Here is a 518,322-nt window from a genome sequence, read left to right as displayed (position 1 = left end):
CATACAGTACAATATACACACATACAGAACAATACTCACCCATACAGAACCATACAGAACAATATACACTCATACAGAACAATATACACCAATACAGAACAATATACACCCATACAGAACAATTTACACTCATACTGAACCTTACAGTACTATATACACCCATACAGTACAATATACACCCATACAGAACAATGCTCACCCATACAGAACGATACAGAACAATATACACCCATACAGAACAATATACACCAATACAGAACAATATACACCCATACAGAACCATACAGTGCAATATACACCCATACAGTACAATATACACACATACAGAACAATATACACCCATACAGAACCATACAGTACCATATACACCCATACAGGACCATACAGAACAATATACACCAATACAGAACAATATACACCTATACAAAACCATACAGAACAATATACAGTACACCTATACAGAACCATACAGTACAATATACACCCATACAGCACATTATACACCCATACAGCACAATATACACCCATACAGAACCATACAGTACAATATACACCCATACAGAACAATACGCACTTATACAGAACAATATGCACCCATACAGAACAATATACACGCATACAGAACAATACGCACTCATACAGAACAATATGCACCCATACAGAACAATACGCACTCATACAGAACAATACTCACCCATACAGAACAATATACACCCATACAGCACAATATACACCCATACAGAACCATACAGTACAATATACACCCATACAGAACAATACGCACTTATACAGAACAATATGCACCCATACAGAACAATATACACCCATACAGAACATTATACACCCATACAGAACAATATGCACCCATACAGAACAATATACACCCATACAGAACCATACAGTGCAATATACACCCATACAGAACATTATACACCCATACAGAACATTATACACCCATACAGAACAATATGCACCCATACAGAACAATAGGCACCCATACAGAACAATATACACCCATACAGAACCATACAGTGCAATATACACCCATACAGAACATTATACACCCATACAGAACAATATGCACCCATACAGAACAATACGCACCCATACAGAACAATATACACCCTTACAGAACCATACAGTGCAATATACACCCATACAAAATAATACGTACTCATACAGAACAATATGCACCCATACAGAACAATATATACCCATACAGAACAATATACACCCATACAGAACCATACAGAACAATATACACCCATAAAGAACCATACAGTGCAATATACACCCATACAGAACAATACGCACCCATACAGAACAATACGCACTCATACAGAACAATATACACCCATACAGAACAATACGCACTCATACAGAACAATATACACCTATACAGAACAATACGCACTCATACAGAACAATACGCACCCATACAGAACAATATACACCCATACAGAACAATATACACCCATACAGAACAATACGCACTCATACAGAACAATATACACCCATACAGAACAATACGCACTCATACAGAACAATATACACCCATACAGAACAATACGCACTCATACAGAACAATATACACATTTTGTAGGGTATTTTGGAGCATATTGTATGTTAGTCAGTATGTTGGAGGTCACCCAGCTTTCCCAGCATCTTGTAGTCAGTAAAATGGAGGTCACCCAGCTTCCCCAATATCTTTCACTCAGTAAATTATGGTCACCCAGCTTTCCCACAATCTTATACTCAGTAAGATGGAGGTCACCCAGCTTTCCCACCATCTTATACTCAGTGACTGGTAGCCTCGGGGAGCTGCATAGTATATCTATACTGTGCAGCTGAAAACCATATCACCACAATTGTGCTAATTGGTTCCCTTTAAGGAGCACTCCAGCCCTTACCTATTATTACCCACCCCACATCAGTGCAGGGACGGTAGATGGCACCCCAGGCCTGTACTTCTGCCAGCGGCGATGTTCCAACCATTGGGGTAACATCTCCTTCCCTTCTGGTCATTTGTGACAGGGAATTCCTACTGCTCTGTGTGAAGGGGCCAGAAGTCACCTTGTCAATGTAAGTCTATGGGATGGTTCCGTGTCAGCGCTGAGCCGTCCCATATACTTATACAGTAAAGAGATCCCCGACCCCGTCACAGCGAGCAGTAGGAATTCCCTGTTTACAAATGACTGGAAGGGCTGAATGTGTTATCCGAAGTGTGAGAACATTGCCGCTGGAGGAAGTATTGGAGTGGGTGGCATCTACCTTCCCTGCACTGATGTGGGGAGTGTAATAAGTGAGGGCCTAGAGTGGTCCTTGAAGGATGGGCCGCGAGGCGGCTACTCATGGGCCAGTGCTGTGTGCTTGCCCCCCAGGCTAAAATTTGCCAGCCAGCCCCTGCATAACGCACACACAGACACACACAGCTACACACACACAGGTACATTTTTTTCCGACTCTGACTCCAGCCAAAACTAGCTCCGACTCCGACTCCACAGCCCTGCTGCATTCACTGACATCAAGCAGAGATAGAACTATAACTTTTCACATTTCACATAACCCCTTTAACCCTTAGAGGACCGGGCCAATTAAAATTTTTGCATTTTCGTTTTTCTCTCCTTGTGCTTAAAAGGCCATAGCACTTGCATTTTTTCACCTAGAAACCCACATGAGCCCTTATTTTTTTGCGCCACTAATTGTACTTTGCAATGACAGGCTGAATTTTTTCATAAAGTACACTGCGAAACCAGAAAAAAATGTAAAGTGTGGTGAAATTGAAAAAAAAATGCATTTCTTTTACTTGGGGTTTTTTCCTTTTTACGCCGTTCGCCCTGGGGTAAAACCGACTAGTTATATATGTTCATCAAGTCGTTACGATTACAACGATATGTAACATGTATAACTTTTATTGTATCTGATGGCCTGTAAAAATTCAAACCATTGTTAACAAATGTTAACAAATATGTTTGCTCTATTCCCAGGCTTATAGCGCTTTTATCCTTTGGTCTATGGGGCTGTGTGAGGTGTCATTTTTTGCGCTATGATGTGTTCTTTCTATCAGTACCTTGATTGCGCATATGTGACTTTTTGATCGCTTTTTATTACAATTTTTCTGGATTTGATGTGACCAAAAATGCGCAATTTTGCACTTTGGACCACTAAAGAAACAGAAATGTCATATATAGGAACACACCAACAATGATTGAGAAAATACAAAAATATTTTTATTGGTAATTAACACACAAATTCAAAAAATGGCAAAGGAAACCAGATCCCTGCACATTAACAACATTTAAAATTCGCAAAGAGGGAAAAACATGGTGGGACCCACACAATAATGGGAACCCACAGGCCAGCAAACGATCATGGAATGTAGCCCTATAAACCCTCAAACAACATAAAGTGAGTGAACAACATAAACGTGATTAAAGGTATCCACATCAAGAAACCAAATTATACACTACTGCGATGAGTCTGACGCTCATAGAGAATAAATGGAGCTTCGGACTCACCATTCATTCTCTATAGGCGTCGGACTCATCTCAGGAGCGCGTCACCGGACCCAGTGCGATCAGGTAAGTATAGGGGGCTCTAGCGGGGGGGTGACAGGTCCTCTTTGAGCTCCATTCACTTTAAAGGAACTGAGCAGCAAAACCCGCCAAAGCTGGAGAAAAGAGTGGGGCTGTCTCTGGGAAAAAATGGGCATGTTTTTGTAGCGCTGACTAACCCCTTTAACCCAGGGAGGAGATCATATGTCCTGTGACTACAAAGGCGGGGGAAGAGGAAGCTTAGTGTGGCCAAAGTAGACCCAGAGTAGAGGATTTTACATGTCCAGAGCGGATAAGAAAAAAAACAGGGAAAGGGTGCAAGATTAAACATGTATATTAGACATAGGGTGGTATTGGGAAGGGGGATTGATTAGAATTAGAGATCAGTGAGTACTGCTTGATCGAGTAGGTATTCGATCGTGTAGTACACTATTTGAAGTACTCGTTTTCGATCAAAAAGGCAGTAAAAATGTGATTTCCCTTCCATTTTCCCTGGCGTTTTTTAACCAATAACTATGCAGGAGGTGTTGGACAGGCGATCGGAGCACACAGTAAGTGAAAAAAAAGCATCTACAATCATTGGCTGGCTAAACCATGTGACCTTCATATTAAAGGAAACCTGTCACCTGAGAAGAGAGGGAAGAGTCCGCCTGACCCCCCAGGTGGAGCCCCGGATACTTACCTCATCCTGCAAGTCCCGCTCCAGAAGCCGGTTCCGTCACAGAGAAATTCTCGCCCGAAGGTCACTTCTCCAGTGATTTCCTATGTACTCATCTCAGGCTCATCTCTTCTCATTTACATAACGCGCACAGACCTTCGGGCGGCGATTTCTCCGCGGCAGGACTGGCTTCTGGAGCGACAGGTTCCCTTTAATAGAATAGTGGATTTGAGATTCGTTATCAGATGCTACTTGGAGCTAGACAGGGAGACAGTGTGTAGTAGAGACAGTTAGGTTTTAGGTGATTTTAGGCAGGAGGGACGCCCAAAAGCCCTTGTTAGGGCTAAAATTATAGATAGCAGAGTTTCATCACACGTATATACAGCTATTAAACCGGCTAGCAGCACATCAGTGTGTTTAGATGTGTTTAGTGTGTTTAGGCAGGCAGCTGGAGTGCACTGTGAGGAATAGGCTACAGTGTATCTACTTAGTGAAAACCTCAGATATAGGATATATACGGCTGTATACTGTGAGTATGGCAAAAAAAAAATACAGTAGTACCTTGGTTTAAGAGTAACTTGGATTAAGAGCGTTTTGCAAGAAGAGCTCACAGTTTTTAAAAATTGTAACTTGGTGTAAGAGCATTGCTTTGGTTTAATAGCTCTGTGTAGTGGGTGGGAGGGGGGAGGGACATGGCCTGCATAGCAGGGTCTACAGCTCTGTACTCTGACCCAGGAAGTCTCCCTCACCCTCTAAATCATAGCAGATCCACTTGAGGCTGAGGCTTGCTTCAGGGGACAGGACTGTGGAGGTAATTTTTTCATAGCTGTAATCCCTCATATCCTCTGTGCCCACATGTCCTCTGCTCATTACGTCATGCTCCCTGCAGTCTCTGTCAGCCCTTGTGTTTCCCATCCTCTCCATTCCTGCTATAATGTGCCTGCACTCACACTCAGCCATTCACACTGCTGTATAGAAAAGTCTCTGTCACTGTCCTCCTGCACAGCTCTGTGATTCTCACTTCCTGGTCCATGCTGAACACACCCCCTGCTGGTCCATTGCTGTCATGTGACCACACAGACCTCTGACAGCAGCCCTGCTTCTCTATTCTAGTCTGTTGTACAACGCTACTGCATTATGGGGATCTACATCTCCATTCAGTATCTTCAAGCTGCTGCTGTTTATTCAGGTATATGCACTTAATATACATTATACACCACATGCGGCTATACTGTACAGTAACTTATAATATCACATATTTATCTGTTTCTAAATGTTCCATTTGTTTTACCTGTTATTCAGAATAAAAAAATCATTATTTTGGGGGTGTCTGCATATCAGTAATTTCTTATGGGAAAATTCTAATGGAGTCACGTCATGGAGGGGCTGGAGTTTCTTACCACTAAGGGTGGGTCGGCCCGCCTCCAGTGCTACAGCCTGGGCCTGGTGGTACAATCACTTTAAAGGGGTTATCCAGCGCTAGAAAAACATGGCTACTTTTCACCCTACTGTTGTCTCGAGTTCAGGCGCAGTTTGCAATTAGGCTCCATTTACTTCAATGGAACTGAGTTTCAAAACCCCACCCAAACTGGAGACAATAGTAGGGGTAAAGTGGCCATGTTTTTGTAGCGCTGGATAACCCCTTTAACCATTGGAATGCCTGTTGCCTGAAGGCATTTCTAAAAATCATATATAGGGTATACAGGTGTATACTGAGAGTGTGCTAAAAAATATAATAATTTTTTACAACTTTTTTGCGTTCTGTGCGCAACATTAACCATTGGAACGCCTGTTGGCTGAAGGCATTTCTAAAAAAATCTTATACAATGTATACGACTGTATACTGAGAGTGTTCCAAAAAAAATAATAATTTGGTACTACTGTTTTGTGTTCTGTGCACAATTGAAAACAGTTCAACAGCTCCAATGTGGAAGGCTAACACAAAGAGACGGGGGCACGGAAATGTCAGTGGGGGCACAAGCCAGCATTTCGGTCATCCAGCCTACCTGGGTTCATTGAACAATTATGCAGGGGCCAGGGTACACCGCTGCTGAGGCCCAAGCAGCAGGAATAGGTGGTAAAGTGGATAGCCGATAATGCTTCCACTCATTTGTCTAGCACCCAATCATGTACCCAGTCCACTCCTTCCTCTCAACCTGCCCAACAGAGTCATGCCACCCTTGCCCACTCCCGGAGCTCTTTTTGGGTCCCTTTCCAGAATTGGACTTTATTAAAGTACCTGAAGATTCCCAGGAGCTACCTGAGGATTTTCTGTGTAGTGATGCCCAAACACTGTAGCATCTGCCATCTCTTGGTTACTTTGGCAACCTGCACATCAAATCGCGATTAATGAAGACACAGTTGCCATCGGAGGAGGCTGTTGGTATGTTCAGTGGACAGAAGGAGGAGCAGAGTGTGGAAGAGGAGGACGAAGAAGTCACTGGCCAGGGGTTATGACCAGCAGGGAAAGCAGTGGAGATGAGGAAGGCTGTGCAGCACCGCAAAAGGCAGCTAGAGGCAGAGGATGACAAATTGAGAGAACACAGGGCAGAGACAGCAGGGCCCCAGCTTACTATATAAAAGTCTATTGGGGAGGGCTGGCCATATCTCTGCGGTGGGACCAACATCAGGAGCTGTATAGGGGCTGTATCCAGGGGTAGGGTGGGTTTGGGGGGCTGTCCACAGGTGACAGGTCCATTTAACAACTGTTCTAGGGGCTGGTTACTTTATAAAAGTCTATTTGGGAGGGCTGGCTACTATATAAGAGACTATTGGGGGGACTGCGGGCTACTATATAAGAGACTATGGGGAGGCCTGGCTACTATGTAACAGACTATGGGGAGAACTGGTTACTATATAAGAGACTATGGGGAGGGCTGATTACTATATAAGAGACTATAGGGGAGGACTGGCTACTACATGAGACTATTGAGGAGGGCTTGCTACTATTTGATACTATGGGGGGGGGGGGCTACTATATAAGAGACTATGGGGGAGGCCTGGCTACTATATGAGACTACTTAGGAGGGCTGGCTACTATTCAAGAGACTATAAGGGAAGGGAGGGCTGGCTACTATATGCGACTACAGGGGAGGGCTGGCTACTATAAGAGAGACCATGGTGGAGTGTTGGCTACTATATGAGACTATGGGAAAGGGATGGCTACTATATGGGACACTTGGGGGCTAGCTACTATTCGGGCACTTTTGGGAGGGGTGGTTAATATGTGGGGCAATTTTGGTTCGGTTGGCTACTACATGGGACAACATTGGGGGGTTGGCTATTACATGGGTTGGAGTTTATCCATATCATAGCAATTTATCATGTAATTTATCATAGTGCACAATGCTGGGAGACGCACACCACTGACAGTGCCAGGAACACTGCATGCCGCTCTGACAGTGCCAGGACCACCGCATTCACGCTTCAATATTTATCAAGGTTGGCCCGCGACTTTTGTCCAATTTTTTTTATTTTGGCCCACTTTGAGTTTGACACCCCTGATGTAGGACATTACACAGAAGCAGCTTAGCCAGGTTTACTTTACACCAGTGTGATAAATATCTTCCCTGGTGTCTAACTAGCCATTTATGAGAAGCTGGAGAAGGGAGTTGGAGTCGGTCCATGATAAAATCAGGAGTCGGAGCTGTGGTTTACTGACTCAACAGTTATAACTAGAGTCACACTAGGGCCATTTTAAATACAGTGGTGCCTTGGATTACAAGCATAATTCGTTCTGGGACCGTGCTTGTAATCCGAATCCACTCTTAAACCAAAGCTAAACTTCCCATAAGGAATCACTGAAATGCAGACAATTGGTTCCACACCCCAAATATAATGATTTTTATTCTGAATAACATGTAGAAAAGATTAAACAAAGATTTAATGTGGTGTATAATGTATAGTAAGTGCATAAAGCTGAAAAAACAGCAGCAGTTTGTAGATACAGAATGGAACTGCAGATCCCCATAATGGCGAGGATGGGAAACACAAGGGCAGACAGAGACTGCAGAGAGCATGAAGGAATGAGCAGGGAAGATGTGGGCACATAAAGGGGTTACAGCTATGAAGATATTACCTTAACAGTCCTGTCCCCTGATGCTAGCCTGAGCCTGAAGTGGATCTGCTATGATTTGGAAGGTGAGGGAGACTTTCTGGATCAGAGTACAGTGCTGCAGACCCTGCTATGCAGACCATGCCCCTCCCCCACTGCCCCTCCACACCCAGTACAGGGACCTCTTAAACCAAAGCAATGCTCTTAAACCAAGTCACAATTTTGAAAAACTGTGAACTCTTAAACCAAAACGCTGTTAATCCAAGTTACTCTTAAACCAAGGTACCACTTTGTATACCTATTTGCAAAAAGAAAGTTTTACTGATAGAGGGGAACAATCAGCAGGTTAGACGAATCTATCCTGCTGATATGTCCCTATTGCAGAGGAGACGCTAAGGAGGAAGGTATGTCTTTTACCTTCCCCCTTTGCATCGTTCTGGTGCAGTTAAAGGAGAAGTCCGGTAAAATTTTTTATGAAAGTATTGTATCGTCCCCCAAAAGTCATACAAATCCCCAATATACACTTATTACGGGAAATGCATATAAAGTGCTTTTTTCCCTGCACTTCCTACTGCATCAAGGCTTCACTTCCTGGATCAACCCAACTACCAGAGCTGTGTGGGCTGTGGCTGCTGGAGAGGATGATGGCAGAGGGATGCTCAGTGCCCTGTGTCCCTCAGTGTCCCCCTGCCATCATCCTCTCCAGCAGCCACAGCCCGCAAAGCTCTGGGAGTCGGGTCGTGACATCACTATCCAGGAAGTGAAGCCTTGATGCAGTAGTAATTGCAGGAAAAAAAGCACTTTATATGCATTTCCCGTAATAAGTGTATATTGGTGATTTGTATAACTTTTGGGGGGCAATACAATACTTTAATAAAAATTTTCGCTGGACTTCTCCTTTAAGGCCCTATTACACCAAACGATGTCTGACAGATTATTTTACAGATTTTTTCAGTCAAAGCCAGGAATGGATTTAAAAAGAATAGAAATCTCAGTCTTATATTTACAACCTGTTCTCTGTTTATAGTCTGTTCCGGACTTTGGCTGAAAAAGTCTGTCAGACATCTTTTGGTTAACCGAAAAAAATGAACTACCAATAGTTCTATGTCCATACGCATCTAAACGATGCAGACCACCTACCATCTCCTGTGCAATAGGGACATATCAGCAGGTTAGATAATGTCTATCCTGCTGATAGTTCCCCTTTTAAAAAATTATATATTAGAAAAGCTATGTAAATATGCATATCGCTGTATTCAGGCTCACATAGAGTGCATTAAGTAATGCATAAAGTGCATTACAAAAACATGGAAACCCCCCAAAATTTGTGGAATTGCATTTTGTTTTCTCAATTTCACCTCATAGGTAATATTTTGGGGGGGTTTATCAATACTTCTATAGTAGATTGAAAGGCGCCATTACAAAGTATACTTGTTCCAAAAAAAAAAAAAAAAAAAAAGCCTTTTTATGGCCCTGTAGATAGAAAAATAAAAGAGTTATGGATCTTAGAAGGCGAAGAAGAAAACATGCAAAATTAAAAATTGGTGCAGTTATTAAAGGGGTATTTCCCCCCCCCCCCCCCCCCCCCCCATGAGCTAAGCGTATCTGGTCTTATTCACCAAGCCCCCCTGAGTATTTTGAGCCATCTCCCATCTTTCTAGCTGACACTGTTTCTGGGCTACATTTACCATCGTGCAGTGCTTCTTCCTGACTGGTCCATTTGTACCCACCCCCTCATCTTTCTTTCCTGCCCACTGCTGTCCTTACTAGGTGGCACATAAACACAGGACTGTATAATACACAGGCAACAGGTCCACAGAGTGATCTGAGTCCGGAAGAGAAAAGAAGCACCAGGAAGAGACACATGCACCGGGGGGGCCATCAGAGCCAACCCGGGAGAAACACAAGCTTTGTACAGAGGGCTGTCAGGGCCGGCCGGGGAGAGACACAAGCGGTGCTCAGGGGGGCTGTCAATGCGGGGAGAGACACATACAGCGCCCAGGTGGTGCTGTCAGTGTGGGGAGAGACACAATCAGCGCCTGGGGGACTGTAAGAGCCAGGGAGGGACCCATGCAGTGCGGGGCAGGAGAGACTGTCCTCGTCACTTCAACGGGCAGCGTTATAATCCCTAGCCCAGCCCATTGAAGAGAGGGAGGACACGTGATCCCATGGCGCATAGCTAATGTGGCACTAATATTCAAAAAGTGATCCTGGAAACTATAGGCCTGTAAGTGTAATATCTTTGGTGGGTAAAGTATTTGAGGGTTTTGTAAGAGATGCTATACTAAAGTATCTTAATGAAAATAGACGCTGCACCAGCATGAAAATAAACACAGCACCAGCATGGGTTTATGAGGGATTGGTCCTGTCAGACTAATGTGATCAGCTTCTGGACCTGGGGGAGGCTGTGGATGTTGTGTATCTGGACTTTTCAAATGCATTTGATACTGTGCAGCATGAAAGGTTGGTATATAAAATGAGGATGCTGGGACTTGGGGAAAATATATGTAAATGGGTAAGTAACTGGGTGATAGGAAACAAAGGGTGTTCACTCATGGAAAAACTGGGTCACAGTTACTGGTGGGGTGCCGCATGGCTTAGTATTGGGTCAATTTCTTTTTGTTTCTTTTTGTTCCTTTATATAAGAGGAGCTGTGATTGGTTGCTGTGGGCAGTTTACACCAGGTGTATATTTACACCCTTTCATAAATCTCCCCCTAAGTAAGAACATAAAGCCTACACAATTTAAGGCTACTGGCATTGCACATCAAGAAATAAAAAAAAAGTAACAAGGCCCTTTCTTCATTACAACGTGTAATAAACTGTAATGTTAAATAGCCTGCCAATCCTCTTCTGGGCCGATGTGAGCCATAAAATCAAACTTATGATGTGTCTCAAAACACAAAAGGAGATAACAAACAAACACTTGGGGGGACATTTATTAAGTCCAGCATTTTCTGCGCCGGACTTAAAAATGTCCCCGCAGCTCCGGCACTACGGAGATTTATGTATGCAGATTTATGATTTATGCAGACTGCCTCTACATAAATCCTGTGCGCGCTAGTGCGCACGGCAGGAACCCTACGCCAGCTGAGAACTGGAGTAGGTTTTCCTGACTATATTCCTGAGTCTGCGCCCTGCTCCTTACCCCCTCCACACCCCCGCCCCCCTGGCGTACCGGGCGGAATGTGCCGATTTGCAAATATTTTATTCGCAAAACGGCCATTTGCGAATAAAATTATTCGCAAATGGGCACTTTCCGCCGAAAAATACGCTTTTGCGGCTTGATATATCTCCCCCATAGAAAAGTAAAAGGAAGAAAAAGAAAGAGGAGAGAACCCAGTAGAAGTACAGTCCGGGATCCCAGATATCCACCCCCAGTTCACTTTAGAGTATCTGCGAAGCCGGGAGCCTCCACATGGAAAGTCCACTCTGTCCAAACCTTAAAAGAGTCCGTTCAGCCCGTTCAGTTCGGCTACCATCTCCTCCGCACGTTGTATAGCACTAAGTTCTACAAACCATTCCTGTAAGGTAGGCGGATCTACAATTCTCCAATGGCGGGGTATCACTGTTCTAGCAGCAGTAAGAAAATGACGTAGCATGTCCTTCTTGAGCGCAGACAATGTACCTGGTAACAGAGACAAAAGGGTAGTTTGGGGGGAATTAAATATGTGTTTCCCAGCGAATGCCTCGTAAATAGAGATGAGCGAACCTCGAGCATGCTCGAGTCCATCTGAACCTGAACTTTCGGCATTTGATTAGCGGTGGCTGCTGAACTTGGATAAAGCCCTAAGGCTATGTGGAAAACATGGATATAGTCATTGGCTGTATCCATGTTTTCCAGACAACCTTAGAGCTTTATCCAAGTTCAGCAGCCCCAGCTAATCAAATACCGAACATTCGGTTACGGGTAATCTGGAGTGGTTACAGCTTATCCGGGGCGGCTTTTCACTTTGGTGATGGGTAAAAAAGTGCCGGCACCATTTGGAACAAGCGATCAGTGGTATATAGTATATATCGCTGATCGCTTGTACTGGGACCACACCGGGTGGTCCCCGATCATTGCCCCATGCTCTCTGCCACCTCCGGTGGTGGAGAGAATGGAGCTTTGATCATTTTTAGGAATCCATCACTGTGAACAGAGTCTGTTCACAGTGATGGCGGCGGCCATTTTGAATCAGATGGCCGCCCGGGGAGGGTCAGTGACCAAGTCACTAGGGTTAATTCTGGGGACAGGGGGGGGACATGTTTTCATCTCCTCTCACTGTGGATTCACTGTGAGAAGAGATGAAAGCGTTCAGCTGCGCTGGCAATGCCTGTTACCGGTGGCTGCCGTTATACTGGTAATAACAGCGATCGCCGGTGAGGGGACTGGCCGGGACTGACCCCACATTCTACCCCAACCCCTCAGCTACCTCCGATAGCTAAGAGGAGGGGGCTGCGGGCATTACCGACACCGCTGCACTATTCTGCGCCATCGTCATAAAGAGCTGATGGCAGCAAAATAGAGCCCATTAGTGATCGCCGTAAAAATCCGTATCGGCGGTCACTAATAACATAATACATGTATTCTCTGGGTCGCTACCGGGACGGCGATACCACATTTGTGTAGTTTTTTTTAACTATTATCGCTTTGGCGCAATAGAAACTATCTTCCTAGCAAAAACCCACAAAAATTGTCGCCGCATTGCAAGATCCATAGTGTTCTTAACTTTTGCGCGACAGAGCTGGTTTTGGGCTTATTTTTTGCGGGAAGATCTGTAGTTTCTATTGATACCAAGGTTTATATGTATATGACTTTTTGATCTCTTTTATCACGTATTTTCTAAAGCAGATTGATAAAATACTGCTATTCTGGTACTGTTTTTTTATTTTTTTTTTACAGCGAGTGTCGTGTGATGTAATTATTGATATACTTTTATAGATTGGGTCGTTACAGACATAACGATACCAAATATGTATATGATTTGTGTTTTTGATCACTTTTATGTCACGTTTTATTGTGTATGGGGAATGTAATGCATCTTTATTATTGGAGGGGGGGCTGGGGGGGGCTGTGTTGTGTTTGGTGCATACTTTTTTCACTTTTTTTTACTTTTACACTAGTGTACATTACTGTACACTAGTGTAAAATACTTAGATCACTGATACAATACACTGCAGTACCTGATGTACTGCAGTGTATTGTATCATGCCTCATGCTGACAGGCAATAGCCACGGCCACCCCTGTCAGCATAAGGCATCTCCATGGTGACCCCGGGGACCTTCATTAGGACCCCGGGATCACCATGGAGACATCTGAGGACCGGACGGCGCCGCGGGACATCACGATCATGTAAGTGACCCACGGCGCCGACCGGGATCCACCAGGACCCGTTAGATGCCGCTGTCATGGCTTGACAGTGGCATTTAACGGGTTAAACTGCTCGGAGCGGAGAATCCTCCGCTCCGGGCAGTTACAGGAGGGTGTCAGCGGTCACACTGACCGCTGATCACCAGCCCTGCTGCCGCCGCCGGGCGGTGATTTATTCCGATGCGCCTGCCGTTAAAAGGCTTACGCATCGGAATAAAGCCCATTAGTGGCCGCCATGAATATGCGTGCGGCGGTCACTAAGGGGTTAAAGTTGCTGAGCCTTCCAAAAGCTTCAAAAGCTCTTAAAATTGAAGGTAAAGACGTGTGTAGGGATGAGACGTATAATAGTTAATCGTCAGCATATAATGCTAACTTATGGTGGTCCTTATATTCTGATCACAGCGAAGGGAAACAGCCAAATGTTCCATGGTTAACACATATAGGAGGGGAGACAAGGGGCATCCCTGATGCGTGCCATTTTATTATGAAAAGATAAGAGATATTGGTCGATAACTGCTACACTTAGCTGTATCTTTCCCTGGCTTGGGCAGGGAATTGTACGCCAGCTGAGACAGTGTTGAAGACCTTAGCCAAGAAGGGAAGCAGACGCTCCTAAACCCCATAAAGCATTGGTCTCCAAACTGCGGCCCTCCAGCTGTTGCAAAACCACAACTCCCATCATGCCTGGACAGCTAAAGCTTTGGCTTTAGCTGTGCTGGCATGATGGGAAATGTAAGAGACCCATGCCTTAACCCCTTAAGGACAGAGCCTGAAATGGCCTTAAGGACAGAGACAAATTTTATGAATATGACCTGTGTCACTTAATTCATTAATACCTTCTGGATGCTTTAACCTATCTGGCTGATTATGAGATTGTTTTCTCGTGACATATGGTACTTCACATTTCTGGTAAATTGGAGTCAATACTTATAACGAATCTTTATGAAAAAAAAACAAAATAACGTGAAAAAATGCATTTTTCCAACTTTGGAACTTTTCTGCTTATACAGAAAATGGTTATGCCACATACATTATATATTAAATAGCATTAACAATATGTCTACTTTATGTTGGGGGCATTTATTAAACTACCATTCATTTTTTTTTAGACAATAGGAAGCTTAAAACATTAGCAGCAAATTTCCAAATTTTCAGTAAAATTTCGAAATCAGAAATTTTTAGGGACCTGTTCAGGTTTAGGCTATGTTCACACTATGTATGAGTCCGGCCATAGTTCGTACGCAGCCGTACATGTGCGGCTGAAAGTACGGTCGTGGGAAAAATAGACATGCGGCCGGATTGCAAACATGCGGGCGAACCGCGAACATACGCCCGTAGTAGAGTTATGCTTCCCTAGCTTGTTTCGAAGCGATCTGAAACAGGTCATTTACTTGGAAATCTTCACCCAGCCCAATAAAACACACAGAACCTTTTGGGTCTAAAAATCACGTTCAATTTGGCAGAAATAAGTACTCCGTACGGGACCGCATGGAAATCCACGGCCGTGAGTTGGAACATTTCCGTCATCAAACAATGGTCTTGTTCATTTTTCACGGAGCCGTATACGATCTGGCCGTAAGCTCATACGTAGTGTGCATTGTGCAGCCGTATATCGTATACTTTTAAGCAAACGCATCAACCTCAAAACTACGTGCGTATATTCGCGGTTCGCACTACGGCCGGAAAGATACGTAGTGTGAACATAGCCTTAAAGTGTATTTGAGGGGACTGTATGTTAGAAAGCTCCACAAAGCACCCCATTTCAGAAACTGCACCCCCCCAAAAGCACATCCAGAAAGTTTTTTAACCCTTTAGTGGAGTCACAGAAATAAAACCTAAGTGTGTAAGAAATTTGAAAATCTTAATTTTCTGTGCAGAGATTTTATTGTAATCCAACATTTTTCATAATTATAAACCTATTCCCAGAGAAATGCACCCCAATATTGATTTCCCCGTTTCTGCAGTTTATAGAAATACCCCATATGTGGCCCTATTGCGCTATTTGACGCAACCACAAGCCTCAGATATAAAGGAGCGCCTAGTGAATGTCAACGCCTCCGTTATATTTGGTCATTTTTGACTGTACCACTTCAGGTTGGCATAGGCTCTGGGGTGCCAAAACCTAAAAAACACCCCTAAAGGGACACCATTTAGAAAACTGCACCCCTCAAGGAATGTAACAAGGGGTGCGGTGAGCATCTGGACCCCACAGGTGCTTCACAGATTTTCAGAACAATGGGGTGTAAAAAAGGAAAAAGTAAATTTTTTTTCACTAAAACGTTCTAGCCTTCATTTTTACAAGGGGATAAAAGAAAAAAAAAACACCAAACGTGTAGCGCAGTTTCTCCTGAGTACGGAAATACCCCACATGTGGACATAAAGCGCCAAGCGGGCGCAGGACAAGCCTGCAAAGGGAAGGAGCGCCATGTGGCTTTTGGAAGCTGGATTTACAGAGCCCTCGTGCTGCTAAAACACTGGAAACTCCCCAAGTGACCCCATTCTGGAGACTACACCCCTCAAGGAATCTAACAAGGGGTGCAGTGAGCATATGGACCCCACTGGTGACGGGCACAAATGTGGAACAATGTGACGTGAAAGGGAAATTTTTCATTTTTTCACTTTCACGGTACAAATGTGGCTGTCATCAAGGGGTCCATATCCTCACTGTACCCCTTGTTAGGTTCCTTGAGGGGTGTAGTTTCCAGAATGGGGTCACTTGTGGGGGGTTTCCAAAATCCAAATGGCACTCCTTCCCTTCGGAGGCTTGCCCTGAGCCCACATGGCGCTTTATGTCCACATGTGGGGTATTTACAGACTCAGGTGGAATTGCTCTACACATTTTGTCTGCTTTTTAATCTTTCAACTGAAAATGAAAAATTTAAGGCTAAACCAACATTATAGTGTAAAAAATGTAATATTTCATTTTCCTGCCACATTGTTCCTCATTTGTGCCAGTCACCAGTAGTGTCCATATGCTCACTGCACCCCTTGTTTGATTCCTTATGGGGTGTAGTTTCAATAATGGGGTCACTTGTGGGGGGTTTCAACTGTCTTGGCAACACAGGGGCCTTTTAAATGCAACAAGGCCCTCAAAATCCATTCCAGCCAAATCCAGCCTCCAAAAACCAAATGGCGCTCCTTCCCTTTGGAGGCTTACCCTGCACCCACATGGCGCTTTATGTCCACATGTGGGGTATTTTCGTACTCAGGGGAAATTGCTCTACACATTTTGTGGTTTTTTATCTTTTAACCCCTTGTGAAAATGAAAAAATCAAGACAAGATCAATGATTTAGTGTAAAAATTAAACATTTTTTACACTAAATGTTGGTCTAGCCTTGATTTTTTTCATTTCCACAAGGGGTTAAAAAAGAAAAAGAGGGGGGGCGGAGCCAGCAGCCGATGGAGGCAGACGTGTAGCTCTGAGCTCCTGCTCCACACAGTTCATTAAGAAGGCCCACACCGCTCCTACACCCGTTTTTTCCCCTGTTCTATGGGGACCAGGACCAGGAGATCCTCCTCAGCAGCCCCAGCCACCCCCGGACCGGGGACCGCCACCCTCGAGCGGTATTTCCTCAGACCGGGAGCGGCGACACCCGGCCTGCCCGTACCAGACCTGCGGCCGCCGCGGAGAACACACCGGACTGCCACCCGATCGGCTAGCCAGCCTCCCGAGACGACCACTAACCGGCTGACGACTCCCTCCGGTCCCGTCCGGCCTGCGGCAGACGCGCGCCAGCCGGCAGTCAGCTCCTTCCTACTCCCGCCGGCGCCATCTTGCCTCGTGACGCAGGTACAGTGGGACCCCTGCCAGCTTCACTCGCGCTCCCTCCTCACTACCGGGAGCACGGCTGCAGTGAGTACATCTCCCGGCTCATCTGTCTGCTCCCCCTCTCTGAGCCCTGAAGCGGTGCTCTCCCCCACAGCAAAGGAACGAGGCACAGTGCCGTCACTCACCCTCACAGGCCTAATAAAGGGGTCACCCCTCCCATCCCGCCGCAGCTTGGTCCTGCCTTACTGTGGGGACTCTTACCCCGCCATGTCGGGCAATAATAAAGCACAGAAGGGGGACAAATCGCGACTAAAAACGCAACCCCCGCTCCCCCACGCTTCGGGGACCGTCACCCCTCCTGGCAAGGGCCCTGGACCCTCAGGCAGAGACACTCCACGTTCTGGCATATGGCCGCTCCAAGCGGACTCTGACACAGACTCTCTCTCCCTAGGGGATTGCTCACAGGCTGTGGTTCAACAACTAATGGCTCAGCTACCCTCCAAGAATGACTTTCACTCACTCCTATCTGAAGTAAAATCTGCCTGTCGTGAGGAGATCTCAGCAGTACGCAAAGACATCCAGGCTGTGGGGGCTAGGGTGGATGCATTGGAGACTGAGCATGATGCTACAAGAGGCTATATTGCGCAGCTACACACTACAGTTGCCTCTCAATCAGCTAGCCTTAATGAGATGCAAAGGCATGTGGAGGATTTGGACAATAGGGGGCGCCGAAATAACATCAGGATCAGGGGCCTCCCTGAGGCCACTCAGGATGAGGACTTGCCTGCCACTCTTGAAGCTATATTTAACACTATCCTGGGGGAGCCATCTTCTCACAAAATAAAGCTAGATAGAGCTCACAGGGCCCTGCGGCCGAAGTCTTCCTCAGGGGTTCCCAGAGATGTCATTTGTTGTGTCCATGATTTCACTTTGAAGGATCGTATCATGGCCAAAGCACGAACGCTACGCAACTTCGACTTTGATGGAGCACCGGTCCAGCTGTATCCAGATTTGTCCTGGATCACCCTCCAGAAGAGACGCTTTCTTCGCCCACTCCTGACAATTCTAAGGGACAATGATATCCTTTACCGTTGGAACTTTCCTTTTGCCTTAGTGGCTTTCAAGAATGGTCGCACAGCTACCCTACAGGACATATCTGACCTACCTAGCTTCTGTGACACTCTGGGCATCCGGGAACCCCAGATCGCCAGCTGGACTCTGGCCCCACCACCGTCACCCCTCCCTTCGGTTTGGCAACCGGCGAGTCATAAACGCCGGCGGCAGAAATCCAGGGACTCGGCTACTGACCGGCAGTCCCCCCCTGGGACTCCTTCTTGAGATGTCTCGCATTGCTTTTTGAAATGTTTGATTGACACCTTACTTATCTCCTGATAACTATTGGGCCTTTCTTCTTCTTTGCTCATTCTACAATACTGTGTGGACATACCACTCTGATCTTTCCTGATGCACTTCCCGTACTTTCTACTACCTTTTCTTCTGTCCGCTCTTCTCCTCCCCCTCTGGGGTCTTGCCTGCTCTAACCTTGGATGTATTTCCTTAGTGTATAGTAGGCCACTACTAACCCCTTTTCCTTACCGTATTGGTATGGTTTCTTTGCTAAGTGCTTTTTCCAAGATGTTTATATGTTTTCATTGCATTTTTGTCCGTTTGTCTTGTCTGTGTCGTACCCCCCACTCCCTTCCCCCTCTTTTCCTAGTTTGGTTACCCTCCCCGGTTAGCTGGGCATGGATGGCGCGTACCTGCTACTTTATCCTGAATGGAGGAGTTCCTTCTACCTATATCCCTTTCCGGAGGGCTGGTGAGTCTCTACATTGGCGATTTCCTTTTCTTTATCCCCCAACATGATTACCTGTATTTCATTGAATGTTAAGGGTTTAAACTCTAATGTCAAAAGGAGACTAGCGCTCAAGGAGCTCAAAGACCTCCGGGCCGACGTGGCTTTCCTACAGGAGACCCACTTTGATTCCAATGCTAACTTTAGATTTGCCCGACACACCTACCCTTTGGTCTGTTCGGCTTCCTCGGGAAGTAAAAAATCTGGAGTGGCCATACTGTTCTCTCAGCACTGCCCAGTACAAGTTGTCTCAACATATCCGGACCCAGGAGGGAGATATATTATAGTGGAGGGTGTCCTCCAGGGCAAGCCAATCCTATTCTGCAACATCTATGCCCCAAACAGGGCGCAGATTTCATTCCTTCGCAAAGTACTAAAACGTGTTGCCTCCTACCCCCCTTCCCCTAGGGTGATAGGGGGTGATTTTAACCTTACGTTCTCAGGCACCTTAGATAGATATTCCCTGACTAACAGGCCCCCCCCTGTGGAACAACTTAGGCTCTCTACCCAGTTCCGTAAACTGATTCGTTCCCATCAGTTATACGACCTCTGGCGTATGGACCACCCTGGGGAGCGAACTTTCTCCTTTTATTCTCACCCCCATCAGTTACACACAAGGATAGATTACTTTTTTGGCAACATTCCCACAGTTCGACTTCTGAGAGAGACCACGATTGGACCAATGTCTTGGTCTGACCATGGCCCTGTAGTTGTGACTCTGGCCTCCCTACTCTCCCCAACACGTCAGTGTCACTGGAGGCTTAACGACTCTCTGCTTAAAAGCCAGGACACTAAAGACTCCATCCAGTCGTGTATAACCTCGTACTTTGCAGAAAACGAAGGTACCGTTGACTCCCTCTCAGTGCTATGGGAAGCCCACAAAGCGGTAATCCGCGGACATTGCATAGCCCTGAGCTCTAGGCGGAAGAGGGATGCCATGGCTAGCATTCTAGAAACTAAACAGACGATTACCTCTCTTGAGACGACATTGACCACCCACCCCTCCACGGGGACATTGCGCAAGCTGATAGCGGCCAGAGCACGCCTTAAAGACTTGCAGATGCACAAAGTTGAACGTTTGTTATTATACACTAAGCAGAGATTTTATGAAAAGGGTAACAAGGCACATACCTTGTTGGCAAGACTACTCAATGACCGCTCGGCTGCGCAGTCTCCCCAAGCACTTAGGGACCCTCAGGGCACATTGCAAACACACCCCAGGGACGTTGCCTCCGTCTTCGTGAACTACTTCTCTAAACTCTACTCTCTCCCTTCCTCTCTTCCCTCAGACCCCTCTGCTCGCAGCCAACACCTCAGGTCCTTTTTGGAAGATTGTAATCTGCCTACCCTTCCCCAGGCGGCATTAGAGGAACTGAATTCCCCCTTTACTCTAGAGGAATTGCAAGAAGTTCTGAAATCTTTGCCGTCTGGGAAAGCACCGGGCCCTGATGGCTTCACGTACCTCTATTACAAAACCTTCTCTACGGAACTCCTTCCTAAACTCCTACCCCTCTATAACTCCTTCCTACAGGGTCGCAACCCTCCCTCTTCTCTTCTTCACTCATATATTACCCTTATCCCGAAACCCGGTAAGGACCCACTTGATTGTTCCAGTTATAGGCCGATAGCCCTTTTGAATTCCGACCTCAAACTATATACTAAATTGCTGGCTAATCGCCTTGGGTTCTGGCTCCCCTCCCTGATCGATAAGGACCAGGTAGGCTTCGTCCCTTGTCGCCAAGGGGCTGATAACACCCGACGAGCGATTGATATTATAGATATAGTAAACAAGCAGGCGGAGAGGGCCCTGATGCTCAGCTTGGATGCAGAAAAAGCGTTTGATCGCTTAAGCTGGCCGTTTCTTTTCGAAACTTTAAAAGTCTATGGGTTCTCGGGACCCTTTCTGTCTGCCATTCATGGCCTTTACTCCTCCCCTACTGCATCTATTAAACTTCCACATCAGATTTCCACCACCTTCCACCTTCGGAATGGCACTCGCCAGGGCTGTCCCTTATCGCCCTTGCTATTCGTTCTCTGTATAGAGCCCCTGGCCGCGGCGATTAGGAACAATTCTGACATCCGAGGGGTCCATGTGAAGGACAAAGAATTCAAAATTATGCTATTTGCAGACGATATTCTCCTCTCCCTTACTAACCCTCTTCTTTCCCTGCCTGTGCTTCATGATCTCCTCACCTTTTTTGGCACTTTGTCTGGCTATAAAATCAATACCACGAAGACGGAGGCACTACCCCTTAATTTACCCACTGGTCTGCTCTCCCAATTGAAGTCGGCATACCCATATAGATGGAGCGATTCTTCCATTAAGTACTTGGGAGTCCGACTCACTCCAACTTATGGTTCCCTTTATGCTGCTAATTATCCGCAATTGTTCAAAGATCTCAAGGCCCTACTGAACAAGTGGAATATTCAACATATCTCCCTCCTGGGTCGCATAGCCTCCGTGAAAATGACGGTATTACCAAAACTCCTTTACTTTTTCGAGACCTTACCGATTAAAATCCCAATGCGAGAATTGAAAACGTTGCAATCGGCAATCTTTCATTTTATCTGGGCACATAAACGCCACCGCATACCTAACTCTGTACTGATGAGCAACAAGACCCAAGGCGGGCTGTCGGTCCCCAATATCCAACTTTATTACTGGGCCACCCATCTCCGCCATGTATTTGGCTGGGCTTCGCTCCAAACTTATAAAAGATGGGCGATGATAGAAAAGCTTTGGTTAACGCCTATCCACCCGAACTCATACTTATGGGCCCCTCCCCCTTCTACTTCTCCTTCTCTCCCCCTGCTTGGCCCGATACAATTCACTAAACATATATGGTCTGCTTGTGCCACTAAATTCAACCTTTCTTCTCGTCATTCTCCTTTAACCTCATTTCTCTTCACTTCGTCCTTGGAGGTGGGCTTGGATCCGGCGGTGGCCGGACTGTGGTCTGGTAGGGGTCTATTCCAATTTGCGGATATAGTAGATCCGGTGACTCGGGAGCTGCTCCCCTTTACCAAGCTGAGTGAAAAACACTCTCTCCCCAATTCTGAATATCTTACCTATTTGAGCATCCGACATTTTATGCAGACGGCATTCGGGGCTCTGGCGGTTTCCAAGCCTACTCCCTTCGAAATGTTAGCCAGGATGGGCTCCTCCACACGAGGCCTTATCTCAGCCATCTATTCTATCCTGAACTCGCCGGTGGGAGACTCGCCAGCTCGCCATAAATATATGGATCACTGGGAGGGGGCTCTGGCCCGGTCTATTACACCGGAGCTGTGGCAGATCATATGGAGCAGGGCAGCGACCTCCTCTATCTGTACTAACTATAAAGAAACGCACTATAAATTCATGATGCGTTGGTACCACACCCCTGAAATACTGCATAAATTTAATGCCAGCATCTCTCAGCTATGTTGGAGGTGCAACAGAGCTACGGGCTCCCTGCTTCATATCTTCTGGGACTGTTTAGGCATTAAAACATTCTGGAGCCAGGTGGCGGCACTGATACACTCAGTCCTTGGGATTCATGTGGCTCTAGACCCCCTGACATACCTGTTTAATGTTACCCCTAAGGCTCTGGGGAAAAGGCCTACTAAGCTTTTGCTCCATATCCTGACGGCAGCTAAATCCCTGATCCCCCGTTCCTGGAAGCAGACCTCTCCCCCCTCTCTGGACGAGTTGCTCGCCAGAATTAAAGATATCAGAGCACTGGAAAAACTGACGGCCTCGTTGAATAATACAATGCCTTTGTTTGACTCTGTTTGGGCCTCCTGGGATACCTACTGTACGGGTGTCGACTCAGTGTAATGACCTTCGCCATCCTTAGTATACCAGCGTTCCCCCTCTCCCCCCTGACCTACCCCCTCCTTCCCTTTTTGTTCTTCCCCTTGTCATGTGTTGTCTCTGTCTGTTCATCTGATTTACTAGGTTCATTCCAGTTGTCTTACTATTGCTGTGACTTCATAGATTGGCTCCTGTAAGTCTCATAACCTGTTATGGAGCACTGTTCAGTTAGTTTTGGCTTTGTTTTTTGGTTTATTTGCTGTAGGAATGATGACACCCTGCATTTGACCTGTTAATGCTTATCTTGTTTGTTACCCCTGGCAATTGTAACAAAAAAAAAAAAAAAAAATCTTCAATAAATATACAATTTAAAAAAAAAAAAAAGAAAAAGAACGCAAAACGTGTAGGGTCATTTCCCCTGAGTACGAAAATACCCCACATGTGGACATAATGTGTCATATGGGCACAGAGCAAGCCACCAAAGGGACAGAGCGCTATTTAGAGGCTGGAATGGAGGATGGAGGCCATGTCGCAATTACAAAGCTCCTGTGCTGCCAGGACAGTGGGACCCCCCACAAGTGACCCCATTCTGGAAACTACACCCCATAAGGAATCTAACAAGGGGTGCAGTGAGCATATGGACCCCACTGGTGACGGGCACATATGCAGAACATGTGGTGTGAAAATAAAAAATACAATTTTTTTCATTTTCACGGCACAAATGTGCCCGTCACCAGGGGGCCATATCCCCGCTGCCCCCCTTGTTAGATTCCTTATGGGGCGTAGTTTCCAGAATGGGTTCACTTGGCATCCTGTAATGGGAATGGCGGCCATACCTATTTAGTTGGGGAAAAGGGACAATTCTAATTTATTTGGGGGTATTGGGGGCAATTATTAGTTTATAAGGTTGAGAAGGACAAGAGTTCATCAAATTCAACCGATGTTGATCCAGAGGAAGGAAAAAAACCCTCATAAGGCAGACGACAGTAGACTCATCACAGGGAAAAAATTCCTTCCCGACTCCATAATGGCATTTAGAATAATCCCTGGATCAACGTGACCCCTGAAATAGGAATAAGGGACAGAATTTAGATAATGTAGAACTCCGATGACGTGTGGTACGCCTTGAAGCGATCCTTTATGCAGAGGCCGGGGTGATCAGGACAGGTGTCACACTGGAAAATGGTGTCCTTCCTGATCCCCCTGTTACGCCACACTCTGCTCTTCTTCTGGGGTCTCCTGTTTTCCAGTGTGGGGGACGTCACCTGGAAAATGTCCTGGTGTGATACGGGGTCCTTCATATCCAGAAGTGCTGGGTCTGCTCCATGGCTGCTAATTATTAGGGCTTTATTACTACTTCTGATATTTTCGGATTGTGCCGCAAGCTACAGTAGCTCGGGCAGCAAGGGAACAGAAGAGGGGGTGCTGGTATAAAAGTTATCCCCGTACAGGTGGTAACCTTTATCCAGCAGTGGGAAGATCAGTTCCTGAACGATCTTCCCACTAACTCCGAGGATGGGGGGGGGGGGGGGCATCTGGGAGCTAGATTCGGGTGTCCCTTCCTTCATACACCCTAAGGGTACGTGCACACTGCGGAATGGCGAAGGATAACCCTTTGTGCATTCCGCAGCTGGCACCCACTGGCGGACTGGTGCAGGCGCGCGTCTCCGTTCGTGTCACACTCCATTCTATGCACGGGTGGATACCACCCTCTGTCCAAAGAATGAACGTGTTCATTCTTTGGACGGACAACGGAATCCGCCTGTGCATAGAATGGAGTCTATGACACAGGCGGAGACGCACGTCTGCATCAGTCCCCCGGCGGGTGCCAGCTGCGGAATGCACAAAGGGTTATCCTTCACCATTCCCAGTGTGCACGTACCCTAAATCTGTAAGTGTACCCTGAAGTACTCTCACAGAGTTTGGAGAATTTCACGCCATACCGTCATCTCTTATTGGGACGGTACTGGCGGAAAAGACGTGTCTGGGGGGCAGCATACACTATGCTACCCCGAGACACGTCACTGGATGATGAGGGTGAATGGAGGAAAGAAGGAGGCAATAATAATGTATGTGTCCGCCACCGAAAACACCCTGGGGGCCATTTTTATATGCGAATTAGTATATGGGGTATGTAAATGTGTAGTGGGATACGTGCGATGCTGATCAGCACTCAGCGGCGTTAGGGCGAATAAAAAGAAAAAAAAATTTGGAAAAAAAAAACAAAAAAAACCATCTTTTTATCCCAAAGCAAATGATCAGTGTATAATATACACTGATCAGCCGCTAGGGGGCAGTAGAATGGAGCTGGCGGAGATGGCCGAAGATTGGGGCGACGGAAAAGCCAGAAAAGCCAAGGATTTCTGACAAAGACCGACGAAGACCGAACGAACCTGGAAGTGGCGGCGACGAGGAGAAGAGGACGCGCGGGACCGCGGATCTTCGTTCCGGACGCTGGGATCAGGTGAGTATAGTGCACTACACTATACACACACCTGTTCTGCACCCCTCAGCTAGGTAGCTGAGGGGTGCAGAACCCGGCCGGACACTTTTTAACTGTTAGATCGCCGTGATAGGCCGGCCGCTACTGGCGATCGTGGGGGTGGCACCGGCGCCATCTTTGTTGGGGACAGTAATGGAGATTGGTGCTGTCCCAGACCAATGACCCGGAAAACTGTATTCAGCTGCTATCGGCTGATCTGTATCGATCAGCCGATAGCAGCGATTGTCGGCACGGGGGGGGGGGGTTAACCACCCCCGTGCCGACGGGCAGAGATGGCCTGCTATACATTATAACAGGCCATCTTCCCCGATAGCTGTGTGTGAACACACAGCGATCGGGGGAACATCGGGCGTAAATTTACGTCCATTTGTACTAAGTACCAGGGTGTGGGGGGGTAAATTTACGCCCGATGTCGTTAAGGGGTTAAAGACAGAGCCAATTTTGATTTTTTGCACTTCCGTTTTTTTCCTCCTTGTGCTTAAAAGGCCATAGCAGTTGCATTTTTTCACCTAGAACCCCACATGAGCCCTTATTTTTTTCGCCACTTATTGTAATTTGCAATGACAGGCTGAGTTTTTTTCATAAAAAGCACTGCAAAACCAGAAAAAAATAAATGTGTGGTGGAATTGAAAAAAAAAACAAAAAAAACGCATTTTGTTTATTTGGGGGGTATTTGTTTTTATGCCGTTCTCCCTGGGGTGAAACTGACTTCTTATATATATGTAACACGTATGTAACATGTATAACTTTTTTTTAACGTGATGGCTTGTAAAAAATTCAAACCATTGTTAACATAAATATGTTCCTTAAAATCGCTCTATTCTCATGCTTATAGCGCTTTTATCCTTTGGTCTATGGGGCTGTGTGAGGTGTCATTTTTTGCGCCATGATGTGTTATTCCTATCGGTACCTTGATTGCACATATGCGTGATTTTTTTATCACTTTTTATTACAATTTTTCTGGATTTGATGTGACGAAAAATGCACAATTTTCCACTTTGGGATTTTTTTTACGCTTATGCCATTAACCGTGCAAGATAAGAAATGAAATAAATTATTAAACTGGGCGATTACACACGTGATACCAAACATGTTTATTTATTGATTTTTTTATTTATTTTTATTTAAAACATGAGAAAAGGGGGGTGATTCAAACTTTTATTAGGGAAGGTTTTTTTTTTTTAGCAATAATAACACTTTATTTATTTATTTATTTCATATACTAGAAGCCCCCCTGGGGGACCAGAAATGGAGTACAAGGTATTAGAATATTCTTTAAATGTGTTGGCAATAAGTTTTGGATTATGATGAACTGTTCCGTTCATATCTTGTAAGAAAGGAACATGAGTAAGGGCAGTACGTGGATGAATGTATCTACTAAGTGCGCTGCCGCACTTTTTGGCTTGAGAATTTTTTAGTTTGTGAGCAGTCTCAGTTTTCTGGATTAAGGTTTTAATTTGTTCCCTCGCCACTGTCATAGCCTGTAAGTGGTGTCTATAGTTTGTTTATGGGTGAGGTCAGACAAGTTAGTTACAAGTTTATGTAGTTTGGCACTCTTCTCTTTTTTTAAGCAAGCACCGTTTGGTATAAGAACCCCAAGGAGCACACACTTTAAAGCTTCCCACTGTATAGGGAGGGACGTGGAGTCTTCAGCATGTACCGAGAAGAAATTTGTGATGGCAGATTCAATTGCTGTCTTGTAACCACATCTTGGAGTAAAGTTTCATTGAGGCGCCTGGACCATTCTCTTGGTACAGCATCAGGGATTGTAAATGAAAGAAAGACAGGGGAGTGGTCAGACCACAGTGGAAGCACATGGGGTGTGCAAGAGAGCATATTGTGATTATTATTTTTATGTCCAACCGACTGTACGATTGGTGTGCAGGGGAATAATGCGTATAGTCCTTATCCTTGGGATGTAGGACCCGCCATACATCAACTAACCTCTGTGAGTCCAGTGCCTTTTCGCTAAAGTCAAAGATCATTTAGGGACCAGCGACTTTCCCGTGGAGGAGTCTAGGAAAGGTTCCATCGTCATGTTGAAGTCACCCCCTAGTATGAATATAGCGTCAATAATATGATCAGTCTCGAGGAGAATATCTCTGAGAGCCCTGCCCTGGTCAGAATTGGGGAGATAAATTTTACCGATGGTATATAGTGTGGAGACAACTGTTAGTTTAAGGAATACATACCTGCCCTTTGGGTCTACAAGCGTATCAAGAAGGACGTGCTGAAGAGACTTATGGATACCGATGGAGACGCCTTTGGACTTCGAGTCCGGATTGGTGCTATGGAGAAAGTATGGGAAATGACGAGACTGCATCCGAGGCACATGACTAGTGCGGAAGTGGGTCTTCTGTAATAGAAGAATGTGTACATGTTTTTATGCATAGAATATAATACTTGAGATCTTTTAACGGGTTCATTGATACCTCTGTCATTAAAAGGGATGACCTTAAGCAAAGACATCTGGGCACCCGAATAAAAAAAAAAGTGAAGGAAGAAAGAAAAAGAAAAGGAATAAGAAAAGAGACAAGGGAAAGAAAGAAAGAAAGAGAATGAGTCACAAAAAGAGGCTCTCTCTAGAAACAGAGAAAGGAAAACCACAAAGAAAACACATAACAAGGAACCGAAAGAAGATCCTTAGCACTGTAGAGACCTAGGCTCCACAGGTAAATTGTAATGCACCGCGCCAAAGGCGCTAACACTATAGGGGAACTTGACTAACAATGACAGACACAGAGTACCCCCAAAGGAGGTCAGCATATATGAAATGCTAAATTAATCTCCTCCCCACCTCCCTCCTCCTCCCCCACCAAAATCAATATCCACAAAGTGGTGATTCGTAATGCTCTCTTTTCCAACCGCTTCATTATGATGAATAAACACTTTGGGGGACATTTATTAAGTCCGGCGTTTTTTGCGCCGGACTTATAAATGCCCCCGCAGCTCCGGCGCTACGGGGATTTATGTAGAGGTGGACTGCCTCTACATAAATTCCGTGCGCGCCGGTGCGCACCGCCGAAAACCTACGCCAGCTGAGGACTGGAGTAGGTTTTCGGCATATATTTGGGCGGAACGGATGGTAAATCGCGCAAACTCTGAGTCCGCGCCCTCCATTCCGCCCACTACACGCCCCCTTTCCGCCCCCCTGGCGTACTCGGCGGAAAGTGCCGATTTGCGAATATTTTATTCGCAGATCGGCCATTTGCGTATAAAAAAATACGCAAATCGGCACTTCCCGCCGAAAATCATCCGTTCGCCGGATGATACATGTGGCCCTTAGGGTACAAACCCACTTGCCGGATCTGCAGCGAGTCTCCTTGCTGCGTTTTTGCAGCGAGACTCGCTGCAGATCCCAGTCCTATACTTTCATTAGCAGAGAAACTCGCAGCAGGGATGTACATCCCTGCTGCGATTTTGTCTGCAGCCCTCCCCATTAACCCCCTAGCCGCCGGTCATTATACATTACCGGGTCCCCGTTCCTGCTTGCTTCGGGGCTCCCGGTGTCTTCACGGCCCGCCCAGCCAATCAGTGCGCTGCGGCAGGGCAGCGCACTGATTGGCCGGGCAGAACGTGCCGGGAGCCGCCGAAGCAAGCAGGAGCGGGGACCTGGTAATGTATATCCTGCCCGCCCCTCCTGCAGCCCCGATCGCCCCCGGCCGCATGATCGCCCCCTGCACCCCTCGGCCGCACGATCGCCCCACGCACCACCTGCGGGGGGCGATCGTGCGGCCGGGGGCTGCGGGGGGCGATTGTGCGGCCGGGGGCTGCGGGGGGTGATCGTGCGGCCGGGGGCTGCGGGGGGGCGATCGTGTGGCCGGGGGCTGCGGGGGGCGATTGTACAATCGAGGGGTGCGGGGGGCGATCATGCGGCCAGGGGGTGCGGGGGGCGATCATGCGGCCAGGGGCCATCGGGGCTGCAGGGGGGGGCGGGCAGGATATACATTACCAGGTCCCAGCTCCTGCTTGCTTTGGCAGCTCCCGGCACGTTCCGCCCGGCCAATCAGTGCGCTGCCCCGCCGCAGCGCACTGATTGGCCGGGCGGGCCGTGAAGACACCGGGAGCCCCGAAGCACGCAGGAACGGGGACCCGGTAATGTATAATGTCCGGCAGCTAGGGGGTTAATGGGGCGGGCTGCAGACAAAATCGCAGCAGGGATGTACATCCCTGCTGCGAGTTTCTCTGCTAATGAAAGTATAGGGCTGGGATCTGCAGCGAGTCTCGCTGCAAAAACGCAGCAAGGAGACTCGCTGCAGACCCGCCAAGTGGGTTTGTAGCCTTAAGGAAGAAAATATGGGCAAACTATTACCAGGAAAAGACAAGTAGAGCTAGAAACCCAGAACCTATGATAGTAAAGAGGAGTGTATAAATGGGCTCCACAACCTTAATATGAGGAAAACATAATAACCATACAACTGCAGAGTTAGAGACGGGTTTCAGGTAATGAAAAAACTAAGAATAGGCAAACAACTAAGCATGAATGTCCTGCTCAGTCTTTGTACTGGTTCCACATTAAGACACACGTGCTCCATATCTATCAGCCTTCTTCTTCCAGTCCGCCTGGGTGCACAGGCGGGGGACCACGTCTCTTTGGAAACTGAGGGATCGCTGACCAGTCCAGTAGACGAACTGTAGGCAGGTTTAGAGCAGCAAGAAAATCAGGCAGATCTTCAGGATCCCTAAGTACATATATACGACCATGGAGACGTACAACGAGATGAAATGGAAAGCCGCACACATATGGTATTTCTTTTTCACGTAGCAATTCTAGCAACGGTTCCAAGGCCCGCCGTTGTGCCAGAGTATGCCGTGATAGATCCTGTAGCAGGGTTAAGGATGCTCCATCAAAGTCCACCGTGTCCAGTGACCTCGCCTTACGCATGACTTCCTCCTTTGGGTGCGTTCACACGTACAGGATCTGCAGCAAATCTGCAGCAGATCCGCAGCAGATTTAATGGTGCAGATTTGATGATGTGTACAGTTATTTAGATTAAATCTGCTGCGGATCTGCAGGAGAAAATCTGCTCCGGTTCCGGTACGTGTGAACGTGCCCTTAATGGCATAGTGGTGTAGACAGCAGATGACATCACATTGTCTATTTGGATCTTTACTGATCGGGACCAGCTTCAATTTCCAGATCGTCAGTTACTGGGCGAGCTGAATATACCCTGTAGAGTAGGGATGAGGTCAGGTGTTTTAGTTGCCTCTGGCAGACCTCTGATTCGAATGTTATTTCTCCTACTCCTATTTTCATTATCATCATGGAGCTTATAAAGCTGGGCAATATGATAGTCATGAGTCTCTACTTTGCTAGAGATATTAGTCACCTGTGTGGATAGTTTTCTTCGGTCTGCTGCTAATGGTACTTTTACATGGAGTGATAATTTGCCCAATCGCACGATTAACGATTTTGAATGAACAATGTTTTTTTATAACGATCAGCGTTTAGACGGAACGATACATCGTACGGAAAATTCGCTATGCGATCGTTTTGCGATCGTTTAAGCCTATCTCACACATGGGTGAAATCGTTGAAAGACTGTTTAAACTGAACGATCTGCGAATTTTTTGCGAACGACCGACGATAATTTGAGAACATGAAAGATCAAAATGAAACGATTTCTCGTTGTCGTTTGATCGCTCGCTGCGTTTACACGTACGATTATTGTTCAGATTTGTGCAAATATCGTGCAAATTCGATAAATCCTTCCGTGTAAAAGTTCCATTACTCCTCCACCCTATCCCAGTCATCTGGATGGCAGCTTTATTGGAGCTCAGCTCCTGCCTGTAAGACTTCTCCAGCCTCTGTACAAAGCCCTCCATTTTTACTCTAGTCGGCAACAGCTTCACATGCTCTTGCCAGTCCCACTGAGGTGAGGAGGAAGCATGGGCTTGAGCAGGGGTCTGCTCCATCCGTGCAGCCTGTGACGAGCCTGCCAGCATGAGAGGGGAAGATGTCGCCTGCGAACACTCCTCACTTGGTACAGTAATGGCGCCGGTTGGAGTCTGTTCCGTGCTGGGCATAGGGCAACTTGGGGGAGAGGGCGAATCAGCACCTACTGTGCCCGCTGCTGACCTGAGGGTAAGGACACCCTGCGGTTTGTCCCCCAGCGTCTTCTTCCCCGAAGCCGTATGCCTGGGCTCAGCTGCTGCGTGCTCCGTGAGGCTCCCGGTGTCGAAGCAGAGGAAGCCGTCTAGGCTGCTTTGTCTCGGCTGTGAGCGGGTGCGGCAGGTGCTGGGCTGGTCCCCAGTCTTTTTCCGGTGTATATGGCCAGGGAGGGGAGAGAGGGAACAGAGATAAAGGTTAGTGCGGCCTCCGTGCCGCGGAGCTCTGCACGTCTTCACGACGCCATTCTCAGGCCACGCCCCCCTGGGTCAATTTCTTTTTAATATGTTTATTAATGACCTTGTAGAGGGGCTACAGAATATAATCTCCATATTTGCAGATGATACTAAAATGGTTAAAGTAATCACCACAGAGGAGGATAATATCATATTACAGAGGGATTTGGGGAGCTGAAAGCTGGAGGTCAGCCATAGTGATATAGAGGGGTCAGCCATAGTGATATAGAGGGGCCAGACATAGTGATATAGAGGGGTTAGACATAGTGATATAGAGGGGTCAGCCATAGTGATACAGTGGTCAGACATAGGCCCAGATTTATCATCTCTCTGTCAGCGTCCACACTCCTGAATCATTGTGCCCCCACAGGGCCAGTCAATGACTGCAGCTGTGCATTTCTGAGTGGGGCAATGACATTAAAGGGCCGGGAGCCCGCCAGGGACCATGAGCTCGTGCTGCACTTTATTATGATCCCACCATCCCCTGTCCCCCCTGGATTTTTCACTGTTGCCAGAACACACCCCTTTAAATTTTTCCTCTCTCTAAGTTGAATAGAGAAGAAATCAGGCAATACTTTTTGGAGGATTACTGAGTATATTTGATTATAAGCTTTTGAGAGTCTAGCTCCCTTTGTCAGACATGATGTTATACAAAACTGAAAAAATCACAGACTTATATACACACTAGAGAAAGCTCATCAAAGGATTTAGGAAACATTACAAATAACAAAATGCAATATACACAGGGTCTGCAATTTGCAACAGGTCAATAAACTAAAGCTTGTGAGGCGTGACAAGATGTTGCAAAGTTTTAAATTTGAACATTAGTTTATATTCCCATTCCCTTCTTTCTCTTTGTGTCTTAAAATGTCCCATTAAGACTGCAACCCTCAGGTCTTCTACTGTTTGTCCCTCTCCAGAGAAATGTGCAGCCATGGGCAGTGGCGGATTAAATGTACCCTGGGCCCCGGGCTGTCCACCCAACCTGGCCCCCCCCCCGGTCAATCCGCCCACATTATACTCCGCTACTGCATGCCCCCCCCCCCCCCCCGCTGTCCCCAATAAACACTGCCTGCCTCCCCTCCCTGCTGGCCCCAATAAACATAATGTTTGGTCCCTTGCTGCTCCCAGTAACCATTGTCCACCCCACCTCCATTGCCCCCAGAAAACATATTGCCACCTGGTTTCAGGAGAGGAGGGAGCTGATCTTATAGGGGAGGTCGCAGGGTCACAGCAGCACAGAGGATGTCAGGAGTGGAGGGTGCTGATCTTATAGGGGAGGTCCCAGCAGCACAGAGGATGTCAGGAGAGGAGGGTGCTGATCCATAGGAGAGGTCCAAGCAGCACAGAGGATGTCAGGAGAGGAGGGTGCTGATCTATAGGAGAGGTCCGAGCAGCACAGAGGATGTCAGGAGAGGAGGGCGCTGATCTAATAGGGGAGGGTCACAGCAGCACAGAGGATGTCAGGAGAGGAGGGGGCTGATACTACAGGGGAGGTCGCAGCATCCCAGCAGCACAGAGGATGTCAGGAGAGGAGGGCGCTGATCTAATAGGGGAGGGTCACAGCAGCACAGAGGATGTCAGGAGAGGAGGGGGCTGATCTTATAGGGGAGGTCGCAGCGTCCCAGCAGCACAGAGGATGTCAGGAGAGGAGGGTGCTGATCTATAGGGGAGGTCACAGCAGCACAGATATTGTCCGGAGAGGAGGGCGCTAATCTTATAGGGGAGGTCACAGCAGCACAGAGGATGTCAGGAGAGGAGGGTGCTAATCCTATAGGAGATGGTCCCCCTCTTCCTCCCTTATAGATGGTCACCCTCTTCCCTCCTTATAGATGGTCCCCCTCTTCCCCCCCTTATAGATGGTGCCCCTCTTCCCTCCCCCCTTATAGATGGTCCCCCTCTTCCCCCCCTTATAGATGGTACCCCTCTTCCCCCCCTTATAGATGGTCCCCCTCTTCCCTCTCCCCCCCTTATAGATGGTACCCCTCTTCCCCCCCTTATAAATGGTACCCCTCTTCCCCCCCTTATAGATGGTACCCCTCTTCCCCCTTATAGTTGGTCCCCCTCTTCCCCCCCCCTTATACCCTTATTGATGGTCCCCCTCTTCCCCCCTCTTATAGATGGTACCCCCTCTTCCCCCCCTCCCCCCCTTATACATGGTCCCCCTCCTCCCCCCTCTTTCCCCACCTCTTATACATGGTCCCCCCTCTTTTCCCCCCTTATACCTTTATAGATGGTCCCCCTCTTCCCCCCCTATTATAGATGGTCTCCCTCTTATAGATGGTCCCCCTCGTCCCCCCCTCTTATAGATGGTCCCCCTCTTATAGATGGTCCCCCTCTTTTCCCCCCCTTATAGATGGTCCTCCTCTCCCCCCCCCCTTATAGATGGTCCCCCTCTTTTCCCCCCCTCTTATAGATGGTCCCCCTCTTCCCCCCCCCTCTTATAGATGTTCCCCCTTTTCCCCCCCTCTTATAGATGGTCCCCTAAAAAACAAAACATAAAAAACTCACCTTACAACCCGTTCCCACGTCGATCCTCTCCTGTCCTGCAGGCTCCGTCTGTCCCACGGCTGTTGTGCAGCTGCCGGAGGTGTCCCGTCCTATCCCCGGCAGCGCGCGCATCACAGAGCTCCCCGTGCGCCGGAAGTCACAGCCACAGGCACACGGGGAGCTCTGTGATGCGCGCGCTGCCGGGGGATATGACGGGACACCTCTGGCAGCTGCGCAACAGCCGGGGGACAGTAAGAGCAGGACTCTTGTGACCGCAAGCAAAACAATGCTTGCGGTCACAAGAGCCTGCAGTGGCGAGGGGGGGCCGGGCCGCAGCAGCATTATAATGTGGGCGGCGTGGCATGGGCCCCCCGGAGCCTTGGGCCCCGGGCGGCCGCCCAAACCGCCCACATTATAATCCGCCATTGGCCATGGGGAGAACTGCTGCAGCCGTAGCTCACAAACACACATAGCCTGCTGCAGCCATAGTACACTAAAGAGAAACACACAATCTTCTCCCAAAGAGAAAACACCACATTGACTGCAGTAGTTTAACTGCTACACTTCTTATGGCTTCTCCTCCTACTTCTCTATATTACACAGGTGATAAGGCCAGGTGATGCGAATTTACCTACTTGCACCGTACCTATATGACTACACCTACTGTATATATATTGCCCTCTGAAGAGACTGGAGATGATCAGAGCGTGATCAGAGGGTGACAGAGAGATGTTCTGGATGAAGAAGAGGAATGCTGGAAGCACGTCAATGAAAACAGCCCCTGGAAAGTTATCATTTGTAATCACAATACCCAAGGAACAGAGAGCCAGCAATCTATAAACAATTTATGTAGAATAACACATTGTGCTAGCCTGACTGCGCCGTACAGGAAACTGCTACCATATATGGACTGGCCTACCAGAGTGTGACATGTATGTGTCTTATGACTTGGAACCCCGCCTGTATTAGATGTTACATATTTCATATGAATGAGTAGTACCGCCCCATATTCTGTCTATAAAATGTGATTACCATAATAAAACTTGGGCCATTTTATCCAGGCTTATAATCATGATACAATGTCTTATCTGTGTCCGTGATTTATAAGTGACGAGTTGGTAATACTGCAGGTTACAGCTCTAGATATATTTAAAAACCATCCATCCTGGGTATTTGACTTTTCTCCATAGAGACGGGTAAACATCTAAATTTAGACTTATCAACAGGATATCTTCATATTCTACTTCTGCTCATATACAATCATCCAGCATCCAGGAACAGAACAACACAGATCTCTTTCCTCCCCCCCCCCTCCCCTCTTAAACACACACACACACACACACACACACACACACAATGGACTCTTCCAGCACAGACATGGATCTCTATTTATATGAATTCTTTTTTTTTTTTTTTTTTATAGGAGGGGGGGGGGGTCTACTTTTCTAGACTGAGAGCTGTCTAGTCAGTGTAGTACATCAACTGATATATAGGACTATGTCATACTAACAAAACAGCTGTTGTGCAACTGTATTGGAGAAAAGAACAAGGAATTCAAAGGCAAAAATATTCACAGGATGAAAGGACACAAGTATAAAGGCTATAACAAGTTTATTTTTTTATAGCATGAATGGTTGTACAATGCCTCTGCAGCCAGGACCGTATTAACAGCTGCTGCTGCGCTAGGCACTAAACCTGAAGACACCCCATATTGGGGAGTGTGGGGGAGCCTGGTTTCGGCCACATGCATTTCTCTACATGTATTAACATTGAATCGCATCTGAATCGCATTTTTCATGGTTTTTAACAGCTCAAAACATAATTTTCACATTGAATCAATGATTAGAACAGTCTGCATATTGTCTGAAGGAATTCTCTCACCATAGGATAGGATCCAGGCGTCACAGCCATACCAGACCTGAACAATATTGCCATACAAGACCTGACCATACCTCCCCCCCCCTCCCCCCTCAAAAAGATACCAGATTTACTGGCAAGTCTGAACGGGAGGTGGGAGACTGAAAAAAAAAAAAAGTTGTTTCCTTCCCCCTGCTCCCTGGTGCCCCCCCCGGACCACGGGTGCCTAGTGGTAAATACGGCCCTGTCTGCAGCTCTATCAATCCCTATATGATGGACCAACACGCCAAGAAGCCCGGCACATCATAACAGGCAACCTGCCCATTAGGACAGAAACTGTTACATGTGCAAAACAATCTATCACCTAAAGCAGCGCTTCTCAAACTGTGAGGCGCGCCTCACTGGTGAGGCGCAGCTCGCAGTCTGGTGAGGCGCAGGGTCCCTGTCTGTGGCCGACATTGGCACACAGCAAGGACTCCAGGATTTATGACCTGCTGATGAAATACTTTTGTTTAGGGTGCAATCACTCAGCAATGTCCCGGCACCTATCCCCGCCGCCGCTGCTCTCACAACCTTCCCCCAGCAGCAGCACACCAGCAATCTAAGGGGTAGGGGGCTTGGTGAGGCTGCTGGAGGAAGGATGAAGTCGCAGGATCAGGCTGCCGAATCGGGGGCTCGAGGAGGATATACGGCAGCCTGGGGAGTCCCAGGCAGGCTGGCAGAGGTGACCCGCACTGGCGGAGAGGAGATGTGGCGGCGGCAGGCTGCTATCCCCGCAGTTGGCCGCCGGACCAGCAGGGCCTTCAAGAAAGTCAGTGGCTAAGGGGGGTTGTGGTGCGCGAGGCTACCCCGCCGGCTCCTGCAGTGGATTGTGGACCGGGGAATGGGGCCCCCCACGTCCTACGGCTGACGCTGCTGTCGGTGGAAGTGTGGTGCCACATCTGCCGGTCCACAATCCACTGCAGGAGCCGGCGGGGTAGCCTCGCGCACCACAACCCCCCTCGCTGACCTGCTTCCCTTACCGGAAGCTGGCCAGACCCCTCTCAGTAATAGCACATCCCCCTGCCCCCAACTCAAAATCCACCCCCCTCCACCTCTTCTCTAGCCCCTCTTTACCCCCATCATCTCCTCTCTACCCCCATCATCTCCTGTCTACCCCTATCATCTCCTCTCTCCCCCCTCCTCTCTACCCCCATCATCTCCTGTCTACCCCTATCATCTCCTCTCTCCCCCTCCTCTCTACCCCCATCATCTCCTGTCTAACCCATCATCTCCTCTCTCCACCTCCTCTCTACCCCCATCATCTCCTCTCTCCACCTCCTCTCTACCCCATCATCTCCTCTCTCTCCCTCCTCTCTACCCCATCATCTCCTGTCTACCCCTATCATCTCCTCTCTCCCCCTCCTCTCTACCCCATTATCTCCTTTCTACCCCTATCATCTCCTCTCTCCACCTCCTCTCTACCCCCATCATCTCCTCTCTCCACCTCCTCTCTACCCCATCATCTCCTCTCTCCCCCTCCTCTCTACTCCCATCATCTCCTCTCTACCCCTATTATCTCCTCTTTCCACCTCCTCTCTACCCCCATCATCTCCTCTCTCCACCTCCTCTCTATCCCCATCATCTCCTCTCTCCCCCTCCTCTCTACCCCCATCATCTTCTCTGTACCCCCGTCATCTCCTCTGTACCCCCATCATCTCCTCTCTCCCCCTCCTCTGTACCCCATCATATCCTCTCTACCCCCATCATCTCCTCTCTCCCCCTCCTCTGTACCCCATCATATCCTCTCTACCCCCAACATCTCCTCTCTCCCCCTCCACCTCCTCTCTACCCCCTTTACTTCCTCTCTCCCCATCATCTCTTCTTTCTCTCCTCCCTCCCTCTCACCCCCTTTTTACCTCCTCTCTTTATCCCCCTTTACCTCCCCCCCCTCACCTCCATTACCTTTCCCCATCATCTCCTCTTTCCCTCCTCCTCTCTCCCCCTCACCCCCTCTCTTGTCCTCTCCCCATCACCTCCTCTTTCCCTTCTCTCTCCCCCACACCCCCTTTACCTCCTCTCTCTTTATCTCCCCCTTTACCACCTCTCTCCCCCATCACCTCCTCTTTCCATCCTCCTCTCTCCCCCTCACCCCTTTTACCTCCTCTCTCTTCCTCTCCCCCTTCCCCCTCTATCCTCCTCTCCCCATAACCTCCACTTTCCTCCCCCTTTAACCCCCTTCACCTCATCTACCCCCTTTACCTCCTCTCTCTTCCTCTCCCCCTTCACTTCCTGTGGCTCAGAAGCTGGAGAAGAGAGGAAGACCCGCTCCCTGCCCAGATTAGGCGAGTATGACTTTTTTGTGTTATGGTGGGGGGAGTGGAACGGTGGGTATTGCTATGGGGGCACAGTAGGGCAGGGGGCATTTACTATAGGGCCACAGCAGGAGACATTGTTACTATATGGAGGCACAGCAGGGGGACATTATTACTATATGGAGGACACAGCAGGAGACATTATTGCTGTATGGAGGCACAGCAGGAGACATTATTACTATATGGAGGACACAGCAGGGGGACATTATTACTATATGGAGGGCAAAGCAGGAGACATAATTACTATATAAGGGTATAGCAGCGGGCATTATTATTGTATGAGTGTCACAGCCGGGGAATTATTAGTATATGGGGAAAAGCAGGGGATCTTACGCACAGGGGGCAACCCACATACCTAATCTGGGGGATTTACCTGTTAACTGCGGGGCACTACAGGGGAATAAACTATTTGTGGAACACTGATATGTCTTTTTTGGGGGAATTAACTATTTGTAGGTCACTAGTGGGGTTATTAACAGTTTGTGGGGCACTAGTGGGGGAATTTACAATTTGTAAGGCACTATTGAAGGTATTAACTACTATGTGGGAGCTATTATGGGAATACCTACTACTTTGACAGTGCCAGGAACACTGCACATGCCAAATGTACAGAAATGGAATAATGATGGGAAAGGGAGCTACCCGAGAAGAGGAGGTTAAGAGTAGAATCATGCTAGCGTGTGTGTGTGTGTGCTGCCAGGTGGGTTATGGAGAAAGAAATGCTGCATTGTGGGGCTGGTATACAGGTGGAGCAGTATGTGGTGCTGGGTTACTGCAGGTGGAGCAGTATGTATTTTCTGCACTGTGCTGGTGGTTTACTAAAGGTGAAGCAACATTTATTTCTGCACTTGGTGTTGTTTTGACGCTGCTCTAGGATATTATGTGCACTACGTGGCGGTATCTGGTGCTTCATATTTGTATATGTTTGTTGGTGAGGCCCGAGCATCAACACGGATTGCCGGGTGAGGCCCAAGAACAAAAAGTTTGAGAAGCACTGACCTAAAGAATATAGTAAGAGGATAGTATCCACACCATCTGTAGTGTCCCGGCTGGACGTCCCGCTCAACCAAGCGGCCAGCGGGGGGTTAACAGGGCTGACACTTACATACTCGCAGCAGGAACTAAATCCCGCTGTGTCTATGGATTCTCATTCATAATGACCTGGCAAGTGATCTGCCGCAGATTTTGCTGTGAATTTGCAGCGTGAAATCCGCAGCTGTTATGAAACGAGCCGCGCGTCCGGCTCTGCTGAGGCGTGCGGCTCGGCTGCAGGAGCCGCCGACAGCGTCCTTGGTTACAAGCCGGTTTGGTTGCTTGGGGCGCGCCGACGGTGTCCCTAGCAGCCGGTCTGCTCTTCCGGGGCAGGGCGACGCGGGCAGCGTCTCTAGTGATTGCAGGACTGGTTGGGGGCGTGCTGACGGCGTCCCTGGCAACCAGCCTGCTGTGTTCATTTACTTTCATGTCTAGCCGCGGCTGGGGCTTCACCACCCCCGGCCGATTGGCATTAGTAGTTGTGCATTAACATGAGTTTGACTGACAGCTGACATGACCAGTTAGCTGTCAGTACCTAGGTCCAGGTTACTATAAGTTCCAGCCAACCCAAAAGAAATCTATCTCCTGATGAAGTGAGCGAAACGTGTGTCGGGCTGGTGGGCCGGACGAGGGTAAGATCTCAGTGTTGGTTTGTTTTTCACAAGGGCCTTACTTGTGGTGCTCTATTCATTACCTGGCTGGCCGCTGAGGGGTTACAAACAGTCTCTCCTCCATTATACTATATCATATTATACTACATCTATGCTGTAACTGCATTGCTGTATGTATACTACATCTATGCTGTAACTGCATTGATACTTGTCATCTGCTATAATTTCAGTGACCAACAGATGGTAGTGTTGCAATTGGTACACATAATATTGCAGCACTTATAATTTCTAATTTTATATTGATTTACCACAGATCTTTCTCCCCCTCTGGACTTGTGTTATTTGTGTCATTTGCAATGAATTTCCCTACTTTTTATAAATTTTTGTAAATTATGCATATGTAAATAAAGGACTTTGTTATACTTCTAAATCAGGGGTGGGGAACCTCCGGCCCACGGGCCGCATCCGGCCCCTGACACCTCCGGATGCGGCCCGCGGCACCCCTGTGACATGCGCTGCTCTGGAGGAGAAGGAGCCGGCATTCACAGCTTCCTCCTGTGTCTGTGACAGTTACCAGACACAGGAGGACGCTGTGTATGCCGGCTCCTTCTCCTCCAGAGCGGCACACGTCTTCTGCGGTTTGGGGCTCTCCTGTCATGTGCGCCGCGGTGGTGAGGCAGGAGCCGGCATACACAGCATCTTCCTGTGTCTGTGCCGACTCCTTCCCCAACAGAGCGGCGCACGTCTTGTGACTCCTGCGGACCGCGCGCAATGACGTCATTTCACCGCGCGTCGCCTGCAGGAGAAGACCGGCACAGAAGAGAGAAGGGAGAAGAGGACCTGGATAGCGTGGGAGCGGAGGAAAGGTGAGTGGGATGTTTATTTTTTTTTTTATTTGGGGCAGGCACTGGGGATTAACTAGGCCACCAGGGACATGACTGGGGGGGATGGGGGGTTAAGAAGGCCACCAGGGACCTGACTGGGGGGTTAAGAAGGCCACCAGGGACCTGACTGGGGGTTAAGAAGGCCACCGGGGACCTGACTGGGGGGTTAAGAAGGCCACCAGGGACCTGACTGGGAGGTTAAGAAGGCCACCAGGGACATGACTGAGGGGGTTAAGATGGCCACCAGGGACATGACTGAGGGGGTTAAGAAGGCCACCAGGGACATGACTGGGGGTTAACTAGGCCACCAGGGACATGACTGGGGGGTTAACTAGGCCACCAGGGACATGACTGGGGGGTTAACTAGGCCACCAGGGACATGACTGGGGGGTTAACTAGGCCACCAGGGACATGACTGAGGGGTTAACTAGGCCACCAGGGACATGACTGAGGGGGTTAAGAAGGCCACCAGGGACATGACTGAGGGGGTTAAGAAGGCCACCAGGGACATGACTGAGGGGCTTAACTAGGCTACCAGGGACATGACTGGGGGGTTAACTATGCTACCAGGGACATGACTGGGGGGTTAACTAGGCTACCAGGGAAATGACGGGGGGCTGACTAGGCTACCAGGGACATGACTGGGGGGTTATCTAGGCTACCAGGGACATGACTGAGGGGCTAAACTAGGCTACCACGGACATCACAGAGGGGCTTAACTAGGTTAGCAGGGACATGACTGGGGGGATTTACTAGGCCTACCAGAGGCATCATTAGGTGTGTGTGTGGGGGGGGGGGTAATTAGGCTACCAGGGACATGACTGGGGGGTTAACTCAGGCTACAGGGTATCACTAAGGATTCACATCAGGTACAAGGGGCATCACAGAGGGTTAACTACAATAGCAGGGGCATTAGGGGAACAATACTTTGCCTTGCCCCGGGTGCTGCAAACCCACGCTACCCTGCTGTGCACAGTATGCGGCCCTCGAATGATTTTATAAATGCCCGACCGGCCCTCGACATGGAAAAGGTTCCCCACCCCTGTTCTAAATAATTGTGCAATTTTTTTCGGTTTTCTATAAGTTCCAGCCCCTGGTGTTACTTCCTTGCCTATAATAGCGCCTTGTGCCTTGACCTAGCAATTCTCTGACCATGTGTTATTGTTATTCTGACCTTTGGATTTTGTGACCTCGACCTTGCTTCCAGATTCTGATTTTGTACCTTTGCTGCCCGTTTGTTGCCGACCTTGACCACTGACCACTCTATTTCTTGTGTAATTTTGTCTTGTCTTGTTTTATGTCACACTGTATACAGCATAGGGAATGTCGCCTAGTTGTCCACAGTATCTTTAGTACTGTTGTGGTAAGTAGGTAGGGCAAGCTGGGGCGGGTGCCAGTTGCAGGGCTGCACTTGTCTGCTGTGTTCCCAGACCCCTACCTTACAGCTGCGGAACCGTTACATGTGAAACTGGCATAAATATATGTTTCACTGGAGTATCTTCTGCGAGTGTCTCCTCTGCTGCAAAAGGACTGCCAGGCTGAACACAGATGCAATATATCAACTCCTAATTGTAATAGGAACTAATCGTTCTCTTCTATATTCCTATAGTGATTTGTTAGAATTTAAACACAAATGAAGACAGATATCACTCAGCAATGCAGCAGGTATTTGTTACACCCTTTTCCCCTTTAAAGTCCTCCACTTGAGACAGGAGCTAATTTTAACCAATAGGCTGGACAGATTATCAAAAGTAGAGGTGTGGGGTCACATAAGTAATAGTGACCATAATATAATTAAAGTCCCGATAGCAATGGTCTGTAGGGGGCTGCAAAAACATGTAACTTTAGGAAGGGTTATTTCTAGAGATGAGCGAACCTCGAGCATGCTCGAGTCGATCCGAACTTTCGGCATTTGATTAGCAGTGGCTGCTGAAGTTGGATAAAGCCCTAAGGCTATGTGGAAATCATGGATATAGTCATTGGCTGTATCCATGTTTTACAGACAACCTTAGAGCTTTATCCAAGTTCAGCAGCCCCAGCTAATCAAATACCGAACGTTCGGCTTCGAATCTACTCGAACCCGAACCCGGTTCGCTCATCTCTAGTTATTTCCATCAAGTAGGAGAAGACCTTAGTGATATTGATTTGGACAGTGTCTTCAGAATTAAAAGTACACAAGAGAAACAGGACATTTTTTAGAGCACTTTAGGTAGATCTTGTGAACGTCACATACTCTATGGGAATAAACATAGTAGAAACAGGAGGAAAATAATGTGGTTAATTACAACTGTTGGGGATGCAATAAATGATAAACAGAAAAAAGCATTCAGACTACTAAAACAAAAAGGTAACGTAAAGAATGATTGCCAGAGAAAGTAAAAAGAGTCCTGAAATATTCTTCACCTACATAAATAATAAAAGAAGGTTAAAGCTGAAAATGTTGGTCCCCTCAACAATAATCTGGATGTAATAATGGAGGGGGATACAGAAACGGCCAATCTACTAAATACCTTCTCCTCTACTGTATTTACACAGGAAAAAACTGTAGCTAGGGTAAAACATATATAAATGGGCAAGTATATGGCTGGGTTATAGGAAACAGAGGTTGGTTTTTAATGGAACGTACTCTTATTGGGTCACAATTACAAGTGGTGTACCACAGGGCTCAGTATTGGGTCCACTTCTTTTTAAAATGTTTATTAATGACCTTGTAGAGGGGTTACAGAGTAGAATTTCCATGTCTGCAGATCATACTAAACTGGGTAAAGTAATCACAACAGAGGAGGATGCTATAATATTACAGAAGGATTTGCAGAAGCTGGAGGCTTTAAAGTGGATAAATGTAAGGTTATGCACATTGGCCATATAAATAATATGTACAATTATGTACTAAAAAATTAAACACTGGGCAAAACTGCTTCTGAAAAGGACTTAGGGATAATGGTGGACAGTAGTCTGAACTTTAGTGATCAGTGCCAGGCAGCGGAATCCAAGGCTAATAAAATTATGGGATACATCAAAGAGACATAGACAGAGGCTGGGCAAATCACTATTCAGACCACACATGGAATATTGTGAAGTGTTGGGCACCTGTATACAGGGCCGCCGATAGGGCAGTACAACTGGTACTGCCAAATGGGGCCTGGACCCTAAGAGACACGGGAAGGGGGGGGGGGCCCGGCGGGCCCGCCGGCCGCCGCCCCCGACCGCTACGCTAGGGGGGCCCGCACGGCCCCCCTTGCCACCTGTTCTTGAGCATCCCGAGAAGCTGCGGCCACGCAGCTTCTCGGGATGCACTGATCGCTTTGATGTTCCGCCCGCACAGTGAGCGGGCGGAACATTAAAGTGATCAGAATACAGGAGAAGGACCTGTCAGCATCCTCCTCCTGTATTCTCTCCCATAGGCTGCCGGCACTTCATACCAGCAGCCTATGGGAGGCCGGGCCGTGACCTCTCCGGCAGGCGTGATGATGTGACGTCATCACGCCTGCCGGAAGTCCCGTCCCTGCGGCTCGCAAGATGGAGCCCGAAGAGGAGGAGGAAGAGCTGCTGCCTGCACAGCGCGGAATAGGTGAGTATGATGTTTGTTTTTTAGGGGCACCTCTGGGGGCATTATTAGTGTATGGGGGCACCTTTGGGGGCATTATTAGTGTATGGGGGCACCTCTGGGGGCATTATTAGTGTATAGGGGCACCTCTGGGGGCATTATTAGCTCATGGGGGGCACCTCTGGGGGCATTATTAGCTCATGGGGGGCACCTCTGGGGGCATTATTAGTGTATGGGGGCACCTCTGGGGCATTATTAGTGTATGGGGGCACCTCTGGGGGCATTATTAGTATATTGGGGCACCTCTGGGGGCATTATTAGTATATTGGGGCACCTCTGGGGGCATTATTAGTGTATGGGGGCACCTCTGGGGGCATTATTAGTGTATGGGGGCACCTCTGGGGGCATTATTAGTGTATGGGGGCACCTCTGGGGGCATTATTAGTTCATGGGGGCACCTCTGGGGGCATTATTAGTATATGGGGGCACCTCTGGGGGCATTATTAGTATATGGGGGCACCTCTGGGGGCATTATTAGTATATGGGGGCACCTCTGGGGGCATTATTAGTATATGGGGCACCTCTGGGGGCATTATTAGTGTATGGGGGCACCTCTGGGGGCATTATTAGTATATGGGGGCACCTCTGGGGGCATTATTAGTATATGGGGGCACCTCTGGGGGCATTATTAGTATATGGGGGCACCTCTGGGGGCATTATTAGTATATAGGGGCACCTCTGGGGGCATTATTAGTGTATGGGGGCACCTCTGGGGGCATTATTAGTGTATGGGGGCACCTCTGGGGGCATTATTAGTATATGGGGGTACCTCTGGGGGCATTATTAGTATATGGGGGGCACCTCTGGGGGCATTATTAGTGTATGGGGGCACCTCTGGGGGCATTATTAGCTCATGGGGGGCACCTCTGGGGGCATTATTAGCTCATGGGGGGCACCTCTGGGGGCATTATTAGTGTATGGGGGCACCTCTGGGGGCATTATTAGTATATGGGGGCACCTCTGGGGGCATTATTAGTGTATGGGGGCACCTCTGGGGGCATTATTAGTATATGGGGGCACTTCTGGGGGCATTATTAGTATATGGGGGCACCTCTGGGGGCATTATTAGTGTATGGGGGCACCTCTGGGGGCATTATTAGTATATGGGGGCACCTCTGGGGGCATTATTAGTACATGGGGGCACCTCTGGGGGCATTATTAGTGTATGGGGGCACCTCTGGGGGCATTATTAGTATATGGGGGGCACCTCTGGGGGCATTATTAGTTCATGGGGGCACCTCTGGGGGCATTATTAGTTCATGGGGGAACCTCTGGGGGCATTATTAGTTTATGGGGGCACCGCCGGGGGCATTATTAGTATATGGGGGCACCTCTGGGGGCATTATTAGTTCATGGGGGCACCTCTGGGGGCATTATTAGTTTATGGGGGCACCTCTGGGGGCATTATTAGTGTATGGGGGCACCTCTGGGGGCATTATTAGTATATGGGGGCACCTCTGGGGGCATTATTAGTATATGGGGGCACCTCTGGGGGCATTATTAGCTCATGGGGGCACCTCTGGGGGCATTATTAGTATATGGGGCAACTTCTGGGGGAATTATTAGCTCATGGGGGCACCTCTGGGGGCATTATTAACTCATGGGGGCATCTCTGGGGGCATTATTAGTGCATGGGGGTACCTCTGGGGGGCATTATTAGTTCATGGGGGCCACCTCTAGGGGCATTATTAGCTCATGGGGGCACAGCAGGGAATCCTACATACAGGGAGCACAGCAGGGGATCCTACATACAGGGGGCATCCCACACAGCGCAGTTACTATGGAAGCCTACAGGGGGGAGAAAGGAAAGGAAGTTGCTAGAAATGTGCGGAGCCTAAATTGTTTGTCTCGCAGGTTCTAAGGGGATGAAATGTATCTGGAAGGACTCATCATGGAGGTCTGGGCCGGATGGAGAGGAAAAGGGAAAGTGACGCCACAGATCAAAGAAGACGTCTCCTGTGAGTCCCTGTATGACACTTTTCTTATTTTGTAGAACATCATTTAGTAGGGGTGTCCCGAGGTGACAGCTACTACATTATCTGTACTCAGAGATATCACTGTGTTATCTGTGCTGTTACATAGGACTGCAGGTGACATCTACATTATCTGTACTCAGAGGGATATCACTGTGTTATCTGTGCTGTTACATAGGACTGCAGGTGACATCTACTACATAATCTATACTCTGAGATATCACTGTGTTATATGTGCTGTTACATAGGACTGCAGGTAAAATCTACTACATTATCTGTACTAACAGATACCACTGTGTTATGTGGTGTTACATAGGACTGCAGGTGATATCAGGTGATTTCTCCAGGTTGCAGAAGTTCAAACTTCATCGTGCCCTGGTGTGCTGGTGTCTGTATGTCTGTATACATGTGTGCTGGTGTCTGTATGTCTGTATACATGTGTGCTGGTGTCTGTATGTCTGTATACATGTGTGCTGGTGTCTGTATACATGTGTGCTGGTGTCTGTATGTCTGTATACATGTGTGCTGGTGTCTGTATACATGTGTGCTGGTGTCTGCATACATGTGTGCTGGTGTCTGTGTGTGAGATCAATTCTAGAGAACTGGCTCATATATCCCATTTTCCCCAGTGGCTTAAAATGTAACCTCTGTTATACAGTTATAAAATTGTAGAACCTAAAGGTGAACAAGGTGCAATTCAAATAGACACTTACTTGTATAGCTGTCTCTTGTGCTCTGTATGCAGTGCATTATATTCACCCTTGCCAGGGGCGTAACTAGGATTCATGGGGCCCCATAGCAAAAAAGTGTATGGGGCCCCCCAACATATTACCTGTACCGGCAATATGGAGCTGTCCCCCTGCCTTTGGCAGCTCTGAGACGCTGTGCCCTGGGGTGGGGGTGGGTGAGTGGTAGCAGGCCACTCGGAGTCCCTGCTGGTTGGAGCAGCTCTGAGTCCAGGAGGGTGACCTCCATTATACTGACCACTATACAAGATGCTAGGGAGGCTGAATGACCCCATTATACAGGATGCAGGGAAGGCTGAGTGACCCCATTATACAGGATGCCAGGGAGGCTGTCTGACCCCATTATACAGGATGCCAGGGAAGCTGAGTGACCCCATTATACAGGATGCCAGGGAAGCTGAGTGACCCCATTATACAGGATGCCAGGGAAGCTGAGTGACCCCCATTATACAGGATGCCAGGAAGGCTGAGTGACCCCATTATACAGGATGCCAGGGAGGCTGAATGGCCCCATTATACAGGATGCCAGGGAAGCTGAGTGACCCCATTATACAGGATGCCAGGAAAGCTGGTGACCCCATTATACAGGATGCCAGGGAAGCTGAGTGACCCCCATTATACAGGATGCCAGGAAAGCTGAGTGACCCCATTATACAGGATAACAGGGAAGCTGAGTGACCCCATTATACAGGATGCCAGGAAAGCTGGTGACCCCATTATACAGGATAACAGGGAAGCTGGTGACCCCATTATACAGGATGCCAGGGAGGCTGAGTGACCCCATTATACAGGATGCCAGGGAAGCTGCTGACCCCCATTATACAGGATGCCAGGGAGGCTGAGTGACCCCATTATACAGGATGCCAGGGAAGCTGCTGACCCCCATTATATAGGATGCCAGGGAGGCTGGTGACCCCATTATACAGGATGCCAGGGAAGCTGGTGACCCCATTATACAGGATGCCAGGGAAGCTGGTGACCCCCATTATACAGGATGCCAGGAAAGCTGAAGGACCCCAATATACAGAATGCCAGGGAAGCTGGTGACCCCCATTATACAGGATGCCAGGGAAGCTGAGTGTCTTCCAGCTGGCAGTGATAGTTACCATCTTCCTGCTGTGTCTCCTCCTCAGGCCCTGTGCACTCTGCCATGAGCGAATATCCCACCCGCGGTGGGCGCTGGGGGCGGGGCTTGCCGCAATGGGCGCGGGGCTTAGCGGAACGTCCCAGGACTGTTCCACTTGTGGAGAGGGGGACACTGGTGCAGGATGCTTTGAGCCTGTGTCCGGGGGAGGTGCAGAGGTGTTTCAGAGGGGATTGCAGACGCTCCCTCCTGCATCTCTGGCAGGGTGCTTTGCTATCAGTAGCGTAGCTACCTTAAAGACAGGGGAGACGGGCAAAGCGGCCCCCGGGCCCCCTGTAGTCCGGGGCCCCATAGCAACTGCCTTCCCTGCCTTCATGGTAGCTACGCCATTGACCCTTGCAACGTACAATTTATAGCGTGTCTACAAGCCCAGCGGGGCTCATTATGATGGAGACTAAAACTTATACAAGAGTGGGGTAGGGGTTCCCCTGTATTCAGAATGCTGTTGAGTGCTAGGCAATGCCCCGTCTGGGATTATTGAATTTCGAGGGTCTATGCAGAGCAGGATAAAGACACCTCTGCTGCACAAACAGGATCTCCTAGAAAGCGTTCTCACCGCCATGTATTCGCTATCACTGGCTTGGGTGAGCTAAACTAGTCTGCCTGGGGGTGTGTGATTTGTATATGCTCACGAACATGGAACAGCCTCATTATATTAGCCTTATCAACATATTCTATGTTAGTGAGCATACCGGGGGGGGGGGGGGGATATTGGTGAACATATACAAATCAAACAGCCCCCCAGACCCTCGAAATTCAATAACCCCAAACGGGGCATTGCCTAGTACTCAACAGCATTCTGAATACAGGGGAACCCCTACCCCACTCTTGTATAAGTTTTAGTCTCCATCATAATGAGCCCCGCTGGGCTTGTAGATGCGCTATAAATTGTACGTTGCAAGGGTGAATATAATGCACTGCATACAGAGCACAAGAGGCAGCTATACAAGTAAGTGTCTATTTGAATTGCACCTTGTTCACATTTAGTTTCTACAATTTTATAATTGTATAACAGAGGTTACATTTTAAGCCACTGGGGAAAATGGGGTATATGAGCCAGTTCTCTAGAATTGATCTGAACCAAATTATACCTCCCAGCAAGGCGTGGGGCGAACACACTATTTTTTTTTTTTTATTAATGTGGGGGGCCCAGACACTTTGGTTGTATGGGGCCCCGAAATTCCTGATGGCGGCCCTGCCTGTATATAAGAATGACATGGCATACTGGACCGGGTGCAAATGAAGGCAACCAAGGGAATGGGTGGGCTACAGTACCAAGGCAGATGATCAAACTTGGGTTATTTTGCATTCTGACTTCTCTACACAGGTGTAATGGGTAAATTTAGCAGTTTTCATACCTTATTTTATATCATTCGTCATGGTGCTTGTTCAAGTAAAAAGTGATCTTTTATCAACTGCAGATTGTGCTAAGTGGGCAAGGCTTCACGGCAATAGCCCACTTAGCCCCGCCCACAGCACCATCGTTGGCTCCGCCCATTTGTGACCTCATCTGCACATAGGCCCCGCGGACCTAGAGGAGGTGGGGCCTAGACCTTTAGGCCAGCCTGTTCCAATGGTCGTCGAGGGGGCGGGGCCTATGTGCCCATGACGTCACAAAGGGGCAGGCAAACTGTGGTGATGTGGGCAGAGCTAAGTGGCGCTATTGCCGTGAAGCCCCACCCACTTAGCACAATCTGAAGTTGATAAAATATCACTTTTTACTTGAACAAGCACCATGACGTATGATATAAAATAAGGTAAGAAAACTGCTAGATTTACCTTTTACACCTGTGTAGATAAGTCATAATGCAAAAAGGGGGTGACAGTGTCACTTTAAGGGTGGGTTCACACATACCATATCCGCAGCACCATTTCCTAGTCACTTTAATGAGATGCCATATTAGCAGCAGGATTATCATCCCGCTGCAAGTATGGAAAAGTCAGCCCCCTTAACCTCCCCGCGGCCCAGATACATATATTACCGGGTCCACCTTCTGGCTTGCTTCGGAGGCTCCTGGTGTCTTCTGGCACTCAGCCAATCAGTACGCTGCAGCGGGGCAGCGCAATAATTACCTTTCTAGTCTGATACATAGACTTTCTAGCATTCTCTGGACTGCCAGTTCCACTACTTTTTCAATATTCTGGTGGTCTAGTATGCCTAATAGCCTTTTTTTGGATCCGGGAGGATAGTAATAGAGTACGCCTTCTGAATGTACATAGAATGTACATGTACAAGATGTGCATCCAGAGGCATTCTGAGGTGTAGTTTTATTTTATACATAGAGGCTTCTTATACACTCTGCAAAAAATATACCTTTTACATCACAGAGCGACCCTCTAGAGGTTAGTACAAGCATGTCTCGCCACTCATCCTCAGTAATTTTAACCCAAATCCCTTCCCATTTACACTTTATCTGCATTGGAAATTGTAATAAATGCTGACTTTTATTTGGGACTGATAGGCACAGCATTGTTGCAGAAGCCGATTAAAAAAAATGCATGCCATCCTCACTTAACCCCATGGGGGCCACATTGATGTCACAATGTACCCATTTCAGCAATGAAGGGGTTTATTGCAGTAGGGGGAGAAGGGGGGCCATATTGATGCTTACCCCAACATCTTTGATCTTCAGCAGAGCCTTGTGTGATGCTGTATACTTACAGAATCACTGTAAACCCCAGCCGCTATCTTGGGATGATTACGTCATCTTCAGGAGGCCGGCCGGCCCGCTCCAGCCCTCCCCCCTCCAGCGCATCATCAGCTGCTCAGCCGCGATTGGCTGAGCATAACTATACTCAGCCAATCGTGGCAGAACAGCTGATGATGCGCATATTCACCGAGCTACATTGTTTAATAAATCTGATGAAGGTCTGTGCACATCACACATATGCCAAATAATGCTAAGGAGCACAAGGTACACTGCTTGATACATGTCTCCCTATGTTTCCTTGGAAATGCAAATATAAGTTTAATTATTTTGCCCCATTGCGGTGTTATATAACATCTTCAAGCCCTAGGTTTTAGTTGAAAGAAGTAAGAAGGTGGTCTGGTCTGCTCCAATCCCAGAGGTTAATAAACTTGTAATGAAATGGCGTAATTAATAAAAATCTATTTGGCAATGAATATTTCTGTTAAAGTTTTTGATATATATATATAGCCTGTTATTATGCATAAGGATAAACAGGATGCCGCATGTGATGTATATACCCCCTCCCCCCCCCCCCTTATTCTTGCTTGTTACATCCCTAAAATGTTGTGCTGTTTCTGTAAGGGCCCTATTCCACAGGACGATTATTCTTCGGATAATCGTTAAATCGTTCAGAAAGAAGCGGTAATCGTTTGGTTGAAAAGCAGTTAACGATTAAATGGCGAGCGAGAAATTGTTGATCGCTTAATGAGACCTGGGCCTATTTTTATTGTTGCTCGTTCGTACATCGTTCGCAAGTTCTGTGTAATAAGACATTGTTTGGTCGTTCCTTAATAGTGCAAATCCTATTGGCTAAACACATCAATTGACAGGGACCATTCTTTCATTTAAAACTTTATTTTATATTTTTTATTCATTAGTCTACTAATTATTCAATTGTTTGTATTCATTAATAAAGATAGTTGTGGATTGACGGACACCACTAAATACCTTAAATATACTGTATGAAATCTAAATTGTCTTCTTGCAAACACCCTGTGCATCTGACGTGGTCGAAAAAAGGCCCTTTCCCCCGTACACAATGTCTCGAGCGAACACGAGGTCCGGCCTAGGGCGAAAAAAATAAAAAAACATTCGGTGAACAACCCCCCCCCCCCCCCCCCCCCCCGCCAAACTGAAAGCTCGCTCAAAGTATTATTTTTTAAAATGTATGTTGAGAAATGGGATACATTGCAAACGAAAAAGGGAAAAGAAAATGCACATCCCGGAACGTGCGTTCTATTTTTTTACATTTGGGCGCCAACCGGAAGTGTCGGTGGTTTAGCTATGCTACAACGATTTTTTTCCCCATGAATTTAAAGAGGGCAACGCTCTGAAAGCGCCCTCAAAGTATTCTTTTTAAAAATGTATGTTGAGCAATGGGATATATTGCGTACGAAAAGAGGGGAAGGAAATGCACATTCCGGAGCGTGCGCCAACCGGAAGTGTCAGCGGTTTAGCTATTCAACAGAAAGTTAGCTGAAAGTATTTTTTTTTTAAATGTATATGTTGACTAATGGGATACACTGCATACAAAAGAAGTCCAGCTGCTCGTGTTCTTTTTGTAAATCCAAATTGATAAATAAAATAAAAAATAATAAAGGTTTGTAAAATGTAACATAATAGCATTTATTGTGTGTAAAAATTTATAATATTCATAGATTGCGTACGAATATAAAAGGAAAAATACGCCCACCAGAGGCAGAAAAAAAAAGACTCGGCCCACCTACTCGATCAATAATCTGTTGTTCATCGTTCCGTGGAAACACTCTGAAGCGAACGATCAACGAGGTCAGGACGACCGCAAGAAAGACTAGAATTGAAGACCATTGTTCTGTTGGATTGTGTGAACGATCTCAAGAAGCTCGCAAAGCCGTCGTTTGAGATTGTTTATCGTTAGCGATTATCCGAACAATAATCGTCCCGTGGAATAGGGCCCTAAGTCATTCATTTGTGAACTTTTGAATCCCGAAAGCTCACAATTCTAACAATTTGTTGTTGGCCAATAAAGGTATCACTCCTAAAATACTTGATCACAATTATTTACCACAATATCAATCCACTGTGAAAGCTCTATGTTTGGTTTAAGTGCCTGGATAAGTGAAAGCGAAAAATTCCTTGTTTCCATGATGTGATCTGAAGCCACTTTTTTATGATGCATAACCCATACCTCATAGGAAGATTTTATGACTGGGTTTGAGCATGCCAATTCCTTCGTCTTTCAGAAGAGGAACAGTAAAGCATCCTTTACATTAACCCCTTTGTGCTGCAGCTAGTTTGGGCCTTAATGACCAGGCTAATTTTTCAAAATCTGACCTGTCTCACTTTATGCGCTTATAGCTCAGTGATGCTTTAACGTATGCTAGCGATTCTGAGATAGTTTTTTCGTCACATATGGCACTTTATGTTAGTGGCAAAATGTGGTCACAACTTTGTGTGTTTTTTGTGAAAAACATCAAAATATCATGAAAAATTAAAAAAAAATTAGCATTTTATGAACTTTGAAATTCTCTGCTTCTAAAAAAAGAAAGTCGGAGCACATAAATTAGTTACTAAGTCACATTACCAATATGTCTTCTTTATTTTGGCATAATTTGGTAAACATATTTTACTTTTTTAGGGTGTTAGGGGGCTTAGAAATTTATCAGCAAATTATCAAATTTTCGTGACAGTTTCCAAAACTGATTTTTTTAGGGACAAGTATTTTTTTTTTAATGGATTTAGAAGTCAGGTATCCTGAAAACACCCATAAGTGAACCCATTTTGGAAACTACACACCTTAAAGAATTAATGTAGGGGTATAATGAGCATTTTGATCCTACAGAGGCTAGAGGAAAGTATTCACCATTAAGGCCGTAAAAAAAATGGAAAATTAAAATTTTCCAATAATATATACGTTTAGATTAAAGTTTCTCATTTTCAAAAGGAACATGAGAGCAAAAGCACCCCAAATTTGTAATGCAGGTTCTCTTGAGTACAACGGTACCCCATATGTGGGCGTAAACCACGGTGTGGGCACACAGGAGGGCTCAGAAGGAAGGGAACGCCAATTAGCTTTTCCAATGCAGATTTTGCTGAGCAGTTTCTGAGCGCCAGGTGCGTTTGCAGTGCCTCTGTAGTGTCAGCAGAGAGAAAAAACCCCATAAGTCACCCCATTTTGGAAAGTAAACCCCTCAAAGAATTCATCTTGGGGTGTGGTGAGCATTTTGACCCCACAGGTATTAGAGGAAAGTATTCAAAACTAGACCGTAAAAATGAAAAACTCGAATTCTTCCAATAATATGTTCGTTTAGTTTGAAATTTCTCAATTTCACGAGGAACAAGAGAAAAAACATACCCCAAAATTTGTAACACAGGTTCTCCTGAGTACAACGGTACCCCATATGTGGGCATAAACCACTGTATGGGAAAACAGGAGGGCTCAGAAGGAAAGGAGCGCCAATTAGCTTTTTTAATGCAGATTTTGCTGAAGAAGTTTCTGAGCGCCAGGTGCATTTGCAGGGCCCCTGTAGTGCCAGCAGAGTAAAATCTCGCCATAAGTCACCCCATTTTGGAAAGTGCACCCCTCAAAGAATTCATTTTGGGGTGTGGTGAGCATTTTGACCCCACAGGTATTAGAGGAAAGTATTCAAAATTAGACAGTAAAAATGAAAAACTAAAATTTTTCCAATATTATGTTCTTTTAGTTTGAAATTTCTCAATTTTACGAGGAACAAGAGAAAAAAAGTACCCCAAAATTTGTAACGAATGTTCTCCTGAGTAAAAAGGTACCTCATATGTCGGTATAAACCACTGTATGGGCACACAGGAGGGCTCAGAAGGAAAGGAGCGCCAATTAGCTTTTTTTAATGCAGATTTTGCTGAAGAAGTTTCTGAGCGCCAGGTGCATTTGCAGGGCCCCTGTAGTGCCAGCAGAGTAAAATCTCCCAATAAGTCACGCCATTTTGGAAAGTACACCCCTCAGAGAATTAATTTTGGGGTGTGGTGAGCATTTTGACCCCACAGGTATCAGAGGAAAGTATTCAAAAGTAGACAGTTAAAATGAAAAACTCAAATTTTTCCAATAATATGTTCCTTTAGTTTGAAATTTCTCAATTTCACGAGGAACAGGAGAGAAAATTCACCCCAAAATATGTAACGCAGGTTCTCCTGAGTAGAACGGTACCCCATATGTGGGCATAAACCACTGTGGGGCACACAGCGGGGCTCAGAAGGAAGGGAGCGCCAATTAGCATTTTCAGTGCAGATTTTTCTAAAGAAGTTTCTGAACACCAGGTGCGTTTGCAGAGCCCCTGTAGTGTCAGCAGAATAGAACCCCCCCAAAAGACACCCCATTTTGGAAAGTACACCCCTCAAAGAATTCATCTTGGGTTGTGGTGACCATTTTGACCCCACAGGTATTAGAGGAAAGTATTCAAAATTGGCCAGTAAAAATGAAAAACTCGAATTATTCCAATAATATGTTGGTTTAGTTTGAAGTTTCTCAATTTCACGAGGAACAGGAGAGAAAACGTACCACAAAATCTGTAACGCAGGTTCTCCTGAGTAAAACGGTACCCCAAATGTGGGCATAAACCACTGTATGGGCACACAGCAGGGCTCAGACGGAAGGGAGTGCCAATTTACTGGAGCAAAACCGCAGCTAGTAATAGTTATTAGAATAGCGCAGTTACTAAAATACAATAAAAAAATTAGATTACAGGTAATGCGGGGTGGTTACGGACAGTCTGGGGTGGTTATGGGCAACCTGAGGTGGTTACAGGTAATCTGGGGTGGATACGGACAACATAGGGTGGTTACGGCAACCTGCTGTGGTTACGGCAACCTGGGGTGGTTAAGGGCAACGTGGGGTGGTTACGGGCAACCTGCAGTGCTTAAAGACAATCTGGGGTGGTTACGGGCAACGTGGGGTGGTTACGGGCAACCCGCAGTGCTTACAGACAATCTGGGGTGGTTACAAGCAAAGTGGGGTGGTTACGGGCAATGTGGGGTGGTTAGGGGCAACCTGCAGTGCTTACAGACAATCTGGGGTGGTTACAGGCAACCTGGGGTGGTTACGGGCAACGTGGGGTGGTTACGGGCAACCTACCGTGCTTACAGACAATCTGGGGTGGTTACAGGCAACGTGGGGTGCTTACGGGCAACGTGGGGTGGTTACGGGCAACCTGGGGTGGTTACGGGCAACCTGCAGTGCTTACAGACAATCTGGGAAGGTTACAGGCAACAAGGGGTGGTTACGGGCAACCTGCAGTGCTTACAGACAATCTGGGGTGGTTACAGGCAACGTGGGGTGGTTACGGGCAACGTGGGGTGGTTTCGGGCAACCTGCAGTGCTTACGGACAATCTGGGGTGGTTACGGGCAACGTGGGGTGGTAACGGCCAATGTGGGGTGGTTACGGATAAACTGAAGTGCTTATAGGTAATCTGGGGTGGGTACCTGTAATCTGGCATGGTTACCGCAATCTGGAGGGGTAATTTGGGGTGGTCAGAGGCAACGTGCGGTGGTCAGAGGCAACCTGCGGTGGTCAGAGGCAACGTGCTGTGGTCAGAGGCAACCTGCGGTGGTCAGAGGCGACGTGGTCAGAGGTGACGTGGCGTGGTCAGAGGCGAAGTGGCGTGGTCAGAGGCGACGTGCGGTGGTCAGAGGCGACGCAGCGTGGTCAGAGGCGACGTGGCGTGGTCAGAGGCGCCGTAGTGTGGTCAGAGGCGACGTGCGATGGTTATGTGCAATCTGGGGGGGTTACATGTAATCTGGCGTGATTACGGGCAACCTGGGGGGGTTATGGGTAACCTGGGGGGGTTACAGACAATCAGGGATTGTTACTGATAAACTGAAGTGCTTATAGGTAATCTGGGGTGGGTACATGTAATTTGGGGTGGTTACGGGCAATCTGGGGTGATTACAGACAATCTGGAGAGGATCACTGGCAATTTGGGGTGGTTATGGGCAATGTGCGGTGGTTACGGGCAATAAGCGGTGGTTACGGGCAACGTGCGGTGGTTACTGGCAACGTGCGATTGTTATGGGCAACGTGCAGTGGTTACGGGTAATCTGGGAGTAAACTGCAATTATTACTATAATAAAAAAGTGTGTGTTTTATTTTTTTGTGTTTTTCACTTTTTGTACTTTTACACATTCATTTTCACTGTATTACTATGATTACTGTGATGGTTTCAGAGATGACTGGTTCTGGAGCGCATGCGCACTTCAGAAGCAGCCTGGACGTCGAGGAGGAAGGACCTCCCTGGATCAGGTGAGTATATGGGGACGGGGGGTGACTTGGGGGGGGGGGGGCACTATCACTTTTTATCCCCTGTCACCAATCATTTATGGTGACAGGGGATAAAAAGTGCCGGGAGCACATGGTACAAGCGATCAGTGGTATATAGTATATACCGCTGATCGCATGTACCAGGACCCCACAGGGGGGTCCCCGATCACTGCCCCATGCTCTCCGCTACCTCCGGTGGCGGAGAGCATGGGACTTTGATTTATTTTCACTTTTCCATCGCTGTGAACAGACAGTCTGTTCACAGCGATGGTGGCGGCCATCTTGGAAATGATGGCCGCCGGGGGAGGGGGGTTAGTGACTTCCCTACTAGGGGGGGCTGATCTGGGGTCTGAGGGGACACTTATTTCCTCTCCCCCCGCCGGCGGGGGGAGATGAAAGGCAGCGGCGGCGCCGGCAATGCCCGTTACCGACGACCGCCTCTATAACGTTAATAGCAGCGATCATCGGTATGGGGGGCGGCCGGGACGGACCCCACACACTGCCCCAACCCCTCAGCTACCTCCGGTAGCTGGGGGGATGGGGTGGGGGCCTTCCCGACCTCGCAATCTTATTCTCTGCCATCGCCGTAAAAAGCTGATGGCAGCAGAATAAGGCCCATTAGTGACCGCCGTAAAAAGCCGTATCGGCGGTCACTAAGGGGTTAAGGCCTTATTCACACGTCAGTATGTTTTCCTGGATGAAAATCTGGATCCTCTTTTTTTCATCCGCAATCCTCACAAAATCATCTGCTTTGCATCCGTATTGTGTTCCGTATTTTTATCAGTTTTTTGCGGATCTGCAAAAAAAGGTGTAGTGAAGTAAAAAGAGGGGATGCCAAAAATTATGTCAGAAGCTGCCCCAACCCCCGAAAAAAGGTCACCTGATCATCTGGGGGTCATTCTACAGTCATTTGTATCAGGGAGGATATTTCTGGCAGGAGGAGCTTGGTGATGTCACAAAAAAACAGATGTACTCTCCGCAAATTTTGTGATCTTCATAGACTTCAATTGGGGTGTCCGTTCTGTAATTACGGACCGTATTACAACATGTCCGGGTTTTTTTGTCACGGATTGCGGACCTGCAAAAAAAAACAAAAAACGGATGTATGAATAGCACTATTGAAAATAATGGGTTGTAATGGATTCTGTTTTTCCTGGTCTGGAAAACGGATGAAAAATACTGACGTGTGAATTAGGCCTAACTGTGGAGATGAAGTTATTTTCTATTTGAACCCAGGGAATGTCTACCAATAACTTCCACCATTTTCTAAAATTAGATATTAGCGTAGCTTGATAGTAACTAAGATCTTTGACGCCACCCTTGGAATCTTCCCAGCCGGTAAATAATTTTTTGTGCTTGGAGGAAAAAGTAGCTCGGAAGGGAAATAAAAGAGAAGATTCACTCATCGGAGGCAGGATGTGTGGAGTACTCAAGACACCTTGCGCAGAGCAGCTTGTTGACAGAGTTCAAGATGAAGGATAGGAGTTATAGTACAAGATTCTCCCACTTCTTTATTGTAATGATGTAAAAAACAGTAATACGTTTCGAGGTGCAACCCTCTTCATCAGATAATTAAAAACCTGTATACATGCCCTACATTCATAGTCACAGCGTGGCAGCACCTGCATTGGCTGTTATCATGCTATGTGCGCTGTACCTTTCTTTTCGGAAGGGAGTGCAAAACACATATATAAATTTAGGCAATGTGAACATTTTACGTCATCAGCATAGAGAGTTATGATATGATGTTTGTCTCCTATTTGAATACCTTTGATTCTGGAGTCTATGGGAGAGATTTATGAAAGGGTGTAAATATCCACCTGGTGTAAACTTCCCACAGCAACCAATCACAGCTTAGCTTTCAACTCTGGTAAAATGAAAGAGGAGCTGTGATTGGTTGCTGTGGGCAGTTTACACCAGGTGGATATTTACACCCTTTCATAAATCTCCCCCTATAAGTATAGCTTCAGCTAATAGTTCCATACATAACAGATCAGTGGCGATGGGAGGCATCGCTGCCCGGTTCCATTTCTTAATTCATGCAATAGAGTCCTGTTTGTACTCTACAATACTCTAGCAGATGGTGTGGAGTATAGAACTTTAATTATCTTTAAGGGGGTCTCTTTTTAGGTTCTCTTTTTCTTCTCTTTTTATTTTTCTGAGAATGTCTGCAAGTGTCAGTCATATCGTGCATATCTTAACAATGTGCAAATCTCTTAATTAAGGCCTCGAATGGCTCGCTCTGGCTTCTGTACCCCATCACATTTCGAGGCAAACAATTTCGGCCACATGAAGATTTTTTTTCTAAAGGGGCAAGCAGGGCATAATTATTGGATGACAGGTTTTCCACACTGACATCGCATATCGACGTGGAAAGTCATACTGGATTGACAGTTGACCGGTGTGAAAATTAGAATTTCTACAGCACATTCAATCTAGGAAAATATGTGTTCTGCAGATATGCACATTAATGAGGGAAGGCCTGCCTCTGGATGGCCTTACTGCAATACAGCACTTTCAATCACGCCCAGAGGGGCATGATTACAGCACTGGAACACCCTGGACTACTTTAGAACGGGAACACCGCCCAGATGACTAGTTGGGTCTGATTTACATAGAATGTGCGAGTTTACAAAAGTATGTTTACGTAATATACGGGGCAGGGATGCAGGGTATTGGAACATGCCTGGGAAGTGTGCTGGGTGATGCATCAGCACATTTCCCTAGCGTTAGAGGCGTTTTTTTTCCCTTTAAATGGATCCATATTGTCCCATTCACCCAACCAAGGCCAAAAGTGTGTAATATGTAATAACCTTTATTCAGGGTACATATACCTCTTTATTTGTCTAGCGCCAACTTATTCTGCAGCACTTAACTTTTTATCATCACTCAAATCGTTCCCTGTCCCCATCAGGGCAGAGCCATATTTACAGCTAGAACTGCCCTAGGCACCCGGACTGAATACACCCCATCAGGGTGATTTAATAAGAATAAGAATTAGTACTCAAGTCTGATCGTTCGCCATTTGAATACCAGTAGCTGAAGAATCTAGTTGGGAGTCCTGGAAAACATGGATACAGCTATGTTCCCACACAGTATAACGGCTGTTATAAGCCATTAAATGGCAGCCATCCATTAAATTTCAACATTGTGTGAACATAGCTTTCTGTGTTTTCAATTCACTCTTGGTTTTGGTGGCAAAAATACTGAGCAAAAATATTGTGTGGGAACATAGCCATAGGCCTCGGCCACACTAGAGTTTTTACATAAAAAACAATGGATCCGTTCATTTTCTGAAAACACATTACTAATGTCAACGGATACCGAAAAAATTAATGTATCCATATTTTTTGTCAGAAAAACGGAAGTTTGACATCCGTTTGCTTTTGTTGTCTTCCGTTTGTGATTCTGTTTCAATCCGTTTTTCCCTTTTTTTTTGTTTAAGCTCCTCCTCTTTTTTTTCCTCCAAAGCTTATAAAAGAAGGCTTGTTGGAATGAAAAGCAGTCTGAGATCAAGCAGTGAGAGAGGTGGCCCATTTTGAACCTTGTCTTGACTTTGACTGTCTTTTATTTCCAAAATGTTGCCTTCACATTTGCGTCACAGTTTCAACACCATGATGATCTGGATGAAGAATTGTCGGCGTGCTAGGAAGAGATGACCAATACGACGCTTTTGGGTTCACCCAATCACCTGCTGCGGGATGACACGTGGTGCCTATGCAACCTTTTTTGTGGAACTACGCAGAGACCCTCAGAAATTCTTTGACTACTTGAGGATGTCATTTCAAGTTTTGAGGATCTTCTCTAGCTTGTGGGTCCAACCATCCAGCGTCATGGTAACTCTGAGGTATGTTTTAATAACCAATTCAATTTCAACAATTTCTCTGTAATTCCTTATTTTAAAAAAATTTTTTTATTTACAAGTAACTCTGCATATCCAGTTTCGATTAGAAAAATTGACCATTTCTTTTTTTTTTTTTAATTCGTTTTATTGAATATGTGCAGAGAGCAATAAACAAACATATTCATGCAAGAAGAATACAAGGGTGTCTGATCGGCCCTCGCAGGGGCCCTGCACACGCTTTACAACAAAAATAGGAAACCGTACAATCTTCAGCATAAGTCAAAGGAGAATTAGCATTATGCAGTGGTAAAATCAGAACATAACATAGTAAACACAACAGCACAGTAAACACCTTAACGTGAGAAAGCTTCTAACATGGAGTCAATGCTTGTCCTATGACTACGTACTGAATATTGAGTCAATGGGTGTTCGCACCAGAGGCCCCACACCTTATCGTATTTCTTAGGGCAACCACGATTTTTATATACAATTTTGGAAAAGGGGAGAATACCGTTAACTATTTTCTTCCATTGGGAGAGTGTGGGGGGACGGGGGTCCATCCACCTTAGGGCGGTCCCTTTACGGGCCAGGAACAGTACTTCTTTAAGGAAGGTACGTTCATAGGGGTTCCAGGCCTCCTCATCTAGGACTCCGAACAGGCAAATAAGAGGATCTGTTTGTAAGGGCCTAGTCAGAACCTCTGAGAGTGTAGAAGTAACATCTTGCCAGTATGAAGCAAGGTATGGGCAGGCCCATATGAGATGCCAAAAATCCGCGCGAGGCGTGTGGCACCTGTGGCACTCATCCGTGTCCATGCGTCCCATGCGAAAAAGCCGCGCGGGCGTGAGATAACTGTGATGGATAATATATAATTGGATGATTTTGTGGTTGGCTGCCGGGGAAACCGAACGGTGTGAGGCCATCACCTCCTGCCAATCCTCTACAGACATGGAGGGAATACATGACTTCCAATAGGCCTCCGCTCTTAGGGGCGCATCGGCAGTCTTACACGTCAGGAGGTGCGTATAGAGAATAGATACTAGACCCTTCGGGCCTTGGGTCCTGAGGACTCCAATCAGAGGGTAGTCAGAAACCGGCTTTCTGGGACTAGGGAACTGACTTGCCAAGGCATGACGGATCTGTAGGAACTTAAAGAAAAACCCTCTAGGCATGTTATACTCCTCCCGTAGTTGGTCAAATGATTTAAACATGTTCTGATTGTACAATTGGCCGACCGTCAGTACCCCGTGGGCTTTCCAGAACTCAGGGTCTAATGCCGTAGTCAAGTGGGGTAGTGCCGGGTTGTCCCACAGTGGAAGATCGGACATGGTGTCCTCGAACCTATGGATATGGAGGGCAGCACGCCACACCTGCCTGGCTAGTTTGTGGGCAGGAAGCAATAATTTCGTCGGGCCATAGTTGGATTCCAACAAGGGCCGGAGAGTGGACCATCCCAGATAGTGAGCCAGGAAAAATTCACTAAGTGGCAACTCTTCAGTGGACAACCAGGGACCTAAGTGCTTCAATTGCCCTGCAAGGTAGTATATGTGCAAATCTGGTAGTGCATAGCCCGCCTCATCTTTAGGGCGCTGAAGGGTAGTAAGTTTTAACTTAGAGCGGGTGGGGCCCCAAATAAAGGGGGGAAGTAGGGAGGAGACAGACCTGAAGAAAGTCTTAGGAACAGGCACCGGGGAATGCTGCAGGGCATATAAACATTTGGGGAGAATAATTAATTTAACCAAGTTAATACGCCCGGGAACATTTAGGGGAAGCGTGCTCCAGACTTTAAATTTGTCTCTGATATACGGGACAAGAGGCAATATGTTTCCCGCCAAGTCCAGTGTGTGGTCTCTGTATATGTTGACACCCAGATATCGGAACTGGTCCACCACCCTCAGGTTACAGAAGTGCGTTGGCCATGTACGTTGCAACAGGGGCATGAAAACTGACTTGTCCCAGTTGATTCGGAGACCGGAGTAACGGCCATAGTTGTCAATTTGGGCTATATATTGGGGCAGTGTGGAGTGTGGTTTCGTCATGTATAGTACCAGGTCGTCCGCATACATGCCAAGTCTGGCCTCTCGGTCGCCCAGTCTCATTCCCTGTATAGTGATGTCCTGACGAAGGAGAAGCGCCAGGGGCTCCACCGCCACCGCAAAAAGTAGGGGCGACAGCGGGCACCCCTGTCGCGTCCCCCTGCCCAGGCTGAAAAGGTCGGAACACATGCCATTCACAGATACCTGCGCCTTTGGCGCATCATATAGTATCCGGACCCACCTAATAAATGTAGGCCCAAACCCAAACCTGCGGAGGGTCTCCATGAGGAAGGGCCATTCTATAGAGTCGAAGGCCTTGGCCGCGTCTAGCGAGGCCAAGGCCCAGTCCCCCCCGAGCGCCGTCCCCACCTGCACCGCGGTCTGTACCCTCCTGATATTGTCCGTCGTGGAACGTCCGGGCATGAAGCCAGATTGGTCGCTATGTATAATGGACAATATGACCTGGTTCAGGCGATTAGCTAAAAGCTTCGTAAGAACCTTGTAGTCCAGATTTAACAGGGAAATAGGGCGATATGACCCGCATTCCTCTGGGTCCTTTCCAGGCTTAAGGATAACGACCACCGTGGCCTCATACATAGAAGGGGGAAGTGTGCCTGTCTGAAAGGCCTCCTTATACATATCAGTCAGGGGGGTCGTCAATGAGTCAGAATATTTGGCATACACCTCCAGAGGGAGGCCATCGGGTCCCGAGGCCTTGCCCCTTGCTAGGTCTCCGAGAGCAGTCGCCACTTCTTCCGGGGTTATGTCAGCGTCTAGGATAGACTGCTCCTCTGCCGTCAGTGTAGGGAAAACTATAGTGTCTAGGTAAGCGCCAAGTTGCTGGTCAGTGTAGGTCACCTGAGATGCGTAAAGGCCCTTATAGAAAGCAGAGAAGTGCTCAACTATCTGGGAAGGGTCCGTTAGGGTAGCACCCTCCGCAGTGCGCATACGGAGCACGGGGGGGGCAGCCGTACTCTGGTATACCAGATGGGCCAACAATTGACTGGATTGATTCCCGTGCTCAAAGTAAAATTGTTTAGAGAAAAACATTTTCCTATTAATTTTCTCATTAAGGTGATACATGTATTCCCGCCCCTTACATAGCCAATTTTGCCTGTTGTTATCCGAGGGATCCCTTGTGTATATGTCCTCCAAGCGTTTGCAATCCTGTTCTAGTTCCTTTTCCCTAAGGGAAGTATCTCTCTTAATGAAGGAGATGGAGGACCTGAGGCAACCTTTGGAGATAAGCCTTCAGGGTATCCCACATTAGAATGACATTGTCGCAATTCCGATGGGCTGTCAGGAACTCTCCCAACTGATCTGGAATGCGGTCCTCCTGGCCTATCAATTTCAACCAGAACGGATGAATTTTCCATCTACGGGGTTGCAATTGGACAGCGTGAGCAAGGGTAATCATAACAGGTGAGTGATCAGATATTGCTCTCACCTGGTAGGACACGTCTTGTATAAAGGGATAAGCGGTGTTATTGCTATAAACCAGATCAATACGGGAGAGAGTCCCTCTGCCCACCGAATAACAGTAATAAACATTTCTGGTAGGATTGCGGGTCCTAAACACATCCAACCATCCAATCTCTCCCATGAATTGAGACAGAGGCGTATCTATGGGCGCCTGGGGAGGGCGCACTGGTCCCGGGGGAACGCGAGCGAGTCTGTCCAAGGCCGGGCTCGGGGTCAGGTTAAAGTCACCAAAACACAGGCACCTGGCTCCTGGACACCCCGCTGCAAACGTGGCCGCCAGGTGTAAAACATCTAAGGTGGCCGGTGGAGGATTGTATAGGGCCAATAGGACATAGGGAATATTATGTATATACGCATGTACAAATATATACCTGCCCTCTGAGTCAATTTTTGTGGTTACCGGTTCCCAGGCCAGTGATCGATGTACTAATAAGGACACGCCCCTGGAATACGAGGTATGGGAAGTGTGCGCCTGCCACTGTACCCAGGCTTTGTGCAGCAGCTTATACCTCGTGGGGATAAGATGGGTCTCCTGCAGGCACACTATCATGGGATGGTACTGGCGGAGGTGGGCAAAAATCAGGGACCTTTTCTTGGGGGAGCCCATCCCTCGCACATTCCATGATACAATTACGGGGTTTGCCATCACTCAACTAGGAAAATATGTGTGGGGATATGTGGTGCGGACCTTGCAGCCATGCCAAGTGTCATAGGAACATTCTGCAATCGCGTACTAATGTGTTTACTCCACTCTGTCACTCTTGGAAACCATAATATGCAGCAGCTGATGTCGCAACGGCGACACATCACTAAAACATACATCAACAATTCTATGCTCAGAACCTGCATAGGCTTATAAACAATCATAACCATGGTGGCTCTAAATCTGGGGTGGAACCCGTGAATGCCACCTGTCAGTCTCATCGCCAAGAAGACCTGCCAAGATGCCACAGGGGTTGTCGGGGGGTTCATCTTCAGGTGCAGAACGTAGGGCCATAACATATACCAACAGACCGGAGTTCTTACCCAGTCATAGTCCAGTGTCAGGATGCCTGTCTGCACGAGTCTGGCAGGAGACTGCAATCAGCGGTTACCGCCGGCCGGAGGCCGAAGTCTACAGGGAGAGGAAGAGGGGAAAGAAGGGAGGGGGGGGGAAAGAGGGGGGGGGGGGGGGGAAAAGGAGGGGGGGGAAAAGAGGGGGGGGGGGGGAAAGGAGGGGGGGGGCATTCGTGGCGCGGGCAGGTCGCCTACTTGTGCAAGTCTCCCTAGTCTCGGGGAGGAGAACGTCGTCGCTGTCGCCTCACCCATTCCTCGGCATCAGAAGGAGTGTTAAAGAAAATCGCCCTGTCTCCATCCGCCACTCGCAGCCTAGCCGGATAGGCCATGGAGTAGGCAATGTGTAACTCCCGTAGCTTGGCTTTCACAGCTGTAAACGTGGCTCTTTGTTTCTGCAGATCAGCCGAGAAATCCGGGAACAGGGAGACTTTGGTGTTGTCAAAAAGGATGTCTCCTTTCTGTCTCGCCACTCGCAGGACCAGATCCCGGTCGTTGCAATTGAGGATCCGCGCCAGTAGTGGACGTGGTTGGGCTCCCGGAGGTGGCGGGCGCGCCGGGACTCTGTGCGCTCTCTCTACCGTGAACGCCACGGAAAATGCGGCTCCAGGGAACAGGTCTCGGAACCATTTTTCAATGAATCTGGCGGGTGCCTGACCTTCCGCACGTTCGGGCAGTCCGATCACACGGACGTTGTTGCGCCGCAGGCGGTTTTCTAGGTCGTCGTTCTTCTGTTTGCACAGTTCTAGCTGCGACTCAAGTGCAGACACTATATTAGCCATCGGGGTAGTGGCATCTTCCAAGGAGGAGACGCGATCCTCTACATGCGCCACACGGCCTCTAAGGTTTTGCATATCTGTGCGGAGCAGGCCCACATCCACCTTCACCTCCTCCAGTTTGCCCGTTAATGTGGTTTTGCATAATGATATAGCTTGCAGTACCTGCTCCGTTACTTGTTTCAGCGTGAGTTCGGGTTCGTCCTCCGTGTCAGTGTCCGGCTGTCGGCAGGCATTGCTCTGCTGTGGAGGCCCAGTCTCCCGGCGCTCAGGCCCGTCGGCGCCATCTTGGGAGTCCTCTCTAGCAAAGTCTTTCAGGCGACCGAGCCCCTGACGGTCCTTATTTTTGGAATAATCTTGTTTCCCGATCTTCCCCATGACTGTTAGTGGCAGTCCGCTCGGCGGGTGTCAGGATAGCTCGCAGGATAATCGGTGTTTCACGGGCTCAGGCCGGGAGCTACTCCGGCATGCGTCTGGTCTCAGTGCGCGTCAAGCCACGCCCCAAATTGACCATTTCTGGAATCGTACGGAACACATGCAAGGCCCTGTGGGACTCTCCTCAATAGGACTTCATTCCACATCCTTCAATGCAGCAATGGATAGACATTGCAGACAAGTTACAGTTTTCCAACTCTGTGGATGGGTAGCACATCCAGATCCAGAAACCTCAAAACACAGGCTCTCAATTTTCTAACTACAGTACTTTTCAGTCATCCTTATGCTATTGCTGATGCCCAGTACAAGTTTTTGGCTGTGGACATTGGTTCATATGGGCGAACCAACAACTTTAGAGTCTTCAAGAACTCTGCCATGGTAAGAAGGCTTTACGCTGGAAATCTTCGACTTCTTGATCCACGGCCCTTTTCTGGAACTGATGGACCTCCTGTGCCTTTTGTTCTTGCTGATGAGGCCTCCCAGATGTGCAAGAACCTTATGAAGCAATATTCCAGTGGTGGCCTTAACTACCACCAAAGGATCTACAATTACACATTCACCAGAGCAAGACATTTTGGCTATTACAAAGGGGGGAACTATTCTATATGGTGATGTTCTATATAGGAATATTACAAAAGAGGGGCCTATTGTTTATGGGGATGTTACAAAGGGGGGGGGGGGTGATTGGGGATGTTACAAGGGGGAGCTATTATATATAAGGGGATGTTACGGGGGGGCCTTAATACAGGGATGTTACTAGGGGGGCTTTTATATGGGGATGTTACAAAGTGTGTGTGTGGGGGGGGATTTTATATGGGGATGTTACAAAGTGTGTGTGTGTGGGGATTTTATATGGGGATGTTACAAAGTGGGGACTACTATTTGGAGGCACAAACTGGGCCTAACTGCTTATATGGGGGCACAGAGGGAGCAAGGTTACTGTGTAAAGCATTACTCTTGGGGAGTTTGTATATAGATGTGGATGATGCTGGAGAGAGGAACCCAAAATGTTTGTCCGGTAGTTCCTGCTGAGAGTAGTCACGGCCAGAGAAGTCTTCATGCTGGCCGAGCAAGAAAAAGCAATCAACTTCAGAAAAAACATCACTTGCAATTCATGCAGAGAAGATGCCTCCTGTGAATAGGTGGATGTAATTGCACTATAATCATTCCATTTATAATCATTCTTTTGATTACCAACTGAAGTGTCACAGTGACAGCCGCAGCCCGGCCATGTATGTCAGTCAGAGGTGCAGCTGTGGCTCGGCTTCGCCTCTGTGACACTTTCACTGGTAATGAAATGGCGAATTACAAAAGTTTACACTGGACTATAGGTCCTTTCACTTATACTGTTATCTCCCCAGCACCCTTCTACAGCTCTGTACTTGGTATGGACCTCTTCCTTTAATGGCATGTTCATACATAATCCATTGCAGATTTAATGCTGCTGAAATACATAAATATGCAACATCAAATCCACAGTAGATTATGTTTTATCTTTATTTTTATGCGTTGATGATGGGGTTCACATATTTAAGTAAGTAGTGAAAAACATGGCAAATTAAAGCAGAATTCGCTACAGCATGTATAGTACACTGCTATCTGTAATACATCGGGGAGGATATGGTATGTGGGCTGCTGAGGTTTGAGTGCCAGGGCTGATTTTTAAGTCCCAGTCAAGCCCTGAGCACATTCCAATCACAGTTCAACCCTACATTTTGACTTAGAACTGCAAGCCCTACACTGAATAGTACTGCAAAACCTGGGATTAAAAGAACGCAAGCAGGGCAGACTAGAGTACAAGGCCCACCCCCCACATCGTCTAATAACAACACCCACTTGAAAACTTTGTAATACAAGCAAATAATGCTGCGTTTACACAGAACGATTATCATTCGAATTTTCACAATAACGATCACATTTGAGCGATTATTGTTCCGTGTAAACTAAGCAAACGATTAAGTGACGAGCAAGAAATCGTTCATTTTGATCTTTCAACTTGTTCTCAAATTGTCGTTCGTTAAAAATTCGCAGATTGCTTTGTGGAAACAGTCTTTCAAAGATTCACCCTGAAAGATGGGATGAAGCGATCTTAAAAACTATCGCAATAACGTTTTTTCTTAGGAATTTTCTAACGATTTTTCTAACGATTTATTTGTCTAAACTCTAATCGTTATAAAAACTAAATTGTTGCTTCAAAATCGTTAAACGATCGATTGGGCGAATTATCGCTTTGTGTAAACGCAGCATAACACATGGTATACCCTATTCATAATTAATAAACAATCTACACCTGAATATATTTTCATTATATATTACCTAGAGATGAGAAGAGAACAATAGCTGTTTCTAGCTACCGATTGGTATTATACCAGTTTTGCTGCTGCGGGATCGAGGATGCTGTTGGGGCCAGTCTGAACTTGAAGAGTCATGTGACATTCTCAAACTTCCTGGTTTCTCTCCCCTTCTGCGCATGCTTCGAGTTGAAAACAGAATTTGACGGAAACTTGAAAAAATTACACAAATGGATTTACATTCCGTTTGGATCAGTCACCAGTGACTTTCATGAAAAAAATGCACTAAGCCCTAAGAGTTTCAATATTTAAAACGAAAAAATAAATAGAAACTGCAAACACATTTTTTTTCTCTGTTCAATAAGACGGAACTTGAACAGACTGCATGCAAACAGAGCACTATTAGGTCAAACGGAACACACTAAGGCTATGTTCACATAGCGTATGCGACCGGCCGTTCCATGACCCGGCAGGGACACGGAATGGCTGGTCTCTGTAAAGATGATCTTTAGCGCCGCAGAGTTCTGATGCGGGCGCATCCGTGCCGCTCGCTCCATAGTGTGCACTGACATGATTTTCTGCGGCCGCTATTCACTGAATAGTGGCCACAGAAAACTGACATGTCAGTTAATTGCGGTGCTGCGAGAGATCCCGAACGGAGCGTATACTATGCGTATACGCTCTGGCCAGGATCCCATAGAACAATAGGCAACGTATCTTTTCGCAAAAAGTACGCCCGTTGTTGCCGATTTCAACAAAGGCCGTACTTTTACGAAAAGAAACATTGTGTGAACATAGCCTAATATATTATTAAAATCTATGGTGATTTTAACGGATCCGACAGTTTCCGTTTTGCTTACTTGACGGAATGATGCCGGATGGTCAAGCGCTAATGTGAACGTGGCCTTAGGGTACAAACACACACCGTATACGCTGCGTATTTACTGCTGCGATACGCAGCATATACGCAGCAGATACGCAGCAGATTAGATCTATATAACTGAACACAGCATCAAATCTGTACCATCAAATCTGCTGCAGAACTGCTGCGTATCTGCTGCATATACGGTGTGTGTGTTTGTACCCAAAGGCTAGGTTCACACTATGTAACTGTGCGGCTGTATTTTTTATGCGGCTGTAAATGTGCGGATGAAACTACAGCCGTGGGAAAAAATAGACATGCGGCTGAAAACATACGGTCATTTACTTGGAAATCTGGTTCAACTAAAAATAACAAATAAAATCTTAAGAAAGTGATGCAAACACCTCTGGATGCATCTGGGAAAGCAGGGAAACAGTTTACATGAATCGCTATTACCGGGGTTTGCGATCCTCTGCAGTATGCCGAATGCCGATGCCTCTCATGTTTAATATATTGAATTAATAAAACACATTTTCATTGTAATAAAGTCCCTTTCATTGTTCAATAATTTAATTTAAACGATTCCATCATTTTGCAATTAAACATACTGTTAAAATAAATATATATATAAATAAATGTATATTTATATATATATTTATTTTTTGACAGTATATTTAATTGCACAATGATGGATTCGTTTAAATTAAATTATTGAACAACGAAACTGATTTTATTTAAACGAAAATGTGTTTTATTAATTAAATATTAATTAGTACAGGAAGCTCCAGTAAGCCGTTAAATCATATTGCCGGCAATAGAGCATTCTGTACTAATCATCACTTTACTGTAATTAAAACATCAAATGTTTCTTCTAATTATGTTATCACAATAGCATTATTAGAAGAATCATTTAGAATTATATGTGCGCTCAGCTGATTGGCTGATCGGCTCAGCGCACATATAATTAGCGGGTCCGCAGCACAGTGACTTCATTGTGCTGCGGACCAGCGAAGAGGACACATCGGGGTGAGTATAGAGCTCTCCCCACCCCCTTCCCAGCACTGCACCCCTCCCAGCAAGGAAGGGGGGTCACTTAACCCCTTCATTGCTGGGATGGGTGCAGTCTGACATCAGTCTGGCCCCCAAGGGGTTAAGGGGGATGCAATACATCCTCCCTTAACCCCTTATAATAATTAAAAAAACGCATAGGGTCCCCTCTATTTTTATAACCAGCCGGGTTAAAAACCAAACGACAGCAGCCTGGTAACACCAGGGTGGGAAGAGCCATTGTTTTAGGCCCTCCCCAGCCTAAATATTACCAGCCTGCTGCCGCCCGGTCCAGGAGCGCCAATTTTGACGCTCCGGGACCACTGGCACCCGGCTCTTCCCAGTACCCCTGGTGGCATTGGGTACTGGGGTAATAATAGGGGGTTAGTGTTAGCCATTTTATACCGGCTAACACTAGGCCCCAACTTAGTAATGGATTCCGTCTATTAGACGGCTTCCACTACTAAGTCTATAAAGTAAAGAAATAAAGACAAGACACAAGTTAAAAAATTTTTTTATTCAAATAAAAACACCCCCACACCCCTCATTGACCATTTTATTAAAAAAAAAAAAAAAAACAACCGCTGGTCATCGACGTAGTCCACCGAATCCGACGTAATCCCCAGGATACCGATATCTGAAAAACAAAAAGGGAGAAACACACAAAAAAAACACAAACAGGAGCACAACACCCATCATTGTGAGCGGTGTTGTGCTCCTTACAGTATGCAGCCTCTTTACAGATCGCTGCTTACAGTCTGGCCCCCAAGGGGTTAAGGGAGGAAGTATTGCATCCCCCTTAACCCCTTGGGGGCCAGACTGATGTCAGACTGCACCCATCCCAGCAAGGAAGGGGTTAAGTGACGTGCTGGGGAGGGGGTGGGGAGAGCTCTATACTCACCCCGATGTGTCCTTTTCGCTGGTCCGCAGCACAATGAAGTCACTGTGCTGCGGACCCGCTAATTATATGTGCGCTGAGCCGATCAGCCAATCAGCTAAGCGCACATATAATTCTAAATGATTCTTCTAATAATGCTATTGTGATAACATAATTAGAAGAAACATTTGATGTTTTAATTACAGTAAAGTGATGATTAGTACAGAAAGCTCTATTGCCGGCAATATGAATTAACGGCTTACTGGAGCGTCCTGTACTAATTAATATTTAATTAATAAAACACATTTTCGTTGAAATAAAATCAGTTTTGTTGTTCAATAATTTAATTCTAACGAATCCATCATTGTGCAATTAAATATACTGTCAAAAAATAAATATATATATAAATATACATTTATTTATATATATATTTATTTTAACAGTATATTTAATTGTACAATGATGGATTCGTTAGAATTAAATTATTGAACAACGAAAGGGACTTTATTACAAAGAAAATCTGTTTTATTAATTTAATATATTAACTATTAGAGGCATTGGCATTCGGCATCATTGCCGGCTATTTTTGAAGTACTCCGTACGGACCGCCTGTCAATCCACGGCCGCATGTCCAGCCGCAAACAATGGTCTTGTTCATTTTTTACGGGTCCGTTTACGATAGGGCCGTAGATTCATACATAGTGTGCACTGTGCAGCCGTATATCGTATATTTTCCAGCGTACACATGAACCACCAAAAATACCGCCGCACAATTACAGCCGCAAATACAGCCACACAGTTACATAGTGTGAACCTAGCCATAGGCTGTATCAGCCCTAGGGCTGCACTCAACTTCTTCAGCTGCTGGTATTCAAGTGCCTAATGACTGAACTCAAGCATGTTGGAGTTGCACTGAACTCTGGTCACAATGTTTTCATACAGATCTTAACCCGTTAGTTACCTCCCATACATGTTTTAACGCTGGTCACAAAAGGGCTTTATTCCGATGCGTACACCTTTTAACGGCGGCGTAGGGGTTAAAATCTCCCTGCTCTCAGCTACACGGAATAATAGTAATCGCATTGTAGTCGATGGTGGTTGTGGCAAACAGCATTTTTTTTTTGCCACTGACCACTCATTTTCAGTCAGTAGCAATAAAAAATGCTGTGGCCAGGTCCCCTCACGTGTCCTGGTGTCATGGCCGCCAGCAATCTTCAGGAGGGAGGCCCCCCTCCCCTCTGTTCATCAAAGAAAAGGAAAATGGTGCTCGCATGCGCCATTAGTTATGTGACAGAGCTGCCTGTCAGCTGCTGTCATATAGCAACAGGGGAGGGATCAATCTGATTGTTCCCTTACCCAATGATAACTGTGATACACCTAACACAGTCAACATTACAGTCTGTAAACACAGCACAGGACTTGATACTACAAGTATTGTGCTGTGAAGAAAGTCTTACACAAAGCACAAAACACATAACCTGCGTCGCCCTTGTCTGCCGTCCCTTTTGGATCACCCCTGTCCGTTGTCACTATCTGATCGCACCGTTACACACCTGTCTGTGCTGGTGACAGTATTTTTAAATACTAAAAATGTCCAGCAGATTCTTCAGTGCTGAGCAGGCTCTGCACATTTTCCTTTCCTACTTGATTGCTGCAGGCAGCTGGAGATCAGAGGTCAGAGGTTATCAGTGCAGTGAAGCAGAGATCTCTGTCTTCTGCTTGACAACCCTTTTGCATTGCAGCATGTAAGTAAACATTGGGTTAATTACACACTGCAGTACATAAGGGGTTAAGCAGAAGGACACATGTTCTTACCGTCTCCCCTGGGCCCCCCTCCTGCACGTGCCCCATAGCAACTTCCTGCCCTGCCTCTATGGGAACAACACCACTGGCTGCAGCCACAGTGGAGGTGTCGGGCCCTGGCCCCAGTCTCTAGGGAAAGGGGTGTCCCTAGGCCAAGTGGCATCCCTGTTAGCTTTTGGGATCCCGCTACTTCCCTGCGACTCCAGGAAGCAATAGCGATGTAACAAATTATAACCCTATTGATTTTTTTCATTTGTGGGCGATCAAGTCCTAGAGTTGATTGTTGAGCAGACAAATCTATATGCCCGGCAGTACATTGCCCAGAAGCCCACATCCACCTATTCAACATCGTTGAGGGCCACAAATTAAAAAATTTGGGGGCTTGACCCTTCTAATGGGGATGGTTAAGGGTCCATTTACAGAGAAAGATTATCTGACAAAGATTTGAAGCCAAAGCCAGAAACAGACTATAAACAGAGATCAGGTCATAAAGGAAAACCTGAGATTTTTCCTCTTTTTAAATGCATTTCTGGCTTTGGCTTCAAATCTTTGGCAGATAATCTGTCAGATTAGCTTTCTGTGTAAATGGACCCTAAAAAAACGACAATACGGTCATACTGTAGTGGCCATAGTACCCCTGTGTTTGCAGCAGCCATGTCACGCACCCAGTATGAGACCTTAATGTGTTTCATGCGTTTTAATGACAACTTACAAGGCCCCCCAAGAAATCACCCCGATTATAATCACCTCCATAAATTGAGACCCCTATTATGCCTCCTATGGAAAACGTTTCTAAACGTGTATACCCTAAAAAAAATGGCAGTGGATGAGCCTCTCATGAATTTTAAAGGCTGCTTTTCGTTCTGCCAGTTAATTCCAGGACAGGACCTTTCAACTGCAAGACAAGAGTTTTACATATTGATTTGTCCCTGTTATACTTTTTACAAATTTTGGTTCCGTATATTTTGAGACAGCTATATGTTGGATGGAATTGTATTCAGATGCTATTTGTATTATTTGTGACGTTCCGTCCCTGTTGTTTATTTTACTTTTTCACTCTTTTACTTTTCTGTATTTTGTGGAACCGTTCAATAAAAACAGATTGAACATAATTCCAGGACAGGAAACAGGTCTAAATGCTTACCACCCTTCATGCAGACACCTCAGTGGTGATAGGGGGGAGGTGGGGTCACCACTGAGAGAAGTAAAACTGCCTGTGTATGCGATTATAATCAGTTCATGGGAGGCGTGGACCTGTTGGACCAGGTGCTGCAGCCATATCCGGTGAAATGGAAAACCAGGGCCTGATATAAAAAGGTGGCAGTCTACTGTATACAGACTGCAACCTACAACGCCTTTGTTATGTACCAAAAATCATAGGGGAAGCTCACATTTTTGCAGTTTCAGGAGGAGGTGATTGAACGTCTTCTGTTTGATTTCCCTGCCCCTCAGCAGTCCTTTAAGGGTATAAACCCACACACCGTATACGCAGCGTATTTACTGCTGCGATACGCAGCAGATACGCAGCAGATTAGATCTAAATAACTGAACACAGCATCAAATCTGCACCATCAAATCTGCTGCAGATCTGCTGCGTATACGGTGTGTGTGTTTGTACCCTAAGTCTGAGGACATGTGCAGACTCACAGAGTGCCACTTCCAAAACCCTGTCCCTGCCCGAATATATCCCCAAAAAAGGTGCTAAGTTTGTTCCAAGCACGGATGGAGGAGCGATTCCCGATTTTATTGCCCCATGTGTCCATCCCAACCAGGCCTCTGTGGTTACCTGTTTTGAAATCAATCATACTGTGGCCCACTATTAAATTTATTTCAGAAACGCCAAAAAGGGTGGGAGGGGGTGATTCTTTGTAGGGAGTAAATTTCTTTATAATTTCTTTTTTATATTGTGGTGTATTCTTTCAGGAAAGGTATTTGTTTTTTTTCTTTTTCACAATGGGAAAGGAAAGGGCCAAGAAGGTTGGGAGGGAGGTGTTTTTTTAAGGAGTCAATTTCTTTATCATTTCTGTTTTATTTTGTGGTGTATTCTTTCAGAAGAGGTATTCATTTTTTTTTTTCCACACTGGGAAAGGAAAGCGCCAAGAAGGTTGGAAGGAAGGGTTCTTTTCAGGGAGTCAATTTCTTTATCACTTCTGTTTTATCTTGTAGTGTATTCCTTCAGGAGAGGTGTTATATTTTTTTGTCCAAATGGCATTTAATAACTTTAAATAATTATTGGGATTTGTAAAAAAAAAAAAGAAAAAAAAAGAAAAAATCTATCCACTTCCACTAGATTACAAGTGCTAGCCACACAATCCTTGTACTGTCATCAGTAATCTGATCCCACTCTCCATTTTATGTACTTCAGTAATAGCTCACAGGGACCTCCAAAAAGTGACCCAGGCTATGATTGCCTACATAAATGACACCATTGATCACGCTCCTAAAGGAATAATTCCTAACTGCTTACACCCCTAATGTCAGTGCACCTTTTTAATGGCACAGCCAATAGTGCATATTTTATTTTTACAATTAAAGGCAACGTTACTTTGGAAAAGTAGCATTTTTGATGATTTGATCACCTTTCAACTGTTCTTATGACTATGTCCACCCACTGTCTGTTATTTCCATTTTTAAGGATATCTAATAATAAAGCTGTTCAATATCAATACACTTCTTTCACCCAACAATACTAAAATACTGTCTTCACTTTGGGGACTAGTGACACTCTACTGTTCAAATGAATGGTTTTGGACACTGTCTCTTTCTATATTTTGAAGGTGATTGGTTGTTTTGTGCGCCTAACGGTTCCTACTTTCCCAGGCAGGGGCCTGTCATGATGTACCACTTTGCTTACCACATTCGTTCCTCATATAGGGATTGATGTGGCTAAAGAGATTTTGTATGACCAGTCACTTTAAATTAATAAACTTGTCGTCACATCCCTACAAAAGTTCTTCCATCTTTCGAACAAAAAAAAAAAAAAGTCCAGTTCTCCACACAGTTGCATCTTCCTCAGTTTTTTGGATATATTGCCCTTCACTACAGTACTTTTTCTCCTGCTACAACTAATTACATTTTAAGCAAAATTTTAAGCGCTGCTGAATCTGTTGGCACTATATAAATAAATATTGTATATTACTATTATTATAAAATTGGTGCTCTAAAATCATTTGATCCTGCTATGTGTCTATACATTGTGTTAGAGCCACAATAGTCATATTTCTGAACTCAGAAGAAATGGGAAAAAAGAATTAATTTACGTCACATAGTTGGATCTTCCTCAATTTTTTGGGATATATTGCCCTTCACTACAGTACTTTTTCTCCTGCTACAACTAATTACATGTCAAACTAGAATGTTGTTCATGATGTTATCAGAGTGACACAAATGCAAGATATCTGCTGCTTGAGAAAGAAGGTTGGAACCTTTGAAACGCATCAAGGAAGTTTGCCTCACACAGTGATCGGTAGCATCTGTGACATTACAGAGTACTCTCGCTTGGGATTACCTTAGCAAGTGCAATACGCTCCGCCGGCCGAGGCGCACGCCTTGCGAATAACAGGACTCTAAACCTACTTGTGGAAGCTGGGGAAGCCAATCCTGCCGATGTCTCTCCATAGACGTGAAGGACTACAAGTCTAAGGATAACCACTCAAACGGACTTGGTGAGCGGAACTTTTTAAAATCACGTTTATGAGATAGATGTGGGAATTGTTTTTATTAGAAAAGATTGGTAGGATCTCCAAAAACACTTTAGAAGTTTTTATAAATTGTAATTGTAAAATAAAAACATAAAACATACATGTTAAAATACATATGAAATGGTAATAAAAGTAATAACAAAAGAAATGGTTAAAAAAAATATATATATATAAATTCATATATATGAAGCTACTATTGTGATATTCTATTGCAGTGTAGGGCCCTTGCTTGCCGCGTACTTCATGATAATTTGTATTCTTGTATCTGGTACGTCATGGTGCTCTGAACGGCGCTGTTAACGGCCTCTATTAATCGGCGCAGGTCCAGTTGCCGCGCCGGCTAATTAAGCACTTCAATGCAGCTGTCAAACCTGTCAGCTGCATTGAAGGGCTTTAAACTTCATATCCCTGGTGTCTAGTGGGACTGATCTCCCCCCCCGCGATGCGATCCGTTCTTCTACCCGTGTCGGGCCTCAGCGTCGCAATGATGCATTGTTTTTATTAATAAAAAATCCCCTCCCCTAATAAAAGTCCAAATCACCCACCTTTTCCCATTTTATAAATATAAATTAATAAATAAACAAATAAATAAACATATTTGGTATCGCCGCGCACGTAATCGCCCGAACTATTAAATTATCACATTCCTCATCTCGCACGGTAAACGGCGTCAGGGCAAAAAGTTCTAAAGTGCAAAATTGCGCATTTTGGTCGCATCAAATCAGGAAAAAATGTAATAAAAAGTGATCAAAAAGTCGTATATGCGCAATCAAGGTACCGATAGAAAGAACACATCATGGCGCAAAAAATTGCACCTGACACAGCCCCATAGACCCAAGGATAAAAGCGCTATAAGCCTGGGAATGGAGCGATTTTAAGGAACATATATTTGTTAACAATGGTTTGAATTTTTTAAAAGCCACCACCATATAAAAGTTATACTTGTTACATATCGCTGTAATCGTAACAACTTGAGGAGCATGCATAACAAGTCAGTTTTACCATTGGGCGAACGGCGATAATGCAGACTCCCCGAAATCAAAACAAATTCTTTTTTTTTTCAATTTGACAGCGCAAATGATTTTTTTCCGGTTTCGCTGCATATTTTATGGAAAAATAATGCCTGTCATTGCAAAGTACAATTAATTGGTTTCACAAAAAACAAGGGCTCATATACGTCTCTAGGTGAAAAAATGCAAGCGCTATGGACTTTTAAACATAAAATGGAAAAAGCAAAAGCGCAAAAATGAAAATTGGCTTTGACCTTAAGGGGTTAACTGCTATTGGTATGTTGGCATAAATTGCACATAGTTTATACATAGAACAGTATTAAAGGGGAACTCCAGGTAGAGGTTAAAAAAATGAAACTTCTGCAGAAGCATATAGATTTCTATTTGTTTGGGGGGCTTTTGTTTTGTATTGTGTTTCTGTCCTTCCTGCTTGAGCAGTTCCCAGAATGAAATGCATTCCCTCAGTTGATCATCACAGTCCCCCATCCATCACAATCAGTAAAATTAGTGCTGCACATGCTTCTGGCCATTCAGAGATGGTGGAAATTGGAATCCAGCCAAGCCTCCTGTGAGATCACGCCCTGCTACCTGTCAGCAAACACACACAATTGTGTATTTTATCAGCGTGGCACAGCATTTTTATTATATTTATTATTGACTTTTCTTGAGTGGTAGCAGTAACCACTAGTTGTAGCACAAACTTCACGGATACTAGTGTATACTAGTGTATGCTTCCATCAGGAGCGCGGTGGTTTTACCCTTATACAATTATACGGATAATAAAAAAAATAATAATAAAAGGCCTTACTCACCTGCTGCATAGCTGCAGCACTGCTTTCCTCCAGCTTCTCCAGAAAAGATGGATCCAGTCCAGGGAAACTTCTCCCAGTACTAGATCCATCTTTACCCAGCACTTGGGAAGAGCTGGCGGGAGCGGAGCAGACTTCATAGCCTGCAGCAGAATGGACAGAATGCAGAGATGACTGTAGATTCACTCATCTCTAAACAGTACCATGAATGCTTTACAGTAAATACAGGCATGCAAAAGGGCACACTGTTTATATAGCACATACTGCCCTCCATTTCATCTCCCTTTCTCTTCTCACAGAAGAAATAAAAAATTTTACACTGTCTAACATTATTTTTTTTTTTTAATAAATGTATTGCATTCGTTAAAGTTGTACATAAGACACATACAGTGGGGACTCAACCTATAGGGACACGTGATCTTGTTGAGTGATTACATTTCTTTTCTTTCGGAGTCTAAAAATCTAAAACAACAGAAGAAATCTTTAATCGGAACTCTACCAAAATGACACGTGTTAATATAGCAAAAACATGGCGGCATGAAAACTACGTCACCAGCTTCCTGTCAGGAAGAAAGCCGCCTATCAGAGACCGCCTCTACCCACAGACGCAAGCGGAGTCACATGGGCGAACCGGCGCTCGGCCTATAAAAAGCGTGCTGTTGACGTCAGCTTTCTCTTCCGCCTGTTTGTCTGCTTTGAGGCAGACAGTCCGCTCCGGCTTTTTTCCCCCGTGAGGAGAATCCCCCGCCATCCGCCAAAATGGTAAGTTGTCAGCCCCAGCCCAGGCATCCTGGCGTTATACGGGATCTCCTTCACCGTGTCTGATGATTATTTGTCATGTTAGGGCGGGAGAACCGGACAATAACGCGGCCTACGGAGCTATCCCGGGCCTCCTCTTGTGCAGCTGGGGATGAGGTTTCCAGGCGCTGCCTTGTAGTGAATCCCCCAGCTATGTATGAGCCCGCTTTATGGGTTCGGGCCGCTGGCTTGTCGGCAGAGCGCTTTAACCAGTAGCCGGCTTGCTAGAGGCTTATCAGTGACGCTTGGTTGTGCTTTTGTACGGGCCCAGTGACCGCGGAAGCTCGTCTGCCTGCTTGTGTACGCTGGCCTAAAGCCGCCATGACGCTGCAATTTTCGCTAGTTCGGGTTCTCGTGACGTGACAGCTGTTTGCGTGCGGCCGGGCGAGCTGCTGTAAGAGTGATGGCGTTTTATACCTTTCTAGTGGCCATAGTAGTCTGCCACCCTTTATAGGTAGGGAGATGGATACAAGGGCTCTTCAATCTGAGTGTCCCCCCCCCCCCCCTAAACTGCATGTATTGTAGTGTTAGTCCACCTCTTGGTCTCTTGCTTATAGACTACCCCTAGTAACTTTAAAGTGTCACTGTCATGAATTTTTTTTTTTTTGCAGAAATCAATAGTCCAGGCGATTTTAAGAAACTTTGTAATTGGGTTTATTATCCGAAAAATGCATTTTTATCATGAAAAAGCAGTTTGAAGCTCTCCCCCCCCCCCCCCCCCCCTGTCTTCATTGTTCTCCTATGGAGAGAGCTAAAGAAAAGACCAAAACAGGACAACAAAGAGTTAATCTACAAATCCCTCACGGGATATCTCCTGTGACAGTCACCAGTGACCTGTCTGAGTTTGGATTACAGCTGTCACCCAGCTCCGTGCCTGTAATCCTCTGTTATCTGCTTTCTGCTGCCGGCTAACTCCCTCCTTCCTCCTCCCCCCTCCCCTCTCACTAGCGCAGACAGGGTACGTCTCCTGCAACAAGTCACAATTTTCTGATTTTTCAGAGTGGATGAAAAAGAGGAAGGAGGGGGGGACCTGGGAAAAGGCTTTTTACATGCAGATTTGGCTAATAAACCCAATTACAAAGTTTCTTAAAATCGCCTGGACTATTGATTTCTGCAAAAAAAAAAAAAAATACGACAGTGACTCTTTAAGTATGGCAAGCCTTCCAAATAAATCTACTTTCTCTACCATGGGCTATGCTGCAGGAGTTTAGTCAAATGTCTATTGCTTTATATTTAACTTGACAAGCCCTACAAGTTTAAAGGGGATGTTTGGCCTGAAGCTGTAGACACTTTGTAAATAGTGTATACTTACCTCTTTGCACTTCCTGGTTTTCTGACTGCACCTCCAGCAGTGACAGCAGGGCTGTCACTGCTGAGACAAAGTCTATGGTGGAATTGGCAGAGCTGCTGTCAGCAGGGGGCCCGGGGATGCTGCAGCACGCCAGAAGTATGCTCTTTATTTGTAATATAACTGCAGCTATATAGCAACACTTATCTCGGGCTGGACAACCCCTTTAGTTAAGATGAGAATAGTGCTTTTAAACTGGTAAGGGTCCTATAAACTAAAGCTGGTAAGGGTCCTATAAACTACAATGTGTTTTTGTAAGTGCCTTTCTACCAGTTTCATTGTAGATTCATTCCAGATTACCCCTTTAACGTTTACAGAATACTATGCTGATGTGGTCATAAGGTAATCTAAAATTACCAAACAAAAACCTTTCAACAATTTGTTTTATTAAGGTGAACTTCACGGTTGACCAGATACGTGCCATCATGGACAAAAAGGCAAATATCCGCAACATGTCTGTCATAGCCCATGTGGATCATGGAAAGTCCACTTTGACAGACTCGCTAGTGTGTAAGGCTGGTATTATTGCTTCAGCTCGTGCTGGTGAGACACGTTTTACAGACACACGAAAGGATGAGCAGGAGCGATGCATCACAATCAAATCTACGTAAGTGAACTTTAAAACTCTCCTAATGACATGTTAAAGTAATAGAAATCTGACAGCAACATGTATTTGTTTTCTAGTGCCATATCCCTGTTCTACGAGCTTTCTGACAACGATTTGGCCTTTATCAAGCAAAGCAAAGATGGTTCCGGCTTTCTCATTAACCTGATTGACTCACCTGGTCATGTTGACTTCTCATCAGAGGTCACTGCTGCTCTACGTGTCACTGATGGAGCTTTGGTTGTTGTAGACTGTGTCTCCGGTGAGTCTTCACTTCACTGATTTCTTTCTGAGACTTCAAAGCAGGGGCTTTATTTTTATTTTATTTCCCCCCCCTCCCATTCATAGGAGTGTGTGTACAAACTGAGACTGTGCTCCGTCAGGCTATTGCTGAGCGTATCCGCCCTGTGTTGATGATGAATAAAATGGACCGTGCTCTTCTTGAACTGCAGCTAGAACCAGAGGAGCTGTACCAGACTTTCCAGCGCATTGTAGAAAATGTAAATGTGATCATATCCACTTATGGTGAGGGAGAGACTGGTCCAATGGGCAACATAATGGTAAGAACAAATATAAATGCACTTCAATAACTGTAAAATTTAACATTCAGTTTATATAAGTTCTAAAACTAAATAGAAATGTCAAGAATATTGACACTCTTGGAATCTTGAGTTTCCTACTAGGTATAGGTTAGGCCGGGTCTCCAAACCGCGGCTCTCCAGCTGTTGCAAAGCTACATTTCCCATCATGCCTGGACAGCCAAATCCAATGCTTTAGCTGCCTGGGCATGATGGAAATTGTGGTTTTGCAACAGCTGGAGGGCCGCAGTTTGGAGACCCATGGGTTAGAGCATATAAGGACTCTTCAGGTGTATAACACACATCTATCAACTTTTTTTGTGTAATAGTCTAAAACACATAGGAACCCTTAACCTCTTTTAGTCATGTTTTAGTCATGTTTTTTTTTTTAGAAGTTATCCTTTGTGCCAAAAACAGCACAATCTTTGCCCATAGAACCTGTACCAGTACTGCACATACCTTGGTGCATGGTGTCCCAGATATCAAAGTACATTGCGGCATGCATGATTAAGGCTGCTCTAAGGCCTTAAAGTGTTATCCTGTGATGCACAATAAAGCTTATACTAATGGAGCTGGCTGACTTGTGTTAAAAATTCATATACTGATACTGTTACTTCAGAGAGCACTTGACATCAGTCTTAAATAACTTTGGTACCTAAATTAAAATGATAAAAATTTACACTTTGTTACGTTGCATGTCTGGGCACAGATGCTGAATAGTCTTGAACCAGCTTTCAGAGCTGCATCAGATTTATCTGGAAACACTCTTCATTCTTCATATATGCGCTACATGAACTCTTATCTTTTATAGATTGACCCAGTTCTTGGTACTGTTGGCTTTGGCTCTGGTTTGCATGGCTGGGCTTTCACCCTGAAACAGTTTGCAGAGATGTATGTAACAAAGTTTGCTGCAAAGGGAGAAGGTCAGTTGTCTCCAGCAGATCGTGCTAAGAAAGTTGAAGACATGATGAAAAAGCTATGGGGTGACAGGTAAGGTTCACACATTTTTTGTTTTCCCTTTTTTAAATCAGTTTTTGTTTAACCTGTGCACAAACCATACAAAGACACTACAATAGTCTTTAAAGTGTAATTGTAATTTTTATAAAATTCTGACGTCATTGCTGATCACTCGGGGTCCGGCTGCTGAGAACCTCTGCCAATCGCTATAACGATGCTGCATGCTCTGCCCCTCCATCCCTACTGCAGAAAGGGAGTTCTATAGACTGCTAAAACGAGCAGTCTAAGTAATTCACCTCCCCTAGCAGATGAAGGGGCAAAGCATGTGCTCCTGCGCGTGGCAGTCCCTTTGTTCTAGCGATTGGTCGGGGTCCGGCTGCTGAGAACCTTGCCAATCAGCACTTGACATGTCAGTGTTACTATCATTTTTATATACAGTGGTGCCTTGAATTACGAGCATAATTCGTTCCGGGATCGTGCTTGTAATCCAAATCCACTCAAAGCAAATTTTCTGAAGAAATCACTGATAGGCAGACAATTGGTTCCACACTGCAAAAATTTATTCTGAATAACATGTAAAACAGATGAAATAAACATTCAGAAACAGCAGAATGTGATATTAGTTACTATACAGTAATGGAGAGGATGGGAAACACAAGGGCTGACAGACTGCAGGGAGTATGAAGGAATGAGCAGGGCAGATGTGGGCACATACATGCAGTGCACTGTCTGGGGAGAGGGGGGTTATAGCTATGAAGAGATTACCTCCAGTCCTGTCCCCTGATTTGAGCCCCAGCCTGAAGTGGATCTGCTATGATTTGGAAGGTGAGGGGAAACTTTCTGGGTCAGAGTACAGTGCTGTAGATGCCACTGTGCAGACCATGCCCCTCCTCCACTCCAGTACAGGGAGCTCTTGCACCAAAGCAATTCTAAACAAAGTCACAATTTTGAAAAACTGAGCTCTTAAACCAAAACACTCTTAAACCAAGTTACTCTTAAACCAAGGTACCACTGTACTTTTAAGTCACATAGCATGTATGTTTTGTTTAAACATGGTATACCAGTACAAATCTGGTATATTTTGTCTCAGTAAAGTCTCACTATCCATAGGTTTAATTCCAGTTTTCCACTAAACTGACAAAAGGCATCCTGTTAAAACAAGACACCCAGGGAATATAGCAGGTTGTAGTTTTTACAGTTGTGCCCAACTAGGTGCACATGCCTTGAGTTCTACATAAACTCGTTGTCTAAAGCATGCTAGGGTAGCAATGCAAAAATTCAGATATCACATGGTTTACATGAAAAACTCCCTCCTCGTGCAAAAACTAGAAAACATGAACATTCTGTAAACAGGAAGACTGTGCAAATTGGCTAAAGAAATTATACTGAACAATGGTGCCCACATACATACCCACCTTAATGTTTTATATTTTATGTGTCAAGTTAAACCTGTTTCCATCTTCCGTTAGGTATTTTGACCCATCTAATGGCAAATTCAGCAAAACAGCCAACAATGCTGATGGCAAAAAGCTGCCAAGAACATTCAGCCAGCTGATCCTGGATCCAATTTTCAAGGTGAGGAAGCTTGTGTTGTGTGAACATGTCTGAGAAAGCTTGGGTTAGTCACAAACCTATTTGCATGGTAATTTTTTTTTTTTTTTTTTTTTTAGGATAGTTTATATACTGCTTTTAAGGTCCCATGTCAGATGTGTGGACCTCACAGCACTGGCTTACTGGGGGAATTGATGCATAGTCTATATATTATAGTTCATATTAAAGTGTAGATCAAAAGTTGGAGTCTGAAATGGCAATATGGAATAACTTTTTTTTTAAATCCAGCAGATTCCTATATGCTGAACCTGGCTTATATTAAACCACTAAACTTGCTCTGGCCTTTTGTACATTGCACTCATTACTTATAATGTACATAGCCTTATTCACATTGTCTGTGTATGTACGAGAATTTCTCCCCCCCCCCCCCCCCCCCCCCCCTGCTTAAAATGATGCTCAGGTACTTCAAACCACTATAGATGATGACTAAATATTCTTCACTTTGGATTTCTTCAGCTGATCTCAGTTCAAAGTCTGATTTAAAATTAAGTAAAGGTGTTAAAATATAGTACTAATTTGGTTACTATGTTTAGGTTTTTGATGCCATCATGAACTTCAAGAAAGAAGAAACTGCAAAGTTGATTGAGAAATTGGACATTAAGCTGGACAGTGAAGACAAGGATAAGGAAGGCAAGCAATTGCTTAAGGTAATAGACTTTACATGCTTAAAGCATACTACTGTACACAATGTATTACAACAATATTAAATTATACACTTACCTTGCAAACAGGCTGTTATGAGACGCTGGCTTCCAGCTGGTGATGCTCTTCTTCAAATGATTACCATCCACCTGCCTTCACCCGTAACTGCTCAGAAATACCGTTGTGAGCTATTGTACGAGGGACCCCCTGATGACGATGCTGCCATGGGTATGTTACACTACTTAACTTGGGATCGCCCAGAACATTAGTTGAAGAAAAGTGTTAGCTTCATCCTCTGCATTGTTTCCGTGCTGTTTGTAGCTAGTTTGGAATTAGGAGGTGGGCTTTCTAAGTTGGAAGCCCTTCCCTCAGGGCTCCAAATAGCCATACTAAATGATTGAACAAACTGCAACGAAACTGTACAGAGGATGGAGGGTAATACTTTCCTTCATCCTCAGTGCACTGTGAGCAATAGGTATCAACAGGTTAGATTTGTCTAACCTGGTGAGTTTGCCTTTCGGGGTGCGTTTACAGACGGATCTAGCTTACGGATTTTTGAAGCCAAAGCCAGGAACAGACTATAAACAGAACAGGTCACAAAGGAGACGGATTTCTCGTCTAATCCATTCCTGGCTTTGGCTTCAAAAATCTGTCAGACATTTTTTGAGGGGTTTTTTAATGAAACTACCAGGTGGTTAAAATAGTGAATGGGCATGCCAAATGTCCTAAGTCTTAGAATTTTTTTTTTTCTGTACACACCCTGTTTTGGTAGACCACTCTTAGCTGGTTAACTCAATCATTCCCATTGATGGTGTGGGAATATAGTCATCCACTTTAAAACTATGGTTTTATGTGCTAAAAATTCTCTTCCAAGAATCTGTCAATTCCCTAAAGCGTAGGCATTCAAATGTTGGCTCGTTCATAAGAAATAACTGCAGTGGGGTTAGATAAACAATTCAGTTACACATTCGATAGTTATGTTTGGGGACATGTAAATGTAACAGATCTCTTCAGTCATTATCAAAGGCTATCTAGGAAAAGTTAATTGAAAACAAGGTACACTCTGAACATTCAGATGAGTCGGATATTTCAGACCCTGACTGATGAACAAGCAAGATGGCCACAGACATTTATTATGAGACAGTGTTGGTTATGTGACACAACCAGGAGTGAATTTACTAGGTGCAACCCCCCCCTGGCTTGTCAACTGATCGGGGGGTCTGAACACTCAGACCCCAACTGTTAAGAACTCTTATGGCAGTCATGGCAGAAAGATATAATACTGTCAACTAGTAAATTTGAATTAGAGCTAACATGCAATTTCTCTTTAACAGCCATTAAGAGTTGTGATCCTAAAGGACCATTGATGATGTACATATCTAAGATGGTGCCCACAACCGATAAGGGTAGATTCTATGCTTTTGGACGTGTGTTCTCTGGTGTTGTATCTACTGGCCTCAAAGTTAGAATTATGGGACCAAACTTTACCCCTGGAAAGAAAGAGGATCTTTATCTTAAGCCTATTCAGAGGTAAGTAAGAAACTGAACAACTCAAAACATGTGGAGACTTGGAGAGTGTAACTAACTATTTCCTCTTAATACTAGAACTATTCTGATGATGGGACGTTATGTAGAGCCCATTGAGGATGTGCCCTGTGGCAACATTGTTGGTCTAGTTGGAGTGGACCAGTATTTGGTAAAAACTGGAACAATCACCACCTTTGAACACTCACACAACATGCGTGTTATGAAGTTCAGTGTAAGCCCAGTTGTCCGTGTTGCTGTGGAAGCAAAGAACCCTGCTGACCTCCCAAAACTTGTAGAAGGCTTGAAGCGTCTGGCAAAATCTGACCCTATGGTGCAGGTAAAGATTTGTTTAAGGTGACCTTACCATAGATCTATTATAGAAGTGACAAGTAACTTTAAAGTGTGTCTCCACTGTGTTAAGAAGTGACTAATGTGCATGGTCCTGCACAGGGCATTAAAAACCAATGGAACACTAGGTACTCTAAGCATTTTCTAACTGTTAAAGGGGGTGCCTGTAATGACTTTTAAAATCTAAAGCACTGGATGTTCAATAAAGAGTTTTTGCAGCTTGTGGTTTAAAACAAAGCTATACTTGAAATCCAGGTAGTCTCCTTAAAGCAGCCTTTTGGTCATGTGCTGGTTGAAGAACCGAAGACCGGAAGTCCCAGCTAATAGTGTCATGGCTCAGTGTCAAATGACCGCCTTTTCTGTGAGCTCGCAAATGAGACTTCCTGAATCTAGTTTTTCTCCCCAACCAGCACAAGACTTAACAGCTGCCTTCAGGAGACTGGATTTTAAGTATGTAAGGTGTTGCAATTTACATAAGGCTTGTTTTTTTTAAATTACATTAGGTTTTATTTTAACATCCCCGTGTATTTAAAGTTGTCAACAGTGTCCAATTTTAAAATGTATCAGATTCCCTTATACTGTTAAAGTGAAGGACAACCTGTTAGTCTTTAGTGCATGGTGCAGAAGATGAATGTGATTGTTAACCTTGATGACCAGTGCAGTTTTAAGGAAATCTTAGTGTCATTGTCGAAACTTTCTAAATCAAGAGAATGTGAAATAAACCATGTTTGCAACATACACTTTTTTTTTTTGTTAAAACAAAGCTTGAGGGTACAATTTTTTTTGTACTATAGGGTTACTCCTTACAGTGAACTTGCTGTCTAAACCTTTGTTGTTTCAGTGCATCATTGAAGAGTCTGGAGAACACATCATTGCTGGTGCTGGTGAGCTGCATTTGGAAATCTGTCTTAAAGATCTGGAAGAAGATCATGCTTGCATTCCAATTAAGGTTATTAGCTAGCTGTTGCTTGGTTTTCAGCAGGTACAAATTCCCTGGGCAAGTGCCATATTCATAAAGTCTGTTTAATTTCTTCTAGAAATCTGATCCAGTTGTGTCTTACCGTGAGACAGTAAGTGAGGAATCCAACCAACTCTGCTTGTCAAAGTCTCCCAACAAGCACAACCGTTTGTACATGAAGGCACGTCCTTTCCCTGATGGCCTTGCTGAGGATATTGACAAGGGAGATGTGGCTGCTCGTCAAGAGCTGAAGACTAGGGCACGTTATTTGGCTGAAAAATATGAATGGGATATCACCGAAGCAAGAAAAATCTGGTGCTTTGGGCCTGATGGTACTGGGCCAAACATCCTCACTGACGTCACAAAAGGAGTCCAGTACTTGAATGAAATTAAGGATAGCGTAGTGGCAGGCTTTCAGTGGGCTACAAAGGAGGTATGTTTAATGTAAAGACATAATTTGGCAATATGCTACCTGTTTAACATTTAATTTCCACATGATTAGTTTTAAGGCAGAGCCAAAGCCAGTTTTCTAAGTGCTATTGTCTAGCACACTTATTAAAATATGCATCCTGAATAGCTTTAAAATATGCATCCTGAATAGCTTTCTCCAGTGTCAAGCTTTAATCAACTAAGTACAGTACACTTTTTTTTTTTTTATATTGATAGGGTGTTCTCTGTGAAGAGAATATGAGGGCTGTTCGTTTTGATGTGCATGATGTGACTCTTCATGCTGATGCCATTCACAGAGGAGGAGGACAGATAATACCAACTGCCCGTCGTTGTCTCTATGCTTGTGTGCTTACAGCACAGCCCCGTTTGATGGAACCAATTTATCTTGTAGAAATCCAGGTTTGTAGTGACCTTCCATTTAATTGTAGACTTGTCTTAACTGCTTGAATTACTGTATTAACTATTGCCAATTTAACAGTGCCCTGAACAAGTGGTTGGAGGAATCTATGGTGTCTTGAACAGGAAGCGTGGACATGTCTTTGAAGAATCCCAGGTTGCTGGCACACCAATGTTTATTGTGAAAGCTTATTTGCCTGTCAACGAATCATTTGGTGAGTGTTTACCCTCCTGAACTCTTTGGATATTTTTCTCGCTGCAGTTCAGTGCATAGGGCCCATAAAGCTACCATACTGCTCAGCTGGCTTCTTTACTAGCAAGTCTCCAACTTTCACTTGTGGTTCACAAGTTTTTAGACTGCTGTAATATAACTTGACTGGTGAAAATTAAGTGCCACTTCTAAAATGCATTTAATGCTTTATTTACATGGAGCAATTATTTGCCCAATTGAACAACTACTTCAACAAATTTTTATACCACAGCATTTAGACCTGGAAAAATTGTTGCGATTTGTTTTAAGATTGCCTAAGGCTATCTCACATACAGTGAATCTGTGAAAGACTGTTTACACTGGGCAATCTGCAAATTTTTAGCCAACAACTATTTGAGGACATGTTAAAAGATCAAAATGAACCACTTTTCACTTGACGCTTGATTGTTTACATGAGCCGATTATTGCTCAAAAGCGATCGTTATCACAAAAATTCTATGTAAATGCACCATTACTCTAGCTGCTTAGCTGTAACATATGTTTGGAGAAGCTGTTAAATTCTTTTGCTTCCTTTGTAGGCTTCACTGCTGATCTGCGATCCAACACTGGTGGCCAAGCCTTCCCTCAGTGTGTGTTTGACCACTGGCAGATTCTTCCTGGTGATCCTTTTGACAACACAACAAGGCCAAGCCAGGTTGTAGCAGAGACCCGTAAAAGAAAGGGGCTGAAAGAGGGTGTTCAAGCCTTGGATAACTTCCTTGACAAGCTGTGAGCTCTGTACATGTGTCTTGAATCATCTGATGGACTTGAAAATTTCTCATGACTCAAATTTTTTTGCAACAAATTTGCTCCACTTCAATGTTTGGATGATCTATGACCCACCTTGGTGCTTAAGCACCTATAAAAGGGTAACACTTAAACGTTTAGTCTAACTATCGAGTATAGGGACAGCTTGAGCATTGAGAATCCTGTTCCTTCACAGCATGAATATCAGCATTGTATTGGTGCCATTAATAAAACTTGTATTTGAGCCAGTCTTGTGTTTATTGTGTTGAACATTGACAAGCCGGGTGCTATTTGTGAAATCATTTTTGTTCCAGGGTACATATGCTTTCTGACTACCTCAAAGATGTAAGGGTTTTACTGAAGACTCCTCTTTACATAGGATGACTCTCATTGAGTTGATACATGACCTGCTGTGATCTAAAATAAAAACACTTTAGTCAAATGCCAGTTGTCCCATACTAGTACAACTAACCCCTTCCAGGTACACTTGTATATTGTGATGTCAGTTCTTTTTTTAAACTAAATTTCATCCTTGATACTATCAATCACCAATTTCTCTAGTTGTACTTTAAGGGTGCGTTTATACAGAGATTTATCTGACAGATTTTGAACGCCAAAGCCAGGAATGGATTTAAAAGAATAGATCTTTCCTTTATGACCTGATCCCTGTTTATAGTCTGTTCCTTGTTTTGGCTTCAAAGATCTGTCAGATAAATCTGTCTGTGTAAACACACCATAACTAAAACCAGTTTGAAAATTTGTCAGATCTTAAATGGAAGTAAACTACTTAAGTCTTCTGTAGAAAACCTTTCTTTGTACAGTTCCTGTCAAGAGGTGGCAGTGGAGAGCATTGTTAGGCTGCATTCAAATGTCATATAAATTACAGACAGGGAAGCTGTTTAAATTGCCGCAGCACTATAGTGAAGTGCTGTGGCAATTTAAAGGTGCCAGCATGATATTGATATGTCATGCCGGGCAGGGAAACATTCCATGACAGGGCTTCCCCATCTGTAGGGCCTGTAATTTACAGGACATGAATGCAGCCTGAGACTAGAAAGAACAACACTTTTTGTAGGGTGTAGAATTTTAATTTGCATCTATTTATAAAGTTTTAAGTCTTCCAGTACTTGGTACTGGAAGAATTGATATTTATGAATAGAAGTAAATTAGAAATTGAACTTCCTATCACCAGTTAAATGTGTAACTAAACCCCCTTAAGTTTCACGCCAAACCTTTTATTTTTTTTTTTGTCCTTTACACTGGTGGCCAAAGATCTGCCTGAGCACCTGATTCCTAATCTTACCACAAATGTACCTTAAGGGTACTTGTCCTAGGCTGCTACTTACTTTTTTTTTTTGTTTAAAAGGCCTGTAGTGTAGGGATCTTGGGAGTTGTTGTCCTAACAGCCAAGGCCCATGCTGTCTAATGGTGCATTTACACAGATTTAAAAAAAAAAAAAAATTGCCAGATAAGCCAAAGCCATGAATGGATTTGCAAAGAGGAGGAATCTCAGTCTTTCCTTTAGGACCTGTTCCCTGTTTATAATCTCTGGCTTTGGCTTTAAAGATCTGTCAGATAAATCTCTGTAAATGCACCATGACAGTTTGCATGCAAACCCACAGTCTGAAAATTACAAAAAAAGGCCTTCAGGCAAAGGCTTATGATACTAATAGTTAGTTTTACCACCCAGGAACATCTAGGCTCCCAGATTCTCTGATGCAGCTCTTGAAGTTGTCAGGGTACCACTGAGGGGTTAATTAAAGCTACCAGGGCACCACTTGGTGTATGTAATACTTTAATGCACACTATGCCACTGCTGCAGTGTGTAGCAGCATCTAGTTTATGGCCCTTGAATGATATTATAAATGGCTCTCAACAGGAGAGGTTTCTCCACCCCTATTATGGTTTTTCATAAACCAACTAGTCTTGTATTACAATCATAATTGATTTTACATCTATTCTATTTTACATACTGTCTGAAGTCTACATCTCTTGTTCACATTAAAGGAGACAGGCTTCTGACCCCCAGCTAAATCCCCTTATACTAACCTTATCTCGCAGAGTCTCTCTGCCAGAGATATCCTGGTCAGAAGCCTGTGCTCGTGCTGTGGAGATAGGTCTGGCGTCCATAGAGAATGAATGGAGCTGTGCGCGCGCTGCAGAGATGAGTCCGGCTCCATTCATTCTCTATGGACGCCGGACCATCACCACAGCGCACCAGCTTCTGACCAGGATATTTCCGTCCCGGGAGCGGGACTTGGTGATATGAGTTCAGTATAAGGGGATTTAGCTGGAGGTCGTGAGCCTGTCACTGGGGGTGACAGGTTCTCTTTAAGAATATTAATGTTTTGTTCTATTGGCAGCACAACAGATGGGGTATCTCCGCCCCTGTGTACCATATGGAAAAGGAAATATGTAGACTAATTACATCTGGTCCAACGGAACAGAGCTCCTTTCTGCCCAAGAGGTGGAAACAGCCCTGGTTGAATGAGTCCTGGTAAAGTCTGGGGCTTGTTTGCCAGACTCCGCATAGAATAGGTTGATACAGTCACAGATCTAGTGTGAGATAGACTGTTTTGAAGCGGTGTTTTTTTTTTTTTTTGCCACTTCCGGCTGCTTGGAGAAGACGCCGGCGTCTGTGATGGCTTATCACAACCACGGAAACCACTTGAGTCATCTCTCCTAAGGATCCTGGAGCCCAACAACACAGATCCTGTCAGCTGAAAGCTCCCAACAAAGAAAACCGCCAGGAAGGGCAGATAAGTAACCCTATCCTGGTCATAAAGAAAAACTGCACAGTCTACATGCTGTGCATTCTCTCCCTAGGTACAGGGACAAGAAAAAAAAAAAATTCAGTGAGAGGATGTTGGTGGGGATAGTTATACTGGAGGGCGTGGAGTCTTGTTTTTTGTGACTACACAGGGGCGGAGACACACCATCTGTTGTGCTGCCAATATGGACAATAGGGAAGTATAAATTATAGTTCCAACAAGAGAGAAAAGGAGAGGCACTCACCATATAAAATCATCTTTATTGAATGCTTTTAAAACATGATCCAGGGAGTGTAGCAGACAGCGTGGGACACCGAACACCTAGCTGCTGTTCAGCGTCCCACGCTGTCTGCTACACTCCCTGGATCATGTTTTAAAGGCATTCAATAAAGAAGATTTTATACGGTGAGTGCCTCTCCTTTTCTCTCTTGTTGGAACTGTACTATATTGCTGCTGCTGCATTCCTCGAGAGAGCACCCCGTTATATAGGCTTTCAGCTACTTGACTATGCATGGTGATTTGGTGTAGGTCCGGTCTACTGTTTCTCCTATATAGAAGTATAAATTATGCTGTGCTTTGTCAAATAAATGTTCCCACGTTTAATTTCAGTACAAAACAAACTATATATTCAAGTCCCAAATAGTATCATTCCATCTTCTGATCTCTTACCTGATCTGCCTTATTATAGTACTTGAAAAGCACTATATTGTAATCCGTATTCTTCTTCCGTTTCTTCTTCCAGACATTTTTCTGTGCATAATACAGCCCGAACAGCGTTTTGAAGCCCTTGGCGGTGTGAGGTGTGCTATCTATTTTTCGTTTCGATCGCATTTGTCGTTTTTAGGAAATTTACGTTTAAAGACCTTTAATTTCCCATAGAAAATAATGGCCCATTGGAAATAATGGCCACATTGTAAATGCTAACAGCCAATCACAGCACATATGCAAATAGCTGAAATATAGCAGCCAATAGAAATTCTAAGGTCTTGTCAGGCAATGTATCACAACATCCACTCAGTCACATGTCCACTATTGGCCAATAGAAGATGTAATATATAGAAGGTCCTTAACGATTTTGTCTCCCTGACATGAGTAAAATTGTCATGGTAACCCAGCAATGATCTTTACCATTATAAGTACCCAAGTACTCTTAAAGAAACCCAAGTCGCTCTTAAAGGGACGAGAGCCATATCACTCTTAACCCCTTAGGGACCAAGCCCATTTGGACCTTAATGACCAGGCTCCTTTTTTAAAATCTAACCTGTCTCACTTTATGCGCTTATAGCTCAGTGATGCTTTAACGTATGCTAGCGATTCTGAGATTGTTTTTTCCTAACATATGGTACTTTATGTTAGTGGCAAAATTTGGTCACTGTCTTGTGTTTTTTGTGAAAAACATCAAAATATGAAAAATTTGCATTGTACGAACTTTGAAATTTTTTGCTTCTAAAAAAAAGAAAGTCATATCACATAAATTAGTTAGTAAGTTACATTACCAATATGTCCTCTTTATTCTGGCTTCATTTCGTAAACCTATTTAACTTTTTTAGGGTGTTACGGGGCTTAGAAGTGTATCAGCAAATTATGAAATTTTCATAAAATTTCCAAAACTGATTTTTTTTTTTAGGGTCCAGTTCTTTTTTTAAGTTGATTTAGAAGGATTGTATACTGGAAACCCCCATAAGTGACCCCATTTTGGAAACTAGACACCTTAAAGAATTAATCTAGGGGTATAATGAGCGTTTAAACCCTACAAGGGCTGGAGGAAAGTATTCACAATTAGGCCGGAAAAAAATGGAAAATAGAAATTTTCCAATAATATATTTGTTAAGATTAAAGTATCTCATTTTCATAATAAACATGAGAGAAAATGCACCCCAAATTTTGTAACGCAGGTTCTCCTGAGTACAATGGTACCCCATATGTGGGCGTAAACCACTGTATAGGCACACAGCGGGGCTCAGAAGGGAAGGAGCGCCTATTAGCATTACCAGTTCAGATTTTGCTGAAGAAGTTTCTGAGCGCCAGGTGCACTTGCAGTGCCCCTGTAGTGCCAGCAGAATAACCCCCCCCCCCAAAAGTCACCCCATTTAGGAAAGTACACCCCTCAAAGAATTCATCTTGGGGTGTGGTGACCATTTTGACCCCACAGGTATTAGAGGAAAGTATTCAAAAGACGGTAAAAATGAAAAAATTGAATCTGTCCAATAATATGTTCATTTAGTTTGAAATTTCTCAATTTCACAAGGAAGAGGGGAGAATACTCACCCTAATATATGTAACGCAGGTTCTCTTGAGTAGAACGGTACCCCATATGTGGTCGTAAACCACTGTATGGGCACACAGCAGGCCTCAGAAGGAAGGGAGTGCCAATATGAAACTTCTTCAGAAAAATCATGCACTGAAAATGCTAAGCGCCAGGTGCATTTGCAGTGCCCCTGTAATGTCTGCAGAATAGAACCCCCCCAAAAGTCACCCCATTTAGGAAAGTGCACCCCTCAAAGAATTTATCTTGGGGTGTGGTGAGCATTTTGACCCCACAGGTATTGGAGGAAAGTATTCAAAATTAGACAGTAAAAAAGAAAAAAATTGAATTTTTCCAATAACATGTTTGTTTAGTTTGAAATTTTTCAATTTCACTAGGAACAGGGGAGAAAAAGCACCCCAACATTTGGAACGGAGCTTCTCCTGAGTACAATGGTACCCAATATGTGGGCATAAACCACTGTATGGGCACACAGCAGGGCTCAGAAGGGAAGGAGTGTCATTTTAGTTACAGGCAATATGTGGGTGGTTACGGGAAATCTAGGGGTGTTTACTGGCTATCTGGGGTGGCGACGGGCATTCTGGGGGTGGCGACGGGCATTACCGGCACCGCTGCACTATTCTGCACCATCGCCATAAAGAGCTGATAGCAGCAGAATAGAGCCCATTAGTGATTGCCATAAAAATCCGTATCAGCAGTCACTAATACCATAATACATGTATTCTCTGGGTCACTACGGTCACGGTGATACCACATTTGTATAGATTTTTTTTTAACTATTATCACTTTGGCGCAATAGAAACTATATTCCTAGCAAAAACCCACAAAAGCTGGTTTGGGGCTTATTTTTTGCGGGAAGATCTGTAGTTTCTATTGATACCAAGTTTTATATGTATATGACTTTTTGATCTCTTTTATGACGTATTTTCTAAAGTGGATTGATAAAATACAACTATTCTGGTACTGTTTTTTTTTTTTTTACAGCGCGTGTTGTGCGATATAATTATTGATATAGTTTTATAGATTACGGACATAACAATACCAAATATGTATAGGATTTGTGTTTTTGATCACTTTTATGGCACGTTTTATTGGGTATAGGGAATGTAATGAATCTTTATTATTGTGGGGGGTTGTGTTGTGTTTGGTGCACTTTTTTTTTTACTTTTACACTAGTGTACATTACTGTACACTAGTGTAAAATACTTAGATCACTGATACAATACACTGCAGTACCTGATGTACTGCAATGTATTGTATCATGCCTCATGCTGACAGGCAATAGTCACAGCCACACCTGTCAGCATCAGGCATCTCCATGGTGACCCCGGGGACCTTCATTAGGACCCCGGGATCACCATGGAGACATCGGAGGACAGGACGGCGCCGCGGGAGATCGCGATCACGTAAGTGACCCACGGCACCGAGTGGGATCCACCGGGACCCGTTAGATGCCGCTGTCATGGTTTGACAGCGGCATTTATCGGGTTAAACTGCCCGAAGCGGAGAATCCTCCGCTCCGGGCAGTTACAGGAGTGTGTGAGCGGTCACACTGACCGCTGATTCCCCGTCCTGCAGCCGCCGGGCGGTAATTTATTCTGATGCGTACGCCGTTAAAAGGCATACGCAACGGAATAAAGCCCATTAGTGGCGGTCACTAAGGGGTTAAAGGAACCCAGGTCGCTTTTAAAGGAACGGGACCCAAGTCGCTCTAAAACAGACGGGACGCATGTTCCTCTTAAAGGGACTTGGGTCCCTTTGAGAGCGACCTAGGCCCCTTTAAGAACGACCTGGGTCCCTTTAAGGAATCCAAGTCGCTGTTAAAGGGACGGGACCCAAGTCGTTCTTAAAGGGACATGACCCAGGTCGCTCTTAAAGGGACGGGACCCAGGTCGCTCTTAAAGGGACCCATGTCGTTTTTAAAGGGATTCAATGTAGTATGGTCGGCATTTCCACTAGGTGCGGTGCTAGTGGATAGGAGAGTAGCAGTCTCCAAACGTGATATATAGAAGAAAATTCCCGGCACTCGCAGATTCAAATGCAATGATTTTTATTCCATAAATGGATAAAGTTCACACAGGACGCATTTCGGCTCGTCCGTATAGCCTTTCTCAACTGTGTCAGTTGAGAAAGGCTATATGGACAAGCCGAAACGTGTCCTGTGTGAACTTTATCCATTTATGGAATAAAAATCATTGCATTTGAATCTGCGAGTGCCGGGAATTTTCTTCTATATATCGCCTTTAAAGGGATGGCACCCAGGGTTAAAGTTTCTCTTTAAGGGAAGTCACTGGTAAAAGGGCGCTCTTTTCAAGAACTATGTATTTCCCTGGAAATGCAAATCTAGTTTCTAATTATCAAGCCAGTAACAATTACCCTTAAGATGGCTCTAGTAGTGTTCCACACTTTCATCTCTAGCTGAAGAAAAGGACTTTAAATCCATTCTTGCTGCTCCTAAACTCACCTCTAGATGCATTAGACTGCAAGGTAATGGATACAATCATAAGCTCTGTAAAGGTGACCCCAAGGTCCTTTTCCCAGACTTGTAAGAAGGTGCATGAGGTATTATCAGAGGGAGTTTCTTCCAGGAGGTGTTTTTAAGGGTGCGTTCACACGTACAGGATCTGCAGCAGATTTGATGGCACAGATTCAAAGCAATTCTGCAGCTTTAAATCTGCGCCATCAAATCTGCTGCAGATCCTGTACGTGTGAATGCACCCTTGAACATAGAAGTTTCTTAGGGCGCTTCACTTGTGGAAGCAATTTCTCAAACCAAGTTGGATGGGGTGGTTTTGGTTACTGAAGGAGTTGATTGAGTTAGGCAATCTAGTATAAGTGAAGTCTAGTTTTGGCCAATTGGTGATCTGGCACACCTCTTTGTTGGAAGCAGTCCCTCTGGGAACAGCCAGTATAAAGGTTGTGTGCTGAGATGAAGAGAGAGGGGATAGGGAGACTTTGTCAAATGGGTTGAGAAATCCAGTGAGTCTCTGTTTTGTAAAAGGGGACAATGGGGACAATGCGAAAGATGGGACAGGAATTCAAAAGATTTATTATTTGCAAGCCAAAAATCATAAGTGACCTTGGTCAGCAAGGAAGGGAGTTTGGTAGAAATGTGGTGAACTGTGGTCTTGAAGGACTAACTGTCTAAGGGGGAGAGGTGGTCCTCAATAGCTACTCAATGTTTTTATGGGGGTTGTCTCAGCCATTCAACTATTCGAGTGAGGTGAACAGCCGTATAATAACATTGTACATCTGGCAGGCCTATACCTCTTCCAGTGTCTGACTTAGGGTGTGTGCACACTACGGAATTCCCGCGTATAACTCGCAGCGTATCCCGTTGCTCGTACCCGCACGCGCTGGCGCGCATCTCCGCCCGTGCCATAGACACCGTTCTATGCATGGGCGGATTCTGCCGAAAGAAATGACATGTCACTATCATACACTGTCATAGTGTCTATGGCACAGGCGTAAAAGCGCACCGCTGCGTGCTGGTACGAGCGACGGAATACGTTGCGGGTTATACGCGGATATTCCGTAGTGTGCACACACCCTCACAAAGTGTTTTGAAAGCTATTCTAGGTCTAGATGAACACCAAATAAAACCGGATACCAGAGATCTCAAGGAATGGAATAAGGAGCAAGGGACATATATCTTGCATGCTTGAAAGAGTTACAAGACCCTCAGCCGCACAAGGCATCTAATAAAAGTTTTCTGTTGTTTATCCAGTAACAAAAGGGTAGCTGCCAGTCCAGGAGTTGTTGCTCAATCTTTATGTGTATTTTTTTTCTATTAATAAAATAGGAAAAGGTGGGTGATTTCAGCATTTTATGGGATTTTTTTTTTTCTTGATTAACCCCTTAAGGACAGAGCCTGAAATGGCCTTAAGGACAGGGACAAATTTTATGAATATGACCTGTGTCACTTTAGTCATTAATAACTTCGGGATGCTTTTACCTATCTGGCTGATTCTGAGATTGTTTTCTCGTGACATATTGAACTTCACATTTCCAGTAAAATGGAGTCGATACTCATAACGAATCTTTATGAAAAACTCCAAAATAACGTGAAAAATTTTGAAAAAATGCATTTTTCAAACTTTGAAACCTTTCTGCTTATACAGAAAATGGTTATGCCACATAAATTATATATTAAATAGCATTAGCAACATGTCTACTTTATGGTGGCAGCATTTATTAAACTATATTTCATTTTTTTAGACAATAGAAAGCTTAAAACATTAGCAGCAATTTTCCAAATTTTCTGTAAAATTTCAAAATCAGATATTTTCAGGGACCTGTTCAGGTTTAAAGTGTATTTGAGGGGCCTGTATGTTAGAAAGCCCCACAAAGCACCCCATTTCAGAAACTGCACCCCCCAAACTCTGCAAAAGCACATCCAGAAAGTGTTTTAACCCTTTAGGGGAGTCACGAAATAAAAGCTAAGTGTGTAAGAAATTTGAAAATTTTTATTTTCTGTGCAGAGATTTTATTGTAATCCAATATCTTTCATAATGATAAACCTATCAGCAGAGAAATGCACCCCAATATTGATTGCCCCGTTTCTGCAGTTTATAGAAATACCCCATATGTGGCCCTATTGCGCTATTTGACTCAACCACAAGCCTCAGATATAAAGGAGCGCCCAGTGAATTTCAACGCCTCCGTTATATTTGGTTATTTTTGACCGTACCACTTCAGGTTGGCAGAGGCTCTGGGGTGCCAAAACATTAAAAACACCCCTAAAGGGGCACCATTTAGAAAACTAGACCCCTCAAGGAATGTAACAAGGGGTGCGGTGAGCATTTGGACCCCACAGGTGCTTCACAGATTTTCAGAACAATGTGGTGTAAAAAAGGAAAAATTGTATTTTTTACACTAAAATGTTGTTCTAGCCTTAATTTTTCATTTTTACAAGGGGATAAAAGAAAAAAAAACACCAAAGGTGTAGCGCAGTTTCTCCCGAGTACAGAAATACCCCACATGTGGACATAAAGTGCCAAGTGGGCGCAGGACGAGCCTCCAAAGGGAAGGAGCGCCAATTGGCCTTTGCAAGCTGGATTTTACTGGAATGGAGTTCAAGGGTCATGTCGCATTTACAGACCCCTCGTGCTGCCAAGACACTGGAAACCCCCCACAAGTGACCCCATTTTGGAAACTACACCCCTCAAGGAATCTAACAAGGGGTGCAGTGAGCATATGCTCACTGGTGATGGGCACAAATGTGGAACAATGTGACGTGAAAGGGAAAATTTTCATTTTTTCACTTTCTCGGCACAAATGTGGCCGTCATCAAGGGGTCCATATCCTCACTGCACCCCTTGATAGATTCTTTGAGGGGTGTAGTTTCCAGAATGGGGTCACTTGTGGGGGGTTTCCACTGTCTTGGCAGCACAAGGGCTCTGTAAATGCGACATGGCGTTCATCATCCATTCTGGCCAAATCCAGCCTCCAAAATCCAAATGGCGCTCCTTCCCTTCGGAGGCTTGCCCTGCACCCACATGGCGCTTTATGTCCACATGTGGGGTATTTACAGACTCAGGGGAAATTGCTCTACCCATTTTGTGTGTTTTTTTTCTCTTTTAACCCCTTGTGAAAATGAAAAATTTAAGGCTAAACCAACATTATAGTGTAAAAAATTTTATATTTAATTTTCACGCCATATTGTTCCACATTTGTGCCCGTCACCAGTGGGGTCCATATGCTCACTACACCCCTTGTTACATTCCCTAAGGGGTGTAGTTTCCATAATGGGGTCACTTGTGGGGGGTTCAACTGTCTTGGCAACACAGGGGCCTTTTAAATGCAACAAGGCCCTCGGAATCCCGTACTCAGGGGAAATTGCTCTACACATTTAGTGTTTTTTTTTTTTAATCTTTTAACCCCTTGTGAAAATGAAAAAATCAAGACAAGATCAATGATTTAGTGTAAAAATTAAACATTTTTTACACTAAATGTTGGTCTAGCCTTGATTTTTTTCCTTTTCCACAAGGGGTTAAAAAAGAAAGTGAACACAAAACGTGTAGGGTAGCTTCCCCTGAGTACGAAAATACCCCACATGTGGACATAATGTGCCATATTGGCACAAGGCAAGCCACCAAAGGGACAGAGCGCCATTTAGAGGCTGGAATGGAGGATGGAGGCCATGTCGCATTTACAAAGCTCCTGTGCTGCCAGGACAGTAGAAACCACCCACAAGTGAACCCATTATGGAAACTACACCCCATAAGGAATCTAACGAGGGGTGCAGTGAGCATATGGACCCCACTGGTGATATACACATATGTAGAACATGTGCCGTGAAAATAAAAAATAATTTTTTTTTATTTTCACGTCCCAAATGTGGCCGTCACCAGGGGGCCATATCCCCGCTGCCCCCTTTGTTAGATTCCTTATGGGGTGTTGTTTCCAGAATGGGGTCACTTGTGGGGGTTTTCTTCTGTCCCGGCAGCACAAAGGCTCTGTAATTGCATCATGGCATCCTCTAATGGGAATGGCGGCCATACCTACTTAGCTGGGGAAAAGGGACAATTCTAATTTATTTGGGGGTATTAGGCCAATTATTAGTTTATAAGGTTGAAAATGACAGGTGTCCATCAAATTCAACCTGTGTTGATCCAGAGGAAGGCAAAAAACCCTAGTGAGGCAGACGACAGTAGCTTTATCACAGGGGAAAAATTCCTTCCTGACTCCATAATGGCGATCAGAACAATCCCCAGATCAGCGTGACCCCTGAAATAGGAATAAGGGACAGAATTTAGATAATGTAGAACCCCAGTGACGTGTGGTGCGCCTTGAAGCGATCCAGTATGCAGAGGCCGGGGTGATCAGGACAGGTGTCACACAGGAAAATGGTGTCCTTCCTGATCCCCCTGTTACGCCACACTCTGCACTTTTTCTGGGGTCTCCTGTTTTCCAGTGTGGGGGACGTCACCTGGGTCCTTCATATCCAGAAGCGCTGGGTCCGCTCCATGGCTGCTAAATATTATGGCTTTATTACTGCTTCTGATATTTTCGGATTGTGCCGCAAGCTACAGTAGCTCGGGCAGCGAGAGACCAGAAGAGGGGGGTGCTGGTATAAAAGTTATCCCCGTACAGGTGGTAACCTTTATCCAGCAGTGGGAAGATCAGTTCCCGGCCGATCTCCCCACTAACTCTGAGGACGGGAGGGGGGGGGGGGAGTGGGTTTATCTGGGGGCATCTGGGGCTGGATTCGGGTGTCCCTTCCTTCTTACACTGTAATGGTACATGTACACTGCGGAATGGTGAAGGATAACCCTTTGTGCATTCCGCAGCTGGCACCCGCCGGCGGACTGATGCTGGCGTGCGTCTCCGCTCGTGTCACACTCCATTCTATGCACAGGCGGATTCTGCCCTCTGTCCAAAGAATGAACGTGTTCAATTCTTTGGACGGACAACGGAATCCGCCCGTGCATAGGATGGAGTCTATGACACGGGCGGAGACGCACGCCTGCATCAGTCCGCCGGCAGGTGCCAGCTGCGGAATGCACAAAGGGTTATCCTTCGCCATTCCGCAGTATGCACCTACCCTAAATCTGTAAGAGTACCCTGAGGTACTGTCACAGAGTTTGTAGAATTTCACGCCATACCGTGATCTCTTATTGGGACGGTACTGGCGGAAAAGACGTGTCTGCGGGGCAGCGTACGCTACGCTACCCCCAGACACATCACTGGATGATGATGATGATGATGATGATGAGGATGAAGATGAATGGAGGAAAGAAGGATTCATTCTCTCTGGCTGTTTCGTCGTTGGAGGCAATAATAGCATATGCGTCTGACGCCGAAAACACCCTGGGGGCCATCTTTATACGGGGACTAGTATATGGGGTATGTAAATGTTTATTGTAAAACTTTATTTCATGTAGTGTAGTGTAATGTAGTGTTTTTTAAGTTTTTTTGACAGTAAGAAAATAATATCCCTACGCCAAGAAAGGAGCTGCTGATAAATACCACACTTATGTGCGGAACTTTTCAGCAGACAGTGGCGGTAGGATATAGGGGGGAAAAATGCTCCTACACCAAAAAGGAGGAGTTGCTGATCAGTGGCGCACTTACGTGCAATGCTGATCAGTACTCAGCGGCGTTAGGGCGCAAAAAAAGTAAAAAAAAAAAAATTGGGGAAAAAAAATAAAATAAATCTTTTTAACCCAAAGCAACTGATCAGTGAATGATATTCCCTGATCAGCCGCTAGGGGGCAGTAGAGAGAAGATTGCCGGAGATTACCGAGGCCCGCCGAGCAAGAAGACCCGAGTGTTTCCGAAGATTTCCGACGCTGGACGAACGAACCCGGAAGCGACGCGAAGAAGACGCGAGGACGGCGCAGACCAAAGATCTTCGCTCCGGACGGCCAGATCAGGTGAGTATGGTACACCTGCACCACACACACCTGTTCTGCACCTCTCAGCTACCTAGCTGAGGGGTGCAGAACTCGGCAACACTGTTTTTTACAGTTAGATCGCCATGATGGGCCGGCCGGTACTGGCCAGCCTATCACGGCGATCGTGGGGGTGGCATCGGCGCCATCTTTGTTGGGGACACTAATGGCCATTGGTGCTATCTGGGACAGCACCAATCGCCATTGCTTTCCGGGCCACCGGGTCACCGATGACCCGGAAAGCTGTTTTCAGCTGCTATATGCTGATCTGTATTGATCAGCATATAGCAGCGATCGTCGGCACGGGAGGGTTTAATCACCCCCCGTGCCGACGAGCAGAGATGGCCTGCTATACATTATAGCAGGCCATCTTCCCCGACCGCTGTGTGTGAACACACAGCGATCGGGGAAACATTGGGCGTACGTATACGCCTGTTTGCGTTAAAGCCCACCCTGCGGGGGCGTATACGTACGCCCGATGTCGTTAAGGGGTTAATAAACTTTTTTTTTTTTTTTTTTTTTTTTTACAGTAACCTCTATTTCCCCTAGGGGACTCGTATGAGCAATGCACTAAACGCTTATAAACATCAATGGGGTACATACACTCACCGGCCACTTTATTAGGTACACCATGCTAGTAACGGGTTGGACTCCCTTTTGCCTTCAGAACTGCCTCAATTCTTCGTGGCATAGATTCAACAAGGTGCTGGAAGCATTCCTCAGAGATTTTGGTCCATATTGACATGATGGCATCACACAGTTGCAGCAGATTTGGCGGCTGCACATCCATGATGCCAATCTCCCGTTCCACCACATCCCAAAGATGCTCTATTGGATTGAGATCTGGTGACTGTGGAGGCCATTTGAGTACAGTGAACTCATTGTCATGTTCAAGAAACCAGTCTGAGATGATTCTAGCTTTATGACATGGCGCATTATCCTGCTGAAAAAAGCCATCAGATGTTGGGTACATTGTGGTCATAAAGGGATGGACATGGTCAGCAACAATACTCAGGTAGGCTGTGGCGTTGCAACGATGCTCAATTGGTACCAAGGGGCCCAAAGAGTGCCAAGAAAATATTCCCCACACCATGACACCACCACCAGCCTGAACCGTTGATACACGGCAGGATGGATCCATGCTTTTATGTTGTTGACGCCAAATTCTGACCCTACCATCTGAATGTCGCAGCAGAAATCGAGACTCTTCAGACCAGTCAGCGTTTTTCCAATCTTCTACTGTCCAATATCGATGAGCTTGTGCAAATTGTAGCCTCAGTTTCCTGTTCTTAGCTGAAAGGAGTGGCACCCGGTGTGGTCTTCTGCTGCTGTAGCCCATCTGCCTCAAAGTTCAACATACTGTGCGTTCAGAGATGCTCTTCTGCCTACCTTGGTTGTAACGGTTGGCTATTTGAGTCACTGTTGCCTTTCTATCAGCTCGAACCAGTCTGCCCATTCTCCTCTGACCTCTGGCATCAACAAGGCATTTCTGCCCACAGAACTGCCGCTCACTGGATGTTTTTTCTTTTTCGGACCATTCTCTGTAAACCCTAGAGATGGTTGTGCGTGAAAATCCCAGTAGATCAGCAGTTTCTGAAATACTCAGACCAGCCCTTCTGGCACCAACAACCATGCCACGTTCAAAGGCACTCAAATCACCTTTCTTCCCCATACTGATGCTCGGTTTGAACTGCAGGAGATTGTCTTGACCATGTCTACATGCCTAAATGCACTGAGTTGCCGCCATGTGATTGGCTGATTAGAAATTAAGTGGTAACGTGCAGTTGGACAGGTGTACCTAATAAAGTGGCCGATGAGTGTATATATACAGCATTGATCCATGGACTTGGTGCTTGATTATTAAGCGCTGCTGAAGCCCCTAGTAAATCGACTGCTGAGCAGGAATCAGCCCATATGAGGTACTCAGGATTCCACTGTGAAAAGCAGATACACCCCCCCCCACACACTAGACATGCCATTTAACTGCACTAAAAAAAAAAACATTTACCCACATTTCTATTTCTTTCCCCCCAACATATACATGACTCATGGAGGTTTAATCCATTTTGTTGTTTTCAGACACTTTTCTGCTCTCAGCTGCTGCCCAGGAAGTTCTGTAGTTCTTGTTTTTTTTTTTTCAATTATTGTCGACCCCCCCTCCTCCTCCCTTATCTCTAGCTCCTGCCATCACTGCACTTGGCTGGGTATTCTCTGTCCTGCCTTTTAAGCCATCCCCCTTTCCCATGGCTAATATGCATCAGTTGTCCTGTAAATTCTTACTGGCCCTAGTCTCTCTCCAGTCATATGGTGCTTGTTGGCTAATAACCAGGCAGTCTGAGACACTGATGCACTGAGACACTGACACTTATGCTGACCCAATGGAATTTCTCATATCAATCTCAGTAAAGCCTTTGCACTTTCTCCTCTACAGTAAACGTCTATTTGCTTCACACAGGCAAGTCCTCTACTTTCCTATGTGCCAGTGGAATTACCTATCATATATTTGTCTGTTACTGACAGTTATTTGCACAACTTTGCTACCTGGGAAAGCAGGGTGCTTTTTTAGAGGGTAAGCTATTCAGAGATAGCAGGAAATGGAGAGACAGAGAAGGGTTAAGTGTGAGAAAAGAGGGAAAGAGTGAGGTGTTACTTAGTGCACACTGTACATCACCCTGCTTTCCTAGGTGCAGACATCGTCCTAAATCATCCTAATTCCTGTGAGTGGATGTAGTTCTGACTACTTTGTAAGCTTGGTTTATCAGCACCTGGTAAAGTTGGGTAGTTGTTATCAAGAAGTGCATTATTATCTCTGTATATTTGCATCTCTTTTCACCTGACTCTCTGCCTCTTACTTCACCCTCCCGCTTTTCTGTCTGTCCATTTCCTGCTATCTCTCTAAATCTTGCTCTCTTTCTGTCTCTATCGCCATGTTGTTATAAGATCACAATTATCCAACTGATGAAAGCATGTGCAGGAATAACATAAAACTTATGACCTTCAGTTTGATTCACACAGGCAGGCACCCAGCTTTCTCAGGTGCTGATAAGTCACTGTGCCATGTTTACCTTCCCTCTGCAGGCTGAGGCAGCAGGGGCTGTGGGATGTCTGTTGGGTTGTGTGATGTGATATTCTGGGCTGATCTTAATAGCCTCATTGAGTTGAGGAGTGGGCTGTCTTAGCAGCAGTGGGCGTTACTGAGGGGGCTGGCATGGATACGCAAGGAAGGCTGGCCTCAGTAGAATATGGAGGATAGGGAACAGCTCCACAGCAGCCACAAAAAAGGTCATATAGCAGCGAAACTTTGCAGGGATATTTAGAGAAGCCTTAGACACAAAGCCAGTTTTTATTTTTTGCAGATAGTTAAACAAACCCTTTAAATGTCACTGTCAGTTTTGACAGCGGCATTTAAATGGTTAATTAGTCAACCAGCCAACCAGACCACATCAGCTAATAGCTGCAATCCCAGGTACAGGGTCACTAAGGGGTAAAAAAAAAATACAGTGTCCATGTTTTTACGAAAGTTTGAAGTTTTTCAACAAATGTAAGTAAGAATTACTTGGATAAGTTAAAGCATCACAAAGTTATTAACACAAAGTGAAACAGGTCAGATTTGAAAAACAGTGGACCTGTAGTTAACACCCCCCTCCCCAAAAAATGAGATGTTAATTTCATTTAATAGCACACCACACATTTTTTTACAGTTTCTTGATATGTCTTTTTGTAACCAAGATATATAGGTTTATAGTTCTCTGACAATTAAGTTAATAGTCGTGAACGTATTCTTCTTCATAAAAATGATCAGTTTTTGGGCATGATTATAAAGTCAAGGGGTATTTATCAGACATACATGCCCCATAGTGCAAAACATTCACACGTCCTTATTGTGTAATTAAATCACCCGACATGCACTCCTTAAAACTGATGTCAAATCTGTTAACTAAGTTGTCAAATTATGAACCTACATATCCGAGACACAGGAGGGTGTATGAAGAAACTGTAAAAAGGTATGTAGTCTGAGCAACTAAGCTGTTAGAGGGGTTAACTATGCTATACCAGCAGTCTTATAAAGCAACTTTACATATCTGTTTTTCTTTTCTTTTTTTTTCCCCTCACTACCACAAATTATGCAGTCGAGTTACCCGCATTTGGGGAAATAGCAGGGGTCAGCACACCCGGAGTGCAATGGATGAGCCTCACCCAGGGAGAACCACCTTAGTGATCAAGTATTTTACATATCTGTTAACTTTGTCCACACTAGCAGATTGGTCGGAATGTCCTTTTTACATCTGTTTTTAAAACGGACTATAGCTATGCTTAGGTTGTCTTACTGCCCTAAAAGCATTGGTGTTAGTTAGTAAGCTTATGCAAACTTTGATCACAATAATGTATTGTTTTATCTGCTCTGGAGCTACACTGGATCCTTTTTCCTGCCAATCATCTGGTGGTGCTGCCCTTCACTTCAGTGCTTAGTTTTCAGTGCCAGTTTCTGTACACTGATATGATAGGTATATTCTACAAGAATATGGAGGGGATGGACTAAATATATTTTTGAACTGATGCACATGCCCCATGCTTGGAAATTATCTAGCTGAGGCCGAATTATGACAATCTTCCTACAAGTTTTTTGTTCATATTGTTCAGAAGTTAAAGGACAAGTCCAGCCAAAATTATTTTTTGATATATTACTTATGGAAATTTCTAATGTACATTAACCCCTTAAGGACAGAGCCAATTTTCATTTTTGCGTTTTCGCTTTTTCCTCCTTGTGCTTAAAAGGCCATAGCACTTGCATTTTTCCACCTAGAGACCCACATGAGCCTTTATTTTTTGCGTCACTAATTGTACTTTGCAATGACAGGCTGAATTTTTGCATAAAATATGCTGCGAAACCAGGAAAAAAATTAATTGTGTGGTGAAATTGAACAAAAAAACGTATTTCTTTTTTTGGGGGGTATTTGTTATTACGCCATTCACCCTGGGGTAAAACTGACTTGTTATGCATGTTCCTCAAGTCGTTACGATTACAACGATATATAACATGTATAACTTTTCTTTTATCTGATGGCCTGTAAAAAATTCAAACCATTGTTAATATATATTCCTTAAAATTGCTCCATTCTCAGGCTTATAGTGCGTTTATACCTTGGTCTATGGGTCTGTGTGAGGTGTCATTTTTTGCGCCATGATGTTTACTTTCTATCGGTACCTTAATTGCGCATATACGACTTTTTGATCACTTATTACATTTTTTCTGGATTTGATGCGACCAAAAATGCGCAATTTTGCACCTTGGAATTTTTTTGCACTTACGCCGTTTACCGTGCGAGATCAGGAATGTGATTAATTAATAGTTCGGGCGATTAGGCTTGCGGCAATAGCAAACATGTTTAATAATTTATTTACTTTTATTAAAAACATCTGAAAAGGGGGTGATTCTGACTTTTATTAGGGGAGGGGGCTTTTTACTAATAACACTTTTTTTTTTTTTTTTTTTTTTTTTTTTACACTTATACTAGAAGCCCCCCTGGGGGACTTCTAGTATATACTTACTGATCTCTCATTGAGATCTTTGCTGTAAAGTTATACAGCAAAGATCAATGAGATCAGCGAGTCGGAATCAGCGCCATTTTGGCAGAGACCCCGGCCAGCACCAACAACGTCCCGGAGGAGCTATCTCCGCCATTAGACACCAGGGAAGTGCTGCATCCGGTAATCGGATGCAGCTGTCATCTTTGACAGCTGCATCTGATTACTGTATTAACGGGCACCGCGATCGGACCATGCCCACTAATACCCGCGGTCCCGGGCTACAAGCGGCACCCGGGACCGCGGCGGTTCAGAGCGAGGTCGCCTCTCAGGGACATACCCGTACGTCATATGTCCCTAAGAGGTTAATTATGGGAAATGCACATATAGGGCTATTTCCCTTAATTTAGTAGATCATAGAGTGTTAGAATTCTTTCAGATACAGTGACGTCATGACCCGGGGTGTAATTCCTATGGAGTATCCAGCAGGGGGCACTCTATACATAGAAGTCTATGGGACTTTATTGTTTCTATGGATGTCTATGTAAAGTAATGGAATGTAGTGTACAGTGTGCTTTATGGAATGAATACATTTATGGAATACTTTGGTGAGCAAGTGTCCTTCCTCTCCAGTCTTCCATAAATGTATTCAATCAGTACATTTGGAGGGCACCGAGCAGGGAGGGAGAGAGGTACCTGTGCATCTACCTTCCCCCTCCCTGCTCAGTGCTACTGCTGCCACATATACACAGTACTACTCCACCCATCATCTGCTCATAGTATGTCCAGTTCGGCAGGCTTACCGGTGATGGAGATCGGCCCTGGTACTACTCCCCTGTACCAGACTATATGCACTGAACTACTGCTCCCATCATCTGCTTATAGTATGAGCAGGTGATGGGAGTAGTAGCTGGCTCCCCATGACATGCCTGCCGCTGCTGATGGGGGAGCCGCTGCTGCAGGGGGATCCGTTCATCACAGCGCAGCCATCATGCCCCCTCTGCTCCCCACTCCTCCTTCTTCTGGGATTCTGGCTAACTTCCCCTTATCCCATGGCTAACTCCCCGCCCGGCCGCTGCTCTTCCCTCACACATACCGGCTCCCGTTGCTTCGCGGTGTGTGGGAGAGGACGGTCAGTGCGGACACCGGGAAACACCGGGAACCAGTATGTGAGGGGAGATCGGCGTCCAGGCGGGGAGTCAGCCATGGGATAGGGGGAAGTTAGCCCGGATCCCGGAAGAAGGAGGAGGGGGGAGCGGAGGGGGCATGATGGCTGCACTGTGATGAGCGGCTCTCCCCTGCGCCTGGCGCATCAGTGGCGGCAGGCATGTCATAGGGATAACCCAGCTACTACTCCCATCACCTGCTCATACTATGAGAAGATGATGGGAGCAGTAGTTCAGTGCATATAGTCCAGTGCGGCGGCGGGCTTACCGGTGATGGAGATCGACCCTGGTACTACTCCTCCATCTTTTGCTCATACTATGAGCAGATGATGGGGTAGTAGTACTGTATATATGTGGCAGCAGCAGCACTTAACAGGGAGAGGGGAGGTGGATGCAGTGGCACCTCTCTCCCTCCCTACTCGGTGCCCTCCAAATGTACTGATAAAATACATTTATGGAATACTTTGGGGAGCAAGGGCACTTGCTCCCCAAAGTATTCCATAAATGTATTCATTCAATAAAGCACACTGTACACTACATTCCATTACTTTACATACACATCCATAGAAACAATAAAGTCCCATAGACTTCTCCATATAGAGCGCCCCTTGCTGGACACTACATAGGAATTACACCCTGGTTCGTGACGTCACTGTATCTGAGAGAATTCTAACATTCCATCATCTACTAAATTAAGGTAAATAGCCCTATATGTGCATTTCCCATAATTTATGTACATTAGAAATTTGTATAACTTTTCATAAGTAATAACATATCAAAAAATAATAATTTTGGCTGGACTTCTCCTTTAAAATAAAATGTGGGTATCTTTCTACACAGTGCTATTCCACGCTATTTCTGGTTTGTGCATAGCTCTTCAGATAATGAGTAGATAGTAAATTCCACCCTAGATAGACCATAAAACCAACCCAGCTCCTCTTTTGAGCACCCCCCACTTCCTATTATCACTTAAATGGCTACTACATCTATATAGCTACTACTTTGTTTGTATTTTGTACCAAAACATTTACAGTTTTCTTTAATTTACTCCTGTTTGATGTCTTTCACCCTTTTTTGGATCCTTTTTGGATCCCTTTTTTTGGATTGTTTATTAAAACTTAAATTAATAGGATGCTATGTGTTGGGAGGTACAAGATGTCATGGGTACGTTCTGCAAAACACAATATGAATATGCATATTCTCCCAGGGGGCAACGCACCTAGGACTTGCACTGCATTGAGAGCTTTCACTAGCAGCCGGCGGTGTTGTCGTTTGGCTGGTCTCCCTGAGTTGAGCAATCCGTTTCTCTTATGGCTCTACTAGGCATTGCTCCCACCTAGCCAGAATCCTGCTCCACACTGATGAGGGGCAACACCCCTAAACAGCTGTATGTGGATGGTTACCTAGCCTTGGTTTATTCCTTGTCATTACATTGACTTATAGGGCCACTTAATATGGTGGTTTCCTAACAGGAGCTGACCCTTGGCTGGGTCCTTCCCGGAGGAATATCTGGCTAGTCCTGTGTTTTGAGACTCTTCAATGAGGCTCCACGGGCTCCTCTTTTGCATATGCCAAAGTTGCCTTTGTTCTCCTCGCTTGTAGCGGGGCCCCCTTTTATTGCCTTGTCATTGTCTCTGACACTGATGTGTTCTTTGTTCTTTTTTGTTGTTGTATTCCTTTTATAAAACCTTAAATAAAAAATTTTGAAATCGGAAAACACAATATCATTTGAACAAAGAAATGTCTAAATGTTAAATTGTATTCAAAAGTGGTCAGTGTCCAGGTTTTCAGAATGCAAACAAGAATTACTATAATCATTAAATTTATTATTTAGACAATCAGTGTTTCATGGTGATAGGTATAGACAGTATTCTATTATACTGTTAAAGAAACCCAATAACACCCCCCTCCCACACACAGTTTCGTGGATTCAGTTTAATATGTTAAAGTAGCCATTCTGTGATTGAGAAATACAATGGGCAACCTTAAAAGCCAACTTGTGGACCTATGTGATCTTACCACAGAGCAACCGACCGCTTAAGACAGATCACAAATCCTCATATACAAGTGCTCATAAGCAACAAATTCCAAGCGGTAGTGACTGGCAGATTGATATGGAAAAGAAACACACAAGCACACAGAGCTGGGTTCATAAAAGCAGAACAATGTGTTCAAAAAGATGTCCCATGCTCCACATTCCCCATCATGAAGATGGGGCAAAATAAGAATCGGGAAAAGGAGCAAAATAATATAAAAAACAGAAGTCCCACAAACAATACCCCCCCCCCCCCAAGGGGGGAAAAAAACAAAACATGACTGAACATTAAATTGTGGTGCGAGTTGGAGTACTTGGCTGACGCAGACCCAAAGTTTTGCACAACCAGCCAGCAAAATCAACTTCTTGGATTTCGGCACGCTTAATGAATGTATGGGTCTGTGGGAAGAACAAAGAATGAAATTGGTTTGTGCTAAATATTTGAATCAAGTAGCACATTTACAAGAAAGGTTTTAAAACTATTAAGACTTGAAATAATACATGGATATCTCAGAATATGGTTTGTGCTATTTTTTTTTATAAAATATTTTATCAGCCTTTTTTTGTAACTGCTGTTACATTGTCTGTTTGGTTTACTTTTGTTGTAGACTATTCAAATCTATTGTTTTAAGTTTAGTTTAAAGGTTTCTTTTCTAGGTGTACAATGATTTTTTTTTTCTGGGAACCTACCCTTGTACACCTTGCTTTTTCAGGTGGTGCCCACAGACTAATATTTTACATTGCAATGATTAAAGCTACCAGATTCCATGGATTGTTATCAAATGTAACATTTAAAAATTTATATATTAGTATACAGAGCTACAACGAGTTGTGGTGCACTGATCCCTATAGTGCTAACCCTATGGTTGTACTATGATACCTTAGTATTTTTTATAAAGGTCAAAGGCTTGTTTGACCGATGTCCTCTCAGTCTCCTCAGATCCGGAGTAGGTTAGAAGTGTGTTCCGTTATGTTCCCATAACTTTATCAGGAGTGATGTCTACTCCTGATGAAGTTATAACGGAACACGTGGGGTTTAGGTGATACTGTACCAGGATGGTTGCATCTTATTTAATATGGTATCATGTTATGGCACTTAGCACTTTTTGATGAATTCATTTGCTGCTATTTTGTACTTATCTGTATATTGAAGTGTCTTTTGCTTCTGTGTACATACATGCTAGCCGTTGAGGTTACTTCATTGCCTCTTCCTGGTACTAAGGCGTTACCCCAATGATTGTGGGGGTCACCAGGCTGTGCATTTGACCCTTTGTGGTAAATTAAAGTGGTTTTAAACTTTGTTTGTGATGTTTGATAATAAAGATTTTCTATTTTTGACAATTCATTTTCTGTGTGTGCATCTGGTATATAACACATGCGCTGTTCTTTCGGTTGTATTCATTTATATTCACACACACGGTACTCCTATAGCTATATAGGAGCAAGCAAAATATCTGCAGTACCGCACCCTGTTATGTGATTTCTTGTTCCAGGAGATGCATCACTACTTTCATAAATGTAACATTTGTAAAAGAAACAAGGTATCTTACCATCAGCATCTTCAGGTCTGCCCGCTCAGCTGGATTCTTTATAAGACTGAGGGGGGGAAAAAAACAGTATATATTTCTAATTTATTTTTTGCTAGCTTAAAAATGATCAATTTTTTTTTAAATTCTTTATTTTGAGGTCACAGAAAAGAAAGGAACGGACAGCCAGTCCCAGTCTCCAGTCAAAGACACACGAGACATGGCAGTGAGCAAAATCTGGAGTAGAGTTCCAACAGCATCTCATTAAATCATGAAGTAAAACAAAAATTTTTTTAACATGTCTGGACCAATATAATTTAACACGTTTGCTATTGTAAGGAGCCGAGACTGGTGGCCGAGCCCTCCCCCATAACCTCTATTGATTTTTATGAAAGTAGTATCGCAGGCTCCCTACAGAAGGAACCCACCTCCGCCCTCAAAGAGATGGCAGAAGAAAGAAGGAGACACAAAAGAATTAAAAAGAGAGGAGTTAAGGATAAAGAGAAACAGTTGGGGGGGGGGGGGGGGAGAGATGGGGAAGATGGGAAGGTGAGGAAAGAGCGGGATGGGGATAGGGGAGGGAAGTTCTGAGGTTGCGACAGCCCGAGACTACTCCGCCCCAACCACATGCCCTTTGTGGGGCCATAGCCGGAAGTAGGAATTAAGCCGGACAGGTCCCACTCAACAAGGTAAGATAATCCGGAGTACCCTTAAACTCCATCCAGGGGAACCATGTGGCGGTGAATTTTGGCATGGGAGTCATGAAGCGAGGAGGTCAAGTCCTCCATATATATTAGGTCATTGACCTTGGCAATCTAGAGCATTATTTGGGGGGGGGGGGGGGGGAGATTCCTTTTTCCAGCTGCCATCACCAAGAATTTTAGCTACAATTTGTTGTAGAGCACTGTCGGGAGTGAGCAATGATGCAAGAGGAACAGAGCTGGAAATAACTCAAATGATACCTCAGTAACCTTCTTAATAATCCTGCACACTTTATCCCAAAAGGGTGACAATAAAGGACAAGACCAGAAAATGTGTAAATGTGTACCCTCCAGCACGTCGGATCAACCTCTGGCCAAATAGAATGAAGTTTTGTTGGCACTCTATACCATCTGGTAAGTATTTTATATCCAGTCTCCTGATAACCTGTACACATGGACGACCTGTGGACACGGTCCCTCTGAGCTGTGGACAATGACAACCCCAGGTCCTCCTCCCACTTCAAGAGAAAATCGGGTGGCTCTAGATCCAGAGAGGTAAGCAATAGAGCGTAAGTGCAAGAAAGAATCCCTGAGGCACACCCTTTCTCTAGGCACAACGTTTCAAAGGGAGCGGGAGAAGAGGCATATGAAGTCACCATTGGCAACGTACTCAGGAAATGTTTGACCTGGATAATCCTCCATGGCCCCAATGAAACAGGGTCCGTGAAACCCCCCAGCCCCGAGGTCGAGACCCATTCCGATCCCGCACAAAAAGAAGACAGTCTGAACCTATCTGCCTTCACCCAAGACCAAACACCGGGTCAGTAAGTCCCAATGGAAAGGAGAGATTGCCAAGGACAGGGAAGCATGGTGATCTAAGTGGAAGCATGTGGGAGCGACTGACTGATGCTGCGCACGCTAGAATAGTTGGGTCAATGGTAGGGTGGGACCGAAGGGAGGGGACGCTGGACGGGTGCAACCACGGAAGACAAAAGAGGGGAATATTTGTGCAAGACTGCTTCACTTTCATCCATGGCTTTGTGTCTCCATGTCTGCACCAGTCCACCACCCTTGTCAGAAGGGATGATTGATCACAGAGTCATAAATCAGGTAACCCCACTCCGCCTTGGAATTTAGGACCGCAAACATAATTTGCATGGAAGTCACTGCTTTAAAAAAAAAAAAAAAAAAAAAGACTGGGATCCTGGTGGGGATACACTGAAAAAGATATAGAAATTTAGGTAAGGTAGTCATCCTGAGAATCACGCATCTCCAGAACCACGAGAAGTAGCCCCCGGACGCCACCACACACTGAGATTGTATTTGGGACAGCAAGGGGGGGGAGTTTAAGGAGTATAATTTACGTAGATCAGAGCGGAGACGGATGCCTAAATACCGTATCGTGTCTTTTGCCCACCGGAAACGGAAGGAGCCCCGAAGTCCAGACAGTCATTGACAGGCCAACATTTAATATGCAAAAGAGGAGCCTGTGGATCCTCATTGAAGAGTCTCAAAACACAGGACTAGCCAGATATCCCTGCGGGAAGGACCCAGCCAAGCTCCTATAAGGAAACCAAAACCACCATATTAAGTGGCCCTATAAGTCAATGTAATGACAAGGGATAAACCAAGGCTAGGTAACCATCCACATACAGCTGTTTCGGGGTGTTGCCCCTCATCAGTGTAAAGCAGGATTCTGGCTAGGTGGGAGCAATGCCCAGTAGAGCCATAAGAGAAACAGATTGCTGAACTCATGGAGACCAGCCAAACGACAACACTGCCGGCTGCTAGTGAAAGCGCTCAATGCTGTTAAGTCCTAGGTGCATTGCGCCCTGGGAAACATGAATATGCAAAAGAGGAGCCTGTGGAGCCTCACTGAAGAGTCTCAAAACACGCTTTCACTAGCAGCCGGCAGTGTTGTCGTTTAGCTGGTCTCCCTGAGTTCAACAATCTGTTTCTCTTAAGGCCAACATTTAAGGCCTCCGACTTGGTAAAGTTAATTTTGAAGTTAGATAGACGAGCAAAGTCTTCCAATTCCCTTATCAAGGAGGGGAGAGATATTACTGGATTTGTGATGAAGAAGAGCAAGTAGTCTGCATACGCAGCGACCTTATGGGTGGCGCCCTGGATCGGTAACCCCCACGTCCGGATAGGCCCGTATTTTACACAGAAAGGGTTCTAAAACTAAAACAAAAATAAGAGGGGATAGGGGGCAACCCTGTCTAGTCCCGTTTTTGATCCCGAATTCTGCAGAGAGGAGACCATTCACCCTAACACGTGCCATAGGAGTATGGTATAGTGCTGTGATTCAATTCATGAAATTGTGACCAAGGCCCAGGTAAGTAAGAGTCTCCACCATAAAAGTCCATTTGATCCTATTAAATGCTTTTTTAGCGTCCGTAGATAGTAACATCAGCGGTAGGTCAAGGGATTTGGCTTTCTGGATCAAGTCTATGGCTCTTATGGTGTTGTCTCTGGCCTCTCTGCCTGTCATGAAGCCCACCTGGTCAGGGTGAATGATCCCCTCTAGAACCAGCCTAATAGCGAGGATCTTGGAGAAGAGCTTGAGATCCACACTAAGCAATGATAAGGGACAGTATGAGCTACATAGGGTGCTGCCCTTCCCCTCCTTAGGTATCACTGAAAAAAGACGTCTTAGGGGCGATCTGATCACAATGTACAAATATATGAATGGACAGTACAGAGATCTTTGTAGTGGTCTTTTTACTCCTAGGTCTGTAACCATGACAAGGGGGCATCCTCTAAGTCTAGAGGAAAGAAGATTTTATCATCAGCATCGACGCAGGTTCTTTACTGTACGAGCGGTAAAACTGTGGAACTCTCTGCCACATGATGTTGTCATGGCCGATTCATTAAATAAGTTCAAGGGAGGCCTGGATGCTTTTCTTGAACAATATAATATTACAAGTTATGGGCATTAGATTTCCGGTGATACGCTGATCCAGGGATTGTTCTGGTTGCCATTGGGGTGGGGGGGGGGGGGAGTTTTTCCCCTGTGGTCGGTTGGTTGTCGTCTGCCTCGTGGGGGTTTTTGCCTTCCCTGGATCAACACAGTAGGGTTTCCCTAGGTTGAACCTGATGGACTCTGTCTTCTTTCAACCTTATTTACTATGTTACTGAAATGTGTGCGCGTGTGGCGTCCAAGGGCAACACTCCCGCGTTGGAGACCTCGTTAAATACCTTAACAAAATATGGGGCCAATTGCGCTTGAAATAATTAGTAGTATGCCAGGGAGAACCCATTCAGGCCTGGCGCCCTCCCCGTTTTGGAGTCTAGGATAGCCGTTGCTGGGTCTCCTGTGGAAATGGGCCGTTCCAGCGTTTCTACTACTGTCGCCTCCAATTTAGGCATGCCTGAGTCTGCGATGTAGGACTGCATACAGTCCTTAAAGTCACGACTAGTTGTGGCAGGATTAGTCGAGTCTACGGAATAGAGGCTGGCGTAGTACGCCCTAAATGCCTCTGCTGTATCCGACGGGAGGTTTAGGGGGGTAGCAGAGTCTGATTTGATGAGAGGGACATATGAGCGTGCCTGTTGTGCCTGTAACGCCCGTGCCAGGGCCCTGCCTGGTTTATTACCAAGTTCCTAATAATGTCTCCTGCACTTGGAGAGGGTGGCCTTCGCGATGTGTAAGAGATGTGAGCGGAGTTCCTCTCGTTTGAGCTGAAGTGCCCCCTTACTGTTAGGAGTCTGTCTCTTTTTGTGTGTCGTCTCCAGTTCACGCAGTTGGGCCAACAGTCTCTCCGTCTTAAGAGATCTCTCTTTTTTCAAATGTGCCCTGTGTTTCACCAGTATCCAACAAATGACACATTTATGAGCCTCCCAGACAGACATGGAGGAAACATCTGCTGTGTCGTTGGTGGAGAAATAGGTCTCTAAAGTGGACTTAATTTCTTGTTGGACCACTGTAGAAGTCCTGTAGGAGTGAGGTATTCAATCGTCATTGCCATTGAGAGGCCCGCAGTGCAAGCATTTCCAGGGCAAGCACCACTATAGCGTGACCTGAAAAAGTAAAGCTGTCAATGTGGGCCTGCAAGAGCAAGGAGAGCTCTCCATGACGCAGAAAAAAGTAGTCCAGTCTAGAGTAGACGTTGTGTGCAGGGGAATAAAAGGAGAAACCCCGATCCGTGGGGTGGCAGACCTGCCAGGTTTCGACCAACCTGTGTGCTTGCAAGGTCACGCGTACGCGACGTAAGGCAGAGGAGCTAACACGTGAGGACCCAGAGGAGGTGTCTAAGCTGAGCTCTAGAGCGACGTTGAAGTCCCCCCCCCCCCCAAGTACCAATGTCCCCTCCACAAAGTCGTCCAATGTGTCCAGCATCTGGGAGAGTGCCTGACCTTGGTTCGTATTTAGCAGATAGAAGGAGGCGAAGCTAAAAGGTATGTGCTGCGATATGGCCCTTGAGAAGGACCATCCTGCCTGCATCATCACACAACGTCTCAACGTGCTCCCAAGGAAGATTCTTAGAAATCAAGATGTAAGATCCACATGCCTTGGGGTTCAGAGAATTGCTATGGTAAACAGAGGGAAAAGTCATGTTAGTGAGTGTAATCTGATTAGTGGCTAACAGGTGAGTTTCCTGCAAAAACACTACATGTAGATTCTGCTTGCGCAGGAAGTCTTTTAGAATGGAGCGTTTGCCGGGGTTATGTAGTCCTTTTACGTTCAGTAACCCAATCCGCAAAGGTACCGAGGTAGCGGCCATCATTCATATGTGTTACATAAACAAGTCATGCAGTCATGGAATGCGAACAGACACCCTCTAGTGTAAACCTATACCCGAATACTGCTAGGAGAGTAAGGAGATGTCTGTAGACACCCCATAAGATGGAGACCCATCAGAATGTACGTCCGCAATCTCCCTCCTCTATATGAGGTAGGATCCACCAGAGCAACAGATGTAGACAGAATAGGAAGCGATGTTCCAATGGAAAACATGGACAGTGAGGACAGATCCATCAGTAAGATAGAGCAGTCAGGTATGGTAGGGGAAGATCAGTTCACGCTGCATTAGGAAAGCCAATGGACAGGTCAGGTCCGAGTGGAGAATCGCTGATCCTGGGGCCCGATCTGGACCGGGTGCGCGCATCTCAGTCATCAGTAAACGGGGTCTCGGTATCGTGGGGGGGGACGCGTTCTGCCGACAGCCAGAGGTAAACAGTCCTTCCAATTGGTCTGGGAATCTCAATATGTATGTGCGGTCTTGTCTCCTCACTATAAGATGGAAAGGGTGTCCCCATCTGTATGAGGCCTCACATTCCCGGATGTGCGCCAACAGTCCCAGCATCCCAGTCCCTTGCTGCTTTAAGTATGGCCTCTTTATCCGTGTAGTAGTGCAATCTGCACAGCACGTCTCTTGGCGTAACCGCGTCCTGCTGGAGTCTATTTACCCTATGCACCCTATCCACAGCAAATGTGAAGTCCTCCAGCGCCTGTCACCTTGTTAAATAATGCCGTGACCTGGTATAATAAATCTTGCGCCCCTCTTTCTCCCAAACCTTTGAGTCTCACGTTGTTCCGTCTCCCCGCGTTCTCTTGGCTGTCTAGGAGGACAGTGAGGGAGCGCACTTGAGACTGTTGAAGCGCCAATTCCGACTCCAGGGAGGCCACCCTCGTGGTTAGGGCCGTAATGGCGTCTTCATTAGAGGTAGTACGTGTGGAGAGGCTCGTGACTTCCTCCTTTACTGCCTCCAGGGCCTGCTGTTGTGCCGCTGTACCACCTGGTCTAGATCCTGCTTGGACAGCAGGGCTTGGATGAGGCTCCGTAGCAGTTGCAGCTCAGATTGCGCTACCTCAGACGGGGATCTTAATGGTGGCGTGCTGCGTGCCAGCGACAGTCCCACAAAGGCTCCATCCTCGTCTGTCAGTGGGTCGGGAGGAGAGCCGGACATTTCCCCTCTTGGGTGCAGAAGGTGTGTGTCCCCCGTAATTCGGCGAGGGTCATCTTGTGGGCCCACGGGTTCCGCATGGCTCAACGTTGCTGTGGGCGCAATGTTTCCCTCCATGAGGTGCTGAGACGTGGGCAGGAAGAAACTGTCTATGCCGCCCGTAGAGGCATACCGATCGGGTCACCGGACAGTTCGGGGTGTCAGCAGGAGTCCCCAGGGGTTTAGGCATCCCAAAAATCTGGAAATCACTTCAGTTGAGGTGGTCTGTCACAGCTGCTGGCCAGGAGCTCCCAGTAAGTGCGTCCTTACCGCTCCATAGCTGAACCACGCCCTCCAAATGATCGAATTTTAATTTTTATAAGCACAGGTTAAATACTTTTTAACACATAAATCTGGCACTCTCTCAAGGAAGTCAATACAACAGATAAGATCTATGAAAACCCTTTCCTGCTTAGCTGAGCACCTCTCCTGCTTGTTCTATTGATTGGTGGGGGTCCCAGAAGCCAGACTAATCAAAGCTGTAGATATATCTTTATGATAACTTGTTTCTACAGGTGTCACAGTAATTAAAAAAAAAATCATCACAAATGGTCAACAATTGTATTTCAATTCACTTATATAATTCTGTATTGCACACAGTCAAAATCTATACAAAAAATGATATGACAAAAACAGACTGTTCCTCAAGACTGGCACAAAGCAAATGTCCTGGAAACGATAGGCCTGTTTAACATCTAAGTGTTTAAGTGTTTTCTAAAAGATACTATACTGAAGTGTAAAGGGGCATTCTCATATCAATACACTTAAACTTGTAAGGCTCGTCAAGTTAAACATTCTTGCAAATACATTATTTTAGCAAACTAGTAAACGTGTCCCCTTCTCCTGATATGCTGAACTTTCCCTCCCATTGTTGACAGCTCTGACTGATACACATTATATATATATATATATATATATATATATATATATACACATATACACATACACACACAGCATCAGTCTGAGGAATGGGTCCTGTGAAAATGATCTGATCAGCTTCTATGAGAAGATAAGTTATAGATTGGACCTAGGTGAGGTTGGTCCATAAACTGAAGATCCTGTGACTAGAAGTATATGTAAATAGGTAACTTACAAAATGGTTGCTGCAGAGGTCCATATATTGTCCACTCCTTTTTAATATGTTTATTAACCCTTTCTGGACCGGGCTAATTTTTGGTTTTTGCGCTTTCGTTTTTTTCCTCCTTGTGCTTTAAAGGCCATAGCGCTTACAGTTTTATACCTACAGATCCACATGAGCCCTTATTTTTTTGCGTCACTAATTGTACTTTGCAATGGCAGATCTAATTTTTGCATAAAATATGCAGCGAAATCAGAAAAAAATTATATGTGCAGTGAAATTGAAAAAAAAAACAAAACAAAAAACAAAACCGCAATTCTTTTTCTTTGGGGAGGGGCATCCTTTTTACGACGTGTGTACTATGGAAAAACTGACATGTTATTTATGTTCCTCAAGTCTGTACGATTAAAATGAAATGTAACATGTATAACTTTTCTTTCATTTGATGGCTTGTAAAAAATTCAAACCATTGTTAACAAATATATGTTCCTTAACCCTTTAACGACTCATGACGGGTATACTCGTCATGCGGCCGATAAGGGGAAGCAGAGAGGGCTCCCGGCGTGAGCCCTCTCTGCAGCCCACGGTCCCCGGTTGCTATGTGCAGCCAGGGACCGCGGGTATTAGCCGCGGCCGGCTAACTATTCAAATGCAGCTGTCAAAGCTGACAGCTGCATTTGAATACTGTATGTGGCCCCTGTCCCTGGTGTCTAGTAGGGGATCCCCCCCCCCCCCCCCCGCGATGCGATCGTGGAGGGGAGATCCGTTTAAATGAGCCGGGGCTCAGCGTCGGAATGACGCTGATCCCGGCTCGGCAATCTATGTAGATGGTCGGCAGCAGATCATTATAATAGAGCACCGATCTGATGGATCATTGCTCTATTATATACACAGCATTGATCTCAAGAGACAGAAGACTTGCAAAGGTGGCAGGTATGTTCACCTGGTTAAAAAAAAAAATAAAAAAAAGTTTTACCCCACATTCTTTACTTATTACAAACCCTACCAATCAGCATACCCTTGTTCTTCTGTCCCCTCTATTCCCTCCTTAAAGAATTTTGGGCTCATAAACCGGCAAGGCTGGCCAAAGCTATTCTCGATCACCCTAAAAATCAGGGTGGAGTTGGCTTGCCTTACCTTTACCTATATTACGTAGCGGCCCACCTCTTCAGATTTCTGAACTAGCATAGACATGCCCCCTCCAAAATTTGGGTCAAAATGGAATCCTCCCTGTCTCCAACCCCCCTCCCCCAGCTACTTTCTTCCTCACAGAGTCTCATCCCACCATCGTCCAAACCTTGAAAACCTGCCATAAACACCTTACATCTGGGTTTATTGCCCCTCACCATTCCCTTGTATTCCCCCGTATTGGGTAACCAGGCATTCCCCCAAAGGAACAGTTGACCCTACATCCGTCGGTGGTTCAAGGCAGGTCATTTTAGGGCACGCACTTTCCTGGGTGCCTCTGCCTGGCTTTCCACCTGTGCACTTAAGGGACTTGTGGATCCCTGTACCCTGGGACCATGGAGGTCCATGCAACTTTACCACTTTTTCCTTTCTCTGCCTTCTCCCCCCTCCTCTGCTAGATCCTCTACAATGTTTGAGTCCCTCTGACTTGACTCTGGCCTTCCTCAACATTCTCTATCCCTAGTCTATGCCATACTGGTCTCCCCACAGGAGCAGCTTTGCTTTCCATATATGTACGCCTAGGAATCTGATCTGTGTGCCGGACAGGTCATCATGACATAAATCAGTCGGCTGTGTGTGTGTGTGGCAGCTCTGTGTGTGTGTGCGTCCCTCCTCCTCAGCATTTCCCTGCAGAGTCTAAGATCCTCTGCCCCTGCTGTAAGCCTGATGATTCTTCTCTCTCCTCTGTCTAGCTCTTTATCGTCCCTTCCATGTACCTCCTTCCCTTTTATCTAACCTCTTTTTCTTTCTCTCTCTGACAATATTTTACAAAAAAAACTCCTAGTAGGCAAGGAGAGGAGAGATGCCAGAGTCTGTATATACTGTGGCAACCTACTTCATGTACACTGTTCTGACCCTGGTACTGTGTTTACATGCACTGCCACAGTATATACAGACACTGGAATCTCTCCTCTCCTTGCCTACTAGGAGTTTTTTTTGTAAAATAAAAAAAAAATTTAAAAAGAGAATTGTCCATAATGTTATTATAAAAAATCATGCATAACTACTACCCCCAGCATACCCTGATAGTTGAAACTGCATTACTAATACCCCCAGCATACCCTGATAGTTGAAACTGCATTACTACTACCCCCAGCATACCCCGACAGGCAATATACACTTATTACAGGAAATGCACATAAAGTGCTTTTTTCCCTGCACTTAGTACTGCATCAAGGCTTTACTTCCTGGATAAAATGGTGATGTCACGACCCGACTCCCAGAGCTATGCGGGCTGTGGCTACTGAAGAGGATGATGGCAGAGGGATGCTCAGCGTCCCTCCAATGCCGTGTGTTCCTCTGCCATCATCCTCTCCAACAGCCACAGTCCTCACAGCTCGGGTCGTGACATCACCATTGGGGACAATACTTTAATAAAACTTTTTGCTAGACGACTTCTTTAAATGATCACATTCCTGATCTTGCACGGTAAACAGTGTAATCACACAAAAAAAGGTCCAAATTTGCTGACTTTTAGTGAAATCACTTTTTATGAATTTTTTTTACTGGGATGTGATTAAAAGTTGATAGATATATATATATATATATATATATATATATATATATATATATATATATATATATATATACACACACAAACACGGCATCAAATTAAAGTACAGATGGTGGTGCAAAAAATTACCACTTACACCACTGCCCTACAGGCCGAAAGATAAAAATGTTCTAGTCACAATGACACGTCAAATGTATTACACAGTTAACAGGGTAAAAACAGTCGGGATGGGGGGGGGGAATTATATTTCTACAGTTTTTTTTTTTTTTATTCTTTTTTAGGTATCGAATTGGTATTGAGTATCGAAATAAAAAAGTTGGTATTGAACGCAAAATTCTGGTATTGTGACATCACTAGTCTCACTAGAGCTCAAGGCAGCGTGATCACAATCTCTCTCTTCATACTGGTTATACCTCTTGTTATACAGCCTGGCATACAATGTGCTTTCCCCACCGCCTGGTTGCACTGGTGACTCATTTTAAGGCTGTCAAATTACTAACTCTAAATTTGTCTCCTCTGCAGTCTTTGCCAACACAAAACTGCCGATATGATACTCGGATAGAGGTTCCTTTTCCCCAAGTGCATTATTTTACATTTGGAAACACTGAACTGCAGTTTCCATTGTTTGGACCACTTATCTAGCAAAGAAATCATTTTCCATATTACTGACACCTCCAGAAAAATAAACCCTATTGCACACTTTTGTCATCAGCAAACAGACAAATTTTACCTACTAAACCTTCTCCTATGTCACTAACCTTACCTACAAAACCTTTTCCTATGTCACTTAAAAACATTAAAAAAAGAATAAAACCCAGAACAGACCCTTGTAGCACACCACTTGTAACCAGTCTCTGCTTAGAATATACACCATTAACAAAAACCCTCGATAACTATCCTTCAGCCAACAACTTAGCCACTGAACTATCCAGGAATTAAGTCCAATTTTCTCTAACTTCTCTATCAGTATTTTATGCGGAACTGTAGCAAAGGCTTTCCTTAAAGCGTAACTGTCATGTTTTTTTTTTATTGCAGAAATCAGTAGTATAAGCGATTTTAAGAAACTCTGTAATAGGTTTCATCAGCCAAAAAAGCCTCCTTCTGTACTCAAGAAGCAATCTCCCAGCCTCCCCCCCTGACTTCTTATCTGTGCATTATCAGGCAAACACGTCTTCATTACAGAGAAGCCAGTGAAGACTGGCTCTGCTCTCTCCATTGTAAGCCTATGAAGGGGGGAGGGGCCGAGGGAGATGAGGGAGCAGGAAGAGGTGACATGAAGGTCAGCTGTTTCTAGACTGTCTGGGCACCTAAGACGCTGGATTCAGGTTTCAGAAAGGTCAGTGCTTATCTATGAACTTACTGAGAGAAGATTGCAGGGTGTTGTGCTGTGCAGAAATCCTCCGTGCTCAGTCACTCCTAACAGCCCCTCCCCCTCTCCATAGCCACATAATGGACACAGAGATCCTGCTTCATCTGATGTGAGGGGGGAGGCTGGGAGATTGCTTTTTCAGTCCAGAAGGAAACTCTTTTAGTACATAAAACCTATTACAGAGTTTTTTAAAATCGCTTGTACTGTTGAGATTTAATGTTTTCAGAAAAATTACCCTGAAATGACAGTTACGCTTTAAGTCCAGATATCCAAGCGCAACCTTCATCCAGTACTTCTGTGACATAATCAAGAAGAAATCATTGAAATTAGTCTGACATGATCTCATACCACCCAACTTTTGCAAAGAGCAAAGAGGGACATGTGCGCCACGGTCCCCATAGCCACGCCCCCATAGTGGCCCTACATAGCCACACCCCCATAGCAACCCTCCATACCCACGCCCCCATAGCAACCCTCCATAGCCACTCCCCTACAGTCACCACATGCTGCTGACTGAATAGTGCCCTATACAGTATCCAATCCCCCCAAAAAATGCCCTATATGGTATCCAATCCCTCACATAGTGCCCCACATAGTATCCAATCCCCCACATAGTGCCCCACATAGTATCCAATGCCCCCATATAGTGCCCCACATAGTAGCCAATGCCCCCATATAGTGCCCCACATAGTAGCCAATGCCCCCATATAGTGTCCCACATAGTAGCCAATGCCCCATATAGTGCCCCACATAGTAGCCAATGCCCCCATATAGTACCCCACATAGTAGCCAATCCCCCATATAGTGCGCCACATAGTAGCCAATCCCCCATATAGTGCCCCACATAGTAGCCAATCCCCATATAGTGCCCCACATAGTAGCCAATCCCTCCATATAGTGCCCCACATAGTAGCCAATCCCCCATAGAGTGCACCACATAGTAGCCAATGCCCCCATATAGTTCCCACATAGTAGCCAATGCCCCCATATATGCCCCACATAGTAGCCAATCCCCCATAGAGTGCCCCACATAGTAGCCAATGCCCCATACAGTGCCCACATAGTAGCCAATGTCCCCATATATGCCCCACATAGGGGGGGGGACCGGGGGACAGGTGAGTTACTGGTTTATTGTTTTTTTTTGCTGGGGCCACATTTAATGCGGGAGACGGGGGGCTGTTCCGGGACCGCAGGACAGCCCCCCGAAAACAGGACTGTCCCGCGGAATCCGGGACAGTTGGGAGGTATGTAATCTGCCCGCAGTAAAGCCATGCTGGTTTGGATCCATCAAATTGTTGATTAGGTGATCCATTATCTTCTTTTTTTAGAGTTTCTATCATTTTACTACTTTAGATGTCAAGCTAAATGGCCTGTAGTTTCTGGGCTCTTCTCTACTACCCTTCCTGTTGATGGGTATAACATTGGCTGTCTTCCCATACTTATAAGCTACTATATATCCTGCATGTGTTTTTTTCATTTAAATTTAAAAGTGCTCTCTGCTGACACCTCTGTCCATGTCAGGAACTGTCCAGAGCAGTAGCAAATCCCCATAGAAAACCTCCTGTTCAGGACTGTTACTGACTCGGCCAGAGATGTTAATAAAACACCACTTTCTGCAGGACATATAATAGCTTATAAGTATGGGAAGCCTTGAGAGTTTTAAATAGAAGTAAATTACAAATCTATATAAAACTTTCTGACACCAGTTGATTTGAAAGAATTTTTTTACCTTTAATTTCTTTACCCTCAAAATTTTACTCATCCTGCTGAAGCTGGTAAAACCCCTCCCCCACACCTTGTTTTCTCCATTTTTTCTGGGTCTTGTATTTAAACTTTGATTAATTGTCTTATCCTAGGCAAGTAAAGTAACACATTTTCATTTTCTTGACTTATCTGCTTGCCATTTACATTTGTATCTGTACAGGACATCTGTTAGCCTTTTATCAAAAATTTTTGAAAAACTGCTTGTTTTATGCCATTCTATGTAGCTGATGTCAGTTTTCTAATAAAGAGAGATTTGACAAAAATAATAATAGGATAACAACCAGCATACCAAAATTTCATTAAATCTTTTTTAAAATCATTCTCCATGGTAGCACCACAGGAGATTGACTCCACAACTTGAAACAGAGGGTTAGATAGCTCTTTTGTTCTACTTCGCTAGTAAAAAAAAAACCAAAAAACCACAACAACAACAACTATCTTTATCTATAAGGCTAGGTTCACATTGCATTTTTGCAATCTGTTTTTTTTTTTTTGCAAAAAAACGGATAGAAAAAACGGATGCATTTGTGTTTTTTTAATGGACACAAAAGTAGTGTTGATACTACTTTTGTGTCCGTAAAAAAAAAAAAAAACGGGTCCGTTTTGATCCTTTTTTTTTTTTTTATAATCAAAGTCAATGGAAAAACGGATCAAAATGCATCAGTTTTTGTTTTTTTTTTGCAAAAATGCAGTGTGAACTACCAGGGTATCTAAATATTTTTTTTTTTTTAAGGGGAGAGATTTTTTTTTTTTTTGGTACTTCTAAAATCTATTACATCAGTGCTCTGTTGGTACTTCAGTGACAACCGGTTGGCACCCTGCGATTACATTGTGGTGATGTCATTTGCACCATTACTAATGATGCGGGCAAAAACAGTTTGAAGAGTAACAGTAACATATCAGGCATGTCAAATAATTATAGACGGAGAATACAATATAAAAATGAGTAACATTGTATTCAGACTAACCTACAGAATCAGGAGAACATGTTCATTGTACAGTAAAGTTCAGTAAGCAAAAATAACCCCCCCCCCCCCCAAATACTGCATAATAGTGTTTTTCTTTTTCAATTTCACCAAACAATATTTTTTCAGTTCTACTCTGTAATTACTATTTTCATTTCACCAATAATGAATAAAATGAATAAAAATATAAAGAACAATTGTTCCTCAAAAAATAGTTTGAAAAGTGGAAAAATGAGTAGATATATTGCTCTTAGAAGGTAAGGATGGGAAAACATGATACAAGACTGAGAACTGACTGCGCCCACAACTCAACTGCAGTGTCATTAAGGGGTTATGCAGGATTGGAAAAATACAGCTATTTTTTCCCAGACAGCACCACTCTTTTCTTCAGTTTGTTTATGACATTGCAACTCAGTTCCCTTGAAATGATTAGAGCTGTAGTAATACCACACCTATATTAAGAATGGGATACATCAGAGGAGTCAAACTTGTGGCCCTCCAGCTGTTGCAAAACTATAATTCTCATCATGCATGGACAGAGAAAGTTTTAGCTGTACCATCATTATGAGAAATGTAGTTTTGCAACAGTTCGAGGGCTGCAGTTTGACATCTGTCGGTAACATAGTTGGTACAGTCGAAAAAAAAATGTCCATTAATTTCAACCAAGGGATGAGATGGATAAAGGCCATTTCTTACCACTGATACAGCTTAGACTCTTACTATTAGCCTTGATCCATTCTTGTCTTGACTTGTGTATGTCCCTGTAAATCGCTCTTCCTTTCTCTAAGCTGTCCCCTCTCCAGTCTATCCTAAATGCAGCAGCCAGGCTCATCTTCCTCTCCAGCCATTACACTGACGCCTCCCCCTGTGCCAGTCACTGCTCTGGTTACCCATTAAATCCAGAATTCAGTTCAAACTCCTCACGCTCACCCATAAAGCTCTGCACAATTCTGCCCCGCCATACATCTCTCCTCCCTTATTTCCACCTACCATCCAGTTCTCTGGAAAGCTTTACCCAAAAATATTGAAATCATTCCCAACACTCAGTTTTAAGCGTGCCCTAAAAACTCATCTCCTCAGGTACACTTATAACATTCCCTAAACTTTTCTCCCCTTCTGCTGTCCCCTCACCATTTACTCTATATTTCCAACAGTACACAGGGATTGTCAGATGACTGGCTCACCAAACACATAAAGACACTTAACAATTCTATGCAGAATGGCCAGACCATTTGCAAATAAAGCACTTACTGCTTCTGGTGTCACACCCAGACCTCCTAGTCACAAAGATGGCATGTCACTAGATATGAGTGGACCAGAACGGATTGCTGAGGTCCATGTTCAGGTCGGCATTCAGACCCAAACTCACCCATGCCAGCAAGGAAGTGGTTAAGTGACCCCCATCTTTGCTGGGGTAGGCGCAGCGTGGGGGAAAAAGGCTCCTACTGTGACACTGCGATGTTGATTCTAATGGAGGTATGTCACAAAGGAAAGGTAATATAGTCACAAAGGGGGACTATTGTTGGTTTTAAATTGCCAGTTGCAATTTAAGTTCCAAACTGTTGACACTGTAGGTCAAAGAGACACATTACTTTTCATATATGCATCTGTGCTTCCAAATGATTTTATTCTCCAATGCAAAGTGTCAAAAGAGACTTTGAGAAGCCCCTGAAGTGCTGAAGGCTGGAATGCAATTTCACTACCCTTCCTATAGTTGGTTGACAGACCGATCTCAGCTTCAAGCTGCCTGGGCCATTACAGCTCTCAGCAAAACAGGGTCTTAGGAAAGCCTCTGCGTTTTTTTAAAGGGGAACTGCAGGTAGAGGTTAAAAATAATGAAACTTCTGCAGAAGCATAAAGCATTACTTACCTATGTATTCCATTTTTGAAACTATCAAAAATTCTTTTGTTTTGGGGGGTTTTGTTCTGTTTTGTGTTTCTGCACTTCCTGGTTTATCAGTTGTACACAGTACTACAGGTTCCAGAATGCAATGCTTTCCCTAAGCTGTTCATCACAGTCCTCCACCCTGCCTATTCCCCGCCCAAAGCTGTTGCAGAACATCTAGGCTGAGTTCACACATTGCAGTTTCATTGTGTTACTGAATTATTTGCAGTAATTTATGAATTCATTGTGGTCCCACCCACACAGCACGCTGTATTCTCTACCTGTAACACCACACTGTATTCTCTACCTGTAACACCACACAGTACGCTATATTCTCTACCTGTAACACCACACAGCACTGTTTTCTCTACCTGTAACACCGCACAGCACACTGTATTCTCTACCTGTAACACCGCACAGCACACTGTATTCTCTACCTGTAACACCGCACAGCACGCTGTATTCTCTACCTGTAACACCACACAGCACGCTGTATTCTCTACCTGTAACACCACACAGCACGCTGTATTCTCTACCTGTAACACCACACAGCACGCTGTATTCTCTACCTGTAACACCACACAGCACGCTGTATTCTCTACCTGTAACACCACACAGCACGCTGTATTCTCTACCTGTAACACCACACAGCACGCTGTATTCTCTACCTGTAACACCACACAGCACGCTGTATTCTCTACCTGTAACACCACACAGCACGCTGTATTCTCTACCTGTACCACCACACAGCACGCTGTATTCTCTACCTGTACCACCACACATCACGCTGTATTCTCTACCTGTAACACCACACAGCAAGCTGTATTCTCTACCTGTAACACCACACAGCAAGCTGTATTCTCTACCTGTAACACCACACAGCAAGCTGTATTCTCTACCTGTAACACCACACAGCAAGCTGTATTCTCTACCTGTAACACCACACAGCTTGCTGTATTCTCTACCTGTAACACCACACAGCACGCTGTATTCTCTACCTGTACCACACAGCACACTTTATTCTCTACCTGTAACACCACACAGCACGTTGTATTCTCTACCTGTAACACCACACAGCACGCTGTATTCTCTACCTGTAACACCACAAAGCACGCTGTATTCTCTACCTGTAACGCTGATATTGAAATAAAGTAAAGAACTTTGAATTTTTTTTCTCTTTTCATTTCCATGCACATATTATGATCAAGCATCTGTTATCGTTGAAGTTGAGCCCCACAATAAGGCTCTGATCCTCTCTGCCGTTTAGTGTCATTTACTTGTGTTACTGCATCATATTTTTGAATACGCTGCAGTACTGTAATGACACTCCAACATGTGTGAACATAGCCCTAATTTCACTGCACACTTCTGCACAGTTAGAGAAATCAGTGCAACACCTGCTTCTGGACGGTCAGAGATGATGAATCACTCAGGGGATTGGGTGATCCAGCCTGATCTCAGCAAACACACGCAATGTGAAGTGGAGGCATGGGATATTTGTCTCTTAAGGTGGGATAGCAGAAGGAGCAGGAGACAATGTGGATTAGCACCAAGGCCATTTTTTTTTTTCACTTCCTGGATTTCTTTCAGCTACGAGTGTGGCAGAACCGTACAGATACAGTAATACATTGTATAGACACATATTTAATTTTTAATGTACTTTTAATAGAAAACAAGTTTTTCTTATCCGGAGTTCCCCTTTAACTATTGAATAGAAGTATTTTGCTGTTCTAAAAGCATGGAAAGATATATGAAAAGTATCATGTAGCTTCTTGACCTAACAGTGTCAGCAGCTTGGAATCTGAACTGCAGTGGACAGATTCACTTTAATGCTGTAATATGTCATGAAGAGACCTCTATGCATGCAACATTGTGTTTTGACATGATCTCCCTATATACGACTAATACAGAGTGATTAGCCAAAGCCATATATTCAAAAATGTATTACACACGTGTCTTACCATTTATGAACAAAGTCTTGAAAATCTGCAGTAAACACTCCAGATGGGAGCTTAGGAGGGGGCTAAATAAAAAAAAGAAAAAGAAATGAGAAGTAATTTCAGCATATTTTAGGCTACAACTGAACTAAGATATGTCATTTAAAAATAAAATAGCCAAAATATGAGTTACGTCAGACTTTTCCAGGAATCAGAGCATTTGGAAAGCACACCTATCTAGTCTTCAACCTTCTAGATCACCTTTTTCCTGAGTTAAAAGCTGCACTAAAACTAAAATCAAAATCGTGACCCGGGCCAAAATGGCCTAAATGACCATGCAAATTTTCTTTTTTTGCATTTTCATTATTTCCTTCTCACTTTCTAAGAGATATAGCGCCTTTATTTCTCCATCTACAGAGCCAAGGGTTGGTTTTTTTCAGGAACAAGTGTATTTTGTAATGGTGCCTTTTCATCTACCAAAAAATGTATGACAGAATCCACAAATATATTGTTTATGGGGTGAAATTGGAAAAAAAAATGCAATTTTGTAACTTTTGAGTGGTTCCAGTGTCTATGTAATGCACTTTACGGTAAAACTGACATGTTATCCTTATTTTATATGTCAGTCTGAACACAACTGTATGCATGTTTCATAGCTTTTATAAAGCTTTATTATTTTCAGTCCAACTTCTTTTTTTGTAAATTCTTATTAAAATTGCTCTATTGCAGGGGTGGGGAACCTTTTCCATGTCGAGGGCCGGTCGGGCATTTATAAAATCATTCGAGGGCCGCATACCGTGCGCAGCAGGGTAGTGTGGGTTTGCAGCACCCGGGGCAAGGCAAAGTTATTGTTCCCCTAATGCCCCTGCTATTGTAGTTAACCCTCTGTGATGCCCCTTGTACCTGATGTGAATCCTTAGTGATACCCTGTAGCCTGAGTTAACCCCCCAGTCATGTCCCTGGTAGCCTAATTACCCCCCCCCCCCACACCCAATGATGCCTCTGGTAGGCCTAGTTAATCCCCCCAGTCATGTCCCTGCTAGCCTAGTTAATCCCCCCAGTTATGTCCCTGCTAGCCTAGTTAATACCCCCAGTCATGTCCCTGGTAGCCTAGTTAAGCCCCTCAGTCATGTCCCTGGTAGCCTAGATAACCCCCCAGTCATGTCCCTGGTAGCCTAGTCAGCCCCCTGTCATGTCCCTGGTAGCCTAGTTAACCCCCCAGTCATGTCCCTAGTAGCATAGTTAACCCCCCAGTCATGTCCCTGGTAGCCTAGTTAACCCCCCAGTCATGTCCCTGGTAGCCTAGTTAAGCCCCTCAGTCATGTCCCTGGTAGCCTAGTTAAGCCCCTCAGTCATGTCCCTGGTGGCCTTCTTAACCCCCTCAGTCATGTCCCTGGTGGCCTTCTTAACCCCCTCAGTCATGTCCCTGGTGGCCTAGTTAACCCCTCAGTCATGTCCCTGGTGGCCTAGTTAACCCCCTCAGTCATGTCCCTGGTGGCCTTCTTAACCCCCTCAGTCATGTCCCTGGTGGCCTTCTTAACCCCCTCAGTCATGTCCCTGGTGGCCTAGTTAACCCCCCAGTCAGGTCCCTGGTGGCCTTCTTAACCTCCCAGTCAGGTCCCTGGTGGCCTTCTTAACCTCCCAGTCAGGTCCCTGGTGGCCTTCTTAACCTCCTAGTCAGGTCCCTGGTGACCTTCTTAACCCCCCAGTCAGGTCCCCGGTGGCCTTCTTAACCCCCCAGTCAGGTCCCTGGTGGCCTTCTTAACCCCCCAGTCAGGTCCCTGGTGGCCTTCTTAACCCCCCAGTCAGGTCCCCGGTGGCCTTCTTAACCCCCCAGTAAGGTCCCTGGTGGCCTTCTTAACCCCCCAGTCAGGTCCCTGGTGGCCTTCTTAACCCCCCAGTCAGGTCCCCGGTGGCCTTCTTAACCCCCCAGTCAGGTCCCTGGTGGCCTTCTTAACCCCCCATCCCCTCCAGTCATGTCCCTGGTGGCCTAGTTAATCCCCAGTGCCTGCCCCAAATAAAAAAAAAAAATAAACATCCCACTCACCTTTCCTCCGCTCCCACGCTATCCAGGTCCTCTTCTCCCTCCTCTCTTCTGTGCCGGTCTTCTCCTGCAGGCGGCACGCGGTGAAATGACGTCATCGCGCGCGGCCCGCAGGAGTCACAAGACGTGCGCCGCTCTGTTGGGGAAGGAGTCGGCACAGACACAGGAAGATGCTGTGTATGCCGGCTCCTGCCTCACCACCACGGCGCACATGACAGGAGAGCCGCAAAGCGCAGAAGACGTGTGCCGCTCTGGAGGAGAAGGAGCGGGCATACTCAGTGCCCTCCTCTGTCTGGTAACTGTCACAGACACAAGAGGAAGCTGTGAATGCCGGCTCCTTCTCCTCCAGAGCAGCGAATGTCACAGGGGTGCCGCGGGCCGCATCCGGAGGTGTCAGGGGCCAGATGCGGCCCGCGGGCCGGAGGTTCCCCACCCCTGCTCTATTGTGTCTCATAACGGTTTTGGTTTTTCTCCTGTGGGCTGTATGGGGTGTAATTTTTTGTGCCATGAGCTCTAGTTTTTATTACTATAATATTTGTGTAAATCGTATGTTTTTATGACTTTTTCTAAAAAAAACTAACAAAAAATAATATATATATATAAACATATACATATATATAAACATATATATATACATACATATATATAAACATATATAAATATATATATATATATATATATATATATATATATATATATATATATATAAACACACATACATATTATATATATATATATATATATATATATATATATATAATCAAAGAATTCCGCAGCACAACCATATGGTGAAAAAAATCCAAAATAGTGTTTATTCCATATCATTACTGATATGGAATAAACACTATTTTGGATTTTTTTCACCATATGGTTGTGCTGCGGAATTCTTTGATTATTTACGGGGAGACGTGGATTCGGTCTCCAGCTGCTGGCACCCTTACACCACTTTGAACGGAGTGCACTTCAAACTGGACGTTTTATATATATATATATAAATGAGAGAGAGAGAGAGAGAGAGAGAGAGAGAGAGATTTTAACAGAAAATCAGCAATCCTGGCGGTTTTTCCCAACTTTTCATTTATGCTGTTAACTGTACAGTATTGTTACATTTTAATATATTGGACAATTACGCACACTACAGTATGTAAGATGCCATTATATTTTATTATTTTGACATATTAGTATAATAGCAAAGGGGGGTGATTTTAAAGGGGTAGTGCGGCGCTAAAAAATTATTCACAGAATAACACACATTACAAAGTTATACAACTTTGTAATGTATGTTATGTCTGTGAATTGCCCCCTTCCCCGTGTCCCACCACCCCTGCCCGTGTACCCGGAAGTGTGTGGTGCATTATACATTACCTGATTCGGCCGTCCGCCATCTTGTGCCAAACGTAATCTTCGGACGGACGGACGAATCGCGTCATAACTGTGCTCAGCCGCGATTGGCTGAGCACAGTTATGCTCAGCCAATCGCGGCTGAGCTGTGTGACACCACCCATTTAAGTTTGCTGCCTGCCAATATGAACAACTTAAAGGACAACTCCGGCCAAAACTATTTTTTAATATGTTATTACTTATGAAAAGTTAGACAATTTTCTAATGTACATTATAGGAAATGCACATACTGCTATTTCCCTTAATTTAGTAGATGAGGCAGGGTTCAGATTCTGTAAAAAAAGTGACGTCATGAATCAGTTGTAATTCCTATGGAGTGTCCAGTAGGGGGCGCACTATATGTAGAAGTTTATGGCACTGTATTGTTTTTATGTATGTCTATGTAACGTAATGTAATGTACACTATACTTTATTGATTGTATATATTTATGGAATACTTTGAGAGCAAGAACTCTTGCGAAATGTATTCAATTAATACATTTGGAGGGCACAGAGCAGGGAGGAAGAGAGGTGCCTGTGCATCTAACTACCTCCCCCCTCCCTCCCTGATCGGTGCTGTGGGACAAATATACGCTGTACTACTCCTCCCATCATCTGCTCATAGTATAAGCAGATGATAGGGGAATAGTACCAGGGCCATCCCCATGACCAACAACCCCCCCTCCCCACATAAGCACTGTACTACTCCTCCCATCTGCTCATAGTATTAGCAGATGATGGGGGAGTAGTACCAGGGTTATCCCCATCACCAGCACATCCCTGCCGCCACCCCTGAAGCACTGCAGTTCACATGCACTGCCGGGGACTGCAGAGCTCCCCGCTGCCCCCGTGTATTGCTGACTCAGATGTTCCCTGATGTCACCCCCGACAGCTCTGCAGGTAAGCTCTGCAGTCGTTGGCAGGGCATGTGAACTGCAGTCCATCAGCGGCAGGGATGTGCTGGTGAGGGGATAGCCCTGGTATTACTCCCCCATCATTTGCTCATACTTTGAACAGATGATGGGAGGACTAGTACAGTGCATATGTGGCGACAGGGGGGGGGGGGCGGCTGTTGTGTGATGGGGATGCCCCTGGTACTACTCATACTTTGAGCAGATGATGGGAGGAGTAGTACAGTTTATGTGTGTCCCACAGCACCGAGCAGTGAATGGAATATGGAATACTTTGGGGAGCAAGGATTCCATAAATGTATGCAATCAATAAAACATAGTGTACATTGCTTTACATATAGACATCCAGAGAAACAATACAGTGCCATAGACTTCTACATATAATGCGTCCCCTGCTGGACACTCCATAGGAATTACAACGGATTTGTGACATCTGTTTTTTACAGAATCTGAACCCTGCCTGATCTACTAAATTAAGGAAAATAGCAGTAAATGCGCATTTCCCATAATTAATGTACATTAGGAATTTGTCTAACTTTCCATAAGTAATAACATATTTAAAAATACTACTGTAATGCAATTTTTTTTGGATGTGTCAGCATGTTACAGCAGGGTACCGACTATGTTTCACAGTCTGGCTCTTGCTGATTGATCGTGAAGGGTGCAGTGCAGAGCCCCTGCGATTTGCCATTCCTGTTTGGACAAAACACAACTCTTTAAGTAATGTAAAAGATCTGGCTTTGGGGGCTCTCGTCGTCTGCATGTCCCGCTCAGCCACTCAGTGTGCTGCAACGGAGGCACCGATTGGCTTAGCGGGACGTCCAGCGGGGATCCCCAAAGCAAGGCGGAGCGTGGAACAGGTAGAGTATACTTCGGCCAGCAGGGGGTTAAGTGGGCTGTCATTCATATTCGAGTATGAGAAGTAGGAAATCATTTGAAAATTGACAGGCAAGGTATGAAATTGACAGGCAAGGGATCCACAGCGGATTTTGGCTGAGAATTCGCAGTGTGAAATCCGCTGCGGATCAGTTATGTGTGAAACTAGTTTAAAAGTTGTTTTTTAGGACAATAACTGCTGAACGGACCCCAGGACAGATCTTTGGTGGGGGGTGTAGGGTCAGATTGTGGGAACAGAGTCGCTTTAAAATAAACTTGTCTGGTTAAACAAAATCCGTTAAATTACAAATGAAAGAAAATAAGTACATTTGCATTTTTGCCTTATTCATTCTGCCCTACATAAGGCTTAAAAGGAGAACTCAGGCCAGGCCAGTTCTTTCAATATGAATGGCTGCCTGTAGTCCGCCGCTGCTTCCTGTGGTGAGAAGGGACCTGGGACACAGGTAAGACATTGCAAAATCTGCTGAATGGCTGAGGGGCCTGCCACCAGAGCAGCAAACTGTGGGCGTCAGCATCAACCTCTCTCTCCTATTAGCATATTAAAAGAAGAACTCCAACAGATTTTTAAAGTCCAGGGAGGGTGGGGGTGGTTGGGATTGAAACATAATAAAGTAGTTATGTAGTTATACTTCCCATCCCTTATGCCCCCACTGAGCTTCCCTCCAGTCTCCAGTTTTCTACCAGTTCCTGTGTCGTCACAACCCGGCAGGAACTAGCCATTCAGCCAGTCAGTGACTGCAGGAGCTACAAGAGGCCAGCGGATGATTGAGCAATGGTGCTGCAGGGGCATGGGATGGGTAAACTGTGCTCCAAAAGTACAATAAAAACTCATAAGTATAAAACACGTAAACAGGTTTTAAACTGTCTATTGGAGACATATATCCCAAGCACACTTGCCTCATTCACAATATAATCCAAAAGTTCAAATATAGCCATAGCTGGTCGACTGTCCATACAATGACCTACAAAAAAGGAAATGAAGGGCCATGTGAGAGAGGTTTTGTCAAATATTATACAAATATTATAAGAATTCTGAAATTGTACAAGTTAGCCTACCACTGATTGGTCTCCCAGGAGGCCTCGGACGAGGAGAAATGCTGTGAGATCCTCCATCAGCTTCATCCACTACAGGGCGCCCAAATATGGCTTCCAGCTCCTTACCATCTGGTGGTGGTATAGGGTATCTTCCTATTGAAAGTTCTACCAATGATAAACCCATGCTCCATATGTCTGACTGTACGGAATAATGGGTGCCCTGCAGACGCTCTGGCTAAAAGGAAAGAAAATGCGATACACAATCAAGTCGGTTCCTTGATTTAAAATAATGATGTAACGCATACACAAACTAAGCTTTGTCGACACCAGTGGTTCCCAACATGGGCGCCGTTGAATTATGTGTGGACATAGTGGGCCGTAAGGACGTCTGTGGTTTAGCACCACCAAAGCAGACCTTATGCATCCACTGCTTTGATCTCTTCTAGGATGCAGGTAGGTCTGTGTCTAAGAAGACATCAAAGTAGAGGATGCAGAAGAGTCTGAGGGTGTCTTTCTTTGGAACACACACGAGTTACATTATGCGCGTTGCAGAGACTGAGATACTCCCAGCCTCTAGTCGCTGCAGGAAGAAGCTTAGAAGTGGAAGCAGAATATGGTGGTGGCTGTGGAGCGCAAACAATCCACAGGGGTGTCCAATGTACAAAGAACAAATTACTTTCAGAGGGTCCTACGTACAGTGGAAAAGTATCTACATATGGTCCTACATACAGAGGGAAAACCATGTACTGGAGGAAGCTACACACATGGTAATGACGAAATGTCAAAAACTGACGAAAACTACCTACTTGAGCAACCTAAACAATGGAGAGGGCCTACCTTTCCCAACGACCTTTCTCTTCCTAGCAAGCCACTTGCCTACTCATTTACTGTGCTAGACAACAAACTGTGAAATTACCACTGTTTGGGACCCTACAGGTGGGCAAATGAAAAGGCAGTTGCTGAGTAGTTGCAGGTTCTGAAGGTAGTTGCAGGTTCTGAAGAGGTCAGAAGATGATGTCACCTGAGAGTCACTGAATATGACAGCACCGTAATCTAGATAGCTAACAGACATATATAGGTATTGTTTATTGTGTCTTTCTAGGCAATTTTTACATTTTGTAGAACATTTGGTAGGGGTGCTCCAAGAAGAACAAGATTGGGAAACACTGATCTACACAAAGCTCTAATTTTGAAAGAAACCAATACTTACAGACATGTAAGACCTGGTCCCCACAAAGGAGTTTGCCATGGAGTCAATGAGTTGCCCACTGACACCAAAGTCACATAGTTTGATCTCTCCTCTGGAATTCACTAGTATGTTGGAAGGTTTCACATCTAAAACACAAAAAAAATATACTTAATGAATTAACCAGAGGGGAAAAGCTCTAAATTCATAAGCGGCTTAAATCAAAAGTAAAAATATATAAATAAATCAACCAATCAATCAATAAAGCAGTACTAGGCTCAATGGCCCAGATTTATCAAACTGTGTAAAAAAGAAAATAGAAATAAGTAGTAGGCTCTCTAGAAGAGGGAGAAATGGTCTATATAAACTGGTATAGAATGTATGTTTGAATTGTGGCAATATAGGCCATGCAAATGAAAAGGATCTAAATAATCATTAGACGTTTAATCTGATATAAAAAAATGTATGGGCGGTTAATCCGTGTCTAGAGATACACTTCCTATATAGAACATAAACAATACAATACCACAATAATCCAATGCAGCTAAAATATACTCAGTATGTCAATCTAACAATATATGATAAAATTTGAAGTATACATACGTTAAATATAGATGAAAATATAGGTTAAAAAATAAAGGAGTAAAAAATAAAAAGTAAAAAATGAAAAATAAGAAGTAAAAAATGTGCAATATAAAATATAGAATGTCAATATGAGCCCCGTGGTATTTGACTGCGCCGGGCCCAGCGCAGTCACTCCACTTGAATGAATATACAGATGATCCCGATTATTAGTTCATGTCAGCAGTATAACGTTCATGCAGTCTCCACTATAGAAAGTTAGATGTAGTCTGTCTTGCGAGTCCTATATGTTGTATAGGTTAGTGCAATATAGACGTCTTAGAAAGGCTCCGTAGTGATAAATAGTTGTGGTACGGGCCGTGGTCTTTACAATCTTTTGGATGATAATATATGCATATAGGGTAGATGGTACTAAGATAGTGGTGGTGGAAAAATCCACCCCTCACCCTTCCGAGGACGGCTCTCACGGATCGATGAAGTAGTCGCAGTGATCCGACCATATATGGACTCAGTCTCTCCGGGGTCTGCACTCCTGTGCTCTAAGTTAGCACGATGTTCTGTCTCTCGTGGAGTCTCCGTTATGGCATCTGCTGGTCAGTGAGCGCGCGCTATTTCCAACTGAAGTTTGAAATGGATGCCGTGGAGAGTGCGGCTCCGATCCGGGATCTCTTAAGCAAACTTGTATATAAGTAAATGGCTCTGTTATCCTATGTTCTTTAGGACGCGTTTCAGGAGGGCTACTTGCTCCTTTCTTCAGCAAAAGAATTTTGGATAACTATGCAGAGATGGTGTCAGCTCAGATGGTGTCAGCTCAAGTTTTATATCTGTTTAGGACCTTTTGTAAGACCCGTTCTGGATCACTCTGGATCGGTCCGGAAGATTTTTCCACATTTTCGGATCATAAGTGATTTATATTAGCTTTACAAATCATTCAGTAATGTCAAATTGTTTGTCAAATACATACATATAAAATTATGTAAATAAATCTTATACAGCATATTGGTCTAGTCTAGATATATTATTTACTAAATATTTATACTGTTCAGGTTATACCATTCAGGTTACATATATACGTTGCAAATGGTCCAAGGCCACAAAGTGGTATACATCATGTGTACATACTGTTATCAAATTTGATTATATTCTTGGCCTTTAATCAGTATGGAGATATATACTTTGTATATATGTGATCTACCAGTGTAACTTCTCCCTAGTGTGGCTTCAATAATAGAGTGTGGCTTCTCTTTCATGTGAATTCACAACAGTAGGATGTGAATTCTCTCCTGTGTGAATTGTAAGTCATATGGGCATATCTGGAACATCGTATATGGGGTGTATAAATTGGTTAGTGTGTAGGTGATCCAGGAAGACAACATAAAGATTGTGTAAACTCCAGTGTAAGAGTACTAGAGATTGTGCTAAAATTTGAGTTAATTAACCGACAAAATTGAACTACCAATAGTTCTATGTCCATAAGCATCTAAATAATGCACACCACCTATAAATAAACAATGCTGGACAGTATTCTACATATATCAAAAAATACTTTATTTATTACATACAAAGAAAATTTATATTGTTTAAAAACATATATTAAAAAGGGAGCAGAAAGCCATACAATACATACATCAGATGGTATACAGGGCAGAGTAAATAAATAAATAATATAACTACTATATATTAAACCATTGATGGTATATCAATTGACCCACAGAGGTATGAAAGTGCAAAAAAAATTAAATAATGGATAATAATAATCCAAACAAAATAAGTAGGAAACAGTGAAGTAAACCTATATATATATAAAACTGCAAGTGCAGTCTGAAGTGCAACCAAGTGCAATACCACGTATAGTGTAATTCATACAAGTGTATGATCCAACCTCTGGGTATATAGTATATACTCCTGCCCAGTACCACCAGTCACCCAACGCTGCGTTTCGCTGTACAAGCTTTATCAAGCCTTGATAAAGCTTGTACAGCGAAACGCAGCGTTGGGTGAGTGGTGGTACTGGGCAGGAGTATATACTATATACCCAGAGGTTGGATCATACACTTGTATGAATTAGACACTATACGTGGTATTGCACTTGGTTGCACTTCAGACTGCACTTGCAGTTTTATATATATATAGGTTTACTTCACTGTTTCCTACTTATTTTGTTTGGATTATTATTATCCATTATTTAATTTTTTTTGCACTTTCATACCTCTGTGGGTCAATTGATATACCATCAATGGTTTAATATATAGTAGTTATATTATTTATTTACTCTGCCCTGTATACCATCTGATGTATGTATTGTATGGCTTTCTGCTCCCTTTTTAATATATGTTTTTAAACAATATAAATTTTCTTTGTATGTAATAAATAAAGTATTTTTTGATATATGTAGAATACTGTCCAGCATTGTTTATTTATAGGTGGTGTAAAATTTGAGTTAGCTTCAGTGTACGAGTGCTAAAGTATGGCATCGGGAGTCTCCAGTCTCCTTTAGCACTCGTACACTGAAGCTAACTCAAATTTTATCACAATCTCTAGTACTCGTACACTGGAGTTTACACAATCTTTATGTTGTCTTCCTAGATCACCTACACACGAACCAATTTATACACCCCATATACGATGTTCCAGATATGCCCATATGACTTAGAATTCACACAGGAGAGAAGTCACATCCTACTGTTGTGAATTCACATGAAAGAGAAGCCACACTCTATTATTGAAGCCACACTAGGGAGAAATCACACTGGTAGATCACATATATACAAAGTATATATCTCCATACTGATTAAAGGCCAAGAATATAATCAAATTTGATAACAGTATGTACACATGATGTATACCACTTTGTGGCCTTGGACCATTTGCAACGTATATATGTAACCTGAATGGTATAACCTGAACAGTATAAATATTTAGTAAATAATATATCTAGACTAGACCAATATGCCGTATGAGATTTATTTACATAATTTTATATGTATGTATTTGACAAACAATTTGACATTACTGAATGATTTGTAAAGCTAATATAAATCACTTATAATCCGAAAATGTGGAAAAATCTTCCGGACCGATCCAGAGTGTTTCAGAACGGGTCTTACAAAAGGTCCTAAACAGATATAAAACTTGAGCTGACACCATCTCTGCATAGTTATCCAAAATTCTTTTGCTGAAGAAAGGAGCAAGTAGCCCTCCTGAAACGCGTCCTAAAGAACATAGGATAACAGAGCCATTTACTTATATACAAGTTTGCTTAAGAGATCCCGAATCGGAGCCGCACTCTCCACGGCATCCATTTCAAACTTCAGTTGGAAATAGCGCGCGCTCACTGACCAGCAGATGCCATAACGGAGACTCCACGTGAGACAGAACATCGTGCTAACTTAGAGCACAGGAGTGCAGACCCCGGAGAGACAGAGTCCATATATGGTCGGATCACTGCGACTACTTCATCGATCCGTGAGAGCCGTCCTCGGAAGGGTGAGGGGTGGATTTTTCCACCACCACTATCTTAGTACCATCTACCCTATATGCATATATTTTCATCCAAAAGATTATAAAGACCACGGCCCATACCACAACTATTTATCACTACGGAGCCTTTCTAAGACGTCTATATTGCACTAACCTATACAACATATAGGACTCGCAAGACAGACTACATCTAACTTTCTATAGTGGAGACTGCATGAACGTTATACTGCTGACATGAACTAATAATCGGGATCATCTGTATATTCATTCAAGTGGAGTGACTGCGCTGGGCCCGGCGCAGTCAAATACCACGGGGCTCATATTGACATTCTATATTTTATATTGCACATTTTTTACTTCTTATTTTTCATTTTTTACTTTTTATTTTTTACTCCTTTATTTTTTAACCTATATTTTCATCTATATTTAACGTATGTATACTTCAAATTTTATCATATATTGTTAGATTGACATACTGAGTATATTTTAGCTGCATTGGATTATTGTGGTATTGTATTGTTTATGTTCTATATAGAAGTGTATCTCTAGACACGGATTAACCGCCCATACATTTTTTTTATATCAGATTAAACATCTAATGATTATTTAGATCCTTTTCATTTGCATGGCCTATATTGCCACAATTCAAACATACATTCTATACCAGTTTATATAGACCATTTCTCCCTCTTCTAGAGAGCCTACTACTTATTTCTATTTTATTACTCTCTTAGCGCTGAGACAGTAGTGCACTCGAAGTGGGTGGTCCCCCGTATACATCAGTAAGGTGTAGCTAACCCTCATCACCATATCTTTGTGTAAAAAAGAAACTGATCATAGAAGCCAATCACAGCTCAGCTTTAAAGGACAACTCCCGCGGGACCCCCCCCAAAAAAAAAAAAAAACACAGACACACACAGACACCATACTCACCATCCCTTCCGGTGACGATCGCCACTCCATTCGCCCGCCGTCCGCCTCACCGTCACTGCCGTCCGCCGTCCAGCGATGTCTCTGTCTTCCGGGTCCTGGGGATGAAAAAGGCTGCCAGTGCGCTTGCGCACCGGCAGCCTTTTCATTGGCTGGAGCGCATCACATGGCTTCCAGCAACCTCAGCCAATCAGGGCTGAGCAAGCTGGAAGCCATGTGATGCGCTCCAGCCAATGAAATGGCTGCTGGTGCGCATGTGCACCAGCAGCCTTTTCCGTCCCATTCACTCTCTATGAAGACGCCGAGGAGGAAGAAGACCCGGACCGCCCCCCGGCTCTGACGTCGTCGTCACCAGATGCCGCCCGGGAGAAGAAGACCGTGACGATCGTAATAGGTAATGTATATATTCTTTAACTTCCGGGCGGGGGGGGTCGGGGGTCCGAAAGTGGGGGAAGGGGGCCAGACCGGGTATTTAACCACATTACAAAGTTATATAACTTTGTAATGTGTGTTAAATAAGCTAAAAAAAATTTTTGTGGGAGTTGTCCTTTAAGCTCTTGTAAGTTTAAAGCTTTGTGATTAGTTGCTATAGGTAGTTTCTATTTTACACAATTTTATAAATCTGTGGGAATGTGTAGATTCACACAACGTAACCACAGCGGATTTCACGTTGCAAGTACCCTACAAGTATTTAAGTGCAGGCCCCATTAACCCCCTGCCACCGGAAAGAGACTTTACCTGCTCCATGATCCGGCCGCATCTGAGGCTCCCGGGCCCCATAGGCCCCGCGCAGCCAATCAGTGTACGGCAACGCCACAGGACCTCCGGGAGCCTAAGATGCGGCCGGATAGTGGAGCAGGTAAAGTATCTTCCCGGAAGTGTGGAGGGGAGGGGGGGGGGGCAGGGTTGTTAATGGGGCCGGCACTTACATACTTGCAGCGGGATGACAATCCTGCTGCGAATATGTAATCAAATTGACATGAAAGGAGAGGAAATGACAGTGTGAAATCCACTGCGGATATGTTACATGTGAAATCTAGCCTAAGGGTAGCTTCACACATAATGAATGCACAGCGGATTTTAGGCTGAGAATTTGCAGCGAAATCCGCTGCAGATCCCTTGTCATTCATTTTAAAAGACAAGACATACTCACAGCGGGATTGTTATAAGTCCCAGCCCCATTAACCCCCGCCACTGGGAAGATACATTACCTGCTCCACGATCCGGCCGCAACTGAGGCACCTGGGAGGTCCTGCGCAGCCAATCGGTGACTGCAGTGGGGCCATGCACTGACTTGTCTGCGCGGGACCTCCGGGAGCCTCAGATGCAGTCAGATCGTGGAGCAGGTAAAGTAGCATCCTGGTCTTACATACTCGCAGCGGAATGACAATGGCTATAACACCTCTCCCCATACCTTATGACAGTGACGCACAAACTTTTCAGCTTGGTGTGTCAACATTCAGCAAAAAATTCAGCGCAACTCAGATAGTGTGTCACTTCAAGAAAAAAACACCATAATTTTGCGATATTTATAGTTTAAATAACAAAAATATGTAATTGTAATATATAGTTGTATTTAATAAACCAAAAAAAATATCGTGGAAAGTAATTTCAAAAATTAAGTCACCGAGTACCAACCAGTAGTCTACTGTCACTATTACTGTAATTTCAGCGCTGCGAGGGCTGTTCTGGAGCTGGCATCCGGCTGCATACTTTACTGTACGCGTGTCATAGGTTCTCCATCACAGCCTTATGGTGTGTTTACACAGTGAGATTTATCTAACAGATTTTAAGTCAAAGCCAGGAATGGATTTAATAAGAGGAGAAATCTCAGTCTTTTATGACATTTACCCTGTTCCTGGCTTTGGATTTAAAAATCTGTGAGATAAATCTCTCTGTCTTAACAGCTTGGAGCTGAGCTTGCAATAGACTGTCAATCAAGCAGATTTAGGTGTGGGAGAGATAGTTAGGAGGTATTTGAGCAGATCAGGAGCTTGGGAAAGCCTCTGACATTTTCAATTTAGAATAAAAGCCAGGGGAAGCACAGAAGGATATATACACAATCTACTATGTGTCTCCTTAAAGGACAACTCCAGCGATTTCCTTTTTTTAGCTTATTTAACACACATTACAAAAGTTATATAACTTTCTAGTGTGTGACAAAAAGCTGACTGGCTGAATGGGACATGAAAAAGCTGCTGGTGCACTTGCGATTGGCTGAGCTTGCTGGAAGCCATGTGATGCGCTCCAGCCAATAAAAGCCTTTTCTCTCCCATTAAAAGGGTAGTGCGGCGGTAAACAATTATTACACACATTACAATTAATAACACACATTACAAAGTTATACAACTTTGTAATGTATGTTATGTCTGTGAATCGCCCCCTTCCCGTGTCCCACCACCCCCGCACGTGTACCCGAAAGTGTGGTGCATTATAAATACGATCCGTGTCATGCCCGTCAGCCATCTTGTGCCAAGACGTCATCTTCGGGAGGCCGGCCGAATCAATGCCTCAGTCCCTGATGCCGGCACCCCTCTGCCGCGATTGGCTGAGCACAGTTACGTTCAGCCAATCGAGGCTGAGCAGCTGATGACGCGGCCGCGTCATCAGCCGCGATTGTATGAGCACAGTTATGCTCAGCCAATCGCGGCTGAGCATCTGATGACGCTGCAGAAGGTGGCCGGCACTAGGGGCGGTCGGTGCGGTTCGGCCGTCCGTCCGAAGATGACGTCTTGGCACAAGATGGCGGACGGGCGCGACACGGATCAGGTATATATAATGCACCACAGTTCCGGGTACACGTGCGGGGGTGGTGGGACACGGAAGGGGGCGATTCACAGACATAACATACATTACAAAGTTGTATAACTTTGTAATGTGTGTTATTTTGTGAATAATTGTTTACCGCTGCACTACCCCTTTAACTTCTCTTGAATCCGGAAGTGAGGCAGTTGCGAAGACCCTGGCCGGAGTTGACAGAGTCGCAGCTGGTGGGAGATTCAAGTGCAGATCGTCACCTGAGGGATGGTCAGTATGAAAAGTGTATGCCTATTTTTTTCCCAGGTCCAGCCGGAGTTGTCCTTTAATAGCCATCTAGTAGTGTCAGCAGTTTGGAATATGAATTGAATCTGTTAGATTAATTTTCACCTGATAACAAATGGATATATCAGTCATGAGCAAGTGCAAAATCCTGCATCAAGGATTTATCAGTCATGAGATCGCGTGTGGATGGCCCAGTGTACACATGCGATCGCAGCAGAAGCTCTGCTGCATGTGGTGACACTTCAGTGCTGGCAGACCAAGCCTGTACAGCCCATGTTCAGTAGTGACTGTGGTGTCTGCATGGTTGACAGGGAAAGGGGGGGCTTCCCCTGTAGCCCAGTGGCGACCCCACAAAGCGATTGCTGGGTCCCAATGGACGTTGTGGCCTGTGAGTTCCAGGCTGTACTAGCAATCTAATCAAAGCTTCAAGTTCTCTAGGGGAATTTTTTTTTAAAATAATAATTATTGCAGTAAAATAAAACAAACAAACACCTATACACATATTAGGTCTCGCTACTTTCGTTACTACCCATACTATAAACCTATAGTTATTTCTCTTGCACAGTAAATGGGATGTACCCCAAAAGTATACCAATTAAAAAAAAAAAAAAAACTCCTATGAAAAAAAGTGAAATGGTTGTCAGAATATAATAAAATACTAAAAAATGAGCACCGGCCGGTAACTGTGACAAGAACGGCGCCGTGCGGGGGAACAGGGCCGCGGTTCAAAAAATGGACCGCGGCACCAGCTTCCCCGTCACGGCCCCGTTCTATCCCTGTGTCAGGTTAAAGAGGACGTACCTGGTGGTACATCCTCTTTAAGTGCCCAAACATACAACACCAAGAACTGCATTTCCACAAACAGGTCCCCAATATGTTTTCAATTGAGGCCTAAATTTAAAGGGTGTGCATCTCTGGTACAAGCGGGGTGCAGCACATGATGCACTAAAATTGCATATCTGTGGAAAAATTGCAGTTGCACCATATTATAGGTTGAACTTCCTTTTTTTTAACCTTATTATTTATGTAACTATGAAACGCATTTCTGGCTAACACCAGCAAGTGTCGTGTTAAAACGCTCACTAGACCCATAAAAAAAAAAATCCTTGTTAGGGGTCTCCACTGTACTGATAGATCAGCAGTTTTTCCACAAAAAATTCACAACTAGCAAAGTTTAATGTTTCATGCAAAAACAATCAATCTTAGAATCACATGTATAAATTGAAGCATCACAAAGTTATAAACACAATTTGAAAAATAGGTCTTGCTCAATAGGTGACGTACAGACTGTTGGCCCAGTCTTTAAGGGGTTAAGCACTAAATTACCTCTATGCATGATCTGGTGTTTTTCTCTCAGGTAAGCCAGCCCCCGAAGAACTGCAATGCTGACCTTTCCCAGAATTTCTTCTGGTATACGATGGGCTTCTTTAAGAACTTGGTCGAGAGATCCTCCATCCTGTCAGCACACAGTTTATTATAGCAAAATAAAGAAGAAAAAGCTTCAGTTATGAAGACTAGAACAAACAAAAACTGGTTGTTCCTAACAACAAGGGTTCCAACCGTTTATGCTTCTACTTATCAATAAAGAAGTGGCATAGTATATCTTCAACTCAAGAAATTTCAAACATCAGCAATACCTAATTTATATAGTGTGTTATGTTTTATTTATTTTAAAGAATAATAAAATGTATGCTGTCCATTATAATAATTTCAGAGTGCTTTTGTGCAATTCATGACTGACAGGAAATCGAAAATTGTAGAGCTACAAAATGAGTATTGGCTACAGCTCCCTGTCCTGGATAAAGCACCTGTCCTATTAGATAAGGGTGGTCGGGGAGATGTTGTCGGTCACTATTTGGCAGTTTGTTTCTGAGCTGGAAGAGTCCATTGTGTGTGTGTGTGTGGGGGGGGGGGGGATCTGTACTGTTCTCTTCCTGGATGCTGGATGACTGCATATGAGCAGCAGTGTAATATGGAGATATCCTGGGCTTGGTGTTTGGATCTGTAATGTTTGGATCTGTATGTGTGCTATTTTACACTATGTGTTGGTGTGGCACTATAGCGCTATATTCAAATTTTTATAAAAATCTGTTTAAGAAAAGTGAATAAAAACTAAATGAACCAGAAGATATCCTGTGTAATATAGTGGAGGAGGAGAAGACATAAGTACTGTAGCAGTAACCTCTGTTCTCAGTGTAGCTGACCCCTCTATATCACAGGTATCTGGCATTGTTGGCAGTTTTCATCTGTGCATGGTGAACAGTTTGTTAGAAAAGACCACCTGCTCCATCTAGTCTAGTTGAGTTGTTCAGGACATGGTGGCTGAAGATTAGCTGCATCCACTGCACACACAGGAGAATGTACTTTATATCTATCCTTATTCCCTCAGAAGTCACCCCAGCATCATGTAGGACATTAAGAAGAAGCTGCTGAGCCAGTTCTACTTTACACCAGTGTGATAAATAACTCTCCTGTTGTCTGACTGTCAATTTATGAAGGAGCTGGAGTCGGAGCTGCAGCTTTCAGACTCCACAGCCCTGCTATAAACACTCCCCTTTCCAGTCCATCCTAAATGCAGTAGCCATGGTTTAAGAGGTTGTCCACCCAAAACTAACTTCACAGGATAGGGGACAAGTAAAAGAATGTGGGGAGTCCGACCTCCATAGCACCCTATCTTGCCCTGGGATCTTTGTATTGGCCCCCATGTTCCTTGTTATGAGTACAGTCCTATGGAGTCGTCAGAAAGAGACGAGTGTTTTACTAGGCTCTCTCTGGTGGCTCCATTCCAAAGTACAGCACTTTCCATGGGCTCCATACATACGGCAACTCCAAATTTATTGTATATCCATAATATATGTCTTGTTACAGATCATACAATAAAACACAAAACGCATTTTAGACACGTAGGGTCCATGGCCACAAAAAAAAAAAGAAAGAAAGAAAAATATGGAAAAGCAGACATGGATCACACTACTGATGGTTACCAGGAGTCAAAAGAAACTACTTTAGTACTAGTGTTAACACTGTCCAAAAAGAATGTAGTTTTCTAACAAGAAGTGAAAATTTGAAGTACAATCCACATAATTCAGTTTATTAATTAATTTTATAATTTCTGACAATTGTGAAAACAGATTAATCAAGTGTGAACACTCTCCAAAATAGTACATAATTTTTAAAGGACAACTCCAGCGGGACTCTCCTCTTCTCTGCCTTGTAGTTTGAACGCCGGAAGTCACGCGCTTCCATAGAGAATGCATGGAAGCAAGTAACTTCTGGCGTATAATGACAGGACAGAGAAGAGGACTGACAGCAGCCGGCGGAAGTGAGCACGTGCCGGATTTGAACGGCACTGCGGGACGGGACCGGAGCTACGCCCGGGACACCGATCATCTTCTGTAAGTATACATGCCACAGGCTACCGGGGGGGGGGGGGCCAAAGAAAAAAAAAAAGTGAACTGCTTCTTTAAAGCATACAGCCTTTTTAAACCTTTCATACAATATAGTAATACATCTGTTCTTGAACTTAAGCGAAGGTTGTTCCAGAACCAAGCAGTTCGAGAACCAAGCTGTGTGTTCCCATAGAGAACAATGTTAATGTTTTAAACTGTTTTTCACACTTTATGGGTGAAGGGAACACCCATTTAGAATCCCCACTCCTTTACAGTGTGTTCCCTCAGGCAGAGAGAGTAGCAGGATCGGGAGGATGTTTGAAGTTGCTGCGCCGCCCCTGCTTTTCCCCACTGCGGGAAACAGCTTCTCCAGCCTGCCAGCACCCACTTACACCTGTGCTTCAGCACCAGCTGCCTGGAGATAGGTGCTGGCAGCTGGGGCAGGCTGTAGCTGTTTCCTGCAGAGGGGAAAAGCAAGGACGGTAAGTTCAAACAGCCGCTCGCTCTTGCCACTCTCTCTGCCACCGCTTTGGGGAACACCTATTTAAAGTTGGTGTTTCTCTCAGTATTACTGTTCATAAAATTGCAAAAACAAAAAAGTTATGTTAAAGTGTCACTGTAGTTTTTTTTTGCAGAAATCAATAGTACAGACGATTTTAAGAAACTTTGTAAATGGGTTTATTAGGCAAATATGCCATTATCTGCATTCAAAAAGACTGCTCATTATCAGGAAATCATGTCTTTTTTTTACATCAGTCGTGCCCTTTCTAATCTATGGATAGGGGAGGGGGGGGGGGGGGGGAGAAAGCAGAAACAAAAGGAACTGTTTAAAGGCCAGTATTTAGAGGTCAGAGAGGTCAGTGCCCAATTCAGATGAGATAGCCCTGAGGTAGCTGTACATTAACTCTTTGTTGTCCTGTTTTGGTGCCTCATCTCCCTCCACCCCTTCCCTCTCCATAGATAACCATGAAGACAGGGAGGAGAGCTTCAAGCTGATTTTTCATGATAAAAATGCATTTTTTCAGCTAATAAACCCAATTACAAAGTTTCTTAAAATTGTCCGTACTATTGATTTCTGATAAAAAAAATAAAAATTAACGACAGTGACACTTTAAAGGACAACTGCCATGAAAAAATTGTTTGGCTTATTTAACACACATTACAAATTTATATAACTTTGTAATGTGGTTAAATACTCGGTCTGGCCCCCTTCCCCCACTTGCACATGCACACCAGCAGCCTTTTCATTATCTGGAGCGCATCACATGGCTTCCAGCTCTGATTGGCTGAATTTGCTGGAAGCCATGTGATGCGCTCCAGCCAATGAAAAGGCTGCTGATGCGCAAGCGCAATGGCAGGCTTTTCTCTCCCATGGACACGGAAGTAAGAGACAACCCTGGACGGCGGAAGCAGGTGACTGTGAGGCGGACGGCGGGCGAATGGAGTGGCGATCGTCACCGGAGGGATGGTGAGTATGGTGTCTGTGTGTGTGTTTTTTTTTTTTTTTGGGGGGGGGGGGGGGGGGTCCCGTGGGAGTTGTCCTTTAATGTAAAAACAAAGCAGATTTTTCACCTATAAAGCAGATTTTTTTATACTATGCAGCCCTGTATAAGAATGACATAGTAGTATGAAGATAGGAACGGTACATTAGTGGAAACGAAAAAAAACAAAAAAACACAAGTTTTAAAAACGGATGCACAAAGATAACTTGTTCTTCTAAGATTTTATGTGCAGCTTCTATCTTACCATGTGCTCCATGCAGATACTGATCTCTCCATCACTGTAAAAAGCACCATAGAACCCAACAATATACGGAGAGTTACACTCATGAAGGACTTGTAGTTCTCTGATAATTTGATTTCGAATTGCAGGCTTGATTTCAAGGTGAATTAACTGTAAAAGAAAATAGTGTCTAGAATATGGAAAGAAAATACTTTGTTCTTCATGGACTAATTTAAGATTATCTGTGATATTATCACCCCCTCTGTATGAGTGCCATTTTTCTACTATGTATCCATTTTTAGTTTAACATTGGAAAAAGTTTTCAAACACCTGTTCTCCCCACTGTATACAGCTATACCTTATGAGAAGAGCCGCCCACTGTGTCTTCAAAGCTCCTGTCTCAGCACCATAGACTTACATTACACTGGGTCTCAAACAGGAGATGGGAGCTATGGAGACGCAGTGGAAAGCCTCATAAGGTATAGCTGTATGCGTTAAGGAGAATGGACACTCAAACATATTCAGACACTGAATTTAAAAAAATGCATATCAAAAGAATCACTATTGTGAACAGTACTTGCATGTTAATCATTTAAAAATAAATAAAACAGTGACGGTACTCTTTAAATTAATCACTTGTACACCGCCTGTAGAATTTAAATATCCAGCCAATTCCAAATGACTGTGCTGAAAGTTCAAGAACATCCTTGCAGTGTTTCCAGTGACAATGCGGTTCTCCAGGGAGAAGGCAAGGATAGTTTTTTCCTGCCTACTCAATCACGGTGTACATTGTGTTCAATAAACACTGTGTATAAAGCTGAGCAATAGCCATAAGGCTATTACTAGGTGATTACTAGGTACTGGGTGGCAGCAAGAGTTGTTGGGTCTTAGCAAACCTAGATAATCCTTATAGTGCAAGAGTGTCAAACTTGTGGCCTTCCAGCTGTTGCAAAATTACATTTCCCGTCATGCCTAGACAGAAAATAAAGTTTTAGCTGTCCTGGCATGATAAAAATTGTAGTTTTGCAACAAATGAAAGGCCATAGTTTGACATCTGTGATAAACTGAGTGTCAGGGTGCTCAATTTTCTCTGTAACTGGTGCGAATACATAATCTATAGAAAGAAGGAAATCAGCATAAGAACAAATGTGTTAGGAGTTAAAAAAAAAAAAAACATCTTTAACCTCTTAAAATGACATTTCTGGTGAAAAACTTTTTTTTTCTAGCAATTGAAACACATTACAAAGTTATGCAACTTTTTTTTATATGTTTCAATCACCTATCTGCTCCTCTTCCCTATCTTTCCTCCCCCTCACCCCCCCCCCCCAGGAAGTGAAGTAAATTCATTCTTACCTAATTACTGGTGACCACAGGCTGTTCTGTGGGTGCCATCTTGTGTCAATGAGGTCATCAAGAGTGAGACTGATCTAAGCCCTGTTAGGCCAGCCTCCCTTGTCAGATTGCTCAGCTTACTCAGCTCCGATTGGCTGAACAGGCTGTATTCGTTGCCTTCTATTACACGGGACGATTATCGTGCGAAATTTAAACAATCGTTCTGTGTAATTGCAGGCAACGATCGAAAAATCGTTAGTGTGTCGCCGATTGTTTATTTACATCTGAACCTAAAATTATTGTTAATCGTTCGCTGTAATTCCACATTCGTTCGCTCAAGTTCCGCATTTTTTCACTAATCGTTCAGTGTAATTGCACATTGTTCATTGTTTTGCTGGGATCAGATGGAGTAAACTATCATAGTAACGATCGTAGTAACGATCGTAACTAACAACCATTGTTCTGTATAATATGGTGAACGATAGACAATCTCATTTGTGATTGTTTATTGTTAGTCGTTAAAAATTGTTCCATGTAATAGGACCCCCAAGACTTTTTTTGTGAGGCAGTTGAATACACATTCATAGAAACTAAAAGGGAGATTTATCAAATTGGTGTAAATTAGAACAGGATCATTTGCCCCTAGCAACCAGTCAGATTCCACTTCTCATTCCTCACAGATTCTTTGGAAAATGAAAGGTGGAATCTGATTGGTTGCTAGGGGCAACTGGGCCAATTCTACTTAACACCACAAAATAAATAAAATAGATGGACATTCTATGGTGTTCAAGGGTTTTAAGAACCTGTGCAAGGGGTAGACAAACGGCACAGAGTTTCAAGGAATCTCTTGATTGAATAGAGCTCCTGAGATTAGGACAGGACCAAAAGGAGTGGTTAGACCATTCTGTAGAAGTTGACATATACCAACATTCTGATGAAACAACTCCAGATTCAGATATATACATCAAGTCATAAAACAATCATCATTTTGATCCCCCAGAAAGACAAAGTAAATCAGAAGCCTATATTCCTATAGCGGTGATCAACATGGATATTAAGATCCTGGCAAAAGTATTGGGCAGCAGATTGTGTAAGGTGAAGTGTGTGTAATGGTGCGTTTACACAGACCAATTTATCTGACAGATATTTAAAGCCAAAGCCAGGAACAGACTATGCACAGGGAAAAGGTCATAAAGGAAAGAGTGAGATTCCTCCTCTTCTCAAATCCATTCCTGGCTTTGGCTTAAAAAATCTGTCAGATAAATCTGTGTACGGAGCAAAGTTGATCTATTGCAGGCAAAATGACGCAGGGTAATATCACATTGGGCTGCCTGGACGATCTAGTGATCACCCGGGCAGCCCCCAAACACCCTCCCCTCCCCCCCCCCCCCCCCCCCCCGCACTCACCCGCTCGCTTCTGCCACATGGAATAGCTGCGGCAGCAAGCGGGGATTGGGAAGCAAACAAGCGCTGACAGCGCTCTTTTGCTCCTCTCCGTCGGCCTGTGGAATAGGGCCTTAAGGTTTAAGTACATTGCCTGTCAGCATTATGTTAGCATACTAGTGCAGTTAATTATATTAGCAATCAGGAGATTGTCTGTCAAAGTCCTCTTGTAAGACAGTAAAAGGTTGAAATAAAAGTGTCGAAATCTATTCCCTCCTTTGCAAAAAAGATTTAAAAAAAAAATAAAAATCAATAAGCATATTTGGTATCGTCACACCCATAAGGGTAAATTCACACGTGCGTCTCGCACAAGAAATCCGCAGCTAATCTGCAATACACATATTATTCTTATTATTAATACGTGTATTGCGGATTAGCTGCGGATTTCTTATGCGAGACGCCCATGTGAATTTACCCTAAGGTTACAAACCCACTTGGCGGGTCTGCAGCGAGTCTTCATGCTGCGTTTTTGCAGCGAGACTCGCTGCAGATCCCGGCCCTATGCTTTTAATGGCAGACAAACACGCAGCAGGGATGTACATCCCTGCTGCGATTTTGTCTGCAGCCCGCCCCATTAACCCCCCGGCCGCCGGACATTATACATTACCGGGTCCCCGTTCCTGCTTGCTTCGGGGCTCCCGGTGTCTTCACGGCCCGCCCGGCCAATCAGTGCGCTGCGGCAGGGCAGCGCACTGATTGGCCGGGCAGAACGTGCCGGGAGCCGCCGAAGCAAGCAGGAGCGGGGACCTGGTAATATATATCCTGCCCGCAGCCCCGGCCGCCCCCCCCGCAGCCCCGGCCGCCCGATCGCCCCCCCGCAGACCCGGCCGCCCCCCCCGCAGCCACGGCCACCCGATCGCAGCCCCGGCCGCCCGATCGTCCCCCCGCAGCCCCGGCCGCCCGATCGTCCCCCCGCAGCCCCGGCCGCCCGATCGTCCCCCCGCAGCCCCGGCCGCCCGATCGTCCCCCCGCAGCCCCGGCCGCCCGATCGCCGGGGCTGCAGGGGGGCGTGTAAGCGATCAGTGCTGCGGGGGGACGATCGGGCGGCCGGGGCTGCCGGGGGGACGATCGGGCGGCCGGGGCTGCCGGGGGGACGATCGGGCGGCCGGGGCTGCGGGGGGACGATCGGGCGGCCGGGTGGCCGTGGCTGCGGGGGGGGCGGCCGGGTCTGCGGGGGGGCGATCGGGCGGCCGGGGCTGCGGGGGGGGCGGCCGGGGCTGCGGGCAGGATATACATTACCAGGTCCCCGCTCCTGCTTGCTTCGGCGGCTCCCGGCACGTTCTGCCCGGCCAATCAGTGCGCTGCCCTGCCGCAGCGCACTGATTGGCCGGGCGGGCCGTGAAGACACCGGGAGCCCCGAAGCAAGCAGGAACGGGGACCCGGTAATGTATTATGTCCGGCGGCCGGGGGGTTAATGGGGCGGGCTGCAGACAAAATCGCAGCAGGGATGTACATCCCTGCTGCGAGTTTCTCTGCTATTGAAAGTATAGGGCCAGGATCTGCAGCGAGTCTCGCTGCAAAAACGCAGCAAGGAGACTCGCTGCAGATCCGGCAAGTGGGTTTGTACCCTAAAGGGGTTTTCCTGTGCAAATAGAGTATAGCTAGTTGGCTGATCAGCTGTTCAGCACCTATGCTACTCAGTGAGCAGGGCTGGAAGTAGTTATCTCCGTTCACTTTTTAGTGGTGGCGACCTGAAACTGCAGTTCAGCTCTTGAAATGTGGCAAGTTTTTTTGTGTGTGTGTTTCTATTGTACCAAAGCAGTAGAGCAAACATACAAAAAGAATTTAAATTTGGTATTGTTATAATTGTACTGACCTAGAGAAGCTGTTATTTTAGCCATCTGCTGTTCTTTTATTTTGTAAAAAGTGCAAAAAAAACCCCCTAACCCTTATAAAAAAAAAAAAAGTTACAGGAAGATTGTTTACACATTAAAGTAAATCTGTGTGCTGGAATTCACATTGCTAACTGCTGACAGTGTTCAGTATCTGTTAATGGAGAATTTCGGCCAAAAGCTATTTTTGTCTGTTATTGCCCAACAAAAGTTATACAATTTACCATTGGACATTTATAACGGGAAACACACATAGGGGGAGATTTATCAAACTTGTGTAAAGTAGAATGGTCTTAGTTGCCCCGGCAACCAATCAGATTCCATGTTTCATTCCTCACATATTCTTTGGAAAATGAAAGGTGGAATCTGATTGGTTGCCAGGGACAATTCTACTTTACACCATGTTTGATAAATCTCCCTCATGGTGTTTTTTTTCCCTGCACTTACTACTTCAATTTGTTGCAAAAATGGTGAAGTCAAAACCTACTATAATTCACAGAGGTGTGGGCTGGGCAGCAGCTGCTGCTAGAACTATAGATGGCAGGACTTTGCCCAGCAGCTGCTGCTTCTTCTCCCAGGGCTCCTGGCACACTTCTAACTGCCCCGTCACTGCTGTGCTGCCCATCCCCCAGGATAATACCATTGCTGGTGTCAGGGCAGCCCCACGTATCCACACGGTAGGAACAGCTCTCCCAGCCTGCCTGTGCTTGGGGAAGCCTCTTTCTGCCTACAGCAGCTCCCTAGGGCCTTCTCCTGGCCGCCAACGCCCTCGGCACCGCTTATCTGGCACCCGTTCGCCGGCTCTCCCCCCTGCTGGGAGAAGACCCTCCTGTCTGTGTGATGGGGGTGACCCGATGGGGGTAGTAGTAGTTAGTGGTAGGTAGAACCCGGGTAGCCACTTGCCAGATGTTAGGTCACGGTTATGGCACGAGGGGAGGTGACTAACCCACGGGAACCTGACCATGCAGGGCCCCAACAATTCTTCGTTGTCCTCAGTCGAGGCACCAATAACTAGACCAATGCCAGGGTTCAGAAACAACGGTAGTTGTACGTTTATTAATACGGTGGTTGTCAATAGTAACAGTCTCTCTGGATGCAACCAGGATTGAGGCAAACATAAGTACAACTGAGAGGAATAAATGATGCTGCAATAGGCCGTGGTGTGGTAGCGTTACTATGAGTGAGAGGGAACTGGATGATGGGGGTAGTAATCCCAGAGAATGATACTGGGTAGGACAGACTGAATAGGATACTTGCTGTTGGTAATGACGAAGTGACTATGACTGAAAACGACACTCATATTATCTTGAATAAATATGACAAGTTGAGAGTCAGGATGGTCCGGACTGGACTGGAATACTTCTGAATAACAAATGGAGAGGATACCACGGAGTTGTGGCGTTTTCCTGAGGAACAACAGAATACACGTCCTCCTTCCTTGAAGGTAGAGAGGAGACTGAGGTAAACTGGGCGTGTCTAACTGACCCCAGCCAAAGCTCGACGGCTATTGGGGTTACTATGGCAGCCGGGGGGATCACGTGACACCAGGCCAACTGCATCATCACAACATTAAATAACAGGCAAATAAACATACATAGCGTAATACCAGACTTACATAATATAAGCAGTTTGCAGTGGCCATTATACTTTCCAGAACAGGGACAGTAAGAACACAAATACATACAGATGCAGACATACAATTAGGAAAAAAATCTTCTGCTCTGGGCCACTGCATCTGCATCAGCTACCCAGGCCCTTTTCCTTGTCACCAGCAATATTGCAAGAAATTGAGACTTCATGCAGTAGTAAGTGCAGGGGAAAAAGCACTTTATGTGCATTTCCCATAATAAGTGTCTATTGAGAAATTGTATAACTTTTGTTGGGCAATAACATACGTTAAAATAGCTTTTTACTGGCATTCTCCTTTGAGTCAAGGAGACCTTTCATTTAACCATCTTTGCTTCCATAAGTTAGAAAAATGTTTATTCTACTCTGCAAAGTGTCAAGGAAGCTCTCTTGAACCTCAGATCTTCTGCCAGCTGCAATGCCTACTCTCTCCCATCCTCTGCTTAGGGCTCAGCTTCCAGCAGCCTCTCAGTCAGGAAGGGAATGAATTAAGGGGCTTGGGAATGCCTCTTTGAAACTTTGCACTGAAGAATAAAATCATTCTTCTATGTTACGGAAGCACAGATTTATTACACACATCTATTACAGGTACCATGTGTCATCCTGACAGCTCCCATCCCCTACATACATTTCCTATGTGAAAATGACTACAACGAAAAAGGAACACAATTTTAATTATTTTACCGGATATCTGAGCTATTAATACAATATACTATTTTTTTTATTTTGCTCCAATAAGTCAATGAAAAATGACCAATATAAATATGACAAACTCCTGTGTCGCAGAAAAAAAAATACAAATTATGTGACTAACCAAAAGAAAAGAAACTTTACACAGCTTTCAAATGACATGTACTAAGAAAAAAAGGTGTCTGGTCATGATGTGGGGCAACTGTCCCATTTTAGAAATTATTAAAGGGGAAAAAAACATTTTAAGTTCAGATTACAATTCTCTATATAGAGTATTCAATTTAGGATAGTTATCTAGTAATAGCTCTTCAACATGGACAAAGTCTGAGGATTAAAAATACAGAAAGTAATCTTTACCTTGCGTGCCATGATAAGTCCAGATGGCCTATGACGAACTTTTGTCACCACTCCTCCATTTCCTGCCCCAAGCTCACATATTCGTTCAAAGTCATCATCTTTTAGTTCTCCAACCTTTGCTTTTTGAGTAAGAAAAGCTTCCAGACGTTTTTTTTGCTGATCATCTAAATCCAACTCCTCTAATTTTTTTTGGAGATCTACAAGATTTGCCCTGGATCAGGGTAAAATATCAAAATTTGAAGTTGCAAGCCAAATGTTTTCAACCATTTGAATATGTATCTTACTACATTAAACAGTCTAACAGGAAAAAGAAATTATAAAAATGTACACTGGAACTCTGACTTTTAATGCGGCATTCTTTCATAATAAATAAAACAATTGGAATACGTTTCAGTGAGAAATTTTTCCTCTGGTAACAGGACCCCCACAAATCAACCTCTTATTTTCTACCCTATGGATAGGAAATAACTTCTTCAGTTGGAAATGTGCCTTTTAAAAGAGGCATTATGGGAATATAGGGAAACACAAAAAAAAATGAATAAATAGAAAAATAATTTACCCTCCCCACATGACTGTCGCAGAGTTTCTGTGACCGGGGTTAACACATGCAGTTGCTCAGTCAGCATTTCACTGGCTAAGGTGTGACACTATTTTGGCCACCAAATGGCTCAGTGGGCAACTCCATATGCTGACTGAGAGCTTTGTCACAATTGCAGAGGGCAAGTATATAATTTTTCTATTTTCCTGCCTAGGCATGGTTCTTAAAAAAACAAAATCAGAACACCCTTTTAAAGCGACTCTGTACTCGCAATCTGCCCTCCCAAAACTGCTTGTACCTTCAGATATCTGCTTTTCATCCAAGATCTGTCCTGGGGTCCGTTCGTCAGATGATGCTGTTACTGTCCTAAAGAACAACTTTTAAACTTGCAGCCCTGTGTCAAATTGGGGTGGCCTCGAGTGTCTATGCCCTAACCTTGCACTGCCTCTCCGTCCCTCTTCCCCACCCTCTTTACCATTAGGAATGGCCCTGGCAGAATTTCTTCTATTCCTCACTTGTCTTAACACTGCACAGGTGCCCATGTGCCATACTCACAGGTGATGAATAGTGGAAAACCTGCCTGAAGCATTCCTAATAATGAGGAGGGTGGGGAGGAGCGACAGAGAGGCAGTGCAAGCCTAAAGCACAGACACTGTAGGCCATGCCAATTTGACACAGGGCTGCAAGTTTAAAAGTTGATTAGGACAATAACTGCACCACCTGCTAAACGGATCCCAGGACAGATCTTGGGATTAAAAGCAGCTATCCAAAGCCTTTAAGGCATTGTTAAAATAAAAAGTCTAACATATTCATAGCTAAAGTGGTTGCCTTTTTATATGGAGCCATTGGCAATGAATTGATTTCCCCACTGGTGTGTTCAAAAGTAACTTAAAAAAGGGACACTACTATCAAGTATATTTTTTAAAACAAACTGTATGAGAATATATATATTTCATTGTTTTGGAATTTTTTTTATTTTTATTTTAATTGTTTAAAAATTTCCTACATGGAGACCACTTCCTTGTCAGTCCCCCTCACTTCCTCTTATGTGATCTATGTAAAGAGCATGACAGCCAAGAGGAGAAGCAGGAAGGATCCCCCTAACTCCTCTCCCCCCCTTCAGCCTTCTGTTATGTTTAGAGGCTGCTGTGCCTTATACCTGCCTCCCCATTGCTACTGCAAAGATCTGTGCACAGGAGTTGCAGCATATTCTTACACATGTTTCCATACACTAGGCAGTTATGTATGCATAGGAACATAGGCAATTCTGTCCTGCAGCCCCTGAACACAAACCTTTGCAATAACAATAATGGCAGAAGTTGCACAGAGAGTTAAGTCCCTTTTACACTCAGATTCATCTGACAGATTATTGAAGCCAAAGCCAGGATCAGACTATAAACAGGGACCAGGTCATAAAGGAGAGAGAGTCACTGTCGTTATAACTTTCAAAATCTAAATCAGCAGTAGGTGTGATATAAAGCAAGTTTGCAATATACATTTTTTTTTTTTTAGTTATGGAGAATATGGCACTTCCTTTTTTCTGACTTTTTATTTTCTCAAAAACCAGAAAATAGTCAGAAAACAGGAAGTCCTTTGTTTCCCATGCCACCTGAGTGCTCAAAGAGAGAAGAATGTGATGGACATATTGAGCCGTGACTCTCTGTACTGGCCGGAATTCCGGTGTTTAGTTTTTTGTTTTTTTTTCAACTAGTACAAGTCAGAAAATCTGCCTTCAGGAGACTGGACCTGAATTTCTGTTAAGTTCAGCTTTGTTTTACAGCATGTTAACAACAAAATCTACTGCGGATTTACATTTTGTAAGTTAAAACGACAGGGCACTTTAAAAGCTTTTTGCCTACAAGTGCAAATGTCTTACTATCTATGTATAAAGGGGCCTAGGCAAGCTGGGCGCTTTTCTCATTTAAAACTGCAGAGTATATTTCACGCTCCTGCATGTATATTGATCCCCATGGGTTCAGTGTGCACAAAAGGTACTGGTTAATTTTTAGAAGCACTCAGCTTTGCCAAGCTCTAGACTTCTATACATTTAGTAATGGTGCTTTTAAAAAAATAAATAAATAAAAAGGGAAAAAACCCAAAAATTTTTAATTTCCCTTAAAAATGTCATCCCTATACATTACATAAAAATTACAATGTGATGGGCCCCACACACTGGACAGGGTAAGGCTGGAGCTATAACACTAGTGTTGAAGTCAATGGTAGCAAAGTCGTGTGAGATTCGGAAACAAAAATCAATTAACAACTTAAGGACCACGGGCGTTCATTTATACCCCCGCTGCCTGGACCTTAAGGCAGGAGGACGTAAATGTATGCCCTGCCACGGTCCCGGGCTATGGAGCGGGCTCACGAGCTGAGCTTGCCCCATAGCGGATGAAGACCGGCTGCTATCTGCGGCCAGGCCCTCACCCTTTATGGCGGACGACCGCAATTTCACAGCCGCCTGCCATTAACCCCTTAAACACCGCAATCGCAGCGTTTAAGTGTAAGTGACAGGGGCAATTATTTGGGTTACATTAAGGATAAGAAGACAGAAGGGGTTTAGCTTCCATAATTGCAGACTACAAAGAGTGCTCTGGAAGAGATCCAACACACAGCAGAGGGTAAGTGGTCTGCAGCACTCTACGCAAGTATGTTGTCTGGGTGAAGTAGGAAATCATGCAGAAAATAGAAGAGCCTTGTTTAAAGAGGATGTAGCATCAGGTACATCCTCTTTAATCTGACCCACAGATTGAACGCTGCGGTAACAGGGCCGTAACAGGGCCGTACCAGGCCAGGACTGAATCACAGGAGGCGGGCCGGCCCACCCCCAGTGGAAGGGAATTCCCTTCCCTATTTGACACGGTTCCGTTGATTCTAATGGAGCCGCATTCCATCCCGGGGGATTCCTCCCACTGGGGGCGGGTCAGCCTGCCTCCTGTGCTTCAGTCCCGGCCCAGTACCCATGGATAGAACGGCGCCGTACACGGGAACCGGGCCATGGTTAAAAAAAAAAACGGACCGCGGCACCGGCTTCACCGTAACGGCGCTGTTCAATCCATGGGTCAGATTAAAGAGGATGTACCTGATCGTACATCCTCTTTAATACTGTTACAGAATGGAGGAGGTGGAGAAGTTCATTACCTGAAGATTTAACAGACATGTACAGCCTGAGAAACTTGAACAGAGCAGTACGCTTGGGGCCGCATTAGATTGCCTGATATTAAAGGGGAACTCCAGGTAGAGGTAAAAAAAAAAAAATTAACCTTCTGCAGAAGCATATAGCATTACATACCTATCTGTCCCAGTTGTGAAACTACCAAAAATCCATTTGTTTTAGGGGGTTTTGTTCTGTATTGTGTGGCTGTACTCCCTGGTTGAGCAGTTTTACATAGTACTACAGGTTCCAGAATGCAATGCTTTCCCTAAGATGTTCATCACAGTCCTCCACCCTGCCGAAATCTGTTGCAGAGCATCTAGGCTGTGTTCACACCAGGGCTGTGGAGTCGGTAAGCCATAGCTCCAACTCAGACTCCGACTCCTGAATTTTATCAGGACAGACTCCGACTCCTGCTCCTTCATAAATGGCCAGTCATATACCAGAGGAGTTATTTTGATCGCACTGGCTCAGCAGCTTATCCCTAATGTCCTACATCAGGGGTCCTCAACTGGCGGACCGCGGTCCGAACCCGGACCGCGGAGGCCAGCTGTTCGGACCCCTGGTCAGACCTCCTAACCTCCCGGGACGGACCAGATCCGGGGCTGTTAGGAGGTCCCGCTCCCCACCGCACTGCCTCCCGCCCCATAGGCGTACTGTCCTTAGATGTCAGTACGCCTGTGGGGCTGGGGGCAATGTTGGTCCGGCCCCCGGCTGATACGCGCTCTCTGGGGACGTCCCGGGGATTCCCCAGCAGAGCGCGCACCACAGACCTTCCCGGAAGTACAGGCCGGCGGCGTACACTGAGGTCACTGATGCATGCTCTGTTGGGGAATCCCCGGGACGTCCCCAGAGAGCGCGTATCAGCCGGGGGCCGAGCCGACAGGAGAAAAGAAGAAGACAGGCGCGGCGGGGGAGCGAGGTGCTAGGTGAGTTGTGGGTTGTTTGTTTTTTTCTCTGGGGGCCATCTATAAGGGGAGAGCGCACTGGGGGGCTATATACTACTGAGGGGAGCTCGAAGGGGGCTATATACTACAGGGGGAGAGCACAGGGGGCTATATACTACTTGGGGGAGCTCACAGGGGGGCTATATACTACTGGGGGGAGCTCACAGGGGGCTATATACTGGGGGCTATATACTACTGAGGAGAGCTCACAGGGGGCTATATACTACAGGGGGAGAGCACAGGGGGCTATATACTACTTGGGGGGCTATATACTACTGGGGGGAGCTCACAGGGGGCTATATACTACAGGGGGAGAGCACAGGGGGGCTATATACTACTGGGGGGACCTCACAGGGGGCTATATACTACTTGGGGAGAGCACAGGGGGGCTATATACTACTGGGGGAAGCTCACAGGGGGGCTATATACTACTGGGGGGAGCTCAAAGTGGGCTATATACTACAGAGGGAGAGCACAGGGGGCTATATACTACTGGGGGTAGCTCACAGGGGCCTATATACTACTGGGGGGAGCTCAAAGGGGGCTATATACTACAGGGGGAGAGCACAGGGGGGCTATATACTACTGGGGGGCACTCACAGGGGGCTATATACTACAAGGGGAGAGCACAGGGGGGCTATATACTGCTGGGGGAGCAACAGGGGGCTATATACTACTGGGGGAGAGCGCACAGGGGGGCTATATACTGCTGGGGGAGCAATAGGGGGCTATACACTACTGGGGGAGAGCGCACAGGGGGGCTATACACTACTGGGGGAGCAACAGGGGGGAGTTATATACTACCAGGGAAGTCACCCCCTTTGTACCTAATAGTAAAGGGCTGTTGAGAGAGAAAAAAATGCCAGTTTTCCTGCTAATAAGCAGCAATTCTGTATGCAAATAGTTGAACGTTTGTGAAAATTAACAAAACACGTTTCCTACTGATGTTCAGCTCGGACCTTCACCTGACAATAGACCCCGTTAGGTGGACCCTCACTAAAAGTTGTTGAATACCCCTGTCCTACATGATCCTGGGGCGACTTCTGAGGGAATAAGGAAACATATAAAGCAGCTTCTCCTGTGTGTGCAGTGGATGCAGCCAGTCTGCATCCTCCATGTCCTGAACAACTCACAACTAGACTAGATGGAGCAGGTGATCTTTTCCTTCTATGTTTCTAACTAAATATTCACCATACTTAAAGAAACACTGCTAACAATGCCATATCCCTGGGATATAGAGGTCAGTCATAGTGATATACAGGGGGTCACACATAGTAATATAGAGAGGGGTCACACAGTGATATAGAAGGTCACTGTGGGGGCACGCAATTGTACACGCACGCACACACACACAGCTTGCTGCAGCCATAGCGCGCACACACACACACACACACAGCTTGCTGCAGCCATAGCGCACACACACAGCCTGCTGTAGTCATAGCACACACACACACAGCCTGCTGTAGTCATAGCACACACACACAGCCTGCTGTAGTCATAGCACACACACACAGCCTGCTGTAGTCATAGCACACACACACAGCCTGCTGTAGTCATAGCACACACACACAGCCGGCTGTAGTCATAGCACACACACACAGCCTGCTGTAGTCATAGCACACACACACACAGCCTGCTGTAGTCATAGCACACACACACACAGCCTGCTGTAGTCATAGCACACACACACACACACAACCTGCTGTAGTCATAGCACACACACACAGCCTGCACTAGTCATAGCACACACACACACAGCCTGCTGTAGTCATAGCGCGCACACACACACAGCCTGCTGTAGTCATAGCCCACACACACACACACAGCCTGCTGTAGTCATAGCACACACACACAGCCTGCTGTAGTCATAGCACACACACACAGCCTGCTGTAGTCATAGCACACACACACAGCCTGCTGTAGTCATAGCGCACACACACACAGCCTGCTGTAGTCATAGCACACACACACAGCCTGCTGTAGTCATACAACACACACACAGCCTGCTGTAGTCATAGCACACACACACAGCCTGCTGTAGTCATAGCGCACACACACACAGCCTGCTGTAGTCATAGCACACACACACAGCCTGCTGTAGTCATAGCACACACACACACACACACACAGCCTGCTGTAGTCATAGCACACACACACACACAGCCTGCTGTAGTCATAGCACACACATACACACAGCCTGCTGTAGTCATAGCACACACACACACAGCCTGCTGTAGTCATAGCACACACACACAGAGCTGCAGCCATAGAACACTGAAGAAAAACACACAATCTTCTCCCAGAGAGAAAACACCACACTGAGGACAGAGGTTACAGCTACACTACTTATGTCTTCTCCTCCTCCTCTATATTACACAGGTTATCTTCATATTACACTGCTGCTCATATACAGTCATCCAGCATCCAGGAAGAGAACATCACAGATCTCCCCCAACACAATGGACTCTTCCAGCTCAGAAACAAACTGCCAAATAGCGACTGACAACTTTTCCATGACCCACCTAGTAATAGGGCCAGTGTCCTATTAGAATGTTACTCATAATATATATTCATGAGCAAAACTTGTAAAATTCATATTAAAATTCAATTCTACATTTTTTAAAGATTTTTTTAAAACTGGAGTCGGAACATTTTTTTTCCAACTCCAGCCAAAGCTAGCTCCAACTCCGACTCCACAGCCCTGGTTCACACATTGCAGTTTCATTGTGTTACTGAATTATTTGCAGTACTTTATCATTACATTGTGGTCCCACCCACACAGCACTCTGTATTCTCAGATATTGGAATAAACTAAAGAACTTTTTGAATTTAATTTAAATTTTTTTTCTTTTTATCTCCACAAACATATTCACAATCAGTGAAGTTGCAGCAGCTGCTTCTGGCCGGTCAGAGATTGTGAATCACTCAGAGGATTGGGGGATCCAGCCAAGCCTCCTGTGACATCACGCCCTGCCCCGTCTGCATCATCAGCCTGTGCCCAGCAAACACACACAATGTGAGACAGAGGCATGGAATCTTTGCCTCCTAAGGGGGAATAGCAGAAGGAGCAGGAGACAATGTGGATGGGCACAGAGGCCATTTTTCTTCACTTCCTGGATTTTAATCAGCTACCAGTGTTCACACGTACTGACTCGCAGCGGAAATCTGGCTGTAAGTTTTGCAGCAAGATCCGCTACGAGTTAAGGTCTTGGCAGGCCCCTGTCAATACATACTCGCATCGGTCTCTCTCGCCAGCCCACTCTACTGCCCAGCTGCAGCCACTGATTGCCTGGGCGGGAGAGCAGGACGTCGGGACCCCGTGCAGCAAGGAGAGAGGTAGTGTATAAACAGGGGTAGGGCTGGGCGATATTGGCCTAAATCAATATCGCGGTTTATCGCATATGTAGCTGCGGTAACGATAATTCAACGATAATTATGACACGCCCCTTTTGTAAGCCACAACCCTTTTTACAAGCCACACCCACTTGGCCGTGCCAAACTGGGGATATTTTGTTTCAATAAAGTTAAAAAAAAAAAAAAAAAAAAAAAGTACAGTAACTTAATGAGCAGCAACCCAAGCTATGTACACACTATAGGACTTGTATACACAGGTATACAGCTACGTAAACCCTACAGGACACAGAGTATAACTGATGGGTTTACAGTATATACAGATGACAGTGCAGGAATATACAGTATAAATGATGGGTAAAGATTATATTATATATAGGTGACAGTACAAAGGCACTGTTATGGGGACACTATTAGTAACACATTATAGGGGGGCTGTAAATGGCACTGCGCTCAGACACGCCATGGAGATATCTATCTATCTATCTATCCATCTCCTATCTATCCATCTCCTATCTATCCATCTCCTATCTATCCATCTCCTATCTATCCATCTCCTATCTATCCATCTCCTATCTATCCATCTCCTATCTATCCATCTCCTATCTATCCATCTCCTATCTATCCATCTCCTATCTATCCATCTCCTATCTATCCATCTCCTATCTATCTATCTATCTATCCATCTCCTATCTATCTATCTATCTCTCCTATCTCTCTCTCTCTCTCTCTCTCTCTCTCTCTCCTATCTCTCTTTATCGATCCAGGAGAAGAACTTTTTTTTTTTAAGACTTTCAAAAATCACGTCGCCATACACCTCCTACAGCCTAAAGGCCCCGTTCCCACTGAGCAAAAGTAGCGGAATTTCGCAGCGGAATGCCGTTAGCCTCCCGCTCATAATGGTAGTCTATGGGAGGCGCACGCGCTGCTGCTCTGTACGCGCTGAAGAATGAACAAGTTCATTCTTCAGCGCGGACAAAGCAAGAGCGCGCGCCTCCCATAGACTCCCATTCCGCTACTTTTGCTCAGTGGGAACGGCACCTAAATGTGTAAAAAAAAAAAAAAAAGTCTTTCCCATCCAACTGGTTTCAGTTCTTTGTTATTTTTCCTTCTGGTAATTTGGCTCTGAGAGAGAATGAAGGGCGCTGCAATAGAACTGTGGTGAGTTGGTGTGGGAGTGCTGCCGCGTGACCACATGGCAGTGGACACAAAGGATGACGCTACTCTGAGAGTGAAGACCGGAGAAGAAAGACTCGGAGGCACGGAGCGGCCTGAACTAGGAGGACGGTCTTTGATGAACTGTGTTCTGCTCTCCCATCTATCTATCTCCTATCCATCTATCTATCTCCTATCCATCTATCTATCTCCTATCCATCTATCTATCTCCTATCTATCTATCTCCTATCTATCTATCTCCTATCTATCTCTCTCTCTCTCCTATCTCTCTCGTCTATCTATCTCTCTCTCTCTCTCCTCTATATCTCTCCCTCCTCTCTCTCTCTCTCTCTCTCTCTCTCTCTCTTCTATCTCCATCCTCGTTACATGTCCCCTTTAAATCTCTGGCAGGATGCCGGGCGGGGAGGCGGTCCCACGGGACGGACAGGTTAGAGGCCGCTGGGATGGACAGGAGGGAGCGGGGCCAGTCTCACACTCCCGCAAGTTCGGGGAGCCCCTGCAACGTGCGGGCAGGCATTCTCACACGCCGGGCAGCAGTGACAGACGGATGTGCGGGGGCCGGTCTGATACGTCGGGCAGCTGGGGGACCGCTGGGACGGGCGGAGAGGCAGTCCGACACGCCGTACAGGTTGGGGCCCGCTGACATGGACAGCGGGGTGGGTAGGTAGGCGGGCGCTCTGACACGCCAGGCGGAGGATGGACGGGGGGCTTGGGGTGGAGAGGAGAGAGGCGCTCAGACATACAGTGCAAATCTCCTATGTGCTGTCTGTGCGTCCCTGCACAGACAGCACACAGGAGACCTTCAACCTGTGCAGCTCAGCGCTCAGACGGGTTGATAGTGAAAATACCGCAGATACCGTCCTGGCAAAGTTAAGCTCGGTTAACCGACGCCAGTGACGGTATCGGTATTTTCACGGTATACCGCCCAGCCCTAAACAGGGGTTAAGGGGGCGGCTGCATTACATACTGGGGGCGGCTGCATTACATACTCGCAGCGGTCTGACAGGGGCCTGCCAAGGCCTTAACTCGTACAAAACTGAAGCTTATCAACTATGAAGATCTATATTAAAATTTAACTTTATATAGGGTATAGGGTTATTACAAAATACTGTACTTGGACATTAGAGGTGATCGCTGCAATTGGATTCAAATTTAGCGAGCGGAACGTGCCAATATACAACAGCAATGGGGAAAAGAAACCCCTTGTAATGCTAGTGAGTTGCACGGTTAGAACACTCGCTCGGAAACGCTATACTGTTATTGGTAACACAGCCTAGTATCCAGTATTTTGATAGATATCGCTGCTAGTACCGATAGCCCATTTAGTATTGTATAGATCACTGTGCTTGCGGTGCTGGTCCTGCCCGGCAGAGCGGCCGCCACCGCCGGGTAAAACAAGACCAGTTCCCCGCTAGTTATTGCTCGGCTATGCTACACCATCAGGGGTGGTGGTGGGTGGTATTTATGGGTTTTATCTGATGGTGTAGCATAGCCAAGCAATAACTAGCGGGGTACTGGTCTGGTTTAACCTGGCGGTGGCGGTCGCTCTGCCGGGCTCTGCCGCAGCTACCCATAGGCTGCATTCACACTACGTATATTTTAGTCAGTATATGTATATTTCAGTCAGTATTGCAACCAAAACCAGGAGTGGATTAAAAACATAGAAAGGATCTGTTCACACAATGTTGAAATTGAGTGGATGGCCGCCATTTAATGGCAAATATTTGCTGTTATTTTAGAACAACGGCTGTTATATTGAAATAATGGCAGTTATTTACTGTTATATGGCGGCCATCCACTCAATTTCACCATTGTGTGAACAGATCCTTTCTGTGTTTTTAATCCACTTCTGGTTTTGGTTGCAATACTGACTGAATTATACTGACTGAAATATACATATACTGACTGAAATATACGTAGTGCAAACCCAGCCTAAGAGTGTATTTACACATGCAGGAACTAATCCGCAGTCCAAAAACACACTTTTTCATATAAATAGTTTCAATGTGATTCACATGTACAAATCAGACTGAGATAGAATCTTACTGCATAACCTGGGGGAAAGGTGTGCATGACCAGAAAAGATGTACGATTTTGCTACAGAACTCCTAAACCCACAGCACAATATGATATGTCCTTGTCAATGCACCATTAACCCTTTCACGACCTGGGGTCATTGATGCATTAATGCCCAGGTCGTTTTAGGACACTAGCTTATGGGATCATAATGATCCCATAAGCTGATGTCCTTATGTCTATCCCCTGCCGCTGTTACAATCTTGTGACAGCGGCAGGGGAGAAAAAGGAGGGGGCAGAGTTCACAGACGCGCGCCCCGCCTTCCCTCTCTCCCCCCGCCAGCCTCCATAGCCAGGAAATCGGAACCTGAGAGACAATTCTCTGTCAGAAGCCCTATATATGCTGCGGTCATGCTGATCACAGTATCTATAGGTTTAACTCTTAGCACCGGAGCACGGCGGGTCTCCGGCGATCACTGATAGCCGGGACCTGCCGCTGATCACACAGACGCAGCTCCTGCGCCTTTGTCATCCTGGATCGTAAGTTAACGTCGCTGCAGCATCAGGCATAGGCTGCAGTCACGTTAATTTACAGTGCAGCGGCGGGAGAGGGTTAAGCTAGGCTTACAAGTAGTATTTCGGTTTTTGGTCTATTTAGCCAAAACCATTAAAAACAGGAAATAAAAAACTTTCTGAAAGGTTTTGGCTAAAAATACCATCAAAACTGAAACAAAATGAGAATCAAATGCTGACTAAAATAGTATGTGTGAACCCAGCCTTAGGGTGGTATTACACGGGCCGAGCAGGGCCCGATAATACCTGTAAACGAGCGCCTATCTGCTAGATCGTTGCTCGTTTACTGGGCCTATTACACGGCCCGATAATTGTTTGACAAGAGCTGCAAGGACATCGTTACCGATGTCCTTGCAGCCCTTGCTAAACTGGCATACATTACCCATCCACGTTCCAGGGCTGCTCCTGCTGTCGGCTTCTCCCGGGGTCCCGTACGCGCTCTAGCTTCACAGCGGCCTGTCAGCTGGTAGGCCGCTCAGCCAATCACAGGCCGGGACCGCTGCGGCCTGTGATTGGCTGAGTGGCCTATCAGCTGACAGGCCGCTGTGAAGCTAGAGCGCGTACGGGACCCCGGGAGAAGCGGACAGCAGGAGCAGCCCTGGAACATGGATGGGTAATGTATATCGTTAGTCGCCAGCCACGCACCGCTATTACACGTAGCGGTGCGCGATCGGCGCCCGACAAAAATAGGGTCTAACCTATATCAACGATCAGCCGATGATCGTTGTCATCGGCTGATCGTTGCATTTATTACACGGAGCGATAATCGGCCGAATTGGGCCAATTCGGCCGATTATCGTTCCATGTAATAGTACCCTTAGACCAGCAGGATAGATTTTGTTAGATTTGTCTTTTCTGATTGGAGCCATATACTGAAATGTGGACTTTTTTCTAATATGTTTCTAATTTGTTTTGTTCATTATAGGGGCTGTTATCATGCCTTACCTGCTTATAACAGCATTTACAACTAGACAGTTGTAGTCATTTTTTGTCTGAAAGAAACACTCATATATAGTTGAATCTATGATCCCAAATGTGTTGTAGCTGTAGTCTAGAGGTAATTCACCTGTCAAGAGACCTTCCAGCAATTTATTTTATTTCATTCATTGGATTTGAACCTGAAAATGGAGGTCTTTTTTTCTTCTTCTCATTATTGTATCATTTTGAGACTCACACACAGTATTTTAGTCAGTATTTTGCTACCAAAACCAGGAGTGGATTGAAAACACAGAAAGGCTATGTTTACACACTGTTCAAAACTGAGTGGATGGCTGCCATTTAATAGCAAATAATGGCCATTGTTTTAAAACAGTAATTATTTTCCATTAAATGGCGGCAATACACTTAATTTCAACAGTTTTTGAACATAGCCTGTGTTTTTAATACACTCCTGGTTTTGGCTGCAAAATAATGACCAAAATACTAAGCAAAAATATTGTTTGTGAACATAGCCTTAAAATGATACAATAATGAGAAAAATAAAGACCTCTAATTCATCTCCATGAGGGGATTTGAACCATAGAATGAACTGCAGGCAGTTCTGTAGATAGCTGAGTTACCTTTAGACCAGTGTTTCTCAACCTTTTTAAGTCAAGTACCCTCATGCAACGAGATGCTCCAGCCAAGTACCCCCAAGAATGCCATCCATTAATAACATTGCCCCAGGGTAGATTCACGTGTACGTTTCGCAGCAAAATCCACAGCGATACTCTGCACTGTTATGGCCTATGGCTCTGCATTCTCAGAGGATTTTCATTCTGCTGCAAGAATGTAGCCACTGCCTATTTACCTACTTTCCTGCCTGTACTTCCACCTGCTTGTCTGTTTCCCGGCTTACTGACACCCCACTCATCCAATTAGTGGCTAGGGTGGGACAGTCCACTGATTGGATGAGCAGGCTGTCAGTAAACTGGGTTCCAGAGAAGAAGGTGGGATATATCCCACAGAGCTGGATATGTCCCCCTGCAGCCAGATACCTCCCCCCATGTAGTCAAGAGGACTCCCCCCATGTAGCCAGATACCTCCTCCCCATGTAGTCAAGATGCCTCCTTATATGTAGTCAAGATGCCTCCTTATATGTAGTCAAGATGCCTCCTCATGTAGTCAGATACCTCCCCTATGTAGCCAGATACCTCCTTCTATAGCCAGATACCTCCCCATGTAGCCAGATATCACTTTTCCTTTTGTTCTCCATCTGGCCCAGACCACCATGATAATTTCTTGCAGCTACAATTTATCTCTTGCCAGGGAACCTGCCAAACATCTAAAGGTGTTTAGTTGGTTTGCCATAAGCAATAATACCTTTATTTCCCCAAAAGTTTAAAACTTAGCTTTTATTATTATAATTCATTAAGATATGATTCAATGTGCTTCTGTGTTGGTGTATATACAGTGCTCCTTATTAAAATAGGTGTACCTTCAGAAATATTGTTTTTTACCAGTGTTACATCTGGTCTGTAGTGCAATGTTTACCGAGTTTAGCAATATGGACAGTCATGAGTAGTTAACATGCACTGTTTATTGGGGATAGCATCCCTCAATGGTCTTGTGTTTGTTGATATTGTGTCGGAGATAATGATATACATACACTGAGAGACCTCTGCTCCGCAGCGATATGTGGAATTAATTACTCTCAGCATGTAGTATTGTATGTATATAGGGGGGCTGTCATACAAGTACTGCTTATGCTCGAATGCCAAAAAAATACTGGTGGCTCACTAGCTGTCCCGCGTCCGGGACCTAGATAGTGGTGTCGCCGTTCCAGCAATTACAATGATTGTTATGGCGTGCTCGAGGTATGTTACCCGTATCTCTTGACACCATCGGGTAAGTCTATCGGTATCACGGAGTGAGCGGTATTTGGGAGTAGTGCAGGTTATATCTCAGCTGGGCCTGGTGGTCTCTCGCTGACAGCTATCGCTTAGGTTTTGCGATGCCTGATAACCTGAAGTGTACGGGCTCTCCCTGTGCGGGACTATACCCCGTCTAACTCTTACATAGAGTCCGCTATCTAATACCAATGACCATACCATGATCAGTGGTTGCTCAGTACTCAGTAAAGTTATTTGAAGGTACACCTTGTCTAAAAGTGCCTTGCCTTATCTGACTAGTTTCGTCAGTCACACTGACGTTTTCAAAGATTTTTGGCAATGGCGGGCGGCCGAACAGCGGGGTTATTTGTACCCAGTGTAACAGCGTCACCCTTGGTCAAAGATGGAAGTCAGCCAATCGGTGCTGTGATTGTGTTGTTCTGTCAATCTCTTTTGTTGACGGATAGCAGCTTCCTGATTGGAGGAAGCCGCTACACCGTTTGAAACGGATTTGGCGGGTGCCTCTCCTCCGTTCCGCCCCGTGGCCGTTTGTATCTACTGCGCAAGTACTTCCACTTAGTTTTTGAACGAGTGGAATTGATGGTAAGTGCGCATGTGTGTGGACTTAGTTTCTGGAGGTCATTGTTCCTTGATGCTACTGCGCATGTTTCTGTACTTAGGTTTTGGTGTAAAATTAGTTTGGAGTGCGCATGATTTGGCACTTAGTTTTTGGCTTACGAGGTGGAGGTGATGTCCACATTGGTGTGAGCGGGTAATTGTTCTGTACTGGTAATTGATTATGGTATTGAGTCTTCTATATTTATGAAGGCTTTAGTGCTCTTCTTATAGCTTATCAAATGAATTTATGTTCTTGTATATAGAATTGTTGAGAGAGCAGGGGGGGGGAGGAAAGGAATAGGTGGTATCTACATGATTGTCACATGTAAGAGGATTGGTTGGTACTATTGGTCTTCCAACTTGACCTAAAAAGGAGTACTGTAACCAATGTCACTTTTGTGATTTTTTATTATTCCTTAAAGGAACGGGGTGAAGGTGAATCCTTCATTCAGTCCTTGTGGTGATAGCGTCTTAAGCCTGTGTATCCACCGAGCTTCTGCTTGTAGAAGTTTCATGTCGAGGTCTCCTCTGCGTTGTCCTGTCCTAGTTTAATTAGTTGAATGCCCCAAAATGTTAGACCTTTTGTGTCGCCGCCATGGTGTGTGTTCATATGCCTGGCTATGCTTGTACCCGTCTTGGTTCTTATGTTGCTAAGATGTGATCCAATCCTGTTGCGGAATTGTTGGATTGTCTTGCCGATATATATTAATCCACACGGACATTTTGCTGCATACACGACTCCCTTGGATTGACAGTTTATGAATTCACGTATGGTATACGTCTTATTGTCTGTCGGGTTGGTGAAAGTTTTAGTTTTTGGTAAGAACTTACAGTAAGTACAGGTTCCACAGGGATAGGAACCTTTTATGTCTGATTTCAACCATGTAGTTTGTCTATTTGGAGAATCTTCTGGGGAGAAATGGCTGTGAACAAGATGGTCTCTGAGGTTTTTTCCTCGACGGTACGTTACACTGGGGGTAGTTGATATCACATCTCTGAGATCGGGGTCGGCCTGTGAAATTGGCCAGTATTGTGCCAGGATTTGTTTGATCTTGAAATGTGCTACATCGTACGTTCCTATACAACGTAGAATTTTGGATGGATTTGCTCGAGGGGTATTTTTTTTTTTAAGTAGGACGTTTCTGTCTGTCGTTCGTGCTTTATAGTATGCTCTATGGAGCACCTTCTTTGGGTATCCTTTTTCCCTAAATCTATGATATAGGGTGTTGCATTCCTGTTTAAATGCCATTTCTGATGAGCAGTTACGTCTAGCTCGGAGGTATTGCCCCACCGGTATCCCCTTTTTCAGGGGTGTCGGATGAAAGCTCTTCCACTGTAAAAAGCTGTTTGTAGCGGTGGGTTTTCGGTATATCTCCGTGGTCAGGGCTCCATCTGCTTCAATTTTGAGTTTAAGGTCCAGAAAATTTAAGGTTTTTTCATTGATTTCACTCGTCAGTTTTAAGCCGATATTGTTACAATTGAGTACTTCGACGAATTGGTCAAAAGACCAGAATAGTATTTTATCGGTGTGGTTTTGCATCTCTTCATTAAATACCAGGTTGGCCTCCCACCACCCCAAATATAAGTTGGCGTAAGTTGGGGCACAGCTTGTGCCCATAGCTGTTCCTTTGCATTGTAGATAGAATCTGTTTTCAAAGATGAAGAAATTATGGGTCAGCAAGAATTTTAGTAACTGGAGCACTAGTTTATTGTGAGCTGTGTATGAGCTGCCTCTAGTGCAAAGGTACGTTTCAACAGCTCTCAACCAATGTTCGTGTTCGATGCTGGTGTACAGGGCTTCTACGTCAAGGCTAGCAATTTTAACTCCTGTGTTTACTTTGATTTCTTGTAAATTCACCACTGTGGCTGTGGTATCTTTGACGTAAGAAGGTAAGGCTTGGACAAAAGGTGCCAGTATTTGGTCGACATACTGGCTGATGCCTTCTGTAAGATTGCTGTTTCCAGAAACTACTGGTCTGCCTGGTATGGGATTTCTTTGTTTATGGATTTTTGGTAATGAATAAAAAGTGGCTATGGTTGAATTCGGATTATACATCGCCTTAAATTCAGAGTCTGTGAGAAGTTTGTTTCCTTTCGCTTCCAGTAGTATATTGCGTAGTTCTAATTGGTATTCTCTTGTGGGGTCAGATTTGAGGACTTTATAGGTGATGGGGTCGTTTAGAAGTCTTAGACACATACTCTTGTATTCTGTTTTATCCATTATTACTAGGTTTCCCCCTTTGTCGGAGGGTTTAATTTCAATGGATTTGTTTTTCGAAAGCTTTTGGAGAGCTGCTGATTCTTGATGTGATAGATTTGTATTGTATTTGGTGATTTTACATTGTACTTTTTCAATATCATTGCATGTGAGGTTGACAAAATTTCTCAATGTTGTGGAAGGTTACCAAGGATGGGGTGAAAAGTGATTTGGGTCTCAGTGATGATGCAGGTGCTGAAAATTGTGTGATTCCTGTCTCATTTTCGGCCTGAAGATCAAAGAGAGCTTCCACGGCTTCTCTTTCACGTAGGGAGAGATTGGATGGGTTCGATTGGCGATATTTGTAGAATTTATGTAGTGCCAATTTCCGTGCAAATAGATGGATATCCTTGATCCATGTGAATCTATCAAAGGATGGTGCAGGAGTAAAAGAGTCCCTTTTCCAGTAATTTCTTTTCAGATTCAGTCAAGGTTGATGAAGACAGATTCAAAATCTGTGGCTTGTCAATTAGTATGGTCTCTTGTAGGCCCATTGGCTGCGATCGCGCAGTTGTGGGGGTCCTAAAAAAGGTTGCATTGATTGTCCTGGTCCGGGGAGAGATGAGAAGTTGTTCAAGGGTGACGTTGTGAAAGATGCTGTTGCTTGGGGTGTTTGTAACACTGTGTTTTGAGGGGGAATACTGGTGTTGAATTGCGCAGATTGTGATGAGGAGCCAGCTGATGGTAATGTGTTTTGGTGATTGGCCATTTGTGATGGTGCCCATGTTTGTGTTGTGTGTTGGTGATGTTGTGGATATAGGCCTTTGGATTTTTTTGTCGCTTTCCTGTTGTAATTTCTTTGTCTTGGTCGTTGATAATTTGTATTTGAAGTTGAGTGGGATTCTTCTGTGCCTGAGACGTCTGATTCAGAGTAGTCAGAGTAGAATTGTCTGCCAGAATTTGTGTTGTCTTTATAAATTTCACCTGTATCGAAGTCTCGTTTGCGCATGCGAATCGAATTGGCGGTCGTAAGCTCATGCCAACCTTTTAGGAAGTCAGCGTCGTCTTGGTGGGCATTCGGTTTAATATTGATTCTTAGACCTCGATAGACTATTTTTTGTTGTATGTACGTTTCAAGACTGCTGATCTCCCACCAAGATCTTATATAGCTCTTGTAGGTTTTTTGGAGTTCTTTAAAGGCTGTATTAATGTCAACTGTATTTAGTGGGAGATCAGCTAGAGAGAATACTTGGTTGGCGGCGCTTTGGAGTGTCTCAGTAGTTAGTTTGCTCGAGAGAAAACTTGCCATACTTATATGTGCTTGTATTGATATAGGGATCGCACCCACAGCCGTGGGGATAGAGGATCAATTTGAGAGGGTTAACTCTCTTGGCTATAGGTAGGTATCGTGATCCCAACCTTTTGGGAGGTAATTGGTTAAACGTTTAGTTGGTTTGCCATAAGCAATAATAGAGTAATTAATTCCACACATCGCTGCGGAGCAGAGGTCTCTCAGTGTATGTATATCATTATCTCCGACACAATATCAACAAACACAAGACCACTGAGGGATGCTATCCTCAATAAACAGTGCATGCTAACCACTCATGACTGTCCATATTGCTAAACTCGGTAAACATTGCACTACAGACCAGTTGTAACACTGGTAAAAAACAATATTTCTGAAGGTACACCTATTTTTAATAAGGAGCACTGTATATACACCAACACAGAAGCACATTGAATCATATCTTAATGAATTATAATAATAAAAGCTAAGTTTTAAACTTTTGGAGAAATAAAGGTATTATTGCTTATGGCAAACCAACTAAACGTTTAACCAATTACCTCCCAAAAGGTTGGGATCACGATCCCTACAAACATCTAAGCTGCACGATCTTCCGGTCCACATTCCACTCCTGTCACAGCCCGGGGCGGGGTAGCACCGCGCAGCATGACTCATGCTGCCCCCATTGTACCAGCGACGCAAAATCCACCCCCATCGCCTTCCCTCTCACCCCATCACTATCTTGCTGCCGATCTTCCTCACACCACCGCTCCCGGATCAGACAGCTGCAGGGGGACAGCGCGTAGCAGACACTGCTGTACCCTGCTCCTAATGTGGTCAGCCTGACTCTCCCATCTTTCCCCCGGCAGCATCTCCCGTCCCCCACAGAACGCTGGTGAGCTGCTGCTGGGGGAAAGGAGAGAGCTGTGGCAGTAACGGGACATTGCTGAGTGATAGCAGTGTCCCGGCACCCAAAGCCAAAGGTTATTTATTCCCCCCCTCCGGTGTACCCGCTCAACCTGCGGCGCGTACCCCCTGTGGTACGCGTACCGCAGGTTGACAAACACTGCTCTAGACCACAGCTAGATCTAGACACAGCTAGAGTATTTCTTTCAGACATAACCTGCCTACAGAGAACAGAGGGAAGAGGAAGGAGTGGTAAGGCAGCTAGAAGCAGCACAAAGAACTTCTCTTTGACACTTCATTACAGCAGGAGATCTGAGATTGTGCATAATACACTGCACAGAAAATTACCAAAAGGCACCATGCACACTAGTGAATTCATACATATCGTATCACAGCAGATTTGATCTAAATAATTGAACACCTCATCAAATCTGTACCACAAATCTGCTGCAGATCCTGTATGCGTGAATGCACCCTAAAGCAGAACCTCTTTACTTGCATGGTAGAGATGAGCGAACCTCGAGCATGCTCGAGTCGATCCGAACCCAAACTTTCGGCATTTGATTAGCGGTGGCTGCTGAACCTGGATAAAGCCCTAAGGCTATGTGGAAATCATGGATATAGTCATTGGCTGTATCCATGTTTTCCAGACAACCTTAGAGCTTTAGCCAAGTTCAGCAGCCCCAGCTAATCAAATGCCGAAAGTTCGGGTTCGACTCGAACCCAAACCCGGTTCGCTCATCTCTAGTTTCTAGGCATGCCCTGTGACATGTAGGGATGTTAATGTACAGGGAAGGAAAAGGTTGAGCTCTGAAGATCAGCTAGTGTGAATGGCCTAAAAAAAAAACAATCCCAACTTTATACTGGCATTACCTTTAACCCTTAAGGATCGAGACAATTTTTGTTTTTTCCTCATCATGTTTAACCTCTTACCTCTTTAGCCTGTTTTGGCCTTAATGCACAGGGCCTATTTTTCAAATCTGACCTGTCTCTCTTTATGTAGTTATAACTCTGCAATGCTTTTTATCACAGTAATTCTGAGACTGTTTTTTCGTGACATATTCCTATTCATATTTGTGGTATACTTTGGTTGATACACTAAACATTTGCACAAAAATTTGAATTTCCATTTCTCTATATTCAAAATTCTCTTTTCCTAAGAAAGATACTCATGTGACATGAACTAATTATTACTGCAACATGTACAACATGTCTACTTAATTATGACGTCATTTGGTGAACGTCCTTTTACTTTTTAGGATGTTAGAGGACTTCGAAATTTGGCATCGATTTTCAAAATTTTCATAAAAAGTTTCAAATTTTGATTTTATTAGGAACCAGTTCAGTTCTGAAGTGGATTTGTGGGGCCTGTATGTTAGTGACTGTCATAAATCTCTCCACTGTAAAAACTGCACCTCTCAAAGTATCATTTCATAAGTTTATTAACCCTTTAGTTGTTTCGCAGAAATTTAAGTTGGAGGGGAAATTTAAACATTTCATTTTATTGGTAGATATTCTATTTTAATCCATTTTTTACTCTAACACAGCAAATACTAACTGAGAAATACCACTCACTATTTATTCCCATTATTCCAATGTTTCTAGAAATCCCCCATATGTGGCCGCAGTGCGTCACCTGACTCAACCACAGGCCTCAGACATGACAGAGGCCTGGTCAATTTTGGGGCCTTTTTTTATTTCAGGTTTTTTTTTTAGCCATTATACTATGTCATATAGGCCTTGAGGTGCCAAAATATTTGTGTAAGACAAGTTGACGTTTCCATCTGTACCATTCTGAGGGACATGTGACACCCTGAATTTTTTTATGAGGTGGTATGAATAAAAACAAAATTTAAAAGCTGTTTTTCATAATCTTTTTTTACACTGTTTACTACATGTTACATATGACATGCTATCGTTATTCGCCAGGTCGGTAAGATTACAGTGATATCCATTGTATATAGCTTTTGTTATAGTTTATGGCATGTATACCAGGGCTGTGGAGTCGGTAAGCCGCAGCTCTGACTCATATTCCTAAATTTTATCAGGACCGACTCAGACTCGGACTCCTGCTCCTTCGTAAGTGGCCAGTCAGATACCAGGGAAGTTATTTATCACACTGGCTCAGCAGCTTCTCCCTAATGTCCTACATGATCCTGGGGTGACTTCTGAGGGAATGAGGAAAGATATAAAGCAGCTTCTCCTGTGTGCGCAGTGAATGCAGCCAGTCTCCATGTCCTGAACTACTTACAACTAGACTAGATGGAGCAGGTGGTCTTTTTCTGCTGACAGTCTTCTATGTTTCTAACTAAATATTCACCATACACACAGAAACACTCCACCAATGCCAAATACCTGTAATATAGGTGTAAGCCACAGTGACATAAAAGGGGGTCACACATAGTGATATAGAGGGGTCACTGTGGGTGTGGAGGCACGCCATAGCACACATACACAGCCTGCTGCAGCCATAGCGCGCACACACACACACACACACACACACACACACACACACACACACAGCTGCAGCCATAGAACACTGAAGAAAAACACCACATTGAGGACAGAAGTTACTGCTGCACTACTTCTCCTCCCCCTCTATATTACACAGGATATCTTCATATTACACTGCTGCTCATATACAGTCATCCAGCATTCAGGAAGTGAACAGCACAGATCTCTCCCCACACAATGGACTCTTGCAGCTCAGAAACAAACTGCCAAATAGTGACTGATAACTTTTCCTCGACTACCCTTATCTAATAGGGCCAGTGTCCTATTAGAATGTTGCTCATGATATATATTGATGAGCAAAACTTATAAAATTCATATCAAAACAAAATTTTAAATTGTTTCTAAGATTTTTTTTTTAAAGCTGGAGTCGGAACATTTTTTCCGACTCCAGCCAAAACTGGTTCCGACTCCACAGCCCTGATTTATACTATAAAACCTGTTTGTCTTGCATATTTTAAGGGCATTAATATTTTTGTTTTTCGCCAATGGAGTTATGTGAGGGCTTTTTTTTGCGGCATAAGCGAACGCTTTTAGTGGTACACCTTTTAGGTACTTTTGACAGCTTTTTTTCTATAGTTTTTAGGGGGTGGGATTAACAAAAAAATTTCATTTTGGTTGGCTTCTTATTTATTTTTGCTGCGTTAATCGGGCAGAAAAATTATAGTAATGGGTTAATAGGCGGGGTCATTACGGATGCGGCAATACCAGGGCTCCAGATGGCGACCAAAATGGTCGCCAATGCGACTGACATTTTGCAAATGGCGCCCAGATTTATTAATCTGGGCGCCATTTGCGACTGGCCCCGGCGGCGGTGCGCTGTCTCTTTAAGTATCCCCGGCTGATGCGCGGCTGCCGGGGGTGTCCCGTCCTATCCCTGGCAGCGCGGCGCATCAGTGAGCTGCCTGGGGCCCTGACTTCTGGCACAGGAAGCGCACGTCAGAGACGCTTCCTGTGTCAGAAGTCACAGCCCCGGCGTACAGGGAGCTCACTGACGCGCCGCGCTGCCGGGGATAGGACGAGACACCCCCGGCAGCCGCGTATCAGCCGGGGACAGCGCCTGAAGAAGAAGAGGATCGCCGGGGGAGCGGGTTGTCAGGTGAGTTTGTGTGTTTATTTTTTTTTAAATACTGCTTAGCATAGAGGAAAGGGGGGGGGGCATCTATAATGGGGGGAAGAGAAGGGGGGGCATCTATAATAGGGGGAGAGGGGGCCATCTATAAGGGGAGGGGGTATCTATAAGGGGGGGGAGAAGAGGGGGCATCTATAATGGGGGGGAGGAGGGGGCATCTATAATGGGGGGGAGGAGGGGGCATCTATAAGGGGAGGGGGCCATCTATAAGTGTAGGGCAAACTGGCTGCAGACACTGGGAGATAGATATATGCACAATTATTATTATCAGGGCCCCTCAGGTGTCTGTATTATAGGGGGTCACTAGGTGAGAGATATATCTATCTATATACACATCTTGTGGGGGGTCACTATGGCTGCAGTCATAAGTCTAGCTCAGTATGTATAGACTGTTGCAAGCTTTTAAAGGGAACCTGTCACCCCCGGTGACGGGGTGACAGGCTCCCAACCCCCCGTTAGAGCCCCCTATACTCACCTCATCGCGCCGGGTCCCGCTTCTGAAGATGGTCGGGTCACGGAGATCTCAGCCGCTGCAGCCCGGCGCGCACACTGAGAGATGAGTCCAATGCTCATAGAGAATGACGGAGCGCTGAACTCTCCCGTCATTCTCTATGAGCGTTGGACTCATCTCTCAGCGCACGCCGGGCTGCAGCGGCTGAGATCTCCGTGACCCGACCATCTTCAGAAGCGGGACCCGGCGCGATGAGATGAGTATAGGGGGCTCTAACGGGGGGTTGGGAGCCTGTCACCCCGGCACGGGGGTCGACAGGTTCCCTTTAAGTTCAAGTTCAGAAGAGTAAGCCTCATTAAAAGGCTAGCCAAGTGAAGCTGAAGTACTGAGTCAGACTGTATATGGTTGTCAAGTTGCAAGTTTCCATGTTGAACGTTTTCAAACTAAGAAAAGAAAGGATCTAAAGGAGTAGGATGCTGCCGTGGCCTCTGCACACAGTAAGTCCCATTTAACATAACATTAATTTTACATGGTTTAAAATGTTGGCGACCAAATATTCTATTTGGCGCCTAAATTTTTCAGGTTAGGAGCCAATGGCTCCCAGGTAAATTTTTTAGTCTGGAGCCCTGAATACCAAATATGTGTATTTTATTTATAGGTGATCATTTATAAAGGGGGATAGGGAATGTGTATATTTATTTCTTAATTAATATTTAATTGATCCAATTTATTTTCTGCGTGTTTGTTTTTTTTTTTTTTACTTTAACTTTCTCATGTATATAATGCATTACAGCACATGATTTGTGCTGTAATGCATTATCTAGTGAACGACAGCTCATTCAAACGATTAGACCACTGCCTCAGCGCAGGGGCCTGATCGTTTTCTATGTTACTATGTTATAACAGCGTCTGGGTTGCTATGATTACCCCCCCCCCCAGCCCCCGCAATCGGCTCCGGGGGGGGGGGGGGAGGGGGGGGCGAGTGAAGGGTGGCTCGGAGGAAGCGGATCTCCCTCCAGATTCCCCACAGACGCTGCACGGCTAACTGCGTGGCTCCCCTCCGGGCAGAGGCTGGGAAAGCGGGCGGAGGCAGGGAAAGCATGACGTTATGCAGGGACTACCTGCATTGTTGCAGCATAGGGTTAAAAGGCCATAGCGCTTGCATTTTTTCCCCCTACAGACCCACAAGTCCTTATTTTTTGCTAAAGCAATTGTACTTTGCAATGACAGACATGATTCCATAAAATATGCTGTAAAAACAGAAAAGAGGGCGATCATTGTGGTGCTGTCACATTGTGACCCCTCTCTAAACACCCCTAAGGGCATAATGACGTATGGGTCCTTAAAAAGACTCTCTACCCACAATATGACCCCCCCTCCAAAACCGCTTGTACCTACAGATAGCTGCTTTTAATCCAAGATCTGTCCTGGGGTACGTTCGGCAGGTGATGCAGTTATTGTCCTAAAAAACAACTTTTAAATTAGCAGCCCTGTGCCCAACAGGAGTGGCCTAGAATGTGTATGCATTAAGCTGGCACACTTTCTCCGTTCCTCCTCCCCCACCCTACTCATCATTAGGAATGCTGCAGGCAGATTGTCTACTATTCATCACCTGTGTCAGCCTGGCACATGAGCTGGATCGTTAAAGGAGAAGTCCGGCCAAAATTAATTTTTGATATGTTGTTACTTATGAAAAGTTATACAAATTTCTAATGTACATTAATTATGGGAAATGCACATATAGAGCTATTTCCCTTAATTTAGTAGATCAGGAAGTGTTAGAAATATCTCTGAAGAAGTGACGTCACGACCCAGGGTGTAATTCCTATGGAGTGTCCAGCAGGGGGCGCTCTCTATATAGAAGTCTATGGGACTTTATTGTTTCTATGGGTTTCTATGTAATGTAATGTAATGTAATGTAGTGTACAGTGCTTTATTGAATGAATACATCTATGGAATACTTTGGGGAGCAAGTGTCCTTGCTCCCCAAAGTATTGCATAAATGTATTCATTCAATACACAGTAAGCCCGCCGATCCGCCGCGTTTCCGCCGATCCGCCACACGCTGATCCGCCGCATTCCCGCCGATCCGGACCATATACATTGAACTACAGCTCCCATCATCTCCTTATAGTATGAACAGGTGATGGGAGCTGTAGCTGGGTAATGGATATGACATGCCGCCGGGCGCAGGGGGGAGCCGCTCAGTACACAGGAGCGCTCCCCCCTCCTCCTCCTCCTTCCGTGATAACTTCCGCCTATACCAATGCTGACTCCCTGCCTGGCCGCCACTCTCCGCTCTCCCCCCCATACATACCGGCTCCCGATGCATCCTGGTGTCCGCGCTGATGCCGGGAGCCGGTATATGTGAGCGGAGAGCGGCGGCCAGGCAGGGAGTCAGCATTGGCATAGGCGGAAGTTATCACGGAAGGAGGAGGAGGAGGGGGGAGAGCTGCTGTGTACTGAGCGGCTCCGCCCGGCGGCATGTCATATCCCTTACCCAGCTACAGCTCCCATCACCTGTTCATACTAGAAGCAGATGATGGGAGCTGTAGTTCAACGTATATGGTCCGGATCGGCGGGAATGCGGCGGATCAGCGTGTGGCGGATCGGCGGGAATGCGGCGGAAATGCGGCGGATCGGCGGGCTTACTGTGTATTGAATGAATACATTTATGCAATACTTTGGGGAGCAAGGACACTTGCTCCCCAAAGTATTCCATAGATGTATTCATTCAATAAAGCACTGTACACTACATTACATTACATTACATTACATAACATAGAAACCCATAGAAACAATAAAGTCCCATAGACTTCTATATAGAGAGCGCCCCCTGCTGGACACTCCATAGGAATTACACCCTGGGTCGTGACGTCACTTCTTCAGAGATATTTCTAACACTTCCTGATCTACTAAATTAAGGGAAATAGCTCTATATGTGCATTTCCCATAATTAATGTACATTAGAAATTTGTATAACTTTTCATAAGTAACAACATATCAAAAATTAATTTTGGCCGGACTTCTCCTTTAAGGGATCTGTACAACGTTCAGACAGGTGTAAATGTTCCAGTGGCATTCCTAATGATGAAGAGGGTGGGGAGGAGGGACAGAGCGGAGGTGCAAAGTTAGGACACAGACACGTGGCTGCAAGTTTAAAAGTTGTTTTTAGGACAATAACGGCATCACCTGCCAAACGTACCCCAGGACAGATCTTGGATTAAAAGCAGCTATCCGAAGGTACAAGCGGTTTGGGGGGGGGGGTTCAGATTGTGGGTACAGAGTCACTTTAAGAGGTTAAATATAATCCTGTGGGATATAGATGACACTTCTAAAGAGTGATCTCTATAGAACAGGAATTGTCAGTCAATTATTAGGCCTAGTGACAACAAAAAAAAATGAAAACTGAGAGATTTCAGAATTATGTAATAGCAAAATTAAAGTTAAAAAAAGTCACCAAAAACTCTTACAAATATGTTTAACATAAAAACTTGGATTTAAACAATAGGTCATTTTCAGATACATTTTCAGATGGAGTAAATGGAATGTAATTCTCATACAACATTTGGCCCATTTTTTTTGCTAAATCTAGACTATAAAGTCCTCATGTCAGGGGTGCCCCCTTTTTTCTCTGCTTTTGCGTTAGCAATGGAGCCCCTGGCACTCCTCCTTTGTCATGATATCCAGCCCTTGGAGATCCTGTTGATCTGGAAAGAGAAGACTCGGTATGTATACGGATGATCCAGTCCTATTCATGACCCATCCACTGACACAGGTCACCTCTCTTCTTCCGTCCTTTGTCTGGGGGTCTACATGGTCCAAACGGAAACTTTCTACCTTGTAGTGGCCTAAGGAGGAGATTTAGTATGCACTTCCCGACCTTCATCTTTATTGTTTAGCAGGCCAGTTAAAACACTTAGAGCCAAGGGTGGCTGCAGGTCGATTACCGAATAGTGAACACTATCTAGCCCACTATTTAGACTTGTCTATTTTACGCCCCTACTGGAACGCACGTATGGTCAGGTTAGACAACTGCTTCCACGGCATAAACTGGCTCGACAGGTCTGAACAACATACAGCATCTACATGACTTTCAGGATATAATGGCAGATGTACTGCTTCGGGGGAACCCCAGACACTCTCACATGACAAACGCCTTAGACCCAGGGTTCTGTCAGGAAACCCCCTGTCCCCTAGCCGCGTCATAGAGGAGAGGGGGACATTCGCTTTAAGTCGTTTTCGCAATTACAGAGTTCCACATACCCAGGGACTCCTTTTTTAAATTTTTACAGTTGTTCCACGCTATAAATAGCCAATTACCTGTGCCGAGGAATCCCATCTCAGATTACCCTTTGATAGGTATCCTAAAATCACAGGGGCCTAAAGGACTTCTGTCTTATATACCCACCTACTCTCACTTAAGATTAATAACACACTTCTCAGATCTGTACTGGAAATCACACCATTCCCTCAATGTCAGCTGAGGAATGGCAAGAGGTAATGTCCTCACACATGTGAATATCCCCAGCAGCCAACCACAAGGTACTACAGCTGTATATTATCTACCACAGCTACCTCACACCAGTAAGGTTATTACGGATGTTGAGAATGACGTCAAATGAACGTCAAATGAACGTCATTGTCATAGATGCCATAGCCTTAGAGATGACTTCTGGCATTTAATATGGTAATGCCCCTACATTATCTCCTTTTGTCAGGATGTCATAACCGTATTAAAGGAGGGGCTTGTTAAACCTATCCTGTCTAGAGCCACTAGTATGCCTATTTGGATTACTAGATTAGGAGATTTGGGCCTATCACGAAAGGGTCTTTCTTAGACAGGCATTGTTTTTGGCAAGAAAAATTATATCCTTGAGATAAATCCTCAAACCCCTAAGGTTTCCAGATGGAAAACAACAGTCAACACTGTGATCCCCTTTGAGAAGCTGTTATATAAAAAATAGGGGATGCTAGGGCTGGGCAATATAGAGTGGAAATACCAATACTGTCTCTGGCATCAGTTAACAGATCTCAACTTTGCCAGGATGGTTTTTGCGGTATTTCTCCTCCCCTTACCCGTGGCCACATCCTCCTCCCCATCTGACAGTGACTATGGGTAGATAATAAATAGGAAGGAGCTAGATAATTAGGCAGTATGATAATCCATGGCACTCCAGATTACCAAGATTTATTCCAAATTGAAAATGGCGGTTCACTGCCGAAACATTGTGTGCCTGAGCTGTGTTACAACATTTGAAATAAAGCGTGGTTTTTCACTTATCTGGAGTGCTGTGGATCATCATACTGCCTAACTACTAGTGTTTCTGATCAAGACTACGTCTGCTGGCACCCAACCTCTTGAACCGGTTGTGCTGCACCTAGATAGATAGGAGCTATATAGATAGGAAGCGGCAGCATATGTCGCAAAAATCCTGCCATTGGGCTGTTCATTCGGGCAGGATTTCTTCTGGCTCAGCCTTTGACTGCATTGTAAGTGTATGCAGTCAAAGGCCAAGCCAGAAAATCTCCATCTCATGCCCGAATAGACAGCATGATAATAGGATTTTTGTGGCATGTCCTGCAAGCCGCTCCAAATGATAGATACTCTTTAACCTCTTAACGTCAGCAATCTGTATACAGTGGGGAAAAAAAAAAGTATTTAGTCACTCACCAATAGTGCAAGTTCTCCCACTTAAAAAGATGAGAGGAGTCTGTAATTTACATTATAGGTAGATCTCAACTATGAGAGACAAAATGAGAACACAAATCCCGAAAATCACATTGTCTGATTTTGTAAGAATTTATTTGCAAATTATGGTGGATATTAAGTATTTGGTCACCTACAAACAATCAAGATTTCTGGCTCTCACAGACCTGTAACTTCTTCTTTAATGCTGTGTTTACACATTTGTATTTGAACGATAATCGCACATGTAAACGCTGCGAAAGATCAAACGACGAACGAGAAATCGTTCATTTTGATCTTACAATATGTTTCAAAATCGTCGTTCGCAAAAAAAAAAATAGTAGATCCTTCCATGTAAACAGTCGTTCGCCGATTTAACCAGTGTGTGAGATAGGCTTAAGTGATCGCAAAACGATTGCAGAACGAATTTCCGTGCGATATATCTACCTCCGACATTATTAATCGTATGATTGGGCCAATTATCGTTTAGTGTAAACGCAGCATAAGAGTCTCCTCTTTCCTCCACTCATTACCTGTAGTAATGGCACCTGTTTAAACTTGTTATCAGTATAAAAAGACACCTTTGCAAACCCTCAAACAGTCAGACTACAAACTCCACTATGGTGAAGACCAAAGAGCTGTCAAAGGACACCAGAAACAAAATTGTAGCCCTGCACCAGGCTGGGAAGACTGAATCTGCAATAGGCAACCAGCTTGGAGTGAAGAAACCAACTGTGGGAGCAATAATTAGAAAATGGAAGACATACAAGACCACTGATAATCTCCCTTCATCTGGGGCTCCACGCAAAATCTCACCCCGTGGGGTCAAAATGATCACAAGAACGGTGAAAAAATCCCAGAACCATGCAGGGGGACCTAGTGAATGAACTGCAGAGAGCTGGGAATAATGTAACAAAGGCTACCATCAGTAACACACTACGCCGCCAGGGACTCAGATCCTGCAGTGCCAGACATGTCCCACTGCTTAAGCCAGTACATGTCCGGGCCCGTGTCTGAAGTTTGCTAGAGAGCATTTGAATGATCCAGAAGAGTATTGGGAAAATGTCCTATGGTCTGATGAAACCAAAGTGGAACTGTTTGGTAGAAACACAACTTGTCGTTTTTGGAGGAAAAAGAATACCGAGTTGCATCCATCAAACACCATACCTACTGTAAAGCATGGGGGTGGAAACATTATGCTTTGGGGCTGTTTCTCTGCAAAGGGGCCAGGACGACTGATCCGGGTACATGAAAGATTGAATGGGGCCATGTATCGTGAGATTTTGAGTGCAAACCTCCTTCCAGCAAGGGCATTGAAGATGAAACGTGGCTGGGTCTTTCAACATGACAATGATTCAAAGCACACCGCCAGGGCAATGGAGGAGTGGCTTCGTAAGAAGCATTTCAAGGTCCTGGAGTGGCCTAGCCAGTCTCCAGATCTCAACCCTATAGAAAACCTTTGGAGGGAGTTGAAAGTCTGTGTTTCCAAGTGACAGCCCCAAAACATTACTGCTCTAGAGGAGATCTGCATGGAGGAATGGGCCAACATACCAACAACAGTGTGTGCCAACCTTGTGAAAACTTACAGAAAACGTTTGACCTCTGTCATTGCCAACAAGGATATAACAAAGTATTGAGATGAAATTTTGTTACTGACCAAATACTTATTTTCCACCATAATTTGCAAATAAATTCTTACAAAATCAGACAATGTGTTTTTCTGGATTTGTTTTCTCATTTTGTCTCCCATAGTTGAGGTCTACATATGGTGTCAATTACAGGCCTCTCATCTTTTTAAGTGGTGGAACTTACACTATTGGTGAGTGACTAAATACTTTTTTTCTTGTTAATGCTATTGTAGATATGCATGTGTAGTGCCCCAGTGAGGATGATGAATATAGACACTCATGTTTTCCTGTGTACCTTTATTGTTTTTTGTACAATTTTCAATTTAAAAAAAAAAAAAAAAAAAAAAAAAAAAAAAAAAAAAAACAGTGCCTTTCCTGACAAATTCCCACACACGCACCCAAATCTTCCCCAATTTTAACCTCTTGCCTCTTCAGCCTGTTTTGGCCTTAATGCCCGGGGCCTATTTTTCAAATCTGACCTGTCTCTTTATGTAGTTATAACTCTGCAGTGCTTTTAACCATCGCGGTTATTCTGAGATTGTTTTTTCGTGTTTTTTCGTGACATATTCCTCTTTATGTTTGTGGTATACTTTGGTTGATACACTCAGTGGTTTTTTGTAAAAATTTACATTTCTTTATATTTAAAACTCTATTTTTCTAAGAAAGATAGTCATGCCACAAACTTATGAATGCTGCGACATCTACAACATGTCTACTTTATGGTGATGTCATTTGGTGAACTTCCTTTTACTTTTTAGGATGTTAAAGGGCTTCAAAATTTTGCAGAGATTTTAAAAATTTTCATGAAAATTTCAGCTCTGATTTTATTAGGGATCAGTTCAGTTCTGAAGTGGATTTGTGGGGCCTGTATGTTAGTTACCCCCAAAAATGCCTCCACTGTAAAAACTGCACCCATCAAAGTATTCAAAGTAGCATTTGATAAGTTTATTAACCCTTTAGGTGTTTCACCGAAATTTACGTTGGAGGGGAAATTTAAAATTTTCATTATTTTGGCAGATATTCTATTTGAATTAGTTTTTTTCCTCTTACACAGCAAATACTAACTGAGAAATACCACTTGCTATTTGTTCCCCTTATTCCAGTGTTTCACCTGACTCCACCACAGGCCGCAGACATGACAGAGACCTGTGGAATTTTGGGGCCTTTTTTTTTTATTTCAGGGGGTTTTTTTTAGCCATTACACCATGTCACAGAGGACTTGGGGTGCCAAAATATTTGTGTAAGACGGGTTGACGTTTCCGTCGGTACCATTCGAGGGGACATGTGACACCCTAATCATTTTTTAAACCATTTTTTATGAGGTGGTATGAATAAAAAACAGAATTTAGCAGCTGTTTTTCACCATTTTTTTGTATGCTGTTTACTAAACGTTACATATGACATGTTATCGTTATTCCTCAGGGTCGGTAGGATTACAGCGATATCCATTTTATAAAGCTTTTGTTATAGTTTATGGCATTTATACTATAAATACTGTGTGTCTTGCATATTGTAAAAGCAGTAGTATTTAAATTTTTTGCGGCCTAAGCTGACGTTTTTAGTGGTAGACCTGTTTGGTACATGTAATGTTTTGATTTTTTGAATTTTTTAGGGGGTGGGATTAACAAAATTGTAATTTTGATTAGTTTTTTATAAATTTTTTGGCGGCGTTAATCTGGCGGGAAAATGAATGTAACGGGTTAACAGACGGGGTCATTATGGATGCGGTAATACCAAATATATGTATCTCATTTATAGGCGATCATTTACAAAGGGGATGGGGAATGTGTATATTTATTTAATTTATTAATTGAATGTATTTATTTTATTTATTTGTATAATGGTGCGTTCACACCTACAGGATCTGCAGCTGATTTTCTGCAGCAGATTTCAGTTAAATAACTGAACACAGCATCAGATTTGATGCTGTGTTCAGTTATTTAACTGAAATCTGCTGCAGAAAATCAGCTGCAGATCCTGTAGGTGTGAACGCACCCTAATTATTTATTTGTGTATGTGTTTGTGTTTCACTTTCACTTTGCAGGTGCCACTATAATACATTACAGCACATGATCAGTGTATTATGATATTAAAGAGAATGTATTATAGAGAATGAATGAACTGTCAGAAGCGGACAGCTCATTCATAGATCAGACCCCTGCCTCAGAGCAGGGGTCTGATCGGTGTCATCCATAGCAGCCCAGACGCATTGGGCAGCGTCTGGGTTGCTATGGTAACTCGCGCGGCTCCGAGGGAGTGAAGGGGGGGGGGGGGGTCCGGAGGGAGTGGATCTCCCTCCAGCTGCTCCATAGACACAGCCTCCTCCCGCTGCCAATCACTGATAGGGACAGAGGAGGGAGGCAAGGACAGCATTACGTTTCAGAAACGTTATTTTGCAGGAAGTACCCGCATCCTATCACGTTCCCAGATCATATTGCAGCAAGGGGTTAAAAGAAAGCCAATTCCATAACAGTAGAAGAAGAAAAGTGCCAAAAAGTCCTTCTGGGGACCAGCGCTGCTCCAGAGAATTCACAGCCACGATGCAGATGAAAGAAATGTTGAGTTTATTGTAAAAGCACAGGTATAACGCGTTTCAGAAGAAGCAGCTTCCTTCATCAGAAAATGTGCATACAGATAAGAGGCAAACAGTGGGGTTTTTAAAGGGTACACAATTTCAAAAAAACCTTCAGAAAAGGCGCCAAGAACGCCCACTCATGTTGCTGGGCGGCGCTAGTAAAAACATGTAAACAATCAATTAACTCAGGGCTAGGAGCGGTGTTCATCTAACAGCATATACAAAGGCGTTTATATAGATCAATGGGATATGTAGTATCGGAGTTGTGGAGCTCCGTTAGGACAGAGGCAGTGAAGGATTCGGCGATCACTACAATTACCGGCAATAGTAGAAGGATACTATGTAGCTCTGGCCACCGGAGCTGGACCCAGTCACGTGGGGGCCAATCGGAGTGGAGGTGTGGCGCTGCTGGACCAATAGGAGCGCGGCAATCTCGCTATCCGATCCAAAGCAGAGGTAACTATCTGGATACCTATTGCACTTTAGTATCAGCAGACTTTGAATACCTCACCTCCAGGCCGCCTCAGCACAAGCACAACCTGTCCACCACATAAAAGAACACCCTACAGAACCTCTCCAAAAATACCTCCATTGTCATTAAGCCAGCTGACAAGGGAGGGGGGAATAGTCATTCTGGACAGAGCGGACTATATCACAGAAGCCCACCGCTTACTCTCCGACAACAAGTTTTACCTACCCTCTCCTCTAACCTCCTTGCCTCATACCAAACCGAGTACCATCAGCTCATCACCAAAGGCCAAGCCTTGGGAATCCTCAGCAAACAGGAATTCAATTACCTCACCGTTACCGAGCCTTCCACGTCTCTCTTTTACTACCTTCCTAAGGTTCACAAAAACCTCTCTAAATCCCCGGGTAGACCCATCATCTCCGGGATCAACTCCCTGACTAGCAATCTCTCACATTATGTTGACATACATTTACAAAAACATGTGAGATCCTTAACATATTTCACCAGGGATACAGCACATTTCATCGATATCATCACAGCTATTCCATGGGAGGACCACTACACTTTTCTCACCATGGACATCTCCTCCCTTTATACTGTGATTGACCACGATCTGGGCATCGACGCTACCTCCCACTTCCTCCATAATGACACGGAAATGCCAGGCCTGCAAGCTGATTTTCTTCTGGAAAGCATCGCCTTCATACTAAAACACAACATTTTCTAATTCAACGACTGCGTCTTCAAACAGCAATGCGGGACCGCGATGGGCAGCAAATTCGCACCTAGCTTCGCTAACCTATTTGTCGGCCTCTTCGAGCTACAGGTTATCTACAAGCACCCCCTCTTCTGCAAATTTATCTCGTATCTGAGGTACATCGATGACATCTTCATCATCTGGAGTGGCACAAGCCAGGAGCTCAGTCAGTTCATTCAGGACCTCAACACCAACACCTGGGGCCTGGACTTCACCTACAACATTTTTCCAAACCATGCGGAGTTCTTAGATATTGTCGTTTTCCATGAAAATGGAAAGATCTTAACCAAGACTTTTTTCAAAACAGTCGACAGTAACAGCTATCTACACTTCCATAGTGCGCACTACAAAAAATGAATTACGAACATTCCGTTTGGGCAGGTCAGACGCATCAGACGTAACTGCTCACACACAATCGACTACAAGCGTCAAAGTAAGGTTCTGACCAAAAGATTCCTTGCCAAGAAATATCCACCTTCTCTAGTGAAACAGTCAGCTACAAGAGCAGAGACCTTAAGCCAGAGACAATGCCTCCAGCCAGGCAAATCCAATAAGAATAATCCATCAGAGTTTGGTCTTAACTTTATCACTACCTACACTTCAGATCATAAAGCCATCAGGAACATCCTAAACAAGCATTGGAACATTCTCAGACAAGATCCCTTTCTCTGCGATACAGTACCTCCGAGACCTCTGGTCACCTTTAGGAGAGCTTGTTCCCTGAAAAATATCCTCGCCCCAAGCAAACTGAGGAAGAACAAACCAGCCAACACGAATGGAAACACCACCAGCTCTTTCCTACCCCCGCTACTGGGCAGCTATAGATGCGGAACAAAAGCTTGCAAATGCTGCCAGAACATCACCCATAGAACCACACAGTTAGAGTCCCACACTACAGGCGAAACCTTTCCCATTAAGTCCTTCCTTCACTGTGGATCCTCATACGTCATTTATCTATCGGAATGTGGCTGTGGGGTACAATATGTTGGTCGTACCACTCAAAATCTCCGCACCAGGATGAACCAACATAGAGCAAACGTGGAAAAAGGGTTCATTCTACATAGTGTATCAAGACATGCGACCAAATGCACCAAATCAAGCTTCTGCCCTTTCCGCATCACACCAATCGAACAAATCCCCACGGGCGGCCATCTCTTCCAATCGCTGCGCAAAAGAGAAAATTTCTGGATCTACAAACTTAAAACTCTGGTACCAAAAGGGTTAAATGAATATATTGAGAATTTCTACTAACTTCCTCTCTCTCATCATTTCTATGTGTTCCCATGAACCCACCCACCCCCCTGACATAGCTCCAGATACATCACCACCTGCGTATCTATGCATACATAGTTCTACTTCCATTCCTTCCTATACATATGTATATCTATTATATTACATTATATACTATTATATACATTTTCAGCGTATCACCCTGCCTTTGTCCCAAGTGTTTCCTCGCAATTCTATGCACTAATTGATATATATTAATATATAATTCTTGGTACACTTACTTTCTATATAATTCCATATATTTATATCTCTAACAATTTTTATGTATGCATATCTCCGTCCAACCGTATATGTATTTTTTCTTCCTTATGAATATAACATATACCCTAGATTTCATTTTTAATCTATACTTACATTTATGCTTATTTATGTTTTTTACATTTTTACCCATATACATTATATTCCCTTTTTCTATATATGCTTTTTATATGCTCTCTATACCCTTTTTATTTATTATTTATTTTTTATTTTTTTGTGCATTTGTCCATCCTACTAATATATATTCAGCTCTATTTGCTAACGCTACACTGTGTGCATAGGATGTCAAGCACCATGCTTCTACTCGGCCCACTGTTCATCTGATAATACCTGACAACCACATCTAACGTATCCTTCTGAACACGAGATACACTTACATAGATTCCCTAAGCGTACAGCCAAGGGACCACTCAAGCTAGCATCTAACGCCGTACAGCATGACAGCTGTATGCGAATCCTGACCGAAGCCTCCAGCGAGATTGCCGCGCTCCTATTGGTCCAGCAGCGCCACACCTCCACTCCGATTGGCCCACGCGCCCCGACGTGACCGGGTCCAGCTCCGGTGGCCGGCGCTACATAGTATCCTTCTACTATTGCCGGTAATTGTAGCGATCGCCGAATCCTTCACTGCCTCTGTCCTAACGGAGCTCCACAACTCCGATACTACATATCCCATTGATCTATATAAAAGCCTTTGTATATGCTGTTATATAACACCGCTCCTAGCCCTGAATTAATTGATTGTTTACATGTTTTTACTAGCGCCGCCCAGCAACATAAGTGGGCGTTCTTGGCGCCTTTTCTGAAGGTTTTTTTGAAATTGTGTACCCTTTAAAAACCCCACTGTTTGCCTCTTATCTGTATGCACATTTTCTGATGAAGGAAGCTGCTGCTTCTGAAACGCGTTATACCTGTGCTTTTACAATAAACTCAACATTTCTTTCATCTTCATCGTGGCTGTGAATTCTCTGTAGCAGCGCTGGTCCCCAGAAGGACTTTTCGGCACTTTTCTTCTTCTACTTGCATTCTTCCCATGGGCCCCACTTTCTTTTTGGGAGCATCCCGGAGAGCCTATCCTAGGAGTAGCCTGCAGCTCCAGCACGTAATACAGCATCGCCATCGGAAACCATCAAGTACCCCACAAAAGGGGTGATATGCATCAAGCCCAAGGGACGAAAAGGTGAGCCTTTAATCACTTCTCAACGGTATCTATCCTCAACGGTATCACACGAGGCGCCGCCTCTTGCCTTTTTCCCTCCTTCTTTCTAATTCCATAACAGTTTATATGGTTTTGCAATGGTACTGTATGTCCAACAAGCTCATAACTGTGACCGTGGGGTCTCTATATTTTGGCCATATAGAGTATACACCAATCAGCCATAATTTTATAACCATTTGCCTAATATTGTCTGGGTTGTCGCATGTGGTGAAAACAGCACCAACAGTAGCATAGTCTTCAAAAGACTTCCTCGAGAGCAAAACATTACTAGAGGATTGATAAATTCTGTAAGTTGCGTGGTAGGGTCTCTATACCTAAAACTTATTTTTCCAGTAAACGTCACATATGCTTAATTAGACAGATCAGGGAATTTTGGAGGCCAAGTCAACTTCCTTAACCCCTTAGTGACCGCCGAACGCATATTCACGGCGGCCACTAATGGGCTTTATTCCGATGCGTACGCCTTTTAACGGCGGGCGCATCGGAATAAATTACCGCCCGGCGGCGGCTGCAGGACGGGTGATCAGCGGTCAGTGTGACAGCTGACACCCTCCTGTAACTGCCCGGAGTGGAGGATTCTCCGCTCCGGGCAGTTTAACCCGTTAAATGCCGCTGTCAAAGCGTGACAGCGGCATCTAACGGGTCCCGGTGGATCCCGGACGGAGCCGCAGGTCCACTTACGTGATCGCGATGTCCCGCGGCACCGTCCAGTCCTCTGATGTCTCCATGGTGATCCCGGGGTCCTAATGAGGGTCCCCGGGGTCACCATGGAGATGCCTGATGCTGACAGGGGTGGCTGTGGCTATTGCCTGTCAACATGAGGCATGATACAATACATTGCAGTACATCAGGTACTGCAATGTATTGTATCAGTGATCAAAGAATTTTACACTAGTGTACAGTAATGTACACTAGTGTAAAAGTAAAAAAAAGTGAAAAAAAAAATGTGCACCAAACAACACAGCCCACCCCAGCCCCCCCCCAATAATAAAGATGCATTACATTCCCCATACCCAATAAAACATGACATAAAAGTGATCAAAAACACAAATCATATACATATCTGGTATCGTTACGTCCGTAACGACCCAATCTATAAAACTATATCAAGAATTATATCGCACGACACACGCTGTAAAAAAATAAATAAATAAAAAAAACAGTACCAGAATAGCTGTATTTTATCAATCCACTTTAGAAAATACGTCCTAAAAGAGATCAAAAAGTCATATGCATATAAAACTTGGTATCAATAGAAACTACAGATCTTCCTGCTAAAAATAAGCCCAAAACCAGCTCTCAAAAGATGAGAACGCTATGGATCTTGCAATGCGGCGACAGTTTTTGTGGGTTTTTGCTAGGAAGATAGTTTCTATTGCGCCAAAGTGATAATAGTTAAAAAAAAAACTATACAAATGTGGTATCGCCGTAACCGTAGCGACCCAGAGAATACATGTATTATGTTATTAGTGACCGCCGATACGGATTTTTACGGCGATCACTAATAGGCTCTATTCTGCTGCTATCAGCTCTTTATGGCGATGGTGCAGAATAGTGCAGCGGCGCCGGTAATGCCCACAGCCCCCTCCTCTCAGCTACCGGAGGTAGCTGAGGGGTTGGGGCAGAGTGTGGGGTCAGGCCTGGCCAGTCCCCTCACCGGCGATCGCCGTTATTACCAGTATAACGGCGGCCACCGGTAACAGACATTGCCAGCGCAGCTGAACGCTTTCATCTATTCTCACCGTGAATCCACAGTGAGAGGAGATGAGAACATGTCCCCCCCTGTCCACAGAATTAACCCTAGTGACCTGGTCACTGACCCTCCCCTACCAGGGCGGCCATCTGATCCAAGATGGCCGCCGCCATCTCTGTGAACAGACTCTGTTCACAGTGATGGATTCCTAAAAATGATCAAAGCTTCATTCTCTCCACCACCGGAGGTGGCGGAGAGCATGGGGCATTGATCGGTGACCACCCGGTGTGGTCCCAGTACAAGTGATCAGCGGTATATACTATATACCACTGATTGCTTGTTCTAAATGGTGGCAGCACTTTTTTACGCCTGTCACCAAAGTCAAGTGCCCTGGATTACCCGTAAACACCCCGGATTACTTGTAAGCACCCCAGATTGCCCGTCACCACCCCAGATTGCCCGTCACCACCCCAGATTGCCCGTCACCACCCCAGATTGCCCGTATCCACCCCAGATTGCCCATAACCATTCCAGACAGCCCATAACCACCACAGATTGCCACAGACTGCCTGTAACTACCCCAAATTGCTCGCAACCACCCCAGATTGCTCGCAACCAGCCCAGATTGCCCGTCACCACCCCAGATAGTCAGTGAACACCCCCAGATTGCCCATCACCACCCCAGATAGCCAGTAACCACCCCTAGATAGCCAGTAAACACCCCAAGATTGCCCATAACCACCCCATAAAGCCAGTAAACACCCCATAACCACCCCATACAGCCAGTAAACATCACCAGATTGCCCGTAACCACCTCAGATTGACCGTAACCACCCCAGATTGACCGTAACCACCCCAGATTGACCGTAACCACCCCAGATTGACCGTAACCACCCCAGATTGCCCATAACCCCACCAGATTGCCTGTTGCCACCTCAGATAGCCAGTAAACACCCCGAGATTGTCCATTACCACCCCAGATAACCAGTAAACACCCACATACTGCCTGTAACTAAAATGACACTCCTTCTCTTCTAAGCCCCGCTGTGTGCCCATACAGTGGTTTATGCCCACATATAGGGTACCATTGTACTCAGGAGAACCTCCGTTACAAATTTTGGGGTGCTTTTTCTCCCCTGTTCCTAGTGGAATTGAGAAATTTCAAACCAAACAAACATGTTATTGGAAAAATTCTATTTTTTTTTTATTTTACGGTCTAGTTTTGAATACTTTCCTCCAATACCTGTGGGGTCAAAATGCTCACCACACCCCAAGATGAATTCCTTGAGGGGTGTACTTTCCAAAATGGGGTGACTTTTGGGGGGGTTCTATTCTGTATACATTACAGGGGCACTGCAAACGCACCTGGCTCTCAGAAACTTCTTCAGAAAACTCATGCACTGAAAATGCTAATTGGCGCTCCCTTCCTTCTGAGGCCTGCCCACACAGTGGTTTATACCCATGTATGGGGTACCGTTCTACTCAGGAGAACCTGCTTTACATATATTGCGGTGAGTTTTCTCCCCTGTCCCTCGTGAAATTGAGAAATTTCAAACTAAAAAAACATGTTATTGGAAAAATAATTTTTTATTTTTACTGTCTTCTTTTGAATACTTTCCTCTAATACCTGTGGGGTCAAAAAGGTCACCACACACCAAGATGTATTCTTTGAGGGGTGCACTTTCCTAAATGGGGTGATTTTTGAAGGGGGGTTATTCTGCTGACACTACAGGGGCTCTGCAAACGCACCTGGCACTCAGAAACTTCTTCAGCAAAATCTGAACTGGAAATGCTAATAGGCGCTCCTTCCCTTCTGAGCCCCACTGTGTGCCCACACAGTGGTTTATGCCCACATATGGGGTACCATTGTACTCAGGAGAACCTGCATTACAAAATTTGGGGTGCAATTTCTCTCGTTTATTATGAAAATGAGATACTTTAATCTTAACAAATATATTATTGGAAAATTTCTATTTTCCATTTTTTTCCGGCCTAATTGTGAATACTTTCCTCCAGCCGCTGTAGGGTTAAAATGCTCATTATACCCCTAGATTAATTCTTTAAAGGTGTCTAGTTTCCAAAATGGGGTCACTTATGGGGGTTTCCAGCATACAAGCCTCCTAAATCAACTTAAAAAAAGAACTGGTCCCTAAAAAAATCAGTTTTGGAAATTTCATGAAAATTTGATTATTTGCTGATACATTTCTAAGCCCCGTAACACCCTAAAAAAGTGAAATATGTTTACGAAATGAAGCCAGAATAAAGAGGACATATTGATAATGTGACTTCCTAACTAATTTTTGCCATGTGCCTTTTTTTTTTTTTTTTTTAGAAGCAAGGAATTTCAAAGTTCGTAAAGTGCAAAATTTTCACATTTTTCATTATATTTTGATGTTTTTCACAAAAAACACACAAGACAGTGACCAAATTTTGCCACTAACAAAGTACCATATGTTACGAAAAAACAATCTCAGAATCGCTAGCATACGTTAAAGCATCACTGAGCTATAAGCGCATAAAGTGAGACAGGTCAGATTTTGAAAAATGAGCCTGGTCATTAAGGCCCAAACAGGCTTGGTCCCTAAGGGGTTAAAGAGACTCTGTACCCACAATCTGTCCCCCCCAAACCACTTGTACCTTCGGATAGCTGCTTTTAATCCAAGATCTGTCCTGGGGTTCGTTCGGCAGGCGATGCAGTTATTGTCCTAAAAAACAACTTTTAAAATTGCAGCCCTATGCTAAACTGCCGTGGCCTAGAGTATCTGTGCCCTAACCATGAACCACCCCTCGGTCCCTACTCCCCACCCTCTTCATCATTAGGAATGGCAGGGTTTTACCTATTCCTCTGCAGTGAACACTGCACAGGTGCCTTAACGATCCAGCCCATGTGCGGTATTCACAGCTGATGAATAGGAGACAATCTGCCAGGAGCATTCCTAAGGATGAAGAGGGCAGGGAGTTGAGACAGAGAGGCGGTGCCAGCCTAATGCACAGACACTCTAGGCCACGCCAATTTGACACAGGGCTGCAAGTTTAAAAGTTGTTTTTTAGGACAATAACTGCATCACCTACTGAGCGGACCCCAGGACAGATCTTGGATTAAAAGCAGCTATCTGAAGGTACAAGTGGTTTGAGGTGGGCAGATGGTGGGTACAGAGTCACTTTAACCCCTAGACGACCCTGGACGTAGGGTTACGTCATGGAAGTCTGTCCCCAGACGACCCATGACGTAACTCTACGTCCTGGGTGTTTCTCCCGCTATGAAGCGCGCTCCGGAGTGGAGCGCGCTTCATAGGAGGTGGGGGCCGGCTGCAGTGAGCTGTCGGGACCTCACCGGTAATGACACGCTGCAGCCATCGCGCTGCTGCGTGTCATTAACCCCTTAAACGCCACGATTGCGGCGTTTAAGTGTAAGTGACAGGGAGAGTCCCCTGTCACTTACCGATCGGGACCCTCCTGCGGGGGTCCCGATCGGTAAAACGGACCGCCATAGGTCTCTCACCTGCCTCCGTGCGGTCCGATCGGCGATCTGCTACACTGAGCCTGCACAGGCACGCTCAATGAGCAGATCGCCGATAACACTGATCAATGCTATGCCTATGGCATAGCAATCATCAGTGTACAAATCAAACTAGTGTATGTAAAAGTCCCCCAAAGGGACTTCAAATGTGTAAAAAAAAAAAAAAAGTTCAAAACACTATTACACTACCCCAAAACCCCTCCCCCAATAAAAGTTGAAATCATCCCCCTATCCTATTATATAAATAAAACATATAAAAAAAAATAGATAAACATATAATATACCGTAGCGTGCGTAAATGTGCGGATTACCGATTTTATGTTACATTATATATTAAAAAAAAAATCAATAAAAAGTGATCAAAACATCCGATCTTCACAAAAACTAGAGATCATGGCGGAAATAATGACACCCCATACAGCCCCGTAGGTGAAAAAAATAAAACTGTTATAAGCGTCACAATAGGCCCATTTTATCAATATTTAATTGCCAAAAAAAAAAAGGATTTCATAAAAAAAATACATATATAACATTAGAGAATCTGTGTAACCTGCATATGGTTGTGTTCAGACTGACCTATAGAATAATAGTATCATGTCGCTGTTACCATATAGTGTGTTATGTAGACACAGGAACCCCCCAAACGTTACCATATTGCATTCTTTTTTACGGTTTCACCTATTTATATCTTCATAAATAATATATTTGGAATTCCATGATACATGTTATGGTAAAATGAAAGACGCCATTACAAAGTACAACTATTCCTGTAAAAAACAAGCACTTACATGGCTTGTAGATAGAAAACAGAGTGCTAGAGCTCGTAGAAGGGGAGGAGGGAAAAACGAAAACACTAAGATCAAAATTTGCGCGGTCCACTGGGTCATTTTGGGCCTGGTCCTCAAAGGGTTAACTATTAAATATTGGATCCTGACAGGGTACATAATCCTGGTGAAACAAGCCACTATAAAAAGGGAATCTTAAAAAAAAAAAAAAAAAGTTATTAGGGTTTCTTAACACTTTGAGGACCAGGCCCAAAATGACCCAGTGGACCGCGCAAATTTTGATCTTAGTGTTTCCGTTTTTCCCTCCTCCCCTTCTAAGAGCTCTAGCACTTTCAGTTTTTTATCTACAGGGCCATGTAAGGGCTTATTTGTTACAGGAATAGTTGTACTTTGTAGTGGCGTCATTCATTTTACCATAACATGTATGATGGAATTCCAAATATATTATTTATGAAGATATAAATTGGTGAAATCGCAAAAAAGAATGCAATATGGTAACGTTTGGGGGGTTCCTGTGTCTACGTAATGCACTATATTGTAACAGCGACATGATACTATTATTCTATAGGTCAGTCCGAACACAACCATATGCAGGTTACACAGATTCTCTAATGTTATATATTTTTTTTAAATGAAATCCTTTTTTTTGGCAATTAATTATAAATAAAATGGGACTATTGTGACGCTTATAACGGTTTTATTTTTTCACCTACGGGGCTGTATGGGGTGTCATTTTTTCCGCCATGATCTCTAGTTTTTATTAATACCATATTTGTGAAGATCGGACGTTTTGATCACTTTTTATTAATTTTTTTATATATATATATAATGTAACATAAAATCGGTAATCCGCGCACTTTTTTCCCTCTTTTCGTGTACGCCGTTTACCGTTCGCAATGACGCTTGTTATATTTTAATAGATCGGACAATTACGCACGCTACGGTATATTATATGTTTATTTGTTTATTTATTTTTATATGTTTTATTTATATAATGGGAAAGGGGGGTGATTTCAACTTTTATTGGGGGAGGGGTTTTGGGGTAGTGTGTTAGTGTTTTTAACTTTTTTTTTTTTTTACACATTTGAAGTCCCTTTGGGGGACTTTTACATAGATTAGTTTGATTTGTACACTGATGAATGCTATGCCATAGGCATAGCATTGATCAGTGTTATCGGCGCTCTGCTCATTGAGCCTGCCTGTGCAGGCTTAGTGCAGCAGATAGCCGATCGGACCGCAGGGAGGCAGGTAAGAGACCTCCGTCAGTTCGTTTTACCGATCGGGACCCCCGCAGTGTAAGTGACAGGGGACTCCCCCTGTCACACTTAAACGCCGCGATCGCGGCGTTAAAGGAGTTAATGACACGCGGCAGCGCGACCGCTGCAGCGTGTCATTGCCGGTGAGGTCCCGGCTGCTGATTGCAGCTGGCCCCCACCTGCTATGAAGCGCGCTCCGCTCCGGAGCATGCTTCATAGCGGGAATAACACCCAGGGCGTACAGTTACGCCCTAGGTCGTCTGGGGACAGACTTCCATGGCGTAACTATACACCCTGGGTCGTCTAGGGGTTAAAAGAGTGCTATCCACCGCAATGCTTTTACCCTGCTAGCGTACATTTTTCACACAATGCAAAACGATTTCTTTCCTAGGTAAGTGATGCACATGCAGTCAGCTGCCTACATGATGTTAAAGAAAGCACGATCGTCAGACTAGGTCACCTTTTCCACTGCTTAATGGTTCAGGTCTGGCATTCACTTGCAGACAGTATTGGAAGTTGATAAGGTTCACCATGGGAACTCAAGTGTAAAGCTATCCAGTAAGCTGCAATATACTGTGTGTTCTGACACCTTTCTGTCACAGCAAGATTACCTTTTCAGGAATTTGGGCTACGGTAGCTCTTCTGTGAAATCAGACCAGACAGGTCACAATGACCCATCCACCAGCTGTCCTTCCTTGGAGCAATTTGGTGGGTATTCACCAATGCATGACTGGAACACCTAGTAGGACCTGTAATACTGGATTTGGTCTAATTCAATAGTCTGGTCCTTACAATTTGTCATAATTTTTTTTCACTCGCTGCCTAATATATCTTACCCCTTCACAGGTTCCACTGTAACAGGGTAATTAAATGTCAACTTACTTCACCTGTCAGTGGTTAAAATTTTATGGCTGTTCAGTATATGTTTAGTTACATACTATGTCACATTCAGGCTTTGACATTGATGGCATTAGTCATTTCCGTTAGCTCTTACTCAGATGATCCATCATTTGTCGGAGAGGGTCCTTCAGTTATTGTTGGTGCTATGTTCAGTGCAGGTAAAATTGGCTTCTTTTTAGCTGGCATGTTACCACCTACAAAAGAGGGGAAAAAAAATTGTGACTAAATTAGCTCAACAACAGGATAAGGGATCTAGCTGTACAGCTGGCAGCGATAATAGGCCTAAAGCTTGCTGCACCAGCCACCCAAGCCCTTCTAAGGAAGCTTTATGGTTTGCGATCCACAGGGTCCTTAACGGAGTACTCTGGCGCCTCTCCCTTCCCTCCAAAAATAAAAACAGGAAATATACCTCCCATCCCTCCGGTGATGATCGCCGTTCGAATTTCCCGCCATCTTCAGCCGCCATCCTCCCTTCCGGGCACAGTGAATGGAAGATAAAAGGCATGCGCACCGGCAGCTTTTTCATTGGCTGGAGCGCATCACATGGCTTTTAGCAAGCTGAGCAAGCTGGAAGCCATGTGATGCATTCCAGCCAATGAAAAGGCTTCTGGCACCAGCAGCCTTTTCCTCTCCCATGCACTCCCAACCAGGCCCGTCCCCTGCTGTGACCACAATCGACCGGGGGGCGGGGGTGGAGTTTGGGACCGGGGACAGACCGCTAATTAACACACATTATAAAGTTATATACCCTTGTAATGTGTTTTAATTAAGCGGAAAAAGGAAATCGCCGCACTAAACCCTTTAGGGTGCGTTCACACCTACAGGATCTACAGCAGATCTGCAGCAGATTTGATGCTGTGTTCAGTTATTTAAATGAAATCTGCTGCAGAAAATCAGCTGCAGATCCTGTAGGTGTGAACGCACCATTAAAGTGTATCGTAAAGTGCTGTTTTAAAAAAACTTCAAAAAGTTTGGATCACTCAAGGTCCATACTAACCGGGAGAAGGATCAGGGAGAAGACCGCACTGTAGCGCCTCCTTTGCCTACTCTTAGTTAGGAAGAGACATGCTCCATGGGAGCCAATTATAAGTCCAACTTTTTTTTTTCTAACTCAAAGCAGAGAGTGGACCCTGCGGCTGCAGTCTTCTCACTGCTTGTTCCCTCGATTAATGCGGGTCTAAACACTCAAACTTAACAAAATTTGGGAATAATTGACTTTTTTTTTAGACTTTCTCAATTCTCTATCAATAAGGGCAGCTACAGTTTTGTGAATAAAAAAAAAATATTTTTCCTCCAAGCCCCCAAACATACTTGTTAACTTTAGGTTCTTTTATCAGAGTCGTCCGGCGAAAATTTATATTAAAGTATTGTATTGTCCCCCAAAAAATATACAAATCACCAATATACACTTATTACAGGAAATGCTTATAAAGTGCTTTTTTCCCTGCACTTACTACTGCATCAAGGCTTCACTTCCTGGATAAAATGGTGATGTCACGACCCAAATCCCAGAGCTGTGCGGGCTGTGGCTGCTGGCAGGGGGTCACTGAGGGACACAGAGCACTGAACGGAAACTGAGAATCCCTCTGCCATCATCCTCTCCAGCAGATTTTCGCTGGATTTCTCCTTTAACCCCGTAAGGACAGTGCCAATTTAGATTTCTGCGTTTTCGTTTTTTCCTCCTTGTGCTTAAAGTGACTCTGTACCCACAATCTGACCCCCCCAAAACTGCTTGTACCTTCAGATAGCTGCTTTTAATCCAAGATCTCTCCTGTGGTCCGTTCGGCAGGTGATGCAGTTATTGTCCTAAAAACTACTTTTAATCCTGCGGCGCTGTGTCTAACGGCCGGGGCTTACATTTGTATATGCATTAGGCTGGCACACCCTCTCTGTCCTTCCTCCTCACCCTCCTCATCATTAGGAATGCTCCAGGCAGATTGCTTCCTATTCCCCACCTGTGTGCATAATGAACATGGGCTGGATCGTTAATACATCTGTGCAAAGCTCAAGCAGCAGTAAATGTTCCTGGATCATTCCTAATGATGAGGAGGGTGGGGAGGAAGGACGGAGAGGTGGTGCTAGCCGTTAGACACATCGCTGCAGAATTAAAAGTTGTTTTTAGGAGAATAACTGCATCACCTGCCGAACGGACCCCAGGACAGATCTTGGATTAAAAGCAGCTATCCAAAGGTACAAGTGGTTTGGGGGCGTCAGATTGTGGGTACAGAGTCGCTTTAAAAGGCCATAGCACTTGCAATTTTTCACCTAGAAACCAACATGAGCCCTTATTTTTTGCGCCACTAATTATACTTTGCAATGACAGGCTGAATTTTCTCATAAAGTACACTGCAAAACCAGAAAAAAATAAATGTGTGGTGAAAAAAAAAACTAAAATAAACACATTTTGTTTATTTGGGGGGTATTCGTTTTTACACCGTTCGCCCTGGGGTAAAACTGACTTGTTATATATGTTCCTCAAGTTGTTACGATTAAAACGATATGTAACATGTATAACTTTTATATTATGAGATGGCTTGTAAAAAATTCAAACCATTGTTAACAAATATATGTTCCTTAAAATTGCTCTATTCCCAGGCTTATAGCGCTTTTATCCTTTCGTCTATGGGGCTGTGTGAGCTGTTATTTTTTGTGCCATGATGTGTTTTTTCTATCGGTGCCTTGATTGCGCATTTACAACTTTTTGATCACTTATTACAATTTTTCTGGATTTGAGGCAACCAAAAATGCGCAATTTTTTTTACTGTGCGAGATCAGGAATGTGATAAATTAATGGTTAGGGCGATTACGCACGCTGCTATACCAAACTTGTTTTTTTTTTTACACTTATACTAGAAGCCCCCCTGGGGGACTTCTAGTATAAGTACACTGATCTCTCATTGAGATGTATGCTGTATAGTTATAGAAGCAATTGAGTGCAAAGCCAGGATCAGCGCCATTACGGCGCAGACACCCGGCTGGTACAGACGCGTGGATCGCTCCTCCGGGACAACGTCCCGGGGGGGGATCCACCCAGCTAGGGATCGGCTGCATCTGATTACTTAATTAGCGGGCACGGTGATCGGACCGTGCCCGTTAATAGTCACAGTCCCGGGCTACACGCGGCACCGCTGTAAAGTCCCTTAACGACCGCAGGGCTGCCCTCTGTCCCCGCTCATTTTTGGCCTAAAATGAAATGATGGGAGAATGAAGTATGAAGGTGTGAGCGTAGTTATATCTACAAGCTAACTGTGCGCTTTGAGTTTACAGCGAAATCCTGTGCGGATCCTGGTAATGTGAAGGTCTATGTAAGGTGTTACTTATCCGCAGCATACATTACCTGCTCGGCGCTGCGGCTGTGTGTGAGGCACCCGGCTCCCCTCGCTCCCCTGCTGTGCACTGATTGGCTAATGGGAAACAGGGAGCCTGGGGGGGGGGGTTGTTAAAGGGTCGGCTTATGTATCCGCAGTGGAATGAAAATTCTGCTGCGGATATGTAACACCATAGAACCGCTGTGGATTCGTTAGGTGTGAAGCTACCCTAAGGGTGCGTTCACAAGTACAGGATCTGCAGCAGATTTCATGGCGCAGATTAGATTCAAATCAAATCTGCAACTTCAAATTTGCTGCAGATCCTGTACGTGTGAAACCCTAAGTCCCGGGCCAGCCAGGGACAGTAGACCCATCCCCAGTGCTCCAAAGCGCCCGATTAGCCTGTGGATATAACTACTAAATACACAGAAACAGCACTGAGGATAAAGGTAAGAGACATACCTTCATTCTCAGAACCCTATTTTTTATTTCCCACCTAAAGATATTTGTGGGTCATTACCAGTGCAGGAGCGGTCACTGGTTAATGGCTACAACTGCAGTATACAGCATCCCAGCATTGCCAAGATCTTTGGTAACTGGTCCCAATAGTGAAATAGAACACTATTGGAATAAAGAGCTGACCTTTCATAACTGGGGATTACAGAGGGACACTGTCACTGGCAGCTTTTAGAGAAAGGCTATGCTGGTGGAGCTGACAATAGGTTAGTCATTTACATTTGTATAAAAGTGAGACGCACAATGTGCACGAAGTCACCACCTGGAAACCAACCAGGAAATGAAGATCGCTCATGTGGTGAATGGGTCTAGTGACAGTCCAGGGTGAGCCCGCTGCTGCCCGTGTATGACAGCACAGCCAGTGCCTCACAGCACACTGTAGCCGCCTCTCCTCATGCTGAGGGAATATCCTGAGGTAACAACCAGTAACGTCCGCAATGCTCTCACCCCTGGACTGCCAGACCTAACAGGACACATAACTGCACACATTCTCCTTTACCCGCACTCCTTCTAAGGAAATCTAGGTCTGCTCTGCCATTAAACACAGTAGAACACAATACCTCTAGCGCTCACCCGAGTTAGGCCCCGTTCCCACTGAGCAAAGCTAGCGGAATTCCGCGACGGAATTGTCCGCCGCGGAATGCCGTTAGCCTCCCGCTCATAATGGGACTCTATGGGAGGCGCGCGCTGCTGCTCTGTCCGCGCTGAAGAATGAACATGTTCATTCTTCAGCGCGGACAGGGCAGGAGCGCTCGCCTCCCATAGAGTCCCATTATGAGCGGGAGGCTAACGGCATTCCGCGGCGGACAATTCCGTCGCGGAATTCCGCTAGCTTTGCTCAGTGGGAACGGGGCCTTATGCTTCTACTTCCGCGTCAAGCCGCGTCCATAATCCGCAGACTAGATGAGGCCGCAACTCTAGACCGTGGCTCTGCGGCCTGCTCGCTCCGGGCACAGCAGTGTACCGCCAAAGTAGATTACCTGACGATATCAATGTGTGTTTCCATCTCACTCGGGGGCGCGCACGCACTGCTGGGAGCTTCTTCCGCTTTCTGGGTCCTAGCGCCGGCGTCTGTAATGGCGACCAAGAATGGAATGACTGCAATACGTTTAACGTAATATATTTATGCGGGGCCCATTTTAAATAAATGGCCCGTTAGGGGAATGTTTTGAGGTAATACCGCACTTGCAGGATTCATACTGCATGAAAAACTCTTATATACTGCTGCCCATCCATATAATATAAGATACTTACCTCTCTTCACTCCTCCAGTGTCCTCCTTCAGCATATTGCCCCCCCCCCCCCCCCCAGAATGCTTACATCCAGGGGCGTAGCTAGGATTCATGGGGCCCCATAGCTAAAAACAGTATGGGCCCCATGACAATATAAAGTACTTATATTTAACTCCTTAAAAACTGAGCCAATTTTCATTTTTGCACTTTTATTTTCTCCTCGTGTTTAAAAGGCCAAAGCGCTTAAATTGTTTTACCTACAGACCACACAAGCCCATATTTTTTGCGACACCAATTATACAGACTTAATTCTACCATAAAATATGCTGCAAAACCCCAAAAAAATATTTGTGCAGTGAAAATGAGAAAAAAAAGTGCAATTTTTATTTTGGGTGGTTTCGTGTTTACGCCATTAACCCTATGATAAAACTGACATGTTATCTATGTTCCTCAAGTCAGTACAATTACAACAATAGGCAACTTGTACAACTTTTTGATGGCTTTTAAAAAATTAAAAGTTCTTCAAATTTCTCTATTCTGAACCTTGTAACACTTCTGTTTTTGGGTCTATGGGGCTGTTTGAGGTGTCATTTTTTGCGCCATGATCTGTACTTTCTACTGGTAGCTCAGAAACTTTACAGAGAGAAGTTATTTGTACTACCACCAAGTATAGTCAAGCCTATCTACTCCAGGTTTTATCTGCAGCTCATTAGCATAGCCCCGCCAACCTACTGAAGCTTCCAACACTAAGGGCCCTATTCCACAGTAACGATAATCGGCCGGATCTGCCCCATTTGGCCCGATTCGGCCAATTATCGTTTGGTGAAATAGAGAGAACGATCAGCCGATGATCGTGTCATCGGCTGATCGTTCATTTAGGGCCAGACCTTAAATCATCGTTCCCCCACCGCGCATCGCTACGGTTGAATAGCGGTGCGTGGCGGGCGACCGACGATTTGACAAGCAGCATCATCATACATTACCTGTCCAGGCTTTTTGGCGCTGTCTTCATCCCCGGGTTCCTGCGCGCTCTATCTTCAGAATGCGCTATAAGCATGGGAATAGAGCAATTTTAAGGAACATATATTTGTTAACAATGGTTTGAATTTTTTACAAGCCATCTCATAATATAAAAGTTATACATGCTACATATCGTTTTAATCGTAACAACTTGAGTAACATATATACCAAGTCAGTTTTACCCTAGGGCGAACGGCGTAAAAACAAATGCCCCCCAAATAAACAAAATGCGTTTATTTTTGTTTGTTTTTTCACCACACATTTATTTTTTTCTTGTTTTGCAGTGTACTTTATGAGAAAATTCAGCCTGTCATTGCAAAGTATAATTAGTGGCGCAAAAAATAAGGGCTCATGTTGGTTTCTAGGTGAAAAATTGCAAGTGCTATGGCCTTTTAAAGCGACTCTGTACCCACAATCTGACGCCCCCAAACCACTTGTACCTTTGGATAGCTGCTTTTAATCCAAGATCTGTCCTGGGCTCCGTTCGGCAGGTGATGCAGTTATTCTCCTAAAAACAACTTTTAATTCTGCAGCGCTGTGTCTAACGTCCGGGGCTTACATTTGTGTATGCATTAGGCTGGCACCACCTCTCCGTCCTTCCTCCCCACCCTCCTCATCATTAGGAATGATCCAGGAACATTTACTGCTGCTTGAGCTTTGCACAGGTGTCTTAACGATCCAGCCCATGTTCATTATGCACACAGGTGGGGAATAGGAAGCAATCTGCCGGGAGCATTCCTAATGATGAGGAGGGTGAGGAGGAAGGACAGAGAGGGTGTGCCAGCCTAATGCATATACAAATGTAAGCCCCGGCCGTTAGACACAGCGCCGCTGGATTAAAAGTTGTTTTTAGGACAATAACTGCATCACCTGCCGAACGGACCCCAGGACAGATCTTGGATTAAAAGCAGCTTTCTGAAGGTACAAGCGGTTTTGGGGGGGGTCAGATTGTGGGTACAGAGTCATTTTAAGCACAAGAAGGAAAAAACATCGCTACGGTTGAATAGCGGTGCGCGGCGGGCGACTGACGATTTGACAAGCATCATCATCATACATTACCTGTCCAGGCTTCTCGGCGCTGTCTTCATCCCCGGGTTCCTGTGCGCTCTATCTTCAGAATGGCCGGTCAGCTGACGGAGCGCGTCAGCTGACCGGCCATTCTGAAGATATAGCGCGCGGGACCCGGGGATGAAGACAGTGCCGAGAAGACCTGACAGGTAATGTATGCTGCAAGGGCTGCAAGGACATCGGTAATGATGTCCTTGCAGCCCTCGCTTAACGATCATCGGGCCGTGGAATAGGCCTAGCAGATCGCCTCGTTTACATTGTTGATCGGGCCCTCCTCGGCCCATGGAATAGGACCCTAATTGCAACAGTTCACTAAGGAGACTGCTGGTGCACTGTTGCCTAAAAGGTGTGTACCTGTGAGACAACTTGTAACCCATCCTCCAAATGCTATACATAGCACAACTTAGATACATTAAATTCCCCAAGTACAAATTGGGGACAGGTCCTAGACCAGGGGTGTCAAACTCAAATACACAGTGGGCCAAAATAAAAAAATTGGACAAAGTTGCGGGACGATCTTGATATTTAATGAAAAGTGCATGTGGCGTTTCTGGCACTGCCTATCCTAAAGTAGTTACCCACAGTAGCGTAGCTACCGCGGTCGCCGTCGCGACCGGGCCCGCCACGAAGGGGGACCCGCGGGGCCCTCCCGATCAATCACTCTTGTGACCGCAAACATTGTTTTGCTTGCGGTCACAAGAGTCTGGCTCCGTCTGGCTCCATGTTGCGTCTTATCTCTGGGCCCTGACTTCCGGTTCCGGCGCCCAGGGAGCTCTGGGATGCGTGCGCTGCCGGAGATAAGACGCGACACCCCCGGCAGCCGCACAACCGGGGACAGACCAGGAGGAGAGAGGATCAACGTGGGAGAGTGTTGTCAGGTGAGTTAAGTTTTGTTTTGTTTTGTTTTTTTATCAGCCTGCACGAATGGGGGGGGGGGGGGGGAGAGAGAGGGGGCATCTATGAGGGTGGGGGGAAAGTGGGTCATCTATGAGGGTGGGGGGAAAGAGGGGGTCATCTATGAGGGTGGGAGGAAAGAGGGGGCCATCTATGAGGGTGGGGGGAAAGAGGGGGCCATCTATGAGGGTGGAGGGAAAGAGGGGGGCATCTATGAGGGTGGGGGGAAAGAGGGGGCCATCTTTGAGGGTGTGGGGAAAGAGGGGGCATCTATGAGGGTGGGGGGAAAGAGGGGGCCATCTATGAGGGTGGGGGGAAAGAGGGGGCCATCTATGAGGGTGGGGGGAAAGAGGGGGCCATCTATGAGGGTGTGGGGAAAGAGGGGGCCATCTTTGAGGGTGGGGGGAAAGAGGGGGCCATCTATGAGGGTGGGGGAAAAAGGGGGCCATCTATGAGGGTGGAAGGAAAGAGGGGAGCATCTATGAGGGTGGGGGAAAGAGGGGGGCATCTATGAGGGTGGGGGGAAAGAGGGGGCCATCTATGAGGGTGGGGGGAAAGAGGGTGGGGGGAAAGGGGGGCATCTATGAGGGTGGGGGGAAAGGGGGCATTTTTGAGGGTGGGGGGGAAGAGGGGGCCATCTATGAGGGTGGGGGGAACAAGGGGGCCATCTATGAGGGTGGGGGGAAAGATTGGTCCATCTATGAGGGTGGGGGGAAAGGGGACCATCTATGAGGATGGGGGGAAAGAGGGGGCTATCTTTGAGGGTGGGGGGGAAAGAGGGGCCATCTATGAGGGTGAGGGGAAAGAGGGGGGCATCTATGAGGGTGGGGGGAAAGAGGGAGGCATCTATGAGGGTAGGGGGAAAGAGGGGCCATCTATGAGGGTGGGGGAAAGAGGGGGCCATCTATGAGGGTGGGGGGAAAGAGGGGTCCATCTATGAGGGTGGGGGGAAAGAGGGGGCCATCTATGAGGGTGGGGGAAAGGGGGCATTTATGAGGGTGGAGGGAAAGAGGGGGCCATCTATGAGGGTGGGGGGAACAAGGGGGCCATCTATGAGGGTGGGGGGAAAGATTGGGCCATCTATGAGGGTGGGGGGAAAGGGGACCATCTATGAGGGTGGGGGGAAAGAGGGGGCTATCTTTGAGGGTGGGGGAGAAAGAGGGGCCATCTATGAGGGTGAGGGAGAAAGAGGGGCCATCTATAAGGGAGGGGGGAGAGGGGGCCATCTATAAGGCAGGAGGGGAAAGGGGGCCATCTATAAGGGAGGGAGGGAGAGGGGGCCATCTATAAGGGAGGGAGGGAGAGGGGGCCATCTATAAGGGAGGGTGGGGGAAGAGGGGGCCATCTATAAGGGAGGGTGGGGGAAGAGAGGGCCATCTATAAAGGAGAGGGGGCCATCTATAAGGAGGGGGGAGAGGAGGCCATCTATAAGGGAGGGAGTAGAGGGGGCCATCTATATGGAGGGGGGAGAGGAGGCCATCTATAAGGGAGGGTGGGGGAGAGGGGGCCATCCATAAGGGAGGGTGGGGGGAGAGGGCGCCATTTATAAAGGAGGGGGTAGAGGGGGCCATCTATAAGGAGGGGGGAGAGGAGGCCATCTATAAGGGAGGGGGTAGAGGGGGCCATCTATATGGAGAGGGGAGAGGAGGCCATCTATAAGGGAGGGTGGGGGGAGAGGGCAGGGGCGGATTAACTTTACCATAGGCCCCGGGCTGTTCACCAAGCCTGGGCCCCCCCCACCCCACTGTAACTATGGCAGCACTAGCCTTGCGTTCATAGTACAGTATAGATAATGTCATGATGTCCTGATTTGTGCAAAATTGCACAAAACTGTGCAAAAAACTGTGATTTTTTGCAAATCATGGCGGAAGTGTAGCCAGGAGACAGTACACCACTGAAAGTATTTCTTTTTGGGTGGTCATGGGCCCCCCAGGAGCTCAGGGCCCCGGGCTGCCGCCCGGAACGCCCCTATTATAATCCACTACTGGGAGAGGGGGACATCTATAAGGAGGGCAACATGGGGGGAGAGGGGCCATCTATTTTGGGGGCAACATAGGGGGAGAGGGAATACACAGAGGGGGGCATATATTATTAGGGGGTCACATAGAGTCAGGGCTACCCACTAAATGAGGGTGTAAAGGGGACAGTACAGATGTGCAGTGTGTAGAGAGAAGAGGATGGTGACAGAGTGAGGAACCTAATATGTTTCTCTGGCAGATTCTGTACATTCGTGGCTCGGAGAAGTTCTCATAACGGCCCAGGGCAGATGGAGAAAAAGATGAAAAGGAAAGAACTCTGATCAGAAAAGACGTCTCCTGTGAGTCACCTGAAATAACTGCACAGTAATGTATATGGTGTATAGAACCTGTGTAGAGCTGGGGGCCACCTCTATATGACTGGATGAGGTAATTTAGTATACTGGATTTGGTCAGTAACAATATGGTGGTGATGGTAGTGGTTGTGGTGTGGCGGTAATGTCTCCTTCCTATATACTGGTATTACTGGTAATATTGGTCTCAGTATACAAGATTTGGTCGGTAACAGTATGGGGGTAATATGTACGGTGATAATACTTTCTCTTCCAATATGCTGGTGTTATTGGTAATATCTGTCTTGGTGTGTATGTGTATATATATATATATATATATATATATACACACACACAAATAGCATCACTTGGTCGTGAAAGGAGGGGGGGGGGCCCAAGCTGGCCTCTCGCACCAGGGCCCAGGAGACATTAGCTACGCCCCTGGTTACCCATAATATCCCTCAAGCAGTAGGTAATCCAATAATTGTACCCCATGTAGCAGCCCCCCCCCCATTAGTGCCCCAAATACTAGCCAGGCCTACTATTAGAGCACCACATAGTAGCCAGCCCTCCCAATAGTGACCCATATAGTAGCCAGCACACACAATAGTGACCCATATAGTAGCCAGCACACACAATAGTGCCCAATATAGTAGCCAGCCCCCGATAGTGTCCCATATAGTAGCCAGCCCCCAATAGTGTCTTATATAGTAGCCCCCCTTCCAATAGTGTCTTACATAGTAGCCAGCCTCCAATAATGTCTTATATAGTAGCCAGCCCTCCCATTAGTGTCTTATATAGTATCCAGCCCTTCCAATAGTTCCCAATATAGTATCCAGCCTTCCCAATAATGTCTTATATAGTAGCTAGCCCTCCAAATAATCTCTTATATATTAGCCAGCCCTCTCACATAGTCTCTTATATAGTAGCCAGCCCTCCCCAATAGTGACTTATATAGAAGCCAGTCCCTAAAATAGTCTCTTATATAGTAGCCTGTGGCCTACAAAATTATTATATGGGCGGTCTGAGCATCCATCCGGACCACCCATATTATAATCTGCTGTAACGTCAGGAGGGCCAGATTTAACACAGAAAAGCGTGGCAGGCCAAAAATAACGGCACCACGGGCCAGAGTTTGACATGACTGTCCTAGACCTAGACACATAGACTGTGTTCTGGGACAATGCAAATTTAGAAGAAGGGCACTGATCCATCAGATTATACACTGATCTGTTATAAGCAAAAAAGTCCAAAAAATTAGCCCTCACACAGCTCCACAGAACATGGTGGTGCACAGATTTTTTTTTAACGCTTTTCTTTTTTTAGTTATACAAAAAAACTACACAAGTTTGTTATCCCTGTTATTCATACCAACTTATAGAAAACATCTTAGCATGTCAGTTTTACCATGTAGTGAAGAAAATATACCCCTTTTTTATAGCGGTCACTAATGGACCTTATTGTGACCTATATAAATTTTTACTGCGTGTTTGGAATAAATGAAAAAGGGGGCTCTCGATCGTCTGTCAGTATGATTAGTTTAACCTGCAGTGCTTAATGTACATTAGTGGAATTAGTGAGGATACTAAAATATTTGGCAGATTTAGGGACAACAAGTAGCATCAGGGAGAGCTTTTCATGATGGCCCAGGCGGATGGGGAAGAAAAGGAAGAGTGAGCGACTCAGGGAAGGAACCTCCTATTATGCATTTATAGAAGATATCGTCAGTGGGTCACTGTATCTTACTGCATTGTAATCACTTGTATGGTCTGCAGAACCTGTGTACATCTGGGATCTACCTTTATATGGTCACTGTATAAGGTTATATTTGTCGGTATAGTGCAGGGATATTAAACTCAGGCCCTCCAGCTGTTTTAAAACTACAAGTCCAGGGGCGTAGCTAATGTCTCTTGGGCCCTGGTGCAAGAGGTCAACTTGGGCCCCCCCTTACCACATACTGACTAATAACACCACATACTGAGTAACACCACCGCTGCTATTGACTAATACCACCACATACTGACTAACACCACCGCTGCTACTGAATAAAATCCTCTGTACATAGACCGATATCACTTCATACAGTCATATAGAGGTGGATGCACTGTACGCAGGCTCTATACACCATATACATTACAGTGCAGTTGACTCACAGGGGACGTATATCAGGTGACTCACAGGGGACGTCTTCTCTGATGGGAGTTCTTCCCTTTTCATCTTCTCCATCTGCCCTGGGCCATTATGAGAACTTCTCCGAGCCACGAATCCACAGAATCTGCCAGACAGAAATATTAGGCTCCTCGCTCCTCACCATCCTCATCTTTCTACAAACTGCACATCTGTATTGGCCCCTGTACACCCTCATTTAGTAGGTAGCCCTGACACTATGTGATCACCCTTATAGTACATATCCCCCTATTGTATACACCCCCCCCCCGTGTAGTCCACCTTATAGATGGCCCCCCAATGTTTCCCCCTTATAGATGGCCCCCTGTGTTGTCCCTATTATAGATGCCCCCCATGTTATCCCCCATATAGATGGCCCCCATGTTATCAACCATATAGATGGCCCCCCATTTTATCCCCCTTACAGATGCCCCCCATGTTGTCCCCTCCTCCTGCCCCTCCATCATCATACTACTACCCCTTTCATCCTCCTGCCCCTCCATCATCATACTACCCCTTTCATCCTCTTGCCCCTCCATCATCATACTACAACCACCTCCATCATAATACTACTACCCCTTCATCCTCCTGCCCTTTCATCATCATACCATTACACCCCTCATCATCCTCTTGTTCCTTCATCATCCTCTTGTTCCTTCATCATCATAACACTGCACCCCTCATCCTCCTCTTGTTCCTTCATCATCATAACACTACACCCCTCATCCTCCTCTTGTTCCTTCATCATATCATTACACCCCTCATCATCTTCTTGTTCCTTCATCATCATACCACTACACCCCCCATCATCCTCTTGTTCCTTCATCATATCATTACACCCCTCATCATCCTCTTGTTCCTTCATCATCATACCACTACACCCCTCATCATCCTCTTGTTCCTTCATCATCATACCACTACTCCCCATCATCCTCTTGTTCCTTCATCATCATACCATTACACCCCTCATCATCCTCTTGTTCCTTCATCATACCACTACACCCCTCATCATCCTCTTGTTCCTTCATCATCATACCACTACACCCCCATCATCCTCTTGTTCCTTCATCATACCACTACACCCCCCATCATCCTCTTGTTCCTTCATCATCATACCACTACATCCTCATCATCCTCTTGTTCCTTCATCATACCACTACACCCCCCATCATCCTCTTGTTCCTTCATCATACCACTACACCCCCCATCATCCTCTTGTTCCTTCATCATCATACCACTACATCCTCATCATCCTCTTGTTCCTTCATCATACCACTACACCCCCCATCATCCTCTTGTTCCTTCATCATCATACCACTACACCCCCATCATCCTCTTGTTCCTTCATCATACCACTACACCCCCCATCATCCTCTTGTTCCTTCATCATACCACTACACCCCCATCATCCTCTTGTTCCTTCATCATACCACTACACCCCATCATCCTCTTGTTCCATCATCATCATACCACTACACCCCCCATCATCCTCTTGTTCCTTCATCATACCACTACACCCCCATCATCCTCTTGTTCCATCATCATAGCACTACACCCCCCATCATCCTCTTGTTCCTTCATCATCATAACACTACACCCCTCATCCTCCTCTTGTTCCTTCATCATACCACTACACCCCTCATCATCCTCTTGTTCCTTCATCATAACACTACACCCCTCATCATCCTCTTGTTCCATCATCATACCACTACACCCCCATCATCCTCTTGTTCAATCATCATCATACCACTACACCCCCATCATCCTCTTGTTCCTTCATCATACCACTACACCCCCATCATCCTCTTGTTCCATCATCATACCACTACACCCCCATCATCCTCTTGTTCTTTCATCATCATACCACTACACCCCTTATCCTCCTCTTGTTCCATCATCATACCACTACACCCCTCATCATCCTCTTGTTCCATCATCATACCACTACACCCCCATCGTCCTCTTGTTCCTTCATCATACCACTACACCTCCATCATCCTCTTGTTCCTTCATCATACCACTACACCCCCATCATCCTCTTGTTCCTTCATCATCATACCACTACACCCCTCATCATTCCCCTTAAAACAAAAAAATCTATACTCACCTGAATGATTTCTCTAGCCCCCTAGTCGCAGGCGCTGGCGGGCTTCCCGTGGCGGGGGCGGGGCTTCCCGTGGAGGGGGCGGAGCTTCACAGGACCTGTTTTTTTTTCACCACGATGCTCCCTGCGCCGGAGGTAGTTCCCTGGGGAGCCGCAAGACAGCCGGGGGCCCTTCCCAGCCTGCCTCTTGTGATCGCAAGCAAAACATTGCTTGCGGTCACAAGAGGCAGTGGGAGGGGAGCAGTGCAGTGGCAAGGGGGAGGCTACGCCACTGTACAAGTCCCATCCTGCCTGGACAGCCAAAGCTAATTCCAAACACGCAGTTAGGCTGGGTTCACACTACGTATATTTCAGTCAGTATTGTGGTCCTCATATTGCAACCAAAACCAGGAGTGGATTGAAAACACAGAAAGGCTCTGTTCATACAATGTTGAAATTGAGTGGATGGCCGCCATATAACAGTAAATAACGGCCATTATTTCAATACAACAGCAAATATTTGCCATTAAATGAAGGCCATCCACTCAATTTCAACATTGTGTGAACAGAGCCTTTCTGTGTATTAAATCCATTCCTGGTCTTGGTTGCAATATGAGGACCACAATACTGACTGAAATATACGTAGTGTGAACCCAGCCTTAGTAAAGGTGGGTTCATACTGAGGAATTCTTGCGGAATTCAGTCGGCTGTCCGCGCGCCTTTCCGCCGGCTCCATAGACACCATTCTTATGGAGTCTATGGTTAACACCTATTGCTTGTATAGTGCGGTGGAATCAAGGGTGCATAAAAAATAAATAATAATATATAGTGGATTTTATTTAGTGACAAACCTTGGGTTGTGACGAACCTTGGGTTTTGTCCGAACCCAAACACTCAGCATTTGCATTAGCTATGACCATTATTTAGATATATACTCTATTATCAGACAAAGTAATTTACTTATGTTAACCTTATATAAGTGTATTATTTTTATACAATTCTAAAATTTGCTGTAGCCTGTAGCTAGTATATGTGTCCCATGCTGTTGATCCCAACATGACAACTCAACCTGGTGTCACGTTGTAATCGCTTATTATTAATAGTAAGAGCTTATTATCTGCATTAACAAGGGGACATTATAATTATGTTTAAATACCTGTTTTTCCAGTAAGTAAATACAAGTCCAGTGGTGGCAGAAAACCTGTTGGCGCGCAGTTACAGTTAAAAGACTAGACACAGCACCGGACACTTGCCAGGGTTCGCCGGGTGGTGATGCTGTCCCTGAATTCTCCCTGTGGCAAATCTAATTTGGCTTACATTCTCTGCTAAACCGCAAGTTCCCTAATTCCAGCATTTAGCAGCCATGGCCCATACCTGAACCCAAGTCAGACAAACTGTAAGTTTGAGGAAGATTTGTCCACAGTGGTCTCTTGTCAGGGGACAACATTTCTCTAAAACAAACTGCACACTTCTGCAAAAGTCCCTTGTTCTAAAATAAAAATGCTCAATAGTGACCAGAGTCTATCATTACTATAATCGGGGCTGTAAAGCAGGAGTTATAGAGTTGGAGCTAGTTTGGGCTGGAGTAAAAATTTGCCGACTCCATCTTGAAAAAAAAATTAAAATTTAATTTTATAATTGAGTTTTCACAGCAATTTTATAAATGTTACTCGTCAGTATATTTTTTTATGACTTATATACATAGTGATAAATGTAAACAAATCGGCCACAACAGGCCTAATGACCAAACAAAACATAATACAATTGAACAAAACATGCATAGGGAATGCAAACAAAACAAAATAAATCAGGCAGCTCTAGCATCGGTTCAGATAATTAACTGAAAGAGAAATACTAATTATGTCCTTCTAAAGTCATAGTAACATTGTTATATAACAAGAAAAGGTACTTTCAAATAATAGTCATGATAGTACCAATTAACCTTAGAGGTATGCGCATGGGTATAGGGACGAAGTGCACCACCATCAGGGGGAATTGGTGTAAATCTTCTATTTACTCTAGTTCTCCTCTATATTTCTCACCCTCTCCGTTCTCATGGCGACAGAAAGTTTCATGGAATAATTAAAGTTCACTGCTGCACGAATCTCGGGAACATAAGGAATCTCTACTGACTTCCACCATCTAGCTATGGCAGTTCTAGTGGCCATGAGGAAATGCAGTAGGATTGTTAGGTCAGCAATAGGGAGGTCGTCAGAGTCCAAGGACAGGAGTCCCAAGCCTGGGCCCCATCTCAAAGGAACCATGAAATTTTTTTTCTAGAAAAGTTCGGATTGCACTCCAAAACTGAGTTGTCTCTGGACAGTCCCACCAAATATGCATTAGATTACCTACACTCCCCCCACACTTCCAACATATCTGGGATGTTCCTGTGAATATTTTTGAGAGGCAATATGGCGTAAGATACCACCTATATACTAATTTTCGGGAAGCCTCTAAATGGCCTTTGTAGTGAGATACCTTAGGGACCAATGTAAACATGCGATACCAACATTCATCACCCAATGTTTTCTCTAGATCTTGTTCCCACTTTACCTTAAAGGGGAGGAAGTCAAGCCTAGGTTGTAATGCCTTATATGCTACAGATATTTCCTTAGGGAGGGGTCTAGGGTTGTGGAAGTGCCGCTCATAACCAGTGGTACTGGGAGAGCATTTATTATCTGTTGTCCGCAAACAGTGCCGAACCTGCAAATACTTATAGAAATCTTTATTGGTTATCCCAATATACTCTCTGACTAGGTGTTCGAAGGGAACTAGGTCTCCATTCACACGTAACTGCTCCAGAGTCACAATTCCATTTTTCACCCAAGTTCGGAAATCAGAATGCGGAATACGATATTCTAAGGCTCTCTGAGCCTTAGGGGGAAGTGTCGGAAGCAATTCAGTTTTTACCATTTTCTTGTTCCACACCCTCAAACCAGTTAGTATAGTGGGAGATAATCCTCTCGGGGGATCATTTGTCAGTCTAGATACTCACAGTAAAACATTAAGATCGTCCCCATCTATAAGGGCCGCCTCCATATCCACCACCCAATATCTTAATTATTCAGTAATTGCTGCAAAATAATACAGAGACAAGTTCAGGCTCCCCAGACCCCCTCGGCTTATCTGTTGACACATCAAGGCCTCCTTGACCCTCTCTTTCTGACCACCCTATATAAATGTGGTAATAACCTTTTGTATACGTTGTAGCACCAATAACGTCAGTGGAATAGGGAGGTTCCTAAAGAAATAGAGTACCTTGGGAAGTAACATCATTTTTGCGGCTGATACATGGCCTACCTAGGATATAGGTGCTTTCATATGATTCTTAATGTCTGCGTTTAGAGTATCTATAAGGAGAGAGAAATTAAAATGCCAATTTACTGATGGGATATGTCAGGGTTATGCCAAGGTAAGGGATATTACCAACTGACCATTTATAAGGGAAAGACTTGTAATTGGGCTACAAGAGAGTCCGCTATACCCATGTTTAGTACTAGAGGTTTGGAAGGATTAACTTTGTAGTAGCTAACCAGTCCAAATTTATGCAATATATCCGTAGCTCTACATAATGAGGACTCTGGTGAGGTTAAGGCAAGGATGATATCATCTGCAAAAAGGCCAATGCGATGATCCTTCTTACCGACAACAACCCCTGTAATACCTTCATCCATCTTAATACATTGGGCAAGAGGTTCTATGGCTAATACAACAGTAGTTGGGGATAGCGGACACCCCTGCCTAGTTCCATTTGAAATTTTGAAGGGGTGTGATAGTGTGCCCCAAGAATAAATCTTGGCTGACGGACAGGTATAAAGTGCCATAATGGCCTGTAACAGAGGTCCTCTAATGCAGAACTTGTTGAAGACAGAGTGGAGGTACCCCCAGTGCACTCTATTAAATGCCTTCTCTGCATCCAGGATAAGGAGCAGAGAAGGCGTTTTTCACTTTTCTTCAGCTGCTATTAGGTTTATAAAACTGCGGGTTCCGTCACAAGTATCCCTGCCTCTAACAAAGCCAACTTGGTCGTTGAAGACAAGCAAGGGGACCACGTCCGCCAGTCTAAATGCCAGCAACTTACAATTTCAGATCTCCATTAAAGAGAGAAATGGGCCTGAAATTGGCCGCCATGCCTGGTGATTTCCCTGGTTTGGGCAGCGTAATCACCAACGCTTTCAGCAGGGATCTTACCAGACCGCATTATGGAATTAAACACTCTTACTAGGTACAGTATTAAAATAGTACTGTGCGTTTTAGAATATTTATTGGGGAGCCCATCTGGGCGGGGCAATTTGTTATTTTTAAGGGATTTAATGACCAGAGCTACTTTCGCAGCTGTTATTGAGCAGGAGATATCATCTAATTGATCGGGAGTTAGGGAGGGTAAATTAATATCTTTTAAAAAATCATCCACTAGATCTTGGGTGGGTTAGGGGGTGGAAGGATTGTCTTTTAAATTATACAGCTAAATTGTTTGTTATACCCTGAGGGTCCATAATTTTAGCTTGTTGTGTATCATAGATATATGGGATACGAGATTTAGCAGCCCTGTCTTTCAATTGTTTGGCTAATAAAGCGGATGGTCTGTTACCTTGCCAATATTACTGTGATTTCATCCTCCTCAGGGCCCACTTAAATTTATGTATTTGGAGTTCATGAAGTTCGCCAGAGACTTTAGATATCTCGTCTGCTCTATCCTTACTAAACTGTAGTTTATTAAGTCTGTGCAAGTCAGACAGGCAGGTTTGTAACAATAAGATTTTCTCCTGTCTCTGCTGTCTATCATGAACTGCTTGTTTTATGTAATGACCTCTTATCGTCGCTTTATGAGTGCACCAAGCTAACAGATCATCTACTTCACGATTATCATTAATACCGAAGTATTCCCGCAAAGCCTTCTTTGTAGGTTATATATGTGATAAGTCTCCAGGTAGTATATCTGGGGATATTAAATTGTTCACTGAGTTCCATGACAATTGGAGCGTGGTCTGACCACGTAATATCACCTATACTCGTCGACGTGACATTGGGTATAAGCAAATAATCTATCAAAAAGTAATTAACGCGAGAATATGTTTTCCTAGGATGGGAAAAGAATGTAAAGTTATGGTTAGAGGGGTGCTGCAACCTCCATATATCATAAAGTCTGATTTTATGCAAGGGGCTGGCAAGCAAAGTGGGTTCTTTGGTAGGTTTCGCTGACGTGGAATCCATGGATGGCCATATGATTTTATTAAAATCGCTGCCCATGATCAACTATCCCAGCTTAATTTTGTTTATAACTGATAAGGTATTAATTAAGAATCTATGCTGCAGTTTATTTGGCGCATATACCGCCACTAGTGTATATGTTTAGTGTACATTATTTAGTGAGCAGACTAATAGCACATATCCACCCTTGGGGGCTAATGTACATTGCACATTGGCAACAGCCACGGTGTCCCTGATAGTGAGGGTAACCCCCCCTTCTTCCTAGAGGCAGCAGCAGAGTATATATTTGGGAAATTTTTATGTTTCAGACGGAGGGGTCTTCTTTATTCAGGTGTGTTTCCTGCATAAATAAGATGTCTATATGCTGTAATTTGGCCTCTTTCCATAACATGGATCTTTTAAACGGGAAATGTAACCCTTTTGTGTTAATTGATAAAATTGTAATACTCATCTTGGATTGTAAAAGATCTGCTGAGTAATGCCTCTGGGAAAAAGGTGAGCACTCCTCCCCCCCACACCTGCAAAACCATGAAAGGTACCGAAAGACTTTCAGTAAATCATGCCAAGTTGCAGAGAATAAACAAAACATTAAAAACAGATAAAGCAGAACTGAAAACCAGTTCGTGGTAAAGACTTCCCGTCCTGAGGGGATAGGTTAAACTAACCAGTAACATCTAGGTTACGTGTCGCTCACAAATAACAGTTAGAACATGTTATCAACTATGAATAACAGTTAGAACATGTTATCAATAGAGCATACAAAAAACAAAAAGAAAGTGAAATTAGTTAGTGCACTCCTGACCCAATGGCATACAGGGTCAAAGCTGCCAGGTGCCCTCGAACAGGCACAGTAGACCACTCTGGATTCAACATAGTTGGGCAAGATCTCCTCTCTAGTGGTTGGGTCTGTGACGCATCCGAAGTGGTAGGGATAAGATCCCAATCCTGACAAAGTTTCAAAGCTGCTTCAGGTGATTGAGCCAGTTTTACAGATCCCTTGTACGTTATCAGCAGTTTAACTGGGAATTCCCATTTGTATGAGATTCCATTGTCCCTAAGAATTTCGGTACTATGAGCAAATTGCCGCCGTTTGGCTAGGGTAGCGGCTGAAAGGTCAGCAAAGATGGCAATATGTTTGAACCTTTGCGGCAGCGTAACATCTTTTCTGGCAGCCATCATAATTTTTTCCTTAATATGAAAAAAATAGACTCTCAGGATAACATCTCTTGGCAAGTCCCGGGCAAGGTTCTTGGTTTTTGGCAAGCGGTGCACCCTTTCTATAATAAGATCCGCAGCGGATGCATCAGGTAGCAGACAGGTGAAGAAATCAATAACATAGTCAAGCAGAGCGTCCTGCTTCACCTTTTCAGGGACACCCCTCAGTCTCAAAAGCTTTCTGCGTGAGCTGTCTTTTACACTACCGTTCAAAAGTTTGGGGTCACATTGAAATGTCCTTATTTTTGAAGGAAAAGCACTGTACTTTTCAATGAAGATAACTTTAAACTAGTCCTAACTTTAAAGAAATACACTCTATACATTGCTAATGTGGAAAATGACTATTCTAGCTGCAAATGTCTGTTTTTTGGTGCAATATCTACATAGGTGTATGGAGGCTCATTTCCAGCAACTATCACTCCAGTGTTCTAATGGTACAATGTGTTTGCTCATTGGCTCAGAAGGCTAATTGATGATTAGAAAACCCTTGTGCAATCATGTTCACACATCTGAAAACAGTCTAGCTCGTTACAGAAGCTACAAAACTGACCTTCCTTTGAGCAGATTGTGTTTCTGGAGCATCACATTTGTGGGGTCAATTAAACGCTCAAAATGGCCAGAAAAAGAGAACTTTCATCTGAAACTCGACAGTCTATTCTTGTTCTTAGAAATGAAGGCTATTCCATGCAAGAAATTGCTAAGAAATTGAAGATTTCCTACAACGGTGTGTACTACTCCCTTCAGAGGACAGCACAAACAGGCTCTAACCAGAGTAGAAAAAGAAGTGGGAGGCTGCGTTGCACAACTAAGCAAGAAGATAAGCACATTAGAGTCTCTAGTTTGAGAAACAGACGCCTCACAGGTCCCTAACTGGCATCTTCATTAAATAGTACCCGCAAAACACCAGTGTCAACATCTACAGTGAATAGGCGGCTGCGGGATTTTGGGCTTCAGGGCAGAGTGGCAAAGAAAAAGCCATGTCTGAGACTGGATAATAAAAGAAAAAGATTAAGATGGTCAAAAGAACACAGACATTGGACAGAGGAAGACTGGAAAAAAGTGTTGTGGACGGATGAATCCAAGTTTAAGGTGTTTGGATCACAAAGAAGAATGTTTGTGAGACGCAGAACAAATGAAAAGATGCTGGAAGAATGCCTGACGCCATCTGTTAAGCATGGTGGAGGTAATGTGATGGTCTGGGGTTGCTTTGGTGCTGGTAAGGTAGGAGATTTGTACAGGGTAAAAGGGATTCTGAATAAGGAAGGCTATTACTCAATTTTACACCGCCATGCCATACCCAGTGGACAGCGCTTGATTGGAGCCAATTTCATCCTACAACAGGACAATGACCCTAGGAACTAAAAGAACTATTTACAGCAGAAGCAGGCAGCTGGTATTCTATCGGTAATGGATTGGCCAGCGCAGTCACCAGATCTGAACCCCATTGAGCTGTTGTGGGAGCAGCTTAACCGTATGGTACACCAGAAGTGCCCATTCAACCAATCCAACTTGTGGGAGCTGCTTCTAGAAGCGTGGGGTGCAATTTCTCCAGCTTACCTCAACAGAGTAACAGCTAGAATGGCAAAGGTGTGCAATGCTGTAATTGCTGCAAAAGGAGGATTCTTTGACGAAAGCTACATTTGATGTAAAAACAATGTTATTTCAAATACAAATCATTATTTCTAACCTTGTCAATGTTTTGACTCTATTTTCTATTCATTTCACAACGTATGGTGGTGAAGAAGTGTGACTTTTCATGGAAAACACAAAATTGTTTGGGTGACCCCAAACGTTTGAACGGTAGTGTATGTCCGCCAATTCCATTTTTAGTTTCTCGTCCTCATCCTCCAAATCATTAGCTAAATCCACCACTTCGTTATGTGCATGAGCATATTCTCACATTTTGGTCTCTATGTGTGCTGTTCTGTCCCTAAGTGAGGATACCTCTTTCTGTATGTTAGCACACACTTCCTTCATATCATTATGCAGGGAGGTTTTTAGGTCCTCCATACGAAATTTCAATATGGCCACTGTAACAGGGGCTGTTACATCATGAAAAGTGCCCCCCACTTGCATGGCTGGATTGTGTGAGCCTGAGGCAGAGCGCAGGGGAGTCGCCTTCCATGAGAGAGGGGTTGGTGGGAGAGAAGGGGTATCAAAGTCAACTAGTGTGTCCAGCAAGGGAGAATTTTGTGCTGCGTCATTATCCCCAGCCACCATGCTGGCCGCGTCCCCTGTGCTGTCTGAAGCACAACTGCTCTTAGAGGAGGGTAGAGACAGTAAGGGTTCCTTCACATGGGGGCTACTACTCACCCTATTACCACGTTGAAAGCAGCGCTGGAAATTCTTCTCCTATGTCAGAGCACGCGCTCCTGTTTTCAGCACACAGTTGTTCAACCCCACCATCTCGTCCTTGTCCCCCCACAGTGAAGAACCTTGTGAGCTTCTGCCCGTTCTTCTTGGCTTTCCCCTTTATTATGTCGTCCTGGGGGCACTCGGAGGTCTCTGGCATCAGGTGAGGGCCCTGCAGTCTGAAAATGAATGCTCTGAAATGCGGTTTTAGGCTGGGTTCACACTATGTATATTTGAGGCTGTATTTGTGAGGCTGTATAGCAACCAAAACCAGGAGTGGATTGAAAACACAGAAAGGCTATGTTCACATAATGTTGTAATTGAGTGGATGGCCGTCATTTAATGGCAAATTTTTGCTGTTATTTTAAAACAACGGCTGCTATATTGAAATAATGGCAGTTTTTTACCGTTATATGACGGCCATCCACTCAATTTCAACATTGTGTGAACAGAGCCTTTCTGTGTTTTCAATCCACTCCTGGTTTTGGTTGCTATGAGGACCTGACTTGAGGACCAAATACTGCCTGAAGTATACAGTGTGTGAACCCAGCCTTAGGCTGTGGTGAGCAGGAGCTCCTCTCACTTGCTTCCAACTCCATCCACAGCAGAACACGCCCCCCACTCGTCAGTATATTTTATGTTCTATCCATCTAAGGACCTTTCCTCCATTTATCAGTAATAAAGCACTGGTCCTATTAGATAAGGGTGGTCAGGGAGAGGTTGGTGGTCACTATTTGGCAGTTAGTTTCTAAGCTGAAAGAGTCCATTGTGTGGGGGGAAATCTGTGCTGTTCTTTTCCTGGATGCTGGATGATTGTATATGAGCAGCAGTGTAATATGAAGATGTTTTATAGTAGATTCTAAGATGCGGGAATAAATATATCCACACACAATAAGAAGTGAATAAAGTTTAATAAGTAATAAAAGCGAGACAAATACAAAGATAGATACAAATACAAAGCTAAGTCAGACATAGTACAATATACTTAGCTATCCCAGGTGAGGACCCCACCCGTTCTTCCTGGCACCTGGACTGACTTTAAACACTATATTCTTCTGTTGTTCCACCAAAATGGCCCCCCTCTGCTTGTGTGCATCAGCTTTTATAGTCCCCTGAGTGTCATGCATCTATAGCATGGGTCTTCAAACTGTGGCCTTCCAGCTGTTGCAATACTACATTTCTCAACATGCCCTGACAGCCAAATCCAAAGCTTTAGCTGTCTGGGTATGATAGGAATTGTGGTTTTGTAACAGCTGGAGGGCTGCAGTTTAGAAACCCATGATGTATACACTAAGGATGGCCAAAACTCTAGCAAGGTTCTCAGCCCCCATACTTTGGCCAAGTGTAGATCAGCATCATGTTTCATTGGTGGAGAATGTCAAGTCTCAGTCATAAAACATCTGGTTGATAGGTAACTAATTATTTAATTGATAAAACCACAAAAATATATATAGTATACAAAGATATCCTGTGTAATAAATAGAAGAAGGAGGAGGAGGAGGAGAAGTAGCCATAAGTAGTACAATACTATACTACTGCGGTCAATGTGGTGTTTTCTCTCTGGGAGAAGATTAAGGGGGGGATTTATGAAGACCAGCGTACAAGTATGTCTCTTAGTGAATCCTGCCGCTTGCTCAAACCTGTGCCCGGCCGGCATACGAAATCCAGCAGGTGTAGATTCCAGCAGGTGTAGATTTTGATTTTTGCGAGCAGGCGTAAATCATGATAAGTGAGGCGGGGGAGGAGGCCATGCCTCCTCTCCTTCTCGTCACGCCCCCCCAAGCTCCCCCAGCCCGCCTATTGGGTGACAGGGGCTTACACCAGGGAGTGGGGGCGAATCTGCACCTTCTCCCTGGCGTATGCCTCGGACGTATCTTTCATAAATGTCCCCCTATGTGTTTTTCTTTAGTATGCTGCATATGGCTGCAGCAGGCTGTGTGTGCTATGGCTGCAACAGGCAGTGTGTGTGTGTGTGTGTGTGTGTGAGAGCGAGCTATGGCTGCAGCAGACAGTGTGTGTGTGTGTTATGGCTGCAGCAGGCTGTGTGTGTGTGCTATGGCCGCAGCAGGCTGTGTTTGTGTGCTATGGCTGCAGCAGACTGTGCGTGTGCGCTATGGCTGCAACAGGCTTTGTGTGTGTGTGTGTGTGTGTGTGTGTGCTATGGCTGCTGCAGGCTGTATGCGTGTGCATTATGTATGCAGTAGGCTGTGTGTGTGTGCTATGGCTGCAGCAAGGTGTGTGTGTGAGCTATGACTGCAGCAGGCTCTGCGTGTGTGTGTGCACTATGGATGCAGCAGGCTGTGTGTGTGTGCACTCCATGGCTGCAGCTGGCTGTGTGTGTGTGTGCGTGCACACGCTAAGGCTGCAGCAGGCTGTTTGTGTGAGTGTGTGTACTATGGCTGCAGCAGGCTGTATGTGTGTGTGTGTGTGTGTGCTATGCCTGCAGCAGGCTGTGTGCATGTTTCTATGGCTGCAGCAGGCGGTGTGTGCATGCTATGGCTGCAGCAGGCTGTGTGCGTGCTATGGCTGCAGCAGGCTGTGTGTGTGTCTACTAAGGCTGCAGCAGGCTTTGTGTGTGGAGGGGCTATGGCTGCAGCAGGCTGTGTGCATAAGTGTGTCTACTTTGGCTGCAGCAGGGTGTGTGAGTGTGTGTACTATGGCTGCAGCAGGCTGTGTGTGTGTGTGTGTGTGTGTGCTGTGCCTGCAGCAGGCTGTGTGTATGTTTCTATGGCTGCAGCAGGCGTTGTGTGCATGCTATGGCTGCAGCAGGCTGTGTGCGCGCTATGGCTGCGGCAGGCTGTGTGTGTGTCTACTATGGCTGTAGCAGGCTTTGTGGGGGGGCTATGGCTGCAGCAGGCTGTATGGATAAGTGTGTGTACTCTGGCTACAGCAGGGTGTGTGTGTGCTATGGCTGCAGCAGGCTGCATGTGTGCGTTTGCTATGGCTGTAGCAGGCTGTGTGTGTGTTTACACACTATGGCTGCAGCAGGCTGTGTGTGCCTCTGTGTGGGATATGGCTGAAGCAGGCTGTCTGTGCGTGTGCTATGGTTGCAGCAGACTGTGTGTGTGTGTTATGGCTGCAGCAGGCTGTGTGTGTGAAGGAGAGAGGCAGAAATTAAAGGTGTATTCTGAGCAATAGTGAAAAATCCAGGGGGGGCAGGGGGTGGTGGGATCATAATAAAGAAATCCGTCACCGTACTCCTGCAGTACAGCACGGCCCCACTCAGAAATACCGCTCAGCCAATCAGTGAATAAGGCGAGACACAGCTGGAGTCAGTGACTGGCTGAGCAGAGGTTGTTCCTGTGGGGGCCGTGATGATTCACGAGCGTTGACGCTGGCAGAGAGCTGATAAATCTGGGCCTATTTCTGACCTCTCTATCACTATGGCTGACCTCTATATCACTGTGTGACTTCTATATCACTATGTGGGACTCCCCCCCATATCACTATGTTTGACCCCTCTATCTGACATTATTAGCAGTGTTTCTTTGTGTATGGTGAATATTTGGTTAGGAACATAGAAGATTGTCAGCAGGAAAATACCACTTGCTGTTTCTAGTCTACTTTTGAGTTGTTCAGGACATGGAGGCTGGAGACTGGCTGCATCCACTGCACACAAAGGAGAATCTGCTTTATATCTTTCCTTATTCACTCAGAAGTCGCCCCAGGATCATGTAGGACATTACACTGAAGCTACTGGGCCACAGATCTATTTTACATCAGTGTGATAAGTAACTCCCCTGGTGTCTGACTGCCAATTTATGAAGAAGCTGAAGTCGGAGTCGGACCCTGATAAAATCAGGAGTCGAAGTCGGAGCTGCAGCTTACTGACTCCACAGCCCTGACTATAACAGCATTCAATATGACCCGTGGTAAAAAGAAAGAAGTTGTAAGAATTAAAAATGCAGAACTTTTATTAATATATGGGTGACTTTTAACCCCTTCACGTCAGCAATCTGTATATATACGTTCCTATTGCAGAGATAGCGATCCCGCTCTCATCTGAATGCAGCACCGGAGGTAATGAGAGTCAGCTGCGATCCCAGAGCCGACCCTCATTAACCCCTTAGTGACCGCCGATACGGCGGTCACTAATGGGCCGTCGCCGCCGTTGCTTTTCATCTCCCCCCACCGTGAATCCACGGAGACGGAATAAGTAAAATAAGACCCCAGATCAGCCCCCCTAGTGGGCGATCACTAACCCCCCTCCCCCCGGCGGCCATCAGATCCAAGATGGCCACCGCCATCACTGTACAGTGATCTAAAAGTAAAAATGAATCAAAGCCCCATGCTCTCCGCCACCGGAGGTAGCGGAGAGCATGGGGCAGTGATCGGGGACACCCCTGTGGGGTCTCGGTACAAGAGATCAGCGGTATATACTATATACCGCTGATCGCTTGTGCCATGTGCCGCTGGCACTTTTTATCCCCTGTCACCATAAATGATTGGTGACAGGGGATAAAAAGTGATGTGTCCGTCCCCCCCAAGTCGCCCCCCACCCCCCTAGTCACCCCCCGTCCCCCAGTCACCCTCCCTTCCCCATATACTCACCTGATCCAAGGAGCTCCTTCCTCCTCGGCGTCCTGGCTGGTTCTGAAGTGCGCATGTGCTCCAGAACCAGCCAACTGTGAAAATTTACGGAACTATGATTACTGTGATAGAAAATATCACAGTAATCATAGTAATACAGTGAAAATGAATGTATAAAGTACAAAAAGTGACAAACATACAAAAAAAGAAAACACACTTTTTTATTATAGTAGTAATTGCAGTTTACTCCCAAATTACCCCTAACCCCCCAGGTTACACGTAACCCCCCCACGTTGACTGTAACTACCGCACGTTGACCGTAACCACCGCACGTTTCCCGTAACCACCGCACCTTGCCTCTAACCACCGCACGTTGCCAGTGACCCCCTCCAGATTGTCCGTAATCACCCCAGATTGCCTGTAACCACCCCAAATTACATGTACCCACCCCAGATTACCTATAAGCACTTCAGTTTATCCGTAACAATCCTAGATTGTCTGTAACCCCCCCAGGTTGCCCACATAACCACCCCAGCTTGCCCGTAATCATGCCAGATTACATGTAACCCCCTATATTGCCTTTAACCCTTAGGGGACACAGCCAGTTTTCATTTTTGCGTTTTCGTTTTTCCCTCCTCGTGTATATAAGGCCATAGCGCCTGCATTTTTCCACCTAGAGACCCAAATGAGCCCTTATTTTTTGCGCAACTAATTGTACTTTGCTAAGGCAGATGTAATTTTTGCCTAAAATGTGCCGGGAAACCAGAAAAAAATTATATGTGTGGTGAAATTGAAAAAAAAAACGCATTTCTTTTATTTGGGGGAAATGTGTTTTTACGCCATTCGCCCTGGGGTAAAACTGACTTGTTATGCATGTTCCTCAAGTCGTTACGATTAAAACGATATGTAACATGTATAACTTATATTGTATCTGATGGCCTGTATAAAATTCAAACCGTTGTTAACCAATATACGTTCCTTAAAATCGCTCCATTCCCAGGCTTATAGCGCTTTTATCCTTTGGTCTATGGGGCTGTGTGAGCTGTCATTTTTTGCGCCATGATGTGATCTTTCTATCGGTACCTTGATTGCGCATATATGACTTTTTGATCGCTTTTTATTACAATTATTCTGGATTTGATGCGACCAAAAATGCGCAATTTTGCACTTTGGGATTTTTTTGTGCTGACGCCGTTTACCGTGTGAGATCAGGAATGTGATTAATTAATAGTTCGGGCGATTACGCACGCGGCGATAGCAAACATGTTTGTTTATTAATTTATTTATTTATTTTTATTTATAAAATGGGGAAAGGGGGGTGATTCAGACTTTTATTAGGGGAGGGGATTTTGTGTTATTAAAAATACTTTTTTCTTTTACTTTAGACATATACTAGAAGCCCCCCTGGGGGACTTCTAGTATATGCACTCTGATCTCTCATAGAGATCCATGCAGTATAGTTATACTGCATGAATCCATGAGATCGGTGTTCTATTACTTTTGGCTGCTGCAGCCAAAAGCAATAGAATGCCGAGCCGGGATCAGCGCCATTACGGAGCAGACCCCGGCCCGGTATGGATGCAGGGATTGCCCCCCCGCAATCGCGCCGCAGGGGGGCGATCCCCCCACTAGACCACCAGGTATGGAGATTAGCTAGTATTTAGAAGCAGCTGTCAACTTTGACAGCTGCTTCTAAGTACTTAATTAGCGGGCACGGCGATCGGACCGTGCCCGCTAATAGCCGCGAGCCCGGGCTACACGCGGCACCCGGGATCGCGGCAGTTCAGAGGGTGGTCGCCGCGCGACCCCCCTCTGAACTCCCATAGCGGCACGAGGACGTTCAATAACGTCCTGGTGCAGCTATGGGTTAACCACCGCACATCGCCACTAACCACCGCACGTCGCTTCTGACCACCGCACCTTCCCTCTGACCACCGCACGTCGCCTCTGACCACCGCACATCGCCTTTGACCACCGCACCTTGCCTCTGACCACCGCACCTTGCCTCTGACCACCGCACCTTGCCTTTAACCACCCCAAATTGCCAATGACCCCCTCCAGATTGCCCGTAACCATGCCAGATTACAGGTACCCACCTCAGATTACCTATAAGGACTTCAGTTTATCCGTAACCACCCCAGATTGTCCGTAACCACCCCAGATTTTCCGTAACCACCCCAGATTTTCCGTAACCACCCCAGATTGTCCGTAACCACCCCATGTTTCCCGTAACCACAGCAGGTTGCCTGTAACCACCCTAGATTGTCTGTAACCACAGCAGGTTGTCCGTATCCACCCCACGTTACCCGTAACCACCCCAGGTTGCCTGTAACTACCCCAGGTTGCCTGTAACTACCCCAGGTTGCCTGTAACCACCCCAGGTTGCCTCTAGCCACCCCAGGTTGCCTGTAACTACCCCAGGTTGCCGTAACCACAGCAGGTTGCCCGTGACCACCCCATGTTGACCGTAACCACCTCCAGATTACCTGTAACCACCCCAGACTGTCCATAACCGTAACGTATTTTAGTAACTGCGCTATTCTAATAACTATTACTAGCTGCGGTTTTGCTCCAGCAAATTGGCACTCCTTCCCTTCTGAGCCCGGCTGTGTGACCATACAGTGGTTTATGCCCACATATGGGGTACCGTTGTACTCAGGAGAACCTGCGTTACAGATTTTGGGGTACATTTTTTCTCCTGTTCCTTGTGAAATTTTGAAATTTCAAACTAAACCAATATTTTATTGGAAAAATTCGAGTTTTTCATTTTTAGTGGCCAATTTTGAATACTTTCCTCTAATACCTGTGGGGTCAAAATGCTCATCCTACCCCAAGATGAATTCTTTGAGGGATGTAATTTCCTAAATGGGGTGACTTTTGGGGGGGTTCTATTCTGTAGACATTACAGGGGCACTGCAAACGCACCTGGCGCTCAGAAACTTCTTCAGAAAAATCTGCACGGAAAATGCTAATTGGCGCTCCTTCCCTTCTGAGCCCGGGTGTGCCCATACAGTGGTTTATACCCACATATGGGGTACCGTTCTACTCAGGAGAATCTGCCTTACAGATTTGGGGGAAAATTTTCTCTCCTGTTCCTCGTGAAATTGAGAAATTTGAAACTAAAGGACCATATTATTGGAAAAATTTTAGTTTTTCATTTTTACTGTCTACTTTTGAATACTTTTCTCTAATACCTGTGGGGTCAAATTGCTAACCACACCCCAAAATGAATTCCTTGAGGGGTGCACTTTCCAAAATGGGGTGACTTATGACGAGATTTTACTCCGCTGGCACTACAGGGGCACTGCAAATGCACCTGGCGCTCAGAAACTTCTTCAGCAAAATCTTCATTGAAAAATCTAATTGGCGCTCCTTTCCTTCTAAACCCCGCTGTGTGCCCATGCAGTGGTTTATGCCCACATATGAGGTACCTTTTTACTCAGGAGAACCTGCGTTACAAATTGTGGGGTACTTTTTTCTCTTGTTCCTCGTGAAATTGAGAAATTTCAAACTAAACGAACATATTATTGGAAAAATTTGAGTTTTTCATTTTTACTGTCTAATGTTATACTTTCCTCTAACACCTGTGGGGTCACAATGCTCATTCTACCCCAAGATGAATTCTTTGAGGGGTGTACTTTCCAAAATGGGGTGACTTATGTTTTTTTTTTCTCTCCGCTGACACTACAGGGGCTCTGCAAACGCACCTGGCGCTCGCAAACTTCTTCAGCAAAATCTGCAATGGAAAAGCTAATTGGCGCTCCCTTTCTTCTGAGCCCTGCTGTGTGCCCATACAGTGGTTTACGCCCACATATGGGGTACCGTAGTACTCAAGAGAACCTGCGTTACAAATTTTGGGGTGCTTTTTCTCTCATGTTCCTTTTGAAAATGAGAAACTTTAATCTAAACGTATATATTATTGGAAAATTTAAATTTTTCATTTTTTTACGGCCTAATGGTGAATTCTTTCCTCCAGCCCCTGTAGGGTTAAAATGCTCATTATACCCCTAGATTAATTCTTTAAGGTGTGTAGTTTCTAAAATAGGGTCACTTATGGGGGTTTCGAGTATGCAAACCTCCTAAATCAACTTAAAAAAAAGAACTGGTCCCTAAAAAAATCAGTTTTGGAAACTTTCACGAAAATGTGGTAATTTGCTGATAAATTTCTAAGTCCTGTAACACCCTAAAAAAGTAAAATATGTTTATAAAATTAAGCCAGAATAAAGAGGACATATCGTTAATGTGACTTAGTAACTAATTTATGTGATACGACTTTCTTTTTTTTTAGAAGCAGAGAATTTCAAAGTTCATAAAATGCAATTTTTTTTAATTTTTCATGATATTTTGATTTTTTTCACAAAAAACACTCAAAGTAGTGACCAAATTTGTGCCATATGTGATGAAAAAACAATCTCAGAATCGCTAGCATGTTAAAGCATCACTGAGCTATAAGCGCATAAAGTGAGACAGGTCAGATTTTGAAAAATAAGCCTGGTCATTAAAGAGGACCTGTCACTCCCCGTGCCGGGGTGACAGGCTCCCGACCCCCTTTTAGACGTGATCCCGCGGGGTCCCGCTTCCTGAGCCGGTCGGGTCACGGAGATATCAGCGCCCGAAGCCCGGCGCGCGCGCTGAGAGATGAGTCCCATGCCCATAGAGAATGACGGAGCATCAGACTCCCCATTCATTCTCTATGGGCATCTGACTCTGCTGTCAGCACGGGGGGTGACAGGTGTCCTTTAAGGCCCAAATAGGCTTGGTCTTGAAGGGGTTAATAAACTAGGTGAAGCTTTACCCTCTAGAATTTAATTACTGCAAAACAGTGCATTTGTAATACATGGGCCATTTGCGTTTGCAAGGTATCTTGCAAAAAGATGAGAAACATATAATAAAATGATTCTGTACATAAACAATACAACCTTCATTGTCATGAAAAACAAATCAGGTAAGAAATAGGATAAAAATCATATTATCATTAGAGATAAGCGAATCTACAGTAGAAACAAAGCGAATTGCTTTGTTCCTACTGTAGATTCACTCATCTCTAATTATCATCTTGTGTTTGGAACAGGCACTTTACCTATGTTAGAGCTCTAAAGTCATTTTATTTTAACGTAACACTAATTTTACTAGCTAAGCTTTGTATATAATTTCTAGCCATTGAAGATATAAAACAGTTGTGCAGCGAGTTACATCATTCACTGTCCATCAGTATCTTTAGCAGCATAAGAGTTAATCCATCAGTGTCTCTAAAAGCATGTCTTTCCTTTATATGCCTGATAGACGCTTTGTAGTTTGCCAGGATGCTGAAAATCTCTATCCAATCAGGACTCTCCTTGCATTGAAAAGAGAGGGGTGGTAACTAATGGAGAATCAATCCCCCTCCTCCTCCTCCTTTTCTCCCTGTCTCCTCCATTGCACATTCATAATAGCTGGTGCATCAGCTGCTAAATCTGTTCCAGCTGTGAACTGATGATACAGAGTCCTGCACATCAATCCTATAGGCATGACCACTGTGCAGATGACTAACCCAAGTAACACATCCCAAGGATGAGGCATTGCAGCATCTTTAAGGTCCTTTCAGTGTACAGCAAAAGCACTATTGTCTCACGGATTTAAACAAGCCATTTCAGAGATGTTCTTATGGCAGATGAAGGCTGAGGTGGAAGACGTTTCTGCGTAGCCATTTTCCATGACTATTTACTTTACATTCAACTGAATCTTCCCTCGGGAAGACAGGTAGGTCTCAATTTATTAATAACAATGCATTTTATAGAGGCACCTTTGATATTTCGTAGACATGTTCACCATGGTGTATGTTTTTTTTTTTTTTTGTGATATTACAACAAAAGAATCCAGCGAGGATGTTGATGGTGTATATACATTGGGAGAGATTTTATAGTAATATTTTCTTTGTTGCCCATAACAGCCAATTGGAGCTCAGCTTCCATTTTACCAGAGCAATATGAGAAATGAAAACTGAGCTCTGATTGGTTCATATAAACAACAAAGAGAATCTTACAAAAAGACAGAGCAATAAAACTCCATTATAGTTAGTACACATCCTAATATCCTAAGTGGAATATTTAATATATGCTTATTTATATATAATTTAGCTTTCTGTACAGTTTCTGGCTATGTTTACACAATGTACTTTTTGGTCAAACAATTGCCGTTCTTTTGTGCCCCACACAACCCCACAATACACAAGTATTAAATGCTTTTGTACCTTACACTTGCTTTTACTCCAGATTTTCTGAGGTGCAGCCTGTAAGGATTCAAAGCAATCCAGTCAAGTTCTTTTGATGCTGTGGAAGGTGGAGCATTTTCTCCTCTCCAAATCGTCCAGAAAATGAGGGTATCCAAAGACAATTTAAGATTGGTTGAAGGATAAACACATAAGTCACTCATACTTGTTTTTAGGGGAGCACTATCTTAAAGTGTCACTGTCGTTATAACTTTCAAAATCTAAACCAACAGTAGATGTGATATAAAGCAAGTTTGCAATTTACATTCATTATTTATTTTTTTTAGTTATCATGGCAAACAAGGCACTTTCTGTTTTCTGATTTTTTTTCTCAAAAAACAGGAAACAGTCAGAAAACAGGAAGTCCTGTGTATCCCCGGCTATCTGCGTGCTCACAGAGAGAAGGCAGTCATGTGATTGATGGACATATTGAGCCATGACTCTCTGTACTGGCCGGAATTCATGTGTTTAGTCTGTTTTTTCAACCAGTAGAAAAGCTGCCTTTAGGAGACTGGACCTGAATTTCTGGTAAGTTCAGCTGTGTTTTACAGCATTAAAACAATAACATAAATAATGAATGTATATTGCAAATCTGTTTTATGTCACATCTAATGTTGATTTAGATTTTAAAAGTTATAACAACAGTGACACTTTAAGACAAAGGCAGCATGTTTTCCCCACTCTCCTCTTGAATTGCCAGCAGTCCTAGTATTACATGCTTACCAATCCTCATTTCATGATATTAGAGGTACCAACCCCTATACCAATAGTCCAACACACAGCTTTACTTTTATTCTTTATCTCCCCTCTCTCTTCTTCGGCCCCACTACTTATACTTTATACAGCCATATTTAGTCTTTTACCTGCTCTGCTGTGTATAAGAGTTTACTGTCTGCCCGCTGGCATGTATCATGCTCCTTTCTTACATCTGGCTAGCTCCAACTCACAGGACGCCGCGTAACAACTCCAGTCCCACGACAAACAACCACGTGGAGATGCGAGGGGCTGTCCTTAGCACTTATTGGTTGGAGGCTTAACCTTTGCCATTGGGCTGTCTCCATATGCTGCATTTCTCCTACCGGTCCCATCCAGTCAGTCCTCCACTCCAACCTACAGGTACACCCCATTATGGTCCCCCTTCGGGTAAGCTCCGGGACATTTCTCCTCTCCCAGTCCAGCCTCCGCCTCTGTCTTCCAGGGGCTTGAAAAATCAATTCCGCCGTTCTCCCCTACTCCATACTTGCTGCTGATAATGTACTTACACTGCATTTTCCCCCGTTCACGTACAGGGGGTGGATTAGGAGGACAGAGCAGTGTGAGACCTGGCAACTACTCCATCCTGCCTCATGGCTCCTCCTCACAATGGCCATTCTTTTAGTTTAAAACAAGAACCATTGTTTCTATCTTTGAGCTTTTCAATTGCAGTGAACGCAAACAACGGCATTTGTACACACAATGTAGCGAACATCGGCTGTTGTTAATTGGAGCCGTAAAAATAATGAACATGTCAATTATTTCTGTCCGTTGTTCATAGATTTCAGTGCATTTTTTATTTTAAACAATGGCCGTTATTTGATACTCAAAACAACGGCCGTTGTTTATACATTGTGTGAACATAGCCTCTAACTAAATCACATACGCTATAGTTGTATTGAAGTACATGACTATGCCCAATTCTGAAGCTCAAACCCCTTTCCCCTCAAAGAATTGGCTTCTCAATTCCTTGGACAGACGGTGGATAGAGCTTCAGGATACCATTGAGTGTATGGGACAGGCGGAACTACAAGCAGAGTCCGGGCGCCCTCCGCATGAAATTCCGGCGCGTTTTCTGTAGTGGGAAAATACCCTTACATTGCAAAGGTTAAAGCGTAACTGTCATGTTTTTTTTTATTGCTGAAATCAGTAGTATAAGCGATTTTAAGAAACTCTGTAGTAGGTTTCATCAGCCAAAAAAGCCTACTACTGTACTCAAGAAGCAATCTCCCAGCCTCCCCCCCTGACTTCTTATCTGTGCATTATCAGGCAAACACGTCTTCATTACAGAGAAGCCAGTGAAGACGGGCTCTGCTCTCTCCATTGTAAGCCTATGAAGGGGGGAGGGGCTGAGGGAGATGAGGGAGCAGGAAGGGGTGACATGAAGGTCAGCTGTTTGTACACTGTCTGGGCAGCTAAACCGCAGGATTCTGGGGTCAGAAAGGTCAGTGCTTATCTATTAACTTACTGAGAGAAGATTGCAGGGTGTTGTGCTGTGCAGGACTGCTCCCTGCTCAGTCACTCCTAACAGCCCCTCCCCTCTCCATAGCCACATAATGGACACAGAAATCCTGCTGCTTCTGCAGTGAGGGGGGAGGCTGGGAGATTGCTTTTTTTAGTACAGAAGGAAACTCTTTTAGTACATAAAACCTATTACAGAGTTTCTTAAAATCGCTTGTACTGTTGATATTTAATGTTTTCAGAAAAATGACCCTGAAATGACAGTTACGCTTTAAAGTGATATTGTTACCCGTGATTACACAGGTGACATTCGCAGCAGCCGCAACACTGAGGCAGGCGTTCTTTACTGCTGAGTACCCTCTCCCTGTGTATAGATTTCATGAATGGACATTACACACAGAAACGTTCACCAGCTCTCAGTTGGTGTAGATTTCCACTATCATTATGCCAGATCATTAGCGGCCTGCCACAGTTAAAGCCTTTTTACTTCATGCCCTACCCATGTTTTCAGTCAAATGGTAACAAACTTTTCTGCAGGTCTGTAACTACTTAGTGACTGGCCTATTTTAGACCTTAGTGACCAAGCAATTTTCCTAATATTTCATTGTACCTTTCAAGACCCTTTTTTAACATTTTTCTTTGACATAGATATGCTTGTTTTTTGTGGGTCAAATTTTACTTTATAAAAGTAAAAATTGGTATATAAATTTGGGATTTATGTAAGTTATTGATTCATTTTTAAAAACCTTTTTTGAGGTGAATATGGAAATGCAATTTTTTTTTTTTTTGCATATTAGTCTTACACCATTCAGTATGTGTTAAAAATGACATAAATATATTTTGGGGGTCACCCGGATTATAGTGTTACCAAATTTGTATAGTTTATTTTTTAAGGGGTAATTGTAAGATGAGGCTATAGTACACAAGGCAGGGATTCTGCTATGCATCAATAGTGCTTTGAATTTTAGTGGAGAAGCAGGAACTTCAGGGCTAGAGATGACTGAACCTGCTAAGGTTCGGGTTCGGGTTGCTTTAATAAAGAAGAATTACTTTGTAATGATAATTCATCAAAATAAATGTGTAATTTTTATTTATACATTATTTTATATTGAGTCTGCAGCCTCCGTGAAGAAGGTGGATACAGCCCGGAGGACTGCCTGGAAAACTGGGATACAGCCTTAGCCATAGGCTGTATCCCAGTTTTCCAGGCGGTCCTCTGGCTGTATCCACCCTCTTCACGGAGCCTGCAGACAGCGGGAATCAGACACCAAGAGTTCGGGTTCATACGAACCCGCACCTCGGCAGGTTCGCTCATCTCTATTCATGGCTTGGACAAATCTGTTACTGCTGCCACTCAATATAAAATAATGTATAAATAAAAATTACACATTTATTTTGATGACTTATCATTACAAAGTAATTCTTCTTTATTAAAGCAATGTATGTGTCACTTCCAGTGCAGAAAAGTAGTGAGCCCTAAACTGAGCCCAGCCCCCTACCTATTTGGACAACCTTCCCTAGGTAGTAGTCCCCAAATGGGCAACAGCTGTGCACAGGAGGGGAGATAAAATAGTCACTATTCTGGGAAAGGCAAAGAATGCCACAACCAATTCAGGAATTCAATATCAGGAAATCCGGACGGATTTCCGGACCCATACACTTTAATTAGTCACGGACACCCTTCCGGATTTCTCCAAAAGGGTGTCTGCTCCGGAAAATAGATCCGGAAAAAATAGGACATGTACTATTTTTATCCGGAATTCTGGCCCGGACGCCCCATAAAAGTCTATGTGAGCGCCGGAATCACGGGCACTCTCCTGATGTCCATCAGGAAAGTGCCCGTGATTCCGGATAAGTGAGAGCCCGCCAGCCCCCGCAACCACTGGCACCCCTGTCTCCCCCCCCCCCCGCCCCCCCCCCACACACACGGACATCAGCACAGGCCGACATGCCTCTCTCCCGGCAAACCCCCCCCACACACGGACATCAGCACAGGCCGACATGCCTCTCTCCCGGCAACGCCCCCCCGGCTCCCCCCCCATGGACCGCAAAGCCGCCGGACGATCAGCAACCCCAGCCCCCCCCCGGACCGGACAACTGAAAGCCTCCTGCCCCCCCCGGACAGCAGCCGGCCGACGACCAAGCCCCCCCCGGAACGGAACGGACAGCAGCCGCCCGATCACCCGCACGATGCCCCCCCCCCTGGGAACTCACCACTCACCACTCTTCTCTGCACTCCGAGCTGCCGCTGACGACCGACAGGTGAGATAACACATCCCGCACCCCCCCCCCAGAACTAAAACTCCCATCACGCAGGCCATGATGGGAGTTGTAGTTCTGCAGCCTGTGGCCATCCAGGTTGCAGAAGTACAACTCTTATCATGACCTGTCAGCAAGGCATGATGGGAGTTGTAGTTCTGCAGTCTGTGGCCATCCAGGTTGCAGAAGTAAAACTCCCATCATGCCTTGCTGACAGGTCATGATGGGAGTTGTAGTTCTGCAGCCTGTGGCCATCCAGGTTGCAGAAGTACAACTCCCATCATGCCTTGCTGACAGGTCATGATGGGAGTTGTAGTTCTGCTGCCTGTGGCCATCCAGGTTACAGAAGTACAACTCTCATCATGCCTCTGTTGGAAGGCCATGATGGGCGTTGTAGTTCTGCAGCCTGTGGCCATTTAGGTACACTAGGGGCTGTATGGGTACCTGTGATGTATGTTGGCATACTACACCATATTAAGAACTATTTTATTTTTTTTTCTCATCAGGAAATCCTGAAGGTTTTTCCTGATGGTTTCCTGATGTTAAAAACTGATTACTGTCAGGAAATCCTGATACTTTCCTGATGACATTTGAGGTCTCCTGATCAGGATTTCCTGACAGTAAAAACTGACACTGACGTGTGAATGGGGCCTTAGCTACAAGTCGAAATCGGAAAAGCCAGTTAAAGGGGAAGAACCAAAGACTAAGACAACACACCAAGTCACAGCAAGGAGTTTACAACAAATGCAGAATCATCTTAAAGATGTACCACAAGTCCCATCCAAATCAGTGAAACAGTCAAAGGGAAAAGCCAAGAGTAACCTACACACAGAGTAAAAACCTTGAGGTAACGCTAAAACGAAATCCAAGAGGAAAGTCCACAACACAGAAAGGAAAAGGTCAAAAGGTCAAATACCAAACAATAGCACAGAGTAAATTGACAATCCAGCCAGAAAACTTGATTATGGGTGAGGTATGGATACCAGCATCAGGGAGGGTGTGTGGAGCCAGCATTTCTGTCTTCTCACAGGCAGGACATCATGCCTGTCAGTTAGTTAGACACCTCCCTACACTCTCACTGGAGTTATGGAAGAACATGAATCACTGTGTAGGGTAGGCAATATTATAACAGACCCCCCCTTTTTTTTTTATTTATTTTTTTTATTAGAGGCCTCAGGACCCTGGACTGGGTTTGTTAGGATGAGATTCATGAAATTTATTAATCAATTTGTCTGCACAGATTTGACAGGGACTTTTGATCTCTCCTCTGGACTGTACCCTTCCCAGTGAACCAAAACCTGCCAATAATTTCTGACATTGTAAATATCAAAATCCTAGACACCTCATGCTCTCATTCACCCTGTATATCTAAAGGAGCAGGAGGTTTCTTGGAAACCAAGAAAGAAGGGACATATTTTTTTAACAAGGCCTATGGAATGCATTGGGAATCCTGAATCAGGCAATTTCAGACAATAAAATACTGGGTTTATTCTTTCTGCAATGACATATGGACAAGGTGCCAGTTGTTTTTTTTTTGGATGCCCTGGAAATTTTTCAGGTTCTTGAACCTGATCCTAAACTGTGCACAGATCAGCGATGATAGTATGCGCTTCAGGATTATCAGATTTATTGTTGGAAATAGAGGAATATTTAGGATGGAATCCATAGTTACAGAAAAATGTTGACATTTAAGGTGACACGTTGTCATGGATATTTGATGCTAATTTAGCTAATAAAAGGTAAGAGACCCAATCGTCTTGATGATTGGCAACATAACTGATTTACTTGTTAATTTTACCAGCTCCCCAGACTCCCAGTTAAACCTGGGGTTATTGTCCTGGAGCCAGGGTAACCACCATCTTAAAAGGGTTATACAGCACTACACAAAAATGGGCACTTTCTTCCAGAGAAAGCCCCTCTCTTGTCTCTAGTTTGGGTATGTAATTCATTTCCATTGAAGTGAATAGAGCTTAATGGGGTTATCCAGCACTACAAAAACATGGTCACTTTCCCCTTCTCTTGTCTCCAGTTCAGATGTTGTGTGCAACTAAGCTCCATTTACTTAAATGGAACTGAGTTTGAAACCCCACCCAATCTGGAAACAAGAGAGGGGAAAAAGTGGCCATGTTTTTGTAGCACTGGATAACCCCTTTAACTGCAGGGGTGACATACTTAATCAGATTACTTTTTTAATGGAGTAGTATCAACTGCAGTAACGTTTACAGGTTCTGGAAGAGACTGCAGAGGAATTTTCAGAGAAGGAACACAACCAAAATCAATAAAGTTAGTCGCAGACCCTGAGTCCGCAAAAGCAACACCTGACATATCTTGGCCTACAAAGGAAACAGTAACTTGTAGAAATACCTTTTTGGAGATTATAGGAAATACCTGAACTCCTGCAGTCCTTTAGTAAGCGATCATCTCCACCACAATATAGACAGAGCCCCTTAGATGTCCAGAATTTCTTTCAATGCTGAGCAGACATACAGTGGTGCCTTGGATTACAAGCATAATTCGTTTTGGGACCGTGCTTGTAATCCAAATCCACTCTTAAACCAAAGCAAATTTTCCCATAAGAAATCATTGAAATGCAGACAATTGGTTCCACAACCCAAAAATAATGATTTTATATTCTGAATAACATGTAAAACAAACGAAACAAACATTTATAAACAGCTAAATATGTCATATTATAAGTTACTGTAAAGTATAGCCACCAGCATGTGGAGTATAATGTATAGTAAGTGCATAACCCTGATAACACAGCAGCAGTTTGTAGATGGAGGATGGGACTTCAGATCCCTATAATGCAGTAGCGTAGTACAACAGGCTAGAATAGAGAAGCAGGGCTGCTGTCAGAGGTCTTTGTGGTCACATGACAGCAATGGAGAAGGGGTGTGTGTTAATCAGGACTGACAGACTGCAGCAAGCATGAAGGAATGAGCAGACAATTACTTTTATCAGCTGTCTCTATTACATGGAGTGATGCGTGGCCAGCGGCTGATGATTTTTAAACTTGCTGAAAGACAACGATCAGCCAATGATCAGCTTCTCGACTGATCATTCTCCTAATTACATGGTATAATATCTGCCCAAATCGGCCTGATTTAGTGGATAATTTCTCAGTGTAATAGGGTCCTTAGGTGAGGGTAAGCATGACACCGGAAGTGAGTCCTATTCTTTACAATGTTTACAAAGTCTAATGGCAAGGGAAATAGTCTCGCCCAGCAACCCAGGAGACAAATCAACAACCAAAAAGTCCTCCACGGTGCTGTTTGCTCCTGTTATCTCCTCTGTACATGACAGGAACTGGAAGACTCCAATTCCTGTAGGACATATAGAAGCTGATAAGTACTTGAAGACTTGAGATTTTTAAATGGTATTAATTTACCAATCTGTATAACTTTCTGACACCAGTTGACTTGAAAATCTTTTTTTCTCCAAAGTACCCTATTATTACCGTCAAGTTGGGTCATTCCACCCAGAGGCCATACCTGGTGACAGAATGTAGCACAATAGGCCGCCACATTTTTATTATCTTGCTTAAGGGATCTCAACTTAACCCCCTCCCTCCTGAGCCAATATTCGCTTTTGCATTTTCTTTTTTTCCTCCTTGTATTTAACCCCTTTGCGTCCCATGAAGTACCTGATACGTCATGGCAGTGAATGAGAGCCAAGGGATGGTCCTACAGGTTCAGTGGGTACACAATGCCACACAGACACAAACAGCGTTTTTTTTTTTTCCACTTAAAACATTTAACAAGTAAACTGATAAAGAGAAAACTGGGAATCTATGCAATACAGTAATAACAGAAACAACTGCAACAACAGTAATATAACACTGCATATAAGAATAAACAAATAATTTTACCCGTTAGTTCCTAAAGTCTCTTAAACAGATAACAGAAGCAAGTCTTCTTATAACAATCTCTTCCAGACTAAGTATTGCGCAATACTATTTGTAATGCAACAGTAAACTTGGACTTCTGTGGTCTTTCCCTTATAAAGACTTTGATCCAGCTCCCCAGAGTGAACACTTGTTATGCAGATAAGTCTCTTTAACCCCTTCAAGACTAAGCCTATTTGGGCCTTAGTGACCAGGCTCACTTTTCAAAATCTGACCTGTCTCACTTTATGCTCTTATAGCTCAGTGATGCTTTAACGTATACTAGCGATTCTGAGATTGTTTTTTCGTCACATATGGCACTTTATATTAGTGGCAAAATTTGGTCACTACTTTGTGTGTTTTTTGTGAAAAACATCAAAATATCATGAAAAAATTTAAAAAATTTGCATTTTATGAACTTTGAAATTCTCTGCTTCTAAAAAAAGAAAGTCATATCACATAAATTAGTTACTAAGTCACATTACCAATATGTCCTCTTTATTCTGGCTTTATTTCATAAACATATTTTACTTTTTTAGGGTGTTACGGGGCTTAGAAATTTATCAGCAAATTACCACATTTTCGTGAAAGTTTCCAAAACTGATTTTTTTAGGGACCGGTTCTTTTTTTAAGTTGATTTAGGAGGCTTGAATACTGGAAACCCCCATAAGTGACCCCATTTTGGAAACTACACACCTTAAAGAATTAATCTTGGGGTATAATGAGCATTTTAACCCTACAGGGGCTAGAGCAAAGTATTCACCAAAATTAAAATTTTCCAATAATATATACGTTTAGATTAAAGTTTCTCATTTCCAAAAGAAACATGAGAGAAAAAGCACCCCAAAATTTGTAACGCAGGTTCTCATGAGTACAACGGTACCCCATATGTGGGCGTAAACCACTGTTTGGGCACACAGCGGGGCTCAGAAGGGAAGGAGCGCCAATTAGCTTTTCCAATGCAGATTTTGCTGAAGAAGTTTCTGAGCGCCAGGTGCGTTTGCAGTGCCCCTGTAGTGTCAGCAGAATAGAACCCCCCCAAAAGTCACCCCATTTTAGAAAGAACACCCCTCAAAGAATTAATCTTGGGGTAGAATGAGCATTTTGACCTCACAGGTATTAGAGGAAAGTATTCAAAATTAGACAGTAAAAATGAAAAACTCGAATTTTTCCAATAATATGTTCGTTTAGTTTGAAATTTCTCAATTTCACGAGGAACAAGAGAAAATAATTACCCCAAAATTTATAATGTAGGTTCTCCTGAGTAAAAAGGTACCTCATATGTGGGCATAAACCACTGCATGGGCACACAGCGGGGCTCAGAATGAAGGGAGCGCCAATTAGCTTTTTCAATGCAGATTTTCCTACAGAAGTTTCAGAGCGCCAGGTGCGTTTGCAGTTCCCCTGTAGTGCCAGCGGAGTAAAATCCCGTTATAAGTCACCCCATTTTGGAAAGTGCACCCCTCAGAGAATTCATCGTGGGGTAAGATGAGTATTTTGACCCCACAGGTATTAGAGGAAAGTATTCAAAATTAGACAGTAAAAATGAAAAACTCGAATTTTTCCAATAATATGTTTGGTTAGTTTGAAATTTCACAAGGAACAAGAACAAAAAATTACCCCAAAATTTGTAACGCAGGTTCTCCTGAGTAGAACGGTACCCCATATGTGGGCATAAACCACTGTATGGGCACACAGCCGGGCTCAGAAGGAAGGTAGCGCCAATTAGCCTTTTCAATGCAGATTTTGCTGAAGAAGTCTCTGAGCGCCAGGTGCGTTTGCAGCGCCCCTGTAGTGTCAGCGGAGTAAAATCTCCCCATAAGTCACCCCATTTTGGAAAGTGCACCCCTCAGAGAATTCATCTTGGGGTGTGGTGACCATTTTGACCCCACAGGTATTAGAGGAAAGTATTCAATAGTAGAAAAACTCTTGCCAATAATATATTCCTTTAGTTTGAAATTTCTCAATTTCTTGAGGAACAGGAGAGAAAGTTCACCCCAAAATCGGTAACACAGGTTCTCCTGAGTAGAACAGTACCCCATATGTGGGCATAAACCACTGTATGGGCACACAGCGGGGCTCAGAAGGGAAGGAGCGCCAATTAGCATTTTCAGTGCAGATTTTTCTGAAGAAGTTTCTGAGCGCCAGGTGCGTTTGTAGAGCCCCTGTAGTGCCAGTGGAGTGAACCCCCCCCGATAAGTCACCCCATTTTGGAAAGTGCACCCCTTTTTTTGACCCAACAGGTATTGGAGGAAAGTATTCAAAATTGAACAGTAAAAATGAAAAACTCGAATTTTTCCAATAATATGTACGGTTAGTTTGAAATTTCTAAATTTCACAAGGAACAGGAGAAAAAATGTACCCAAAAATCTGTAACGCAGGTTCTCCTGAGTACAACGGTACCCCATATGTGGGTATAAACCACTGTATGGGCACACAGCAGGACTCAGAAGGGAAGGAGCGCCAATTTGCTGGAGCAAAACCGCAGCTAGTAACAGTTATTAGAATAGCGCAGTTACTAAAATACAATAAAAAAAATTAGATTTCAGGTAACGTTGGATGGTTACAGACAGTCTGGGGTGGTTCCGGGTAATCTGGAGGTGGTTACAGGCAACCTGGGGTGGTTACGGGTAATCTGGGGTGGATACGGACAACCTGGGGTGGTTCCGGGTAATCTGGGGTGGATACGGTGAACATGGGGTGGTCACAGGCAATCTGGGGTGGTTACGGGCAACCGGGTGCGGTGACGGGCAACGTGGGGTGGATACGGACAACCTGCTGTGGTTACAGACAACCTGGGGTGGATACGGTCAACATGCGGTGGTCACGGGCAACCTGGGGTGGTTACGGGCAATGTGGGGTGGATACGGACAACCTGCTGTGGTTACAGACAACCTGGGGTGTTTACAGGTAATCTGGGGTGGATACGGTAAACATGGGGTGGTCACGGGCAACCTGGGGTGGTTATGGGCAATGTGGGGTGGATAGGGACAACCTGCTGTGGTTACAGACAACCTGGGGTGGTTACGGGTAATCTGGGGTGGATACGGTCAACATGGGGTGTTCACGGGCAACCTGGGGTGGTTAAAGGCAACCTGGGGTGGTTACAGGCAACCTGGGGTGGTTATGGGCAACGTGACGTGGATACGGACAACCTGCTGTGGTTACAGACAACCTGGGGTGGTTACAGGCAACCTGCTGTGGTTACTGTAAACATGGGGTGGTTACGGGCAACGTGGGGTGGTTACGGGCAACGTGGGGTGGTTACGGGCAATCTGGGGTGGTTACGGACAAACTGAAGTGCTCATAGGTAATCTGAGGTGGGTACCTGTAATCTGGCGTGGTTACGGGCAATCTGGAGGGGGTCATTGGCAATTTGGGGTGGTTAGAGGCAACGTGCAGTGGTTAGAGGCGACGTGCGGTGTTCAGTGGCAAGGTGCGGTTATCAGTGGCAACGTGCGGTGGTCAGAGGCAACCTGTGGTGCTCAGAGGCGACTTGCGGCGGTTGCGTCCAATCTGTGGGGTTACATGTAATCTGGCATGATTACAGCAACCTGGGGTGGTTATGCGCAACCTGCGGTGGTTACGGGCAACCTGGGTGGGTTACAGACAATCTGGCATTGTTAAGGATAAACTGAAGTGCTTATAGGTAATCTGGGGTGGGTACATGTAATTTGGGGTGATTACGGACAATCTGGAGGGGGTTACGGGCAACGTGCGGTGGTTAGGGGAAACGTGCGGTGGTTACGGGCAACGTGCGGTGGTTATGAGCAACGTGCGGTGGTTACGGGCAACGTGGGGTGGTTACGTGTAATCTGGGGGGTTACGTGCAATCTGGGGTGGTTACGGACAAACTGAAGTGCTCATAGGTAATCTGAGGTGGGTACCTGTAATCTGGCGTGGTTACGGGCAATCTGGAGGGGGTCATTGGCAATTTGGGGTGGTTAGAGGCAACGTGCAGTGGTTAGAGGCGACGTGCGGTGTTCAGTGGCAAGGTGCGGTTATCAGTGGCAACGTGCGGTGGTCAGAGGCAACCTGTGGTGCTCAGAGGTGACTTGCGGTGGTTGCGTGCAATCTGTGGGGTTACATGTAATCTGGCATGATTACGGCAACCTGGGGTGGTTATGCGCAACCTGCGGTGGTTACGGGCAACCTGGGCGGGTTACAGACAATCTGGCATTGTTAAGGATAAACTGAAGTGCTTATAGGTAATCTGGGGTGGGTACATGTAATTTGGGGTGATTACGGACAATCTGGAGGGGGTTACGGGCAACGTGCGGTGGTTAGGGGAAACGTGCGGTGGTTACGGGCAACGTGCGGTGGTTATGAGCAACGTGGGGTGGTTACGTGTAATCTGGGGGGTTACGTGCAATCTGAGGTGGTTACGGACAAACTGAAGTGCTCATAGGTAATCTGAGGTGGGTACCTGTAATTTGGCGTGGTTACGGGCAATCTGGAGGGGGTCATTGGCAATTTGGGGTGGTTAGAGGCAATGTGCAGTGGTTAGAGGCGACGTGCGGTGTTCAGTGGCAAGGTGCGGTTATCAGTGGCAACGTGCGGTGGTCAGAGGCAACCTGTGGTGCTCAGAGGTGACTTGCGGTGGTTGCGTGCAATCTGTGGGGTTACATGTAATCTGGCATGATTACGGCAACCTGGGGTGGTTATGCGCAACCTGCGGTGGTTACGGGCAACCTGGGCGGATTACAGACAATCTGGCATTGTTAAGGATAAACTGAAGTGCTTATAGGTAATCTGGGGTGGGTACATGTAATTTGGGGTGATTACGGACAATCTGGAGGGGGTTACGGGCAACGTGCGGTGGTTAGGGGAAACGTGCGGTGGTTACGGGCAACGTGCGGTGGTTATGAGCAACGTGCGGTGGTTACGGGCAACCTGGGGTGGTTATGTGTAATCTGGGGGGTTACGTGCAATCTGGCGTGATTATGGACAACCTGGGGCGGTTACGGGCAACCTGCGGTGGTTACGGGTAATCTGGGGGGGGGGGGGTTAGGGGTAATTTGGGAGTAAACTGCAATTATTACTTTAATAAAAAGTGTGTTTTTTTTTGTGTGTCACTTTTTGTACTTTATACATTCATTTCCACTGTATTACTATGATTACTGTGATATTTTCTATCACAATAATCATAGTTTAGTGACAGAGACCAAAGTGGTCTCTGTCACTTTAAATTTTCAGAGTTGGCTGGTTCTGACGCGCATGCGCACATCAGAACCAGCCAGGACGTCGAAGAGGAAGGAGCTCCCAGGATCAGGTAACGTATAAGGGGTAGGGGGGTGACTGGGGGAAGGGGAGTGACTGGGGGGGTGGGGGGGCGACTTGGGGGACGGACTCTAACACTTTTTATCCCCTGTCACCAATCATTGATGGTGACAGGGGATAAAAAGTGCATCCCTGCACTGGGAACAGGCGATCCCCGATCACTGCCCCATGCTCTCCGCTACCTCCGGTGGCGGAGAGCATGGGGCTTTCATTCATTTTACATTTCCATCGCTGTGAATAGACTTTGTCTGTTCACAGCGATGGCCGCCGGGGAAGGGGGGTTAGTGATTGCCTACTAGGGGAGGGGGCTGATCTGGGGTCTGATTTGACTTATTTCATCTCCCCCCGCTGTGGATTCACGGAGGGGGGAGATGAAATGCAGCGCGGCACCAGCCCATTAGTGACCGCCGTAAGGGGTTAATTGCTGAGATCTGGGCACGGCCCGGATCTCGGCAGTTGCGTCAGGTGCTCGGCTATCACTGACAGCCGGGCCCCGCCGGGGATGACAGGAGTGCAGCTCCTGCGCCCCTGTCATCCCGTGGACGTACCAGCACGTCCATCTGCAGGAACTGCATGCAGATTTGGACGTGCCGGTAAGTCCATATGGGGCAAGGGGTTAATGATGAGTTGTCAGTCCCTATATCATCAGCACTGTGTGTTATACTTAAATGCAGCAAAGATTTACTGCCAAGTCCTTGGGGTCTTTCTTTCATTCAGAATCCCCTCTTTTTGAATCTCAGGGGACACACTACACTTCTCTGTCCCTTTGTCCCCAATCTAACCCTGAAATCAGCTCCAGGACTACTTCCTCACTCTTCCACAGTATAGGCAGCAACTGACTGGGAAGATCTCCTTGACAACCACAGCCACTTCCTGTTTCCTGTTAGGTGATGATACATATATTCAGACTTTGCAACTTAGAACATTATTTACATTCACATGCAATACTACATATATACTACATATTGGCAGTTTACTAGTTTGCTGCCACCTACTGACCAAAGTTATTACTGCAGAATATATGACACATAGAAAATATCTGCACATTCTTACATACCACCCCACTAAAATGTTGGCGTCCCGACAAGTCTACCAAACAAACTCGTCTGCTGCATAGCGTTGAGGGGGAATGCCTGCCGTAGAGCACTCCGATCTGCAGATGCCTGTGTCTTGCGCCACTGGTGTATGTATTGCATCTACCTCCCGGGGTGGTAACGAACTTTATGGGATATCATTCATCAAAGGACGTTTCTCCTCAGTCTGCACAGGAGGCGTAGTGAACAGCCACCATTCTGTATCCTTTGGACGCACTGGATCTGGATGTCTTTACTTAGCATCTCCAGTGTTATTTAGCAAGGGCTGACCTTCTGAAAGGCATGGTTTGAGTATGTTTCGGTGTAATCTTCTAGTCGGTTCAGAGTCTTCCACTTGGACATCAAAGACTGGACCTTCTGAAAACACTTGCCGTTTCACAATATAGGGCTGTGATTCTCAGCAGTTATCCAATTTGTCACTAGGCCGCTTTTCCCGAACCAGTACTTTGTCACCTGGTAACAATGGTACTGTCTGCACAGGTGGATGATCTTTAGGGACTTGCTTTTGCAACTTCTCAATGACCACCCGTTGAATGGTCCGCAGTTTGTCTCGGTGCTCCTGAACCCAAGAGTCAGCTGTTCTACTCATCTCATCATAAGGAGAGCTGAGGTTCATTTCAGCGACTTCTTGCCCTGGACGCCCAAACAACAGCATGTATGGAGTATAGCCTCTAGTGTTATGAACACGATTATTGTATGCCCAGAGCAACTCAGGCAGATATTCAGGCCAACGTCTCTTACGTTCTGCCTCCAGAGTGCGGAGCATCTGTAGAAGTGTTTGTCAGGATTTTGCAGTAACCTGGTGTGAACTGGGCTTGTTTTTACTTCTATCTGCCACACCCGCTTGATTCTCAGCTTCCTGGCAATGCGGGAGTTGAACTGATTACTGGGAGACTTGACTAATGCAGCTGGGTAGGTCTTTAAACTGACTGGTTTCTCTGCCTATCTGGAACCTGCAAGATCTGAGCGCCGATCTAATGGGGATACGGACCGGGCTCTTGTTCAGCATAAAAGGAAGCTAAGGCAGAGTCCCAGCGCTTGCTAATTAGGCTCATACTCTGATCCCAGCTTTCCCCTGTCTATTCCTGCGATCCCGTACCTTATCCCTCTGCTTGCTAGACTTTGTTACCTGACCTCTTGCTTGACTTTTTGACTATCCGATTGTTACCTGATTTTGTACTGCGCTGCCCATTTGGTCCTGACCTTGCTTGTTTGACTATCCTATACGGTGTTTGTTTGTCTTTCTTGTTCTGTGTGCATGTATCCAGTACAGGGAACGTCTTGGTGGTTGTCCACGGCAGGTAGTGGGTTCACGACAGTTGGTGGGTTCAGTATTAGAGCTCATTGTTGTGTCTTGTCCCTGCCTCTCCGTCCTGACAAATTAGCCAGCCAACTGGTTTTGCCTCACGGACATGAACACCATAGTGGACCACATGCAACAGCTCAACACCATGGTGCAGGAGCTGGCTGAAAGGGTCCAAGAGCAGGAGATGGCTCCCGACAGTTTACCATGACCTCCCCGGTACCTCCTGAGCCTCCAGGTCAGATCCCAGAGAAATTCAAGGGGGACAGGAGAAGCTTCCCGCACGTTCCGGGAAGGATGTAAGCTGTTTTTCAGACTGCATCCTTGCTCCTCTGGAGACGAGGCTCAGAGAGTGGGCATAGTTATGTCCCTTCTCCAGGGGCCCCCTCAGGAATGGGCATTCTCAATGTCACCTGACTCCCCCAACTTGCCGACAGTCAACAGATTTTTCTCTGCATTGGGCCTGCTCTATGATGACCCGGACACTGCAGCCAATGCTGAGCGACAACTAACCATGTTACGGCAGGGTAAACGTCCAGTTGAGGATTACTGCTCAGAGTTCCAGCAGTGGAGCGGCCCTTCCACTTGGAACGACTCCGCCCACCAGTTCCAATTCCGGGCCGGCCTGAGTGACCAGCTAAAAGACCTTTTAGTGGCTTACCTGAGTCCGGACACCCTCTAGGAAAGCATGACCTTGGCCATGCGGGTGGACTGACGGTTGAGGGACCGACAGCAGGAGAGGGGTACCCCAGACCATACCACAACCTCCTTGTCTCCGACCTCCTTCCCTAAACCTTCCCCTCCTGGTTCCCCCCCTCTGGAGGAACCCCTGCAAGTGGAGGCCGTAGACACCAAGGCCAGCCGGACACATTGTTTGCAGAACAACCTCTGTCTGTATTGTGGCAAAGCTGGGCACCGCGTAGGAGGATGTCCTTCCAGACCGTAACCACTGCCAGAAAGCTCCAGGCACCTGAGTCACTATCGAAGGGGTCACTCAGGCGCACAGGTAACCTTCATGAGAAGAAACAAGCTACTGTTACCTATTTCCCTGGTGTTGGGGGATAGATGCATTTCTGGGTATGCCCAGGTCGATTCTGGGTCTTCAGCAAATTTTATTAACCCCATATTTTGGTCCGTTTTAGGTTTATGTCCCCTGCTGCTCAAATGTCCGGTGAATGTCACTGGATCAGACTCTGCCCCCTTTGCTCAAGGGGATGTTCGGTAAATTACCCCCGTCTTGAAGTAAAGGTGAGGTCGATACATGTGGAGTCCCTGGATCTTATTATTATAAATAATCTGACGTTATCCTGGGGTTGCCCTGGCTGGAAGAACATAACCCTGTATTCGACTGGTCCAACAGGGAACTGGTTCAATGGGGGCCTAAGTGTTGTCCTCATTACATTGCTGTGACACTTGCGGAATGTTCCCCTGGGGAGGGGGAGATTCCAGAATTTTCAGCTGACTACGCAGATGTGTTTTATGAGAGTGCAGTGGAGGGGTTGCCCCCCCCCATCAACCTTATGATTGTTCCGCACTGTCATGGAGCTTTTGAGGGCTAATCAGTTATGTGCCAAACTGTCTAAGTGCCAATTTGGTATTCAGCAGGTCTCATTTTGGGGTATAACATCACCTCTAACTTGTTTAGTATGGATCCTTTAAAGGTCCAAGCCATTGAGAACTGGGAGCGACCCAATAACCTCAAGGCTCTACAGAGGTTCTTGGCTTTTGCCAATTATTACAGAAAATTCATCAAAAACTTCTCGCTCATAGCCAAACCTCTTACCGATCTAACCAAGAAGGGGGCAGATCTGGTAAATTGGACCTCTGACGCTAACTTGGCATTTGACAGGCTCAAGCAGTGTTTCATTAAGGCTCCGGTGCTGACTCAGCCGGACTTTGAGCATCCTTTTATAGTAGAGGTGGACGCATCTGAGGTGGGGTGGGAGCTGTTCTATCTCAGGGGTCCGCAGCTCTTACCAACCTTCCGACCCGTTGCATTCTTCTCGAGGAAGTTCTCCAAGGCAGAGTGCAACTATGACATGGGCAATGGGGAGTTGTTGGCTATAAAGATGGCCTTTGACGAATGGAGACACTTCCTCGAGGGAGCTAAGCATAAGGTGGTGGTTATCACTGATCACAAAAACCTCATGTATTTGGATCAAGCCAAACTTCTCACCCCACGCCAGGCCAGATGGGCCTTGTTCTTTACTAGGTTTAATTTTGAAATAACCTACCGGCCTGGTTCCAAGAATGTCAAGGCTGACGCTTTGTCCCGCAGCTTTGACATAGAGACCACGACTAAGATCCAACCTGATACCATCTTGTCCCCTGGTGTGGTAGTGGCCATTTTGAAGCCGGATCTGGTGACTCAAATAGCGGACTCTCAGTCCCTGGCTGTCAGGAACCGGACAGCAGGACAAGACAAGACAGTGAGCCCTAAGCTCAGCCCCGCCCACTGTCCTCTACCTACTTGCCACAATCCGCCCTAAGATGGTGGCGAGCAACTTGGCGGAACACAAGACAGACAGACAAAACACAATGAAGAATAGTAAACAGTCCGAGTCACAACAATCGGGCAGCAAAAGTACAAAATCACAATCCTATAAACATAGTCAAAGTCCAGGCAATATAGTCAAGGGCAGGCGGCAAGCAAGGGAGGTCAAGGAATAAGGCAATGATCAGGGATAGCAAAAACACAGAAGATACAAGCAGGCAGAGACAAGTCAATAACCAGCAATAAGTGCACAGACTGAGGTTTGTTATATAGGAGGCCAGGGCTCTGGTCCAGAACGTAATTGGACCATCCCCCTGATCTTCAAGCACAGACATCTGAGAACAAGACAGATCCACTAGCAGGATGACCTGTCAGTCACAGCAGAACCAGAACACAGATTAACCATGACATGGCCAGACAGAACTCAGCAGGTGAAGTGGGGTGTGTCTCCCAACCCAGGTGAGCAATAAACTAGAGTTCACACACAGCAAAACAAAACACAGAAACAGGATACAAGAAAATCAGCGCCTTCTCGGCCGAACAGCACGAGCAGAGGGGCGCATAATGCTCCGCAGAGATACCATCCTGACACTGGCACCCCGGAAGACTCCAGAGTCGCTGCTGTTTGTGCCCCCTAACCTCCGTCTCTGAGGCTTGGAGGAGGTTCACAGCTCTGTGTTAGCTGGGCACCCAGGGGTGGCAGGAACAAAATACTTGCTCTCATGCCACTACTGGTGGCCTTCCTGGACCCGAGATGTGAAGGCCTTTGTGGACGCATGTGAGACCTGTGCTAGGTCCAAGGTCCCCCGGAGGTCAACTGAAGGGATATTACACCCTCTACCTGTGCCTACGAGACCATGGACTCATATTTCAATGGGTTTTATTTCTGAGTTGCCTCTGTCCAAGGGAAAAACTGTAATTTGGGTGGTTGTGGATAGGTTTTCTAAGATGTGCCATCTAGTATTAGTATTAGGGCTCACTGTCGTGTCTTGTCCCTGCCTCCCCGTCCTGACAGTGTTCTATTGAACCTCTCGCAGGCTCCATTGCCCTGCGGATGGTATGGGGTTGTCCGTCACTTCTCAATCGCATACAATCAACACAGCTCTTCCATCAATTTTCCTCGAAAGCAAGCTCCTTGGTCAGTATGAATTTGCTTTGGGCATCCGTACACCTGGATGAAGTTTCTGCAAATGGCACGGGCAGCTGACTCTGCAGTCTGGTCTCGGGTGGGTACTGCCACAGAGAACTTTGTTAAGTGGTCAGTCATCACAAGGCAGTATTGATGACAACTCACCGACTGTCCGATTAAGATGTAATTGATCATCAGACTCTCTAATGGTGTAGATGTTTGAATCACTTGAATTGGTGTTCTCTGCCCAGGAGGTTTTGCCAGTTCGCATGCTCTACACTTTTGGCATACATCACGGACAATCTGCTCCAACTGGGGACACTATACAAGTCTCTGCACCCACTTGTACGTTTTTTCTGCTCCAAAGTGGGCACCCTTCTCATGTCCTTCTTCGGGCCAAAGCACCAGGTATTACTATCTGCCACCTCTCGCCAAGATCCATAGGCAGGAACACCCTTCAGTACATAACCCCATTTCGGTTTCTCAGCCGATCCCATTGATGCAACAGCTTCTATCCATCTGAAGACAAACTACTTCGCACTTAAAGCTTGGGCCAGGTCTCAGTTTCAACCCAATGTTTAATCTTCTGTAAGCCCGGATCATCATTATGCACTTAGGCCCATTCTTCTTCAGTCTTCTCTAGTAGCACTGTGCTATCAGTAGCCACCCCCCTTGAGCTTGCCACAGGAGACTGTTGAGGCACTCGACCAAGATCAGGTATTTTAGTCCCTTCATCCTCTTCATCAACTTCTCCAATGGTGCCTATCACAGGTAACTCTACATAGTGCGTCAGCATTGGCATTGTCTTTACCGACACGATACTTGATGGTAAAGTTATATTTTGCCAGTCTAGCCATTCACCTCTGTTCCAGGGCACCAAGTTTTGCGTTCTGCATGTGGGCCAACCGATTATTGTCTGTTTTTACTAGGATATGTGCCCCAGTCAGATATCCTGAGAATTTCTCTGTCACAGCCCAGACCAGAGCCAACAACTCGAGCCTGAAGGAGCTATAATTCTCTGGATTTCGTTCCCGTAAGGACCGACTAGCATACGCAATAACTTGTTCCTGGCCTTCCTGTTCTTGGGCTAGCGCAGCTCCCAACTCGTGCAAACTTCTATCAGTATATAGTATGAATGGTTTGTCATATTGTGCAAATGGCAAGTAGGGGGCACTAATCAGGGATTGTTTCAGTTTCTCAAATGCTTGTTGCTGTGGCAGCTCCCATGATATGGGGTGTGTCTTCGGACCCTGTGAGCTCCCTCTCAAGAGTTTGTGTAGTGGTCCAGCAATCTTCGCAAATCCTTTTATAAATCTTCTTTAGTAACTGGACTGCCCCAGAAATGCTCTTACTTCCCAAAGTGTCTTAGGCTGTGGCCACTTGCTCACGGCATCCACCTTACTATCGGCAGGACCAGATAATCAATAGTTTGGAAGAGATAACACTGCCTTGGTTGGATCTTAAGGCCATTGCCATGGAGCCTACTTAACACTTGCTGTCTTCTCAAATCTTCTTCAAATGTGGGTGCATGTACTATCACGTCATCCAGGTAGGTCAGAATAGACTCAAAGTTCAATTCATCGAGGCAGTGTTCCATCAGATGTTGTAATGTTCCCTGAGCATTTGTGAGTCCAAAGGGCATCCTGTTGAATTCATATAGCCCCATTGGTAGAATAAAGGCTGTTTTCTTTCTATCCTTCTCTGCAACAGGTACTTGCCAGTAGCCACTCGCTAGGTCTAGGGTCAAGAAATACTTGGCACGCTGTAGGGCTGTCAATGACTCTTCAATCCTTGGTAGAGGAAAGGCATCCTTTACTGTGGCTGCATTCAACTTACGGCAGTCCACACAAAACCTTATGGACCCATCTTTTTTTCTCACCAAAACCACAGATGCAGCCCATGGGCTTTGACTTTCCTTCACCACTCCACTGTCTGTCATCAAGGTCTTTACCTCTTGGTAAAGAGTAGGTGGGATCTGACAATATCTTTCTCGAATCGGGGGAGTATTCCCAGTAGGTATTTCATGCTCAATAGCCATTGTGCACCCAAAGTCTTCCTCACTCCGAGAGAAAGTGGATTGAAATTCCCACAACACTGCTTCAATTCAATTTCCATTTGATCAGTGGTGAATTGGCTTGCATCAATCTCCATTTGCTCTAAAAATCTGTCTGCCATTCCACTCAGGCGTAGGTTCCTCTTCCGAATTTTGTCCACTGCCAAGGTCCAGGTTTCACCTTTTACTGCCCATAGGACTAACTGTTTACCTGCAAGTGTCTCTCCTTGCAACATGTACAGCTCAGCCACCTTCTCTCCAGCATGGAAAGTAACTTCATGATCCTGTACATTGATACACTGGACTAACACTTGTCCATCTGCCACTGCCACAATAGTTCTGGCGACCACTGGACTTCGGCTGGCTTCTGGCAAGCCCAGGGGTTCCATTAGCACATCTATCCCATTTGACTTCCGGTACCCTCTAATAGGCATACTCATCATCTTTTCCTGACGGGGAGGTACGGTGCAGGTAGTTCCATAAGGAGCATAGACTGCTCCAATGGGTTTTCCCTCAGGGGTGCTTTTACAGATACCACATGTTCTGATCAATCGCTGGAACTCTCTCTGGGTAGGCTTATGGGAAGTTGTCTTCCTCCAATAACCTGGGCCCTCTTTTGTAAACATGAGACGATCTAGTTCTTGCAGAATATTAATTCCCAATACAACTAGGGCTCCATCTCGGGCTGGCTTCTCTACAAGTACCACTCCCTTCTTGCAAACATCTTGTCAGCATAGCTTGATCTTCATCACGGGCATTGTGGTTACTTCCAATCCTGTGTCTATAAGACATTTCCCCAACTGTCCTTCAATCAGCACTTCTAAGTAGGGGCTTTTAGCCATAAGGTCCCGAGAGTCATGAGGGGCATTCCAGCACCTTACCTTTCCCGCGGTATGCCCCGCTACCATGGGAGGTTCCTGTTTAACAGCGGCTGTTCTTGATTTGAGTCCTTGCTTGGACATTGCCAAGAGATGTGACCTCTTTTTTTTCGGCAAATCCAACGCTGGGGGCCCCTGACCCTCGGATTATTAGTACGAACTCCACTCTGTCCAGCTGTAGGTGGAGTTGGACCGGGTCGATACATGCGGAAGTTCCCTACACCAACCTCCAGAGGGGCTCAATAAGTAGAAACCACCAGGACGCATTCCTTTAGGGCCTGATGAAGAGAAGGACTTCTAAAACCAAAGATGAACTGGTGCCGGAGGATCTGATCTCCATTTCTAAGTACATTAGCACTACTGGCCTCTCTTTTCTGCACATGAGACCATATCTCCTGGAGGGCATTAGCAAATTGGGGAATAGTCTCATCTTCATGCTGGAAGCAAGTGAACAAGCGGGATCGAAGGCTACTGGTACTGGATGTTTCACCATAAATGGACTCAAGAATTAAGATAATAGATTCCAATGTCTTTCTTTCTTTTTTTCTTTCTTCCTTCCTCAGGTCGCAGCATTACAGTGCGTCTGGCATCCCCCTCCAAGGCGTTTAGTGCCACATCTGATTGTAGATCAGGACCCAAATTATATAACCTGAGGGTGCTTTAAGGTGTGTGGCCCAGTCTTCTAGTAGCATATTCTGTCCATCAAATCTTGCAAGCTGATAACAGATCGCTCCTGCAGGCAAACTCACGATCGGAGCTACTCCCATGGCAGGAGGAGTGACTTGGGTCATGGGCAGAGCCTCCCCAGACCCTGTTGGGTTCTGCATGGCGATCAATGTACCCTGCTCGCAGCCCCAAAAGAAAGAGAGCTGGGCCTACAGGTTTAGTAGGTACACAGACACAAACACCGTTTTTGTTCCCAGTTAAAAGATTTAATAAGTAAACTGATAAAGAGAAAACTGTGAATCTTTGCAATACAGTAATACCAGAAACAACTGCACAGTAATTAAACACTGCATATAAGAATAAACAAACAATTTTTCCCTCTTGTTCCTAAAGTCTCTTAAACAGATAACAGAAGCAAGTCTTCTTATAACAATCTCTTCCAGATAGGTCTCTTGTTGGAGTGCACCCTAAGTATTGCACAATACTATGTGTTATCCAACAGTAAACTTGGAATCCTGTGGTAAATACAGTCTTTCCTTTATAAAGACTTTGATCCAGCTCCCCAGAGTGAACACTTAGTATGCAGATAAGTCTCTTTAATGATGAGGTGTCTTTAATGATGAGGTATCAGTCCCTATATCATCAGCACTGTGTGGTATACTTGGATGCAGCAAAGATTTACTCACAAGTCCTTGGGGTCTTTCTTTCATTCAGAATCCCCTCTTTCTGAATCTCAGGGAACACATTACACCTCTCTGTCCCTTTGTCCACAATCTCAGCCTTAAAGCCACTCTGTACCCACAATCTGACCCCCCCAAACCGCTTGTACCTTCGGATAGCTGCTTTTAATCCAAGATCTGTCCTGGGGTCCGTTCGGCAGGGGATGCAGTTATTGTCATAAAAACAACTTTTAATCTCGCAGCGCTGTGTCTAACGGCCGGGGCTTTGTATATGCATTAGGCTGGCACAACCTCTCCTTCCTTCCTCCCCACACTCCTCATCATCAGGAATGATCCAGGAACATTTACTGCTGTTTGAGCTTTGCACAGGTGTATTAACGATCCAGCCCATGTTCATTATGCACACAGGTGGGGAATAGGAAGCAATCTGCCTGGAGCATTGCTAATGATGAGGAGGACGGGGAGGAGGGACAGAGAGGTTGTGCGAGACTAATGCATATACAAATGTAAGCCCCGGCCGTTAGACACAGTGCTATAGGATTAAAAGTTGTTTTTATGACAATAACAGCATCCCCTGCCGAACGGTCCCCAGGACAGATCTTGGATTAAAAGCAGCTATCCGAAGGTACAAGTGGTTTGGGGGGGGGGGGGTCAGATTGTGGGCACAGAGTCGCTTTAAATTAGCTCCGGGACTACCTCCTCACTCTTCCACAGTGTAGGCACCAACTGACTGAGAAGATCTCCTTGACAACCACAGCCACTTCCTGTTTCCTGCTAGGTGATGATGCAGTAAGTTATCTTCCAAACTGCAATTTTAGCATACTGATTATCCAATCCCCCATTATAGTGCCCCACATAGTATCCAATCCCCCACATAGTGCCACACATAGTATCCAATGCCCCCATTTAGTGCCCCACATAGTATCCAATGCCCCATATAGTGCCCCACATAGTAGCCTATGCCTCCATATAGTGCCCCACATAGTAGCCAATGCCCCATATAGTGCCCCACATAGTAGCCAATCCCCCATATAGTGCCCCACATAGTAGCCAATCCCCATATAGTGCCCCACATAATAGCCAATTCCCATATAGTGCCCCACATAGTATCCAATCCCCCACATAGTGCCACACATAGTATCCAATGCCCCCATATAGTGCCCCACATAGTATCCAATGCCCCATATAGTGCCCCACATAGTAGCCTATGCCCCCATATAGTGCCCCACATAGTAGCCAATGCCGCATATAGTGCCCCACATAGTAGCCAATCCCTATATAGTGCCCCACAAAATGCTCACCACACCCCAAAATGAATTCTTTGAGGGGTGTACTTTCCAAAATGGGGTGACTTATGGGGAGATTTTACTCCGCTGGCACTACAGGGGCTCTGCAAACGCACCTGGCGCTCAGAAACTTCTTCAGCAAAATCTGCACTGAAAATGCTAATTGGCGCTCCTTCCCTTCTGAGCCCGGCTGTGTGCCCATGCAGTGATTTATGCCCATGCATGGGGTACCGTTCTACTGAGGAGAACCTGCGTTACAGATTTTGGGGTACTTTTTTTCTCCTGTTCCTTGTGAAATTGAGAAATTTCAAACTAAACTAACATATTATTGGAAAAATTCAGGTTTTTCATTTTAACTGTCTAATTCTGAATACTTTCCTCTAATACCTGTGGGGTCAAAATGGTCACCACACACTAAGATGTATTCTTTGAGGGGTATACTTTCGAAAAAGGGGTGACTTATGGGGGGGTTTCTCTCTGCTGACACTACAGGGGCACTGTAAACACACCTGGCGCTCGGAAACTTCTTCAGCAAAATCTGCATTAAAAAAGCTAATTGGCGCTCCCTTCCTTCTGAGCCCCGCTGTGTGTCCATACAGTGGTTTACGCCCACATCTGGGGTACCGTTGTATTCAGGAGAACCTGCATTACAAATTTTGGGGAGCTTTTTTTCTCATGTTCCTTTTGAAAATTAGAAACTTTAATCTAAACGTATATATTATTGGAAAATTTTAATTTTCAATTTTTTTACGGCCTGATGGTAAACACTTTCCTCCAGCCCCTGTAGGGTTAAAATGCTCATTATACCCCTAGATTAATTCTTTAAGGTGTCTAGTTTCCAAAATGGGGTCACTTATGGGGGTTCCAGTATACAAGCCTCCTAAATCCATTTAAAAAAAGAACTGGTCCCTAAAAAAAATCCATTTTGGAAATTTCATGAAAATTTGATATATTGCTAATAAATTTCGAAGTCCTGTAACACCTTAAAAAAGTAAAATATGTTTACCAAATTATGCCAGAATAAAGAAGACATATTGATAATGTGATTTAGTAACTAATTTATGTGCTATGACTTCCTTTTTTAAGAAGCAGAGCATTTCAAAGTTCATAAAATGCTAATTTTTCAAATTTTTCATGATATTTTGATGTTTTTCACAAAAAAACACAAAGTAGTGACCAAATTTTGCCACTAACATAAAGTGCCATATGTGACGAAAAAACAATCTCAGAATCGCTAGCATACTTTAAAGAATCACTGAGCTATAAGCGCATAAAGTGAGACAGGTCCGATTTTAAAAAATTAGCTTGGTCATTAAGGCCAAAACAGGCTTTAGAGGCAAGGGGTTAAAGAAAACGTTTATTAAAAATGATGTTCTGTGCGAAGCTATTGATTATGAGAAAATGGATCTCTTCCCAACCCCTGTGTTTAGAGGCGTGGGAACAATGTTTGAGATGGTATCGGGGCTAGGGGGGCGAGGGAGGGAATAGTTTATGTTGAATGAATAGTGTTCGGGTTTTTTTTTGTTTGTTTCTCTTTTCTCTTCTTCTCCTTTTCTGTGCGTGGCTAAGTTGGGGGGGGGGGGGCTGAAGGTGGGAGGCGGGGATGAAAGGAGGGTGGCCTGGGGAAGGGGAATTTGTGATATTATGTATTTTTTGATCTTTCTTATGAAAAGACTGTCGTTTTTTTTTTTCTTTATGTAGATCTGTGATATGCCTTTTTGTTCTTATGATGCAAATATGTTGCAACTTCGTTTCTCTTTTTTACTATACAAAATAAAATATATTTAAACTAAAAAAAAAAAAAAGCAGCCATAGCTAGATTTGTGCCAGAAAAAAATGCTCTCTTGGCCTGAGATACCCTCACTTGCAGGGCAGGACAGTAGTGAGCTCTAAACTTAGCCCAACCTCTTGTCCATTCCTATTTAGTCAACCTGCCCAGGGCAGCAGTCTCTAAGGGTCCTATTCCACGGGCCGAGGAGGGCCCGATCAACGATGTAAACGAGCGGCGATCTGCTAGATGATCGTTGAGCGAGGGCTGCAAGGACATCGTTACCGATGTTCTTGCAGCCCTTGCAGCATCATACATTACCTGTCAGGTCTTCTCTGCTCTGTCTTCATCCCCGGGTCCCGCGTGCTCTATCTTCAGAATGGCCGGTCAGCTGACCGGCCAAACTCAGCCAATCACAGGCCGCGGCGGTCCTGGCCTGTGATTGGCTGAGCGCTCTGTCAGCTGACCGGCCATTCTGAAGATAGAGCGCGCAGGACTCGGGGATGAAGACCTGACAGGTAATGTATGATGCTGCAGCCTGTCAAATCGTCGGTCGCCCGCCGCGCACCGCTATTCAACCGTAGCGATGCGCGGTGGGGAAACGATGATTTTAGGTCTGGCCCTAAATAAACGATCAATCGATGACACGATCATCGTCTGATCGATCTCTCTATTTTACCAAACGATAATCGGCCGAATCAGGCCAAATGGGGCCGATCCGGCCGATTATCGTTACTGTGGAATAGAGCCCTAACTGGATAACAGTCCCCACATTGAGTATGTGCTCAGATTAGGAGATAAAATAGTCACCAGTCTGATAAAGGCAAAGGAGGCCATGACCAAAATAAAATAACAAACAGGAGAACAACCAGAAGTCTCAGCCAGAAGTCAGAATCAGGGCAAGAACCAAAGAAAAACATGTCAAGTCAAAGCCAGAGGTTTATTATAAATGTAGAATCACAATCCAGAAACACCACAAGTCCCAGGCAGAAGTCAAATCAGAGAAACAGTCAAAGGGAAAAACCAAGAGCAACCTACTTGCCAAGTCAAAACCAGGAGGTAACATCAAAGCCAAATCAAAATTCAAAAATCCACAACACAGAAGAAAAAGGTTAAATAACAAACAGTATTACTGTACAAAAGATCACCCTAGGGTCATCATTGATACCCTTCTTTCCCAAACACCCAATCAGTGAGAAAAAAACTGTAAACTGTATTAATTGCACATGTTTAACCCTTTAACGACAGATGAAATGTATACTGTCATGCCGCTGTTAAGAAGACACAGAGGGCTCATGACGTGAACCCTTTCTGTACCGTGCACATCCTGGCTGCAATTAGCAGGGGGCTCGCATCTGTAGTGTGCTACTACCCAGGTGGTTCTTTTATCCTTATAGGAGTATAGTTCTGGAACATTGCTGTGGAGGCATGGATAGGTAAGTTTATAAGAGTATGTAAAGAAATGAAGAAAAAAAAACAACAAATAAACAAAACAATTAATAAATTGTGCCTGTACAGATAATGCTGACAGGCAATCTAAAAAGCCTTGCCTCCAGTGCAGCTGTATAGAGACATAAACATGGGAAGCCTGTGATCCCATTGCTAGACTGCTGATGGGGTAAGATACACTGGGCGATTAGTTAAAGGCTGCGGTCATGATTTGACTGTGGCTTGTAACAAGTTAGGCCTTACACATCTGTATATTTTTTCAGACTATATAGTCTGCAATTTTTTGTCCGCAATCCACTAAAAAAGTCCCTAGTGTACATCCATATTGTCCATTTCTTTTTGTGGATCCACTAAATTTGTTAAGTGCTAGTTTAAAAAGTTGAACTAAGCAGAAAAAGATGAACTAGCTTACCCCCAAAAAGGTAATTTGATTGAGCCGCAATTGCGGTTCGCATTAGGACATGTCCTTTTTTTCTGCAGAACGGATCTCAGATCCACAAATATTGTGGACGTGTGAGGCCATAGAAACCAATGGGTTCTGAGTTGTCTACAATTCCAGACTAATTTTGCAAGTGTGGCGTATTGGTCATAATAAGACCTATAAGTGACAACTGTTGAAAAAAAAAAAAAAAAGGGGGTTATTGGCGGTCACTGAGGGGGTTAATATATTCCTCAGGTGATTTCTAATTCAGTGGGAATAAGTCATTGTTAAGTATTTTTTAAGGGTGCATTTACATTTATTTACAGGATCCGCAACTTCAAATCTGCGCCATTAAATCTGCTGTGGATCCTGTACATGTGAACACACCCTAAAGAATTCCGTTGGGTAAAAAAAAAAAAAAAACATTTCTGGGCAGGGGGTGGGAGGAACAAAGTAAAGAAGGTATATTTACCTTTCCCAATTTCCACGTAGTACTGCCTCCCGCTCCTGGAACCCCGCCGATATTCTTTATATCTCCCATCCTGCCAATTCACAATCTAGCTCACGAATACCCCGCTCACCCAGTAAGTGACTGGGATGGGATACCGCTGCAGTCACTGATTGGCTGAACAGGCTACAGTATATCCCACCCTTTCCTGACATTCCAGTCAAGTTGTGACTTACTCGAAGATTGGAGAAAATGACATGCGGACATGAGTATGGGAGCCTAGTGATGTGGCAATGCAGGGGCATGAAGACAGTGTAAAAAAATGTCTTTCCAGTGTAAATGAAGCAAAAATAAAAACAGAAAGACTAAGCCCGGCCATAGTTAAAGGGGTATTCCCCCCAAAATGATTTTTTGCATTAATACGTTGCCCACCCACTTCCATCTTTCCAATATAAAGTTATTACGGATTCTGAACAGTTTTGCTGTTATCTAGCTGCATTCACCCCTACCGTATGCAGAGAATCATCAGCTCTCAATCCAACCCGACACGCTCCCTGCTCCTGGCCCGCACCCTCCGAGACGGCATCACGTGTCCTCCATCTCTTCAATGGGCGGGTTACCGCTTCTATTTTCTCCTACTCAATTTTTTTTTAAACTTATTATAAATGGTATGAAAGCTGCATAATACCTGTTTTAACCTTTGCTTCTTTGTTTAGGGTTATAAACTGGTCCTATATTTCTGCTATACCTGCTGTACAGTACATGTGATGGGAACTACAGAGGCCACATTGCGTATGGAAAATGTTGATGTGGAAGTTAAAGAAGAATGGCAGGATGAAGATTTTCCTAGGTAAGCTGTTTTTCATGCAGACATTGTACAATAAAAGGGGAATGTATTTTTGTGTAATTTGAAAGATTCAAATTCAATCGAATAGTGTGACGAATACGCAGGAAACATGCGAAAGCCCTCCCATCGCAGGTTGGCGCTTTTTAAAATCCAATCACCATGCAGGGAGGCCGTGAGGGACCTCTGGAGTACGCACGCAGTGCGAAAACTGTGTTTACCCTCATTGGATGGCTGAACCACATGACCTCGAATATTTAATAATTGACTTCCGCCTCTCGACTGCAGATGCGCTTTCAACCTAGCCAAGGAGAGATCTTCGAGCAGAGAGAGATAGGTTTAAGTAGCGTTTTGGTTTGGCAGGATTACCACTGAACCCAAAAGTCCTTTTCAGGGCTAAGATCCAGCGTAAAAGGTCATCTTTGAATCCAAAGCACTTCTCAGTGCTAAGACATAGATGATATAACAGCATTAGCAGCAGCAGCAGCAGCTGTATTCATTCCAGTACTCTGTGTGTACAAGTGACTTATAGTGTCCCATGTTTAGCCCACTAAGTGCACATAAACGTTATACATATTGTTCCAGTTGCCCAGTAAAAGGCACGTGATACCTTATTGTGCCAGTTGCCCAGTAAAAGGCAAGTGATACCTTATTGTGCCAGTTGCCCAGTAAAAGGCAAGTGATACCTTATTGTGCCAGTTGCCCAGTAAAAGGCAAGTGATACCTATTGTGCCAGTTGCCCAGTAAAAGGCAAGTGATACCTATTGTGCCAGTTGCCCAGTAAAAGGCAAGTGATACCTATTGTGCCAGTTGCCCAGTAAAAGGCAAGTGATATCTATTTTGCTAGTTGCCCAGTAAAAGGCAAGTGATACCTATTGTGCCAGTTGCCCAGTAAAAGGCAAGTGATACCTATTGTGCCAGTTGCCTAATCTCTGCTCTGCTGCGGCCTAGCGTTCATACAGCGCAAGGCTATGTTCACACTATGTAAAAGTACGGCCGCTCGCTTCACTGTGTGGTATGGGAAGCTCTGATGCGGGCGCGCGCCGGAAGGATCATCTGGCCAGAGACCGGCCGTTCCGTGACCCGGCCGGGGTCACGGATCAGCCGGTCTCTTACGTAGTGTGAACATAGCCTAATGCGTGATACGCTGGGCGCGCAATCCATTCATGATCTGGAACTGTTTCTTTAAGGACGATTGATCTTATCACTACATATCTCAATATACATGTGATTCCACTGGACTATAGGGTTACAATATGCGGACTTGCGTGTTGTTTTCTGCTGGTATGACCAATAATCCAACTTGTACTGTACTGTATGAGCACTACATCTGTTGCTGATTTCTTTATGTTTGTTGTTAAAATAATTTGAAAAAATTCTTTAAATAAAAACGTATATTAAAACCTAATGTGTGATACGCGCGAATAACGTGACGCTCTACGGACGCACATTGGAACCATGTTTGTAACACTGTGCACGAAATACGAAGGAAATCTGTGAACATTGCCGTAAACATTCGTAAAGCGTTCGCAAATATTTTTCCTTCGCAACTGCGGAGAGTGGCATTATACTGCGATTTTGGGGTGTTGGGTGCACCCAGGCATGCTCCCAGTCACAGTGTCACAGTGTCATTCCGGAGGTGTTGGCATCGTTTAGGGAGGTTTCATAGGGGACTTGGTGACCGCCAAGTGGTCAAATTTGGATTTCCAAGTGCCTCAAATTTTTTTCTCTTAGACTATAATGGGATCGAATATTTGTTCAATATCGGTGCATATTCGTTTCGAATTCTCGAAAGTCGAATATTTCACTACTCGCTCATCTCTAGTAAATATCCTAATGTGATGACTGAGGGGTAGTTAATGGTGTTATGTTGTGCAGGGCTGGCAGGGTGCAGTAGTGCTTTATGTACTGTATACCATGTAGCAGGGTGGTGTTGCTAGCATAATGTCAATAGTGCAATACACAGTCTTTGTCAATTAACTGTTTCATTGATGCAGAGAGCTGTCAAATGACTGATTTCAGAATTCTCTGAAACAACCGTAAATTTTCCAAATCAAGAGCAAAAAGAGAAATGCTTTTGTCTTTCCACACTGTGTGGGCTGTGGGTAGATGTCCTGTTTGCATGTGTATTGTATGAGTCCTTTTAGCACTATAGGTGATGCTCAACCTTAGACACAGTTCAATCAGATACAGTGGTACCTCGGTTCTCAAACTTCTTGGAACTCAAACAGTATTTTTAAGGAAAGTTTGCTTTGGTTCTCAAACTTTTGCTCAGTTCTCAAACACTTTTCGGGCACCCAGTCTTGAAGTACTTCGTATCTAAACATTTTTGCGAGTGTGGATGGTGGGTTGTACCTGGTGAGTTTAGCACTGGTGAGGCTTCACATACAGTACAGCACTGTATAATACTGCTGGATTGCATATACAGTATAGTAGTAGTACAGTCAGTGCATCACCATCTCCCATCCGTGTTATCAGAATCGGAGCTCCACACACAGTATAATGCCCTGAAAGTGACCCCACACTGTATTAAGAGCCCCAATACATACAGTAGTTACCTTATAACCCTATAACTACAAGCCTATAACAGAGTGCAGTTACATCCATTTACTCACATGTGGCGTCTTCTCCGATCAGAGTCTGTGACCTTTTCTTTCTCTCCATCCAGCGTGGGCCACCTTAAAGTCTCTCCTGGCTGTGAATCCTCTCTCCAGTATCTGCCAGAGAAATATTTTAGGCTCCAACACATACAGTAGTTAGGTCCAGAGGCGGGCTGGGCAGGGGGGCAGGGTGGCATATGCCCCCCGGGCCAGTCCCCCCACTACACTTAAGGGCCGCGGCGCCCGGATGTTGCTAGGGCCGCTCTGCCACTTTAATTCTTTTCTCAGTAAGTACTCACTCTCTAAAAGTCAGCAGCGGTGACAGAACGCCACGCTGACTGCCTCACACTTCACTTTGCTCATTGGTGGAGCAGGCAGCCTGTTCCATCACTGAGCAAAGAGAAGTGCACCACACATGGAGGAGGACGCCTGCCGGGGAGGAGCCGCCCACCTCCCGACTGGTATCTGGGGAGGGGGTCTGGGTTGTGGGGAGGGGGTCTGGGGGGTTACTGTATAGTACTGGGGTCCATAAGACACCAATACAATACAGTAGCCTAAGGCCGGCTGGAGCAGGGGACACTCACCTCCCTGTCCTGCCAGCCAGTGTTTCCTCCGTGATTCTGCAGTGTGATTAGCACTGCCTGCTCCTCTCTGCTCTGGCCAGACCTGACTAGAAGAAGCCAGAACAGCAGAGAAGCACGGACCAGCTTGTGAAGTAAGTATATTGGGGGGGGGGGGGGGGGGAATTGTGCTTTGTCCTATCCACAACATTTGACTCTCCAGTTATTACATAACTACAGCTCCCATTACATCCTGGTGGCAGGACATGATAGGAGTTGTAGTTTGGCAACAGCTGAGGAGTCACTGGTTAGGAAGCAATAATTTAGGTAGAGTTTAGGTAGTGTTCTCCAACCTGTGACTGCTCAGTTAGTCAAACACTACAACTCCCATAATGCCCTTCTGGCAGGAGATAATGGGGGATGGTAGTTTAGGAACAACAGGAGGGTCACATGTTGGAGAACACCACACAAAATAAACTGTACCCCTAAATCATTGCTTTCTAACAGTGGCTCCTCACCTGTTACAAAACTACAACCCCTATCATGCCCTGCTGGCAGGATATAATGGGGGTTGTAGTTTAATAACTGCAGAAGGGTCACATGTTGGAGAAATCACACTAAATAAACTGTACCCATAAATCATTGCTTCCTAACCAGGCACTCCTCAAGCGTTACCAAACTACAACTATTATCATGTCCTGCTTGCATAATGGAAGTTGTAGTTTACGAACATCTGAGGAGCCACTGGTTGGGAAACAATGATTTAGGGGGCTCAGTTGTACGTTACATTAGGGGGTCAGTGGTACAGTACATTAGAGAGGACAGTGGTACAGTACATAGAGGACAGTGGTGTAGTGTGCTATGCCCTGGCCCCTGGGGGCCACTTCCGCAGTGCAGATGTTGTGAGGGTGCAGGAATCGGGGCAGCTGTAGGATGTAGTGTGGTCACGGTGTAGGCACGAGGGTGATACAGCTGGAAACCGGGCTCCTGACCATGCGGGAATACTGGGCGTGCGATTCTTCGTTGTCCTTAGTCAGGGCACCAATGAACACACCAATGCCAAGGTTCAGAAACAACGGTAGTTGTATATTTATTGTAACGGTGGTAACTAGTAGTAACAGTCTCTCCGGATGCAACCGGGAATAAGGCAATCCCGGATAAAGCAGAGCAATGGGTGATGCTGCAATAGGCTGTGAGAGTAGCGTGCTGAATGATGGGAGTCAGGCCCGCTTCTGCCATGAGGCGGAATGAGTATTCCGCCTCAGGCGGCAGCTTCTGCGCTCCTGCAGGGGGCGGCAGACAGCAGCCCTGCAGCCGCTTGCCTGTCCTGTCATCAGCGCTCACCACTGTACCCCGCCGGGCTCCCACGCCGTCAGCCAGCATCTCCCTTTGCCCTTCAGCCTGTGGTGAGTGTCGGCGAGGGCTGCAGTCGGATCGGTGCGCGCGGGAGCGCCGGGGGGGGGGGGGGGTATTCCTATAAGGGCTGCATTCCCATGTCGAGGAATGCCTGTAACCGGAGTCTCCCCCGCCCGGACAGCATCTGATAAGATGCTGAGAGCGGGGGAGAACTGTACTGATACGTGCGATGCTGTAATGAATCAGCCGCGTGTGGTGCTGTCATTACAGCGCGGCACATATCAATAGAGTTCTCCCCCGCTCTCAGCATCTTATCAGATGCTGTCCGGGCGGGGGAGACTCCGGTTACAGGCATTCCTCGCCGACACTCACCACAGGCTGAAGGGCAAAGGGAGATGCTGGCTGACGGGAGCCCGGCGGGGTACAGTGGTGAATGAGTGGTGGTGATGGTGGGGGGGGGGGGGAGGCAGGGGGGGTCGCTAGTGTGGGGCGGCCGCCTGAGGTTTGCCTCAGGCGGCAGAGACCACAGAAACGGCCCTGATGGGAGTAGTAGTGAAACTGAAGCTGAGATGCTGGGTGGAATGAGACTTGAATGAAATACTTGCTGTTGATGATTTGAGGAGATGATGATGAGAGGAATTGAAGAATGACTGAAGAATCGACACCCAGATGAGAATCTTGAGACTTGAGACAGGAACACAGCCAGTGGACTGGAGCAGCAGAGCACACGCAGGCCTCTCTCTTTAGCAGGGAGAGAGAGGACAAAAGCACAACTTGTCTCCTGATGGTGGAGGACAAGACTCGACTCACAACCTACCCCCTCTGTGGCAGGGAATAGACTGAGGTAGCACAGGAAGTCACATGGTAACCCCAGCCAAAAGCTCGATGACCATTGGTGTTACCATGGAAGCAGGGCACAGTCACGTGACATCCAGCCATTGCATCATCACACCATTAGGCATATACAGAGAAATATACATGAGGAGTACCATCCTTGAACACTAGGAGGCGACATAATACCCTCTGACACTGATACCTGAATACACATGCAATTAAGACTGAAATAGCAGACCTGAATACTGAGAAGGGGGACACAATACACGCAGTTTGCAGTGGACCATAGCTTTCCAGAACAGAACTAGTTATAATAAAAATATGAGCATAAGAATGGCTGTTCTGGGACACTGCAAGTGCATTAAAGAGGACAGTGGTATAGTGCATTAGAGAGGACAGTGGTACAGTACATTAGAGAGGACAGTGGTACAGTACATTAGAGGGGACAGTGGTACAGTACATTAGAGGGGACAGTGGTACAGTACATTAGAGAGGACAGTGGTACATTACATTAGAGAGGACAGTGGTACAGTACATTAGAGGGGACAGTGGTACAGTACATTAGAGAGGACAGTGGTACAGTACATTAGAGGGGACAGTGGTACAGTACATTAGAGGGGGCAGTGGTATAGTGCATTAGAGGGGACAGTGGTATAGTGCATTAGAGAGGACAGTGGTACAGTACATTAGAGAGGACAGTGGTACAGTACATTAGAGAGGACAGTGGTACAGTACATAGAGGACAGTGGTACAGTGCATTAGAGAGGACAGTGGCACAGTACATTAGGGGGTGATTGGGACAGTACATTAGAGAGGACAATGGCACAGTACATTAGAGGGGACAGTGGTCCAGTACATTAGGACCAACATTGGTATAGTACATTAGAGGACAGTGGTACAGTACATTAGAGGGGACAGTGGTACAGTACATTAGAGGGGACATTGGTACAGTACATAAGAGGGGACAGTTGTACAGTACATTAGAGAGGACAGTGGTACAGTACATTAGAGGGGACAGTGGTACAGTACATTAGAGGGGACAGTGGTACAGTACATTAGAGGGGACAGTGGTATAGTGCATTAGAGAGGACAGTGGTACAGTACATTAGAGAGGACAGTGGCACAGTACATTAGAGGACAGTGGCACAGTACATTAGGGGGTGATTGGGACAGTACATTAGAGAGGACAGTGGCACAGTACATTAGAGGGGACAGTGGTCCAGTACATTAGGACCGACATTGGTATAGTACATTAGAGGACAGTGGTACAGTACATTAGAGGGGATAGTGGTACAGTACATTAGAGGGGACATTGGTACAGTACATAAGAGGGGACAGTGGTACAGTACATTAGAGAGGACAGTGGTACAGTACATTAGAGGGGAAAGTGGTACAGTACATTGGAGGGGACAGTGGTACAGTACATTGGAGGGGACAGTGGTACAGTACATTAGAGAGGACAGTGGTACAGTACATTAGGGGGTCAGTGGTACAGTACATTAGAGAGGACAGTGGTACAGTACATAGAGGACAGTGGTATAGTGCATTAAAGAGGACAGTGGTATAGTGCATTAGAGAGGACAGCGGTACAGTACATTAGAGAGGACAGTGGTACAGTACATTAGAGAGGACAGTGGTACAGTACATTAGAGGGGACAGTGGTACAGTACATTAGAGGGGACAGTGGTATAGTGCATTAGAGAGGACAGTGGTACAGTACATTAGAGGAAACAGTGGTACAGTACATTAGAGAGGACAGTGGTACAGTACATAGAGGACAGTGGTACAGTGCATTAGAGAGGACAGTGGTATAGTGCATTAGAGAGGACAGTGGTACAGTGCATTAGAGGGGACAGTGGTATAGTGCATTAGAGAGGACAGTGGTATAGTGCATTAGAGGGGACAGTGGTACAGTACATTAACCCTTGTCTTATGTCGTTATACTTGCCACAGAGTTAGACTTTGACTTACAGGGGCCACCCTGGTGTTTCCCTATTTAGGTCCCAAAGCTCGTAACAGAGTGAGGACCTGAGGGATTACGTATCAGGGTGGTTTGGTGCTCTCCCCACTAGGAGGCACCCCTTGGCAATGGGCTTCCTTCTCTGGAGAGAGGGATATCTGGCTATTCCCGTGTTTTGAGACTCGTAACTGAGGCTCCACGGACCCCTTTTTTGCATATTCAAATTTTGTATGGGACAATCAATGGAGACTCGTAAATGAGTACTCCATTGGAATTTTTCACTGTTCTCCCTGAGTTCAGTGATTGTTGTGTTTTGTTGGTCTATTTATCATTGCCCCAGTAGCCAGAATCCTGCTCCACGCTGACGAGGGGCAAATACCCCGAAACTGCAGTCTGTGGATGGATGCCTAGCCTTGGTAACCCTTGTCTTATGTCGTTATACTCGCCACAGAGTTAGACTTTGACTTACAGGGGCCACCCTGGTGTTTCCCTATTTAGGTCCCAAAGCTCGTAACAGAGTGAGGACCTGAGGGACTACGTATCAGGGTGGTTTGGTGCTCTCCCCACTAGGAGGCACCCCTTGACAATGGGCTTACTTCTGGAGAGAGGGATATCTGGCTATTCCCGTGTTTTGAGACTCGTAACTGAGACTCCACGGACCCCTTTTTTGCATATACAGTACATTAGAGGACAGTGGTATAGTGCATTAGAGAGGACAGTGGTACAGTACATAAGAGGACAGTGGTACCGTACATTAGAGAAGACAGTGGTACAGTACATTAGAGAAGACAGTGGCACAGTACATTAGAGGACAGTGGCACAGTACATTAGGGGGTGATTGGGACAGTACATTAGAGAGGACAGTGGCACAGTACATTAGAGGGGACAGTGGTCCAGTACATTAGGACCGACATTGGTATAGTACATTAGAGGACAGTGGTACAGTACATTAGAGGGGACAGTGGTACAGTACATTAGAGGGGACATTGGTACAGCACATTAGAGGGGACATTGGTACAGTACATAAGAGGGGACAGTGGTACAGTACATAAGAGGGGACAGTGGTACAGTACATTAGAGGGGACAGTGGTACAGTACATTAGAGGGGACAGTGGTACAGTACATTAGAGAACAGTGTACAGTGCATTAGGGGGGACAGTGGTACAGTGCATTAGAGAGGACAGCGGTACAGTACATAGGAGTGGACAGTGGTACAGTACATTAGAGAGGACAGTGGTACAGTACATTAGAGGGGACAGTGGTACAGTACATTAGAGGACAGTGGTACAGTACATGAGAGAGGACAGTGGTACAGTACATTAGAGGGGACAGTGGTACAGTACATTAGAGGGGAGAGTGGTACAGTACATTAGAAGGGACAGTGGTACAGTACATTAGAGGGGAGAGTGGTACAGTACATTAGAGAGGACAGTGGTACAGTACATTAGAGAGGACAGTGGTACAGTATATTAGAGGGGACAGTGGTACAGTACATTGGAGGGGACAGTGGTACAGTACATTGGAGGGGACAGTGGTACAGTACATTAGGGGGGTCAGTAGTACAGTACATTAGAGAGGACAGTGGTACAGTACATTAGAGGACAGTGGTACAGTACATTAGAGAGGACAGTGGTACAGTACATTAGAGGTGACAGTGGTACAGTACATTAGAGGCAACAGTGGTACAATACATTAGGGGGGTCAGTGGTACAGTACATTAGAAGACAGGGGTACAGTACATTAAAGAGGACAGTGGTACAGTACATTAGAGGACAGTTGGGGGGTCAGTGGTACAGTACATTAGAAGACAGGGGTACAGTACATTAAAGAGGACAGTGGTACAGTACATTAGAGGACAGTTGGGGGGGCAGTGGTACAGTACATTAGAGGTGACAGTGGTACAGTACATTAGGGGGGGTCAGTGGTACAGTACATTAGAAGACAGTGGTACAGTACATTAGAGAGGACAGTGGTACAGTACATTAGAGGACAGTGTTGGGGGGGGGCAGTGGTACTATTTATTATAGACAGTTCATAAGAGGCACAGTTTATCTAGGGGGACAGTCCCTGTGCCCCTGCAGTACAGAGTACCTCTCTCACAGCTACCGTTATCCTGCTCCTCCCATTCCTGCATTGTCAAGTCCGGCAGGAAGTACCAAATCGCCCCAGTGCGTGACGTTGCAGGACCAGGAGCTGAAGGAACCGGTCTGTGAGCAGTGACGCTGCACTGCGGAGGCATAGGGACAAGTATCGATTCTTTATTATGTTCCCCTCACCCCCTGCCGGCTTGGGATGTTTAGGTACGGCAAGAGTTCTCCTTTAAGTATATGTGCCTTGGCGAATATCCGCTACTCATGGGCCACTGCTGTGTACTTGCCCCCAGGCTTAAGTTTGCCAGCCAGCCCCTGGTTAGGTCCCCAGTACCCCTATATAGTAGTTACACCCATCTGTGCCGCCATAGTTTTAAGGTGTCCCCGTGGTATACGGACCCCTGTGTGCTGCCCCAGTTATATACAGCCCTCCTGTGCGCCCCCTTAGTTATATACAGCCCTCCTGTGTGCTTCCCCAGTAGTATATAGCCCCCCTGTGTGGTCCCCAGTAGTATATAGCCCCCCTGTGCACTCCCCAGTAGCATATAGCCCTTCTGTGCACTCCCCCAGAAGTATATAGCCCCCTTGCGCGCTCCCCCAGTAGTATATAGCCCCCTGTGCACTCCCCCAATAATATATAGCCCCCCTGTGCGCTCCCCAGAAGTATATAGCCCCCCTGTGCACTCCCACAATAGTATATAGCCCCCCTGTGCACTCCCCCAGTAGTATATAGCTCCGTGCACTCCCCCAATATTATATAGCCCCCCTGTGCTCTCCCCCAATAGTACATAGACCCCCTGTGCTCCCCCAGAAGTATATAGACTCCCTGTGCTCCCACAATAGTATATAGCCCCCCTGTGCACTCCCCCAAGTATATAGTGCCCCCCTTGTGCTCCCCCAAGTATATAGAACCCCCTGTGTGCTCCCCCAAATATATAGTGCTCCTTCAAGTATATAGCGCCCCCCATGCACTCCTCCAAGTATATAGCGCCCCCGCAAGTATATAGCGCCCCTGGTGTGCTCCCCCAAGTATATAGCACCCCCCGTGCGCTCCCCCAAGTATATAGCACCCCCTGTGTGCTCCCCCAGGTACATAGCACCCCCGTGTGCTCCCCCAAGTATATAGCGCCCCCCGTGCGCTCCCGCAAGCATATATCGCCCCCATGCACTCCCCCAAGCATATAGCGCCACCCTGCGCTCCCCCAAGTATATAGCACCCCCATGCACTCCCCCAAGTATATAGCGCCCCCTGTGTGCTCCCCCAGGTACATAGCGCCCGTGTGCTCCCCCAAGTATATAGGGCCCCCCGTGCGCTCCCCCAAGTATAAAGCGCCCCCATGCGCTCCTCCAAGTATATAGCGCCCCCTGTGCGCTCCCCAAATTGTATAGTGGCCCCCCGTGCGCTCCTCCAAGTATATAGCACCCCCCCTTGTGCTCCCCCTTATAACATAAAAAAAAAACCACTTATACTCACCTGGGTCCAGGCGTTCCTCTTCTCTTCACTCTTGTGGCTGTACTGCAGCGGTCACAAGAGGCTGCACTCCCTTTACCCTGGCGCCGTCACTCCAGTGACGTCATTCGGTGCTGACACCAGAGGGAGAGTGCGGCCTCTTATGACCGCAGGAAGTGCGGCCACAATGGCCCTCTCTCTGTCAGTGCTGCTGCTAAAGGTAGCTATGGCACTCGTTACGAGCGCTCATAGCTACAATATACAGCGCAGCAGCAGGAGGGGGGGATGGGTGCAGGGGTTGCCATGCATGGGTAAGTAGATTACCCATCCACGGTGCTCCCCCCTGACAGGCTGGTGGCCGGAGCACTGTGCAACCGCACTGGTCGCACATGGCGATGGCCGACCTGCTTGGGGGGGCCCTTTGACCAGTGGGCCCGGTGTACGTGCACCTTTTGCCCTCTGATTAAAGCGGCCCTGGCTGGAGTGCATATACAGTACAGTAGTAGTACAGTCAGTGCACCATCATCTCCCATACTTTACAGTGCTGCGTAGGGTGGGCACTATACAGTAAATGATTGGTGAGGAGTTAGTGATTACTGTACTATAATTGCCGGCTTTGTTGAATGTTTCTTGTATATAATGTACTCTACAGTATAGTCCTGTTGTGTAATGTACTGTAGTGATTAAACTGGAAACTTTTCAATGATATATATGCGTACTGTAGGTAATTATTGGTGGGTGGTAAAACCAATTAAAGGGGTTATCCAGTGTGGGGGCACTGAAATAAAAGACGTCCACTCACCTCATCGCGGCGCTCAGGTCCCCGGTTTCCGGCTGCTTCCGGGTGTCTGTCGCTCAGCCACTCAGTGAAGGAGGCGGGATCCGTTTGAAGTCCTCTCTGATCCCGCCTTCTTCACTGAGTGGCTGAGCAGCCCTGAGACGTAGCGTCTCGGGTGGCATCAGACACCAGCAAGCGGACAGGAACCGGGGACCGGAGCGCCGCGATGAGTGACCCCCCGCTGGAACCGGGGAGGTGAGTGGACGTCTTTTATTTCAGCCACCTCCTCCCTGGTCCCCCTCAGAAAGTGCCCCCATGGAGCACCCCTTTAATCACATTTACATGATTTCCTATGGGAAAACACTGCTGGGTTCTCAAACTGCTTTGTTCTCAAACTGCCTTCCGGAACCAATAAAGTTCGAGAACCGAGGTACCACTGTACTTGAGGAAACATCCAACAAAGCAGTTGCAACTCACCGTTGAAGTGCAGACAAAAAGCGGGTTATCAGTATACAGGCATGAACGTTCACATAGCAATTGCATTCCGCAGAGGCTATGCTCATTTCAGGCTCACAATTTTTTTCTGGCCCTGTAGTACTTGCTACTACAACTACTTAGCTTGTATGCCCTGGTAGCAGATACTGTCTGCTACCACCTCTGTCTGTGAAAGGAACTGTCCAGAATATGCAAAAAAAAGAGCCCCTGGATCCTTATTCAAGAGTCTCGAAACACAGCACTAGCCAGATATCCTTAGCTGGCAGTGTTATCTTTGGCTGGTCTACCTGAGATTAGTGATCTGTTTCTCTTAAAGCGTAACTATCAAATATTTTGACCATTTAGTTTTAGTTAGTTTAGGCCATCATAAGAATTTTTGCAATATACATTAATAAGCTTAAGTGAACATTTTTTTTTAAAGCAACTCTGTACCCACAATCTGTCCCCCCCAAACCACTTGTACCTTCGAATAGCTGCTTTTAATCCAAGATCTGTCCTGTGGTCCTTTTGGCAGGTGATGCAGTTATTGTCCTAAAAAACTACTTTTAAACTTGCAGCCCCGTGCCCTACAGGCGTGGCTTAGAATATCTGTGTCCTAACTTTGCACCACCCCTCCGTCTCTCCTCCCCACCTTCTTCATCATTTGGAACGCCACTGGAACATTTTCTCCTGTCTGAATATTGCACAGGTGCCTTAACGATCCAGCCCATGTGCCCAGCTGACACAGCTGACGAATAGCAGGCAATCTGCCTGGAGCATTCCTAATGATGAGAAGGGCGGGGAGGAGGGACAAAGAGGTTGTGCCAGCCTAATGCATACACTATCTAGGCCACGCCCGTTGGGCACGGGGCTGCAAGTTTAAAAGTTGTTTTTATAGGACAATAACTGCATCACCTGCCAAACGGACTGCAGGACAGATCTTGGATTAGAATCAGCTATCTGAAGGTACAAGTGTGTGTGGGGGGGGGGCAGATTGCGGGGGCAGAGTCGCTTTAAATACATGAAGCTGAATGTGCCCTGTGTCTGCTTCTGTGATACTTTTGCAATCCTGCATGACATGCCCCTCCCTGGAAATCCATCCTGTGTAGCAGCTTTGTACGGACTCTGACAGCAGCATCACATAACAGCCCTGACACAAACACAAGACACAAACACAAACAAAACATCCTCCCCCCCCTCCTAGCAGCACGTTCTCCCCCCTCCCCTCACAGAGGTCACTTAGCAGAGCTGATGTCCCGGGTGTTGTGTGAGGAGCAGCACAGGGGAGGAGCTGGATGGAGGGACTCCAATGTACTGCATGAAGGAGAGTGGGTGAGTCACTGAGGGGAGGACTACAAGTCCAAGCACAACACAGCTGTAGTCCTTCCATAGTACATATAACATTCACTATCAGATGTCTTCAGCAGGTGCCGCCACCTCCATGGTTGACATTATCATACAGTGTTATGAGAGCAGATTACTGTATCTAATCCCACTATGTGTGAGACCATCTGTGGGGCTCTGTATCTAATCTTACTGTGTCAGGCTATGTTCACACTACGTAAAAGTATGGCCGTTGTTGCCATCGGCTGTACTTAATGTGGAGCAGAACAATGCCTTATTTTCAATGGGATTCTGGCCAGAGCATATACACATCGTACACGCTTCGGCCGGGATCCCATGTGGGGCCGCAAATAACTGACATGTCAGTTTTATGCGGCTGCAATTCAATGAATTGCGGCCATAGGAGACCCTGTCAGCTCCGGATGCTCGCTTCACTGTGCGCTATGGGAAGTTCTGATGTGGGCGTGCGGCCAAAAGATCATCCGGCCAGTACTGGCCGGGATTATCCGTGCAGAGTCCAGCCGTACCGTGACCCGGCCTGGGTCACGGAATGGCCGGTCTCTCACGTTGTGTGAACATAGCCTCATACTGTATGTTGGGGCTCTATCTGATCCCACTGTGTGTGACACCATGTGCTAGGGTGCTGGTCAGTGGATGGAGAGACCCAGCCAGGAGAGATAGGGATAGGCCACACCCACATTCAGTCAGCCAGAAAAAAAATTCATTTATTCTTCTGAGCCAAACAACTGGGGATATCTCAGCGAGCACATACACTATCAACACAGTTTATGGCTCTTTTTAAAGTGAATGTACCATCAGGCCCGGGCTGAAGCACTGGAGGCGAGCCGACCCACCCCCAAAGGGAGGAAACCCCAGCCCCTCTATGATAGGGTTCCATTGATTCTAATGGAGCCGCATCATAGAGGGGCGGAGGGTTCCTCCCACTGGGGGTGGGTCGGCCCGCCTCCAGTGCTTCAGCCCAGGCCCAATGGTACATTCACTTTAAAGGGTAACACGTGGGCTTTTTATTTAAGGAATTTCATTTTTTGGCTACTTAATTTTGGCTACTTTCTGGCACCAGCTGATTTAAAACACTTCCTCAACTAGAGGCATACTAAGAAAATGGTAGCTGCCAGGGGGCCCTTGAGCAAAAGATTACCCAACCCTAAACTAGAAGAAGGTTGTAGAATGTATAATTTATCCCCACAGTGTTGCTTGGCAGTAATGAGTTGACCTAGAAGGCAGATTCATAGGCCTTAGTTCACTGAATGAATGTCACAACCCAGTTACCAACTGACCGCAGGTTGGAGCATGACCAGCGGCTCCATTCATTCTCTATGGTGCTGCCGGAAAGAGTTGGCATGCGTCATATGTCCAAGGTTACACTGGGAGAGTCACTGGTATAGAAGGACTTGTTTGTACTCATAGATTCATAGGCCTCTTTTTGAGGTAAAAATATGGTTTTATTAAAGTCAATGGCAAATTGGCTGACAGTGCGCACACTGTATAGAACAGCCATGTCAAACTCTGGCCCGCGGGCCAAATCTGGCCCGTGGTGCCATTATTTTTGGCCCACCAAATGCGCCTCTACATAAATCCCCTGAGCTCCGGAGCTGCGGGGACAATTTAAAGCCTGGCGTAAAAAACGTCGGACTTCATAAATGTCCCCCTTAGTATATGCTCCGGCCGGGATTCCAACCAGCCGCATGAAAAACTGTCAGTTTTATGCGGCCGCTATTCATTAAATTTTTTTACGCCAGGCTTTAAGCTCCTCCTGACTGGTTGGGACAGCTAGTGACATCATTTTATGCCTCCCCTCCTCTTTTTTTGTGTGCGGATCTGCAAAATAACAAGCACAATACAGAGCTCTTGATTCATCTGAATACAACAATTTTTATGATCCAATTTGCACCACATAATAGAATAATATGCAAATTTGGGTCTATTATAAGGTGAGAAACCAGACACTTTAACACTTTAACATAAAAAAGTTCTTGTGCCAAACGTCATCTTTGGACGGACGGCCGAGTCGCTGCCGCCCGTCCCCCCTCCGCCGCGTCACAACTGTGCTCAGCCGCGATTGGCTGAGCACAGTTATGCTCAGCCAATCGCGGCTGAGCGGCTGATGGCGGCCGGCATTCGGAACAGTCGCAGCTGTTCGCCGTCCGCCCGAAGAAGACGTCGCTGAATGAAGATAGAAGACTGGTGTCGGCACGTGACAGGTGAGTATAGCGCACCACACTTCCGGGTACACGGGTGGGGGTGGTGGGACACGGGGAAGGGGGCCATTCACAGACATAACATACATTACAAAGTTGTATAACTTTGTAATGTGTGTTAGTCTGTGAATAATTTTTTACCGCCGCACTACCCCTTTAAGGGCAATCTAATTTCTATGTCAAAAAGAGGGACACTATGGGGGACTGGCCACTATATGAGGCACTATGGGGCACTGGCCACTGTATGAGGCACTATGGAGGGGATCGGCTACTATATGAGGCTTTATGGGGGACTGGCTACTATATGAGGCACTATGGGGGACTGGCCACTATATGAAGCACTATATGGGGGACTGGCCACTATATGAGGCACTATGGGGGACTGGCCACTATATGAGGCACTGGCTACTATATGAGGCACTATGGGGGACTGGCTACTATATGAGGCACTATGAGGGACTGCCCACTATATGAGGTACTATGGGGGACTGGCCACTATATAAGGGCACTATGGGGGACTGGCCACTATATGAGGCACTGGCTACTATATGAGGCACTATAGGGGGGACTGGCTACTATATGAGGCACTATGAGGGGCTGGCTACTATATATGGCACTATAGAGGGGGACTGGCCTCTATATGAGGCACTGTGGAGGGACTGGATACTATATGAGGCACTATGGGGGACTGGCTGCTATATGAGGCACTATAGGGGGGACTGGCTACTATATGAGGCACTATAGGGGACTGGCTACCATATGAGGCACTATAGGGGGGACTGGCTACTATATGAGGCACTATGGGGGGCTGGCTACTATATATGGCACTATAGAGGGAGGCACTATAGGTGGGGCTGGTTACTATATGAGGCACTATGGGGGGATTAGATACTATACCAGGCACTATTGGGGGATTGGCTACTATATAAGGCATTATAGGGGGAACTGGCTACTATATGAGGCACTATGGGGGGATTGGCTACTATATGAGACACTATGGGGGAGATAGGCTACTATATTAGGGTTTTTGTATTCGCCCTGTTGCCAAAAAGACCTAGAAACTGTCCTGTGTAAGGGGATAAGAGGGATGTGGGTCAGAGGGATGTGGGTCAAAAGTAATGACTGCCCCTCCAAAAGAGGGGCACTTAGGGGGGATGCAGTCATCCACCACTGCAGGTTTATTTTAACCCTTAGAATCACCTCTCAGGTGAAATCTTCAGTGCTTTACAAATACTGTGTCTTTTAGGATAAAAAACTTGATTGTATGTTTGTAATATAACTCTCCTGGTTCAATTTAACATTTAAAATCACCTGTCACGATAACGATCGAATTCGAACGATAATCGTACGTGTAAACGCAGCGAACGATCAAATGACGAGCGAGAAATTGTTCATTTTGATCTTTGAACATGTTCTTAAATCTTTGTTCGTCGTTCGCAAAAAATTAGCAGATCGTTCCGTGTAAACAGTCGTTCACTGATTTTACCTATGTACGAGATAGGCTTAAGCGATCGCAAAACGAATTTTTTGTACGATATATCGTTCTGTCTAAATGCTGATCGTTATAAAAAAATCGTTACTTTGAAATCTTTAATCGTACGATCGGGCGAATTATCGTTCTGTGTAAACACAGCATAAGTTGTACACATATATAACTTATAACTGATATAATTTATGATGTATTTTCTGAAGCGGATTGATAAAATACAGCAAATCTGGTACTGTTTTTTAATGCAATATAATTAATGATATAGTTTTATAGATTGGGTCGTTACAGATGTGGCGATGCAAAACATGTATAAATTTTGTGTTTTTTTAGATGTTTTTAAGTAACAGTTTATTCTATATAGGGAATGTAATGCATTTTTATTATTAGGGAGCTAAGGGGGATTACTGTACACTAGTGTAATACTAATCCCGTAGTTACAGGGAGAGATCAGCGATCATACTGACAGCTGATCCCCCACTCTGCTGCCACAGGGGGGCAGCAGAGCATTCCGAAACATTCTGAGGCCTTCCCCCCTCTCCCGAAAAGAGAGCACTGAGAGGGACAGAGGCTGTCATCGTTCTCCCCTGCCTGACCGTTGATATCGAGGACCTACAGGTATGGGCAGCATGCTAGTTAGTTGCTGTTATTGTGCTGGCTGTGGGGCCGCATACAAGGGGGGACACGTTTCGAAACGGTATTAATTCCTTTTTCAAGAATCATGACTCTTGAAAAAGGAATCGGTACAGTTTTGATCGAAACGCATTGGGTCTTTACAATAAATTATTTTATGTTTGGATATTCTTTTAATAATCTTTTGGTGTCTTTTGTTGGACCTGCGCCCTGTTACCCGTGTTTGGTGGCTGGAGGTTGTTTTCTTCTGAAAATGTACGTAAGACAAAGATGCAGATTCAGATACAGATTCTAAAATGCATCCATTGTTCAGTTTCATAGATTATAGACAGTTGTTGCTAGCTTCAGCTGCACAGTCTTAAAAGTATATAATGGCTTAGTGTTTACAACAGGAAACACTTTGTCTAATGTCTGTTCACTTTTGAGCACATACAATCCTACAGCTGCAAACCGAGGTAAATAAAATGAAATGAATTGAAAAGAAAACCACCACTATTTATCTCTTTAATTAGTGAAATTAAAAAGAATGGTATGTTAAGTATGTGATTAGATAATCAGCATTTAAATGTTTATGTAAAATGTCACATTTATAGGAGAACAGTGAACCTTATACTGAACCCAACCCACTGTCCCTACCTATTTCGATCATCTGCACTAGGCACCAGCCCCAAACTGGGGAATGGTCCCTACTCTCAACAGAAAAGAAGTTCCAGCACGTTCAAACTCATTCTTTATTGAAGCATAGCGATACAGTAAAAACCTGAAGGCGCTGACGTGTTTGGATCCGTTAGGATGTTAGTCGTAGCTAGGGCCGTATTTACCACTAGGCACCTGTGGGGAAGGAAACAACTTTTTTTTTTGTTTTTACTTTTTTTAGTCTTCAACCTTCCATTCAGACTTTCCAGTAAATCTGGACATAGGGTGGTATTAGGAAGGGTGATTGTTTAGTATATTGTTTTTGTTACCCAGATAACCCCTTTAATGTCTACATGTAGGAAACCATTATTTTTAGAATTTTTACATACATATCTCTTTTTTACAGGCCTCTTCCTGAAGACACAGGAATGCATAATCTCGGCTCTCCTACAGATGACATTACATCTTGTAGGTACCTTCTAAACAAAAATGTTCTTAGATATAAAATGTTACATCTTTGATGTTTATCTTATGTCTTTTTCTGTAGCTCCACCAGATTCACTAAACATCAGTGGATCTCATCGCAAGCGGAAAACTCTAGTGGCTCCAGAGATTAATATCTCATTGGACCAGAGTGAAGGCTCTGTACTTTCTGATGACTTTCTAGACACACCAGATGATTTGGACATCAATGTGGATGATATAGAGACTCCAGATGAAACAGATTCATTAGAGTTTCTGGGCAATGGAAATGAATTGGAATGGGAAGGTAAGATAATCTAATTAGTGAAGTCTGATATTTTGTACCAAAGTTTAAAATACCCCTTGTCCATTATTTTTTTAAAAAAAGAAGTTTTTAAATAAATAAATAAACATATTATATATCGTAGCGTGCGGAATTGTCAGATCTATTAAAAAATAACATTAACATTGTTCCCACACGGTGAACGGCGAAAATGGAAAAAAAAACCCCCACTAGGATTGCTGATTTTATTAAATTATATATCAGAAAAAAATTAATACCAATATGATATTAATAAAAATTAGAGATCATGGAGCAAAAAGTGACACCCCAGCCCCCAGCCCTGTAGGTGGAGTTAAAGAGTACCTGTCTTGAAAAATAACTGTTGGCATCAGGCATGTCAAAAGTTATTGATTATAGTAGGTCTCACTGTTCTGAGACTCTGCAATTAGAAGATATATTCGGGGAGAGAGCACATCAACATTGCCATCCAGTCCCTGGCCATATCTCTGTAACAGCCAATTCTAAAAATGTAAGTCTATGAGACTGTATTAGTGGAATTCGTGGCTGGTCATAAAGTGGAACTGCTCTATCTCTGGCTGTATCTCTATATCTCCAGCCAGTCTCACTGGTCTCTGGTCCCACTGTGATCAAAAACTTTTCACATGCCTGGTGACATGTCAAGTGTTATCTTTCATGACAACTACTCTTTTAACTGCCACTGTTTTTATTGGATATCTGTTCACAAAGCTTCCGAGTTCAAGTGGTTGCCAATATGTCAACATATTATAAATGTGTTTGGACACTAGTGGACCCACTACTTGTATGTGTGTACTACACTGATGTTGCACTTCTTTGCAGTTGGTTATACCAGAGAAGGCTTTATGTAATAACTAGAGATGAGCGAATACGATTCGATCAAGATGGTATTCGATCGAATATTGCGGTATTCAAAAAAATTCAATAGAGTGTGGCGAATATGCGGGAAACATTCGAAAGCCCTGCACTTTTTTTAAATCCCATCACCCTGCAGGGAGGCCGTGAGGGACCCTGGGAGTACACACGCAGCACAAAAACGACCTCTACCCTCATTAGATAGCTGAACCTCATGACCTCAAATCTTTAATACTTGACTTCTGCTTCTCGACCACAGATGTGCTTTCAACCTAGCCAGGGAAAGATCTTGTATCAGGAAGAGATAGGCTTTAGTAGAGTTTTGGTTTGGCAGGCTTACTTCAGAACCCAAAATTCTTTTTCAGGGCTAAGATCCAGCGAAAAAGTCAACTCTGAATCCAAAGCACTTCTCAGTGCTAAGAAATAGATAGCAGCATCAGCATCAGCAAGTGTATTCATTCCAGTACCTTGTTTGTACAAGTGACTTATAATGTCCCTGGTTTAGCCCACTAAGGACACATTATACTAAGGGCAACTGATATATACTGTTCCAGTAGCCCAGTAAAAGGCACGTTATACATACTGTTCCAACAGCCAACTAAGGGAACCTGATATATACTGTTCCAGTAGCCCATTAAGGGCACCAGATATAAACTGTTCCAGTAGCGCACTAAGGGCACCTGGCCCAGTAAAAGGCACCTGAAACATATTGTTCCAGTAGCCCAGAAAAAGGCACGTCATACATACTGTTCCAGTAGCCCAGTAAAAGGCACGTCATACATACTGTTCCAGTAGACCAGTAAAAGGCACGTCATACATACTGTTTCAGTAGGCCACTAAAGGTACCTGATATATACTGTTCCAGTAGCCCACTAAGGGCACCTGATATATACTGTTCCAGTAGCTCAGTAAAAGACACGTAATACATATTGTTCCAGTAGCCCAGAAAAAGGCACTTAATACATAATGTTCTAGGAGCCCACTAAGGGCTCCTTATATATACTGTTCCAGTAGCCCAGTAAAAGGCACCTGAAACATATTGTTCCAGTAGCCCAAAAAAAGGCACGTCATACATACTGTTCCAGTAGCCCAGTAAAGGCACGTCATACATACTGTTCCAGTAGCCCAGTAAAAGGCACGTGATACATATTGTCCCAGTAGCCCAGAAAAGACACGTCATACATACTGTTCCAGTAGCCTAGTAAAAGGCACGTCATACATACTGTTTCAGTAGGCCACTAAGGGTACCTGATATATACTGTTCCAGTAGCCCGCTAAGGGCACCTGATATATACTGTTCCAGTAGCTCAGTAAAAGACATGTAATACATATTGTTCCAGTAGCCCAGAAAAGACACGTCATACATACTGTTCCAGTAGCCCAGTAAAAGGCACGTCATACATACTGTTTCAGTAGGCCACTAAGGGTACCTGATATATACTGTTCCAGTAGCCCACTGAGGTCACCTCATATATACTGTTCCAGTAGCTCAGTAAAAGACACGTAATACATATTGTTCCAGTAGCCCAGAAAAAGGCACGTAATACATACTGTTCCAGTAGCCCACTAAGGGCACCTGATATACTGTATACTGTTCCAGTAGCCTAGTAAAAGGCACATGACAAATATTGTTCCAGTAGCCCAGAAAAAGGAATGTAATACATACTGTTCCAGTAGCCCAGTAAAAGGCACATGATACATATTGTTCCAGTAGCCCAAAAAAAGGCACGTCATACATACTGTTTCAGTAGCCCAGTAAAAGGCACGTCATACATACTGTTCCAGTAGGCCACTAAGGAAACCTGATATATACTGTTCCAGTAGCCCACTAAGGGCACCTGATATATACTGTTCCAGTAGCCCACTAAGGGCACCTGATATATACTGTTCCAGTAGCCCAGTAAAAGGCATGTGATACATATTGTTCCAGTAGCCCATTAAAAGGCACGTCATACATACTGTTCCAGTAGCCCACTAAGGGTACCTGATATATACTGTTCCAGTAGCCCACTGAGGGCAAGTGATACCACACAGCAAAACAAATTATCTTTGAATCCAAGGCACTTCTCAGTGCTACTACATAGATCTTAGCAGCAGCAGTAGTTTTCAGTACCCAGTACCCAGTGTGTACACTGTACACCAGACGTATAGTTTCCCTATTGTACCGTGTGGGCACTAGGAACAATATATAGCAAGTGTTCTTGTAGCCCACTGCGGGCTTGTTATACATAGTGTTCTTGTAGCCCACTGCGAGAATGTTATGCATAGTGTCCCTATAGGCCATTGAGTTGAGCCCTCCAAAAATTAGATTTGAGGCTCTAGAGGTGTCCCCCCCTCCAAAAAAAAATTAAATAAATTGTCCTTAGTAGGGCCTACAATTGCTGCCTTTTCAAAATTACTTGGGGGCCCTTGAGGCGAGCCACTGAAAAAAATGGGTCTATTAGGCCCCACAGGTGCAGTGGTACAGTGGTTGAGGAGGAAGAGTAGGAGGTAATGTGACAGGGTCAGGCACAAGGCACTTCACTTTCGTCTGCTTTGCTCTGGTGGAGGAGAAGTTTGGAAGTGTGGGTCAGTCCAGTTGCTGTTCATTTTTATTAGCGTCAGGCGGTCATCACTCTCCGTGGATAGGCGGTTGCACTTATCTGTTATAATTCCCCTGGCTGTGCTGAAAACCCTCTCGAATAACACACTGGCGGGAGGGCAGGCCAGCACCTCCAAAGCATACAAAGAGAGCTCAAGCCATGTGTCCAGCTTGGATACCCAATAAGTGTATGGCGCAGAGGATCGGGGAGAACAGGGTTACGGTCCGCCATGTACTCTCGCAACATCCGCCAATACTTTTCCCTCCTGCTGGTAGTAGGCCCATCAGTGCTGGATGTTTGGTGCTTGGGTGCCATTAAATTGTCCCACACTTTGAACAGTGTTCCCTTTTTGGTCGTGGACCTTGCGGATGGTGGAACATTCTCGCAGGAACTCTCCTCTCTTCCGCCAGCGTTGGTGGACGGGAAGATCTTCATTATCGTCTGCAGGAGTTCCACCTTGTATTGTTTTATCCGCTGGGTCCTCTCCTCCAGGGGAATGAGAGAGGAAACCTGGTCTCTATACCGGGGGTCCAGGAGTGCAAATATCCAGTATCGGCTACTGTCCATTATACGGACAATGCGTTTATCCCTTACAAAGCAGCCCAACATGAAGTCTGCCATGTGTGTCAGACTCTGAACAAGCAACAATGGGCTGTCCCCACCAGAAGGATGACTTTCCCATTCCTCCTCTTCCTCCTCAGCCTCCTCCTCTCCCCATCCACGCTTAACCGCTGGTACACACCCAACGTGAGTGCTACCCTCAAAAGTATGTGCACCCACCTCCTCTTCCACATCCTCCATGTTGTCGTCCTCTTCTTACTCCTGACATTGGTGATGAGAAGCTGACAACAGTGTGCTCTGTGTTCCGCTCCAAAACATCTCCTGCTATATGGTCCTCCTCCCCACACAACTCGCTCTGCTTTGTGAAGAGCAGGGATTGTTTGATGACGCATAGGAGAGGGATAGTTACGCTCACTATAGCATCATGGTAGCTGACCCTCTGGGTGGATTCCTCGTATATGCGCAAAACTTCAAATATTTCTGCCATCCATGCCCAGGCATGGCTGGCAAACTGAGGTAGCTGAGTGGTAGGTAGGCACGCGGGGATTTTGGAGCTGGTATTCCATCAGAGCTCTCTGTTGCTCACACACCCTCGACAACATGTAATAGTGGTAATGTCGCACATTAGCCGATGTTGAGGCAAATAGAGGCGTTGCCGGAGCTTCCTCAGGCTGGCAGCGGCACGACTTATGAAAGTGGGCACACAAGCGCCGCACTTTCAACAGTAGCTGGGGGAGGTTGAGGTAACTTTTCAGGAAACGTACCACCAAATTAAAAACGTGGGGCAGGCATGGAATATGTTTGATTCGGGAAGCTCCAAATATGCCACCAAGTTTCGGCCATTATCACACACAACTATAAGTGGTACCAGCTGCAACGGCACGAGCCAAATTTATGCCTGATGCAAGATTGCATCTCTTGCCTTTGGGGTGCTGTGCTTTTTATCGCCAAGCTAATAAGCATGAACACAGCCTGCTGACGTTTCCCCACTCCAGTGCTGCAGCGCTTCCATCCAGCGGCTGAGGAAGATGTTAAGGCAGAAAAGGAGGAGGTGGGGTTGAGAGAACCCGTGCTGGCAATTTTGTGTGTAGGGGTGGAGGCAGTCACTCCCAGTTTGAGACGCGGTCCCAGGTTTTACCACATTGACCCACTGTGCTGCGAGGGAGATGTAGCTCACTGAGTATCTGAGGGCCCGCTCAATGTTACGGGACACATGCTGGTGCAAAGCAGGGACCGCACGCCGGGAAAAATAGTGGCGGCTAGGAACCGAATACCGCGGCGTGGCAGCCACCATCAGGTCACAAAAGGACGGGGTCTCTACAAGCCTAAACGGCAACATCTCGAGGGCCAGCATCTTTGAAATGTGGCTGTTTAGGGCTCGGTCTTGTGGGTGGCTTTCTGCAATACTTTCGCTTGTGCTCAAAAACCTGCACGATACACAATTGTTGGGAGGAAGCAAACAAAACTGGGCACAGGCGAAGGGGAGGCTAAGGTTGAAGGCCAAGACGTGGCTGAAGCGGAGGCCGATGTGTAGGTGTCCTGCCTGGTTATCCGGACTGCAGAGGCAGCAGACAAACGAGGGAAAGAAGCAGCAGCGAGCAGGGCAGTTTCTAGATCATTTTGGCAACAGGGCGAATCTTGATAAAAGCGCCCCCCCCCCCCCCCCCTGCAACCTCACTCAATTTAGCTCTGGAGAAGGAAGGGGGGCTTTATCAAGATTCGGGTTATTAGGAAGAAGCAGTGTGTGTATTATGGCATAGATCGGTGTTACACCCCTAAGAGATAATGTTCAACCGAATACAAAATCATCATACAGGGACTCACAGGTGACATTCTCTTGTTCTTTTTGATCTGTGGCACCATTTTCCTTTTCCTCTCCAACGGGCCCGGACCACCATGACGGTTTCTTGCAGCTACAATTCGTCTCTTCAGAACCTGCCAGACAAACATCTCAGGCTCCACACTTATCCAGCAACTTCCTTCCCCTTTTCCCTCCTTTAGGCTCCTAAACTATAGTAATTCTGCTGCTTGGTGCAGTAAAGTCTGCAAGGTGTGACCTCCATCACACTGACATACAGGATACTGGGAGAGCTGGGTGACCTCCATTACACTGACATACAGGATGCTGGAAGAGCTGGGTGACCTCCATTACACTGACATACAGGATGCTGGGAGAGCTTGGTGACCTTCATTACACTGACATACAGGATACTGGGAGAGCTGGATGACCTCTATCACACTGACATACAGGATGCTGGGAGAGCTGGGTGACCTCCATCACACTGACATACAGGATGCTGGGAGAGCTTGGTGACCTCCATCACACTGACATACAGGATACTGGGAGAGCTGGGCGACCTCCATTATACTGACATACAGGATACTGGGAAAGCTGGATGACCTCCATCACACTGACATACAGGATACTGGGAGAGCTGGGTGACCTCCATTACACTGACATACAGGATGCTGGGAAAGCTGTGTGACCTCCATTACACTGACATACAGGATGTTGGGAGAGCTGGGTGACCTCCATTACACTGACATACAGGATACTGGGAAAGCTGTGTGACCTCCATCACACTGACATACAGGATGCTGGGAGAGCTGGGTGACCTCCATTACACTGACATACATGATACTGGGAAAGCTGGGTGACCTCGATTATACTGACATACAGGATACTGGGAAAGCTGGGTGACCTCCATTACACTGACATGTTTCTGCAGTCCAGACTCTTGGCTGCCATCGAGACTGGACTGTGTGGACAAATGGGTGGAAGCATTATCGGCTATCCATTTGACCACCTGTTCCTGCTGATCTAGCCTTAACAGCGGTGCACTCCACCCTCCACCTAGCTGGTTAAGGAACTGAGGGATGTTGTATGAACGTAAACTTGCCTGTCCCATAGCAGCAGCCATTAATGGTCCGGGTGCTTGCACGCGGCTTGTGCCTACACACGGCCCCTTCCCTTTGCGCTACCCTTGTTCATAGTTGTTTCAGATGCCCACATGTGCCCTCAATGGGCTTTAGGAACACTATGTGTAGCGTGCCCACTATCACGACTCCAGTATATTTCACATTCCTGTATCACTCCTGTATATTACACATCCCCGTATCATGACTTACGTATATAACACATCCCCATATCACGACTCCAGTATATTATACACATCTCCTTATCACGACTCCAGTATATTACACATCCACGTATCACGACTCCAGTATATTACACATCCACGTATCACGACTCCAGTATATTACACATCCCATAATTAGGTTCACAGCATATTACTCACCGGCACAAATCACAGAAATTTTGCAAGGACTTTGTACTTAAGGTTCGACCATGTTTTCACCTGTTCAGATCCTGCTGGAGTGCACGTATCACTTGGCTTTGGATACGCCTTTTATGTGTGTTGGGGTTAGTGACAGGGACATGTTCCAGGGCATAATCCCTTTCATCCATGATTTGAACCATGGGATTCAGCTCTTCTTGGCTAAAAGGGGACGATTTCATGGACATTTTTTAGCCTCTACTATGCTCTGCTCTGCTGCAGCCTAACGTTCGTACAGCATGATGCTTGATACGCACGAATTACATGACGCTCTATGGATGCACATTGGAATCATGTATGTAACGCTGCGCAAGAAATACGAAGGAGATGTGTGAACATTGCCGTAAACGTTCGTAAAGCGCTTGCAAATATTTTTCCTTCGCAACTGCGGAGAGTGGCATTATACTGAGATTTTTGGGTGTTGGGTGCACCCAGGCATGCTCCCCCTAATGTCCCAGTGTCATTCCGGAGTTGTTGGCATTGTTTAGGGAGGGTTCATGGGGAACTTGGTGACCTCCAAGTGGTCGAATTTGGATTTCCAAGTGGCGAGAATTGTTTTCCAATAGACTATAATGGGATCGAATATTCGTTCGAATAGTCGAATCTCGGTACCTTACTACTCACTCATCTCTAGTAATGACAACCAACAACATAAGCAATAAAAATTTTGAAACCAACCCCAGAGTGTAAAGCATGCAAAAGTACACTAACAGAACAACTTAAGGGCTACTTCATGTTAAAAAAGAATGTTGTCTCACATCCAAGTGATAGATCAATGGACATTGGGGGTAACTGCACATTGCTTCATTTGTTTGCTCTTTAATTCTTCATGTTGGTGATGCTGTGTGTCTGTTAATTGCAAGATAATTATACACAGCCTACTACTGTAATATGGCTTCTGCCCTTTTTTTCCATAAATTTTATACTATAGTATGCCATGTTAAAATATTATTTTAAAAAAAGTATTGATACACTGCCAATTTAGCAAGTGTTCCCTCTTACAAAGAACAGAGAGGTCTTTAATTTTTATTGTAGGAATACTTCAACAGTAAGAGACACAATACATAGAAATCCTAAAATTTACATGTTACATGTTACTGTATACACCTGTATTACACCTTTCCACACAATCAGTCAATCCCAATCCAACCTCTCTGTCCTGGTCACCAAGGACAAAATTATAGACCTGCACAAGGCTGGGAAGGGCTACAGGGCAATAGGCAAGCAGAACTTTTTGGTACTAACTCCACTCAGGGCCAGGACAAAGGGTAGGCAGGGGTAGGCGATGGCCTAGGGCGCCATCTGGTGGTGAATTACAGGGGGCGCTATTCTATCCACCACATAGGGGCCTCCACAAGCCTGAACCCAGTAGCAGGGTTTGTGGTAGAAAAGCAAACAGTAGAGGATGCACAAACTCATTTACACCATGTGGTGTGTATCCTCCACTGTCTGCTGCTGTCCCTGAGGTTGCCCTGGCTCTCAGGTCCCGGGGATGGGGGAGGAGAGGACACGGAGCACAAGCCTGCACAGCGTCATCAACAGGAAGGCCCCCGGCAGAGCTGTCTCCACTGCCTGACTACAGCTGTCCTTATCTGAGGTCCTGACCCTGCACAGCCAGGATGTCTGCCAGTAAGGAGACCAGTATCAAAGAGGTTGCACATGTGTATGTGCATGTATGTGTGAGTGAGTGAGGGTGCATGTAGCTATGTATGTATGTATATATGTATGAGTGAGTGAGTGATGGTGCATGTATGTATGTATGTATATATGTGTGAGTGAGGGCACATGTATGTATGTGTGAGTGAGTGTGCATGTATGTGTGAATGAGGATGCATGTATGTATGTGTGTGAGTAAGTGAGGGTGTATGTACTGTATGTGTGAGTGAGGGTGCATGTATGAATGTATGTATGTATGTATGTGCGAGTGAGGGTGCATATATGAGTGAGTGAGGGTGCATGTATGTGTGTGTGTGTGTGTGTGTGAGGGTGCATGTATGTTTTTTTTTTGTTTTTGTTTTTTTTTTTTTGGGGGGGGGGGGGGGGGGGGCGCTATTTGCCTTCTTTAAATAGGGCACCAGAACTCCTTGTCCAGCCCTGACTCCACTAGTCATGTTTGAAGGAAGAAGAAAAAAGAGAACACTTTGGAGGTGTTTTTCTGCAAAGAGGACAGGACGACTGCATAGTATTGAAGGGAGGATGGATGCGGCCAGTCGTGTATTGCTAGATTTTGGCCAACAACCTCCTTTCCTCACTAGCAACATTGAAAATGGGTCGTGGCTGGGTTTTCCACCTCCAGTATCTTTGGAGGAAGCTGAAACTTAGGGTCCTAGTAGACAAAACAATTTTTTTGCGAAAATCGAATAAGGATAAACGATCGCAAATGAGATTGTTTATCATTAACCTGAAATCGTTCACCAGAACTATAGTCGTTAGTTATGATCGTTAAAACGATCGTTACTATGCTCCTTTACTCCATCTGATCTCAGCAAAAGAAGTAACAATTTGGAATAACACTGAACGATTACTGAACAAATGTGGACTCACAGTGAATGAATGTGGGATTACAGCGAACTATTAGCAAACGATTAACAATGATTTTAGGATCAACGATTAACGACTCGCAACGATTTTTTAATCGGTGCCTCCAATAACACTGGGCGAATATTGTTTAAAGAGTCACTGTCGTTTTTTTTTTGTTTTTTTTTGCAGAAATCAATAGTCCAGGCGATTTTAAGAAACTTTGTAATTGGGTTTATTAGCCAAATCTGCCATTATCTGCATGTAAAAAGCCTTTTCCCAGGTCCCCCCCTCCTTCCTCTTTTTCATCCACTCCAAAAAATCTGAAAATTGTGACTTGTTGCAGGAGTCGTACCCTGTCTGCTCTAGGGAGAGGGGAGGGGGGAGGAGGAAGGAGGGAGTTAGCCAGCAGCAGAAAGCAGATAACAGAGGATTACAGGCACAGAGCTGGGTGACAGCTGTAATCTGCGCTCAGACAGGTCACTGGTGATGGTCAGAAGAGATAACTGGTGAGGGATTTGTAGATTAACTCTTTGTTGTCCTGTTTTGGTCTTTTCTTTAGCTCTCTCCATAGGAGAACAATGAAGACAGGGGGGAGAGCTTCATACTGCTTTTTCATGATAAAAATGCATTTTTCGGATAATAAACCCAATTACAAAGTTTCTTAAAATCGCCTGGACTATTGATTTCTGCAAAAAAAAAATTCACGACAGTGACACTTTAAATTGAAACAATATAAGATTTTCTGCATGATAATCGGCCTGTGTAATAGAGCCCTTAATGTTGCCCAGCCACAGCCCCGAAGCCCTGAGTGAGACAAAATCCCTGCTCCAATGTGTGCAAACTTGGTCAAAAGCTGCAGGAAATGTCTGACCTCTGTAATTGCAAAATTGGCAGTCAAATACGTATTTTCCCCACTGTATATACTCTTGGATTTAGGAAATCTATGACATACAGTAATACAAAGGTTAGTTTATTGGGGGAATGTATTAGAACCGACTTTTAGACGCTGGTCTTAGTAAAGAGCTGGTAGAGGGGGAGAGTTCCCAAACAGTCTGTCCCAGAAGTAGCACATCTGCTGATCCCCCTCCCCTGCATACTTCCTTGGAAATAAACCACTTGATCCTACAACAGTGAGTGCCAGCAATTTTCTTTTCCCTGCATTAATAAAGAGATACTTTAGAATAAGACCTGGTTCACATGACGATTTTGCTGTCTTCTAAATGTATCTGTTAAATTTTAAAAAAAAATGATTAAAAACGGATGCTGTTGTATGACATTGACTTACATTATAAAAGAAAATGGATTAAAACAGTTCCCTTTTTTTTTTTTTTTTTTTTTACATACCACGTTTTTCTGTATATTTTGCAAAACAAATACAGTGAGACTGATGTGAACCTAGCCTAAGGCTCCTTGAAAGTTTTAAGATCTAATAAAAAGATTTACATTAGGTGCATATTTAAGTTTATCTACCACACACTGAAATCAAGCTACCAGCTGGTGTAGATTTTTACTATACTTAAATTGAGTAATGCCAAATTTCCTGGGCTGCAGAAGGGCTCCTGCTAAGCCCTCTCTATTTTTTTTTTTAAATGTCATAAGCAGCACACATTTATTTTGCACAGATTGGTGTGTACAAGGTAATTTTTGTCATAGTTGGCATACCCTCATATGAATAACGGTAAAGGTATTTACATGTAAAATTATTTTATCTACAGATGACACACCTGTAGCAAGTGCCAAGAATATGCCCGGAGACAGTGCTGACTTGTTTGGTGATGGAGCTGTGGAAGAAGGGGGAACTACAAATGGACGTCTGTGGAGAACCATGATCATTGGGGAGCAGGAACATCGCATTGATCTGCAAATGATCAAACCATATATGAAGGTGGTTACACATGGAGGTGAAGGGTTACACTTATTTACATTTATTTAATAAATCTCACTGTTGTGGAAATAAATTCTTATGGTGAGTTCACATGTACAGGATTTGCAGCAGATTTCATGGCATAGATTTGAAGTTGCAGATTTGCTTTGAATCTGCAACTTCAGATCTGCACCATCAAATCTGCTGCAGATCCTGTACGTGTGAAACTGGCCTTAGACTGAATTTAGAGTCAGCCTGAAAGGCTGTCTCAGTTACCAGACAACATCTATTTATCTATCAGTAAGGGTATGTACTCAGTACAGAATCCATGCGGATAACTTTTTATTTGGATTCCGACGCTTGTCCCCGCCTCCCCCAGCTTGAAGTTCCGCCCATCCCATAGGCTCCATTCTATGCTCAGGCCGATTCTGCCATACACACAAAGAACTGACACGTCAAATCTTTGGGCGGATGGTGGAATCTGCCTGAGCATAAAATGGAGCCTATGGGATGGGTCGAATCTGCTGGAAGTTATCCACACGAATTGCGTAGTGTGCACATACCCTTAAACTGCATGCAGGAGAGAAATGAGATATATGAGGCTTGGTGCTTGTGTAAAACAGGAACTTCTATAATTTATTGTGGAAGTTTCATAACTTAAATGTGGAAAGTACACCCCCCTATAAACAACACATAGTATAATATAATCATAGTTAATAGACATACTAGGGGAGATTTATCAAACTGGGGTAAAGTAGAACTGGCTCAGTTGCCCATAGCAACCAATCAGATTCCACTTTTCATTCCTCACAGATTCTTTGGAAAATGAAAGTTGGAATCTGATTGATTGCTATGGTCAACTGGGCAAGTTAACATAGGAAACTTATCTTGTAGAATCACATATAGCTCAGCATCGAGACCACCATTGATCCTGGTCATGTATCTAATGAAACAACCCCATATTATCAGGATTCCTCCACTGGACTGGATAATTATTTCAATTTGTTAGCCCCCTTTTTCCCTGATTCTTTCAGACAGATTTGCACCCATCAGAGCCCAGCCTACTGAGTTTCATCTAATCGCTCCAAATCACCTGTTTCTTCTTCTGTCCATTTTTCGTTCTTTTTTTGTGAAAACTCAGACTGGCAGTTTCTATGTCTATATTGAAGTTGAGGCTTCTTCACCTTTTTTCGGGCCACCATTATATACTTGTGTAATGCATGTCACACTGTACTTGCAAGGATGTCTGCAATCTCACTATTACGAAACATAGGAACCACCTCCACTGCTATGTTTGTCACACCAGAACTGGCTCATCTCTTGGCTTTTGAATGGATAAACGGTCTTCATTTCGTATTCTTACAAGTGTCATGACACTCATATAATGCAGTTTGGCAATTATCTTGGCTGAGAGACCACTTTTGATGAGCTGGATCATGCGGTTTCCCTTTTCTTGGAAAATCTTCATGGCCACTCCTTGATTCGAACCAGTGACTTTTTGCTTGGGATTCAACCTAATTACACACATAGCTACAGTATAAGGGAATGTCAGAACAGGTTGTAATTTGTAGTATACAAGAAGAAAGATTATTCCACCACTAATGCACCTTTATGACAAGAATCTGCAAAACTAAGCATATGCTAAATAATTGCAAGTCAAACTTGTATATGAGATAGCCAAGATGATTGTGTATGAAATGATGGATCACTCTTGTTAAAAGCTGTAGTGGATGGTGAGATATGGAACCTGAAAATCAGAAGTTAAAAGTATTGTTACTTATTTAGATAAACCAAATATGTCCTCTATGCTGAACACTAATAAAGGAATAATGGAGATAATGTGATACTACTTTACCCCTTGACGACCATGGGCATACATCTATGCCCCTGCAGCCTAGGCCTTGGTGCAAACAGGCCTAAATCTACGCCCCGCTGGGCTATAAGGCAAGCTCAGGAGCTAAGCTTGCTTCATAGCGCATGAGGATCATAGCAAATAGCTGATGAACTATCAGCAGCTGGGCCCTCACCCTCAATGATGTCTGCGGGGGCCCGATCGCATTGCCTGACTGCCGGAGGTATATAGCTTACCTCCGTGTAGACTGATCGTCAGTCTTCTATGAGGCTCTATCAGAAGATCGAAGATAACATAGCAGTGATCAGTGTTAGCAATTTTATGTATGTATGTAATAGTCCCCTAGGGGGACTTAAAATGTATAAATAATTAAATAAATGTTTTTTTTTAAAAACATGCCTAAGCCCCTTCCCCAATAAAAGTCTAAATCACCCCCTTCACATTTTATATATAAATAAAACAATAAAACAATAAATAATAATAAAACAACTAAGTAACCTATTATATGTCGTAACATGCGTAATTGTTCAATTTTATTCCCGGACACTAAATGTCGTGAACAAAAAAACACCAGGATTGTTGATTTTTTTGTTACATTTTTTTTTTTTTTTTTATTCGTTTTATTGAATATGTGCAGAGAGCAATAAACAAACATATTCATGCAAGAAGAATACAAGGGTGTCTGATCGGCCCTCGCAGGGGCCCTGCACACGCTTTACAACAAAAATAGGAAACCGTACAATCTTCAGCATAAGTCAAAGGAGAATTAGCATTATGCAGTGGTAAAATCAGAACATAACATAGTAAACACAACAGCACAGTAAACACCTTAACGTGAGAAAGCTGCTAACATGGAGTCAATGCTTGTCCTATGACTACGTACTGAATATTGAGTCAATGGGTGTTCGCACCAGAGGCCCCACACCTTATCGTATTTCTTAGGGCAACCACGATTTTTATATACAATTTTGGAAAAGGGGAGAATACCGTTAACTATTTTCTTCCATTGGGAGAGTGTGGGGGGACGGGGGTCCATCCACCTTAGGGCGGTCCCTTTGCGGGCCAGGAACAGTACTTCTTTAAGGAAGGTACGTTCATAGGGGTTCCAGGCCTCCTCATCTAGGACTCCGAACAGGCAAATAAGAGGATCTGTTTGTAAGGGCCTAGTCAGAACCTCTGAGAGTGTAGAAGTAGCATCTTGCCAGTATGAAGCAAGGTATGGGCAGGCCCATATGAGATGCCAAAAATCCGCGCGAGGCGTGTGGCACCTGTGGCACTCATCCGTGTCCATGCGTCCCATGCGAAAAAGCCGCGCGGGCGTGAGATAACTGTGATTTTGTGGTTGGCTGCCGGGGAAACCGAACGGTGTGAGGCCATCACCTCCTGCCAATCCTCTACAGACATGGAGGGAATACATGACTTCCAATAGGCCTCCGCTCTTAGGGGCGCATCGGCAGTCTTATACGTCAGGAGGTGCGTATAGAGAATAGATACTAGACCCTTCGGGCCTTGGGTCCTGAGGACTCCAATCAGAGAGTAGTCAGAAACCGGCTTTCTGGGACTAGGGAACTGACTTGCCAAGGCATGACGGATCTGTAGGAACTTAAAGAAAAACCCTCTAGGCATGTTATACTCCTCCCGTAGTTGGTCAAATGATTTAAACATGTTCTGATTGTACAATTGGCCGACCGTCAGTACCCCGTGGGCTTTCCAGAACTCAGGGTCTAATGCCGTAGTCAAGTGGGGTAGTGCCGGGTTGTCCCACAGTGGAAGATCGGACATGATGTCCTGGAACCTATGGATATGGAGGGCAGCACGCCACACCTGCCTGGCTAGTTTGTGGGCGGGAAGCAATAATTTCGTCGGGCCATAGTTGGATTCCAACAAGGGCCGGAGAGTGGACCAACCCAGATAGTGAGCCAGGAAAAATTCACTAAGTGGCAACTCTTCAGTGGTCAACCAGGGACCTAAGTGCTTCAATTGCCCAGCAAGGTAGTATATGTGCAAATCTGGTAGTGCATAGCCCGCCTCATCTTTAGGGCGCTTAAGGGTAGTAAGTTTTAACTTAGAGCGGGTGGGGCCCCAAATAAAGGGGGGAAGTAGGGAGGAGACAGACCTGAAGAAAGTCTTAGGAACAGGCACCGGGGAATGCTGCAGGGCATATAAACATTTGGGGAGAATAATTAATTTAACCAAGTTAATACGCCCGGGAACATTTAGGGGAAGCGTGCTCCAGACTTTAAATTTGTCTCTGATATACGGGACAAGAGGCAATATGTTTCCCGCCAAGTCCAGTGTGTGGTCTCTGTATATGTTGACACCCAGATATCGGAACTGGTCCACCACCCTCAGGTTACAGAAGTGCGTTGGCCATGTACGTTGCAACAGGGGCATGAAAACTGACTTGTCCCAGTTGGTTCGGAGACCGGAGTAACGGCCATAGTTGTCAATTTGGGCTATATATTGGGGCAGTGTGGAGTGTGGTTTCGTCATGTATAGTACCAGGTCGTCCGCATACATGCCAAGTCTGGCCTCTCGGTCGCCCAGTCTCATTCCCTGTATAGTGATGTCCTGACGAAGGAGAAGCGCCAGGGGCTCCACTGCCACCGCAAAAAGTAGGGGCGACAGCGGGCACCCCTGTCGCGTCCCCCTGCCCAGGCTGAAAAGGTCGGAACACATGCCATTCACAGATACCTGCGCCTTTGGCGCATCATATAGTATCTGGACCCACCTAATAAATGTAGGCCCAAACCCAAACCTGCGGAGGGTCTCCATGAGGAAGGGCCATTCTATAGAGTCGAAGGCCTTGGCCGCGTCTAGCGAGGCCAAGGCCCAGTCACCCCCGAGCGCCGTCCCCACCTGCACCGTGGTCTGTACCCTCCTGATATTGTCCGTCGTGGAACGTCCGGGCATGAAGCCAGATTGGTCGCTATGTATAATGGACAATATGACCTGGTTCAGGCGATTAGCTAAAAGCTTCGTAAGAACCTTGTAGTCCAGATTTAACAGGGAAATAGGGCGATATGACCCGCATTCCTCTGGGTCCTTTCCAGGCTTAAGGATAACGACCACCGTGGCCTCATACATAGAAGGGGGAAGTGTGCCTGTCTGAAAGGCCTCCTTATACATATCAGTCAGGGGGGTCGTCAATGAGTCAGAATATTTGGCATACACCTCCAGAGGGAGGCCATCGGGTCCCGAGGCCTTGCCCCTTGCTAGGTCTCCGAGAGCAGTCGCCACTTCTTCCGGGGTTATGTCAGCGTCTAGGATAGACTGCTCCTCTGCTGTCAGTGTAGGGAAAACTATAGTGTCTAGGTAAGCGCCAAGTTGCTGGTCAGTGTAGGTCACCTGAGATGCGTAAAGGCCCTTATAGAAAGCAGAGAAGTGCTCAACTATCTGGGAAGGGTCCGTTAGGGTAGCACCCTCCGCAGTGCACATACGGAGCACGGGGGGGGCAGCCGTACTCTGGTGTACCAGATGGGCCAACAATTGACTGGATTGATTCCCGTGCTCAAAGTAAAATTGTTTAGAGAAAAACATTTTCCTATTAATTTTCTCATTAAGGTGATACATGTATTCCCGCCCCTTACATAGCCAATTTTGCCTGTTGTTATCCGAGGGATCCCTTGTGTATATGTCCTCCAAGCGTTTGCAATCCTGTTCTAGTTCCTTTTCCCTAAGGGAAGTATCTCTCTTAATGAAGGAGATGGAGGACCTGAGGCACCCTCGGAGATAAGCCTTCAGGGTATCCCACATTAGAATGACATTGTCGCAATTCCGATGGGCTGTCAGGAACTCTCCCAACTGATCTGGAATGCGGTCCTCCTGGCCTATCAATTTCAACCAGAACGGATGAATTTTCCATCTACGGGGTTGCAATTGGACAGCGTGAGCAAGGGTAATCATAACAGGTGAGTGATCAGATATTGCTCTCACCTGGTAGGACACGTCTTGTATAAAGGGATAAGCGGTGTTATTGCTATAAACCAGATCAATACGGGAGAGAGTCCCTCTGCCCACCGAATAACAGGAATAAACATTTCTGGTAGGATTGCGGGTCCTAAACACATCCAACCATCCAATCTCTCCCATGAATTGAGACAGAGGCGTATCTATGGGCGCCTGGGGAGGGCGCACTGGTCCCGGGGGAACGCGAGCGAGTCTGTCCAAGGCCGGGCTCGGGGTCAGGTTAAAGTCACCAAAACACAGGCACCTGGCTCCCGGACACCCCGCTGCAAACGTGGCCGCCAGGTGTAAAACATCTAAGGTGGCCGGTGGAGGATTGTATAGGGCCAATAGGACATAGGGAATATTATGTATATACGCATGTACAAATATATACCTGCCCTCTGAGTCAATTTTTGTGGTTACCGGTTCCCAGGCCAGTGATCGATGTACTAATAAGGACACGCCCCTGGAATACGAGGTATGGGAAGTGTGCGCCTGCCACTGTACCCAGGCTTTGTGCAGCAGCTTATACCTCGTGGGGATAAGATGGGTCTCCTGCAGGCACACTATCATGGGATGGTACTGGCGGAGGTGGGCAAAAATCAGGGACCTTTTCTTGGGGGAGCCCATCCCTCGCACATTCCATGATACAATTACGGGGTTTGCCATCACTCAACTAGGAAAATATGTGTGGGGATATGTGGTGCGGACCTTGCAGCCATGCCAGGTGTCATAGGAACATTCTGCAATCGCGTACTAATGCGTTTACTCCACTCTGTCACTCTTGGAAACCATAATATGCAGCAGCTGATGTCGCAACGGCGACACATCACTAAAACATACATCAACAATTCTATGCTCAGAACCTGCATAGGCTTATAAACAATCATAACCATGGTGGCTCTAAATCTGGGGTGGAGCCCGTGAATGCCACCTGTCAGTCTCATCGCCAAGAAGACCTGCCAAGATGCCACAGGGGTTGTCGGGGGTTCATCTTCAGGTGCAGAACGTAGGGCCATAACATATACCAACAGACCGGAGTTCTTACCCAGTCACAGTCCAGTGTCAGGATGCCTGTCTGCACGAGTCTGGCAGGAGACTGCAATCAGCGGTTACCGCCGGCCGGAGGCTGAAGTCTACAGGGAGAGGAAGAGGGGAAAGAAGGGAGGGGGGGGGGGGGAAAGAGGGGGGGGGAAAGGAGGGGGGGGGCATTCGTGGCGCGGGCAGGTCGCCTACTTGTGCAAGTCTCCCTAGTCTCGGGGAGGAGAACGTCGTCGCTGTCGCCTCACCCATTCCTCGGCATCAGAAGGAGTGTTAAAGAAAATCGCCCTGTCTCCATCCGCCACTCGCAGCCTAGCCGGATAGGCCATGGAGTAGGCAATGTGTAACTCCCGTAGCTTGGCTTTCACAGCTGTAAACGTGGCTCTTTGTTTCTGCAGATCAGCCGAGAAATCCGGGAACAGGGAGACTTTGGTGTTGTCAAAAAGGATGTCTCCTTTCTGTCTCGCCAGTCGCAGGACCAGATCCCGGTCGTTGCAGTTGAGGATCCGCGCCAGTAGTGGACGTGGTTGGGCTCCCGGAGGTGGCGGGCGCGCCGGGACTCTGTGCGCTCTCTCTACCGTGAACGCCACGGAAAATGCGGCTCCAGGGAACAGGTCTCGGAACCACTTTTCAATGAATCTGGCGGGTGCCTGACCTTCCGCACGTTCGGGCAGTCCGATCACACGGACGTTGTTGCGCCGCAAGCGGTTTTCTAGGTCGTCGTTCTTCTGTTTGCACAGTTCTAGCTGCGACTCAAGTGCTGACACTGTATTAGCCATCGGGGTAGTGGCATCTTCCAAGGAGGAGACCCGATCCTCTACATGCGCCACACGGCCTCTAAGGTTTTGCATATCTGTGCGGAGCAGGCCCACATCCACCTTCACCTCCTCCAGTTTGCCCGTTAATGTGGTTTTGCATAATGATATAGCTTGCAGTACCTGCTCCGTTACTTGTTTCAGCGTGAGTTCGGGTTCGTCCTCCGTGTCAGTGTCCGGCTGTCGGCAGGCATTGCTCTGCTGTGGAGGCCCAGTCTCCCGGCGCTCAGGCCCGTCGGCGCCATCTTGGGAGTCCTCTCTAGCAAAGTCTTTCAGGCGACCGAGCCCCTGACGGTCCTTATTTTTGGAATAATCTTGTTTCCCGATCTTCCCCATGACTGTTAGTGGCAGTCCGCTCGGCGGGTGTCAGGATAGCTCGCAGGATAATCGGTGTTTCACGGGCTCAGGCCGGGAGCTACTCCGGCATGCGTCTGGTCTCAGTGCGCGTCAAGCCACGCCCCCCCTTGTTACATTTTATATAAAAAAAAAATTATAAAAAGTGATCAATATTCCCGATCTACACAAATTTGATACTAACAAAAACTAAAAATTTTTTTATTGCAATCTTTATTGTAGCATATCAGGAGTTTTTTTTATCAGGGCAGGGAGAGACAGATAGGATGCTGTGCACACAGACCACAGACTGTTTCGTGGGTAAACTTTCCCACTTCCTCTAGTCTAATTGTACTTATTGTACAGCTTGTGATTTTACTCTGCTATTCTTGGACTTCACCTTTGCCTTATGCTTCTGTACTGCGTTACCTTTTGTGTTCGACCTTGGACTGGACACTGTTAACCCTTTGCTTGCTGATTTAGATTTTGACGTTATCTCCTGCTTCCGACTCAAACTGTCTGACCTGTTTTGTTGTTATATACTTGTCTGTGTGTTTTGCCAATAGCCTCATATCTCTAATTAGGCTAAGGGACTTTCGCCCAGTTGCTGCCCTAGATTTTGCCTAGGGGGGCAAGTAGTCAGGAACAGGGGTTTGCGGGTTGAGAAAGGGGACTGCCATCATCCTGGACCCCAGGACTCCCTGACATCTTGAAACTCTGAGATGAGAGATCTTGAAACACAGCATTACTAGATTCATATATAATGGACTATCAACAGAGGGTCACTCTTTTTAATATGTAGTTAATTTATTATTATTATTATTATTTATTATTATTATTATATATTTACAGTAATCAGGCTTTTTTACAGTCATCATTTTATTTTAATTTTTTTCCAGTTCCTAGGAACTGTTGTTAGTGGGCTATGTAAAAGGGTGTTTTCTGTATATGCAGGACCATATTAACTGCTGCTGCTGCCCTAGGTACTAAAGCTGAAGACGCCCCATCTTCACTCACCAATTAGCATCATGATTTTCTAGTCTCTAAATAGCTCCAGGCGTCACATTTAATACCGTCACACCAGACCTGAACAATACCTCCATACTGTGACTGGATAGCACCACCATACTAGACCTGACCAAAACCACCACACCCCCCCTTCGAAAAGACACCACATTTACTGGCAAGTCTAAACAGGAGGTGGGAGACTAAAAAAATAAAAAAAAAAGTTTTTCCTTTCCCCTGCTCCCTGTTGCTGCCCCATGTAAGGTGCTGTCCTAGTTACCGGACCATGGATGCCCAGTGGTAAATACGGCCCTGTGTATATGGTACAATAGAAGATGCTTGTGTCTCTCCACCTATTCTGGTGTGAACCAGTATATGGCAGTTGATTATCTTTTAAAGGGAATGTTTCACCAAAATTTTCTTTTACTGCTTAGAGTCAGATAAAAAAAAGTTTTTATTTTATTTTAATCTTTCTAATTTCTAATTGGGAGGAGAAGGGTCCTCTGGGGGGAGGATAAGAGCAGTGGATAGGGAGATCCATCTGTTGCGGATAAACAGTGAGGATGATTGTAGCCACAGCACAGTAATAAATCCTATTTCTTATAATGAAGCGGTTAAACACGATGGTAATATAAAGTGTATGGTTACAAATGCCAGAAGTCTAGCCAGCAAGATGGGGGAGCTGGAAGCCTTGGTTCTGGAGAAATCCATTGATGTGGTTGGTGTGACTGAGTCATGGCTGGACTCCTCACATGACTGGGCTGTCAATATTCAGGGATTTGCATTGTTTAGAAGGGACCGGGTGGGCAGAAGGGGAGAAGGAGTATGTCTGTATGTCAGAAATGATATTAAAGTGAGTGTAAAAGATGCAATAGTGGGCGATGACTGAGATGATGTGGAAGCATTATGGGTAGAACTACAGAAGGAGGTAAAGAGTGAAAAAATTATTCTTGGTGTAATCTATAGACCCCCCAACATTACTGAGGAGGTAGATGGTCAGTTGAATAGACAAATAGAGCGGGCTGCCCGGGAGGGGACAGTAGTGGTAATGGGGGTCACTGTTCAGCTAAATCCACAAAGGGGAGGGAATTTCTTAACCTCCTGCAGGATAATTTTCTAGGCCAGTTTGTGGAGGAGCCAACTAGAAGTGATGCCTTGTTGGATCTGGTTATTTCTAACAACGCTGAGCTGGTTGGGGATGTCACTGTCCATGAACACCTGGGTAATAGTGACCACAATATAGTGACTTTTAGCTGAAAGTGTAGAAAAGAAAAACATGTTGGGAGGGCAAAAACTCTTAATTTTAAAAGGGCCAATTTTACTGGGTTAAGGGCTGAACTTCAGGGCATAGACTGGGAGCGGCTGCTGTCACATACTGATACAGCTAATAAATGGGAAATCTTCAAATCCACATTAAATAACTGTTCCTATGGGTAACAAATATAAACGGTTAAAATCCAATCCCACATGGCTTACAACCGAGGTTAGAAGGGCTATAAATGAGAAAAAAGGGGCATTCAAAAAATACAAATCAGAGGGGTCAGCTGTAGCCTTTAACCCCTTAAGGACAGAGCCTGAAATGGCCTTAATGACAGAGACAAATTTTATGAATATGACCAGTGTCACTTTATTCATTAATAACTTCGGGATGCTTTTACCTATCCGGCTGATTCTGAGATTGTTTTCTCGTGACATATTGTACTTTACATTTCTGGTAAATTGGAGTCGATACTCATAACGAATCTTTATGAAAAAAAACCCAAATAATGTGAAAAAATGTGAAAAAATGCATTTTTCCAACTTTTAAACTTTTTTGCTTATACAGAAAGTGGTTATACCACATAAATTATATATTAAATAGCATTAGCAACATGTCTAATTTATGTTGGCAGCATTTATTAAACGATCTTTCATTTCTTTTAGACAATAGGAAGCTTAAAACATTAGCAGCAAATTTTCAGTAAAATTTCAAAATCAGATATTTTTAGGGACCTGTTCAGGTTTAGGCTGGGTTCACACTACGTATATCTCAGTCAGTATTGCAACCAAAACCAGGAGTGGATTAAAAACACAGAAAGGATCTGTTCACACAATGTTGAAATTGAGTGGATGGCCGCCATATAACGGTAAATGACTGCCATTATTTCAATATAACAGCCGTTGTTCTAAAATATCAGCAAATATTTGCCATTAAATGGCAGCCATCCACTCAATTTCAACATTGTGTGAACAGATCCTTTCTGTGTTTTTAATCCACTCCTGGTTTTGGTTGCAATACTGACTGTAAAGTGTATTTGAGGGGCCTGTATGTTAGAAAGCCCCACAAAGCACCCCATTTCAGAAACTGCACCCCCCACATTCTGCAAAAGCATATCCAGAAAGTGTTTAACCCTTTAGGGGAGTCACAGAAATAAAAGCCAAGTGTGTAAGAAATTTGAAAATTTTAATTTTCTGTGCAGAGATTTTATTGTAATCCAATATTTTTCATAATTATAAACCTATTACCAGAGAAATGCACCCCAATAATTATTGCCCCGTTTCTGCAGTTTATAGAAATACCCCATATGTGGCCCTATTGCGCTATTTGACGCAACCACAAGCCTCAGATATAAGGGAGCGCCTATTGAATTTCAACGCCTCCGTTATATTTGGTCATTTTTGACTGTACCACTTCAGGTTGGCAGAGGCTCTGGGGTGCCAAAACCTAAAAAACATCCCTAAAGGGACACCAGTTAGAAAACTAGACCCCTCAAGAAATGTAACAAGGGGTGCGGTGAGCATTTGGACCCCACAGGTGCTTCACAGATTTTCCGAACAATATGGCGTGAAAAAAAGAAACATTTATTTTTTAGACTAAAACGTTGTTCTAGCCTTCAATTTTTCATTTTCTTAAAGGGATAAGAGGAAAAAAAAGACACAAAATGTGTAGCGCAGTTTCTCCCGAGTACGGAAATACCCCACATGTGGCGATAAAGTGCCAAGGGGGCGCAGGACGAGCCTCCAAAGGGAAGGAGCGCCAATTGGCTTTTGGAAGCTGAATTTCACTGGAAAGGATTTCAAGGGCCATGTCGCTTTTACAGAGCCCCTGTGCTGCCAAGACATTGGAAACCCCCCACAAGTGACCCCATTCTGGAAACTACACCCCTCAAGGAATCTAACAAGGGGTGCAGTGAGCATATGGACCACACTGGTGACGGGCACAAATGTGGAACAATGTGACGTGAAAGGGTAAATTTTCATTTTTTCACTTTCATGGCACAAATGTGCCCATCATCAAGGGGTCCATATCCTCACTGCACCCCTTGTTAGATTCCTTAAGGGGTGCAGTTTCCAGAATGGGGTCACTTGTGGGGGGTTTCCAGTGTTTTGGCAGCACGAGGGCTCTGTAAATGCGACATGGCGTTCATCATCCATTCTAGCCAAATCCAACCTCCAAAATCCAAATGGTGCTCCTTCCCTTCGGAGGCTTGCCCTGCGCCCACATGGCGCTTTATGTCCACATGTGGGGTATTTACGGACTCGGGGGAAATTGCTCTACACATTTTGTTTTTTTTTCCCTCTTTTAAATTCAAGGCTAAACCAACATTATAGTGTAAAAAATTTAATATTTCATTTTCACGCCACATTGTTCCACATTTCTGCCCGTCACCAGTGGGGTCCATATGCTCACTACACCCCTTGTTACATTCCCTGAGGGGTGTAGTTTCCATAATGGGGTCACTTGTGGGGGGTTTCAACTGTCTTGGCAACACAGGGGCCTTTTGAATGCAACATGGCCCCTCGAAATCCATTCTATCCTAATCCAGCCTTCAAAAACCAAATTGCACTCCTTCCCTTCGGAGGCTTACCCTGCACCCGCATGGCGCTTTATGTCTACATGTGGGGTATTTCCGTACTCAGGGGAAATTGCGCTACACATTTAGTGTTTTTTTTTATCTTTTAGCCCCTTGTGAAAATGAAAAAATCATGACAAGATTAATGATTTAGAGTAAAAATTTTACAAAAATTACACTAAATGTTGGTCTCGCCTTGATTTTTTGCATTTCCACAAGGGGTTAAAAAAGAAAATGAACACAAAACGTGTAGGGTAGTTTCCCCTGAGTACGAAAATACCCCACATGTGGGCATAATGTGCCATATGGGCACAGAGCAAGCCACCAAAGGGACAGAGCGCCATTTAGAGGCTGGAATGGAGGATGGAGGCCATGTCGCATTTACAAAGCTCCTGTGCTGCCAGGACAGTAGAAACCCCCCACAAGTGACCCCATTCTGGAAACTACACCCCATAAGGAATCTAACAAGGGGTGCAGTGAGGATATGGACCCCACTGGTGACGGGCACTTACGTAGAACATGTGCCGAGAAAATAAAAAATACAATTTATTTCATTTTCACGTCCCAAATGTGGCCGTCACTAGGGGGCCATATCCACGCTGCCCCACTTGTTAGATTCTTTATCGGGTGTAGTTTCCAGAATAAGGTCACTTGTGGGGGGTGTCTACTGTCCTGGCTGCACAGAGGCTTTGTAATTGCATCATGGCATCCTCTAATGGGAATGGCGGCCATACCTACTTAGCTGGGGAAAAGGGACAATTCTAATTTATTTGGGGGTATTAGGCCAATTATTGGTTTATAAGGTTGAAAATGACAGGTGTCCATCAAATTCAACCTGTGTTGACCCAGAGGAAGGCAAAAAACCCTCGTGAGGCAGACGACAGTAGCCTCATCACAGGGGAAAAATTCCTTCCCGACTCCATAATGGCGATCAGAATAATCCCTGGATCAACGTGACTCCTGAAATAGGAATAAGGGACAGAATTTAGATAATGTGCAACCCCAAATGACGTGTGGTACTCCTTGGAGCGATTCAGTATGCAGAGGCTGGGGGGGTCAGGACAGGTGTCACACGGGAAAATGGTGTCCTTCCTGATCCCCCTGTTACGCCACACTGTGCACTTCTTCTGGGGTCTCCTGTTTTCCAGTGTGGGGGACGTCACCTGGAAAATGTTGCCCTGGTGCGATACGGGGTCCTTCATATCCAGAAGCGCTGGGTCCGCTCCATGGCTGCTAAATATTAGAGCTCTATTACTACTTCTGATATGTTCGGATCGTGCCGCAAGCTACAGGGCAGCGAGGGACCGGAAGAGGGGCTGCTGGTATAAAAGTTATCCCCGTACAGGTGGTAACCTTTATCCAGCAGTGGGAAGATCAGTTCCCGGACGATCTTCCCATTTGTTCCGAGGATGGGGGGGGAGGGGGCATCTGGGGGCTGGATTCGGGTGTCCCTTCCTACATACACTCTAAGGGTACGTGCACACTGTGGAATTGCGACAGATAACCCTTCGTGCATTCCGCAGTTGGCACCCGCCGGCGGAGTGATGCAGGCACACGTCTCCACACGTGTCATAGACTCCATTCTATGCACGGGCGGATTCCGCTCTCCGTCCAACATGTTCATTCTTTGGATGGACGATGGAATCCGCCTGTGTATAGAATGGAGTCTATGACACGGGTAGAGACATGCGCCCGCATCAGTCCGCCGGCGGGTGCCAGCTGCGGAATGCACAAAGGGTTATGCTTCGCCATTTCGCAGTGTGCACGCACCCTAAATCTGTAAGAGTACCCAGAGGTACGCTCACAGAGTTAGTAGAATTTCACGCCATACCGTCATCTCTTATTGGGACGGTACTGGCGGAAAAGACGTGTCTGGGGGGCAGCGTACGCTACGCTACCCCCCAGACATGTCATTGGATGATGAGGATGATGAAGATGAATGGAGGAAAGAAGGATCCCCCCCATTCATCCTCACTGGCTGTTTCGGTGTCGGAGGCAATAATAACGTATCCCTCTGACGCCGAAAACACCCTGGGGGTCATCTTTATACGGCGACTAGTATATGGGGTATGTAGTGGTGTAGTGTCAAACTTTATTCAATGTAGTGTGGTGTAATGTAGTGTTTTTTACGTGTTTTTTTTTTTTTTACAGTAAGTATAAAAAAAACCTACGCCAACAAAGGCGTTGCTGATAAATGCCGCACTTATGTGCGGCACTTATCAGCAGACCGTGGCAGTAGGATATAGAAAAAAAAGACCCTACGCCAAAAAGGAGGAGTTGCCGATTAGCAGCGCACTTTCGTGCGATGCTGATCAGCACTCAGCGGCGATAGGGTGCGGAAAATAGAAAGAAAAAAAATTTGGAAAAAAAACCAAAACTTTTTCTACATTCTGAACATCCCTGTAGCTGCTGATAAGTGTATTACACATATCAGCCGCTAGGGGGCAGCAGAGCGCAAAATCTGGAAAAAGACGAGGCTGGAGCCGAAAATAGCCGAAAAAAGCCGATGGGGACCGCCGGAAAGAGCCGAAGACCGAATGAGAAGACGGAGGATGCCGCGAACCCGGAAGACGCCGATCAGGACCCCGGGACAGGTGAGTAATGTACAAATACCTGCTCTGGACCCCTCAGCTACCTAGCTGAGGGGTCCAGAGCAGGTATTTACTATTTTGGGGGACTCTGATCGCTGTGCCACCGGCCCGATCGCCGTTCACGGCGATGGGGCCGGTGGTACCGTGACCACCATTACTTTTTACAGTAATGGCGGTCGGTGCCATCCTCTGACAGCACCGACCGCCATTTTCCGATGACCCGGAAAGGTTCCGATCGCCGCTATTGGCTGATCTGAATTGATCAGCCAATAGCGGCGATCGTAAGCACGGGGGGTGTTAACCACCCCCCGTGCCGAGAAGCTAAGATGGCCTGCTATGATTTATAGCAGGCCATCTTCCCCGATCGCTGTGTGCGAACAAGCAGCAATCGGGGAAACATCGGGCGTAAGTTTACGCCCTGATGCGCTAAGTACCAGGGCGCGAGGGCGTAAGTTTACACCCGATGTCGTTAAGGGGTTAACCATTACAAAGAAGTCAACAAAACCTGTAAAAATTTAATAAAAGCAGCAAAAATTCACAATGAAAGGCAGGTAGCCATAGATAGCAAAAGAAACCCCCAAAAATTCTTCAAATATATTAATGCAAAAAAACCAAGGTCAGAGCATGTAGGACCCCTAAATAATGGCCACGGGGAATTAATAACTGGGGATCAGGAGAAAGCTGAGTTACTTAATGGTTTCTTCAGTTCTGTATATACAAAAGAAGAGGATGGAGCTGTTGTGGGTGGGGCCAATACTGAGGTGGGTGGGGCCAGTGCTGCTAACACATGTAATGTACTGAACTGGTTTACTGTAGATATGGTCCAAGATAAATTAAACAAACTCAATGTAACCAAAACTCCAGGGCCTGATGGATTACACACCCGAGTTCTTAGGGAACTCAGTTCTGTAATTTCTCTACCCTTGTATGAAATATTCAGTGATTCTTTGCTTACTGGTATTGTGCCGAGGGACTGGCGTAAGGCAAATGTAATGCCGATCTTCAAAAAGGGCTCTCGAACTTCCCCAGGTAACTATAGACCTGTAAGCTTAACGTCCATTGTGGGGAAACTATTTGAGGGGCTTATAAGGGACTACATCCAGGAATATGTAGTGGCTAATAGTATTATAAGTGATAACCAGCATGGTTTTACTAAGGACAGAAGCTGTCAAACCAACCTAATATGTTTTTATGAAGAGGTAAGTAGAAGCCTGCATGGGGGCGCAGCTGTGGATATCGTGTACCTGGATTTTGCTAAAGCGTTTGACACAGTTCCTCATGGACGTCTGATGGGTAAGTTAAAGTCTATCGGTTTGGAAAATTTAATGTGTAACTGGATTGAAAACTGGCTTAAAAATTGTACCCAGAGAGTGGTGGTCAATGATTCCTACTCCGAATGGTCCCCGGTAATAAGTGGTGTACCCCAAGGGTCAGTACTGGGCCCTCTTCTGTTTAACTTGTTTATTAATGATATTGAGAATGGAATTAACAGCAATGTTTCTATCTTTGCAGATGACACCAAGCTTTCTAGTACAGTACAGTCTATGGAAGATGTGCAGATGTTACAGGATGACTTAGACACACTGAGTGTTTGGGCGTCCACTTGGCAAATGAGGTTCAATGTGGATAAATGTGATAAATGTAAAGTTATGCACCTGGGTACTAATAACCCACATGCATCATATGTCCTGGGGGGAGTTATTCTGGGAGAGTCGCTGATGGAGAAGGATCTGGGTGTACTTGTAGATAATAGACTACAGAACAGTACACAATGTCAGTCAGCTGCTTCTAAAGCCAGCAGGATATTGTCATGCATTAAAACAGGCATGGACTCACGGGACAGGGATATAATATTACCGCTTTATAAAGCTTTGGTGCGGCCTCATCTGGAGTATGCTGTCCAGTTTTGGAACCCGATTCATAAAAAGGATGTTCTAGAGCTGGAGAGGGTACAAAGACGGGCAACTAAACTAATAAGGGAAATGGAGCATCTTAGTTATGAGGAGAGATTAAAAGAATTACATTTGTTTAGTCTGGAGAAGAGACGTTTAAGGGGAGATATGATTAACTTATTTAAATATATAAATGGCCCCTACAAGAAATATGGGGAAAAGATGTTCCAGGTAAACCCCCCTCAAAGGACAAGAGGGCACTGCCTCCGCCTGGAGAAAAAAAGGTTCACTCTCCGGAGGCGACAAGCCTTCTTTACAATGAGAACCGTGAATCTGTGGAACAGTCTACCACAGGATCTGGTCACAGCAAAAACAATAGAGGGCTTCAAAACAGGGCTAGACAAGTTCTTAGACCAAAATAATATAAATGCATATGTATAGAACCTATCACCCCTCCCCCTTCCCTGTATCCATCCCCTCCTTGGTTGAACTTGATGGACATGTGTCTTTTTTCAACCGTATTAACTATATAACTGTGTAACTATGTAATCTGAAATTTTTGTACATTGTTATGGGGGCTGCCCTTTTGCATGGGCTGTTTTAATGGCATGCTTTACAGTAAGACCCATGGTGGGCATAGAAAATTACAGAGTCTGTCCCATTGAGATGAATGCCAAACATCACTAAGCATACTCTGACCTATGAAGAGCTCATTCCACAGGGAGCAGGTATTGTCTATCTACTGGTGTCACATGTCGCTGCAATGCTGTACAGATCACTTTACAGCAGACTCCTCCTATCATCACGGACAAAATAGAAAATCTTAGCTTAATTTTAGCAGTTTTAGAATGAAAACTGCAAGATTTCAGGATTATTTTATGGAAAAATGGAAAATTAGAGTGTCACCAAAAATTCTTTAAAAATGTTTAACATAAAAACATTATTTAAACATTATTTAAAGTCATTTTCTGATGAGATGACACATTCCTTTTAACAACAGTTGCTATGACCTGGAATAACCTTTTGAGCTTTGAGCATATGACAAACATATTCTTTTACAAGGTTATTAGTAGAGATGAGCAATCATGCTCTATTGAGTATAGCATTCGCTCGAGTAACGGGCTTCTCGAAAGTACTCGATACTTCAGCAAGCACTGTGTGCTGCTTGGGTGCTTGTTAACAAGCTTGTTGAAAGGCTGCTGAGCAGCCTTTCAATAAGCTTTATGGCTGTGGAAATCAATAAAGTTTACCTGCCACAGTTAGATCTTCGGCATCAGCAGCGAGATTCTCTGCTAATCTGGAAGGTCAGTTTTCAAAGTTTTCAGTGTTAAAATTTTTTTGACTCCAGTAACGAGCACTGGAGTATTTTGGTGCTCGCTCATCTCTAGTTAGTTATTAATATAAAAACATTGTTTCATCCTACATAAGCAGGTATAGTATTTGGGTTTAGCTAATTTCTCTCATTTTTTGTTTCAGGCTACTACGGTGAGGGTCTGAATGCCATCATTGTATTTGCTGCCTGTTGTCTTCCAGACAGCAGCTGTCCAGACTACCATTACATCATGGAGAATCTTTTTCTGTAGGTGGAATTGACATTTTTGAACTTGTGATTAGGGATGAGCGAATCATGTGAAAATTTGTTTAGCCAGGTTCAAAATATTCATGAGAATTCACAAATATTTGCGAATTGCACACAAACAAATTTAATTAAAACAGTTAAAATACAGTAGCTACAATATTGGGCCTATTACAGACTAACAATTTTTTTCAACCCCTGTTGCTTGTGGTGTTTAAGCTGCCTCCAGCTTAAATGAACAGGAAAGGGGGAAACCCCTGATGGGGTATGGGAGTGACCTTCCCACCACTGCCCCGAATCCCCTCTGTGATGATTTTGTGCTGCCTCCATAATGTGAAGCAGGGGGATGATGTCATTCACACCGTACGCATTGTGGCCGACCAACAGAGTGGTGAAAGACAGCCTGACATTGATGGGTTCGGCAGTGTTGGTATGCCTCTCTGACTGGGTGGGAAGTGGCGTGATGACCGGACAAGGTGGTGGAGGCAGAGGTTAAGCTCTCTGGATGATGTCCTTGCACAATTCTTGGAGGAGACAGCAGTGTGACCTCCTTTTTTCCCTGTTGCTTCCTGCAGCTCTTCTGGGACTACATTAATCCAGCGGGCAGACACGGACCTATACTGCCCCTGGCCATAGCTCAAACTCCACACGTCCACGCTTAGGTGCACCCGATAAGACACAGAGAGAGACTACTTTTTTTTTCAGATAAAGGTGCATTGATTGAATTGCCGAGAAGTGGCGACTGGGCACTCTCCATTTCGGATGTGCACAAGCCATCAGGTCCCTAAATGGCTTTGACTTCACTAATTGGAATGGGAGGGATTGCAGGGCAATGAGCTTAGCCAGGTGGGCGTATAGTGTCTGTGAAGTTTTGGGAGAATTGCTGTGTCCTGGTCATTGCTTGCGACAGTGACTGCCGTCTCACCAGTGGCAGTGTTTGTCTACTGTGGCTGACGGAGGAGACAGAGGTCGATGTGAGGGACCTACTACCTACAACCGAGGCTGCATAATTCTGGCTTTCTTCTATTGGCTGTGGGGTGGTAGCCACAGCCATTTGCTGTTCCCGGCAAGATGTGAAGTGGTGGTCTTGGTTCTTTCAGGCAGCGGAGTGGTGCTCCATAAGCTGTCACATAGAAGTAGTGCCTGGATTTGAACCCCAACCTGACCCACTTTATTCTCACAAATGCTGCATATGGCTGCATGGTCTAGAAAAATGAAAAACTGCCACCCCGGTGATGTGAGTGGGCGTTTTTTGGGAGCAGGTGCACTGGCAGCCTGTAGTGGAGTGCTTCCGCTGCCTTTGGGTAGTCATTCACTGCCTGGGCCTCGCTGACACAAACTCAGTGTCCACTGGGTCAGTGAAAAAAATACAGCGTCATCATCCGCCGACGATGATGCCAAGGATGACACCTGTTGGCCCACATTCCATGTCAGATCTGCGACATCATCGTCATCATAGTCTGGGATGAAAGTCTCCTCTTCCAAGCTGTCCTCCTCCATAGCCTTATGGGAGGATACAAGACTTTGGCTTGAAGCTGCTCCTGCTTGGCTCTCCTGACTCCTTTGGAGCCTGGACAAGATTATTAAGACCTTCTTCAAGGTCTTGCCTGTCAGGAAATTCCTGTAGGAGACTCTCAGAATCAAGGGGCTAAGATTTTTGGGAAAGTAATAGGGACACCAGCAGCTCTCTCACCGAAGGGCCGGAAAAGTGGTCTTCTGTCGTGGCACTACTCTGGGATGGCCCTTCAGTTGACTGCTGTCTCTGGGTTTAGGTACTGCCTGACGTGGAGCTGAAACTTTGCAGTAGCCAGGTTGGCTAGTGTTCACCTGCCTAGTTTCCTCCTCTTCCATGACTCCGTGTTCCACCGGGGCCACCTCTGCCGCTGACACTTGACATACCCTGCGAAGGCCCGGTTTTCTTGGCACGCTTGGACATATAGCATAACCCACTTACTCTTTCACAGTAGACACTTTATTAATTGAAGCCACACACTGGATTCACTGGATAATGGCTTGTCTGCACCTAAACACTGTTAGGGCAACGGGTTAGCTTCACCCACTGACTCTTTTACAGTAAATGCTTTATTAATTGAAGCCACACACTGGATTCAATGGATAATGGCTTCTATGCACCCAAACACTGTTCTGTCAATGGGTTAGCTTCACCCACTGGCTCTTTCACAGTAGACACTTATTTAAAATAAAGCCATGCACTGGATTCACTGAATAATGGCTTGTCTGCACCCAACACCGTTATGGCAATGGGTTAGCTGCATCCACTAACTCTTTTACAGTAGATACTTTATTAATTGAAGTCACACACTGGACTCACTGGATAATGGCTTTTCTGTACCCAAACACTGTTATGGCAATGGGTTAGCTTCACCCACTGACTCTTTTAGAGTAGACACTTTACTAAGTGAAGCCACACACTGGATTCACTGGAGACACAGTTACAGCAGCTACACACTGAATTGTACTTTCCCCAACACCCACAGGCAACTATTATACCTAATTGAACTACCTAAACTGCCCTCTCCTATCCTTTTTCTCTCTCTTCTCAGAATGCTCTCTCCCTGCTCCTCTCTCCTCACTACCTAAAGCTAGAGTGCCATCTGTTGAAACAGGGGTGCACTGTATAGAGGGGAAGGGGCAGGGACTAAAGTGATCCCTTTCTCCCGTAGAATAATGTAAAAATCGCTAGTAACCAAATAACTGTATGCCAACATGGAAGGCCGCTATAGAGGCCCCCATGTTTGGCAAATTTTTGAAGTGAATCGGGCTAAATTTGTTTTGTGATGCATAGCAAATTTATCCCTGGATTCGCTGTGAATCTAGCTTCGCTCATCCCTACTTGTGATGTATAGATGTGCAGATATTCCGCTTGTTAGACAATCTTCCACTTTATGATAAATACATAGTGCACAAAATGCATATTTGTTCTTTTAAATTCTTTTGCATCTTTAAAGGTCATTGGATTATATGCTTTCTACATAACCATGTTTATAATTACTTTTTAGCTTATGGACAAATGATCTTTGAACTCATGGGGGGAATGTATGAAACAGTCTAAAAGCATCCAGCCTACATTTCTTAGCATACTCTTGAAAAATGAAAGCTGGGTGCGTGTGGCATTTTCCATAAGTCAAATAGTAAGTCATTGGCTATAGTGGGCCAATAGTCAGAAATCATATCTTTCACTTTTGCTACATTATACAAGAACAGGTGTGATTAGGTTCAAAGGCTATGTACACCTTTGCAGTGCATTATTAATTATTGGCCCACTACAAACCTATGGTCTAGGACAGAATTATTCCACTAGATCTTGTCTGCAGTTTCTACAGACTATAAACAATACCTGCAGTTCCTACAGTAATACTCCCTTTTTTCTGTACACTACTTGGTAATAACATGTCAAATATAAGTTAATAGGTAATATGCGGCAGACAGAAGGCAGAATGACTGCAGAAATACTATATCTATTTTGCTTATACTCTGTAGGTACAGTGTCCATATTAGAAAAGAGTCTGAGGGAAAGGAACACACTGCACATCCAAAAATCTTTTTCTTTTTTTTGTCGGCTATATTTTCCTGAGGTAGCCTGCACTCCTCACTGTTGTCAATTATTTAGTGTGCGCTCACACTTTTCATGTTGTCAGTGTCCATATTAGGACATACTAAGAAGTAAGAGTCAAGAATCAAGTCTTACACCTGACCCCTGATTAGGACACAGTCAGAATTCAAAGTCAAGAATCATTTTTACACAAGTGTGACACCTCACTCTGATACCTCAGTATTGACAACTAACTTCTGACTACTAACCTATAACAACTGACTTTTGATTCCTGACAACTGACTTCTGACAACTAACCTCTGACTACTGACAGCTGACTTCTGATCTCTGACAACTGACTTCTGACTACTAACCTCTGACTACTGACAGCTGACAGCTGACTTTTGACTCCTGACAACTGACTTCTGACAACTAACTACTGACAACTGACTTTTGACCACTCACAGCTGACTTCTGACCTCTGACTTTTGACTCCTGACAACTGACCGCTGACTTTTGACTTCTGACAACTGACTACTGACTTCTGACAACTGACTTCTCACAACTGACTTTTGACTACTGACAACTCACTACTTATACCTGACTTTGGATAAAATCATGTGTGATATCTGATCTCTGAAATGTCAGTAGTTAAAAGGGTTGGACACTTTATAGTAAAATCGTTTATTGTACAGTATTAGTAGGTTACTCAATGTATATACTAACAACAGCTTCCTGTGTACCTCATAGAGCTAAAATTTAGACACTGTACTGGCTGTACTGCCCAGTTTTGTGATGTTTCTCAACATGTAGGAGCCCCGCCCCCCAGTGTCCAACCATAGGCATATACAGGCTCAGTGGTGGACACTGGGGGGCGGGGCATGATCACATGCTTCTCCATGTCAGCCTCTTATGGACAGAAACACCACAGAGCAGGGCAGCCTGGAGGAGGGGTGTCTGATTTTATCTCCATGAGGTACACAGAAAGCTGCTGTCATTATAGACAGTGAGTACACTTACTAATACTGTACACCAGGGGTACTCAACAACTTTTAGTGAGGGGCAACTGTCAGGTGAAGGTGAAGGTCCGAGCTGAACATCAGCAGGAAACGTGTTTTGTTACTTTTCACAATGGTTGTTGAACTATTTAAATACAGAATTGATGCTTATTAGTGAGAAAACTTGCATTTTTCTCTCTCACCAGCCCTTTGAAATTAGGTAAAGGGTTTGACTGTTCCAGTAGTATATAGCCCCCCTGTGCACTCTCCCCCAGTAGTATATAGCCCTCCTGTTGCTCCCCCAGTAGTATATAGCCCCCTGTGCGCTCTCCCCCAGTAGTATATAACCCCCTGTGCGCTCTTCCCCTGTAGTAAATAGCCCCCCTGTGCGCTCTCCCCCTCCCATACAGACCCCCTGTGTGCTCTCTCCCTCCCATATAGCCCCCCTGTGCGCTCTCCCCCTGTAGTATATAGCCCCCTGTTGCTCTACCAGTAGTATATAGTCCCCCTGTGCGCTCTCCTCCTGTAGTATATAGCCCCCCTGTGCGCTCTCCCCCTCCCATATAACATAAAAAAACAAACACTTATACTCACCTGAGTCGGGCACCCCCTGGCGCCGACGTAACTCGAGCTGCGGCCAGTGAGGGGTGACTGACAGAGAGGGAGCCGATGGCTTCCTCTCTGTCAGTGCTGCTGCACGGTAACTATGAGCGCTCGTTACAAGCGCTCATACTTACTCTACAGGGAGCAGTGCTGCAGTAGGGGTCCGGACAGCTGGCCTCCGTGGTCTGGGTTCGGGCCGCGGTCCGCCAGTTGAGGACCCCTGCTGTTCACTGACCAATTTTACTATAAAGTAGCCAACCCCTTTAAGTATTACAAGTCCCTATTGAGTTCGAGTTTCACTTTCACTTCATTATTCAGGTAACAAAATGAAGTGTTATCTGATCTCTGACTTGTCTGAAGTGAGAAGTCCTGTCTCACTTGTTCATTGCATACAGAGCTGAGTTTTGAAACATTGCATTTGTTTCAGTTTTTGCAAATAGTTGACCTATTGCTGACCTGGAGCAGAAGCACTGAATGTGCTGACTGAATGTGTGAAGCCCTGAAACTTCGAAGCTTCTCTGCATGAAAAATAAGTGTCTATGCAGGGCTGTTTTTACCAGCATGGGAGACTGGGCACCGCGTGGGGCACCGGTCACAGAGATTGACTTTAAAACTAAGTGATGAGTGACATTTTCTACCTCCAGCTAGCAGCATCCAGCTGTGGAGAAGCAGGTACAGCCGCACACATCCCATCCCTGGCAGCGTCATCCCCACAACTGCAGACAGAGCATATGCACTGAGCTCTAGTATGAACTTACTATGACCGGTGCCCTGTGTGGTCCCCAGTCTCCTATAGCGGTAAAAACAGCCATGCACAGACATTTATTTTTCATCCAGGGAAGCTTCAGGGCTCCACACATTCAGTCAGCAACGTTAGTGCTTCTGCTCCAGATCAGCAATAGGTCAGCTATTTGCAAAACTGAGACAAATACAGTGTTTCAAAACTCAGCTCTGTAGCAATGAACAAGTGAGACAGGACTTCTCACCTCTGACAAGTCAGAGATCAGATATCACTTCATTTTATTACCTGAATAAGCTAGGGGCTGCCTAGCAATTGAAGTGAAAGTGAAACTCAAACTGAATAGAGACTTGTAGTACCTCACTGCTGACATTTCAGATATCACACATTATTTTATTAAAAGTCAGTTGTCAGAAGTCAGTAGTCATTTATTAGAAGTCAGTTGTCTGTAGTCAGAAGTCAATTGTGAAGACTTGCAAAAATGATTCTTGACTCTTCTGACTACTGTATGTCCTAATATGGACACTGTATGTATGAATAGGTATGCATAGGAACTGTTGAATTTTTTTGGCAAAGGTACTTCATTTTTAATTTCAAATACATTTGGGAAATAAAAATGCTGGGAAAAAAATTGCACCTACTTCTACTATCTAAAATTTTATAGATTCTGTTTGTTTTTGGCAGGTATGTCATAAGTAGTTTGGAGTTGCTAGTGGCTGAGGACTACATGATTGTGTACCTGAATGGTGCCACACCTCGACGTAGAATGCCTGGATTAGGATGGTTGAAGAAGTGCTACCAGATGATAGATAGAAGGTGAGTGTATACTGTGACCTAGTGGTGTTCTCACTTCAAACTTGTGTCTTTTTTAATTGGAATTTTTGTATTGACTATATATATATATATATATATATATATATATATATATAAGGCTATGTTCACACTACGTGAACAACCGGCCGTTCCGCGACCCTGGCCGGGTCACGGAACGGCTGGTCTTAGCCCGGATCATCGCGGCCGGTACTTAAGTACCGGCCGGGTGATCTTTCCGGCCGCGGTGCTCTGATGCGGGCGCATCAACGCGCGCCCGCATCAGAGCTTCCCATAGCGCACAGTGAAGCAAGCGGCCGGAGCCGCTCGCTTCACTGTGTGAACTGACAGGTCTTTCTGTGGCATGACATGTCAGTTTTTTCTGGCGCCGCACGGGATCCCGGCCGGAGCGCATACGATGTGTGTACGCTCCGGCCGGGGTCGCATTAAAAATAAAGCTATGTCTCACTCCGCAAAACTACGGCCCTAGTTCTGCGGCGAGAACTACGCCCGTAGTTTTACATACTGTGAACAGAGCCTAAGGCTAGGTTCACACTATGTAACTGTGCGGCTGTATTTGCGGCTGTAATTGTGCGGCGGTATTTTTGGTGGTTCATGCGTACGCTGGAAAGTATACGATATACGGCTGCACAATGCACACTATGTATGAATTTACGGCCCTATCGTAAACGGACCCGTAAAAAATGAACAAGACCATTGTTTGCGGCTGGACATGCGGCCGTGGATTGACAGGCGGTCCATACGGAGTACTTCAAAAATAGCCGGCAATGATGCCGAATGCCGATGCCTCTAATAGTTAATATATTAAATTAATAAAACACATTTTCTTTGTAATAAAGTCCCTTTTGTTGTTCAATAATTTCATTCTAACGAATCCATCATTGTGCAATTAAATATACTGTTAAAATAAATATATATATAAATAAATGTATATTTATATTTATTTTTTGACAGTATATTTAATTGCACAAAAATGTGTTTTATTAATTAAATATTAATTAGTACAGGAAGCTCCAGTAAGCCGTTAATTCATATTGCCGGCAATAGAGCATTCTGTACTAATCATCACTTTACTGTAATTAAAACATCAAATGTTTCTTCTAATTATGTTATCACAATAGCATTATTAGAAGAAACATTTAGAATTATATGTGCGCTCAGCTGATTGGCTGATCGGCTCAGCGCACATATAATTAGCGGGTCCGCAGCACAGTGACTTTTTTGTGCTGCGGACCAGCGAAGAGGACACATCGGGGTGAGTATACAGATCTTCCCACCCCCTCCCCTGCACTGCACCCCTCCCAGCAAGGAAGGGGGGTCACTTAACCCCTTCCTTGCTGGGATGGGTGCAGTCTGACATCAGTCTGGCCCCCAAGGGGTTAAGGGGGATACAATACATCCTCCCTTAACCCCTTGGGGGCCAGACTGTAAGCAGCGATCTGTAAAGATGCTGCATACTTTAAGGAGCACAACACCGCTCACAATGATGGGTGTTGTGCTCCTGTTTGTGTGTTTTTTGTGTGTTTCTCCCTTTTTGTTTTTCAGATATCGGTATCCTGGGGATTACGTCAGATTCCGTGGACTACGTCGATGACCAGCGGTTGTTTGTTGTTGTTTTTTTAATAAAATGGTCAATGAGGGGTGTGGGGGTGTTTTTATTTGAATAAAATTTTTTTTTAACTTGTGTCTTGTCTTTATTTCTTTACTGTATAGACTTAGTAATGGATTCCTTCTATTAGACGGCTTCCACTACTAAGTTGGGGCCTAGTGTTAGCCGGTATAAAATGGCTAACACTAACCCCCTATTATTACCCCAGTACCCAATGCCACCAGGGGTACTGGGAAGAGCCGGGTGCCAGTGGTCCCAGAGCGTCAAAATTGGCGCTCCTGGACCGGGCGGCAGCAGGCTGGTAAGATTTAGGCTGGGGAGGGCCTAAAACAATGGCTCTTCCCACCCTGGTGTTACCAGGCTGCTGTCGTTTGGTTTTTAACCCGGCTGGTTATAAAAATAGGGGGGACCCTATGCGTTTTTTTTTTTTATTATTTATTTATTTAAAAAAAACCCCGCATAGGGTCCCCCCTATTTTTATAACCAGCCGGGTTAAAAACCAAACAACAGCAGCCTGGTAACACCAGGGTGGGAAGAGCCATTGTTTTAGGCCCTCCCCAGCCTAAATCTTACCAGCCTGCTGCCGCCCGGTCCAGGAGCGCCAATTTTGACGCTCCGGGACCACTGGCACCCGGCTCTTCCCAGTACCCCTGGTGGCATTGGGTACTGGGGTAATAATAGGGGGTTAGTGTTAGCCATTTTATACCGGCTAACACTAGGCCCCAACTTAGTAATGGATTCCGTCTATTAGACGGCTTCCACTACTAAGTCTATAAAGTAAAGAAATAAAGACAAGACACAAGTTAAAAAAAATTTTTATTCAAATAAAAACACCCCCACACCCCTCATTGACCATTTTATAAAAAAAAAACAACCGCTGGTCATCGACGTAGTCCAGGGAATCCGACGGAATCCCCAGGATACCAATATCTGAAAAACAAAAAGGGAGAAACACACAAAAAACACACAAACAGGAGCACAACACCCATCATTGTGAGCGGTGTTGTGCTCCTTACAGTATGCAGCATCTTTACAGATCGCTGCTTACAGTCTGGCCCCCAAGGGGTTAAGGGAGGATGTATTGTATCCCCCTTAACCCCTTGGGGGCCAGACTGATGTCAGACTGCACCCATCCCAGCAAGGAAGGGGTTAAGTGACCCCCCTTCCTTGCTGGGAGGGGTGCAGTGCTGGGGAGGGGGTGGGGAGAGCTCTATACTCACCCCGATCTGTCCTCTTCGCTGGTCCGCAGCACAATGAAGTCACTGTGCTGCGGACCCGCTAATTATATGTGCGCTGAGCCGATCAGCCAATCAGCTGAGCGCACATATAATTCTAAATGTTTCTTCTAACAATGCTATTGTGATAACATAATTAGAAGAAACATTTGATGTTTTAATTAAAGTAAAGTGATGATTAGTACAGAATGCTCTATTGCCGGCAATATGATTTAACGGCTTACTGGAGCTTCCTGTACTAATTAATATTTAATTAATAAAACACATTTTCGTTGAAATAAAATCAGTTTCGTTGTTCAATAATTTAATTCTAACGAATCCATCATTGTGCAACTAAATATACTGTCAAAAAATAAATATATATATAAACATACATTTATTTATATATATATTTATTTTAACAGTATATTTAATTGCAAAATGATGGATTCGTTAGAATTAAATTATTGAACAACAAAAGGGACTTTATTACAAAGAAAATGTGTTTTATTAATTCAATATATTAAACATGAGAGGCATCGGCATTCGGCATACTGCAGAGGATCGCAAACCCCGGTAATAGCGATTCATGTAAACTGTTTCCCTGCTTTCCCAGATGCATTCCAGAGGTGTTTGCATCACTTTCTTAAGATTTTATTTGTTATTTTTAGTTGAACCAGATTTCCAAGTAAATGACCGTATGTTTTCAGCCGCATGTCTATTTTTTCCCACGGCCGTAGTTTCATCCGCACATTTACAGCCGCATAAAAAATACAGCCGCACAGTTACATAGTGTGAACCTAGCCTCAAGCTGGAAAAAGTACTGTATGACAGTTCTAATGCAGGCAATGTAAGAGTTACATGGTAATATAAATACTATACGCCAATAGTAAAAAGGCAAACATCTGACTAATGCAGGAATTCAACAAGTTGTGCAAAAGAGCAACAATTCTCAAGGAAATGAAATTCAGTGGAATTATAACAGGAAAATCCTAATGAAATAATGCAATCAAAAAGTAAGATAAAAGGATAAAAACATATAGACAGGACAGGACAAATGAAGGGCAACAACAGGTCCTAGGAAGGAAGGGTCAGAAATGGAAAAATAATCCAGTGGATCTCATATCTCTAAAAATGCTTCTATTTTGTAATTTAACCCTTAAGGGACACAACCAGTTTTCATTTTTGCGCTTTCGTTTTTTCTCCTTGTGTATATAAGGCCATAGCGCGTGCATTTTTCCACCTAAAGTCCCAGATGAGCCCTTATTCTTTGTGCCACTAATTGTACTTTGCAATGGCAGATGTAATTTTTGCCTAAAATATGCTGTGAAACCAGCAAAAAATTATATGTGTAGTGAAACTGAAAAAAACACACAATTTTTTTATTTGGGGGGGGGGGGGGGGGGGTTACGCTGTTCGCCCTAGGGTAAAACTGACTTGTTATACATGTTCCTCAAGTTTTTACAATTACTAAGATATGTAACTTGTATAACTTTTATTTTATTTGATGGCTTTTAAAAAATAAAACCTTTTAAATAAAATATATGTTCCTTAAAGGGAATCTGTCAGCAACCGGGCATTACCTAAGGTGTTGACAGTGTGCTGTCCTCTGTAGGCAGTTCTCTGTAGGCAGTTTATCTCTAAAAGAATCTCTCCTACCTAATGTGTTGGAGCTGTGGTCTAGGGGTAACTCACCTGTCTAGAGACGTGCCAGCAGTTCATTCTCTGTTACGAATCCCCTGATGGAAATTAAGTAGAAGTCTTTTTTTTCATATTATTGTATCCTTTTTAAGGCTATGTTCAGGGGGGGCGTGGCTAGCTGCCTTATGGAGTAGACGCACCGGGCTGCAGCTCCTGCTTACTGCGACCCATTACAGCGACCTGACACCCCCGCACCGCTATTTGAACACCCCGATCGGGTGGGTGAGATCCCCAGGATCATGTCGGGACCTTCCAAATGCAGCAAAAATCGCTCATACTCGGGGAAACTGACTGCCTTTTTCCCGTACACTGGATCCCAAGATGGCGCCGACTCCCGCTCTCATGGAGGAGAAGACGAGCAGGAGGACACCTCCACGGCTCAAAACACTGGGGGTAAGAACTTTAATATGGGATCAAGATACACCCCTTTATCGGAGGGTACTGAGGGGGAACAGAGAGAGGATTTGACTCATGAGAACGAGGACTGTATTGCAGATATCCAAGCCGGCCGTGATGGCGACCCTGTTCCCCCTCCCCCTCCCCTTCCTCCTCTTCTGCTTTACTAATGGAGCGCAGCAGCGAGCGCATACATCAGAGGAGAGAGGACATGGCAGCAGCCGCAGCTACACCACATGACACTAACTCTTCTCCCTCCCACGACTGCTTTGATGATTTGCCTACAAAAGGCACTTCTATGACTGACTCTGATATGAAGAGAATGTTGCGTTTAGAGAATCTATGGATTGCAGAATAGACAGAGCCTTGCGCCCGGTCCGTGGGGAGCTTACACAGATTGCAAATCGCACTGATCATCTTGAAAATAAAATGGGCGAACTAGTGTCCTCACATAATGAACTGGCTGATGGACACCAAGAGCTATATGACGAAGTACAGAGATTAAAGAGCAAAATTAATGATTTGGAGGACCGCTCAAGGCGAAACAATGTCAAACTACGTGGCATACCAGAGTCCGTGTCGCCGTCTGAGCTTACACGCTATATACAAAAATTCATTAAAGATGTGTTGCCTGATAGCACTAACAGAGACCTGATCATAGATAGGGCTCACAGAGTCCCCAGACCTAAGCATCTCCCCGATGACACTCCACGGGATACCTTGGCAAGGGTTCATTATTATCACATTAAAGAAGCTTTCCTGCAAGCTATACGTAACAAAGAAGATATCCCTGACAAATACTCGTCAGTTTCTGTGTACAGTGATTTATCTGCTGCGACCTTACAATGGCGCCGGTCTCTCGCCCCAGTCACTTCTGCACTTCGATCTGCCAACATTATGTATAACTGGGGCTACCCTGCCAAATTGCTGGTGACAAAAGGAGGCAGAACCCAAGCGATCTTCAATTTGGAAGAAGGAACTGCTATGCTGCGTTTATGGAACTTGAACCCAACAACTATGGCTCCGGTACCATCCACCAGACCTTCCCGCCTTACTCCCGAATGGTTGCCAGCTAGATCCAACAAGAGGGGTCGTCGTTGAAGCTTCGTTGGTGGGACGTATCTGATGTCCCATGAGAGTTTCCCCGGTGCCTTCTGTTCCTGAGGCTGGATGCTGGACTGTCCCTACCCACCTTCTGTTAACCAAGTGTTAACACGATGTTCTTGTGTGAAACTGTTGTCCTTATTGGACGTTTGTTTTTCTTTTATGTTGTTTTTGTTTACTTGTTTGTATGCTTTCTCCCTTCTCACAGGCATGGAACCTTTCACCAGTACCCTCTCTTTCTTCAGGTCGCAAGGAACTTTTATTTTTCTTCCTCCCTCCTCTTTCTTACCAATGACTGCGCACCCATCTAAGTGCACTCCACACAGGTAAAATGGTTATAAAATTTATATCTTACAATGTCCGTGGTCTTAATTCGCCACAGAGACGGTCTCACTTCTGGAGAGAGGTTAAATCCCTCCAAGGCGACATCAAGACACATCTCCTTACCTCAGATGTACACAGGATTAAACACCCCTTATTCCCTATAATTTACCACTCTACATTCAAAACTAAAAGGAGAGGAACGTTCATAGCATTTAAAAATACATTGGCTGTCCAAGTGCACAGGGAGATCTCTGACTCTGAGGGAAGATACTTGATCTTAGTGTGTACTATTAATAATCAAGATTACACTATAATTTCAGTTTACGCCCCTAACGTAGGACAGATCAATTTCGCCCGCAAAATTTACAGGCTAGCACAGGAGCACAAAAAGGGACACCTAGTCATTTGCGGGGACTTTAACGCGGTCTCAGACCTAGTAAGAGATACTACATACAGGGGAGACCGCACCCGCCCACCCTTAGATGACTTCCTCTGGCGCTCTGAATTATATGACGCTTGGAGGGCCCAACATGGAAATGAGTGTGATTATACTCATTATTCCCACTCAGCAAATTCTTATGCTAGAATAGATTTGGCCTTACTGGATAGGGAATCTCTCTTTCTCCTTCACTCGTCCTCCATTGAGACCAAGACATGGTCAGACCATAGTCCACTCTTGTTCTCCATGAAGGAGGTTGTAGACACCCCCTCCACTTACCTTTGGAGGTGCAATTCTTTCCTTATTTCACACCCAACCTACCAATCTACAGTTCGTGCCTCTTTGACCCAGTACTTCCAGGAAAATGACAATGGGGAGGTCTCAGATACCACATTGTGGAATGCTCATAAAGCAGTTGTGCGTGGCAAACTCACCCAACTGGGATCCTGGGTTAAAAAGGAGCGGCTCAAAAATATGAATGATCTTCTTTCTGATATTAGGTGGTTGGAGTCCCTTCATAAAACTACTCCTACACCCTCACTTTTATCAGAACTGAGGAAGGCACGAGATGATCTCCGCGCCTTACTACTGACGGATTATGAGAGGTCCCTTCGGAAAGCGAAATCTATTTACTATGCTGAGGGAAATAAGGCAGGGAAAACTTTAGCTAGAAAGATTAATGCACAACACGTTAAAACCCGCATACCTTTTTTAGTAAACCCCTCTAATGGAAGTAAACTAATTGACCCTCGAGATATCGCCTCAAACTTTAAGGACTACTACATGCAATTATACAACCTAAAGGATGATCCCCTCACTCCTCAACCAACCCAACCTAAAATTGATGCCTTTCTCCATAACATTAATCTGCCTTCCCTATCCGACGCCCAACAGATATTTTTAAATGCCCCAATAACCTCTTTAGAAGTTATCCAAGCTATAAACAGTTCCCCACTGGGGAAATCTCCCGGCCCTGACGGGCTCACTAACCACTATTACAAAATATTTTCCCCTATCCTAGCCCCATTTATGACTAGATTTTTTAAAACAGCCCAAGAGACAGGGAACATGCCCGCTGAAAATCAAGCAGCCATTATAGTAGCACTGCCCAAACCGGGCAAAACACCAGACAGGCCTGCTAATTTTCGCCCCATTTCATTGCTTAATTGCGATGTGAAAATCTACGCCAAAATCCTAGCCACCCGCCTATTAGAACTTCTTCCACTACTAATCAACACAGATCAAACAGGATTCCTTAAACACAGACAGGCACAAGATAATACTCACAGAATAATCAATATATTCCACTTCCTTAACTCTACGCGCACCCCAGCGGTTGCGGTTTCCCTTGACGCCGAGAAGGCGTTCGACCGTATTTCTTGGTCGTTCGTCTTCTCGGTGCTCTCCAAATTTGGCATTAATGACACTATGCTCAAATGCATTCAAGCCCTGTATTCTGCCCCCTCAGCCAGAGTGTTCATAAATGGTACCCTGTCGGATCCATTCCACATCACCACTGGCACCAGGCAGGGATGCCCACTTTCCCCACTAATGTTTATCATGTCCATGGAGCCCCTAGCACAATTACTAAGAAGTGACCCCCTAATAGCCGGCGTTCAAATTGGAAAAACCACCCATAAATTGTCCCTCTATGCCAGGCATGTCCAAAGTCCGGCCGGAGGGCCATTTGCGGCCCGCGTTCCGAACTTTTACGGCCCCCCAGGTATCCAGCTTGCTATTATCTGCCTGTGTTATAAAGCATATAGCATGTAGCATGTAAAATGGTCGGCCCTCGCACATGTTCACTTCATCAAATTTGGCACTCTTCGAAAAAAGTTTGGACATGCCTGCTCTATGCGGACGATGTAATTCTAACTTTAGTGCGTCCCTCCTTCTCATTACCCCGTGCACTTTCCCACCTGTCCACCTTTGGCAAGATTTCTTACTATAAACTTAATACATCCAAATCCGAGGCCTTACCTTTAAATGTCCCCCAATCAGTTTTAGATAATATGAGGTCTACTTGTGCACTGGATTGGCAAACCGAATCCATTAAATATTTGGGGACGCATATGACGGCCAATTTGCGTCAATTATTCTCAAAAAACTATACACCTCTCCTTTTGGAGCTCCAACAATCCGCCACCAATATATCAAAGCTGGAGATATCTTGGTCAGGTAGAATAGCGGCCTTCAAGATGCTATTACTCCCTCGCCTATTATACATGTTTAGAGTTCTGCCTATCCAAATTCCCCTGCAATTTTTTAGGAAAGTCCGATCCATGGTCTCTAGATTCATTTGGGGTGGTAAGCCATCTCGTATTGCTTATAATACCCTGATCAGACCTCCTCTTTTGGGTGGCATGGGAGTCCCTAACATATATAATTATTATCGTGCCACATTGTTGGCACAACTCAAAGAGTGGCTTGCAAACCCAAAGGACTATAAACCGTGGCAATTAATAGAAGACTTTTACTCAAAACCTCCCTTAGGCACTTTATTGTACCCTCATATGTGGTCCCCTACAACTTCGTTTCATAGATACTCTCCCCCTATGGCAGTAGGTCTTAAATGCTGGCTTCAAGCCCATGCTACCAGTGGCAAACCTTTTAAACTTCATAACCTTCCCATTCCCATCTTAGCCCTAACAGCATCACTTCCTCACTCTTCCACACCTGCATTATCTCTTTGGCAAGAGAAGGGAATACGTTTACTATCTGATTTATTCCACAATTTAAGCAATTGGCTGACACCAGGGGCGTAGCTAGGGGTTCAGCCTAGGGGGGGCGAGTGAGGCTGAGTGGGCCCCCAACCAACGTTACCCATAGGGAACCCCAGCAGGTGACAAGGATTTTTTTGAATAATAAAGGGAATATTCTTCTACATTTCTTATAGTGAATAAGGATACAGAGCCGTGTAAGAGGCTTCTACATCTGGAATATAGAACCATAAAAAAAGTAAAAGTGCTTAACATTAGAAAAATATAGCTGCCTTCTTCCACAGACAGCACCACTCTTGTCCTCAGTTTGATTCTCCTGGTGGCTGCAACCTGTGGGTGACAACCATCAGCCCTGAAGTTCCAGCAATACATCTGTCTACAGCGGCAGGTATCGGAGGATTGTACTACTGTACTACAACTCCCAGCATACCCTGAGGGCTGCAGACTGTCAACCTGGAGCCCCCCTTCCTCGACCAAGTGCATGCTACTGGTATATATATATATATGGTATTACCAATAATACCAGTATACAAGGGGGAAATATCGCCACAACCACTACCATCACCACCATATTGTTACTGACTAAATCCTCTATACTAAATCCAATAAAACACAGTACCAGATTACAAGTAACAAATAACACCACTACTTACTGACTAATACCAGCACATACCGACTAATACCAGCACATACCGACTAATACCAGCACATACCGACTAATACCAGCACATACCGACTAATACCACCACATACTGACTAACACCACTGCTGCAACTGAATAATCCACTGTACACAGAGCAATATCACCTCTTCAAGTCATTTAGCAGTAGCCCCAGCTCTACACAGGTTCTATACACCATATACATTACAGTGCAGATATATTTAGTGACTCACAGAAGACGTCTTCTCTGATCAGAGTTCTTCCCTTTTCATCTTCTTCTCCATCTGCCCTGGGCCGTTATGAGAACTTCTCCGAGCCACGAATCCACAGAATCTGCCAGACATACATATTAGGCTCCACACTCTGGCACCATCCTCATCTCTCTACACACTGCACATCTGTATTGGCCCCTTTACACCCTTGTTTAGTGGGTAGGCTGACTCTTATAGATGGCTCCCCCCTGTATTGCCCCCTTATAGATGCCCCCCCTGTATTACCCCCTTATAGATGGCTACCCCTGTATCCCCCCCCCCTTATAGATGGCTCCCCTCCCCTGTATCCCCCCCTTATAGATGGCTTCCCTCCCCTGTATCCCCCCTTATAGATGGCTCCTCCTGTATTCCCCCCTTATAGATGGCTCCTCCTGTATTCCCCCCTTATAGATGGCTCCCCCCCCTGTATCCCCCCCTTATAGATGGCTTCCCTCCCCTGTATTCCCCCCTTATAGATGGCTTCCCTCCCCTGTATTCCCCCTTATAGATGGCTCCCCCCCTGTATCCCCCCCCTTATAGATGGCTCCTCCCCTGTATCCCCCCCCCTTATAGATGGCTCCCCTCCCCTGTATCCCTCCCTTATAGATGGCTCCCCCCTGTATCCCCCCTTATAGATGGCTTCCCTCCCCTGTATTCCCCCTTATAGATGGCTCCCCCCCTGTATCCCCCCCCCTTATAGATGGCTTCCCTCCCCTGTATTCCCCCCTTATAGATGGCTTCCCTCCCCTGTATTCCCCCTTATAGATGGCTCCCCCCCTGTATCCCCCCCCCTTATAGATGGCTCCTCCCCTGTATCCCCCCCCCTTATAGATGGCTCCCCTCCCCTGTATCCCTCCCTTATAGATGGCTCCCCCCCTGTATCCCCCCTTATAGATGGCTTCCCTCCCCTGTATCCCTCCCTTATAGATGGCTCCCCCCCTGTATCCCCCCTTATAGATGGCTTCCCTCCCCTGTATTCCCCCCTTGTAGATGGCTCCCCCCCTGTATCCCCCCTTATAGTTTGCCCCCTGCACAGCAGATTAAAAAAAACAAACACACAACTCACCTAACAAGCGCTCCCCCGTCGCTGCTGTCCTCTCTTCTGCCCCCAGCTGATGCGTCCCTCCCTGGGGGATTCCCGGGCAGCGCACACATCCGGAAGCTGAGTGTGCGCCCAGGCCGGGACTTCCGGTACAGGAAGTCCCAGCGACGCGCACTAAGGTTCCTGATACGTGCGCTCCCTGGGAATCCCCCAGGGAGCGACGCATCAGACAGGGGCAAGATTGCCTCTTGCGGCCGCAAGCAAGACCGTGCTTGCGGTCGCAAGAGAGGCATAAAGGAGGGGGTGGGCTCGGCGGTTCGGGGGGCGTGTGCGGATGCGGAGCGCAGCCTCTTGTGGCTGGAGGCATAACGCTGCCTCCGGCCACAAGAATGATTGACACAGCCAGGAGCCAATGGCTCCTGATGCTGTGTCAATCACATCCTGGCCCAGTCGGAACTGTATGCGCTCATTAGGAGTGCGAGCGCATACAGTTCCGGCCACTACTGACGTGTTAATGCTGTCTGCAAAAGCAATAGCTTTTGCAGACAGCATTAACTGTCTAAGACCTCAGTGGGCCCCTGTCTGAGTGGGCCCGGGGGCGACCGCCCCCCTTGCCCCCCACCAAATTTCGCTACTGGCTGACACTTATAACCTACCCTCCTCCTCTTTCTTCCTATATCTTCAGATTAGACACTGTGTTGCGGAGGCCCCTCTGTCCACCACTCTTTGGGATAGTTTCTTACTTTCTCTTCTGACTGGAAAATTCAGGGGCCTGCGTCCCCTATATGATTTCCTAGGTAACTTCTCTAACTTTAAAAAACCTGCCGCCTTGCAAACAAGGGAAACGCTACTGGCAAAACAATACACGGCTGAAGAATGGCTTTCAGCCTATAAACGATCATTAAAGTCTGTTATTTCTGCTGCTCATCGGGAAAACATAATTAAAGTACGTGTAAATTGGTACTATACCCCACAGAAGTTGCAGTTACTTTTCCCTACGTGCTCCCCACTTTGCTGGCGTGGTTGTGGACAGATGGGTTCCCTGTTGCATATATTATGGGGATGCACACACCTCACTTCGTACTGGTCCGAAGTCTCCAAGCTTTTATCAGAGGTAACTGGGTTGAACATCCCACTGAATCCAGCCCAGGCCTTATTATATTTAGAACTAGATCACATTCCCCCACTGATTAGGCCTATTGTCACCAAGATTCTGACTATTGTTAGGGTAGTGCTCACCCGTCACTTCAAAGACCCTGTCGCTCCGTCTATTGGGGAAGTAATCGTAGAGATACGACTATGTTACACCTTGGAACACTTCATATCGTTCACTAGGAATACTACAAAAACATTTCAGACAATCGCTGGTTCCATGCCTGGTCCTATGCCCTATACTCGACACTTCAACAAACTAGACATACAAAAATTTTACCTTGCTGGTTTCATGTTTGGCCCGTTGATTTGTCCCGGTTTACTGTGTTTCCCCCTCCCTTATCTTTTCCCCTCTCCTGGGACGCCTACCACCATTCCACTTCATTGATGATCTTGCGACGATGTGATTGCCTGGAGTGTGGTTTGCTTTAACCTCATGGACAATGAACTCTGACCCAACTATGGGTGACCAACTGTGGCAAACCACACTGTTCATATTTAAAAGTTATGTGGTGGCATCAATGTCTGCTTTTTTCTTGTATCAATCCCCCTCCCATGTCTTCCCCTTCCTCCTTTCCTCCCTCCCCTGCTCCACATATGTTGTATATGTATTTCCTTCTGTGACATTTCACCCCCCTCCCCCTCCCCTTACACCCCCTTTTTCTATGTATGTTAGAATTTCTTATATGAACACAAAAAAAAAAACCTCACTAATAAAAATTTATTGAAACATTAAGGCTATGTTCACACATAGTATTTTTGCTCAGTATTTTGCAACCAAAACCAGGAGTGGATTGAAAACACTGAAAGGCTATGTTCACACACTGTTGGAATTTAGTGGATGAGGGAGGAGGATGCATGACGAGTGTGGCACGAACAACTGCTCTGTGACAGTAGGAGACATAAGATTGTACATTGTTAAATACGATGTGTTTTACAATGAACAATATCTTGGTATAATATAATGTAAGTCATATATACTACTGACCTCACCATAATAGCACAACACTATTCACTGTATAAAGAAATTGTAATACTGACATTATAATATCATATTCACTGTATTCTAGGGAGACGTGTACATAAGCAACACAGCAATATCTATATTGAGAAACGTTACATAGAGAAGATGAGCTATATTTGTTATGGTCATATATGTGCAGACACACACACTCACTTATAATAAACACACCCACACATGACATTGACAGTGAGTCATGAACCTATATAAATGGTAATCACCAAGATGGAGGAGAGTTGAATCAGGGCTGAGCCCTATGAAGGATCCAGGGCCTTCAAGGAGAAGGCTATGTCGCATGAAGGAATCCATGATGGAAGAGTGACGGAAGGGATGTCATCCAGGATGCTTGAAGCAACAGCTGCTTGAAGCTCGTGACGATTTGTAAGACAACCCCTTCAAGGAACTCTCATTATGAGCTATGGACACTAGACACTAAGGACTGTAAGACATTTCTCTGATATTCATTTCTATTCACTTCTGTAACTTTCATTACTTTTGAAGAAGAAGCAATAAATCTCCATTTTTATAAAGAAACCTCTCTGATGTCATCCTACTGCGGCGAGCCATAAACAACAGGTGCTATTGCCATTTTCTACATACATAATCCACTGCACGGAAAATTATCAAAAAGGCACCATGCTCACTGGGGGCTGCCAGTTACAGCACACTGTTAACACCTTAGGAGCTGATGGATTCCCTTTAAAATTGCTCTATTACCATGCTTATAACGCTTTTATCCTTTGGTCTATGAGGCTGTGTGAGGTGTCATTTTTTTTGCGCCTTTCTATCACTACCTTGATTGCGCATATGCAGCTTTTTGATTGCTTTTTATTCCAATTTTTCGAGATTTTCTGCGACCAAAAATGTGCAATTTAGCGCATTTAATTTAATAGTTCAGGCAATTACACACACGTCGATACCAAACATGTTTATTTATTTGTTTTTATTTGTAAAATGGGGAAAGGGGGGGTGATTCTGACTTTTAATAGGGTAGGGGATTTTCTATTAATAAAAAAACTTTTTTTTTTACACACATACTAGAAGTCCCCCTGGGACTATGATCTATGCAGTATAGATATACTGCATAGATCAATGAGATCTGTGCTCTATTGCTTTTGGCTGCTGCAGCCCCCCACTAGACCACCAGGGAAGGCGGACAGTAACGTCCTGGTACAGCTAGGGGTTAAAGAGAATGTGTAATCATAAAATGACTTATTGTTTAAATAATGTTTTTATGTTAAACATATTTTTAAATAATTTTTGGTGACGTTTTTTTCTTTTTTTTTTCCATTTTACTTTCTACATCACACATGTCAAACAGCTCCATCTGTTTTAAAACTACAATTCCCATCATGCAGGGAGTTTGACATCCATGTTCTACATTATAAAATAATCCTGAAATCTTGCAGTTTACATTCTCATCACTAGGGCAAACACTAAGCTGAGAATTCATGTTGTGTCTGTGGTGATAAGAGGAGGCTGCCATAAAGAGATCTGAACAGCAATGCAGCGACATGTGACACCAGTAGGTAGAGAAGTGTCTCCGGACCGCCGCCGCACCCCCTCACCCTGTCCTGCAGCCGCCGGTGTCCACGTGCAGGGACCCGGCGCTGCTGCAACTTTGGCCCCTGGGGGCGCCTCACCTCGCCCCACTCCTGTCCGTCACTGTGCTGGCCGGCGCGCGCGTCCCCCCCGCGCGTCTCGGAGTTAAAGGGGCAGTCCGCCCCTAATTGGTCACAGCCCACACACTCTCCTATAAATTCCAGCCCTGCCCCACCTTAGGTGTTGGAGCCTCTACATGCTTCCCATAGCGTTTGGCCCAGCTCCCTGTTGTTCCTGACCTCAGTCCTTGTTCCCAGTTCCTGTCCACTGTCCCGATCCCTAGCTCCTGCCTGCTGCTTAACCCGTTGTTTCCTGAGTACTGTCTGCCACCTGCGGTTATGCCTACAGACCTCTGCCTGCACTATCTTCTGCCTACTGCTCCTGCCACGCCTCGCCTGCTGTCACTAGCAACCGAGCCAGGGGTAGCGACCTGGGGGTCGCCTGCCGCAGCAAGTCCATCCCGCCTTGCGGCGGGTTCTGGTGAAAACCAGCGGCCCCTTAGACTCCGCTCCCTGGTGAGGTTAGTGCCATCGCTAGTGACGGTTCAGTGGATCCACGACTCCAGGCGTTACAGTAGGCTTCAACCATGGATCCCGGCGAGGTGCCTGACATCCGTGACGTAGCCAGAGTGGTCGCCCAACAGGCTCAGCAGATCCAGCAGCAATCGCAGCACATCCAGCAATTGACTGCCGCCTTACAGCAGCGTACTACAAACCAGCGCACACGACCTCCTGCTGCCTCTTCGAAACTTCGACTGGCTCTCCCGAGCAAATACGGTGGTGACCCCAAGTTGTGCAGAGGATTCCTAACTCAATGCACCATGCACATTGACCTTTTAAGCAGCCAGTTCTCCACTGAACGCTCTAAAGTGGCTTTCATCATCAGCCTCTTGGAGGGTAGGGCCCTGGCCTGGGCCACGCCACTGTGGGACCGAGATGACCCGAATACTGCCAATCTCCGAACCTTCCTGGCAGAGTTTCGTTCGGTCTTTGAGGAACCTGCCCGTGCGTCTTCAGCAGAGACTGCTCTACTCAATCTCTCACAAGGGAGTTCCTCCGTTGGCGACTACGCCATCCAATTCCGCACGCTGGCAGCAGAGCTAGACTGGAATGGGGCCGCTCTAGTAGCCACCTTCAAGAAGGGCCTGTCCAGTCGGGTGAAGGACGTGCTCTCCGTCCAAGACCTTCCTACCTCCCTGAACGAACTTATCCTACTGGCCACCAGGGTCGATACTTGTTTTTCTGAGAGAGAGGAGGAGGTCCGGCAAGAACGGCGACTGAGCCTGTCCCGTTGCCATCACCAGCTGGTGCCGGTCTTCCAGAATCCTGTCATTCCGGTGTCCCAGCTGACTCCTGAGGTTCCTATGCAGGTGGAATGAGCTCGCCTGACGCCTGATGAGAGAACTCGTCGTCTGGAGCTGAATCTCTGCCTCTACTGCGGTGACCCTGATCACTTCCGGCAGAGATGTCCCCAACGTCCTCAAGCGTCCAGGAAACGCTCGCACCTAGGACCGGTGGGAGAGGCCTCCCTAGGTGTGAATGCCACCTCTCCAAGGTTGTCTTTGCCAGTGTCCATCCAGACACCCTCAGGACAAACTCACCAGACTACTGCCTTCATAGACTCTGGGTCTGCAGGCAGTTTCATTGCAGCCACATTGGTCCAAAGATGGCGGCTACCCGTGACCCAGCTAGCCCGATCCCTGTCTATCTCCTCGGTCATGGGCGAGACTCTCACCGAATCTGTACACTACCAGACTGTACCTCTAGTCCTCCAGGTAGGCGCTTTACATCAGGAGAAGTTCTCCTTCTACGTCTTGCGCCATTCCTCTTCCGACATCCTCCTGGGCCTTCCTTGGCTGCAGTTACATGCCCCTAAGCTAGACTGGAGAACCGGGGAGATTCTCAGTTGGGGTCTGGACTGTCCAAACCGGTGTCTGAAGCCTCCTCAGCCCAAGTGCTCTATGACGTCACCTGACTCCGTCAAGCCTCTACCCGGCCTACCAGCGGAATACCAAGACTTGGCTGATGTCTTCTCTGCCAAGGAGGCGGATTCTCTGCCCCCTCACCGGACGTACGATTGTCCCATAGACCTCCTTCCTGGAACTTCTCCTCCACGAGGTCAGGTGTACCCTCTCTCCGTACCCGAGACTGAGGCCATGTCCTCCTACATCCGGGAAAACTTACAGAAGGGTTTCATCCGCAAATCCACGTCCCCTGCTGGCGCAGGATTCTTCTTTGTGTAGAAGAAGGACGGTTCTCTCCGCCCATGCATAGACTACCGGGGCCTAAATAAGGTGACTGTCAAGAACCGATATCTTCTTCCACTTATCCCCGAACTGTTCGACCGTCTCCGTGGAGCCAGGATCTTCTCCAAGCTGGATCTCAGGGGAGCGTACAATTTAATCCGTATTCGTGAAGGAGACGAATGGAAGACCGCTTTTAACACCAGAGATGGGCACTACGAATACCTGGTCATGCCATTCTGCCTATGCAATGCCCCAGCGGTCTTCCAGGAATTCGTCAACGACATATTCCGTGACCTCCTCTATGTCTGCCTCATCGTCTATCTCGAAGACATTCTGGTCTTCTCCCCTGACCAGCAGACTCACGTGACCCAAGTACGTCAGGTCCTACGAAGACTACGGGCCAATCGTTTGTACGCCAAGCTGGAGAAGTGCGTTTTCCATCAGCGCAGCCTTCCGTTTCTTGGCTATATTGTCTCCGATCGAGGTCTACAGATGGATCCAGCCAAACTCTCAGCTGTTCTCCAGTGGCCACGTCCCGTGGGACTCAGAGCTATCCAACGCCTCCTAGGATTTGCCAACTACTATCGGCAGTTCATCCCACATTTCTCTACCCTGGTCGCACCCATCGTGGCTCTCACTAAGAAGAAGGCGGATCCCAGGCATTGGCCACCTGAGGCCGAGCAAGCCTTCACTAGCCTAAAGTCGGCCTTTGCCTCTGCCCCTTCTCTAGTCCGCCCGGATGCCACCAAGCTGTTTTCACTTGAGGTTGACGCTTCTCCAGTGGGCGCTGGAGCCATCCTCTTGCAAAAGGACGCTTCAGGCAAGACCAGAACCTGTGGGTTCTTCTCAAAGACTTTTTCCCCTGCCGAGAGGAACTATACTATTGGCGACCGAGAACTCTTGGCGATTAAGCTGGCACTGGAGGAGTGGCGTCATCTCCTAGAGGGGGCTAGGCATCCGGTCAACATTTATACGGACCACAACAACCTTCTCTACCTCCAATCGGCCCAACGCCTCAATCCCCGGCAGGCCAGGTGGTCGCTTTTCTTTTCACGTTTCAACTTTGTTATCCATTTTCGTCCGGCTGAGAAGAACGTGAAAGCCGATGCTCTCTCCCGAGCATCTGATGTCATGGGACAAGAGGACCCTCCTTGCCACATCATACCTCCCGATCGTCTGATGCCAGTCGCCACTTCGGCTCTTCAGGGAGTACCCCCCGGAAAGACCTATGTTCGCCCTACCCTTCGAGGAAGGATTCTGAAGTGGGGACACTCCTCATTGGTGGCCGGGCACCCTGGAGTAGAAAAGACCGGGCAACTGATCTCCCGCCACTACTGGTGGCCCAGCCTTTTCCAAGATGTCAAAGACTTTGTGGCTTCCTGTACAATCTGTGCCAAAAACAAGTCCTCACGACTAAGGCCTGCTGGCCGATTACAGCCCTTGCCAGTTCCAAGCCGTTCCTGGTGCCACATAGGCATGGACTTTGTCACAGACTTGCCTCCATCTGCGGGAAACACAGTCATTTGGGTGGTCACTGACCGCTTCTCCAAGATGTCTCATTTTGTGGCTCTTCCTGGACTTCCATCTGCTCCCCGTCTGGCCCAGTTGTTCTTTCAACACATCTTCCGCTTACATGGTCTTCCCATTCACATCATGTCCGACAGAGGCTCACAATTTGTCTCAAAGTTTTGGCGTGCCCTCTGCTCACAGCTCCAAGTGAAGTTGGACTTTTCATCTGCCTATCACTCCCAGACCAACAGGCAAGTGGAGAGGGTCAACCAGATCCTGGGCAATTATCTACGTCATTTTGTCTCAGCTCGCCAAGACAACTGGTCCAGCCTACTTCCATGGGCAGAGTTTTCCTACAACCATCTGGACTCGAGTTCCACAGGCAAGTCACCCTTCTATGTGGTCTATGGGCGTCACCCTCGCCCTCCTCTGCCTCTCTCTCCATCCTCCGAGGTCCCAGCCGTGGAGGAATTGTTGTCTGACCTGCAGTCAATCTGGGAACAGACTCGACAATTTTTGCTCAAGGCATCTGACCGCATGAAGGACCAGGCGGATAAGAGAAGGAGACCTGCCACAAACTTTCTCCCAGGTGACAAGGTCTGGCTCTCGGCCAAATATGTCCGACTCAAGATTTCCAGCTACAAGTTGGGTCCTCGATTCCTAGGTCCTTTCTCAGTGCTAAAACGCATCAACCCAGTCATCTACAAACTCCGTCTACCCCCTACTATGCGAATCCCGAACGCCTTCCATGTTTCCCTCTTAAAGCCAGTGGTCCTCAACCGATTCTCCAACAAATTTTCGTCCTCTGCTCCACAAGCCGTCTCAGACGACATCTACATTGTTAAAGACATTCTGGCCATGAAAACTGTCAGAGGAAGACGTTTTTTCCTAGTGGACTGGAGAGGTTTTGGTCCTGAGGAGAGATCCTGGGAACCCGAGTCTAATATCCTGGATCGGGACCTTCTCAAGGGATTCTTTCAGGCTAGAAAGAGGGGGAGGCCAAAGGGGGGGGGGGTACTGTCAGGGCTGCGGCGGCGTCCCGCGCTCCGGACCGCCGCTGCACCCCCTCACCCTGTCCTGCAGCCGCCGGTGTCCACGTGCAGGGACCCGGCGGTGTTGCAACTTCGGCCACTGGGGGCGCCTCACCTCGCCCCGCTCCTGTCCGTCGCTGTGCTGGCCAGCGCGCGTGTCCCCGCCTCCTAGGGCACGCGCCGGCTGTCTCGGAGTTAAAGGGGCAGTCCGCCCCTAATTGGTCACAGCCCACACACTCTCCTATAAATTCCAGCCCTGCCCCACCTTAGGTGTTGGAGCCTCTACATGCTTCCCATAGCGTTTGGCCCAGCTCCCTGTTGTTCCTGACCTCAGTCCTTGTTCCCAGTTCCTGTCCACTGTCCCGGTCCCTAGCTCCTGCCCGCTGCTTAACCGGTTGTTTCCTGAGTACTGTCTGCCACCTGCAGTTACGCCTACAGACCTCTGCCTGCACTGCCTACTGCTCCTGCCACGCCTCACCTGCTGTCACTAGCAACCGAGCCAGGGGTAGCGACCTGGGGGTCGCCTGCCGCAGCAAGTCCATCCCGCCTTGCAGCGGGCTCTGGTGAAAACCAGCGGCCCCTTAGACTCCGCTCCCTGGTGAGGTTAGTGCCATCGCTAGTGACGGTTCAGTGGATCCAAGACTCCAGGCGTTACAAGAAGACAATACTAGCTCCCTGTGGAATGACCTCTTCACAGGTCACAGAGTACACTCTGGAATGTTTCACATTCATCTGAAGGCCACAGACTCTGTCTATTGTGGTCTATACCCATGACTCTTGATGTAAAACATGTTGCTAAATGCTGTTAAAAACAGCTTAGGAAAGATGACAGCCCCATAGCAATGTACAAAAAGTGAAATTAAAAAAATCTGTCAGAAAATAGAAACAGATTAGAATAAAATAACTTTTAGTATCAGACTCTAATCAGTAAAAGAATATCTAGGTGACACATGTCCTTTAAGAGGCTTTTAGGGAACACCCCACGCTAAACTACCTACAGTAATTTAAATATAATAACAAAAAACGTGTGATGGATCAAGAAAGGAAAGGTATTGTTGAACCTGGAATCAAACAAATGACAGCACTGTGCAAGCAGATTTGTATGTACAGGGGGATTTATCTAGACTGGTGCCTGGTGTCTCAGATGCTGTTTTCTTTTTTTTTTTAATCAGAATAATTTTTTATTGAAAAAACTTTTTCACAAAACAGATTTTATCCCCGTACAATCGCAAAAACCCTGGAGGGTATACCCTCCAAACACCCCCTCCCTCCCCCCCAACCCCCATACCTTCCTCCCACCCCTTAAACCGTCCAACTCCACACACTATGTAAACATAAATCAAGTGCAACTTTCCGAGAACCATATGTGCACATGCGCACCGTGAATGTTCTTGAGCTACAGTTCAAAAAGAAAATAGTTAGAAAGTTCTCTGAACTCAAATGTACAGAATGCCCACTGACAGGTGGTGAACACAGGATAGCGATATATACCATTTCTCCCATCTACGTGCGGTTCAATGCAACCTACGTGCGGGACCCTGGGGGCGCGAGCTCAGGCACAGCCATCCACCTGCCCCAAAGCTTATCAAACTTTTTGCTAGCTTTTCGCTTCTCATATGCGTATTTTTCTATACCAATTAACCAATTAACCTTTCTCACAAATTCCGATACCGAGGGAGGGGCTTCATCAAGCCAGTGTTGGGCAATGAGCTTATGTGCCATAAACAGGATGCGAGCTACTGCAGTCTGTTCCCCCACATTCAATGCCAGATCCTCCACGTAGCCCAATATATACACCAGCGGAGATTGCTGTAATTCTACTGAATAGGCTTTATGTATGGCCGACGCCACCCCTCTCCAGTACCGGAACAGCTTGGGGCATCGCCAAAACATGTGTAAAAGACCCCCTTCATGGATATGACACCTGGAACACATGGGTGTATCTCTGACATTAATACGGAACAGGAATTGTGGCGTGCGATACACACGGTGTAAGAGGTATAGGTGTGAGAGTCGGTGATGCTCCCCCAGGGACAGCTTAGGTGTAATTTCTAGTATTTCTTTCCATTGACCTTCTTCTATAGAGCCAACATCCGCCTCCCACTTTTCCCTCAATGTAAGTGGATACCTATCTAAATACTTGGAAATAATGTGGCGGTATAGACAGGAAATAAGTCCCTTAGTGGAATCCGATTCCCCAACAATGTTCATAGGTGGCAGATATTGTACCCCCGACACAAGCACCTCCCCCTCCGCTTCACATGCATGGCGCAACTGTAGGTATTTATAAAATTGAGTATGGGGCAGAACAAATTGGCTCTGTAGTTGATCAAAACGCTTCAACTGCCCTCCATCATATAATTGCATTATTTTCCGAATCCCGGCATCTCTCCAGGTGGCAAATCCCTCTAGGAAATGTAAGTCCCCTAACCATGGAGTGTCCCAGATGGAGGTGTACGGTGTATACCCCGTGATACCATATAGATCTCTAAGTTTCCACCACATCTTATGAATGAGCAATAATGTTGGTATTTGTGGGGAGAGCAGTAGTATCCTTTTAGCCTCCAGAGTTTCAAACAGGTAGTCAGATTGTAAGTGATGCCTAATCAGTACTTTATTTTGGTCCCCTCCGTCATCCAGCTCCCATCCCTTCAGGTGTTGTAGTTGAGCTGCCAGGAAGTACATGGCAGCATTAGGGATCGCCAAGCCCCCGTCAGTCTTGGACCGCTGTAATGTGTCTAATTTGATGCGTGGATGCTGGGATCCCCAAATCAGGGCGCGAAAAATAGCATGTATCTTATGGAAAAGACGAGATGGAAGCCACACAGGAGAGTTATGTAAAATATATAGTAATTGCGGCATCCAAATCATCTTCACCAAATTCGCCCTTCCCACCACTGACAAAGGCAATTTGCGCCAGACAGCTAGCTTTTGCTGAAATTTATATATCAGAGGCGTCATATTCAGTTTTTCATAGGCCCTAACATCCCTAGAAATAGTAACTCCCAGGTATTTGAAGGTGTGGACACACCTCAGTGGGATGGCAGGACCCAGCTGCAAATTATCCTCTGAGTCTATGGGCATAATAACTGATTTGTCCCAATTTACAGTAAGGCCTGAATAAGTCCCGAATTCATTTATTATGGACATTGCACTAGAAAGGGAGGAGGAAGAATCACTAAGGTATAACAATAAATCATCAGCGTATAACGCCAGTTTATCCTCCCTCGATCCCCTCCTAAAGCCAGTCACGCCAGGGTGCGAGCGCAGCAGGGAGGCCAGGGGTTCTATAGCCAGCGCAAACAGTAGCGGGGAGATCGGGCAGCCCTGCCGTGTCCCCCGGTGAAGCGGGAAAGCCGGCGACAGCCCTCCATTTATCCGCAAGCGCGCCACTGGGGCCGAGTACAGTAATTGTATAGCTGACAAGAAAACCGGTCCAAATCCCATCCTCTGTAACACCGCCCACAGATATGGCCATTCGACGCTGTCAAATGCTTTGACAGCGTCCAATGAACAAATCACCCTAGACCCCGGGTTCTCCACTGGTAACTGCAAGTTAAGGTGTAGCCTTCGTATATTCAAGGCCGTAGATCTGGCAGGGATGAACCCCGTCTGATCAGGATGTATCAGAGATGAGATAATCCCAGAGAGACGGGTGGCCAGGGCTTTAGCTATAATTTTGATATCCACCGGAAGTAGGGAGATGGGCCTATAGGAGTCTGGTACTAGAGGGTCCTTCCCGGGCTTGGGCAAGACTACTATTATCGCCTCCTGCATCGACCCGGGCAGGATGCCCGACTCCAGTGAGGCATTCCACAGTTCCAGCAATTTAGGGAGTAAGGGCTTCCCCACAAATTTATACAATTCTGCCGGGAACCCATCTGCCCCGGGAGCTTTATAATTATGCAGAGAAGCTGCTGCAGCTTCCAGGTCCTCTAGGGACAATGGCGCGTCCAGGAAATCCCGTTGTTCTAGCGTGAGAGTTGGTAAGGGTATGTCCAGTAAAAACTGCGTGAGTTGGGCCGTTGTCACCTCTAAATGGGAAGAATAAAGTGTCAGATAATAGCGTCGGAACACTTCCAGTATGTCGTGTAGTGTCGTCACCGCCACCCCCTCCTGGTTTTGGATACTAGTGATATAGGTGGTGTCCCTTTGGGCATTAGCTACCACTGCCAAAATGTGCCCCGCCTTTTCCCCCTCCACAAAAAAGGAATGTTTGGCAAATGTACGTTTCTGGGCTGCAGATTCCATATCGAATATATTAAGCGCCGTATGGGCAGCTCGGAGTCTCCGAGCCGTAGCCTCAGTTGGTTGTAAAATATGCTGTTCCTCCCGTTCTCTCAGACCCTTCAGAAGATCCTGACGCAACTGCCCCCTCCTCCTCTTTACCCCCGTGATACGCTGGATAAAATGTCCCCGGAGGTATGCCTTCATGGCATTCCACTCCACCTGGAGAGACACCGAGCCCCCATTTAAAGCAAAATACTCCTCCACCACCGGTACCACAGTAGCCGGATCTAGGACCGTCAGCCAGTGCGGATTCAATTTCCACAGACTCCCCCCGACCGCCCCAGATCCAGGATGCGTCATTTGAAGTTTCAAGGGCGAATGATCCGAGAGGGCCCTGGGGAGATAATCCACGCAGGTTATTTGATTTAACAATGGGGCAGAACATATAGCCAGATCTATTCTGGACAGAGAATGATGTGCTGAAGAGTAACAGGAGTAACTCCGCTCAACCGGATGCTTGAGGCGCCAGACATCTGAGAGAGACAGTTCCACCGGCATTTTCCCCAAGGGAGTGGTAGAGGCCACCGGGCTCACAGAACCCATGCTACGTTTATCTATCGAGGGGTCAATTATCATATTGAAGTCTCCCACTATCAAGATAGGTGCATCCGGGTGCGCAGCGCCAAACTCCATCACTCTATTCAACACCGTGCAACCGTACGGGGGAGGGACGTATACTGCACTTAAAATGCATCTAATTCCATAGATAACACAGTATAAACAGACATATCTACCATTCTGATCAATTTTACTGTCCATGCATGTGAAGGGAATATCCCTGTGTACCAGAATGCTCACCCCTCTAGAGTACTGAGTGTACACAGAGTGGTAACTCCACCCTACCCAAGCCCGCTTCAGGTGTTGTGTAGTGTCAGCAGTCAGATGCGTTTCCTGAACACACAGCACCACAGGATGATGCTGTCCCAGGGAATCAAACATTGCATACCGCTTATCCGCTTCCCCCAGGCCCCGCACATTCCAAGAAATCACCGTAAGCTTACTAGCCATATTCACCCTTTAGCACATAAATAGGACGGTAGTACTGTACAGTAGGCATATCATTAACCATATAATGCACATTCCACTGCAAGTAATGAAGCTCATAAAATGAGGAGAAAAATAGCCACTGGGTGGCAGTAGCGCATAGGTCTCGGAGCGCAACAAGCACAATGAAAAAAGTAAGGCACCATGTGGAATCAGTAAAAGAAAAACAGAGGGAGAAAAAGTACCCCCAAGTAAAACATAACCATGTATCCAGGAACAAAAAGGTCTGCTTCCAAAAAGTCTGCAGACTGGGGCACCAGTCCTCCATAACCATAGGACAGTGAACAGTCAGTCAGCTATAATGCTGCATACAGAGAGCATAACAGGTCCCACTTGGAACAGGAGAAATGAAATCCTGCGGGCCAGCAGGAGCAAACAAATGGCAAAAAAAAGGGGGGGAGAATAAAGGCAGAAAAATATGCATAAACTTGACTCAAGCAACGTCAATACTTATCAGACACTCGGGAGTCCTCCGAGGGCACCAAATCTTAAAGCGAGGCAGTTATGTCTGGGTCTCAGGCTGGCGCATCTTGATTGCGAGGGCTGCGCCTTCCACGAAGATGCTGTTCCTCCTGATCCAGCCAACGCATTGCATCTCTCGGGGAGGTGAAGAAATGGGTATCCCCCGCCGCAACAACCCGTAACTTAGCAGGGTATAGCATAGCATAAGGTACTTGCAGGGTACGCAGCCTCCTTTTCACCTCAATAGACTGAGCCCGCTGTTTCTGAACTTCCGCAGAGTGGTCAGGAAAGAAGGAGATTTTACTGCCGTTAATAGCTGCATCCGGAGAATTCCGTGCCGCTCTCAGTATGATATCACGGTCCCGATAATGGAGCAATTTCACTAGGACCGCCCGAGGTGGGGAACCAGGTGGAAGAGGTCGCATAGGCACTCTGTGAGCCCTCTCTACCGCATACATTGGGGACAGATTGTCCTTCCCAAATAACTCAGCAAGCCATTTTTCAAAATATTCTGTGGGATTTGCACCCTCTGTTTTCTCTGGCACTCCCACAAGTCTCACATTATTCCTTCTCAGACGATTCTCTAAGTCATCCGTTTTCAGTAGTAATTGAGAAATTAGCTGATCATGTTTTCGGGAAGTGGATGCAATGGGCGCAACTTTGTCCTCCAGATCTCCCACCCTATGTTCCACCTCGGTGGTCCTGTCACTGACTTTGTGTAAATCTTGGCGGAGGAACCCCACCTCACCCTGCAAGCTGCCAATTTGTTGTGTAAGAGTGGAGATAGCAGTATTACATTTAGTAATAGAGGAATTGCATTGTGCTACAGCGTGGAGAATGTCCCTCAGCGTGGGCTCCTGAGCATGGGCTGTCTCTGTGCATAGAGCTAGGGCACTGCTCTGCTTTGCAGCTCCTGTCAGGGAACCAGAGCCCTCCTCCTCCCTCTCCTCTCCACTACAGCCCTCCACATTATCAGCTCCTAATGGGGCATTTTCTATGGGGCACTCCTCAATGTCTTCGCCCTCCTCATGAGCATACCGGACACAGTTGTGGCTCATCCGGGGGGTCGGCGGCTTCTGAAACTCGGCCAGCCTGGCAGCCGTCCCTGTAGTAAGCAGCCGTGTGGAGCGCGGTGTATGAGGCGGCGGGTCGGCGCCATCTTGGATATCTCGGCCGCCCGCTCCCGCCGTCGATTTCGCCTTTTTAGAAGTCCCTCCGACCATGTTTTCGGCACCGGAACGGTTCCCGGGGAGCTATGTACCCCTGGGAGGATTGCTGGGAAGTTTGGTGGCCCGCAGGAGGAGATAACAGCCGGTATTCAGCGGGACCCGCCGGAGCTCTCAGGTCACACGTCTGCTCACATGCCCGGTCAGGCTCCGCCCCTCAGATGCTGTTTTTAAAGCGACTCTGTATCCACAATCTGATCCCCCCAAACCACTTGTACATTCGAATAGCTGCTTTTAATCAAAATCTGTCCTGGGGTCCATTCACCAGGTGAGGCAGTTATTGTCCTAAAAAACAACTTTTTAACTTGGAATTCTTTTGAACATTGCACGGGTGCCTTAACGATCCAGCCCATGTTCAGTATTCACACAGCTGATGTATAGGAGACAATCTGCCTGGAGCATTCCTAATGATGAGGAGGGCGGGGAGGAGGGACAGAGAGGCTGTGCCAGCCTAATCCATAGACATTCTAGGCCACGGGCGTTTGGCACAGGGCTGCCAGTTTGAAAGTTGTTTTTAGGACAATAACTGCATCACCTGCCGAACGGACCCCAGTACAGATCTTGGATTAAAAGCAGCTATCTTAAGGTACAAGCGGTTTGGGGGGGTCAGATTGTGGGTACAGAGTCGCTTTAAGCAATCTCTCATCAGCACATGGGCACACTGGATTTATGTAGAGGTGCAAACCTTTTCATAAATCCAAAGGCATCTGAACTGCAAGTGTGCACTCACTGAAATATACACCAGCTCAGGGGTAGTTTTCAGCTAAAACATAAATTTGATAACTACGGTGCAAACGGCTTGCTCTATTATTTACCCATTTGGCTCACTAACATAGACTGTTCAACACTGAAATTGCATCACCAAGAAAGACAAGCTATAAAGTTATGAAAATTAAAGAAGTAGCAAATGATCAAATTTTTAAGCACTTAGCTGCAGTCTCTGACATGTGGGAGGGGCTTCAGTGACATAAAAAACATTTCATGCTGCGAGTTTGCAGCGAAATCCGTTGCGGATACCTCTCCTGTCAATGTCAATGTGATTACATACTCACAGCGGGATTGTCATCCCCCTGTGAGTATGTAAGTGATTAACCCCACCACCACTGGCTGTTCTGCCATTTTGCAGAAAAGAAACATCAGGTGAGTGATTTAAGGAGGATGGTTGTAGAAGAAATAGAGGGGAACAATGACATGTAAATCAAAACTAAATTGTTTGGATTCAGCGTCTAGGTACAATGAATCCTGGTGGCCTAAATGAGGCATGCAGTTTGAGGCCATGCCTAAATCAGGCATGCAGCCAGGTCACGGAAGGGCCGGTGTGAGAGAAGATCATCCCGGCCGGTACTGCAGTACCAGCCGGATGATCTTAACCGCCGCTGAATTCACCGCTGCACCATTTTGTGAACTGACAGGGTTTTCTGCCGCCGCTATTCACTGAATAGGGGCAGCAGAAAACTGACATGTCAGTTTCTTGTGGCACCGCTAGGGATCCGAGCTGGAGTGTACACTATGGGGAAGATTTATCAAACTGGGGTGAAGTGACACTGGCTCAGTCACCCCAGGCAACCAATCAGATTACACTTTTCATTCCTCACTGACTCTTTGGAAAATGAAAGGTGGAATCCGATTGGTTGCTAGGGGCAACTGAGCCAGTTTCACTTTACACCGTATTTGATAAATCTCCCCCTATGTGTATACATTCCAGCCGGGATTCTATGCATTCACATACAATGTGTGTGCTCTACAAATCATGGCCATTGTTGCAACGGTCGTGATTTTTACAACACACGTTGTGTGAACATAGCCTTAAAACTACTCTGTACCCACAATCTGCATCCCCAAATCGCTTATACCTTCGTATAACTGCTTTTAATCCAAGATCTGTCCTGGGGTCCGTTTGGCAGGTGATGCAGTTGTCCTAAAAAAAAACTTTTAAACTTGCAGCCCTGTGTCACATTGGCCTGGCCTAGAGTGTGTGTGTCCAAGCCTTGCACCGTCTCTCTGCCCCTCCTCCCCGCCCTCCTCATCATTAGGAATGCCCTGGGAATTATTTTTCCTATTCATCACTTGTGTGAACACTGCACAGGTTCCTTAAGGATCCAGCACATGTGCAGTGTTCACACAGGTGATGAATAGGAAAAATCCTGCCCAGGGCATTCCTAATGATGAGGAAGGCGGTGAGGAGGGATGGAGGGGCATCACAATCCTAGGCATGCACACTCTAGGCCACGCCAATTTGACACAGTGCTGCAAGTTTAAAAGTTTTAAGGACAATAGCTGCATCACCTGCTGACAGGACCCCAGGACAAATCTTAGATTAAAAGCAGCTATCCGAAGGTACGAGCCGTTTGGGGGGTCAGATTGTGGGTACAGAGTCGCTTAAATGCGTTTTTATAGCTTACATTGTGCAGTGGATATATTTAGGATTATTACAATAAGATTATTAATAAATGGTTTCAAGAATGAAATGTGGCAATTTAATTGCATGTTTAATAAACATATGTTAGATTGTATTCATTTTAGTTGTATTCCTTTGTATTTGTAGCCAGGAAAGTCTAGCGATGCTTCCTGAGCTTTTTATACTGGTGGTGGGCTGATCACGTGATGCCTGAGAAAGTGGAGGTAATCCATGAAACGTCGCAGACATTGGCGTCTGCTCCGGTAGCGCCGTTTACCTTCCATAAGATGACAGCGCTCTGATTGAGCAGGAAAAGGACTTCTCTCATACGGCATCTGGACTTTGAAAAGCACGTGTGTTGAGTGATTATTAGTGATGAGCGAACATCCTGATGTTCGGTTCGGATCTCGAACACGAACATTAAAAAATTATCGTGATCAGTTCATGTTCACCGAACATTCACGAACAAATAACGAACGTACAGTAGAAGCGTACGTTTTAGTCTACACACATGCGTACAGATAATCAGGTGCAAAGAGTAAATTACGCATTTCATTCGTACTCATTTGTGTACGCATTTGCTTACAGATTTTGTATGTTTCGGTCTAGAGTTACGCACATGCGCACAGATTATCAAACAAAATTATGCAGCTTGGATATATTCGAAAATGATCGTTATAACCATTCTGATCATCTTACACATTGTTTGTGATCTGCGAACACAAACAGTTAGCGTCATGTTTGTACGAGCATACGAACATGTTCGCTTATTGCTAGTGATTAAACCATTGTGCATTTGTATTTTCCGAATTTTGGATAAAAGGAGTTTGAAGCATGTCCATGTGTGTGTATCTTTTTATACATTAATAAATTTGTCAGAGGTTTGATGGTTAAAAAACATTTTACTAAGATTAAGGATATTGCTAATGCAATTGTTACTGATAATGAGAATGTGTCTGTTATTTCTACTGACAATATAACACCATCAGTCACGAATATACGTGATAAATGTACTTTTCTCTTTCTTTTTTATGATAAATGTTGTATTTTCTACATTACAACATTCACATGCAGTCAACAAATCAGAGGGACAAATACATCGGTCCAATAATTTTCATATAAAAAATTGTGATTTCTGTCCCTTACAATCCAAGGAACAATGTGCTTGCAATCTGACCGGGAACAGCAGCGCGCCCTGAGTGAATTTCACAACAATGGCCACATAGTCATAAGACAAGCGGATGGGGGGGGGGGGGCACTGTTGCTGTGCTGCGACAGGGGAACGAGGTGTTAGGTGAGTTGTTTTTTTTCTTTGTTTTTATTTGCTGTGCAGGGGAAAACATTAGGGGGGCATTTATATAGGGAACAACATAAGGGGGCCTTTATATGGGGGACAACATAAGGGGGCATCTATAAGGGGGTCAACATAAGGAGGACAACACAGGGGGGGCATCTACAAGGGGGGCAACATAAGAGGGTTATCTATAAGGGGGACAACACAAGGGGGGCAACATAAGGGGAACATCTATAAGGGGGGTAGAGGGGGACAACACAGGGCTGTCTGTAAGGGGGAATATAAAGAGGGGGCCATCTATAAGAAGGAATACACAGAGATGGGCCATCTGAAAGGAGGACTACACAGATGGGGAGCTGTATACTATAAAGGATACACAGAGGGCACCAACTATAAGGGGATAAACAAAGGAGCCATACAATAGGGCATGCACAGAGGGCGCCATCTACTATAGGGGGACTACACAGAAGGGAGCTCTCAAGGATATGCACATGGGGCCACCTATATGGAAGACTGAACAAGGGGTCATCTCTAAGGAGGTTTCACAGAGGGGGGCAGAATACTATAAGGGGGATCATATAGACTCAGCCTACCCATTAAATGAGAGAGTAAAGGGGCAAATACAGATGTGCAGTTTGTAGTGAGATGAGGATGGTGCCAGGGTAAGGAGCCTAATATTTCTGTCTGGCAGATTCTGTGGATTCGTGGCTAAGAGAAGTTCTTATAATGGCCCAGGGCAGATCAAGAAAAAGATGAAAATGACTCTTATCAGAGAAGACCTCCCTTGTGAGTCACTTGATATAACTGCACTGTAATGTATATGGAGTACAGAACCTGTGGAGAGCTGGGTCTACCCCTATGTGACTGGATGAGGCGATATTGATCTTTTAACAGTGGATTTTATTCAGTAGCAGGGGTGGTGTTAGTCAGTATATGGTGGTATTATTTGTACGTGCAATCTGGTACTGTGTTTTATTGGTCTTAGTATACTAGATTTGGTCAGTAACAATATGGTGGTGAGGGTAGTGGTTTAGGTGCGGCAGTAATAATTACCCCTTGTATACTGGTAATATTGGTAATATTGGTCTCAGTATACAGGATTTTGTCAGTAACAGTATGGCTGTAATAAGTATGGTGGTAATATTTCCTTCCTATATGCTGGTATTATTGTTAATATCAAGTCTTGAGATGTGGAGACTGTAATATTTATTAAGCCCACTGCTGGTAACACATACAGTACGGCACTGCTCGTATACCCAATATTGCACCGTGGCTGTTTGTAAAGCAAAGTGGTATCACAATTATCCACTGACTTCAGGGTGGTGCTCAACACAAATAGCTAAAGTTTAATAAATCACATTCCAAAGAAGATGAAAGACGTGGCACTCCCTTGAAGTCTTCAGGTATCGTATACGCAGCCGCGAGGAAGTGCCATACAGGCATGAAACAGCTGTAGCTGTTACCCTTTGGCGTCCTCTCGTTTTTTGTCTGTCTGTTTATATGTATTTTTTCTAAACGAAATAAAGAACCATACCTGAAGACTTCAAGAGGGGTGAGTGCCACGTCTTTCATCTTCTTTGGAATGTGATATATGCCAACTCTTGCCATCCTAGGCATAATATTAAAGTGACACTGTCACCCCCTTTGTGCATTCTGACATCTCTACACAGGTGTAAAGGGTAAATTTAGCGGTTTTCATACCTTATTTCATATCAAACGTCATGGTGTTTGTTTAAGTAAAAAGTGTCCTTTTATCAACTGCAGATTATATTAAGTGGGCATGGCCTCGTGGCATTAGCGCTACTTAGCCCTTGACACCCATTGGTTGGCCGATGTAAAGGGGGTGGGGTCTAGACCTTTCGGCCAGCCTGTTCCAATGGCCAGCGAGGGGGCGGACCAACTGTGGTGTTGTGGGCGGGGCTAAGTAACGCTAATGTCGTGAGGCTCCGCCCACTTAACACAATCTGCAGTTGATAAAAGATGACTTTTTACTTGAACAAGCACCATGATATAAAATAAGGTATGGAAACTGCTAAATTTACCCTTTACACCTGTGTAGAGATGTCAGAATGCAAAAAGGAGGTGACAGTGTCACTTTAAGGCTGTTCCAGTGTGTGTATTAATTAGATTAAAGCACAACTGCTCCCACTCCACACTGTGGCCACAAGAAAAGTAAAGGGTTAAAAACAAATCGACAATGTCCAAACAAAAAGGAAATACCTCCGCGCAGACCGCTTAAACTAGTAGCAACTGTTTATTTTAAATAATAAAGTACATATCCACAGGTAATGCGTTTCTGGAGCGCTGAGCTTCCTTTTTCAAACCTCAAGGATATACAAGGACACACAGCACATGCTGGTAAATATATATACACATACCAGTACAAATTAACCCTAAAGTCTAATAAACATCAATGACGATTATTTAACAATTTCCACATCATCAAAGTATAAATCATCAAACCCATCATTGATTATTACAAAGAAATCTCCAAACAGTTGTGGAAATTGTTAAATAATTGTCATTGATGTGTATTGGACTTTGGGGTTAAAGGGGTATTCCCCCAAAAAATTTTATTGCATTAATATGTTGCCCACCCGTAGCTTTCCATCTTTCCTATATCAATTTATTATAGATTCTTCACAGTTTTACTGTTATCTTGATGCATTCACCCCCACAGATTACATAGAATCATCAAAGCTCAGTCCAACCCGACACGCTCCCTGCTCCTGGCCCGCACCCTCCGAGATGGCATCACGTGTTCTCCCTCTCTTCAATGTGCTGGGTTTCGCTTCTAACTCAGTCCACTGAAGAGAGAGAGGACAGTGAGACCTGACAGCTGCAGTTACTGATCATTGTCAGCCGACTCCCCCCCCCCTCCTGAGCTCAACTGTGGCCCCTGATGTTGCCCCCCCAGGAGACAATGCCCATGTGCTGGAGGTGTACGGGACTCACCCGCGGCACCTCACACCGCCTCGGACTCACCCGCGGCACCCCAGACTCACCCGCGGCACCCCACCTCATACGCGGCACCCCGCACTCCCCTCCCCTCCAGGGCTTACCCACGGCACCCCTGCCGGACTCACCCGTGGCACCCAACACTCCCCCGGACTCACCCGCGGCACCCGCACCCCCCGGACTCACCCGCGGCACCCCGCACCCCCGGACTCACCCGCACTCCCCCGGACTCACCCGCGGCACCCCGCACCCCTGGACGCACCCGCGGCACCCCGCACCCCCCCCCGGACTCACCCGCGGCACTGATGTCCCGTCCCCCCCCAGAACTCATCCACGGGACTCTGACTTTCTGCGAAGTACTGCTGTACTTTAGCAGAGGGGCAGAGCTGCAGCAGGGCTTCGCCAGAACTCGGAACTCACCGGCTGCAATCCCTGCCGAAGCCCTGCTGCAGCTCTGCCACTCTGCTAAAGTACAGCAGTACTTCGCAGGAAGTCGGAGTCCCGTGGATGAGTTCTGGGGGGGGGGACGGGACATCAGTGCCGCGGGTGAGTCGGGGGGGGGTGCCACAGGTGAGTTGGGGGGGTGCCGTGGGTGAGTTCGGGGGGGGGGGTGCCGTGGGTGAATTCGGGAGGTAGCAGTGAGTAAGCCCTGGGGGGTGCGGGGTGCCGCGGGTGAGTCCCGTACACCTCCAGCACATGGGCATTGTCTCCCCCAGGAGTCGGAAGACACAGATCAGTAGCAGCAGCTGTCAGTGTCCTCCCAGCCCCTGGAACTCACCGGCGGCAGAATGTCCCCCCTTGCGCAGTGAAGGTGTGTGGTGTTCACGGCTGCACACTAGGCAGTATGTTTAGTTTCGGTAACACTTGGGCTGGCAGCCGACCTGCGGCCCCCCCATAACTCCTCTCTGCTAAACCACACAATCCACTCTGCTATGCAACTCACTCAACTCTGCTACATCATGGACCAATCAGGCATAAGCATTGCATGATGGGAGATGTAGTTTTCTGGCCGACGCCATGTTGGATATAGATCAGCTTTTTTTAAAACTTGTAACTATGGAATGGAAGCAGCTAGAAATACGGGAGATGGCTCAAAATTCTCAGGGGGGCTTGGTGAGTAAGACCAGCTAGGTTTGGGAGCATATTATTGCAGTGTCCCAGAACGCAAGGACTACTACTCCTATCGCGCTCATTTCTATCACTTAGTCCATGCTGGTTCTGGTAACTGTGCACACTGCAACTGCTGCTAGTTTTCCCCCTGATATTCCCTGGTTATGTGTATTCTCACATGTCACTGGAGATGTGTTCGAAGGGGTGTACATCTCACCTAGGCTGATGCATAGTGTGAGATGGTAAGTCCAGGAGGGATCTCTTGCTCAGCAGTGCTATGCTGCTGAGTTATTATTTATTTTTACCGGGCCTGGATTTACATGGAATGGCAGGTAGGTTTTGGTAGTGGGATCTGCCATTCCCTCCCCCTCGATCCAGTATGGGTTTTGGGATCAGGTGAGATCTGATCCCAATCAGCCTGAGAAGGCAAAAGGTGTGCTCAGTGTGCAGGGGAGAGCTCTCAGACAGGAGTAAACAGCCTGTGTGGTCTGGTTGGTGAGAGCTGGGAAGACAGCCGCTGCTGGGGCCTGTTCACACCCCGCAATACTGCCGACTGAAGTACCAGAGAGGTAACCTGCTTTGTTAGTTAGCGCCCAGACGGGCAAGACCTTTTGTTTTGTTCTTAAAGCACAGTGTTGCTATATTTCTGTTATGGACTGTTTATGCTGCAAATAAACGCCAAGCTGTTATTTTACAAGTCCAAGTCTGCTGTGAACTGTGTCCAAACACACCATCCCCCGGGAAGATCCCTACAATATATATATATATACTCCTGTGTATTATTATTACCTTGTACAGTGGTATGCAAGGCTGTGGATCACGTGACCGTGCCAGTGCCCTGTAACCATGGTTCCTCCAATGGCCGACTAGCTCTGGCCAGGAGCAACCATGTGACTTCCCACTTCCTGTTCACAAGTGAGTTCAGCCCCTGCTTTCAAGCAAGGAGGTTGTGTTGCTCTGTCCTCTCCCTCAGAAGGGGACAGAAGCGTCTCTGCAGCCTTTTCACCATAAGAAGAGTGACTGATTCTGCTGCTGCATTCCAGTAAACGGCTGCCTGCCTATACAAGTGTCCGGAGTCATCTTCTCTCTCATCTGGGTGTCGTGCGGATATCTCTCTCATCTCTACAAGTACCCACAGGAAGTATTACTCCCAAGTTCGTCCACCCAGCAACGCTAGTTTCTTCTCATACTACTACTCCCAACATCCGGCACGTATCTCCGCAGCCTATGCAGCATCCCTCCTGCACTAACTGTCTAAGCTTGCAACCGGAGGAACTCGTTACTACAAGTTACTTTAACTTTAATAAAACCGCTGTTACTGAACCCTGGCATTGGTGTCTACTAACTGGTGCCCTGACTAGGTGCAGCGAAGAATCACATGCCCATCATCACCCGCAGATTTCACAGACCGGCCCTACAGCTGTGCCGCCCTCACGCCTATACCGTGACAAGTATAACCCCTGCAGCTGCCCCAGTCATTGCCCGCTCATAACATCAGCACTGCGGAAGTGGCCCCCAGGGGCCAGGGCATCGCATTATTTTTTTAGGTCTTGGGGGGAATACCCCTTTAATTTGTACTGGTATGTGTACATAAATATACCAGCATATGTTGAGTGTCCTTGTATATCCTTGAAGTTTGAGAAAGGGAGCCCAGCGCTAAAGAAACGCGTTACCTGTGGATATGTACTTTATTATTTAAAATGAACAGTTGCTACTACTTTAAGCGGTCTTGGTGGAGGTATCTCCTTTTTGTTTGGACATTGTACCTGGATTTCTGTACCCGGACAGGTGACGGTGGATGACTTCCAGCAGCGGCCGGCATTTATTTGGTCTTACATATGCGTCTTGTAGTGGTTGTGACTGTTCATAACCTCATCAGGTGAGACGTAACCTAGATATGTGCTACACATATTTTTAAAGTGCTATACTGTGTCAACCTATGAGGTGCTCTGCCTTGTATTTTTTCTTCTTCTTTCCCATAAAAACAAAAAGTGAAGGATAGAGGATACCAAAAGTGGATAGTCAGGATAGCAGAAAATAGAAAAGAGTTTTAAAACCTGCAGAATAGAAAGAGAAGAATACCAGCAAAAGAAATATAGCATTCGTCAAACCCTATAGTATGCAATTTAATGATATTAGGTCTATTTTCTTCAAAAATATCAATATTTTACACCAAGACTCAGAATTGCATAAAATTATATCAAAGGGGGTTAGCTGCATTCCCAAAAGAGATAAAACCTTGGGCCAAACAATTATCACCCATCCATTTTACCAACAATGCCAATGTATGTGGGACATGGCTTAAAGCGACTCTGTACCCACAATCTGACCCCCTAAACCACTTTTACCTTCGGATAGTTGCTTTTAATCTAAGATCTGTCCTGGGGTCCATTCGGCAGCTAATGCAGTTATTGTCCGAAAACAATAACAACTTTTAAACTTGCAGCCCGTGCCAAACGGGAGTATCTGTGCCCTTACTTTGCACCACCCCTCCGTCCCTCCTCCCCACCCTCTTCATCATTAGGAATGCCACAGGAACATTTTCTACATGCTGAACACTGCACAGGTGCTTATCGATCCAGCCCATGTGCTGGGCTGACACAGGTGGAGAATAGGAGGCAATCTGCCTGGAGCATTCCTAATGATGAAGAAGGTGGGGAGGAGTGATGGAGGAGTGGTGCAAAGTTAGGGCACATATACTCCTGTTTGGCACAGGCTGCAAGTTTAAAAGTTGTTTTTAGGACAATAACTGCATTACCTACCGAACGGACCCCAGGACAGATCTTGGATTAAAAGCAGCTATCTGAAGGTACATGCGGTTTGGGGAGGTCAGATTGTGGGTACAGAGTCGCTTTAATGTGACAGGCTATTTAGATTGTGGCCGCTAGATTTGTAAAGTACATACTTTTTGTGGCAAAAACAGTAAAGTGTATCCAGGGCCAGCTCCAGGTTTTTGCGGGCCCTTGGCGACAGAGCCTCAGGCCCCTCATCCATCCATCCATCCACCCACTATGCACAATCGCTTGAAACATGACTAACACACACATTACTGACTAACACACACTTGCTGACTGACATACACACAGCACTTACATTTCAGTCTTCTCCCTCTTTCTCTCTGCCTGCCGATTTCCACACCGTAGTATTGAGGACCTGCGGGTCATGTGATCAGGCCCTTCATCGATCTCTCTCTGCAGGATACTGAGAGGTCCTGTTCTTTTTCTGCAAAAAACGGATGAAAAAAACAGATTGCAAAAGCACAGTGTGAACCTAGCCTAAGGTATCAGGGTAAATGGAATCAATGCTTGCAGATTACTGTTGGACAGTTATATCAGGTTTATCTTTTAGATGTTTATATTCTCTTAGAATGAACCAATTTTGTTGTATCACTCTTTTAATTTGTTCAGCCATTTTCTTTCTTTTTATAGATTAGATGTCTCCTATCCATTTTCACTGCTTTTTCATATCCTTGTGCGATAACCTGTTCTGGATAACCTCTCTCTCTTAATCGTACGATCATTTCATCGGCCTGCTGCAGGAAAGAACAGTATTCACTGTTGATCCTACGCAGGCGGATGAACAAAACATGTGTAAATGCACCGAATAGCCATTGAATAAGGACCTACATTCCAGAGTTCAATAAACATAATTAATTTGTAAAAATTCTTGGATATGCCTGTAAATTGTAGTTGATTTCAGATAGAACTAAGTTTTCTATGAATATATTTCAAAAGTTTATGAACAGTAAACTTGCTTCCTTATGATTGCAGAAGTAATAAATATGTAGGCTATTATACTGTATTCTATACAATTCACAAAACAGTAACATGAGAACTCTTCGATATCATAGAAACTAGAGCCATTTAACATTTTTGCTTGTGATATTTAAATTCAGCACATAAAAATCATTAAGAAATGGATAATTTTATTTCTGAACCAAACAACGTTTGAAAGTTTGTTGACCAGTCTTATTATTACTATGTAATATTTTGAGGGTTCACATTTTTACAGATGCAGTCATCTGTAAAATGTCAGGTTTTGTCCATAGTGAGAAATCTCCGATTATGTCTATAATTTAAGGCTGCTTTATTTTCTTACCGTCACGGGTCAAAGTATTTTTACGCTTGTCAACACTGTTGGATGTTGTTTGTTGGATGTTGCATAATATTGCCATCAGACTTTTGTAAAGCAGGTGAAGCTGCTTTAAGTATTTACACAATCTTAACAAAGCTCATTTACATGTCAATTTTTTACAATATTACAATTACAATATTCTTTTTTTTGTCATGCAGACTGAGAAAAAATTTGAAATCTTTAATTATTGTCCACCCTTCTTGGTTCATCCGGACTGTATTGGCAATCTCTAGACCATTCATAAGGTAGGATTTTTATTTTTTTTGCATTTGACTTTATAAGAAGGTTTGATAATGTGGTTGTAAATACTGATGTGTATCTTTAAGACTGTTCCTGGCCCTTTAAAGCCAAATAACGGCTGTCATTTGTACAATAATGGCCGATATTATGAACTAATGGCTGTTAGCTGGCCTTAAAGTGAACCTACCATTTAAAAAAAACTTCTAACATGTTATAGTGACATGTCAGAAGGTCGGGTTCCGGTTGTTTAGAACCCTGCCTGTCAGGACAGGGAGGTACGGGCAGGACAAGACAGTGAGCCCTAGGTCACAACCCACCCACTGTCCCTAACTACTTGCCTCAGTTGGCCCCAGGCAGCCACAGACAACTACGAAGGCGTTCCCTACGGTGTATATGTGGAACACAAAACAAGACAGGCAGACAAACACAATATAGAATAGTGAGGAAGCCAAGTCAGAACCATACGAGCAGTTGAGCAGTCAGAGTGAATTAGGAAGGGAGTAGCAGGAATAGACACAGGGAAGCTGAGACCAGAACTTAACCTAATAGCCAGCGCTTGGAGACTGCCTCAGCTTTTTTTTTATGCTGACCAAGAGCCCGGTCCGGATCCCGATTGGACGGGCACTCTGATCTCCTAGGTTCCAGACAGGCAGAGAAACCAATCACACAGACCACTCAGGTGTATAATTCAAGTCTAGGAGCTTCTCAGCTTAACTCCTGCATTGCCATGAAGCTGAGAAGCAATCGGGTGTGGCACACAAAAGCAAACACCAGGCCCAGTTCACACCAGGCTAGTAACCCCCTCTTATGAGGGGCCTCAGGACCCTTATTGAACGGATCCGGCTTAGACGGATTACGTGCGGGAAATTGCTGAACTAGACGTGGGGCATGCATGTCCTTCCCAGAAACCCACATACATTCCTCTGACCTAAAGCCCTTCCAGTGGACAAGATACTGCAATGAGCCCTGTACCCAATGAGAGTTCTCCACCTCATACTCCAATTTACCCTGGATGATGAGTGGAGCAGGGGGAGGCGATGGAGACACCGGAGGAATATACCTTTTTAACAGAGCCTTATGAAACACACTAATAATATGGAGAGATGTAGGCAGTTTCAATCAGAAAGTAATAGGATTAATACCTCCACAATAGTATAAGGTCCAAAATATTTGGGCGCCAGTTTACCTGACTGCACCCTTAACCTCAAATTTCTGGTGGAGAGCCAGACCTTATCACCTAGTACATATTGATGGCCAGATATGTGTCTTTTATTAGCATGCTTTTGGTATGACTCTTGGGCTTTAACCTAATGAGCTTGGGCCCAAACTGTGCACAGTTTAGAATATATGGCTTCAGCTGAGGGGTTCACAGATTCGGCGGAGTGAGTGGATGAATACCTGGGGTTAAAACCATAATTACAAAAGAACGGCAACATCTTAATAGAAAATCGTTCATGATTGTTAAGAGCAAACTCTGCTAGTGAAATAAAGTCCCTCCATCTGTCTTGAGCATCAGCCACGAAACACCTCAAAAACTGTTCTAGAGACTGATTGATCCTCTCGGTCTGCCCATTCGTCTGCGGATGGAAGGCAGACGAAAAGGGCTAAGAGATACCCAATCTTCCACAGAATTCTCTCCAGAATTTTGCCACAAACTGAACACCTCTGTCGGAAACAATGTTTTCAGTGACACCATGCAAGCGCAGAATGTGGTTGATAAACAGCATGGCTAGAGTACAAGCAGTATTCAGTTTACACAGCGGAATGAGGTGGCACATCTTCGAAAACCTATCTAAGACCACCCAAATCACAGTCTTTCGCTTAGATAGTGGCAGGTCAGTAATAAAACCATCAAAATGTGTGTCCAAGGTCTCGTAGGGACCGGCAGAGGATGTAAGAGACCCTCAGATGGCCTACGTGGAACCTTGTACCGAGCACAGGTCTTACAAGCACCAACAAAAGACTTGACATCCCGGGCCCAGGATGGCCACCAGTAATGGCGTGAGAGTAAATACTTAGTTCCTGCTACCCCTGGGTGACCAGCCAAAACTGAACTATGAATCTACTCCAAGACCCGGAGGCGAAGATTCGGAGGCACAAACAGGAGAGACTCCGGAGTATTACGGGGTGCCAGAGCCTGAGACTCCGCGATCTGAGTCACCAGGTCTGGTTGCAAGACTGACACAACAACAGCGGGGTTTAGAATCGCATCGGGCTGGTTCCTGGGATAGCTCTCGATGTCAAAGCTGCGAGACAAGGCGTCAGCCTTGATATTTCGGGAACCAGGACGATTCGTGATTTCAAGGTTGAACCTAGTGAAAAGCAAGGCCCATCTAGCCTGAAGTGGAGTGAGATGTTTAGCACTGTCTAAGTACTCCAGATTCTTATGGTCAGTAAGCACAACCACCTTATGTTTGGCACCCTCCAGGAAGTGCCTCCATTCATCGAACGCTATCTTAATAGCCAGTAATTCTCTGTTGCCAATATCATAATTACATTCAGCTTGAGAGAATTTCCTAGAAAAGTTGACAACAAGATGACGGTTGCTAATGGTGCGTTTACACAGACAGATTTATCTGACAGATTTTTTAAGCCGAGGCCAGGAACAGACTATAAACTTGGAATAGGTCATAAAGGAATGACTGAGATTTCTCCTCTTCTCCAATCCATTCCTGGCTTTGGCTTCAGAAATCTGTCAGATAAATCTGTGTGTGTAAACGCACCATAAGGCTATGTTCACACTACGTATATATGTCCGGCCGCACATATACGTGTTAAACTCCGGCCGGGAATTTACGCAAGTTGCGGCCGCCTACGTACGGACCGTGAACTTACGTCCGTAGTCTACTTACGCTTCCCGAGCGCCCTATGTAGCGATCTGACAGCGGTCTTTTACTTGGAAATCTTCGCCTAGCCCCGGACACCCCACAGAACCTTTTAAATCGGCAAAGAAAAGTGGAAAAATGAAGAAATCGCCACTACGTACGGGACAGCATGTTACGCTACGGGCGTAAGTTACGGCATTTTCGTCCTGAAACAATGGTCTGGTTCATTTTCTACGGTGCCGCGTACGATCCGGGCGTAAGTTCGTACGTAGTGTGAACTGTGCAGCCGTACTTCGTATACTTTCCATTGTACGCAATCACTTAAATCTCCGGCCGCTTATTCACAGAATGCGCTACGTCCGGAGACTGGCGTAGTGTGAACATAGTCTTAGTCTGATCCTTGAGACAAGACAGCTCCTACCCCCACCTCAGATGCGTCCACTTCCACAATGAAAGGAGGCTCAAAGTCTGGCTGTGCCAGCACTGGAGCTTCTAAGAAACACCACCGAAGTTTTTCAAATGCCTTGATAGCTTCCGAGGTCCAGTTTACCAGATCCGCCCCCTTCCTAGTTAAATTCCGTAAGGGGTTTGGCTATTAGTGAAAAGCCTTTGATAAACTTCCTATAGTAATTGGCGAATCCCAAAAACCTCTGCAGAGCCTTCAGGTTATTGGGTCGCTCCCAATTTTCAATGGCTACAACCTTAAGTGGATCCATACCAAATAAGTTTGGGGTTATATAATAACTCAGAAACTAGACCTTTTGGATACCGAACTGGCATTTCGACAACTTGGCACAAAGATTATTTTGTCTCAGAAGCTCCATAACTGTACGGACATGCACAATGTGAGAAACCCAATCAGGGGGAAAAAGGTCATCCAGATAATCAACAAGAAAACAACCTAAATGCTCCCAAAAAATGTCATTAACAAAATGTTGGAAGACCGCCGGGGCATTACATAACCCAAAGGGCATTTAAAGATATTCAAAATGGCTCCTGGGATATTGAAGGCGGTCTTCTACTCATCACCTTTCCCGATTCTGATTAAATTATATGCCCCCCATAAGTCCACCTTAGAAAACCATTTAGCTCTAACTATCTGGTTAAACAAATCCGGGATCAGGGGTAGCAGGTGCTGATTCTTAACCATAATTTTGTTTAATTCCCGGTAGTCAATACAGGGCTGAAGCCCACCGTCTTTTTTGCCCACAAAAAAGAATTCCGCCTCCAAGGGAGAGGAGGTAGGACGAATAGGGCCATTACGCAGACTATCCTTTATGTTTTCCTGCATGGCCTCCCTCTCAGGACAGGACAAGTTAAATATATGACCCCTGGGATATTTAGCCCCGGGAGTTAACTCAATCGCAAAGTCATATGGTCTGTGGGGTGGCAATCCATCCACAGCTCTTTTATCGAACACATCTGAATAATCAGACAAAAATTCGGGAATCTCCTCCTCCCCAGGGGAGCACTCTGCAAGAGACAGAGCAATACAGTGGGAAACACACTAAGGCCCCCACCGCACAAGTTCCCTGCTGGACCAATCAAAGACAGGGTTGTGTGCCTCTAGCCAGGGTAATCCCAGAATCACATCAGACGACAAATTATGCAAGAAAATCCATGTTTTTAACATGAACAGACCCCACCTTAACTTCCAGGCAGGGGTTCATATACCGTACGTCCCCTTGGGCAAAGGGGGCAGAGTCTACTACAGTGACATTACCGGACACTTGAGCAGCAGGGGACATACCTCTAAACCTGAAAAAACCTAGGAATAATAAAATTTGCTGAGGACCCAGAATCAATCTGGGCATACCCTGAAATACTTTTCTCCCCCAACACCAGAGAAATTGGCAAAAGTAACCTATTCTTTTGGGTGAAGGTTACCTGTGCGCCTTAGGGAACCCCTCAATAGTCTCTCGGGCGCTGAACTCGGTGTGCTGCTTTCCCACAATACAGACACAAGTTGTTTTGCAGATGGTACGCTCGTCTGACCTTCGTGTCGGTGGAGTCTACCTGCATAGGTTCCTCTAGCATGGTTACGGCAGGAGGGGAAGGTTTAGGTAGGGAGGTCGGAGACAAGGGGGTTCTGGGATGGTCTGGGGTACCTCTCTCCCGCTGTCTGTCCCTTAAACGTCCACGTCGGTCAACCCGAATTGCTAATGTCATGCTCTCCTCGAGAGTGTCAGGGGTGGGATAAGCCACCAGCATGTCCTTTAAATGGTCTGGCATGGAACTGAAACTGGAGGGCAGAGTCATTCCAAGTGGAAGGGCCGCTCCACTGCCTAAATTCTGAACAGTAATCCTCCACTGGACGTCTGCCCTGTCTCAACACTGTCAGCTGATGCTCGGCATTGGCGGCACTCATCAGGATTGTCATAAAGCAACCCCAAAGCCGGGAAAAATTGGTCGACTGTCAGTAGTTCGGGAGAGTCAGGTGGCAAGGAGAGGCCATTTCCCGTGGTGACCCCTGGAGAAGGGACATAACTATGCCTACCTTCTGAGCCTCATCTCCAGAGAAGCGAGGACGTAACCTGAAGAACAACTTACATCCCTCCCGGAAGGCACAAAAGCTTCTCCTGTCCCCGGTGAACTCTTCTGGGAGCTCAGGCTCGGGCGGCTCAGGAGGTGCCGAAGTGGTCATAGTAAATTTTCGGGGGCTGTCTCCTGTTCCTGGACCCTCACCACTAGCTCCTGCACCATGTTGTTGAGCTGCTGCATTTGGTCTACTATATTGGTCATGGCAGTCCTGTTGTCCGAGGCAAAAACGACAGTCAGGCTGGCTATTCTGTCAGGACAGGGAGGTACGGACAGGACAAGACAGTGGGCCCTAGGTCACAACCCACCCACCGTCTCTACCTACATGCCTCAGTCGGCCCTAGGCAGTCTGAGGCAACTAAGGCATTCCTCAGCGCTTGGAGACTGCCTCAGGTTTCTTTTATGCTGACCAAGAGCCCGGTCCGGATCCCCATTGGACCGGCGCTCTGATCTCCCAGGTTGCAGACAGGCAGAGAAACCAGTCAATCACACAGACCATTCAGGTGTATAAATCAAGTCTGGGAGCTTCTCAGCTTAGCGTGGCTCCCCTCCGGGCAGGGGCAGCAGGAGGAGGCTGTATGACACAGCCTCCTCCCGCTGCCCGATCGCTGCTAGGGACAGAGGGGGGAGGCAGGGAGAGAATGACGTTCTCTCCTGGGCCCACTCAGGCAGGGGCCCACTGAGGTCTCAGACAGTTAGTGCTGTCTTCAAAAGCCTTCTAGTCCCCCTGTATATGACATGCTGATCCTTCTAGTCCCCCTGTATATGACATACTGAGCCTTCTATTCCTCCTGTATATGACATGCTGAGCCTTCTAGTCCCCCTGTATATGACATGCTGAGCCTTGTAGTCCCCCTGTACATGACACGCTGAGCCTACTAGTCCCCCTGTATATGACATGCTGAACCTTCTAGTCCCCCTGTATATGACATGCTGAGCCTTCTAGTCCCCCTGTATATGACATGCTGACCCTTCTAGTCCTCCTGTATATGACATGCTGATCCTTCTAGTCCCCCTGTATATGACATGCTGATCCTTCTAGTCCCACCACATCCACTCTGATCCCTGGCCTTCTTCCTCATTCAGCACCCACACTCTTTCAGAGGCCATGCTAACTTATGTCCCTTTATAGATCTCCTACTATGTTGAATGCTTTCCCTCCCTCTACTGCTTAGCCCTTGCCACATTTTCACAAGCACCCCCAACACATTTGACCCCCTTGTTGTACCTGGACCATCATGTAGTTGCAATTGCAGGTACCTATACACCTTACACTAAAGTCAGTTAAAGGGGTACCCTGGCAATTTTCCCCCCAAAATCAACTGGTTTCAGAAACATATACACTACTGTTCAAAAGTTTGGGGTCACATTGAAATGTCCTTATTTTTTAAGGAAAAGCACTGTACTTTTGAATGAAGATAACTTTAAACTAGTCCTAACTTTAAACAAATACACTCTATACATTGCTACTGTGGTAAATGACTATTCTAGCTGCAAATGTCTGGTTTTTGATGCAATATCTACATAGGTGTATAGAGGCCCATTTCCAGCAACTATCACTCCAGTGTTCTAATGGTACAATGTGTTTGCTCATTGGCTCAGAAGGCTAATTGATGATTAGAAAACCCTTGTGCAATCATGTTCACACATCTGAAAACAGTCTAGCTCGTTACAGAAGCTACAAAACTGACCTTCCTTTGAGCAGATTGTGTTTCTGGAGCATCACATTTGTGGGGTCAATTAAATGCTCAAAATGGCCAGAAAAAGAGAACTTTCATCTGAAACTCGACAGTCTATTCTTGTTCTTAGAAATGAAGGCTATTCCATGTGAGAAATTGCTAAGAAATTGAAGATTTCCTACAACGGTGTGTACCAATCCCTTCAGAGGACAGCACAAACAGGCTCTAACCAGAGTAGAAAAAGAAGTGGGAGGCCGCGTTGCACAACTAAGAAGATAAGCACATTAGAGTCTCTAGTTTAGGAAACAGACGCCTCACAGGTCTACAACATCTACAGTGAAGAGGCGGCTGCGGGATTTTGGGCTTCAGGGCAGAGTGGCAAAGAAAAAGCCATATCTGAGACTGGCCAATAAAAGAAAAAGATTAAGATGGGCAAAAAAACACAGACATTGGACAGAGGAAGACTGGCAAAAAGTGTTGTGGATGGATGAATCCAAGTTTGAGGTGTTTGGATCACAAAGAAGAACGTTTGTGAGACACAGAACAAATGAAAAGATGCTGGAAGAATGCCTGAGGTAATGTGATGGTCTGGGGTTGCTTTGGTGCTGGTAAGGTGGGAGATTTGTACAGGGTAAAGGGATTCTGAATAAGGAAGGCTATCACTCAATTTTGCAACGCCATGCCATACCCAGTGGACAGCGCTTGATTGGAGCCAATTTCATCCTACAACAGGACAATGACCCTAAACACACCTCCAAATTGTGCAAGAACTATTTACAGCAGAAGCAGGCAGCTGGTATTCTATCGGTAATGGATTGGCCAGCGCAGTCACCAGATCTGAACCCCATTGAGCTGTTGTGGGAGCAGCTTGACCGTATGGTACGCCAGAAGTGCCCATCCAACCAATCCAACTTGTGGGAGCTGCTTCTAGAAGCGTGGGGTGCAATTTCTCCAGCTTACCTCAACAGATTAATAGCTAGAATGCCAAAGGTGTGCCAAAGGTGGATTCTTTGACAAAAGCAAAGTTTGATGTAAAAACAATGTTATTTCAAATACAAATCATTATTTCTAACCTTGTCATTGTCTTGACTCTATTTTCTATTCATTTCACAACGTATGGTGGTGAATAAGTGTGACTTTTCATGGAAAACACAAAATTGTTTGGGTAACCCCAAACTTTTGAACGGTAGTGTAGATTTGTAAATTACTTCTAGTACTTATCAGCTATGGAGATAGATGATTGATAGATAGATAGATAGATAGATAGATAGGAGAAAGATATCTAGCAGCTCATCACATATCTTGGATTGTACATACTTAGATGATTATAACCAGTTGACCCCTTTTAATGTCTAAAAGCGTATTACTTCTACCACTATTATTTGTAGGCAAAGATAATCTGGTTAAACGGGTTCTCCAGAATAAATAATAAAAAAGCACAGTTGCTTTCTTCAAAAAACAGCATTAACCCTGCCTTTAGGTTGTGTGTGGTATTACAACTTGGCTTCATTCACTTCAGTGGAACTGAATGGCACTACCACACCCAAACTGAGGTGCTGTTTCTGAAAGAAGGCAGCTATATTTTTCTAATCTCAGATAAGCCCTTTAATTTTCTGTGGTTCTGTATGTGAAAAGTAGAAGCCTTTTACACTGCTCTTTATCCTTATTCACTATAAGTAATGTAGAAGAATATACCCTTTATTCAGAAAGCCTGCTGAGGTTTTCTGTGGGTAAGGTTGGTTGGGGGCCCACTCAGACTCACTCGCCCCCCCCCCCTAGGCTGAACCCCTAGCTACGCCCCTGCCCTGGGGTACAAAATAGCCTAAGCCAGAGTATACCCCAGGGTATAAAATAGCCTAGGCAGGAGTATACACCGGGGCATAAAAAAACCTAGGCCAGAGTATACCCCGGGGTATATAATAGCCTAGGCCAAACTGTACCCGGTGTGTAAAATAGCCTAGACCAAACTATACCCCAGGGTGTAACATAGCCTAGATCAGAGTATACCCGTATAGGCCAAAATATATCCATCTAATGTCGAACTAGGCCACAGTATACACCGGAGGATAAACTCTATACCTGGGGGTGTAAAACAGCCTAGGCCATGCTATATGTCGCCGGGCCATAATGTTATCTGAAGAAGAAAAAACTGGATTCCTTCAGCTCATGTAAAATCATTCAATTTTATTTCAGTAATTCATTAAAACGACAGCCGACGCGTTTCGGGCCTAACCTGGCCCTTAATCATGGCATCTAAATAATGTTACAAGACAAACAAGGTATTAGTGTATATACATACAAGGTGGTTAAAAACTACACATAACACGACATTAGTAACAAAGGATGTGGACAAAGACATGCTGATGTGTATACAAATGATGCTTTAACCATGATATGTCCAGTCTGGATATAGGGCTATATGTAAGATAACCACATTCTAAACAATAATGTGTGTGGTATAACATGGGTTCAACACAGTATACATGTATTGACACTCAATGCAACGTAGAGAAAAACTTTGTCTGATTAATTAGAAAAATATGACACACTCTCATTAAATACCTGTGGTTTGTACAATCACTGGGAAAAGAGGATAATATCTCCCATATTCAGAAAGTCCCCAAGAAACAGGGAGTCTCTGTAATAAACAAATAAGATGGACATATGATACATGTATAGATTGGTAGCACCTGGCATGCAATAAAAGTATAGAGCCTATGTGAACAGATTGTATGGGAAGAAGCATTAGTGGTGCTGCTCACCTCTGGGACCAGAACAACAGGGGAAACGCAGATAACGCCGCATGGAGTCGCGGCGTATGGCGCAAATAGCTCTGTATCCGGATTGATAACCGGCAAAACCGGACATATACTGAGCATTAGTAAGGGAAATGGGCACTACAGAGAGCAAACATAGATATAAAGCAAAACAAAACAAAATAATAAGACAGAGCTATTTGCGCCATACGCCGCGACTCCATGCGGCGTTATCTGCGTTTCCCCTGTTGTTCTGGTCCCAGAGGTGAGCAGCACCACTAATGCTTCTTCCCATACAATCTGTTCACATAGGCTCTATACTTTTATTGCATGCCAGGTGCTACCAATCTATGCATGTATCATATGTCCATCTTATTTGTTTATTACAGAGACTCCCTGTTTCTTGGGGACTTTCTGAATATGGAAGATATTATCCTCTTTTCCCAGTGATTGTACAAACCACAGGTATTTAATGAGAGTGTGTCATATTTTTCTAATTAATCAGACAAAGTTTTTCTCTATGTTGCATTGAGTGTCAATACATGTATACTGTGTTGAACCCATGTTATACCACACACATTATTGTTTAGAATGTGGTTATCTTACATATAGCCCTATATCCAGACTGGACATATAATGGTTAAAGCATCATTTGTATACACATCAGCATGTCTTTGTCCACATCCTTTGTTACTAATGTCGTGTTATGTGTAGTTTTTAACCACCTTGTATGTATATACACTAATACCTTGTTTGTCTTGTAACACTATTTAGATGCCATGATTAAGGGCCAGGTTAGGCCCGAAACGCGTCGGCTGTCGTTTTAATGAATTACTGAAATAAAATTTAATGATTTTACATGAGCTGAAGGAATCCATTTTTTTCTTCTTCAGTATACATACCCCGGCATCCAGGGGATATACCTTCGTGCTCTGACACTCCTATTTAAAGAAGCACCATCTATTCTGCTGGGCGCTGACCACCATTACTACATAATGTTATCACTTGTTTTTTTCACTTTATCTGTAATTTGTTGAAAAGTGCGCAGATTTTTTTTCTTTTTTTTTATCATACTCGGACACACAGCTGCTTTCTCTTGTTGAGAAATACAGTACAGTGCTTACATTGAGCTGACAGTAGGGGGCGTTGTCCTATCACTGCATCTTCTGCACTATTTAAGCAGGTGGAGGTTTTTATGGGCTGTGCAAAATTTTACGGTTGTTGCGCAAAAATCATCATTAGACGCAAGTGCCTTGATGCATCTTGCAAAATTTATTGCACAATTTATCAGTTTTTTCAGTCCGTTCTTTTCATCCTTCTTTGCAACAAAAAAAATGGATTGAAAAACGGATCAAAACGCATATTTTTTTAGTGTACACAAAAATGCGGTCAACCACAGTATTTGTGTTTGCTAAAAAAAAAGGATGCATTTTTATCCGTTTTTTTTTTATTATGGAATGGAAAAACTGATTAATTGAAAAACTAATCAAAATGGAGGCACACAAACGCTTCCTTTTTTCTCATCCATTTTGCAAAAACCTAATGGGAAAAAAAATGGACTGCAATAACACAGTGTGAACCCAGTCTAAAACAGCTTGGCTACAAAGCTATGCTAGGGTAGGATTTTGCACAAAAAAATTAAAATTTGCACTTGACAAATCTAATGAAAACTAGTTAATAGAAAAACACCCCTATCCCTTACATACATTGAAAAAAGCATTGAAAACTAATGTAAAATAGCGCAAAACCCTTAATAAGTCTTGGACAGGTATTTATAAAGTGCACAAAATCTCCTTATTAGCAAAAAAAAAAAAAACAAACACAAAAAAACATAATGATAAATGTCCCCTATGGCCCCGTTCACACTGAGCAAAAATGTCGGAATCCCGCAGCGGAGCACTCCGCCTCGGAATCCGGCAGTGCTCAGTGTGCTGCTTTGAGTGAAGGAGAGAGCGTGCGGGGGAGGAGAGGGGAGGAAGCGGATGTGCGTGCACCCTCTCCTTCACTCAAAGTGAGACACTGAGCACGGCAAGATTCCCCGGCGGAGCGCTCCGTCGCTGAATTCCAACATTCTTGCTGAGTGTGAACAGGGGCTGTGGGGGAGGCAACCAATCAGATTCCACCTTTCATTCCTCACAGACTCTTTGGAAAATGAAATGTGAATTGGTTGCTATGGGCAACTGAGCCATGGGGGAGATTTATCAAACATGGTGTATAAAGAGAAACTGGCTCAGTTGCCCCTAGAAACCAATCAGATTCTACCTTTCATTTTCCAAAGAGTCTGTGAGGAATGAAAAGTGGAATCTGATTGGTTTCTAGGGCAACTGAGCCAGTTCCACTTTACACCATGTTTGATAAATCTCCTCCCATGTTTGATAAATCTCCTCCTATGTGTTTAGATTTTTAAGATTTACATCAGTAGCTTCTCACTTACCTCAGCAGACAAAGCTGAATCCCCAATAAAATGTGGAAAAATTAAGTAATTCTTGTGTCTGTCACTCAATGCTACTGATTTCATGGGGGTCTAAAATGGCCTGAGGGGTATGAATTAGCCTAGGCCGAAATATACCCCGGTGTATAAAATAGCCTAGGCCAAAATATACCGGGGGTATAATCTAGCCTAGGCCATTTTACCCCAGGTATAGTCTGGGCTGGGGGTATACTCTGGCCTGTTACACCGGGTATAATCTGGATGGGGTTAATCTGGCCTGCTACACCAGAAACGTCATTTTGCGTCATTTCATGACGTTCCCGGAACGTCATTTTGCGGCAAGGGGTTAAATGGCCCAAAAAAGACATTGTGAGAACATAGCCTAAAACAGAATTTTTCAGTTTAAGCTATGTTCGCACATTGAACAAACAACTGCCGTTTCCTATTGTTTAGTGCTACCTACTGCTTTTGGAGGCTAACTGAGTATATTTGATTGTAAGCTTTCAAGAGTAGGGATGGTCCGATCCTGCCGAGGTTCGGGTTCGTATGAACCCGAACGCTCGGCAGCAGGGAGTAACGCTCGGCAGCGGGAGTAACGCCTGGAAAACTGGGATACAGCCTATGGCTGTGGCTGTATCCCAGTTTTCCAGGCAGTCTTCCTGCTGGATCAGCCCGCTATACGGGCTCCGCTCCCATCATTACCGAGGGTTCGGGTTCGTACGAACCCGAACTGAACTCTGTTCGGACCATCCCTATTCGAGAGTCTAGCTCCCTTCATCAGACAAGATGTTATACAAAACTGAAAAAATTACAGACTTATACACACTAGACAGAGCTCATCAAAGGATTTTAGGAAACTTTAAAAATAACAAAATGCAATATACATAGGGTCTGCTATTTACAACTGGTCAATAAACTTAAGCTCGTGAGGCGTGACAAGAGGATGGTAAGCTCTTGCTGCTATCTGATTGTTGTCAGATTAATGGCCTGATAGCAATTAATGGTCTTCATATCCAGAACAGGTCACACATAGGCTGACATGAAGCTGGCATGCATATTGAGACCATGCTGCAAAGTTTTAAATTTGAGCATTAGTTTATATTCCCATTCCCTTCTTTCTCTTTGTGTCTTAAAATGTCCCATTAAGACCTTAACCTGCAGGTCTTCTACTATGTGTCCCTCTCCAGAGAAATGTGCAGCCACGGGGATATTTGTACAGCCGTTGGTAATACTAAATCGTGTGAGTTCATTCGTTGACTGAGCCTCTATCCTGTTTCCCCCACATAGAGGCCTGTTGTTGGACATCACACACACATGATCAGATACGACACATTGGAAGATCTGCAAGAAAATGTTCCCTTGATTCTATGTACCTCCTGTGACTGTGGGACTGGTACACTGTCAGAGATATGGATATGTGTGTAGGTTTTGCACCGGTTTTGTAGGCAGGGTGAGGTGCCATTATCCGTTGGGGCCTTCAGAGCACTGCGGATAATGATTTGTCGCGGGTTTGGTGGTTGCCGAAATAAAAGCAAAGGGGGGACTGCAAATATTTCTTTTAGTCTGCTGTCCTTGTGTAGCACACATTGGAGTTCCCTAGAAATCTTTTGTAGGATCTCCAGCTGTGGATTGTAGGTGACACCTAGGGGAACTCGGGGTTCATCATGGGCCTACTTGTATGTGAGGAGAGTGTCCCTGTTAATGGCTGCTTTGGTTTGTAGCCCAATTGGAGGAATTCAGTCCTAAGACTAAGGAGGTGCTGGTCCAGGTCTGCTTTTTCTGAGCAGATACGATTGTACCGAATAGCCTGGCTGTATATAATAGATTGTTTAGGATGGTGCTGTCGCTTCTCAGGTAAGCAGTTCGGTCTGTCGGTTTGTGGTATATCGATGTAAGTATCTGGTGGTCTTTAATGCATATAGTTGTGTCCAAAAAATTTATTTCACTATGGGAATGGCTTAGTTTGAGGTTTATGGTGGAGTGAAAGTTGTTGTCCCACAGTCACAGGAGGTACACAGAACATTTTCTTGCAGATCTTCCAATGTGGTGTATCTGATCATGTGTGTGCAATATCCAGGCCTCTATATATAACAGGCCTCTATGTGGGGGAAACAGGGCAGAGACTCAGTCAATGTATGAACTTACACCAATTTAGTATTAACAACGGCCATACAGATCTCCCAGTGGCTGCACATTTCTCTGGAGAGAGACACACAGTAGAATATTTGGCCCACAGATACATCGGGTACCCGGGAAGGTTAGAGCGAAGGTCCTTGCCAGGTGTACAGGGGGGGAGGGGGAAGAGCGCCCATAGAAATGAATGGGAAAATCTCCACACTGCACACACAGGTAACACACACTGGAGGGGAGCCTGCACCAATTAACAGCGGTCTGTGCGGGCGGGATGATGGGTGCCTCTGTCAGTGTTAAGTTAAGCTCCCTCCACCAAGGGGGTTAATTTACATACTCGCAGCGGGATGTCAATCCCTCTGCGAGTATGTAGTGTCATAGGGTTGAATGACGCTGGATCCGCAGCGGATTTCGCTGGGGGATACTTGAAGGGGGGAGTGTATACAGCATGAGGGGCTACCTGAACTACACACTACAGGTAAAAGGACCCCAGAAATATACACTACAGGTATACAGGACCTCCAACTATATACTACAGGTATACAGGACCTCCACTAACACTGCCAATGTTGTATATAACCAGGCTCAGCATAACACTACCAATGTTGTACATAACCAGGCTGTATATAACACGGCCAATGTTGTATATAACCAGGCTGCATATAACTGCCAATGTTGCATATAGGTATTTAGGAAGTTTTTAGTTTATTTCTAACCTACAATTTACATAAACAGTGCAGGACTGACGAGGTATATAGCGTATAAAGGGATATATAGGGCTCCTGGTGATTTCCCCTTAAACAAAAAAAAACAAGGGCATAGATTTGCCTCCTGGGCGACCTTGGAATAAATCTAATTAACACCCTGACACCTTATACCTGGGCAGCTCCGGGTACATTTTCTAGTATAAACTAATGCATCCATGCCAGCTTTATGTCAGCCTATGTGTGACCTGTTCTGGCTATGAAGACCACTAATTGCTATCAGGCCATTAATCTGACAACAATCAGATAGCAACAAGCGCTTACCATCCTCTTGTCACGCCTCACAAGCTTTAGTTTATTGACCTGTTGTAAATAGCAGACCCTGTGTATATTGCATTTTATTTCTAAAGTTTCTTAAAATCCTTTGATGAGCTTTCTCTAGTGTGTATATAAGTCTGTGATTTTTTCAGTTTTGTATAACATCATGTCTGATGAAGGGAGCTAGACTCTTGAAAGCTTACAATCAAATATACTGTTAGCCTCCAAAAGGTATTGCCTGATTTCTTCTCTATTCTACTAACCTTGGCTTGGTAAAGGGGTTTTCTGGGTTGAAATTCTTGCCTATTCTCATGATTGGACAACAATCGTTGATTAGCAGGATGCTGACCCCCTGCCCATTCAGCAGTAACCTGAAGCTACCACTAAATAATTGGGGGGCTTAGCTTGATGCGGCAGCGACCCAAAGCTTGGGGCTCTGCAGCCATAAAATCTTATAGGCAGGGGATGCTGACTACCAGTGTACCGGTAATATTCTCTTCTGCTGCGCCATTTCTGTGTAATATGACTTTTTATTCATATGCTAATGAGATCATTTTGTGCACTGAGGTTGGTACTTTACCTCTTGGTGCACCAATTTGCCCACTCGCTACCTCCTCATAAATATTCATTCAGGGCGTTGGATTAATACTCATGATGTACCAACCCCAGGGAATGACCTTATTTGCATATGAATGGCAAGAAGTTTGCCAAAAATGACATTAATCTCAAACTGCTGAATTAATCATTCATAATTTGTTTAGTAAATTAAATAGTTCCATTTAAAACATAAAAAATGATGTCCTGAAGTAATCTTAGATGGCACAAATACAGCCATGTTAAATCTATTTATTTCCTTTGACAGTGTGAAATTTATCAGTAAGATACGATATGTGCATAGTCTGGAAGAACTGGAGCAAATAATTCCTATGGAGAACGTACATATCCCTGAATGTGTCTTACAGTAAGTTACATTTTTTTTTCTCTAAAATTTTATATTATATTATTTATATCAATTTTATACATGACTTTGCTTTCTTTGAAATCTAAAGTTAAAGTCATTATGTTTCTATTTAACACAGTTTAGTAAAAAGGCATCAAACATATACATTTTACTCTAAGGGTATGTGCACACTGCGGAATGACAGATGACAGATAACCCGTTGCGCATTCCACAGCTCGCACCCGCCGGCGGACTGATGCGGGCATGCGCGTCTCTGCGGATTGCGCCCTCCGTCCAAACAATGAATGTGCGTCCGCATCAGTCCGCTGGCGGGTACGAGCTGCGAAATGCGTGATATGTTATCCGTCGCCATTTCGCAGTGTGCACGTACCCTAAGAGCCTTAAATTATTTTTTCTGTCAATAGTAGAGAAAATGGGGTGCACTCAGGTTTAAAGTGATAGTTCTCCTGTTCACCTGTTCCTGGGAACTAATTGATGAAATGTTTGATGCACCACCTACTGATGACATACATGTTAAAGACATTGAGAGCATCAAATTCAACAGGGATAATATGTGATTCAACAGGGGTAATATATTATGCAAACTGTCCCTGTAACAAAATCTTTGTGGTCATGACTACACAGCGACTCTGCTGGAAAGTTTGTAAGCATGCCCTTGATATCCAGGCAACAAAAGAAATAAATGGCTCACCAATCTCAAATCTCTCAAATCTATCCCAAGGCACTTTAAGTTGATGCATGTACGTGACAAATATCTTTTAAAGGTTTGTGGTATTGACCTGGTTTGCATGAACATTTGTGGAGGCGAGGCTAAGAGGATTTTGGCACAAAAAGAGACAAGATAGATTTACTATCTTAGGTTATGTTCACACTACGTAGGTACCGTAGTAATCAAGGCTATTATTTCTACGGCACTTCCGTAGTGCTGCCTTCTGAGGAATCCCGTCCGGAGTGTATACACATAGTATTGTAACGCCTGGAGTAGTGGATCCACTGGACCGTCACTAGCGATAGCACTAACCTCACCAGGGAGCGGAGTCTAAGGGGCCGCTGGTCTTCACCAGAGCCCGCTGCAAGGCGGGATGGACTTGCTGCGGCAGGCGACCCCCAGGTCGCTACCCCTGGCTTGGTTGCTAGTGACGGCAGGCGAGGCGTGGCAGGAGCAGTAGACAGGAGATGCAGGCAGAGGACTGTAGACGTGCTCGCTGGTGGCGGACAGGACTCAGGAACAATGGGAAGGCAGCGGGCAAGGACTAGGGACAAGGACTGAAGACAGGAACAAGGGACAAGGACTAAGGTCAGGAACAACAGGGAGCTGGGCCAAACGCTATGGGAAGCATGTAGAGGCTCCAACCCCTGGAAGGGGGCAGAGCTGGAACTTATAGGGGAGTGATTGACATGTGGACCAGTTAGGAGCGCACTGCCCCTTTAAATCTGAGACAGCCGGCGTGCGCGCCCTAGGAGGCGGGGACGCGCGCGCCGGCCGGCACAGTGAGAGACAGGAGCGGAGGAGAGGTGAGGCGCCCCCAGGGGCCGAACTAGCAGCAGCGCCGGGTCCCTGCACAAGGACCCCGGCGGCTGCATGGGGCAGGAGGAGGTCGCGGCGGCGGCCCGGAACACGGGACGCCGCCGTGGCCGTGACAGTACCCCCCCTTTGGCCTCCCCCTCTTTCTTGCCTGCAGATGGCGGCAAATCAGTGATGAAGTCCATCCCTATGTGGTGCCAGGGAAGGTCTGGAACTGGCAAGGGCTGTAATAGGCCGGCAGACCTTAGTCGGGAGGACTTGTTTTTGGCACAGATGGTACAGGAAGCCACAAAGTCCTTGACATCTTGGAACAGACTGGACCACCAGTAGTGGCGGGAGATCCGTTGCCCGGTCTTTTGGACTCTAGGGTGCCCGGCCTCCAATGAGGAATGTCCCCACTTCAGAATCCTTCTTCGAAGCGCAGGGTGAACATGGGTCTTTCCGGGGGGTATTCTCTGAAGAGTAGAGGTGACAACTGGCACTAGGCGATCGGGAGGTATAATGTGGCGAGGGGATGTGGATTTTTGGATGAAATCCTTCTGTAAGTTCTCCCGGATGTAGGAGGACATGGCCTCAGTCTCGGGTACGGAGAGAGGGTACACCCGACCTCGTGGAGAAGGAGTACCAGGAAGGAGGTCTATGGGACAATCGTACGCCCGGTCAGATGGTAGAGAGTCCGCCTCCTCGGCAGAGAAGGCATCCGCCAAGTCTTGGTCTTCCGCCGGTAGGCCGGATAGAGGCTTGGCGGGGTCAGGTGACGACATAGAGTACTTGGTCTGAGGTGACTTGAGACACTGGTTGGAACAGTCCTGACCCCAACTGAGAATCTCCCCGGTTCTCCAGTCCAGCTTAGGGGCATGTAATTGCAGCCAAGGGAGTCCCAGGAGGATGGCGGGAGAAGAATGGGGCAGGACGTAGAAGGATATCTTTTCCTGATGTAAAGGACCCACCTGGAGGACTAGAGGTGCGGTCTGGTAGTACACATGGTCGGTAAGAATCTCGCCCGTGACCGAGGAGATAGTCAGGGGCCTGGCTAGTTGGGTCACGGTTAGCCGCCATCTTTGGACCAATGTTGCCGCAATAAAACTGCCTGCTGACCCAGAATCGAGAAGGGCAGTAGTCTGGTGATTTTGTCCTGAGGGTGTCTGGATGGAAACCGGCATAGACAAACTTGGAGAGGTGGCATTCACACCTAGGGACAACGTTGGGGACATCTCTGCCGAAAGTGATCAGGGCCACCGCAGTAGAGGCAGAGATTCAGCTCCAGACGACGATTTCTCTCATCAGGCGTCAGGCGAGCTCGTTCCACCTGCATAGGAACCTCAGGAGAGAGCTGGGACACCGGAATGTCAGGATTCTGGAAGACCGGCGCCAGCTGGTGATGGCGACGGGACAGGCTTAGTCGTTGTTCATGCCGAACCTCCTCCTCCCTCTCCGGAAAACGAGTATAAACTCTGGTGGCCAGTAGGATGAGTTCGTTCAGGGAGGTAGGTAGGTCTCGGGCGGAAAGCACGTCTCTCACCCGACTGGACAGGCCCTTCTTGAAGGTGGCTATTAGAGCGGCCTCATTCCAGTCTAATTCTGCCGCCAGGGTACGGAACTGAATGGTGTAGTCGCCAACAGAGGAGCTCCCTTGAGAGAGGTTGAGGAGAGCAGTTTCAGCTGAAGAGGCACGGGCAGGTTCCTCAAAAACGGAGCGAAACTCGACTAGGAAGGTTCGGAGATTGGCAGCAGCAGGGTCATCTCGGTCCCACAGCGGCGTGGCCCAGGCCAGAGCTCTACCCTCCAATAGGCTGATGATGAAAGCCACTTTAGAGCGCTTGGTGGGAAACTGACTACTTAAAAGTTCAATATGCATGGTGCACTGAGTCAGGAATCCTCTGCACAACTTGGAGTCACCAGAGTATTTGCTTGGGAGAGCCAGTCGAAGTGTAGAAAAAGCAGCAGGAGGTGGTGTGCGCTGGGCTGTAGTAGGCTGCTGTAAGGCGGCAGTGAGTTGCTGGATCTGCTGCGCCTGTTGGGCGACCACACGGGCTACGTCACGGATATCAGGCACCTCGCCGGGATCCATGGTTGGAGCCTACTGTAACGCCTGGAGTAGTGGATCCACTGGACCGTCACTAGCGATAGCACTAACCTCACCAGGGAGCAGAGTCTAAGGGGCCGCTGGTTTTCACCAGAGCCCGCCACAAGGCGGGATGGACTTGCTGCGGCAGGCGACCCCCAGGTCGCTACCCCTGGCTTGGTTGCTAGTGACGGCAGGCGAGGCGTGGCAGGAGCAGTAGACAGGAGAGACCGGCCGAACTAGCAGCAGCGCCGGGTCCCTGCACAAGGACCCCGGCGGCTGCATGGGGCAGGAGGAGGTCGCGGCGGCGGCCCGGAACACGGACCGCCGCCGCGGCCGTGACAAGTATACACTCCAGCCGGGATCCCTAGCGGCGTCGCGAGAAACTGACATGCAGTGGGGAGTTCCGATGCGGGCACGCGCTGATGCACCCGCATCAGAACTTAGCGGTGCTAGAGATTATACGGCCGCTACTGCAGTACCCAGCCGGGTCATGGAACGGCCGATCTCTTACAAAATGTGAACATAGCCTTAATATTGTAGTCCCTTATGGACTCATTAACCACAATAGTTTTGTGCCCTTTATGTAAATAGAGTGAGCTAGAACAAAATCACTAATAGCTGCCATATGTACCTTTGTTTTAAATAGTGATGGGTTCTGCAATCTTAAGCATGATATAATTTTTAATTGCTTTTATCTATCTACTCTATAGCTTGATTGTTTGTTTATCCTAGGATGATGGTATCTAAATACTTTTCGTGATGAGATCCTCTGGTTGTAGGAAATTCTATACCTCCCTTTGCTGACGACCTCTTATGTGGACCTCATATATGGTTATTTTATGGACTATGATGGATTAGGGACCACATATGAACCACAACAATGCACTATGCATCAATGGATTATGTTGCCTAAAGGCAATTTAATGATTAAGGCTTCAAATAGTAGTCTGGCTTGAAGAGGCAATTATATGCCTCTGGAGTCGCAATTGAGGCTCAGGGGCAGCTCCTGGTCCATATACTCCACTCCAGTCTGAGAGCTGATGAGATTCAGGAATCCACCTAGTGGAGCTCTATTAGAGACTTCAGAACTTCCCAGGTAATGGCTCCTAGTAAAGACTCCCAGTGTGGGAGAACACAGGCAGTGCTAGAATTGTGGGAACTGCAGCCAAGAGGACTTGGTCAAACCAGTAAGTAACAACTGGGGATACTGAGCAGTAGGCCCAGTTAGGTAAGCCAGGATTGTGCAGTAAGTGGCTAGACCGCCTAGGTTTTAAACTGATTTATGTGCAGAGTGTTGCCTATTTGTGTTTTCCTATGTTGGAAGAATAAAGCTGAGTAGGGGCAGTTTAAATGTACAGCATGTTGTGGACTGCATTTTGTGGTGTGCCAACCATCTCAAATCTGAGAGATGGTGATCCCAGCGAATGAGTAACCCCCAGATGTCACAGTAGTTGTAATATCTATGATGCACTTTACATTATATATATATATATATATATATATATATATATGTACAGTGTATATTTATACAAACTTGTAATTATTCTCCAATTTTTTTTCAATTTGATTTATTATTTTATACTTTTTCTAATAAATTTTCTTATACTTATTTGCTATTTTTAGCTTTATTTTTTTAGTTATGCCATAATTCTGGAACATTTTCAATAGTAAAACTAAGGGTCCTATTACACGGGCCGACTACGGCTCGATCATTTTAGTAAACGAGCATTTTTTTGATAGATCGGCGCTTGTTTACTGGACCTTTTAGACAGCCCAATAATCGGGCAGTAAGGGCTGCATGGACATTGTTAGCGATGTCCATGAAGCCCTTGCCCAAACACCTGAAACCTAAGTTCCCCCCGTTCTCGGTTTTCTGTCCTGTGCTCCGCAGCTTCCTGTTCCTGACAGCTGCAGCTGTTTCATTGCCTGATTGTTGTCTCTGTAACAGACTCGTGTTATCACTCGTGTAATAGGGCCCTAACTCTTTTCCATTCTACAATATCACCCTCTTAACAACCCTGGAGCCATTAAGAGTGTATGAAGTGGGCTTGGGACATACCCAACAACTCCAGCAGCTGAGGACAACCACTATTAGCCAACAGGGAGCAATTTTTGCTGACAGCGCTATTAAAACAGTAGCACTACATGTTATTGGTGGCTCAGGGGCCAGATGGTTTCTGACCTGTGTTGATTTCTTAAAGGGGAACTCCAGGTAAAGGTTTAAAAAAATGAACCTTCTGCAGAAGCATATAGCATTACTTACCTATCTATCCCAGTTTTGAAACTACCAAAAATCCATTTGTTTTGGGGTTTTTTGTTATGTATCTTGTTTCTGTACTTCCTGGTTGAGCAGTTCCCAGAATGCAATACCAGAATGCAATGCTTTCCCTCAGCTGTTCATCACAGTCCTTCACCCTGCCCATTCCCCGCCCAAATCTGTTGCAGAACATCTAGGCTGTGTTCACATATTGCAGTTTTATTGTGTTACGGAATTATTTGCAGTACTTTATCATTTTATTGTGGTCCCACCCAGACAGCACACAGTTACTACCTGTAACAGCACACTGTATTCTCTACCTGTAACACTGATATTGAAATAAAGTAAAAAACTTTTTGAATACTTTTTGTTTCTTTTTATTTCCACGCACATATTATGATCAAGCATCTTTTATCTTTGAGGTTGAGCCCCACAATAAGGACTTACCTTCATGTTACCTTACATGGGATATACTGTTTATGCCTCGTTTTTTCTCCAGGTGGAATTGGCAGTGCCGGCTCTGATCCTCTGCCGTTTAGCATCATTTTACTTGTGTTACTGCATTATTTTTGTGAATACGCTGTAGTACTGCAATGAAACTCCATGTGTGAACACAGCCCTAATTTCACGGCAGACTTTTGCACAATCAGTGAAATCAGTGCAGCAGCTGCTTCTGGCTGGTCAGAGATGGTGAATCACTCAGGGAATTGGGGGATCCAGCCAAGCCTCCTGTGACATCATGCCCTGCCAACTGTCTGCATCATCAGCCTGTGCCTAGCAAACACACACAATGTGAGACAGAGGCATGCAATATTTGTCTCCTAAGGTGGGAGAGCAGTGGGAGTAGGAGACAATGTGAATTGGCACAGAGGCCTTTTTCTTCACTTCCTGGATTTCTATCAGCTACCAGTGTGGCAGAACCATACAGATATGGTAATACATTGTATAGACACATCTATATAACATTTAATGTACTTTTAATAGAAAACATGTTTTCCTTATGTGGAGTTCCCCTTTAAGTGTATCATTTGCTGGCTCTCTTTATTCTCCTCGTTTCCTTACCCTAGAAGTTCCTCATAGATCAGACCTAGGTCCTTTCCTCTTTTCTCTGTATACTGCTCCTTTTCCCCAAATCAACAGATTTGCTTTCTGTGGCTTCTCTACACTGAACCTAACACTTTGTGCCTGCTCCATCCGCTAACTTACCTAAATCTTACACTAATCATCTTTTCTTTCTCTAAGCTCTCTCTTCTCCTGTTTACCTTAAATGCAGCAGGCAGACTTGCCTTCTTCTCCCCCTCCCTCCCCCCCCAGTGTTTTATAGTTGGTTCTGCCATGTGCAAAAAGGTCCAAACTAGTAAAATATAATGTTCATGTGACCGTACATCAAATAACATACCCTTAAAAAAAAAAATCCAAATTACAAGTATTGTTTTAGTGCACTGCCCCAACCCCACCCCCAGCCAACTTGCTCCATTGATATTCATTAGAAGGTTGCACTGGGTACTGTTGTCCCACCCTCCAGTGCACCAAAAGACTTATTTGCATAAGGATTAAACTGCTAAAAGCACAAAAACAGTGCTGAGGAAGTAGGTAAGAAACTTCACCTGCAGTGCCCCATGGGCCATAGGGAAATACAGTTGTGCCTTGGATTACTAGCATGTGGAGCAACCAGCATGTTCAGTATAATGTATAGTAAGTGCATAAACCTGAAAATACAGCAGCAGTTTGTAGATACAAGATGGAACTGCAGATCCCCAAAATGCAGTAGCGTAGTACAACAGGCTAGAAGAGAGAAGCAGGACTGCTGTCAGTGGTCTGTATGGTCACATGACCACAATGGGGAAGGGGTGTGTTCAGCATGGATCAATCAGAAAGTGAGAATCACAGAGCTGTGCAGGAGGACACTAACAGAAACCTTTCTATACAGCAGTGTGAATGGCTGAGTGTGAGTGCAAGCACAATATAGCAGCAGTGTGTATAGCTGAGTGTAAGTGCAGGACGATTGTAGCAGGAATGGAGAGGATAGGAAACATAAGGCCTGACAGACTGCAGGGAGCATGAAGGAAAGAGCAGGACATATGTGGGCACATAGAGGGGTTACAGCTATGGAGAGATTACCTCCACAGTCTTGTCCACTGATGCAAGCCCCAGCCTGAAGTGGATCTGCCATGATTTGGAAGGTGAGGGAGACTTCCTGGGTCTGAGTACAGTGCTGTAGACCCCACTATGCTATGATCTACATGATTTGGTACAGGTTTTTCTCTTGAAAAAAAAAATGCCCGATAATGGACTTCTCCTTTAACACTTATCCTGTAAATATGTAATAAATGTTTTTTGTGAAAACCTCTTTGAGGTTTATTTACAAAGAGACAGTGAGAAAATGGAATGGAGTTTAAAATAATGTACATCAATCCTATGAAGTGTTATCATGTACTATATTTTGTTGTAGGTATGAAGAAGAAAGAATAAAAGCTAGGAGAGAAAGGTAAGTAGTAGAAGAAAAATCCCACATTTTACATGTACCTGAAATTACACAAAGTACCCTTCCCCCCCATCATGTAATCCTGTAATAGCCGAAGTGGTATAATTGATGGAAGAACTATGTTCTTGGCTAGACAATCTTCTGCAGTCATTATTCTTAAAATTCGGGCTCGAACTTGACAAAAAAAAGTTTGACACCCTGGAATTTTATGCAGACTTGAACACCATTGAAGTCAACGGGGACACAAACTTTATGCCACAAAAATGCATGTAAAATGGGTATTGGAGTGGGTAGATGGCTGCAAATGCATCAAAATGTTGGTTATCAACAGGACAATCTATTTCAAATTAATTTGAAAATTTAAATTGAAATTTATATTAAAATTGTAAGCAGTTTCTCACTGTAAGGGTTTGTTCACACACTGTATTAACGTTTTAAAAAGCTGTATTGAAAGTTTTTTTCAAGTTTTTACAAAGACAGGAAATCAAGTATCAGTTATCAAAGCAACTATGTACAAAGGGTACAACAAATTCAAGGTTTACTGCTGTCTCAAAAAGTCTTTAAAGCGACTCTGTACCCACAATCCGACCCCCCCAAACCACTTGTACCTTCAAATAGCTGCTTTTAATCCTGCGGTCCGGATTGGCAGGTGATGCAGTTATTGTGCCCGTGCCGTACGGGAGTGTCTGCGCCCTAACTTTGCACCACCCCTCCGTCCCTCCTCCCCAGAATCTTCATCATTAGGAATGCCACTGGAACATTTTCTCCATGCTGAACATTTGCACAGGTGTCTTAAAGCGTAACTGTCATATGTTTTATTGTAGAAATGAGTAGTATAAGCGATTTTAAGAAACTCTGTAATAGGTTTTATCAGCCAAAAAAGCCTCCTTCTGTACTCAAGAAGCAATCTCCCAGCCTCCCCCCCCCCCCCGACTTCTTAACTGTGCATTATCAGGCAAACACGTCTTTATTACAGAGAAGCCATTGAAGACGGGCTCTGCTCTCTCCATTCTATCCTTATGGAGGGGGGAGGGGGCCGAGGGAGATGAGGGAGCAGGAAGAGGTGACATGAAGGTCAGCTGTTTTTAGACTGTCTGGGCACCTAAACCGCAGGATTCTGTAGGGCACGGGGCTGCCAATTTAAACGTTGTCTTTAAGCACAATAACTGCATCACCTGCCAAACGGAGCGCAGGACAGATCTTGGATTAAAAGCAGCTATCTGAAGGTCAGATTGTTGGTACAGAGTCGCTTTAACCCCTTGGCGTCCCATGACGTACCTGGTACATCATGATGGCGCTGGGGGAGTTCAGAGAGGGGTCCCGCCGGGACCCTGCTCTGAACGGCACTGCTCCTGGCTGCTATTTCCAGCTCTTTTACCCACTGATCTCACCCCTCCTGTTATCCTTTTTCCATACACTAAAACCTTTACCTCTAAATGCTCTTAATGTCCGGGCCCCCTCACCTACTCACACCTGCTGTCTCTGTCTCTGCTGCTTCTCACTGCCGGCGACATTTAACCAAACCCATGCCCCCCTCACCAGATCTCATCTACCCTGCATCTGCCCTCCTTTCGGCCACATTTCTCTTCATCACGCCGCCCCTCTAACACCATACGCATCCGTCCTGACCCCCCTCCCCCTGTCTCTTTCTCCGCTGCACTCTGCAACGCACGCTCTGTCCGCAATAAACTCACATTCATACACAATCTCTTCCTTTACCACAACCTCTTCTTCCTAGGCCTAATTGAGACATGGCTGACCCCCTACTGACACTGCTTCCCCTGCTGCTTTCCTACGGTGGGCTCCAGTTTACTCACACCCCTCGCCCTGGCAATAAACATGGTGGTGGGGTTGGCCTGCTACTAATGGACAACTGCTCCTTTACCCCAAGCCCTCCTCTCCCTGCCCTCACCCTCACCTCCTTTAAAGTACACTCTATCCTAATCTACTCCCCCTCTAACCTCCAAAGGGCCGTCATCTACCGACCACCAGGCTCTGCAACCACCTTCCTTGACCAATTCAACACTTGGCTACTACATTTCCTCTCAACAGATATTCCCACTATCATCATGGGCGACTTCAATATCCCCATTGACATATCCAAATCAGCCGCCTCTAAACTCCTATCCCTAGCCTCTTCCCTCAGCCTCACACAGTGGTCCTTCATGGCCACTCACAAAAAGGGTCACACACTGGACCTCATCTTTTCCCACCTCTGCCCTATATCTGACCTCACAGCACACCTCTTAACATCTCTAACCACAACCTCCTAACATTCTCTTCTCTCTTCTCCTCATCTGCTCCCCCAGTCCAGAACTTTGCCCACTCTTGCAGGAACCTTAGAAACCTCAACACCCAAACACTCTCTGACTCCCTCACGCCACTCTCCACCATACACTCTCTGAACGACACTGACACAGCCGCAACCTTCTACAACTCCACAATAACTTCCGCTCTTGACTCTGTTGCCCACCTTACGAAAAAGAGAACACGATGCATAAACAGACAGCCATGGCACACCCACATAAACAAACAACTAAGGCGAGTGTCCAGAGCTGCCGAGCGGCACTGGAAGAAGTCCCACTCCGAGGGACACTTCCAGACATACAGGCAAGCACTCCTTGATTTCAAATCTGCCCTCAGCTCTGCTAAACAGGACTACTTTACTTCCCTCATATCCTCCTTATCTCAAAATCCTAGGCAACTGTTTAACACCTTCAACTCTCTTCTCTGCCCCCCACTGCCACCCCCCACATCTCTTATCTCTGCTGAGGACTTTGCCACATTCTTCAAGCAGAAAATTGATGACATCAGAGTAAGCTTCACCTTACAGTCCCCTCAGCCCCCCCCCCCCCCCCTCGTGCCCATCCAATCCCATCCCACTAACTCACCTCTCCACCATCACGGAAAAAACATCTCTCCAAACTACTCTCCACATCACATCTCACCACCTGCGCACTTGACCCAATCCCATCCCACCTTATACCCAACCTCTCCTCAGCACTTGTCCCAGCACTAATACATCTCTTCAATCTATCACTAACTTCTGGAATCTTCCCATCTCCATATAAACATGCAACCATCACACCTATCCTTAAAAAGCCATCCCTTGACCCTACTTCCTTATCCAGTTACCGCCCCATCTCGCTTCTCCCTTTTGCCTCAAAACTCCTAGAACAGCATGTCTACCATGAACTAGCCTCCCACCTTGCATCCAACTCGCTTTTTGACTCCCTGCAATCTGGCTTCCGCTACCACCACTCCACAGAAACTGCCTTAACCAAAGTGGCCAATGACCTGCTAACTGCCAAAACCTCACGCCAATATTCTGTGCTCCTTCTCCTTGACCTATCTTCTGCCTTTGACACAGTCAACCATTCTCTCCTCTTACAAATTCTCTCATCCTTGGCGTCACTTGCTCAGCCCTCTCCTGGATCTCCTCTTACCTCTCCAACCGCACTTTTAGTGTCTCCCATTCTCACACCACCTCCTCTCCTCATCCGCTCATAGTTGGTGTTCCCCAAGGCTCTGTACTTGGGCCTCTTCTCTTCCCCATCTATACCTCTGGCCTGGGACATATCATAGAATCCCACGGCTTCAGGTACCACCTCTACGCTGATGACACTCAGATCTACCTCTCTGGTCCAGATGTCACCTCTTTGCTATCTAGGATTCCAGAGTGTCTGTCGGCCATATCTTCCTTCTTCTTTTCCCGCTTTCTAAAACTCAACATGGACAAAACAGAACTTATAATTTTTCCCACATCTCGCCCTACCCTGCCGTCTAATCTGACAATCACTATCAATGGCTGCACTCTATCCCCTGTCCCCCAAGTCCGCTGCCTTGGGGTCACCTTTGATTCGGCCCTGTCTTTTAAACCGCATATTCAGGCCCTGACCACCTCCTGCCGCTTTCACCTCAAAAACATTTCCAGAATCCGCTCTTTTCTCACCCCTGACTCCACCAAACTGCTGATACATGCTCTCATTATTTCCCGCTTGGACTATTGTAACATCCTCCTCTCTGGCCTTCCATCTAACTCCCTTGCTCCCCTCCAGTCTATCCTTAACTCTGCCGCCCGACTAATCCACTTTTCCTCTCGCTTTGCCTCTGCCTCTCCCCTCTGCCAATCCCTCCACTGGCTCCCCATTGCCCAACGTATTCACTTTAAATTATTGACCATGACGTACAAGGCCATCCACAACCTGCCCCCTCCGTACATCACCGACCTGATATCCTGCTACCATCCCTCACGCAACCTTTGATCCTCCAGTGACCTCTGTCTGCGCTCCCCCCTTGTTCGTACCTCGCACAACCGCCTCCAAGACTTTGCCCGAGCCTCCCCAATACTCTGGAACTCGCTACCCCGACATATCCGGCTCTCATGCACCATCAAGTCCTTCAAAAGTAACCTAAAAACCCATCTCTTCAAACAAGGCTACAACCTACAATAACTCTGCATCACACTTGAATGGCTGCACTTTACCTCCTGTTTCTCTCCCAGTACCTTATAGATTGTAAGCCCTCACGGGCAGGGTCCTCTTCCCCATGTATCAGTCTGCCATCTGCCTTCATGTAATGTGTTTTGATCTTGTAATGTTCTTGTTTGTTACCCCTGTCACCTGTATAGCGCTCTGGAATTAAGTGCGCTCTATAAATAAATAATAATAATAATAAATAATAATATCTGTAGCCGGGGAGCGCCTCTATTAGCCAGCGCAGTTTCCGTTCCCGCGCCGGCTAATTAAGCATTCCAATGCAGCTGTCACTTTAAACATAAAGTGGAAAAAGCAAAAGTGCAAAAAAGGGGTTAAGGCTTGATGCAGTGTGTTAGTTAGTCCACATACCAAAGACAATAACACAGTAACAAGCAATATAGGAAAAGAGAAAAAACACATAAAATAAACCTTACATACAGGGATCAAGAACAATTTAAAGCAAAACTCATGGGCATGTAAAATGTGAGATTATTTAGATTTTGTGGCTTAATCACTAAAAATAGGAATAAGTGTAGGATGTAGGTGTAAGCACCTTATAAATAAATAGATCACCTGGATATGGCGCGTGCTACCAGAGGAGGTCAAGATTTCACTAATAGCTTAAGGTGGGGTATGGTACTTTCTATCTTCCATCGCGGTCCACTGGGCATGAAAGAATTTGATGGTGCCCCTCCCAAACACTATATATCTCTCTAATTGATATATCTGTCTGATCTCTGCTATGACATCTATGGCTATGAGTCTTCCATTCCCTGGTAATGGCCAACCGAGATACTGTTACAATTTTGCACGTTAGGGGCCTGTGGCAAGAGAGACACACACTATATTAACAAAGATTGTAGTTTGACATAATCCTGCTGCGGATACTGCCATATTGCCCGCAGGTACAGTACATCATTTTAATGTGTCTGCAACCCAAATGTGCCTGCAATCCAATTAACCATTGCAGACCAAGCAATGTACAGCCGTCAGAATGGCCATACATTGTGTGGACAGGGTGGGAACACGTTGTTCCTGCATTATTGGCCACAAATAATTGACATGTCAATTATTTGCATGGCCTTAGGGAAAACATGAAACGGGCGTGCCCACAAAACGGGCGGCACTGCATTGATTTCAGTGCAATGCCGCGCAGACTGAAAAGAACGGCTGCTGTTTTCATTGCAAAGATGTAGCAACTAGGGTAGCGATATGTAACAACTGGGGTAAGGATGGGTAACAACTAAGGTAGGGGTGACTGTGTGTAAGAACCTAAATAGCTGTCTGACTTTTATATTTGTAAAGATCAAGTCCATAATTACAATCAAATTCATCATATTTTATTATATGACGTTTTGACTGGTACTGCTGACCCCTCTCCCGCCTGTGCCGCTGACCCCTCTCCCTCCCATGCCACTGACCCCTCTCCCGCCCGTGCCGCTTACCCCTCTCAATCCCATGCCGTTGCCCCCCCCTCCCGCCCGTGCTGCTGACCCCTTTCCCTCCCGTGCCGCTAACCCCTCTCCTTTAACGTTTCTCTCCTGAGAAATAACTAATTACTAATATAGCACCTACATATTTTACAGGACTTTACTTTTCTATGTGATTCTCAGCCGCCACTGCTTTTCTAGGTGGGCCATCCCTGCCCGGCATCATCATGATAGGGAGAAAATAAGTTTTGCTCTTTGCAACAACATCAGTGGCACGTTCCACATAACCAACAATATGTGGACCAGTAATCTGGGGCAGGGACGTTACATCTCCCTGTGCACTGGGCTAATGTACTGGCAGCCAAGCCTCCACTGTGCAGCGTTTTGGCGCTTGTCCTACCACCACCCTGGATTGCTAGACGTCAATCCTTGCCTCCTCCGCAAACCAATTTTACTTCTCTGCCACCTACTCATACTCTCACCATAGCTGATGCACCACTAACTTCAGCACAGGGATAAGCGACAGCAGCCTGTTCTGGAACTCATCTGTCTGGGGGGAAAAACCAAACACCTCAGCAGAGCCAAGTGGTATGGAACAGCAGACAGACGAGTGATTACTGTCGCTCAACCTCAATCCAGGCAAGGTGGTGTGCGATAACAGGCAAAACATCAGACCTGCAGTGTGAGAGCCTTGCCCCCCGCATTTGCAGAACCTGTTGGTGCATGGCAACCAATATGGCAAAGCTGCTGCATAAAATTCCTGCAGAGTGTGCATATTTTATATATTTTTACCCTGCTGGTCCTTGCCTGTCTGCGCTGCAGCCTAATTTAGACCTTCTCACCGACCATCCATATGTGATGTAACCACAATGCTGCAGCTATTGTGTGAGCAGCAGCAGCAGGACATAGTGGAGTTTCAACCCAGGGATAAGTATATGTACACATCTGTTTAGGTGCCATAGCGTGTTCCCTGCTCAACAGAGAACCTAACTATATCAGTGGCCGCCAACAATGAGTGCAGTTGTGCTTCAATTGAAAGAGCCCCCCCCCCCTCCTTTTTATATACACTCTGTCACTGGCCTCTGACACTCTTCAATTAGCCCAGCTGTGGTTACCCAGCTGTAGCCCAACCACCAGCTCCTCAGCACAGATGAGACCATAGTTTTTTTTTTACCCTTTTTCAGGTTTTTGTATCTATGGCTACAATCAGCAACCTTTCCCTAGTGTGAACAGAGGTCTGAATCTGAGGATGTTTTCCAACCCCTTCTCTTGTCTCTCTGACAGCCACTATCTCCTCATATGATCCCACTGTTTTAGTACCCTTTTTAAGGTCTTTCTATCCCGGGGATTGCCAGGGCAATGGTGACATGCACAAGTTTGCCAATTGGCTGCTGAGCAGTCATCTCAGCAGCCTTTTTAACAAACTTTATTACAGAACAATGAACAGATACACAAACCGACATATTACTGTTTGTGTATCGGTTCTTGTGGCAGTTCACTAATAAATTGTAGATAGATAGGCAGAACTTGTAGTGGAACCTGGGTAGAAAATCCATGTTTTGTCTCCAAAGCTTCTGGGGACTGTGCTGGATCTGATAGTACTAGAACAGTCTCCCTATGACCCGTTATAATTATGGGGGAAGGCCTGATGGTGACCCTCCTCATAATAATGGGAGAGAGTCTTGTTTAACCCCTTCAGGACCAGGCTAATTTTCGTTTTTGCGTTTTCATTTTTTCCTCCTTGTGCTTAAAAGGCCATGGCACTTGCATTTTTACACCTACAAACTCGCTAATTGTACTTTGCAATGACAGGCTGAACTTTTGCTGCGAAACCAGAAAAAAATTATATGCGCAGTGAAATTGAAAAAAAAAAACACAATTCTTTTTCTTTGGGGGGGTTTCGTTTTTACGCCGTGTGTCCTATGGAAAAACTGACATGTTATATATGTTTCTCAAGTTCGTTACGATTACAACGATATATAACATGTATAACTTTTATATTATCTGATGGCCTGTAAAAAATTCAAACCATTGTTACCGAATATATGTTCTTTAAAATCGCTCCATTCTTAGGCTTATGACGCTTTTATCCTTTGGTCTATGGGGCTGTGTGAGGTGTCATTTTTTGCGCCATGATGTGTTCTTTCTATTGTTACCTTGATTGCGCATATGCGACTTTTTGATGGCTTTTTATTACAATTTTTCTGGATTTGATGCGACCAAAAATGCGCAATTTTGCACTTTGGGATTTTTTGGTGCTTACGCCATTTACCGTGCGAGATCAGGAATGTAATTAATTAATTAATAGTTCGGGCGATTACGCACGCGGCTATACCAAACATGTTGTTTATTTATTTATTTTTATTTATAACCTGGAAAAATGGGGGTGATTCTGATTTTTTTAGGGGAGGGGGCTTTTTTATTAATAACATCACTTTTTTAAAAACTTTTACACTTATACTAGAAGCCCCCCTGGGGGACTTCTAGTATAAGTGCACTGATCACTCATTGATCCATGCTGTATATAGCCAAAAACAGACGAGTGCCGAGACGGGGACGGCGCCATCTTGGAGCGGTTCCTGGCCGGCAGCAGTAACTAGACACCAGGGAAGTGGCCGGCAGCAGCCACTAGACACCAGGGAAGTGCTGCATCCGGTAATTGGATGCAGCTGTCATCTTTGACAGCTGCATCTGATTACCTTATTAGCAGGCACTGATTGGTGACAGGGGATAAAAAGTGATGTGTCCGTCCCCCCAAAGTCGCCCACCCCCCCAGTCACCCCCCGAGTCACCCCCCGTCCCCCAGTCACCCCCCCCCCCCTTCCCCATATACGTTACCTGATCCTGGAGCTCCTTCCTCCTCGGTGTCCTGGCTGGTTATGAAGTGTGCATGCGCTCCACAACCAGCCAACTCTGAAAATTTGGTTCTCTGTCACTGTCACTCTGTCAATTTGGTCTCTGTCACTGAACTATGATTACTGTGATAGAAAATATCACAGTAATCATAGTAATATAGTGAAAATGAATGTATAAAGTACAAAAAGTGACAAACATACAAAAAATAAAACACACACTTTTTATTATAGTAATAATTGCAGTTTACTCCCAAATTACCCCTAACCCCCCCAGATTACCCGTAACCACCGCACGTTGCCCATAACAACCGCACGTTGCCCGTAACAACCGCACGTTGCCCGTAACCACCGCACGTTGCCCGTAACCACCGCACGTTGCCCGTAACCACCGCACGTTGCCCGTAACCACCCCAGATTACATGTAACCCCCCATTGCCCGTAATCACGCCAGATTACATGTAACCCCCCAGATTGCACGTAACCACCGCATGTTGCCTCTGACCACGCCACGATGCCTCTGACCACCGCACGTCGCCTCTGACCACCGCACGTCGCCTCTGACCACACCACGTTGCCTCTGACCACCCCAAATTGCCAATGACCCCCTCCAGATTGCGGTAACCATGCCAGATTACAGGAACCCTCCCCAGATTGCCTATAAGAACTTCAGTTTATCCGTAACCACCCCACATTGCCCGTAACCACCCCAGATTGTCTGTAAGCACTGCAGGTTGCCCGTAACCACCCCACGTTGCCCGTATCCACCCCAGATTGTCTGTAAGCACTGCGGGTTGCCCGTAAACACCCCACGTTGCCTGTAACCACCCCAGATTGTCTGTAAGCACTGCGGGTTGCCTGTAACCACCCCACGTTGCCCATATCCACCCCAGATTGTCTGTAAGCACTGCAGGTTGCCCGTAACCACCCCACGTTGCCCGTAACCACCCCAGATTGTCTGTAAGCACAGCAGGTTGCCCGTAACCAGCCCACGTTGGCCGTAACCACCCCACGTTGCCTGTAACCACCCCAGGTTGCCGTAACCACAGCAGGTTGCCCGTGACCACCGCACATTGCCTCTGACCACCGCACGTCGCCTCTGACCACGCCACGTCACCTCTGACCACGCCACGTCGCCTCTGACCACGCCACATCGCCTCTGACCACGCCACATCGCCTCTGACCACCGCAGGTTGCCTCTAACCACCGCACGTTGCCTCTGAGCACCCCAAATTGACAATGACCCCCTCCAGATTGCGGTAACCATGCCAGATTACAGGTACCCACCCGAGATTACCTATAAGCACTTCAGTTTATCCGTAACTACCCCACATTGCCCGTAACCACCCCACGTTGCCTGTAACCACCCCAGATTGTCTGTAAGCACTGCAGGTTGCCCATAACCACCACACGTTGCCCGTAACCACCCCACGTTGCCTGTAACCACCCCAGGTTGCCATAACCACAGCAGGTTGCCCGTGACCACCCCATGTTGTCCGTAACCACCCCAGATTACCTGTAACCACCTCAGGTTACCCATAACCACCCCAGACTGTCCGTAACCACCCCACATTACCTGTAATCTCATTTTTTTTATTTTATTTTAGTAACTGCGCTATTCTAATAACTATTACTAGCTGCGGTTTTACTCCAGTAAATTGGCGCTCCTTCCCTTCTGAGCCCTGCTGTGTGCCCATACAGTGGTTTATGCCCACATATGATGTACCGTTTTACTCAGAAGAACCTGCGTTACAGATTTTGGGGTACGTGTTCTCTCCTGTTCCTCGTGAAATTGAGAAATTTCAAACTAAACCAACATATTATTGGAAAAATTCGAGTTTTTCATTTTTACTGGCCAATTTTGAATACTTTCCTCTAATATCTGTGGGGTCAAAATGGTCACCACACACCAAAATGAATTCTTTGAGGGGTGCACTTTCCAAAATGGAGTGACTTATTGGGGGGAATCTATTCTGCTGACACTACAGGGGCTCTGCAAACGCACCTGGCGCTCAGAAACTTCTTCAGCAAAATCTGCATTGAAAAAGCTAATTGGCGCTCCTTCCCTTCTGAACCCTCCTGTGTGCCCATACAGTGGTTTTCGCCCACATATGGGGTACCATTGTACTCAGAAGAATCTGTGTTACAAATTTTGGGGTACTTTTTTTCTCTTGTTCCTCGTGAAATTGAGAAATTTCAAACTAAACGAAATTATTGGAAGAATTCAAGTTTTTCATTTTTACTGTATTCTTTTGAATACTTTCCTGTAATACCTGTGGGGTCAAAATGGTCACCACACACCAAGATGAATTCTTTGAGGGGTGCACTTTCCAAAATGGGGTGACTTATGGGGTTTTTTCTCTCTGCTGACACTACAGGGGCACTGCAAACGCACCTGGCACTCAGAAACTTCTTCAGCAAAATCTGCATTGGAAAAGCTAATTGGCGCTCCCTTCTTCTGAGCCCGGTTGTGTGCCCATACAGTGGTTTACACCCACATATGGGGTACCGTTGTACTCAAGAGAACGTGCGTTACAAATTTTGGGGTGCTTTTTCTCTCATGTTCCTTTTGAAAATGAGAAACTTTAATCTAAACGTATATATTATTGGAAAATTTTAATTTTCCATTTTTTTACTGCCTAATTATGAATACTTTCCTCCAGCCCCTGTAGGGTCAAAATGCTCATTATACCCCTAGATTAATTCTTTAAGGTGTGTAGTTTCACAAATGGGGTCACTTATGGGGGTTTTCAGGATACCAGACTTCTAAATCCATTTAAAAAAAGAACTGGTGCCTACTAAAATCAGTTTTGGAAACTTTCACGAAAATGTGATAATTTGCTGATAAATTTCTAAGCCCCATAACACCCTAAAAAAGTAATATATGTTTACCAAATTATGCCAGAATAAAGAAGAGATATTGGTAATGTGACTTAGTAACTAATTTATGTGCTACGACGTTCTTTTTTTTAGAAGCAGAGAATTTCAAAGTTCATTAAATGCAAATTTTTAAATTTTTCATGATATTTTGATGTTTTTCACAAAAACAAAAACAAAGTAGTGACCAAATTTTGCCACTAACATAACGTGCCATATGTGATGAAAAAACAATCTCAGAATCGCTAGCATACGTTAAAGCATCACTGAGCTATAAGAGCATAAAGTGAGACAGGTCAGATTTTGAAAAATTAGCCTGGTCATTAAGGCCCAAACTAGCTGCAGCACGAAGGGGTTAAAGGGACAGGACCCAAGTCGCTCTTAAAGGGACTGGACCCATGTCACTGTTAAAGGGTCCCAAGTTGCTCTTACTGGACGGGACCCAAGTCGCTCTTAAAGGGACGGGCCCAAGTCGCTCTTATGGGACGGGACCCAAGTCGCTCTTATGGGACAGGACCCAAGTCGCTTTTATGGGAAGGGACCCAAGTCGCTCTTATGGGACGGGACCCAAGTCGCTCTTATGGGACGGGACCCAAGTCGCTCTTATGGGACAGGACCCAAGTCGCTCTTAAAGGGACGGCACCCAAGTCGCTTTTAAAGGGACGGGATCCAAGCCGCTCTTAAAGGCATGGCACCCAGGGTAAAGTTTTTCTTAAAGGGAAGTGACTGGTAAAGGGGCGCTCTGGAAGTCACTGGTAAAGGGGCGTTCTTTTCAAGCACTATGTATTTCCCTGGAAATGCAACTCTAGTTCATCTTGATAAGCGTTAGCCTGTCAGCATACTCAGTGGACAGTTGAGTATGCTTATCGATGACGATACCCCCAGCATCGCTAAATATCCTCTCTGACAACATGCTAGCAACAGTGCAGGCCAACTGAATGGAACACAGTGATCAGGGAGGATGATGGTGTGGTCCACTCAATACTCCCACAGCATCTTCCAGAACTTGTCCCTCTGTGACCTAATAGGATGTATATTGATGGATTTATCCTGGTTGGGGGTCATAAATATTTTCCCCTCATCTTCCCGCCTTGTTGGCCCACGGAACCAAGTGTTCTGCCACTTGCGTGTCAGGTGGGAAGGCTTTCAGCAATTTCTTCACCAGTGCCTTGTGGTATAGCAGCACTTGCGTAAGGCAGCTTAACATGGAGTCTGCCATGTGTGTCAGACTGCCAACAGGCAAAACTTTGCTGCCCCCAAAAGGAAGATTACTCTCCATCTCCTCCTCTTTAGGCCATCCACACAGAACAGATGCATTCCAACCAGCATGGATACTACCCTCTGCAGTGTGCCCAACACACTCCTGCTCCTGTTTATGCTCCGCCTTCTCCTCGGCCCTCACTCATCCAATCTGTGCTGAGAAACTGAAATGAGGGTGGTCTTGTTATCATCCATTGTACTGCCTTGCTTCATCTCCTGGCTCTCGCACAAAGCGTCAGCCTTAATGGACTGCAGCGACCATTTCAATAGAGACAGCAGTGGTATGGTTACACTGACAATAGCGGCTTGGCCACTCACTCTCTGGGTTGACTCCTCAAAGTTTCTTAAAACCTCACAGATGTTAGCCATTCTTACCCACTCCTCATTAGTGAAGTCTGGCTGATGACTGGCAAACTGATGGGCATGTAGCAGCTTGTATTCTCTAATGGCTTTCTGCTGCTCACAAACCCCAGCCACCATGTAGAATGTGGAGTTCCAGTGCGTGGCAACATCGCCCTTAGAACAAACCAAAGCGCTAATACAGTGTCTTCAGGGTAGCCCAATCAGTGGTGGATTTTATAAAATGGGTGCACAGGCGGCGCAGCTCTGACAAACCAGAGTATGTTTTTAGAAAACGCTGAATCACAAGGTTGAAAAAGTGTGCCAGGCATGCCTTTTTTGTGAAGTTGCCAAGCTACAGAGCCGACACCAGATTACGGCCACAAATGACCATGTCTGGTTGTAAGTTTGTAAGGTTGTAAGTGTCGAGAGCCACGGATATTACTGCTCAATACCACTCAACAGCTCTCTGGTGGTGTGCCTTTTGTCGCCTAGGCTGAGCAGTTTCAGCACGGCCTGTTGCTGCTTCCCCATGGCAGTGCTGCAGCGCTTCCAGTTAGCAACCGATAGTGGCGTGCTCACATATAAGTATTTGGAAGTGGAGTAGGTGGTGGAACTGGCATAATCTGCCAGGGAAACTATGACAGAATAGAGCCCGTAATCCACAAAGGAATAGGGAGATAGCACTCACCGGACATTCATGCTTTATTAAAGCAACTCTGTACCCACAATCTGCCCTCTCCAAACCGCTTGTACCTTCAGATAGCTGATTTTAATCCAAGATCTGTCCTGAGGTCTGTTAGACAGGTGATGCAGTTATTGTCCTAAAAAACTATTTTTAAACTTGCAGCCTTGTGTCAAACTGGCGTGGCCTCGAGTATCTATGCCCTAACTTTGCACCGCCTCTTCTTCTTACCTCCCCAGCCTCTTTAACATTACGAATGGCCCTGGCAGAATTTCTTCTATCCCTCACTTGTCTGAACACTGCCTTAACGATCCAGCCCATGTGCCATGTTCACACAGGTGATGAATAGTAGAAAACCTGCCTGGAGCATTCCTAATGATGAAGAGTGCGGAGAGGAGGGACAGAGAGGCGGTGCAAGCCTAATGCACAGACACTCTAGGCCACGCCAATTTGACACAGGGCTGCAAGTTTAAAAGTTGTTTTTAGGACAATAACTGCATCACCTGCTGAACGGACCCCAGGACAGATCTTGGATTAAAAGCAGCTATCTGAAGGTACAAGCAGTTTGGGGAGGGCAGATTGTGGGTACAGAGTCACTTTAATTCTTACACAAAGGCAGCTTCATAGCAGGTAAGCGGGGATGCCAGCACCCAGAAGAAAAAGATACAGCTGTTTCACACACTTATATGTGCTTCTTCAAATGGTCTGAGGAAGTGCACGAGTGTGTAAAACAGCTGTATGTAACAGCTGGCGCCCCCCCTTACTTTGTATGATGCTACCTGTGGTAAGAATTAATAAAGCATGAAGATCCGGTGAGTGCCATCTCCCTATTCCTTTTTTGGTTTGCTATTGTGAAACTTGCGTTCTGGGACTGAGCCCTGCCGAGTGCTATGATCTTGCCTTCTCCCTCTGGCCACTTCCAGTCTGTGGCAGTGCTGCAGAACCCTCTCCCTTCTGGACTGCTGTGTCTGGTCAGCTCACCAGCTACCCCCATCAGGTCAGTCACCTGGTCATTCACTCCCTCCTCTTCCAAATGCTCACTCTGCGCATCCCCCTTCTTTGCTGCCTTAACAACCACCTCACTGACCAAGAACTCTGTCTCATCATCATCATACCCCACCTCACCCTGAGACAGCAGAGGCTTAAAGATTTGGGTATCATTGCACACAACTCTCTCTGAGGCCTCCTGAAGCATTGCTTTTGAATCGGGGAAGGGACCTGAGAACAGTTTCAGGAAGTCTCCCAGGTGTCTCGGTTTGGAGCAAGGAGGATGACATGAAGACTGGGTAGACACTGTACAGTGCAGAAGACTAAGAAGGTTAAAAAAATTGCTGGAGGTGCTATCCGCTATCCATATCATCACCTGCTCATGCTGCTGTGGATCCAATAATGGTGTACCACGTAGCCTTGCTAACTGGGCTACAAAGCCAGGGCACCTGGATAAGCGGCGTTCTCATTCTTCCTCAGGAGAAGACTGTGTCACACCTTGCCCACGGCCCAATTGTTGCCAACCCTGACTTCTGACCATTCTGTTATTGTGTGAGTTTGTCTTGTCTTTGTTCTGTGTTTCACTGAATACAGCATAGGGAACGTCGCCCAGTTGTCCGCAGTAACCTTTAGTACTGTTGCGGCAAGTAGGTAGGGCCAGCTGGGGCGAGTGCCCATGTTAGGGCTACACTCGTCTGTTGTCTTCCCAGACCCCTACCTAACAGAATGCTTACTTATCTCTATTAAGGATCTTATGGGTCACCAAATTGTAAAGATCCCCTGTGCCCCCTGTGAATCTATATAGTATTAAGGCCTTTCTGACCCACTAAATAGTGTATTTAGGCCCCCTCTGTGCTCCCATATAGTAGTTAGGCCCCCTCTATGCTTCCATATAGCAGTTGAGCCTCTTTATGCAGGTAAGCCTCCAGTATATAGTATCCCCATGAAGCAACCCCACTCCCCAGGTGGATAGTCCCTACCCCCAGTAAGTAGTATCCTCCTGGTAGTAAGCTTTGCCAGTAAATTGTATCCCCCCATGTAGGTAATCGTTCTATAGGGAGCCCCTTCCATGTACGTACTCCCCTGTAGGTAGGGACGGGGGTAGTGGGCAACCCAGTAAATAACATTCCTAATGTAGGTAGTTCCCTGGAAGTTCCCCCACAAGTACATAATATCCCCCAAATAGGTAATCCCCCTGTATGTAGCTCCCCTCATGTAGAAACCCCCCTGTAGGTAATACTTCTGTAGGCAGCCAACATTCTACCTGGTGGGTAATTCAGTGGCATGGCTGCTACAACCTGACATACACTGCTTCATCTCTGTCACCAGTGTCGGATAATGTAAGGCAAGGGTACACTGCCATCAACCTAGAAATTGCGATGAACAACAAAACTGTGCTTCATCCAAAGCTCCCTTCGGACATCCCAACCTACAAGTGCAGAGATTCTTTTCTGTTTAATAAACAGGAATGTTGGGAGAAGGAGGATGCTATCCAAAGCACAGGTAGTGAAGATTCGGTGGCCACCTCAGGTGGCCACAGGGGACGTCTTTTCTGATCGGAGTTCTTCCCTTTTCATCTTCTCCATCTGTCCTGGGCCGTTATGAGAACTTCTCCGAACCACGAATCCACAGAATATGCCAGAGAAACTTATTAGACTCCTAACTCTGTCACCATCCTCATATCTCTACAAACTGCACATCTGCTTTGGCCCCTTTACACCCTCATTTAGTGGGTAGGCTGACTCTGTGACCCCCCCTTATGGTATATGCCCCCTCTGTGTAGCCACTATAGTACATGCCCTATTGCATACACCCCCGTGTAGTCCCCCTTATAGATGTCCCCCTGTGTTGTCACCCAGATAGATGGCCCCCCATGTTATCCCCTTTATAGATGGCCCCCATGTTATCTCACTTATAGATGCCCCCCATATAGATGGTCCCCCCTGTATCCCCCACATAGATGGTCCCCCCTGTATCCCCTGCATAGATGGTCCCCCCTGTATCCCCCGCATAGATGGTCCCCCTGTATCCCCCGCATAGATGGTCCCCCCTGTATCCCCCGCATAGATGGTCCCCCCTGTATCCCCCGCATAGATGGTCCCCCTGTATCCCCTGCATAGATGGTCCCCCATATAGATGGTCCCCCATGTATCCCCCTTATAGATGGTCCCCCATGTATCCCCCTTATAGACGGTCCCCCCTGTATCCCCCTTATAGACGGTCCCCCATGTATCCCCCTTATAGATGGTCCCCCCTGTATCTCCCTTATAGATGGTCCTCCCTGTATCCCCTAATAGTCCCCCATGTATCCCCCTTATAGATGGTCCTCCCTGTATCCCCAGTATTGATGGTCCCCCCCTTGTATCCCCCTTATAGATGGTCCCCCCTGTATCCCCCCAATAGTCCCCCATGTATGCCCCATATAGATGCCCCCCCCCCTGTATCCCCAGTATAGATGGTTCCCCATGTCTGTGCAAAAAAAAAAAAAAAAAAAAGCAACCACTCTCCTGACAACACGCTCCCCCGCTGTGTCTCTCTCCTCCTGCAGTCCGGTCTGGCTGTCGGCTGATGCGCAGCTCCCGGCTCTGTCCGCCCCATCCCCGGTAGTACATACATCAGTGAGTTCTGTGTGCGCCGGGGATGTTACTTCCGGCATGGGGGCGCTTGTTATCGATGCACCCTGCGCCGGAAGTACTTCCCCAGCATACTGACCTCAGTGATGCATGTAATGCCGGGAGCGGACAGAGACGGGAGCCGCGCGTCAGCCGGGGGCCCGTCCCAGCCTCCCTCTTGTGATCGCAAGGCCCCCCCCTTGGTAGCGGCCCGGTCACGGCAGTGACCGCTGCAACCGTGGTCGCTACGCCACTGAGTAGTACAGTGTATATGTGTGCATACATAGACATGTGTTACATAGACATTCATTGAATCCATAGAGTGTCCAGCAGGGGGCGCACTATATATAGAAGTATAACCTAAAAGAAAAAACAAAAAGCCATGTCATACACAAATGGGTGGCACATCCACAAAAAGATGTAATAAATAAATAACAGTGAATGGTATGCTCAAGTGTAAACAATTATACTTTATTGGTACATAGAACTACAAGTGCATGAACAAACACAATTTAAAATCATTTAAAAACACACCAAACAAAGGACCGTGTTTAATGAACACGGTACCAGACATGTACATATCTATAGACCCCTCCTGCAGCCTACAGTTCAGTGTTAATTATTTATTACATCTTTTTGTGGATGTACCAACCATTTGTGTATGACATGGCTTTTTTCTTTTTGGTTACACGTTTGTTTCATGTCATATTGGGTTAAAGCGTAACTGTCATGTTTTTTTTTTATTGCAGAAATCAGTAGTATAAGCGATTTTAAGAAACTCTGTAATAGGTTTCATCAGCCAAAAAAGCCTCCTTCTGTACTCATTAAGCAATTTCCCAGCCTCCCCCCCTGACTTCTTATCTGTGCATTATCAGGCAAACACGTCTTCATTACAGAGAAGCCAGTGAAGACGGGTTCTGCTCTCTCCATTGTAAGCCTATGAAGGGGGGAGGGGCTGAGGGAGATGAGGGAGCAGGAAGAGGTGACATGAAGGTCAGCTCTTTGTAGACTCTCTGGGCACATAAAACGCTAAATTCAGGTGTCAGAAAGGTCAGTGCTTATCTATGAACTTACTGAGAGAAGATTGCAGGGTGTTGTGCTGAGCAAGACTGCTCCGTGCTCAGTCACTCCTAACAGCCCCTCCCCTCTCCATAGCCACATAATGGAGACAGAAATCCTGCTTCATTTGATGTGAGGGGGGAGGCTGGGAGATTGCTTTTTCAGTCCAGAAGGAAACTCTTTTAGTACATAAAACCTAAAAAAATGATAAAAACCATAAAAAATGACCCTGAAATGACAGTTACGCTTTAAGTGGGTAGTGCCTTTTTCTGTTTTTTTTTTGTTTGTTTGTTTTTTGCGTGGTCTATATATAGAAGTCAATGGTACTCATTGGGGGAGATTTATCAAAGGGAGTAAAATTTAGACTGGTGCAAACTGCCCACAGCAACCAATCAGAGCTCAGCTTTAGGCAGTGCTGAAAGGAAAGCTGAACTGTGATTGGTTGCTGTGGGCAGTTTGCACCAGTCTAAATTTTACACCCTTTGATAAATCTCCCCCATTGACTTTTAAATATAGTTCGCACCCTGCTGGACACTCCATAGGAATTACAACTGATTCTTGATGTTAAGGTTTTTGAGAGAATTTGAAGATTCCATGATCTACTAAATTAAGGGAAATAGCAGTATATGTGCTTTTCCCATAATTAATGTACATTAGGAATTTGTCTAACTTTCCATAAGTAATAACATATAAAAAAATACTTTTTGGCCGGAGTTGTCCTTTAACCCCTTAAAGACAGAACCTGAAATGGCCTTAAGGACAGAGACAAATTTTATGAATATGACCAGTGTCACTTTATTCATTAATAACTTCGGGATGCTTTTACCTATCCAGCCGATTCTGAGATTGTTTTCTTGTGACATATTGTACTTTACATTTCTGGTAAAATGGAGTCGATACTTATAACAAATCTTTATGAAAAACACCAAAATAACGTAAAAAATTGTGAAAAAATGCATTTTTCCAACTTTGAAACCTTTCTGCTTATACAGAAAATGGTTATGCCCCATAAATTATATATTAAATAGCATTAGCAACATGTCTACTTTATGTTGGTAGCTTTTATTAAACTATATTTCATTTTTTTAGACAATAGAAAGCTTAAAACATTAGCAGCAATTTTCCAAATTTTCTGTAAAATTTCAAAATCAGATATTTTTAGAGACCTGTTCAGGTTTAAAGTGTATTTGAGGGGACTGTATGTTAGAAAGCCCCACAAAGCACCCCATTTCAGAAACTGCACCCCCCAAACTCTGCAAAAGCACATCCAGAAAGTTTTTTAACCCTTTAGGGGAGTCACAGAAATAAAAGCTAAGTGTGTAAGAAATTTGAAAATTTTTATTTTCTGTGCAGAGATTTTATTGTAATCCAATATCTTTCATTATGATAAACCTATTAGCAGAGAAATGCACCCCAATATTGATTGCCCCGTTTCTGCAGTTTATGGAAATACCCCATATGTGGCCCTATTGCGCTATTTGACGCAACCACAAGCCTCAGATATAAGGGAGCGCCTAGTGAATTTCAACGCCTTTGTTATATTTGGTCATTTTTGACTGTACCACTTCAGGTTGGCAGAGGCTCTGGGGTGCCAAAACCTAAAAAACACCCCTAAAGGGACACCATTTAGAAAACTACACCCCTCAAGGAATGTAACAAGGGCTGCGGTGAGGATCTGGACCCCACAGGTGCTTCACAGATTTTCAGAACAATGTGGTGTAAAAAAGGAAAAATTCTATTTTTTACACTAAAATGTTGTTCTAGCCTTCATTTTTCATTTTTACAAGGGGAAAAAAAAAAAAAACAAACATGTAGCGCAGTTTCTCCCGAGTACAGAAATACCCCACATGTGGACATAAAGTGCCAAGCGGGCGCAGGACGAGCCTCCAAAGGGAAGGAGCGCCAATTGGCTTTTGGAAGCTGTATTTTACTGGAATGGATTTCAAGGGTCATGTCGCATTTACAGAGCCCTCCTGCTGCCAAAACACTGAAAACCCCCCACAAGTGACCCCATTCTGGAAACTACACCCCTCAAGGAATCTAACAAGGGGTTCAGTAAGCATATGGACCCCACTGGTGACGGGCACAAATGTGGAACAATGTGACGTGAAAGTGAAAATTTTCATTTTTTCACTTTCACGGCACAAATGTGCTCGTCATCAAGGGGTCCATATCCTCACTGCACCCCTTGTTAGATTCCTTGAGGGGTGTAGTTTCCAGAATGGGGTCACTTGTGGGGGGTTTCCAGTGTTTTGGCAGCACGAGGGCTCTGTAAATGCGACATGGCATTCATCATCCATTCTGGCCAAATCCAACCACCAAAATCCAAATGGCACTCCTTACCTTCGGAGGCTTGCCCTGCACCCACATGGCGCTTTATGTCCACATGTGAGGTATTTACAGACTCGGGGGAAATTGCTCTACACATTATGTGTGTTTTTTTCTCTTTTAACCTCTTGTGAAAATGAAAAATTTAAGGCTAAACCAACATTATAGTGTAAAAAATTTAATATTTTATTTTCACGCCATATTGTTCCACATTTGTGCCCGTCACCAGTGGGGTCCATATGCTTACTACACCCCTTGTTACATTCCCAGAGGGGTGTAGTTTCCATAATGGGATCACTTGTGGGGGGTTCAACTGTCTTGGCAACACAGGGGCCTTTTGAATGCAACATGGCACCTCGAAATCCATTCCAGCCAAATCCAGCCTCCAAAAGCCAAATGGCGCTCCTTCCTTTTGGAGGCTTATCCTGCACCCGCATGGCGCTTTATGTATTTCCGTACTCAGGGGAAATTGCTCTACACATTTAGTGTTTTTTTTATCTTTTAAACCCCTTGTGAAAATGAAAAAATCAAGACAAGATCAATAATTTAGTGTAAAAATTTAACATTTTTTACACTATATGTTAGTCTAGCCATTTAGAGGCTGGAATGGAGGATGGAGGCCATGTCGCAATTAAAAAGCTCCTGTGCTGCCAGGACAGTAGAAACCCCCCACAAGTGACCCCATTATGGAAACTACACCCCTTAAGGAATCCAACAAGGGGGTACAGTGAGCATATGGACCCCACTGGAGACGGGCACATATGTGGAACATGTACCGTGAAAATAAAAAATAAAATTTTTTCATTTTCACGCCACAAATGTGGCCGTCACCAGGGGACCATATCCCCACTGCCCCCCTCGTTAGATTCCTTATGGGGTGTAGTTTCCAGAATGGGGTCACTTGTGGGGGGTTTCTACTGTCCTGGCCGCACAGAGGCTTTGTCTGTCCTGGCCGCACAGAGGCTTTGTAATTGCATCATGGCATCCTCTAATGGGATTGGCGGCCATACCTATTTAGCTGGGGAAAAGGGACAATTCTAATTTATTTGGGGGTATTATGCCAATTATTAGTTTATAAGGTTGAAAATGACAGGTGTCCATCAAATTCAACCTGTGTTGATCCAGAGGGAGGCAAAAAAAAACCTCGTAAGGCAGACGACAGTAGCCTCATCACAGGGGAAAAATTCCTTCCCAACTCCATAATGGCGATCAGAATAATCCCTGGATCAACGTGACCCCTGAAATAGGAATAAGGGACAGAATTTAGAAAATGTAGAACCCCAATGACGTGTGGTACGCCTTGAAGCGTTCCAGTATGCAGAGGCCGGGGTGATCAGGACAGGTGTCACACTGGAAAATGGTGTCCTTCCTGATCCCCCTGTTACCCCACACTCTGCACTTCTTCTGGGGTCTCCTGTTTTCCAGTGTGGGGGACGTCACCTGGAAAATGTTGTTCTGGTGCGATACGGGGTCCCTCATATCCAGAAGCGCTGGGTCCGCTCTATGGCTGCTAAATATTAGGGCTTTATTACTGCTTCTGATATTTTCGGATCGTGCCGCAAGCTACAGCAGCTCGGGGAGCGAGGGACCAGAAGAGGGGGTGCTGGTATAAAAGTTATCCCCGTACAGGTGGTAACCTTTATCCAGCAGTGGGAAGATCAGTTCCCAAACGATCTCCCCACTAACTCGGAGGATGGGGGGGATGGGGGGGCATCTGGGGGCAGGATTCGGGTGTCCCTTCCTTTATACACTGTAATGGTACCTGCACACTGCGGAATGGAGAAGGATAACCCTTTGTGCATTCCGCAGCTGGCACCCGCCGGCGGACTGATGGAGGTGCGCGTCTCCGCTCGTGTCACACTCCATTCTATGCACGGGCGGATTCCGCCCTCTGTCCAAAGAATGAACGTGTTCATTCTTTGGAGGGACAATCCGCCTGTGCGGATTATAAAAATAGGGGGGACCCTATGCGGTTTTTTTTAATTATTTATTTATTTTAAAAAAAACCGCATAGGGTCCCCCCTATTTTTATAACCAGCCGGGTTAAAAACCAAACGACAGCAGCCTGGTAACACCAGGGTGGGAAGAGCCATTGGTTTAGGCCCTCCCCAGCCTAAATCTTACCAGCCTGCTGCCGCCCGGTCCAGGAGCGCCAATATTGACGCTCCGGGACCACTGGCACCCGGCTCTTCCCAGTACCCCTGGTGGCATTGGGTACTGGGGTAATAATAGGGGGTTAGTGTTAGCCATTTTATACCGGCTAACACTAGGCCCCTACTTAGTAATGGATTCCGTCTATTAGAAGGCTTCCACTACTAAGTCTATAAAGTAAAAAAATAAAGACAAGACACAAGTTTAAAATATTTTTTTATTCAAATAAAAACACCCCCACACCCCTCATTGACCATTTTATTAAAAAAATTCAAAGAACAACCGCTGGTCATCGACGTAGTCCATGGAATCCGACGTAATCCCCAGGATACCGATATCTGAAAAACAAAAAGGGAGAAACACACAAAAAACACACAAACAGGAGCACAACACCCATCATTGTGAGCGGTGTTGTGCTCCTTACAGTATGCAGCATCTTTACAGATCGCTGCTTACAGTCTGACCCCCAAGGGGTTAAGGGAGGATGTATTGCATCCCCCTTAACCCCCTGGGGGCAAGACTGATGTCAGACTGCACCCATCCCAGCAAGGAAGGGGTTAAGTGACCCCCCTTCCTTGCTGGGAGGGGTGCAGTGCCGGGGAGGGGGTGGGGAGAGCTCTATACTCACCATCCGATGTCCCGATGTTGTCTCTTCGCTGGTCCGCAGCACAATGAAGTCACTGTACTGCGGACCGGCTCATTATATGTGCGCTCAGCCGAACAGCCAATCAGCTGAGCGCACATATAATTCTAAATGTTTCTTCTAATAATGCTATTGTCATAACATAATTAGAAGAAACATTTGATGTTTTAATTAAAGTAAAGTGATGATTAGTACAGAATGCTCTATTGCCGGGAATATGAATTAACGGCTTATAGAACTTCCTGTACTAATTAATATTTAATGAATAAAACACATTTTCTTGGAAATAAATTCAGTTTCGTTGGTCAATAATTTAATTCTAACGAATCCATCATTGTGCAATTCAATATACTGTCAAAAAATAAATATATAGATAAAAAAAATTTAACAGTATATTTAATTGCAAAATGATGGATTCGTTAGAAATAAATTATTGACCAACGAAAGTGTCTTGATTACAAAGAAAATGTGTTTTAGTAATTTAATATATTAACTATTAGAGGCATCGGCATTCTGCATCATTGCCGGCTTTTTTTGAAGTACTCCGTACGGACCGCCTGTCAATCCTCGGCCGCATGTTCAGCCGCAAACAATGGTCTTGTTCATTTTTTACGGGTCTGTTTACGATAGGGCCGTAGATTTAGACATAGTGTGCACTGTGCAGCCGCATATCCTATACTTCCCAGCATACACACGAACCACCAAAAATACCGCCGCACAATTACAGCCGCAAATACAGCCGCACTGTTACAACGTGTGAACCGAGCCTTAATCTGTATGTGTACCCTGAGGTACTCTCACGTGATCTCTTATTGGGATGGTTCTGGCGGAAAAGACGTGTCTGCGGGGCAGCGTACGCTACGCTACCCCCAGACATGTCACTGGATGATGAGGACGATGAGGATGAATGGAGGAACGAAGGATCCCCCCATTCATCCTCACTGGCTGTTTCGGTGTCGGAGGCAATAATAGCGTATGCCTCTGACGCCGAAAACACCCTGGGGGCCATCTTTATACGGGGATTGGTATATGGGGTATGTAAATGTGTAGTGGTGTAGTATAAAACTTTATTCCATGTAGTGTGGTGTAGTGTTTTTACGTGTTATTTTGACAGTAAGAAAAAATATCCCTACGCCAAGAATACACTCTGTATACTCTACCTGTAACACCACACATCAGACTGTATTCTCTACCTGTAACACCACACAGCACTCTGTATACTCTACCTGTAACACCACAATTCTCTACCTGTAACACCACACAGCACATTGTATTCTCTACCTGTAACACCACACTGCGCTGTATTTTTTACCTATAACACCACACAGCGCGCTGTATCCTCTACCTGTAACACCACACAGCACGCTGTATTCTCTACCTGTAACACCACACAGCACGCTGTATTCTTTAACTGTAATGCTGATATTGAAATAAAGTAGATAACTTTTTGAATTTTTTTTCCATTTCATTTCCATGCACATATTATGATCAAGCATCTGTTATCTTTGAAGTTGAGCCCCACAATAAGGCTCTGATCCTCTCTGCTGATTAGCATCATTTACTTGTGTTACTGCATCATTTTTGTGAATATGCTGCAGTACTGCAATGACACTCCAACATGCGTGAACACAGCTCTAATTTCACTGCACACTTCTGCACAATCAGAGAAATCAGTGCAACAGCTGCTTCTGGCTAGTTAGAGATATGTATGTACTCGTATGTATGTGGTACACATCTGATTTAACCCTCTTTGTTTCATGACACAACCCGTTTAAGGGTCTCGGGTCTTAATTTATTTAAAGAAGCATTCTAGAAAGTTGGAAAATGTGTCTATTCCCCCCCCCCCCCCCCCGCTGCGCACTGGCACGTATACTAACCAGCGATGATCAGTGTCCCGCGGCAAGGCTTTGTTACGGTGCCGTTCAAATCCCACACGCGTTCACATGACCGCTTATCTGTTTCCATGTTGATTGAAAAAGGCCGGAAGTCACGCTCTCCAATGCATTCTCTATGGGAGAGGGTGACTTTTGGCCTTCAATCCACATGGAGACAGCGCACAGCAGGAAGGTCTCTATATTCACCAGAACATAATTTCATCTTATATTTGAAGTGAAGGGTGATGTGGAGTTGTGTGTTTTGTAAATTTGTATAAGAGGGAAAAAAAAATGTTGGTAGGGACCCCTAGGGGCAGGTAAGGTGCCCACATTATGTAAAGTATTTATTGCTTCAATTTAGGAATGGATGGATGGATTGAATACTAGTAGCAGTTCAAATTGGAAGACAATTAGGCTTTAAAGGAGAAGTCCGGCGAAAATTTTTATTAAAGTATTGTATTGCACCACAAAACTTATACAAATCACCAATATACACCTATTATGGGAAATGCATATAAAGTGCTTTTTTCCCAGCACTTACTACTGCATCAAGGCTTCACTTCCTGGATAAAATGGTGATGTCACGACCCGACCCCCAGAGCTGTGCGGGCTGTGGCTGCTGTAGAGGATGATGGCAGAGGGACGCTCAGTGTCCCTCCAGTGCCCTGTGTCCCTCAGTGCCCCCCTGCCATCATCCTCTCCAGCAGCCCGCAAAGCTGTGGAAGTCAGGTCGTGACATGAAGTGCTTTTTTTCCCTGCACTTACTACTGCGTCTTATGGGCCCTGGTGCAATAGGTCAACTTGGGCCCCCCAAAAAGTCACCTCTACCCTAAAATAGTACTGATAAGTACAGATGAGCACACTACAAATGTGCCTCAGGCTAAATTCACACTGGATATATCTGCAGCGGATTTCACTCTGAAAGTTTGCAGCGAAATCCGCGTCGGATACCTCCTCTGTCACTTCCAATGTGATTGCATACTCTCAGTGGGATTGTCATCCTGCTGTGAGTATGTAAGTCCCGACCCCATTAACCCCTTGCGCCGGGATAATACAATACCTGTTCCACAATACAGCCGCATCTGAGGCTCCCGCCTCCCAGAGGTCCCGTGCAGCCAGTCAGTGCATGGCCCTGGCGCAGTCACTGATGCGGCTGTATTGTGGAACAGGTAATGTATTATCCCGGCGGCAGGGGGTTAATGGGGTCGGGACTTACATACTCGCAGCAGGATGACAATCCCGCTGAGAGTATGTAATCACATTGGAAGTGACAGAGGAGGTATCCGCAGCGGATTTCGCTGCAAACTCACAGAGTGAAATCTGCTGCAGATACATCCAGTGTGAATTCAGTCTCACACTGCTCAGTGCAGAGAAAAATACATTTACAGTACTCAGAGAATGGGGATGCAAGGTGATTTCTTCTTTCAGAAAAAGTTACATCTTTGTTTTAGGCTGCTGCCACACACTGCAGTTTTGAAGGTGGGGGGGGCAAAAAGTATAATTTGTATAAAAGTATAAAGTGACCCCCATATAACAAAAAAATTGTAATGAAAGACACATATTACTATGAGGGGAAGGGATTACTGTAATGTGTATGACACCTACACTGTGCAGTGTCAGTATATACTGCTGTCCTTTCCTTATATTCATCACCCAGGTTGAAGTACTGAGTCCCTGTGTGTGCAGCAGGGAGGGAACTGGAGGGGACAGGGGAAAACTGGGTTCATTCTGTGTGCTGACTCAGTAGCAGCTGTATAGTAGTTGTAGTTGCTGCTGAGAGAACTTATAATGCTCTGGAGCTGTGACCTCCTGCCCCTGTGTGTCTGCTCCAGCCAGGGGAAGGAAGCCTGATAAGGACAGTGTGCAGGAGCCCAGGCTGACCCTGCAGATACACAGCCCCCCCAGCCCCCGAGCCACTCACCCTCATAATGCTTCCTCCGTACCTACAGCTGCTTGTGAGGAGCTGAGTCCTGCATATATGACCAGCCCCCTGGATTCAGGCTTCTGTGGAGGAGAGGAGGGGGATCTCTGACTGGACTGTGGAGGTAAGGATGTGCGATCTCTGACTGGACTGGTGAGGGTCCTCAGCCCTGCAGACTGAGGCTAGAGCGTCCTGGCAGAGTGTCAGACATACCGGGGACCTCAGGCCCCCACCCGGCTCCAGCGCTTTCCGGATAGCAGCACTCTGCATCCATAGGTCTGTGTGACCCATAGAGGCAAGCTGCTGCTCAAAACAATTAGTAAGGTAATGAAGTGGCAGGGGGGCGGCCGAGCCCCTCTTGATTGGCGGGCCGGGTTGCAACTGCGACCCTTGCGACCACTGTAGCTACACCACTGCTTCCTGGATAAAATGGTGATGTTCCGACCCAACCCCCAGAGCTGTGCGGGCTGTAGCTGCTGGAGAGGATGATGGCAGAGGGATGCTCAGTGTCCTTCCAGTACCCTGTGTCCCTCATTGTCCCTCTGCTATCATCCTCTCCAGCAGCCACAGCCCACACAGCTCTGGGAGTCGGGTCGTGACATCATCATTTTATCCAGGAAGAGAAGCCTTGATGCAGTAGTAATTGAAGGGAAAAAAGCACTTATGTGCATTTCTTGTAATAAGTGTATATTGGTGATTTGTATAACTTTTTTTTTGGGGGGGGGGGGCGGCAATACAAAACTTTAATAACTTTTGGGGGGCAATACAATACTTTAATAAAAAATTTCTCCTGACTTCTACTTTAAGTACTCTTCCAGGGTCAAGCAGTGGCGATGTCTGTGATCCCAGAGGGAGACACAGAAGCTGTAAGAACATACTTATCAGTTCCCAAGGATTCCGGCCATCACTCACAGAGTAGAGAGTAGTGGTTGGTAATCTAGACAACGAATAGTATATAGTAGGGTATGAGGATAAGGCTAAACTACAAAAGTAAGCAATTTTGCGATTGAAAAGCATAATTAATTATTTTTGCATTATCTATCAAACTGCAAAAGTTAAGGAGAGGAGACCCTCTGTCCTGGGTGGTCTATCTCATGTCCTGTTAAGAAGTGTTCCTGCCCTGCAGTTCCAAAGTTTGTCCAGCAGGGGGAACACATTTTGTAGATTAGAAAGCAGTAAAGCAGTAGATTAGGAAGATGCTGACCCCACCTCCTGCTGGCATTTTACTATGGGGCACACACACTGACTGCAGGAAGATGGATGAGTCTATGCTGAGGAGGCACAGAGGCACAAGGGAGATGCTACTGCTGCTGGGGTCACCCTCTCTCTGTGCGAAGATCTTTACATGCAGTGCTGAAATTTTCCAGCAGATGGGATAAGTAAGGCCTGCTGAGATAGCAGCTTAGAATTGGGAGGGGGTGCTTCCTGTTCTGTGTACAGCCTGCAAGTCACCTGTCATGTGCCTTATTCATTATCTACGGGCCACTGAATGCTTTACAGTGCTGAACTTAGAACTGTTAGGAGGCCCCATAGAGGATGTCCGGAGAGCAGCACGTGCTGTGCATGTGCAGGGTGATTGTTGTTGGGTTTTTTTTTTGGCTGTCCTTTCACCCTCTTTTCAACAAAATTCAATGAACCTTCAAAAGGGTGTTGAAAGCGTCCATCGTTCTAACTAAACTAATAGCCCTATCTTCTTGTGTAATAGAAGACAATGATCAGCCAACATGCATGTTGTTTGCCCTACCTAGGCTATTTTACACCTTAGGGTTTAGTTTGGCCTAGGCTATTTTACACCTCAGGGTAAGAGCGTGTGTCCTTCTGCTTAACCCATTATGTACTGCAGTGTGTCAGTGACCGAACGTTTACTTACATGCTGCAACACAAAAAAAGGGTTAACAAGCAGAAGACAGAGATCTCTGCTTCACTGCACTGATAACCTATGAACTCTGTTCTCCAGCTTGCAATCAAGTAGTAAAATTTGCAGAGCTCCTTGCAGAGGTCAGTGGTTATCTGTGTACCAGCAGTAAAGCACAGAGCATATACTGTATATATATCTATATGGCAGTGCTTTGTGTTGTGCGTAGGGGAGGGGCTTAAAATTTTTTTGCTATGGGGCCCCGTGAATTCTAGCTACGCTGGGAGGTCTGTAAATCTGGTCCATAGCACATCTTCCATGCACCACCTGTATTCACGGAACGTGTGAATGCGGCATATGGCTATGTTTACACAAAGTATTTCTGTCAGTAATTTTTCAACCAAAATCAGGGGTGGAACTGACAAAATTATAATGGAAAGATGTGCACAATTTCTGTGTTTTCAATACACTCCTGGTTTTGGTTAAAAAAGGACAGACCACAAGACCCTAAAGCTGTGTTTACACGTAAACTCTATGTAAACACTATATTCAGCTACGTGAATAAATCTTTAAAGTAATTACTTGTTTCTAATTATTTTTCATATTTCAGGGCAGAGGAAAAAGAAGATAATGTGGTAGCAACAAGGTAGGGATTGTATTTCATTTTAATTATATAGTAGATAATTATTGCAAATATTGAACAATGCCGTTATTAGATATAGATTAATACTTAAACCAATAGAGTAATTCTTAAACCCCTTTGTTCTAGCATTCCACAGGCTGAAGATCTGTCTTGTAAATGAAAGGCTTTGGCACACCTCTTTACTATGAAGCCATCCTTAATCTTCCACTGAAGCACCCTCTCAGAATTTTCACCTTCAAAAACTTTTTGGTGAACTCAAAAAATGTGTTTCAAGTCTCAAATTAAGTATATTGTCAGTTTTTTTCTGTGCGTTATATGCATCCTTCTTACCAATGAAGTGTTGTTTTTCCTTCCTTAGATAGAAAGTTGAAATGCTAAGGCTTTTCAGCTTAAGAACATGTAGAGGATTGTCCTCATGCATGCATGTACGCAAGTTTGAGGAATTCTACACATCAAATTTACAATAAATGATGGAATAAGGATATGTTTAATTTATAACAAAAGACTAAAGAGAAATGTTTAAAAGGAAGAATTGTTAGACATGGTCACAATTTACAGCAAATGAAGCCGATTCATATCGTGGGGAATCAGTGGAGAAGAGATTTTTGAGTTTTCGCTAATTTCTATAATATAACTGGAAACACTTTGACTATGGGCCATATTACACAACCAGATCACTGTAGCAAACAAGTGCCAATCTGCTAGATTGGTGCATGTTTACTGAGCCTATAACACGGCTCAATTACCCTGCAGCAAGGGCTGAACAGAGATCATTAGTGATGTCCGTGCAGCCCTTGTTTTAAAAGTGTACCTCTCCATGCTCCCTGGTGTCTTCCTGTCTTCTCTTTGCAGCCACCAGTGCAACTCGGCTGCTCGGCCAATCACTGGCTGTGGCAGTCTTGTCCTGGCCAGTGAATAACTGAGTGGCTTGTCACTTAAGAAAGCTACTCTGAAGTTGCATTGGCAGCTGCGGGAAAAGACAGGAAGACGGGGAGCGTTGACAGGTAATATATGAACTTTATTTTCCTTACAGATTAATCAGCCGTGGGCCATGAATTGCTATTACAAGTAGCGATGCGCACCCGGCAATTTTAGGTCAGGACCTAAAGACACAATCGGCTGATGAGTGTTGTCATCGGCCGATCGTTGTCTATTACACGGACCAAATCGGCCTGATTAATCTGTGTAATAGAGCTCTATGACTGAGTTTCTGTTACAAATATATATTGGACTTAAAGAGAAAATGGACGCTGTCTTTAAAATGTTGTAAAAAATATTTAAAAGGAACCTGTCACCGCAGGCATCCCCCCAAGCCCACCCACCCCTGTGAAGGGCCCTGCATACATACCCACCTTTGCTGGTCCTGCTCACAGTGCTGGTCCTACGGCTCCTGCTCCAGTGGTGATTTCCTTTAGCCATCGAACTCATCTCCGCTCATTTGCATATTGATCGTGCAGATGATCCGTGGCAGAACCGGCACCAGAAGTAAAAATTTATGTGGGGCCCTGTCCAGGGGTGGGGTGGGTTGGGTTTGGGGGGGCTGCCTGACTTATCAATTCTGTGCTGCTCCTATTGCCTGGAAATGCTGGACCCAGTCCTGGAAATTTTCTCCCAGTTTCTCAGGACTGGATCCAACTTTTCCAGGGACCCGGAGTGGCACAGAGTTGAAAGGCAATGGGCTGATAAGCTATTTGTTGAGGGTAATGAAGTGCTTTGCTTCATTAACACTGTAAATTTGCTTATCTCTAGTTAAAGGGGTTACTTGGGAGTAAAAGCAGTCCTACCTGCCCTGCTCCCTGGTGCTCCACTTCCTACCTCTGACCATCTTCGAAGTATAGGGGTGGAGGGTGCATGTCGTGAGCAACACTGGGCAACTACTGAACATCGCATGCATAGTTCACCCCCACGTAATGCTCATGAAATGCACCTCCCTCACAATCATCTCGAAAGAGTAAGTGGAGAGCTAACAGGTAGGACCTTTTCTGCTCCCTATACAACACCTTTAAGGACTGCTAGCTTTAAAATACTGTTTGTAAGAACTTATGGCAAAACATTGTCATCAAACTTTCTAATTTATGATACAGATGTATTTCCTGTATAAAATGTTGATAATGAATTTGTATTAGAATTTCATAGTTGTTTAGCACACAAAATATGTAGCGAAATATATAAAGCAATTACACATGGATGATCACTTTGTATGTCTACTGTCAAACAATGTTTAACAGTTCCCAACAAAAATTTTACAAAGTGTAAAACATTGTTAGTAAATACATTGCATTAGTTATCATGTTCTGTGCATTAGTTATGTTCTGATCTTGATTTACCCAAATTATAGTCCAGCAGTTCAGCCTGATAGGAAGTTTAAAGGAGTTTCCCCATCTACAAGAAGGTAGATTTCCTACTCCAGCCTTTTCGCCTCGGCCGAAGATGCTCAGGATGCAAAAAACCTAAGCACATTACTGATCGCTGATTATGCAGAAATCACTACCTTTTTAAATGGAACACGAGGTGCAGGAGCAGTCAAAATGCATTGACTCGTGTATATGTAATGTGCTTTCATTCATATTAATTTGGAGAAGCAATAAAGATTGAAGAATTTTATACCACACTTATGGACCTAGAAAGAAAACTTTCCAAGAATAATGAAAGGTCCTGCTTAAACACGGCGATTTATGGGTGAGCAGAATTGTCTATATGCAGTTATTGTTATGTTAAAGCGAATGTACGACTAAGGCTAATGAAATTTTCCTTTTATATCACCTGGTCGGTGCCGATGCGGAGATCACGGTGGTGCAGTCCATTTTTCCTGCCATCTGCGCCGGCTTCTTCATATGAAAATAGGCCCAGCACCCCCCAGTACACCAATATCCCCTTACCTCTGTGACACGGTCATTCTGAAGGAGTCGCTGAGCAGGGGATATTAGTACACTGAGGGCATCAAGACCACCTTTGGTGCATAGAGTAGCTCTATTTGCATATGAAGAAACAGCGCAAATGGTGGGAACTGGGTGTCAATTTAAAAAAATGGACCGTGCCACTGGAATCTCCACATCGGCACCAACCAGGTGATATAGCCTTAGCGTTAGCCTTAGCGTTATATTTGCTTTAAACACCTAAAAGGAAAGATCAATTCCAATATATTGTGAGAAACACAACAGTACAACACCAACAATATCATTTTCCCGCCCACTAATGTGTATCTTGTATACACACAAGATTTTTCTTTTAATACTTTATTAGGGTGCGTTCACACGTACAGTATCCGCAGATCCTCAGCAGATTTGATTTCCTTTAAATCGTCAACTTCACATCTGCGCCATCAAATGTGCTGCAGATCCTGTACATGTGAGCGCACCTTTAAGGTATGTGCACACTTCGGAAAATAGACAGAAAATTTGTTGCAGAATCTGCCGCTTGCGCACATCTCCGCCTGTGTCATAGACTCTATTCTGTGCACGAGTGGATTCCATAGTCCGTCCAAAGAATGTACACATTCCTTCTTTGGACAGACAACGGAATCCTCCCGTGCATAGAAAAGAGTCTATGACACGGACAGAGATGCATGCACCCGCCGCAGTCCGGCGAGTGGCGGATTCCGCGGTTTTCTGAAGTGTGCACATACCCTCAGGTTGACTTCACCCTGCCAATAAAAAAGCTATTTTTTTTTTTTGGCAAAAGCCGCAGTGGCCAGATGTTAGCTAGAAGTTAATGGAAGTGGATGCTGGCGTTTTTTTGGGGTGGTGTTTTTCATGCTGAGGGTGTTTTTCAGCAAACTTTGGCATATTTCTTCAATAGACTGCAATGAAAATTTTCAGCTCGTTTCTGGGAAAAAGCCCCCGTGGGCTACACTGTCGTCTGTAAAGGGGTGGGAGGGGGTCCAGGGGGTGACAGTCTGATCCCCAGACTGTGCTCTGTTGGGGGGGGGGTGGGGGGGGGGGAGCGGTTAACTTACCCTCTGGTCTTCTCCGGTTCTTTAGGCAATCAGCAGGGATGGGACCCTGCTGGAGCCACTGACTGCCTGAGCAGACACTTGTGCAGTGTCAGCTGATGGCAGATTTGAAGATCCATAGCCCAGCACACTTCTAGCTCGGTGTGCCGGACTCTGGTTATTGAATTTGTATGAACGCTTTTTTAAAATTTACTTATTTAAAAAAAAAAAGTGAGTAGGGTTCCCCCAATTTTCATAACCAGCCAGGTAAAAAACAAAAACAGCAGCCTAGTAGTACCAAGGTGGGAAGGTCAATTAATTTTGGCCCTCCCCAGTCTAATAATATCGGCCTGCTACCGCCCAGTCAAGGAGCACCATTTTTGAAGCTTCAGGAATACTGGTACCCGGCTCTTACCAGTACCCCTGCTGCGGTGGGTACTGGGGTAATAAAGGGGGGGGGGGTGTTAGTGTTAGCCTTTTTATACTGGCTAACCCAAAACCCCAACTGTCAGATAGCTTAAAACTACTAAACCTATAAAGTAAATTAAAAAAGACAACTGATAAAAATGTTTTATTAAAAAAAAACACCCCTCATTGACCATTTTAATAAAAAAAAAAAACATTGGTCATTGACATAGTCCACCCAATTATCTAATTATCTAATTATCAATAGTGAAAAACAAAAAGGGAGAGACCAAAAAAAAGGTAGGAGCAGAACACCTATCATTTTGACAGGTTTTCTGTGCCTTTCAGTATGCAGCATCCTCCTAGGTGCTGCTTAGAGTCTGGCACACAAGGGGTTAAGTGAACAACATCGAACAATGTGGCCCCCAGAAGGTTAAGTGAGGATGCATAGCAGTGTGCGGGACGGGGGGCTTAGGGTAAGAGGGCAGCGTCTATACTCACATCCAACATCTTCTCTCTTAACCAGAGTCCTGCACACTGAGCTTGAAGTGTGCCGGGCTCTAGCCATCAGCGGCACAGCTGGGACAGGGGGTGGTGGAGTCATAATAAAGAAGTCCTATTTACCTGCCCCCATAGTGCAGCATCATGGTCCCCGGTGGGCTCCCGATCCTATGATGTCATGGCCCCATTCAGAAATGCCCGCTCAGCCAATCAGTGAGTGAGGCGGCGCACAGCTGGAGTCACTGACTAGCTGAACAGATAGTTCCTGTGGGGCCGCAAGACGCTGACAGAGAGCTGATAAATCTGGGCCTAAGTCTGAACCTTCTATCACTATGGCTGACCCCTCTATATCACTATGTGTGACCTCTATATCACTATGGCTGTCCCCTCTATATAACTATGGCTGACTTCTTTATCACTAAGGCTGACCCCTCTCAGTAGGGCTGATCCCTCTATATCACTATGTGTGACCTCTATATCAGTATGGCTGTACCCTCTATATCACTATCCGTATGTTCCTCCACTCCAAGGCGGGTAAAACAGGCGCAGGTCCAAGGGGTAATGGTGATATAAAATATCATAAAATGTATTAAAAGATTTATGCCAACGACACAAAGAGTTTCGAGACTGGTCCGGTTTCTCTATCAAGTGTTTAATATAAATATATAAATATGTGTATTTTTAAAGTGGATTTATATACATGAGTTATTTATGGTATAGCAAATTATGTATTTTTTTTGATGATAAGGGTTAACATTTGTTTGACCCTCCCCATGATGATGTAAGCGGTGCTGGTTCCACCCTTATATATTTTTTTCTCTATATATATGTGCCTTTGTATTCTTATGGTATTAGACACTTGATAAAGAGACTGGACCGGTCTCAAAATGCTTTGTGTCGTTGGCATAAATCTTTTAATACATTTTATGATATTTTATATCACTATTACCTCTTGGACCTGCGCCTGTTTTACCCGCCTTGGAGTGGAGGAGGATACTGACTGTCTTTAATCCCTGTGGGGATTAGTCGGGAGTGGCTGCGGTTCACATGCTATCAGTACACAGCACAACCTACTTAAGTGAGAGTTCTATGGGGGACATTTATTAAGTCCGAAGTTTTTTACGCCGGACTTAAAAATGTCCCCGCATCTCCGGCGCTACGGAGATTTATGTAGAGGCGTACTGCCTAATACATGTTCCCCTATGTGCTTACTTTCACCACTTCAGCCCTGTCTGAATTACGCTATGGAGCGCTGTCTTATATTTTGTTTCTATATCACTATGGCTGACCCCTCTATCACTATGGCTGAGCCCTCTATATCAATATGGCTGACCCCTCTATATCACTATGGCTGACCTCTATATCATTATGGCTGACCCCTCTATATCACTATGTCTGAGCCCTTTTATCACTATGGGTGACCTCTATATCCAAGGGATCTGGCATTGTTAGCAGTGTTTCTTTGTGTATGGTGAATATTTAGTTAGAAACATAGAAGACTGTCAGCAGGAAAAGACCACCTGTTTCATGTAGTCTAGTTCTGAGTTGTTCAGGACATGGTGCCTGGAGACTGGCTGCATCCACTGCACAGACACAGGACAATCTGCTTTATATCTTTTCCTTATTCCCTCAGAAGTCACCCCACAATCATGTAGGACATTACACTGAAGCTGCTGAGCCAGATCTACTTTACACCAGTGTGATAAATAACTGCCCTGGTGTCTGAGTTGCGGCTTACCGACTCCACAGCCCTGGTTCAAACACAATGTATTCGAACCACATTTTCCCTTGAACATTGTTCGGTATCCCAACAAAATCAGGGGAGATAACTGTCAGCTTAACTTTTGTTTAGTTGACAGTTATTGAGGTGTTTGGGAACCAAGGTTGCAAAAATGGCGATTCCCGTCATATTGACAGGATCCCAGCTTTAAACAGGTGGGTGGCAACCAAAGAGGGGCTCCCCTCTGGGCAATTCGGGGTGCCATCGGCGAATGGTTACTCGGAGCTCCTGCACAGTGATGCCATCCCTCTACAGGTGGCCGGTGCACTCAGCTGCATAGGAGACATGATGCCTGGGGAGGAATGATATCACTGTGCACAGAGCTTGGGCCACCCCCCCAATACACTGGCTAACAGCTTCCCCCAAGTGCATCCCATAATACACTTCATACTACGCGCAGTCCAGTGGTCCATAAAGTGCAGTAGGAGAAGGCATTAGGCATTTTTTCAGTTTAGCTGAGCGTGCTGGCCACCTGAAGAGGGAGAAGTATAGGAGAGAAGAAAAAGACGAGGAAGGCACTCATGTAATCCTGTTTGATGGATAGAAGATCAGGTAAGTATTATAGGTGGGTTCTCACCTTGAAGCCCCTTGGGCTTTGTGCATATGTCCTCGATGGACGAGGAGTAATGTTTTTCGTGGACAAGGCTGCCGGCCGGGTGTCCCAGATGATGGAATGCTCCCATGGAGAGGGCCTGTAGTATCAGGAAATGTAGGAGGCAAAAAGGTTCCAGTGTTGACTCCTGGTGCTGCCATAAACTGATGTCTCCAAAAAGGTGTGATGGTAAAAGGGTATAGCGGCAAATAAAACCAGTAGTACATTTGTATAAAATCATAGAACAATGAGTATAAAACAATGACAAGTTTTGGGACATAAAAACTAATAAAAAAATATCCCTTCATCAGATCAATCTCTTTGTACTTGCCAATGTACTACTGTACTAAAGCCGTTCTTTTTTTAAACCATTACACCTTTTTGAAGACATCTGTTCATGACAGTGCCAGAAGTCAAGACCAGAACCTTTTTTGCCACCTATTCTACCTGGAGAGGGAGGACACCTCCATGCAGGAGCTCCGGGGCTGCTCTCCTTCTCCTCCTGCACTGAATGGATCCCTGGACTGCTTGGTACAGTAGTATGAAGATCTGCTAGGTGTTGGGGGATGCTGTTGCCCAGTGTATTGATGGTGATTCGGATCTCTGTGCACAGTGACATCCTCCCTCCCCAGATGGCCAGCATGTCTCCTATGCAGCTGAGCCTCTGGAGAGGGAGGATGTCACTGTGAAGGAGCTACGGTCACCATTCGCTTAGGGCACCTAGAAATGGCCGGCGGGAGCCCTTCTCTGGCTGCCACCCACTGGTTTAGAGCAGGGATTTTTGTCTTTATGACGGGAAATTCTGCTCCTTAACAGAAACATGTGGTGCACGATGAACAACAGTTCGATCAAACCTTCAAAATAAAGGCATCTTAAAATGTTTTTTAAATGTTTTAGGACAGTGGCATGAACATGGAATTATCACTAATGACTTTTATTAGTGTTATTACAGCACAGAGTCTTCTCCTATTGATGGCCTCTGCCCTTCAACATAGAGCAGCAGGTTTGTCCAAAGCATGGGAAGAACCACGACCAGCCTCTCCAAAAGGGAAGAAAAGTTTACAAAGACCGGAACCAAATCTCTCTAGTAACTGCCACTCTGTGTGGGTCTGACGAGTCCACACAGCGCTGCCATATTAGGAGAGCCTGATGCCCCAATGAGAGACTGTGGCCCTGCCTTTGTTGAAGGAGAGAGTTTAGAAGCAATCAGCATGGCAAGCCGAGAGCAGCACTGTGAGGATACTTCGGCACAAGCAACACATGACACACCTTAGAGTACTACATCTCAAGTGAGGCATGTAACGTCTCCTCCAGCTCCTCTATCCACAGCGGGGCCATATCATCCAATTTGGGGGACCTGATGCAGTAAGTGGAGGCATCGTACCTGCTATGAGGCCCCCGAATTCGAAAGCATCTGTCATTCCGCAATGGCTGTTGGGGACGAGGACTGTCCCAATTCTGTACAGCTCAATAAGCCCAAACCTGTGGGGCTGTACATTAACCTTTAGAGCTGGTTCAAGACAAAGAAACAGCAGGAGTGGGAGGTGATGAGACAGCTGTTAACACCGGAGATGTTCGAAACTCCTCCAGAAAGAAGAGAAGGAGTGGTGGTGCACTTCGACCTGCTGAGGATTTACGTGTTTCTAGAAGGTAAAGAACGTCAAGAAACCCTGTTTGTCAATCGGGGAGCAGTAAAGTGGGATTACCTCCCTGAGTATCTCAACAGTGTAAATTCAGAAGAGGTGAAGTATACTCCTATGAATGGCCCGCAAGGATGGTGGGCGGTAGCTGTCATATGTCAGGTGACACCTCTCCCGGACCTCCCTCCTCAACAACATCAGAAGAGTGGGAGGGAGTTCTGAATGGGCCGACCCTTGCGCTTCTCCCAATACTAGAGGGTCTGCGTCTGAAACCAATCCCAGCCAGGCTGCTAATTGGGAGAGCTCCTGTCTCCACAGTGGCCACACCAGTCCAGGAATCTAAATCTACTAACACTCCCACTGCGGCCGTTAGTCCAACTAAGGCTGTGGTTACCTCTACTGTGACACACTCCACAAGACCAAATATGCAGTAAAAATCTGATTCCACTCCCACCTTCCCTTGCGCCTTTTTTTAGGCCAATAACTATGCAGGGGTGAGGCGTGGGAAAGGACCTAGACACACGCTGGCATCGCAGGAACAGCATTTACATTCATTGGCTGGCTTACTCATGTGACCTCCAGGGTATAAGAGCTTAGCATTTCCTGCTCTTCGCCAGAAGCCATCCTGGACTTAGACAGGGAGAGTGTGTGTGGAAAAGGGAGAGTTAGGTTGTAGAGGATTTTATCCAGGACGGACCTCCAAAAGCTCTTTTTAGTGCTACAACTATATACAGGACAGCAAGCTGAATATACACGCTACAAGCTGCAAGCTGTAGGCAGGAGAGACTAGAAAAGCCCTTATTAGGGCTACATCACAGCATATAGCTGCTTCCATAATAGTGCAAAGACTGCCTAGCACTGCAGCATATCATATAGTAACGCTGATATTGCAGATTAGAATTTTGCTGCGTTTGTTGCTACGACAGATTGAGAAAAAAAGTACAGTATTCTCATGTATCGCCTATTGCTGTACGTAAAAGATGAAAAAAACGTCTTTTTCTGCCAAAATTGGCGTACTTCTGTTGGGATATTAAACTGTCTTAATAGCCTGCTGTGCTGTGTGACATTTAAAAATATATATATATTTTCACGTATCACCTATTGCTGTATGTAAAAGTTGAAAATACCCACTTTTTCTGCCAAAAGTGGTGTACTTCTGTTGGGATATTAAACAGTCACAATAGTCTGCTGTCCACAAATGAAGCAAGGAGCGGAGCTGTGAGGACCGCCCATCATCTGGAGAAGAGAGTGAAAATGGATAGCCCCCCCCCCCCCCCGCCGCAGGACTCCTGTTTGTGCCCTGGAGGAGTGGCGGACCGCAGCGCCAGGTAAACAAAAGCCAGGGTGGGGGGATAGGGGGTCGCTATCGCGGGTGGAATGTTAGGGGCGGGGCCTGTCGCCACGGGTGGGCAGAATCTCTGGGGGGGGGGGGGTCTTTATTATACAAACTCCCCATATAGTGTTCAGAGCATAGTAATCCGTATACAGTATCTGTCAAATTCTGTTAAGACGAGTTGTTGCTGGGAGAAGTCTTCATAATGGCCGAGCCAGATGGAGAAGAAAGGAAAAGTGAGTGACTCCAATCAGAGAAAACGTCACCTGTGAATCATGGTCTTGGTTTAATGGAATTTAGTAATGGTATGTGGGGGTATTGTTCACTACGTGGTGAAAGTGTGGTGATGGTATTTGTTTCTTATATACTGGTATTACTGGATCCTGTAGTACCTCCATCTCATATACAGTTCAGGGCCTGGTGCCCATAAATACACGGGCAGGGGAGGTTCTATGTGGGTGTCAGGGCCTGAAGTGTACATGGGGATGGCACTCTTGCCTGCTGTATTAACTGTTGCAGCTAGCAAATGCACTTGCCATGGTCAGGGCCGGCCTTAGGGTAAATAGCGCCCGTGCGAAACCTTTTTTCGGCGCCCCCCCCCCTCCCTAATACACAGGACATGATTAGTGCAGCCAGTGCCATGCAGCAGCAGCAGCCCACCCCAAGACATATCACATTCACTTTAATTGTAGTCAGCTAGTGACTGGTCAGGCCACTTCCCATTGATATACACAAATGTAACTGGACTGAATAGTGGGATATGCTGCACTATTGTGTCCTGTTACATCTGCGTATACCAGCAGGACGCGGTCTGACCATAGTCACCAGCTGAGGTGACCTGAACGCGGCCCAATTATGGTGGGAGGCTGATAGCTAAGATACACTGCATACATGCTGCAGCAATCTAATATATATTGTAGGGATCTTCCCGGGGGATGGTGTGTTTGGACACAGTTCACGGCAGACTTGGACTTGTAAAATAACAGCTTGGCGTTTATTTGCAGCATAAACAGTCCATAACAGAAATATAGCAACACTGTGCTTTAAGAACAAAACAAAAAGGTCTTGCCCGTCTGGGCGCTAACTAACACAGCAGGTTACCTCTCTGACACTTCAGTCGGCAGTATTGCGGGGTGTGAACAGGCCCCAGCAGCGATAGAACTCCTTGCTCCCAGGAAACACAGCATGCAGGCTGTTCACCCTGGCTGAGAGCAATCTCCTCTAGCTCTGTGGAGCTTTTACCCTGCTGCAGGCTTAACAAGGCACACCTGCCTGCAACACCCGAACTGGACCGGGGGAGGGGAATGGCAGGTCCCACTACCAACCTACCCACCATTCCAGTAAATCCAGGCCCGGAACATGGAAAAACCCCTCAGCAGCATAACACTGCTGAGTGACAGATCTCACCTGGATTCACCATCTCACCATATGCCTTAGCCTGGGTGAGATGTACCTCCCCTCAAATACTTCTCCAGTGACATGTCTACATATCCCCCCCCCCTCTTTTTCAGACCGGAGGGCTGAGCATTCTGTCCCCACAGACAGTGTACCCTTGATAGGGCATCAGCATTTGCCTGTAACTTTCCTGGCCTGTGTTCCACCGTGAAATTAAAGTTTTGGAGGGACAGAAACCATCTAGTTACCCTCGCATTTTTCTCCTTGTTAACCTTCATCCATGTTAGGGGGGCATGGTCGGTCACTAGCTTAAATTTTCTGCCTAGCAGGTAGTACCTCAGGGACTCTAGGGCCCATTTCACTGCCAGACACTCTCGCTCAACAATGGCGTAGTTTTTCTCGGCCGGGGATAGCTTCCTGCTTAAGTACATCACTGGGTGCTCCTCGCCATTCACGACCTGTGAGAGGACGGCACCTAACCCTGTGTTGGAGGCATCTGTCTGGACCAGAAATTCTTGCCTAAAGTCAGGGGTAACTAGTACAGGTTGTTGACACAAGGCAGATTTAAGGCTTTGAAAAGCCTTCTCGGCCTCTGGAGTCCATGTCACCATTGCGGACTTCGCACCCTTTGTCAGGTCAGTTAGCGGGGCTGCAACTGTGGCAAAGTTAGGCACAAACCTACGGTAATAGCCCGTAATACCCAGGAAAGCTCTGACCTGTTTCTTTGTGAGGGGTTTGGGCCAATTCTGTATTGCCTCAATTTTATTCAGTTGTGGTTTCACTAACCCCCTCCCAATAATGTATCCCAGGTATTTGGCCTCCTCTAAGGCTAGTGCACACTTCTCTGCATTGATGGTTAACCCCGCATCACTTATGGCATCTAACACCGCCTGGACCTTACAGAGGTGACTTTCCCAATCAGGGCTAAAAATGACCACATCATCGAGGTAGGCAGCAGAGTAGTCCCGATGTGGTCGCAGGATCAAGTCCATCAACCTCTGAAAAGTGGCAGGGGCTCCATGTAACCCGAATGGCATCACTACATATTGGAAGAGCCCATCAGGGGTGGAGAATGCGGTCTTCTCTCTAGCCTTAGGAGTGAGTGGGATCTACCAGTAGCCCTTAGTGAGATCGAGGGTAGTTATGTACCTAGCATTACCCATCCTTTCGATCAACTCATCTACCCTGGGCATGGGGTAGGCATCGAACTTGGAGATCTCATTTAACTTTCTAAAATCATTACAGAACCTCCAAGTTCCATTGGGCTTTGGGATTAACACAATCGGGCTGGACCACTCGCTCTGGGACACCTCAATGACTCCTAGGTCAAGCATACGTTTTACCTCAGATGATACCGCCTCCCTCCGTGCCTCTGGTATCCTATAGGGCTTAAGGTTTACTCTGCTTCTAGGCTCAGTTTCAATATGATGACTAATGAGATGCGTACGCCCTGGGAGGTCAGAAAACTTGTCTTTATTTTTCTGCAGGAATTCCTTAGCTTCCTGCTTCTGGGATACTGACAGGGTGTCACCAATCCTGACCGGAGGGATTGGTGGTGACAGATGACCAACAGGCTTTGTCGCCACCAAGGATTCCCTGTCTTTCCAGGGCTTGATCAAGTTTATGTGATAAACTTGGAAAGGCTTCCTTCTACCTGGTTGGTGTACCTTGTAGTTGACCTCACTGATCTTCTCTACAATTTCATAGGGACCCTGCCACTTTGCTAAGAATTTGCTTTCTACTGTGGGAACAAGTATGAGTACCCGGTCACCAGGGCTAAATGTCCTGATTCTCGCAGAACGATTGTAAATTCTACTTTGGCCCTCTTGCGCCCTCTGGAGGTGTTCCCTTACTAGGGGCATTACAGTGGCTATACGGTCCTGCATTTGTGCTACATGCTCTATAACACTCTTGTATGGGGTGGACTCACTTTCCCATGTCTCTTTCGCTATATCCAACAAACCCCTAGGGTGACGACCATAGACCAATTCGAAGGGAGAGAACCCTGTGGATGATTGGGGTACTTCCCTAATAGAAAACATCAGGTAAGGTAGTAAGTGATCCCAATCACGCCCATCTTTTTCCACCACTTTCTTTAACATATGTTTCAGGGTTTTATTAAACCTCTCCACTAACCCGTCTGTCTGTGGGTGATATACAGAGGTACGTAGGTGTGAGATTTTAAACAGTTTGCATAGCTCTTTCATCACCTTTGACATAAATAGTGTACCTTGGTCAGTCAAGATTTCCTTGGGGATCCCCACCCTGGAAAACATATAAAACAATTCCCGTGCAATTGTTTTAGAGGCAGTGTTTTTTAGGGGTACAGCCTCAGGATAGCGGGTTGCGTAGTCTAAGACCACCAAAATGTACTGGTGTCCCCTTGCCGACTTTACAATGGGACCCACCAAGTCCATTGCAATGCGGTCAAAAGGTACCTCTATGATGGGGAGCGAAACCAACGGGCTGCGGAAATGCGACACTGGGGCGCTAAGCTGACAAGTGGGGCACGACTCACAGTATTTTTTTATATCATTGTAAATCGCAGGCCAATAAAACCTCTGGAGGACTCTCTCCTGCGTTTTATCCGTCCCCAAGTGGCCCCCAAGGACATGACTATGGGCCATGTCGAGTACCTGACGCCGGTACGACTTAGGCACCAGAAGCTGTTCCACAACCTCATCATTAATCTTAGTGACTCTACAGTAGAGATCATTAGTCACAGAAAAATGTGGAAACTTTTTCTCAGCTTCTGGTTCCTGAGGTACCCCATTCATAACAGTGACCTGCTCTCTCGCGTTTTTGAGAGTGGGGTCCTGTAATTGTGCAGTACCAAAATTATCCCTAGACACCTCTAAGTCTGGAACATTCTGCTCAGTAGGAGGAGCCTCTTCCTCACCAGCCAGGACCTGCAAAGGAAAAGCATCATTTTCATCCTGTACATTTTTATCATTTACCGTGGGTAATGCAATAGACTTAGGGGTATCCTCACTCCTTTCAGGGGATTGTTGTTTTCCCCATAGAGCCCAGAACAATGGAAAATCACGCCCTAATATCACATTATGCATAAGGTTTTTAACCACACCCACTTCATACTGTACAGTGCCTAGTTCAGTCCCGACATTAGCCAGTACTATAGGGTAAACCTTTGTATCGCCATGTATGCACACCACACTCATATGTCTTTTTGGCATAAAGTCCCCAGTCACCAGGCTGGCATGCACCAAGGTGACAAGGCTTCCTGAGTCCAGCAACGCCTTAACAGGGAAGTTATTGACAGTAATGTGGCAGACTTGCGGTTCAGTCTCTAGTCCAGTGACCGCAACAAGAGACGGTTCCGCAAATAGCGACTGACGCCGGCTAGCGTCACACTCCATGGGCTCAGTGGTAAGAGGGCAATGGGCAGACATATGTCCCGTCTCATGGCATCTCCAGCACTGGATAGGGCCACTTAGCCACCGGGGACCATCACCAGTCTTTTGCCCCTGAGTTACCTCCTGAGCGCTCTTCCCTCTATAAGCACCCCTCCACACTCCCCCAATAGATGGAAGTCTCTTACCAGCTGATGGCACAGGTCTGGCACTCCGGGGAGGTGAAGGTGCTGCAGGAACATCACGGAGGTAGTCCTCAGTCGCCTGGAACCTCTCCACAAGGTTGACAAGTTCGTCGGCACTCTTAGGGTCGCCTTGTCCCACCAAGCGTTGCAGATCAGCAGGAAGTGCGCGGAGGTAGCGATCCATCACGACCCTCTCTAGGATCTGTGCAGGAGTAGAGGTGTCTGGCTCCAACCATTTTCTTGCCAGATGAATCAGGTCATACATCTGGGACCTCGCTGACTTGTCCAGACTGTAGCTCCAGTTGCGGACCCTCCGGGCACGGACAGCCGCAGTAACTCCTAGTCGGGCGAGTATCTCTGCTCTTAGCCGAGCATAGTCCTTGACCTCTTGCTCACTGAGGTCATAGTAGGCCTTTTGAGGTTCGCCTGTTAAATAAGGCGCAATCACTTCTGCCCAATCAGTGGAAGGTAACTTTTCTCGCTCAGCCACACGCTCAAAAACAGTTAAGTAGGCCTCAATATCGTCATCAGCAGTCATCTTTTGCAGCGCACGCTGCACGGCTCTTTTCACAGACAAAGTCTCTGGCGCGGCTGCGGTCACCAGCTGGGGATTAGCACCTGCAGACGCCTCTTGCTTTGCTATCAGGTGCTCAATGAGTTTCTGTTGTTGAGCCATTGCCTGTTGTTGTTGAGCCATCACTTGCTGATGTGCAGCCATTGTCTGTTCATGGCGCAGGTTAGCGTCTGTCAGAGCCTGTTGTTGCTGTCTATTAGCCTGTTCATGGCGCAGGTTAGCGTCTGTAAGAGCCTGTTGTTGCTGCATATTAGCCTGCTGCTGTTGCACACTCACTTGTATTAACTGCTTCATCATCTCCTCCATGTTGCTTGACTGTTTTTGGAGTGAAGCAGCAGCCTTCACCCAGGACATAAGCAGCTGTAGCCAAGTTGATGCACACCGTTGCCCCTAGCAACTGTTTTGCCCGCTCCGCAGCACCAATTGTAGGGATCTTCCCGGGGGATGGTGTGTTTGGACACAGTTCACGGCAGACTTGGACTTGTAAAATAACAGCTTGGCGTTTATTTGCAGCATAAACAGTCCATAACGGAAATATAGCAACACTGTGCTTTAAGAACAAAACAAAAAGGTCTTGCCCGTCTGGGCGCTAACTAACACAGCAGGTTACCTCTCTGACACTTCAGTTTCAGTGACTGTGCTGTCATGGTATAGGGGAGGTGTATGTGGTAGGATCAGTATATGATGTGTATATGGCGCTGTGACTGTGCTGTCATGGTATAGGGGAGGTGTATGGGGCAGGATCAGTATATGATGTGTATATGGCGCTGTGACTGTGCTGTCATGGTATAGGGGAGGTGTATGGGGCAGGATCAGTATATGATGTGTATATGGCGCTGTGACTGTGCTGTCATGGTATAGGGGAGGTGTATGTGGCAGGATCAGTATATGATGTGTATATGGCGCTGTGACTGTGCTGTCATGGTATAGGGGAGGTGTATGTGGCAGGATCAGTATATGATGTGTATATGGCGCTGTGACTGTGCTGTCATGGTATAGGGGAGGTGTATGTGGCAGGATCAGTATATGATGTGTATATGGCGCTGTGACTGTGCTGTCATGGTATAGGGGAGGTGTATGTGGCAGGATCAGTATATGATGTGTATATGGCGCTGTGACTGTGCTGTCATGGTATAGGGGAGGTGTATGGGGCAGGATCAGTATATGATGTGTATATGGCGCTGTGACTGTGCTGTCATGGTATAGGGGAGGTGTATGTGGTAGGATCAGTATATGATGTGTATATGGCGCTGTGACTGTGCTGTCATGGTATAGGGGAGGCTCCTGTGCTGCATCATTTTCTCTGTTCCTGAAGTCTGTAGCGCTGTATATTCCTGTTATACCTATAGCACAATGTGCACCATCATTATACCTGAGGGGCCTGGTGTGTGACACCTAAATTCTCAGGATGCCATGTGTGACACTACTACATTCAGGTGGCATGGTGTGTTACAGTCAGGGGGTACAGTATACACGGTCTTGTTACAGTCAGGGGGTACAGTATATACGGTCCTGTTACAGTCAGGGGGTACAGTATACACGGTCCTGTTACATTCAGGGGGTACAGTATACATGGTCCTGTTACAGTCAGGGGGTACAGTATACACGGTCCTGTTACAGTCAGGGGGTACAGTATACATGGTCCTGTTACAGTCAGGGGGTACAGTATACACGGTCCTGTTACAGTCAGGGGGTACAGTATACATGGTCCTGTTACAGTCAGGGGGTACAGTATACACGGTCCTGTTACAGTTAGGGGGTACAGTATACACGGTCCTGTTACAGTTAGGGGGTACAGTATACATGGTCCTGTTACAGTAAGGGGTACAGTATACATGGTCCTGTTACAGTCAGGGGGTACAGTATACATGGTCCTGTTACAGTCAGGGGGTACAGTATACATGGGCCTGTTACAGTCAGGGGGTACAGTATACAAGGTCCTGTTACAGTCAGGGGGTACAGTATACATGGTCCTGTTACAGTCAGGGGGTACAGTATACACGGTCCTGTTACAGTCAGGGGGTACAGTATACATGACCCCCACATACAGTATAGCCTCCTGGCTGTCCCCGCATAGCGTACAGTCTATTCGGGGGGGGGGGGGGGGGGGGGGGGGGCGCCATTTGTCTTCTCTGCCTAGGGCACCAAAACTCATTGTCCCGGCCCTGCTCCTCCTCCATCCAGGCTGTGACAGGACTGCTGCCCCCACCTCAGTGCTGTGCTGTGCTGTCCCTGCCCACTCCCAGCTACCTGACAGGATCACGGCATGAGCAGAGATGGAGGTAACACAGAGACATTACTCACACTGTCTGCTGCTGTTCTGTCAGGACGGGTCAGCCGGGGGAGGGGCGCTTCCTCTCTCTCTCTCTCTCTCTGCTCTGGCCGCCTGTCTCTCTTCACAGAGCAGCTAAGCTGATTGGTGGAACAGCAGGGGAGCTCGTACAGTTCCACCAATCAGCAACAAAGATGCCCTGCAGCAAGCATGGAGAGTGGAGAGGAGGATTATACCACTGCAGGAGGCTGGCAGACAGCTGCACAGAAGTTAGATGTGCTTTCTGTCTGTCTGCTGGAGCGCCCCAAACGAACTACTATGTGAGGAGGAGGCCAGGCGCTCTGGCAGATAGACAGAAAGCACATCTAACTTCTGTTTCTAAGTTAGATGTGCAGATGTCTGCCAGAGCGCCCTCTGCTGGCCGGGAGTGAGGCGCCCTGTGCAATTGCACAGCTGGCACACCCCAAGGGCCGGCCCTGGCCACGGTCATGCCTGCAGTTAACAATCACATATGCTAACTGCTGTAGCTACCGCAACAGGGGGAAATGCTCCTAAAGTACTGACAGGCTGTGTTTCCATATCGCTTTTTAACATAAATGCAATGTGGGAAAACCTTCTAATACTTAACCCGCCATGTTCCAGTCTGCAGTGCAGGTGAAGACACAGCCAGGAGCAAAGAGATAAGTGTTAGGCCCTGGCTATGTAGCAGAGCACCTGTAATTTTGACAAATTTTGCATAGGAGCTGCAGCCATTCTCTGGCCACATCAGTCATATGTAATTGCTGCACTTGACCACTGAGACCAGTGATTGGCTGCAGCGCTCCCATGAATAGTGTATGATGTCACTAAAGTAATTCTTTGTTTTATTCAGGAAAAAATAAGATGCCATGAGCAGGGGGTACCGCTGACTAAAGTGTAAAGTGTGTGGGGGCCTTAAATTGTTACTACAATTTATCAGCATTTGCGGCCCAACTTCAACTTTGCCCAGGGCCACATTTAATCTAAAACCAACCATTTCCACACACTCTCCCTGTCTAGGTCCAAAATGGCATGTGATGACGAATCTGAAATCCTAATTTCTAATACTCTGAAGGTCACATTAGTAAGCCAGCCAAGGAATGTAGATGTCGGGCCTGTTTTGTTTGGAAAACTTTTATAACATCTACAAATCACTTCTCATTAATTATAAAACATCCTTAACAAAGCTTTTAACAGCAACCAAAACCATGCTGAACATTGTTTCACGGTGTACACTACAGAGGACGCAAAGAGCAGTTGACAAAATTGTGATAAAAAAAAAAGAGCCATAAAAAAGTGATATGGTGTGTGACAGGGCCAGGCTAAGTGGGGATTCACATGGGGCAGATTAAATGTTGAAATTTCCAGGGAAGGAAAAAAAATGAAAATACATAACTGTGGGTACTGTATACAAATTAGTCAGAACAAACCGCACAGCAAGTAATTTGTGGATAAGCGGTTAGTCACTGGATTGTTTCTTTTTGTTTATACACAGGGAGAGGGGGGGTTCATTTACAGGAGATGGCCCTTATGGATGGGATGTTAACCCACAGGAGGATGCCTGCATGGGGGATAGGGTAAACTTACAGCTTACAGGGTGATGCCTACATGGGGGGAGAGATGTTTAACTTACAGGGGGATGCCTGCACTAGGTGAAGGGCCTAACAGGTGGATGTCTACATAGGAGGAAGTGGTGGGGGGTGGCAACTACCAGGATAAGATGCCTACATGAAGGGGGGGTCACTTATTACCCATGGAGAAGGCTACATAGGAGAGGGGAGTAATTACCAGGGCAGATGACTACATGGTATATGTCTAAGAGTGGAAGAGGATTTGTAATTACAGAGGGGATTACTTATAAGGGGATGTCTACAAGGGTTATACTACATATTGGCAGGCTTACTACTGGGGGTTTACTTACAGGAGGATGCCTACCTACCAGGGATACTAGCTATGAATAAATTACCTACATGCGGCATACTATCTACACAAGGGACAAGGGGGGGGGGGGGGTGAACAGAGAGGGGACTAATATACAGGTGCATAGAAGAGTATAACTACTATATGGATACAGAGGGGAATAGCTACTATATGATGGCACAGATGGGGCAATAGAAATGTAGAGGTTGATGGTGCATGTGAGGAGCCTGAAATGTTTGTCTTGCAGATACTATGGCGATGACACATGACTGAGAGAAGTCCATGATGGCCCAGGCCGAATGAAGAGTAAGAATAAAAGTGAGCAACTCCGATTGGAGAAGAAGCCCCTATGATTCACTCAAAGAATGTGAGCCATTGGCTGTAACTGCACCATAATCACTTATATGGTCTGCAGAGCCTGTGTGGAGCTGATAACTACTGTTTTATGGTGATTGCATGAGGTGACATTGGTCTTTGTACAGTGGTTTATTTTCAGTGGCAGGGGTGCTATTATTCAGTATGTGGTGGCAGGCCTGTATTTAGAGTTCATGCTGCCCTAGGCACCTAGCTTGCTGAGGCGCCCCCCCCCCCCCCCCCCCCCCCCCCCCGGCACTGGCTGGTTACATGCATGGTATATACCCTGGCACTTGTGTGCCGCTCTGCTTGATGCCCGCTATTCTCATCAAACAGACGTGATGGAGGAAGGAAGGAGGCCGGGGACGTCTTAGTTCGGGGGCCGCTTCTGTTCAGTGTGGGACTGGGGCACCTGGGGCCCACCAATATAGAACCAGTGAGACACGACATGCTGACCCCGCTCCTTTCCTGAATTCATCTGTATCTGTGACAAATCCCTACATTTATACAGCTCTTCGGCTATGCTGGGAGTTGTAGTCTCTGAGAGGACAACCCTGTAATAAATCACTGTGTGCAGAGACTCCTGGTGGCTGCAATCTGTGGGTGACAACCATCAGCCCTAAAGGTCCAGCAATAAATCTGTCTACGCTGTACTACAACTCCCAGCATATCCTGAGGGCTGCAGACTGTCAGTACATGCTGGGAGTTCTAGTTCCTGTAGCTGTTATAGTTGGGTCCTAGGTGCATTATACACTGGATGCTTTGTGGGAGATCAGAATACAGAGATCTGTGGGGGCTCAGTGCAGGGAAGTGACCCCAGAACATCACTGATAGGGGACAGGGGGAGATGTTTTTGTTCTATCCCCTATTAGTGATGTTCTGGGGTCACTTCCCTGCACTGAACCGCTACAGATCTATGTATTCTTATATGCCACAAAACATCCAGTGTATAGGACCCAACTACAACAGCTGCAGGCACTACAACTCCCAGCATATGCTGAGGGCTGCAGACTGTCAGTACATGCTGGGAGTTGTAGTGCCTGCAGCTGTTGTAGTTGGGTCCTAGGTGCATTATACACTGGATGCTTTGTGGCATATAAGAATACAGAGATCTGTGGGGGCTCAGTGCAGGGAAGTGACCCCAGAATATCACTAATATGGTAGGGGGGAGATGTTTTTGTTCTATCCCCTATTAGTGATGTTCTGGGGTCACTTCCCTGCACTGAGCCCCCACTGATCTATATATTCTTATATGCCACCTAGGGCCCAACTACAACAGCTGCAGGCACTACAACTCCCAGCATGTACTGACAGTCTGCAGCCCTCAGCATATGCTGGGAGTTGTAGTGCCTGCAGCTGTTGTAGTTTGATTCTAGTTTAAAAGTTTGCGCTAGTGTACTGTAGTGTCCGCGGGGCTGTGTCAGTACACTACCGCGAACAATACACTGCCCCATTTAGACCCCAATGGTATACAGGCTCTGCACACTATAGAAGTGTTTACAGTGCAGTTACTAATGACTCACAGGTGACGTCTTCTCCCATTGCCGTTGCTTACTTTTTGCTTTCTTCTCCATCTGGCGCAACCATCATGAAGACTTCTCTGACCACAACTCGTCTGCAGGCGGGCAGCTGGGGGGGACTGGGGAAGGGAGGCAGCTGGGGGTGACTGGGGAAGGGAGGCAGCTGGGGGTGACTGGGGAAGGGAGGCAGCTGGGGGTGACTGGGGAAGGGAGGCAGCGGGGGGGGGGCTGAGGAAGGGAGGCAGCTGGGGGTGACTGGGGAAGGGAGGCAGCTGGGGGTGACTGGGGAAGGGAGGCAGCTGGGGGGGGGCTGAGGAAGGGAGGCAGCTGGGGGTGACTGGGGAAGGGAGGCAGCTGGGGGTGACTGGGGAAGGGAGGGCAGCTGGGGGGGGGGCTGGGGAAGGGAGGCAGCTGGGGGGGGGGCGGAGGAAGGGAGGCAGCTGGGGTGACTGGGGAAGGGAGACAGCTGGGGGTGACTGGGGAAGGGAGACAGCTGGGGGTGACTGGGGAAGGGAGGCAGCTGGGGGGGGCTGAGGAAGGGAGGCAGCTGGGGGTGACTGGGGAAGGGAGGCAGCTGGGGGTGACTGGGGAAGGGAGGCAGCTGGGGGTGACTGGGGAAGGGAGGCAGCTGGGGCGGGCTGAGGAAGGGAGGCAGCTGGGGTGACTGGGGAAGGGAGGCAGCTGGGGGTGACGGGAAGGGAGGCAGCTGAGGGGGGCTGAGGAAGGGAGGCAGCTGGGCGTGACAGGGGAAGGGAGGCAGCTGGGGGGGCTGAGGAAGGGAGGCAGCTGGGGGGGGCTGAGGAAGGAAGGCAGCTGGGGGGGGACTGGGGAAGGGAGGCAGCTGGGTGGGGGGGACTGGGGAAGGGAGGCAGCTGGGGGAGACAGGGGGGGAAAAGCTGGGGTGACGGAAAGGGGGAGCAGCTGGGGTGACGGAAAGGGGGAGCAGCTGGGGGTGGCAGGGGCAGGGCGAGAATCTGGGGAGGCAGGGGGAGCATCTGAGGGGGCAGGGGGAGCTGCTGGGTGGCAGGGAGAGGATGGGGGTAGCTGGGGTGGCAGGGGAGAAGCTGGGGTGGAAGGGGGAGAAGATGGGGGGCAGAGGGAGAAGCTGGGGGGACAAGGGGAGAAGAGGGAGCAACTGGGAAGCAGAGGAGCAGCTGGGGGCACAGGCAGGGGGGGCAGATGGGGGCAGGGGGAGCAGATGGGGGGCACAGGCAGGGGGAGCAGATGGGGGCACAGGCAGGGGGAGCAGATGGGGGCAGGGGGAGCAGATGGGGGCACAGGCAGGGGGGGGCAGATGGGGGGCACAGGCAGGGGGAGCAGATGGGGGCAGGGGGAGCAGATGTGGGGCACAGGCAGGGGGAGCAGATGGGGGCAGGGGGGGGCACAGGCAGGGGGAGCAGATGGGGGCAGGGGGAGCAGATGGGGGGCACAGGCAGGGGGAGCAGATGGGGGCAGGGGGAGCAGATGGGGGGCACAGGCAGGGGGAGCAGATGGGGGCAGGGGGAGCAGATGGGGGCAGGGGGAGCAGATGGGGGGCACAGGCAGGGGGAGCAGATGGGGGCAGGGGAGCAGATGGGGGCACAAGCAGGGGGAGCAGATGGGGGCACAGGCAGGGGGAGAAGCTGTGGGGGGGAAGAGGGAACAGCCGGGGGCAGAGGCAGACCGGTCAGGTCCCCCCAAAGCAGTTTCGGGGCGTCCGGGGTGAGCTGCTTCTATCTCAGGCCGGCAGCTCACCCCTGCAGCCCTGCGGTGCCCGAACTTCTTCCTGCTGCAGCGCTCGTGACGTCATCGCGCCGAGCAGGAAGAAGTTCGGGCACCGCGGGGCTGCAGGGGTGAGCTGCCGGCCTGAGATAGAAGCAGCGTGTGCCGGAAGGATGCCCCGGGGCTGCACAACGGTGGCGGCAGCGGCGGCGTCGCCCCCCCCCCCTGGCCGCGGACTAGGCACCCGCGGTCCGGTACCTAGGGCGGCGGGGGTTAAAAATATTTTTTTTTTATTAAAAAAAATATATTTTGATCCCTGTAGGTGCCGCCCCCCGCAGGGCGCCGCCCTAGGCACCGGACCACGGGTGCCTAGTGGCAAATACGGCCCTGTGTGGTGGTAATATTTGTCCGTTGTAAACTGGTAGTGTTTGTATTATTCATCTTAGTATACTGGATTTGGATTCAGTAACAGTATAGTTATGTATGGTGATCATTTTGCTCCTTATATACTGGTGCTATAATACTCCCCCTCCTGCCTGATAGCGTAGTGGTTGTTTGGGCAGGGGGTGTAATCGAATGTTTGCTATGGGGCCCAGACATTTTTAGTTAAGCCCCTGGCAGGAACGTAAGTTATGTAACAGTGATCTCCGCCGTAAGGCAAATGTGGCAGGAAGAAAACTATCCTTTTATATGGAGGTCATATGTGTGCAGTCTAAGGCTATGTTCACACTATGCAAGTTCAGTAGAAATCATGGCCGTTGTTTCAACGGGTGTGATTTCCACAGAACTTACGTAGTGCTGCAGGCTGAAGAGATCCCAGCTGGAGTGTATACACAGGGTATACACTCCGGCCGGGATCCCTAGCGGCGCCGTAGAAAACTGACATGTCAGTTTTCTGCGGCCGCTATTCAGTGAACAGCGGCTGGAGAAAAACCTGTCAGTGCACACTATGGAGTGAGCGGCTCCGGTCACACGCTCTATAGTGTGCTGTGGAAAGTTCTGATGCGGGCGCGCACGGATGCACCCGCATCAGAACTAAGAGGCGATAAAGATCATCCGGACGCTACTGTAAATATGTACAGAGCAATGTCCCATTGTGTTCAATGGGATTTCTGTTTTTTTGTTCACACAGAATTTACACGCGGAATGTTTGGGGTGGATTCCGCTAGAGAACTCCCATAGAAGTCATTGGGGATTTCCGCTTTCTATTCGCTTTCTGCACAAATTCCACTCCTATTCCACCAGGGCTAAAGAAGAGAAAATTTAAAGCAGAAAACTTTCCTCTTCAATTCCTTGCATATTCCTCAGCGTGAACAGTACCTTATTGCTGCAACTGAGTTCCAGAAAAAAATTTGTAGTAGTTAGATTTTTATCGTCACCTAAATTAGGTAGAACTATTATTTAGGCAACAGTGACCTCCAGTGGAATAATAAGGTAAATGCAGGTATAACAGAGAAGGAAACCACTAAAGTCCTCTTGTATTGAGACTGTAATTAGCGATGAGCGAGTACTAAAATGCTCGGGTGATCGTTACTCGAGTATTTCCCGATACTCGGGTGCTCGTTTCGAGTAATGAACCCCATTTAAGTCAATGGGAAACTCGAACATTTTTCAGGGGACCCAAGCTCGGCACAGGGAATGTTGTGTGAAAACCTGTCAACCTCAGAAAATGATGTAAACACCACAGGGGCAGCATGCATGGATGTCTCTGAGGCTGCCTAATTGCACCATTACGCCAAATTATGGGCAACAGTATGGCAGTGATCTCACAGTGAAGGATTAAAACAGAGGTAGCATATGAACCACCCCAAAATTTAGCCTTACACAGCATGGCAGTGAGGACACAAGGAACCATTAAAAGAACAAGTTAAAAAATCAAAATGAACGATTTCTCGCTCGTCGTGCGATCGTTCGCTGCGTTTACACGTACGATTATCGTTCGAATTCGATCGTTATCGTGCAAATTCGCACGATAATCGTTCCGTGTAAACCCAGCATTACACAGGACAATTAGCAGTGAGCTTGGATATGGCTGCACTAAGAAATAAGAAAATATACTGGTGGTCACACTAGTTTTTGGAGGTTGTCGTATACAATCTGTGGGTAACTGCAGCTATATAGTATATGCCACCCTCTTACATAAGGCAATTAGCAGTGAGCTTGGATGTGACTGCAGTAAGAAATGAAGAAATAAGTAAACATACTGGTCACACTAGTTTTTGGAGGTTGTCATATACAATCTGTGGGTAGCTGCAGCTATATAGTGTATGCCACCCTCTTACACAGGCCAATTAGCAGTGAGCTAGGATGTGACTGCAGTCAGAAATGAAGAAGTAAGAAAATATACTGGTGGTCACACTAGTTTTTGGAGGTTGTGGTATACAATCTGTGGGTAACTGCAGCTATATACTGTATGTCACCCTCTTACACAGGGCAGTTAGCAGTGAGCTTGGATGTGACTGCAGTCAGAAATGAAGAAATAAGAAAATATACTGGTCACACTAGTTTTTGGAGGTTGTCGTATCGTCTGTGTGTAAGTGGTGGTTTATGGTCTATGCCACCTGTTACACAGGACAATGAGCAGTAAAGGTTCTATGCAGCTGTACTCAGGGGTGATTCTAGCCTCTCTGCTGCCCGAGGCGAACTATAGAATGACGCCCCCCCCCCCCCCCCGTCAATCCGCCCACATTATAATCCACTACTGCCCCCCCCCCCCACACTGCTGTCCCCAATAAACATAATGTTTGGTCCCTTGCTGCACAGAGGATGTCAGGAGAGGAGGGGGCTGACTTTATAGGAGAGGTCCCAGCAGCACAGAGGATGTCAGGAGAGGAGGGGGCTAATCCTATAGGAGAGGTCCCAGCAGCACAGAGGATGTCAGGAGAGGAGGGGGCTAATCCTATAGGAGAGGTCCCAGCAGCACAGAGGATGTCAGGAGAGGAGGGGGCTAATCCTATAGGAGAGGTCCCAGCAGCACAGAGGATGTCAGGAGAGGAGGGTGCTAATCCTATAGGAGAGGTCCCAGCAGCACAGAGGATGTCAGGAGAGGAGGGTGCTAATCCTATAGGAGAGGTCCCAGCAGCACAGAGGATGTCAGGAGATGAGGGTGCTAATCCTATAGGAGAGGTCCCAGCAGCACAGAGGATGTCAGGAGAGGAGGGTGCTAATCCTATAGGAGAGGTCCCAGCAGCACAGAGGATGTCAGGAGAGGAGGGTGCTAATCCTATAGGAGAAGTCCCAGCAGCACAGAGGATGTCAGGAGAGGAGGGTGCTGATCTTTTAGGAGAGGTCACAGCAGCACAGAGGATGTCAGGAGAGGAGGGTGCTGATCTTTTAGGAGATGGTCCCCCTCTTCCCCCCTTATAGATGGTCCCCTCTCCCTTATAGATGGTCCCCCTCTCCCCCCTCCCTTATAGATGGTCCCTCCCTTATAGATGGTCCCCCTCTTTCCCCTCCCTTATAGATGGTCCCCCTCTTTCCCCTCCCTTATAGATGGTCCCCCTCTTCCCTCTCTCTCCCCCCCTTATAGATGGTCCCCCTCTTTCCCCCCCCCCTTATAGATGGTCCCCCTCTTCCCCCCCCTTATAGATGGTCCCCCTCTTCCCCCCCCTTATAGATGGTCCCCTCTCCCTTATAGATGGTCCCCCTCTCCCTTATAGATGGTCCCCCTCTCCCCCTCCCTTATAGATGGTCCCCTTTCCCTTATAGATGGTCCCCCTCCCCCCCTTATACATGGTCCCCCTCTCCCCCCTCCCTTATAGATGGTCCCCCTCTTCCCCCCCTTATAGATGGTCCCCCTCTTCCCCCCCCTTATAGACGGTCCCCCTCCCGCCCCTCCCTTATAGATGGTCCCCCCCCTTATAGATGGTCCCCCTCTTTCCCCCCTCCCTTATAGATGGTCCCCTTCCCCCCCCCTATAGATGGTCCCCCTCCCTTATAGATGGTCCCCTTCCCCCCCCTATAGATGGTCCCCCTCCCTTATAGATGGTCCCCCCCCTTATAGATGGTCCCCCCCCTTATAGATGGTCCCCCTCTTTCCCCCCTCCCTTATAGATCGTCCCCCTCTTTCCCCCCTCATAGATGGTCCCCTTCCCCCCCCCTCCCTTATAGATGGTCCCCCTCCCCCCCCCCCTTATAGATGGTCCCCTTCCCCCCCCCCTACCTTATAGATGGTCCCCCTCTCCCCCCCTCCCTTATAGATGGTCCCCCTCTCCCCCCCCCCTTATAGATGGTCCCCCCCCTTATAGATGGTCCCCCTCTTTCCCCCCTCCCTTATAGATCGTCCCCCTCTTTCCCCCCTCCCTTATAGATGGTCCCCTTCCCCCCCCCCTCCCTTATAGATGGTCCCCCTCTCCCCCCCCCCCTTATAGATGGTCCCCTTCCCCCCGCTACCTTATAGATGGTCCCCCTCTTTCCCCCCTCCCTTATAGATGGTCCCCCCCCCCCTGCACAGCAGATAAAACAAGAAACAGCACACAACTCACCTGCCCTCCGTTCCCCCGTCGAGCCTCTCTGGTCTGGTCCCGGCTGATGTGCGGCTGCCGGGGGTGTCCCGTCCTGTCCCCGGCAGCGCGCGCATCAGAGAGCTCCCCGTGTGCCTGTGCCTGTGACTTCCGGCGCACGGGGAGCTCTCTGATGCGCGCGCTGCCGGGGACAGGATGGGACACCTCCGGCAGCCGCACATCAGCCAGGGGACTAAGGCTGCATTCCACGTTCCGTGATCCTGTCGAATCACGGACGTGGAATGCATGTACTGGAGCCCCCCCGCCCCCGGGCAGTATCTGTAATGAGATGCTGTGAGCGGGGGGGACTGTATTCATAACCGCCGCGCTGTAGTATCAGCACGGCGCGGCTGATTCATTACAGCGCGGCGCTTCTGAATACAGTCTCTGCCGCTCACAGCATCTCATTACAGATACTGCCCGGGGGCGGGGGGGCTCCAGTACAGTCAGTGGCGGATTATAATGTGGGCGGCCGCCCGAACCGCCCATATTATAATCTGCCACTGAATGCCGCCCCCACGAAGACAGCTGGTGGCGCCGCCTGAGGCAGACGATTCAAGTCGCCTCATGATTGCGGCGCCCCTGGCTGTACTACAAATCACAGCAATACAATGTACAACAGCAGCAGCACCAGCCACAAAAAATATTGTAGTACTGAGGACTTCTTTGGGGTCTGTATGCAACACCAGCTGTCCCCTTTCTGCCAGCAGCCGATCACCACAGTGTGCTGCTAAAATCGTGTTAGCTGCACTGCAAGTCCCAGCCAGCAGTCTGAAATAAAAAAAAAATAAAAATTTAAGCCTAGATTCTTACTATTCAATCCCATTATAGTCTATGGGTAAAAAATTTGCGGCACTTGGGAATCAAAATTTGACCACTTGGAGGTCACCAAGTCCCTCATAAAACCTCCCTAAACGATGCCAACACCTCCGGAATGACACTGGGACATTAGGGGGGGAGCATGCCTGGATGCACCTAACACCCCAAAATCGCAGTATAATGCCACTCTCTGCAGTTGCGAAGGAATATTTGCGAACGCTTTACGAACATTTATGGCAATGTTGACTCATTTCGTTCGTATTTCTTGTGCAGTGTTACATACATAATTCCAATGTGCGTCCGAAGAGCGTCATGTTATTCGCGTGATAATGCTGTACGAACTTTACCGGAACAGTATGTATGACGTGCCTTTTTCTGGGCTACTGGAACAATATGTATCACATGCTTTTTACTGGGCTACTGAAACAGTATATATCAGGTGCCCTTAGTGGGCTACTGAAACAATATGTATAACGTGCCCTTAGTGGTGTTAAACAGGGACACTATGGGCCACATGTATAATCCTGCGAACGGATGATTTTCGGCGGAAAGTGCCGATTTGCGTATTTTTTTATACGCAAATGGCCGATTTGCGAATAAAATATTCGCAAATCGCCACTTTCCGCCGAGTACGCCAGGGGGGGCGGAAAGGGGGCGTGTAGTGGGCGGAACGGAGGGCGCGGACTCAGAGTCCACGCGATTTACCATCCGTTCCGCCCAAATATACGCCGAAAACCTACTCCAGTCCTCAGCTGGCGTAGGTTTTCGGCGGTGCGCACCAGCGCGCACGGGATTTATGTAGAGGCAGTCCGCCTCTACATAAATCTCCGTAGCGCCGGAGCTGCGGGGGCATTTTTAAGTCCAGCGTAAAAAACGCCGGACTTAATAAATGCCCCCCTATAAGTCACTTGTACACACAGGGTACTGGAATGAATACACCTGCTGATGCTGATGCTGCTGTTTTATCATCTATTTCTTAGCACTGAGAAGTGCTTTTGATTCAGAGATGACTTTTTTGCTTGATCTTAGCCCTGAAAAGGACTTTTGGGTTCTGTAGTAAGCCTGCCTAACCAAAACACTACTAAAACCTATCTCTCCCTGCTGCAAGATCTTTGAATCTTGAATTTGAATCTTTCGAATACCGCAATATTCAATCGAATACCTACTCGATCGAATTGTATTCGCTCATCTCTATTTAAGCCCTTAAAAGGGCTGTTGGGTTCTGTATATAGTATCCCTGCCTACTGGAACCCTAATTCCCCCCCCCCCTAACGCTCTCCCTGACAAGCAGCAGCACTGCCCCTATTCTCTTCCAGCATGCATGTGAGCCGAGTGCCGCTGGCACAACTTTTTATATGACAGGGTCATCTGATCTGGCCAACTAATTGTAGCTATCGACATGTATGGGTCCCACGTGATCGCAGGATGTACCAAAGAGTCTCCTGCATGTTGATTGGCTGAGAAATTGCGCTCAAACTTACAGGAAACAGAGGATGCCATTTTCTCAAGTATCGCAAGATGCTCGTCCGAGTACCATCGAGTACCCTAATACTCGATTGAGTACCAAGCTCAGACGAGCATGCTCGATCATCACTAACTGTAATACATCAGACCCCTCTAGTGGTGGACAATAGCAACTGCAGTGGCAGCAGGGAAATACAATTACAGGCACAGCCACCCCCATTCTATGCCCATGGGTGGGTGACAGAGTCCTTTGGGGGTCACCCAGAGAAGATGGCTGGCAGTGGGGGAGGTAATAAAGCCCACTGTGCAGGGGGGGTTTGGCAGCAAGAGTTCAGCAGAGTTCTCTCCCGGGGTCCCCGCTGGTTCAGTTTCCATGGAGAGGGAGATAGTCTGGTAAGGCAGCGGCAGACACTGGGTATCTCCAGGGAAGAGGATGATTAAGGCTAATGGTGGCGCCTTCTATGACACAGGAGGCTTCCTCTGTTCCACACTATAGGTGCTGGGATCAGCCTGGTCGCAGCACCTATAGTGTAAACTGCCGCGATCCGTGCTTGGAGCGGGTCGCTGCAGATGCCGGCTATCACTGACAGCCATGACCACTGCGGGATGGCACGGGCACACCTCCTGTGCCCGTTTCATTCCCGGAACTAACTTTGAGCAGTACCGCACCGCAAAAAAGGACGTACAGTTACGTCCTTGGTCCTGAAGGGGTTAAATCTTCCTCCTTCATTTCTTAGTCACCGTCTAAATTGTTATATTTATTGAACTACGTTCATTGACAACAGGCAGTGGAGCTTAAAATAGTGACACCTAGTGGCCAATGTTATAACTTTGAAATTCAAACAAATCTGTCAGCTCTGACAGTGTGCTGTAGCTGGCAGTCCCCTGGTAAGCATGATGCCTTTTAGTCAGGGGCGTAACTAGGATTCAAGGGGCCCCATAGCAAAAAAGTCTATGGGGCCCCCCAACATATTACCTGTACCTGCGATATGGAGCTGTCCCCCCGCCTTTGGCAGCTCTGAGACGCTGTGCCCTGGGGTGGGGGGGCGTGGGGGGTGAGTGGTAGCAGGCCACTCGGAGTCCCTGCTGGTTGGGGCAGCTCTGAGACACCTGCGGGGTGCGGGCTGCTTTAAGACAGTGTGGGGGGGAAGGGTTTAGGGGCTGCTCTGAGTCCCTGCAGGTCTGGGGGGTACTCTGAGTCCAGGGGGGTGACCTCCATTATACTGACTACTATGCAAGATGCTAGGGAGTAACCCCATTATACAGGATGCAGGGAAGCTGAGTGACCCCCATTATACAGGATGCCAGGGAAGCTGAGTGACCCCATTATACAGGATGCCAGGGAAGCTGAGTGACCCCATTATACAGGACGCATGGAAGCTGAGTGACCCCCATTATACAGGATGCCAGGGAAGCTGAGTGACCCCATTATACAGGATGCCAGGGGAGCTGAGTGACCCCATTATACAGGATGCCAGGAAGATGAGTGACCCCATTATACAGGATGCCAGGGAAGCTGACTGACCCCATTATACAGGATGCCAGGGAAGCTGAGTGACCCCATTATACAGGATGCCAGGGAAGCTGAGTGACCCCATTATACAGGATGCAGGAAAGCTGAGTGACCCCATTATACAGGATGCCAGGGAAGCTGAGTGACCCCATTATACAGGATGCAGGGAAGCTGAGTGACCCCATTATACAGGATGCCAGGGAATCTGTGTGACCCCAATATACAGGATGCCAGGGAAGCTGACTGACCCCATTATACAGAATGCAGGGAAGCTGATTGATCCCATTATACAGGATGCCAGGGACGCTGGGTGACCCCATTGTACAGGATGCCAGGGAAGTTGAGTGTCCCCATTATACAGGATGCCAGGGAAGCTGAGTGACCCCATTATATAAGATGCTAGGAAAGCTGGTGACCCCATTATACAGGATGCCAGGGAAGCTGGTGACCCCATTATACAGGATGCCAGGAAAGCTGAGTGACCCCCATTATACAGTATGCCAGGGAAGCTGGTGACCCCATTATTCAGGATGCAGGGAAGCTGGGTGACCCCAACATACAGGATGCCAGGGAAACTGACTGACCCCATTATACAGAATGAAGGGAAGCTGATTGATCCCATTATACAGGATGCCAGGGAAGCTGAGTGACTCCATTATACAGGATGCCAGGGAAGCTGTGTGACCCTATTATACAGGATGCCAGGGACGCTGAGTGACCCCATTATACAGGATGCCAGGGGAAGTTGAGTGTCCCCATTATACAGGATGCCAGGGAAGCTGGTGACCCCATTATACAGGATGCCAGGAAAGCTGAGTGACCCCCATTATACAGGATGCCAGGGAAGCTGGTGACCCCATTATACAGGATGCCAGGGAAGCTAGTGACCTCATTATACAGGATGCCAGGAAAGCTGAGTGACCCCAATATAAAGGATGCCAGGGAAGCTGAGTGACCCCATTATACAGGATGCCAGCGAAGCTGGTGACTTCCAGCTGGCAGTGATAGTTACCATCCTCCTGCTGTGTGTCTCCTCCTCAGGCCCTGTGCACTCTGCCATGTGGCTGCCATCCACTTAATTTTAACAGTGTTTGAATATAGCCTTTCTGTGTTTTCAATCCACTCCTGGTTTTGGTTGCAAAATACTGACCAAAATACTGAGCACAAATACTGTGCGTGAACATAGCCTTAGCAATGATACAATAATGAGAAAAAAAGACACCTATTTCATTTCCATAATGTTATTTGAACCAGAGAATGAACTGCTGGCAGGTCTTTAGACAGGTGAGCTACCCCTAGACCACAGAGATTCAACTATAGCTGATTGTTTCAGACATAACTTTCAGACATAAACTGCCTACAGAGGACTGATCTGCAATCAGAGACACTGGCTGACAGCTGAGCGAGCAGGTGGCCGGGCAGCATTGATTATTCATGAAGAAGAGGAAGGAGTGGAGATGTGTGCCAGAGTGTGGCGAAAACAGCTCCTCTTTGCCTCTCTTTGCGTAATCCACTGCACGGAAAATTACCAAATGGCACCATGCTCACTAGGGGACTGTCAACCACAGTACACTGTCAGCACCTTAGGTAGGGCCCGGGAGCTGACAGATTCCCTTTTAAATGAAGTGAATTACAAATATGATATATACCAATGCCTCTGTCAGAATATACAAAGTAATAATGTGCCCACCCCTGGTGTGAAGGTGGGACAGCCGGTCACTTGCCAGATGGTAAAGCATGACGCCACTTTTGTGGTGGTTTGCCGAGATACAGCCGTGTCCAGTGATGTTATGTTGTGACGCCAGTGCCAGTTGGGTACACAGGTATGGTGGCTTTTAGTTTAAAGGGCCGGTTGTACCATGCTCCCCTGTGGACAGTGTCCTGCCGGGACGTTGCAGGGTCCCTTGGGCTAATGTCATGGTGGTCCGGAGTGGAATAGTGACCCACCCGGACTATTGACAAAAAAACAGAAGGTGCAACAGCAACCGACAAAAGTGAGGATCTTAGCAAACTATTTGATCAAACAGAGTGTACCATGTCGCCACGTTAAGCAAATAGTTTGCTAAGATCCTCACTTTTTAATATCTACAGAGCAGGTGTTTACCGTGTGTACGCTGGGAGGAGTATATACGGTGAGCCCCTGCACCTGTCGGTTGCTGGTGCACCTTCTGTTTTTTGTCTGTACTTAAGCCACAAGCAGCGTGCAACCTGCAGTGTGAAAAGAGTCATAGATTTTTTCTTTTTTTCCACCCGGACTATTGGCACTGCCACCCACAGAAAGGGGAGATGACCCAAGGAATGTGTGTGTACTGTGTTGGTGCCTGACAAGGAATCACAGAGTTTCTTTATCATAAATAAAATCTGCTTTACTCCAAGAATACTTATGTGCAGCAGGTCATACAGCTTTACATCAACAAAAGACGTTTCACTCGATAGTTCAGGATCCAGATCTGCAGTGAGAGTATAGAGGGTGGTACAGTCGTGCTGACTGGGTTGCGTGTTGAGAGGTATATAGAAGAATCAGAAGAGTAGAGAGGAGGTTGTCGTGAGAGTCCCAACCCAAGTAGTACTGTGCTCTGCTGGGATGTTGGAGGTAGAAATAGAAGAATACTTGAAAAGAGAATACTTGTGCCCATGTTTTGACTCTATTCGCACCACCTATTGCCCTACTACTGTCGGGGGACCCGTTCTAGTGGGCGACACCAGCCCCAGACCTTGTTACCTGGGATTAGTGGAATGCTGAGGGTTCCCTGCTTCCAGCCGCGCTGCTTCTAGCAACTTTGCTCTATCCGTATCAGTTCCTAGCCTTCTGCTTTGTGGATACTGTCCTGCACTGTGAGTCTACTTGTCCACGGCGTGGGTTGAGATGATCTCTGACTTGTCCTCTCTAGTGAAGAGCTTAACACTGCATAGTGTTGGGTGGAGTTACTTGAGAAGAAAAGGCTAGCTTCATGTGCCTAGGTCTGCTTCTAGACTGCACACTGAGACTGGGGACCCCGCAGAGAGCCAGGGCCCAACTGGACTGCTGTAGAGAGCATTCTGGCTTGTGTCCTTCCTCTACAGACAACCAAAGGAATAAAAGGACTGAAAAGATGGACTGCATCTCACGAATAACACAAATAAATAGCAATTTTTATTATACATAAATGCCGGGGACAAAAAAGAATAGTAAAAACAATTAAAATACAAACAAGCCACTGGCCCAGATCTGGCCATGTGGAACCCAACCTACAGAACAATATCTTTATATAATGACCATGATCACAGAAAATGAACAAATATAGATTAAATAAATAAATAAACTAGGGCTTGAAAAGAGCGCCCCTTTACCAGTGACTTCCTTTTAACTTTAATCCTGGGTCCCATCCCTTTAAGAGCAACTTAACTCCCGTCCCTTTAAGAGCGACATGGGTCCCTTTAGGAGCGACCTGGGTCGATTTAAGAGCGACGTTGGTCCCTTCGCTCTTAAAGGGACCCAGGTCGCTCTTAAAGAGACCCATTTCGCTCTTAAAGGGTCATATTTCGCTCTTAAAGGGACCCAGGTCGCTATTAAAGAGACCAATTTCACTCTTAAAGGGACCCATTTTGCTCTTAAAGGGACATATTTCGCTCTTAAAGGGACCCAGGTCGCTCTTAAAGGGACATATTTCGCTCTTGAAGGGACATATTTTGCTCTTAAAGGGACCCAGGTCACTCTTAAAGGAACCTGGGTTTCTTTAAGAGCGACATGGGTCCCATACCTTTTGGAGTGAGTTGGGTCCCTTTAAGAGCAACATGCGTCCCGTCCGTTTAAGAGCGACTTGGGTCCCGTTCCTTTAAGAGCGACTTGAGTCCCGTCCCTTTAAGAGCGACCTGGGTCCCATCCCTTTAAGAGCGACTTGGGTCCCTTTAAGAATGACTTGGGTCCCTTTAAGAACGACTTGGCTCCCGTCCCTTTAAGAGCGACTTGCGTTCCTTTAAGGGCGACCTGGGTCCCTTTAATAGCGATCTGGGTACTTATGATGGTAAAGATCATTGCTCGGTTACCATGACAATCTTACTCATGTCAGTGAGACAAAACCGTTAAGGACCTTCCATGTATTACATCTTCTATTGGCCAATAGTGGACATGTGACTGTGGATGGTGTGATACATTGCCTGACAGGACCTTAGAATTCCTATTGGCTGCTATATTTCAGCTATTTGCAAATGTGCTGTGATTGGCTGTTAGTGGTTAGAGTGTGGCCATTATTTGCAATGGGCCATTATTTTCTATGGGAAATTTGGGGTCTTTAACCCCTTAAGGTCAAAGCCAATTTTCGTTTTTGCGCTTTTGCTTTTTCCATTTTATGTTTAAAAGTCCATAGCGCTTGCATTTTTTCACCTAGAGACTTATATGAGTGCTTATTTTTTGCGAAACCAATTGTACTTTGCAATTACAGGCATAATTTTTCCATAAAATATGTTGTGAAACCGGAAAAAAATCATTTGCGCTGTCAAATTGAAAAAAAAACGAATTTGTTTTGATTTCGGGGAGTTTTGAATTTACGCCGTTCGCCCTATGGTAAAACTGACTTGTTATGCATGTTCCTCAAGTCGTTACGATTACTATGATATATAACATGTATAACTTATATTGTATCGGATGGCCTGTAAAAAATTCAAACCATTGTTAACAAATATATGTCACTTAAAATCGCTCCATTCCCAGGCTTATAGCGCTTTTATCCTTTGGTCTATGGGGCTGTGTGAGGTGTCAGTTTTTGCGCCATGATGCGTTCTTTCTACCGGTACCTTGATTGCGCATATACGACTTTTTGATCGCTTTTTATTACATTTTTTCTGGATTTGATGCGACCAAAAATGCGCAATTTTGCACTTTGGGATTTTTTTGCGCTTACGCCGTTTACCGTGCGAGATCAGGAATGTGATTAATTAATAGTTTGGGCGATTACGTGTGCGGTGATACTAAATATGTTTATTAATTTATTTATTAATTTATATTTATAAAATGGGAAAAGGGGGGTGATTTGGACTTTTATTAGGGGAGGGGATTTTTTATTAATAAAAACACTTTTTTACTTTTTTTTTTACATACACTAGAAGCCCCCCTGGGGGGCTTGTATATACATAGCACTGATCTCTCATAGAGATCAATGCTGTGTATATACACAGCAAAGATCCATTAGATCGGTCATAGATTGCTATGGCCTGCTGCAGGCCACAGCAATCTATTGCCGAGCCGGGATCAGCGTCATTCCGACGCTGAGGCCCGGCACGGGCAGAAGAACGGATCTCCCCCCCGCGATCGCATCGCGGGGGGGAGATCCGTGCCACTAGACACCAGGGATAGTGTGCATAAAGCACTTCAATGCAGCTGTCAGGTTTGACAGCTGCATTGAAGGGCTTAATTAGCCGACGCGGCAACGGGACCCGTGCCGGCTAATAGAGGCACTGCCCGGCTGCAGATTGCAGCCGGGATCGGTGCCGTTCAGAGCGGGGTCCCAGCGGGACCCCGCTCTGAACACCCCCTGCGGCACCATGACGTATCAGATACGTCATGGGTCGCTAAGGGGTTAAACGTAAATTTCTTAAAAACGACAAATCCGATCGAAACGAAAAATAGCACACCTCACACCGCCGAGGGCTTCGAAATGCAGTTTGAACGGAGTCTGTGTGCAAAGCGGTTCGGGCTGTATTACGCGCAGAAAAATGGCTGGAAGAAGAAGAAACGGCGGACCCTGCATAGACCCAGCGCCATCTTGTTTCCGGTCACATGATCAGGTCGTCACCTGATCAACAAGACATGAGTAGATACCGCAATATTTGGGTGATATAAAGTAAACGGAATCTAAGTTCACATAAATGTGCACGTCGCATGCGCAACAACGATAAGTGCAATCGACATAAATACAATCGAATATGCACGGTGCATGTGCTCTGGGATAAATACGCAACATAGCAATAATAGCGCCCCAATTCAAAAACCACAAATATGTGTAAATCCATGAGGGTCATAAGTCACATAATGTATAAATAGACAATGCGACCACATGCATTTGCCATATGACACTTCATATGAGTCCAACGTGATAAAATAAATATATCAATCAAATAGTAAAGGTATAATCGAATCGGACCATTTATATACGCAAGTTAATGGACACAATGCAATTAAGTATACATAGGCCAGTACACAAAATATTAATGAATCAAATCTAATCAGCAGTGTTATAATAATATATTCTAGGAGAGAGCGTAACAGTGCCTGCACTAAAAAACACCAAGAGAGGAAGTGGAGTGGTGGAGTGTAGCGTAGTGGGTTGGGGGGTCGTGGTGCTGCTCTCTGTTAGCCAATAGATACTGAACAGTCATATGCAAGTAGAAAAATCAAGAGCGCACTCACCCCGTAAAATATCTTCGTCTTTATTGGTTCATATCAGGTAAAAGCCATCCATGTACAGTCGGGTGGTAGACACGCCAGAGCACTTGGATCACACAGAAGTGACAGCTGCTTCGCGCCCTGCCGGCGCTTCTATCAGACGTCGCTACCTCCATTACGTTTACAGGTGTGTTATACACCTGATGATATAAGTGAGGGGGCGTAACTAAACAACATGTGATAAACTCTCTGTTAAAGGAACATACTGAGATCTATCCTATCATTTAGCCCACTAGGACCCTGAGCATTCGTAGCCAGAATCCAGCGTGCTTCTTTTCACAAGATGAGAAAAATAAGGAGAACTGGCTCACTAAAAATGTCCCTAAAGGAAACTTCAAATGTGGGTCATGTTCTTGGTGTCCGTACTATAGTGAAAATAAAAAGGTTTCGCTGGGAGGTGTCACTCAAAAAATAAAAGACCTGATATGTTGCCGTAGTAAGAATGTGGTGTATGCCATGACCTGTGCCTGCGGTTTGTACTACATAGGTAAAACTATTTGTTGTGTAAACCGCAGGTTCAGCGAACATATACGATCTTTACGTACTGAAGTAGGGGCAACACGCTTTATAAAGCACATGAAAGACATCCATGATAACAATGTCAGCAAAGTTAAATTTATGGGTCGTCTGAAAAAAGTACAAGGTAAAATCGGGCAGGATGTAAATAAATTACTTTTGCAAAAAGAAGCACGCTGGATTCTGGCTACGAATGCTCAGGGTCCTAGTGGGCTAAATGATAGGATAGATCTCAGTATGTTCCTTTAACAGAGAGTTTATCACATGTTGTTTTTAGTTACGCCCCCTCACTTACGTCACCAGGTGTATAACACACCTGTAAACGTGATGGAGGTAGCGACGTCTGATAGAAGCGCCGGCAGGGCGCGAAGCAGCTGTCACGTCTGTGTGATCCAAGTGCTCTGGCGTGTCTACCACCCGACTGTACATGGATGGCTTTTACCTGATATGAACCAATAAAGACGAAGATATTTTACGGGGTGAGTGCGCTCTTGATTTTTCTACTTGCATATGACTGTTATAATAATATATATATATACCTAATCAAAAAACAATGTAATAGGTAATATAAAGAGCATGAAGTCATCACCGCCGAATATAGAAACCACATTCATTCGTGACCATACATGTGCCCCCATACACGTGGTCAAGACACACTCCGTTAGTCGCGCGCAACTGCATGGGTCAAGGATACAGTTAATTAGTACAAAATTCATATATAATATATATTTTGAAGGAAAGAGAAGACTGTACAAGGTGGCACTGGGTCCAGCATGAGGAATCCAATACATAAAGACAATACCAAACAAAAAAGGAATAAGTTTACAAAAATTAATCTATTTATATGTGTACAAGAGGCAACTTGAAAAAAGGCCAAATATGATGTCCCCAGTCAAAATTTTAGACACAGTATCCATATAGGCCAAAAATAACGTTTCAAATAGTCGTGGCAGGAAAGTCATGACAAAAAGTCATGATCAAAGGACCACAATAAGGATCCATGATGATACTATACAATAGAAGTCCATAGTCCATTCAAGAAATCCATGATGAGTTTATTTATGATAAAGTTCCATGGTAGGGATATATGGTGCGAGTTCATAATAGAAGTCCGATTCCAACCACGGTAAGGGTCCAACCCCAACCAAGATGAAATAATAGACCCTCATCTGCAATAAATTCTCTTCATCTTCATCTCCATTCTTCAATCAATTTTCCATGGACAGACGTACAAAGGAGGGAGAATATGATATTTAGCAGAAGGAATATTCTAGAACGCAAAAGCATACTATTAGGCCACACAAAAACAATAACAATGTAGATGATCACTCTTCCTCTACAGAGTCTAGCGACAAAAGACCTCTACACTTCCTTTACCCATGTGACTTTCTATCTACAGCCCCTGTAAGGTGTGCTGTGAATGGGTGAAGAGTGCATATAGAAGAAAAGAGAAATGATAGGATAGAAGAAGAGTGTACTCTCATTAGTCTACAGATCCATGTTACATACAAAAAACGATAACCCTTTCACTACTACGTCTGTGCAATAACTAAGTACATATACAACAGCGACATCTTGTGGTGAAACTTTAACACTACTACATTACCACTTACACATAAAAAGTACAGGCTTTTGTGAAGGGTATAACTACTAGCAACACCTGTGGTGGGACACCACAATAACAACCGTATTTAATATTTATGGCTATAACACTTAGTCACAAGAGTAGTGTTCTATGTCTGACAGATGATGATGCCCTAATCATGATATGGGAATGTCAAGGAGAAGTGCAGGACATTTTGTCATGAGGCATGAATCATAATCGTGTCTGGTGATTTGGAGTTATTGCATCACAAAAGCGTGCTACTCTCTGTTCATCAGTTGTTTTAGAAGGACAAAAAAAACCCTAAAGATTAAATGTGACTATTCTAGCTTCTCAGTATTTTATTTCTGTAAAACTAGGTTTATACCCAACATTTTATATATTGTTTACGTTGTTTTATTTGTTTTTCTTTAAAGAAATATGGTGAAAGTCACAAGGGAATGTATAGAGCAGGTTTAGCAGGTTAACTTTATATGCAGCGGGCTTTACTTGTATGTTACAGCTGACACTCTGCTGCAACAAGATAGTGCTGATCCTGAGTTTTTAACCACATTGATACTATGTGGCATCTAAGCAGTTAGACAAATTGAGGGGGATTATTCTTTCATCTGCTACCTCTGCAGTTCTGGTAGATCCTGGATGTGAAAACTGCCGCAAACTTAGCCTAGAGCGAGTAGAATTGAAATACTATTGACTAAAGGGGTTCTCCAATTGTTTTAAATTGATGACCTGTCGCAGGATAAGTTAGCAATATTAGATCAGCCGGAGTTTGACTCCCAGCACACCACCTATGATCAGTCTGCAGGGGCACTGCAGTTCTTTGTGCTGCCACTACTAAAAGGTATGTTTAGTCAGGGGTGTAACTAGAAATGGCTGGGCCCCATAACAAAGTAGATAGTAACCCCCATGGTAGGCATCTCCCCTGATATCTCCTCGTAGTTAGTGACCCTATAGTAGACATCTACCCTGATATTCAGCCCTTTAGATAGTGACCCCCATGGTAGGCATGTTCCTTGGAAATAGTCCTCCCTCCTCCCCATGTAGGCATCCCCCCAGTGTGTGGAGCACACTGGCATCCAATCTAGTAGCTGTAGATAACCCTGCCCCCTATATGTATTTCCCCTTACGTTTGCCATTCCCCTGTAGGTAAACCCTCCTGGAAGTGCCCTCCCAGTGACTCGCAGCAGACTTTTCATTACGCTACGAGAATGTAACCCCTTCCCACTTGAGCCAGCACATGGAATTAATGTAGAGGCAATGCGTCTCTACATAAATGTGCGAACCACTGGTGCAGGAACATTTTTAAAGAGAACCAATCATGGAGGAAAATCAAAAAAATGTTTTGCCCTAATTATATGTAAAATATCATTTTATTAAACTTTGTAAATATATTTAATTTTTTTTTTTTGCTGCGTTTTTAATTTATTCACTTTATACTTTCCTGTCTCGGGCCGGCTTTTTTCAAAAGAGGCGGCGCGAGACAGGAAGCTCCCGTCATGCACAGCGGCAGCAAGGCCGGGGGGGCCGCCATCTTGATTACGTCATTTGCGTTCCAGCGGTGGAACGCAAGTAACGTAATCAAGATGGCGGCGCCCGGCTCGAACAAGAGGATCAGGTAAAGTATAAGATAAATAGACAAAATGAAGATACAGACTGCCTTTGCAGTCTGTGGCTCGGTTCACACGTTGTAAGAGTGCGGCTGTATTTGCGGCTGTAATTGTGCGGCGGTATTTTTGGTGGTTCGTGTGTATGCTTGGAAGTATAGGATATGCGGCTGCACAGTGCACACTATCTCTGAATCTACGGCCCTATCGTAAACGGACCCGTAAAAAATGAACAAGACCATTGTTTGCGGCTGAACATGCGGCCGAGGATTGACAGGCGGTCCGTACGGAGTACTTCAAAAATAGCCGGCAATGATGCCGAATGCCGATGCCTCTAATAGTTAATATATTAAATTAATCAAACACATTTTCTTTGTAATCAAGACACTTTCGTTGATCAATAATTTATTTCTAACGAATCCATCATTTTGCAATTAAATATACTGTTAAAAAAAATAGATATATAAATAAATGTATATTTATCTATATATTTATTTTTTGACAGTATATTGAATTGCACAATGATGGATTCGTTAGAATTAAATTATTGACCAACGAAACTGAATTTATTTCAACGAAAATGTGTTTTATTCATTAAATATTAATTAGTACAGGAAGCTCTATAAGCAGTTAATTCATATGCCGGCAATAGAGCATTCTGTACTAATCATCACTTTACTTTAATGAAAACATCAAATGTTTCTTCTAATTATGTTATGACAATAGCATTATTAGAAGAAACATTTAGAATTATATGTGCGCTCAGCTGATTGGCTGTTCGGCTGAGCGCACATATAATGAGCCGGTCCGCAGTACAGTGACTTCATTGTGCTGCGGACCAGCGAAGAGGACACATCGGGGTGAGTATAGAGCTCTCCCCACCCCCTCCCCAGCAGTGCACCCCTCCCAGCAAGGAAGGGGGGTCACTTAACCCCTTCCTTGCTGGGATGGGTGCAGTCTGACATCAGTCTGGCCCCCAAGGGGTTAAGGGGGATGCAATACATCCTCCCTTAACCCCTTGGGGGCCAGACTGTAAGCAGCGATCTGTAAAGATGCTGCATACTGTAAGGAGCACAACACCGCTCACAATGATGGGTGTTGTGCTCCTGTTTGTGTGTTTTTTGTGTGTTTCTCCCTTTTTGTTTTTCAGATATCGGTATCCTGGGGATTACGTCGGATTCCATGGACTACGTCGATGACCAGCGGTTGTTCTTTGAATTTTTTTAATAAAATGGTCAATGAGGGGTGTGGGGGTGTTTTTATTTGAATAAAAAAAATTGTAAACTTGTGTCTTGTCTTTATTTCTTTACTTTATAGACTTAGTAGTGGAAGCCGTCTAATAGACAGAATCCATTACTAAGTTGGGGCCTAGTGTTAGCCGGTATAAAATGGCTAACACTAACCCCCTATTATTACCCCAGTACCCAATGCCACCAGGGGTACTGGGAAGAGCCGGGTGCCAGTGGTCCCGGAGCGTCAATATTGGCGCTCCTGGACCGGGCGGCAGCAGGCTGGTAAGATTTAGGCTGGGGAGGGCCTAAAACAATGGCTCTTCCCACCCTGGTGTTACCAGGCTGCTGTCGTTTGGTTTTTAACCCGGCTGGTTATAAAAATAGGGGGGACCCTATGCGTTTTTTTTTTATTATTTATTTATTTAAAAAAAAACCCGCATAGGGTCCCCCCTATTTTTATAACCAGCCGGGTTAAAAACCAAACGACAGCAGCCTGGTAACACCAGGGTGGGAAGAGCCATTGTTTTAGGCCCTCCCCAGCCTAAATCTTACCAGCCTGCTGCCGCCCGGTCCAGGAGCGCCAATTTTGACACTCCGGGACCACTGGCACCCGGCTCTTCCCAGTACCCCTGGTGGCATTGGGTACTGGGGTAATAATAGGGGGTTAGTGTTAGCCATTTTATACCGGCTAACACTAGGCCCCAACTTAGTAATGGATTCCGTCTATTAGACGGCTTCCACTACTAAGTCTATAAAGTAAAGAAATAAAGACAAGACACAAGTTTACAAATTTTTTTATTCAAATAAAAACACCCCCACACCCCTCATTGACCATTTTATTAAAAAAAATTCAAAGAACAACCGCTGGTCATCGACGTAGTCCATGGAATCCGACGTAATCCCCAGGATACCGATATCTGAAAAACAAAAAGGGAGAAACACACAAAAAACACACAAACAGGAGCACAACACCCATCATTGTGAGCGGTGTTGTGCACCTTACAGTATGCAGCATCTTTACAGATCGCTGCTTATAGTCTGGCCCCCAAGGGGTTAAGGGAGGATGTATCGTATCCCCCTTAACCCCCTGGGGGCCAGACTGATGTCAGACTGCACCCATCCCAGCAAGGAAGGGGTTAAGTGACCCCCCTTCCTTGCTGGGAGGGGTGCAGTGCCGGGGAGGGGGTGGGGAGAGCTCTATACTCACCCCGATGTGTCCTCTTCGCTGGTCCGCAGCACAATGAAGTCACTGTACTGCGGACCGGCTCATTATATGTGCGCTCAGCCGAACAGCCAATCAGCTGAGCGCACATATAATTCTAAATGTTTCTTCTAATAATGCTATTGTCATAACATAATTAGAAGAAACATTTGATGTTTTAATTAAAGTTAAGTGATGATTAGTACAGAATGCTCTATTGCCAGGATATGAATTAACGGCTTATAGAGCTTCCTGTACTAATTAATATTTAATTAAGAAAACACATTTTCGTTTAAATAAATACAGTTTCTTTGTTCAATAATTTAATTCTAACGAATCCATCATTGTGCAATTAAATATACTGTCAAAAAATAAATATATAGATAAATATACATTTATTTATATATATATTTATTTTAACCCTTAGACGACCCAGGGCGTATAGTTACGCCATGGAAGTCTGTCCCCAGACGACCTAGGGCGTAACTGTACGCCCTGGGTGTTTCTCCCGCTATGAAGCGCGCTCCGGAGCGGAGCGCGCTTCATAGCAGGTGGGGGCCGGCTGCAATCAGCAGCCGGGACCTCACCGGTAATGACACGCTGCAGCGATCGCGCTGCCGCGTGTCATTAACTCCTTAAACGCCGCGATCGCGGCGCGACCGCGGCGTTTAAGTGTAAGTGACAGGGGGAGTCCCCTGTCACCTACCGATCGGGACCCCCGCAGTGTGACTGCGGGGGTCCCGATCGGTAAAACGGGCCGCCGGAGCTCTCTCACCTGCCTCCGTGCGGTCCGATCGGCGCTCTGGTCACTGAGCCTGCACAGGCAGGCTCAATGAGCAGAGCGCCGATAACACTGATCAATGCTGTGCCTATGGCATAGCATTCATCAGTGTAAAAATCCAAGTAGTGAATGTAAAAGTCCCCCAAAGGGACTTCAAATGTGTAAAAAAAAAAAAGTTAAAAACACTAACACACTACCCCAAAACCCCTCCCCCAATAAAAGTTGAAATCACCCCCCTTTCCCATTATATAAATAAAACATATAAAAATAAATAAATAGATAAACATATAATATACCGTAGCGTGCGTAATTGTCCGATCTATTAAAATATAACAAGCGTCATTGCGAACGGTAAACGGCGTACACGAAAAGAGGGAAAAAAGTGCGCGGATTACCGATTTTATGTTACATTATATATATAAAAAAATTAATAAAAAGTGATCAAAACGTCCGATCTTCACAAATATGGTATTAATAAAAACTAGAGATCATGGCGGAAAAAATGACACCCCATACAGCCCCGTAGGTGAAAAAATAAAACCGTTATAAGCGTCACAATAGTCCCATTTTATTTATAATTAATTGCCAAAAAAAAGGATTTCATTTAAAAAAAATATATAACATTAGAGAATCTGCGTAAACCTGCATATGGTTGTGTTCGTACTGACCTATAGAGTAATGGTATCATGTCGCTTTTACCATATAGTGCATTACGTAGACACAGGAACCCCCCAAACGTTACCATATTGCATTCTTTTTTGCGATTTCACCAATTTATATCTTCATAAATAATATATTTGGAATTCCATCGTACATGTTATGGTAAAATGAATGACGCCATTACAAAGTACAACTATTCCTGTAAAAAACAAGCACTTACATGGCTTGTAGATAGAAAACTGAGAGTGCTAGAGCTCTTAGAAGGGGAGGAGGGAAAAACGGAAACACTAAGATCAAAATTTGCGCGGTCCACTGGGTCATTTTGGGCCTGGTCCTCAAAGGGTTAACAGTATATTTAATTGCAAAATGATGGAATCGTTTACATTTAATTATTGAACAATAAAAGGGACTTTATTACAAAGAAAATGTGTTTTATTAATTCAATATATTAACCATGAGAGACATCGGCTATAGTGCAGAGGATCGCAAACCCCGGTAATAGCGATTCATGTAAACTGTGTTCCCTGCTTTCCCAGATGCATCCAGAGGTGTTTGCATCACTTTCTTAACATTTTATTTGTTATTTTTAGTTGAACCAGATTTCCAAGTAAATGACCGTATGTTTTGAGCCGCATGTCTATTTTTTCCCACGGCAGTAGTTTCACCCGCACATTTACAGCCGCATAAAAAATACAGCCGCACAGTTACAGCGTGTGAACCCAGCCTAAACCTGAACAGGTCCCTAAAAATATCTGATTTTGAAATTTTACTGAAAATTTGGAAATTTGCTGCTAATGTTTTAAGCTCCCTATTGTCTAAAAAAAATGAAAGATAGTTTAATAAATGCCGCCAACATAAAGTAGACATGTTGCTAATGCTATTTAATATATAATTTATGTGGTATAACCACTTTCTGTATAAGCAAAAAAGTTTCAAAGTTGGAAAAATGCATTTTTTCGCATTTTTTCACATTATTTGGGTTTTTTTCATAAAGATTTGTTATGAGTATCGACTCCAATTTACCAGAAATGTAAAGTACAATATGTCACGAGAAAACAATCTTAGAATCAGCCGGATAGGTAAAAGCATCCCGAAGTTATTAATGACTAAAGTGACACAGGTCATATTCATAAAATTTGTCTCTGTCATTAAGGCCATTTCAGGCTCTGTCCTTAAGGGGTTAAAGTGTGTAAAAAAAACCCAAAAAACATAAAAATGTTTTTTTTACAATACTCCAAAGCCCCCCCCCCCCCAATAAAAGTTAAAATCACCCCCCTTTCCAAATAAATAAACATATTATATACCGTAGCATGCGTAATTGTCCGATCTATTAATTCTCATCCCAAACGGTGAACGGTGTAAACAAAAAGAGGGGAAAAAGTGCCAGGATTACCGATTTTTTGTTACATTATATAAATTTAAAAAAATTATAAAAAGTGATCAAAACGTCCAATCTACACAAATATGGTGTTAATAAAAACTAGAGATCATGGCACGAAAAATGACACCCCCTTAGGTGAAAAACTAAAACAGTTATAAGAGTCACAATAGGGCCATTTTATTAATAATTAATTGCAAAGGATTTCATAAAAAAATAATAAAACAGTAGAAAATCTGTGGAAACCTGCATATGGTTGTGTTCAGATTGACCTATAGAATAATGGTATCATGTCCCTTTTACCGTATAGTGCATTACTTAGACACAGAAACCTCCCAAATTGTACCATATTGCATTTTTTTCCAATTTCACCAGTTTATATTTTTATAAATAATAATTTTGGGGTTCCATCATACATGTTATGCTAGAATGAAAGACGCCATTACAAAGTACAAGCCCCCACATGGCTCTGTAAATGGAAAAATGAAAGTGCTAGAGCTATTAGAAGGGGAGGAGGAAAAAATGAAACCGCAAAAATTTAAATTGGCGCAGTCCACTGGGTCATTTTGGGCTTGGTCCTCAAAGGATTAACACCAGTGACATCGTAGAAAATATCATGTTCCGGATTATATCAATGAAGACTATGGAGGTACACACAGGATACATCTCTTTTATATATCAACCATGATCAACCAGGGCTAGGTTGAGATATTATTTGCTATTCAATAATAATACATTATCTCAATTAGATACTTACCTGATGTTTCCTATGGAATATCTACTGATATGTATTTTTGGGATCTAACTCATGGCTTGCATAGAAAATCTGCTGCACCATGATAACATATGGGGGGGGGGGGGATTTATTATAACCTGGTCTTAAATTAGGCCCCACCCCCAACTGCGCTGCTCAATTCACTACGAGATGCACCCCTCTTAGCAAATCCTGCCCAATCTGCGTCTGCCATACTGCCGACACAAAAATCTACATCTGCTCCACCATGATAAATGAGGCCCAGGAGGTGGACAATATTGCACTTGGGAAGAAGGAATCCTATATCCAAGTATCATATCGGCTTTACTGTGTTAACAAAGACTGCAGAGGAAAAGGATTAAAGGGGTACTCTGGGCAAGAAAAAATTTTAATATGTTATTACATTTATTTATTTATTTATTACATTTACATACATTTATGTGAAATGCACATATGGTGCTATTTTCCCTCAATTTAGTACATCAGGCAGGCTCACTTCCTTTAAAAAAAACGTGACGTCGCGTCTCAAGTGTCGGGTCCAGCAGGGGGCACATGTATGCATCTATATATAGATGTATCCAGAGCTGGCTCCAGGTTTTTGTGGGCCCTTGGGCGACAGAGCCTCGGCGGGCCCCTTGGAGGAGCAAATCATGGAGATACAGGCAAGGAAAGATATGCAGCAGAAGAAACATGCGGCTGCTGCATATTTTTCTCCTCCTGTATCTCCTGATCTCTGTGGTAGTCAGGACTCTGAAGGAGTCAGACCCAGTGACAGGATGGGGGGTAACTATCACTGCTGAGTAAGGGTACCTTCACACATACCGACTCGCAGCAGAAAACTTGCTGCGAGTTTCTGCTACGATGCGAGGTCCTGGAAGGCCCCTATCACTACATACTCGCAGTGGCCTGAAAGACGAATGCGTGTATGTAATGCAGCAGCTCCCTTAACCCCTTTGGCTCTCGCACCGGTCCTGCACCGCTGTCTCCATACATTACCTGGCTCTGGCTGCACGGGGTCCCGGCGTCCTGCTCTGCCGCCCGGCCAATTAGTGTGTTGCCCAGCCGCAGCCACTGATTGGCTGGGCGGCAGAGCAGGACCCCGTGCAGCCAGAGCCAGGTAATGTATGGAGACAGCGGTGCGGGACCGGTGCGGAAGCCAAAGGGGTTAAGGGAGCGGCTGCATTACATACACGCATTCGTCTTTCAGACCACTGCGAGTATGTAGTGATAGGGGCCTTCCAGGACCTCGCATCGTAGCAGAAACTCTCAGCAAGTTTTCTGCTGCGAGTCGGTATGTGTGAAGGTACCCTAAGGGTACAAACCCACACACCGTATACGCAGCAAATACGCAACAAATACGCAACAAATACGCAGCAAATACGAAGCAGTTTGATGATGAAGATTTAATGCTGAGTTCAGTTATTTAGATCTAATCTACTGCGTTTTTGTTGCGTATTTGTTGCGTTTTTGCTGCGTATTCGCTGCGTATCGCAGCAGTAAATACGCTGTGTATACGGTGTGTGGGTTTATACCCTAAGGGTAAATTCACAAGGGTGGATCCACAGCAGATTTAAAGCTGCAAATTTGCAGCTAAAACCGCTGCGGATCCTTCCTCTGTGAATTCCAATGTGATTACATACTCGCAGCAGGATTGTCATCTTGCTGCCAGTATGTAAGTGCCGGCCCCATTAACCCCCGCCGCTGCCGGGTGATACATTACCGGCAGCACGATCCGGCCGCGTCTGACTCTCCCAGCTCCTGGAGGTCCCGCACAGCCAATCAGTGCATGGCCCCGCCACAGTCACTGATTGGCTGCGGGGGACCTCGGGGAGCCTCAGATGCGGCCAGATAGCGGTGCAGGTAATGTAACACCCGGGGCGGTGGGGGTTAAAGGGGTAGTGCGACGCTAAAAAATAATTCACAGAATAACACACATTACAAAGTTATACAACTTTGTAATGTATGTTATGTTTGTGAATGGCCCCCTTCCCCGTGTCCCACCACCCCCACCCGTGTACCCGGAAGTGTGTGGTGCATTATACATTACCTGATCCGTGTCGAGGGCCGTCCGCCATTTTGTGCCAAACGTCATCTTCGGCCGCGTCATCAGCTGCTCAGCCGCGATTGGCTGAGCATAACTGTGCTCAGCCAATCGCGGCTGAGCACAGTTGTGACGCGGCAGAGGGGGGACGGCTGCAGGGATTCGGTCGTGCGTCCGAAGATGACGTTTGGCACAAAATGGCGGACGGCCTCGACACGGATCAGGTAATGTATAATGCACCACACTTCCGGGTACACGGGTGGGGGTGGTGGGACACGGGGAAGGGGGCCATTCACAGACATAACATACATTACAAAGTTGTATAACTTTGTAATGTGTGTTATTCTGTGAATATTTTTTTAGCGCCGCACTATCCCTTTAATGGGGCTGGGACTTATATACTGGCAGCGGGATGACAATCCTGCTGCGAGTATGTAATCACATTGAAATTCACAGGGGAAGGATCCGCAGCGGTTTTAGTGGCGAATTTGCAGCGTTAAGTCCGCTGCGGCTCCGCCCTTGTGAATTTACCCTAAGGTCCAGCTTGCACAATGCTTAAAATGGCCCTGGAACTACAAGCCCCAGCTGTTCATATTATATACATATATAACACATGAACAGCTGAGACCTCTAGTTCTCCTTAATACAGGTCCTGCAGTGATATATATATACTGTATATCTAGATAGATAGATATCTCACTGCAGGACCTGTATACCCAAAACAACTAGAACACTATTAGGTTATAGAGCCTACCTTTCTGCCCTCTATCAGGTGTCCGATCACATGACCTGTGACATCATCACAGGTCCTTCTCCTTGCCCCATAGAAATCCCAGCAGAGGAAGATAGCCTATCCCAAACAAGAGACTGGTCACATGGGCATGACCTCATCAAACGTCCTTTACACCTCCAGCCGGCCCTGGAAGGAAGACGTGATGATGTGCCCGGGGACCCCAGTATGTATCGGCGGGCCCCTAACTGTCACATGCGGCCTCTGGGGGCCCAGTCCCCTCTGTTACTACACTTTTTTTTTGTTTTACTAACAGAAAAAAAATGTAGTAACAGACGGAAGTGGGCCCCCAGAGGAGCTGTGGGCCCCGGCACTTGCCCTAGTCAGCCGGGTGCTGACGCCGGCCCTGGATGTATCATTGCCTTCTCGTCGGGGTGAGCGCTGAGGCACAGTGGGGCACAGAGGCTGTCCTTGCTTCGCCTCAGCACTCACCCCGACGCCCGGTCCTGCGCTGTGGGTATCTAAGAGGGGACGGGTTGATGCATATAAAGAAGGTGCATCAAGGGACCTGGCGGAGCGAACAGCAGGTGAGCGCTATTGCAAGAGACAGGGCAGCTCTGAGCACAGGCGGGTAGATGGGGAGGTACAGGAGCGCTCACCCCGCCGGGAGCGAGCGGCGGGTGAGCGCTCCTGCACAGGATGGGGCGGCTGGGTGGGCTCAGAGCTAGTTGGGGGCTGCGTTGACCCGCCTGGGACTGGACGGCGGGGTGAGCTAGTTGAGGGAGGGGCCTCCACAGCGGGGTGAGTGTCAGCCAGCACAGAGAGGGAGAAGGAGGAAGTGAGCCTGCCTGATCTACTAAATTGAGGGAAAATGGCACCATATGTGCATTTCTCATAATTAGTGTATATTGGGGATTTGTATAACTTTTCTTATGTAATAACATATTAAAAATTAATTTTGCCCGGAGTACCCCTTTAAGTAGTGATTTCTGATAGCCCTAAAAAGAGTCACCAGTGTAACCAGGCGGTAGGAAAAGCAAATTGTATGCTGGGCTGTATAGCTAGAGGTATAACCAGTAACATAGTTAAAGGGGATATGAAGAAAACAACACTTCCTGTTTTCTGACTCTTTTTTTCTCAAGAAACAGGAAACAGTCAGAAAACAGGAAGTCCTGTGTTTCCCAGGCCATCTGAGTGCTCACAGAGAGAAGGCAGTCATGTGATTGATGGACACTTTGAGCTGTGACTGTCTGTACTGGCCGGAATTCCTGTGTTTAGTCTGTTTTTTTCAACTAGCAGAAGTCAGAGAATCTGCCTTCAGGAGACTGGACATGGATTTCTGGTAAGTTTAGCTTTGTTTTACAGCATAACAACAAAAAAATTATGAATGTATATTGCTAACTTGCTTTATATCACATCTACTGTTGATTTAGATTTTGAAAGTTATAACGACAGTGACATTTCAAGGATTTTAATCTGTATAAGAAGAGGAAGGGAGGACGTGATTGAAACCCAATTGGGTTGGTTTGGTTTCCTGCATCACTGTATAAAGCTTGCTGCAAATACCGGCGGTGGCTGCAGCAGCAGCTTTATATGGGGGAAAATTAATTTATAATCCTTGGGCGCGCAGCAGGTAGTCATCTGGGTGACTCCCCACCCGTGTGTAGGCACCACTTTTTGCCTGCCAGCGCGTTTAGCAGGATGAGTGACAGGCAGAGAGGCCAGTAAAGGGCCTCTGAGCCTGTCAATCATCCCCTCAGAATGCGTTGACAGGCAGCGCACGGTGACTACACACGGGTGGGGAGCCCCCCAGATGACTACCTGCTGCGCGTCCGGAGATTATAACTTTATTTTCTCCTGTAGAAAGCTGCTGCTGCAGCCACCGCCAGTGTGTGCCGCAAGCTGCACAGCAGCTTTATGGTGCGTTTACATGAAACGATAATTGGCCCGATCGTACGATTAACAATGTCGGAGTAACATTTTTTTTTTTCATAACGATTAGCGTTTAGACGGTACGATATATCGTAAGGAAAAATCGTTTTGCGATCGCGCGCCCGCAGCCCGGCCCCCGCTCGCAGCCCGGTCCCCCGCTCATCCGCAGCCCGGCCCCACGGTCAACCGCAGCCCCCAGCACCGCCCCGATCGCCACCCCCGCCGCCTTGATCGCCACCCCTGCCGCCCCGATCGCCACCCCCGCCGCCGCTCCGATCGCACCCGCCGCCCCGGCGGCGAGCATACGTTACCTGCTCCGCGTAGCAGGTCTTCGACATCCCCGGCTTCCCTCTTCAGTGCACTGATTGGCTGAAGAGGGGAGCCGGGAATTTCAAACGGCTCCTCTTCAGCCAATCAGTGCTGCCGTGCATTGATTAGCTGAAGACGGGAGTCAGGAATTTCAAACGGCTCCTTTTCAGCCAATCAGTGGTGAAGAGGAGCTCTGATTGGCTGAAGAGGGGTGGCGATCAGAGCGGCGGTGGGGGTGGCGATCGGGACGGCGGGGGTGGCGATCGGAGCGGCCGGGGCAGGGTGGCGATCAGAGCGGTTGCGGGGGTGGCGATCGGGGCGGGGGGTGATCAGAGCGGCGGTGACGGGGTGCCGATTGAGCCGGCGCAGGGGGCTGCGGATGAGCGGGGGGGCGGGCGTGGCTGCGGGCGGCCGTACTTTCGCGCGACGACTGTTTACATGGAACGATCGGCGAATTTTTTGTGAACGACGATTTAAGAACACGTTAAAAGATCAAAATTAATAATTTCTCGCTCGTCGTTCGATGCGTTTACACGTACGATTATCATTTGAATTCTATCGTTATCGTGCAAATTCGCACGATAATCGTTTTGTGTAAACGCAGCATTATACAATGATGCAGGGAACCAAATTACCTAAATTGGGCTGATTGGTTCCCTTTAAATGTTAAAGTGAATGTGCCATCAGGTACATTTGCTTTAAGTAGTGTCCATGTATAGAATGGCGTAGGAAATCCGGTGGCGTGGTCCCTTTGGTTTTGGCTTCAAAAATCTGTCAGATAAATCTCTGCGTAAAGGCACCCTTAGTGAAGTGATTCCTTCAGAATTTCCCACAATCTCATATTTGTCCTCCCCATTATCTGCTTCATGTATACTAACTAGTCACCATTCATAGATGCCACCACAGCAAAATAACGTAGTAACCTTTCTTAATATGGAAGCCTTTTCTTGGAACCACCAGTCCATACACCAATAGTGGTGAATAGGTGAGGTCTCTTTTAGATCCTTTTCCTTTACAATGTGACCATTTTCTCTGCCTCCATGTCCCTGACACATTTCGTTGTTATTGCACACCTGCTTTATGAAGGCAATGTGGGTATTCTTATCACACTTTCTCTCATCTATGCAAGAGGCTTGTAATTGTTTAGAATCAGGGCACAGTCTAGTGGCATCAGGCTCCCGCACTGTAACAGAGGTTTTATCGTTTGCCCTAACCCCCTAGACATGTTACTATACACGGTGCCTATAGGACCCTGTACTGTACTTATATTCCTTTAACTTAAATGCGACTCTTTTCACGTCTCGTCCGCCGAAGAGTGGAAAATGCGTGACATTTTCTCTCTTCGGCCGTTACTAATTTAGGCAAAGGGCACGCTGCCCACTGCTATTAATACCGATAGAAGAACTGTGACGCTCGGCAGGCAGGTGGTGGCCAGTTTGCGCATGCGCATAGAGCGCTGACTCCAACTCTCCGCTTATTGGCCGCCGCCCTTTTGTGTGAATGACGCAGACACGGCGTATAAATACGAGCGGGCTGGGAAGTTTTCTCAATGAAGTAGTAAGTAGGCTGCTCTTCTGACTGGGTTTACCGGCACCATGCGGCGCATCATTGTTGGTATTGGCGGGTAAGATGCTATTTGTATGTGATGCGCTTGTTATTCGGTGATGGGCTGCGTGTTATGTGGTGGTTTTGATTATATGGCGCTTGTAGTGACGCTACCAGTGTTTAGGTGATAAATTAGATCTGTACTACTTATAATTACTTGTATCATTGCACTGAGTGAGCGGCGCTGTGCACTACAGGCTGCTGCTCCTCAGTGCATGCGCGCGCGCGGGGTTCTCCGTCCTGGCGGGAAATTCGAATCTGCTGGCGCGCGACTGCTGGGAGACTGACTAAAGCAACGATAAGTCCTCTATAAGTTATTCAGCTGCACTGTACATAGTCTGTCCCTGTCCCCACTTATGGCTCACAATCTAAATTCCAAATTCACTTCTCTGTGTGTTTTGAAGTGTAGAACCCCTCTTATATGGCTGTTATTGTCAGGGAGCATTGCTAGAAATACTTCTTCACAATCGGCTTGTATAAAAGTGTCAGTGATCAGCAGGAAAATGTCCACTCATCGGCTGAGTGCGGCTTTAAAGCGCATCGCTGAACAGGGGATGTATAGCCCATAGGAATATATTTACATTGCTGCATGATTGTGCCTTCTGAAGACAAGCACCAGATCGCAGGGTAGTAGTGCTTGTGTGTTGTCCCACAGCCCCATATCAGAATGTGTGAAAGGACCTGAAGAGACCCACACAAGCATGGGAGAACATGTAAACTCCTTGGTTGGATTTGAACCTATGACTGCAGAACTCCAACACATCTCATTAACCCCTAAAGACAGAGCCTAAAATTTACCTCAAGGTCCGTGCCAATTTTCAGTTCTGCATTTTCCTCCTCACCTTCTAAGACTTATAACTTTATTTTTTAACCCACAGGGCCATGTAAGGGCTTGTGTGTGTGTGTGTGTGTGTGTGTGTGTGTTTATTTTTATTTTATTTATTTTTTTTAGGAAAAGGTGTGGTTTAATTTGTAATGGCACCTTTCAAACTCCTAAAACTAATGATGAACCCCTCCGAAGTATCATTTATTGGGTACAATTGGGTGAGGGAATACAATTCTGCAAATTTTGTAGGGGTTCCATCGTTACGTAATGCACTTTACAGTAAAACTGACATGGGATCTTTATTCTGTAGGTCAGTCTGAATGCAGCGATAGTGCCGCTTTAAAACCTATATAAACATGCCTATCAGCAGGTTGTGCCGAGAAAACCTGCTAATATGCCACAGAAGCTGCTTACCTTAGGAGCTTATAGCAGTTATAACCGCTCCTCTGCCTCTCCGCATTGTTTATAAGTTAGCTAATTTCCCCTTTGCAAATATAGGGCTTAAAGGGGTTGTCCGGCGATAAAAAATTATTCACAGAATAACACACATTACAAAGTTATACAACTTTGTAATGTATGTTATGTCTGTGAATGGCCCCCTTCCCCGTGTCCCACCACCCCCACCCGTGTACCCGGAAGTGTGGTGCGCTATACATTACCTCTCACGTGCCGACCACGGTCTCCGATCGTCAGCAGTGACGTCTTCTTCGTGAGTCCGGCGGATCTTCCCGAGTGCCGGCCGCCCTCTGCAGCGTCATCCGAAGCTCAGCCGCGATTGGCTCAGCATAACTGTGCTCAGCCAATCGCGGCTGAGCAGCTGATGACGTGGCCGCGTCATCAGCCGCTCAGCCGCGATTGGCTGAGCACAGTTATGCTCAGCCAATCGCGGCTGAGCTTCGGATGACGCTGCAGAGGGTTGCCGGCACTCGGGAAGATCCGCCGGACTCACGAAGAAGACGTCACTGCTGACGATCGGAGACCGTGGACGACATGACATGCGGTGAGTATAATGCACCACACTTCCGGGTCTAGCGTGGGTGGGGGGAAACACGGGGAAGGGGGCCATTCACAGACATAACATACATTACAAAGTTGTATAACTTTGTAATGTGTGTTATTCTGTGAATGGCCCCCTTCCCCGTGTTTCCCCCCACCCACGCTAGACCCGGAAGTGTGGTGCATTATACTCACCGCATGTCGTGTCGTCCACGGTCTCCGATCGTCAGCAGTGACGTCTTCTTCGTGAGTCCGGCGGATCTTCCCGAGTGCCGGCAACCCTCTGCAGCGTCATCCGAAGCTCAGCCGCGATTGGCTGAGCATAACTGTGCTCAGCCAATCGCGGCTGAGCGGCTGATGACGCGGCCACGTCATCAGCTGCTCAGCCGCGATTGGCTGAGCACAGTTATGCTGAGCCAATCGCGGCTGAGCTTCGGATGACGCTGCAGAGGGCGGCCGGCACTCGGGAAGATCCGCCGGACTCACGAAGAAGACGTCACTGCTGACGATCGGAGACCGTGGTCGGCACGTGAGAGGTAATGTATAGCGCACCACACTTCCGGGTACACGGGTGGGGGTGGTGGGACACGGGGAAGGGGGCCATTCACAGACATAACATACATTACAAAGTTGTATAACTTTGTAATGTGTGTTATTCTGTGAATAATTTTTTATCGCCGGACAACCCCTTTAAGAGCATTTAGGGCGTTGCCTGGTTCTGGGAGCACCACTCTGTCCTGCCTAGTCAGCCCCAACTGTACTGCCCTCCTGTGCCTCCTCCAATCCAGCTCGCCCAGGCAGCATCACCCCGTGCCGCTCAGCCCGCCACCTCCCTTGCGGCTGGTATGATACAGCTGATAAGGAGCCCAGGACAGTAGGGTGCTCACTGCCACAGTTGCAGCTGGCATGAGTGTGATCCGTGCTGGATGGTAAAGCTCAGCCCAGGCTCTCAGTGCAGATCGCGTTCTTGCCAGCTGCATACTGTAGCAGTGAGCAGCTTACTGTCCTGGGCTCCTGATCAGCATTCAAGCGCCAACAGTGTCCCATCAGCTCAGCCCGCCCCCTCCCGTGCCGCTGAGCTGACAGGCTGCTCCCGGGGCTGTATGGGGCATAATTTTTGGCACCATGATCTCTAGTTTTTATTAATGCTAGATTTGTGTAGATCGGACATATATAATGTAATAAGTCATCAATCCTGGTGTCTTTTTTTTTTACTCCTTTTTGTTTACACTTTTCACCATACGGGAATAATCTTATTTTAATTAAGCACGCTACGGTATACAATACGTTTATTTTTTTATGTTTTTTATTTATAAAATGGGCAAGGGAGCGATTTAAACTTTTATTGTGGGAGTCGCTATGGCAATGTGTATAAATGTAAAGTAATGCACCTGGGTACTTATAACCCACATACATCATATGTCCTGGGGGGGAGTTACATTGGGAGAGTCACTGGTAGAGAAGGGTCTGGGTGTACTTGTGTGCTGTTTTGTAGTCTATTATCTACAATGTCAGTCAGCTGCTTCTAAGGCCAGCAGGATATTGTCATGCATTAAAACAGCCATGGACTCTCGGGACAGGGATATAATATTACCGCTTTATAAAGCTTTGGTGCGGCCTCATCTGGAGTTTGCCGTCCAGTTTTGGAACGAGATTCATAAAAAGGACGTTCTAGAGCTGGAGAGGGTACAAAGACGGGCAACTAAACTAATAAGGGGAATGGAGCATCTTAGTTATGAGGAGAGATTAAAAGAATTAAATTTGTTTAGTCTGGAGAAGAGATGTTCAAGGGGAGATATGATTTATTTAAATATATAAATGGCCCCTACAAGAAATATTGGGAAAAGATGTTCCAGGTAAAAACCCCTTCATAGGACAAGGGGGCACTGCCTCCGACTGGAGAAAAAAAGGTTCAATCTCCGGAGGCGACAAGCCTTCTTTACCATGAGAACTGTGAATCTGTGGGACAGTCTACCACAGGATCTGGTCACAGCAAAAACAGTAGAGTCCTTCAAAACCGGCTTAGACAAGTTCTTAGAACAAAATAACATCCCCTCCATCCATCTCCTCCTTGATGGACATGTTTGTGTTCCTCCAACCCCCCCCCCCCAATGAATCTAACCTGCTGACAGCTCCCTAGTGGGCATGGGGCACGGAGGATGAAGGTATGTACTGATCTGGGCCAGCCCCCTCCATTCTGAATAGAGGGGTAGGCTGGCTGGGGGCTGTAGCCGGATTGGTGCTTTTAGATGTGATAGCCACGCCCCCAGTGCTCCTAACGGTTTACCAGGAACAGCGCTGAGGATGAAGGTAACAAACATATCTTAATCCTCAGTGCCCAGTGCTATCAGGTAGCTATCAGCAGGTTAGATTAGTCTAACATGCTGAGTTTCCCTTTAACAAATATCCTCCACATATTTTAAAATGGGAGACTTTCTTCTTGCTAGTCCAGCAATCATACAAAATCTCACCTGCTTTTAAAAGGCTATTTGTGAATGTTGACTGGCTTTCATGTCGAGCTTTTGTGATCCATAATTTAGCAGTTTTCCCCAAGACAGAGTACCTTGTCTATTGCTTGTGTGTGTGTGTGTATATATATGGATAGAGATCTGCTTTTAGTTGGGTTTTAAGTTATCTGATGAGACAACATATCGCTTTTCTCTTCAGTGTTACAAATGGTGGTAAGACCACCCTGACAAAGAGGCTTATTGGTGCCCTTCCCAATTGTTGTGTGGTCCATCAGGATGACTTCTTTAAGGTAGGTATAGCCTCTTTACCTGCAGTGGTATAACCTATAGTGACTTTTTTTTTTGTTCTTATTGTATTGTATCAGGCGCTCGTTTTCAGCTTTTTTTTTTTTTGTTTTCCTCATTACATGTTTTTATGTAAAAAATTAAGTAATGTAGCAAGCGTTCCTTTTTGGAGATTCATTATTTCTGTTATCTAGTCTTCTCCTGTCTTGTGTGCTTCAGCTGCATTATTTGCAGCATTTTTATTGCTCACTATGTTTCAGCCACCAGATCAGATAGACGTTGGTGACGATGGCTTTAAACAATGGGATGGTAAGAACAGTTTTCGCTGTAGGATGCAGTAATGTATATTGAGTATCTTATTTATTTCCATACAAATCTATTTTAATGCTATAGTTGCCTTTTGTAATTTTCTTGCGTTAAAAAACTTGCAGTGATCACTTCCATTGATATGGAAGCAATGGCGAATACAGTAACAGCCTGGGTTGAGAATCCTGTCAAGTTTGCCAGATCACACGGAATTGCCCTATCTTGTTCTTCAGAGTTTGGTGAAGATGTTCAGATACTGATTTTGGAGGGTTTCTTGCTGTATAATCACAAGTAAGTGTGCCTTTTTTAAATAACCGCATGTTCCACCCTGATTTTATGGTTTTCCTGTCATGCCCCCCTTTCCCTCTAAAGTTCTCGTAAAAAATAAAAACTGCATTTATTATGCAAACTGACAGGTTAACAGGTTTCAAAATGTCATTTAAAATATGCATACTAAAATGTTGACTTCTTGCATTTATCACAAGTGCTAGAGGTACTTACACAAATTTTTAAATGGTTTTTTACAGGTCACTAGCAAACTTGTGTTCGGAACGTTACTATTTGAGCATTCCATATGAGGAGTGCAAGAGGAGACGAAGGTTAGTGTTAATATATATTGTGTACTAAGAGAAAGCAAGTGGTCCAAAACGTCTCTGTGCAGAGTTGCTAAATGACTCTTTTGTTTAGGTCGCTGCAGCATGGCCTAACTCATGTTCTAGTAAAAGTTCACAGCATGCATAAGTTTCTTTTTTTTTTTTTAAAACATTCTCTTTTAAATGGAAAAAGCTCCTATATCTTTTTTTCTGAAACCACTGAACTCCATGGAAAGCAATATTGCTACTTTCTACACATTTCTGCCCTAGAACACCAATTAAAGGAGAAGTCCGGTGAAGTTTTTATTAAAGTATTGTATTGCGCCCCCCCCCCCCCCCCCCCCCCCCCCCCAAAAAAAAAATATATATATATTACAAATCACCAATATACACTTTTTACAGAAAATGCATATAAAGTTCCTTTTTCCTTGCACTTACTACTGAATCAAGGCTTCACTTCCTGGATAAAATGGTGATGTCACGACCCGACTCCCAGAGCTGTGCGGGCTGTGGCTGCTGGAGAGGATGATGGCAGAGGGATGCTCAGTGTCCCCCTGCCATCATCCTCTCCAGCAGCCACAGCCGGCACCGCTCTGGAAGTTGGATCATAACATCACCATCTTATCCAGGAAGTGAAGCCTTGATGCAGTATTAAGTGCAGGGAAAAAAAGCACTTTATGTGCATTTGCTGTAATAATAAGTGTATATTGGTGGTTTATTGGGGGGGTGTAATACAATACTTTATTAAAAATATTTTTCAAACTTCTTTTAAGATCAGTGGGTGCTTTAGGATAGTAAGTCCCTGATAACAGGACACTGGTGGTGCAGTGCTGCACATAGGCAAGGTGTTTGCCAAATGCCTAATTGTATAGCAAAAGGTAAAATTCACACAGAACACATACAAATATTGTGATCCAACAGCGACGTTTGCATCTCTAGCAGAAACTACATTAAAGGGGTAGTGCAGCGCTTAACATTTATTCACAAAACACACATTACAAAGTTATACAACTTTGTAATGTGTGTTATGTTATGTAAGTGAATCACGGCTGAGCAGCTGATGACGCGCCAGAGGGGGGACGGCTGGAGCGGGTCTAGCATGGGTGGGGGGGGGGTACACGGGGAAGGGGGCCATTCACTTACATAACACACATTACAAAGTTGTGTAACTTTGTAATGTGTGTTTTGTGAATAAATGTTTAGCGCCACAACCCCTTTTAAAACCACAAGGGCCCAGACTTGTCAAAGGGTATAAAATATACACTGGTGTAAACCAGCAACCAATCACAGGTCCGCTTTCATTTGACCAGGGCTAAAAGTTGAGCTGTCGTTTGTTTCTATGTGCATCTTAAACCAGTGTATATTAAACACTTTAAATAAATCCCCCACGGTTTTCATCTCCCACTGACCTCATGGGGGAATAGCTTTATTTCTGCAGTGTAAAAGGTGTCTTAAAGCCCTGTAGGTTGGTCACTTCATGGCCTAAACACCCACTTCTAGTAGCTTGCTGCACTGCTGTTAAAGGGGTCCCAGAGCTACAAAAACATGGCCACTTTCTTCCAGAGACAGCACCACTCTTGTTTGGGGTTTGCTTTGTTCCATTTAAAAAAAAAAAAGTTACAAAACCCCCACCCAAACTGCAGACAAGAGTGGTGCTGGATAACACCTTTTAAATTTTAACATGCTGCATCAATCCATGTACGCATTATGCATTTGTGCAGCATTGGCTTGAAGGGAGCCAGTCAGCATGATTGTACTCATGGTTCTCTTTAACACTGTATAGAGCTACTGTGCAGCTTGCGGAGCATAGCAGCCATGGCTACTGCAGTAGCTTTAGTAAGTAGAAAATAGTTTTATTCTGTTGTGTGCGGATCTGTTACGTGATGGATCGTTGCTGCCCCTCTCGCTGCCTGCAGCAGAATAAAATTACTTTTTTCTGCTTGCAACAGTAGCCTTATGGTGGTTTTACACGGAGCTATAATTCGCCCAATCGCATGATTAACGATTTTGAATGAATGATTTATTTATTTTTTTTATAACGATCGGCGTTTACACGGAACGATACATCGTATGGAATATTCGTTTTGCGATCGCTTAAGCCTATCTCACACATAGGGGAAATAGTTGAAAGAATGTTTACACTGAATGCTTACACTGAACAATCTGCGAATTTTTTGCGAACGATCAACAACAATTTGAGAACTTGCTGAAAGATCAAAATTAACGATTTCTCGCTCGTCGCTTGATCGTTCGCTGCGTTTACACGTACAATTATCGTTCGAATTCGACCGTTATCGGGCAAATTCGAACGATACATCGTTCCGTGTAAAACCACCATTAGTAGCCATGTCTCGTAAGTGCCCCAAGCTGCACTTAACAGTGCAGGAGGGAACCGCAGGAGGGAACCATATGAGCTCAATCAATAGTAGTGGATTCACCTGCTAGATAGTTAATTGCACTTATCTGTTACTGGAATGTTCGGAGTCACTTCCCTCAATATATATTTTTTTGTTTTGGACTTGCAGGTCATCACTGCTTATAATGGGGGGGGTGGGTGTCTTATTTAACCCCTTCCCGCATTAGGACGTACCGGCACGTCCAAATCTGCAGCCCGTTCCCGCAGATGGACGTGCCGGCACGTCCTCTGAATGACAGGGGCGCAGGAGCTGCGCTCCTGTCATTCCGGGCGGGGCCCGGCTGTCAGTGATAGCCGGGCACCCGCCGCAACTGCCGAGATCCGGGCCGAGCCCGGATCTCGGCAGTTAACCCTATAGGTGCTGCGATCTGTGCGATCGCAGTACCTGTAGTGCTACAGGAAGGGAGAATCCTCCCTTCCTCCTCCATCGGGGCTGTGCGGTGAGATCGCACAGTCCCGATGGAGCGGTGACGTCAGGAGGCTTCCCCGAAGCCTCCTGGTGGCACAGCTACGGAAGCTGGTCAGGTTCAGCCTAAGGCTGAGGCTGATCAGCTTTGCCTTTTACAGGCATAGTGCATTGCAGTGCTGATGAGCTCTGCAATGCACTGTGCCTGTAATCAGGCAATTTTACAGTAAAGTCCCCATGGTGAGACTAAAAACAGTGTTAAAAAAACACACACACAAAATACATTTATAATAAAATAAAATTTACACACAATCCCCATAGCCCCCAATACAATAATAAATGTAAAAAAAAAAAGTACACATATTTTGTATCACCGTGTGCGTAATGACGCAGGCAATACAAATATTACATGAACCCCTTAGTGACCGCCAATACGTATTTTTACGGCGGTCACTAATGGGCTTTATTCCGATACGTACGCCTTTTAGTGGCGGACGTATCGGAATGCTCTGCCGTCCCCTTGCGGCGGCAGAGCGGGGATTAGCTGTCAGTGTGACACCTGATCTACCCCGAGCGGAAGTTCCTCTGCTCCGGGTAGTTTAACCCATTGAATGCCGCTGTTGGCACCCCGGAATACCTGTAACCACCCCAGATTACCTGTAACCACCCCACATTACCTGTAACCACCCCGCATTACCTGTATCCACTCCGGGCTACCTGTAACCACTTGGCATTACTTGGAACCACCCCAGGCTACCTGTAACCACCCTGGGCTACCTGTAACCACCCCGCATTACCTGTAACCACCCCACATTACCTGTAACCACTCCAGATTACCCGTAACCACCCCACATTACCTGTAACCACTCCAGATTACCCGTAACCACCCCAGATTGCCACACCCTCTCGATTGTCGATCACCATCCCAGATAGCCAGTAAACACCCCCTGATTGCCCATAACCACCCCCAGATAGCCAGTAAACACCCCCAGATTGCCTGTAATCACCCCAGATTGCCACAGACTGCCCGTCACTACCCCAGATTGCCCATCACTACCCCAGATAGCCAGTAACCACCCCAGATTGCCCGTAACCACCCCAGATGGGCAGTAAACACTTCCTGGCTGCCCGTAAACACCTCGAGATTACCTGTAATCTCAATTTTTTTTATTTTTAGCAACTTTGCTATTCTAATAACCGATACTAGCTGCGGTTTTGCTCCAGCAAAATGACACTCCTTCCCTTCTGAGCCCCGCTGTGTGCCCATACAGTGGTTTATGTCCACATATGGGGTACCGTTGTACTCAGGAGAACCTGCTTTACAAATTTTGGGGTGCATCTTCTCCCCTGTTCCTAGTGAAATTGAGAAATTTTAAACTAAACAAACAAATTGTTGGAAAAATTCATTTTTTTTCATTCTTACTGTCTTATTTCTGAATACTTTCCTCTAATACCTGTGGGGTCAAAATGCTTACCAGACCCCAATCTGAATTCTTTGAGGGGTGCACTTTCCAAAATGGGATGACATTTGGGGGGGTTCTATTCTGCTGACACTACAGGGGCTCTGCAAACGCACCTGGCGCTCAGAAACTTCTTCAGAAAAATTTGCACTGCAAATGCTAATTGGCGCTCCTTCCCTTCTGAGCCCGGCTGTGTGCCCATACAGTGGTTTATACCCACGTATGGGGTACCGTTGTACTCAGGAGAACCTGCGTTACAAATTTTGGGGTGCATCTTCTCCTCTGTTCCTAGTGAAATTGAGAAATTTCAAACTAAACAAACATATTATTGAAGAAATTCAATTGTTTCATTCTTACTGTCTAATTTTGAATACTTTCCTCTAATACTTGTGGGGTCAAAATGGTCACCACACCCCAAGATGAATTCTTTGAGGGGTGTACTTTGCAAAATGGGGTGACTTTTGGGGGGTTTCTATTCTGCTGACACTACAGGGGCACTGCAAACGCACCTGGTGCTCAGAAACTTCTTCAGAAAAATCTGCACTGAAAAAGCTAATTGGCGCTCCTTCCCTTCTGAACCCCGCTGTGTGCCCAAACAGTGGTTTACGCCCACATATGGGGCACCGTTCTACTCAGGAGAACCTGCGTTACAGATATTGGGGGGCGTTTTCTCTCATGTTGCTTGTGAAAATGAGATAATTTAATGTAAACAAATATATTATTGGAAAATTTCTATTTTCCATTTTTTACGGCCTAATTGTGAATACTTTCCTCCAGCCCTACTTAAAATACTTATGATACCCCTAGATTAATTCTTTAGGGTGTGTAGTTTCTAAAATGGGGTCACTTATGGGGGTTTCCAGTATACAAGCCTTTTAAATCCACTTAAAAAAAGAACTGGTCCCTAAATAAATCAGTTTTGGAAATTTCATGAAAATTTGATAATTTGCTGATACATTTCTAACCCCCGTAACACCCTAAAAAAGTGAAATATGTTTATGAAATGAAGTCAGAATAAAGAAGACATATTGAAAATGTGACTTAGTAATTAATTTGTCATGTGACTTTCTGTTTTTAGAAGCAAAGAATTTCAAAGTTTGTAAAGTGCAAATTTTTCAAATTTTTCATGATATTTTGATGATTTTCACAAAAAAACACACAAGACAGTGACCAAATTTTGACACTAATATAAAGTACAATGTTACAAAAAAACAGTCTCAGAATCGCTAGCATACGTTAAAGCATCACTGAGCTATAAGCGCATAAAGTAAGACAGGTCAGATTTTGAAAAATGAGCCTGGTCATTAAGGCCCAAATAGGCTTAGTCTTGAAGGGGTTAAAAAGGAGGATGCCTTATTTTCAGGGGAACAATAATATACAAAGTAGCCCAAAATGACTTCTTTGGGAATAAAAATTAATATAAGGCAGTCTTACAGGGAAGCACTGTATGCATGTTATACTTACCTGGCATTGTGAAACCAGTTCCTGTATTGGAAAATACTTGAATATGTTATAATTAAAAAAAAAAAAAATAGTGGTGGCAACCATGTTAGAGGTTTTTTTTTTTTTGATGAACAGAATTTTTCCATTCTTCCAGAAATTGCACCATCTGTGTGGTATTGCAGCTCAGTTCCTTTTTGAAGTGACTGAAACACAGTTCTACCACAAGGATTGTAAATTAGTCAGAAGCCTCTGACCTTTTTAGTAGTTGAGCACACTGCTGTGTTATGCATTTTCTCACTGCAGTATATCTGAGTTAAGGGTTTTTGTTTTTTTTTTCTCCCGTTTTTCTGCAGTGGCAGAAACTACACCGTCCCAGACCCACCAGGCTTGTTTGATGGTCATGTCTGGCCGATGTATCTAAAACACAGACAAGAAATGGAAGAGAGTGGTGTGAGTGTTGGTAGGTGTTTGTTATAACCTATTGTAGGCATGTTTATAACATCAAAAATACTTGATTCCGATTTACAAGATAACTTTTAGATCTATTGATTAGGCACTATTACATTGTTTTCAGAGTTGGGGTCCCTAATGGGAATAAGCCTTGTTGGAGGGCTAAATACATCATTGTCGATTTTACAAACTGTATCTGGTTTGGGTCACGTGAATTTGACAAACTTTCAAGAAAGGAGGGGGTTGAGTAACTTTTCCTACTCAATAAGATTATCTGACTTTCATCTCTGGCTCCAAATGTACAACTACCACATGGAGCCATTCTTCAGAGGTGGCCTGTATTGCGCTCTTACAACTGAATTAACACATATATGCATACTGTCGGTCATTTGGTCAACTTTAAGCTTATCATTTTTTTTTTATTTCTCCACTTTGTAGTGCATGTAGATGGCCTTCTCTCCAAGGATGAAATTTTTACCCAAGTATATACAGATATCCAAAACAGGTTCTTAAATGCTTCCTAGGTAAGTATGAAGTTTACTGATGTTTTCTTAACTTTAATTTATTAGTGCTACAATGAAGTTGTGTTTTTTTTTTTTGTTTTTTTTGTCCCCTTCATGTAGGATCCGAAGACTCAGGAGCGACCACTGCAGCATTTATATTGATTGCTCTACAAGCCTGAACTTTGCAATAGAAGATATTTTTTTTGTATATAATAACTTATTCAGTTTTGCTAAGCATCTCAAGGTGCGTTTACACAGAGATTATCTGCCAAACATTTGAAGCCAAAGCCAGGAATGGATTTGAAAAGAGGAGAAATCTCAGGCTTTCCTTTTATGACATGATCGGTTTATAGTCTGTTTCTGGCTTTGGCTTCAAATCTTTGGCAGATAATCATACTGTGTAAATGGACCCTTACTCTGAAAAACTTTTTATATTGTGGATGTTACTGATTTATCATGTTTTTACTTACAATTTATTTTATATACCTGTACAACTATATAACACTTTGAAGGAAGTGTGCATGTCATTATTTAGGGTAAAATACATGCCATATACTTCATATATGACTTGAGTGAGTTTAATTTTACTTATTCTAACTTGCCAACAGTTCAACTTTCTGCTACTTAAAGGGGTATTCCCCCCCCCCCCCCCAAAAAAAAAAATTATTCTTGCATTAATACGTTCCCCCCCCACCTGTAGCTTTCCATCTTTCAATATAAAGTTATAAACTGATTCTGCACAGTTTTGCTGTTATCTAGCTGCATTCACCCCCAAGGATTGCATAGAATCATCAGCTCTCCCGCACACAGACGGCATGACGTGTTCTGCATCTCTCCAATGGGCTGGGGTTAGTGTTTCTATCCCAGCCAAACCGAAGTGATGAAGGACACTGACGGGATGGCTTCTGTAAGAGAGACAGTGATCAGTGCAGCTGTCACTGTCTCCATTTCTAACAGCAGCCACCCCTGTCACCTGCACCGTGTGGCCCCAGAGCTCACCCCCTGACTATGCCCCCTCACGTCGGCGCTTACCGGCAGCAACCGCCCCCAGCTGGGCTCCTTTGCGGAACCTCTCGTCACCCGTGGCGGCACTTACTGGCAACCGCCCTGTCCTCAGTCTGGTGTTTTATTTTTGAGGGAAGTGTGTGTGGGGGGGTGACTATGGCTGTGTGTTTGAGAAAGGGGTAGTCTGGGGATCAGTGAAAAATCCGCAGGGTGTTAGGATAGTAATAAAGAAGTCCTATATTCCTACTGCTCTCCACACCGTAAGGTTGAGGATCTTCAGATCATGTGATCAGGTCCTTCACCTATGTGCAGGTCCTACTCTGTTTTCTGATGTTCAGCCTTCTCACCCTGCACTACAGTGAGCAGGCTGAACATTAGAACACTAGGCCCCTCTCCCTTTCTGGCGCCATAAAGGCGCTGTGGGCCTCGGCCCTTGCCCAGGTAAGCCCTGTGCTGATGCCGGCCCTGGTCTGACCCCTCTAAATCACAGGTATCTGGAATTGTTAGCAATGTTTTGTGTATGGTGAATATTTAGTTAGGCAGCCATCGCACACACAGGAGACTCTGCTTTATATCTTTGCTTCATTCCCTCAGAAGACACCCATGATCATGTAGGACATCACATAGAAGGTGCTGAGCCAGATCTACTTTACACCAGTGTGCTAAATAATTTCCCTAGTGAATGACTGGCCATTTATTAAGGAGCTGTAGTCGGTCCTGATAAAATTCAGGCGTTAGAGCTGTGGCTTACTGACTACACAGCCCTGCCATGGAGAGGTTCTTAGGGGCTCAAGAACAGCATTGGAAGCATTAAAAGCATTGTCACCACTGAAGCATTAATGAAACAAAAATAGTCACATTTATAAAAGTCTTTTTAAATGACACGTTATGCCTTAAAGCATTCTGATGCGTTGCCAACCAGCTTCTGGTACAACAAAATACAATTTATCTCGTACAAGCCTCTTCCCAGGAAAAATTTTTTAAGGCATTTCCCAAAAATAGCTTTTAGAGTGGCACTGTGCAAAAGAGCCTCAAGTTCAAGAAGTTAATGCATCAAAATGTCACTAGTAATGTGCTATACAGGGGCTTGTCTGCTTAAAGGGGTTATCCAGTGCTACAAAAACATGGCCACGTTTGCCCCACTCTTGTGTCCATTTCAGGTGTGGTTTGCAATAAAGCTCCATTTACTTCAATAGAACTGAGTTTCAAAACCTGCACCCAACCGGAAGACAAGAGTGGTGCAAAAGCGGTCATGTTTTTGTAGCACTGGATAACCCCTTTAAAGTGGTTATCCCGCGCTACAAAAACATGGCCACTTTTCCCCCTACTGTTGTCTCCAGTTCAGGTGTGGTTTGCAATTAAGCTCCATTTACTTCAATGAAACTGAGTTTCAAAACCCCACCCAAATGAGACAACAATAGGGGGGAAAGTGGCCATGTTTTTGTAGCACTGGATAACCTCTTTAAAGCGTAACTGTAATTTCAGGGTCATTTTTCTGAAAACATTAAATATTAACAGTGCAAGCGATTTTAAGAAACTCTGTAATAGGTTTTGATGTACTAAAAGAGTTTCCTTCTGGACTGAAAAAGCAATCTCCCAGCCTCCCCCCTCACTGCAGAAACAGCAGGATTTCTGTCTCCATTATGTGGCTATGGAGAGGGGAGGGGCTGTTAGGAGTGACTGAGCACGGAGGATTTCTGCAAAGCACAACACCCTGCAATCTTCTCTCAGTAAGTTCATAGATAAGCACTGACCTTTCTGACACCTGAATCCTGCGGTTTAGGTGCCCAGAGAGTCTACAAACAGCTGACCTTCATGTCACCTCTTCCTGCTCCCTCATCTCCCTCGGCCCCTCCCCCCCTGTATAAGGATAGAATGGAGAGAGCAGAACCCGTCTTCACTGGCTTCTCTGTAATGAAGACGTGTTTGCCTGATAATGCACAGATAAGAAGTCAGGGGGGGAGGCTGGGAGATTTCTTCTTGAGTACAGAAGGAGGCTTTTTTGGCTGATGAAACCTATTCCAGAGTTTCTTAAAAATCGCTTATACTACTGATTTCTGCAATAAAAAAAAAAACATGACAGTTACGCTTTAAAGCTGGGTTCACACTACGTATATTTGAGGCTGTATGTTTGAGGCTGTATAGCAACCAAAACAAGGAGTGGATTGAAAACACAGAAAGGATCTGTTCACACAATGTTGTAATTGAGTGGATGGCCGCCATATAATGGCAAATATTTGCTGTTATTTTAAAACAACGGCTGTTGTATTGAAATAATGGCCGTTATTTACTGTTATATGGCGGCCATCCACTCAATTTCGCCATTGTGTGAACAGAGCCTTTCTGTGTTTTCAATCCACTCCTGGTTTTGGTTGCTATGAGGACCAAATACAGCCTGAAATATACATAGTGTGAACCCAGCCCTAGGCTGGAAACAAGTTTTTATTTTTGAAACTTGCCTTTGCTAATTTTGTGTGTAAACCAAAAGAGGATCTAACAAAAAATGAAAAGTACAAATCATCCCTTTATATTTTTCATCCCAATTAAATACACTTCTGGTTTTGGCACAAAATCAGTGACTGGAGTGGGACACTGATGCAGTCACCGAGTGGTTGAGCAGGTGTAATCCCACCTGTCTGTGACGTTGAACCCGGGTGGTGATGTTTACAGGAGAACCTGACAGCCGGCAGAGTCTGGGAGCTTTGTGATGTGTCACAATCCTTGGATCAAAGTTTTATCACATGAAATCTAATGCCCATACCTTGAAATATATTTTTCAAAAAAGCATCCAGGTCCTCCTTGAACTTATTTAATGAATAAGCCATGACAACATCACGTGGCAAAGAGTTCCATAGTCTCACTGCTCTTTGGCCTCATTCACATCAGGCCAATCACGGCTGAGCAGCTGACGACGTAGCAGAGGGGGGGACGGCTGGAGCGGCCTGGCTGTCCTCCCAAAGATGACGTCATTGTCACAAGATGGCGGCCTGGGGGTCGACACAAATGCGGTAAGTATAATGCACCACACTTCCGGGTCTAGCGTGGGGGGGGGGGACACGGGGAAGGGGGCCATTCACTTACATAACACACATTACAAAGTTGTATAACTTTGTAATGTGTGTTATTTTGTGAATAAATGTTTAGCGCCACACTACCCCTTTAATAACATATTAAAAAGTAGACCCTATACTTAGCCCTGCGGTACCCCACTTGTAACTGACCCAATCTGAGTATGTTCCATCATTATGTATGTATGTTTCCTATCACACAGCCAGTTACTTATCCATTTACATATATTTTCCCCTAGTGCCAGCATGCTCATTTTATAGACCAGCCTTTCATGTGGGACACTATCAGATGTCTTTGAAAAGTCCAAATACACAACGTCCACATTCTCAACCAGGTCAAGTCTATAACTGACCTCCTCATAGAAGCTGATGAGATTAGTGTGGCAGGAACAATCCCTCAGAAACCCATGCTGGTGCTGTATTATAAGATTATTTTCCTTATGATACTCCAGTATAGCATCTCTTACAAACCCCTCAAATACTTTACCCACTATAGATTACAGGCCTATAGTTCCAAGGATCACTTTTTGATACCAAACACATAAATTCCTGCACAGACTCAAACTTGGCGGTCTGGAACTGCCCATCACTGCACCTAACTTTCCTTCTCCTGTCACCTACAGCTGTCTTCTACTCAGAAGCTCAACTCATAATCAGTTACTTGTAACTAGAGTTTAGCGAGTACTTAAAGTGACTGTACCACCAGGCCCAGGCTGAAGCACTGGAGCCGGGCCAACCCACCCTTAGCGGGAAGAAACTCCATCCCCTCCATGACGTGACTCCATTAGAATCAACTGAACCCTATAATAGAGGGGTGGGGGTTTCCTTCCACTAAGGGTGGGTTGCCACGCCTCCAGTGCTTCAGCCTGGTCCTGGTGGTACAGTCACTTTAAATATTCAAGTCCTCATTACTCAGGTCAAACGTTGTGACTTGAGTAATGAGCCCCATTGAAATGTGAGAATTAAGCCTTTTACCAGGTGTTCAATACTGAAGAGCTGAGATGGTCAGTATATCTAGTCCTTCAGGGATGTTAAACCCCTGAAAGCGACTCTGTACGCACAATCTGCCCCCCCCCCCCCCCCCCCCCCCCCAACCACTTGTACCATCGGATGGCTGCTTTTAATCCAAGATCTGTCCTGAGGTACGTTCGGCAGGTGATGCAGTTATTGTCCTAAAAAAAAAAAATTTTTTAACTTGCAGTCCTGTGTCAAATCGGCATGACCTAGAGTACCCATGCCCTAGGCCTGCACCGCCTCTCCGCCTCTCTTTCCACCCTCCTCGTCATTAGGAATGTCCCCAGGCAGGATTTTTCCTATTCCTCACCTGTCTGAACACTGCATAGGTGCCTTAACGATCCAGCTCATGTGCAGTGTTCAGAAATATAATAAATAGGAGAAATTGTTCTAGGGGTGTTCCTAATGATGGAGAGAGCGGGGAGGAGGGACGGAGGGGCGTCGCAAGCCTAGGGCACAGACACGCTAGGCCACACCAATTTGGCACAGGGCTGCAAGTTTAAAAGTTGTTTTTTAGGACAATAACTACATCACCTGCCGAATGGACCCCAGGACAGATCTTGGATTAAAAACAGCTATCTGGTGGTACAAGCGGTTTGGGGGGGGGGGGGGTCAGATTGTGGGTACAGAGTCGCTTTAAGGACCAAGCCAATTTTCGTCTTTGCACTTGTGTTTCTTCCTCCACGTGTTTAAACGACCGTAGCATTTTTTCATCTACAGACCCATATGGGGCCCTATTTGTGCGACACCAATTGTACTTTGCAATGACAAACTTTTTTTCCTAAATTATGCTGCAGAACCGAAAAAAAAATGTACAATGAAATTGAAAAAAAAAACAGAGGTAGATCGGGTTGTTTTAATGCTGTGGCAAAACTGACACGATACGATTGTAGATATGCGCGGACCGTCGGACTTTTGGACCGACGGCATCTGCGCTCGATTGTGATGCCTGTGATCCCGAGTGCATAGTTGTGATCCCGGGAATATGCGGCCAGGATATTTCAGGGAATTCCAGATCGATATCCTGGCCGCATATTCCCGGGATCGCAACTATGCACCTGGGATCACAGGCATCACAATCAAGTGAACTGCTTTCGGATCAAAAGTCTGAAAGGTTCGCTGATCTCTACTATACAATTGCAACGATAGGCTACTTTTATAACTTAAATTTTTTTTTTTACTGCTTTTAAAAAGTGGAAACAGAAAGAAATAAAAGTTTTTGCAATTGCTCTATTATGATCCTATTATAATATGCCCTATTCTGTATATAAAAAATACAGAATAACTCATATTATAATAGGATTATTTTTATATGCTACTTGACAATTTTTTTTTCAAACCTTTATGGATATGATGTGATCAAAAATCTTCAATTTTGCATTTTGACAGCTTCCGCTGTTTTCCATGAGAGATCAGGAATTTGATCCGGATGTGGTGATAGCAAATATGTTTATTAATATATATATAATATATATATTATTATTATTATAAAATAGGAAAGTTTTATTAGAGATCAATACAGTTCACATGTACTGCATTGATCTATGTAACCTGTACTCTATTCCTAGGGGCTGCTGAAGTCAGCCTCTAGTGATAGCTGAGCTGGGACAAGCTTTAGAGCATTTTTGAAGCCTGGGACGATAAGTATTATAATAATAAAATTTATTTGTATAGCACCAACAGATTCTGAGGCTTCCCTTGATCGCATCGTGATAAGCTGATATTTCCACTAGATGATATTTTTTAACAACAGTTTGAATGATTAGGCTGCACCTGACCTGTGGCTGCTGATAGAAGCCAGGAGTAGCACAGTACAGAGAGGGCTCACATCATGAGACCTCTCTGTACCCCTTTAGGGACACCATGATGTACCGGTCGGTACGTCATGGGTCTTGAAGAAGTTAAACTAAATATATAAAAATGTGAACAAAAAAAGTAACATTAAAATTCAATGCAAGAAATGCCAGCAATTGCAAGCATTTCCCCCCTTATTTGTAATGTGTTTTGCATAAAGCAATTTAATTATTTTTATTTCTTGTATATTTTATTTAAACATCTCCGATGGAACAAAATATACAAAAACGATAACAAAATAAAATAGTTTTGTTAGGAGCTATAACAAATTTGGCCGCTATTTATTCGAACAGCATCTGAGCAAGCTCGCTTAAAAAGACATGCCAAAATTGTTGTTTTTTGGTCACATAACATTCCCCCAAGTGATCAAAAGTGATCAAAAAGTCCTATGCACACCAAAATGGTAGCAACAAAAGCTACAGATTAGTCCTCACTAGAGATGAGCGAACCGAGTTCGGGTTCAAATCCATCCAAACCCGAACGTTCGGCATTTGATTAGCGGGGGCTGCTGAACTTGGATAAAGCTCTAAGGTCGTCTGGAAAACATGGATACAGCCAATGACTATATCCATGTTTTCCACATAGCCTTAGGGCTTTATCCAACTTCAGCAGCCACCGCTAATCAAATGCTGAACGATCGGGTTCGGATGGACTTGAGCATGCTCGAGGTTCGCTCATCTCTAGTCCTCACACAATTTTATAAATGGAGGGGTAAAAAGTTATAAGAGTCACAGTATGGAAAGACTTGAGAAAAACACCACTTCCTGCAAGGCATATAATCAGCTCTTAAAGGAGTACTCCGGAAAATTACTTTTTAAGCTTCATAAAACACACAACAAAGTTATATAAGCTATCTGGCCCTGTTCCCACCCCCAACCCTGAAAGTTAAATAAATTATACATACCAAATAACTGTCTCCCTCCTTTCCCGGGGGGGCCATCTTGGGTCAATGTCGTCAGAGCAGGGAGCAGGCGTCTGGTTTTCATCCTTTTCAGTGTCTTCCACAGCAGTAAATGGGAGAGGAAAATGCTGCTGGTGCACTTGCGCACCAGAAGCCTTTTCATTGGCTGGGGCGCATCACATGCCTTCCAGCTTGCCCAGCCCTGATTGAAGTATATAAGCTGCGCTGCGGAATCTGTTGGCGCTATACAAATAAAATTATTTTTATTATAAGCTGTGTGTCTGTGTTTTTTTTTCGGTTCGCCGGAGTACACAGTAAGTATACAGTAGGAAGGTTTGAATTATTTAAATAAGTAATTTAAAATCTAAGTTTCTGGCACCAGCTGATTTAAAAACTATTTTTTCCCTGGACGTCCTTCGGCAGCACAGTATGGGTTGAAGTCCATCCCCGACAATGAGGCAGAAGAGACATTAATCAGCAGTAATTAATCAATTAGGCTCAGACCTTCCCTATAAAACCCCTAAAGAGACACAGTCAGAAAGAGGTTTTTTTCTTCTGCACTTGGTGGAAGAGACTTTACTTACATATACTGTATCTCTCTTAATTTTTTTGGTTTATATTTTATTAATTTTTTTTTCCTCTATGCAAATCTGCTAGCAACTCTATATCCTCCTTTACTATGCAATGTTGCTAGTATATCCTTAAGTATATATGGGTGAACTTGTTTGGCTGTGCAGTGTTGCAGGCTGGGGTTACACATATGCAAGCTAAATGGCTTTTAGTGTTGAAGTACCGTAGCCTGCTCTTTTGGGCTGTCCGCTCGCCTTCTGCTACTGGGAGAACGTCGGAGTTACGATAACATTCTTCCAGTGGCGGTCTTTGGCACCAAGCACCCCAAGCGATCGCTTGGGGCCCCCAACATCCAGGGGGGCCCCCACACCCCGCTCTTGTGCTCAAGACTGCTGGACAGGGCCGCTGCCCCACTTGCTGCTGCCATCTGAACTGTAACTATGAGAACTCGTAATGAGCGCTCATAGTTAAATGCAGCAGCACTGACAGGGCGGGAGACATTGGCCCCCTTCCTGTCAGTCACTCTTGTGGCCGCAGGAAGGGTTTTCCCTGCGGTCACAAGTGGCAGCTTTGTCCTTGTGGTGCCGGTGCTCCAGTGACATCACTGGAGCATCGGCGCCAGGACAAGGGGAGTGCGGCCTCTTGTGATCACAGGGAAAACCCTTCCTGTGGCCACAAGAGTGAAGAGAAGAGGAGACGCCCGGACCCAGGTGAGTATAAGTGTTTGTTTTATTGTGTTATATACTATATGGGAGGGGAAGCACACAGGAGTCTATTTAACTGGGGGAGCGCACATCGGGGGTCTATATAAATGGGGGGAGCACACAGGGGGGCTATATAACGGGGAGCACACAGGGGGCTTATAGACTACTAGGGCTTCACACAGGGTTCTATATACTACTGGGGGCAGCACACAGGGGGTCTATATACTACTTGGGGCACCAGAATGGGGTCTATATACAACTTGGAGAGCACACAGGAGGTCTATATCCAAGTGGGGGAGCACACAGGGGGGCTATATACTATTGGGGGAGCACACAGGGGTCTATATACTACTGGTGGTGCACACAGGGGGTCTATATACTACTGGGGGAACATACAGGGGGTCTATATACTACTTGTGAGGCACACAGGTGGTCTATATATAACTGGGGGAGCACACAAGGGGTCTATATTATACTGGTGGGGCACACAGGGGGTCTATATACTACTGGTTGAACCACACAGGGGGTTTATATACTACTGGAGGAGCACACAGGGGTCTATATCCAAGTGGGAGAGCACACAGGAGGTCTATATCCAAGTGGGGGAGCACACAGGGGGGCTAAATACCCCTGAGGGAGCACACAGGGGGTATATACAACTGGGGGCAGTACACAGGGGGTCTATATACTTCTGGGGGAGCACACGGGGGGCTATATATAACGGGGAACACACAGGGGTCTATATACTACTGGGGAAGCAAACAAGGGGTATATACTACTGGGGGTAGGACACAATGCCAAGACCGCCCCTGCATTCTTCCGCCCGGTCTTGTCCGATTCGAATGTGATGTACCGCGATCCCAAGTTCTGGATGTGATGTACCGCGATCCCAAGTTCCGAATGTGACATCCTCTTCAACATCTGGACACCAGTGGCAGGTGGAGCTTCATCTACAGGTAACTCTATCTGTGTCTGCTGCCTGGGTGTATACACATGGGTACGTGATCCCTATCCCAGAGGCGGTAATACAAAATTGTCAAAATAGTGTTGCAGAGCAACAATTACCAGTTTCCCAATGGGACTAAAAATTAACTTTTATTGATATGCATTTAATACTTACAGAAAAAAATAGTGGTCATATTTACAGTGCTATATTTTAAAAATAGAAGCGTCAATTGATTTTCAGATTTACCAGTATAATTTGCTATAAGTGAGTCAATGGGTACTGTTCACACTAAGTCGGTATACAAATAAGCCGTGCGTTTATGCACCGGAGTAATATAGTAATGTATTTTGTTTATTGTGTGGACAGCCACTAATAAAGACTCAAGGCAGCGCTATTATGCACAAAAGTGTCGGTACAGGACAGACTCGAGACAAGGGAAATTGCGAGTGTTCCCTGTTTCAGAGTTGAAGCTACCTAAATGAGTCGTAAGACCGCCGGCCAGTCTTATATTGCTTATACTCATATAGACGGGCAAAAAATGCCGCTAGAAGGAGCTTCAACAAAAAATATGTGCATGTGTTCACCAAGATTGCATGGGGTAAGAGCGCAACTCGCGCTAGGATGTATTTCCCAAACGGATTAGTAGTCCTAAACTAGGAAGTGCACCTCTAGCTGTCAGCCTGATGTGCTGTACAGCAAGCAATGCTAAAACCTCGTATGGTAAATGTTACTTCATTAGCGCTGCCAGTGCTGATACATTTAGAGCTCAGTTAGATGCATCTATATAGGAAGATACCGGGATACATGTATTCCACGGTCTAATGAAATTTACATTTTGTCAGCAAGGATCAGCACTAATACTGGTAGGAAAACGGAGGCTGGTGTTCTCACCAGTGTTTATATAGTAGTAATCGATCTGAAATATCAAGACGCTAGCTATATTAAAAGGACATGCCTAACGTAGCCTGACTAGTTTCGCCAGACGCGCTGGCGTTATCAAAGGTGGCCACTGCCACCTTTGATAACGCCAGCGCGTCTGGCGAAACTAGTCAGGCTACGTTAGGCATGTCCTTTTAATATAGCTAGCGTCTTGATATTTCAGATCGATTACTACTATATAAACACTGGTGAGAACACCAGCCTCCGTCTTCTTACCAGTATTAGTGCTGATTCTTGCTGACAAAATGTAAATTTCATTAGACCGTGGAATACATGTATCCCGGTATCTTTCTATATAGATGCATCTAACTGAGCTTTAAATATATCAGCACTGGCAGCGCTAATGAAGTAACATTTACCATACGAGGTTTTAGCATCGCTTGCTGTACAGCACATCAGGCTGACAGCTAGAGGTGCACTTCCTAGTTTAGGACTACTAATCCGTTTGGGAAATACATCCTAGCGCGAGTTGCGCTCTTACCCCATGCAATCTTGGTGAACACATGCACATATTTTTTGTTGAAGCTCCTTCTAGCGGCATTTTTTGCCCGTCTATATGAGTATAAGCAATATAAGACTGGCCGGCGGTCTTACGACTCATTTAGGTAGCTTCAACTCTGAAACAGGGAACACTCGCAATTTCCCTTGTCTCGAGTCTGTCCTGTACCGACACATTTGTGCATAATAGCGCTGCCTTGAGTCTTTATTAGTGGCTGTCCACACAATAAACAAAATACATTACTATATTACTCCGGTGCATAAACGCACGGCTTATTTGTATACCGACTTAGCGTGAACAGTACCCATTGACTCACTTATAGCAAATTATACTGGTAAATCTGAAAATCAATTGACGCTTCTATTTTTAAAATATAGCACTGTAAATATGACCACTATTTTTTTCTGTAAGTATTAAATGCATATCAATAAAAGTTAATTTTTAGTCCCATTGGGAAACTGGTAATTGTTGCTCTGCAACACTATTTTGACATGGGTGTATACACATGGCGGAGACCGGATGTGACGTGTCACAAGTGACATACCGGAAGTGATGTTCCGGATGTGACGTCACACACTAGGCTTTTCACGGCCAATCAAACCCAGCATTTCAGGTTTCTGATGGTTATAGTAAGTAACGGAGAGCCCGGGGGTTTGCCTCCACCTGCGCTCCAGATTGTAATATCGCTCTCTCTCATATATATGTCTCAGTCTTCTGCATCAGGAGGAAAAAGGACTCTCAAGTCTAGGCATAGACTGTGCAATATATGCTCTCAGCCACTGCCTGACGACAATGAGGGAGGGCTGATCCCTTTGAGGAACAAGCTCATTCCTTCTCATGGTTTCAAGGGCAGCTGTCATCTATGATGTCTAATGCTCAGCCCCCTAAGAAAAAGAAGAAAATGAATGCTAGAGAAACTTCTACAAGATCTTCTACTCCTGAAGCAGAAGGCTCATCTAGTTGTTCTGACTCTGATTCTGACTCTCCTCAAGATATGTATTTGTTTCATAAAGAGGACTTATCAGGCCTGCTTAAAGCAGTAAAATCTACCATGGAGTCAGACAAAAGTATTAAAGTGAGAACACTCCCTTTATATTATTTTCCAATCTCTGAGAAAAAAAAGTTTTTCCTGATCACCCTCTTCTAAAAAATTGGCTCCAAAAAGAAGCCTGGGAGAAGCCTGAAAAAAGATTTTATACAGGGGCCCGTTTCAAATCTATATATAAGTTGGATGAGAAGGTTACAGGTCAGTGGGAATACCCACAAAAAGTGGATCTTGCTTTAGCTAAACTAGCCAAGAAGTCATTGTTCCCATCTTATGAATACACACTGTTAACAGATCCTCTTGATAAGAAAGCAGATGCCCTTGCAAAGAAGTCTTATGCAGCCGCAGCAGCAGCTACTAAGGTGGCGTTATCATCTCTCCCAGTGGCTAGATCTTTAAGGGTTTTGCTGAGTCATCTAACTAGAGACCTGCAAGAGGGCATTGCTAGAGAACAGATCTTGCAAAAGTTACCGTTAATTAAAGCAGCCACAGATTTCTTATGCGATGCCCCCTTGGACACTCTTCATTCAGCTTCCAAGAACTTGGCCCTGACTAATACTATACTAAGATCTTTGTGGATAAAGCAGTGGTCTGCTGGAGGTTTGACATCTAAACTAAATTTCTGTGGGCTTCCCTTTCAACCAGAAAGTCTCTTTGGCTCCAAGCTTAAGGAGATTTGAAAATTTTTTAATGAAGATAAAGGATCGGTTTTCTCAGGCAAGAAGTAACCAACGAAAAATTTCCAGCAAAAACATCGGACCTCACCAAAGTTCAAAAAGAATTACAGGTCCTATAAGTTTCGTGGCTACTAGCCGAATCAAAAGCAAAGCTATGGTTCCTTCAATAAGAACAAGTCCCAAGCCAAAAAAACAGACATATGACGCCAGGTCAGTCCCGGCAGTTGGGGCAAAGTTACAAAGTTTTTGTCACACCTGGTCAGCTACAGTGTACGATGCCTGGGTCCTTTCAACAGTGGAACACGGATATTCCATAGAGCTAAGCAAGATTTCATGAGACAAATTGTCCCAATTCGACTACATGGCGACTCTAGATTTAACCAATGTATACCTGCATGTGCCCATACTCCCTGCCCACAGAAAGTATCTCAGGATTGCTAGTAGAAGACAAAATCTGGAAGCTGCAGTTCACTTGTCTACCCTTCGGCCTAAGTTCAGTGCCGAGGATTTTCACCAAAATTGCCATCGTCTACGCCTGCAAGGCATTTATGTCATCCCATACCTCGACGACTGGCTTCTGAAAGAATTGTTACACCATCTCCAGATTACTACCAGTCTTCTTCAAGCACACAGGTTTCTGTTTAATATACAAAAGTCTCATCTGATCCCATCACAGACTATCCAGTCTCTGGGGTTTGTAATCAACTCCACTACAATGAACATTTCCTTGTCTCAGGAAAGAATAAAAAAGATCAGGAAAGAAGTGTCCCATCTGATTGCCAATCCTACACTGTCAGTTCCCTAAGCGATGAAAGTCTTGGGCTGCTTAACATCAACGATAGACGCAGTTCCATGGACAAGGGCGCACTTCAGATCTCTCCAATAAGAAATTCTACAAGTATGGAACAGGGATCCATCATCCTTAGACCATCTTCTTACAATTTCTCACGAGACATGTCTCAACCTTCAGTGGTGGATGAATCCAGTGCATCTAACCAAGGGAGTTTCTATTCTTCAGACCATGAAGATAGTACTCACTACGGATGCCTATACCTTCCATTGGGGTGCCCATGCTTTGAACAAGTGGGTTCAAAGGCAATGAAAGTCTTCAGAAAAATGCTTACCTTCCAATCTCAGAGAACTGAGAGCAGTAAAGATGGCACTATTTCACTTCAAAGACCTTCTTCACAACAGGGACATTCTAGTTCAATCAGACAACATTCCAACTGTCTATTATTTGAACAAGCAAGGGGGTACAAGATCCCCCTCTCTGATGAAAGAGTGCAAGGAGATTTGTCTTTGGGCAGAGGCCAATGTGAAATCGTTGACAGCGGTACATATCAAAGGCAGTCTGAATTGCAAGGCAGATCTCCTGAGCAGACACTCCCTCCTACCAGGTTAGTGGTGCCTGAACTTGGAAATGTTTCTTCAGATTACAGCAAAGTTCGGCCTGCCGGAAGTGGATGTCTTCTCCACAAGGGACAATGTGCGCCTGAAGAAATTCTGCTCTCTGAACCCCAGTCACCATCCTTGGGCACTAGACGGTCTGTCGATCCCTTGGGGGAACATATTTGTTTATGCCTTTCCTCCTCTTCCTCTAATTCAGAAGAGCTTAGAGAAAATGAAGAGGGAGAAGGTGAAGTCTGTCGTTATTCTACCATTTTGGCCCCGCAAGTCATGGTTCACTCTAGCAATGTCAATGGCGGACAGCAGGATCTGGGAACTCCCCAAAGTACCACACCTTCTCTCCCAGAAGAGGTCACATCACCCATACCTCAAGAGGCTCAACCTCTTTGCTTGAAGGATGAACTGAGACTGGAAGGATTCTCAGAGAAAATAATTTCCAATCTTTCTAATGCAAATAAAACTTCTACTAATAGGCTCTATTGTAGGATCTGGAAAATTTTCAAATATTTTGCTCCATCTTCAGAACTGACTATTCCATTGATTCTCCAGTTTCTTCAAAATGGGCTGGAAAAAGGTCTAAAGTTGAACACCCTCAAAGTTCATTTCACAGCCACCAATCATTATCTTTAAGGAACATCCTCTTATAAGAAAATTCTTCAGAGCAATTAATAATCTACAGCCTTCTGTCCGTCAGCCATTACCTTCATGGGACTTACAAGTTGTATTGAAACATCTTATGTTGTCTCCCTCTGAGCCTCTCCCTGAAGCTTTCTGTCCTGCAAAACATGTTTTCTAGTGGCCATCATGTCCGCAAGAAGAGTCAGCGAACTACAGGCTTTGTCTTCAAGAGAACCATACCTAAGGGACTTGGGTGACTCCCTAGTGCTTAGAACTCTCCTAGGGTTTGTACCCAAAGTGGCATCTTCATTTAATATGCAACAGGAAGTGATCCTCCCTTCCCTATGTTCTGATCAAGACTCTTCTTTACATCTGCTGGATGTCAGACGGGCTGTGCTTTTTTATCTAAACCAAGTAAAGCCATTCAGGCTCTCGGAAAATATTTTTCTCCAATTCTTCGGGAAAGATAAAGGCAAAAAAGCAGCAAAACCCACTATTTCTAGGGACGTTATACCTTTTTTGCTCCCAACAAGAAGGCCTTCAGCCTCCCTTACAAGTAAGGGCACATTCTACTCATTCCATGTCTACTTCATGGGCAGAATTCTCCAGGATACCGTTGGAAGAAATATGTAGAGCAGTTACATGATCTTCGCCCTCAACGTTCATCAAGCACTACGGCCTGAGCATGTCAGAAACATCAGCCTTAGGCAATAGAGTGCTTAGTGCTGCTATCCCTACGTAACCCCCCCCCCCCTATTTTTTACACTGCTATGTAGATCCCATACTGTTCTGCCGAAGGACGTCCAGGGAAGATAAAAATTTGTCCCACCTGTCATTTTCCTGGAGTCCGTAGGCAGCACAGGGATCCCACCCTAATAAATTTTTTGTATTGCTGCATACTAACTCTGTCTGACTGTATCTCTCTAGGGGCTTTATAAGGAAAGTCTGTGCTTAATTAATTCATTACTTCCGATTAATGTCTCTTCTGCCTCATTATAGGGGATGGACTTTAACCGATACTGTGCTGCCTACGGACTCCAGGAAATGAAAATTACAGGTGGGACAATTTTTTTTCTTTTTTATCTCTGCATTGACACTTTAATGTCACTGTGTAATCATTTTTAAGTCCCTTTCTGTGGTTTTATAATGTGATCTTCTGATCACTTCTACAATGCTTTGTATATTCAGTATACCAAAGCACTATTGCCTACTGCCCCAGTATAAAACGAACAGACAGTCTATTACATCATACCTTTATCTGACCCCTGGCTGCCATTTCACAGCAGCCTACATTCATCCTATATCCTGTCTATTATTATTCTCAGGAAAGGCATTTGCACTTGTAGTGTCCCACCACAGGTGTTGCTATTGGTTACACCCTTCGTAAAAGCCTGTACTTTAGAGTGTTAGTGGTAGTATAGTAGAGGAGTTTTGCCACAAGATGACATTGTTATAACTATGTGTATTCAGATATTGTATGGCTGTAGTACCCAAAAAGTTATTTTTTTGTTTATGTACCACATGGGTTTGCACACCAATGAGAGTTCTTTGTTATCTTCACCTATCATCTCTCTCCTTACTTCTTCACATGCACTTCTCACCAACTCACAGCACAGGCTACACCTGCTGTAGGAAGGAAGTCACATGGGTAAAGGAAGTGTAGGGTCTTTAGGCTCTGCAGAGGTAGGATGCTCCCTACAGTTTCTTTTTAAGCAACCTTATTAAACACTATGCAGTGTTAAGCTCCCACTAGAGAGAACAATTTAGGGATCATCCTAACCCACGCCGTGGACCAGAGGAACACCGTACAGGACAGTATCCACAAAGTAAAGGAACTGATCTGGATAGAGCAAAGTTGCTAGAAGCCTATGCACTCTATCTCGCAGCGCTGGTGGAATGAGAGAACTCTGACCACTCTGCTCATCCCAGGTAACAAGGTTTGGGGCTTGTGTCACCCTCTAGGACGGGTCACTCGACACTGGTCGGCAGTAGGTAGTGCAAAGACCAAAATAGTCAAAACACAGGCACAAGCATCTTTCTCTACTTTCAAGTATTCTTATTTTACCTCTGAGGTTCCGGAAGAGCACAGTACTACTTGGGTTGGGACTATCTCGACATCCTCCTCTCTACTCTTCCCACCCATTCTATTTTTACATCAACTGTTTATTACTGGATCAAGGTCTACATCTTCTTTTTTTTTTATATAATTGTAATTTTTATTATTTTCCAAATAGAAAGACATATAATCGTACAAACTGGGTGATGCATATGTAAAGGTATCAGAGCATTGTTACAGTGCATAACAGAAAATAAATTTCAAGAAAATAACTTAATCACTCAACAGGAGCAGGCAGGAGATTCAGAATAATATACCGTAACAGAGCAGCAATTACCAGGTCTCAGTCAGAGTTGAGAAAGAACAACGTCTGTATGGGTAGGGTCCTGAGACCATACTAAGCCAGTAACAAAATCAAGACAGGACAAGATAAAGACGCGGGACAAGAAGGGAGGAGGAAATGATGGGGGGGGGGGGGGGGGGAGGGAGAGGGGGGGGGAGGACAAGGACAGGGGAAGACGACAACGGGAAGAGACGAACAAGGACAGGAACCTAGGATGAACCAGAGGCAGGTGCCGCCGGGGAGGAATACAAATCCCAAGGAGCCCAGATAGAGTCAAAGGCCTCCAGCCGGTTGTTCAGGGATGCCGTAAGGCGCTCGAGGGAGCGTAACTCCCTGACTCTAGCCTTAAAATGCGGTATGGAAGGGGAGGACGATTGCCTCCAACATTTGGCGATTAGGGACTTGGCTGCGGTCAGGAGGACCAATAGCAATTTGGCTTGTTTTTTCTTGATAGTTTTAGGGAAAAGGTTGAGGAGGCAGAGGCCTGGGTCTCTATGGATTGTAACACTGAGGATAGTTGATGATATCTCGCACACCTCCCTCCAAAAGGGTCGGATAAGCTCACATTCCCAGAAGATATGGAACTGGGAGCCTGAGTCTCTAGCACATCTCCAACATAGAGGGGATATTGAGGCATTGAACTTATGTAGCACCTCCGGAGTGCGGTACCAGAACATCAGGACTTTATAATGGGATTCTTTATAGGTAGTACATATAGAGGAGGTAGCAGCTCTGTCCCATATAGTGGCCCAGCACTCCGGAGGCAAAGTCCTCCCTAACAGCGTTTCCCATTTAGTCATATAGGCGTGCTGTACCTGGGTTCCTTCAGCAGGGGAGCCAAGGATGCGATAGATGTCCGAGATAAGACCCGAGGTGGAGGTTCCCATTCTAACTAGTTGCTCGTAAGCTGAAGGTTTAGAGACCGTGAGGGCTCCCAGCCGCGACATCATAAAATGTCGGAGTTGGAGGTACATAAAGTGCGCCGAGGGAGGGAGAGCATATTTGTCAGTCAATTTATCATATGGAAGAAGTGTGCGAGATATGGGGTCAACGATGTCTGCAAACTGAAAGAGTGCCTTAGATCCCCAGAGCTTAACAATATGAGACTGAAGACCAGGAGGGAAATTCGGGAAGAGCAAGAAAGAGTTCAGGGGGGAGGCAGAAGAGGTGAGTCCAAACCTGGCAGAACACGAGGACCATATGTGGAGGGTAAAACGGATAGGTCCCAGAAGTGAGAGATGCGAGGAGCTAGGTGGGGAAGAGTGCCACAGGAAGGAGTTAGGATGAAAGGGAGCTAGCCATATTTTTTCAATTTCCGCCCATTTCTTGTACGCCAAATATTTGGACCATGCCGTGATTTGGCGTAGGTGCGCCGCCCAGTAATAGTGGAGAAAGTTAGGGACCCCCAGCCCTCCTCGAGATCTGCTACTCATCATAACCGAGTTGGGGATTCGGTGCCCCTTGGACGCCCAGATAAACTTGAATGCTGCTCTTTGGACACTTCGCAGCTCTGAAAGAGGGATACGAACCGGGAGCGTCTCAAAGTAGTATAAAAGCTTAGGTAGAATGGTCATTTTTACCGCCGCCACACGGCCTAGGAGCGAAATGTAGTGGGGGGACCATTTAGTCAGGAGGTTCCGTATATCTCGGAAGAGGGCTGGGTAGTTAGCTGAGTATAGGGACGGATAGGAGGGGGTAAGGCGGATACCCAAATATTTAATGGAGGCAGAGGTCCATTTAAATTTAAAATTTGAACTAAGCTGGGCAATCAAGGAGGCCGGCAAATTTAAGGGCATGGCTTCAGATTTAGAGGTATTGATTTTGTACCCTGATAGACGACCATACGTACCCAAAAGGGAATGTAGGTTCGGGAGGGAGATGAGCGGGTCTGACAGGGTGAGGAGGACATCATCTGCGAATAACATGATTTTAAACTCCTTGCCTCTGACCGACACACCTCTGATGTCTGGGCAGTTTCGAATCGCCGCCGCCAGGGGCTCGATGCATAGAACAAAAAGTAGGGGTGACAGAGGGCAGCCCTGGCGGGTGCCATTCGAAAGGGAAAAGGTCCCAGACAACATATGAGGAAATTTAAGTGCCGCTGTGGGATTGGAGTATAAGGCCCTGACCGCTGTTAGGAAAGGCCCAGAGAAGCCATAGCATTGCAATGCCTCAAACATAAAAGGCCACCCAAGGCGGTCAAAGGCCTTTTCAGCATCCAGGCTCAACACAAGGGCACTCTCTTCCTGTTGATTAACAACATCAATGAGGTCAATAGCCCTCCTCGTGTTGTCCCCGCCCTGTCTCCCCGGCACAAACCCCACCTGATCTGCATTAACAAGGGAAGGGAGCCAATACCCCAATCGAGTAGCCAGCAATTTGGTGAATATTTTAAAGTCCGAGTTTAGGAGGGAAATCGGCCGGTAATTGGAGCAATCCAGAGGGTCCTTGCCAGGTTTGGGGATAAGAGTGATGAAAGAGTGAGACATAGAAGTAGGGATAGGGGAACCCTGGAGAAAGGAGTTGTAGAGAGACAGTAGTTTAGGGGACAGTTCAGAAGAAAAGGTTTTGTAGTAGAGGTAGGAAAAGCCATCCGGCCCAGGTGCCCGCCCCGATGGAAGGGCCTTAAGAACCTCTGCAAGTTCCTCCACGGTAATCGGCGCATTTAGTTCCTCGAGCGCACTAGCGGTCAGGGAAGGCAGATTACATTCGTTAAGGAAATCAGAAAGGCATCGGGTTCGGGCCTCCGGGTCCGATGGTAAGGTTGAGGGGAGGGAATACAGTTTAGAATAGAATTGGTGGAAAATGGAGGAGATGTCTTTAGGGTGATAATGTAGGGTCCCCGTTTCATCCCTGAGAGCCTGCGGAGACTGTGCAGCAGCCCGGTCGTTGAGCATCCTTGCCAGGAGGGTATGAGCCTTATTACCCTTTTCATAGAAGCGTTGCCTAGAGTAGAGGAGAAGCTTCTCCACCTTTAGCAGCAAAAGGTCTTTGAGTTTTTCACGAGCCGCCACAAGCCTCCGCAGGACACCCAGGGAGGGGCGACGGGCCAGACGCTGTTCCAGGGAAGCTATGGCGGATTTAGCATTCTGAATGGCTATCATGGAGTCTTTTTTCTGGCGGGAACCTAGTGCTATGCAATGACCCCGTATAACTGCTTTGTGGGCCTCCCATAGAACCCCTTCAGAGGTAACAGACCCCTCATTATCCGAGAAGTAATTAGAGATACTAGCCTTGAGAGAGTCTCTGGTGATCTGGTTTTTTAAAAGGGTGTCATTCATACGCCAGTGACAGTGTCGTGTAGGGGAGAGAATAGCCTTGAAGTGGACTATCACGGGGCCATGATCAGACCAGGAAATGGGGTCAATGGTCGCACTCTGGAGCAGTCGAACAGTAGGGATATTGCCAAAGAGGTAGTCAATGCGAGAGTGGAGTTTGTGGGGATGGGAAAAGAAAGTATACCCCCGCTCCGTAGGGTGGTCAAGCCGCCAAAGGTCATAGAGCTTATGAGCACGTATGAGCTTGCGGAATTCTGCTGATAGTTTAGCTTGTTCCTTAGGGGTAGGCCGGCCGTCTGCTGAGTGTCTATCCATTATCTCAGAGAACGGCAAATTGAAATCTCCCCCAAGGATCCGTGGAGCCGGAGGGTATTTCGCCAATCGGTTGAGGACCCTACGGAGGAAGGGTATCTGGGAGCGGTTAGGGGCATAAACGTTGCAGAAAATAAATTGGCGGCCTTGTAGGGTGCCGTCTACAATGACATATCTCCCCCCTGGGTCAGAATATGAGGAGGAGATCTGTATGGGGCACCTGTGGGAGAATAGGATAGCCACTCCCGCCGTCTTATTGCCTCTAGAGGCCGAAGCAACAGTGGGGTAGGAATGGCGCGCGAACCTAAAAGTTGCCTCCTGATCAAAGTGCGTCTCCTGAAGGAAGGCAATATCTGCATGCAAGTTGCGGAGTTCCCTCAGGAGAAGGCGTCTTTTGGTGTTAGAGTTTAGGCCCTTGACATTGAGAGATATACACTTAGCCATTGGGAAGGGGTAGGAGAATACTAACGAGGATAAGGATACTCACTCTGTCCCAATGGGTGGAAGGGAGTAGTCTCCAGAGCAGCATCGGCCAAGATGGAATCCTAGGGGGCAAGGGAGAAAAAAGGGGGGGGAGGGAACAAGAGGGAAAACACATAGACACATAGACACAACAAAAAACATAAACGAGAAACCAAGAAAAGGAAGGGCGCATGGCCCAAAAAACAAGCCTAAGCGGCCTGCAACGAGGCAGGAAAAAATGCCAAAACAGCACCATGGCTGTCAACTGGCAGCCCCACGGGGGAAGAGGGCGCCACCTGAGGGGAACAAAGAACATGAGAATACTCCGAAGAGGAGGGCCAAATATGACCACACAGCTACATATAACAAATGAGTAGCGGAAAAAAGGGGGGACCCAGAATATCAGCAACAATGTAAATCACTATAACAGATCATGGAGGGGAGGGAGGGAGGAAGGAGGGGGGGTCTCCCTCAGCCAGTAGGACCAGGTGGGGAGCGGGAGCTCTCAGATCTGGGACGTCGCCTCTTCTGACTAGCAGAGTGCCAGATGGATGGTGGGGGAGGGGGTGGGGGAGCCACCGTCCAGTCAGAGATTTTGGGGACTGGAAGGTCCAAGGTGTCGCAAAACACAGGCAAATCCGCCAAACTTCGGAGAACAGCAGAGCGTCCGTCCCGTCTTGCAGTAAGGCCAAACGGAAAGTTCCATCTGTAGGAAGCATCATGATCCCTGAGAGTAGTCAGCAGGGGCCGCAGAAGCCGTCGCTTTTGGAGGGTAATCCAGGAAAGATCTGGGAAAAGCTGTATTTGGGCACCGTAGAAATCCAGCTCCCGGAGGGAACGGGCCTTGGCCATAATGCTTTCCTTTAAGGCATAGTCATGCAAGCAGCAGATGACATCTCTAGGTGGGCCGGAAGAGTTCCTGGGCCGTAGGGCCCGGTGAGCCCTGTCAAACTTAATTTTGTGGGTAGATGGCTCGCCCAGAAGCATATTGAAGAGGCCCTCCAGGGTAGATTCGAGGTCATTGTCCTGTGTCGCCTCTGGGAGACCCCTGACCCTGATGTTATTGCGCCTGCCTCTGTTGTCGAGATCTTCGATGTGGCGCTGCATATCATCCAAGGCAGAGGCTTGTGAGGAGGCCGTGGAGTGCAGGCTAGAAATGTATGCCCGAGTAGAGTCATGGTCATCCTCCAGGGTTTCAACCCTTAGTGCAATGTGTTGAATGTCCTTCCGGACAGCAGCAATTTCAACCCTGAACGCATCTTTCACTTCAGTGATAAGGGTTAGCAGGTCACTCTTCGTAGGCAATTGTGAAAGCATATCCCGAACATCCTGGGGGGATGCAGGCCCCATTAGGGAAGCTTCAGAGTCTGAGTCAGAGTGCCGTCCCCCCGGATTGCGCGGGACCCCGGATCGGGCAGCAGATTGAGAGGTTCTGGGCAGGGTGATATCCTGGTTGTTATTGCCAGCCTTAGTCTTGTCTTTTTTTGGCGGTTTTGTGGTCGCCATCATGTAAGCAGAAATGCGCTGCTGGCCCTTTAAGAGCCCGTGAAATTTGGCTGTAAGGTCACTGGGAAGTGATGGAGGATGATGGGGGTCTAAGGCGCTGGGATGGAGAGTGTCAGGGGTGGGATGAGGCAGGGTTAACCTCTGGCTGCTGGCAGGCCCCAGGGAAGGGGTTAACTCACCCACGAGGCCGGAGGCGCGCTCCGGAAAACAAGATGGCGCCGCGGCCTCCTCAGGCTGCACAGAGGACTCTGCAGGGCAGCTCGGCTCCAGGATCCGGGCGGACAGCGCCTGTGGCTGGGGCTCAGCGGAGAGGCCGGCGGATGGGAGCGGAGCTCCAGGCCCCCGGTTCCCAGGTGACTCTCGGGCCTCCGGAACGGCGGGAAAAGATGGCCGCGGTCGCGGCGTGCTAGCAGCGGCGCCCCGTGTAAGGTACGGGGACGCCGACGAAGCCCCGGAATCCGGTCCCGCTGGAGGCGGCCGATGTCTGGGGGTCCCCCTCTTGCCTCTCCACATATGCTGGGGGTGCTGGGTCGGGTAGAGCAGGTCTGGGTCCCCGTAATGTAGCTGGTGGCTGAGGAGCTCCCTCACTACACGTCCATTCTCCTCAGCGGCTCGCCACGCCCCTAAGGTCTACATCTTCTATGTGTACAATAGTCCCCAAAATGGTACATAACTATGTCAGTGTATGGTTAGTGATTAGCAAATAGGTAAACCATGTTCTCATCATGTGCATAAATTAGCTTATTTAATACATCCTGTGACTTAATTTGCCTTAGAAGAATCTGAGTTTGTGGTCACAAGTCTCAAGTCTTTATCCATAATTATTTTCACCATTATTTTTTTATCTTCTATGTAATACGGTATATACAGTATTTTAACTTGCTATATTTTCCGGCGTATAAAGCTACTGGCCGTAAAAGACGACCCCTGACTTTTAAAAGGATTGTCAGTTGTTCGCCTTATACGCCAGAAAATGTTAACCCTTGCCTGACAGTAGCACTGCTGCAGGGGTTAACTGCAGCTAAATCATGAAAAAAAACAGTTAACTCATACTTATGTAGTGTATATTGCTATACACCAATAGCAGTCGATATTCCCTCGCAATAACATTAACAGTAACAAGTGGGAGAGGGCTATGCGTGACGTCTACTGACAGTCTACCACTGTGGACGAGCGGAGCACACACGTCTCTGATATCCAGGACGCGCTGCCGGCACACCACCGGAGATAATATAAACTCATACATATAAACATACTCACTAAGTCAGGGGTAGCAAGGACACGAGATCGGCAATAGCCACTGCTATGCTGTATCTCATGAGTCCCACCCCACCCACCGAGGTTATGTGAGTACTGGCAAAAGCAGCATCTGTTTAATTATCTACATTACAGATGAACACTATATGGTATCTGTTGGATGTCACATATTTTCTTGCCCCTGATGATGTCACACTTACTTGTTGACTGAAACGCGTAGGTCTTAAGTGACAAACATGACCTTGTATTATATGAATGTATGACTAATGCGGGTCTTGACAATAGCTGCATTGGACCGTCAAAGGTCACTGATTATGCATGGACCGACAGGGATCCAATTTGTAGCGTACTGCAGACTGAGCATTGTACACTGACGCTGAGACTGGACCAAGACTGGACCAGACTTACACATGGACAACTGTTACAGCTTAGGTCTGGATTATCAGGCCATTGTATATATTGTACAGGAGACCTTTTGGCCACAAACTAGCAGTGATTGTTTAACTGCTAGTGGCTCTTATTATTTTTGTATAATAAATTACTTATGATTTCACACATAGCCTTTTCCCACTTGTTATTGTTAAAACAGTTAACTCACCTGGGGCCCGTTCCCACCCTCTGAGCGTCTCCTGGCCCGTCGGGGATCCCCGAAGCTGGGAGAGCTTTGGAAGAATGACAGAGGTTTTTTGAATAAAAAATCTTGAATAAAAATTTTTATTTAATTTTCAAAAAAGTTTCTGAGTGTAAAATTGCAACAAGTAATTAATAGCAAAATTAACCACTTAATAACGCGGGGCATACATTTACGCCCCCGCTGCCTGGGCCTTGGCGCAAATGGCCAGGGATACCGGGCTATAGAGCGGGCTCATGGATTGAAGGGCACGTGCCCAGGGACCTTCACCACTAGGGTCTGGGAGCCCTACCTGGACACATCACTGGCCACACTGCATGCTGTCCAGAAAGGGAGGGAGGTGTAGGGTTAATCCTGTGTAAGCATCTCCCTCCCGGCAACCATCGCGAATGGGGCCTGCACTACCAAATAATAAACAGAGAAAGAGGGGTGCTTCCTGAGACACTTAAACACACAAGATAACCCCCCAGAGAAAAGAAAATGTCTGATATAGAAGCACACCCACAATCAATTACATCAAAAAAACACAATAAAGTTTATTGGACATAAATCAAGAAATACAAAGAAACAGCATACAAAAATGGCAAAGAAAAGCAGATCCCTGCACACTAAAAACACTTAAAATTCCCAAGGGAAAACATGGTGGGACCCACACTGTAGTGGGGGACCCCCTGGCCGGCAAACGGTCATGTAATACAGCTCAAATAACCCTCATAAATGATAAAAAAAAAAAAAATGATATATGAGCCACAAGAAAAAATTCTTAATGAATATAAAGTATACAAATATGAGGCAACAAAGCAAGTGCAATGTGTCAAGTGTATAGTGACTACAATATGGGATAACAAACAGTGAAACAGTCAAAAAACATGTCACCAAACAGAGAGGTAAAAGAGCGGCTCGTGGCAGCCCATGATGCCCCTACGTGTTACATTGCGTTACGTTCCACCGGAACTTCGCCAGGGAGACAGAGTATCATACAGGAATCCTTTTTATACATAGCTATAATTAAGGGAGGCACCTGTTATAAATAATACATGAGAGCACCTACCTGTCCTACCTGGACACATCACTGGCCACACTGCATGCTGTCCAGGGAGGTAGGGAGGGAGGTGTAGGGTTAATCCTGTGTTAGCATCTCCCTCCCGGCAGGCTCAGACTCCCCCCTGGTGGGTCTTTGAATGGATTCTTCCTGTCAAGCTTCTGGGTGCCTGTCTAGTGCTGAGGTCCTCACTCCCCCCTCTTCCACCTCACTGAGGAGAGAACAGTGCAGAACCTCAGCAAGGAAATCTGATCTCTCCAGCAGGGATGTGACATCATGGTGCCTGCTGGAGGATCTGTCACAGCGGCTGACAGGCTGAAGGAACAGAGAAGAGAGAAGAGCCATCCCCTGCCCAGATCAGGTGAGTATGAGGTTTTGTTTTGTATTGGCACATCAGAGCAGGGGTATATACTATAGGGGCATATATCAGAGCAGGGGTATATACTATAGGGGCATATATCATATATGGAGGACATAGCAGGGGATCCTACATGCAGGTGGTAACCCACATACCTACTGACTTTACTGCATATGACACCAAGCAGCAGAATTCCTGCAGTTTGGGAGCCTATAGGTAGGAAAAAGAGAAGGGAGTTGAAGAAAAAGTGCGGAGCCTGAAAAGTTTGTTTTGCAGGTTCTGAAGAGAAGAATTGTAGCTGCAAGAAATCATCATGGTGGTCCGGGCCAGATGGAGAGGAAAAGGAAAAGTAACGCCTCAGATCAAAGAAGACGTCACCTGTGAGTGACTGAATAAAGTTTTTTTTTTGTCGAAAACTATGTGGTAGGGCGCCCTGAAGTGAAAGGGGAGATGTTGCTCTTTGCCATAATACACACACTCTTTTTCATAGCAGAGTTTCACTGTATCAGCGGAAATTGTGGCAAAACTGCATGAGAAAATAATTGTATTTGTGAATACAGCATACATTCTAGGAGAATTCTCTACACCCAGTAGTTTACTACAAGAAAAAGAAATTCCTGTCAGGTTGATAGGAACCCCCCCCCCTCTTCACTTAGCAGGTGAGAATACCCCTTTAATGTTTTTCTAACTGGACCAGGAACCAAAAATTGGAAGCAGTGCCAAGCTGAATTTGTGTGGGTAAGAAAACCTCATCATAAACTGCATGTGGCAGGCAGCATCGCTGGTCACATACATGGCTATATGCAAAGTCGCTTTGCTAATGTGATTGGCCGTGTGCTAGCATCACTGGTCACATACATGGCTATATGCAAAGTCGCTGTGCTACTGTGACTGGCCGTGTGCTAGCGTCGCTGGTCACATACATGGCTATATACAAAGTCATTGTGCTAATGTGAATGGTTTGCTGCTGGTGAAATCTGTTTATGTGGATGGATCCCTAGAGTAAGTTTCCCTGGTGGGCCCAAGATACCCCCGTGTAACACTGCTGCCCTGCTCCCAACCCCTGCTCCTACCAACCATAAATCGTTCCGCCTCCGTTCTCACCGCCACATTCACCAATCCCATTACTCTCCCACCAGTTTCCTCAGGTCAGCTGCACCACACGGACACTCCAGCCGCCAGTCACAGGATGCCAGACAAGGAGACAAGACATGTTTAGGTCCCCAATGTGCTCTGGCTCGGGTCCAACTCCTTCAGGCAGGATGAACCAGGTTTGTTGGTGGTTAAAAAAAAAAAAAAGGGTTGACAGGCCAGCCCCCCTATATTTTGCATGGGACTGCACAAGTAAAAGCTACTTCACAGAAGGGATTTGATGTTAGGTGACATTGCAGGGACATTACAGTGAAAAACATCATATTACCTCAAGGAAATTCACCTCTGCTATAGCTGTACTGAAATTCAGCTCTACTACTGTATATGTGTGTTGAATATCGGCTCTTCTACATCACTGTGCTTAAGGGCGCCTTTACACAGAGAGAGTTATCTGACAGATTTTTGAAGCCAAAGCCAGAAATGGATTTGAAAGAGGAGAAATCTCAGTCTTTCCTTTACGACTTGTTTTCCGTTCATAGTCTGTTCCTGGCTTTGGCTTCAATGACCTGTCAGATAAATCTCTCTGTATAAAGGCCCCCTTAGCCAGCCAAATTCAGCAGCACAATGCCCCTAACCTATTGCTCTTTAAAACAAATTGATTAGATTTGCAGATTAGATTACTCGCCCCACCATGCATTCAAATATAATGGATGTTGGGGGTTGTAATTGATTTGTCATGTGAGCATACATGTGTGACCAGTCTAACTCCCCTGCTCTGGTGGGCCAGTATAACTTGTGACTAGTGTAGGTACAATATACATTAAAAAACTGCACTATGGAAACATAGCTTTAGGCTTTAAACACAAAGCTGTGTGCACCATATGATACATAACCCGACATATAGCCTGTGTGCAGCCTATGACATATAGTCTGTATGCAGTGTATGATATATAGCCTGTGTGCAGCATATGGCATATAGCCTGTGTGCAGTGTATGGTATATAGCAGGGTTGGGGAACCTTCTCCGTCTCGAGGGCCATTTGGGCATTAATAAAATCATTTGTGGGCTGCACTCAATGTTATACTGTGCGCGGCAGCGGGGTAGCATGGGTGCTCAGCACCCGGGGCAAGGCAAAGTATTGTTCCCCTAGTGCCCCTGCTATTGTAGGTAACCCTCTGTGATGCACTTGTACCTAATGCGAATCCTTAGTGATGCCCGGTAGCCAGAGTTAAGCCCCAGTGATGCCCCTGGTAGCTGTGGTTAACCCCTTATTGATGTCCCTGGTAGTCATTGTTAACCCCCCCCCAAGTAATGCCCCTGATAGTTATAGTTAAACCCCAAGGAAGCCCCTGCTAGTCATAGTTAACCCCCTGTGATGCCCCTGCTAGTCATAGTTAACCCCCTGTGATGCCCCTGCTAGTCATAGTTAACCCCCTGTGATGCCCCTGCTAGTCATAGTTAACCCCCTGTGATGCCCCTGCTAGTCATAGTTAACCCCCTGTGATGCCCCTGCTAGTCATAGTTAACCCCCTGTGATGCCCTTGCTAGTTATAGTTAACCCTCAGTGATGCCCTGGTAGTCTAGCTAACCCCCCAGTCATGTCCCTGATGGTGTACTTAGCCCCCCAGTGTCTGTCCCAAATAAAAAAAAGAAACATCCCACTCATCTTTCCTCTGCTCCCACGCTGCCCAGGTCCTCTTCTCTCCCCTCTAGCCTGTGCCCGTCTTCTCCTGCTGGCGGCGCGCAATGAAATGACTTATCGCGCACGGCCTGCAGGAGACGAAGACGTGCGCCGCTCTGGTTGGGAAGGGGACGGCACTCACAGCATCCTCCTGTGTCTGGCAGCTGTCACAGAGGATGCTGTGTATGCTGTCTCGTTTCCCACCAGAGCAGCGCACATCACAGGAGAGCCGCGGTCCGCATCAGGAGGTTTCAGGGGCCAGATGCGGCCCGGGCTGGAGGTTGCCCACTGCTGGTATATAGCCTGTGTGCAGTGTATGGTATACAGCCTGTGTACAGTGTATGATATATAGCCTGTGTACAGTGTATGATATACACAGTGTATGATATATAGCCTGTGTACAATGTATGATATATAGCCTGTGTGCAGTGTATGATATATAGATTGTGTGCAGTCTATGATATACAGTCTGTGTGCAGTGTATGATATACAGCCTTTGTGCAGTGTATGATATACATCCTGTGTGCAGTGTATGATATACATCCTGTGTGCAGTGTATGATATACAGCCTGTGTACAGTGTATGACATATAGCCTGTGTGCAGTGTATGATATACAGCCTGTGTGCAGTGTTTGATATACAGCCTGTGTGCAGTGTATGATATACAGCCTGTGTACAGTGTATGATATACAGCCTGTGTGCAGCGTATGACATATAGCCTGTGTGCAGTGTATGATATACAGCCTGTGTGCAGTGTATGGTATATAGCCTGTGTGCAGTGTAAACACCAACAGGTGGAAACACCCACAGGTGTAGGAACCACCTGGATGGGGGAGTCACGTGATTATCCAAGGCAAGGTGTTAACTGAATACCTGCTGAAAGAAATCTTCCCAGACAATGAGTAGGGAGTTAACCTAAATCAATATAAATTGCAAAGCAGAACAACGTGTTCACACTGATAAAATGATACAAGAAAATAATTTTCATGCACGTACATTTTGCCGCCATGATCGTAATCGTCGACCAGAGCTCGAGAGCATGGATTTACCAGGTACAATCCTGACAATTTGTAAGATTCATAAGCTCTGGTGGGGTCAGCAATACCACTCATGTTTCTCCAATTATTCCAGGGGGGTATCTGTAATGATTCATAAAAAGATAAAATGGCAATTATTCGAGCAGAGACTGGATGGTGATGGGAGATATGTTTTCTTACACTGTCGAGTGGAGGGGTTGGAATGTGTCCTTGCTTTTATGTAT

General features: G+C 45.6%; 4 protein-coding genes and 1 pseudogene across 9 annotated transcripts; 3 read left to right on the top strand and 2 right to left on the bottom strand.

Moving 5' to 3' along the window:
• Window positions 1-80,231: 80,231 nt before the first annotated feature.
• On the top strand, window positions 80,232-91,030 carry EEF2 (eukaryotic translation elongation factor 2). The gene is made up of 15 exons (XM_069962605.1): window positions 80,232-80,334; window positions 82,111-82,325; window positions 82,403-82,584; window positions 82,671-82,882; window positions 83,712-83,890; window positions 85,327-85,432; window positions 86,002-86,115; window positions 86,200-86,338; window positions 87,445-87,640; window positions 87,716-87,974; window positions 88,827-88,934; window positions 89,023-89,376; window positions 89,610-89,792; window positions 89,872-90,004; window positions 90,579-91,030. Exons 1-15 carry the CDS (start codon window positions 80,332-80,334, stop codon window positions 90,770-90,772), a joined length of 2,577 nt encoding a protein of 858 aa, XP_069818706.1. The 5' UTR covers window positions 80,232-80,331; the 3' UTR covers window positions 90,773-91,030.
• Window positions 91,031-108,284: 17,254 nt separating this feature from the next.
• LOC138787630 (U1 spliceosomal RNA) lies at window positions 108,285-108,466 on the bottom strand (annotated as a pseudogene).
• Window positions 108,467-112,716: 4,250 nt separating this feature from the next.
• On the bottom strand, window positions 112,717-211,278 carry MAP2K2 (mitogen-activated protein kinase kinase 2). 4 transcript variants are annotated; one of them, XM_069962598.1, is made up of 12 exons: window positions 211,089-211,258; window positions 210,791-210,811; window positions 206,501-206,600; window positions 160,700-160,910; window positions 153,444-153,590; window positions 149,635-149,764; window positions 140,299-140,423; window positions 139,110-139,323; window positions 138,951-139,015; window positions 132,846-132,907; window positions 114,497-114,542; window positions 112,717-113,345 (listed from the first exon to the last, which is right to left on the bottom strand). In XM_069962598.1, exons 3-12 carry the CDS (start codon window positions 206,590-206,592, stop codon window positions 113,235-113,237), a joined length of 1,203 nt encoding a protein of 400 aa, XP_069818699.1. In that variant the 5' UTR covers window positions 206,593-206,600; window positions 210,791-210,811; window positions 211,089-211,258; the 3' UTR covers window positions 112,717-113,234. The 4 variants fall into 4 exon arrangements, with proteins under 4 accessions (XP_069818699.1, XP_069818700.1, XP_069818702.1 ...); XM_069962599.1 differs by lacking the exon at window positions 210,791-210,811 and having other exon boundaries at window positions 211,211-211,278; XM_069962601.1 differs by lacking the exon at window positions 211,089-211,258 and having other exon boundaries at window positions 210,804-210,807.
• Window positions 210,599-422,581, top strand: ATCAY (ATCAY kinesin light chain interacting caytaxin). Of its 2 annotated transcripts, none has more exons than XM_069962602.1 (12): window positions 210,599-210,645; window positions 270,581-270,714; window positions 289,535-289,596; window positions 289,676-289,897; window positions 301,481-301,666; window positions 320,416-320,518; window positions 327,093-327,224; window positions 366,335-366,421; window positions 382,660-382,758; window positions 391,061-391,096; window positions 421,055-421,090; window positions 421,214-422,581. In XM_069962602.1, the coding sequence occupies exons 1-12, from the start codon at window positions 210,625-210,627 to the stop codon at window positions 421,245-421,247; spliced, it is 1,152 nt and encodes a 383-aa protein (XP_069818703.1). In that variant the 5' UTR covers window positions 210,599-210,624; the 3' UTR covers window positions 421,248-422,581. The 2 variants fall into 2 exon arrangements, with proteins under 2 accessions (XP_069818703.1, XP_069818705.1); XM_069962604.1 differs by lacking the exon at window positions 210,599-210,645 and adding an exon at window positions 239,757-240,048.
• A 52,927-nt stretch (window positions 422,582-475,508) lies between these two features.
• On the top strand, window positions 475,509-488,435 carry NMRK2 (nicotinamide riboside kinase 2). Of its 2 annotated transcripts, none has more exons than XM_069964550.1 (8): window positions 475,509-475,596; window positions 480,134-480,224; window positions 480,480-480,528; window positions 480,651-480,816; window positions 481,053-481,124; window positions 487,197-487,303; window positions 487,732-487,817; window positions 487,917-488,435. In XM_069964550.1, the coding sequence occupies exons 1-7, from the start codon at window positions 475,589-475,591 to the stop codon at window positions 487,815-487,817; spliced, it is 579 nt and encodes a 192-aa protein (XP_069820651.1). In that variant the 5' UTR covers window positions 475,509-475,588; the 3' UTR covers window positions 487,917-488,435. The 2 variants fall into 2 exon arrangements, with proteins under 2 accessions (XP_069820651.1, XP_069820650.1); XM_069964549.1 differs by having other exon boundaries at window positions 475,554-475,663.
• Window positions 488,436-518,322: the final 29,887 nt, after the last annotated feature.

The sequence above is a fragment of the Dendropsophus ebraccatus genome, chromosome 3, assembly GCF_027789765.1.
Source record: "Dendropsophus ebraccatus isolate aDenEbr1 chromosome 3, aDenEbr1.pat, whole genome shotgun sequence".
NCBI classification, from domain to species: Eukaryota; Metazoa; Chordata; class Amphibia; order Anura; family Hylidae; genus Dendropsophus; species Dendropsophus ebraccatus.
This window is presented reverse-complemented; position numbering and strand designations above follow the sequence as displayed.

Excerpts from the sequence above, each read along its gene's own strand:
- NMRK2 (XM_069964549.1), top strand. The coding sequence starts at position 475,635 with ATGCGGCGCATCATTGTTGGTATTGGCGG. Across the intron at positions 480,225-480,479 it reads ATCAGGATGACTTCTTTAAG|CCACCAGATCAGATAGACGT; the intron begins GTAGGTATAGCC and ends ACTATGTTTCAG. Across the intron at positions 487,304-487,731 it reads AGAGAGTGGTGTGAGTGTTG|TGCATGTAGATGGCCTTCTC; the intron begins GTAGGTGTTTGT and ends TCCACTTTGTAG.
- MAP2K2 (XM_069962599.1), bottom strand. The coding sequence starts at position 206,592 with ATGCCAGCTAAAAAGAAGCCAATTTTACCTGCACTGAACATAGCACCA. Across the intron at positions 160,911-206,500 it reads ACAAATGATGGATCATCTGA|GGCAAATCTTGTAGATCTCC; the intron begins GTAAGAGCTAAC and ends ACCCTGATCCAG. Across the intron at positions 139,324-140,298 it reads GGACCAGGTCTTACATGTCT|CCAGAGCGTCTGCAGGGCAC; the intron begins GTAAGTATTGGT and ends CTTTCCTTTTAG.
- ATCAY (XM_069962602.1), top strand. The coding sequence starts at position 210,625 with ATGCTGAGGGAATATCCTGAG. Across the intron at positions 327,225-366,334 it reads TACCAGATGATAGATAGAAG|ACTGAGAAAAAATTTGAAAT; the intron begins GTGAGTGTATAC and ends TTTGTCATGCAG. Across the intron at positions 382,759-391,060 it reads ATCCCTGAATGTGTCTTACA|GTATGAAGAAGAAAGAATAA; the intron begins GTAAGTTACATT and ends ATTTTGTTGTAG.
- EEF2 (XM_069962605.1), top strand. Across the intron at positions 83,891-85,326 it reads AAAAAGCTATGGGGTGACAG|GTATTTTGACCCATCTAATG; the intron begins GTAAGGTTCACA and ends ATCTTCCGTTAG. Across the intron at positions 86,116-86,199 it reads AAGGCAAGCAATTGCTTAAG|GCTGTTATGAGACGCTGGCT; the intron begins GTAATAGACTTT and ends CCTTGCAAACAG.